The sequence below is a fragment of the Phascolarctos cinereus genome, unplaced genomic scaffold (assembly GCF_003287225.1).
Source record: "Phascolarctos cinereus isolate Bilbo 61053 unplaced genomic scaffold, phaCin_HiC Scaffold_5;HRSCAF=322, whole genome shotgun sequence".
NCBI lineage: Eukaryota > Metazoa > Chordata > Mammalia > Diprotodontia > Phascolarctidae > Phascolarctos > Phascolarctos cinereus.
The window spans coordinates 68,546,900-69,123,615 of NW_027555958.1; the positions used below are offsets into that span (position 1 = coordinate 68,546,900).

Genomic DNA, 576,716 nt, shown 5'->3' on the forward strand with positions numbered 1-576,716 from the left:
CAGTGATTATTTTATAATGTTTTTCTGTTACTTAAATTGGCTCTCAAAGCCATACTATAGTACTGCAAGTATATTTGTGGTATTCAGCATGGTTCCCTTCTGTATCAACACCTTCCCTCCTTGGCACTTTTTGTGAGTCAGTGTAGCTGAAAATATCTTCACCTTTTGGCCAAATTGGTGATGAGCCTCTACAAGTTTGGCTCAGGTGGTTCTTAGATTATAGGCACACATAGTAGGCCTTTAAGAAATGTTTGTTGGTTGATTGGTACAATCCAGCGTCATGCCCCCACGATGATGAGCATCAGATGACTTTTGTAGAGGCATAAATACCATGACCAAGTTACATTTGCCATTAATGATTTCATTTAATTTTCTGTCACCAGAGTAGAACTGTTGTAGAAGAGACATATTATGTGGTTTAGCCTCCTCAAACATTTCTAAATTAGCTGGTCTTTATTGATTCAATTAAGCAAATATTTATTAAGTACCCACTATGTGTCAGGAATTGTAATAGGAGTTGGGAATACAACAAAAACAAGACAATCCCTGCTTTACAATCTGCTGTGGGCACTGGGGAGGGCTGGATACGAGAGAGAAGAGAGAGAGAGAGAGAGAGAGAAGAGAGAGAGAGAGAGAGAGAGAGAGAGAGAGAGAGAGAGAGAGAGAGAGAGAGAGAAAGACAAGAGAAGAGGAAGGTAGGGAAGGAGAGGGAAGGGTGGGGAGAAGGAGGGAGATGTAAACAGGATGTATACACAAATAGCTTTAATAATTGGGAGAAGCAGAAAAGGTCTCATGTTGGAGGTAACCCTGAGCTGTGCTTTGAAAGAAGGTAGGGAATCTATAAGAAGGAAATGAGATAAATGCATTCCAGACAAGAGAGAGCTCCTGTTCCAAGGCACAGAAATGTGAATGTCACCTCACAACTAAGCAGGTCAGTTTGAATACAACCTAGTACACTAAGTAGGTTAATAGCTGCCTAGAGACAGCTAGGTAGCATAATGGATAGAGCACTAGACTAAGAGGCAGGTTAAACCCAAGTTCAAAGTTAGGCTTCAGATCCTAGCTGTTTGTCCCCAGGCAAGTCACTTAACAGCTCTCTGCTTCATTTTCTTCAACTGAAAAAATGGGAGTGATAACAGCACTTACCTCCTAGGGTTGTTGTGAGGATCAAATGAAACACTGTAACACTCTTAGCATAATTCCTGGCACATAGTAAGCACTTAATAAACGCTTGTTTCCTCCTTTTCTCATATGAAGTAAGACCAGAAAGGTAGGAGAGACAATAGAAAGCTATTTGTTCAAACGACTATACTAATGTGAATGAAAATTATTCCCAAAGGAAGAGGAAGTTTGGATAACTGTAATGACCAATCTTGGTCTGAGAGAATGAACAATAAAGCATATCTCTCTTCTTTCAGTAGAGAGAATCAGAGGATCACAGACTTAGAGCTGACCATCTAGTGGAACATCCTTGTTTTCTAGATGATTATACTGAAGCCCAGAGATCTGAAATGACATGCCCTCAAATGTGCCAGTTAAAGGTGGGACCGCAGCTACAGCATGCTACATACACTATCAGAGGCTATCGCTTTATCTCTTGATTTGCTTAGTTGCTTTTCTTAGTTACAATGAAGGAGTCAATACTGGTGAGGGGGAGGGGGCAGGAAGAAAGGAAAGAAATGCTATGTCTGGAAATGATAATAATGTAAAACCAAAAGGCATCAATAATACTCTTTAAAGGAATGTGGGTATCTGATTTTGGAGGGCTTTAAATGCAAGCTAAGGACTTTGAATGTCATCCTAGACACAATGGGGAGCTGCTGAAGATTTCTGAGAACAGGAATGACACAGTCAGATCTGTGGTTTAGGAATATTAATTTGACAGCTGTATGGAAAATGGTTTGGAGAGGGGGGAAAATCTAGAAGCAGAGAGACCAGTGAGGGGCTATTGTAGTAGCCAAAGATATAATCATCTTTAGCCTAATGTCAAAGAAATGAGTAAGATAATGGTTCCCAATTTGTGGTTAGTTTCTATTGCCTTCTTTTAAAGTATAACATGGTAGCTTTTTAAAGCGAATTGAATGTACACTTTTTGGTACAAATGCATGACTCTTCTTTTTCAAATTTGAACTCCAGAGTAGGGTGAAGTAAAACCAATATTCATACTAGGAAGGAATCAAAGCATCTCCTACCCTGTCCTCTAGTTTTTTGGCAGGATCTGGTGCTTTGCCACAGATCTGCCCAGGAATGCCACAGTTCAGTAACTACATAGCTCTTCTGGAATGAGATACGTTGTCTAGAGTTTCCAGGAAGTGAGATTTCTGAGAGTGTGCCCAGCCCACCAGATGATGTGCTCACAGATGGGCTACTGAGGTTATCTTCCTATTACCAATCTGCTCCATTTCATCACCACTGCCCAACTTTTCCCATACAACCTATCCCTAGCAAGTCACTGCTCTCCTGAAGGTAAGTCCAAATGCACATTTATCTTCCCCACAGCTACAGATCAGGCATCCTTTTCCATTATGCTCAACACTGCAGTTAAAACCCTAGGAAGTGAGTATACATGAAATCATTCCTTCCGTCAGAGCAGACAGATGGAGAGACATTCCAGTCTGTTTCCAATCTTTTGTCTTCAGGGCATTTTTGGCATTTCCTTCAGGAAGCTGAAGGTTGTGACCTAAGGCCTTCCTCAGTGAACAGGCTCCTGTTTCCCACAGTTAACCTTACATAGAAATGACATATACTGTATAAGGTAAGTTTTATCTTTATGTCCCAACTGTGTCCTGTCCACACTCAATGGAACTTGAAAGCACTACCTTTTGGAGTAATAACAATAGAAAGGATGGGAGAGCCAAACAGGCTAACTTAAATTCTCTAGTTTAAGTACTGTTATGGCTGGTCTTTCTAAAACTATATTCCAGATAACTAAAACGTGAACACAGGGTTAATGAATAGAGAGGCTGTGTAGCATAATTGATAGAGAATTGGACTTAGAATCAAGAAGACCTGGGTTCAAGTCCTGATTCTGACATGTACTAGCAATGGATTTCCGATCTGCATGGTTATAGGTAGTTTGCCCAGATAGCTCTCCACTATGATGAAATCAAAGGCCTGCACAAGATTAAAAAAAAAACATTAGGATAATCTGATTTTTTGCCAGACTCCTCTCATGTAACAGTTTAAGAAGCTAATAGCACATATTCATACAAAAGGCAGTACACATCTTCCAACATTCATCTTCAGGGCTCTTCTGTTTTGTAGGTTGAGTAGAAGCAGCTAGGAAAAACTGAGTTAGACACTAAATAAATCCTACAGACACAATGGAGATTATGTGATTCTCTGATACATCCAATGCCATACAACATGCTAGTAATAAATTCAAGTATATCATGTTTAGGCTGTGGGCTCATACTAGGTACTTATAATTTAATAATGTATCTTTTCTAGGTCCCTCATCTCCATATTTCTAAGCACTTCCCAAATGAATTTAAAGCTATTCACTTACGTGCCATTCCTTTAAAAATCAGATTTTACTGTAGGATTGATGTGTTTACCTTAAGTAGTCTTAAATGTCAGCATTCATTTATAATCCATGACATTTTTCTTCTGAGAGGCAGAATGACCTAGAACAGAGGTTCTTAGCCTGGATTCCACGAACTTTTTAATATTTTAACAATTGTATTTCAATGTAATTGGTTACCTTTGTAATCCTATGTATTTAATTTTATATATTTTAAAATGTTATTCTGAGAAGAGGTCTATAAGCTTTACCAGACTACCAAAGGGGACCATGAGAAAAGAAAAAAAAAAAGATTAAGAATCCCTGACCTACTGGATAAAGAATTGTCCTCAGCTCAAGAAGACCCAGGTTCAAATGTAACCTAACATTACTATCAGAGGTCACAGTGTCCTAAAGCAACTCTCTAAGATTGTAAATTGCAGGATAGTTGGGGATCTGCATTGTTGGGGAGCTCTCTACTATACCAATTAAATCACAGCTCCTGACAAGTTGTTTTTTTTTAAAGCATACCTTATTTTTCAAATCCCCTAAAATTCATTAAAATGCATGACTTTTGCTACTGTGGTATTTTCAAGGTCGGTAATTATCTCATTCTTTTCTGCTCTTCACTGTTAACATATTGAAGTTTCCTTTCCTGCAGAAGATCTCGTGGTTTCTAAAAGAACCACAATTTTTTTTCATGCTCCAAGTTATCAATATAAAGGCTTTTAAAAGTAATGACTAAATATTTACCACAATTTTCATATAAAAAATCATAAACATTAAAAAAACCTCCATGGAATGTATCCATAAGGAAAAAAAATACTCTTGGCAATGCGATCTTTTTTTAAAAATCAGTTTATTAATGTTTAAAAGTAGATAAAGCTATGTGCAAATTGAACCATAAAAGTCAGACATCTTTTAAATACTATCTTAAAAACAAAGAAAACAAGAAAATACTCATTTTAATTGCACTGGAAACCATACTACAGAGGCAGAGATATATCTTTATTTTACTCTTTTTACAAAATCATGTTTCTACACCTCCCCAGTAACTGTATAGTAATAGGATGTTCTGAGGGAACTACCTGAAGTGTCCCCGTCTGTTACAGTAATGCTCTAGGGCATGGAAGACCTGCATCTTGTTAACACATGCACACATTCAATTCTGTTAACACAGGTTAGAAAAAAAAATCCAGTAAAACAAAAGATGCAGAAACAAATACATTCAAAGAACATGGATAGGAAATCTGAACACAAATCGATCTAACACCAACACTTCTCTGTCCAAAAGCTGAGGACCCCTCTGAAACACAACACAGCATCAACACAATGCCAAAAAAACAGATACGTCAAGTGTTAGGGGCATTTTTAGAAGTCAGAGAGATATCTGGTGGATTACAGCATTCAAGAGAACACTTCCATGTCTGTCAGGTTTTTTTTTTCTTAACCTTTCCAAGACACTGAGGTCAAAGGTTGGAGCCTCAAAATAACCACCCTCAAATAAACTAATATTTAGATGAACTGGACCTCCTTCCTCCAGCTTTCAACCACAGGAGCTAGGATAAGGCAACTCATGTCATTAAAAGCTATCCAGAAATGGCACCCCAAAACAAAACAAACCTGGCTCCAATCAAATTTTTACTTTAGCTCTGGCTAAAGCGGGAACTTTGGACTCAGCGGCTGAAATTACATGACATCTAAAAGCCGTCTCAGCTTCCTCACAGGTGAGAGTAGGGGACTACTGCAGCTGACCCAGAGGTGAAGTGTGCTCCCATTCCCTCCTCCTCCCGTGGAAGCCAAGGAGTTAATACAGGGAATGGAAAATCTTGGAGTGGGGAACAGTGGAGATACAACAGGATTGGAGGTGGAAGGAGGGAGAGTCACCTTGGAAACGGGGGAGGGGGATACAATCCATCTTGACAGAAACTAGGGCAGAGGGAACCAACTTCTCTTTCTTGTTTCCCACTCCCCACAAAGGAAAGCCCAAAGACCCAAACAGACGCTTTCACATAGGGACATTGATCAAGACTTCAAGAAGTAGCCAACTGAAACCTTCAGGAGCCTGACAATGTTAGACCTTAGTCAGACTCAGTGCAAAGTCAAAACAAGTTCCAGGGAGGAAATGTATTCCGAGCCAGGACAGTCTGTCTCTCAGGGACAGAGCTCCACCCTTCCCGGTGCATTGTTCGCGTGGACCAAAACTCCCCACCGCCCACCAGCACCACGCTGGCTCTTCTGGCTCTTCCTTCCTTCCCTCCCTCCCTTGCTTCCTAGGGCCCTGCGGCGCCACCCGTTGGGGTGGGGTTGGATCGCACCCGAGAACCCCAACAGAACTTTTCCGACAAAGTGTGGGATTGGGAGGGGGAGGCGTCAGCACAGCACCCCCTGTAGGCCTGCAGCAGGGTTCAGTTTTAGGAAGAGGAATTAACGTTCCCAGAGGACACGATAGTCTCCGGGTTGTCGCCGTCGTCCTTCTGCGGGTGGGAAGAATTGTCGGATTTGCTGCGGCTGAACTCCATGCCGCCAATGATGGGCCGCTTGAACTTGGCCCCCGAGTCCCCGCTAGGGCATTTGCAGCAAGACATGATGCGGACGAAAGCCCTCCGCATCTCTTTGTTGGTCAGCGTGTAAATGATGGGGTTGGTGGCCGAATTGAGCACCGCCAATACCAAGAAATACTCCGCTTTGTAGAGGATTTTACACGTGTTCACCTTGCAGCCCACGTCCAGAAGGAGCAAGATGAAGAGCGGAGCCCAACAGGCTATGAAAACGCTCAGCACGATGATGACCGTCTTGAGGAGCGCAAGCGACTTTTCGGAGCTCCTGCTGGCCTTAGAAATGTTTTTGCGGAAGGTCAGCCTCCGGCTCCGAGTCCTCACCAGGGAATAGATCCGGCAGTACAAGATGACGATGGAGAGGAGGAGCAGGGTGAAAACTGTGGTGCAGAAGAGGATATAGTGCTTGTGGTAGAGGGGCAGCACGGTGGAGCAGCTGTGTAAGGAGCCAATGCAGTTCCAGCCCATGATGGGCAGGCCCCCCAGGATCAGCGAGATGACCCAGCAGGCGCTGATGAGCAGGAAGGAGCGGAAACTGTTGCTGTCGTTGTGCAGCTTCATCTTTAGCATGGTGATGTAGCGTTCGATGGCAATGGCCAGCAAGCTGAACACTGAGGCGGACAGGGCCACGAACATGCTACCCTCCCGCAGGAACCACTGCGCTGGAGTGAGTTTGTAGGTGGTGGCCCCGGAGAAAAGGAGGTTGGCTGTGTAGGCCACCCCGGCCAGCAGGTCCGACAGGGCTAGATTTCCAATGAAATAGTACATAGGCCGGTGGAATTTCTTGGTTTTCCAGATGGTCAGGAGGACGAAAATGTTCTCCAGGATGATGAAGCAGCAGATAAGGATGAATAACACCGAGGTCACTTTAAGGCCGCTCTCCGCGCTAGAGTTCAGCTTTCCCGTGTAGTTGTAATGCTTGACGATGATGTCATAGTTGACATAGTCAGAGACCAAGCTGGGAATGGCCTTGACCGACGGCACACTCGTGGAGCCCATGGTGCTGGGAGAAAGGCCTGCAGAAGCCCAATGCGTCACCTCCCCAGCTGGACGCTAGAGGGCAAAGTCGAGCGAGGCTTCGATGCCCGGCGGGTACAGTGAGCGGTGGCCAGTCTTTTCTGCAGCCCTTCCCCTGCTGAGGGGGCCTCGAAGACCGCGGCCCTAAAGAAGGCACAAAGAGGAGAGAGTCAGAAAAAAAAAGGGCACATCATGTTGGCATAATTCACCCGAGCTACAGCTGTGGCTCTGTCTGTGTTCAAAGAGGGGAGAAGGGGGGGGGAGGAGCCTGCAAAGAATCTAATGTCCAACTTTTGCAAAAAGAAAAGTCCTAAATTTTCCCCCAAACCGAAAAAAAAATCCACATTTTCTTCCCTCCCCCCACCTCCACCCCCATCAAAACTAGACAGAATGATTTAAGGAAGACTTTTTAAAGTAAACCTCGGAATGCTCTTGGTGGATCACACTGCATTTCCAATTTTTCCAGACCTCTCCTGAGTCCCTCCCGGGGTAACCCCCTTCCCCGCCCCACACTTCCAGCTGCTTCACGCGCCATCTCCCTCAACCCTAGTCTAGGCGATTAAACTTCAAGTCTGGAAACTGAGGGTTGGGTGGGGGAATGGAGTAGTGCCACCTCGTACCCTCCCCTTCCTAAAAAGGAGAAACTACTACCTAATTGTTATGTATGAATTTCTCAAGAAAATCAACTCATAAACGAAATCATTCTTTTCACTCTATTAATAGCATCCTCTAGAAGCAGGTGTGCAGTGAAGATCACTAGTGTGAGGCTCCAGTGAGGTGTGCTAAGCGGGTAAACAGGAAAGCTTAGAGCTAAAATGAAGCTCCCCCCCCCTTTTTTTGCGCAACCTTTGAAAGCAGTAGTAAAACAGAACAAATAGACTTAAAGGAACTTTGTGAAATCCATTCATAACAAAGGGAATTCAGCTGACCTCAACGTTTGAGAACACTAATAAATAGAGTGCATGTAGATTGGCTTTTTTTTTCTCCTTCAAAAACATCATGTTATAGTTAGAATGACAGTGCAGGTCAAGTTCTGATGTTCCACTCCAAAACTATTTTCAAGAAACTCAAATAACTGAAAGTTTTAAAAGATTACAGTGTACATCATAAACAATCTCCCGCCACCACCTCTTTGGAGAAAAGGGGGGGGTGTCCTTCTTTCAATGAACCATAAAGTGAGGAGGAAAAAGGCCAAGGAGGTATCACAAAACTAGAAAGTGAAATTTCTTAATATGCTAAAGGAAATGTAGCAACAGTAATTACTAGGTAACAAATGGACCGTGTAAGAGTTAACGTAGTAACTATCTTGGATTAGCAGAGATTTCTCTCCACTCACTTCGTTGACACCCCACTGTCCTCCCCAACGAATTCTGCAATGGGACCCAGTACAGAGCAAGTTTATATTCTCTTTAGCACTTTTTCTGCAAGCGTTGTCTGTTGGGTTTTCAACAATGACCCTCTCCCCCTATTCCTTCCTCTCGGCTGACCACCCGCGGATTTTCCCAGCCTTTCGTCCAATTTCGATTTGGCAGCCCTTAAAACTCATGTAAATCACAACTATAAATGCCTCCAAAAACTTGTTGCAGGTAAGGGATTCAGCAGGGTCAGCCTGTCTGATTCGCCTTCCTAGGTGAGACAATCGCCCATGTACATAGTTTTCCATACTAATAATAACACTAATACATGCGTGCACATTTTAAAACTTCATATCCAAAGCCAAAGTTTGCTTTCAACAGTTTGCGACCAGAGCCCATTCAAGTCCTGGGCTCCCTCCCGTCTTTCCCCAGTCCAAGCTGCTCCACAGAGCTCTTACCTCGCTCAAGCAGGACAAAGTTCGTTTTTAAATGCTTCTGGTCGGCAGGAGCTCGTACTTGGCATCTTGCTGCCCCAGAATAAATTCAACCCTCGCTACCAAACTTCCTTTACCAGGGGTCCCCACCCTCCTTGCCTCGCTCTCCAATAGCCAGCTAAGAGCGTTCTGGACAGCCCGGGAGGTGCAATCAGGAGATAGAGCCCAATCCAGCGAGTTTAACTAACTGTACTGGTGGTCACACTGGCGTGTATGTGTTTTCTTCTGCTGCTGGTTTAGGGAGGGACTGGGAGGGGTTAACGAATCTAATCTCTCACCCCCTCCTCTGGCAGCTGGGGCTCCTCTGGATCTGAATAGTGACTCCGGACTCTCCAGGAAAGGAGCTGGGTTGATGGGAGGGGAGACCGAGAGGAGGGGGACGCAAACCACCAACCAGACCTAGCTTAGGAGGAGGAGCCTGGGGGGCCCCTTGTAGCTATAATGTATAAATCACGGTCCTTTAGCTGCCACGGTGCTGCTCCCGGGTGGTGAAGCTTATTCATACCCGCTACTCTTTTGAAAAGAGAGTGGGGGAGGGAGGAGGCTGAGAGCTTTGGAAAACTTCTCTTTTTTCTAAGTGTTTGGATGCCTAACACTGAGTTGTCCTAAGCAAACCCCTAGACTGCCTCCTTCCAGTCTCCTTCCAACCCCCTCCACATTCCCACTCTCTCCCAGAAGTCACTTCCACGCAACCTCTTCTCTTCTCTCCTCTCCTCTCCTTTCTTCTCCTCTCTTCTCTCCTCTCCTCTCCTCCCCATACCCCCCCCCCAGGAGCTATTACCAAGGTCCCTGCCCTGGGCCGCTGGGGAGTAACCACAGGGTATAGAAAGGGAGGCGCTGCGAACCAGAGAGACGCTTCCAAGAAGCCAGGGCCAGTACTTGGGAGAAAAGGGGGGAGGGCCTGGGACGGAGGGGGATGGCAAAGTGGTCTTTGATTCAGGGAAACTGGATAGGCAGGACTTGAACAATGTCCCCTCATCTCCTTTTCTTGCTCCATTTCTCTTTCTGCCACACACTCACCGCCAGTTCTCTTTTGAGGCTGGCTAGGGTAAGCATCTTGGGGAGGGGAGGAGGGGCAGAGATTATGGGCAGAAGAAAAAAAAATTGGCTTTTGTTGAGTGGAATGCCATAGCATCGCGTTACAAGAGAAATGGGAAAGGAAACGAAAGAGAGATAGCCCGGGATGATAGGAAGAACGGAGGGAGTTGGAAGGGGGTATTTCCACGGCTGTCTAAAGTGGGCTAAAGTAGTCAAGATCAGAGAAAGTGGGATATAGAGGCAAGACTCTAGGACAGGTCAACAAATCACCTTACCTCTCTGGCGCTCAATACCCTGATCTATAAAACGAGAGGATTGGGCTAAATTTGGTCTCTCAGAGACTTTCCAGGTCTCATATCCTGTCATTCTGTTTTCTCCTTTCCCCTTCCCATGTCATTATCTTTCTCCGTCTCTTTGTCTGTTTCTCTTATCTCTGTCTCTCCTCCTTCTCTGCCTCTGTCTCTCTGCCTGTCTCTCTATTTCTGTCTCTCCCTCTCCCTTTCTGTGGGTCTCTCCCTTTATCTGTTAGTCTGTGTCTTCCTCTTCTCCCTCCCTCCCTCTCCTGCTCCCTTTTGTATTGGACTGTTCCTCTACAGCGGGTGGATTACAATCAGTGTCTGTAAATGAAGAGAATTGCAGGGGGCTGGGGGTGGAGTCAATGCTTAGAAACTCTGAAGAAAGGAAAACCGAAGCTTACTCTACTGTCAGGGGTCCTCTCAGCCCCCCAAACAGCAGTAGGTCTTCCCTCCTTTCATCACTGTACCTAGTAAGAAAGTCAAAACTAAAGAACACTATGCTTAGCCTTTAGACTCTCCCCTCCTCTGCCTTACTTTTTTTTTACTTCACCATTTAAGAACATGGACAGGGTTCATATAAAACACATGTAGTTGGCAAAAACGTTATACCTCTATTCAGCTGACAAACAGCCCATTTCCACCCAGGCACTAGCCATATTTACTTCCCTTAAGATTCTGTGATTCTATGTACCGGCTCTTCAGTAGATGTGAAGAAACGTATCTTCCTCTGCTGTCTAGTTTCTATTGGTGTACACACCCTCTACCTGAATGAGTCAGAAGAAGGCTAGAAGAATAAACATCAGACCCATAGCCTCTAGAATGTTATGAGTTTGCAGGAAAAAATGAAAAGTTTCTTGTTTTAAAGTAACGGTTAGTTCACATCTGTCTTGGAGTTCCCTTTAATGACAAACTTTTACAATGCACAAAACCATACAAAAACATACATAAACAGCACAAACTCAAACACTAACTTTAAAAACACATGCTTTAGAAGGAAGAGAGTTCTCAGACTTTGATGTGGTTCAAGTTGCATTTGAGAACTTAATTTAAAAGTAGAGATGGATGGTAATTTAGCAATTATCTGTTAGTATAGTTGTAGACACATTAGACCAGTGCACACAGACACAAGTGTAGACAAATTGCATCATCTCTCGTCTGGATGGGTACAATAGTTTATTTTCCCCATAGCTAGTTACTACTTAGTCCAGCCTATTCTTACCATGCTACCAAAAATGTTTTTTGGTAGGTTATGGGATAAGTGCATCCTAATAAGGAAATTTTCTCTACCAATGTAGTTCCCCATGTGCTATGTAGTTTAAAGTCTTGGAGAGTCAACTTTCTAAAGAGTTAACTTGGAGAGGTTAAGTGACTTGTTCAGTATCACTCAGCCAGTTTGAGTCAAAGGTGAGACTTAAATCCAGGTCTTCCTGACTCAGAGGCCAGTTCTCCATTCATTATGCCACACTGCCTCATATACTGCCAGGTTAATCTTCCTAAAACACTTCTTTGTATGTGTATGTATGTATGTATATATATATTTATATTTACATATATTTATATATATGTTTATATATATACATATATTTACATATATATATATATACACCTATCTCCAAAGTTCCCAGGAGCTCCCTATTGCTTTAGCAAGGATTCTTAATATGGGGTCAACAAATATCATAGACAGATTTCAGGGGGTCATGAACTTGAATGAAAAAAAAATACATCTTTATTTTCTCTAACCTTTGGCTTCCTTTGAAATCTAATGTATATTATTTAATGCATTTAAAAATATTATTCTGAGAAGAGATCCATAGGCTTCACTAAACTTCCAGAAGAGTCCATGAAAGGTTAAGAATCCCTGGCCCATAGGCTAACTTAAACTCCTTAGTCTGATATTAAAGGCCCTCCACAATTTAGCGCCATCCTCCTTTTCTAGACTTATGTGTTATGGACCTCTTTGGGAGTCAGGTGAAACCTATGGGACCTTTTTCAGAATAATGTTTGTAAATGCATAAAATAAAATCCATAGGATCACAAAGGAAACCAAAGGTTAGAGAAAATAAAGATGTCATTTTTATGTCATTCTAGTTCATCTACCCCCTGAAAACTATTCACGGAAGGAGTCCATGGACCCCAGATTAAGCTCTCCTGCTATGCATATTCACCTTTAAGCTCCAGCCAAGCTGCTAGCCTTTCCCTACTTATGTCCCAAGGTTTCCCACTTCCATGTCTTTTCTCAAGCCATTTTCCTATATCTGATATGTCCTCTCTCTCCCTATTTCAACCTGTTAAAATCCTACCAGTTCTTTAAGTCTCAGCACAAATGTTACTTCCTCCATGAAGCCATCCTTGATTTATCCAGTTGATAATGATCTTTTTTTCAGTTAGATCTGGTGTGATATTTTTGTCTTCAATGCTTTTGTCATATAAATTTTTGTATTATAGTTCTACAATTCAATTTAATTCAACAAACATTTATTAATGTGAAAGGTACTTGGCTAGTTTGGAAGAATATTTAAAATCTAACAAATATTTCTCTAAAGTCTTTCCCAGACTTTTCTATTTAGAAAAATGCATAGAGTCAAGAAAAAAAAGCAAAAGTTCTGAGAATATGGATTAAGGGGTGATAACCAATTTAAAGGGAGAGTGGCGCGACACATATGCAGAGCACCTGGGACAGCATCTTTCCTTATGGAGAGGCTAAGGAGTATGCTTCTGGGAGAATCATGATGACATACAGGAAATGCCTTGGAGAGACAATACAGCATGGGTGGACATTATGTAACTGTTTCTGGTTAGCTAACCGCATACTGTAAAATAGACTTTGGCTTTGGAGGTACTCAAAAAGGCCTCTCAGACTTGGCTACTTCCCCTTTAGTCTTATTCACTCTTGGTGTCATTTGGTGAATCCTTCACTCACTGGATCTGGTGAGAGACCATTCAGGGGAAAGGCCTTAGGGATCTTCTTCCCATCTAAGGTGGTACAGTCCCATGATATGACCCCTAGCTTCTAAAGTGGATTAAAGGTCAAGATCAGAGAAAGTGGGATGTAGTCATCAGTCCTTAGCCTCTGCTTTTGTTCTTATTTTTTTTGGTTTTATCTTGTTTTCCTTTTTAAGCAAGGAAATTGAAGTCTTCATCCCTAGGACTTTTGAAGTTTAGGAAAACTAAAGGAACCTGGGAAACATCTAGGACAGGTTTTGCAGCCAAGGAATAAGGAGCAACCTTTAGAAATGACTTTCAGAACCCCTGGCAGCCCAGCAGTAACTCAGACAAGCATTCATTCAATAGAGATACTATCTTTGCATGTGAACTTAGTGGGACTGATGCTATATAGGAAGTGAGTTAAGCTTTAAGCTTATTCTCCCAGGGACAGAGGAGGTATAGAAGTGAGAATGACCATCAAGGTGTTGGGGAAGGGTGGGGTATTTGTATGTTCTTGCTATACCTTTGCATTAAATAGTTCTCTGTCAAAGCTAGTTGATGTTATTTGTGTAACTCAGACTTGTCTGGATTACACAGTAAGAAGGGAAGGACTTCCTTCCCCTGCTCCCTTTTTTACCCCTGCTCCAAGAAATGGACCTGGAGGTGTTTGTTTCTAATATGGGTGGCTTGTTCTCCTGAATTTCAGGTTCTGGAGGTGATCCCCATAGGACCTACAAAGAGCTTGAGCCAACCTTGGAGCCAGGATTGAAGCAGGAAAGGACAGCTAGCCAGCCCAGTATGGCAGCCGTGAAAAGCCAGGGTGCCTCTGACTCAAGCCCAAGAGGGCTTTTGGATATATAACTAGGGCTGTGCTATAGGAATGGAGTTAAACTATGAACCTAATCCCTTTCCCCTAAAGCTGATGTGGTACAAAGTGGGGTGGGGTGGGAGAAGGAATATGCCTCCCTTGTGTTGAGGAGTAAGTTTGTGTGTTTGCAATTATACCTCCTAAAGTAAATATTTCTGCGTAAATGCTAATCTAACTTTTAATGGCTAAGTATAATTGCAGTACAAGGGAACAAGCCCCTATATTTGGGGGAACACCACCAGTGGGAGCTGGAGTCATTTGATATCCACCCCAAATCCCCTGAAGGGTACCAGAGAATGCCAGGGAAGTGATGAAATGTAACCTACCTGGCCTTCAGAAAGTCAGGGCCAGGATAGTCCATATTATACTTGGTTCAATGGAATTGGATGCTAATCACTGGGCCCCTAACAACACAGAAGGGAATAGCCCTCTGTAGATGCTACAGACCATGGTGGCAGAGAGGAGACACCACAAATTCCTCAGTGTATGCTAGAACCCTAAAGGAAAATGTAGGTAGCGGTATTGGGACTAGGCCAGAATGTATTTATGGTACACCAAGCTTAGAACAAAAAATCTCTCTTACATGTAGTTAACATCATTACTTCCCACATGCCTTGAAGAAACTGACAGTATTACCCACCTAACAGAAATGTCCTATTTTCCATTAGGAAGGGATTAGGGTATTAATCTCAGAGATGCTTGCTCTATACTGGGTCCCATTGCAGAATTCGTTGGAGAGGACAGTGGTGTGTCAACTAAATGGGTAGAGAGAAATCTCTGCTTATCCAAGATAGCTACTACGTTAACTCTTACATGGTCCATTTGTTACCTAGTTATGACTGTTGCTACATTGCCCCTTTGGTCTTTGAAAAGAAGCCAAGACCAATGTGGAGGGAGAATTGGTGCATGACTTTTTGTTTGCAGATGATTGTGCACTCAGCGCAGCCTCTGAAGCTGAGATGCAACAGAGTATGGATCAATTCTCTCCTGCTTGTGCTAATTTTGTCCTGACAAATAACACCAAGAAAGAGGTTCTTCACCAACCAGCACCACACCATCCAAAGGTGGAACCATCAGTTATGGCAAAGAGAAATTTTGAATGTTGTAGATAAGTTCACTTACTTTGGCAGTATGCTTTCCAGGGATGTACACATAGATGATGTGGTTGATGTATGCATTGCCAGAGCTAGCTCAGCATTTGGGAGGCTCTGAAAGAATGTGTGGGAAAGTAGAGGTATTAGACTACCTACCAAACTGAAGGTCTACTGAGCCACTGTGCTGACCTCCTTGTTGAATGCCAGTGAAACGTGGGCAATATACAAGTGCCATGCCAGGAAACTGAATTGCTTCCATTTGAATTGTCTTAGGAAGATTCTGAAGATCACCTGGCAAGATAGGGTACCTAGACACAGATCTTTTTTTGAGCTAAACTGCCAAGCATTCAAACTCTAATGCAGAGAGCACAACTCTGACGGGCTTGCCACATTGTTTGAATGCCCAACATATATTCATCTAAAAGACTGTTTTATGCAGAACTCACACAAGGCAAGGGGTCACATGGATGTCAGAAGAAAGCTACAGGGACACTCTCAAAGTCTCTCTGAAGAACTTTGGAATCGATTCCATGACATGGGAGACAATGGCAAAGGACTGCTCAGCATGGCATACCTTCATCAAAGAAAGCATTCTGTGAGCAAAGTAGAACTACATCAGCTCGAAAAGAACTTGAGATGTGCAAATTTAGGGATTTCTCCACTCCAAATGTTCATATGGACTATTCGTGTCTGACCTGTGGTAGAGCATTCTGAGCTCATATTGGTCTGATCAGCCATAGTCATTCTGGTCCTCTTTGAGCATGAAGGACAACAACCATGCTTGGATTTAGAATAATGTTGTTAATGTTGTTCTGTTCTTTCCAGTTCAAAGATCCTTGTGCACAAATGCATAGAAGTATAAGATAGCTTGTTTTGTTAGTAAAATGGTTGTCAAGGGGAGAATTTTGAAATAAGACTGGATGTGAAAGGGGATTCATGCAAAAGGGGATGATATAAAAGAGAAATAATGTGAAATTACTGTTGGTATTTAGTCCTTTCAGTCATGCCCAATTCTTGGTGACCCCATTTGTGGTTTTCTTGACAAAGATATTGGAATGGTTTGTCATTTACTTTTCTAGCTCATTTTTTACAGATGAGGAAACTGAAGCAAACAGGGTTAGTGACTTGCCCAGCGTCCCACAGCTAGTAAGTATCCGAAGCCACATCTGAACTCACATTTTCCTGGTTTCAGGCCTGGCACTTTATCCACTGTGCCACCTCGCTGCAAGTAATGTGAAATAAGAATTTATAAATTAAAAAAAGAAAAGGAAATGATACTTCTCAGTACGCTGGTAGATCATGGGAATGCTATAGCCATAGTTTATATAAATTTGGGCAGAAATTTGACAGTTTCTGATGCTATACTTGTGGAAAAGATAAAAATACATGAACCAGATGATAGCAAAGTTAGGTGACTGCAGAACTGATTGAATGACCAGACTCAAAAGGTGGTTATGATTTAATATCAGCTTGGAAGGAGCAACTCCCCAGGAATATATGCATGAGGCTGTGATGTTTACTGGGTTTGTTGTTGTTGTTGTTGTTGTTTTGTTGTTGTTGTTGAGTTGGGTAAAGGTATAGATGGCATGCTTATCAAATTTGCAAATGATACAAAGCTAGGAAGGTTAGCCAATACACTGGGATAGTCAGAACCCGAAAATATTTTGATAGGCTAAAATGTTGGTTTGACTATAATTAGGTGATATTCAAGTAGGATAAATGTAAAGTCTTACACTTGGGTTCAAAAAATCACCTTTACAAGTACAGGATATAGGAGGCATAATTAGGCTAGTTTTTTCTATAAAATATCTAGGGGGCAGAGGGAGGAGTATTGGATTCCAAACAACATAAATCAGTAGTGTGCTGGAGGGAAAACAAACAAACAACAAAAAACACTAAATCACACTTGAAATGCATTAAGAGAGACATAGCTCCCAGAAAGAAGGTGATGTTACCACTATACTCTGTCCCAATTACACTACATTTAGAGTATTAAGTTCATCTTTGGACACCACAGTTTAAGAAATATATTTTAAAAATTTGAGAGTGTTCAAAGGAGGCAAAACAGAATGATTAGGCATCTTGACCTAGTGACATATGAGAATTAGTTGAAGGAATTGAGGATGTTTAACCTGGAAAAGAGAAGATTTAGGGGGATATGATAACTATCTTCAAGTAATTTAAGAGCTGCCGTGTGGAAAAGACTTTGGACTCTTTTTTGGTTTGGCCCTAGAGCAAAACCAGGAGCAATGATTACCAATTATAAAGAGACAATTTAGACTTCATGTCAGGAAAAACTTCATAACAATTAGAACTACTTAAAAGTGTAATGGATTATCTCTCAAGGTAATTGGTTACTCTTATTGAATCCATTCAAGAAAAAAAAATTGTAAAAGGGATTCCTTTTTTTTAGGTATAAATTGGACTTTCTGGACACTGAGGTACTTTCCAAGTCTCACTGATCTTCCAGTCTCTGCTTGAAGTCACCCAGTGAGAAAGAACCTATTAGCTCCCAAGGCAGACTACTCCATTTGTTAATCATTCTAATTGTTAGGATTCTTCCCTTTGCAACAAACTAAATTTATCTTTTTACCACATCCACCTACCACTTCTAGTTCTGCCTTCTAGGACCAAGCAAAATGTGGTCAAAGTTGATATAACCCATGAATAATTTTGCATCCAATCATTCAACCAGTTCTGTGTGATTTCATCCATCTCCTTTTTTTACTTTCCCCTAACACAAATATAAGCTCTTTGAGAGTATGTATTGTTTCGTCTTTCCCCCAGGGTCTATTACAGTGCCTGGGCCATAGTAGATGCTTAAAGATGGTGTGAATGGAATAGAATACTAACATGCCATAAAAAATTACAAAAGGGAAGCTTCAGAGATAACTGGAAGGACTCATATGAATTGATGCAGGATCATTAACAGATCCAGGAGAACAATTTGTATATAATGATTACAACAATGTAAAGGCTTCAAAACTATGATTGAAGTAATGACTGATAGTGAATCATGCTTCCCACCTTTTGCCAGCTAAGTGATGGACTAGAGGTGTACATTTTCAGACATGTTCAATGTGTGGCTTTGCTTGACATAGCTATATTTATTTTTTTTATGAGGGATGATGTATGTGTACGTACATACATACATACATATATATGTAAATGTATCTAAAATATGGGTAAATATTGTTATGGCACAGCTGAGGGACAAGTGCAAAGGTATAGTAACAATGATAACTTAAAATAGGAAGAAAAGAGCATTAATGAAGCATTCAAAAATATACACGAGACAATAGAAAAATATTCAGAAGGGAACATAGACCGAAAAAAATGCAATGTTTGAACTACCATGTCAAATTTGAGATAAACAACAAAAACAAACAGATCCAAACTGTAAGTTGCGGAGGTTCACATTTTTATACGTAGTCCTCTTCTTCTGTTTCATATATAGGGAAATATTCATGTTTGTTTATGTTTGTCAAATTAATAATCATAGGAAAGAAAACTTTTTTTAAAAGCTAGTTGATTAATATGGTGACAAAATTAGCCCTCAGCAGACTACCTGATCTTTAACATATAGATATCCTCATGTATTGAAGAATTTAACTAAATTGGATATCTTCTTTAGGAATGTACACAGCATAGTAGCTACAGAACTTGACTGAAAGATGGAGAACCTCTATCTCTTATTTGGTTAGGAATACATCTCTTACTCATAGCTATTAGAGGTACATGATCTGTTTCTCTTCTGTTTTTTTTTTTTACAGTATTGTATTTTATATTAAGGTCACTTATTCATTTAGAACGTATTGTGGACTGAGGTGTGAGGTGTTGGTTTAAACCTAATTTCTGCCACTGCTTTCCAATTTCCCAGCAGTTTCTTATCAAATAGGGAGTTTTCCCCTACGTAACTTATATCTTCCACTTTATCAAATGCTGGGATATTGAGTTCTATTATTTCCTAACCTCCCCCTCCTCCTTGTCTAGTCTGTTCCATTGATCTATCACCCTATTCTCTAATCAATACTAGATAGTTTGGATAGCTGCTGCTTTATAATTTAATCTGAGGTCTGGATGCCATTCCCCTTCATCCTCATTTCTTTTCATTATTTCCCTTGAAATTGTAGATCTTTTATTTTTCCAAATGAATTTCATCATTTCATCAAGCTCCTTTTCATCATTTGTTTGGTATAGAATGAATGGTATAGTTATTTGCAATGTGATATAGTTTCTCTTATAAAAGACTCTCTTTTGTATGCAAAGATGATGAGATAGATACTCTTTCATTAGATCCAATCTGTCACTGTAGAGGAGAGGAAAAGGGGGGGTAGGTTTTCCCAACAACTGTTTCTTTTTCATTTTAAATTGATAAATCAAAATCAGATGCAAGGAAAAGTGATTAAGAAATCTTTTCACTTCACTTTCCAAAGTTTTGATTGTGCACAGTACCTGGTATGTAGTAGGTATTTAATAAATGCTGGTTGCTGGACTGACTCACCTGTGTACTACAAAAGCCCATACTGCTTACTTGCTAAGAAATTTTTCTCTAAAAAACATGATCTTGTAAAAGAGGAAGTGTACAAAATGTTCATTCATACATGGAGAAGTAGCTACTTAAAGTAGGTGCATTCTATATTTATTCTTTCAGTACTCTCACATCCAGCTATGTTGAGGGACTATCCCTTCTCAAAAACTTAGGGAAATGGAAGTCTACCTGAATGTGTACTTGTTATTTATAGAACAATGCATTTACCTACAGAAAGAATTAGTTTTTAGCTTACTTTTATATCTCTTGTTTTGTCAATCAATGACATTAAGAATATAAATTAGGAAAAGCATCTAGTAAGCAGCAGCGTGGTGGGAAGAGCACCAACTTTGGAGTCAAAGAAACTGGTTTCACATTCCATCTCTTATTCTTACCAACTATGTAGCCTTGGGCAGATTATTGACCTCCCGGGACCCTAGTTTCTTCACCTATAAAAATGAGCACCTGAATAGCACCTCCTTCCACCAATCATTCATCATCACCATCATCATCATTATCACCATCATCATCATCATCATCATCATCATCATCCCCATAGCTAGCATTTATATAAGCCTCAAGTTTGCAGAGCCTTAACAATACTTTACAAATATTATCTCATTTTATCCTCACAACATCCCTGAGGTGTTATATGCTTCTCTTATTCCCATTTTGCAGATGAGGGAATGGAGGCAGGCAGAGGTTAAATGACTTGCTCCAGGTCATGTAGCTAGTGAGGGTCTAAGGCCAGATTTGTAAATTTAGGTCATCCTGACTCTAGTGCCACCAGTCTATCTACTTTATCTAGCTACTTTATCTAACAGGGAATTGCCTCAGTGAAGTAGACTGAGGTTGGATGACATCCATTCATTATCAGAGACAGGACTGGAACCTAGGTTTTCCTGACTCCAAGCCTGGTATGCTAGCCACTACAGCCTGTCACTTCCTCAAACCACTGACATCACGATAATCTAAAACTTTATCTCAGAAAACTAGTTTCCTAAGGTTGACTAGAGGAACAGAGAAGAGGTGAAAGTTGCTGCTGCTACTTTTTCCTTTCTATTTTGATGGCAGAAAACTTTGCTGGAGGTTGTGGTTGAGCTGTGTTTCCCTGAGCCACAAAGGTGTTGAGAAGACGGAAACATTGCTGAAGCAACATTGCTCCTCCTCATATGCCCCTACACAGGCTAGGGATATGCCAGGTGAAGAAATTATACTCCCTGCAGAACTATGCATGGGATCATTTCTATGGTGACTTCCTTTCCAGCCTTGGCTTTCAATGAGATTCTTCTTGAATCTCTAGCTCTGAGACCCAGAAGATCTAGCACACTCTCTCATCTTAATTCTGTGCCCAGGCCTTCAGTCCAGACTGACTTCCATCCTGGGGGAGCCTTCCTCTAAAAATAGGGGTTAGGCTCCACTGTCTTACATTCATTGGCCTGTTAAGTCCCCTACCCCCAGTGCCCTGAGGAAGAATTACCCATTTTATTGCTCACATCTAGTAGTTCTCCAAAAGGAGGAGTAACAAAAAAAAAATTTCAAATTTTAAAAAAAGGTACTCAATGTACAAAAACAATTGAATATGGGATGTGTAACTTATTACTGCACACACTAAAAAAGACTAACCATAAAACAACTTACCAGCATGAATTGAATTGACCAGGCAGGATTCAGGCACTTCACTGGGAGAGTGATACTGAAGCTTCATCAGAACATAAAGCAGTTTGTGGTATTGTTGAATGCTCTGCTCCAGACTCTAACCTCTTCAGACCACAGCTGCTTCTGTAGTCAACTACTCCTGCATCTGCTGCAACCAATCACTCTTCTTTTTGGACTGAGAACCTTTAGATGCTTCAGACCCAAAATGGTGTCTTCAGTACTGGACACCTTGAAGTTGATGCTTGTTTGCCTGCTCAGGAAAGGAAATATACTGAAAAGGTTGGCAGGCATCCAGGTTCAAGACTGCCTTGCTGAGTCCATGCTTCATGGGAAGAGGGTGAAGAGCATCAAAGCAGAGAGACATGGGGGGAGAACTGCAGCCAAATGGGTCTCATATGGAAACTGTCACCTCTTAAAAAGAACAGTCATTAGCTCCTGCAGCTCAGTAGCCAATAAAGGGATTCTTCATCATCTTTGAGTGCAAGCCTTTTAGCCCTCCATCACACGTGGTCAGAAGCTCGACCCCAAGTTCCCATAGGTTGACTGGAAGGGTAGGACTGAGTCCTTGTAACACTACTGAATTAGAACATGAATTTGTGTAAGGAAGAGAATTGATAAACCCCCCACATCTCAATTTTTCAGACATTAAAGGACCTCAAAGGCCCTACAATCTGAAAAGATTGACAAACAAACATTTAAAGCTATGTTTTTATAAATAACTAAAATAGTCTGACTTGAAGATGCATTCTTTTCTTCCAAGTGCCATTCAGACATTCACATCTTGGGATACAAAAGCACAGGTTAATAGTATATTCAAGTACTTTCTCTACACATCTGTTTTTGAAAAAAAAAATTGTTGGTTCTTTCAGCCAAACCAATTCTCATTTGAAAAAACAAAACAATTCTAATGGACTGATTTTCCATGCAATCAAGCAATCAATAAACAATTATTAAGTTCTTCCTCTGTGCCAGGCACTGTGCCAAATCTATCTTCTATTATTAAAATGTATTTTGTGATTATTAGAATATCGTAACTTCAAAATGAGACAGAACAGAAATAATATTTCTCTATAATAACTGTGTGAGTGCAGCTACCATTACATACCATACATTATATATTACATAATGCATGTAACATATAATATATATAGTATATATGTGAATACACACACATATGTAACATGTAAGAGAAGCAAAGTGGTTTAGTGGATAGTGTTGGCCATGGGTTCAAGTCCTATTTTTGCTGTAGTTATATCAGCATGGACAAGTCAAGTACTTTTGCAGTCCCTCTGTTGAGGCTTAGGGGTTTAGGAGTGCTGGGACCCCAAAATAAAAACTTGTGGATCCTGCCTGAATGAATTAGATCCAAGCCATCTTTCAGCCAAAGACAAGGTTTATTAGAACATCTGCCATATTGACCAGACTCTTAAGGAATCTAAGCATTTGTATCACTAACGCAAGTGGGTCAACTTTTAAGAATCTGAACCCCTTAATGGAGACAAGAGGGACCTTATATATAGAAACACTGTGGGAGGGATCCAGGAGTGGCCAAGTAGTCTGGGGTGATTGGAGGAGAGGTCTAAAGAAGATCTGGATGGGAGTGGCCAGTAAGCTAGGGTGAACAGAAAGCCAGGGATCTGGACCATGTGCCAAGGGAGAACGGATTCTAGATAGAATTAAGGGTGGAAGTGGCCAAGGACCACGTGGAGGTAAGAGACAATAGAGGGCTAGGTAGCAGAATTGGGAGATTGGGCATAGCCACAATGAAAGGCCAGTTGATAGGATTATAGCCTCAGGGGAAAGCCAGAGATTTGGCCAGGTGGGAAAGTCCAGGGTTTTTCCTTTTTGGGGTCATGATCCCAAAGACATGGTCTTTTCCTTTCAGGGGTTCAGATTCCATCCCCATTACATCCAGGCAACTATTTAAAAACACAAATTACAAACGACTTTTCCATCTGCATCGATATCAGTTTTGAAGCTAGGAGTTTCCTAATCCAGTTAAATTACAGGTCCAGACCTCCCCTTTCCAACAAAAAAATACAGCTCATTTTATGTGTATTATTTGTTGTCAGTCATTTTTTCAGTAGTGTCTGACTCTTTGTGACCCCACTTGGGGTTTTCTTGGCAGAAGTACTAGAGCGGTTTGCCATTTCCTTCTCCATTTCATTTTACAGATGAGGAACTGAGGCAAATAAGGTTAAGTGACTTGCCCAGGGTCATACAGCTATTAAATATCTGAGGCCGGATTTGACCTCAGGAAGAGGAGTCTTCCTGACTCCTGGCCTGGAACTCTATCCATTGTGCAACCTAGCTGTCACATATTATTTACTTATGTTCATTTAGATTTATCAGCATACATGGTCTTCACTGATTCCTTAGTGTAGTAGAAGACATGGCCTGACTCCAAAGGTTATATGGTCAGTCAACCAGAGAGCTGGAAGATGGGCCACATGCTACTTTCCCCAACATGGCCAATGATCGAGTTTGTCTCTCATACAACCATACCTACTTTTCACCTATAATTCCTCAATTCTCACCACTCTGTCCCCCTTCCTCTGATGTGTAAGCAACCAACTTCTATTCTGAGCCCAGGATTACCCCCCCCACCCCAGGACAGTTATACCAATCCCCAACCCAGGCACTCATAGCAGCAGCTACATAGGTGCCATTGGGGGGGGGGAAAGGGGGAACCCTGTCTCCATGTTCAACCACACCTCCCAGATCATCTCATGTGTTAGGTGGACCAGTGAATGGAGTGCTTAAAGACCTGAGTTCAAAACCAGCCTCAGACACTTATTAGCTGTATGATCCTTGGCAAGTCAATTAACCTCTGATTGCCTCAGTTTCCTCATCTGTGAAATAGAGGTAATAAGAAGATCTACTGAGATAAAATTTGTAAATACTTAGCACTGTGCCTGACACACAGCAATTGCTATAAAAATACTAGCTATTACAACTACATGGCAGCTCTTTGCTCCGGCTCAGCAACCTGTGAGTTCCTCCCTACCCCTAGCCCCTTTTGTTTCTGGTAGGACAGAGTGAGGCATAGAATGTGCAGGGAATAGATAACTTGCAACCTTCATTGCATATCTCATTATATTATTTCCCCCCCCCACATTCCCATAAGCATTCTTCTTCCAAATTTCCCAGTTATTGTCAAAGGCCTCTTCATCCTTCCAAATTACTCAGGTTTATAACCTAGATGTTATCTTTAATCACTTCGATCAACTGCCAAATCTTGTCATTTATGTCTCCACCCTATGTCTTATATCTATCCCTCTTCTCTCCATTCAAACAGCCTTAGCCCAAACCTTCACTATCTCTCACCTAAACCTCTGAATTATCTTCTGAATTAACCTCCCTGCCTCTCATCTTTCCCTTCTCCAATCCATTCTCTACCCTGCTGCCAAAGTGATTCTCCTAAGGTCTAAGTCTGAACATATCACTGCCCTACTCAACTCCAGTGGCTCCTTATAGACTCTAGGATTAAACACTATTTCTTCTTTTATCCTTTTTGATATCTAATTTTTATGTGTTAAATATATATATATATATATATATTTATATTTATATATATAGCTATTTGTAGCATAGTATATGAAAATAAATGTATACATTTTGGTGGTGCATGTTCAATTTTTTTTTTAAACTGGTAGGGGTATGTGATCAAAAAAAGTTGGAGACTACCACTTAAGTGGGTAGTTTAATATAAGAATGGGCAACATCCTTCATGCCCATTCTAAGTGATATGGCCATTTCCCAGCTGAGGTTGTAGGAATGAGAAGAATGTGGACCTGACACTATAAGACTTTTGACAATGCCTTCTACACCCTAATTCCTAGTTGGCAAGGCTAGGCACATCCAGAGAGTACAGTTTTCTAAACGAATGGGTGATATACTAGGTTGTGGCTAATGATGCCAATTTTAACATGGACACTGGCATGTACTAATTCCTTAAATGGTTGGTGATAGCAGAGGACTGCACTACCCAGATATAGTATTGTGTTTCAAACTGTTTTCAAACCTTATCTTTGCTTTTTGTTCTTACCAGTTTCCCCTCTCCATTGTTGACATTTTAGGACTAGGAACAGCTACGTTGCATTATTTGAGAGTAAATTACTATGGTATCCTTTAAAAAGGATTTCTCTTGTCTTTGTTCAGCTCCATATGGGCCTTGCTTCAGTCCCCCAATGTCTTTTTTTTTCCTTCTCTCTTTTGCCATCCCATGAAGCTGGTTTGTAAGGAATATGGGTTTGATGCTTAAGGAATGGCTGTACTCCAAGAATTCATCATTTGAGACTTTGGCCATTTGTCGTTAGGGACGTAGCTGCCACAGATGAAATCTGTTGAGGAGCTGGACAAAGCTATTTATAGACGCTTCAAACATAGTTTCACAGGAATAACTATGGGAGCAAAGGAGGGGAATGTTGCCAGAGTAATGTTTTCCAGACAGCCAGGAAGTGCCTTATGGGTGCGATAGAATTAAAAAATCTCAGAGTTGGAAGGGACCCAAGAGGTCATCTGGTCTACTTCATACCTGAATCAGGTATTCCCTTTACAACATTCTAGATAAATTATCAGTCTGCTTCTGATGGAAGATCTCTAGCACTCATTACTAACTGTGATAGCCCATCCAGCATAAGTTCTTAGATGTCATTTCCCCATATCAAGTTGAAAATCTGCCCTTGGTAACTTCCACTAGAATTCTACCTCTATAGTTCTGCCCTCTGGGGCCAAAAATAATCTTAATATGATGCAAACTCATAACGCATCAGGAACATTCTCCTAGACCTGCAAGCTCATCTTTAGGCCCACATTTCCATTGATACTGGCTCCTTAGAGCACTGAATGAACATGACTGTTATCCACAAAGGAGGCTAACATAAATTGTGTAATCTCATTGGCATAAGTACTCCCTCTACTGGTACTGATCACAACCTATGTACACCTTCTCATCCTGCTAAATTCTTGTCCACATCTTTTTGTAAATATGCCATAAAAGCCCTACCCAAAGTGCTAGAGGCTTCCTTCCAGTTTGTTAAGTATATCACGTATACTAATGTAGCTCTTAGACCATCTACTTCTTATACCCCAACTTTGGTTTTGTTTTGTTTTTTTCAAACATGTATATCTAAAATTGATAACTTTTAAAAACATTCCCCAACTCCTATTTATCCTTCCCTTGTAACAAAGTTAAACAATTACACACAACTAACCAGCAAAATAACAAAATCAAACAATGTGCACATTTTTTTTCACCCATAGTCTCCTATTTCTATCCTTAGAGGAGGGATAGGTATTACATTCTCTCCTCTGAGTTTAGCTTCTTTTTAGTGTTATTTTAATTTCTATTCTCTTGGTTTTATTTTCTCCCTGCCACTTAATTTCATTCATGTCTTCTCATATTTCTCTGATTTTTACATGCAATTGAATATGACTTCCTTCTACTTTTTTTTCTTTTCCTGGTACAGTAATATTTTATTATGTTAATTTATCCAAATTTCTTCAATCATTCCCCCAATTGATACACATACATTTTGTTCCCTTTTTTGTTTGTTTATTTTATTTTGTTCTGTTTTGGTACCATAAAGAATAGTGCTATGAATATTTTGTCATATGTGGGACTTTTCTTTCTACCACTGTCATTCTTGCGAGTAGAGCACAATTCTCATGCCCAATATTGGGATTACTGTGTCAAACACCTTAGTGACTTTTTTGCATCATTCAAAATTATTTTCTAGAAAAAATGGACCAATTCACAGTTCCACCACCAGTATATCAGTGTGCCCATCTTCCCACAGCTTCTTCAGCATAATTATCTCCATTTAAAGAAATAATCTATCCCAGTTTGATGGGTGTGAGGTGAAATCTCAGAGTTGTTTTAATTTAGATTCCTGTTTACTATTGAAAGTTTAGAGCATTTTAAATATTTTTATTGTTATTTATACTTTGTCTTCTGAAAAGACAGTTCCAATGTACTCTCTTGGTCAGGAGAATTATGTTCAGTTCTGGGTGCCAAATATTACAAAGAACATTAATAAGTTGGAGAGCAACTAGTCAGATGTCTTCACGAGTTGCATTTGCCTAGAATTCATTACCTTGGTCAACTTCCTGGTGATGAACTCTCTACATTTAGCTAAACTAGTTCTCAGACGATAGACACGCGTCATCAGATTTGAATTCTTAGCTTTTCTATGATGAAACAGTCTTTCAGAACTCAGGGTAAGATCAAGACCATGACAAAGCACTGGAGTATGGCTTTGGCAAAGGCCAAAGAACAAAATATATAATGATAATAATGGTGTACGGTTACACAGCCCTATGAGGTTTGCACGGGGGTTTAGTTACTCAATTAACAATTAAGAGCTAACTATGCATCAGGCACTGTGCTAAGTGCTGGGGATATAAAGAAAGGTTAAAATACAGTTGCTGTCCTAAAGAAGCTCATATTCTAAAGGAAGACACAAAATGTGAAAGACCAAACAAAGTACATGCAAAATACATAGAGTATATACAGTGTATTGGGGAAGAAATCTCAGAGGAAAGGTACCATGTTTAGAGAAGCATGGCGAAGCTGCTTCCACCACTTTCAGCACCAGCACTTATAAGGTGCAACATGGTATAATGCATCCAGCGCTGAACTCAGAGCCAGAAACACTTTGATTCAAGTCCAAGGTCTGATGCTTGGTAACCGTGTGACCAAGGGGAAGTTACTTAGCCTGTCTGTTTCAAGGTAACTCCCTAAGAAGCTGCTAAGTTATAGATGGGCTGCAATCTACCGTGGTAGGGGGAATTTCTGTACTGAAAAAAACAGGGGCTGCTTCTTTTTTTTTTGTCTTTACATCCATAGCACTTAACACCTAGTAGATACCTTACAAGTTTGTGTTGAATCAGATTATTGAAATTTGGTTTAATGTATTCTGCCCCTTTATTACTATTTTTCTAATGTATGGATCCTGCCCTTTAAGGGCAGGAACTGTGCTTTAATTATCCCCTTGGCCTTCCTAGGATGCAGCACAGTGCTTTACAATAAAAGAGAATCTTCAAGCTGGAGAGACCACAGAGATGATTTACCCCAATAGTGTCCTTTTATAAGGCAGCTAAGTGGTACAGTGGATAGAGTGCCCAGCCTGGAGTCAGGAAGACTCATCTTCCTGAGTTCAAATCTGGCCTCAGACACTTATTGGCTCTGTGACCCTGGGTAGGTCATTTACCCTGTTTGCCTCAGTTTCTTCATCTATAAAGAGAGCTAGAGAAGAAAATGGAAAACTACTCTGGTATCTTTGTCAAGAAAAACCCCAAATGGGATCACCAAGAGTCCAACACAACTGAAAAAATGACTCAACAATAATAAGTCCTTTTACAAATAAGAAATCCATGTAAAATGATCTTCCCAAAGGCCATGCAGTTAGTGGCAAATGCAATGAAGATACTTCATAAATATTTGATGATGATGACTCAAGGACATCTCCTGGAATTTTGTGTTATTTTAAAACATCATCTCACTGTTTGCCTTTTTTGCTTGTCATTTGTCTCTTTCTCATGAAAGCAGGAAGAGAATTATAAAAACAAATTCAAGTACTTAAACATTCGAATTCTTTGGACTTCAGAGAAATGGGATTTTGCTATCATTTAGTCACCCAGTACATCATTCTTTAAGTATAATTTTGATGGTTTATCATCCCCTCAACCCTATTATGTTATAGCCTATTTTCCTCAATGAATAGCTGGAATCTTTTTTTTTAATCCAATGATATCTCAAAACAATTTAACAAAATAGAATAATTAAACAAATCTCTGTATTATGAGCCACAAAATTTTGTGTTTCCGTAGATGAGGAAATGGTGATTCACTAATGTTATGAAACTTCTCCCTAAAGTCAAAACACAAAATAATGCCAGCACTAAATACTAATTGTTCATATTCATATGGTATTCTTTGGCTGCCCCCATTTAATCCTCAAAATAACTTTGTGAAGTAAGTAGTGTAAGTATTATAATATCCATTTTGTGATTGACACAGGCAGGGCTCCAAGAAATCAAGTGACTTACTCAGTCATAAAAGTGGGCAAGTGACAGAACCAGGCCTTGAACCCAAGTCTTCTGCCTCCAAAATGAGTGTTCTTTCAACTCTACCACCAGATGACTAGATTTTTAATCAGTTAACTTTAATTCAACAAGCATTTTGCAACAATTATTGAGCACGTTGGGTACTTGGAAGCTATATCAACTGAGTACAACCTCTGACATATCCTACCAAGCTAGAGTATGGGCCTAGCAATGGGCTATGTAACTATTGTCTAAAAACCATCAGAGCTAACTTTGAAGAGGTTCATCACCCAAAGACTGGCCAACATGCATTGATCGTTTTGGCCATATAACTCATGAAAGGGTCCTACTCTGGCATAGAGAGAAATTGGGGTTCTGCATGATCTATCAGTCAATCAACAAACATTTATTAAATATCTGCTATGGGACTAGGTACTATGTTAAGCACTGAGGATATAAGGACAAAATGAAACAGACTCTGAAATCTAGGAGCTTACTTTCTAGCACCCACTCCAAAGAAGATACAAATTATTGAGGTAATTACAATCTTCATAGAATCATAAAATGTTAGACTTGAAACAGACCTCAGCAGTCAACCAGTTGAACTCATTGCCTAAGGCATGGATGTCATTGACAAACAGTAGTCTAGCTTCTACTTAAATACATCTGGTGACAGGAAACTCATTACTTCACAGAGACTAGTCCATTTTATTTTCAGATAGCTCTGATAAGGAAGTTTTTCCTTCAGCTGAGCTGAATTTTTCATTCCTATAACTTATACCAATATTCCATTAATATCTTCTGGAGCAATACAGAACAAAGCTAATTGGTCTTCCACATGGTAGCTCTTCAAATATTTGAAGGTAAGCTGGGCATGTGGCAAAATGGTTGCAGTGCCTGTTATTTGGGAGGATGAGATAATGATTACTTCAATTTGGGAGCTCTGATTGGCAGTAGGACTATAAGCCAATCAGGAGTTGGAATTAAATTCAGCACAAATATGATGATCTTCCAGGAGTGGGAAACCACCAGACTGCTTAAGGAGGGATGAACTGACCCAGGTTGAAAAAATAGAGATTAAAGTTTCCCTGCTGATCAGTCTTTGGATTGAGTTCATGAATGACTGCTTTACTTCCAGCATGGACAAGACAGGGACCCAGTCTCAAAACAAAATAAAGTGGGGAAAAAAAACACTCTTAACTCCTCCCCAAAACCCAAATATTTGAAGAGAGTGATATCTTCAAGTCACTATTCTAGACACTAAGGCACTGAAAGAAGTTGTGTCCTTACCCTAATGGTGAATTTTGAAAGTTCTAAGCAACTTGCTCTTTTGTGGTTGTTAAGTAAGAAGTGAGCATTTTAGCATTAAAAATTATATCACCACATTTTGGGGATACATGACATTCAAAACTGCAACTATAGTTGTCTAGAAAGATTTTAGGGGAGAAAAAGGAAATGAAATTGGCATGTAGAATATGAATGGGGCCCATACTCATTTTGGAGTCATACGACTTGGCCTGTAATCTTGGCTTTGGAACCTGTGTGATATTGTATAAACAGCTCCCTGAGCCACTTTTCTGTAAAATGCTGAGGTTCAATGATCACTAAGGTCTCTCTTGTTGTAATTACTCAGTTGTTTGAGTCATGTCCAACTTTTCATGACCTCGTTTGGGGATTTTCTGTCATTTGCTTCTCCAGCTCATTTTACAGATGAGGAAACTGAGGCAAACAGGGTTAAATGGCTTGCTCAGGGTCACACAGCTATTAAGTGTCTTAGACCAGATTTGAACTTAGGTCTTTCTAACCCCAGGTTGGGCACTCTATTCACTGTGCCACCAACCTGCCCTACTAAGTTCTCTACCAGCTCTAAAACCTATAACCCTTCTTGTCTATTTATCTTATAAGATTTATTTTCAAGTTGACAATATTTTTCAGTACCACAAGTATTTATTAATTCCCTATTCTGTGCAAGGTACTTTGCTACTATTTAATGGAAACTATTAGTATTTCTGAAAGCATCCAAGGGAGAAAGGCCATATATGAAATTATTTTTATTTATTTATTTTTGTTTATTTTTACAATAATGAATCTGAATTTGCATAGATCAGGGATAAGGAACCGGTGGCCTTATAGAGCCTTCCAGGTTCACGAGTGCAGCCTTTTGACTGAGTCCAAGTTTTACAGAAGAGATCTTTTTATTAAGGTGATTTGTTCTGTGAAGTTAATAAAAGGATTTGTTCTGTAAGACTTGGACTCAGTCAAAAGGCCACACTGGAGGACCTAGAAGGCTACATGTAGCCTCGAGGCTGAAGGTTCCCCACCCATGGTCTAGATAATCCTGATTTTAAGTTATCCTCTCCACAAGGTGTAGGTGAGATATATCATCTTCTTGTTGATATTCATGGATTTTAAGAAGTCTGTATCTTTTTTTCTCAGAAAAAAAAAATCAAAGACTTGATTTGAGGGGGGAAAATAAGATATTTTAATATACTATGCCATATATAAGGGGAATAATGTGATTGATTTTGGGAGGGCTTTTTAGTTTGTTTTATATATCATTCTGGGCACTAGAGTCACTTAAACACAGCCTGAATGTAAAATGGGGGGAATATGATAATAATGAAAGAAGCAAATAATCAAAAAATTTTAAATTGACAGTTTTGGGGGAACTTTTAGGAGCCTATTCTCTTCTTACTGTGGGCAAAATCTTGATGTGATTTTTTTTTTTTGGTCATAATCATAAGAAAACCACTATAATCATAGGATTGGCTGTGGCAAAGTAGAAGGTGGAGGACAAAATGGGAAATACCCCGAAACTGATATTTTCTCTCCTCTTAACTCCCCTCCCACCACTTTCCCCTGTCCTAACATTAGTCTCTGAGGATTTCTCAGTTCCTAGGGTGACTAAAGTGTCCATAAGACTCATTAATCTGAGTGAAACTCTACTATGTGAAGCAGTCCTCTCTATAGCCAAACAGCATCATTTATCTATCACCTATGAAGCATTTGACTGGCCAGAAGTTTCTAATTGACAAATAAGAAGGAGTAGAACACAGGAAGGAATGTTTTTATTTGAAAGAAAAAAAAACCTTCCAAAAGTGTTAGGTGGTCAATGTCAAGTTCAGAACCCATGTGGCTATACCATCAGAGGATTTTAGGTGAAAGGGACCTTAGAGCTCATCTAATACTCAGAAGTCCTTAAAATAAAAGAAAGGAGTGACTGGGAATCTACCTAGACTGAAAAGTTTCCTTGAGGATTTTTGACAGAAACAGGCCTTAGGCCCCTTTACCTCCTTGCTCCCAAATGGCTGTTTGAGTGTCTTTGATTTCATCTACCATTCTTCCTCAAACTCCAGCCCAGGGCCTACTGGCCTAGCAACTTAACTATTCAAAAGGGCTTAAATGAGAAGAATCATATACCTGTTTATCTTCAAAATGGGATAATAATACACCCACTACCTTCCTATCAAGGTTATTTTAAGGAAAGCATTTTGTAAATCTTAAAATGCTCCATGAATACAAGCTATAATGAACAAAGAGAGGTAGTGGATATTGGCCCAGCCTGGGCCCTGAGAAACCTGGATTTAAGTTTTGCTTATAATACATCCTAGCAGGATGTACCTGGGCAAATTGCTTAAACTCTTAGTGACTCAGGTAACTTGCTGCTACAGATGAGGTGCAATCTATATTGATATGAGGAGTTCCCTATATAAGTGAAATCACAGATCTAGACTAAAAAGATTTAATTAACACCCCTCACCGGCCCCCCCCACATTTCTATTATGGGTCCCTCTTGCCTCTTGCAATAAATCTCAACTTCTCTTGTCATTAATCTCTTCAGTAATCTGACTTTATTTATCTTTACTTGGGGCCAGGGGATTTAGGCTCTGCTTACTAATTACAGGACTTTTCCCCAGTTATTTATCCTTTCTAACTGAGCCTTAGTCTTTTCATCTGTAAAATAGGGTTAAGCAGGATTTGCACGGTTTCCCTCAATGGGCTGTGATGAGAAAAAAAAAAGTGATACCAAGTAACATCAACAAATTATGCAAAGTGAAAAGCAGTGAGGTATATTACAATGAGGATGTATCTTGGGAAGGAAGAAATCAATGAGAAAAAAAATACCTTTAAGGAGTGGCCAAAACTTACCAGCCAACAACTAAGTGATCTCTATCACAAGGGATTTAGAAGCTGAGTATCCTCAGCAACATAGATATGGACCTTCTAAGGTAGACAGACACACAGGTTTACTCACTGCCACTTCAGACTGGGAATCCTATATACCTCACACTTCAGAACTGATGGATCAGTGAATGGACAATATTCTACTGAGCACTGATTTTGTGGTCTTCGTTGTGGGTGAGACAAGAGAAATAGACAGAGTCCTTGTGAGCAAGAAGTTAACATTCCAGTTGGGGAGGTAAGATATTAAGTAACAACAAGCAATTATCATCAATGCTGCCCAAATTCAATATTTCACCAGTAGAATGTAAGCTCCCAAAGGGCAGAAATTGTCTTTTAATTTGGTATTCCCAGGGCCTAGTCCAGGGATACTGTGCATGGAACATAATAGGCATTTAAAGTAAATATTTGTTTAATTGAACTGAATAATAACCCACGTTATTAATAAATGATTAATAAGAATCCATGGCTACTGTATTGCAACTTAAAATTAGATTTTTGAAAGGGCATCACTTGGGTTTTGCCTTGGTGCCTAAGGGTTATGGTTTATATTTCAAATGATGTAATTTGAAAAGTATGGAAAATATGACTATGATTATGATGCAAATCATCCCCTTGGTGTTTAGCAGATGTACCATGGTTAAGTTGATAGACACAGTCACTTTTAAATTGTTAAATTGTCAATAAGGATTGATGTATGTAGGTACTTTATGTATTAATCATCAGTATTCCTCAACCAGATGGTCTAAGGCAGGGGTTGGGGGCCTGTGAGCTCAAGGTCACATGTGGCCTCAAGGCCACAGGTTCCCCACCCCTTACTAAGGTATCTTTATACCCACAAACCACTTATCTAGAGTTGTAGTAAAAAACCGACATGTAAGAACACAAAAACATCAATCTTAGCAAGGCAGACAGGAAACTGCTTGGCTAAGTCACCCATCAGTGAAAGCCTCACCCTTCCACATTTTGTTTACCCTCTCCTCTTTCCCAATGTAGTGTTTCTAATTACACTTCCATTCTACTGGAGAGCTCCATGTTCCAAAGAAAGGTGTGAAATTCTGTTTATATATGTTTTACTTGGCTTACCAGACCTCTATACCAGGACATGTTTATTACAAAGGATCTGGGGTGAAAGGGGCACAGGGTAGGGATCAGTGTTGCAAGAGGGCTAGTGAAGGAGCATGAGAAGTAAGCTCATGGAGCAGCTAGGTGGCTCAGTGGATAGAGCTCTGGCCTTGAGGTCAGAGGGACCTCAGTTCAAATCCGGCCTCAGACATATGACACTTACTAGCTGTATGACCCTGGGGAAGTCACTTAACCCCGATTGCCTCACTAGAAAGCAAAAAACAAAAACAAAAAACAAAACAAAACAAAAACCCAAGCTCATATAGCCTAAGGCAGGGGTAAAATTTGGATTCAGTCTGAAGGTCAGACTTAAGAACCTAGAAGGCCACATGCGGCCTTCAGTCTGCAGGTCCCCTCTTCTGGCAAGGTGATAAATAAATTGTGGTGCCCTTGGGCTTCCACTTCTAGAACTTCAGAGTATTAAGCAAGGGGGCAATTTTCTAAGGTATCATGGTGTAGTGGAATGCTTTGCTTTCCTTAAGTTAATGGACCTGGATTCAGATCTTGATTTGGTGCTTACTGTCTATGTGAATTTGGACAAGTCACTTAACCTCCCTATGACTCAGTTTCCTCATCTGTAAAATAAGGAGTGGAGGTAGATTAGATGATAGTTCTAAATATGTAATGTTATAGGATGAAATAAAAAGACAAAATTTCTACAGGAAGTAGAAAGAAAGAGGAGAGAGGGAGACAGTACAGAGAGAAAGACAGAGAGACAGAGAGAGACAGAGATAGAGAGACAGGAGATGAGAAAGAAATAACGCCTCACATGAGGAATATCAGTGCCTTGGGCAAACTGGCACGTTATGATTCTATACCATTGCCATCATTTCCCAAAACCAAGCTTTGTTAACAGCTATACGAGGAAACCCTAAAGAGAAGCTCCAGGAGGAGTTTGGTTTTTAATTTTCTTTCTTTCATCTCCTTTGCTTGCAACCAAAATTCTTAGTTGAGGCAGAACGACTCATATCCTTATTGCTAAGCCAACTGACACTCTTAGTATCAAGAAATTAAGAACCTTTTTCATTTTTACTTTCCTTCTGCACTGCAGTTTCAAAAGGGCTAGACTTTTTTTTTCCAAAAAGAAGAAAAAAAAGATTCAAGTGACCACACAAAGACATCTAAGATAAACTGAATAGTATAAGAAATGTTCACTTTAAAATGAACACCCTGAATCTGAGATAAAATCATAAAGCACAAGCCTTCAAAAACCATGGCTGCAAATATGAAAACCAGACAAAACAGCTGGGCAGGAAAGTAAATTTAGTAGTAGCATGTAGGACATCTCTAGCTGCCAAAAGATAACAGGATTCCATTCTTGTGATGCTGTCAGAGTTAGATTTTCTGAAGGGAAATAATGGTTTATGATTAGGGATGGTACGATCTGCCATGTATACCACATCACCTCTGTCTGGAAGGTGGTAGGTCAACTTTTATCTATCCATTTGCTATAAATCATGCTGCACTGGCTGCATAGGATGGTGATGCTGAGAGCAAGGCCCTGCTGAAGCTCCTAAGTCACTTAGTTAAATGTCGAAAATAGTCATGTGGGAAATGGCAGCTAGCAAATGACTCTCTCCCTTCCCCCTCTCAGGCAATGTAATCTGACCTAGGGTATGTGGTGTGCACAGATAAATTAACAACAACAACAAAAAAAAAACCCACCCAGGTTAATGAGCTATCCAAAAATACTACCAACTTAACAGCATCTTATCTTGGAAAGAAGTGATAACAAGGTGTCTAGTGAATACCGATTTGTCTGGACGTTTGACATCTGAGCAATGGCAAATACTTCATACCAGAAAGCCTTGTCTTTTAACAAATACTGAACAACTATAATATGCATAGTTCTATTTGAAAAGAAAAAATATTTTTAAATTTTGAAGAGATTTCATAACATTGCTTTGTCTTGGGGTCTGAACATCCATTAATTAGCTTCAGTGGCCTGTAGTGACCTCAGTTCCTACCTGGATTTAAGCATATTAGCTGGTGAAGGAGGAAGTGAAAATGCTTTGAGGATAGAGAACCAGCCTAGGCCCCAGGAAGGCTTGCATTGAAACTTACACACGGTGGCTGAGTACCTGTAGGCAAATTATTTAATCTTTCAGTGTCCCAGGCTCTAAATTAGAGATTAAGAGTTGAACTGCATTGGAAAAGGGAGATGCCACAGTCCCCAAATGAATGTAGTCATAGAGTCCAGTTTCCCAGTTCATCCCTCCTCGATTCCTCTGCCCTGAAAATCAGGTACAGATCCTCATCTGCAAAACAGAATAGTGTTTAGACTGGAAAATGAGGCCCTCTCCAATGTTCTGTTTTTATTGTTCTGTTCTTTACAGACTACTGACAAATTGGATTATTTCAATACTTGCTTCAGTTCTCTGTTTCTGTCAAAATTCAGGCCCTAAAACAAAATACTGTGTGGATTTGTGTTTTGTTTTGTTTTATTTTTTTGGAGAGGGTGCAGATATGGGAGGACAACTCCTTAGCTATCCAGGAAAGTTGAGAATACCAGTGAAATCCACCAAATGATTGAAAGGTCCTTGACTTCCTTTTATATTCTCAGATGCATAGCTTCTATTGTAATGTTTTGACCAATTATGGCACATTTTTACCAGTATGGAGCCTTTTTTCTATAAAAGGTCATTAGTTCTTAAAACCCATTCATTTAAAAAAACAATCACTGACCCTTGATGAACAAAGAGACCACTTGCTAGCTGGGGTACCCTCTACACTTTTCTGAGCTCAATGTGGTTCTTATAGTAGCAACACTGGGTTGATGTTTTGGCTGCTATTAATACTAAGCACATGTGATGGACCCAGCCCTTAGGTCACAAAATCATAGACATCTCACAGCTGGATGAGGCCACAACATCCAACCCATGTCTGAGCAAGGATCCCCTCTACAATAGTGCTAAGCAGTCATCTTGTCTTTGCTTGAAGACTACCAGTGAGAGAGAACTCACTTCTTTCTGAGGTAGCCCTGTCTACTTTTGGAAAACTCTAAGTAGTACAGGAGGCTTTTCCTCATGCCAAGTCTATGCTTTGCAACTTTTAGACGGGTTTCTGATTCTCTTTTCTGATGCCAAGCAAATAAGCATACTTCCTCTTCCACATGGTAGCCCTTCAAATATTTGAAGATATCAATCATATTCCCTTTAATTTTTCTCTAAGTTAAATATCCATTGAGTCTCTCATATGACATGATGTCAAGGCTCTTCATTATTCTGGTTATCTTGCTCTAGATGTTCTCGAATTTACCAATGTCCTTGCTAAAATGTGGCATTGTAAACTGATGAAAATACTCTCAGTGTGGCCCAACTTGGGGGAAGGGGTGCTGTGGAACTATCATCTCATAAGTCCAGGCCACTCTGCCTCTCTCAATGCAACTCAAGATCAAATTAGCCTTTTGGTCTAATTTGCTACACACTCTTGAGTTTACCATATCATGCTCTTGACTCCCAGCTCTCCCTACCTCCACTATCAACCCTATTGATTTCAAATGTGATGGCCCCATCCAAATCCCTAAATATTCCATTCTTTTCTGCCTCTGTCTTCCACTGGGAACTTTGAAAATACTATGGCTATAACTAACACATTTCTCTTCATGGTATCTACCTTTCTCTCACACTTCTTTCATCTCCTGGTTCTCACTGAGACCAGACTCCTCTTGAATGACATCACTTCCCAGGCCTTCCTTTCTAGTTTCACTTTCTCACACACCCCTCAATTCACTGGTCCCAGATATGGAGTCATTATATTCCTTATACCCAAATGCTTCTTCTGAGCTCTTTTTCTACTGTCTTCATTCAGTGATTTTCCTTCTTTTGAGATTCATTCTATCCAAATTTGTCATCTAATCCAGGTCCTTGTGGCCATTTTTTACCAATAACCAAAACATTCTTTCTTATTGAGTTTAGTATCTGGCTCACAATTTCTTTCCACCCCAACTTCTGCCCTTATACTAGAGGACCTCAACATATGTGTCAATATTCCCTCAAATCCCTTAACCTCTCAATTATCCAATTTATTCAGTTCTTATGACTTGTTCCTCTACTCTACATCAGTTATACACAAATATAGCCACACCTTTGATTTTCCACCATGCACTGAGTATTTCACTTCCAAAATCAGTACTCTGAAATTTCTTTGTCTAACCACAATTTCCCATCATTTCATCTATTCCTATGCCTTATGGCACCTTCCCCCCAACCAAAAAAAAAAAACCCTTTCCTTCTATAGTCTCTCCACTCCAGAGTATTTTTCCAGCCCATCACTCCTGCTTTGGCTATACTCTTTCTTGATACTGACTCATTAAGTAAATCAGCTTTTTTTAAAAAAAATTAATTTTCGGAGTTACATTATAAGTTTCAAATTGTCTCCCCACCCTACAGTAGAGAAAGCTGTCATCTGACACAGATGTGCATATGTGTGTATGTATGTAAAACCATATTATGCATACTTCTGCTTCTCAATCCTTTCTCTGGAGGTGGATAGGATCTTCCTTCATAGGTCTTTTGTAGTTGATTTGATTATTTACAATTCAGAGTAACTTAGTTATTCACAGTTATTCTTCCAACTGTATTGCTGGTATCATATACAACATTCTCTTGGTTCTGCTCATTTCACTCTTCATTATTTCATGCAAGTCTTTCAACTAGCTCATCATTACTTACAGCACAGTAGTATAGGAAACCAGTTTAACTCTGCTATACCCTCTACTCTTGATTCTCTTACTCCCTTGTCCTCCTGCTGCTCATGCCTTGACTAGACCCAAACCCAGCTTACTTCTACCATCTGCTTCCATCACTCCCACTCACATGCTGCTGAACAGAGCTGGAGGGAAGTATGAAACTGCTGGTTTCATTGCTATTTATGTTCTCTAATCTCACCTGGGCTCTGGCTATTGCAGAGTAATCCTTTTACTTCTTTCCAATTTTCTATTGCACTAGCTGAAAGCTCTTCCAAACCTTCTCTTCTCTTGATCTTCCAATGGTACCCTTTTCCTCAACCTTCTTAGCTGAGGCCTTTGTCTCATATACACAAAAGTTGAAACTATTTATTAAGAACTCTCTCTTCTTCCTTCTTCATCTGACAACTCCTCCTATTCATCTCATAGCCCCTTGATTTCATCCCCCTCAATTCTTCCTTTCTTCTAGTCTCCAATGAAGAGTTAGTCCTTCTCGCTAAGGCTAATTCCTTAATTTGCACCCTTAATCTCATTCCCTCCTGCCTTTCTCAGCAGATTATGTCCATACTCATCCCACCCCTTTGTCTAATATTTGACTTCTCTCAATATACAGGTTATTCTTTGCTGCCTACAAATATGCCCAAGTTTCCTTCATCCTTAAAAAAAAAACTCATTAAATCCCACCACCCTACAATGCATTACCCTATAGCTCTATTCTCTTTCTTGGAAAAACTCTTCAAAAAAGCCATCTATATGTGGTACCCCCATTTCTGTTTCTTAAACCCCTCAAATCTGGCTTCTGACCTTATTATTCAACCAATCCCAAAGTTACTGATACAAGATCACGTAGCCAGTGTGGTCACCAATGATGTTAATTGCCATATGTGAGGGCCTCTTCTTTATCCTTTACTCCTTAACCTCTCTGAAACTTATGATATTGTTGACCACCTCTCCTGCTGGATGTTCTCTCCTTTCCAGATTTTAATGGTACTATTCTCTCCTGATTCTCCTCTAATCTGTATGATTGCTCCTACTAGTCTTCTTTTCTAATTCATCAACCATGTCAGGACTCCTAAGTACCTGAAGGTTCTTTTCAGAGACCTCTTCTCTCTTCTCTTTATACTCTCTGGCTTGATGATTTAATAAACTCCTATGGATTCAACTACCATCTTTAAGCTAGTGACTTTGAAATCTATACGTACAGTTCTAGTTTGTCTCCTGAGCACTAGTTCTGCATTACCAATTACCTATTAGATGTTTCAAACTAGATGCCCTGAAAGCATTTCAAACTCTGCATTTCCAAAGGAAAACCCATTATAGTTTCTGCCAATTTCTATGAATTGCTGAGGGCACCACCATCTTTTCAGTCAACCAAGTTTGCAACTTCGGTGTCATTCTCAACTCTTCACTCTCTCTAACATGGCACATCCAATCATTTGCCAAATATTTTCACTTCTATTGCCACCACATTTCTTACATATGTTCCTCTCCTCTCTATTCATACAGGTATCATCCTGGTCAGGAATGTATTATCCCTCTCCTGCAGTACTGCAGTGACTTTGTCTCCCTTTTCTTACGGGATATTCAACCATTTCCCCAATTAATGGGCACCCCTTATTTTCTAATTCTTTTCTTTCTTTTGTTTGTCCTTGATCCCCCTTCAAGATTGGGAAGTTTGTTTTGCTTGCAACTATTTCTCTTTGGTTTTTATCTTCCATTTTAACTGCCACCCCTTCTATTCCTGATTGTTTCCCAATTGAGTGTAATATATTTCTACACAAACTATTTGTTTATGTGTGTTCAACCCTCCTTTATCTATTTCAGATGAAAGTGAGATTTAGCTAATGCCTGTTCTCACACAGTCCAATTATGAGAAATAGTAAGTTCTGTCAATGTCTTCTTCCTTTTGACACCTGTATATTACTTTCATCCTTTCTTTTCTTTTCCCACTTAAAATCCTCAGAATAGCCAATCCACTACAAGTCCCTGGTTTTTCTTATTTAATTCTTTCATCACCTTTTGAAAACATTAAAGTTCTGTAGGGATGCTTGTCCCTTTGGCCCCTCCCCCATTAGGATGTTAATACCATATCATCATGCAACTTCTTCCAATTGCTCAAAAATTTTTCCCTTTCTAGGTTAATATATTTGTTTTCCAAAGTTCCTACTCAGATCTTGGTATCTTAATCAGAAATTCTTGAAAGTCCTTAATTCCATTAAAGTTCCTTCTTCCCTATATAGAATTAAAGTCAACTTTTTGGGGTAAGCTATTCTTGGTTGTAAAGCTATATCTTTTGCTTTTTTTTAAATATTATATTCCAACGTATCCTCTCCTTTATAGAAGAAGGTGGCAGGTCTTGTGTAGTTCCTTGGAACTTGAACTCCTCCAACAAGTACTGAAATTACTTCACACCTTAGTACAGTCTTTAATTAGTCATAGTAAAAACAAAATCTTCCTCTCTTTACTTCTGATTGATAGCAAATGGATTTTTTGTGGGAAGTAGAAGATGTAGGAATTAGGTATGGGTGGGCTATGAACTAATTTATACCCAGTTTGGATGTCTTGTTTTGTTTTGTTCTTCAGGGAAAAGGACTTTAGCAGGCTGGCAGACCTAGGCTCCACACTCTCACCAGCTTTCACTTACTGTCTTGGTGTGGCAGGGAATTGGATATAGTAGCTAAGGGGAGATAAAATTATATGGTGTAGTGATTTAGGACACCCAGGGTTCAGTTCTAGCTCTGATACTAACTGGCTATGGGTAAATCTTTTCCCTCTCTGAGCCTCAGATTTCTCCTCTGAAGGAGAGGGCTGGATTAGATGATGGTTAAGTTCCTGTCCAGTTTTAGAGATATCTAATAAAAATCCCCTAGTGGCCAGTCTTTGGACATTAAATTATTCCAACTTAACAAGGCTGATTCTTGGAGAATAGGGTCTGCTCTTTTCCAGTATAGATTTCAAGAATAAAACATCACATCTACCCTAGAATAATACACTGTATTAAGATAGTAGTGAGTAAAATGTTTACTTAGCAAATTTATATTACAGATCGAATGATGGTCTAACTCTAAATTCTTTTCCAGCTGTCACGACCCTAGCAGCATGACATAGCAGAGAGAATTGGACCTAAAGTTATGCAGACTTGGAGTTAAGTTTCACTGTTTTTTTCAATTAGAAGCTGTGTGACCATGGCAAAATCATTTCACCTCACTGAGTCTCACTTTCATCCTTTGTATAAAAGTAATAACACAGGTATCTACCTTGCAGATTTGTTGTGAGGCTTGAATAAGGTGATATACGTAAAGTGCATTATAAATAGTAAAATGTTATATAAATGTCAACTCTCATTATTATAAATTCTTTTTTTTTTGGAGTCTCCCAATTTCATCTAAGCTAGAAAGACAGTGACTACTCAAAGGTCTGAACTTACTGCTCATCAGAACAGGAATTTTGATTTGCTATATTTCTGACTTGAGTTGGTTTGCCCACCTTCCTCATGGTCACTTTCACCACACTGATGCTAGACAATGCAGATACCCAATTGGCTTTAGCCCTTTTGCAGCCCAGAACTCCCTAGCTCATGTGATCCACCAGCCACCACCTCTAGTACAAGGGATTACAGACATACACCACCACTCCAGGCTTGATTAATTCCTTTAAAATCTTTTGCTGGTTCTCCCATTTTCCAACATCTCTCTTTCCATTAAGGAAATACACAAATTCTCCTACTTTCTCTATTCTTAAATAGAGTTATGACCTCTTCTTACTCTAATAACCCTTTTGTTTCATCTTATTAGGTGTTATATTTTCTCAAGCTCTTTTTACTTAGAGCAATCTCCTTAATCCTGCAAATCAAATGAATATGTTCTTAATACTTAATACTACTTTTTATTGCTTTTTTCTTGGTTTGGTAGTTATCATTCCTTGTTTGCCCTTATACTTCCTCCTGGTCTATACTACATAGGACAGAATGCCCTGTTCTATCTATAATAATATTCCTACTATTCCATGTCTTTTATATCCAAGGAGGTGGTCTAAGCTTTAGTTAGAAGTTAAAACAAGATCTAAATGTGAATCATTTATTTGATTCTATCTAGTAAGATGGAAAAAGCACACTGTGTTAGCATAGGACAATGATACTAGAAGAAAGAGCATTTTTTAAAGTTACCTTTTCTGCATGCTAGGCAAAAAAAAAAATTAAAAAACACAAGGCACTGAAACTTCCTAGGTAACATCAAAAGGAAAATAGTCAAAGTTGTACCGATGCTATATGTGTCATGATGATATAGATAACAATACCGAAGAATATGAAAAGGCCAGGCCAACTAAGAATGCTATTCATTAGTCAGTCTAGGAACAAGTATATTAATAATCAAAGAACTGATTGTTTTTCTGAGAATGGCTCATTCCTTTTCATGTCACAGAAAGGTAGAATTTTCTTTTTATTCTTAACGGTTTTTTCAGTTTATTTTCAGTCCTGTGTAGTTTCAAAGAACTAGCAACAGTAGATATTTGTGGCTTTAAGGCATTTCATGCAAGGAATGAAATGGTTTCCTTCAAATCACAGGATCTCTGAATTAGAAGGGATGTCAGAAGCTACTCAGAAACCAACTTGTGCTTGAACATGACCTCCCCTACATCACACCTGACAAATGGTCATTCTACACTTCACTAAACACCTGCAGTGATGGGAAATTCACTAACTTCAAAGAGCATCCCTTCCACTTTGGGATAGCTCTGGTTAGCAAGTTTTTCTTTATATCAAGCCTAACTTTTCCTTTTGGAAACTCCTACTCACTGTCACTGGTCTCATCTTCTGGGAGCTGAAAGTAATGTCTGTCTTTTTCCATCTGTCTACTCTTCAGATGTTCAAAGATAGTTATCCATAGTGGCTTTTCTTTCTTCAAGACAAATATACCCAGTTCTTTCAACTGATTCTCATATAGCATGAACTTGAGGTCTTTCATTATATTGGTTATCCTCTTCTGGACATTTTCTAGCTTATTTTAATATCCAACCTCAAATTTGGTACAACAAACCAATCATAACATTTCAATGCAATCTGACCAGGATAGAGTATAGAAGGGCTATCAGTGGGACAGCTAGGTGGCACAGTGGATAGAGCACCAGCCCTGGATTCAGGAGGACCTGAGTTCAAATCCAGCCTCAGACATATAAGCTGTGTGACCCTAGGCAAGTCACTTAACCCCTTGCCTAGCCATACATAAATAAATAATATGTTTTAAAAAAGAAGAAGAAGGTCTATCAGCAATTTATTTTTGCAAACTAAGCCTCTATTCATGAATTTTAAGTTTGTATCCCAGTATTGACTTCTATGGAGTATGCAAACCACTAAAATCATCATCAGATCTTTGTTTTCAGATAAACTGCTGTGTAATTACACCTCTTCCACTTCACACCTGTAAATATCCATGAATTATCCCCTATTAGGTTTTATGCTTTTTCAAGAAGCCTAGAATTTCTATTTATACATGTAACAAATTGGTGGTCACAAGGGGAAATAACATCTATGAAAATGCAATATTGAAAGGGGTGATCTGGGATTTTGTGGCATCCACATAATTTTGTATCCAGAATATTTTCTATAGAATAATATAGCTCAAAAGGAAAAGAATACCAGCAGGAGACCTCCTTGGTCTAGCACTAGTTTTGGTCCTTGTGGAGACAGACACATTCCATTGCTTTGTCTACCTTAAACACTATCTTTTCATAACTTTTCCAAAAAAGCAGAAGCCCTTGGCTCATTATACATTCATGTCCCTTTCTCCCTTGTGCTACCCCATGATGGCTGGAAGATCACAGGAGCTCAGGGAGTCTGAGCTGCAGTAGGACTAAAGCCAATCAGGTGTTTGCACTAAATCTGGCATCAACAGAGTAAATAAGAATAGGAGTGTTAGCATTATAATCAGATAAGTGGTGGATAGTCCTACATTATACCACCATTGTAGTGGTGCAAAAAACCTGTGCCACCAGGGATATTTATGGATACAGAAAGATGGTTATTGTTGCCCGTGGCTTGAATTAGGCACACCAAATTTTAAGTGGTCCAGATTGTTTAAAGAGTGAAAGTAGTAGTTGGTGTGGGAAGGGAACCACTGTACTATTTATTTTTCCCAAGAAAAACCCTCCTTATAGTATCTTTTTTGTGTCTTTCCTCTAGTGCAGCAAGAAATTAGGAGCAACGTATGTACCTATACACTCTTTCCCTAGGTGTCTGTCTGAAATTGACTGTTCTGTGATGAAGGGTCAGTTCTGGGAAGGGTGGAATGATGAGACAGACTTAGATGCAGCTTCAGCCACATTTCTGATATGGTAGTTCTAATGCTCTGCCCCAGTATCACAAGGATATGTTGGAGAGCCCAGATCTAACAGATTTGTTGACATATAATATAATACCTTGCTTTTCTCATTATTTTGGAGGCCTTGGTAGAAGTGATTCATAGGCTCAAGCACCAAATTCAAAAGCTGTCGGATGTGACCATCAGGGTAAGGTCTGAGACTCTCCATGTCACAGTGGCCACCTGCCCCGTGTCACAAATGATTATAACATCATTCCCACCAGAACCTGTTATAGTGTAGACTTTTGTTCCAGACAAGTTGGACCACTAGTTGTTACCTGAAATCAGTATTTCATGTCCCATGTTTATACATTTGTCCATGCAATTATCAACTATAATTGGAAAGCACTGTCTCATTTATGGCCCTCAAAATTCTCATTTCTCTTCATGGATAAGCTGAGAGTCTACCTTTTCCATAATGCCTTTCTTATTTCTCGCAGCAATTAGTGTTCTCTCACTCCTCAAGTTATGCTATGCTTCTTTATATATTGTTTCATTTTTGTTCTTATTTTCCCAGAGGATTGTATAGTGCTTTGCACACAGTAGATACTAAATATTTATGAAATGTTTGGATTGGGAAGGCAGTGGAGTTTGTGTGAATAAATATCTGAATGAATAGAAAAGCAAATTAAAAAAAAATTTAATTAATTTATTTATTTTTAGTTTTCAACATTCACCTCCGTAAGCTTTTGAGTCCCCAATTTTCTCCTCCTCCCTCTCCTCCCCCCTCCCCCAGACAGCATGCAATCTGATATAGGCTCTACATATACATTTCTATTAAATATATTTTCACATTAGTCATGCCACAAAGAAGAATTAGAACTAATAGGAGGAACTACAAGAAAAAAAAGAAACAAAACAAAACGGAAGGGGAAAAAAAGAACAAATAGCATGCTTTGATCTACATCCAGACTCCATAGTTCCCTCTCTGGATGTGGATAGCACTTTCCACCACTAGTCCCTTGGAGTTGTCTTATATCCCTGCATTGCTGAGAAGAGCTAAGTCTATCAAAGTTAGTTATCACACAATGTGGCTGCTACTATGTACAGTGTTCTCCTGGTTCTGCTCACTTCCCTCAGCATCAGTCCATACAAGTCTTTCCAGGTTTAGAAAAGCAATCACTGAACCACTGCTATAGGCAAGGCACTGGGAATACATATAGAAAAGGAAGGCAGTGCCTTCTCTCAAGCAGCTATCATTCTAAAAGGGAAAAATGACACACGTATGAGGTTTCATTGCAAGTCATATGGAAAGGCCCAGTGGTCCTTAGGGTACAATGGGAGAATAGATGATAATGCATCTTCTTTAGAATCATTTCTATTGAGCAAACCACAACCATTTCTGACACTGAACCATTTGGTAGTGGCAGGGTGTTGAGTGGATACCTTTGCACCTATGGTCTAACAGGAGGCAGGGATGTGTAAGAGTTGTTCTAATTACTGAATGCAACAAAGTAGGACCAGTTTTTGCTCAAACTCAATGCCTTCCTTCCTCACTGCCTAGAGAACCTGCCTGTTCTAAGCTTTAGCCTTGGACTCTTTGCTCACATCCTGATGATGCTAACACAGATCATGCTTACACAGATATTACTCTGCCTCGGGCCCTTCCTGGGACTCAAGAGTATAACAAATAGCTAATTGTACCCATAGGCAACTTATAAAAACTATCTCTCTTCCTCTCGTCACAAATTCAAACTGTGTTACAGTTGGTCTTCCTTTCTTGTCTAGCCTCTGTGGGAAGGTTCCTTACATGGTCTGCGCTAGGTTAACGATAGAAACATAGCTATTTCCCGCCTTTGGTCTTTCTCTCTTCCACCATCCTGGGGATGGCACAAGGGAGAGTGGGACAAAGATGCATAATGAGCAAAAGTTTTCTATTTTTTTTGGAAAAGATAGTGCTTAAAGTAAACATAGCAATGGAATATGGCTCTCTCCATAAGGATCAATACCAGTACTAAAAACAGTGTGGATTTCCGGCTGGTGTTTTTTTTTTCTGTGCTGCATTATTCTGCAAAAAAATGCCTGAAGGATGTTGGCTGTGGAATATCACATATTTCACTGTACTTGGATTCCAGAATAAGGCATTCTGTCCAATGTGGTACAGGCCAGGAGGAAGTATATAAGGGCTAACAAGGAATGCTAACTACAAAACCAAGAAGAAAGCAATAAAAAGTAGAAGTAAGTATTAAGAATACATCGGGGGAGGAGCAGCCAGGTAGTGCAATGAATAGTGCTCTGGCCTTGGAGTCAGGAGGACCTGAGCTCAAGTTCACCCTCAGACACTTAATTACTAGCTGTGTGACCCTGGGCAAGTCATTTAACACCCATTGCCTCACCAAAAGAAAAAAAATTGGGAGAAAAATATTCTAGGAAAAAAATTTGGTAATAAGATAATACATAGTATTGAGGGATATTTTTTTGGATTGGACTTATATTTCATCATCAGAGGGAGCTCCCAGTGATGAATTTCCTTTTCTAATGGCAACTTTTTCTCTAATTTAGTTTTAGAAAGTTACTTGGAGAACTCTGAGATTAAGAATTTTGCCCCAGGTCATATAACCAGTGTATGTCAGAGGTGGGATGTGAACCCAGGTTCCCCTGGCTCCAAAGGACAACTATCCAGTATCCCTGGCTACTTCTTATTACATTACTTAACATGGTTTTCCCTTTGTCTGAACTTGTGATTTCTTTGGTTTAGAGAACTCCCAGAAAAAAAAAATAAACCTCCCTCTACATTTCAGATCCACATTTTTTTTTTTGCAACTTACAGTGTTGGAGAATTGCAGGAAGAACTAAGTTAAGAGAATTGCCCAGGATCACATATCTCATAAGTATAAGCAATGAGATGTGCATCCAACTCTTCCTGACTCAATGGCCATCTCTATTCTTATTCCATGATACTTTTCAAATTATTTTATGTAGACATTAATTATAACAGAAGTGGCATATAATGAATTATTTAGATAAAGTCAAGTTATTTTTAAATTGGACTAAACTGGAAAAACATGTAGAACTTTTGATAAGAGGGACTTGAAAAAAATCTGTTGCTTATATTAAATTATGTAAAAATTAAGTATAAAGGGCAAACAACAATGCTATAATACATGGTTTGTGTAAGTTGGGTCCTGATTTAAAAAAAAAAAACCCAATGAGCTTTGTTTCAGATATGACTAAAATGGAACAGCTTTGGGAAAACTGCCTCAGGAAGTCAGCAAACAATATAAATCATGGTCAGACTTTCCATACCTTTCTAGTCACAGGAACTCTTAAAATACCAGGCCATTTGGCCTGCACATTGAATATACACAAAGTTTCAGATGTTTTCCAAATAGATGTCCTCAAAGGAGAGATTATTTCATGATAAAATTAAAGAAAGTTTCTACAGTGATATATTTTATTAGTGTCTTTTCCAAGATGAAATATACCCACACATAAATTATAGGAATTCTTCTGGTTTTATTAAATTATTTAGAAGGCTGCAGAAGAAAGGAAAGGAAAGGAAAGGAAAGGAAAGGAAAGGAAAGGAAAGGAAAGGAAAGGAAAGGAAAGGAAAGGAAAGGAAAGGAAAGGAAAGGAAAGGAAAGGAAAGGAAAGGAAAGGAAAGGAAAGGAAAGGAAAGGAAAGGAAAGGAAAGGAAAGGAAAGGAAAGAAAGGAAAGGAAAAAAGAAAGCGGGGAGAGGACAGGAAAGATGATGAGAATTTTTTAGTGTTCAGTTTGGAAAGCTTCAGTTATTTAAGTAACAACTAATTATGGAATTTAATTATGTAATAGAAAAATTTTCCAATGTTAGGCCAGGACTATAGACAGGGGCAGGTTGTGGATATGTGATAAGGAGTCAAGACTGGGGCAGCTGAAAGGACAGACTTTCAGGACTGAGAATATGCAACAGACAAAAATTAGTGATAAATGAGGAGAGTCATGATTCTGGAACTGAGTGAGCAGTTCAGATTGAGGATAAGTGCACTTAGGTCATAACAGGAAAGAGATATGGAATCCAAGTACACAGATAACACCTGAAGGATAAGGCAGGACTTAGTGCAGTTTCAGTCTGGGCAGAAGGGTGTCAGGAACCCTAGCAAGGAAGCTAGACAAACAGAATCTTGTACCAAGTCAACCTTTAGTGTAAATATCATTCCCTTGAAGACAAGAATCAGTCCTCAAGCTCAGCTAACCAGGGATGCGAAGGTAGAGATAAGTGGGAGAACCTGGCTTAAGTGGGGAATGCTGGGAGAAAAAGGAACAAGTCTAAAATCCAGGTAAGATTATAGTCAATGGAGTATTTAGTAAAGTTCCACAGATGCACAGGTTAATGCTATATAAATACAGTACAATTTAAACAGATCCAATCTCTCAACTCCAAGCTACTTTGCAAAGCAATGAACATCAATCTCCTCATTTCTTTGTCTTATGTATGACCTATAAACCCGTATCTCAAAATTTCAGAATACTGCACTCCCTCTACCAGGGAAGGTCACAAAACCCTCTATGACTTAGGAAATGGTGGATGAAAACTTTGTCACCCTGCAGCCAGCCAGGTGTTCCTTCCATAATGCCCATCAAATCAAATGTAAAATCCTCAACTTTCACAGTCTCTTCAGTCTAATGTTTTGATTTAATAGAGGAAATGCTGGGCTTGAAATCAGGAAAACAGGGTTGGACACCTAACACCTGCTAGCTGTCTTAACCATAGACAAGCCATTTAGCCTTTCTGAGCCTCAGTTTCCTCATCTGTAAATGGAAAGAATGCCTGTAGTACCTTCCTCACAGGGCTATTGTGAAGTTCAAATGAGATAATGTATGCAAGGTACTTTGCCAACCTTAAAGTGTTATATGAACATCAATGTTTTTATCTCACTCACGCTTCAGCTAAAACAATCTGATTGCATAGTGTATGTCACCACAGCAGACACTGTCTATACATGCCTCTGATCTCTTGCCATCATTACATGTGTTATCACCAGCTCTATCTCTTGTTGTCAATATCACTTCACAAACTCTCCACAAAGAGAAAAAAGGATTTCCAGGATCAGGATTCGTAAGGTGCCCCTTTGCCATGTGTTTCCTACAAGCATACCTCACTACCTTTAAACTTGGAGTTCACTCTGTCCAAGAATCTTGTGTGTGCATGGAGTAATATGCCCCCAGTTTTGGAGGAATGCTTTATACCAACTGTTTTCACTATACATCTTGGGGAAAAAATGTTTTTCCAAAAGCTAAATGAAATATGGTTAAGAATTTGAATGGGGATCACAAGAGTTGGGGGTCATGACCAACAGTACAGTGAGGTCCTGGTTAGTTAGAATACTGAGTCCCTGAAGTGGCAGAATTTTTCAAATTCACACCACTTATTTCCATTGGGTTGAAACCAATGACCATAGTTTATACAATTATAATAATAATAAACAATAGCTAACATTTGTGTAGCACTTACTATGAGCCACACACTATGCTAAGCACTTTAGAATTATTATCTCATTTGATTCTAACAAAAACCCTGTGTGTTATTATTATTCCCACTTCAGGGTCACATAGCTAGCAAGCATCTGAGGCTGGATTTCAATTCAGGTTTTCCTGACTCCAATTTCTAAGACAGCAAATTTGAACCTATGGAAACACTTGATGGGATTCATTATTTGCACTGATAGGGAATCTGGCTGGAGTAGAAACCCAAGCCCTCAAGGTTACCCCTAAAACTCTGAAGACAGTAGTAACCAGTTGTTCTTATGGGGACCATTTCTGCCCCTATGAGAGTTAGAGAAGTAGCTAAAAAGAGTCTTTATATTAGCACAATGTCTGGCACATAAGAGATGCTTACTAGATGTTTCCTAATTGATTCATTGATTGACTGAAGAAGAGGGTGCTAACAACTGAGGTAATCAGAAAAAGCCTTAAGTAGGAGGTAACTGAGCTGTGTTTGAAGGTGGCAGGGATTCTATTTTTTTTTAATTCTGAACTTTAACACAAAATAAAATAAATACTCCCATATTCACAATAGAACAGAGAGAATTATACATGAAACTTCTGTGAAAGGGATTCCAGGAAATGAAGGTGAGGAAGTAGTGTCTTCTGAATGTGGGATCAGCTGTGGGACATGGAATGTTGTATAAAGTCAACAGAGGAACAGAATGAATGAAGGAAAGTGATGTGAAAGAAGACTTAAAAGGTAAGGGGTGGTTAGATTATGGAAAGATTTAAACAAAAGGATCATTGTGTAGTATGAGATAAGACTCCCTCTGAATTTAAGGCCCAATTTTAAAAACAAAAATAACTAAATCTCTAAAAGGGCAAGGATGGTTAAAAAATGTTCTTGGCTTGCTTTTTTTTTCCTTTTCCTTTCTTAAAAAGCAGTTCTATCCCCATTGGTTCTAGTTCTTCTTTACAACATGACTAATGTGAAAATACGTTTAATATGAATGTATATGTAGAGCCTATATCAGATTGCACACCATCTTGGGGTGGTCAGAAATGAGGGTGGGGGAAAAATTTGGAACTCAAAATCTTATGGAAGCAAATGTTGAAAAATAAAAATTAATTAATTAATTAACTTAAAAAAAAAAAGCAGTTCTGCTTCCCCTCAGCAGAGAAAAACTAGTGTTATACTGGGTTGGTGAATTTCATCTTGTTCTCCCTCACACTGCCCCCTTCCTATCGCTTCACCCTGTTTTATTTTGCATAGTATTTTCATTTACACTTCAGACCTTCAGGCTCAGCTACTGAATTCCCCAGTATCCTGGCCGGGGGCCAGCAGGATAAGACAAAGGTAACATCAAACAGAATTGTGACAGAGCTCCATATGGCTATCAGGATAAACACATGAATAACATAATTACTACATGGTCTGAAAGCCTGAGCCCTGAATCTCTGCTTTAGTCTGGCCCTATACTTGGGGAATGTAAGCATTAAGCATCAACAGTAAATCCTCTAATAAGCATCACTGAAGTATGCTTAAAATGTGCATATATCCCCCCCAAAAAAGATTAATTTAGGAAATTTCACATAGGAGGGCCTAGTTGCATTTAAAATGCAGCTGAATAATATGATCAAATAAGACAAAAAGGAAGAACTAAATTCATACTTAGTTTTAACTTAAGTGAACATATTCAACAGAGAAGATGGGTTTGTCTTGTAACATGAAAATATCTCTTCACTCCATTTTTATATTTTTATGTATATGAGTCTTATAGACCATCTACCAAGTCATAGAGAGGTTCTGATTTAAACAAGTGGAGAGGCTATTTACACCAGTAAAATTACAGCTCCCTAAAGTATTGAAGTATGGAGCCTTATATAACAATATTTCCTTACCTATTTACAGATCTGTTTGATAGAACAACCCATCGATAGGAGCTCAACCTCCAGACTGATGCAGACCAAGGTGTGAGTTAGAATGATGAGAAATCTATATCTTCATATGGCTTTCCTATGACCTTGGACAAATCCCATGTCTTTGGATCTGAGTTTCTTTATCTACAAAATGAGGGAGTTGGACCAGATGACCTCTAAAGTTTCTTCTAGTTTTAACATTCTATAGCACTTTATGCAATAACCCAGCATTAAATGCTTAGTAAACATAAAGTATGACAGAAAGAGAAGATGGGCAAGTTGTATGGTGAGAGTGAGGGATGACAGGTGGACTGGTGCCCCTTGCAATATCAGGAGAAAGTCAGGCCTTTGGGAAGATGTGGCCAAAAGCTTCACAGGAAGGGCAGGGATAGAAAGATTGCAATCTGTAGAGTGAAAAGAAGCTCCTGAACCAATGATCTCACCAATCTTTTTGAGTATTAAGTAATTAACATAGTTATTACATACCTTGGGGCTCTCTGAATACAGAGGAAGATACAAAAATATATCTAATATGATACTTGCTTTAAAAAATCTTATAGGAGACAGAATAAAATGAGTATATGGGAGAGATAAAAAGGTGATATGAAAATTCTAAGAATGAAAGGTCACTTGAAAATATACCCCTATTTCAGAAAGTATTTTCCCATTTATTAAGCCAGCTCTTTAGGATGAAAATAACTGGCTCCTACTTTACAGTTTTCTTTTAATCTTTCAGGCTCTGTAAATTTGGGTATAGCAACATCCTCATTCTAAAACAAGAGTCTAAGTTTCTCCCTTGAAAATGTTTACATCATTAACAAACATCAAAATATTGATAAAATCTTTTCATAAGGTGAGCTTTGGAATAGATAGTTGCTAAGGTCCCATCTAACTTTGAGAATCTGTGTTGCTTAAAATATATTCTTAATTGTATTGCTTACTTAAGCCATGAGAGACAAAATAATTTATTTCTGCAGGGATATAATTTTTAAAGGATCAACTTTTTACCTTATCAAAAAGCTTTATATGTTTATTGTGACTAGCAAAATCACATTACTTAATGTGTATTTACTAGGCAGTATAAAAATTTTATTTTGTTTTGGTCTAGGCAACGGGGTTAACAGATTTGCCTAGGGTCACACAGCTAGTAAGTGTTATGTGTCTGAGGCCAGATTTGAACTCAGGTCCTCCTGAATCCAAGGCTGGTGCTCTAGCCACTGTGCCACCTACAGTATAAAAGTTTTGAGGGGAAGGTTAATTTGATACCAAACACTTCCATAAATGTTGTTTTCCTAGATATTGTTATCAGAAGAGAACTTGAGAGAAGCCTTTATTTTAGTAGTGTTTAGGTTCCAAAATCATTTTCTTTCATTTGTAGTTTCTACATTCTCAGAATATCCAAGAATAATTCAATGCAAAAAAAAAAGTGAATCTGTGTCATGAAGGTTGAGAGGAGAGTGGGACAAAGCAGAATTATATTTCTGAATGCAACATTGAAATTTAAAGCATGAAAATAAATTAATGAAAAATCAGACATTCATAGGATCCCAGAATCTCAGAGTTAGAAGGGACCTCAGAGGTCTTCTCCTTTCTATAACATCTGATAAAAGAATGCAGCTCCTGCCTGAACACCTCCTATAACAAGAAACCCTCTAGTTTAGAAGGCAAACCATTCCAATCTCAGAAATTATTATTTTTAGCCAATTCTCCCCTATACTGAACTGACATTTGCCTCCCTATAACTTCTTCCCATTGATCCTAGTTTGGCCCTCTGGAGCCACATTTAAAATATCTAATCTGTCATCCACTGGATGGCCTTTCAAATATCTGGAGACAGTAATCATGTCTCCCCAAAATATTCTCTACTCCAGGCTAAGAATTCCTACATCCCTCACCTGCTCCTCCTCTGAGTCTTATGTCAGAACTCTTTTTTAACAATCTCCCCCACTCACTGGATGCTTCTGAATGGCTGTCCTGAATTACACATACCTGAATGCTCCAGCTACGCATAGCTGGGCTGGGGATTTGCCATGCTTCCTTGCCAGATTCATCGGGATGATTCAACACCTCTTCTCTGGCTAATGGGCAGTTGCCTTTGAAAATAATATTTCTTTTTTGACAGTAATTAGTAGCTCTCTAAGCTTTTGGAAAGAATGAAATTCAACCTGTTGGAAGCAAAAAACCAAGTCTCTTACTATCTTTATTAAATTTGATCATTTTTAAGGTATAGTATAAAAAAGTATAAAATGCAAATGTTATAATTGGATAAAATAACAGATTGCATTTATACACAGACATGGTACTTCAGGAAAATGTACACAGAGCCCTCTGACATATGACTTCCTTTCTATTTCACTGTCCCTGCTACTCCCCTTCCTTGTAAAGACAAGATGACTATTTGCTTTACTTGTTTTTTTTAATGGATGTTTTCCTTTCTTCACCCACTCTTAGCTAAAATCTTTTCTTTTTGAGCTGAACTCAATGTTATTGTCCTTCTTACCATATTTGCAATTATACAATGCAAAAATTACCAGCTGACTTAGTAAGTTCTTTACACACACATACAAATACACACACTCTCACACACAGTCAGTTCAGTGAAAAAAAAAAAGTAAAACAGGTTGTTTAGGGCCATGCAGACAAAACACTTGGCTGATTTAATTTTCTACTTTTCAGCGGGTTGTTTTGGTATTGTGTAGAGAAAGACTGAATTTGGCTGAGCAACAAATGTTCATCTTCTGTAGGCCTACTTTGGAATTCAGCCTGGGCACATTGTGTTTAAAGAAAATAGGATCAAATTTACTTTAAAAATAAAGCTAATAGAGAGAATGGTACTTTAACTGGAAGGAAGGTTTCTGGGATTTTGCAAAACTACTTGAAGAAAAAAATAAGGAATCTATGATGCCTTTTGGAGGTAGAAAAAGATGTGTAGATATTAAGGGAAAAGATCATAGTATCTAACAAATTAGAGAACATGAGAACATAAAAATCTCAGGATAAATGAGGCAAAAAAAATCATAAGAAGGCATATCTGAGTTAAGAAGTAAACTCCTTTTATATAAAGTAGATTTCAAAATTCTTTGCCAAATATAGACAGCATTGAATTGGGGTCACTATGAAGGGTGGAAGTAAAAGAGGGGCCATTTTTCACTTTCTCCTTTCTTTAGAAGAATACACAGCTCATCTCATGTCCATATAAAAAGGGCAGAAACCAGATATGTGAGATTTCCCCTCATATCATCCTCAGCCCAATTTAAGCCTTTGGTATTTGTCAGTAAATTATTTCCATGGATTTTAATGTGTTCAGCCTCTTATGAGGAAAGTAGGGCAGCAAGGGAAGAAAGAGATCAATTGTGATGGAAAATTTTCACTGTGAGTATTTTAAGAAGACTCGGCTAGAGAACAACACTTTCTGAAGCCCTACTGTGCACAGAATATTAAATAGTATGGTAGGAGAGGAAAGAAACAGAAGACATGGTTTCTGCTTTGGGGGAACTTGCATCTCTCTCACACAAAATAACTTGCAAGGTCTACAAAGCAATTCCAAGATAATACAGTAGCACAACACGAATGCATTAAGCATCGTGTTTTAAAAATATGTACAGAATCACTCCAGCCAACCACAAGCTAGTCAGTATTTCACTAACGGACAATAAGAAACTGGGTGCTTTACCCTTTGCCAATGAACATAATTGCTCCAAAAGCTAACCACTGAGAGTTTTGAAGAAAATAAAATTCTACCAAATAATTACATCAGCACATGGACTCTGGAAAATTTCTTCTTCCATAAGGACAAATGGACATTTCCTGTTTCACATCTCTAGCACATGTTGTCTTTTCAGACAACAATAGTGAGAAACAATAGTCTGGCATCCGTTCAATACATACTAAGAAATACTCTGGGCCCTTGAAAACTAGGCTGAGTCAGCCTAAAACAGTAATGATCTAACCCAAGAGTAGGGACAATGTCCTGGGAGGGGCAGTTACAAAGAACAAGGTTCAAGCAGCAGGCGCATCCATGTCTTCAACCTTTGATGTTTCCTGACCTTAGAGTAGCCTTTTTATTTTATATTTACATTTACATAGACAATATTTAGGTCACTGGTGGATTCATCCAATATCTGAATAGTATTTTCATTGTCACAGGAAATGTGGCATAGTAAATAGCTGAACTTAGAAGTCAGAAGATCCACATCCAAATTTTGCCTCAGATACTACCTTTGAGATCATGGGCAAGACACTTAATCTCTTTAAGTCTGTTTCCCCATCCATAAGATGGAGATGGTAATATTGATAATACCTATCTCATAGGGTTGTTGTGAAGAAAGCGCTTTACAAACCTTAAGACTCTAAGGAAATGGGAATTACTGGCATTTTGTAAAGAAAGAAAAACTGTAGGGCAGATGATAAAAGCTAGCAATTCCTTTCAAAATGCTACTTCACCAAATGCAAGGTGGATCTTCCAAACTGGTTGATTTTCTGAGTCAAAAAACATGAAAAGGAGAAGTGATAACCTTGCACAAGTCTTATGAGAACCAGAGACTGAATCAAAACCTAGTAAAAAAAAAGTAATTGAAGGTCCAGATTTTAGAAGAAATGAGAAGCACATTTATGAAGCTCTAAAAATCCTCCTCTTTCAAAATCTGCATTTCCTTCATCTTTCAACTTGGGGAACAGAAGACCTAATTAACAATGAAAGAGTACACTTCAGGCCAAAGAAGGAATTAGGATTTAAAGGTTAGATTACTAATACTGGTCAATAATCCTCACACGGGTGCTTTGGCTCACCAATGGATTTCCTTCTCCTGTTTCTCTAGGTGATTGAGGAAGAAGGTATAAAAAGGGGTGATGCACACTACAGCCTGCTTTCAACTCAAGAAGCTGGCATGAGCTCCTCAGTTCACATTAACATTAATGGTTGTTAAGCTGTACACACACAGCTTGAATAAATCTTCACTTTCAGGAAAGGGGGGACTTTCATCACCTAGGTTATGAAATATTGATGAATTCATGTATGCACAGACACTAGTCTAAAAGTAGAATCATCCAGGCTGTCATCACTCCCCCACATCCACAAAGGAGGAGTAGTGAGGGGGGCAATGAGGAGAAAGGAGAGGAAGAGCTAGGAGAGAAACTGTGGAAGAAAAATGACAGCTAGCACTATAGCCATGCCTGCAGCACCCATCTACAATCTTTCTCATGCACACTCTATTATAAATGCACCTTTGCCTTCATGCTAAACATTAGGTTCTCATGTGAAAGGGCCAAACTGTTCACCCAATTCCCCAGTCCATTACTTATGTATCAATGCCAAGTATTTGCTGGCCTCTCATACGCAGTGAAGATTACATGCTGTATGTGATGCAATCATTAGTGGGCTTTTCTGACTCCCTGTAGGGGTATTGTACACCCACTTAATTCATTTTTTTTGATTGTATCTGTGTCCATAAATAAACATACTGTCATTATGAAAAATCTAGGTTCTGAGTACTATTATTAGCTAATACTTAATCTTTGTCAAAGGAACATTGGACACATTATTTAGTCAAAGAAAAGAAAAAGAAAAGGGGCAGAAGAAACAGTCTCTACCAATCTTAAAAATGCTTAGGATGTATCTAGTGAATTTAAGTCAAACAAATATTTAAGTGCCTATTCTGGGTAAGGCACTGTGTTGTTGCTGAGGCCACAAAAATTTTAAAAAAGTCCTTACCTCCATAAAAAGGTATATGACATGTATACATATAAGTAAATGCAAGTTAATTTGGAGGGAGAAAGAGAGGGAGAGGGAGAGAGGGAGAGAGAGAGAGAGATCTAACAGTTGGAGGAATCAGAGAAGGCTTCATGAAAGAAATGGCATCTGTGAGGAGGGAGTACATTCTATGTACATTACAGCTAAGAAATATATGCAGGAAGGAATTTGTGAACGATGAGAATTGTTGTTGAGTCGTTCCATCACGTCTGACTCTTTGTGATCCCATTTGGGGTTTTCTTGGCAAAGACACTGGAGTGGCTTGCCATTTCCTTCTCCAGCTCATTTTACAGATGAGGAAACTGAGGCAAACAAGGTTAAGTGACTTGTCCAGGATCACACAGCTAGTAAATGCCTGAGTTCAGATTTGAACAAAGGTCTTCCTGACTCCAGGCCCAGAGCTCCTAGCTGCACCACCTAGCTGAATGATGTGGGATAGGAGAGTTCTAAGTAAAATTTGGGTGGAAAGTAAAGTGGGTTAAGGTGAATAATGTGAAATAAGGCTGGAAGGATAGGTTGGATTGAGACTGTGGATCTAAATGTGAAGTTGAAGAGTTTGCATTTTACCCTAGAGGCAATAAGGAGCCATAGATTGTGGATTTTGAGCTGGAAGGGGCCACCAAGGTCACTGAGTCCAGTTCCTTCATTTTATAGACAAGGAAACTGATTGTGTCTGAGGTAGGATTTGAACCTAACACCAGTGCTTTATGCACTACTTTATGTTTCCTTTAGAGTCATTAAGGAGGGAAGAAAATGGTTAGATCTGTTCCTTAGGAAGCCTATTTTAGCAGTCATGTGGAGAATGGATCAGAGAGGAGAGAATGTGGTGGCAGGTTAACCCACTTACACCTGTCCTTTCTCACTACTCATGTTTCTATCTCCTGAGGCCAGGCAAATGATGATATTAAAGGTGTGGATCAGAGCAGTAACAAGGTAGGTGGAGAGGAAGGGACAGATGTGAGAGAGATGTGGAGGGAGACTGACTCTAAGACTTAACATATGACATGAAGAGTAAGGAAGAGGGAAAAGCCATAGATGGCTCTGAAGTTACAAATTGGAGTAACTGGAAAGGTGGTGTAACTCTTCACAGAGCTAGAGAAGCTTGGAGAAAGGGCGGGATTGGGAAAGTGGGGAAGATGACAAGTTGTTTTAGGCATGTTGAGTCAGATCCTATCCAAGGGGGAAGGAGAAGAGGGAAGCAGAGAGAATAAGCATTTATCTAGTGCCTACCATTTGTCAGGCTCTGTGTTAAGTACTTCACAAATTTATCTCATTTGATCCTAACAGCAACACTGCAAAGTAGATGCTGTTATTATTCCCATTTTACAGTTGAGGACACTGAGGCAAATAGAGGTTAAGTGACTTGTCCAGTGTCATATAGCCAATAAACATCTGAGACTGAGTTTGAACTTGTATCTTCCTGATTCCAGGCCAGTGCTTTCTCCATTTTGTATGTTGTTTAAAGGTTGTTTCAGTCCTTTTGACTCTCTGGGATTTGCTTGGCAAAGATACTGGAATGGTTTGCTCTGGCTCATTTTACAGATGAGGAAACTGAGGCAAACAGGGTTGAGTGACTCGCCCAGGGTCACACAGCTAGTAAGTGTTTTCCTGATTCCAGGCCTGGTGCTCTTTTCACTGTGTCACCTAAATATTCAGGTGAAAAGATATAGCAGGGGGCAGCTAGATGGTGCAGTGGATAGAGCACTAGCCCTGAAGTCAGGAGGACCTGAGTTCAAATCCAGCTTCAGACCAAACACTTGATGCTTACTAGCTGTGTGACCTTGGGCAAATCACTTAACCCCAATTGCCTAAAAAAAAATTAAAAAGAAAGAAAAGAAAAGATATAGCAGACAGGTGAAGAATTGTAGTTCGAGAGAGAATATGGCTGAACATACAGATTTAGGAGTCAACTGTGGAGAGATGAAAACTACTTGTGACAGATGAGAACACAAATCAGGAGAGTGTAGAGAGAAGAAAAGAGGGCTCAGGACAGAGCTTTGAGGGCCACCCACACCATGTTGGGTAAGAGGTGGAATATGAATCACCAAAGGAGACTAAGAAGTGTTTATGAAAGTAAAAGGAAAATCCATAGTGAGCAACAGTTTGAGTGGGTGAGAGAGAGAGACAAATAGAGCCCAAGACAGAGACAAATAGACAGAGACAGACAGGTAGAAATCGAGACAGAGACAGAGAGAATGATGATTGATGGTTTCACAGAAGCTTTGTTTGTCTTTCATTCTTGAAGAGGACTATGACATCACCATCAGAGAGGTGATGCCATGACATGCAAGTGAATTGGAATGAAAGTGAGGGAAGGCTGTGCAAAGTCCCCAGCCTCACTTTCTCCTCCAGAGCCATCTGAGTTCTGTGGCCAAATATAGATCAGGATGACTGGAGATGGCCCTCAGTAGCTTCTGGAGAAGATGGGAAAAGATGGGTCGGAGTCACAAATTGTGGGGTTCATTTTGTCAAAGGCAAGGACCCTCTCTCTTTCAGAGATGTGAGGAAAGAAGAAGAAAAGGAGAATTATAGTAGAATGGGTAGCTCCTCCTCAAGAGCCTCAATTCTCAGTTTTCTCAGTAAGATGGGAGAGAAGGTTATCGGCTAAGGGAAAAGGTGGGTGAAAGAATTATTCAAAGCTTGAGAAGAAAGAAAGTAGAAGGAAGTAGTAACTTCGTGGAGTGTTAGAGTGAGTCAATTAAGGAAGAATAAAAGGCTTGCAATCCAGCATTAATGTACCAATCAAGACTAGAGAACATAGAATTGCAATATGTTGGGTAATCATGGTTTTGTGGCTTCAGCAAGAAGGGAATAGAAGTAATAAAGACAGATGGGAGGGATAAGCCTGCGTTGAGGGCTGGCAGGATAGGAACACTAACAGAACCAAGGGCAAAGGATGCAAATGTAGAGGACAGTGCCTAGTTAAATTGATTAACTAAATTCTATGATAATATCCTTCTGGACAATATGAAGAGCTGTGGGTGAGAAACCAGCACAGTTAAGTAGACTTAGAACTGGTAGAATGGCTACAGAGTGATTTATGATGGTTACTGCCAACAACCCAGAGAATCTGTCCTCAGCTCTATCCTTTCAACATTTTTATTAATGATCTAGATAGCATAATTATAAAATTGAGTTGACATAAAGCTGGGAAATACTGCATTGGGATGCTAAAATAAAAATAAAAAATCTTTAAACAGATTAGGATTATAGACCAAATTTAATAGAGATAAAAATAAAGTCCTACATTTGGGTTCACAATCAACACAAGTGCAAGATGGGGAGAGATTAGCCAGAGTCCAAGCTCTTTCCCACACTGGTCATCCTCATAAGGATATTCTCCAGCCAATGACTTTCCTAAAATATGGCACCCAGAATTGAACACAGTTCCATATCACACTGTAATAATTGTGATTTTTAAAATATATTGTTTGACGTTGTAGTTATATGATAGGACTTCAATATGTAGTCACAGGCTAAATAGTCCTAATGACCATAATCATATAAGATAGACTGTGTACTCTTCTACTGTCTTGATTCATTCTGATCCTGTGTCAAACACGTAATTGTGGGGGCAGCTAGGTGGCACCGTGGATAAAGCACTGGCCCTGAAGTCAGGAGGACCTGAGTTCAAATCTGGCCTCAGACCAAACACTTGACACTTACTAGCTATGTGACCCTGTGCAAGTCACTTAGCCCCAATTGCCTAAAAAACAAAAAAAAAAAACAACAACATGTAATTGTGACTCTTTATTGGGTGAGGTTCCTGGCCCACTGTAATGGTTGCACATCCAATACCCGTTTCTAGGATCCCTGATTACAAATTCAGATCTTCACCTGATTTCTGGTCCTAATTAGAAAACTCCTCCACCTAAGTCTGGTATCAATAAGCAACCAGAAGAATTTGCCAACCACATCTGGGTCTGATTAGGAATGCCCCTCCCATTTCTGGCATTGATTACCTGTTCTGAAAGAAGCTCATCTTGAAGTATAAAACTTCCCTACTCAGATCCCACTCTGACCATGAACTTCTACTGAGATCTTTGCCATGGTACATATCCCATTCACGTGAATGACCATTGCCCTCCGTGTGTAGCTGAATCTCTGTTTGTTGGTGTTGCTGTATAATGTGTGTTTAAGTTTTTGTTTTTTCCTGCTTGCTACAATGCATAGTAGTAAAGCTCATGCTTGCATTAGTTTCCCAAGTATTAATCTCTATAAATCCTTGAATCTGGGTCTTTGCTCTACCCTGAGCCATGATGCCAAGAAAAGCATACAATACTGGCTCATGCTGGGCTTGCAACCTAATAAAACCCCTATATCTACAATCTAACCATTCCTCTCCTATATTGTATTAGTGAAGGTGACTCTTTGGGATCCATACACAAGTTTTATATTTGTTCCAATTAAGTCATCTGATTAAATTCAGCCCAGAGTTCTAGACTGTCAAGAGCTTTTTGGATCCAGATTTTATCATCAAAGATGTTAGATAATCTTCCCAACTCCATGTTATCTTCAAATTTTATAAGGATGCCATCTATGCCTTTGTCCAAGTCATTATAAAAAAATGTTAAATAGCACAGAGTCAAGCACAAATTCCTTGGGAGCTCTTCTGGAGACCTCCTTCCAGACTAATACTAAACCATTTAAGACTACTCACTAGGAGTGGCTATTAACTAGTTCCAAACCACGAAACTTTTTCTGTTGCCTAGCCCCTATCTTTCCATCTTCACCCCACAAGAATAAGATGAGAGACTTTATCAAATGCCTTGAGAAAATCTAGGTTAATTTTAACCTCCAGATTTAGCAAAGCTCTCAAATAAGAAGATAAGGTTGGATGATAGGAAGACATCCAGATAGAAAGTCTTTTAGATTGTAAACTCCTTGAGAGTAGGGAGAGTCTTTTGTCTCTTATTGTATCCTTAGTGCTTAGGACAATGACTGGCACGTTGCAGGTATTTAAATGAATATCTACTGACTGATTGATTGATTCTACTTTGTGGCTTGCTTGATGTCATACCTATACCTGAAAAAAGTACAAGTGAAGGTTAAAATAAAACTACAATTTCGGTAGTGAGCACATAAAAGTTATAGGCTATTTTTGATGATGGAATAGGTAGAGTGGTTCTTCAAGATCAATTTCATGTTAGATTTGTGCTTTTGAGTGTTAAATCGCCTGGTACCTAATAAGGCATCACACACACAGTAGGCACATGATAAATGTCAAATAAGTTACCTTCCCATGACCTTTGTATCAAAATATTACATTATGTGCCATAATACTTCATCTTCAAGGAGTAAATTGATTGCCTTGGACTTTTTCCATTCAAAAATATATAGTTAATTTTAAGCCATCAGGGATTTTTGTTAAGAGTCTGTTTGGAGATAAGATGCTAGTCAGTTATCCTAGAGATCTAAAGTTATTCAAGGTACAAAAAAAAATACACCCAAGTTCAAAGTGAAAAGATCCTTGAAGGCTCAACAACAGAAGAATTCTTTATTCTATATTCTTTAAGGCAAAACTGTGGAAAGCAACCCTTAAACAACAGAAATACATATGTATGTGATTTTAAAGGACCTGAAAAGAAAATTTTGAATTTTTGTTAATTAAATTACTTAACCACTATATGAATACAATCTGCCCCTAAATTATGTCAGCTATTCTATTTGAATATAAACTTCCCAATTTCCTTTAGAGTTCATTGTGGGTTTGATTTTTATTTTTTCATTGAAATCTTAAAGTCAATTGATGCTATTTCCTTAATGTAAAATAAAATACTGGGGCCTACAGCATCAGTATGATACACATGATTTTTAGTAACCCAACACTTCCAAATTTAGTTACCCTTCCTTACCATCATTTTTTTTTAAATTATGGTTGACCTGGGGCTTGAAGCAGGCTGAAGCAATAGCCAGGAAGAGGTAGAATTGCCAGTTAATTGAGACATTTTCTTCCCACACACAGTGAAAGTGAAATTCTTAGGCTAGATGTGGTCATTGGAGCTACATCTAAGAAACAGAATGCAAATATGTAAATAAAGAACACAACCTCTGAGGACCTCAGCTCCTTAATCTGTACAATGACAGGATTGGACTAAATGGCTTATCAAGTTTCCTACAACTCGAAATCTATGATCCTATGAAGCATGAAGAATCTATGATCTCATCAATGTGGGTAATCCCTCCAAGAGTACAGATTGTAACCCATCCATCCCTTCTTATCATATGTGACTCTTGTCCACATCCTCCCATACCATAAATCCTTCATAGGCATACCATCCAAAATGATGGGGTCCTCTTTCTAGGTCTCTTGGCATTATTTACCAACACAGCATGCAGAATACCCTCAGTTATCCCCCATTCTCAGTGTAACAATAAACACCTCTATTTTGGGTCATATTCTCTTTGATGAATACCTCTTCTTATATATAATCCTCCATAGATTTCTTTTTTGGGGGTAATCTATTGATTCTCCAGAGACTGTGATATTCCATCATTTACAGCCATATAGCATTACCAGCAAGATACTGGTATTAAGAAGCCGTGGTCTTATTTAGTAGGCCAATGCTTTAAAGAGGTTAAAGAAAGCAGAAATGGACCCATACCTACTAAAACGTTCATAGCAGCTCTTTTTGTGGTAGCAAAGAACTAGAAGATAAAATGATACCCATCAATTGGAGAGTAGCTGAATAAAATAAGGCATATGAATGTATCAGATTACTTGTGCCATAAGAAATGACAAAAGGGATGATTTTTGAGAAACCTGGGAAAACTCATATAAACTAATGCAAAATGAAGTGTCCAGGAAAACAATTTATACTATGACAACAACATTGTAAAATTAACAGCTTTGAAAGATTTAAGAACTCTGATCACTACAAAGGTCAACTCTGATTCCAGAGGACTATCCATTACCTGACAGAGAAGTGATGGATTCTATGCAGAATGAAACATACATTTTTTTTTGACACAGCCAATGTGGAAATCTATTTTGCTTGACTATACATATTTGTTACAAAGGGTTTTCTGTGTGTGTGTGTGTGTGTGTGTTTTCCACTTTGGAGGGAAGCGGTGGAAAGGAGAAAATTAAATGCTTATTAATTGAAAAATACACAATAAAAACTGATTGTTTCAGAGAGAATTTGTAGATCATTAAAAAGCCCTGAACCATCTTCCAAATGCAATCTAGTCCATTTTCTTCCTTTTATACAATTCTTCATCTGTTTTGTTGTCAACCCACAGCATCTTTCTAAGATAAATGGACTAGCTCTGTAGGCTGCCCATTCAACTGTACATCATCATCTAAATGAGAAGGATACTCATGTACTTAGATAAGAACCCATGTGGGCTAAAACATTTTGAGTGATTCTGGAATTTACTTAGGAGGTAAAGCAATATTCCAGAGCTTATGTATTAAGCACAAGATCATCTGCAAACAGGAACACGTGGAGTATATCACTGTATAGAAGAAATCTGTTTTTCAAGCTGACTCCACACTGGCCACCTTCTATTCCTGTAGAACAGCAGTTCTCAAACTTTTTGGTCTCAGGACCCCTTTATATTCTTTTTTTTTTTTTTACAAAATATGTACAGGAGAAATTGGAAATTATAACAGAGGCAAGGCACTAACATTAAGAAGAATCTTATGCTTCTTGCAGAAGGTAGAATTGTATTTTTTTTTGGAGGCAATTAGGGTTAAGTGACTTGCCCAGGGTCATACAGTTAGTGAGTATCTGAGGCTTCCTAACTTTAGGGCCAGTGCTCTATCCACAGCATCACCTAGCTGGACCACCTTTTACACTCTTAAAAATTAGTGAGGACCCACCCACAAAGAGCTTTTATTTCTGTAGGTTTTATCTACAGATATTTACCATATAAGAAATTAAAACATCTTACTGTTATTATGAAAATAGTTTTGACCTCCTGGGTCCCATGAAAGGGTCTTTGGGGGGTACCTATACCTCACTTTGTGAACTGTTTGGAAAACATTCTATGAGGCAGGACACTACAATGAAATAAGTGCTGAATTTGGAGTCAGAGGGACTTGGGTTTGACTTTTAGGCTCTGCTATTTCCTACCCACATGACCTTGGGTAAATTATGTCACCTCAGTGGGCCTCAGTTTCATCATCTGCACAATGAGGGAATTGAATTAGATGACCTTTTTCAGCTCTAAATCTAGGATTCTATGCTCTCATTTTATGCCTCATTTGATACTAACCATCTCAGGCTCAAACAAATTCATCTCTTTTGTTGCATCTTTCACAAACCTCTCATGATTTTATTATATGCAGGGAAGGCATGTACGGAGGAGAGGTGTTAAAGTGGCCCTCTGAATCAAATGGTTTTTTTAAAATATATTTAACAGTAATCACAGTGGGATCTCATATTCTTTCACCTTTCAATAAATAGTGTAAAGATGTAGTCTGATGTAGAATATCAGTTATAGGTTTTTCTCATAAAAATTTTGAAGAGATAGGAAAGTAAATATATAAGTTGCTAATTAAGTCAATTTTTCAAAATTGTTTTTAGTTTCTATTTTGTAGAAATGATAGTAGATTTTTTTTCCCAAGCAAATGGAAAGTGTCCTTTAGATATTTTGAGAATTGATATCCAAATGCCTTCAAAAATATTTTGCCTGCAAAATGGACCTCTTCTATCCATATCTGATTTAGTTCAGATATTATTCCTGCCTTCTTAAATTTAATGTCTAGCTTTCTTTAGTGTCATTTCTACCATGTCAAAAATCAGAGATTGTGATTTCAAAATCTAAAGGTAGTGCCTCTACTGTCATCAATAATTGTTCACTATAAATCTTGATATATCTTTTCCATTTCCCCCCCATTTGTTGTCTTCTTTCCAGTTTTATTCTTAGATACTTTCTGGATGATCTGGCTTAATTGGGTTTCTGGACACACTATCAACTTATTTTTCCACTTTTTTTCTCTCACTGCTTTATAAAGTTATACTGCCTGCAATATTATTTCATTCTCTTCTATAATTGTTTACAAAAAAAGTTTATATTATAATATAAAATTTATATCATGCCTTTCACTTCCATATATCTCTGCTGGGCAAGGAGGTCAAGATATATGTTGTCTAGGGTGGTTTCTGGCCCCTGTTCAGCCTCAACTACAGTGATTGGTCTACTTTGGTCAAGCTTCCTTAGGAATAATAAAGGTTCATATATATGTTTGGTCCTTTAATCATTTCCATTTTTTATGCCAATAGCTTATTAAATAGGCCAAGTTGGAGCTGTTTTGTTTTTTGTTTGTTTTTGGGGGGCAATTGAGGTAAAGAGAATTGCCCGGGGTCACACAGCTAGTAAGTATCAAGTATTTGGTCTGAGATCAGATTTGAACTCATGTCCTCCTGATTTCAGGGCCAGTACTCTATCCACTGAACCACCTAGCTGTCCCCTTGGGGCTGTTTTAATTGCATGTAATATCTTCTGATTTTATTCTTTCATTTGTTTTGTTGTTGATCTTTCTTTTGTTTTGATCTTTGCTCTAACAAGCCAATGTTTTAACTTTACACACAGAGCTAATTCAGAAATGACTCCTAAGTTGTTAAGTAGCTGCTTCCTATCTTATAAAGTCAATTGAAGTAGAGAATTTATTTCTAGGCTTCCACAATAATGATGATGATGATGATGATGATGATGATGATGATGATGATGACTATCATTTGTTAGTGCTTTATGCTTTGCAAAGTCCTTTATATGTTATCTCATTTGATCCTCCCTACAACCATATGCAAAATCTGAGCATTTTCACCAGCTGTCTTCTATATATGGAAAGCACTCCTTTCTCAACTCCACCTCCAGGTGCCCTTGGCTTCCTTAAAGTCCCAGCCAAAGTCCTACCTTTTACAGGAAATCCTTCCCAACATCTCTCAATTCTACTGCCTTCCTTCAATTGATTATTTCCTATTTTGTACTACATTTAGCTTGTTTGTCCATGGTTGTTTACGTGTTGTCTCCTCTGCTAGATTGTGAGCTTCTTGAGGGAAGGGACTATCTTTTGCCTTTTGTTGTATTTCCAGTGCTTAGCACATGTTTGGCACATAGTAGGCACTTAATAAATATTTATTGACTGCTATTATTACCCCCGATTTTACAGATAAGGAAACTGAGGCACAGAGAGGCTAAGAGACTTGCCCATGGTCACATAGCTAGTAACTGTCTGACACAGAATTTGAACTCAGGTCTTCCTGCCTCCAAATCTATCCATTGGGCCAACTTGCTACTATAGTGTTCTATAAACAGCCCCTATTACTTGTAGGATTAAGTTAAATTATAGAAGTGATGTCCATATACACATATAAATATTTCATAATTATATATAACATATTTGTATTAGTATATATTGGAGAAGGAAATGGCAAATCATTCAAGTGTCTTTGCCAAGAGAACTCCAAATAGGATCACAAAGAGTTAGACATGACTTTAAAAGAAAAAACCTGAATAACAACATTAGTATACATGTAAAACATATGATACCAACTAGTGGATAGAATACTGGCCCTTGGGTCAGGAGGACCAAAGTTCAAATATGGCCTCAGACACTGAGTAGCTATGTGACCCTGGGAAACTTGTTTGCCTCAGTTTCCTCATCTGTAAAATGAGCTGGAGAAGGAAACGGCAAATCACTGTAGTATTTTTGCCAAGAAAATCCCACAAAGGGGTCACAAAGAATTAGATATGACTAAAACAAGTAAACAATAAATATATATTATATATAGGAGGAGGGATCTGAGCTATGATTTCATCTCTATAGGGAAGTCCCAGGGTAAAAAAAGTCATTTCACTGATGTTGGCTGGGTCACTGTAAGAGGTCAAGAGATTTCCACATGATCTAGGCTAGAATGCATCAGAGGCAAGAGTGAAATCCAGGTTTTTCTTACTCTAAGGCTGTCCCTCTACATATTCTGCTATGTTGCTTCTCTATGTATGTATGTAATATATATACAAAAATATATTTATTGCATCAAGTCCTGAGCCACCACAGACCACTCTAAATGAAATCCATAATCATCACAAAGATAGTTTGGTTTTACCATCCACTGAGCAAAAAGCAAGTTGAAGAAAAATGCCCATTCAACCTATGATATACAGTTACATAGACATCCTATAGCAGTCATCCATAATTCTTAAATCTGGGATAAACACTGCAAATGGATAATTAGCTGGGCCCAGGCTTGAACAACAGTAAAATAGTAGGCTAGATTATTTTCAGGAAATGTCACAGTTCTTTGAATGACTCCAGGTTTCTTCCTGAAACAAAGACCTCTTTCTTTTTAGCACCAATAGTCTTTCAGTGATGCTGTATAGTTCAGAATAATGGCATACCAACAATCTAGAACTGAATTCGATACTTATCCAAAAGGCAATGGAGAGTTGCAAGAAAAGTGCAAGAAGACTGCATACTACATTATAGATGAGGAATTATCTCAATGTTTTCACTCCTAAGTGAGAACAGAGCTGAGTTCTTAAAGAGATTCAAGACTATTCAAGGCTATTCAAGACACAGAGATTCTCAAGTCTCCATTGCAGATAGGTACAAATTTTCTCCAACTCATCTTTGACCTCAACAATGTGCATATCTATTTCCTTTCATGAATTAGGGTTTACCTATTGTGCTGGAGGTATTCTTTTCATTCTCTTCATGTGCACTTCTCTATTTGTGTCATTCTTATATTGAGGTGCTGTGAATCACTGTGGAAGAGACCTCATCTTCACAAAATTTGTCAGTATCCTATGCTGACTTGGGATCACAGAACTATAGATTTAGAACTGGAAGGGACTTAGGAGTCATTAAGTCTAATTTGCTCTTTTTACAGATGTGGAAACTGAGGACCAAAATAGTAAAATAACTTGCCTAGAGTCCTACAACTTCTAAGTGTTTGAAATGAAATTTTAATACAGATCTTCCTGACTCCATGTCCCACATTCTATCCATTCTGCTACATTGATTCTCATAATAGCTAACATTTATATAGCACTTTAAGGTTTTCTAAGTGATATATATATATATATATATGTATACACATATATTTATATGAATATATATGTATATATGATCCTCACAACAACACTAAAATATGTACTATTATTGTCATCTCCATTTTACATATGAGGAAACCAAGACTGAGAGGAGTTATGTGACTTGTCCACTGTCATACAGCTAATATGTCTGAGGTAGGATTTGAATTTGAATCTTCCTAACTCCAAATCCAGGGCTCTAAATATTTTGGCACCTAGCTGGTTTATTCCTTTTTTTTGCTTGTGCCACAATTAGCTATTACTATTCCAGTTATGACTAGCAACTTTTTGCACATTCTATTCTTGTTGCTGTGGCAGCCATTTTTAAAAAAATAATAGCCAGCAGTTATATAATGCTTACTATGTGCCAGGCATTGTGTTAAGCCCCATAATGAAATTCCATTCTTCACGAGATACAAGTTTTCTTTTGAAAGTGGATAGATCTATGTTGAAATTGTCATGGAAAGACCGGCACACTAAAACAATTAACCTTCCCACATTGAAACTTGCCCCATCACAGTTTCAGGTTGGCATAAGAAATTAAATGGGAACTTTTGGGGAGTTCTGCAGAAGCTGTAGATGACACGCAAAGGCCCCCAGATAACACAGAAAATGTTTAGAAACTCAGAACTGCATAAAATGTATGTATACTATTGTATAATACCAACATATTTTATCTTTTAATACACAATAATTCAGACTTCTTCTTTGGTATGAAGGCAGGGCCAAAATTTTTACTTGAAATTTCTACATTGGGGGTGCCTGCCCCTAACCCCTTCAGTGTGGAAGGGATAACTGTACATTATTGGTGGAGCTGTGAATTAGACAACTGTTCTAGAAATGCACTGACCCATTGGAATTATGCAAATATGTGGTTAAATTGTTCATACTCTTTAATCCAGAGAACCACTAGGCATATATCCCAAAGAAGACATTGACCAAAAAAAAAAAGGCACCACATACATTAAAATTTTTACAGCGGCACTTTTTGTGGTAACAAAGAATCTAAAACAAAATAGATATCCATTGATTGGGGAACGGATAGACAAATTGTAGCACACAAGTTACTATGCTCTAAGACATCATAAACATGATGGATACAGAGAAGCAAGGAAAGGTTTATATGAACTTGATACACAGTAAAGTGAGCAGAGTGAGTAAAAGAATGCACATGCTGACCACAATAATGTAGATGAAAAAAAGAACCACCACAAAATAACCAATTAATGTGAAATTATAAAGAACAAGTCTGGACCCAAAGAAGAAAAAAGAGAAGGGAAGGGGAAGGGAATAAGCGCTTAGATAATGCCTTCTGTGTACCAGGCATTGCGTTAAGCACTTACAAATATTATTCCATTTGATTCGCACAGCAACCCTGTGAGGTAGGTGTTATTATTATCCCATTTTACAATTGAGGAAACTGAGGCAGGGGTGAAGTGCCTTGCTCAAGGTCAAAGAGCTAATATATGAGCTGGATTTGAACTTAAGCCTTCTTGACTTCAGGCCCAGCTATTTATCCACTGTTCCACCTAACTGCTTAACCCTAAAATTCTTATTTTTTTTATCTTGAAGGCTCCAATGTATCTTTGTGCATTTCTATGACAGCAAGTCTATGAAAAGACACTTCCTCTCACTGTTTTCCGATGTGGGACACTGCATATGATGTCTATTTTTTCAATGGATTGATGTTTTCCTGAGTTTTTTTTTCTCTTCCACTTGTCTTTTTCCTTTAAAAATCCTTTGTTATACGAAACAGCTCTCTGCAAAATGCAGGAGAGGAATATAGGAGGAAATCCAGGTGATGTAAAAGGAAAGATATTAATTAAAAATCTATTTCAAAAAAGAAAGGAAATGGATATTGTGTGTTCAAAACAAGGGCAGTGCCTTTCAAATATTTATATAGACAGACAGATAGGTATATGGATGGATGGATGGATAGATAGATATAGATGATAGGCAGATGAAAATAAGCTCTATATAGGTAGCTATATGGTACAGTAGATAGATTCTTGGCCTTGGTATCAGGAAGACCTGACTTGAAATCCTGCCTCAGATTTTTACTTTCTATGTGACCCTAGGCAAGTCACTTAGCCTCAGTCTCAGTTTCCCATCTATTAAATAGGGATAATGATGGCATCTACTTTTCAGGGTTATTGTGAGGATATTGTGAGATAATATGTATTTTGCAAACCTTAAAGCACTTACATAAACATTAGCTATAAAAAGTTGATATGATTACTGTTATTATCATCATCATCTACCTCTATCTAACTAATAGCACAGTATAATGGATAGAAAGCTGGCCCCAGATTCAGGAAGATCTGGCTTCATACTCTACTTCTGTCCAATGCTAGCCATGTGACTTTGGGCAAGGCTCTCTAAGGCTTTTAAGTCACAGAAGACTTGTCCATTTTCATTGGCAGATAAGGTTCCTCACAGTGAACTCCTTACATTGGGGAAATCACAAGCCTAGTCCAAAAAAAAAAAAGCTATATCTACATAGCAAAATATATACATACATACATACACATACATATATATTTACATTGCAAGTCACTGGTCCATTTCTATCATGCTGGTGACCCCCTAGGTGGAAATTCCCTCCACTGATGCAAATTGGTAGCTTTGTGACTTCTAGTCTTAAAGAGTTGCCACAAAGCTCAGGGTAAGTGACTTGCCCAGGGTAAAATAACTAGTATATATCAGAGAGAGGAAGTAAAGCAAGATTTTCCTAACCCAAGGCTGGCCTTTTATACTCTGTGAAATCCACTCTTGATTTTTATATTATTACTTCATGAATAAAATTTAATAAAGACAATCAATGAGGATATGATAGGACAACAGCATTTCCCCCATTATCCAAGTGTGACTTTTTACTTCTCCCTTGAAGTGATATTGGAATATCCTAGTGCTGTCCTGAAGCCAGTTGGTAGCAATGCCTGTGTCCTGGTGTTCTGTGGGTTGTACTACTCTTGTTACCCTCACAGAACATTGCCCCAAAGGGACTCTGGGAGGCACTTAGGAAATGACATTCATTAGGAACTGGGCAGGCTGCCAGCTGAGAGATAAGTGACTTTCTCCTTTAACTGAGTACAAGTCTGATTTCAGAAGGGAACTGGGGATGAGAGGAGAGGGAATTGAAAAGAAGGGAGGAGTTTCTTCCATTTGTTGCTCCATAGGATGTATATACTGGGGCAGCTAGATTATGCAGTGGATAGCCCACCAGACCTGGAGTCAGGAAGACCTGAGTACAAATCTAGCCTCAGACACTTACTAGCTAAATGCCCTGGGCAACTCATTAAACTCCGTTTGAGTTTCTTCATCTATAAAATGAACTGGAGAAGGAAATGACAAACCATTCCAGTATCTTTGCCAAAAAACCCAAAATGAGGTCATGAAGAGTCACAACAGGACTGTATGTACTCCTGTATGTACAAAAACAACAGGATATATGTATTACTGTGGAGCCAATAGGAAAATGGCAGAGACTGTTACTTGTCTCCATGCCTTTGACCTAGTTGCTTGCCGTACGGGGAATACATTTTCCTCCTCACCCATGCCTCCTGGAACTCTCAGTCATTCACTCAGTCAGTCAGTCAATAAACATTTTTTTTTTTGGCTTTTTGGTGAGGCAGTTGGGGTTAAGTGATTTGCCCAGGGTCACACAGCTGGTAAATGTCAAGTGTGTGAGGCCAGATTTTAACTCAGGTCCTCCTGACTCCAAGGCCAGAGCTCTTTCCACTGTGCCACCTAGCTGCCCTCAATATTTTAAATTTATTTGTTTATTTAGCTAAGCAATGGGGTTAAGTGACTTGCCCAGGGTCATACAGCTAGCAAGTGTCAAGTGTCTGAGTCCAGATTTGAACTCAGGTCCTCCTGACTCTAGGGCCAGTGCTCTATCCACTGAGACACCTAGCTGCCCAGTAAACATTTATTAAGCACCTGTTGTGTGTCAGGCATTGAAAGGCAAAAAATTCCTGCACTCAGGGAGACCATAATCAAATGAAGGAAACAGCATGAAAAAAAATATACAAACAAGATAGATATATACACCATAAATTTGAACTAATCAACAGAAGGAAGGCACTAGAATTAAGAGAGGAGTTTGGGAAAGGCAGATTCCTGTAGATAGAAGGTGGGATTTTAGCTTTCAAAATTCAGCTCAAGCACTACTTCCTACCTACGGCCTTTCTCGGTGCCTCACCCCACCCCCAAAAGATTTCTTTGCATTTGTATTTTATCTATGTATGAGCACTTCGTCTCCCAACACATGTTCCCTCCCCTACCTTTAAATTAAAGGTCTCTGAAAGCAGGGATTGTTTTCTCTTGTCTTTTTAGCCCAAGTACTTAGTACAGTAAGTGCTTAATAAATACTTGTTAATGATATTATAATAATATTTAAAGTTTGCAAAGCACTTTACACGTATTATATCATTTCAGCCCTACACAGCCTTGTGTTAAACCCTCTGATGCTTAATACATGCTTATCACAAAGCTGATAACTGTCAGATACAAGATTTGAACCCAAGTGTTTGTGATTTCAGGTCCTGCATTCTACCTGTGAGGCTGTCTATTTTATACAAATTATTTAATCCTTAACGAGTTTGGCAACAGATGCGCAACTAAGTAATAATAAAGTTATCATAAACAGGATACTTTGTGCAACCTGCTTCATGAGGAAACACGAAAAGAGGTCCTAGAGAAAGGCTGCATCAGGTAAAAAATCCTAGGGGCAGAGGGCTCTCTCTCTATGGGAATCAATCTGCCTTCTCACACTACAATAATCCTCAGCCTTGGAGTCCATTTACCAGGAGTCTTCTGCTCTCTGAATTTTTGTGGGTTTAATTTCAGTAATAGGTCTACCAATTTCTCCTGTGATTACCTATTTTTCTCTATATGGAGCCTAAAATGCAACCTTGAAAGATAGAAACATACCAACTTATGAAGCTGGTACAAAGCAACCATACCATTTTATGAAAGTAGCAGTGAATGCCATCTTAGAGCACCGTCTTCTAACCCCACCCCTCTTGCCATTTATAGTAACTCACCTGGTTGACATGTGGAACTACCGCACAGTCTTCCTTTACTTGTTCCAGATGACTAAAAGGAAGTTGCACCAATAGAACGACATACACTTAAGAAAAGAATAATGACATCACACATAAGGGCAATATATCAGGCAGAAAAGGAAAATATGCTGTAGATGTTCCAACCTCTCTAGAGGATGTGACAAAGCATCACAATTAAAATATGACTGGGTAACTACCAGTTATGAAATAAAACACTAAAGGAAAACCAGGAGAAAAAAAAAAGAATGCTAAAATCCTCTAGGACAGTGCTATCAAAAACTGTGGTTCTATCTGAGGAGTGCTAGGAAAAAACATTTTGTAAACTAAACAAACTGGAGCTCCCTAGTGTATAACACTCTAAGCTAAATTCTGGGAAAAGCCAATGTAGTATAAGCACAAAACAATCAGCCTGCATCAGAATGAAAAGAAGGAAATGGTGTTCTGAAGAGTTTGCCAAAACTAAAGAAAAGTAGAATGCTTGCTGAAGACTAATCGGGTATGAGTAATATGGCTCTAGGACTGAGTCCAAGTTAACGGTCCGCTACTTTAATTTTGAGATAAATGATTCCTGAAACAAAGACAGCAAACTCAAAGAGCACTTGGTGGGCCAGGAGCAATGAGATTTAATTTGCAAACTCTCTCGATGTGTTGCAATAACTGGGTTTTTTCACGTAGGCAAGTATGTGTGACTGTATGGGTTTCCCCTTTTCAGACTCAGTGGAAGATAACTTATGTAGGTGGAAAAATTGTAGCTGTGACTACAACAGTAAAAACTGACTGTATCATTTCCCTAACTTATGTGCTCTTTGTCAATTCTTTGCAACCTCTACTTCTACTGTTTTTGTTTTCTGATCTTAGGCATCTCTTAAGAGGAGGAAGCTCTTCAAAGCCTGACAGTATGATGGACAATTGCTGCTTCCATGGCTTGCAGATCACTTTGCATATCCATGTTACTGTAGCCCCCTGAGCCAAAAACTGGATCAGTTTTCTTTGCTTCTGGAAAACGTATCACATAAGCATCCGTATGTGTCCAGGATATATTTAAAGATATATTTGGAATCTATCCAGGGTGCTGTTTTTTTCTAAAGTGAGTCTTCCCCTGTTAAAAATAGAATTAGGAGAAAAAGTTTCCCCAGACCACCAATAGCTTAAAGTTGTTCTCTGTAAAAAGCTAGTCTTTGGCTTTCTGATATTACCTAGTAAATATAATACCAGATCCTTATGGGCTAGAGATTCTTGTTCAAAACAACTTCAAAGCTGGTATGCATACTTATAGGGAAACTCAGAGGAGAAGCCAGGGAATGAATGAGCAAAGAATGAATTCTCAACCTTTGTGGTGATTCCTCTACACTAGTGGTGGCTAGTAAACTCAGTCGGCATCAACACAAGCTGAATTTTTACTCTGGATAGAAGACTCAGTCTTCAGTACCAGTAAGCAAGAATCTCTTTTCAATGCTAAATTCACTTTTGTAGAAAGGAAGAAGAAAAGAAAGAAAGAAGAAAGTTTCTGTAGTGTTAGGATGATATCGATAATTAGTTTAGTTTCTTCTATCAGGCATTAAAGTAATTCCTCCCTGGTTTCAGCTCAGTGAACACATGTAGCACTGATTAATGCTAATGGAATTCATGCATGTGTTAAAAGAGGAGTATATTCAATCTCAGGGTAGGAAAGAAAGAAAGAAAGAAAGAAAGAAAGAAAGAAAGAAAGAAAGAAAAAGAAAGAAAGAAAGAAAGAAAGAAAGAAAGAAAGAAAGAAAGAAAGAAAGAAAGAAAGAAAGAAAGAAAGAAAAAGAAAGAAAAAAGAAAGAAAGAAAGAAAGAAAGAAAGAAAGAAAGAAAGAAAGAAAGAAAGAAAGAAAGAAAGAAGAGAAAATTTTCATTGAACATTTCCTGTGTTTCTACTCTAATTTGAAAACTTTAAATTCTCATCTTGCATTATTATGATAATTTTATACAGATTTTAGAAGTATATTGATTTCAGTCTGATAATCAAAAATACTCTCTAGTAGCCATATATTTGTATTTTATTAAATAAAAGCCCTTCAATACAGCCACTAAAATCCTATTTTCCAAATTCTGCTAAATAACATAATTTGTAATTATAACAAAAACATGAAAGAAGTAATTTATAATTGAAGGTGGCTCTAGTTGTAGCATTTATTATCCAAATATGCCCAATATAACACTGAGAAAGAGATAGTCTAATATAAGAGAGCACTACACCTTGTTGATATGATCAGAAATTTTTTCCTGAAAATTAATAAGCAAATAAAAGACTACCTAGATTTTATCCAGAGAAATGATCTATTCCATATTTATAATATTAATTAGATTATAGCCCAAACTCCAGCAGCTAGCATAGTTTGTATTTAATCTGCCAGAAGGGGTCATATTGTAGCCTTGGACCTCTCCTGACAGATAATGCTATTGAGTCTACCATAATAAATCATTTTTCCAAAGAAACTAAAAAATATTTGCTACTCTGACACAAAGGAACCCTCCAAATAATATATGTTGTTATTAGTTCAGAATGACTAAAATATGTAAACTTTTGTATTTAAACAGTGAATGCCTTTGAAATATACCTGATCAAATATTTAAAACAATAGTATTTGATTCAACAAAATTTCTTTACACACTTTAGGGTTAAGGCCTTCAAAGTATTTTCTAGTTACATAGCTGTCCTATCATTAAAAATATTTACAGAAGCAGGTCTTTTTCACCTTTCATTTGCTGTTGTATGTAATTATACTTCACACTAGGATCAAATGATTTCCTCTCTGCCTAATTATATAATAGGCCAACAAAAGGGGCCTATGTTGTTAGAAAACCTGCTATTGACAAGGATTCAATTGTAGAAAAAAAAAATCTTTGGTTATACTGGATCAAATATAGTCTTTTGATTAGGGCAATACAAAAATTTCAAGATGTATTAGCAAACTTTTTGTCCCCTAAATTTTCTCACATCAATTAGTAGCAAGCAAAAAAGAACTTTAACCAATATGGCAATGATGATCAATGAGGAAAAAGACATTTAGCTGCCCTGGCCCTCACTCAGTCTCTAGATGTTCCAGTCAATATTTCTGAACTATCAGTGTCATCTCAGAATAGACAGGACCACCACAGGGATAGTGACCACTCCCTACTAGAATCTGTGAGAATGGAGGGGAAACCTGGGTAGTTTGGCATGTACTCTAGATTTTGGGAAAGCTGATTTAAAAGGGTTCAGAGGGAGGAAAAGTAGACTCTCATAGACTAAAATGATACTTGGGAAGTCAACACAAGAGTAATGGAAAATGTTCAAAAATGGAATACTGAACATACAATTACAGTGAGGAAAAAATGGGATTTTTTCCTAAAGATTTGGACTGTATTAGAGAGGAATAATTCCAGGAACAGGGAAGTTATAGTTTCATTATGATCTGTCTTTGTCGGACCTTATTTGGAATATTGTGTATTGCACTGGGCACCAGATTTTAAGTAGGATCTCTCTTAAGATCTGGGCAGCTAGGAGGTACAGTGGTTAGAGTGCCAGGCCTAGAGTCAGGAAGGCTCATCTTCCTGAGCACAAATCTGGCCTCAGACACTTAATAGCTGTGTGACCTTGGGTAGTCACTTACCCTGGTTTGCCTCAGTTTCCTCACCTGTAAAATGAGCAGGAGAAGGAAATGGTGAACCACTCCAGCATCTCTGCCCATAAAATCCCAAATGGGGTCCCAGAGTCAGACACAACTGAAAATGTCTGAACAACAAATGGTAAAATGAAGCATGTCCAGATGAAGGCAACTAACATGGTGAAAGGCCATGAGTTCCCATCATGAGAAAGGTTGAAGAAATGGGGCATAAAGAAGAGAAGACTGGAATAGGAAAACCATCTTCAAGTATCTTAAGGGCTGTCACATAGGAATTAGACTTATTCTATTTGGTCCAAAGGGCAGTACAAGGAGCAGTAAATGGTTGCAAGTTGTGAAGAAATAAATTTAGGCTTGACATTAGGAAAAACTTCTGAAAAATTGGAGCTGTCCAAAAGTGGAAAGGACTATCTCAATAGGTGATGGGTTCCCCATCCTTGAAGGTCTTCACGCAGAGGTTGGAAAACTACTTGTTACGTATGTTAGAGTGGGGTATCATTTATGTTTGGATGGGTCTAAATGGTTGCTGGAAGCCTTGCCAACTTTTATGTGACTGTGATTCTGTAAGTCCTGGGTTGGGAAATGTCTGGCTGAGGATCTTACAGCCAGTTTTGGTACAGCTCCAGTCTGGAGGACTCCTAAGAGGTAAGGTCAATGCCAGGGAGATCCAGGAATTCAGATATTTTCAGGAAGGAGGGTTGAGTTCCTGGACCTCCCAAAAAAACTTGTTTTACTCACTGAGAATTATGTTTTAAGCATAATATAAATCACCCCTCTTTCTTAGAGGCTCTCTCAACAGCAATCAGCAGACTGGTGACTAGATCCCTCAGGACAGCTGTATGTAGACACCTCCCAGGCCTGCTTTTTATACATCTGGGAAGAACAGCAGCTACCTTGGAACTTCCTTTAACCTTGGAAGGTTCAAAGACCTACTGAGCTTGTTTGACAGACCATTTGACATTACTACCACATATGAGATGCCTGGTACAAGTTGCAATGGCATATGATGGCATTATATGGACACTGGCAGTTTCATAGTCAAGGTATATGAATCAATGTTAGAAATTTGTTTGAATGATGGATAAGGTTAAGTGGTTGTGAGCATATGAGTTAAAGGGGCCAAGAATCAAGTTGTCTAAGACTTAACTCTACTGATATCTTTAGGTTTATGCATAAATTGGGAAAGGGTATCACATGTAAAAAGGAAGAATGTCAGGCCTAATGTGGTCTTATTTCCCAGACAATAGTATTCATAGATTTGGAAATGGTAGCTGAGGGCTGCAATGTGCTCCTGGAGCATTAGGCATATAGTTTTTTCCCCTTTGCTGGCATTCTCAGTCTCTGATTTGAAAGTGGTAATGCATTGAAGACTAATGTTGGCCCCAACTGATTAAAGCCATGGATTTTAACATTCACAAAATCAAAGCTAGTTAATTTCAAATCCATCTATGTAAACAATACTCCACTGGAAAATGTGAGGCTGAAATTCAAATCTGTCATTTCTCTTTGCCACTGTAGAAATAACTTTAGGTTACCATGTATTTCTACACATATAATATTTATCACTTTGGGTCAACTGAAATAATCTATACAAAAGTGCTTTTAAAAGAACAAAACACTGTATAAATGTGAGATATTATTTGCTACTGGATCTCTGTGAGTTTTGCTTTTAAATCAGTTGAAAAATGTGGCTTGTCTATGAAGCAACAAGATTGATCTTATATGCCACACGTGAAAATTCATCTCTTTATAATCCCACTGTATAAGTGTATGGGTCCTTCAATGTTCAGATGGCTCTGGGATCTCATCTAAGCAGATGTTCCTCAATGATACAGATTGCAACCTATCTCTGCCCAACCTATATGTCCGTGTCCTTCCACTTATCCAATTAACATTAAGTGATTATGATGTCAGAGACAGTGCCAGGTGCTGGGGCAACAAGCACAAAAATTAAACAGTCCATAAGTTTGGAACAAAAGGTCTACCCCAAAACATCCCTCAAGGTCTCTTGACATTGCAAGGATACCAATCAAGTACATGAACTGTCGTTGAGTTATCCTTCACTTTTTTTTTAAGTGTTATGTGTTTTTTAAGTGTTATGTGTCTGAGGTCAGATTTGAACTCAGGTCCTCCTGAATCCAGGGCCAGTGCTCTATCCACTGTGCCACCTAGCTGCCCCCGAGTTATCTTTTACTCGTACTAGTTAACCAGATCATCTTTTTACTAGCATCCAGTTCTTTGAGCACACCTTTAATATAATTTCTTATACATACTTTCTTGTTTGTAATGTTTTGCAATCTGTTCGCCTTTACCACATACCTCTCCATTGGTCTTTTGGTGACTATCAGCTTCAGTTGTCAGGATAGTTCTATGATTTGCAGCCATATAAATATCACTCAAGAATACTGGTATTTAAGGGGCAGCTAGGTGGTGCAGTGGATAGAGAGCACCAGTCCTGAAGTCAGGAGGACCTGAGTTCAAATCCAAACACTTGACACTTACAAGCTGTGTGACCCTGGGCAAGTCACTTAACCCCAATTGCCTAAAAATAATAATAAAAAAAAATTTAAAAAAAAGACTACTGGTATTTGAAAGACAGACCTTTGTTTCATCAAGCAGCTTAGAATCATTAAAATAACTGCAATTTTTCAAAATTTCTCAGTCCAGTTTACTCTCCCCTTCACATTCAGTTTTGGGACTGCTTCATGGTCTATTTGCAGCATCTATCTAAGATATGTGACAAGAATTCTATAGCTTGTTTATCCTATTGCATATCACAGTCTGGACAATATGGATTCTTTACTTGTTTTTTTCTTCTATGAATAGTTAGGTCAAATTCTTTTGAGTGGTTATAGACCTTATTTAAAAGATTCACAATATTCTTGGGCTTAACACAATCAATGCATTCTAGTCACAAAAAGAGGCAATTGCCTCACTATCTATATGAAGTCTTTTTTAGACTTCAATAGATCTCTTCCATATATCATGAGGTAGCTAAATCATACAGTGGATAAAGTGTTGGACCTGGAGTAAGGAAGACCTGAGTTCAGATTTGGCCTCAGACCCTTACTAGCTATATGACCCTGGCAAGTCATTTAATTTCTGTTTAATTTCAGTTTCCTCATCTGTAAAATAGTGATAATAACAATAGCTACCTCACAGGCTCATTATGAGGATCAAAAGAGATATTTGTAAAGCAAATAAGCACTTAATCAATGATTGATTCCTTCCCCTTTCCCATATAGAACTTAATTCTATGCCTTGCTTGATATAACAGGTCAATGAATAAAGTTATTCCTATTATTTCTTCCATATAATTCTGTCTCATCTTGGAACTTGCCTCAGCCTGTGGGGCCTGCTAGCCCTAGATCATGTAACCCCACCTAAGATCTAGATCTCCTTAACAGGGAACATTCTTCTGTAGGACCTGCCCCACTTTCCCATTGGTGAGTCCCTCCTGGGGCTTCCAATTTGTGGAGAGTCCCAGGCTCACTTTCATTCCCCTCCTTATCCAGTTCCTAGCTTCCAAACTTCAAAACCATGCCCTTTCATCCTGCTCCCCTTTTTTGTATCATCTCCCCCCATTAGAATGTAAGCTCCTCTGAGGGCACGGTCTTTCTTTTTTGCTTGTCCTTTACTTGTCCCCAGTCCTTAACACAGTGCCTAGCATGTTCCTTCTTACCTTCCTTCAAATTTTGCATAATTTTTATATCTATTTGAGATAAACCTTGTTGGAGTGGTGCCTTTAAGAAGACATTTTGCTCTATTGAATCAAATGCTTTTAAAAAGAAAAATAAACACTAAATAGTATATTGTATTCTCTAAACTTTTCAGTCAGTTGTGTGATACTCAATATGGAGTCTATCTTAGGGTGGGGGGAGAAAAAAAGAAAGTTACATGATAACTTTGGTTATATTTAAAAGGAATAGCAAGTTGTACATAATAGATTTGCAGTTTTACGTACAATCATCTGTTTTCTATTCTATTATGCTATGGAAGTACTTGTTTCATTTCTTAAATTTGGAATAAAATGAAATTTTAAAAAATATTACAGTGGCAATATATCTAACAGAATTTGGATGTTCTCCAGATGATGTTCAAAGGAAATAATAATTGTTAAGTCCACACAATTTTTTTCTGTTTAGCATTCCCTTATTAAGCTTGTTTGACTAGCACCTGAAAATGTGTTGCATTTCTATAACAGAGAATTTAGTTCAGCAAACAAACTTTTATTCCACAAAGCCTAACTAAAGGCAGGAGGATTAACTTAAACAAGCATGCCCGAGAAAGAGAGCACTAAGTAGAAAGAAGCACGATAAATTAGCTGACCTTTTCTCACTGATGACATATGCCAAAATCCAGATGTTGCCTGCAGGAGATATATAGAGAAAGCAAGAGTAAGAGAAGAGTATACTTAAGTCTAAAAGTTTTGATATGAGTTCATTCATTCTGGGATAAATTAGAAGAGAATCAACCAAAAAAAAAAAGAGTAGACAATTTAAGCATAAACAGTTCAGGCTGAAAACCCAAGTAGATATATAACTGATTCACAAAATTTACTGATTATGTCAAGAGACATGATATAACCACAAGTATATTGACACACTATCTCAAGAGCTGTATTAGGTTACTATAGATTGGTTATAATAATTGCAGATAGTAAGACAAATCAAAAGGCTGATGTAACATCTTGGGTATACAAAGTCTAACAGACATCTCCTTTGTTAACTTCAGGTCACCTGTACAGACCCAAATAAGACCACAGCATACTGTTGTGATGAGTTATACATATCTTGGAGAAAGGGTTATAAATGAAGACCAGGAAAATTAAAGCAAAATATGGATATGAGAAAGTCAAGAGAATAGTTCAGATCTAGGAAATACATGGAAGTCATAGGTCAAGCAAGGGTGAATCCAAACCAGATAAACAGTTAGGATCCATGGAATAGTCAGAGGTCAGACATTAGTGGAACAACTGGTAAAAATCAGATGGGAAAGAACAAGAGTATAGCCAGCAACTCTTCTTGGTTTTAACAAACTTTTAGGTGTCAGGAACCCTCAAAGTACAATATCAAATTCAGAAATGTTTGAAGTTTCAGAGACGCTCTGTGGTTCGAGAACACAGCATCTGAATGGAGCAAACCTTAGAAGTCCACCTTAAAAAAGCATGGAATCTACAGAGCTCTTGAACCCAGCCTCATCAGGGGTCTTTGACCTGTGTATGAAGAAGGTTCTCCATAAAGCTAAATAGGTTTTGTTCTGGTTCTTGCTCCAAACTCCCAAGATAACCTTGGGAGCTTTAGGGTCATTTTGGGGTACTAGGCGATATAACTAGAGATGCCTAAAGTTAAACAAAGTTAGTTTAAAACTGAGTGAATCCAAACTTTAATAAATTATTCTAAAAGCAAAATAAATTTGTAGCCCTTCAATGACCTACACATTTTTATTCATAATGTTACCAAATCCTGTTCAGCCTCTTTGCCACATCGGTTCTTCATAATATCATCAGTGTAACATGATCTCAGCAGTCCGGCAGATTAAAACCCCTAAAAGCCTTAGAATAAAGTTTTCATGAATTGTTGTGGCCAAAAATATTCATCACCTAGTGGTCCACCTCTTAGTCATGAGCCTTTTGTGAGATATATAGGCTGGTCCCCAGACAACAGATAAACAATTCTTTACCAGGCCCATATTGAAAGTGTTATTATCACAGCAAATCAGGCCACAGTTTATACTCAAGTGGCATAGCACTGAAGACCTCAAAATCATTTCCATCTTTGCCAGGTCTACCTCATCCTTAAAAAAAATCCTTCATTTGACCTTGCCAATCTCTACAATCTACAATTCTATATCTCAAGTTATAATTTTGTGTCTCTTTTCACAGTCAAATGCCTAGAAAGTGTTGATTATTCACGTTGCCTTAATTTCTTCAGCTCTGATTGACTCTTTAAGCCCAGCAATCTGGTTTCTAACCCAATTACTTAAAAGAGACCATTCTCTTAAAGGCTACCAAAGATCTCTTAACAGCTGAATTCAATGACTCTAGTTTAAACTGTCATCTTCCCTCACCTGGACAACTGCCAGTAGTATCCAAGTTGATATCCTTACCTCAAACAGTCTCCCTCTCCAATCCATCCTCTATATAGCTGCTAAACTGGGTTTCCTAAGGTATAGGTCTGACTATGTTACTCTTCAGCTCGGTAACCTTCAGTGGTTCCATATTATTTCTAGGGTCAAATATAAATTCCTCTATTCAGTATTTAAAGCCCTTTACAATCTGGCTCCAACTTCCCTTTACAGCCTTATTACAGGCTATACCTTTTCATGCACTTTGTAGTTAAGCCAAACTGGTCTTCTTCTGCCTAATATCCTATGACTTGCCTTGTATCCTTACACAGGCAGCCCTCAATGCCTAGGATGTGCTCCCTCCTCATCTCTGTGTCTTAGAATCCTCTTCATTGTTCAGTTGTTTTTCAGTCATATCTGACTCTTCAATGACCTCCTTTGGTAAAGGAATCTTTGCCAAGATTCTGGAGTAGTTTGCCATTTCCTACTCCAGTTCATTTTACAGATGAGAAAATTGAGGCAAACAGGGTTAAGTGGCTTTCCCAAAGTCACATAGCTAGGAATTGTCTGAAACTGGATTTGAACTCAGGGAGATGAGTCTTTCTGACTCCAGGCCTGGCACCCTAGCCACTGCGCCATTTAGCTGACCCCTTAGAATCCCTAGTTTGCTTTAAAGCTCAGCCTTGCCAACATCTACATGAGGCATTTCCTTGTCTCCTACCCGAGTTGTAATGTTTTGGCCCACCAAATTGCTTTGTATTTATTTTGTATATACCTATGTATGCTCATGTAGTCTCCCCTACAGAATGTAACCTATGTGAAGGCAAGAACTGTTTCATTTCCCCAGAGCCTAGCCCAGTGCCTAGATAGCACAAAGCAGATGTATAATAAATCCTTGTTGACTGACTGCTTTTTGTAGATCATAAGATCATAGATTTGGAGTCAGAACAGATCACACAGTTCACTGCTCTAATCCCCTCATTTTACACATGAGAAAACTCAACTATGGAGAAGTTAAATGATTTGCCCAACAAAAGGCAGTAAAATTAAAATTAAAAAATAAAAGTAAAAGAATTTGCTGGTCTGTCCTAATCCATTTCTAATTTTCATTTTCTTCTATAACACAGCCATCCTAATCTTTGTAGCCAACTTTTCTGAACAAATTACTCCCTTATTTTAAAACCTGTCACTTTCTACATTGATGTCAGGCCTGTTTTTACAGATAGAACTCTGTTTTCATTTGTTTCAAATTTCTTAAACTTATTGTGTTGACCACAGTTCTTACTAAGGTTCACACCAGGCATGAAGTTTCTTGGTGTCTCAGCCTGTCTCCACAGAAATGCAGTCGCTACACTTGAGGACCTAGAGGGCCACATGTGGCCTTAAGGCCGTAGGTTCCCTACCCCTGGTAGATAACCTGACAATGTCATGTAGGTAAATTTACTCTAAGTTCCCAACCTCCCCTTTATCCCTCAGTGCCATCTCCTACCAGAGGAGGTCTAAGGCCTGCCTGTTTTCCAATTCTCTTCCTCTAAGAAAACATCCAAGTATCTGATATCATTGTTAACAATTTGAAATTCACTGAGCCCACTGGGTCAGCTTCCCAGGTTATTTGCATTTTAAGCTCTTTACCTTTCATTTTAGAAAAACAATGACTAGGAGAAAGGATGGTGAAGAGTTCACATTCACAGATCACTTTTAAATTTACAAACATTTTCCTCACAACAACACAGTGAGGTAAATAGTATTATTATCCTCAGTATACAGATGAGGTAACTAGGGTTTAGAAAGGTGAAGGAATTGGTCCAAAGTCCTATAGTTAATAAATGCCAGAGCCTAAATTTTAGCACATCTGACTCCAAGTCCATTATCTTTCTACTCTACCACACTTCTTTTCTTTTAAATTAATATATTTTTAGTTTTCAACATTCACTTGACAAGATTTTGAGTTCCAATTTTCTCCCCATCTCGTCCCTCTCCCCATCCCAAGATGGCATGCATTCTGAATACCCCTTCCCCTAATCTGCCCTCCCTTCTATCTCCCCCCTCTTCTCTTATCCCCTTCCCCTTCAATTTTCCTGTAGGACAGGATAGATTTCTATACCCCATTTCCCGTATATCTTATTTCCCAGTTGCATGTGAAAACAATTTTTAAAATTTTTTTTTAACATTTGTTTTTAAAACTTCGGGTGCCAAATTTTCTCCCTTCCTCCCTCCCCACTCACTCTCACTGAGAAGGTAAGCAACTCAATACAGGTTGTATAGTCATGCAAAACACTTCCACAGTAGTCATGTTGTAAAAAACTAAGTATATTTCCCTTAATCCTATCCTGCCCCCCATTTATTCTATTCTCCCTTTTGACCCTGTTCCTCCTTAGAAGTGTTTGCTTATGATTACCCTCTCCCTCAATCTACCCTCCCCTCTATAATCCTCATGCTCTCTTATCCACTTACCCCCTCCTATTTTTCTGTAGGGTAAGATAGATTTCCATACCCAATTGAGTGTGTGTTATTCCTTCCTTAAGCCCAATCTGATGAGAATAAGATTCACTCCTTCCCTCTCACCTCCCCCCATTTCCCCTTCATTGTAAAAGCCTTTTCTTGTCTGTTTTATGTGAGATAATTTACCCCATTCTACCTCTCCCTTTCTGTTTCTCCCAGTATAATCCTCTCTCATCTCTTAATTTTATTCTCCAGATATCACCCCTTCATCTTCAACTCACCCTGTGCCCTCTATTTATCTATCTATCTATTATATATATATATATATATATATATATATATTATATATATAAGTATATTCATACATATAATTTTTCCCTCCAATTACCCTAACACTGATAAAGGTCTCATGAATTACAAATATCATCTTTTCATGTAGGAATATAAACAGTTCAACCTTAATAAGTCCCTTATGATTTCTCTTTCCTGTTTACCTCTTCATGTTTCTCTTGAGTCTTGTTTTTGAAAGTCAAATTTTCTATTCAGCTCTGGTCTTTTCATCAAGAATGTTTGAAAGTCCTCTATTTCACTAAACGTTCATTTTTTCCCCTGAAGGATTATACTCAGTTTTGCTGGGTAGGTGATTCTTGCTTGTAATCCTATCTCCTTTGCCCTCTGGAATATCATACTCCATGCCCTCTGGTTCCTTAATGTAGAAGCCGCTAAATCTTGTATTATCCTGATTGTGTTTCCACAATTCTTGAATTGTTTCTTTCTGGCTGCTTGCAATATTTTCTCCTTGACCTGGGAACTCTGGAATTTGGCCACAATATTCCTAGGAGTTTTCCTTTGGGGAGCTCTTTCAGGAGGTGATTAGTGGATTCTTTCAACTTCTATTTTGCCCTCTGGTTCTAAAATATCAGGGCAGTTTTCCTTGATAATTTCTTGAAAGATGATGTCTAGGCTCTTTTTTGTGATCATGGCTTTCAAATAGCCCAATAACTGTTAAATTCTCTCTCCTGGATCTATTTTCCAGGTCAGTTGTTTTTCCAAAGAGGTATTTCACACTGTTTTCTATTTTCTTCATTCTTTGGGATTTGTTGTACAGTGTCTTGATTTCTCATAAAGTCGCTAGCTTCCAATTTTTCCATTCTAATTTTTAAGGAAGTATTTTCTTCAGTGAACTTTTGGACTTCCTTTTCCATTTGGCCAATTTTGCTTTGGAAGGCATTATTCTCCTCATTGGCTTTTTAGACCTCTTTTGCCATTTGGCTTAGGCTATTTTTTAAGGTGATATTTTCTTCAGTATTTTTGGGGGGGTCTCCTTTAGCAAGCTGTTGACTTGTTTTTCATGATTTTCTTGCATCACTCTCATTTCTCTTCCCAGTTTTTCTTCTACTTCTCTTACTTGCTTCTCAAAATCCATTTTGAGCTCTTCCATGGCCTGGGACCAATTCATATTTTTCTTGGAGGCTTTGGATGTAGGAACTTTGACTTTGCTGTCTTCTTCTGGTTGTATGTTTTGATCTGTTACCAAAGAAAGATTCTATGACATGACTATTTTTTTTTGTGAGGTTTGTTCATGATCCCAGCTAATTACTTGAGTTTTAAACTCTTTGTTAAGGTAGTGCTCTGCTTCCAGTGTGGAGAATGTACTGTCCCAAGTTTGCGAGTTTTATGCAGCTGTTTTCAGAGATACTTTTAGGGACTTGTAAATTTTCAGTTCTTTCAAGGTGGTATGATAAGGGACGAGATGTTTACTCCTTTCCTGGACTGTGCTCTGGTCTATGAGTGACCACAAGCACTCTTTTCTGCCTTGGAACTGTGAGGAGGATTTTCTTTCTACCACTACAGGCTCTACCACACCAGCACTCCTCCTTGCCCCAGGACTGCCACCCAGAACTATGACCCAGATCCAAGCATGTGCAAAGCAAGAGAATCTCCTTCTGATCAGCCACTTGATTCCCCCTCAGTCTGTGGGCAGGAATCTCAGAAAGCAGCTGCTGCCCCGGGGCTGAGTTTGAGGAATAGGGATGATACCCCATACTTCTCTCTCACCACAGAAACAGACTTTTCCCACTGACCTTCTATGCTGTCTTTGGCGTTCATGGGTTGAGAAGTCTGGAAACTGCCACAGCTGCCTGTAATTCAGTCCTCTGAGGCCTGCTCCAGGTTTTGCTGTGGCCTACATGCCCACGCCAAACTGCGCTCTTCTACCTGCCTGGTGCGATATATTTTTCTGATCAACCATCCAGGCTGTCTTGGGCTGGAAATTTGCTTCACTCTGTCTTTTTGTGGGTTCTGCTGCTTTAGAATTTGTTTACAGCCATTTTTTACAGGTATTTGGAGGGGTTTGGGCAAGAGCTCAAGCAAGTCACTGCTTTTACTCTGCCATCTTGGCTCCGCCCCACCATACTTCTTTTATAAGTGAAAGCTTGTCTCAAATCCAGGGAATTTCAGAAACATAAAGTTGATGGGAAAAATTTCTTTTTGGGTGCAAGGGAGAATAATGAATACTTTTCTGCCTTTAAAGTCATACTATATCTCAAACTAATCCTGAAAGAAGACCTACTTTTGCAATTTCAATTTACCTGAAAGAGCTGAGTCAAACAAGATGGTATATGTCAAGTATTTTATAAACCTTAAAGCGACAAAAATGTTAATTTTGGTTCATATTATAGAGATCAGGGCATCTGAGTTGTACCCTACCCTTTATTTCTTAACCTAACTCTTACCCTCCAATCCCTCTGCTCTTAAACTACCTGATGTTCTGAATAGTATCCAGAGTCCTCTGTGCCATGATCCTTAGCCAGGGTATTTTTTACCCAAGGCCTACAGCACCTCATCCCCAAATCCAGCACAGTTACCAGTCTTTCACCTCTCCCACCCATAATGTGCAATCCACAGCTTCCAAAACTAGAATTCCTGTTATCTCCAGGCCATTAACCCTCATCATGGCAGTGTATAGGGAGCCATTTCTCAAGGCTGGCTCTGGTGAGAGAAGAGTAACCTGAGGAAAAAGACTGGTTGGATCCTAGGACATGAGTTAATTAGGCATGGGACAAGGAAGAAAGAGGAGTTCAAATGAGGGAGAGTAAGACCCAAAGTTCTTGTTGATGAACTTGTATCAGTATCATCAGTATATGATGACAATGGTTAAATGATGTAATAACAATATAAAATTATCATAGCAACATATTGTGTTTTGTTATATAATATATTATTAACAATTATTATATATTATAATATATTATATAATAATGATAATATGAAATTATCAAGTAAAACCATTGATGCTAACAGATTACATACAGATCCTGAAGAACAAATAAAGTAAGCAGTAAAAAACTAACAGTTTGCTTTTGGCTGCGTAACAACAGTAATCACAGTCTCCAGGTAGTACCTATCATGTATACATCATCACTCAGACTAAATGTATCATTGTTTGCCAGAATAAACACTATTCATATATATTTGGCCTTCATAGTTTGCTGTCTGTGTAGGATTGTCATGTACTCATGAGCCATAATTATCTGCTCACAATTTTAAAAAATTTAGAGGGAGTTTTTCCTATAGCTCTTTATTGCTGCTTTTATCTTCATATTTTATTTTTTCCCAAGGAACATGGCATTTCTTTCTGGAACTCATGCATCCAACATCTCTAATCTATTCTAAAGAGTTTTCCTATCTATTACATTCCTACCAAACCAAAAAGAAAAAAATCTATTGCCGGGATTCAGCTTTTGTGTAAGTACTAATGCAAAATTGAGCTCATCCTACTAAAAGTAGTCTACCTTTCCAATGAATGTAATTTATTACCTATAAATATCCCACATTGTTGTTAAGTCATTTCAGTGTGTCTGATTCTTTGTGATTCCATTTGGGGTCTTCTTGGCAAAGATACTAGAGCAGTTTGCCATTTCCTTCTCCAGCTCATTTAATAGTTGAGGAACTGAGGCAAACAAGGTTAAGTGACTTACCCAGTGTCATATAGCTAGTAAATGTCTGAGGCCAGACTTGAACTCAGAAAGATGAGTCTTCCTGACTCCAGGCTCAGTGCTCTATCCACTGTACCACCGGGCTGCCCTCATGTTCCTAGTCTCCATCTAACAACAGCTAAACAACTACAAGAACACTAGGAGTGAGTCTGAGCTCAAGACCACAATACTCTGCAATAGGAGTGGTGCAGTGGATGAAGGACCTGGCCTGGAGTCAGGAAGACTCAGCTTCCTGGGTACAAATCCTACATCAGACACTTACTAGCTATGTGACCTTGGGCAAGTCACTTAACCCTATTTGCTTCAGTTTCCTTGCCTTAAAAATGAGCTGGAGAAGGAAGTGACAAACCACTCCAGTATCTTTGCTAAGAAAACCCCAAATGGGGTCTCAAAGAGTTGGACACAGCTAATATAACTGAACAATAACAATAAGAACCAGAAGGGCAAAAAAGAAAAAGTGTGGTGAAATATTTCTGACTTTTTTTTGTTTCATAATGAAAATGATCCATTATCTTCAATTACTATAAACTATTTTGGTGAGGACAAAACAATTAACATCCATAAAATAGCTCAGTATTAAGGGGACCAATTTCTCATTTTAATAATAAAGAAATTATTTGTGGCAAACAAAAGAATAATGATAACAACTGCATAGGTCTTTCATCATTCCCAGGCAACTTAAAATAAATTTATTCCTTAAGGCTCAATGAAAATAATGCTTTACTGCACAAGTGAAGGTAGGAAGAGACAAAAACAAACAAAACAAAACAAAAAAACACTTTCATAGAATCCAAGAAAATAATCAGGATATAACAGATAAAACTTCCTAAGGCTGCCAAGATGTTTCAATTCATACTTTAACCAAGATATTGCTTCCAGGAGAGATAAGTCAACTTAACTTAGCTTTTGCATTGGCTTTGACTAACTTTCCTTATATGGATGCTATGGTAACTATGTGGATTCTAGGTGTCATAGGCACTGTTAAGTTATGGGTTGCATTTGCCTTGGCAATTTGCATTAGTATATTGCAACCAAGTCACCAGGATTTTCCTGTTAAACCTTTAATCTGTTTCCCAACAGCTTTTTTGTAATAAAAGATTCATATATTTTTGTCATATTTTAAACAAATTTTTAGCTTAGTTTGTGGGTAAATTGTACTAATTCTTCTTGGAATTCACTAGTTCCAAATTCCTAGAATCAGACATACATTTAACACATCTTCCTGCCAATAAATACTAGTCTATGCTATCAAGAGAACACTATTTGAGATCAGCTCTTCTTCCTCCTCTCTCCTCATCACTGATCTGAGAAGAGGTAGATCTTTGTGGAAATCAGAAATCAAAAAGACTTAAGTCCTTTCTTGACCCTTTTTCAAAAGAAAAAGCACACTAATAACACAAAACACTATTCAAAAGAAAGATGTTGAATCTAACAACCAAATCAATAAATCACTTTAAATGTTATTCTTGAACTGAAACATATCTGAATTAATTTTCCAAAACAAGCACAAAAAATATCCCAGCTGAAAGAATTTAAATTATTTCTTACCAAAGTCTTTAGTGATAAAAAAAAAGACGTCTATTTCATTAACCGATACACAACTTGCTATTAAAAGCAGTCACATATTCAGTTAAACTATTTCACGTCATTGACCATCATTAGGCACAGAATAAGGGCCATCAGCAACAATGTGCTCCATTGCCTCAGTAGCAATCTGTATGTGTGAGCCAATTCACCTGTTAAGGATGGGAATCTCTGATTTACAGAAGGAAAACAAATGATCTAATTGATTCTAATTCAGTCTAATTGATTGTACTGCCCCTTAAGCTTCTCCTTATCTTCCTTTCACTGGTAAGTTTTTGCTGCTTTCATTTCCTCACCAGTGATTCATATCACAAAATCTCATATTTGTATGAGATCCCAGAGGCTATGTGGTCCAAACCTCCGCTGAACAAAAATCCCCTCAAATCACTGCTGTTAGGTTGTTATCCAGCCTTCACCCGAAGACTTTCAGTGAGGAGGAACCCACTACTTCTACTTTCCTAAGCAATCCATTGCACTTTTGGTTAGCTCTCATTAGTTGTTAGAACGTATCTCCTTAACATCAGTCCTAGATCCATCTCCATGTAAATTCAATCCATTAATCCTAGTTCTGGTGTTTGGGGCCGAGCAGAAAAAAATTTAATCTCTTTTCCATGTGACAGCTCACCTTACATTTGAAGATAACTCTCATGTTCTTGTTAAGGTGCCCCTACTTCAGGCTAAATATACCCAATTCTTTCAACTAATTCTTGCATGCACAGTTTCCAATTCCTTCAACATCTCGATCCACCATTATCTGGGTGCTATCTGGTTGCCAATGACTTTTCCCATAATGTGGCACTGAAAATTGCACCCCATAGGGAAGGGTTAAGCATTTATATAATTATTACAATGTACTAAGCATTAAACTAAGCTTTTTTAGAAATATTATCTCATTAGATCCTCACAACAACCCCGTGAAATAGGCACTATTATTATTCCCATTTTGCAATTGAGAAAACTGAAGCAAATTGAAGTTATACGACTTACCCAGAGTCACATAACTAGCATCTAAATGCTAGATTTGAACTATACAGGTCTTCCTGACTCTAGGCCCAGATCTCTATCCACTCTGCCATCACCTGCCTCTGATACTCTAACACTCCAGGTATGGTGTGACTAGGGAAGGGTGTGGTGAGGTTGTCACCTCCCTCATTCTGGTTGTTATACTTTTCTTAATATAGACTAAAAATGTGTTAGTTTTTTTAGCTGCTATGCCACATTGTTAAGTTTTATTGGGTTTGCAGTTAATGCAAGTTACCACAGTTTTTTTTTAGAGGAAATGTTGTCTAACCATGCTTTCTCCATCTTGTACTTATTAAGCTGATATTTGAAATAATTTCAAAATTTATATTTATCTTGATCAAGTGGGATCTCATTTGATTCAGTCCATCATTTTAGGCTATTGACATCTTTTTGGATCCTGACCCTAGCAAACCAGATTCACTTCAATTGCAAACTTGATAAGGGTACCATCTATGTCTTCATCCAAGTCATTGATCAAAATGTTAAAATAGCACAGAGTCAAGGAGAGCTCCCTCGAAGAATTTTCTATTTCTTTTCTTTCTTCCTCCCTTCTTCTTCCCCTCCTTCCTTCTTTCCCCTTTCCATTTTGCTCTCCTTCCCTCCCTCCTTCTCTTTCTTCCTTCTTTTTTTCTCCTCTACTTAATCTCCCTTTAAGGATCAAGAAATTTGTTTTGCTTCTGACTCTTCCCTCCCCAGCTTGTTATTTCTATATCAAACTATTTGTGTGACTACGTATGTTCAATCCTCTTTTGTTCATTTCAAATAAAAATTAGGTTCATCTGATGTCTGCTCCCTTCATCCCTCATTCCATGTTTGCATAATCTTCTCATATACCCCAATTATGAGAAATATCAAGATCTACTTCCTTGTTCCTTCTTTCTATACTAGCATATTTCTTCTTTTATTTTCCTTTCTATTTCACTTCTTAAAACCCTCAGAATAGAACTGATATACCCTAGGTCCTCTGGCTTTCTTATTTAATACCTCATTGCTCTTTGAAAACATTAAGGTTCTGAAGGGATGCTTTTTTATCCTCTCCTATTAGAATGTTAACAGTCCATCATTATACAGCCCCTCTCAATTGTGTATATACTTTTATAGGTTTCTCTGGACTTTTGTGTTGTATTTCTTTTTTTGTTTGTTGGTTTTTGCTAGGCAATGGGGTTAAGTGACTTGCCCAGGGTCACATAGCTAGTAAGTGTTATGTGTCTGAGGCTGGATTTGAACTCAGGTCCTCCTGAATCCAGGGCTGGTGCTCTATCCATTGTGCCACCTAGCTGCCCCTTGTGTTTGTATTTCAAAGTTCCTACTCAGATCTGGTCTTTCCCTCAGGAGTAGTTGACAATTCTTTTTTCCAATTACAGGCCAACTTTTCTGCATCTGTGTGATGTCCCCTAGTTTTGCACAATAATTTATTCTTGGTTATAAGCCTATAGGTGCGAGATTTTGTGAGTGGAGGTGGGGTTGAGAAGATTTGGTGACTGATTCTATATGTAGGGTAAGGTAGAGTAAGAAATTGAAGCTGACTCTGAGATGGAGAAATTTAGTGATTGGGAATATGGTACCCTTCCAGAATAGCTAAGTTCAGAAGAGGGTTGGGTTTTGAGAGAAAGATGTTGCATTCTTTCAGATTGATTGAATTTGAGTAAACTATAATGAGGCAGGAAAGGTGTCAGGAATAAGGAGAACAAAGAAAGGGGTATCACAAAAACTGAAAGAGGAGAGAGTATTCAGGAAGAGAAAGTACAGTGTCAAAAGGTAGAGAGAGGTCAAGAAGAATGAGGATTAAGAAAAGAGCATTAGACTTGACAGTTGGATCCTTGGTAACTTTGGAGAGAGAGATTTCAGTTGAATTATGTCAGAAGCCAGATGCAAAGGGTCAAGAAATGTTAGTCAACAAGCATTTATTAAGCTGATATTACTATATGCAGAGCACTCTCCTAAGTGCTGGGGAATACAAATAAATGCAAAAAATATAGGCTCTGACCTTAAGAAGGTCACATTCAAATGGCAGAGACAACATGCTAATGATTATGTGTATAAGATATATTCAGTGCAAATGAAAGGTAATCTCAGAAGTAAGGGACTTCTTAGCAGCCTCTCTACTAAGAGTAGCAGAGTCAGTCAGAACCAGCAAATATTTTATAAGCTCTTGCTATGTGTTAGAGACTATATTAAGTGTTAGGGATTCAAAGAAAGGGCATAAAAGTCCCTGCCCTCAAGGAACTCACAATCTAAAGGGAAGGGGAAGTATAACACATTAAAAAAGAAGCCAAAAAGTGAAAGAGGTTGGTAGAGGATAGCCCAGTGCAGGGACATGATGAAGTCCTTCAGCTAGAGTGGGAAATGATAAGATGGCTGCCTTTGTCACCTCCCTTAGATGGTGGAGGAGCTGGGAGGAAATTTCTGATGTCGAACCTCCACCCTCTTCAACCAAAGGGAGGGTAGGGCCCCTGGTGCAGTGGGTGCTGGGGAGTTGTGAGTTTCAGAGTTGATTTCATCTTGCAGAATTATGAGGTTCTGGAAATCATGATGTCCAGGAGAACAGCCAGGTAGGAGATAATGAGGAACCAGAAAAGGCATCCTATATAAGGTGGGATTTGAAATGAGTCTTTATTATTAAGGGGAAGCTAGGAGGCAGAGATAAAGATGAAGAGTATTCCAGGAATGATAGCTAACCAGTGAAAAACCACAGAGTGGGGAGATGGCAGGTCATGCAAAAAGGCTAATGTTGCTGGAATATAGAGTACATGGAAGGGAGTAAATATTCTTCCTACTGGAAAAGTAGGAAGGAGCCAAGTTGTCACAAACAGGATTTCATTTTTGATCCTAGGGGAAATAGGGAGCCATTGGAATTTACTGAGAGGAGAAATAACATGACCAGAGCTTAGGAAAATCACAGGAAGCTGACTGGGGAGAGACAGGAGGCAGAGTGACCTATTAGAAGGTTATTGAAATAATTCAGTGGTAAGGTGATGAAGATCCCACAGTGATGGCTGTGTAAATGGAGCAGAGAACATAACAAGAGAAATGTTTTGAGTTAGAGAAGAGGAAGTTAATGGAATAGGCACTGGGCTGGGAAGAAGGAAGAGAGCTAGGATGGCAGCTGGAGAGGTTTGTAGGGTCTTGGGAGATTCTGTGTTTGTTTTCAAAGACTGGAAGAGACAGGTATACTTGAAAGCAGCAGAGAAGGAAAAAGTAACTGGGGAGAGACCGAAGAATAAAGAGAGGGTATGAAAGAGAGGTCAATCTAAAGAAAAGGAGGTGGAGGGCAGCTAGGTGGCACAGTGGGTAGAGCACCACCCATGGAGTTAGGAGGACCTGAGTTCAAATCTGTCTTCAGACACTTACTAGCTGTGTGACCCTGGGCAAGTCACTTAATCCCAACTGCCTGGAAAAAAAAAAAAGGAAGTGGGAGTTATGGGGTCAATTGCAGATCTACAGAGTATGGTAAGGAGAAGGGTCATACAGGGAATGATGTCAGGGAGTTCACACAAATAGAGTTAGCTTAATAACTAAACTACTTAAGTAAGGACAATGCATGTTTTAAATGATATCACTGTCTAGATTCTGAGAAGGGTGATCTCATCAGTTGCTCCCATTTAGTAATATCTTAGAAAATTGGAAAGGCCATTGATATTTATTCCCTTAGCTGACTGTTTTACTAAGGAGGAAGGCCATTAACTATGTAGCTAAAGTGATTCTCATAAACAAATGAAAATTTAATATAAAAAAGGGAATAAAAGCTGTAATATATATTATTCACTGATACTTTTTAAAAAGGCTAAGTGGGGATGGAATTAAAGGGAGAGGTTTATTTTGAAAGTAGTTCTGATAACCTAACATACTTCTGGTGGGAAAAAACCCAACTAGGAGAGTTTTTCTTACTAACAGATTATGCAAAGCTTATATTAATGCTTCATATACTGGGTGTCCTATATCTATGGGACTGATGCGCATTCAAGTTTTTAAAAATCTAGAAAAGACCAAACCAACATACCAGCTCATAGTCTACAGATTTCAGGATTCTAATTTTTTAAAAAGAGGCATAAATGTTGTTCTCTTCCACTTCCTCACTTATTATCCATGATCTTCCAAAAAACACTGACAAGTAACTCTATAATCACATCTATTAATTCCTTCTGTACCTTGACCTGCATTATATGTTTGCCTATTAACTCATTCAAGGCAGTAAGGTGCTCTCTTACCATAAGTAAAACATCAAGAATAATCCAAGATTGGGCAATCATCTGGGCATTTGGAAATGGTCCTCTCAACAGAAATAGAGAAATTCAGAAGAGGAGTGGGTTTGGGGAAAAAGGTGATGAGACAGTTAAGTGGCAGAGTGGACAAAGTGCTGGGTTTGAAGGAAGATCCAAGTTCAAATCTTGCTGCAGATACTTGCTGGCTGTGTGACATGGGACAAGTCACCTAATCTTTTAGTACTCTGGCCAACTCTCAGATTACAAATTGGAGAGAAGATCTGCTCATCTGCCTTGGTAGATGGAGTTATCTTGCCTAGGAACTACTTGTACCAGTGAAATCACAGGTATAGTTCCTATTATAATCCTTTGAAGATTCAGGGGCACTAATTGGCTAGGGTAGACCCAGGATCATCCTTTGGATGGTATTTTCTGAACTTGTGATTGTTTTGACTGTCAACTTGGTCTTGGAATACACTAAAAACTTTTAGCAGCTTCAGATAGAGGTATCTCTTACCTGCAGGGGGACAGGGGATCTATGATAGGTAAGTTCTCATAATTAACCTATGGATCACATGTGAACAGTGATCTTGCAAGATGACAATTATCTGAGTTGGCATTCTTCTTAGTTTGGGTACTAATAAAAGCCACAAAACATAAAAATCTATCAGACTTCTAGTATGCAAAGTACAAGGTTAGAAATAACTACAAAGAAAACTGTTAACTTGATATGCAATGAAAAAGTTTCATAAACCACACTTAATACAAATGTGTCTTCTAATTTTGATTCTTCTGAAGCTGGTACTTCTTTTGGAGTGGCACCGTGTTACAGTGAATAGTGTTGCTGGAACTGGAGTAAGGAAGACCTGGGTTCAAAACTTTCTTCAGACACTTTTAAGCCATCACATTATGGACAAGTCATTTAACCTCCTTCAGCCCAAGTTTCCTCATCTCCTAAGGGAGAGGGTTGGACTCAATGACTTCCAAGGTCCCTTCCAGCTTTACATCTATGAGGCTTTGAGATTATAGTAAACCACGACCACATATTATTACCAGGAAGATACTGGTATTGAAAAGATGGACTTTTATGACAGGAAGAAGCTTGATATCATTGAAATTGTTATAAAATTTGTTAAATGCAATCCAGAATTCATATCTCTAATCATTTTCTATTTTGGGCCCAGCTCAACCATAGTTTCTTTACACACACACAGAGGTGCTTATCTATATACATATATGGATATGTGTGTGTGCACATATGTGTATGCATGTATATGTGTCACATATATAACAGGCCACATATGTGTTTCTAGTCCACCACTATGTATATGCACACACACAGAGGCATTTATACTGGTAGAGTAAGTCAAAGGGCTTCTCTTCCAACTGCATGTCAATACACATGTTTTTTTTTCATGTTTTGTTTTCTTCAGTGTGGATGGTTAGTGTATGATTTTCTTTAGAGAGATTATTAATTGAAATGAGTAAGCTTTATAGATTTTTATGGGCTGCTACAACTAAATGTCAGTTGCAGACAACAGTCCTTGGAGGACCTTGGCATCAATGGAAGAATCCTTCTATTTGGACTTTGGGGAGGATCAGACAATTACATAGCACCTTCAGGTTTAGAAGTACTTTATGTGCTACCTCATTTGGTCCTCATATCAACCCTAGTAGATAGTTACTATTATTATAATCATTTTACAGGTGAAGAAACTTAGGCTGAAAGAGGTTAACTGACTTGGATAACTATTGCCTCCCTCATTCTGGATTTTATGACTTTCTTAATTCAGCCTAAGATTCATTAGCTTTTTTGGTTGCCACATTGCACTGTTATCTCATACTAAGCTTGCTGTTTTCTAAAACATTTTACATGAATTTTTTTCACCAGACATGCTTCTCACATCCTGTACTTGTAAAGTTATTTGGTTTAACACAGTTTAGAACTTTGCATTTGTCTCTGTTAAAATTTATCTCATAAGATGTGGTACACTTTCACTGGCAAGAAATTTTTGGATTCTGCCTCTATCAATTAATGGGTTAGCTGTGCAGCCTAATTAGGTCATTTGGAAATCTGACAAGCATTCAATCTTTAGGCTCCATCCAAGTTGTTGATAAGAACACCAAATAAATTAGAGCCAAGTACAGTCTCTTGGGATGTTCCAAATCTAAGATACTGTCAACCCATTAACAACTACCCATTGAATTCATTCAACCAATTCCAAATTTACCTAACTGGCCTTCCAAATATATCTGTCTATATTTACACACATACACACACACACACACACACACACACACACACACACACACACATACACACATACCTCTTTTGTTGTTGATCTGTTGTTTCAGTCATGTCCAATTCTTCATGACCCCAAATGGGGTTTTCTTGGCAAAGATACTAAAATGGTTTGCCATTTCATTCTCTAGCTCATTGTATAGATGGAAAACTGAGGCAAACAGGGTTAAGTGACTTGCCCAGAATCACACAGCTAGTAAAGTGTCTGAGGCCAGATTTGAACTCAGAAAGATGAGTCTTTCTGACTCCAGGCCTGGTACCCTATCCACTGCACCACATAGCTGCCATATATATGTATGTCTGTGTCTGTGTCTCTGTGTGTGCATACACACACACACACACACACACACACACACACACACACACATACATACATACAAATATGTGGACACACACATATGTATATGCATGCAGGTATTTAATATACATTTATAGATATACACATAAGTAAAAATAGGTTTATACATATATGCATATACATATGTGCACATATGTATACAAAATATGAGCATGTGTATATTATATGTGTTTGTATATATGTATTACTAACCTCTTTTCCTGAACTAGTAACCTTTTACCAACTATCTGCTCAACATTTCCATCCAGAGAAGCCATACTTATTTTAAATCCAACTTATTCATCTAATAAAATGAAATTCATTAGGGACAAATGTAATTTTATTCTTGAGTACAAATAAATCAACTTTATAAGTTGGAGGAGGCATAGCTACATATCAATTTTTCTGAGAAAGACCTAGGGGTGTTTTTGGTGTTTGTTTTTTTTTTTTTAGCAGACTACAAGAGACCAATCTGATCAGCAGGGGCATGTGATTGCCATAAAAGGTATAATGAGGTCTTGGACTCCTGTGGGAAAAGGATAGCTTCCAGAAATAAAGACCTTATAGTCCCTCTCTACTTTGCCCTTGTCAAACATTGTCTGGAGTGTTGAGTTTGGGGTGGGGGATATTCTAAAATTTTAAATGGACATTGATAAGCTGGAGAATATTTAAATAGGGGTAACTAGGATAGCAAAGGCCATATGAGGATTAGTTGAAGGAATTGAAAGTGTTTACCCTGGAGAAGCCTCAGGGAGACATAAAACCATGTTCCAGTACTTTGGAAGTCTACCATATGGAAGAGGAATTAGATTGACTTTTCTGTTTGGCCCCGGGGGCTGGGACCACAAGTGATGGGTGGGTAGAAGTTGCAAAGAAGGAGATGTAGAATTGATATCAAGAAAACTCCCTACTAATTAGATCTAACCCCAAATGGAATGGGTATGGTGTTTGGGGAGGGGGCTAACCCTTCTTTTAAGAGCTTCAAGCAGGACCTGGATGACTACTTGTCATGTCTATTATAGCAGGGATTCCTTTTGAATATGAGGATTAGATAGCTACTGAGGTCCCTTCTAACTCTCAAATTTTGGGATTCTGTGATAGGTCCAGAATAGAGCACATGATATTTCCCCTTTTTGCTGATAGCACAACTCTCCTTCCAGTCTTCCAGGTTCACAACCTTAGAGTACTCCTTGAATCTGCCTTCTCTCTTACTTCCAATATCCAAGCCATTGCCAACTTCTTTGATTCTACCTCTGCATCTTCTCTCCCATCCACCCTTATGTCATACCAGTCTGACCTCAGGCAATTCACTTAACCTCCATGGGCCTCAGTTTCTTTCTTTCCAAAAGAGAAGGAACTAAAAAAAAAAAATGGAAATTAAAAAAAAGAGAAGGAACTGAATTAGATGGCCTCTAAGGTCCCTTCAAAATCTATTATCCTATGATGATTTCTTCACTGGAGTTAATCAAGCAAAGACTGGATGAACATTTGTTGGGGACGTTATAGAGGAAATTTACAATCAGGTGTGGGTTGGACTAGATATCTTCTAATGCCCCCTCTTCCCCTGAAATTCTGTGCTAGACAGTGCAAGGAAGATAAAACTGGGAAAGAAATAAAGGGTAGAGGGATCAGGGGCACAGTAAGGAATAGCAACAGCTTGGGGTTGCAAGGCTAAAGGAGATAAGAGAATTCTAGAATTCACAAACATGGAAGTGAAACACTTGTGGGTGATTGCAAGATCAAGGGTGTGCCCATATCCAAGACAGCATCAATATATATATTGAAGTTCCCTAGTATAAGGGCAGGAAGTGGGAAGGAGAAAGTGTGAGCCAGGCAGATACTGTTCTCACTGAAGAAAAGCATGTCCTAGAGGTCAGTAGTTAATAGCCACTAGAATCTTGTTTAGGTGGTATGTATAGACTGAAGAAACCTCAAAAGAAGAGAGGTTATGTCTTGACAGAGGTAGAGGAAGAGCCTGAAAATGGCAGGGGGAAGTCACATGAAAGTGCCACTAATGCAGGAAAGGTCAGCCAAGAAAGCTATGCAATCAGGAGGGAGCTGGAGCTCAGTGGGAAAGGAAAAGGTTTAAGACAATATCAAATTTGTTACCTAGGGGAGCGGGCATTCCAAAGAAGACTGAAAGGAGTGAATGGCTTTAGAGTGGGACATTGAGGAGGGGGATTAGGTTGAGAGAGACTGAAATAAGGGAGTGGGCAATGGATGAAGGACTGTGGGATTTGAACAATGACAGATGAGGGTTCAAAATCACTGGGATGGGAAGGGTTAATGGGATGGCAGTTTGTTAATCATTGAGGAATAAGTTCATGTAGGTTATCAACATCCTTAGCGGTTTGGTCTCATAGAGAACCCTCAAGGAGCAAGATAGTATGTAGCTAGAAAACTGAAAGTTCAGCAGAGGGCAGGCTCAGGTGAGGCAATGGTGGAGAGAATGTGATGGAATGGTACTTCCCTCCTTCCCCAGAATAACTCAATTTACTAGGTTGTAAACTCTATGAGAACAGGATCTCTCTCTCTCTCTCTCTCTCTCTCTCTCTCTCTCTCTCTCTCTCTCTCTCTCTCTCTCTCTCTCTCTCTCCTCCCTCCCTATCTTCTGTCTGTCTATCTAACTATCCATCTATCTAACCATTTATCTATCTATCTATGTATCTACCTACTTTTACAAGTCAGTGACCTACAAATAGAAGAGTGGCCATGGGCAGAAGGATAAGAAAAGCAGGTCTCATGTGGAGGGAGGAGACTTCAGTGGCTCGCCACAGCATCCTAGTCGTTCACACTGATGGTTTTCTGGCTAGACTTGCTGTTGCATCTCACTCAGCACATACAGAACACCGAGCACATCAGCATATCAAGCGCAGTTTGTAACTCGTGAAAATCAAGGATTCTGCTACTGATGCCTTTGGCTTTCTGGTGGTCCCTCCCTTCTTACTATGGCATTGGGGATTAAATAGACTAAATGGGATCTTTTCTTCTCCCCATTCATTCAATTCTACAACTATTCTCATATGTTATTAATTCAAGGCCTTTCAGCATCCAGGTTGTGCCCCACCCTCACCTTAACACTGTCTAATTTAGAGGTACTTAGGTAAGTTAGTGGGTAGAGTGCTGGGCTTGGAGTTCGGAAGACCTGAGCTGAAATCTATATATTTACTAGCTATATGACTCTGGACAAGTAATTTAACCTGTTTGCCTCAGTTTCCTCAATTGTAATATAATAATAGCACCTACCCCTCCAGGTTGTTGTGAAAAAAAAAACAGATAAAATGAAATGGTATTTTCACATCAATTAACATAGTGCCTGGCACCAGTGTGTGCTTAATAAATGCTTCCTTTCTTCCTTCTTTATTTCCCTCTTTCCTTCCCTTCTTTCCTCCCTCCATCCTTCTTTTCTTCCTTCTATTCTTCATTCCTCCCTCTCTTTTTTCTTTCCTTCTTTACTCTTTTCCTTCCTTCCTTTCTCTTTTCCTCTCTTGCTTCCTTCTTTCCTCCCTCCCTTCCTTTTTTCCTTCTTTCTTTTCTTTCTCTCTTTCTTCTTTCCTTCCTTCCTTCCTTCAGTTCTTGCCCAGAACTGAACACAATATTCCAGATGTGGTCTTAACTAGGGCAGAGGACAGCAGAACTATCATCTCTTATCTTTTAGATACAATTCTTCTCTTGATGTAGCCTAAGATAGCAATAAGTCTCTTGGCTACCATGCTATAATGTTGAGCTTGCTAAAAAGTCTTAGATACTCTGCATATGAACGGTTCGTTATAATCCCTTTCCCCATCCTATATTTGTGAAATGGATTTTAACCTATTTCTTATAATAGTAAACATTTATGTGGTTATTTATACATGCCTTTTCAATTCTTACAACTCTGTGAAGTAAGTGTTACTTTTATCTCTTACAGATGAAGAAAGTGAGACCAACTGACTTGCCCAGGGTCACACAGCTACTAAATGTCTAAGGTAGGATGTGAACTTGGGTCTTCTGACTCCAAATTCAGCATGCTACTCATTATACCACCTACCTACCTTTATACCCACCTCTATTGAATTTTCTTTTCTATTCTAAACATTAATGTAGCCCTTTTGGATCCTGATTCTGCCATTTAAAAATTGGCTAATATGCCAGCTTTGCCTTCATCAAAGTCATTTAGCTCACAATGTCTACAGGAACAGCACAAGATACTGTCAAAGGCTTTGGTGTAATTTACGTAAATGATGTCTGTGGCATCTGATATTGATATATCAGTCAGTCTGGTAACCCTTGTCAGAAAAGGAAGGAGCCCTGGCACAACCTGCTCTTGATAAAATAGTGCTTGATTGTTAGCTCTCACTGTTTTCCTCAGGAGATTTCCATAAAGCACCTAGCAAATACTATGTACTCAAATTTTGCTAAGAATTGAGGTCAAGCTCACTGGCCAATTTTTGATTCTTTTTGCAAACTCCCTTCTCTAGCCTTTACTGAACAGTTATCTCAAAATATAAAAGTTAATTAAATTTTTCTAAGTATATTTAAAAAGCATTTGTAAGAGATGTCTTGGTCCATGTGATGTAAAGTTCTTAGGAAGCTCGGACCATGTCTTCTAGCTTAAATTTGACCCAACTCAGTATCACAGAAACAATAAATACATTTTTACTACTCACTGGAGGATGTGTCATTGTCATTAAATTCATTCTGGAAAGTCTTTTACTGCTTAGTCTTAGTGTATCAGTCTGAACTTACTTCAGCTGGAGTGGCTTCAGTTTCAGAGTGGCAGCATTCAATGCTATGTCAGCCCAACTACCCTTTACCCTCAAAAAACCCCAGCAAACTTCCAAAGATAATACATCTATCAGTGTTAAAAATCTATAATAGCATCATAGACTTAGAGCCAAAATGAACTTTGGAGAGAGTCTAGCACAATCCCTTCATTTTACAGATAAGGAAACCGAGGCCTAGGCATGCTAAGCATCTTGCCCAAGGTCACACAGGTGGCAGAGTCAAGATCAGAACTCAGATCCTCTGACTTCTGTACAGTTGTCCTTCCATTAAACCACACTGTCTCCTAACCTAAGTAAATCTTGCCACAAAGGCTTATTGGAAAAAGACCACTTCGCTTTTGTAATATGTAACATAAAGGAGTGATGATCATGAATGATGATAATATTTATGCAGCACTTACTATGTGTCAGGCACTGTGTTAAGCACTTTACAATCATTATTTTATTTGCTCCTCGAAATAACACTGAAAGGTAGTTATTATTATTATTATTATCCTCATTTTTCAGATGAAGAAAATGAGGCGAACAGAGATGAAATGATGCACCCAGCATCACACAGCTAGAAAATATTAGCTAACATTTATATAGTGCTTACTATATGCCAGGCACTGTGCTAAGTGCTTTATAATTATTTATCTCATTTGATTCTCACAACTCCATCCAATGCATCACCTCACTGCCTGAGTAAAAGAATAACTCAACAAAATGTTTGCTTGGAGATAAGTACTGTTTTATCTATTAATCTATCTATCTACTTACCTATCTAATTTTTTTTTAAATTCTGAATCTAAACATTAAAAAGAGCATTTCCATACACAAAGCAGAACAGAAAATGGGAATTATCTATAAAATTGTAAATCTTGATATCATGCTTCTAATTTTTTTAAAGCATATAATAAATTTTGTTGTTTTGCTTTTTTTTTGGTGAGACAATTGGGGTTAAGTGACTTGCCCTGGGTCACACATCTAGTAAGTGTCACATGTCTGAGACTGGATTTGAACTCATGTCCTCCTGACTTCAAGGCCAGAGCTCTATCCACTGCACCACCTAGTTGCTCCTAAAGCATATAGTAAATTTTGACACAGCTTTCAAAACTGTCTTGCTTATCTGTGCTACCATCTGAAGTTTCTTCTGTTTTCTTCTGTGCACTTAAGAAATGGTACAATGGCCTTCCCCCCCCATCACTACTGCCAATTCCTCTTTTTCCTGACCACCCCTTATTTCCCCCCATTAACTGAGAGAAGAAAGGGGGAAAAAATCTTTGTGACAAATAAGCATAGTCAAGAAAAATGAATCTATACAGTGGCCATGTCCAAAAGTTATGCCTCTTTTTGAGCTTTATGTTCATCAATTTTCTGTCAGGAGATGGGTAAAATGCTTTCTTATAGGTCCTCCTGGTTGGTCATTGCTTTGATCAGAGTTTTAAAGACTTTCCAGGTCATTTTCTTCACAATGTTGTCTTTGCATATATACATTTTGCTCCTGGTTCCATTCATTTCACTCTGTGTCAGTTCAGAGTACCCAGGAGGTAGTGCTATTTTTTAAATATTTCTCAAATTCAATTGGAAATGTAACAAAATTAGGTTGATTCTTTTACTAACTCCCATTAACTTTAAGATTTGTGTCACAATCAAAGGTAAACTGGGTTAGCGATATAAATATTTAAAAGTTTTAACAAACCATTTTTTTAATCCAACAAATGGAGATGAATTTATAAATGCAGTTTTAAATAGTTCTTACAAACAATAACGTTCAAAATAAAGAGTGTGTTTTTCGCCCCTTCATCACATATTGGCTTTATCTGATCAAAAGGGTGTGGTACAAGATCCGCAGTAACCACTAAGCTGCTCAAGAAGCAGTCTCGTAGTGAATCTAATTTCAGCGTCAAGCTGACATCCTAAAAACTGACTCTTTATGTTAAATTCACATTAATGAGAGAATGCAAAAAGATATGGACCCTATTTTACACATGACTATGGTGATTACTTAAATATAGTCAGGATTCAAATAATGCCTTTACATGTGTCTATGGGGAAGAAGAAAAAAACAAAATACCACCACCACCTTAGGTATACAGTATGCTTTGTTTTCTGTTAGTTTCCTCCACCACCCTCACCCCACAATGGGGCACCAGATCTATGAGTTCCCATGCATTTTAAGACCTACTTTCCTCCTATCACATTCAAAAGTGGTCAGATTTCCTTTAACCCTGGCAGTTGAGAATTCTAGGGCACCTCTGAAAAGAAGAATGTGTATCCTTCTAGGAAGGGAGGAACTGACCACACCGACCTTAGTCAGGGAGTTCTGTGGTTATCTGTCAAAGGCAGCTGCCATGTGTTTTGGGAACAATGCAGTTGAATACTGATAAAAACACACGAAGTCTGATGCATAGGAAGGCAAAGTTGAGCATGTCAACATTTCACAAAGAAAATGAATGTGACCTACTGCATATTCCATTAGAGAGAGGGAAGATACAGTGGTTATGTTTCTTTTTTCTTTCTTTCTTCTATCCTACAGGAAGGAAAAAAAGTTCCTATTCACCCCAGCACCAGGAAAGAGAAGTACTCTCCTGAGAGGCAAAATGTGCCACTAAGAAAATGAAAAAACAGAATTTACATATAAGTTCAAGGCTTGCAGCACTTCCTCTATAAGAAGTTGTGAAGGTGTGGCTGACAATAGAACTAAATCAGGTTACTTCAGGAGTCTGCCTGGGATCCAAGCATCAGGGAAGAGATAAGTATAAGAAAGAGGAAGTATAACCTTGCTTTTACCTAAGCCTAGACTGGTGCCATTTTTCAGAAGCCTGAGTAATGTCAAATCAAATCTCCTGAGGGGCTAAAAAATTCTATATTCCCTGGATGATTCAAAGGAAACTCAATTTCCTTTCCCTTTGGTCTTTTGCACATTTATTAATATATATCAAGGGTAAAATACATGCAAGATACCTTCCATACCTATGGAAGATACCTACTTAGAGGTAAAAAGGACCTTAGAAATTATCTAATCCAATTCTCTAATTTAACGGAGGAGGAAACTGAGATCCATTGAAATGATTTGCTCTGGGTCACCTAGGTAGTAAGTGGCATAACTGAACATCAATAATTTGAAGTCATAGATTTTACTAAAATTCTTATTTAGCCAAGTTTTATTTATTTTTTTAGGCAAACTTTAATTTCTACCACGGATTAGGCAAGATGCTAATTTTCACTCCTGAGTCTGCAATATACTTAAATGTCACTTACCATTCCCATTAGAAACTGTAGAGTTTTGAATTTTCTAGCCATAGACTAGTAGGAAATGAAAACAATGGTATAAACTAGAGTTGTATTGGATATAATGCCACAATCATATAATTTGTATAATATATAAAACATAGCTTAAACTTAGTGGTAATTCAAGCATACCCACTGGTATGTTATGTATTTAACTGTTAAGTATCATTACCTTATAGAGTAGGGTGAGCAGGTTAGACGCTATAAATGGTATTAGAAACTAAAACCTACTTAACTGCAAAGGTCTAGTTGAACTTCAGTTTCCCAAAGCTATTCATTTTAACATTTTTCATTATATCAAGATTTTATTTGCCAGGGCCGAAGACATCATACTATCATTTTTTTTCTTTAAGATATCACAGAATATGATATACGCTGTAATAAATGCTATAAAGGTAGCACCATTACCTACTGCCCCAGAAAATAAAGAATTGTCTGTAACATCTCTCCTCTGCGACATTACCACAAGCTGCTTTTGTTATGACATGGCAAATGTAACCCTAAATTAACCTAAAGAACTTATCTTTTGTCACTGGGGAAGAGAAGACTGCAAAGAAGGTGGAGAAGACGATGTAGACAGTAACGGAGTAACCTGGGTAACTGAAATGGGCAGTTAAGAAGCTATACTGTTTTTTTAGGCTAAGACTCATTGTAGGCCAAGATAAAAAATGTCAAAAAAAAAAAAAACCAAAACTGATAATTGATAAGAAATATAAATCTGTATCTTTGTTACATTTTGGTAATTTTTTTTAAAATGGTAGATAAAAATTCATCATGTTTATAATCACCAGTTTTTCACTAAATTCCCACTCTGAAGTTTGACCATGGTTCTGGCAGCTCATATCACAGGTATCATCATGTTGGAAAGAAGTGTTATTCTTGGCATGCCTGGCAAATTTTAACACTAAGAAATCCTGATTAATTGCATTTTAAAGTCATGATTAGCAAGAAAATCCTTTTCTTTTTGTTTTAATATTTGTTCAAGGTCTTTTTTTTTAATCTTGTTTTCACTTTCCTGCCTTAGTAAGTATAATATAATAACAATAGCTGGCATTTATATAGCACTTTACAATCTATATTTGTATGTACTGTAAATACTATATTTGTATTTATTGTATTTACATCTTTCATTTCATTTGATCCTCACAACAACACTATAAGGTAAGTGCTATTATTATTCCCATTTTGCTGATGAAGAAACTGAGTCAGTGATGTTAAATGATGTGCCACACAATTACCAAGTGCCCAAGGCAGAATTTGAACTCTGTACCCAAATGCAGTGCTCTATTCAATACACTACCAGCCTGCATTAATGATTCTGAATCTTACAGTACCTAAAAGTCATTACTCACTAATTCTCTCTTTCTCACAAGAATGTATTTAAGTGGTACATAAGAGTAGAGAGTAGCATAACATTAAACTGATTAACTATAAGGTCAAGATTTGAAAGGCTTTAAGGGAGGAAAGGGAGACCATGGCAGGGATATTGATTTTCGGATGTCAATGAAAATATTATATTCACATAGAGGTGGGCTGCTGAATCTTTCTCCGGTGTTTAGAATAGTGGTGTGCTCATTGACATGTTAATAAACATTGGGCAGTCAGGTAGCACAATGGATAGAGTACCAGGGCTGGAGTCAGGAAGACTCATCTTCCTGAGTTTCAATCTGGCCTCAGACACTTACTAGCTATGTGACCTTGGGAAAGTCATTTAACCTTGTTTACCTCAGTTTCCCCATCTGCAAAAATGAGTAGGAGAAGGAAATGGCAAATCACTCCAGTATCTTTGCCAAGAAAACCCCAAATGGGGTCACAAAGAGCCAGACACAACTAAAAAATGACTCAACAGCAACAATAAATGTTTGCTAAATGAATGAGTAAGAGAGAAAAAGTCAATAATGAATTATTAATAAGAAGAGCCTCCATAGAAGGTGGATGAATTGAGTGCTGGCAACTAGAGAAAGAATTGCAAGGGGCCCATTTCCTTGGCATCCAATGTCTGGTATAGTTATATCCTTTTTGCCTCCTCCTGGGTCCATCACTCATGCTGCTGTCATTTAACACTGAACCAGGGGTTCTTCATCTGAAGTCTACGTACTTGTTTTTAAAATTTTTTTGACAACCCTAGCTCAATATATTGACTATTTTTATAATCTTATCTATTTTACTCATTTAATATTATTCTGAGAAGAAATCCATAGGTTTCACCAGACTGCCAAAAGGATCCGTGACACAAATCATTAAGAACCCTTGCTCTACATAGACTCATGCAAAGGAACCACTGATATACTCAAAAAAAGTTATGTTTTGTCCTTTGGCTCCACTTACAATACCTGTGATGATCTAGAATGTAACTAAATAAATAAAATAGACAAATGTAAACTACAATATGGGCAGCTAGATGGCACAGTGATAGAATGCTGACCCTAGAGTCAAGAGGGCCTGAGTTCAAATGTGACTTCAGACACTTCCTAGCTGTGTGACTCTGAGCAAGTCCCTTAATCCTGTTTGCCTCAGTTTCCTCATCTGTAAAATGAGCTGGAGAAGGAAATGGCAAACCCTTCCAGTATCTTTACCAAGAAACCCCCAAATGGGGTCACAAAGAGTCAAACATGACTAATTAACTAAACAACAACAAAGCACAATAACACATAACAAATGTAAACCAAAACTGCTTTCACTGGCTACCTTACACACATGTGGTTACCTCCCCCTACAATGTAAGCTCCTTGAAGGCAGGCAACTGGCTCCTCTATCCTTGAGTACCAGGTGACAGAAAATGAGGCAGATGTTGGATGGAGATCAGCTACATCCAAGGCAGGATGACATGAAAGCTGTATTACTATTACTACTGCTAGAAAAATTTCCACTCTTGCCACCCCATTGAAAAGCTAGGGACTGAAAGGAAGTAAATGTACCATAACTATCCCAGAACTGTGAGGCTGCAGGAGAGCCCGTTAGTATAGTCATTTAGGTAACAGAGTATTGGGACAGTGACTGGAGCAGTAATTTCATTGGTAGAGAGAACCCTAAGGTGGGGAGGTTCCATCAACCAATAAAAGTCAACATCTTCTCTGCAATGTATAGTCTGAGGTATTTTGCCTAGAAAGCACTGAATGTATAAGTTACTTACCTTGAGTCACACAGCCAGCATATGTCAGAGGTGGGACAAAGTATTAGAAATAGTGAATTTTTTTTTGGTTTAGATATTCCCTTTTCGCACTCAAATTAGAATTTAGAGATTAAAAATTCCATTATAAAGAAGTTAATATACATAGTAGAAATGATGTATTTAATTATGTTAGTATATAACAAGGGATACCTATATCAGACAACTCTAAGGTATAGGTTATATACACTGAAGACTCCTCATTTCTTATGTGATTACTAATCTAAACCACAACTTTGTTTACCACTGCGGCTTACCACAGGATCTAGGAGGAGACTTCTCAATAGTTATGAAGGCTGCCACCTATCTGATAGATTCTAAAGATTTCTTTTATTTCATTTAAAAAATTCAGTTGATCTGAAGCTCTAATTTTCAGTTAATTAGCAATTTATCTTCAGACAGGATGCAAGACTTTTTAGAAGAAATTATGTTAAAATAACCACTGGCTTTATTTCTCTGAAACAATTTTATTAGAAATATGATGTTTTGTTCATACTACTTTCTCAAAAATGTTATTACTGAAATACTAAAAAGAAAACATATATAATGTTAAATATTTTTAAGCTGTATTTGGTAATGGCTGTTGGATAATCTTGCAGCAAACTGACCCTTTATTCCTCCTTAAATGATTCCCTATTCCACTCCTCAGAAAAGCTACTCCAAATTGTGTCTTCTCTCCTTTAGCCTCCCACACCTTCCTTGCTCTCTACTCTCTTAGTCCACGACTTTACCTCTTATTTCATTAAGAAAATCTGGACATTTTCCATGAGCTCCCTCTTCTTCACTTCATTTCATGTTGAAATCCCTTGACACACACTCCAATTCTCTTTTCCTTTCCTCCAGTCTTTAATACTGAAATGGCCCTTCTCCTTGTCAAGGCCAACCCTTCTATATGTGCCCCTGATCTCCAGATACAGTTCTTCAATTATCCCTTTTACTCTTTAAAATCCAGTATCTCTCCAAGTACTAGTTCTTTCTCTACCATTTTCAAACATGTCCAAGTCTCCCTGTTTCTTAAAAAAAAAAAATTCATTAGAATCTACCATTCCCTCAATCCATGATCTTTCATTTCTTATCTTTCTTAGCCAAACTCCTAAGGGGAAAAATGCTATCTGTACTTTAATCTAATTGCCTGTACTGGGGCATTCAGGGAGGACCAGCAGCTCCGGTGTGAGGGCTTGCACAGCCCTTTTCAGGACTGCTCATCCACCTTCTGTGTCCACCTTTCACCCAACCTGTAACTCCAAGAAGCTATATCATGTTCAGAGGCCACACCCTGGTAAAAAACCATCTTGGCAAATGGGCTAAACCAAGCTGAGTATAATCAACAAGCCTCAAAGCTCTTGGTGAGTTAAACAGTAAAGACTTTCCCTGGTGGAATGAGTGCCATGAAGGTGGTGGAAGAAGGCCCTGTGGAACACTTAGAGCTTGATCAGAACTCAAAGATGCCTAAGTCATCCACTGTATCTCAGGGCACAGCCAGTCATCCTTACTTTTGTCTTGCCATTGGACTTTGATGACTCTGGAAGAGAGAATAAGGCTGATAACTATGTGCAAGTCTGCCTCACTTAAAGCCAATTCATGCAAATCAAGACATCATCCATGATGCCAAAGGTCTTCTTTGAAACAAAGGATGGACAACAAATGCTTCGACTTCCTCTCCTCTTGTTCACTCCTCAACCATTTGAAATCTGACTTCTGACCCCATCATCACTTGATAGAACAGTTCTCTCTAACTGCCAAAAATTGAATAATTGAAAAATGTGATGGTCTTTTCTAAGTCTATATGCTTTGTCAACCGACATTTAACACTGTTGACTACTCCTTTCTCTTGGATACTCTCTTCTCTCTAGCTTTTTCTGACACCACTCTTTCCGAGTTCTTTTGTCTAATCATTGCTCAGTCTCTTTTATTGGCTCATCATCCATATTTAACAAGATTAAATGAGGCTATATAGGAGCTATCCTAAAGAGAATGAGCCCAGAGCTTCTTTTGAATCTTTGAGGGACTCTGACATGTTGATTCGCTCCTTGGCCATTTGGGAATAAGAAACTTCTGGGCTGCTTTTAACCACATGGTATCCCATTGCTTGCTGTTTAAGAAGATGTGATAAACTCTGAGCGATCCCTTAGTTTTTCTCAGGCCCTATGACAGCAATAAGAAGGTTTGACTCAGGAAGTGATTAATGGATTATTTTCATTTTATTTTGCCCTCTGGTTCTAACAGATTTAGACAGTCTTCACTTATGAGTTTCTTGAAATAGTGTCCAGGATTTTTTTAGTCATGTTTTTCAGGGAGCTCAATGATTCTTAAATATTTTCTCCTTGATCTGTTTTCCAAGTCAGTTCTATTTGACATCAGGGGTACATGAGGTGTTCAAGGAGGACTAACACTTCTGGCATGAGGGATTGCTGAGCCCTTTTTAGGACTGCTCCTCTACCTTTGGTGTCTACATGGCACTCAACTCTCACCTGTGGCTCCAAGAATCTGTAGCATGAACAGTGGCCACATCCCAGTAAACCATATTGGCAGATGGGCTAAACTAAGTTGAGGGTAACCAACAGGTCTCAAACCCATTGGTGAGTTAGGGGGATGTCTACCCAAGATGTGAAGATCTCCCCCAGTGAAATGGGCAGATGAGAATAATTTGTTCCGATGGCCATGAAGGCAGCTCAAGCAGGTATTGTGAAGCTCTTAGAGCTTGGTCAGACATTAAAGATGCCAAGGTCATCCACTGCATCCCACTCCACCAAACCAAAGGTTGTTTCTGTTCATGGGGCAAACAGGGTTAAGTGATTTGTCCAGGGTCATAAAGTTAGTAAGTGAGTTCAGGCCCCGCTCTTTGTCCAATGTCCTACCTCGCTGTCCTTAACTGCAAAGACTTTGAGGATAGACTCATTGATGGAGTATATTAGGTAACTATGAACTATGTACCAGCCTAGACACATTTGGAGAGGCTAGTTATCCAATCTATTCAGAATTTCTTTGTTTATTTGTTTGTTTTGCAAAGGCAATTCTCAAAGCCTAAGTGTTTGTGATCTTTATTTGTTTATACTCACCACACTACCCATATGTGGAACCCTTGGTTATAGCAAATAGAGAAATTTTGAATACTGTGGATAAGTTCACTTACCTTGCCAATATAACTCTCCAGGGATGTACACATAGATAATGAGGTTGATGCATACATTGCCAGAGCTAGTTCAGTGTTTGGGAGGCTCTGTGGGAAAGTGTAGGAGAGAAGAGGTATTAAGATTGACTACCAAACTGAAGGTCTACAGAACCATTGTGCTGACTTCATTGTTGTATAACTGTGAAACCAGGACAGTCTACTAGTGCCATGCCAGGAAACTGAATCACTTCCATTTGAATTGTCTTAGGAAGATTCTGAAGATCACCTGGCAAGATAAGGCACTGGACACATGTCCAGTTCTTGAGCTAAACTGCCAAGCATTCAAACTCTATTGCAGAGAGCACAAGTCTGATGGACCGGCCACATTGTTAGGATGCCAAATCTACATTTGCCTAAAAGACTATTTTATGGAACTCACACAAGGTAAGTGCTCATACGGAAGACAGAAGGAGAAATACAAGAACACTATTAAGGTTTCTCTGAAGAACTTTGTAATCAATTGTGTGTCATGGAGACACTGGCAAAACACCACCCAGCACGGTGTGCCCACATCAGAGAAGGTGCTGTGCTGTATAAGCAAAGCAGAATTGCAGTAACCCAAAAGAAATGTGAGATGCACAAACTTAGAGACTTCTCTCCTCCAAATGTTTACATGGAGTATTTGTGCCTGACCTGTGGTAGAACACTCTGAGCTCATATTGGTATGATCAGCCATAGTCAGACACACTATACCTTGACCCCAACATGGTGATGTCATTTTGAAGGACAAGAACTACCACCACTCACACTACAGACATCACAGATTTTTGATGTATTAAAGTGCAGAAATTTGAAGTAGGTCCAAATGAAGGCTTAATGAATGAAGTTCTGATTCTGAATTTCCTTCCATTGGTCAGTAGTTACTAAATGAGTATCTGCTGTTCATATGATTCTATAAGGGAACATAAGGAACAAAGAAAATTCTTCACTCTTAAGATGGCTATAATCCATTTGGCATATATCTGTCACCAAAGACTGAGGAATAGGAGAAGAAGGAGCTGAAATTCACTTTGTTCAGTGAAGCTAAGTTAGCCAAGTTGAAATTAAGGAAAGTAATATTTTTAAAAACAATCTATGGCTTTACTTTTGTTTGTCATGTCCTTATGGTATTGGCTTGGACAATCAATCAAAAAACACATATTAAGTGCCTCCTGTGTATTCATTGTGCTAGGTGCTAGACAAGGAAGAATTAGCAAGTCATTCTGTTTTTACTATGATTATGTTCCCTAGGTATTAATACTTAACAACATAGCATCATTTCAGGAATGCAAATAACTGAGCTATACCATCATTGTAAGGCTGCTGTGTAATAGCCATTGGCAGATAACTTTTATGCTGCTTTTAGAATCTTATTGACTTAAATATTCTTTCCACAATGTCAGAGGTATGAAAAGACAACCACAAGAATACTCTAATAGACTATACAGTTACCTAGGAAAATAAATCTTCATACTTGCTAAATGGAATCTATATTTATTCCATATGTGAAACAAAAAGTTGAAATTCCTTTCTTTTTTTTTTCTTGGACAGGAAACTATAACTGCACAATGGATGACATAAGGCTCATGTTATTTATAGTTTCCATAAAAATTCCAAAACTTGGAATTTACTCCAGGATACCTTACCATACACACAAAAAAAAAATCTCACATGCACAATTATTTTGAAAGAAGGAAGGTACTTAGACCTATTTTCCATCATCTTAACCTGTGGAAAATATAACAACAAATATTTTTATTAACAAAATGCTGTCTTTACCACTTTTAATAGTATCTGTGGAGGCAGTCCAGCATAATGGAAAGAACACCGGATGGGAAGTCAGAGGACAAATATAGTCTCTTCCTTTTCTAATATTCTGTGTTTCTGGGGTGCTGTTTCTGGGGATTTCTACATCGAGGCAGGTTGAACAGGAATCTTTCTAAGCTCCTTTTCAATTCAAAGATTCCATGATTCCACAGAGCTCAAAATGACTATGTATCTTAGCTCATATCTATTATACAATTTCTGTGAAGTAAAAAGGTAAGTGTGATAGCCTAGATATAGTTAAGGAAGCAATGTTTATAAAACTTCCCAAGGTCATAAACTTTAGTTTACAATTTCTGTTTAAAAAAAAGTCATTTTCTGACTGATACGAGGTGATTCAGACTTGGCATTTGAATATAATAGGAGGTTGGTGAGCATGCACAGTATGCCTGGATAATGTATTCCCCTTAGGGGAGAGGCCAGGAGAAACTATTTCAGGAAAGGCATGGTTGTGGGTAACATAAAAGCTCTGCTGCCCAATTCAGAGTACCTAGGGAGGTATTTTGACTGTTTCTGATCTCATTACTATGTGAAGAAGAGGAGTGTTTTGATTGGTTGCTGAGTTGAAACTGAGAATGCATTCAAAAGGCATGAACCAGTCAAGGTGTTTTCTTTCCCAGTACAGCTGGCATTGGGACAAGGAGAATGAGTTATGGTGGGCCTCACTGGAGGAAAGTTGGAGGAAAGGCCTCAGAGGGGCTCTCTCACACCCACACCTAGCATGGAGTCAAGAGTACTTGGCCTTACCATTGTTTCTGTCTCTGTTTTATTTACTCTTTTCTGCTTTCAGATGGAGACTGGAGATGTCAATGAATTTGTGAGTTTCAAAAATTTAGAAGACCAAGACATCAGAAGTCAAGGAGCTGGAGTGCAAGTGGAATTTGCTGGAAATCAGGTAGTGAGGAGTAAAGTCTTGTGTGTTCTGTTTGACCTAGCACAGCAGCAGCAGAGATGTAGATTTAACAATCCATTGGCCAGCCATGCCCCATTTGGAAGTGAATTTGATGGGGTGAGTGCTATGTAGAAACTGTGTTAAATCTGAGCCTACTCTCCCAGTGGACTGAGGTGGTATAGGGGAGTACTTGTCCCCATGTGTTGGGGGAAAATGTTTGTACTTCTGTTCTTGCTATATATCCATAGTAAGTATTCTTTTGTAAAAGCTAATTGATGTTAATTGGTTAAATGGAACCAGAGTGCTAATCATTGGCTGTTTAACAGTGGAGACAAGAGAAGGAAGGGAAGAACATCAGAATCCAGACACCAGTGGATTCTATCAGAGAAGAGATGCCTTCACTGACCCTCTAAGGGTACCCCTAGAACCTTAAGGGGAAGATGTAGCTCCTGTGAATCTGTGAAAGTGAGACAATGGCAAAAGTAAATTGGTTGACTTCGGGAAAAAGGAAATTCCTGTCATATGGAAATGGTAAGGATAGTAGTATCTTTTTGCACAAAGGACAGCTACAACAAAATCTCTGTGGTCCAACAATGAAATCAAAATGTGATAGTAAAGAAAGCAAAAATTACAAACATAGCAATCTAGTACAGATGTATGTTTTACTGCAAACACTTATTACAATAGTTAATAAGACTTATCTCACCAAAGTGGGTATTATTTCCAACATTTCAGACAAGAACCCATTAATGATTTCTCATTTTGTTCAATTCTTGTTCATTTCCCCTTCCCAAATTATTTATAGCATATATCAGTGTAACCGTTTGGCTATCAGCCCTTACTCTTGCTTTAAGAATGCCTCACATTTTTTCTGACTATACATTTCTTGGATGATATCTTTTATGCCACTTTCTACATTCAAATAACTTATTGGTGATACCCTATAACTTGTTTGTGTCCATCAACTGTCTTTAAATATGTATCTTATTTTTATTGATATTTTAGGTCATGTTTATCTTTGTAATATAACCTTTTCTCCTCACCTACCCAGCAAATCATTTTTTGTAACAAATATTTAAAAAGAAAAAAAAAGAGTTCAGCAAAACTAATACATCAGTCATGTTCATCATATGCAATATTCCATGCCCATGGTCCTCCCCTACCCCAACTTTTCAATGAAGGCATGGAAGAGCATTTTCTTTTAGGGGCCAAACTTAGTCTTTATTCATTTTCAGTATTTTTATTTCATAATTTTTTCATTTAGATTGTGGTAGTCATTTGGTTATGCTTACCACATTTTGCACAAATCCATAAAACTTTTTCCATGCTTCTCTGAATTCTTACTATTCACTGTTTCTTATAGTGCAATAATATTTCATTATATCAATTTGCAACCATTCATTGATCTATCTTCCAATCAGTAGTCATCTACTTTGGTTTTAGGTTTGCTAACAGAAAAGTGCTGATTTTAATATTTTGGTGTGTATGCGATCTTTCTAATTTTTACTTTCCTAGGATAGATGACTAGCAATGGGATCTCTGGGGAGGAGGAACCAGAGGGTCTCCTAAGTGACCACAAAGTCAAAGGGTAGGGTAATTTTAGTTACTTTTTTTTAGCATAAACTATTCAGAACAGTTGTACCAATTGGCAGTTCTACCAACAATGTTCCTGTCTTTTCAAAATGCCACCAGCATCACCTATTCCCATTTCTTGTGATCTTTTATCAATTTTCTGGAAATGAAGTGAACCTCAGAGTTGTTTTGAATTACATTTCTCTTATTAGTTATTTGGAATAAACTTTTTATGTGGTTGTTAATACTTTACAAATTCAATTTTTGAGGATTGTTTTTTCATATGCTTTGACTACTTATTCATCAGGAAACAAATTCTGGTCCAACATATTTTGTGTTTTTCCCTACATATTTCAGTTACCAGACACTTATCAGAAATATTTAATGTAAAGATTTTCCCCCTTTGATAATATAACTTCTTATCCTTATTGTATTGATTTTGTTTCTGCAAAAGGTTTTTTAATTTCCTGTAATTTAAATGATCTATTTTCTATTTTGTGATTGCCTCTATCTCTCATTTGGTTAAGAATTCTTCTCCTACCTACAGCTGGGAAAGGTCTTTGGTCTCGTTCTCTTCTAATTTTTTTTTAATATTTTGACCTTTTATATTCATATCACATATCCAGTTTTGAACTTATGGTGATATATGATATAAGATGCTGGGCTAAACATAATTTCTGCTGAACCAATACCAAATAGTGGATCCTATAAAGTAGAGGTTTTCCTCAATGATTTTATGTTCTTAGGTTCCATAATGTATCTTCCCATAGTTCTTTAGGTCAGATGAAATGGTGATTCATTAGAAATTATAGTCCATGATTCACAGCCATAAAACATCACTGAAAGAATATTGACAGTATCAAGAAGACAGATTTTTGTGTCAAGGAATGCCATAGAATCATGGCAAAGACTGAAAAAATTTTCCAAACTCAATCTAGCCTACTCTTTTCCTCCTATTCAATTCTGGGCCAAACTCATTGAACCTTCTTTACAACCTTTCCAGGGTATATTATTCTAGAGCATGACATAATCGGCAACATGTTGATCAGGATTTCACCACCTACAAGTAACTCTTCTTCTATTTGGACTCAGAACAAGCCATCCTTCACAAGAGTGGTAACAATTTCCATGATGGCATGTAAAATAATATTTAAAATTTTATTAAATTGAAAGTGGGTATTGCAGATTATATAGTTGACCATACGACTGGAAGCAAGTTACATATTAACTAAATGCTCCACCATCCAAAATGATGCACTAAGTCAAGGAAAATCTCTTCTTAAAATTCATTTTAGTCTTAAACCAAAAAGTTATGCAGTTAATCATACAAGTAAATTATTTATCAAATTTATCAAGGGTCACTAGTTTTAATCTTCCTGGTGATCAATCTTATTTATCCTTTTGATTTACTAGGGTTCACTGGTTTAAATCTTCATGATTTAACTCTATATATTAGTTCAAAAAATCAAAAGAAAGCTTAATAGTGCCTTAACACAGTTTTAGAACTTAACCGTGCAAGAGGAAAGCTTTGAGGACCATAATGAACTTCAAAATATAGGATTAGAGATTTAAAGATGGAAGGGAATTTGGAGATTAATTAATCCAATCCCTAACATTTTCTACATAATGAAATTGAGACCTAAAGAGGTGATGTCTTCTTAAGGTCACATGATAGCAAATGATAGGCCAGAGAGTTCTTGAACCCAGACACTTTGATGCCAGGAACAAGATTCTTTTCGATCCAGATGTCACAGACATCTTAGAACAAAGAAAAAGTAATAATCTGGCACGATTTTATCCAACTCTTCATAATAAAATTCATTCATTACGTTCCTTAAGATAAATGGAGGATCATAGGTAAGAATCAGCAATACTACTCAAGTTCAACTAGAAACATCCTTTATCTTAAAAGGTATTTTCTTTCCCAGAAGAAAAGTTTTCTCTAAAGTAATCCAAAGAAAACAAACACTAACCCTAGTGATCAACAAATAAGAATAATTATTGAAGTAATTATTAGGTAGGATAAGATGTTTTATATAGGTATTGTTAAGTCATTTGTTTTGTTATCCAATTTTCTCATTGAAAATAGTTCCCAGAGTAGAAATTAATAGGGTGGTGCAGTCAAGACGGTAGAATAGAGGAAACATTCAGCAGAGCTCTCCCAACATCGCCCTCCAAACAACTTTAAAATGATGCCTCAAATCAAATTCTGGAGTGGTAGAGACAACAAAAAGATTGGGGTGAGACATTCTTCCAGCCCAAGACAACTTAGGAGGTTGGAAGGAAAGAGCTGTACCCCACATGTAATACTGGTGATGGGACTTGGTGGTGACTGAAAAAACAGTGGCTTTAAGAGCTCTCAAGCCAGAGATGGTAAATGGACCTGGAACCTGGTCAGAAGCAAATTACAGGGAACCCTTGTGCTACCACTGGACATAGGACTGGATGCTGTTTGGTGATTCCATTGCCTGTACCCACTCCCAGGTCATAGTTCAAGGGCAAAGAGGAACAATTTTGGTCAAGAGGGAGCAGGAGCCATGAGGAACAGTAGGGATAGCAATTCCAAGAGACAGTGACCCTCTCCACCCAACATGGAGAAGAGATTCCAGCTTTAGCATAAAGTTCAAAGTCAAGAAATAGGCTGGGAAAATGAGCAAACAACAACAACAAGAATCTGACTATAAAAAGCTACTATGGTGACAGAGAAGATCCAGACATAAACTCAGAAGAAGACAATGAGCCTTTGCTCAAACCCGTCCAGGGACCAGGAACTTACTGCTTGATGGGGCAGCCAGGTCTTACTATTATCTAATATTCCTTCTATAAGGAAGAAAAGCTTTCAACCAATGAAAATAAAGCTTAAGTGCTAATGCAAATGAAAAAGTGATCGTCCCTGACCTCAAGAAGGTTACTTTCTAAATAGGGGAGAAAACACAAAGGGGAGTGGTGACAAGAGAAGGAAGAGTGGAACAATAGGTCAATTAATTAATATGTTCTTTATGGTATTTGTTTGATTGCAGAATAATAATGAATATTGAGTAGATATGAAAGTGGCAGTAGGATGGAAGATGGCTGGGAGAAAGAAATATGGTCCTAGAGAGAACTGAAACTGAATGATTTAGCTCCTCTTGGGCATGGCTCTAGACATCTAGTTTAAATAGTAAAACAGAAACAATATATCACAAATGACTTGGGTATTCACCAGTTTTAGGAATAATAATATATGAGATACTAGAAAAAAATGAAGGAAAACTTTGAGAGGAGTTGAAATGGCTTGTAACTTTCCAGACTTGGCCCTATACAACAACGGAAAATGGGTGACCAATTAAGATTAGTACATATACTCATGATAACAGATGTTATAAGAATTGCAGAGGGAGAGAGGGAGGAAGGAACAAAGGGATGAAGGAATGAAGGAAGGAAGGACCCATCAATACCACTTCTAGGTCTGTATCCCAAAGAGATCATACAAAAGGGAAAAGGACCCACATGTACAAAAATATTTAAAGATATGTGTGTGTGTATATATATATATACTAGAAAAAAATTACAAATATGATAAAATGAAGGTAAACTTTGAGAGGAGTTGAAATGGGTCGTAACTTTCCAGACCTGGTCCTATAATACCTTCTTTTTTTGGTGGCAAAGAACTGGAAATTGAGGGGATGCCCATCAATGGGGGAATGGTTGAACAAGCTGTGGTATATGAATGTAATGGAATACTATTGTGCTATAAGAAATGATGAGCAGGTGGGTTTCAGAAAAACCTGGAAAGGTTTACATAAACTGATGCTGAGTGAAGTGAGCAGAACCAGAAGAACATTGTACACAGTAATAGCAACATTATGTGATAATCAACTATGACTGACTTAGCTCTCTTAGCAATACAATAATCCAAGACAATTCCAAAAGACTCATGATAGAAAATGCTATCCACATCCAGAAAAAGAACTGATGGAGTCTGAATGAAGATCAAGCATACTATTTTCACTTTCTTTGGTTTTATTTCATGTTTTTTCCCCTTTTGTTCTGTTTCTTTCATAACATGACTAATGTAGAAATATGCTTTACATGATTGCAGATGCATAACCTATTTCAGATTGCTTACTGTCTTGGGGAGGAGAGAGAGAGAGAGAAATATTTGGAATTCAAAATCTTATAAAAATGAATATTGAAAACTGTCTTTACATGTAATTGGAAAAAATAAAATACTACTTTTAAAACGTACTCTATGATCCAGTGACATTGGCCTCCTTGATGCTCCTCCAACAAGATACTATCTTCCACGTCTGTTCCCTTTCATTGGCTGTCTGTCCCTCATGCCTGGAATCTTCTCCCTTCTCACCCTTGCATCTTAGCTTCCCTGGCTTCTTTCTAGTCTTAGCTAAAATCCCACAAGACTCTCCTGACACCCTGTCATGCTAGTGTCTTCTCTCTGTTAATTATCCCCAATTTATCCTTTCTATAGCTTGTTTATATGTAGTTGTTTGCATGTTTTCTTCCACATTTGACTGTGAGCTCGTTGAAAGCAAGGACTGGTTTTTGCCTTTTTGACATCCCCAGCATTTAGCACAGTGTTTGACACAAAGAAGGCATATTGTTGACTTGACTTGAAGACAGGAAGTGATTGTGTTGTGTTTCTGCCTTTCTTTGGATCCTCAGTACTTATCTCAGAGCCTGGCACATAGCAAGTACTTAACAAATTTATTGATTGATTATGGTGACATGCTAAATGGATTTATTAACCATTTGGTTATCAGAGTGTTGCAAGCTTGCCAAACTAGAGGGATGAAGGATAAGGTGACATTTTTCTGGGCCTTAAAGAATGGATAGAATTTTAACAAGAGGAAACTGGGTGGATAAGGAGATGGGAAATCATGGAACATGTTTGTGGGATGGTGAGCAATATGATTTAGTGGAAGTGCATAGTTTTAGAGAGAATAGCTCTTCTACAGAGCCATAAAAGTAGATGCAGGCTAGATTACAGCAGGCTTTGAATGGCAAGCAATTCAATTTGTACTTTATTTAGAAGGCAATACTTGAAATCATAAAGTTAGAGTTGGAAAGGGTCTCTGAAGTCATGTGGTTCAATTTCTGTGTAAATTCTGAATCTCATCCATAACATCTCCATCAAATCAAATTTAGTAACTGCTTGAAGAATTCCAGGGGTAAGCAACTTACCATCTATTAGGTAGCCTATTTTATTTTTGAATGTTATTTTTTTCTTACATTGACCCAAAATTTGCCTTCCTGTAACTTCTATACATTGATCCACATGAGAACAGTTCAAGTTCAGTGTATATACAAGATATACACAAAATAAACACATACAAGGTAATTAAGTGGAAGAAGGTACTAGCAGCTGGCTTCAGGGGGCATTTGGGCTATTTGAATGAAGCCAGATGTTCTGAGAGGCCAGAGTAAGGAGGAAATCCATTCTAGAGTTGGATGTCAACCTGCGCAAAGGCACAGAGACGGGAGGTGGAGGGCAGGGTGTAAGGAACACAGAGAATGTTTTGTTTAAACTATGTAAGGGGGAGTAAAGTATGATAAGTTTGAAAAGGCAAGATTGGACTAGGTTATGGAGGGTTTTAAATGCCAAATAAGGGAGTTTATATTTGATTCTAGAAGTAGTATGGAATCTCTAGAACTTACTGCTCAGGAATGACATGGTCACAAGTGTACTTTAGGAAAACCACCCTGGGACCTTATAGAAGATCGATTCGATAACAAGAGATTTGAGGCCGAGAGACCAAACAGGAGGTGATTACAATAGCCCAGGTGAGAGACAATGAGGGTCCAAACCAGGGTAGCGGCTGCGTGGATAAAGAGAAGGGATCAGATATGAGAAACGACATGGAGGAAGAACCAACAAGACATGCCAGCTGGTCATGCATGTGGCATGGGAGAGAGTGAAGAGTTGAGGAAGATAGCAGGGTTGAGAGTGGGTGGGGATCTTGACAAAAATAAGGGAGTTATTAGGTGGAAAGACCTCGTGGGAAAAGAGAATATTCTGATTTGGACATGTTAAATTCAAGATGTCTAGGAGCCATTAAGTGGGAAATACTAAGAAGGGTATTAGATATAGCTGTGGGCCTAGAATCAAGAAGATTTCAATTAAAATCCAGCCTCAGATACTTAATGACAGTGTGTCCCTGGGCAAGCCATCTAACCTCTTTTTGCCTCCATTTCCTCATCTGTAAAATGGGTATAATAATAGCACCGACCTCTCAGGGTTGTTGTGAGGATCAAATGAGATAATATTTGTAAAGCACTGATCATGTGCCTGGCACATTGTGGCACTTTATAAATGCATGTTTCTCTCCTTCCTTTTTTTCCTCCTTCCTTTCTTCCTTCTTTCCTTCCTTCTTTTCTTTATTTTTTTCTTTCCTTCTTTTTTCCTTCTTTCTTTCCTTTCTTCCTTTTTTTTACTTCCTTTCTTCCTTCTTTCCTTTTTTTCTTTCTTCCTTCTTTCCTTCCTGACTTGAAGCTGGAGCTCAGGCAAGATATCACGGCTGGATATAGAGAAATGGGAATCGTTGGTGCAGAGACGAAAATTAAACCAATGGGAGCTGATAAGGTCACTAAGGGAGTGAATGTAGAGAGAAGAAAAGAGGTCCCATTACAGAACCTGGAGCATAGGTCAAGTTGACGGTTGAGATACGGAAAGTGAACTAGCAAAAGATACTAAGAAGCCATAGTCAGACAGGTAGAAAGAGAACCAAGAGAGAACAAGGTCATCAAAATCTGGAGAGGAGAATACAGGAGATGTTAGTTGAAAGTATTAAATGCTACGGAGGGTTCAAGAAAGATGAAGATTGAAGAGGGGCTATTAAAGGCTCTCAATTTGCACTGCCCTTTATATTATGAGACAGTCAATCTTAATGGCACTTTATGTACATTTTTGTTAACTGTCTTTTTACGGGGGGTTGGGTGTATTTATAAACTTCAAATTATTTCTACTTCCAGCTTACTCTCTGATCTGTTCTGCCTCCCCACCACTTCCTTGCCTACCTAAGGATGATTGTCCTGAGGCTTGCTCAGTGACTGGTGAATATCTGTTTCGGATTGCTACATCATTAGGATCCCCAGACCTGCTGCTCACTTCCTTTCCAGTTGACTCTGTGGTCTATTCTACCTACCACTGGTGGTCTCCTTCCTCTTTTGTGCTGTCTTCTCTTATTAGAACAGAAGCTTCTTGAGAGCAGAGATTCTCTTGTTTTTCTAACATCAATACTCAGCACAGTGTCTGACATTATAGTAAATACTTAGTAAATGATCTATCAATTGATCTATCATCTATCTACCTATCAACATGCCATGATTAAACAAATGAACATAATTAATCTTGTTAGGTGGAAGCAAGAATGTACTACTCATATTAAACATACATGGATACTAATACACTACTATATGAAACTCAGAGACCGAGCTAGAAAAAAATCAGATGATAAATTCCTCATTAATAAAACCAACTAAAAATTCAAGAAATATTTTCTTGTCAGGAATAGAATACAGAAATAAAAGAAAATGATCCATAACAACAATGACCTGGAAATAATCTTTGCTTTCTTGTAATTAAATATACTTCCCAAACTTTCTAGATACAGCATGTCCAAATGAACGATGTTAGATTTTAACCATTAAGGCACACCTGACCTTTCTCATATAGCAATTCCAAAAGCCCTCTAGGTTTGTGCTTCAGCTTTGTGGCTACCTTTACCAGTAATATGCACTCCAGGGCAATGAATAAAATATAGATCTAAAAGGAATAAAATACAACATTTAATATATCAACAAAGATGCTTTAATCAAAAAAAAAAGGGAAAAAGTAATTAAACTGCTCTGCAGGCAAAAAGATTACACACTTGCCCCCTTTGTTCCTTCACCAGAGCTAATCCACTGCTTCCTTTATTGCAAGCTTCTGGATATTTACATAAATGTTGTAAAGACTTGTTACTGCTCATTACTGAATTCTGCAGGTTAGAATGTGCAGAAACATGAGAAAAATTCATCAATCTTTCAGCTGAAAAGGTAATCTGTACTTAATCACTTAAGAAAATATACTATGCAATAACCTCATAGAGTAAATGTAATGTATGATAATATTACAATTAGTAAATACTTATTTTGATTACTTTTGCCAATCAATATAACTAAAATGTAGCAATTAAAATTTTAAATTAATCGTTCTGGTAATACGCAATCATACTATTTTTTCTGTTCAATATCCAGCATTTAGCAAAGTGCCTGGTACATGATATGCACTTAATAAATGTTTGTTGACTTGACTTGCAGTGGAATCACATCCCAAAGAAACAAGTAAACTTTGTGAGTTGTGTTTAGTGACAATTTCACATAAATTATAAAAAATATATACTAACATAATATATAATACAATAATATAATATTGTTATTAATGTAATATAGTAATTTAAAATTATGAGAGATGCAGTATAACATAGAGTGGCTAGAGATCCAGCCTCAGGGACTAAAAGACCTGCATTCAAAACCTACCACACGAGGCAGGTAGGTGGCGCGGTGAATAGAGCACGGGCCCTGGCTTCAGGAGGACCTGAGTTCAAATGTGATCTCAGACACATAACACTTACTAGCTGTGTGACCCTGGGAAAGTCACTTAACCCCATTGCCTAACCCAAAACAAACAAACAAAAACCAAATCCTGCCACAGATACATATTGGCTGTGTCACTTTGGTCAGATCAATTAATCTCTGGGTCCTCCAGGTAATGTTCAAAGGTGCAGAGCTGCTTTGGTGACATTGCTTCTTGACCCAATGGAAAGAGCACTCATTGTTCCTGGAGTCAAAGCATTCCAGTTCAAAATCTGTCCTTGATGCCCGCTACCTAAGTTCAGGCAAACCCCTTCACCTCCCTAGGCCTCTTCCCCAAAATGAATCAGTCTGGTTAACTGACCTCTGAGATGCCCTCCAGCCCCAGATTTGTGATCCTATGAGCCACAGAACTGACATAGCTATATCAGCAATGTCAAATCCTCTCCACATCTTTTGGCAATGGCAAGTAAAACTACACGATATACAAGGGTTGTTTAGTGCTTCACCCTTTAATCCTTCAGTCAATTGGTGATCGGCAGAGGGATGCAGTTAGGAGCAGCTGGGTGGTGCAGCAGATAGAACACTGGGCCTTCTGAAAGACCTGAGTTCAAATCCAGACTCAGGCACTTACTAGCTGTGTGACCATGGGCAAGTCACTTAACCCCATTTGCCTCAGTTTCTTCATCTGTGAAATGAGCTGGAGAAGGAAATGGCAAACCACTCCAGTAACTTCTGCCAAGAAAACCCCTGATGAGGTCATGAAGAGTCAGACACGACTGAAAGAACTAAACAACAACAAAGGGAGGCAGTGTTAAAAGTGTCAGATTTGGAGTGAGAGAACCAGAGTTCAGCTTCCAAGTCATTTACCTGCTCAGAACCTCGATTTCCTTATATGTAAAAAGTGGATAAAGAAAATACCTACTGTATATGAACATAATGGAACACTATCATGCTATCAGAAATGATGAGCAGGCAGGAAAACCTGGAAAGACTTGTATGGACTGATACTGTGAAGTGAGCAGAACCAGGAGAACATTGTACACAGTAACAGACACAATGTATGATGACTAGCTTTGATACACTTATCTCTTCTTAGCAAAGCAAAGATCTAAGACAACTCCAAAGCACTCCTGACACAAAATGCTATCCACATCCAGAAAAAGAACTATGGAGTCTGAATGCAGATTGAAGTATATTATTTGCTCTCTCTTTTTTTTTCTTTTTTGTTTCTTCTTTCTTGTGGTTTCTCCCATTGGTTCTGATTCTTCTTCACAACGTGACTAATGTGAAAATAGGTTCAATGTGAATGTATACGTAGAGGCTATATCAAATTGCATGCTGTCTTGGGGTGGGGGTGCTGAGGTCTAGAAGTTAGGGGTCCTGGAATCCCAAAATCATGACATACAGGTCCTATTCAAAAGAATTCAACCCAAGCCTTCTTTCAGCCAAAAACAAGGTTTATTGAAGATTCACCATATTAGCCAGACTCTTAAGGAATCTGAGCATCTGTGGGCTATTGGCTATTTTGTGAAAATCTGAGCATCTTAATAGAGACAAGATGGTTATATACATAAAGACTGTGGGAGGGATCTAGGAGTGGCCAAGTGGTTTGGGGTAACTGGAGGAGAGGTCTAAGGAGAGCTGGATGGGAGTGGCCAGTAAACTGGGGTGAACAGAACTCCTGGGACCTGGACAATGCAGCCTAGCTAGGATTAAGCATGGGAAATGGTCAGGGGCCATAGGGAGATAAGACAATGGAGGGGAGATTGTAGCCACAATGAAAGGCCAGTTGATGGGATTATAGCCTCAGGCAAACACCAGAGATTTGGCCTTGTAGGAAAGTCCAGGGTTTTTCCTTTCTGGGGCCTAGATCCCATCCTCATCAGGGGGAGGGGAGAGATGAGAAGAAAATTTGGAACTCAAAATCTTACAGAAGTGAATGTTGAAAACTAAAAATAAATAATTTTTTTAAAAAGCACCTACTTCATAGGGTTGTGGTGATAAATGAAATCACATGTGAAGTGCTTTGCAAATTTTAAAGTGCTCTGTGACCTGTTGACATTATTATAACAAATCAGTGCCTCAATCACTTAATCACCTTATTCTTTCTCACCCCCCCCACCTTCTACTCTTTGTTTCAACTACATTTAAATCATTCTTCTTTTTATCCAGAACACCTAACACTGCAAACTTGGAATCTATTATTCTATTTTTGGATATTATTAGTAGTAAATACATTATTTCTGTCTCCACCCAGCCTTCATTTCTCCTCAATCTATATTCATAAGCATAAGTACAGGGCCTATGATTTCATTGATATTGAGAGTTATCAGATGAGGAAACTCTCTCCACTAATGCAGGTCAGCTCCTTCTCTTAAATTTAGAGCTTTGGCTAGAGCAGGGGTGGGGAACCTGTGGCCTTGAAGGCACATGTGGCCTTCCAGATCCTTAAGGGCAGCCTTTTAAGGATCTAGAAGGACACACGTGGCCTCAAGGCCACAGGTTCCCCACCTCTGGGCTACGGTAATGAGAGGTTAAGTGACTTGCATTGTCTCAAAATGGTTAGTTTGTAAATATTCAAATTCACTATATTCTCTTGATGTTCACTAGTGATAGACCTGCCAATCAGAGGGGAGCCATTTTCAGGAGATGGTGCAAATTGCTGTCCCATTATGCAGTATTTACCACAAAGGTCTATATAGGTTAATACCTTTAAACTTCAGCATTTTAAAACCCACCTTTCAATGGAGCCCTGGCTCTACCAACAGGTTTACTTGTGGTTTATACTAAAGCACCCTGTCTTTTTGAACCATTAAGATTTTTTTGATCCAAAAGGGCAGACAGCACTTCATGAGAACTAAGCACTGCAAACAGCTTTCTGGAAATGCAGTTCTGCGTCACTCAACCACAAACAGCTTGCCCAATCATTTGTTTCCGGTTCCTGTTTTTGTCTTAAAAAGTGGCGCAGGTATGGAATTTTAAAATGATTTACAAAGACCTAAAACTATAATTCTTCATCATGGGAGCATAAAAGGATTTCAATGTGGTGGTTAGTGTCCAACATGCTTGACCATGAAATAAAACATGAAAGTTTTCTTATGTGTAATGTTCCTTTAGATTTTCAAGAAGCTTCCACATAAGATTGGACCTATCTTCATGAACATGAAACATTGATTTAAGATTGGGAAAACAGTACCACAAGGCTATATGTTGTCACCTTATTTATTTAACTTACACGCAGAGCACATCATGCCAAATGCCAAGCTGGGTGAATCAAAAGCTAGAATTAAGGTTGCTGGGAGAAATATTAATAATCTCAGATATGCAGACCATACTACTCTGGTAGCAGAAAGTGAAGAAGAATTAAGAAGCTTCTTAATGAGGGTGAAAGAGGAGAGTGTAAAAGTTGACTTGAAGCTTTCCTTTAAAAAAAAAACCAACAACCTAAGATCATGGCAGCTGGTCCCATCACCTCCTAGCAAATAGGAGGAGAAGAAATGGAAGCAATGTCAGATTTTATATTCTTGGGCTCAAAGATCACTGCAAAGCTATGAAATTTTAAAATGCTTGCTCCTTGGAAGGAAAGGTATGGCAAATCTGAACAACATACTAAAATATGAATCTGGACAGCATACTAAAAAAATCTAGACAGCATACTAAAAAAGACATCAACTTGCCAACAAAGGTCTATATGGTCAAAACTATGTTTGTTTGTTTATTTTTCAGTATTAACATATGGCTGGGAGAGTTGGACTATAAGGAAAGCTGAGATGATCCTTTTGAATTGTGGTGCTGGAAAAGACTTTTGAGTCTTTTGAGAGACAGCAAAGAGATCAAATCAGTCAGTACTGAAATTGGAAGGACAAATACTGAAGCTGAAGCTTAAATACTACGGTCACATAGTAAGAAGACAGGATTCATTGGAAAACACCCTGGTGTTGAGAAATATTGAAGGCCAAAGGAGAAGAGGACGGCAGAGGATGAGATGGATAGTGTCATGGGACAAATAAATATGAGCTTAGACAGACTTCAGAAGATATCAGAGGATAGAAGGGCCTGCATGCAATGATCCACAGGATCATGAAGAGTCAAACATAACTGAACTAGTGAAAAACAACAATAACATGTTCACATTTTATCTTAAAGAATCCTAGAGTTGTCCTTTAGTATAACCATTATCAAATGCATGAATAACGCCTACAACACGACTGACAAGGGGTCATCAGAGCACTATCTGAACACTCCTTGGTACTGAGAAAACAACTTGCTTCTAGTAGCATGCCATTCCATCTTTTCAAAAGTAATATTTTTTTGAAGTTTTGAATTTGATAGTTATCAACAAACATACAAGGCAAAACAGAGAGAGAATGGCATATGAAACCATGAAGCTACCATACACAGCTTGTTTTTAGTATATATCAACAGTTACATGGTAACCAATTCTGCCCTTCGTGTGTGTATCCCCTTCTGAAATTCTACTTCATTTTTATTTTTAATTCAATTTTTTCCAGTTAACAAATTGACTTTCTTTTCCTCTCACTCTCCCCATCCCATCACTGGGGATAAAAAAAAAAGACAAATAAAGCTCTTATAACAAACGCACATAATCAAGCAAAACAAATTTTCACATTGGCCATGCCCAAAGAAGATATTTCATTGTTCCCTTTGAGTCTATTGCCTCACTGTCAAGAGAAAGGTATCATGTTTCATCATCAGTCCTCTGGAATCATGACTGGTCATTACATTGATCAGAATTCTTAAGTTTCTCAAAGTTATTTTAATAACGTTGTTACATATAAATTGTTCTCCTTGTTTTACTCACATCTGTTCCATTTTTAGAAGGTTTGAACACATCTTTATATTGATCTAAAATTTGTTCCTCTATACCTTGTAACCACTGATTGGAATTCTGCCTTTAAGATTCAAGCAATATAAACCTCTGATCATTCTTCCAGTTCAAATACCAGAAGACAGCACTCATGCCAGCCCTATCAACTACAACAGGTCTTCTTTTCTCTAGGCTATCCATTCCCAGTTCCTTTTACTGGTCCTCATAAGACATGGATTTGAGTTTCCCCTGGACATCTTGGTAAACTTCCTCTGTTAGTGTCTCTCATAAAACTGATGCGTAGAACTGACCATGATACATGAGACAACATTTGACCAGTCTCACTATAGTGAATACTATTATCGTCCCTATTGTGGACATTATAGTCTATTAATACAACATAAGATTCAATAGTTTATTGGGCAGCAAACCACACACAAAACCCATATTGAGCTTGGAATGAACCAAAATCCTTAGGCCTTTTTCACATGAACATTAACTAATCATATCTCTTCATTTCTATACTTATGCAGTTGACTTTTTTTTAACCTAAGTGCAGAAATTTATAGTTATCCAATAGGTTAATGTGTGGAAAGCATTTAGCAAAGCATAAAGCTCTGTATAAATGCTAGTTATTAGTATTATTGACATCCATAGTAGGTTTTACCTAGTAAAATTTAGCCCTCCCTCTTAAGGTCTTCATTTATTATTCTATTGTGATTCTATTATTTCACATACGAGCTATCTCTGCCAGTTTCATGTCATTTAAAATTTCATAAACATGCTATTTAACAATACAGAAGCAAACATGTAGCTTTATGTTTGATACACCCCGAAACAATAACTGCTAGGAAAACTGGAAAGCAGTCTGATAGAGACTGATATCTCACCCAGTAGCTAGAAACCAATATCTCACAATATGCCCCAAGATAAACTCCAAATGGATACATGGCTTAGATATAAAAGGTGACATAAAATAAAAAGTTAGAAGAGCAAGGAAAAAATACTTTTTACATGTAGGAAAAAGGGAACAGCTCATAAGTAAACACAAAACACAGAGAGAATCTCAGAAGATAAAATGGGCAGTTTTGATTATATAGAATTCAAACATTTTTACACAAACAATACCAATGCTAGAAAAATATTTTAATACTATGTGACACAGATCTTCAAAGGTTTGGTTCTAAGTTATTTTGATATTTGGTTTTAGTGGCTATCGGAGCTGAAAAACATAACTCACAAAGATGTATAGATCTAGATAAAAAATGCACTATTCATTGTTTATTAAATCATGATACTCATTTTTTCAAGACAACATACAAATTATACAAAGGTTTTTACTGAAATTCAACTAGTCAATTTCCATTTTTTCTTGATGTCAGTTATCTTTGCAAACTGATCAGGTGATGCATTTTAATATTTTTAACAAATGAGACTGAAAACTCACAGAAATGTTTTATTTCTAAGATTTTATAATAGGCTACAAAATAACACTAGATATGAAGTTTTTATTTTAATGACACCATATTGTCTTCAGTAACACAGAGGGGGAAAAGTGAGTATCCCAGAGGAGAGGATGATCAACAGTTTCAAATGTTGCAGAGGCGATCAGATCTGGTAATGAAGAGATCATTGGTAACTTTGGTATTGGTCTCAGTTGAGTGAAGATAATGAGGAAGTTGAGAACCTGGGAAACTGGGAGAATAGTGGAATCTTTGAGGAAAATAGGGAAATTCAAAAGAACAGTGAGTTTGGTAAAAGAGAATTAATGTAATTAGAGCTAAATAGTGGCTCATAATCTATCTTGCCTGTTCAATCTGTTACTCACACTGAAAAATGAAAAGAGTATATGGAAGGTGGGGACTAGGGGAGGGAATCTTATTCACAAGCTACTGCCCAATCAATCAACAAAGATTTATCAATCACCTACTATGTGTCAGGCCCTGTGCTAACCATTGTGTCCAGGACTATATATCTAGTGGAAGCCTGCAGCAGCCATATTATAATGTGGAGGACAAAATGTAGTAACACCAGAAGTTCATTTTTGCGCATGTTGAGTTTAAGATGTCCGCAAGACATTCAATTCAAGTTGTCCAGTGAGCAGTTTGGAGATGCAAAACTTGAGACCAGGAAAGAAATTGGGGCTAAATAAATAGATGTAAGAATCATCAGTATAGAGATGATAATTGAGTTCATGCATGCAGATGAGATCACTAAGTGAAATAGTATAGAGGAATAAGAGAAGTGGTCCCAGGACAGAATTTTGGGGGACACCCATGGTTAGTGGGAATGACCTGGGTGGAAATCCAGAAAATGAACAGTTAAGTAGAAAGAGAGCCAGAAAGACTAGTATCACAGAAACTCAGAAGAGGGTGATCAACAGAGTCTCCAGAAAAGTCAAGAACAATAAGTTCTGAAAAAGGCCGCCAGACGTGACAAAAAAGAAATCATTGGTGACTTTGAATAACAGTTTCAGTTGAATAATGAATTCAGGGGCCAGCCAGAAAGTTAAGAAGAAAGTGAGAAGAAAGGAAATGAAGGCACTAATTGTAGAAGGCCTTTTCAAGGAATTTGGTGGATAGATCATGTGAGGGTTTTTTGAGAATTCGGGAGACACGTTTATAAGCAGTAGAGAAGCAACCAGTAGACTAGAGATTGGCAATTAGTGAGAGTGGGGAAGATAGAAAAGGCAATTTGCTAGAGAAGATGGGATGGAAGAAGAGACTAAGTAACTTTTTCAGGGTCAGAATTACAGAAAATGGAAACAAGAATTGGTAACAAAGGAGGAATATAAAAGCATGGCCCATTATTTAAGAAGAGTATTAGGAATAATAAAGGTAAAGAGTTAAATTTCTTGAGCAGACCTGTACTTTAGGAAGATTATTTTGGTAATTATGTGTAGGATGACTAGAAAAGAGGGAGGCTGAAAGCCAGAAGAGCAACTGGGAGGCTATTGTAATAAATCAGTTAAGAAATGATAAAGGCCTGAACTAGTAGATATGACTAAGTGAGAGAAGAATCACTAATGATTCTGAGGTAGTAAACCTGGTTGACTGGAAGGCAGGTGGTATCCTCAGCAGAAATAAGGAAGTTTGGAGAAGAGTGGGTTTAGGAGGGAAGACGTGAGATTGAGATATCTGTGAGGTGTTCAGATGAGCAAGGAGCTCCTAAGGTAGAAATGGATCTGAGGAATACAAATGGGTGTCCAATGATCTCACACATACAGAGACATATACACACAAATGTACACGCATGTACACACATATGTATTTGGTAACACAATGTTAACCTGCCCTAGAGAGCCCTTCTGATTACCTTCTTGATTTCCCTGACTTCCTTTCCAATAGGAGAGGGACAAAGGAACTAGGATTACAACCAAGAATCACCTACCCAGCAAAACTAATAATCCTTCAGAGGAAAAAAATGGACATCAGTGAAATAGAGGACTTTCAAGCATTCTTGATGAACAGATCAGAGCTGAATATCAAATACAAGACTCAAGAGAAGCATGAAAAGGTAAAGAGGAAAGAGAAAACATAAAAGACTTGTTAAAGTTGAACTATTTACACCTACATGGAAAGATGATATTTGTAACTCATGACACCTTTCTCAGTATTAGGGCAGTAGGAGGGAATATATATAGATAGAGGGCACAGGGTAAGTTGAATATGAAGGGATGATATCTAAAAAATAAAATTAAGAGATGAGAGAGGATTGTACAGGCAGAAGGAGAAAAGGAGAGGCAGAATGGAATAAATTATCTCACATAAAAGAGGAAAGAAAAAGCTTTCACTGTGGAGGGGAAGAGGGGGAAGGTGAGAGGGAATGAATGAATCTTGCTCTCATCAAATTTGGCTTAAGGAGGAAATAACATACATACTCAATTGGGTATGGGAATCTATCTTACCATACAGGAAAATAGGGGAGAAGGAGATAAGAGAGGGGAATGATAGAAGGGAGGCAGATTGGGGGAGGAGGTAATCAGAAGCAAATACTTTTGAGGAGGGACAGGATCAAAACAGAGAATAGAATAAATAGGAGGTGGGATAGGATGAAGGGAAATATAGTTAGTTTTTCACAACATGGCTATTATGGAAGTGTTTTGCATGACTATACATGTATAACTTGTATCGAGTTGCTTGCTTTCTCAAGGAGGGTGGGTGGGCAGGGAGAAAGGGAGAGAATTTGGAGTCCAAAGTTTTAAAAACAAATGTTAAAAATTGTTTTTGCATGCGACTTAGAAATAAGATATACAGGCAATGGGGTATAGAGATTTATCCTGCCCTACTGGAAAATAGAAGGAGGAGGGGATAAGAGAAGGGGGTGGTGGTGATAGAAAGGAGGACAAATCAGGGGAAGGGGTATTCAGAATGCACATCTTGGGGTGGGGGAGGGGAGAAATGGGAAGAAAATTTGGAACTTAAGATCTTGTGGAAGTGAATGTTGAAAACTAAAAGTAAATTAATTAATTAAAAGAAGAAAAAATCCAATAGGAGACAGAGCCCTGGCTTCCTGCCCAAATACTGCACACTCATTTGTTCTCCCAGCAACCAGGGGACTAAATACCTGGTTACCTGACCGTTCTAACTACTTTCCTCAATCTCTTGCCTAAAAAGGGATAAAACTCTGGCTGAATGCCCAATTGTGATACTTTCTTTGGGATGTTTCCAACCAAAGTCCCTCTCTCTTATTCATACTACACTACAATTTAATCTACCTTAATGATTCCATTGATGCTATTCTTCTATTACCTAAATTGATTTGCCTGGTCCCATGATCAGTAACCAATATATACATCTCACCTTGGATACATCTGCAGAATAAAAACTTTATTCATTCAAGTCACCTAACAATATAAAAATGCAACATAAAAAATAATATAAACACTGAAAGGGAGAAGCAGTCTAGAGATAAAGGGAGGGGAGCAAAGAAGAAGACTGTGAAAGGTGGTTAGAGCCACTAAATGCCTATGGATTGTGTTAGGAGGGGGTAGCTTCTGAAGCCCCATCCAACTCTAAAATATTGAGCTGCTGTAGCCACCCATCTCTTAAGGATTGCTATCATATAACTCTATTACTATCCACTTTCCAGTGACACCTGTCTACCATGTGATGTTGGTTTTGAAGATTCTAGTCTCACTTCTGTTCTCTAGAAAAACTAGCAGGGGATGCATTTCCAGCTCAGCTTTAGGATTCACTCAAACTAATAGATTCAGATAATGCCAGTCTGCATCCCTGTGGGGATTGGAAGAGAAAGTGACTCCATGAAAGGAGTGGGGAGCAAGGTCATTGGAGGTGCAAATTGGAGAAGGAGGAGGAGGGGATTGGCCAACTTCTTTAAACCTATGATTGTACCAGTGGTTATTTTTTCTATGGGCTACCTGTCTTGCTCCCCAACCCCACCAAACTCCTGGGGGGCACAGGGTAGATTTTCTAGGGATAGTCTCCCCCGTCTGATTGAATTTACCAGAGATGCCTCGATTCCTAGTTTCAGGGCTGGCACTGATTGGGTCTCAGATATCTCACAACAATCTGAAAACTGTTTCCTTTCAAGCATGCATCTCTTCATTGCATACTTGGTCTGGTCCAGCTCTGACTCGCATCTTTATTTTCTTTAGTGACATTTCTACTCCCTTATGTAACACACTGGGGACTATGATATTAAAGTGAAAAATCTGATAATTCCAGTGTGAGTGATGGAGAAAACAGTTTGTTATTGAGATATTAATTGATCTTTCTTCATCTTTCATCTGTTTGTTGTATTCATATTTTTATCCTCAAATGCTCTCAGTATAATCTGGTTTAATTAAGTCTCAGATCATATTCCACATAGTCATCTTGCCATCTCCCTTGTTGCTGATGCTCTGCTGCTCCCTACTTGGACCAGTGCTTGCAGATCAGACCACCAGAAAAAAGGTCCCCATTTCCTGAAAGAGCGACTCATTCCTGGACCCTGCTTTGGGGCTGGGTGCTCTTGACTCCTAAGTGCATGTTCAACTAGACTACTATACCAGGCAGGCCCCAGATTACCAGGAAAAAAACACACTTCACATTATACCTAGAATACCCTGACTATATTGCTTTCTACCCCACCATGCATAATCCAATCCTATTTCCACTTCTTGCTCTAAACTCAGTAAATAAATCAATACTACTGAATTATCATTGTTCCTGGAAAAAGCATGTTAACTGACTACCTTACAGATCAACTCACCATGCCTGGACCTCCCCAGACACTACCTTCTTTGGCCCCCACTCCTATATATGTTGTCATTCCCATTAGGGAATAAGCTCCTTGAGGGCAAGAATTGTCCCATTTTTGTTTCTATATTCCCAGAACTTAGCTTAGAGCCTGGGATGTAACAAGCATATAATAAATGCTTTGCATGCATTCATTCATTTATTCATTCATGCTAATCATTCTGTACACTGCTTCCCACCCCCACCACCTTTCATTGCTTCTCCCTGTTTCTCCCCCTTAGGCAATATTGTTTGTAATTTGCCACAATGTTTTTCCATGTGACTTCACATATTAATATTCTAGACCAGTTTTGCCCCTGGCTGTAATATCTCTTCACTTGGCAAGAAGCTGAAGTCTTTGCTGGCTGAGGCAGTTTCTGGGTCTTTTTGTCCTTGTCATAGAAACTGCTTTATGATTAAGCACAAGTCTGTGGACCATCTAGTCAGTAGGTGCAATTTCCTGATAACTTCTGGTTTCAATTATAGCAAGAATATCATTTTAACATCCTTTGGCTTCTCCAGAAGTATATCAGATACTCACTGGTCAATAGACAAGGACCTCACACCTAAAACACCAACAGTTAAGTGAAAGTTTGTAGATTGTGTTATAAATCTGTTATTCATAGCACTGTCTGTTCTCTTTCTTGTCATCCTGACACTATCACTGCAGAAGCAGATAAGGGCCTCACAGGACTGAGTACGATTCTGCCTTCTTTTCTTTAGGGCTTGCTCTTACTGAAAAATTAACCACCAAGTGGCCATTCTGTTGGTGATGTGCCTGTTTGTACTCACTAGACTTTATTTCTCACTCAGCTGATCTCTTGGATTTCACCATTGTCTCTAGTAACCCATATTTCCATAAGATGGCATCAACTCTGAAACTCACATCTCCCCTGTACACCTGGCCTTGGTATCCCCTCCCTTGTTTTGGTTGGAGAAGGTGAAAGGTAGATATTGGAGAACTCTTTACAAATCCTCTCCTAAAGGAGGGGGCCCAATGCAACCACCTCATCATTTCCCACCCAGCTGACATCTTTAACTTCATCATTGCCTCTGATCACTTGTCTTCCTGCAAGATGGCATCAACTCTGAAACTCACACCTCATCTATATCCCTGGCCTGGGAACCCCTTCCCTCATCTAACTGGAGAAGGTGGATGGTAGATATCAGAGAGCTCCTCCCAGATCCTCCATTTAAGGATGGGACCTATGACACTATCCCATCATTTTCCACCTTCATCATGATCCCATAACAGACACCTCTTTCTTGGCCCTTGCTTTTCAGTTTCTTTTTGTGCATTATCTCCCCAATAGGTTGTGAGCTCCTCAAGGGCAAGTACTATTGTCTTTTGCCTTTCTTTGTATCCTGAGCACTTAGCACAGTTCCTAGCACATGGTAGACACATAATAAATACTTATGGACTGACTGATTAGGTTTGCCCTCAGAAAGCAGATATAGTCTGTCACGAGGATGATATTTGAAGTTTTCTTACTTAACTTGACTTGTTATAGCTTGTGCTTCAGTGAGAACTCAGGATCACCCTCAGGCCACACTGAGGCATCACAGAGCAGGGCTCTTGTAAAGGAAAAAAAAATAAAATGTCATAGAAATAAATGTAAAATATTGCAGTTAGGTTAAAAAAAATGTCACAAATACAAGATGGAGCTAGACAATGGGTTGTGTGGAAAAAAGATGAGGGGATTTAGATAAATCGTAATGGCTCAAATAAAGTCAATATTGTAGTGTGTCATCTCAAAAAACTTAATATAATCTTAGGCTACATTTAGAGAGGCCTAGTATCTAGAAATTAAAAGGTGTGCTCTAGCTATACTCTGTCCTGCTCAAACCACATTTGGAATGGTGTCTTTAGCTATGGGTACCACATTTTTAGGAAGGATATTGAAAAGCTGAAAAATATACAGAAAGGCTTGGGACAGAATGCTAGATTTGGAATCCAAGGAGTTAGATTAAAATTACACTTTCACCATTTATTATATGACCTTGTGTAAGTCTATTAACTTCTCTTGGTCTCAGTTTTTATCAATAAAATGAGGAGGTCAGAGTAGATAAATTCTAAAGTACCTTTCAGCTCTAACTATAAGATCCTATATATGCAATGAACTAGATGTTCTTTGAGATCCCTTACAATTTTGTGATTTTTAGGCCAACTAAGATCATGAGATGACTGAAGCAAAAGCCCTTTTAAGCAGACTGAAAGAAGAAGAAATCAAGGCTATCGATAGGCACATTAAAAAATGCTCTAAATCACTATTGATTAGAGAAATGCAAATTTAAATACATCTGAGGTACCAGCTCACACTCATCAGATTGGCTAACATGACAGAAAAGAAAAATGATAAAGGTTAGAGGAGATGTAGAAAAAGAAGTATATTAATGCACTGTTGTTGGAGTTGTGAACTGATCCATCCATTCTGAAGAATAATTTGGAATTATGCCCAAAGGATTGTCAAACTGTGCTTACTCTTTGACTCAGCAATACCACTACTAGGTCTGTATCCCAAAGAGACCCCAAAAAAGAGGAAATGACTTATATATGCAAAAATATTTATGGCATATCTTTTTGTGGTGGCAAGGGATTGTAAATTGAGAGAATGGCATCAATTGGGGAATGGCTGAACACGTTGTGGTATAGAATTGTAATGGGATACAATTGTAGCATAAGAAATGATGAGCATAATGGCTTCAGAAAAACCTAGGAAGACTTATATGAACTGATGCAAAGCAGTGAGCAGAATCAGGAAATATTGTATATAATAATAGCAATATTGTAACAATGCTACTCCCAACAAGACAATGAACAAGACAAAGGACCCATGATGAAAAATGCTATCTCCAGAGATGAACTCTGATGAACTCTGAGTACAGATGGAAGTACACTTTCACTTTTTTTCTTGCTTTTTTTTTTAGCAATATGGCTAATGGTTTTCATGACTTTACATGTATTATTGATACCCAATTTCTTGCCTTATCAATGGGTGGGGAAGACGTAGGAAAGAGGGAGAGAATTTGAAACTCAAAAATGTTTAAAAGAATGTTAAAAAAATATTTTTAAAAGATAGACTGAAATAAGTGGGAACATTTGGACTACAAAATAGAAGACGTGATAGATACATACAAGTATTTTAAGAAAGGTCAGTTATGTGAAAGATGAATTAATGCTTGTTCTCTTTTGGCTCAGAAGCCATAATAATTAAGGACAACTCATTCATTAACATGCATTTAGCAAGCACCTATTATATGTTAGGCACTGTGCTAGACGCTGGTAACACAAGTATACAATGATGGCTAGCAAATAGAAACAGATTTTGGCTCCATCTAAGGGAAAATGTCTGAACAATTAGGTCTATTTAAAAACAGAATTTGCAAGGGTTTGGTGTTTACTGGGTTTTCCCATCTACCTTCCTCAAAAGACTGGATGACTTCTTGTTGGTGGCGTAGTGGTAATTATTGTTCTGATATTTAATGGATAAATGGCTTCTGATGCCATTTCTTTTTCCATTTCTGAGATACTATGATCCGGAGTGGGTAAGAAATCAATAAAGAGTATAGAAACAGGAGAATGGAGAATTGACTTTTGGGATACACTCATTTTTAAGGCCTATGTGTCAAAGGCAATGACTTCTGTTGCAAGTGTGCACTTAAAAATTAAAGTTGGCCTTGAAAGAGAAGAATCAGACAAGCAACCATCAGTTGTGTTTGATCAATCAGCTTAATATCAGCCAAATTCCTACTGGTGCCTAACCTCCTGAGCTCTTTGTCACCATCAGCACAGACAGAGAGAAGTGGACTAAAGAACACAAATAAGGCTACTGTCTCAGCACTTCTCCTAATCAAGGGGTAATGCAAGAGTTAAATGGACACAAAACAATGGGCACCCATGGAATCCTGAAATGTTGTCACCACATCGTATTCAAAATCATCACTCAATTGTCATATTTCCATCCCACTATTCACCTTCCTCCCACTGAACAATATGACCACCCTAGGATCACCATGAACTGACATATCTGTTCTTTTTCTTTTTTTTCTTTTTAAAGAAAATCAATTAATTGCAGTCTTGCAATTATTTTTCCTAATAATCTAATAACTAATAATGATTTTATGATTTGTACTCTACTCCACACTGATGTCTGATAATCTTCCCAATATACTACTATGATCATATAACTTTTTTACAAACAACAACCACAACTACAACAGCTTCGTTCAGTTGCTTCCTTATACCAGAATCAATAAAACAAAAAACTTCTCCTCTTGGTATTTAGGGCCCCACAAAATCTAACTTAAGTCTAACTAGCCTTATTTCAAATTTCTTTTCATATATTCTACATGCCAGCCAAACTGGGCTAATCTAGGTCTCCTGACTCTGCTTTTGCTCATGCCTGATATGGACTTCCCTTACTCTCAACATTCTCAGCCAATGATGTCCCCTTTCCTTCAAGGTTCACCTCCAATGCTACTTCCTCCAAGAAGGAGCATCTTGACTCTCTTCACTAATTTCTCACGGAATTTTGCCTGAATTTCATCTTTTCACTTACCTCGTTCTTCTTTATATCAAATTTGATAACATGTAAAATGTTTTTCAAAATTTAAAGCATTATATAAATGTTGGCTATTTTTCATTGTTTGAAAAACTATAGTTTCATTGTTTTTATTGTTTATCATGGTTTTTCATCTACTTGTCCTTCCTCTCATTAAATTGTAAGTTCTCTGAGATCATGAACTGGGACATATCTATTTTCATCTCCTGGCATAGTTCCTGGAATAATGCATAAGATAAGTGCCTTATAAATGTTGCCTGAATTGAATTTTGTTAACTGTGAACTGTATGTTAGTGGGCAGTCCATTACGTTTAAGTGGCTATTGTGGCCAGACTCATTACACTGAAAGCTGAAAAATGCTCATCTTAATTCAAAACCCTTCCTTGAGAGTTTGGCACAGTACTTGGCAAATAATAAGCACCTTAATAAAAGCTTGTTGATTGATTGATTAGCTTCTTAAAAGCTAAGATTAAACTTTTAAATGGTATAAAGTTTAGTTATTTAATATCAACTAAGCCCTAAAAACATTATAATTAGCAGAAAAAAAATCATCTTCTAAAACTCACAAGACACATTTTAAATATTTTGGTTCTCATAATAGTATTAAGAATAAGAGTAGGATTTTCTTCTACAGTCAATTCTATATTATTAGAATTGGTATAAACCTTTTTCTTCCCTCTTCTTTTTTTTCCTTTTCCCATAGAAAATACATAAGAAAAAATCTTAACTAGAAATAAAAAGGGATTAAATTTTTAAAATGCAATTTAAAAGTATCTTTTTTAACCACTGCTCACAAATAATACAGATTTTCCTACTTGTCAGAGATATGTAATCCACTGATTTAAAAGGGAAGAATAAACAAATGGATGCTGGCATAATTTAATAACATTTCCCAACATGTCTTTCATTAAATTTTTAAAAGTCAACCATATTTTCTTTTTTTTAATAGTAGTCACTGATTAATATTAGCAATATGTGAATTCTTTAGTCCACCCTTACAGAATATATAGGATTGTTTTTAAGTATCTTTCCATCTTGTGCCTTTTACTAACACCCAACCATCCTCATGACATAAAAATTCTGGAAACAATGGCCAGCTTATTGTTATAAAAATCAAAACATGTAAAACCTTTGGTGGAAAAAATGATCTGAAGCTTTGTAAATATATTCAAAACCAAATTAATCAGAACTGTAGAGAATCAAGAGCTTCCAAGCTACCCACTTAAAAACAACAAGCCACCAACCTAAACAAACTGGATATATACAGCCTTAGAGCACTTTCCTCATTGACCATAACGTTCTAATTCATTTCAATATACTCTAATCAGGCAAATGGAACAGAAGAACTGAGTGCAAATGGTATAAAGTGCAGGTGCATATCCACGAACTGAAACCAATTTCACATGCCTAATTTTAGATTTGACAACCAAGACTCTTGAAATAACCTTTCAGAGTGGCTAAAAGGAGCGTGAGAACCTTTAAGTGTGAAAAAAATGCATTTTGATAAATATCTATTCTGTAACTGGTAAATTTCACCATCTGCCATCTTGACTGCTGCATAACACTATTAGAGGAAGTCACAAAACCATGTTGCTTGGGTACATGACAAATTAATGCTATGAAACATCAACTCACCTCTTACTGAATCCTGTTATTCACCTTTGACTGACTCTCTATCATACTCCCCACTGTGGTTATTCCAAACCCATTCCTCCTCTTTCCCTCAGAAGTCATCAAGACTCCTACTTTAGTGAAAAGAATGAGATCATTTGTGGTGACTTCCTTCATCTTCCCTCTTCATTACTTCAGCACTTCTCTTGTCCTATCTCTTCTCAGAAGATAAAGTACTCTTCCTTGTCGAAGGTAACCCCTCCACTCATTTCTTTGATCCTAGTAACTACTACATTCTCTAGGACCTTGCTTCATTGATCATTACTTCTCTTTCACCTTCAATATCTTTCTACCTACCCTCTGCTATCTACTTTCCATATCTGCTCATATCTCCACTACAAAAATAAACAAAAAAAGCATGCATTCTTAATTTTTCCCTCCAAGCATATATCCTGCTCTATATCATACTCAAACCCTGCACAGCTTCTCAACTTGTACAATTTTTTCTGTTTTTATGCAAATCCTCCATAAAGTATCCCTCTGACACCCTCTTCTGCTGCTTTTAATATTTTGTAGGTGTTAGTGCTATACATGTTTTTTATTTTTTTTTTTTATGCTTCTCATTGTGGATCATTTTTAGTAATTTGTTACAGTCTTCTGAAAACACATCATTCAAATCTGTATTATCCTTTTGGTCAGTTACAATTCTGATTTATGAGAATTCATGGAGTTCCATGAGTCAAGGCCATATAACTGTGAGTATTGGTATTGAAAACATGAGCTACTATGGTAAACAGCTTAGAATCACTAAATGCACAATGAAATCTCTCAAATGTGATCCATCTAAATATCCTCATCCCATTTTTTGTCAAGTTCATTGTCTATCTATGGTATTTGTTGAAGACATAGATTGGCTTACTCAATGAGGGTATCTGTACTTTCACATGTTAATTAGAGGAAATAAATAATGTTAATCAACTTTTTTATGACTAGAAGGATAAAAACCAACAACAGGTTAGAAAAGTTAATGACAAGAAGACACTGAACAATTTTAATAAATGCAACCTTACCACTCAAACCAGTTGCCAATGTTGAAAATCAGGAAATGGAAAAAAGTCAAGATATTCTTTAGCACCATCTCCTACAAAAGGTGAACCAACATAAACTAGTTGCTACAAAAAAAAATGGCCAAATGTGACCAGAAATCATCTTAGTCAGAAAATAAGCTCCTTACCAAGTAGAGAGGGATCAATATCCCTTTAGAATGCAAATTCATTTGTAAAACATTAAAGAAGAAGATGACAAAAGATTATGAACATTACTGTCTCATAAGACAGTGAAAAGCAGTGGAGACAAAAACCAAATATATGAAGGCTTGGCAGGAGACCCAATTAAGTGACATCATTCCAACGATATTCAAAGATGAAGTTAGCAGTAGGTCAGTAAACAGATGAAAAATGGAACAAATATATCAAGGCAATAAACATTTAATGATTTGAGTTGATAGACTATGTAGTAAGCAATTTGCATCACCAGTGGCAGTAGAACCAACACATTTAGATACTCACATCTCAGTTTCCTATGTTTTTATCTTTGCTAATTTCTTGGTTTTCAAATTGAATGTTGGTAAAGTTAAAACCGTTGTAATCACACATCACGCTTTCTTCTCATTATGTTAAAGGTAGGATCAAAACCACCTCACTCTATTTTGGCCTTGATACCTTAGCTAGGTAAAAACATGTCTCAACGAAGCAATCTTGAATAGGTCTTAGACCAAGTGTTAAAAGGCTTTTAACTTTGCACAAGAATTGTGAAAGAATAAGCCTCAGAAAATTGGGTCACATTCCAGGGATTATCTGTAAATTATTGAGCAAATTGAGAAGGGACTATTTAAAAGGGAAGAGAGGACTTGGTATCAGTCTTGACCAGGTGTTTTCCTCCTCCCTAACCTTTTTGACCAGAGGAGGACTTTCAGCTTTGAATGGCTCTAAAAAATGTTTGATTTCCCATCTTTGCCATCCCCACAGCTGTTAGCAGTGTCCGCATAATCAGTATTTAAGGATAGACTAGAGTCCAATAAATAGCTTTCACCATGCCTAAAGGGAAACTTTCTGATCATCCCATGCATGGAAGAAAAGGATTTACAGAAACAAGGATTTGTTGTAAATTATCCCTTCATCACATACGATCTCTAAGCTTGAGTCCATTTTCTATTGGATTCAGTATGTGCATGAGGGAGAGTATGCCACAAACTTTTGGTGGGATGTTTTATACCAACTTGGGAAATACATCTTTCTAAAAAGATATTTAAGTCTGTCTGACTAAATAATTCGCAACTGATAATCTTGGGAAGAAGTACATCGTCAAAGGCTCGAGCCAACTGCATTACAGAATTACCTGTGACCCACAGGGTGACCCCTTGAACTCTGAAGGACAGATGTAGCTAGCCAATAGGATTCTAGGGACTCAACAATGAGAATGAGAGTTAAGGTAATTATCCCTCAGGGTTAACATGGACTACATATGTTTTCTCCTACTTTGGTACTGACTTTGACCTTTGCTCTAACCGGTCAATCAGAGTACATAGAAGACAGCTGATCGTGAAATAACTAGCACATGGATAATCAGTCATTTCCTTTCCCTTAATAACCAGTGTGTGTGTGTGTGTGTGTGTGTGTGTGTGTGTGTGTGTGTGTGTGCGAGTGTGTGTGTGTGTGTATGTGTGTGTAGTATCATCAAGTGTTTATTATATCCAGTGCCTTATTCTTGATGTGTAGATGGGAAGCTTCTGAGAAGCCTACAAACCTTTGATCTCTTACGTTTATTGATCCTAGACAGTATTTTTCAAAATGCTTTTTACTATTCCTCCCACTAACTTACCTTTGCAGCAATAGGAAACTATATTTTGGCCTTGTTTGGAGGATTTTATCAAATTTTTCAAATATTTTACTTTCATCATCTACAACAGCTGTTGGGATAAAATCTGAAATTTTCTTTATGGTTGTTTGTTTGTTGGGATCATTGTAACTCATGATAAATCACTGCAAGGTTTTTGAGAAAGCCAAATCTCATAAAATGTCTCTTTGCCTTTGCTCACATAACAAAACGAACTCCTCTATTTGCAGGAATTCCTCGTGGAAAAACCTGTAAGCTGCCCCTTCATCTGTACATTCTTTATTCAATCCAATAAATATTCATTAAGCATTTGTGTCTTCTGGCTTCATTTATAACAAAATGTGAACATAGATTCGGTTAACTTCCTCTAGAAGTATATCAACATAATGGTCACTGACATTGCACATTAAAGGATTCAACAGGTAATTAATGTTTTGGAGAACCTATGAGCTATCAGATTCTTAACACATTCAGGCAATGTCACTGAGGAAGCAAAAAAGGATCGCTCGGGATTAAGGTCTGTTTCATGATTTCCCTGAATCACAGTATTCATCATGTGTAGTAAAATCCAACCTAGAATTGTTATCAAGATCCCCTTTCCCCTTCCTTCTCAATAAAGCTTGAGTGATAACACAAATTCAAGATGCTTTCCAGAAAGTTAATATTTAATAATTACCCTTTGATTATGTGGTAGATAATTCAATCAGTTAACAAAAACTAGGTACCTACCTGTCATATTCTGTCTATCATTCATCCTTTGGAGGACACATGGACACAGAAAAGATTGACAGTCCCGGTCCTCAATCTCTCAATATGTTTAGAGTCTAGGGAAACACAAGGCTAACTCATGTCTATAACTGATTGTAGGTAACCCCATAGATAACCAATCTGAAGCTCTAAAGAATTCATGATATATTAAGAACAGTGGTTTCTATGGAGAAAAACAAATTTTAGGAAGCATAATAAGCAATAAGAATCTTTATTTTGAAATGATCTATTGTGACAATGAAATCAGCAATAGTAGTATTATATATTCCTCACTAATACACAGGAAAAAAATGTTTTTGAAAAGTATAAAGCACCACAAGAGGCAATGTGACAAAGTGGGTAAAGAGCTGACCTTGAAGCCAAGAATACCTAAGTTTAATTCTCATTATTTTCTACAATCAAATCCATTGTCTCCTTGTCTGATTGTTGATCATGCCTTGCCAAACTTTAACCTTATATTTTTTTTTTCTTAATTAATTATTTTTTTAATTTAAATTTTTTTTCATATGCTTTTGAGTTGAAGGTTTTTCTCCCTTTTCCTCCCCAAGACGGCACACAATCTGATATAGGCTTTACATTTACATACTCATTAAACATATTTTCACATTAGTGAAGTTGTAAGTAAAAATTAAAACCAATACAAGGAACCATCAGAAAGAGGAAACAAAACTCAACAGAAGGTAAAAATAAGTGATGCAATTCGACTTCCATAGTTCTTTCTTTGGATGTGACAGCATTTTCCATCCCAAGGCCTCTGGAATGTCTTAGATCCTCACAATGCTGAGAGAAGGTTCAGTTTAACAATCTTAGTCATTGCATAACATGGCTGTTATTGTGTACAAAGTCCTCTTGGTTCTGCTCACTTCACTCAGCATCAGACATAAGTCTTTCCAGGTTTTTCTGAAGTCTGTTCATCATTTCTTATAGCACAATAGTATTCCATTACATTCATATACCACAACTTGCTCAGCCATTCCCAATTGATGGGCATCCTCTCAATTTCCAATTCTTTGCCACCACAAAAAGAGCTGCTATGAATATTTTTGTACATGTGGGTCCTTTTCCCATTTGTTTGATCTCTTTGGGATATAGCCCTAGAAGTGCTATTGCTGGATCAAAGGGTATGCACATTTTTGTAGCCCTTTGGGCATAGTTCCAAATTGTTCTCCAAAATGGTTGGATCATTTCACAACTCCACCAACAATGTATTACGTTCCAATTTTCCCACATCTCTCCAACATTTATCATTTTCCTGTTTTGTCATGTTGGCCAATCTGATAGGTGTGATGTGGTACCTCAGTTTTGATTTGCATTTCTCTAATCAATAACGATTTAGAGCATTTTTTCATATGACTATAGATGGCTTTAATTTCTTCATCTGAGAACTGTCTGTTCATATCCTTTGACCATTTATCAATTGGGGAATGGCTTGTGTTCTTATAAATTTGTCTTAATTCTCTATATATTTTAGAAATGAGGCCTTTATCAGAGAGACTGGTTGTAAAAATTCTTTCCCAATTTTCTACCTTCCTTCTAATCTTAGTTGCATTGGCTTTGTTTGTACAAAAACTTTTCAATTTAATGTAATCAAAATTATCCATTTTGCTTTTCATAATGTTCTCTATCTCCTGTTTGGTCATGAATTCTTCTGTTCTCCATAGATCTGATAGGTAAACTATTCCTTGTTCTCCCAGTTTACTTATGGTATCAGCCTTTATATCTAAGTCCTGAACCCATTTTGACTTTATTTTGGTATATGGTGTGAGATTTGGGTCTATGCCTAGTTTCTGCCATACTCTTTTCCAGTTTTCCCAGCAGTTTTTTTCAAAGAGTGGGTTCTTATCCCAGAAGCTGGGGTCTTTGGGTTTATCAAATAATAGATTACTATAGTCATTGACTACTGTGTCTTGCATATTTAACCTATTCCACTGATCCACCTCCCTATTTCTTAGCCAGTACCAAGCAGTTTTGATGATTGCTGCTTTATAATACAATTTAAGATCTGGAATTGCTAGGCCACCTTCCCCTGCATTTCTTTTCATTAGTTCCTTTGATATTCTGGACCTTTTGTTTTTCCAAATGAATCTTGTTATTATTTTTTCTAACTCTATAAAATTTTTTTTGGTACTTTGATTGGTATGGCACTGAATAAGTAAATTAGCTTAGGTAGGATTGTCATTTTTATTATATTAGCTCGGCCTACCCATGAGCAACTGATGTTTTTCCAATTATTTAGATCTGATTTTATTTGTGTGAAAAGTGTTTTGTAATTGTGTTCATAGAGTTCCTGGGTTTGTTTCAGTAGACTCCTAAATATTTTATAATGTCTACAGTAAGTTTAAATGGGATTTCTCTTTCTATCTCTTGCTGTTGGGCTTTGTTGGTAATATATAGAAATGCTGATGATTTATGTGGGTTTATTTTATAGCCTGCAACTTTGCTAAAGTTGTTTATTATTTCAAGTAGTTTTTTACTTGATTCTCTAGGATTCTCTAAGTATATCATCATGTCATCTGCAAAGAGTGATAGCTTTGTTTCTTCTTTGCCTATTCTAATGCCTTCAATTTCTTTTTCTTCTCTTATTGCTAAAGCTAAGGTTTCCAGTACAATATTGAATAACAGTGGTGATAATGGACATCCTTGTTTCACCCCCGATCTTATTGAAATGCTTCTAGCCTGTCCCCATTACATATAATGCTTGCTGAAGGTTTTAGATATATGCTATTTATTATTTTAAGGAAGACTCCATTTATACCTATGCTTTCTAGTGTTTTTAATAGGAATGGGTGTTGTATTTTATCAAAAGCTTTTTCTGCATCTATTGAGATGATCATGTGGTTTCTGTTGGTTTTGTTGTTGATATGCTCAATGATGCTGATAGTTTTCCTAATATTGAACCAACCCTGCATTCCTGGTATAAATAATATTATTCTTATGTATTATTCTTGTGATAAATTGCTGTAATCTACTTGCTAATATTTTGTTTAAAATTTTTGCATCTATATTCATTAGAGAAATTGGTCTATAATTTTCTTTCTCTATTTTGACTCTTCCTGGTTTAGGTATCAACACCATATTTGTATCATAAAAAGAATTTGGTAAGACTCCTTCTTCACCTATTTTCCCAAATAGTCTATATAGTATTGGAATTAATTGTTCTTTAAATGTTTGATAGAATTTGCATGTAAATCCATCTGGCCCTGGAGATTTTTTCCTAGGGAGTTCATCAATGGCTTGTCCAATTTCTTTTTCTGAGATAGGGTTATTTAAGTATTTTACTTCCTCTTCGGTTAATCTGGGCAATTTATATTTTTGTAAATATGTATCCATTTCACTAAGATTGTCAAATTTGTTAGCATATAGTTGGGCAAAATAATTCCTAATTATTGTTTTAATTTTCTCTTCCTTGGTGGTAGCTTCTCCCTTTTCATTCTTGATACAAGTAATTTGGTTTTAACCTTATATTTCTCCCACAATACTATGCCTATGCTCTTATTCATGTGATACTTAATGGTGCTGGAGGAAATTAGGACTCTATGGCAACTAGTTCTACTACAAATGTATATTTACATAATCTGAATTGGGCCCTCACTGCAGCAAGGCAATCCTTTCATGCCTCCATAATGAATTCATTCTCCCACTCAGTACAGCAGCTTTTCCTTTCCATACCTCTTCAGAGCCCCTTCTCCTTCCTCTCTCAGCTGAGGTCTTCACTTATACTTCACTGAAAAAAATTAACATCTCATGTGCCCCATCCTTAAAAAAAAAAAATTCACTTGATTCTACCCTCTTTCCTACCTTTATCTCTTCTCTTCTAAGCTAAAAACCTTTAGAAAGCCATTAATACAGGTTGCCTCCAATCACTTTTAAATCCTTTGATATTATCATTTAATTGAAACTGCTCACCAAGGATCACTTAATTGCCAAATCCAATTTTTTCTCAATCCTCATCCTTCTCAATCTCTTTTTTATTCTTTCACATTGTTAGCCCACTTCTCCCAAACACCATCTCCTCTCCAGGTTTTCATGACATTTCTCTCTCCTGGTTCTCCTGATTCCCCTTACCGTCTGACTGTTGCTTCTCAATCTTTTGTTGAATCTTCTTCCAAGTAGTGCCCTCAATCGTGGGTGTCTCCCAAGTCTTTATTCTGAGCCTCCTTCTTCCATCCCTGAAAAATACTATAGATATTCAGAAAAGAGAAAGATAATTGTGGTCTATGAGAGTAAGGAAAGGCTTAATGAGTGAGCTGGGATTTGTCAGATAGGAAAATGTGGAAATCGTGGCAATGCAGAGAAAGGCATTCTAGGTAAAGTACGAATAAATGCATGTATGGTGTCAGAAGCGAGGAACTGACTATAAGCTTTATGCAGACGATTCCTAAAAATAATCTCCAACTTCTGACTCACCAGGAAACTGACTTTTTTCTGAAAATGTTTCATTGATCACTGCCTAAGTGCTGGTTCCTTCTCTCATGCCCTTTGATGCCCCGGGCAGAAGGAGAAGGAAGCAAAATTCTTGTTTTCTTCTATTTCGTGACCTTCCCTCTGTCCTCATTATTCAACAGTCTTCTTTTGAAGTTCACCTGTACCTACTTTCATCTTCTTTAGCTCCTCTTTGCCATGAATTGGCTCATGGTTGTTGACATGGCTTCCATTATGAAAGGCATGCTGCCCAGGAAAAAGGAGATGATAATTTCATGATTTTATTCTACTCTGGGCTAAGATTACTGGCGTATTGTTAAATTCTAGGCACACTTATTTCCTATCAAAGGGGTAATGAAGTTAAAAGGCAGGAAGAGACACATTTTCTAACATAGTTACTGTGTGAATTTGGCTGGACTGCAGCTATGTATTGATTTTTTTGTTTCATTTTGTTTTTATTTGCTGAATAGGAGAGAGATTAAGATGTCTGTTAATTGAAAAAATACCAATAAACTACAAAAATGAATTCTAGGGACCCCATTTTGGGAAGGACATTAATAAAGTTGAGCATATCCCAGAGGAGGGCAATTAGAATGCTACTGAAGGAGAATGGAGACCAGATTATGTGAAGATTGAATGAACTGGGGATATTTTGTTTAGAACAGGAAATTTAGAGGAAATATGATAGCTGTTCTCAAGTATTTAAAAGAATATATGTGGAAGAAGGATTGTTTTTACTCTGGCCTCAGAGGACATTTTTATTGTTCAGTTGTTTCAGTTGTGTCTAATTCTTTGTGACCCCATTTGGGTGGGGTTTTTTGGCAGACACTAGAGTGGTTTGCCATTTCCTTCTCCAGCTCACTTTACAGATGAAGAAACTGAGGCAAACAGGGTTAAGTGACTTTCCCAGGGTCACACAGCTGCTAAGTGTCTGAGACTGGATTTGAACTCAGGTCTTCCTGACTCCAGGCCCAGTTCTGGCTCCACTGGGCTACCTAACTGCCTTCAGAGAGCATAGATAAAAGCCATGGGTAGAAGTTGCAAAGAGGCAAATTTAGGGCTTGCACTTTCTAACAAATAGAGTTTCCCAAAAATGGAATGAGATGATTTGGGAAGTAGTGGATTACCTTCATTAGAGTTCATCAAGCAAAGATTGGATGCCCTTGAAACTAAGTTGTACAGCAGTGATGTAAAATTAAAATAAAAACAGAGCCCTGTGGGCAGCTTCTTGACTTAGAAAACCACAAAATAGCATTATCTATGTTGTATTATATTTTTGTTAACCATTAACCAATTCCATTTTAATCTAATTTAGGCCTTACTGGGGAGTTTTGCCAGTTGCATGGAACCTAGTTTGACACTACTATTTTAGAGGGAACTCTTTCAGGTATGGGTTGGACTAGATAACCACTAAGGTCTCTTCTAACTCTGAAATAATGAGAGTCTCTTTTCTAGCTTTATTTTGTACTATCCCCCTTTGCATACCCTAAATTCCAGTCAATCTGGACTATTATTTTTTCCCTAATTTTTCTGTTTGTCATTATTCACACATTATTCACACAGGTTGTCCTTCATAGCTTAACCCAGTCACATAGCCTCTATCCTCACTTATTTCTAAAATACTTACTCTAGATCCCTCCTTTGTCTCCATTACTCCCTGCATTATACTTATTGTCGTCCCTCCCCACCACCCTACCTGTGTCCCCCAGCTTCCTTTAGTAGAATGTAAGGTCCATGAGGTTCGGTTAGTTTTTGCCCTCATACCAACCAATCAATAATCAATAAACATTTCCTAGGTACCTACCATGTGCCAAGCACTGGTACTTACCACTATAGTTACATACAGTAGGTGTTTGATAAGTATTTGTTGAACTGAATGACTACCATAATTTCTGTTACCCTGATAATCATACCCTTCCCTTTTTTTCCTTCTAATTAGTTATTAAATCTTATTGTTTTTGTCTTGGTAGTATCTTTCACATTTCTCCTCTAGTTCCTTATTATACTTCCCATGGACTAATTTTCTTCCTTGTTTCCAATGCTGCAGTCTTACAATTCAATTCAATTCGATAATCACTTCAGTATGCAAACTATTGAGAAAACAAGGAAGAAAAAAAAATCCATTTACAAAAAGCCCATAAAACAATTTAGCCTATGCATACCTCCATTGATTCACAGCATCATAGGATTTAAAGCTGGAAAGCAGTTAAGATTAAGGGAGCCCCTTGATTTTATTTATTTACATTTTTACTAGTAAAAATTTTATTAATCTTTGTTGCAAACTTTAATTACAGGCTTATTCAGTTTAGTTTGACTAAGAATGAATTGCGTATTAGCAATAAATGAAAAAGCTGCAACAAGCAAGGGGCTAAAAATATTAGATTTATACCTCTTGAGATCAATGAACAAGAGAAAAAAAGCAGTCACATAATAGAAAATAGTATCTCTATTTAACTGCAATTCTTAACTTTGAGAAGTTGATAATTCAGTTGGCATCATTATTAGAAGCCTTATCAAAATTCTCAATGAAACATGGCACCTCATCTAATCATCCTTCCCATGGCAAATAATATTTTTCCACTAACAGGCTGTTTGGGCAGAGCTCTGCCAGTCTTTTAAAGCTAGTCAGACTGTCAGCTCCAACTGAATTTAAAATGTCAGAGAGAATAGGCTGAATTATCTCAGCATGGTTTGTAATAATGTAAGAATTTTCACCCAACAATGCCTGAACATTAGAACTGTTAAAATAGATCAGTGTTATCAGATCAACTAATATGACAAAAAAGAAAAATGATAAATGTTGGAAGGGATGTGGGAAAACTGGAACAGTAATGCACTTTTGGTGGAGTTGTGAACCAATCTAACCATTATGGAGAGCAATTTAGAACTATACCCAAAGAGCTATAAAATGGTGCACACACTTTGAACCAGCAATATCACTGCTAGATCTACATCCCAAAGACATTAAACAAAAGGGAAAAGGACCTATTTGCACAAAAATATTTATAACAGCTCTTTTTGTAGTGGCTAAGAACTGGAACTCGAGAGGATGCCCATCAATTGGGGAATGGATAAATAAGCTGTGGTGTATGATTGTGATGGAATATTATTGTGCTATAAGAAATGACAACCAGGAGGATTTCAGAAAAACCTAGAAAGCCTTACATGAACTGATATAAAGTAAAGTGAGCAGAACCAGAATAATATTGTGCACAAGAACAGCAATATTGTATGATAAAGAACTGTGAATGACTTAGTTATTCTCAACAAAACAGTGATCCAAGACAATCCCAAAGGACTCATGATGAAGCGTGCTATCTGCCTCCAGAGAAAGAACTGATACTGTCTGAATACAGATTGAAGCATGCTATTTTTCACTTTTTTCTTTCATTCTTTTTTTAAAATTCATCTTCAAATACAAAATGATTTATATGGAAATGTTTTTACATTTTTGTATGTGTATAAACTATATTGGATTGTTTACCATCTCAGGGATGGGGAAGGAGAGGCAAGGACGGAGGGATAGAATTTGGAACTCAATACTTTTTTTTAATGTTTAAAAAATTGTTTTAACACGTAATTGGGGAAAAAATAAAATATTATTTTTAAAAATGGATCAGTGTTCCCAGGTTGGCAAACACATTCACTTCTTAAATATCAGAGGTATTTCTGTTTACTCCATTTTCTTTCTTTCTTTCTTTGAAGAAATTGGGGTAAAGTGACTTGCCCAAGGTCACACAGCTAGTACGTGTCTGAGGCAAGATTGGAACTCAGGTCCTCCTCACTCCAGGGCTGGTATTCTATCCATTGTTCCACCTAGCTGGCCCTACTCCAGTTTCTTTAAGAAAAAATGAAATTCTTATCATCTACTATGAAGTCTTTCCTAAGAAACTCTTTCTTGGGAAGTTCCTTCTCTACCAATGCACATTTGTGCCTGCAGGTTGGTAAGTTTCTTTTGACACATAATTGTCTTTTATCTTGACACAGATAAATTGAGAGCAGGAGAAGAAACTGACAATAGGAACACATTTGCAGGGTACCAAGATGGCAACTAGAAAGAGGCTCGAACCCTCTGTTTTACAGATGAAGAAAGTGAGTCTAATGAGAGAAAGTGACTTGTCCAAAGTTGAAGACAGCTTCAAACTCAGGTCCAAATCTCTTGCTTTTCCTACTACATCATAGGATATATTACCTACTGAGTAAAATGCATAATTCTTAGCTTAACATTCAAGGCCCTTTGCCATTTGGCCATAACTACCCTTTTCAACTTTATTTTCCATTATTCCCTCTAACATTCACTTAACCTAAACATATATTGTGTGGTCCTCCCTCATGCTTTTGCTAACAATTCAAGTCAGTTCAATTTAAGGAACATTCATATACCACATGCACCTCTGTGTTAGGTTCTGGAAATATTTTTTTAAAAATGAACAAAATAATCCCTGCCCTCAAAGAGTTTACATTCTACTGAGGTTACAACATGCAGACAGAAAAATATAAGACTATTTGAGGTGGGGTAGAGAGCACTGAGCAGGGACAGGGAAAGGCCTTCTACAAGAAATGACACTTGAGCTAACCAGAGGTGGGGAACAAATTCCTCACCCCTGAGCTAAGCCTCTAAGGAAGTTAAGCTTTCTAAGGCACAAAAAAGGGCTTAACAGACCTGTGTTAAGACATGGAGATGGGAGATAGAATTTCTGACTTGGGCAAAGATTCAATAGGCCACTTGGACTAAAAAGTAGTGTTCATGGAGGTAAGACAGTGTTGAATGCTGCAGAGAAGGATGGAAGGTGAAAAAAAATCGATTAAATTTGGCAATTAAAAGAACACTGCTTTACTTTGGAGAGAGCCATTTCAGTAAGTGATTAGATCAGAATACAAACTGTAGAACCTTGGCCTTTCAGGAAACTTTCTAAGATAGTGATAGGTTGAAATTTATGTTGACGATAAGAGTCTCACACTCTTGATCTATTACCTATACTAGTGTATTATTTGATAATCAGAGGCATTAACTAAGAACTTGACACTATAATAATACTCTATTCTATCTACCTCTCAAAGGTATTGGAAATTACACTCTGAAAAATGCCTTATATTAGTTATAGAAAAAGCATCAAATAAACATAAAAACAATGCTAGCTTTGAACTTGTTATAATAGTTACAGAATGAGGAGGAGGAGGATTCTTCATTCCCTTTAACTTCAGACTTTATAAATTAGAGATATTCTAATTATGAATGTTCTGTTCATTTGTACTAGGACAGGGAACCTGCAGCCTTGAGGCCACATTCGGCCTTTTGACTGAGTCCAAGTTTTATAGAACAAATCCTTTTATTAAAGGGATTTGTTCTGTGAAGTTTGGATTTAGTCAAAGGGCCACATTTGAGGACCTAGAAGGCCACATGTGGCCTCAAGGCCACAGGTTCCCCATCCCTAAGTACCATTCAATAGTCTCTTGATCTTTTCTGTCATATTCCTCATTTGAAATATATATATATATATAATTTTTTTTTTATATATGTAATTTTTATAGATGGGAAAGCATACTATCTGACTTTCCCAAAGTTGCTTAGTGGGTCAGTAATATAGTCAGTAATGGAAACCAGGACTTCTAACTTTCATTCCAGAGCTTTACCATACATACTCAAATTACCTTGGCAACATTATATATCCATAAATTGGACAATGATAAAATTTAGATAGCCAAATTTTAAAAGGCTGTAGAAAAACACTTATAAGGTACTATATCTCTATAACATCTATAAGTATACTAAACTCCTTAAAACTGATTATCAAGGAAAATATTTATGTACCAATAACTTGAATTCTATACTCATGATACAACCTTCCAAGGAAAATACTCCCAGTTGAGAAGAGAGAAATGAACAGAATGCCAAAAAAAAAAAAGGTTATAATATGAACAATTTTATATATATACATTCATCTAGTGATGAGAATTCAAAACAATAGCCTTAGTAGGAAAGTTTCTCAAAAAAAAATACAGAAGAGAGATTGATTTGATTTTATCTAACAGTCTTCCTGCCCATAACTATGTCTACTCAGAAACTCTGCATAAGTAGCTCAGTTTCTCCAAAAGCCAGCTCCTACCTAAGGACAAAAAAAATGAAAGAACCAAAAAATGTTGTGCAACAGGAAAAGGAGGAAGAGGAGAAAACTCAGTTTCATTGTTAAGGTTCTTATTGAGAAACAGGGTAAGAGTGTGGATTAAATGATCTCTAAAGACTTAGTGCTAAGATACCAGCATTGCAAGATTCTAATTCTATAGTATTTCAAAGATTTGTCATCTACTACAGAGTTCTGCAACCTGTGTACATCTTAAAAGACAGTTTTTGAGAATTGCCCTGGCCAAAACATTTAATCACTCTATTGCCAAGCTGGTGATAAACCTTTCAGGATTTAGCTAGGCTAGTCCTCAGATTATACATATAAACTTTGTTGTGATGATATTTAAAGTCTGTCCAGTTTACTAGTACCTACCAGTCCTTGCTTTAATGACAGCTCTCAAGAATCCAGGGACAACATCTACAGCCATAATGAAAGAAGACTGTCTTTATTCTAAACTTACAAAACAAATGCCTGTCAAAACCCTGAGGTTTAGATGATCAATATTCAGTATCTTTGCCACAACAAGAAGTATAAGGGAATGAAACACAATAGGAGAAAATTAGATGAATTTTTAAGAGTAATGAGAGAGAAAGAAAAGAAAATTCTCACTTCTTCAAAGGAGGGGGAGAAAAGCCAGTAGACCTTTGTTTATTTAGATATTGTCCTTGCAAGCTATGTATGGAGCATAGAAGCCAAAAAGCAACATAGAGCTAAATGTAAGAGATTCCTAATATACTAATCACCATGCAGGCAGCAGGTAAAACAGAAACAAAACTTCCAAAACCCACAATGTTTACTGAAGTCATCTGTGTTTGGGTTCTCTAGAAAGCAGAACCAAGCCAAAATGCTGCTGCATAGGAGCCCAGAGTCACAGTGAATCCTGACAATTTCAGCTTGACAGTTCAGGTATCTCAATCCACACTAGCTCTTGGTATGTTTCCACATGTGGATTTCTTAATGAGGTGCATATCCTGGACAAGTTTAGTGGTTCCATGATTTCACCAGAGGGGAAGCAACCGGTGAGACAAGGGCCAAGGGCCTAGTGAAAGCTAATTTACCCTGCATATGCTACAGCTGAGAGACCAGAAAGGAAAGCTATTATGTCAGGGTTCGACTCTTTACCCTTGTGTGAATTGGTATCTTCCTCAATCCTGGACAAAGTCATTTGGTTTTTATACATAATGTCTGCTTTATTCCAAGCAGCAGTTTTCCTGGCAATTTTTTTTTTTTGGACTGGGAAACCAGCTGAGCATCATAGCTGCTGCCTCAACATAGCTGTTTCTTTGCCATACCTCGTACTTTATCAGCTGAGATATCACACATTTAAATTTTTCTATCTGGCTATCAAATCTCTGTTTAGTTCTTGTTTTAAATATCTTTCAGCATTTTCTGAATTTCCAAATCTTTCTGCAAAACTTCATCATCTTGCTTCATTTCTCGAAAGCAAACATGGGGCATCATAACATGGCTTGTTTCTCAATGCTGGTTCCCAAAGCATCTGCTTCCTCTGAACTTCTTGAATGCATTTAACGTATTTATCACCATCTAGACCACATTTGAAACAGAAAATATTCCTGCTTCTTTGTGTCTTAATGATGCACTTATCACAGTGCCTAGCACATAGTAGGTGCTTAATAAATGTTTATTGATTTATTTGATTCCTGTATCAAATTGTAGTGACCTAATTGATGATGTCATTTAATTGGGAGCACCTGGAGGGCTGTCTTTTGCCTCCTTTTGTATCTCCAGTGCTTTAGTACAGTGTCTGGTGCATAGTAGATACCTAATAAATGTTTATTGATCGATTGATCTTAATGTCTGGGGAAATCCAGGAAGACCTTTATCCCTGGCTCCCTTTTTGTCCCCTGAAATTGATTCTTCAGCCCTCAGCTTTTGAGGCACCAAAGCTGAATTCTCTTCATGGGCACGTTCAGCAAAACTTTGACCAGCAATACTGGCCACAGCTTCTTTCCTTGTGCTATGCTGGTGACACTCTTGTATCAGACCTTTGAGACTTTTGCTGTCTTGGTTTTCCATTTTCACAAATAAGTTATCCCTTTCAATCATAGAGGGCCCAGCTGTGGGTATCTCCCTAGTAACAGTCTCCTTTCTGACTCAAATAATCCCTTTAAAATCCTTGCTTTTCGCACCCCTCTGTCCTTTCTCATTAAGACCTCCATTCTCCCAACCACTACTCCTCCTCAACAGGGAGTGTATAAATTATTTCCCAGGTATGGCTCCCTTCTACTAATGTAGCTGGTATTCCTGAATGATCCAATAGATGGGTAATTCAAGGAAAACTGACTGTATGAATTCATCAGGCCTGATCATACTATCAGTCACTTTGCAATTTTCCAATCCTTTGCCCTTTCTCTCAATATTCTAAAAATGTCCTTATTTTTACTCTTTCTACTTATTCCTAAAATCAGGAATCCTTTAGGAGTTTCTAGTTCAAAGACATTATAAAATATACTAAACATATTAATCCTCATCCTTAAAATTGTGATAATATGAATTTAGATTTAGCAAACTAATAAGAACTAGGTAGCACGGTGGACAGAACACTAGGCTTGGAATCTGGAAGACCCATCTTCATGAGTTCAAATCTGGTCTCAGACACTTAGTAGCTATGTTACTCTGGGCAAGTCACTTAATCCTTTTTGCCTCAGTTTCCTCATTGCAAAAATGAGCTGGAGAAGGAAATGGCAAACCACTCCAGTATCTTTGCCAAGAAAACCCCCAAAGGGGTCACAAAGACACAACCGAACTACAACAAATCAGTAGACATGCAAATTATTGGCATTATCAGTATCCTATCAAACACTTTGCATATAGATTCTATGAGGACATACTTAGGGGAAAGATATAAAATATATTATACTTCTAGAAGACTCTACTATATCCTACCACAACAGGAGTTGGGCCTCACTGACCTGAGACAAAAAAGCATTTCAATACATAGAAGAAATCAGAGTTTTATGCTGTAAAAGTACTGAAACACTGGCTTGATAATTCATCTTTATATAGTATTACAGATGTGTTTCAATTAGTTTAAAAATAGAAAAAGGATAGCTGATTATAGCAAAATATTAATAGCTGGAGGACATCTATAAATCATACCTAGGTTTTCTAAACCAAGCCTTCTGTAGATCCTCACTCCCCACCCCTCTCCTTGATGACTTCTCCCAAAAGAGATTCATAACCACACCATCTGGCTGTGTCAATGTGATGAATACCACATTGTTTTAGGGCATATACCACAGCATTATGGGAATAGCTGCCAATATGTGAGGTGCCTGCAGTTAAAAAGGAAAAAAGAAAAGAAAAAGGCTGATTACCAATTATTTTTTTCCAAGATATATTTATAAAATGTTCTTGTTGTTTTGGGATCCTACATGGGTCAAATTAATGCCATATTTGTATAACTGTGTAAGAGTTTTCGTGCTTGAGCTAATAGAGCTCTCACCATGAAGTAATTTTCTTTAATAATTTGGACACTGTTACATTATGGCACAGGTAGACTCGAACTTCCCTATCAGTCTGGGTATGGGCCATTCTTTCACCAAAAACTTTGATTGGCACAAAAGATGAGTGTAGCCTATAATTGGGATGATTTTCCAGTGTATGTGTACATACATATATATGGATAGACGGAGAGATAGATACGCATATAAATTGCAGATATATGCCAACACATTTGCATTTACATGTGCACACATATATGTATATATACATATATATACATTATATATGCATATGTATCAATGTGTGTATGTGTGTACATATATACACACACACACACACACACACACACACACACACACATATTTTTTAAGAGATCTAATTTTAGGGAATATTTCACTTCCCATTTCCATGCTTTTGCACAGGTTGATTCCTCAATCAAAGAATGTCCTTCTTCCTTATCTCTGCTTCCTGGAAGCCCTAGCTCCCTTTTACAGCTCAACTCAAGAACCACTTCTTTCAAAAGGCCTTTCCTAATTTCCCCTACTTGTTTGTTCCCTCCCCCCCCCAATAATTTAGTATTTCCTATTTGATATATATCACAGGACCATGCTGTCTTGCCATAGCTAAATGTAAGTTGCATAAGAGTCGAGGCTGCTTCCCTTTTGAATTTGTAGTCTCAGCATCTCAAACAGCATGAAGTACATGAATGCAAGTTGATTGATATTCAGACCAAAATTATAATGTATTTAAATATCTGGTAATTTTACAACAAATTAGGAAACTAGGAAAAACACTAATCAGCAAATCTGTTTCTCTTTTTAAATGGATGAATAAAAAAAAAAGCATTCATTAAACTCTAACCATACACCAAGCATTATACTAAGGACTAGAGATGCAAATGCAAAAGACTCCCTACTGTGGAGCCTGTCTGTAGGATAATAGCAATCTGGGGACTATCTTGTTTCCTTGACATGGGATACTAATTCAAATAGTGGACTTAGATTGTATCTTAGAGCAGTCATTTCCAAACTTTTTAAATTATGTACTTGACAAAATCAATAACATGAACATTTCTATATACAAAGATGCTTGAATATAAAGTCATGAATATCATATACTACTTTTTTTAAAATTACTAGTATGCTGGATAAATTTGGCATGAATACTTCCTTATGCCAAGAACAGAAAAAAAATTGTATATGATTCCATATCCTCCAATACCCTAAACATAAATACTTCAATATAAAATATAGTATACTTACAAAGGACTCAACTATATCCTACCACAAAAGGAGTTGGGTCTGACTGACCTGCAGTTGACTGACCCTGAAGCTCTATTAATAATTAGATGATTTAAAATTTTATGTTAAAACAATGATCATGAGCAGTATCATCTTATAAAGGAGAATCATGGAAGGATAAAAACCAATTTTAAAAAATCTTAGCAATATATTCTACTAAGTAAAATCATTCCAAAGACATTCAATGATAAGAACAGAAGGAGAACTACAAACAGAAGAAAAATGAAAAAGATTTGCAAAAAAAATTGAAAAAAAAATAAAGAAGAGTAGTCTGTACTGCTTTGTGGAATTTATTAAGTTCTTTTATTGACCCCAACCATCCCAAAAAACAAAGGTCCATCCTTGATATGTTAACATTTTACCATTATTGACATACGGAAGCAAGACATGGAGCATTATTGCCTCTGAAGAATGAAAGATGTGGCAAAACACTTGACAGGTATGAGCAGGCTACAACATACAACCAAAGAGAAATTCCTAAAAGTACACGGGTAAAAAGATGTTACCGAGGAATTGAATGACAGTGAAAATGGTCTAGTCACATGGTAAAAGCAAGGGATGACAGGTGAACAGACAGAGTATGTCACTGGTACCCTCCCCATGGGGGAGAAAGCAAAGAAGACTCTGGCGATTAAGTGGATCTTCTACGGTGAAATTTTAGGAGACTGTGGGGAAGAGTCGGAGAGGATGAGCAGGTGTGGTTTAACTCACCAACACTGCCCTGCTTATCTCTGCCCCCTTCTGAATTTCTGCTGTCTTTTATGTATTTACTCAATATTTCATTGACATTGCTTTTTCTTCTTTTTTTTTTTTTTGCATTATTATTGCCAACCAACCATAGCCAAATAATAGCTATCTTTTGTAACAAATAAGTACAGTCAAGTAAAACAAACTCACACATTGGGCATTTCAGAAAATGTATGTCTCATCCTGTACTTATTGTCTACCATTTTTCTCACAAGTTGTGAAAAGCATGCTTCATCATCACTAGTCTTCTGGAGTCCTGATTACTCACTGTACTGATCAGAGTTTTTATGTCTTTCAAAGTTGTTTCTCTTTACAATACTGTAGACATTGCATAAATTGCTCTCATGTTTCCACTCACTTCACTCTGCATCAATGCGTGCAGTTCTTTACTTATTTTCCTGAATCTATTCCTTTCACAATGTCTTAACAAATGAAAATATACCATTAGATTAGCAAACCATAATTTGATTAGTCATTCTCCATTAACAGGCAACCTCTTTGTTTACATTTCTCGTGAATGGTAAATACTGCTTTAAAGATTTTGTTGGGCCTTTTCTTATGTCTTTGTGTTCTCTAGTAATGGTATCACTGGGTCAAAGGACATGCACAATCCGATGACTTCTTAGGTATTCGTTCCAAACTGCTTTATAGAATGGCTGGACAAATGCATGGCTCTATCAACAATGCTCATCAAGTAAATAAGCATTTATCAAGCAGCTACTATGTGCCAGGCACTGTGGTAAGCATTAGCAATACCAGGAAAGGTTAAAAAAAAAAAGTCTCTGCCTTCATGGAGCTCACAGGCTAATGGGAGAATCAACATGCATAAAGCTAGGTACAACTAATATATACAGGATAAACTGAAGAGAATCACTGAAAGAAAGCCCCTAAGATTAAGCAAAACCAGAAAACACTTTTCTATAGAAGACTGGGCATCCATTAAGATGACTTAAAGGAATCCAGGCAAGCTAGGAGGCAGGGATGAGGAGGAAGTGAGTTCTCAGCATAGGGATCAGCCAGTGAAAATGCCTGAAATCAGGTGATGGAGTGTCTTGTGTGAAGAACAGAAAGGAGGCCAGGATCATGAAATCAAACAATACAGGAGGGAATGTAAGGTATTAGAAGACAGGAAAGGTAGGAACGGGCCAGGTTATAGAGGATATTAAAAGCCAGAGGGAGGATTTTGTATTTGAGCCTGAAGGTAACAGAGACCACTCCAATGACTGTTCATTTTTGTCATCTTTGCCATTCTGTTAGCTGTGAGGTAGAATGTCAGAATTATTTTAATTTGCATTTCTCTTACTATTTTGGAGCATGTTACATATATGTTACATATATGTTTATAACTTGCATTTTTTCTGTTGAGAATTGACCATTTATCTATTGGGAAATGGTTCCTGTTCTTAGATATTAGTACTAATTCCTTCTATACCTTAAATACATGTTTATAAGATACTTTTTCTACAAAGATTTTTGGGTAAGATCACTGTTCACTTTGAATTCTAACTATACTGGTTTATTTGTGCATTTTTTTTATTCTTATATGATCAGAATTTTCCATTTACACTTTTATGCTTATCTAGATCTCTTATTTAAGAACTTTCCCTCATCCTTAGCTGTGAAAGGTGTTCTTTCTCTATTCCTTTAACTTCTTTATGGAACTTACTACGTTATATGATGTGAGATGTTGGTTGAAGGCCAAATTTCTCCCACAGTATTTCCCAATTTTCCTGGAAACTTTTGGGCCAACAGTGAACCCTTACCGAGAAGATGATATCCCCTTAAGTTCATGACATGTTACGTTAATCAACTTTTCTATTGTTTAACCAGTACCAAATACCTGTGATGATTACTGCTTTGTAGCATAATTGATGATATGGCACTGCCAAGCACCCTTCCTTTTCTTTTCTTTTTTATTATTTCCCTTGAGAATTTTGATCTTTTGTTATCTCTAGATGAATTTTGTTATTATTTGTTGAGTCCTATAAAATAATCCTTTGGTAATATCATTGGTATGGTATTGAATCTGTAAGTTGGTTTAGGTCATTTTTCTCATATTAAAATCGATGACCCTGAGGATTCTCAATAATTTTATATGTGTCTTAATAAGTAGATTTACAAATATCTTATGTATTCTGGGCCCGCCTTTGCTGGGGGAATGTTCTATAGCAAATCTTCTTACTATACTATTTCATTGCATGCCATTGCTTTGAACTAATTATGTCTGGCTACCCAGAAAAAAAAAAATGGAAACACATAGATGAGGCCTGTGAGCTATCATTTTAAGTGGACACAGATCATAAAATCCTTAATACTGGAGTGGTTATTCTGAGATACCACAGACACCACATGCGAATAAGTCAAAATAACAATAATTTTCTAGTTTTCATTTATAGAGAAGTTTTAGGACAGTGTTAATCAGATGGAAGGGATTAGAACACTGGTCCCCCTCTTAGTTTAGTCCTCTAGTAATTAGATCATTATGCCAAATGTGTCAAAAATGGGTGATGCCTAACTCAGTTTCTTTCAAGTTAATTTAATAGTTTAAACAAAGTACAAAAGCCTTTTGTTGCTGAGCATATCAGTTGAAATTTAGTGATTATAATATTTAACTCCATTAATAATAAGTCATTTGTATAATATATTTTATTTGATATATTTTAACTAAAAGTTATGTGTGTGTATGTGTATGTATGTGTATGTGTGTGTGTGTGTGTGTGTGTGTGTGTGTGTAAAATCTCATTTTGGCCTCACAACATTTCTGAGAAGTAGGTTGTATAAGTATTACAATCCACATTTCTCAGATGATTTTCTTGGCCCCAGAGGTTAAATAACTTGTCCAAGGTCACACTGCTGGTAATTGGGAGAGCCAGGACTCAAATTTCTAACTCAAGAGTTCAATGATCTCAGTATTATTATAAATTAAGTATAATGTAACTTCTTAGCAAAATCTCCTTACTGGCGATTTTTCAGTAAAGGTTGAAACAGCATGATGAATATAAAGATAAAGAGAATCAAGCGACCTAGATTCATACCTTTTTTTGTTTTCAGTCATGTCTGACCCTTTATGACTCCCTTTGGAGGATTTTCTTGACACAGATACTGGAGTGGTTTGCCATTTTCTTCTCCAGCTCATTGTACAGATGAGGAAACTGAGACAAATAAGATTAAGTGACTTACACAGGGTTAGTAAGTGTCTGAGGACAGATTTTAACTCAAGGAGATGAATCTTCCTGACTTCAGGCCTGGCACTCTAGCGACTGTGCCCTGTAGCACCACTCGCTATGTATTACCTCTGTGGTATTAGGCAAATCACTTAACTTCTCTAGGCCTCGGTTAGAAGACTTCTGAATGTTCTTCCAGCTCTAAATTAATGTTCCTGTGACCAGGAATATTTTAGAGCAGGTTCAGGAACAAACTGGACTATATGGATTCCGTCAGTATCTATTGGCTGATTACTATTTTGCACTTTATTTCAAGGTTTATATGGTTTTAAATTTATATAAATTATTTTAAAATGCAATAATTTACATGATTATAATACAAGTAACTTTGGAAGAATTCTTTTCACATAAATCCACATATTCTAAAAACTGTACTATTACAAGGAAGGAAAAACTACTTTGGGCCATTTTCAAAAGGCTTCCATGAAAGTGTTAAAACTTTATATACACACATATATACAGATATATAAAACACTGCTAAATCATGTTCTTAAATAATTTTACATTGACATTATTAAATAATAAAAATGTAGAATTATGTAATCATTAGGCTACAGTTACTATGGTTTTTCATAACAACCATTTAGCTTTTCCTCTGCTGGTAATGACGCCAAAAGAAATTAGGTTGTGACTATTGTTGCTCTTTGAGGCTGAATAGACATTTCCAAGTACAGAATGAATGAAGTTCATTCAGAGGTCTTGCGAATGGACTGTGGTCCCTTTTTCCTGCATAATGACTCCAGTAACAACATTTAGGGCAACACCAAGTTTCACCTTTTTTTTTCAACCCTTTTAACAGTGAACCGGTAAAGACATTCTTTAACTTTTTGGTTGTTTGTTTAATAATAAGAGAACTATGAGCTAGAATTGCCTCTAAATTTATGCCTCCCCTTTCCTTGTATTGAACTTCCATACATCTAGGAAGGGCAGCCTTGGTACATATTTTATTGACAAGGTATCTAATTTATTATATACAACCTAAATCATTGAGGATTTGGACAAAGGATAATCTACTGTTGAATAAATGATGCATAGTACTACCAGACAGACATTTTAGAAATGGAGCAATGTGAAAATGCTGGTCAGACATTTCCTTAAATCTGCTTTTTTTTTTTTCAATTGTATTTGAATACATACAGGGGTGTGCTCTTTTTTTTTTTTATTTCTACGGTTAGGGAAAAAAAAAAAGGTCTGTCAACCACTTCCCCCACACCCTCTTGCCCTGACACTGGTGTTTGTGGTCTTTTAATCTTTCAATAGCCTGGTTCATTATGACTAGACTATTAAGAGGCAGGCAACTGCCATTAGCACATTATCAGAGTGAATACATTTTATTTTATAAAATTTGCCTATTTCATTTTCTCTTCTCACCCCTTTAGTTTCTTTTAAGGCACCAATAATACTGCAAAAGTGGTTGATTTCACAGTTGATGGGCTGGTAAACCAGTGAACAATGCTCCAATTCTATAATCTTTGCACAATGAAAGTAGATTGCACTATTAGAAGCCTTAAAGGTCAACTAGTCAAAATGACTCATTTTACAAATGAGGAAACTGAGACCCATAGAGGTGAATTTTGTGGTTGTTGTTTAGTCCATTAGTTGTGTCTGACTCTTCATGACCCCATTCAGGTTTTTCTTGGCAAAGGCACTGGAATGATTTGCCATTTCCTTCTCCAGCTCATTTTATATATAGGAAACTGATGCAAGCAGAGTTAGTGACTTGCTCAGGATCACATAACTAATATCAGAGGCCTGATTTGAACTCATGAGCTCAAGCTCTATCCACTGTACCACCTACCTGCCCCTGAGATGAAATGACTTGTCAAAAGTCACGCATTGCTAATAGAAGAAACAGTAGTAAAAGGCAAGTCTCCTGACTCAGGTTATATTGCTATGCGAAAGAGGAAAAGGCTTTTAAAATTAAAATATATTTGATTCAAGGGTTTCAACCCTGAAAAAAGAAGTAAAGGTGCTGATGTAGTGTTTTGTATATAGCTAAGATTATCATGGATCTCCAAGTCATCTGACTTGCCCGGGGTCACACAACTAATAAGTGTCTCAGGCCAGATTTGAAGTCAGGTCTTCCTGATTCCAGGCCCAACATTCTATCTACATGCCACCTACCTGTCCATTGGCACATAGCAACGATGGGATTGAAGGGATTCAGGGACCCCTCAAAGACCAAAGTACAGGACAGAGTGTCTAGAATGAATTCACAGATTCAAGCATTCTTTAAGTCAAATTGGCAAAGGTTTTTTATAATGCTAATATGATGGGCAGAGCTCCCTAAGGGATTCTGCAACCCAACAGGAATGATGCTAAAGCTTATATAGGAAAAGTAGTGGATTATGTAGCAAGCATGCTAATTAGGCGATAACATACAACCTTGGTTACAGGTGTCATTCATTACTGCAAACTGGCAGGGAGAGGGTTCTTAAGGGGCATAGGGATGTATTTTTGGTCTGTTATATCTGTAACAAGATAGTTTCAGGAGTTGATGTCTATAATTTGTCTTCTGGATCACATACAATAACTGTGGGAATCAGTACATGATAATTTTGTTAATACAAGGTAGTCTCGTTCATACAAGGGCAATTCTATAGAGGTCTGTAATGGGGAGAGATAGTGAGATAGTCTGCCTCACTGGGCTGACTCATGAGTTATTGCCAGTGATAGGGTCTTTGAGCTGGGGAGAAAATTGTCAGGAATAGTGTTTTGAGGCTTGGAATTGGGGTCCAAGTACAGGCACCCAAGCACCTCATCAGTAAGTCTTGACAAGTATTTATTGAAATTGAAATTGGAACACACACCCCAAGACTTCATCGTTGAGAATACTTACTCTACTAATATAGACCTAGACCCATCAATAACTTAGTAGATGGGTTGTTGTAGCCAAAACACTCATCAGCCAGTAAAGACTCTCTGTTCTTAGCTAGCTTGTTGTTGTTCATTCTTCATTTTTAAAGACCAATGACATCACAAATGAGTGATGCCTTAACTTGCGCATGAATTGAATTTAAATGAAGTAGAGTTGTGCAAGTCATCAGCCTCACTCTCTTTCAGAGTCATCAAAGTCCAGTGGCAAAACAAAGTCAGGAGCGAAAGTCAGCAATGGCTCAGGATGCAGTGGATGACCATGACATCTTTGCTGTCTTACTGAACGCTAAACACTCCATACCACTTGCTTCAGCCACCTCAATGGCCAAGGGAACAAATTGTTCTTGTCTACCTATTGTACCAGGAGAAGTCTTCACATGCTTGGGGCAGGCATCCCCCTAACTTACCAATGGGTTTAAAAGTCTGTTGTCTACTCTCAACTTGGTTTAGGTCCATTGCTGAGCTTGTCTTCAGAACCTTTCCAATTATGGAGAATCTACAACAGCTTATGGTCAATTCTGCCAGCACAGCCCTCCAGAACCCAGGTGTACCTCCAAGGCCAGAATGAGGCATCAGTTTAGGGCTTCATACTCTGCTTATAGAACACAAAAGAACAAAGCAAACTGTGCTCTGCCCATTCTATCAAAATGTGCCTTTCACATTATTTCTTACTGCACCATTTTGATATGATAGGAACTCCTTTTTAATGAAACGAAGAGACTAAAGAAGTTGTGTTTGTCCTTTGTTCTCGAAGAGGAGCATGGCATCAGGGAGGTGATGACATGACTTGCAATTGACTTTAATTTGAGTGAAGGAGGGCTGTGCAAGGTCACCAGCCTCACTTTCTCCTCCAGAGCCATCTGGGTCCAGTGGCCAGATATTGACTGGAGATGGCTCAGGATACAACAGGAGACCCTGGCCCTTTTAAACTAAAGTCTTTTCAGATTCTCAGTTTGAGTGAAGTAACGCCCATTCAGTGAATAAGCCTCTTTAAGAAGTGAGTCAAGGGATGGCCCCTTTAAAAAAAAAAAAACTGGGAGGGGAAGACCCTCAGGGTTGCTGGCCAAAAGAGAAACAGTTACTATTTATATTCACTCTGTGCCAGGAGGGCCCAAAAAATAACCATAAAGTAGAGCTTAGGCAAGGCCCTATTGTTCAGAGACTTAAAAAACAATCCAAAGAAGGTAGAGCCTTCTCACTTCAATTGGCCTTCTTAAAATCATCCTTCTCTGTAGTTTTGCTTTGAAGATAAGTGGATTTTTTTTCCCCACATGACATCCCAGGAGGGAAGATGGAGGGAACTGAATGACTATATTCTTAAAAAGTCCTTTCTCTTTGAAGAGTCAAAGATGGAGCAGGGACTTTATGGAATTTCCACTTCCATCCTAGCAAGAAGCAGTAAGTGGTCTTCCTGTGTTAACTATTATCAAGACAATAGTATGCCTTTTGAAAGAATATCAGCAACTAAATTCTTATTAGCAATCCTGACTCACTGTGTGGTTAGTTTCTTCACCTTTGGGTTTTCTCGTATGAAAAATGGCAATATTGACCTTTCCTTCACTTGAGAATGAATAGATCACAACATGGTCTTTAATCTGTAATCTACTTTATCTTTCTAACTATGATTAAGAAAGTACCTAAACAATGAGTTTATAGATCCTCAGGACTGGAAACCGCTTCTGTGAGCTATCCTAACAAAAACCCTTGTGACCAATGGCTAATAACTAATCAGAGTCCTTCTCCTTGCTGTTTATACCCTGATCTTTCTTCTGTTGTTACTCAATGCAGAAAGAACAGTGGGAAAACTTGTTGATCTTTCTACGTGTTTAGTAAACTTATCATCTAAGACAATCAGGGAATAGGAGTGTTCTATTGAAACCAGAATTTAGCTTGATGAAGAAATGCTACATATGGATTATCAATTTTAAATAATTAAAATAAAATAAATACGCTTGAAATTCAACTTATAGCTACAATTTAATCTTTTATGGTATTTGGGGATCCTACAGCACTTTAGTAGTATTATTGTGAACATAAATTATCATATTAAGGAAGTATAAAATTGTCTATTAATAGAAATTTCCACTTGACAGGATGTTAAATGAGCCAATTTTACTTGTGTAATACTTCTATAACCATGAGGCATATTAAGCTACTTTCAACTTCGTTTTCAAACTAAATACACAAGACCATCTAATCTGCTGTCACCAAATCCAGGGTGTCCCAGACTGATAGTTATTTGGGGTTATAGATATTGTATTCCTGTTGTTCTCTTGTGGTACCACAGGACTAGGCCACAAAGTAAAGAAAAATGTTCTATTTTATCCATTGCTGTTATTTTCCGGATATGATAGTCACTTAAATCTAATTAACAAGCATCTGTTAAGCACTTACTATGTGCCAAGGATCATGCTAAATCCTAGGGTTACCAAAAAAAAAAAAAGAAAGAAAGAAAAAAGGCAAAAACAGGCTTTACTCCTCTAGGAATTCACAAACTTTTTTTTAAGCAATTGGGATTAAGTGATTTAGCCAGGTCACACAGTTAGTAAGTGTCAAGTGTTAGATCTGAGGCTAGATTTGAACTCAGGTCCTCCTGACTTCAGGGCCAGTGTCCTATCCACTGCACCACCTAGCTGCCCTAGGAGTTCACAATTTTAATGAGGGAGATGACATGTAAACAAGCTATGTAGAGCAACTAGAAGATAATTTCAGAGGGAAGGCACTAACTGTAGGGAAACCAAGGAAAGGATTTCTGCAGAAGGTGGGATTTTACCTGAGATCTGAAAGAAACTGGGCAAGGGAGACCAGAGAAGGGAGATTTGAAGGACCTCTGGAAGGCAGAGAAAGGAGGGACAGAATGCAGGCCTTCAGGACAGCCAGGGAAGATTCCTAGAGTTGGGAGATGGACAGTGTCATGTGAACAGCAAGGAAGCCAATACATGGATCACAAAGTATGTGCAGAGGAATTTAAAATGCAGCAAAACCAGAAAGGTAGGAAGGGGGACAAGATAACAAGGGCTTTCTTTAAAAGACAAACTATAATCCTTGTGAGATGGGAGGAAAATGAGGGATAAAAGAAGAAAATGAAGACTCACACCTTTTTATTTGTCATTGTCATTGACAAGATCATAAAATCACAGATTTAGAGCTTGAAGGGACTTTAGAAGCCATCTGACCCAAACCCCTCATTTTACAGTTGAAGTTGAGACTTGGTATTTAAATCCAGGTCCCCTGACTCCAAATCCATTGCTCTGTATGTTGTACCATTCTGCTGTGAAGATCAAGCATGATGTCAACTATGAATATCAAGGGAAAGAGAAAGGGTAGAAGGGAGGGATATCATAATTATGGTAAAGTGTTACGAACAAATCAAGTTTCTCTCCCCAGCTCCTGTGGCTTCCAGAGTTCTCTATTACTATCCAATGTCCTCTGACCTTTTCTCCCTTTCTAAGCTTCTAACTCTCAATATGAAAAATTATAATTAATACTAGAAAAGACTCTAAATATTCCATTTCCTTCAAGTTGTGGAATCCTAAACTAAATATGGTATACTTCCAACACCCTTTATAATATTAAACATACCTAAAGGATAAGTGATATTCAATGGGGATTTTGTTATCAAAATGCTTTTAGTTGTAAATGGATTGTAAACAAACTGGGCTTCCTGAGCTGGGAAGTGACCTAAGTGGTCATCAAACAAAAACCTCTCATTTTACAAATGGAAACTGAAGCCCAGAGAAGTGAAATAATTTCTCCAAAGTCCCATAGGCAACGAGTATCAAAACTGAGATTCCAAACCAGGTCCTCCAACTCCAAACCTCATGACCTCTGGCATTTTACTGCATGATTCTTGATGACAAATTGTTTTGTACGCAGTTGCCACCTCAAATCCAGGAGTCCTGTTAGGATCATGATGTAGAGGGAAGAGCACTGATTTGGAGTCAGAGGGTCTGAGTTGGAATCTTGGCTCTCTGTTTCCTTACTACCTATATGACTTTGCTCAAGTTTCTTAGCTTTTCTAGGCCTCAGTTGTTTATTTGTTTTTTAATCTATAAAATGAAGGGACTGGACCAGGTTATTTCTGAGGTCTCTTGAAGCTCTAAACCTATGATATTCTATTTGAAAAGTGTCTCTATAGCATGCATTCTCTGAGGCACACTTTCAAATGCCTAGTGAAATTTCTATAGTATACATCCCATTGTCAGGAACTAGTTCAAACATTTGTTTCATATCTAATAGTATGACAAATGGGGTTCCTGCATCAGATACTGAGAAATATCTAAAGCAGAAAAATAACTAAAATATTACCATTCTCACCCCATTCAAGGATTCTAGCACTTCAAAACTGAAAGATTTTTTTCATACAAAATAAACGACCGAATTTCTTTCTTATTTTCAGGTTCTAATTTTTGTACCAGGGACCATTATGCATCAAAGCTTACTTATTCTTCCTTCAGTACATTAAAAGAGTTAATCTAGCTACATAAATAGTACATTTATTTTTTTTCCACTAATAGATTCAGTCCTAGATTTAATGATGCATGCTAAAGGATCGGTTTATCAAGTAAGAGCAATTCCATTGTCATTATTACAGTTCAGCAAGTAAAAATAAACTGAATACTGTTCCCAGCTTGCTTAGCTACTCAAACCAGTGTTCCCAGCCTCCATTTCATTTGATTTCACTGTCACCTTTTCCTTCTCTGGAGTATTCTCTTCTCTCTTCTCTATCCTGATTGCCTTCTTCCTTCTCTGATCACTTGTGAGTCTTCTTTGCTAGTTTACCTATATTCTACCCCTTAATTTAAGTTCTTCTCCTCTCTTTATATGCTCTCAGGTGATTTCATCAGCTCCCATGGGTTCAGTTATTATGTCTATTAAGACGAATTCCAAATTTATATATCCAGTCTTGATCTCTTTCCTAAGATCTGTATTTCTATAGTAGAGTCCTGTATCACCAACTGTTTGTTGGAGAGCTCTACCTAGACGTCCCATAGGCATTTCAAACTCAACACTTTCAAAAGGAACTTAGCCCTCTTTCAAACTTTTCTATTCCTATTGAAGGCACCGAATTCAGTTTAATTCAGTGAGCATTTATTAAGCTCATTCATCCATGTATACAACTTACATTTATTAAAATTACATTTATTAAATCCATTCATCCATGTTACAATTTCTGAGTCATCTTTGACTTCTTTTTCCCTCACCACTCATATCCAACTATGTATCAAGTCTTATCAATTCCAGCTACATAACAAGACTAGTATGTGTCTCTTGCTTACAAGGCTGCCACCACCCTAATGCAAACCCTCATTACCTTTCATCTGAACTATTGTAATAGTCTGACTACTGGTGTTCCTGATTCCAGACACTCCCCCATTCAAACTAAATTCCAAACGACTGTCAAAAGATCTTTGAAAATCACAGATCTGACCATGTCATCCCTCTTCTTAAAAACCTTCAGCATTTCCCAAATGCCTCAAGGAAAAATTCAAAAAACAAAAAACCCTTCAGTGTGGCATTTAAAGCCCCATATGATCTGGCTCCCAATTACTTTTCCAGACATTTCATTTCACTTCCCTTTGTATGTTCCAGGCAAAATGCCCTGAACTCAGTGAAGCATCATCTCCTGTCCCCATGCCTTTGCACAAGTTACATTCCTCACCTGGAATGCATATTCTGTAATGACATCCTTCAACTCCAGCTGTTCTCTGAGGTTCTCTATTTGTTATGTGTTACAACCTGCTCACAATCACCGTGCACCTGTCTCCCTTGTTCTTTATATGATAGTCATTTTTTTTAATTCCTCTGAGCAGCCATAAAACACCACAAGTCAAATACTGTTGTTAGAAGGTTGGCCCTTTGTTTCTGGAAGAAATTTGGGGTCATTGAAGGAGCGAATTCCTAATGGCAATCAGTCACTCTCTTTCTCCTGATTAATTTTAAGTTTCATACATTTATACTGCCTGTTCGTCTTATACCTACACATAGCACATACACATAAAACACACACACACACACACACACACACACACACACTATAAGTTTTGCATATGTAAGCAATATGATTAAGTGAGGATTTTAAAAACATTTCATTTCTTTTTAAATCAGCAAAAGTCAACCATCTTTCATTCCTCCCTCAATGCAGAATGACAGAAAAATTAAATCCCTGCTACAAACATGTAGAGTTAACTAAAACAACTTTCCATATTGACTGTGTCCAAAAAAAATGCATGTCTCATATTCTACACTAAGTTTTTCATCTCTCTGTTAGGAGGTGGATAGTAGGTTTCATCATTAGTCTTCTGGAAGCATTGTTTGTGATTAGACTGATCCAAGTTCCTAATTCTTTCAAAGTTCTTTGTCTTTACTATATTGATGTCGTATAAACCGTACTCCTGGTTCTGTTCACTACAATTTGAAATTAATATCAAACCATTTCTGCCCAAACAATGGCACAATACTATTTTTTAAGCTTTTCCCTAAAGTTTATATTGAAGTAATTCTTGATCACATCTGTTTTTCAGTTGTTTCAGTTGTATCCAATTCTTTGTGACCCCATTTGATTTTTCTTGGCAAAGATACTGGAGTGGTTTGCCATATCCTTCTCCAGCTCATTTTCCAGATGAGGCAAATGAGGTAAATAGGGTTAAGTGACTTGCCCAGGGTCACACAGCTAATAAGTGTCAGATTTTAACTCAAGAAGATGAGTCATCCTAACTTCAGGCCTAACACTCTACCCACTGTGCCACCTAGCTGCCATTATATACATACAAAATCCATGAAATTGTTTGCAACAATTAACCCAAGTACACACTTAATCTAAGATTATTTCAGAGTAGTTAGATTGTCTTATGTCTTTGTTTAATCTTTTTTTTCCCCAGCTTTTCATCCTCACTCTTTGGTCCTTCCCTATTCCATTGCTACCCGCTTGCTAATCCTCTGCCCCCTGAAAGGATGTGGGACTTACAGAGATCTGGGTCTTTTGCCTAAGTAAACTCTCGGAAAAGAGGACTGTCCTTAGTTTGGTTTCAGTCCTGTCTTTTTCCAGATGCTCTTTTCTCCTCTAGCTAGCTCTGACTGCACAGTCCTCTAACTGTGATTTCCTTACCAATGTCCTCTATTCCCTCCTTATTCCCTGTAGTGGGACAGAATCACTGTCTCCTGATTTTTGTGGGTTGAGACGGAGTTCAGACTGAGCCATTGCTCTGGCAGGCAAGGGGAGTTGGCAGAGATCCCCACATCTGGACCCTGAAACATAAAACTACAAGTTTGTAAAGATTTCAGATAGATAGATATAAATATATGTATGTATGTGTATATGTGTATGTATATGTACTGTATTTATATAATGTGTGTATGTTTATTATTCCATTTGTGTGTCACAAAGTCCCATAAAGTAGATACAACAAATATCATCCCCATTTTGAAGATGAGGTTAAGTAACTTATCTATGGTCATACAGCCAGTAAGTATCAGACAGGGGAGTTACATCCAGGATTTGCTGGCCAGCAGAATTGACCATTTCTATTGTACCATGATGCTTTGTGTGCTACACACACTAAGCACTTTGAAAATCTCTTTGAATTAAAATTAAAATCCTCTGCAAATATCTTTATTATCTAAAGGTTCATACTGTTAAGTATCCAACACCATAAGAACTCTGTTTCATTTTCAAGCTGATGACCAAAGTCTTGGTATCACACAGGAAGAAGATGAGTTAAAAGTCTGTTTTGGAAGAGATGAATACTGTGATTGAACTTTACAGTTCCACAGGTCTATGATCAGTCATCCAAGCCCTAACCCCTAAAAATGAAGTCAGAAAAGATTTTAAGGTACTATCAGGAATAGTTATACAAATGAGAAAAACTTCCAACAGTTACTACTATAATTACTACTGTAATTAGAACAATAAGGAAGGGCAGGGAAGAGCTCACACACAAAACTTTACAGTTAAAGATATTCCCAAGGCAACAGTTCTGTGAGGTATATAATACAAATCTCCACATTTTACAAAGAAGCTGATGCTCACATGCAAATATACCCAAGTCAATCAGTGACACAGTCTAGTCTTGAAAAGATTGTCTTCTCTAACTCAACACATGTCACATGAATGCTGAAAGGATCAGATTAAAAAATGGTGGTTGGCTAAGCAAAGATCTAGAGAGAAACTGGGAAGAATAAATCAGTTTAAACATTATGAGTACAAAAAAAGTATACCACTTGACCATAGAGATTATAGCTATAAATCCCTAAGCAACAAGGAAGCTACACATTGATACTATATGGGGAAATAAACTCAAAATTCCCCCCAAATAAGAGGAGACATAGCATGAAATTTTTCTTCGCATTAATTTCTCAAATTGTATCTTGGTCAAAAATTTTCTGGAGATGGAGACCACATTTGATTTTTAGATAAGATAATATCTGGGAACCAAATCTGGTTACCTGATCTCTTCCCCCACCCCCACCCCCTTTTCAAGTATGATAGTTGATAAATCTGGTTTAATTTCTTTCCTTGAAAGTCTGATCCTGGTAATAGAGATGAGCACCATTTAAGCAATAGGCAAGCAAAGTAATGAATTCACTTAGTCAGTTTCTATATACAGTGTTTGTTAGTATAAGGTGCTAAGGAAGTGATGCATGTAAAGACAAATAATCTTTGGTAATTTATATTCAGGAATCTGGAGCCATCTAATTAAGTTGCTGAGTTGACTGGAGAGCCATCCTGTGGTACTATGAAGACAGTGAGAAAAAAAAGGAAGAAAAGAAGAGGCCAGTTAATGTTGCTGAGGCAGGAATATTATTTTTGTTTTTATTATGTCATGTAGGAACTAAAGAAAACAGGACTTCTTGACAGCTTGTCACCAAAAGTATGAACAAATAACATCCTTTCCCTTTTCTTAGTCCATCAAGGGAGTGCTGATAACTCAAATCAGGAAAAGTAAGAAGGTTGGTACTTATTTGCTGGAGTTCCAAATTCAACATGCTCTTTCAGGAATCAGTAGTTAGTGTTAGAAGGTGGTCTGTGAACCAAACTAGAACTTCTAAAAGAAATTAGCAACTTCCTCAAAGCACATTGAATGACCTTGCCCACATGGTTCACTGCATGTGCCATACACACAAGTTTAATAAGCAGTCTCTCTGTTCTCTAAATGTATTACAATTTTCCTCCTAACCTCTGAAGAGCATCAAATTAGAAAATGTTTTTAGCAGGAGTCTAATTTATATTGAATAGAATAAAATAATTTTGTGACTTTTATGTTATAATCCTTCTCTGTATCCCAGTACATGAATGTTTTCTTGCTAAGTGTTGCAGTGGCATTATCTTTCTGGAATCTTTGTGGAGAGGCTGCCATGTTCAACCTGTGTGCATGGTGACTTCTAGGTCTTTTTTTTCTTTTTTTTTTTTAAGATGGGAGAGAAGGGACAGGAAGAGAAAGGCCACTATATTCTCTCTGTCTTGTCTGTCTCTGTTTCTGTTTCTCTGTCTCTCTCAACACACATACACACACACACACACACACACACACACACACCCTGTTGTCTCTCTGTCCATTCCTTTCTCTCTCACTGTCTATCCCTGATTTTAAAAAAAAAAAGGAAAAGAAATTTCCTCACTCTGTAGCAGAACAATTTTATAGAAGTCAGTGCAGGATACTGAGTGAGTGAACAAATATAAAATTGCCAGTGTCAGCTATTCAGGTCCTTTAGAATACTACAAACACTCTCTTTGTGTTCGCCTGGGTTTTTGATGGGAGCAGAGGGGGCTCCCTGTCACTGATCTCTTGGTCTGGAAGGATCTCTGGTCCTGTCAGCCACAGATTGCTCTTCAGCCTTCTTCTCCACCCAGGAGGTAGCAAGATCCACAGCGAGCACAGCTGCAGCACGTGCAAAGCAAGCGTAACCCTGCTTGTTCTCTTCTCTTTCCTATTTTCATTGGCAGAATGTTTTTCTGCCCAAAGCATAGTTCCAAATGGAAGCAGCTGCCCAACTAGGAGGAAGTATAAAGACCCAAGAAGAAAGGAAAGGGAGGTCAAATAAGGAGAACAGCTGGTGCCAAAACTTCAGGAGGACTCCTGGCAGGTCTGACTGGGGAAAGGGCTCCAGAAGAACACATAACAGTGGTTGGGATGGGTGGCAAGAGTGTAAAAGGTGATGCTCATGCAAGACTTTAAACTGCTTTACCAATTTGAGAATGAAAATTTCAAACTGAATAGTCAATCCCAAATTATGCCCAGGGAAAGAGAATATTTAATACAAAATTAATAATGTCTCTTGCATCTTCTGCAACGAACTTTTATTTACACGTCTCTATCACACATAACGTCACCCATCTCAATAATGTCTGAATTCTGTATAGAATGGAATTTTATTTACAAGAGTTGGTCCCAGTAACTTTAGTCTAAGAAGGTTTGCAGGTTTTCTTTCTTGTTTGTTTTTTTCCCTAAGTATTTTTATTTAGGGCTTCCATTTCAATAGGTATACTTAGGGGATTCAGAATCAAAAAATGTCCAATTCTAACACTGCAACTATTCTTATTTGGAAGATAGCTTAGAAAAGAATTCTTTAAACTTTTTTCTGCCTCAGGGGAAAAAAACCTCAACCTTATTAGATTTAAAATGGAAATTTCATGAAATATTTCAGTATGAATTCTGATGAGGATAATTTGAGATTTATAGACATCTATGTAGCTACCATGAGAATTTCATAGTACACAATACAAGCTAGCATGTAAGAATTCCATGTACACAGAGAAAAGCATAATAGACCCTGTAAAGATTTTCTGTTGGGCTTGGAAATACTAAACCATTCACATATCTACATTTTAAATACAAATACTTATTTTTCCATTACCATGGCCTTAAATTTTTACTTATAAGTTAGCTGAAGCCTACAACCAGACCTGCAAATCAAAAAGGCAGCTACAAATGTTTATCTCTGTAGAAATTTCATATACCAAATTGTACAACAGTTATTTAAACACTTTTGTGGAGAGGCTGCCAAATCTTGAAGCCTTTCCTTTCAAACAACACTTTCCCACCATCGTAAGAACTATTTCTCATTAACAACCAAATTGTTTTCAGATGCTCTGCTGTAAGAGGTTTCCTTAGAAACCATTTGGTAAAAGACTGTGGCTTTCTTCCATTGAAATCTCAAGCAGTGAAAAGGCAGATTTTCTGGCATAAATCAAACCCAATTTCTAGGGTTCACTAAACCTTTTCTCTCTAACATAATGTTTTGTGACTTGATCTTAGCAGTTAATAGTACAAGGAGGATAGCTGGTGTGAACCAGTTTTAAGTGATTTTCATTCCATTTCTTTTGTTATTCAATTGAAATCAGTTCCAACACTTGTTACACCTTGCTATAGCTTTAAGAGCACAACTAACATGACAATAAATTCAACTGTGTGTAGTAATTTGTTTTAGGAATACTATTTTCAAAGTTGTATGGTAACACTTAAAAGAGTTTCTTTTTTTCTATAAATTTTGACTAAATTAATGAATTCTTGTATTGACAAGACAATACTATTACTTATTGTGACCATTGCTGCCAACAATAATTATCAAATGTCACACCTGAACAGATGTGAATTTTTTTTTTAAATTGCAATAATGGGGCTCAGATTCTTAGAATCTAGCCAATAGCTCACTAATGTTCAGACTCTTTAAGAGTCTTCCCAAAATGACAGATGTTCTAATAAACCTTGTCTTTGGCCAAAAAAAAAATGAAATAATGCTAGGATTAAGCATTACCAGTTTACTCTTAGGGGGCGTGCTGTATACGACTAGGGGAATATTTTCAATTCAACAAACACTTGTATAATGTCACCTGCCTTTGTCTTAATTCCACTCTAGAGTAGATTCTTATGTACAAGAGGGTCTACTAATTCCAGTTTAAGAAGGATATGAGGTTTTTTTTTCATCCAAGCATAATTATATTAGAATCCTATTTCAAGAGCTATGCTTGGAGAACTCTAAATCCTTGATATTCAGAAATCATTTTGCTAAATAAATGAGTGTGGGGAGAAGGGCAGAGATACAAAGATCAATAAGCATAAATCTAAGAATATTAGATAGAGGCATAATAACAGAATAAAAATCATGCACAACTGGCCAACCATTTAGTTACTTGGCAAATACTGAAGGGCAAAAAATACCCATTTCACTTAATAAAAATGTCAACAATCAATGAACAGGTATTAAGTGCTTACTATGTGTCAAGCAATGTATTAAAATCTGGGTGACTAAATGTCACTGTACAAAAAAAAAATTACACAGTTCCCCCAGAGGAGTAAAGTTTGAAAAAAGAAAAATGAAACATGAGGATATTAAAACGAAGTTAATTATCATATTGGTAGCTAGTATGTTTTTGCATAGGATAGTTGTATATCTAAATGTAGTGTAGTTTCTACCATGTTTTAGCAAAAAATACAGGAAGTGATGCTTCTAAGCACCTACCATATTATCAAGAGATTTCTTTTGAAACAAGAGATTGTTATAATATATTTAGTCACTAGGCCCTTTGGTACTTCAATACGTTTAAAACAGATTCATTTAAGTTTTTAGAGAAGAATAATCATGATTTTAGGTACCTTCTCAAAGACAGAATTGGTTGTTTTCACATAAAATAAGTCTTGTGCCAATTTGGTTTGAGAATCTGTATTCTAAAATATTCAGCTGGTTAATCCATCATATATAGCCTCTGCAATGTGCTAGGCATTCAGTCAATAAACAGTTATTACGTGCTTACTATATGTTAGGCACTGTGCCTCCCCTGTGCTGGGGAGGACGTTGCAACTAAGATTTCCACCCCTCAGCTAATCTCAAGGAACCTGGTACATATTTTCTTTGAATAAAAAGTTTGAGGATCCCTGACTTAGAATAATGGCATTCAGTTCACTGCTAGCAGCTATATATACTGTACCAACCCCTTTCACAGGGGCAGTTAGGTGGTACAGTGGATAGAGCACCAGGCCTGGAGTCAGGAAGGCTCATCTGAGTTGGCTTCCTGCATGTAGTGAGCAGATATAAAAGTCCCCAAATGGCACATTGGTGGTGCAGACCTCAAACATAGAGTCTGAGAGTCCTCTGAGGAGGTACCAACTTCTTTTACTCCAAGGAAGAATATCCACAGATGGACTCAGGAAAAAGGGTATCTATTAAGGGTAAGAGGAAGATAAGATGGTAGAAAAGCAGATTATTCCCTGCTGAGGGATACCAAGGTGGCCTTTTATCAACCTAGCATGAATGATAAAGAGGTTAGTTGTGTTCCCAGGACACAAATCAAGAATGTGACAAAGTCTTATATGCCTAAAGAACACCATCTGCTCCTGATGATTCACCTTTTTTCTACCCCAAAATTATTTATTTAAAATTTTGAGTTTCAAATTCCTTCTTTCCCTCCAGCCCCTCTCCTACCCATTGAGAAAATAAGCAATATATAAGTTATACATGTGAAGTCATGGAAAACATATTTACATATTAGCCATGTTGCAAAAAAAAAAAATCAAAAGAATTATAAAGTGAAAAAAGAAAAGTATGCTTCAATCTGCACTCAGAGTTCATCAGTTCTCTCTCTGGAGGTAAATAGCATTTTTCATCATAGGTCCTTTGGAATTGTCTTGGATCACCATCTTGATCAGAGTAGTTAAGTCTTCCACAGTTGATTATTGTTATAATATTGCTGTTACTGTGTATAATGTTCTCCTGGTTCTGCTCACTTCACTTTGTATCAGTTCGTATAAGTTTCCCAGGGTTATCCTGAACTCCTGCAGGTCATTTCTTATAGCACGAGAGTATTCTAGGTGATTCACTTATTTAGAAGGTTGTGATCCAAATAGCAATAGAGATATTGCATGAACAGGCAATAGATTGTAGCACATTTCCATTGGTGACCTAACCCAAGAAGTGATGTAAGGTATACCATTCAGGAAATCTATGACCAGGAAAGGAGGTGGTGTGGTCATGAGGTAAGATAGAGAGACAACAAGGAGATAACTATTATAACACATGAAATGGAGAAAGACATAAAAAAAGCCTCTATCATGCTGGGTGGATCCTCTAAGAAGGATATGTGGAAGATATGAGGAAGAACTGCCCAAGATAAGAAGATGGACTGTATCTTGCACCAGAAGAAGGCAAGAATACATTGATAATATCAGAGATTGACTCATAGTGAAAGTGACACAAACTTATACAAAACAGAATAGGATAACTGAATCACACAGATCCGAAGGTGAGAGATAATAGTTTAGTTTCAACTAGGGATATCAGCATTTAAACACCTGGAGGAGGTGGCATTGAAACTGGACCTTAAAGAAAAGCCAAGATTTCAATAACTGCAGATAGATAAAAAAGGAGAAGTTCATTCCAGCAACAGGCAATGAAACATGAAAGGCCTAGAGCCAGGGAAAGGTAGGACAAGTTAAGGAAAAGATGGTGAGCTTTTGAGTTAGATTAGGGAACGATATATAAATAAACACTGTGAGATAAGATTGGCAAAGTAGGCTAGCGATGAATTGGTGAAGACTTGGCTAAAAATGTGGATTTTATTTGGAAAGCAATGGAAAATCACTGAAGATTTTTCAATGGGGAGAGGCATGTCCAGTTATACATTAGGAAGAGAAACTTGGCAGTGGTGTGTAGGAGGGATTACAGTGGAGAAAGGGTAGTGGTAGGGAGACCAATTAGAAGCTTATTACAATAATCTAGCCAAGAGTACAAGAGGTCCCAAATTAAGATGGTAGCAGTGAAAATGGTGGTGAATGCAAGAAATATCAGAGAGTACTCACAAAGATTATTCATACTTTGCATTCCATACAATACCCCTTTTCTTTGTTCCAATTCCCTTTTTCTAAAGTTAGACCCTTGTCTATGATGGTCTCTGAACCTAAAGCAAACCTATTTTCTACACTTGCATCTCTAATGCTGTGAAACAGCAGCTTGAGTTTATAGTATCACCAAGCATATTGAAAGTGTTTTGTCCCTTTTCAACATAATTTTTACTTTGTATTCATTGCAAATTACATTACGAAATACAAAAACATTACTTGTATGCAAGCTAGATTCCTCTGGCAGAATGGAAGTTCCTGAAGGTCAGCAGACTAATTTCACTGTTATTGATAAATATGCCCAGGGCCTCAAAGTAGGCCCTTAAAACTGTTTGTTGAATTGTCAGCATCTTATACAGGTTTGTTTATTTTCTCCTGACATGCTGTCTGAGTCTCTTTATCCACTATGCTAATTTTGGGGGGTTTTTTATTTTTATTTTTTTCCTAATTTTTGTATATATCTCATTCTTGCTCTACCCTCATTAGATTTTAAGTTCTTTGAGAACAAAGACTATGTATCTTTTCATCTTTATAGCTTCCCTAACATTTAGTACACTAGCTTATAAACATAGTACATGCTTAATAAATGATTAAATGAATTGAATCAGTCAAATACAAACCTAGTAAATAAGAACTTGGCAATGACAAAACATCTCTCTCAGTATAGTTAATAAAAACTCTATCAAAGCTAAAGCAATGTTTCTCATCTTTAAAATGCTGTTACATGCAGTTAACACAAAAGTATTAATGGCATATAAGAGGTTGAGGTTAAAGAACCTCAACAATTAACATACACCATTGACATTTAAAATGCAGGAACTTTAAGTCTGACAGAGAGGATGCTAGGCAGAGCATAAAATACCTGAATATCTGGTGGTTGTTTTTTTAAATAACTTTTTCACAAACAATTTAGGATGAAATAATTAATTTCTCAGTGTGTGTCTCACTCTCTTTCTCTCTCTTTATATATACATATATGTATATGTATATATTTCCTCAGATGGAACTAAACTAAATGTATATATGGAGAAAGAACATACATACAAAGAGAGAAATAGAACATATAGTCACATATAGAGAACATATATTCATATATACATATATAAGTTCCATAACTGATTTCTGATTATTTGATTTTTACATGTCTTATACAAATGTAGCAAAAGGTTGTCTCCCAAACCCAACTCACATTGGGCAGGCTAGGTCCCCACAGAATGTCTAACACATCTTGCTTAGGGCCATAGGGGTAGTGCTGAGGGATTAGAAGGTGGTTTTACCAATGCTATATATATTGCTCATGAGTCCCTACCAGCATGCATCCCTCCATGATTATCTTTGCTATCCATTAGTTGGCAAGACTTAATTAGCTTTTTCAAAAAGGATATTGACTAAAGTGGTATAATGAGAATGAAGAATAGTTGGTACAAAACATCCTGCCAAAAGTCTTATGCCACACTTCTCAACAGAACATGCAAAGTCCAGGGTAAAGTGGGCTCAAGTTTATAGAGCACATGTGGCAAAAGAGTAATGCAAAGCTCTTGGCCACTGAAAGTCCTGTCTCCCCTTTGTAGGGTATATACCAAGTTCCTCTTAAACATGAAGTAGTTCTTCTGCTTGGCTCCTTGTCAGGCCTTTGAAGCTGCATTTCCTGTGTATGTAGTTTATTCTTGGCTCCTGGTGAAGACACTGATGCCAACCGTTGCTGTCCTAGGGACATTACTTAGGATGCTGATGAAAAAGCCCCAACCTCACAGGTCCTCTGAAGTTCAGGAGGTCCTCTTCCAGCAAAGTGTGGTGGTGGGAGTGAGGGAAGAGGGGGGCAGGGAATACAAGACAGAGGCCAAAGCCAAGGTTCTTTTCCTCTACCCTCAAGTAATTCCTTCTCAAGGGTATAGCTGGAGGCTTTCATCACTATGCTGCCAGATATCCAAATCCTCAGTTCCAAACTAGCTTTCTGACTTTGTACAGGCCCCAAAGGGCATAACCAATTACCTCATCAATCTGAACAGACTTTTCATTGCAAGATAAAGCTTTAATGGACCAGAGATGTGTAGGCCTTGTCTATATCTAGTTTATACCTCTAATCAATCCAATTGAGATGTGTTCTCACCTAACAGAGGTATCAAGGAATAGCATCTTGTGGTTAAATTAAATAAGATGAGGTGGGGTGATTTGACTGAGTGACTCAATCAGCCCTCCACTACTTATACATATATGTCTATATACTTAAGGGTGGATATATACATATACATATGCATATACATATTTAAAGTCTAAGTTTTTGCAAGACCTATACTGTTCTATTTTTGTCTTTGTCTCCTCAGTGCTTAGATTCCTGATTTAACTGATCAATCAGTAAACATTTATTAATCACCTGCTGTTGTTCTTATTGTTTGGCCTTCATTTTCTAAGAGGACCAATGCCATCACAGGGTGATGCTTTACTCTTGCCTGAATTAGATTTAAGTGATTGCACAAAGTCATTGGCCACACTCGTTCTTCCAGAGTCATTGAAGTCCAATGACAAGGCTTAAAAGTCAAGAGGACTGGTGATGGCCCAGTATGTAGTGGATGACCTTGGCATCTTTGATGTCTGACCAAGTTCTAAGTACTCCACGATGCCTTCTTCAGCTGCCTCCATGGCTGTTGGAACAAATTGTTCTCATCTACCCATTCCACTGGGGGCAGACTTGTGGTAGACACCCCGTTAACTCACCAACAGATTTGTGGCCTGTTCGTTACCCTCAACGTGGTTTAGTCTGTCTGCCAGATGGTTTACTGGGGTCTGGCCACTGCAGATGCTACAGCTTCTTGGAGCCACAGGTGAGATCTGAGTGCCAGGTGGGCACCAAAAGGTAGTGAGCAGCTCTGAAAAGGGCTCAGCAAGCCCTCACACCAGAGGTGCTAGTCCTCCTTGAACACCCATACACCTCAGTCACCTGCTACAGACCAGGAAAGGTGACTAGATAACACAGCAGATAGAGTACTGGGTTGGAGTCAGGAATACCTGAGTTCAAATCTGGCCTCAGATACTTACTAGCTGTGACTAGCTGGCAAGTCACTTAATCCTGCTTGCCTCAGTTTCCTCATCTGTAAAATGAGCTGGAGAAGGAAATAGCAAACCATCCTACAGCATCTTTGCCAAGAAAGCCCCAAATGGGGTCACAAAGAATCAGATGTTGCTGAAATGACTGAAAAATCAAAATGTACCAAGCACAGTGCCAAGCAGGGTAAAACAAAAAGAGGCAAAACACAGTCCCTGCCCTCAAGGAATTCACAATCTAATGAGATAACATGCAAACAAATATATACAAAGCAAGCTACATAAAGGATAAATAGGAAATAATTAACAGAGGAAGGCATAAAAATTGAGAAGATTTAAGAAAGGCTTCCATGTAGACAGTGGGATTTTAGTTGGAACTTAAAGAAAGCCAGGGAAGTCAATGGGCAGAGTTGAGGAGGAAGAACATTCCAGGCATGGGGACAGCCAGAGAAAATGTCTGTAGCCACGAGATGGAGTGTTTTGTTCATATAATAGCCAGACGACCAGTGTCACCGGGTCCACAGAGTACACAGTAGGGACTAAGGTATAGGAAGAGTAGAAAGATACAAAGGGCAGGTTATGAAGGGCTTTGAATGCTGAAGAGAGGATTTTGTATTTGATCCTGGAGGTGAGTGGGGGTGGGGGGGATGGAGAGGGTGAAATCATCAGATTTGCACTTTAGGAAAATCACTTTGGTGACTGAATGGAGAATGGAATGGAGTCTGGACATGCAGGCAGAACCACCAGAAGGCTATTGCAATAGTCCAGGTATGAGGTGATGAGGGTCTGCACTAGAGTGATGGCAAAGTCAGAGGAGAGAAGGGGGTGTATTCGATGCAGGTGAAATCAATTTGAATGTTCTCTATCACAGTACAGATCATGACCCTGCCAACATTCTGCCAATTTATTACTATATGGCAGTAAAACATAGAATATAACAGTCTCCAAGGAATTAAAATGTATATCACACTGAGGTATTGGAGAGGAACATGGAGGATGTGATCAGGCTGCAACGTAAAACCAATGGGGAACATTGAAGAAAAACAAGAATAAAAGATTGTGAGGAAACCATAGGTGAGGTGGTGAGAAGGAACAACAGTGTTCAAAAGATCACCTTAACAATATATTGTATACAGAGGGTGAAAGCAAGTAAGGAGTTAAGGATGATCCCAGGTTGTGACCCTCAGAGACTGAGAGGATGGTGTTTCTGTCTACAGTAATAAGGAAGAGAGAATCTTTGTTGGTTGAATCCCATCAAAGAAAATTTAAGAGATGCATAAACTGTCTATGAAAATGCTGTTCCTCAGAGAAAACACATTACATAAAAGTTACAGCAGATGACATTAATATGGAATTTTATAGCTTCCTTACCTAAAAAACCATTGTACACAGAATGAAGTATAAATCTTAGCCCTAGTTTACACATATGGAAACTGCATCTCAGCGAAGGTAAGTGATTTGACAAAAGTCATGTGGTTAATGGATGGCATATCCAGAACTTGTATTGGAGCCTTCTAACTCCAACTCCATTCTGCTTTCTGCTATTCCATTTGGCCTCTTCCTAACATCCACAGCCACTAGTGACTCCTCCCAAAGCTTGTTTTTGTGTTTCTCTTCTATTACATATATGTTGACTCCTCTGATGGAATGCAAACTCTTTGAGAACACATTATTTCCTATACTCTTCTTCTTTGTATTCCAATACTTACCATAGTGTCTGGCACATTGCAGGCACTTAACAAATGCTTGTCGATTGATTGATTGATTATAAAAAATAATGGTCTTTGACTCACATCCATGTCCTCCCTTAAGTTTGGGAGGTCACCTTACTTTCTCCTAACATCACAAAAATATCAGTGGAATACCTTGGCTGCTTGCCTGTTGACCCTTGCCTTCATCCTGCATCTCTGACTATGACTAGTCAGTTCATGTTCTCTTCCTACCATATGTTTCCTGGACATTTTTGTGAGGATTGGCCCTAGCTGACAGATGTGATTTCATGTTTCATCACAGATTGACCCACATATATTCTGGAAAGTTCCTGTGTATCCAGTGCCTAATTTAGTCAGCTTTATCTAGGCAAGGAACGTGAGGTTCTCCTAAATATAATAAGCTTAGCAGGTCTATAAGGTTAGAAAACTTTCCTAGTTACAATGCCCTTGAGATCAATGAGGGAGGTGAAGGGTCATGGTCTAGGCCACCATTTGATTAGCTCCCAGTAAAGTCCCCCTTCTATTCAGTCCCAGTGATTTCCCAGCAACAACAATCAGATATAAGGATAGAGAAGCTGAGCTGTGGACTCTTGATTGGGGTGTGAATCCCACTAAAAATCTGGACTGTTACTTCTTGTGCTTGCTCATAGGATAAATGGACCAGGGAGGCATCTGCTTGCATGTGAGTAATAAACTGCTTCACTCGGTGAGCTTTTGAGCACTGGAGTTCCTTCTCACCACCTCACCTATGGTTTCCTCACAATCTTTTATTCTTGTTTTTCTTCAGTGTTCCCCATTGGTTTTATGTTGCAGTCTGATTTCACCCTCCATGTTCCTCTGCAGGACCTCAATGTGATATGCATTTTTAATTCCTTAGAGACTGTTATATTCTATGTTTTACTGCCATATAGTAAATTGCCAGGATGTTGGTAGGGTCATGATCTGCACTGTGATAGAAAACATAGAAACCTATGAACTCACAGATTATTTGAGTATTTGTTAATAATACTCTCATTGGTGGTAGGAGGAATAATTAGTGTGTTGGATAACAAGACCCAAAAAGATCTCCATATGATAGTGTTGGACTGGATCTACTTAGATAAATTTCTTAGAAATAAATGTAACAACTTACACTTGGGTTTAAAAAAATTAATATCACAAATACAACATGGGGGAGGGTGGAGCTAGATAGCAGCTTGCCTGAAAGAGATTTAGGGGTTTTAGGGGGTTGGCAACTGAATATGACTCAACAGTGTAATCTTTTAACCAAGAAATTTAATTCAATTTTGTCCTATATTAAGACAGGCATAAGCCCAGGACTAGAGAGGAGATAGCTCTACTTGATCAGACCAATATGGACCATATATATTGTGCTCAGTTCTGGACTCCACACTTTAGAAATGACATTGATGAGCTTGAGAAAATCCACAGGAATAAAATGAAGATGATGAAGGGTCTCAAGATCATACCATGAAAACTGGCTGAAGAAACCAGGAGTCACCAACCTGGAGAAGACTTATGGGAAACAGGAAACTATGTTCAAGTACTTGAAGGAGTGTACATTGGAAGAGGGATGATCTGTTCTGTTCTGCTAAGCTCTGGAGGACAGAACTAGGAGCAATCAGTAGAAGTTAAAGAGGGGAAAGGTTTCTAACAATTAGAACTACCCATAAGAAAAATGGGCTGCTTAGGAAATTAATGGGTTTCCCTTCATTAAAGATCAGGTCTTATAGTAAGAGCTGTATGACTGGTTTATGTGAGATCATTTTAAAAATATGATTCCATCTAGATGGACTTTTAGGTGCTATCTAACTTTGAGAACTCAATGAGTCAGATCATAGCCTATGTGTGCCTTCTTTCTCTGTGTGATATCTGTCCCTTGTACTTTGATCCTTACATCCTTTACAGAAAATCTGTTACTGAAAATCCCATGAAACAGCTAATTATTTAATTAAATAAATGCCTATATTTTTGGTGAGAACATTCTGATGGTTATTAATGATGTTAGAGATGACTTCTTATTATAAAAGGGTTACATATAGTAAACCTCTTACAAGAACTGAGATGAAAATAGTAAAATGAAAATATTTTCTGTTCACCAGCTTCAAGGAAGTTATTGAAAGACTTTTATTAGGAGTGGACTAATATTCTAACTTTTAAAGTTAGTCTTACTTTCCTTCAGTAGTCCTAAATTCCTAAGGAAATGAGTCACTGCCTGAATCAACTGATCCACTGCTTTACTTACGGTACATCTTTGTACCTTCCACAGAGTTTAACAAATGGCCTAGTAGAGTAGATGCTCAATAAACATTTGTTTCATTAGTAAGGGAATTTTCATTCTTAATAACTAATAAACTACAAAATTGGCTTTATTAAACTATGTTAATTTTTACTATCATGCTATCATTTAGTATTCCAAATGCATCTATTTAGGCATACATTTTTGTGACTAATTCAAAGAGCATAGTTCTCAAAAAAAAATTATGTACTGTAAAACCTATGTAAGAAACCACACATACTAACATATCACTTACATTAACAATAACCTATGGAACTAAAATGAAAATTTAGGTGAGTTTTCTAGATGTCTGCAAAGGACTGGAAATCAATCCTTCCTCTGATTGCTTCAACAAAATTCTTCCATCAAAGGGTGCTTTTGGTGAAAGGCATGAAAGTAAGTTTGCTAGCATTAAATTAAGCAAATTAAATGCTGTAAATGTCTGTTTATGCTGTTTTTAAATCATTTGATTTCAAATTCTTTGCCCACACAACAGATCACAAGACTGAGTCTCTTTCCTCTCAAGTCATTTTTACTGGAATTTGGTAATGACAGAACTTAGGTTTCTACTTGGTCAACTCAATTAACATAACATGGTCTACTGAGTGGCAGCATTGCCCTTTCCCGAAATTAGAAGGAAAAAATATATTTTAAAACTCCCTAGAAGATGTCTCACAAAGGAAGAAAATGCTATGTCTGTACTATAAGCCTTAATCATTTAGTAGCTGTGTGGCCATGGCTCTATCACTGTCTAGTAAAGACAAGGTCATAACTCTTGAAGAAAATAGGTCAGTCTTAATGGAAACATTATAACTAGCATGGGAGAGTTTTATGAAAGACAAAATAAAAGAAGTTAAATAAAAGATTCAGGGTTACTTAACTGTTTTCTTTTAAAAACTAGCTTCCAATAGGCAGCTGGTGGTGCAGTGGATAGAGCACTGGGCCTGGAGTCAGAAAGACGTGAGTTCGAATATGGCCTCTAACACTAACTTGCTATGTGACCCGGGACAAGTCACTTAACCCTGTTTGCCTCAGCTTCCTCATCTGTCAAATGAGCTGGAGAAGGAAATGTATCTTTGCCAAGAAAACCCCAAATGGGGTCATGAAGAGTTGGACAGGACTGAAAGCCCTGACAGTAGTAACAATAGGCTTTCAAGAAAGCATCAAATTGAAACCTAATCAGCCTATGTAACAGAGATAAAGTCAGCTATAGCTCTAAGAGGTATCCAGTATAATTTTGAACCAAACCAAACCAACAAATGAAAAAACCACCAAGATTATTTGGAATGGGGAACAATTAGACATTTGCTGCACTTCTAGACAGCTTGACATTACTACGAAATGATATAAGTAGTCTAGACACTGCTTTCCTGAAGGGCTATAGGAATGTGCTTTCTTATGTGAAAATTCCCTGCCTTCAGAAAGAATAATGGAAGAGTTCATGTACATTGATGTAATCAGTCATCCATTAAGATTTTACACATTTCTCAGAATATTTTAAAACCCCCCACAATGTTGCCCAAACTTACTGACTCTCCTAGCTTCATATACCCTTATCAGTCTTCTAACTTTGTAGATTTAACTTCTCTACATTTTCAAAATGTTATAATTCTTCAGCTATACTTGGGATTGAAAAGCTTAGCTATGAAATCAGTTGGTTTATCTATAGGGTCTGTTTCTCTCCTTATGGCTATATGTAATAAAGAACAATATCTTGACTAAGCAAGAAAGTAAGTCAGTTCTTCAGCAAAGGTGAGGAAACTGAGGTACAGAGAGATTAAATGACTCCCAAAATCATATACATAGTAAGTAGAAATGTAGGTGCTTGAACCTATCTCTTCTGACTCTGATTCTTTTTTTTGGGGGGGGGGAGTTGGGCAATGGGGTAACCCATTGACTTGTCCAGGGTCAAACAGCTGGTAAGTGTTATATGTCTTAGGCTGGATTTGAACTCAGGTCCTCCTGAATCCAGGGCTGGTGCTCTATCCACTACGCCACCTAGCTGCCCCCCTGGCTCTGATTCTAATGTCATTTCCATTACACCATGATCCTGAGAATGAAGATTTAAGGGATCTCAGAAGTCACTTAATTTAATACAAACCATGAATCCTATCTTCAACATAGTGAATTCAATTTAATTCAGTTAAGCTTGTTGTGGTTCAATCATTTTCAGTCATGTCTGATTCTTCTGGCAAAGATACTAGAGGGGTTTGCCATTTCCTTGTCCAGCTCATTTGACAAATGAGGAAACTGAGGCAAATACAGTTAAGTGACTTGCCCAGGGTCACACAGCAAGTAAGTGTCTCAGGCTGCATTTGAACTCAGGTCTTCCTGATTTCAGACTTTGCTACTCTATCCACTACTGCAGCTAGCTATCATACATTTATCCCTCAGTGCCTGAATCACCTGCCATATAATAGGTGCTTATGTGTCAGATGAGCCAGGCACCAAGCAATAAAACAAATCCAAAACAAAACAGTCCCTGATGTTGAGATTATAATCAACTAGAGGCAAAAATAACTTATACACAGAGAAATAAGTACAAAATACATATGAAATAAACACAAAGTAATTTCTGAGACAGAACTAACATTTGAGGAAATCAGGAAATCGTTTTTGTTGGATGTGAGATTTGAGTTGAACCTTAATGGGAGCTAGAGATTCCAAGAGGTGAACAAGTGGGGAGGGTGCATTCTTGTATGCAAAGGAGAGATGGAATGTCATGCATTGGATGTAGCAAGTAAGTACATTCTCTGCATGAGGGAGTGTAATGGATGGATCCTCAGATGTCTGCTGATTTTGCTGTTCATCGTATGAAATAAGGAGGAAATACATTTTAAACACGCATAAACACTATCTAGACAGTTTTTGGACATTAAAAGATAACTTCTTCCCTCATGAAATATATGAGGATAGCCCTAAAGGATAAAACTGGGGCTTTTTCTTCATTGTTTTCTTCAGAAGATTCACTCAGTACACTGCCCCTCAGGAATTAATAACATAATGAATTCTATTCTTGCTCCAAGAATTAGAAATGAATAAGGGCAGCTGTAACATTTCTTGACTTGAAACCTAAGGTCATAAGGACCCTTCAGGGTGTGAGTTACATGCTAGAGATAACTGAAATATATTATTCCAAAACTCTAATGTTCTGAGGCCTCATTGATGTGGGTATTCACTCCAAGTACCGAGTTCACAACCCATTACTCACTGAGTTCACAAGACACCCATACTTACCAATCTAAGTGCCTCTTGTCCATGTCCTACCAGAAATTTTCCACTGAGGTTCTTCTGAATGAGCTGGGTGCCTTTCTTCAATTCTCTTCACATTGTGTGAAACCAATGGCGCACAAGGTCAGCCCCTCATTCCCACTACGTGACCAAGTCCATCATTTTTCCCAGTCATGCATTTCTTCAATGATACCATTTACGTGACTTCTCTTGAATAATTCTTCATTTGTAATGTACTGCAGCCTGCTCATTCATACTATATTTCTCTCCCACAGCTTCAATGCTGTGCCATTCAGCATTTTTATGAATTAGAAAAATTATAATCCACAACTTTAATATTTCAAAGATTTATGTCCACAATTCACAGCCATACAATATGCCTGGAATGATCTGTAAATTCATTATTAAACTAGCCTATGCAAAGGCACAAAGAATGAGTAAATAAATGGCAAATAAATGGCAAAGGCTCATGGGGCCCTTAGAAGGTTTATTCCACCGAGTAGTTGCTAGCAGAACGATACTATTTGTATTTAGTATTCAACTACCTGTGCATATTAAAAGTAAAATTACAAGGGTCATCAAATTTTATATTTAAAGTGTGTGGGGGTAATCAGCATATTGCAAGAAGATGTAAATCAAGAAAAAATGCCTTGCTGGTGCTATGTTCCACAACTTTTGAAGGGTATAAATGTAGTTGTTTGTTTTTTTCATCTTTCCTCCTATGAGTATCCATTGTAATCTACTATATGTATTAAAACTCAGATTGAATTTTTTCTATCCCATTACGATTTAAATAATTTAAAATAACCTAATAAAACTGAGAAATGAAGGCTTTCCTCCAAAGGAGATAACTAAGTATAATAACTCTTTTGAATGACTACCATATAGAGATTAATAATTTAGATTTAAACTTTTGAAAGCATTTTCACATTAGCACTTTATCCTTAAAGTATAAATGTTGTAACTTAACAAATGAGAAAATTAAGATATAGAAAGTTTTTAGTGGCAATGGTGGCACTAGAGTTTAATCAATTCATCAATCAAGCATTAGTTAAGTGACAGCTACTGTGCTAAGCACTATGCCAGGTGGTGGGGATACAAAAGCAAAAGCAAATGGTCCTGGTGCTCTGGGAGCTTGACGCTCTAATGTGGGAGATAGCAGATACATATACAGGTTTATACAAAATTCATATAAGTTAGCTACAAATGTAATGGGGGCGAGGAGGATTGGTTAATAAAGGTTCAGCCTTTGGAACATAAGCAGACGTTCCTTGCCTACCTCACTTATTTGTCAGTCATATCTTGCTTTATAAGTTACCAGGCAAGGTCTCTTGTGGATAAGAGAGACTAGATGACAGTACAGCTGTGTGGATTCCGAAGAGGTGAAATACCAGGATGCAAAGGCCAAAGGCAATGTGACGGCATCTGTAGTGGAGTGCCATGGGGATCTGGGCTTTCTTTCCTGCTGTTCAGCATATTTAGGAATGATTTTGGATGAAGAAGGAGATGGCATACCTATCAAATGTGAAATAGAAACAAGGTCAGGATAGCTGACAAACTGGATGACAGAATCATGGTCCAAAAAAGATCTCAAAAGGCTAGAACAATGGACTGAAATTAATAAAAATTAATTTTAACAGGAATCAATGTAAACTCCTACACTTGGATTTTTAAAAAAACTTCATAAATACAAAAGGATATGGCAGACTGTAGAGGGACCCTGGGTTCTTGCAGGCTATGTTAGTAAATTCTGGCAAGTTCCACCAAGCTGGAAATACTGAGTATATGCCTGGTGACTCTTCTGTTACTGTCATCTCAGGATGAGCCCAGTCAGGTTCCAAGAGGCTTGTCATCAGAAAGCAGACTAAAAGGTAATAAATGACCTTTTTGGCCAAGGAGGCAGTTAGGTGGCTCCGTGGACAGATCACCAGATCAAGAAGACCTGAGTTCAAATCCTGCCTCAGACACTTGCTAGTTGTATGAACCTGTCCAAGTCACTTAACCCGTTTACCTCAGTTTCATCAACTCTAAAATTCGATAACAGTGGCACCTACTTCTCAGGATTGTTGTGAGGATCAAATGAGGTGATATTTATAAAGTGCTTAGCACAGTGCCCAGCACACAGCGGCATATAAATGCTTATTCCTTTATTCTCTTCCCACTCCTCAGTAGCAGAAGCAGATAAAGAATAAGTTTTTTTATGTATATTTTTACTGCTATCCCATATGCCTCAAAGGCTCTCCCTCCTCACCTTTCGGACTCCTGGTTCCCTGGCTCCCTTCAAATCCCACACAAAATCTCACCTTCTCTAAGAAATCTTTTCAAATTCCCCTTAATGCTAGCACCTTCCCTCTGTTGACCATCTCCAATACATGCTGTTCATATCTTGGTTTTTTGGGGTTTTTTTTTGTGAGGTAATTGGGGTTAAATGACTTGCCCAGGTCATAGCTAGTGTCAAGTATCTGTCACCAGATTTGAACTCAGGTCCTTCTGACTCCAAGGATGGAGCTTTATCCACTGTGCTACTTAGCTGACCCCATATCTTGTTTTCACATGGTTGTTTGCATATTGTCTCTCCCCCATTAGACTGTGAGCTCCTTGAGAGGAAGGATTATTTTCTGCCTTTCCTTGTATCCTCAGCTCTAACCGCTTAATAACTGATTCTTCTCCCTCTTCACCTTTGTCTTTTAGCTTTTTTCAAGACTCAGTTCAAATTCTACCTTCTGCAGGCCTTTCACAGTTCCCTCCCCCTGCTAGTGACTCACCACCTTCCATTTACACTGTATATATCTTTTATGTATAATTTTTTGCATGTTGTCTTCCCCATAAAAAATGTAAGCTTCTGGGGGCAGCTAGGTGGTGCAGTGGATAGAGCACCAAGCCTGGAGTCAGGAGGACCTGAGTTCCAATCTGGCCTCAGACACTTGACACTTACTAGCTATGTGACCCTGGGCAAGTCACTTAACCTTGATTCCCTTGCCAAAAAAAAAGAATGCGAGTTCCTTGAGGTCACATTTTTGCCTCTCTTTATACCACCAGCACTAAGCACAGTGCCTGGCACTTACAAAGTACTTAAGAAATCCTTGTTGATTGATTTATTGATTATTGATCAGTCCTGATTTTGGGCCTTCAAGAAGCCTAACACAGGCAGCACTAAATGGGAAAAAGAAAAAGCAAAGCACAGACATAGCAAAAACAAAACTAAACACTGTAATGCCTGTCCCTCCCCCAACTCCTGAAGGAGCAATTGAACATGAAAGTACAAAGACAAATATCCAAGCCTTCACCTTTCCCTGCTTGAAAGGACTAAGTCCCAGATCTAAATGATCAGATCCATGAGGTGAGTGCTGCCAAATCCCCTGGTAGTGCATAGTTGACATTGGAATGAGGTCAGTCAGCAGTTGACAAAAGAAGATTTACTTAGGCACAGCAGAAAAATATTCAACAAGGTCATGTAGAGAGGGCTTACCGAGCTGATTTAGCAGAGCAACGCCCCTCCCTCTCTAATTGGTCCGTCATGGCCCTTTAGTCAAGCATCAGATTATGCCTGGAGTTCTACTTTTTTTAACTTTGGCAATCAGGAAGTAATGAGCCTTTGGTTCCCTGAGTCAATTAAGTCTCAAGAACAGTTTTAATAACTTTTAAGGAGAAATCTCTCTAACTTGCAAAGAGGCAGATGGTTGGGATATTGCTCACACTACACCCTTACAGGCTACCACATCACTGGTAGTACAGTCTCCCTTGACTGGAGAGCAAAGATTGTCTTTACTTCTGTATTTGTATTCCAGGAGCACATATTGGCACTGTGAAGGTGAATGGAATAAACTCACCTATAAAATGAAAGCTGATAGAAGAATGGATTTGAAACCAGGATTCAACAACATGTTGTTTATAAGAGGTACATTCAGAATAGACAAACACACACAGAGTTAAAATAGGGGGCTAGAACAGAAGCTATCATGCTTTAGCTGAAGTTAAAAAAAAAAGTAAAAAACGCTGAAGAGGTAGCAATTATGTTCTCTGAAAAAGCAAAACTAAAAATAGACCTAATTAAAAGAGATAGGGAAACTAAATTTTGTTAATAGGCACCATAAAATACATTTTGAATGACTAGGCTGGGTATATGCCAGGAATGCAGAGATGCCTTAATATTAGGAAAACTTTAAGAATAATTGACTATATCAATAAAAAATCATATAATTATCTCAATAGATGCAGAAAATGACTTTTTACAAAATATAACACCCATTCCTATTAAAAACACTAGAAAGCATAGCAACAAATGGAGCTTTTCTTAAAATGGTAAGTAGTATCTATATAAAGATAAGAGCAAACATTATCTTCAAAAGGGTATCAACTAGAAGCCCTTCCAATAAGATCAGGGGTGAAGCAAAGATGTCCATTATCACTATTATTATTCAGTATTGTACTAGAAATGCTAGCCATAGCAATAAGCATTGTTATGGCACATGGTAAGAGCTTATTAAATGCTTTTTCAGTCAGTCAACCATTCTTCCATCCATTCTTCCTCCTTTCTCCAAAGTGATTAATACCTTTATGTTTTTCTGTTCTCTTGGTCAAATTTTTTTCTCAGTCTTTCTTCACAGTGAGGTATGAACATGAATAAAACATACACACACACACACACACACACACACACACACACACACACACACACACACACACACCCCAAGGAGTAGAAGTCAATCATCAGAATTTTCCCAGCCCCACTTAAAACCTACACAACACCCCTGGTTTCCTATTCTGACTGCACATAAGAATGACACTGGCTAAGCCAGAAAAATAAGCTTCTTTTGGCAATACAATTTCAAAATATGTTCTGATAGTTGGCCAGTTTGAGGCCAGGTGCTTTCACTTATTGGAAGTGAATCATTTACTTTCTATAAATCACAGCTCTTAACATCTTTTATAATAAAGAGAAAGCTGAAAAAACACAGCTGCTGTTGTCATGCTAAGAGACAAAACAGTCTTTTAACACTCATTAGCATCTATGTTATCTCTAGGCTTGTAGTCAAGCTTCCTTTTCCTTCACTGATTTGGTCCTTTTCCTTCATGTTCTTTTTCTACAGCTGATCAAAATCAAAACCTAGCATTCCAATGAATTATTGCTAACAGCATAAATAAAATTTCACTGGAAGACAAAAAAGTGTTATTGAAGCAAGAAGTTACAAAAATACTAAAATTATCATATCTCCTTCTGAGACTCTGGGAACTGAGTGAAATTGAAAACCAAAAAAGGGGGTTAAAAAATTCAAATTTATATCTATACTTACTTAAGCCAGGCACAGAAGGGTACTTATTTCTAGACTGCATATAGGTAAAACAAGGATGCATGGAATCAAGCCCCTTCAAACATCAGGAAACTTCAAATATTAAAGTCTCTTGTTTCTTACAAAAACTTTTTGATAAAATGTCACACTGAATTTAATAATACATAGAAAGAGAATGACCTTGAGAAAATATTCTAACATTGTTAAAACTTTCATAACAATGCCCCTTTCTTCCCAAAACAACAGCAGCAGCAACAGAAGCTTGCTACAAGTTAGAATCCAATTGCTTCAGTTACTTTATTCAAATGAAACTTTAATTACAAAAATATAAAAATCTTTCTGAAGAACTGGAATCAATTGTTTCTAGAACAGGACCCCCCAGTTTGTATTAAAATATAATTGTTTAAAAATCTAGGAATGACAAAAACAATCAATAGTTGAAATAGTCTCGCTCTATGTTGTTACTGTGTGGTTGAAACTCTTCAGATTTGTTTAAGAAAGATAATTATCTATAGAGATTTATATTGAATGAAATCTTCCCATCACGGAGAAACTTCTACCTCGGAGAGCTACTTTCATGGGCTCTGTCCCTGTGGGACTGCCAACCAAAACCACTACTTGAGGATGGACTCCAGACATGTTTCACTTCATTTGCCTTACTTCTCCTCCTTGATAGCGACCTTGTCCTTACTGTAGAGTCAATTCTCTTTACGCACACCCCTTCCAATTTTACTTCCTCCCCTCCCTTCTAGTTTTCCTTTATGTATTGCCTTCCATTAAAATGTAAGTTCCTTGATTGTATGTATGTGTTTGTTTATGTGTGTGTATGTGAATGTATCTGATTGTGCTTAGAACAGTACATGCTGTATAGTAAGTGCTTAATGTTTTCCCTTCCTCTCCTCCTTCCTTTCTCTTTCTTTCTTTCTTTCTCTTTATTCTCTCCTCTCTCTCTCTCTCTCTCTCTCTCTCTCTCTCTCCATGTAAAAAAAAATGATACCCATTTCACATACTGGAGGATATTCTGAATTACAGATTATTTTGTACAATCGTATTTTTTACTATGTAGTTTTGCCAGGATTCAAAGTCAAGCCTGCCAGTCTGTAGCTTGCAGACTTCATTCTCTTCTCTTTCTTGCAAATAGGGACAAAATTGTGCATCTCCAATCCCATAGTACCTTTCTCATTTTTCATGAATTTTGTCTATGGCTCAGTAATCACAGCTTCCAGTTTGTTTGTTGTTTGTTTTCTTCAATTGTCTGGGATGTAGTTCATCTGGTCCAGGTGACTTGAACTCATAGAGAATACTAAGCGCTCTCTTACTAGTTTCCTAATTATTGTCATTTACATTAGCTCTATATTAGCCATTTTCTTCTATCTATTCCATTATAAAGATCATTCTCTTTGGTAGAAAAAATGGGAGCAAAATAAGTCGAGCACTTCTATCTTCTCCCATTAATCAATTAAAACAGGCCCCCAGTACCAAACAGCAATCTTATACCTTCTTAAATCTTCTTTCTCTAAAAGAGCTTTTTAAAAAAATTTTTTTGGTTATTTATCATCTGTCCTTATTTCCATCTTCTGTTTTAAAGTCTAAGCTGATTGGTGAGTTATCTGTGAATCCACATTGTGGATCCTTTTAAGCAACCCTCCCTTCTCTTCCTCATCTGAATTATTCTGAGGACAAAAGTCCTCCAATTTCAATCTTGAAAATTTAGTATCTATCCTGAACTATTTCCCCTACCAATTATGCCATATGAGGAGCCTCTGGGAATATTCAGCCTAGAGAAAAGAAGGCTGGGGGCAGGGGAGGAGGAGAGGGACACAGGGGCTGATAGAAGTCTTTAAGCATTTGAAGAATATAACATGGAAGAGAAATCAGAATTGTTCTGTTTATTGCAGATGGTAGTACTCAGTAAAATATAGGTAGACACTGCAAAGGAAAATTTAGAAACACACAGACAAAGCTTTTAACAATTAAAACCAGACAAAAATGTAATGGGCTGCCTCCCAATATAGTACAGGCTGTTTCTCAAAGTACCAGGTTCCTTGTCACTGGGAGTGTTCAAGGATAGATAAGAATATAGACAAAGCTTTTAAGTACTTACTATATACCAGGCATTGTGCTGAGTGCTGGGGATACAAATACAAGCAAGAAAGAGAGTTCTTACCTTCAAGAAGCTTTTATTCTAAAAGGGAAATACAACATATGTAGGGGTGCTAGAAAGCAAGAGGGATGGAAAAGGTGAATCAGTAAGGGGACAATGTAACAGAGGAAGAGAAAGAAGTAGAGTCCAGGAAGCGTTGAGGAGAGAGTAAGGTGAAGTGTGCTTGAGGTCCTTCCCCACAATATTCTTCTGCAGAAGGAAGTCACCAATCAGGAAAGAAACCCTGGCGTGGCAATGCACTAGTCAAAGAGAATGATGCCATTTCTGGAGGGTCAAGGTCAGAGTGAGGTGACATGTGTTTGGGGAATTTCCAATGAAAGAACTTTTAGTGAGCTAGGATCTTTCTAGAGTGTATCATAGAGGGGATGTTTGTGCAGGTATGGGAGTACATTCAAGGTACAGAGAGGAGCTTATTTTGAGAAAGAGTTGGAGTGTAAAGTTAACAAGGGTAAGTCAAGGGGGAAAAAAAGTTTGAAAAATTAGGTTGCAACTAGATTATAGAGGACCTTAAATGGGGGCTGAAAAATGTGTATTTTATTTTAACAGCAGGGACTGTTAGAAGGTTTTTGAGCAAGGGAATTATGTGGTCTGTTTTAAGAAGATTATCTTATTTCGGCAAATTTATGGAGGATGAAGAGAATAATTTTTTTTGTTCTTACTGGACAGTCAACAAATTTTTAGCAATTCGTCCTCAGTAATGTGCTTTTTATCTTCTTGGTTACCTTCTCTTTAATGCTTTCCAGTTTATTATTGTACTTTCTAAGATGTGGTAACCAAACTGAATGTAATGCTCTGTTATCTAACCAGAGCAAAGTAGTACTACCACCTTCCTTGTCCCAAATATCATGCATCCCAAAAGAGCATTACTTGTTTGGGCTCTCATATCATATTGGTGTAGACTATGCCTGATTCTGTTTCCCTTCTCTATAAGAAATTCTAAATTGGAGTGGTTACTTTTCATCAAGGTTCCTATCAGTTTTATCACAGCAACCAGTTCCTTTTTGCTAGTGTGAATTAGATCTAGAAGCTCCCCTTCTTGACTTTTCCACCTTTTGAAGGGTGAAATGATCATCAAGGCAGGAAAGAAATTGTTAGCTGCTCTGCTTTGGGTAGAGAGAGAGCTTCATCAAATGTCTAGGTAATTCAAATCACCAATCACTACTACATCACAGCTGGATATCAGGCTCATAATCTGTTTTCTGAACCCTTCATTAATCAATGTTAATCTATAGTTAAATCTATAAATCAATAGTTAATCTATAAACATTTATTAGATACTTACTATGCGCCAGACACGGTGGTGGGTACTTGAAATTAAAAAATAGAAGACAATTCTTTCACTCGTATATGAAAATAAATAGAAAATATGGAAAATAATGGGGGAAGGAGTAGCTAGAGGATAAGGAGGCCTTCTGGAGGACATGACACTTAAGCTGAAAAAAGTCAGGTGTTCCTAGAGGCAGAGGTAAAGTAAGGAGGGAATGTGTGTGAGGAATGAAGAATAATCTGTGCAAAGTCTAGAAATGGAATGTTCAGGGAATGTTCTGCCTCCACATGAGCTGACCTTTTTCATACTGTTAGGTGAATAGGAAGTCTCTCAGTGACCTTAGTCCCTTGAACCAATCAAGCATCAGAGACAGCTTCTTTGGGGGATAGGAGGGAACTAGCCTAGCCTATGTGATGGGGACTCTGGTAGATATTGTTCTTCTCACAGGGAGAAATTTGTAATGAGCCAGGAAAAGAAGCCTAGGTCCAGAATGTGAAAGACTTTAAAAACCAAATAGGAGTTTGTATTTTATCACAGAGGCAATAGAAGCCACTGGAGATTTTTGATCAGGAGAGTGATTTGGTCAGACCCATGCTGTAGGAATATCACCTTGGCAGCTGTGTTAGGGCTAGAGAGGAGAAGGGAAGGAGAGGAGGTAGGGAGATCAACTATGAGATTATTACAATACTAGAGGAGATGAGGACTCAACTAGAGTGGAGGCCTTTTGGGAGTAGAAAGGAGAACAGATACGAGAGATAGAATCAACAAGAGTTGGCAAATAATTGGATGTGGGGGGAAGGGACAGTAAAGAATTGAGGATTTGTATAAGACTACAAAACTAGAAGGATGATGGTGTTTTCAACAGAAATAAGGAGGTTAGGAAGAAGGAGGGGTTTAAGGGATAAGTTAATAAGTTCTGGTTCTGGATGAGTTTAGGATGAATACAGGACATCCAGAAAGAAATATTTAACTAGCAGCTGGTAATGCAGGATTAGAACTTTGGAGAAAGACTATGAACAGAAATCAACTGTATAAGGATGTTACTTGAACCCATAGGAGGTGATGAGATCAGCTATTTCCTCTTTCTGTCCTAGTGGTCTATAGTATATTCTGATAACAATATACATATTTTTTTGTTTTGCCTCTTTCAAATTTCACCCAAATGCTCTCCACAAGGTTTCTTCCTTCTTATTATTGGATTTCTTCACGAATACATCTTATATGATCCTCTGCTATCTTCTGTTTTATTTATCACATTTTACAATTAGGTATATTATTCCAGATCCAAATTCCATTTCTGGGTCTTATTCCAACAAACCTTACTGGTGAGAGTTCAATTTTGCCTCATTGTGTTAGAATCTCGAGTTCACCTTTTTTATAACCCATACATTGTGCATCTTTTTACAAACATCTTAGGTAGGTCATGGGATTTACTGCTGGCTTCTTAATTTTTTTTTCTGCTATGAATTTCTGAGCATCTCTACTTCTTTTCTTTATACATTTTAACTACATTAAATTGTTTTTGGTGAATGATAAGATTCTAAATAACCAGCAAGGCTAGAATCCTTGTTTATACAGATATCTACCTGCACACCCTGATTATGTGAGACTATTTCCCCTAACCTCCCTTTCCCATCTCTTTTTCTTCTCTTTTTCCACTCTTCTTTAAAGATAATCAAACCATAACAAAACCATTCTCAGGCCTTGTCTAATTAGACTGCCTCTGAGCACCATGACGATGATAGGGTTCAGAGGGGACAGATTATCATCTCCCCATATTTGAATGTAAGCAGTTTATTCTTGTTTAGTCCCTTATAATTGTTCATTAGTGTTTACTTTTTTAGGTTTCTTTTAACTTCTGTGTTTGAACTTCAAAGTTTCTATACAGTTCTGGTTTTTTCATCAGGAATACTTGGAAGTCCCCTATTTCATTAAAGATCCATTTTTCCCCCTATGGCATTATACTCGGTTTTTCTTGGTGAGTTATTCTTGGTTGTAAGGCCATATCCTTTACCCTCTGGAACACTGCATTCCAAGCTCTCTATTTCTTTATAGGTGTAGCTGCTAAATTGTGTGTGATCCTGACTGTAGTTCCTTGATACCTGAATTCTTTCTTTCCACATATTTGCAGCATTTTGTCTGACAACTCTGAATTTTGGCTATAATGTTCCTGGGAGTTTTCATTTTAGGTTTTTTTAATTTGTGGTGTTTTTTTTTTCAGGAGATGACCAGTGGATTTTTTCTATTTCTATTTAATCCCTGGGTTCTGAGAAATCTTGGCAGTTTTCTTCTCAGATTTCTTGAAATACGATGGCTAGGCAATTTTTTTTTTCAATCATGGCATTCAGGTAGTCTAATGATTCACAAATTTTTTCTCCTCCATCTGTTTTCCATAAGAGTTTGGATATGAGATAGTTTACATTTTCTTCTAATTTTTCAGTCTTTTGGCTGCACAGGAAACAGCTGACACTCAAACTTCATACTTCTCTGAAGTGGTCAAAGGCAAGGAGAACACACACACACACACATACACACACACACACACAGAGTTAGGAACAGAAATACATTTTACTCAATAGAGAAACAGGAGAGGAAGAAGAGAAGAGAAAATGGATTTAGACGGAGGCATACTAAGGGAGGAATTAGTCCTAAGCAAAACAAACTCTAAGGATGTGAAAAAATATTTGTGGTTCTTTTTGAGGTGGCCAGGATAAATACTTCCTTGCAACTGGAAAGACACGTTGATCTTTTCCACTCTGGCTACATGTATCAACGTTGTAATCAGTACTCTTGTACTGATGATGACTCCCTTGTTTGTGTTCTCTCTTTCCATTAACATGCAAACTCCTTGCGGGCAGGGCCTATGTTCGGTTAGGTCTTTTGTATATTCCCAATCAGTACGTGCAGGAAGCACCTAGTAAATGCTTTTCTATCCATCCATTTATTCACTTATATGATGATCACGTAACAGATCCATTGAAGTAATATAGAAATTAACTTTAAAAGGTGGTTGGGTGTACTTTTATTACCCACCTATTACCTATTAGTAGAAAAGTTACAGGTCCAGCCTACTTTAAAGCAAAACCTACACTCTCCCCCCTCCCCACAAAACATACGAGGGGAGTGTCTTTTGTTCAAAATTTTTAGCATGCTGGATACCATCTCTAGTGCCATACATTGACCAAGTAGGTATGTTTTTTTTGTTAATAGAAAAGTTGTGATAATAAAGGTAAAATTAATGTGATATCTTATTTTAATTTTTAAAAGTTAATAAAGGAGACTAGACAACATGATGTAGTAGGAGAAAGCAGTACAGCCCAGATCTTCCTCACAGCTATACCACAAAACCTAGAAAACACACAAGACTGAATCTTAATCAGGAAATTCAAGAAAAAAAAATCACAGTGAGTCATTTTTGAAGGCCAAGTAAGCATAGGCAGTTGAATAGAGAGATCTAGAAACACTAGGGACAGGGTCTAGCCAGGAGGGCACCCCATGCATCATTTTTTGTACAGGGTCCGTGGATGTGGAGGATAGGAAGAAGAAAGGTGCAGAAAGAAGCTTGCTGTTTTGGAGGGTAAAGAAACAGGTGCCAACTGGCAGCTCTGTCACAATACAGAACTGGGTCACAGATCATTTTGTGGCTAACCTCGTTGAGATGGCCATCTGCAATAGATGCCTTCAATTCATGTCCTTTTACTCTCTTCTTAACTCTATAATCAGATTTCAGACTTCATCATTCAACCAAAACTGCTCTTTCCAAAGTTACTAATGATCTCTTAATTGCCAAATCTAATGGTTTTTTTTTCTCAATACTCATCCTTCTTGACCTCTTTAAAGTCAGTGACACTGTCAATCACCCTTTTCTCTCTGATATGCTTTCCTCTCTAGGTTTTCAGAACACTAATATCTCCTGGTTCTTCTACTTATCAGACTTACTTATCAGTCTCTTTTATTGGATCTTTATTCAGGTCATGCCCCCTTGAGTCTCCTACAGTGCTCTGTCCTGGGCCCTCTTCTCTTTTCCCTCTATACTACTTCACTTGGTGATCTTATGAGCTTCTAGGTATTCTTTTATTATTTCTGTGTTGACAACAGCACTAGTAGGTCTATACCCCAAAGATATGAAAGAAAAAGGAAAAAGGACCATATATGCAAAAATATAGCAGGCCATGCTATGATGGCAAAAAGCAAGAAGCTAATGGGAAACTCATCAACTGGAGAATAACTGGACAAATTATAGTATGTGAATAAAACAGAATATTATTATGCTGTAAGAAATGATGAAGAGGATAGTTTTAGAGAAATTTGGGAAGATTTGTATAAACTGATGCAGAGTGAATTTAGTAGAAACAAAATAATTTATTCAATTACAACATTGTAAAGAAAAGATTTGAAAGGGTTAAGAACTCTGATCAATGTAATTACTAACCACAATTTCAAGGACTTATGATAAAACATGCTACCCATCACCTGATAGAGAAGTAGTGGACTCAAGGTGCAGATGGAGACATATTTTTTTAGACATAGTCAATTCAGGGATTTGTTTTGCTTGATCATGCATATCTGTTGTAATTACTTTAATTTTCTTTCTTTTTTCAATGAAGGGGGAAGGGAAATGGGAAGAAGAGAAGGTAGATTTTTATTAATTGAACATTTAAAATTTAATGAAAGAAAAACATTTTAAAACATGTAAAAAGAAATCACAGGTCCATGTTGTTTTAAAAAAGAAAAAAATGTTAAAAAGGAAAAAGTAATCAATTCTACAATACGTAAGTACTTCAGCGAACCCCTGATCTCACAGATGTGGGTGTTCCCTTGGGTGCTATCACAATGCAAACTATCATGCCTCGTCCTATCCAGCACTTGTTCATGTCTTTCCAAAATCTTCCATAAAAGATAAACCCAACATATGAGAGGCCTTCCTTTACAGGGTCTTAATGTTGTATATGTTCCAGTGCAGCTTTCTGTCTATCTGTTACTAGGAGACATTGTGGCTTATGCTTACAGTAAAAAACAAAATAAAAACAACAACTTGGAAAGCAAAAAATGGAGGTCATAGCCTACATATGCTGACACCAACTAGTTGTATGACCAACCACAGGCAAGTCACTTAACCTCTCTGATACTGCTCTATAAAATGAGGAGACTACTACCAGAAGTGATTACATCACTGGACTCTTGTAAGGTTCAAATGAATAATATACCCAAAGCATTGTGCAAACCTTGAAGCTTTCTGCAAATGTTAGTTATTACCTCTCACTCTGGCAGATCCATTTTTCTAATCAAATATTTCTCAGATGACATCATTTAGCCACTTCTTCCAGAAAAGACACTGTTGATCACAAACAGTAATTTATGCCAACCAAGTTCTGTGTAATTCTGAAAGAATCAAAGCCTTCAGAAAGATCTGAAAATGTCAAGTAAGAAAAGTAGAGAAATGGCCATCCAATACACTATAAAAATGACTCATGGAGCTTTAACACATGAAAAATTTACATGATATGCCAAAATTAAATGTAACCTACTTCTCTGATCATAAAGTTGGATGTTTGTGAGAAAATGCCTTTAAGTCTGAGTATATATCATTTTTGCATGAATTACACTAGCTCTCAAATATTGTTATTTTATTGCATTATTTATGTAACTTCTGCTTCCGGCAACAAATTCAGAAACTCAGCTGTAATTATATTGGAAAAATTTAATAAAATATCATCCATTTTGGATACAACAGAGCATTTTAAGGGAAGACTTATGCATATGAATAATTTCTACAAAGGCAGCAGAGTAGAGCAGAAGGAACAAAAGATTAGAAGCCAGAACACATAGGCTCAAGTCCAAACCTTGCCATTGGATTAATGTGACTGGACAATCCATTTCACATCTCTGGGTCTCTATTTCCTCCTATATAAAAGAACGGTATTAAATAAGATGACTGTTAAGAATCCATTCACGGGGCAGCTAGGTAGCACAGTGGATAGAGCACTGGCCCTAAAGTCAGGAGGACCTGAGTTCAAATCTGACCAAACACTTAACACTTACAAAAAAGAACCCATTCACGTCTAAGATTCTGTTATACTGTTTAGTACATCTTTGAGTACTGGTTTTGAAGACCTAATTTTTAAAAATATTCACTTGTAGTAAAGTACAAACATACCCTCACAAGTGCCAAAATATTCTTCATGTTTTTGGCTCTTTTGAGGCAGGCAGTTATAGGAAAAATAACAATTTCACTAAGTACACGTATCCACCCCCATCAAAGAGCCTCAATGACGACATATTATAACCAGTGGTTTCTGAGGTTTTCAGCTCTAAAATGCATGCATTAAAATTACAATAAGGGTCTTATATGACTGGAAAATACATTTTTAAAAGCCAAAGTACTTTGCAAAAATCAATCTGCTTTCCTGTTTATACTAAATATTTAGTATAGATATCTAAGCCTCAAAAAAGTAAAAGGAACAAGTATTATCCCAATTTTACATACCATAAGGTCACTGTAAAAAAATTAAAGGAATAATGGTAGTATGAATTACATGGAAAGTCAGGGTTATAAGGACTTATTTCCAGCCCTCCTTTCTAAAAAAATAATCCTTGTCTATCATTTTTCATTGATGAGTCATACTGTAGTATAGCTGAAATTACTAGGGCACAGCAAAAAAAAAAAAGCCATGTAACTGATTTGAATCAAAATCATAGGGTGAAGTAATTTTGGAGATGGAGGAATTTCAACGTGATCATGTAGTTCAACCCTCTCATTACTTACAAAGTAGCAGATACATGCAATTACAACCCATATAAACTCTAAGTATCCTTACTTTCCCCAACCCTCATTCTCAAAGTTGAGTAGGGTTCCCAGGTTTAGGCTGGCTACATCTCCCTCCCCACCCCTGAGTTCCAGGGGTACTCCCAAGGGGTTACGTGTGATTCTCTAATTGCATTGGCTCAAGCCCTTCCTCCTCATCCCCCAGATTTTTCTTTGAGAATTAATTTAGTAAATTTCTAAAAAGTTTTTAGAAAGGAGTATTTAATAAGATAATATAACAAGAACTGTTGGTACAAAATATGTGCCCCAAACTCTGGACACACTCTCCCTCAAGTACACACAGGAGTCCAGGGGAATATGGCCTAATGCATAGAAAGCACATGTGGCAAAGGGGTAAGTCACAACTCTAGTTCAACTAACAGAAGGGCTACTAAGAACACAAAATCTTCCATGAAACCTAGACAAATTCAGTAAGCTACCCTTATGGACCCTGACTGGTTACCACCAGGTGACTCAAAATGGAATTTTTAAAAAGTACAGGAAAACTGAATGTACTTAAGTATCTTTAATAATGAGATAGTTTTTTGGGAGGATTTGATGAATCTGTCATCTGCTCAAGTACATACAGGAGTCCAGGGGAATATAGCCTAACGCATAGACAGCACATGTGGCAAAGGGGTAAGTCACAACTCTTGGGTTGCTTTGGGTCTTTTTTCCATTTGTGGACCTTCAATAAGTGGGAACTTAGGTATGGACAGCATAGGGTCTTTGCTGCACTTCTTATATAGCTGTGTCCAGTTTGTCGGTCCTTGGTTCTCACAGTGCTGTGAGGCCAGTATGTCCTTGGTTCCTAATGTTTTAGACACTGTTGCCAGCTGACCCAAAATCATTGTTTAGGACACTGATGGACGTCACTGCTGTCCAGGGCACACAATGCTAACTCACTGATAAAAAATGGGAAGTCAACTATCCCTGAGACTCTTCAATATTAACAAGTATTTACTAGACTTCTCCAATCAAAAGATGGGAGGTGGAAAAGATACCTGTCTGAAGTTGGGGCATTTCCTTCCACCACAAGTGGTTCTTCCTCAGTAATGTTCTGTTAAGCCACACTTTCAAATTTCTGGAATACCATATATTCTCAGTTCCCTGGATAAATTATAGACAATCCCTTGCCATGTCCAATATTTCCTGACCTATCAGCACATGATTCTAATATCAAAGACCTTTTTGCCCTTAGTCTACGACCTATTTATGGTGGATTGTTACATAAAACTACTTAGTTAAGGAATCAAGGCTAAAATTGTATGGAATGGCTTCAATTCCATCCTTACACTATATAAACTTAATCTAGGGGCGATCCATAGGCAGGTGTAGGGGAGATATAGAGTGTGTATTTCAATGCCCATTCAAATAAGAACCATTTTCCAATTTTAAAAATGGCCAAAGGACATGAACAGCAGTTTTTCCTTCCCCCTTTTTTTTTTTGGTGAGGCAATTGGGGTTAAGTGACTTGCCCAGGGTCACACAGCTAGCAAGAGTGTTAAGTGTCTGAGGTCAAATTTGAACTCAGGTCCCCCTGACTCCAAGGCTGGAGCTCTATCCACTGCGCCACCTAGCTGCCCCCTACAGCAGTTCTCAAGGGAAGAAAATCAAGCTGTAGCCATAGAAAAAAATGCTCCAAATCATTAATAATTACAAGAATAGAAATTAAAGCAGCTTTGATGTTCCACTCAACACTCATCAAATTGGCAAACACATGAAATGACAAATGTTGAGTGCTATAGGAAAGCAGGCAAATTGGTGCACCATTACTGGAGATATGAATTGGTCTAGACATTCTGGAAAGTAATTTGGAATTATGACCATCATTTGTTCACTTTTAGCATATTTTAACATATTACTATATCACTAAGTATTAAACTGAGAATTTTAAAAATAATGAAGCAAATTCAGTCATATTGCGCTCACTAATTTATTATTACTGCTATCATTTTAGCAAGAGAAAAAAGATTTTAAAATTTTAAAATAATAAAGCTTATATTTAAATATTATTTGTTCCATCTTTTTATGTATCTGTTTTCATGCATATTTTATAACATATACCACATTAGTATAATAGTATATATATATATATATATATAACTTACAAATAATTAAATATACATATATTCAGGATAAGCACTCAAAATTCTTTTACCGATGGAATGCATGGTCAAAAAGTTTGGAAAACACTGCTTTAGTTAAAAGATATTAATAAGTAGCACAAGGAAAGACCTTTTAAGAAATAAGGAGAGAAAAGATGAAAGAACCAAAACTAAATGAGATGGGAAAAGGGATAAAAGAAGAGAGAAAAAAGAAGGGATAGGAACAAAAAAAGCAATGTAAAGAGAACAGAGAGTGAAATGAAGAATTAAAGGAAAAGAAAGGCAGCTGCTACTTTTGACAATGATAGTTCACCTTTGAATACACGACAGGTACAAATCTAAAGAAATATAGCCAGAAGATAAAATTAAGGAGAGCCTCAAATGCCAATTTCTATTTATCTGGCCTTCACAGAGCCAAATCACTAACAGTAATCAAGCAACTGGGCATCAATCCATTATTGAACAAAATGGGAACCTAAGACTTTGTGCAGACCAGAAGGAAGTGACCCTGGCTCTAAAAGAGAATCTTTGAAAAAGTTAGCAGCGTAATGGATCAGATCCTTCCTGCATTAAAGCTTTTAGGGATGTGTCTAAAGCCAATAGGGGCCATTTAGTAAATTATCTTTTCTAATACAGTGAATGGAACTCTTATTTCTTCAAAGAGTTAATACATCTTCAAATAAGGAGCAATTTGCTCTCCTCTCCTTAGTAGAATCAAGTCAATTACCTTTCCCTGGGAATTTAAAGTAGGTCACATTAAATGTAACAAATATAAAATTTTCTTTAGCTAAAATGGAGAAATCTTCATGTTGGAAATATTCAGCCTAGATGACCAGCACTACAAAAATTTCTACTTTAAACTATATTTTTAAAGTAGGTAGCAGCTTCCAACAGCTCTGAAAGACAAACTCCACAATTGAAAGCAAAATAGCTAATCATGTAGCATTGTATCTATCAAAGAGAAGTTCATTTTCTATCATTATTTCTTGTTCAAATTCTGATGAGATGGTTACGATAGTGCAATTTCTAACGGTTGGTTAGATATTAAACTTATTCAGACGATTTTATACCACCAGGGTTATGGATAGAAAGGGAACCTGAAAATCGGGCTTAAGGTACCCCTCCTGACACCAAATTCATTAATAAACATAGTATTTCTTATAAGTGAAACAATTTTCCCAAACTGAAAAAGTCTTAAGTTTCAAATTTTTAAAAAATATTTTTAAAATCCATGTTATTAATTCACTATATTTTCTGAACAGGTAGGCCTTAAAAATATGAAAACAGCACAGACTATGGTGCCAAAATCAATTGAAATCAATAATTTCAATTAACCAAAAATAAGGATAATGGCATGAGCCACTTATGGCCTGAGTGTAGCCAGTTAGGAAGAAAAATGAAGGTAGAGAGCCACAAAAGCATTCTAGATAACAGGACCTGGAAAGTAGGACAGAAAAGTATCCAGGCACACAAAAAACAACTTTTTGTCAGGCTCTACACCTTCCTGTTCATCTTCATACAAATATACTTCAATTGACCCTATACCTTTCCTCCTATCAGCCTATTTCTGTTGTTTGTTCAGTCATTTTTCAGTCATGTCTGACTCATCGTGACCTCATTCGGGGTTTTCTTGGCAAAGATACTGGAATGGTTTGCCAGTTCCCTTTCATTTTACAGATGAGGAAACTGAGGCAAACAGTGTTAAGTGCCTTGCCCAGGTCACACAGCTAACGTCTGAGGCCAGGTTTGAACTCAGGGAAAAGAGTCGTCCTGACTCCAGGTCTGGCACTCTATCCATTGTGCCACCTAGCTGCCTTCAGCCTCTTTTAGACTTAGCTTAACAGCTATGCAAAGGATGGAGCACTGAGCTTGGAATCAAGAAAACTGATCAAATCTGGCTTCAGACACTAGCTGTTGATCCTGAGCAAGTCATTTAACCCCGTTTGCCTCAGTTTCCTCATCTGTATAATGAACTGGAGAAGGAAATGGCAAACCACTCCAGTATCTTTTGCCAAGAAAACTCTAAATGGGATCACGATGAGTCAGACACAACTGAAAAACCACTGAATTGACTAATTCAGCTTCCCCTTCAGACAGCACCACCGCTGGATCTTCCAATCCATGAATTCTGGTAATAAGAATGTACTAAAGTTGTGTAGTATGAGGTCACAGATCACAAATCACAAATATAGTGCCATCTAGTCCAGCACCCCTTATTTTACAGATGGGGAAACAGCTTGAGAAATGTAAATGAAAAGAAATTAGAGATTTTTTTTAAAAGTATACAATTATACAACATACTTTCAATGTTAGGAGGCTACTTTCCCACTGGTGACCAGGTTTCCTGAAGGTAGCTTACTACTACTACTCCTCTCTAGTACTATCATTCATGAATTCCCACCCTTGTGCTTTCCATTGATTGGCAGCCAATAGCCTCAACTAGCTATTAACAAAGGGAATATTCTAATCAGGCATAATAAGAAAAAATTATATAACCCCTTTCCCCCCAATTGAAAATGTATTCTCCAATTGCACATACAAGGTCCACCGGGATAATAGGCTCAAACTTCTAGTAATGATAATGAAACACACATGCAGAGAATACATGTGGCAAAGAGATACTTCACACTTCCTGGTTAATGGAAATACTTTTCTTCTACATTAACAAATTTCTCCTTAGGCACAATGCTCTGATGGACTCATAGGGTTAGTGGTTTTCAACAGTCCATAGCTAGCATTCTCTGTACCATAGGGCAGGCAGTGTCATGTTCCCTGAAGCTCCTTCCTTTCTTCAGTATCAATGTTGTGTCTGTCCTCTGGATACATGGCCTAGTTTCTCCAATAACATAATCAGTAGGGATGGGGGAGAATGCAACATCCCCTCTGGACACCCTCTACCTCTTCCCTACCCCATTCCCCCCCACAATGCCCTTTGGTAAAAGGTCAAGGGTCTAGCTCCTCAAGACAATCAGGTGCCTCCACTACTAAACTGAGCAACTGCTAAAATTTTTCCCTCTACTTAGAACTTTCAGGTGTGTGGTGAACTTAGTTGGCTAGTCAATCAAACTTTTCCCTCTTGACTCAGTTAAAGAGGAGTTCAGGCATTACAACTATCCAAGATTTAGAAGATCTTGTTTACACATTTTAAAAACTTAATCATGTTGGTTAAAAGGTGAGTGTGTTGAACTCTTCCCTTATATTTGTCTTGAATTCACTATGGTAAAAGGGTTTAATAACTCAGTGTTGAGTTGCTGTCTCTGCCAACAAGGCATGACTTGATTTTTACTAAATTAATAGTTGTTTGAGAATAGAGATTGTTTTATTCTTTGCTTTGTGTCCCCAGCACCTAACATAGTGCCTGTCAAATAGCAGGTTCTTAATAAATCCTCATCGATTGATTTTTTAATTGCATTAATTATAAAACCAAGTCTTAATAGTATTTTCAGAGGTAAGAAATAACATTTTACTTGACTTTCTTGTATTATCTTTTATTTGACTAAAAAGCTCTAAGCCACCATAATATGATACCTTTCATCCTGCCTCCACACATCAAATTCTCAATTCTTCCTTGTCATACAGGATGAGATGATCTCCTTCCTTGTCAAGGCCAATTACCCTGTGGCCTTGATTCTACTTTCTCCTAATTCATACAGGACTTTGCTCTATTAAACAATCTGTCTCATTCTATCACCTTAATAAATGTTTATTCATCATTGAATATTTATTGATTATTGACCTTTAATCTCTCCCTCTGTGACTTTGGGAAGTTTCCTCATCTGCAAAATGAGAGAGTTGGACACAATTAAATCATCTCTAAAATCCATTCAAGCTCTACATCAGTGTATCTTTTTATTTCCTTTGTATATATTTATCATGTACATCTATTCTCTCCCTGCCTCCCCCACAACCACCAATAGAATATAAGCATATAAATTCTCTAAAAAAGAGGGCAGGACCATTTTCGTTTTTATATATCTAGTAAATTGCCTGGTATACAATGGACACCAAAAAGTTTGTGGAACTAAAATGATCTTCTTTACTAGCCCTTATCTTCACTAGACTTAGCTACTGTGTTAAGCTATAATGCTATCTAAATTCCAATTCACTGCCAAGCTTCTAAAAAGATTAATCTATACTCAATATTCCTCTTCCTCAATACTCTCCCATTCCTCCACACTCTCTAGTCTGGTTTCTAATCTCACCATTTTAGTGAAGCTGCTTTCCTTAAGGTCAACAATGATTCATTTACCAGATAAAATGGCTTTTTCCAGGCCTCATTCTCCTTGACTTTCCTGTAGCATTTGACTTTGTGTGCCATCCCTACTTTCTGGAGGCATTCTCCTCCCATGGCTTTCATAACAACCTTCTTTTCTGGTTCTTCTAGGTCTCTGATTGCACTTTATGGTCTCCTTGCTAATTCATTTCTTCTACCTCACCCTTTAAGTGAGGATACTTCCCTCCTGCCCTACCTTGAGGCTCTATTTTTGTATTTCTTCTCTCTTCATATATTCTCCCTAGGTGATCTCATCCACCTTTTCCCCCCAACAAACATTTTTCCACCAATTAACAAGCATTTGTTTTCTCTTCCTCCTACCTCTCCACCAAACAATTAAAAAAAAGAAAGCCCTTATAACAAATATTCCATAATTTGTTTAGCCATTCCCCAAAAGGTGGGTACCCCCATAGTTTCCAACTTTCTGATATTATGAAAAGAGCTGCTATAAATATACATATTTAAGCAAGATAAATTTTCACACAGCCAATGTCCAAAGGTCGATGTCTCATCCTCCTTTTTTAAGTTCATCACCTCTCTGGCAGGAGATGGTTAGGATGCTGCATCTTAGTCTTTTGAGGTTTTGGTTTGTTTTTGCATCAATGAATGTTCTGAGTCTTTCAAATTTGGTTTTCTTTATCATGTTGCATAAAGTGTTCCGCTAGTTCAGCTCACTTCATTCTGTATCAGTGTATAAAAGTCTTCCCAGCTTCCTCTGAAACTCTTCATTTTGTCATTCTTACAGGACAATAACATTTCATTTCAATGATAATAACATTCATGTAATAACATTACATTCATATGTCATCATTTGTTTAGTCATTCCCCATAAGTGGACACCTTTAATTTATAGGGATTTTTTGTTACTATGAAAAGAACATATGTGTATGTGTGTTTGTACACACACACACATATATATGAATCATTTTCCTTTTTAATCGGTCTCTTTGTGGTATATACCTAATAGTCACATCATTGGTATTCACAGTTGCCCTCCTGTGTATAATCTCTAGTTTATGTGGCACCTATAATTGAACATATATACTAATCATGTTCTAGCTCATAATATAGTTAATTGTGGGTGTGAAATATAACTTTTATAAAATTATAAGCTTTCAAGGTCAGAAAGAATGTTGATTTTCATTTTTGTATTCCTGGCTATATAATGTAATGTCAATACACATGGTAGGCACTTAAATGTTTGTTGAATATAAATAAATTATATTACTTATGATTAGAAAACTTCAAAAATGGCAGAAAGTAATTCTGCATTGACTACTTACATTCTAAAAACATACATAAGCAGGTAAAATAAATTCAATATCCAATTTTATTTCAAATTAGAAATAAAATTGAAAAATTACACGACAAAGTTCCTTACCTTCTGCCTACAAACATGCCCACCCAAAATTCTCCCATCCAAAAGAGAGAGAGAGAAAGAGAGAGAGAGAGAGAGAGAGAGAGAGAGAGAGAGAGAGAGAGAGAGAGAGAGAGAGAGAGAAGGAGGGAGGGAAGGAGAGTGAAAGAGAGAGACAGGAAGGAAGGAAGGAAGGAAGGAAGGAAGGAAGGAAGGGAAGGAAGGAAGGAAGGAAGGAAGGAAGGAAGGAAGGAAGGAAGGAAGGAAGGTAGGAAAGAAGGAAAACCCTTACTAGATCCTTCTATGTTTGGTAGCTGTCATTTGATAGCTCTCCTCCCTTTATCAGCTAAATTCTTTGAAAAAACCACCTACTTCAAGTACTTTCAATTCCTCTTTTATCTCTTTATTCTTTTAAAAAAATTATTCTGAATTTAATGAACACTCTTCAAAAAAGAAAATATTCCCACATACAAAGAAGAAAAGAAAAAGGTCACATTTGAAATTATGAATCTCTATTATGTACAGCATGCTTTTAATAATATATGTAATATATAAAATAAATTCCATCTGTTAACTTTTAAAGCTATCCTACTTATCTTTGTTTTCTTCTGAACTTCCTTCTTTTCTGCTGGTTTTTAAGAATGTTTTCTATGACAATCTTTTTTTTGGCAACACTACTATTAGCTCCCCTTTCTTTCCAAATGATCTTCATACCCCCCCCCGAAAAAACCCAAAATCCTTGTAGCAAGCACATATTCAAGAATAACAAATTCATACGTTTGCTATGTCCTAAAATATGTGTCCCACTCTACACCCTAAGTCCATCACCTATCTCTATCAGGAGGTAGATAGCATATTTCATAGCCCCCTGGAACTGTAGTTGGGCATTATACTGCTTCAAAGTTGTTTTTCTTTGTTGTTGTTTAGTTGTGTCCAACCCCTTTTGGGGTTTTCTTGGCAAAGATACTGTAATGATTTGCCATTTTCTTTCTCCAGGTTATCTTACAGTTGAGAAAACTGAGGCAAATGGGGTAAAATGACTTGCCCAGGGTCACACAGCTAGTAAATGTCTGAGGCCAGATTTGAACTAAGGAGGATAAGTCTTCCTGACTGCAGGTCCCAGCACTCTATCCACTGTGCCACCTAACTGCAATGTTGTCATTGTATAAATTGTTCCACAGTGGTACTCACTTCACTGCATCAGTTCTTGAGTATTCCCAGGCTTCTCTGAAACTCTTTTACCATTTCTTATGGCACTAACAATATTCTATTACATTCATATGCCATGATTGGTTCAGCCCAGGGTTGGGGAGCCTGAATACACAGAAAAAGCAAAAGCAGTCCTTGCCCACACAGAGCTAACTTCTAATGGGAGAGACAATATGTACATGAATCAGTATGTAGATAGGTCCTCAGGTGTGGCCCTTTTACTGAATTCAAATTTCACAGAACAGTTTGGATTCAGTCAAAGGGCCACACTTGAAGACCCAGAGGGCCACATGTAGCCTCGAGGCTGCAGGTTCCCCACCCCTGGTCCAGCCATTTCCTAAGTAATGGGCTCATTCTTTGCTACGATAAAGACCTGCTTTAAATATTTTTGTATATGGGATTTTTCGTTGATCCTTAGGGTAGGCCTAATAGTGACTAGGTCTCCTAATACTGAGTTAAAGGGCATGCAGTTTAGTAACTTTTGGGGAATTGTTGCAAATTCCTTTCCCATATCACTGTACAAGTTCACAGTTTGATTGACACTGCACCCATATGCATGCCTTTCTGCAGTCCTCAAAAACTCTCCTAAACTCTCTGTGATCTAGGGTCCAACCTCATCATTCAGCTGAAAGTATTCTCTCTAAAAGTATTTCACTTGGTGATTTCATCAGCTCCCATGGGTTCAATTATCATCTCTATGCAGATAATTCCCAAACCTATATATCCAGTCCTAGTCTCTCTCCTGAGCAACAATCCCACATCAATAGTCTTTTGAATATATCAAATTGAATACTCTGTAAGCATCTTAAACTGGATATTTTCAAAACAGAATTCACTCTCTCCCAAAATTTAAACCTTCTAATTTCCCTATTACTCTCAAGGGTACCACTTCTAGTTACCCATGTATTCCCCACTCCTTACCCCAAATATCCAAGTAATTTTAAATCTTCTAGTTTCTTTCTCCACAACATCTCTCATATATGTCCCTTTCACTCCACTTACAAAACCACCATCCTTGCTCAGGCTCCCATGACCTCTCACCTAGACTTCTCATTTGCCTCCTGCCTCAAGTCTTTCTCTACTCCAATACAGCCTCCATATACCAGCTGAAGTGATCTTTCCCAAAATGCAGATTTGATCATGTCTTCCTGCTATTCAATAAACTCTAGTCATTCCCTATTACCTTTAAGATCAAATATAAAATCCTTTGTTTGGTACTTAAAGTACTTTACAACCTGGCACCTTCTTCCTCCATCTTTCCAATCTGCTAATATTCTCCTGCCCTCCACACATTTGAAGGTTCAGCTATCCTTTCCTATTTCCTATACTTCTTACACAATGTTCTTTGTCTTTCATTCATGCCTAGAAGATCTTCCCTTTTCACCTCTAACTCATAGAATCCCTGGCTTCCTCTAAGACTCAACTCAAATACTACCTCCTGCAAGACACCTGTCCTGATCATGGCAGCTACCTGTATTCTCAAAGACTACCTAGCTACCTACCCTCTCCATATATTGCACATACTGATTCACATACATCTTGTCTCCTCCATTAGAAGTTAGCTCCGAGCAGGAAGGACTGCTTTTGCTTTTTCTATAACACTTAAGCACAGTGTTTGGCCTATGCAAATTCCATCTTACTAGATTTATTGTGTCAAGATGTTCTTGGATCCTAATTCTATGATCTTTCATAAGCTATTCCTCCCAGCTTTGTGTTATCTACAAATTTGATGAGCATGCCTTTAACCAAGTCATTGGTTAACCAAGCTATTAACTAAATAGTTAATAAATTCTTGTTAATTGGTCAATAAACATACCTCATTAAGAAAACCACTAGTTCTAGTTGGCTTTCCACACTTCCTACCTTTCTTGTGATACTTATTTATATGTTCCATATTATCCTAAATATCCCTAGTAGTAATGAAAATTAAGATAGGATAGTGGACAATAATGAAATTGTCCACATCACTGTTACCATGTTCTGTTAGGCTAAAGAGTTCACTGCCATTATAACTAGTATTCTAAGGCTAATCTTGGATCAGATTGTGAAATTTGGCAGACTGGTAAAACACTATTTTTTCTTAACACAAAAAAGTTCTATGATAAAGTACTGTTGGGAAATCTGAACTTAAACTTTGAGATATCTTAAAATGCTTACTTTTAGTAACTATGCCCCATAGGAAAAGGAGCAAAAAAATGTAACTTTACACTTTGCCCTAACAGCTAACTGTTGCCATCAGAATTTTTCTAAAAAAAGGATATTTCTAGCATTTTGAATATTTGTGAGAGAAAATTTTGAAACAAAGTACTTGCATTATATTTCATTTTGAGTCTATAGTATACCTCACTCACTTATGTCAGTATTATTTTCCTTGAAAATGAAATATACATTTAAGGGTACTTAGAAATGAACTTATTTTGAGAAATAAATTGAGTCAAGAATGAGTCAAGAATCAGCGCTATGTTACAGTGTGCGGCTTAATCACCAAAGAAATACAATATAATTATTAAGGCTGGAAAGCAGCAAACCAAATGGCCTTGGATAGGGATTACGTATCATATTATTTCAATTCCACCACATCCTTGATTGAATGGAGACTAGGGTTCTTACATTAGGAAAATGTCCAGAAAACTTGACCACAAAATGCTTGGGTATTGCTTGCCAAATTTAAGATCACTTTTGAAAGATTTATATTTCTTCTCTTAACCCCAATGGGCAATAAACTCTTTTGAAATAACAGAAATGTAATACTAGACCTGGAAGAAAAGGCAATCAAGAAAGAAATAAAAACATTAGTGACACTGATCATAACTATTTCCTGTCTAACAGAACTCTGGTTAGTATTCAGATAGGTTCGATGGATGCTGATGCCTCACAGTGGCATGAAGGGGAACACAGATTTTCAAAAGACTATTAGAACACAATGCATCCTCTGGAAGATCCTGCTAACCTAGAAAGATTTCAGGTAAAGAAGATGCCTTTGTATCTATCTTATGGGGGCTAGTTCAGAAAGGATCATCAGCTAAGGTTTGGTCATAGAAACTAATGAATATAGTCAATTAATGAGTGAAAGAATTGTAACCAGTACTGATAGTGGGAATACTCACTATACTGTAACAAGCATTTATAGAGGACTATGGTAAGATGCCTTCCAAATTAGTTTATATTTAAATTATATTCACATCGACTGATTGAATTCTAGGCATTGTTTTATTTTGGTGTGCATACTTTCAAAATAAGTAACACATTATAAATAATAACAAAACCAATTAAACTTACATTTAGAAATAATTTAAGCATTTTTAAAAGGCCTTTGACATAGTTATATTTAAAAACTTCTCAGTTACTACGATGTCCTCTTTTCCATTATATTCCTTTGACCATACATTCTGGGGGGGGGGAGTGTATGTCCTTTTGAACAGCTGCAGTGATGTTATTTCTTCATTTCTACACTATTTCATGTAAGTATTACCATATTCTTTGAATCTGTCATATGTCATTCTTAATTGTATTATGGGGGGAAGGGGAACTTGAGGCTTGCTCAAGGCCATATGTGTCCCTGTAGGTCCTCAGGTATGGCCCTTTGACTGAATCCAAACTTTACAAAACAAATCCCCTTTAAAAAAGGATTTGTTCTGTAAAACTTGGACTTAATCAAAAGGCCGAACCCAAGGACCTAGAAGGCCACATGTAGCCTTGAGGCTGCAGGTTCCCCACCCCTAGTGTCCTATTAAGTCAATGAAATACAGTTTGTTCGGTCATTTCCCCAATTGTTAGACATCTATTTTGTTTTAAGGTTTTTATAATTATACACTAATATTTGCATAAATATTTTTAAACAGTTTGTTCTTCCTTAATAATAACTTTCCTAGGATACCTTGATAGATCTGCAATTGCATTGTTGTGGGCAATTTTTGGCAACCCATCCATCTATTTTTATCTCATACTATTATTTTCTCACTTAAACTTGACAGGAAGGGGTCTATCCATTGTCCTAGAGGCTTCTGGGTTTCTTGACATTTGGGGAATAGTAATGGAGCACATAGTCTGTCCATTAGTTGTCCTTTGCTCCCATTACAAGATCAGCTTAACTCCTCTCTACATACACAGCCCATGATGACATCCTTCTCCGCATTTCTTTCTATGCAAATTTTTCCTTTGTGATATTGTGGGATCTTGCTCATGCCCACTTTTCTCAAGTGCCTACTTTATTTGCTGAGGACAGTAAATACTTAACCTGGAGAGCTGATTAGGAGCAGGCAAGTCATGTCTGTGCATGCTGCATGGTTCTTGTGATTCACTAAAAACATCAGATCTTCTCAGAACAAGTGCTGTCTATCTGAGGCTCCTGCATTTTATACTTGTGAAGTTGATCTTTTTAAGCTCACATGTAAAACTTTACTTTTATTTCTAGTGAATTTCATCTTACTAGATTTAGTGTATCAAGATGTTTTTGGATCCTAATTCTATGATCCTTGTAAGCTATCCCTCTCAGTTTTGTGTTATTTACAAATTTGAGGAGCATGTCTTTAACCAAGTCATTGAAAAAAAATATTATGTTGCACAGGGCCAAAGCACAGACCCCCAGGGCATGCTCCTAAAGACTTCCTGCCATGTTGACATGGAATCATTAACAACTACTTTTGAGTCTGGGCTGCCGGCCAATTCCGAATTCATCTGATTGTATTATCATCTAATGCACATCTCTCCAACTTCTCAACAAAAATAGTATGAGGTACAAAATCAAAAGTTTTGCTAAAATCTAAGTAAACTATATCCACCACATTGCCCTCAACTATTAGTTTAACAATCCTGTCACAAAAGGAAATGAGAGGAATTTGGCATGTTCTTGGTGAAGCCATTATGGTCTTTCTAGAAGTTTGCCAACCATGTCTTTAAATAATCTATTCTAGAATTTTTTCCAGCAACTGAAGTCAAGCTTACTGGTCTATGGCTTGCATAATCTATTCTCTTCCCTTTTTTGAAGATTGGGACATCATCTGCCCTTTTATAATCTTGTGGTACTACTTCCATCTTTCATGATCTTTCAAATATTACTGACGGTAATTCAAGGATGCTGTTCATCTATGGTCCAAGTAACTTGAATTAATCTAGGGCAACTAGGTGCTCTCTTACTATTTCTTTGCTTTTCTTGGGTATTAACCCTCTTGTTAGTGGTTTCTGTCCTGTAATTTCAAGTACAAAAGTCATTCTCTTTGGCCACCACTATTCTTCTAATCTCCCAGTTTGTCAACAAGGCCTCACCTCACTATGTAACCAACCAGTTCCCAAATTATGTCATTTCTACATTTACAACATCTCTTGCATCTTACTCCTTTTCTTTATTCTCATGCCTACCACTTTGGTTCAGGCTCTTACTACTTCTCACTTTACTTATTGCAATGGTGACCTAACTGGTTTCCTTGCATCATCTCCCTTTATCCAGTCCATCCTACACATTGATGCTACAGTGATTTTCTTTAAACAGCATATCTCTATTGCCTCTAGGATCAAATATAAGCTTTTTTGTTTAGCTTTTAATGTCCTTCACAACCTAGGTCCAACTTTACCTCCATAAAGAGTTCTCAGATCTCCAACCCAAACTCTGAAATGCTAATAATTATTTATTCATTGCATTTAGAGCTGAGACAAGAGAACAACAGTTCTTTCTTTACTACTTCTGCCTGTTGAACAATTACACAGTCAGGAACACAAATCAAGGATTTCATCTGATTCTCTGCTTTTAGTGGTATGAGACCTCTATTATTTGTCTGGGTAACTGCAGTTTCCCCATCACTCCCATATCTAAACTCTAATTTGGTTCTGTAATTTCTTGCTGAAGAATGTTATCTAGATCCTCTATTTGACTGGACAATCTATAATTTACTCCTATAATTATATAGTATGTACACATTTACATACATAGATGTATCTATACTGTGTATGTGTACTTCCTTCTTCAAATTTTATTTTTTATTTATTTTTGTTTGTTTGTTTTTGCTAGGCAATGGGGTTAAGTGACTTGCCCAGGGTCACATAGCTAGTAAGCGTTATGTGTCTGAGGCCACATTTGAACTCAGGTCCTCCTGAATCCAGGGCCGGGCTCTATCCACTGCACCACCTAGCTGCCCCTCAAATTTTTGATTTACACAAAAGTCTATATCTTCTTGAGATATAGTGTTATTTTACAACTTTTATGAGTTTGTTTGTTTTTTTTAGGAATGACCTTCTATTGCCATAATCTATTATGTTCTATCTTACCAATTCTCATTTATTCTTTTCAGAAGGCATTTACCTGCTTCCACAGATAACTAAAGTTCCCTTTGTTTAATCCTCTGTTTAGCACTCAAAGCCCTTCACAACCAGGTCCCCTCCTACCTTTCCATTCTTTTCATACTTTACTCCTCCTCCTTGCTGTCTGCAGTCCCATGACACCGGCCTCCTGACTATTTCTCAAACAAAATGCTCCATCTCTCAACATTTTCAGTGGCTGTACTCCAAGCCTGGAACGCTCTCCCTCTCAGCTTCCATAGGTTCCTTCAGGTCCCAGCTAAAATCCAACCTTCTACAAGAAGTCTTTGATCCTTCCCTGCCCTTTTTCTCACCCCTTCACTCCCCCCCACACACCCTACCCCCCATGCTAGTACCTTCCCTCTACTGATTATCTATTTGGCCTTTCTATATCTTGAGCTATAATTGTTTTCATGTTGTCTCCTCCAATGAACTGTGAGTTCTTTAAAAGCAGAAACTTTTTTTTGCCTTTTTTTTTTATCTCCTGCACTTAGCACTGTACCTGGCACTTAAATGTTATTGACCAACCCTGCAAATTGGTATATAAGTATCTAAAGTCATAGTAATAAACTGGAACCCAATTGCATGCCATCTTGGGAAGGCAGGAGAAGAGGGAGAGGGAAAAAATTTGGAACTCAAAATCTTATAAAAGGGAATGTTGAAAACTAAAAGAAAATTTAAAAAAAATTTTTTTAACCCTGGAATCCAAATTTTTAGCTGATTTTACTGTAATATCAAAACATTTTCACATGATTAAGAGGAAAGACATTGGACTTGGAGTCACAGGACTTCAGTTCAAATCCCAGTTCTCCCACTTATTTCCTGTGTGACCTTGGACAAGTCACTTAATCTCTATGGGCCTTGGTTTCCCCATCTGTAAAAGGAGGAAGTCGGCCTAGATGATACCTAAGTTCCCTTACTAGCTGTAGTAAATATATGACAATGATCTTCTGCAAAACATCTTCTCTGGTGGTGGGAAGTTCCCAAATCAGCATGCATAATTAGTAATGCTCACTCTTCATAGGCAATAGTCACCCATGCAAATTCAGCAGTCTATCAAAAATGCATGCCACAAATAGAATTTGTCACTAGAGATCTTAACCTATTTTATGGCAGTGTTTCAAATTATTTGAAGATGTGGGCATGTGGGTAATCTATATCCTTGCTGTACATATTAATTCCAGTGTCCATCTGATTAGCTGAGGGAAGGAAAATCCCAAAGCTCATTTCAGTTTTGTGGAAACTTCTCAAAAAAAAAAAACTGGGAGTCTAAACAAAGTCCACATGCATATCAGCCAAATGTTTTGACAGCCTTCAGGAGACTCAGCCACAGGTCTTCTTGGGTCAATTGCTTTATTGTTTTAAACTTTAATAGTCTAACTGTGGAATACACTTAACTGAGATGTATCCCTGGCTCCCACCTCTGGAATATAATATGAACTCAATCTGAGGTCTTTATCTATTGATAAAACTCTAAAAGTATGAAGTAAATTTTGGTATTATTCATAAACAAACTGAGATATATTTTCCTAAGATTAACACAGTACTGAATTCAAATTGCCATTCAAATGAACTTTTTTCAGTTTTAATTTATTTTAAAGTACTGTGTTCACTATCACCTCACACCTGGCAATAATCTCCTAATTAATCTACTGCTTCTACCTCTTTCCACCGATCTACTCTGTATGTCACTGACAGATTAATCACCTTAAAATACCACTAGGTATTTGTTTTCTAACCTAAAAGCAGCCCTAATGATTAGCATTTCAGGATGTACTAGAGGGCATATATTTAAGTAGGGAGGGGGAAGATTTGCTTAAATCACGCTTACTCAATCTAGGCCTCTTCATAATTAGTCTTAGGAAGGGAGAAAGAAAAGGAGACTGTCATTCCTTTTTTCAAGCTTCTCTCTCTACAAGCTTTCTTCTCTTACTAAGGAAGGAGTGATTACTATGATTCTTCCCTTCCACCAGGCCCTAGTCTACAGCCTGAGACTTCAGCTGCCTCACATGATCTTTACCCCTTAATGAAGAGAAGCAACTTCCACTGTAGGAAAAAAGGGATTCCTCTGCTTTAAACCAAGCACTGCTAGGATCTCAGCGTGAGTTGCTTTTGTGCGCCCAGCTCCTCAGGGGCAATTCCCTAGAGGTAAGGTGTTCCTAAGAACACGATATCTCACCACTGGACCCAGGTGGCTCTGAAGGAGAAAGTGAGGCTGATGACTTTGCCCAACCCTCCCTCACTTAAATCCAATTCACTTGCATGGCATGACATCACCTCCCTGATGTCATGGTCCTCTTCGAGAACAGACAATGAAAACAAGGTCCTAAGAATACTCAAGACTCCTGTTGTAGAGGTCAAGAGGCCCATCTAACTTGATGCCTCCTTGGTTAAAGGGTCACACACCTTCTGAGGAGTTCATGCATACAAACCCCCACCCTCCCCAACAAGGGACTTTTAAAAATGTTTAGTTCGGCATGGAACAAATTTTAGGCATTTCCACAAACTATATGGTATTTGTGCCTAATTACCATGCTATTTTAAAAAAAAGTCTGTATATCAGATCAGCTTTGTTATAAGTGGTATTTGATTATACTTCTAAATGTCTTCTTAGTTTTTTGCTTATAAGCCATGGTTATCTGCTCACAGCTTAAATTAGTGTCAGTGTTGCTAATGAACACAAGAATAGTGCTGATGACACACTTCTATCAAGGAAAAGGGAAAACTATGTTTAGAAATGAAATAAGATACAATAATGAACCAGGGTCACCAACTTCTAAAACATATAAAAGTTACCAGAAGTCACTTTCAGAATTAAAAAGCTTTCCCTTTTTCCTCTGGATAATTTTTTTTACTACAAACACTATTTTATTTTTTCTAATTACATGTAAAGACAATTTTCAACATTCATTTTTATAAGATTTTGAGTTCCAAATTTTTCTTCCTCCCTGTCTCCCCTCCCCCCTCCCCAAGACAGCAAAGCAATCTGATATAGTTTATACATGTGCAATCATGTAAAACATTTCCATACTAGTCATATTGTGAAAGAAAAAACAGAACAAAAGAGTGAAAATACACACGCACACACACACACACACACACACACACACACAAGAAAGTGAAAATACTATACTTCAACTTGCATTCAGATTCCATCAGTTCTTTCTCTGGATGTAGATAGCATTTCAGATCATCAGTTGAAATTGTCTTGGATCATTGTATTGCTGAGAAGAGCTAAGTCAATCATGGTCGATCATCATTCAATGTTGCTATTACTGCATACAATGTTCTGGTTCTGTTCACTTCACTTAGCATCAGTTCACATTAAGTTTTTCCAGGTTTTTCTGAAATCTGCTTGCTCATCATTTCTTATGGCACAATAGTATTCCATTACATTTATACACCACAACTTGTTCAGCCATTCCTCAATTGATGGGCATCCCCTCAATTTTCTGAACCATATTCTGATCAAATCTGATTTTCTACAAGTCCTAGCTGTCTATCATTAATAATCAATCTGGATAGGGGCATGTCAGGCCAGACTGAAATCTTAGCAGGCTCAGTGGGTCAGGTGAAGACTGAGAATCTACACACAGAAGCAAAAGCAAGGGCTAATTATAGTAAAGCACACAAGCATCTAAATTTAGGCAGATAAAAGTGAAGAGTTTTATAGTTTACAAAGCATTATCCCATTTGATCTTCACACTAATCAGGTCAAATAAGAAATGTATTATATCCGTTTTACAGATTGGGAAACTAGCTCAGATATTAAGAGCATTTCCCATTGTCACATACTTATTAAGCATCAAAGATGGAGGGAAGGGAAGAGAATAAGCCTTTATATGGCACCTATCTTGTGCCAGGCACTATACACTTTTAAAAATATCTCATCTGACAGTCACAACAGCCCTATCCAATGGTGCTATTATTATTCCTATTTTACAATTGAGGAAACTGGGGCAGACAGAGGTTAAGTTATTTGCCCCAAGTCACCCAACTATGAAGTGTCTGAAGATGGATTTGAATTCTGGTCATCCTTACTCCGGCCCCAATACCTTAGCCATTGAGCCACCTTGCTGCCCCCCAGAGACAGAATCTAAGCCCAAGTCTCTCTTTTCTCTGAGCCTACCTTTTTTTTTTTTAACTATAATTGTCATCTCCCAGAAACCAGAGAGATAAGTCACTGGAGGAGAAAGAATAAAGAGGCCTTAACTCCTATTAGCAAAAGATTCAAATTGATTCTAAAATCCATGATATCTATTCAACCAGCTGGACAGATGATTGGTGGAGTTAATATCATTGTCACATATCAACAACCTTGATAGCAACAAACTTCAAGGACCCAGTTTTCAGGAAAAGGGGGAGGGCACAATTCCAAGGGCAGGAAACAGTTTCTGATACACCAGAAAAAAATCCAGTCTCCAGTGAGGATGGAATACTAGGAGAGAATTCAGTCCCTTGGGGACACTAGATAACAGGGAATACTATATTTACTAGGATTAGGAGGACAACAGTAAAAATCACTCACAGAGAAGAATGATAACAATACCTCACATTTATATAGGGCTTTAATTTACAAAGTTCATTCCTCACAACAATCTGATGAGTTAGACAATAAAACTATTATTATTCCCTTTTACAGATAGGAAAATTGAAGCTCAACATAAGTGACTTACCTAAGCTCACATGGGTAGTAAACAAAACTAGTATTAGAATAAAATTCCTCTAATTCTGAATCCTGTGTTCTTATGCTGGGAAATTTCAGCATTTAGTCACAGAGAAACTGAGCATACCCAATTACTGAAGAAATGGGATATGATTTTGAACAATTTCCCAAAGGCAATACAGTTGTTTCTTTGAATCTTGCTCAGTTCTGGGCCCAGTTTACTCTCCATCTGTACTGTCTTTCCAAGGTACGTGTACTGAAGAAAAAATGGATGGGTTGTCGATCCAAATGTATAGCAGTATGAACCAATGGTATGCAGGATAATCCACTGGATTAAGAAGAAAATACTAGAACTTCCATTTCTATTCTTTTCAATTAAAAAGGACATTAAGCTTTACTAATATTTAAAATAACCCTGGTACCCTCACTAGGTCTCATATATGCATATACATACATACTCACATACATACACACACACACACACACACACACACACATATATGTATATATAGCATCAGGAATATTGAGGAAAGAAAAGTAGGAGTTCCTTCACCACCTTTTTCTCTTTCAGCATACTGCAATATATTTATATTTCCCTATGCCCTGTTAAGTGGATATAAAGACTTCAACAGAATTTAATAATCTGTTTTTGAAATTACCAAATGAAGGGTTACAGTAGATTTTGAACCAGGTTGATATAGATAGATAGATAGATATACACATACATGTATATATATACACACATGTACGTATGTGTGTGTGTATATATACATACATATGTATATGTATGTGTGTGTGTGTGTGTGTGTTTATATATATATGTATATGTATATAGAAAGCAACATCTCCCAATCAGTTTGCAAGAAGAACTGATTGGCATCAGGGAAGATAGAAATTTACTAGCTGAATTTCACACACACACACACACACACACACACACACACACACACACACACACACAAGAACAAAAACAAAAAAAAAATTTCATAATTGGGGAATAAGATTTTTAAAAATGCAACCAGATGCATTTCTGATATTTGGCTGAGTTGTTTGGGGCATGTTGAGCTTAGATGCCAATGGAACATACAATAGAAATATCCAGAATACAGCTGAAGAGGTGGAAATGAAATTCAAGAAAGAATTTAGGGCTAGGTATATAGATTTGGAAGTCATCTGCACAGATATAATTATTGAATCCATAGGAGCTGATGAGCTCATCAGGGTATAGTGAGAAAGCCAAAGACAGAACCTTGGATCACACCTTTCCTTAGGGAGTTGGATATGACCCAACAAAGAAAACTGAAGAAACATTAGACAAGCAGGAGAAAAACCAGGAAAGACACAGAGGTCAAAGAGAGTATCCAGGAGGTGACAGCTAACAGAATAAATGACAGCCAGGATACAAAAAAATTTTTAACCTGATAGTAGAGTGGAATGAATCTAATAAAATGAAATTCAGTAGGGATAAAGTCTTACACTTTGGCTAAAAAAAAAATCAAATTCATATGGGAAACCTTAGCACTGGCTGCTCTCTAGGCCTGAAAAGCCTGCCCTCCCCCTTAATCTCTGTCTCTGGGAATCCCTGGTTTCCTTTAAGATTCAGCTCAAATACTGTCTTCTGGATAAGGGCATTCCTCATTTCCTCTTCCCTCCAGTTTTTAGTGACCCCTCCTCCCAAAGTTATCATGTATTTACTTAGTATGGGCTTGCTATATATATATGTGTATGTTGTCACCCTTTTTAAAATGTAAACTCCATGACAAATGAGACTGTTTCATTTTAGCCTTTAGATCCCTAGAACCTAGCATAGACCCTGGTCCATAGTAGGTGCTTAATAAATGTTTGTTGTTTGATTGTTAAACATCAGTTTGTCAGGGAAAAGTTATTAGAGTTATAATGGATTGTAAGTTCAACATTAGTCATTAGCATGGCAGCCAGAAGCATAGCTCTAGTCATTAAGACATGGTAGGTTTAATTTGTCTTGGACATAGATGTAATATGAAATTGAATTCTGAGTGCAATAGTTTCAGAAGGATGTCAGAGGAAGACAACCAGGGTGGTGAAAGGCCTTGAGTTCATGTCATCTGAGGAAGAAAGTTTAATCTGGAGAAGAAAAGACTCAGTGGATGTATGACAGATATATTCAAGGGTTTGAAGGACGTTCATATGGAACAAATATGTTCCATTTGACCTCAAAAGGCAAGTCAAGTCAAAGGGCATTTATTAAGTATCTATATGCTATGTGCCAGGCACTGCGCTAAGCACTGGGGATACAATACAAGAAAAAAGAAGGACAGTCACTCCCAAAATTTCAAGGGTCTCATATTCTAATGTGGGAAAGTAACACATAAAAGGGAAATAAAAAATAAAGAGGCAGAAAGGGAGGTAACCATTCGGTGGTAGAGGCCAGAGAATGAAAGATGGCTGGTCTGAGAGGAACTCAATAGGAGAAAAGGGCTGCTGGGGCAGGGGAAGAAGATAACTGAGTCATGGTGATGAAGTCCAAAGAATGAGGACAGAAGTAATGGGTAAAAATTGCAAAGCAATAAATTTAGGCTTGATGTCAGGAAAAATTTCTGACGATCAGAACTGTGGAATGGGATGCCTTAGGAAGTAGTAGTCTCCCCTTCATTGGAGATATTCAAGGAGAGGCTGGATTACCTCTTGTTGGATACCATTGTGAACCATTTCATTTGGGTTATGCAGGGGAGTATTGAAGCCAATTCAAACTGCTTGTGAGAGCTGACTATGTATGCATTTACACTTCAGAAATTGGCAAATGCTACAAATTAGGGCTTGATTTATTGTTTTGTTGATTGTCTAAATTTAATAAAGTGATGGAGAAAATTTTAATAATGCATATTAAACTTAAAAATATATTGTGGATACATTTTTTCCCCTGGAGAACCATTTATTAAACATTTACCAGTACACCGCTGGATTAGTTGGCCACTGGTTTCTCTTCCCATCTCCAAAATTCAACTGTGGAAAAATCTGCAGAAGTCAATAAAGAACTGAGAAAAGGCCATGAGGTCTACCAGTTAAGAGATGATCGGTAGCTTTTGAGAAAGTTGTTTCCATAGATTGGCAGAGTCATGATCCAGAGAGCAAGGGATTATAAGTAGTGAGTAAATAACTTTTGCTACTAGTTTGGCAGTAAATGAGAAGAGGGTTGTAGGATCCTATTGATGAGCTGGAAGCGTTAAGTGGAGAGTTTTGTTGTTGTTTTGTTTTGAAGGATGGAAGACCACAGCATGTTTGTATTCTGTAGATGGGGGGAAAATAATGATGAGTAAGACAGAGGGACTGATTAATTAGGCATGCTTCCAGATCAAACAAGAATGGAATCAAGAATCCAAGTGAAGGTTTAATCTTTACAAAGAAAAGATGGGTGAAGACATAGAGAAGTTTTGAGGTATGGAGAGCAAAGAATATGGGAGAGTATAAGACAGATGTCCTCAGTTTTCTCAGTTAAGTCAAAAAGACCATTCATTATAAGAGAGATCACTATATATATATGTATATATAAAAAATTAGAGGTAACTAGGTGGCACAGAGGATAGAATGCTGGGCCTGAAATTAGGAAGACGTGAATTCAAATCAGTCCTCAGACACTTACCAGATGTATGTCCCTGGACAAATCATTTAACCTTTGTCTGCCTAAGTCTCCTCAACTGTAAAATGGGGAAAATAATAGCCTTTACCTCCCAGGGTTGTTGTAAGGATCAAATGAGTACCGACTGATTCTCAGCTATTCCTTCAAATGATATATGTGGCATTTTTTTTTCTATCTAAAACCACCTGCTTCAAGATCTGTTTGTATTTGCAATCCCTGTAGTTAGGAAGGGAGAAAGTTTTTTTCAGCAGCACATAAGTGTAGGAATGAGTGATGACTGGTGAGAGTGATCCAAGGCTGAGACTTGGCAGGGCACAATTGACATATCTTGTATGTATGTGTAAATTTACTGGCACATTTATATTCAGATTATCTGTTCTTGGAAAATATATGTATGTATACATACATACATATACATATATGTATATATACATAACACAAATATACATATATATGCATACACATGCACACACATATATAGGCAAATGGAACTTATAAAGTGAAGAGAAAAACTTGTCTTAAGACTTAAATAATATTTAAGTGGCACAGACAAAAGTATTTTTACTGAATTCAAAAAGAAAACTACTTTTTAAAAAAATTAATGACATAGAAACTGATTCAAAATTATTTCAACTGAATAAAAAGTGACATAATATTATCATAACTCTTCCTGTGTTCAATAAGACTTTATCATTAAATGCTTAAGCCCCAAATAAACTTTTTCTCTGTAGTTAGTCAATCTTGATTGCCAAACTACAGATAGAAGAAGTTCACTTGGAAATAGGCCAATTTTTGTATTTAGATTTTAACACTTACCAACCAGTCAGCATTTCCTCATTGTCCACTATGTGGAGAACATTACACTATATAACACAAGAAGATATAAAAGAATTAGAAAATAGAGTCCCTGTCCCTAAACTTAGCTAAAGGAATAATAATGTTTGGAATTTCATACAACTCTATAATTATGTTAATGTTAATGTAATGATTGTATTAATTCATTGTGTTAATCATTTCAGCCTTTAAGGTAGAGCTTTTATTTTTGACACCAAATGACCATACTATTCCTTATTTTGTCCATATGCATTTCACATTTTTACATAATTAATATTTGATGAGATGAGAACACTAGCTTTTAATGTAAATTAAGCTTTTCTTTAACCAATGTATGGTATAGCAATTTCAACATTCCTCTAAATTTTTGAAAAATGAGTGGTTTTTCCTAAAGCAACATCATGCTTTACTTATGACTTCTTGATGAAATTGTACTGAATATCAATGCGAGAACTCCAATCTCTATGAATGTTAATAGATTTCTCCTAACAAAAGCATTCACTATGAATATGAAGGTTAAGGGGCCGGCTACATATGAAAATTATATTGTCTATTCACATGTAGGTCAAAGAGAGTTTAGATGAACACAGTGACATCTTTTTAATAATAACAATTTTTTAACAATAATCTCAGATAGAGGTATTGAAGGATGACTTTCTCTAGAATGGAAGGTAATTACAACTCTCTGATAATATAATAATGCATCTCATCTGTGCTATTGCCTTTTATAATGCATTATGACAATTTTGTGTGGCTGAAATGGAGGAAAAGCCATCAAATTCACTTCAATCAACATTAACATCTCACAACTATCTGCATATCTTCTTGCATATGATTATAAGGGATCAGATCAGAGGAAGAAATTTTCAATAGTATAGATATTAAACATTAAAATAAGTTACTGACAAAATCTATAAAAGTATCCTTTAAAAAAGCATCAATACTTCCAAGTCTAGAGTGCTTTGAAATATTTCTGCTTCTTGTCTTCCCATTACAATGTAAGCTCTTTGCTAGTAGAGATTGTTTCATTCTTTATACTTTTCCCATCATGAAGCACAGTGCCTGGGACACAACAGGTGCTTAATAAATGTTTTATTATTGACTGATTGACCTGAAATCAAAAAGGACAGTAGATGACTCTTGAAGCTCATTCCTTTTGTAATTCTATTGGTTAATGGCTTTTTCTGTTAAACTTACCTAAGCCAGGTAATAGATTTTATTGATGCAACCATTTCTATGGTTCTACTTTGTACAATATTTCAATTTTCCATGTTATAACCATTGTGGCAAATAAATTATATGATCATTATTATGATATTTGTTTAAAGTTCCCTTTTGAATCATTTAAAAACAAAATTCTCAAAACCCAATCTAAATTAGATTATATCCTATACAGAGCTAAAAGGCACCTTAAATTTCTATGTCATTAATTTTTTTAAATCATAAACATAACATTTAAAACATAAAACATAAACAGTCTCCTCAGTTTACAGATTAGGAAACTGAGGTCCAAAGGAGGCAGTGTGGTATGAAGGATAAAATGCTGGACTTGGAGTCAAGAAGACCTGGGCTTGAATCCCACAACCGAAAATTACTAGCTGTGTGTCAGTGGATACACAGTTCTCCCTCAACCCTACTTATAAGATGATAATAGCACCTACCTCACAGAGTCATTGTGATAATCAAATGAAATAACCTATGCAAAGTTCTTTGCAAACCTTAAAGTCCACGTTAGCTTTGTAACTGCCCAAGGTCACACAGCAGAGGAACCAATATTTGAACTCAATTCCATGACTACAAGTTCATTGCTCTTTCCATTGTACCATGTTGCCTTCAACAATACATCAAAGCTCTGCAATATTATAAGTTGGTATATAAGTATGGGTCTAATGTGTTATCCCCAAATCCCAAGAACTGGAAGGAATTAATCACAGTACTCATCTAATCTGACTGTAGCTGAAAAAGAATTTCCTCCACAACATGCCTGACAAGTGCTTCTCCAACCTTTGCTTGAAGACTTCCTATAAGGGGGGACTCACGAGCTTTCACGACATCCTTTTCCATTTTTGTAATAACGCGTTTGGGAAGTTTTCCTGATATAAATTCTAAAATTTCCTCTTTGCACCTTCCACCTACTGCTCCTACTTCTATCTTCTAGGGCCAATCAGAGCAAGCCCAATCTCTCTCCCATATGATAAGACATTCAAATATTTGATGCCATCCTCTAAAAAGTCTTTTCTTTCTAAGGTTTTTACATTCCCAGTTCCTAAAACAAGTCTCCAAATCTTATGATTGTTGCTCTTCTTTGGACACTCTCTAGATTATGTGCTTCCTAAAAACTGTAGTGACCAAAATTGAACACTTCTCTCTGCCTAGGGCAGAGTCTGGCAGGACTATCATCTCCATATTCTTATACATTGTATCTCTCTTAATGTGGCTTAACATTAGCTGTTTCGGCTCCTGAATCACATCAACAACTCATATTGAACTTTCTTTGGACATCCTTTCCAGTAATGGCTATATATTTTCTCATACTCTCTTCCACCACCACAACTATCCCCAACTAGGCTTGGTAAGGGAGTCAGAATACTTCTCACTACCCATTGCCACTTGCAGGATCTTCCTCTTCCACCTTCACTGAGCAAATGCTCCTCCTTTGAAGTTCACACTTTCCAAGTTTATCACCTTTGGGAGTTGAAATCTGGCCTCAGAAACTTACTAGCTGTGTGACCCTGGGAAAGTCACTTAACTATGTTTGCCTCACTTTCCTCACATTAAGAGAGCTGGAGAAGGAAATGGCAAATTATTCTAGTATCTTTGCTAGAAAAACCCCAAATGAAGAGTTAGATATGACTGAATAACAACAAACAAGAGTCTGTCTCCTGAGCTACATAGTCTTTCATTATCAACTGCCTTTTGGGCATCTCATAGTGGATGTCCATAGACATCTCAAATTGAACTCCAAAAAAGAATTCATCATGTTTCTTTCAAATTCTCTCTTCTTAACTTCCCCTATTACTGTAGCATGACTACAAAAAGCAACAGCAAACTCTCCATTCCCTGAAACATCACTGTACTTGAAGGACTCCTTACTCTGTCAGCCCACATATACAATTTGTCACCAAATCTTGTTCCCTTTACATCATCTTTCATACATACTGCCTTCTCTACAACTCCCTAGTTCAGGTCTTCTTCACTTCTCATCTGGACTACTTCTAATTGGCTTTGTGCCTCAAATCTCTCCCCACTCCAATTCATTTTCCATTCAGCTGCAAAGTGACATTTCTAAAGTTTAAGTCTGACCATTTCACTGCCCAGCTCAATGAGCTACAATGACACCCTACTCTAGGATCATATATGAATGCCTTTGTTTGGCATTTAAAGCTCTTCATAATCTGGCTCCTTCCTACCTTTCCAGCCTTCTTATATTTTACTCTCCTCCAAACACACTACAATCAGGCCATGCTGGCTGGCCCACTTGCTGCTCCTTAAACATGACACTCCATTTCTGGTCCATGTTATGGGTACTTTCCCCCAAGCCTTGAATCCTTTGCCCTATTATCTCTGCCTCTCTGTTTCCCTGGCTTCCTTTAAGATTCAACTTAAATTCCACCTTCTGCAAGAAGCCTTTCCTAGTCCCCTGAGGCTGCTACTGCCCTCCTTTCTGAGATTGCCTTCCATGTATTTTGTATATATCTTGTATATACCTAGTTATTCATGTGCTGTCCCCCTAAGTTCCCCAAAAGCAGGACCTTTTTTTGCCTTTCTTTGTATCCCTAGTAATTTTAGGGCCTGGAACATAGAAAACACTTAAATAACTTGCTGAATGACTGAATAAATGCCCCAAATTGTTTTCAGGCAAACTGGAAACAATTTTTTCCTACCAATCTTTGTATCAATTTTCTGTCTGTCTTTCCATACCTCCCTAATATGGTACATATAAAATTAATTTTTTAACCAAAGTTTAAGACTTTACATCCCAATAGTTTCACTTTATTCCATTTGCTCCATTGGCTCAGGCACAGATCCTTTGTATACTCTACTAGAGACCTCTTTCAGGCTGACATAAAAAAAAATTAATTACAACTTTTGAGCAAACTATTTAATAAGTTTCAAAGCTATTACCATCTAGCCAATATTCTCTATCTTGTCCATAAGAGTAGCAAAAGATAACTATTGAAGGTTTTGCTAATGCCAAGTAAATTACAGCATTTCCCTAATCTACCAGTCTAGCAACTTTGTTAAAAAATAAAAGAGGGTTAGATGGGACCTGTTCTTGATGAAATCATGCTTGGTCTTTATGATTACTGTTTAAAGTTGTTTAAAGAACATCCTTTTAATCACATCTAGAATTTTGCTAGGAAAGATGTCAAGTTCACTGGTCTCTAGTTTGGTGATTCTTCTCTTCCCTTTTTCGAGTCAGGATATTTGTCTTTCTCCAATCCAGCTGTATCTATCCCATATTCAACAATTTTTCAAAGATCACTGACTGATCAGGAATCACATCTGAAAGTTTTTTCTAGTGATGAGCCATCACTGGCAGCTAGATTCTCTCACCTTACTTAAGTATCAACTCATTTATTAGCTTGTAAGCTTCTTGAGGGCAGGTACAGTCTTTTGCTTCTTGTATATCTTCAGCATAGTAGGCTCTTAATAAATATTGATTAATTGATTGAACTCCTTAGTAGCTATGTTTATTCTGTTTTTCCCCCCACACTAATGACCTTCTCCTTAGTAGGAAGGCAGAAGGAAAATTTTGCATTCCACTTGTGTAATCTTAGAGAACCCAGGATGTAGTTATCTTCATGCCAGAATGAAAGCCTGTAGGACCTTAGTGCAGGCAAGTGATTACTTTGTTTACTCATCTACATATACGTAAGATTAGGGGGAGTGGCATAACTACAAAATGCAATCATCAAGGGATAATAGGATTAAAAATTTAGAGCTATGAGGAAACTTAAAGGTCAAGAGTCTAATGACCTCATTTTACTGAGAGGGAAACTAAGATGCAGAGTTTGAAATGATTTTTAAAGTATTAAGGAAAAAATGTCCACATCTAATAGCATAGATCTGCAAATAAATACTAGACAAAATATTTGCCAGCTTATGATAACTTTTGCTAAAATTGAGGTGAAAAAATCAAATCTATAGGCTCTCCCAGTCCCTTTTCTCTTATCTACCTTTCCCCACTGTGTCTGAAGGGAAATTAAGGAAGATAGAAATCTTTATTTTAAAAAAGGACATGGGTGGGGGCTGAGGGCAGCTAGGTGGCAAAGTGGATACAGTGCCTGGCCTGAAGTCAGAAAGACTCAACTTCCTGAGTTCAAATCTAGCCTCACACACTTACTACCTGTGTGACCCTCAGCAAGTCACATAACCCTGTTTGCCTCAGTTTCCTCATCTGTAAAATGAACTACAGTAATATGTAAAATGGCAAACCACTCAGTATCTTTGCCAAGAAAACTCCAAATGGAGTCACAAAGAGTCTGGAACAACTGAAGGACAACAAATAAATTTTTACTGCTCTGTCTAAATAAATAAAAAAAAGACAGTGGGGGAAAGTACTCATTTTGAAAAGAGTGAAAAAACAATTTTCCTTCTCTAAACAAAGACAGAAATGGTGTATATTTAAAAATCAATCCCCTCGTCTATATAAAATAACCTTTTAAGCCAGCTCCTGTACTTTCTCTAGCACAAAATATAGCATATTCATCTGTTAGGGTGGTTGTGCATTACTTTTTTTTTTTTAAGAAATTTCTCTTACCCAGAGATTCTCCATCAAGTTAGCCAAACCAGGGAAAAAGAAAAAGCAAAAAGCTGAAACCATAAAAAGTGATCAGTTAAGTTTGTGCGCCGGCATACCACTTAACTACAATGCTATTTTATAAAATATATCCTCTTGAAACAGAAGCTGATTAATGATCAGTACCCCAGCCCCTGCATTCTAGGGTAGGATACCACAACCTATGACCTTATGAAGTACATGAAAGTCAGAACTGTAAGAAAGGATATAAATACCCAATTGCCTAGTTAGTTGCAGTTTGAATAAAGGGAATTTTCTTGGGCTAAAAGTAAATTCTCTTTGACATCAGAGAACATCTACTCACTCTATAAAGGATTTTCCACCTAAGTGGGGAATCCCTGAGCCGGTGAGTCGAGGGGAAATACTAGGTAGCTCCCCTAAGCCAGGAGGGGGCGGGGACGTCCTGAAATAGAGGGACGACTGGAGCGGGACACTCCCCTTTCTGCCCCGTGAACGAAACCGAGTCGTCGAAGTCCTGAGGGGCAACGGAGGGACCCCACCGCCTCCGGAATCCGAAAAGAGGGCCCCGACACCGCCGAGACCGAGGGAAGCTCCGGGGCTGACCCCCGCGCGCCCGGGAGAACACACCCGACGGCCCGCCCACGTGGGAGAGAGGCCCGGGGAGGTGCTGGGCCCCGCCCCCAGGGCACGCGGGCCGCTTCGGCTTCAGGCGCTTTTAAGCCTTTAGCCCACGGGACTGAGGGAGGACCTGGCAGTGGATGGGGAGGGGGGAAAAAGTAGAGGGAGCACTTCAGAAAGGACACAAGACTTGACCTCTGCCCTCCCCTTTCCCGCCCAGTCCCGCCTTCATTCATGGCTCCTTCCCACCTCCTCCCCATCCTCTCCTCCCCCCCCCGCCCCGTTAGAGACGTAAAAGCACCGCAAAATGCCTGTCGCTTTGCGGCGCCGTAAATCAGAGCTGGGCGGTGTGGGGGTGGGGTTGTTTCCTAAGCCTTTTCCTACAAGTAGTCGCGGTTCCCGAGGCCCGGTCCTTGCGGAGCCTTCAGCGGGTAACTCACTCCTCTTCCCGGGCGAAGTGGGAGGGAGAGAGCGCCAGGGCGCTGGCCAGAGAAGCGGGGGGCGGGGCGAGGCGGGGCGGGGGAGGGGAGAGAGAGGGATCCGGGGTCGGAGGCCTGGAGTTCGAGCCCTGGTTTCGCCGCTCTGCCTCCCCCCACCCCAATATCTGTGCGTCTCTGTTTACTTCTCCTAAGTGCTAGGGGTGAGGGGCCACAGGGCTAGCACTTAAGATAGCGGGGGGAGGAGGTTGGAGAATGAATAGGAGTCTGTTAAATGGACGACGCGTCCGTGGATTAAAATGCGGGTCTCGCCCCAAGAAACCGGCGGCTTTGGGCCTGGGCGCGTCTAGTTCTGGGATCGGACCCTTAGAGAGAAAGGGACCCTTGCGGGTCGTCGAGTCCAGCTCCTGTGGTTTTACAGAGGAGCTGGGCCTCCTGTTCCAGTTAATCAAGGCCCGAGGAGATTATGTAAGCCTTTGTCCAATGTTACACCCCCACTCTGCGGCGATGTCGGCATTCAAACCCAGGGCCTCTCTTTGAATGCGGTATTGTTAGCCATGCAGCCGAGTCACATTGGCAACTGTTGTGATTTTTTTTTTTCACAGACAGATTTTTGAGATCCAGGAGAGGCGCTTCATCATCAGCTTCATAGCCTCTTCCCCCTTTGTTGTTGAAAATGCTTTACCTGATTGGTCTGGGCCTGGGAGATGCCGAGGACATCACTGTGAAAGGACTGGAAATTGTAAAGAAATGTAACCGAGTGTACCTGGAATCTTACACCTCAATCCTGGCTGTAGAGAAGGAAAGGCTGGTAGGTTCATACAGTTTTCTTCTCCACCCACCTTTCTGTGGGAAGAAGGCTGTAGTCCATCTGCTCATCACTAAGTTAAATTGAACAAAATTTTAATCTTTGCCACATAGGCTCTGTAAAATACACCCTGCATATGAATAGTATAAGAATAGAAGTCGTGTAGGGGTTTGGGTTTCAGTCCCAAGTCACACAACCCTGTGACCCACAAAATGAAAAGGTGCTTTGTCCTGCTATACCGACCCAATTCTGAGAGTCTTCAGTTTAAAAAAAAAAAGAAAGAAAGAAAGGAAAGTTATTCTGTGTCCTGGGACTATCTTTTGTTTTAAGATACTGGCTTAAGAATCTGAGCTGCGTGCTAATGAGGAGCTAACACAGGCTTAATCAGGGGGTTACATATTCAAATAGCAAGCAATAACATTTACCCCTTTGAAGTAATCCTTGGGTATACTAATCTCTTTTCTGTCTGTGTCATATCCAGACAGATCTTACCTATTTAAGCCCATATATCCCTCTAGAGTTTAGACCCAAGCCACATTTGTGCAGTTAGTTGGCACAGGAATAAATTTCCATAGGTTATGTTGCAGTGTATTTTGCAAGCTATTAAATTTTCAGCTACTTTGGAAGTATGGTTGGTTCACTGTCAAACTCATTTAACTAGAGAAGGCCAGAAATAGTATTTGAGTAAGAGAGCTAATGGGCCTAGTGGATGTTGGGGACATCGAGCTGGACTTGGAGTCAAGAAGACCTGAGATTATATTCCATCTCAGACACTTAGTAGCTATGAGACCACAAATGTGATACTCAGTTTCCCCATCTTGTCCATTCCTAGGCCAGCAGCCATCCCACATTGGAGGTACCTCTGCCTTGAGACCCACTCTTGTGATATGTTGAATCCTTAGCTCACAAGAGTATTTCATGGGGACCCCAAATCATGTTCACTTCACTCTTGGCATCCTTTTAGCTGCCTTGACCCTTATATCCTACTCCTTCAATCTCACCCCCCCCCAAGCTGTCTTTTAGATACTGTCTGAGTAGTAGAGACCACCTTGGGTACTTAGTGTAATAAGTGGCACATAATAAGTGCTTAATATAAATGCTTTATCTAAAATGGAGGTAATAACTGAAGTATCTATCTTTTACAAGCCTATTATAAGGTTCAAATGAAATAATATATGAAATATACGTTGCAAACTTTAAAGCTATAAATAACAATTTGTACTAACAGTCACTACATCATGGTGGGGGGAAGCTATCAAGAGAGTTGGTCTTCTACTTCTATACCCACTTTGAGATTGGTGTCTTTCAACCCTGTGAGGTCTAGATGTGCTGAAGGTTCAGAAAGCCCCAGAATTACTTTAGGACCACAGTAGATGCTAAGGGCTATTTCTGGAATTTGACATCTTAGGTCAAGACGTTTCATGCTTTTTCTTGCTTCACTAAGACCAAGTCTTAGAGAAAAATGGGTGATGACAAAATGTCAAAACAGTAGGGAAAATATTGTAAGGAATATCTGTCAGTTGGTGTGGACCAAGGAGAGCTAGTGAACCATCAGTGATTGAAAAAGCTAGCTAAGAGAACTGAGCCAAAAATTAGTAAATCAATAGTTTCTTCAAATTAATGGTTGAATTGCTGATTATTTATAGACTGGTAAGTATAAAACAAAAAATTGAGAGAGATTTAAAGATAGTAAGAGATAGCACTTAGGTACAGGTCCACACAAACTATATACACCAGGATACTGAAATGGCATATGTGATTGCTGAGACATAATCAGTGATGTTTGGGGGGGAAATCTTGAGGAGCTGGTTAAGGGTTGGAGATAGGTTAATGTTGTTTCATTTTTTTAAAGGGAGGAAGGAGGACTTCTTAAACAAGAGAACTGCCAGAGCAGCCTAATATAGTATAAAGAGAAATGTATATGGAGATAGAAGATTTGGGTTCAAGTACTGGTTCTGTTATTTAATACCTTTGTGACTTGTCATTTCATTACTAGCTTCTGGGGTTAGATGATTTGAATTATCTTATGTAGCTTACTAATGGATTTTGATTTTGTGTAGTAACTCAGTCAATAATAAGGCACTATAAAATATAGATATAGATATATCCCTGCATTTAAGGGATATAAAGAAGTATATAGCTATGTATACTATGTAGATGTATGCTGTATATTATAGTGTATACATATATGTAAGTATATTAACACTATGTATTTGCTACTTGACCTCTTTTGTTTTCTTCATTATTTTTCGTGTTTATATTACATGTATAAATGTATCACAATATATTTATACATGTTTTATATATATATATATATATATATATATATATATATATATAAACATAATATGTGACAGTTGCTAAATTAATAGTATCAACAAATGTTATAGGTGGTCAGAAAAGAGAAGTAAAATTATTCCTCTGGCCTATATAAGCTTTTAAGATTTACAAAGTACTTTCTTTGCAAACAGCCCTGTGAGAGAGAGGTAATATTGTCATTATTTTATGGACCCATAATATGCATCAGTTATCTATTAGAATCTGGGTTTTCATCTTAGGCCTCTTAAATCCAAGTTCAGCTTTCTTATATCATAAGAGAAGGGATGTTAGAGATGATATCATCCAGTTCTGCCTTCTTTTCAGAGCAAAATAAGGCTCTGGTGAGGGGAGGGGAGGTTGCTTAAGCTTTATAGGGACATAACCAGAACTCTAGATTCCAAGGCTCTTTATTCACAGAATATGTTCTTTCTTCTATACCATACTTTCTCAGTTTGGTTATGAGAGGTTTTATGAAAAAGATGAATGAGATCTAGAAAAGACATAGTCATGACTTTGAATGAGGCAGCTTACCTTTACTTAACATTTTATGGCAAATGCCATTGACCTGCTGATATGTGTTGTCTCCAGTAGAAATCGTTGAACAGATTTTTAAAAGCACTGCCACTATACTATACTGGGTATGAGGATAGATATGAAGAAAATTTATAATCCAGAAGAGATAAACCATTTACATAAATTTAATAAAAGCTTATATTTAATAAAATATAGTAAGTACATTCAAGAAGTATGAGGTACTGGGTAATCAGATAAGAGTTCTTATTAAACTGAAAACATAAGGGAAGGCTTTATGGAGTTATTTATGCTGTGTCTTAAAAGATAGATAGGATGTCAGCTAATGGAGATGATCTGCTAGTTTATTTCACTAGCCAGTACCCTAGATTTCCTTGATACCTTGATCTTTTGCCATTCTGAATTTGTGAATCTGATTTCTTTATAGCTGTAGAAAGTCACAGTATTGAGCTTATTTCATCTACGACATAGTAGTACTTAACTTCATCTGGGCCTTGCTGCTAAAACTTTTCGTCTCTTGCTCCCAACTGCACCAATACCCATCACTTACAGACCAGTAGCTATATCAAGAAAATTGATATTTTTTGATTTGAGTTCCCTTAATTCTCTCCTTTCCTCCACTTTTCATTGTTTCCTTTTCCTCCCATCTAATTATAAAAGAAGTATCTTAATCTTCAATAAAGCCAATCCTTCTACCTATGCCTTGGACCTTACTCAGACCTACCTCCATGATCTTGCTGTTCCTTATATCTTTTTACCTGTGGGTATTCCTTTTCTCCTTCAAACATGTCCCAGATTTTCCCAATCCTAAAAAAAGCCTTCCTCTTTACCATTTTATCTCATCCACCTAGCTTCACAACTCTCTCCTCTTTCTGTGCTAAATTGTTTTCAAAAAGTTCTAGACCATATACTTTTACTTTTTTACAGCCTTTTTCCTTATCACCACCATTAAATGAAATCTGATCTTTGTGGTTACCAATACCATATAATTACCTAATCCGGTGCTTTTATTTTTTCAGTCCTCATCCTTATTGATATTGATCACTCCCCCAACTAGTTCATATTTTTGTAACTTGTCTTGCTCCTTTCTTATAATGTAAACTCCTTAAAGATAAAGATTGTCTTATTTACTTGTATTTTTATTTCTAATGCTGAGCATAATGTATGGTATATAGTAAGTGCTTAATAAAATGGTCTTTTCTACTGGATACTGTTTTTTATTTTAACTTAATATATACACCATATATTCTTCTTGTTCTCATATATCCCTGTTTCATTGGGTTTTGTTTTAATGGCCTCTTTTCTCAGCCCTATAATGTGAGGATCTGTTCTTAGTTTTCTTTTCATCTCTCTGTCCTTTCTTCCCTGGCAGTCATAGTCATTCCCATGACTTCAGGTGCTGGCCTCTGTGAAGATGACTCCCAAATCCTTAGTCCTAGCTACTTTTCTTGGAATTCCAAATCCACATTCCCCACCCCTGATCTATAATATCTCCCTACTTGGATACCCTACCAGCAGCTCAGTGAAAAATTTGAACTTATTTTTCAGCACAACATTTTTTAATGTACCTATAATATATAAAACACTGTATATACAAAGTTTTTTTTTTTTTAAAGACAGTCTCTGCCCTTTTGAAGCTTGTGTTCCATTTAGAAAAGGGAGGGATAGGACATACACTTATTTAAGTCAATATGAAGCACACAAAGATAGGAGCAAAGAGGAAATTTAAAAAAGAATGTTCCAGGCAAAGAACTTTTTTGATTTCCCTGTTTCTTTCTGTGGTACCACCATCATATGGCTTACTCTATTTTTATCTTTAGAATTGTCTTTGACTCTTTTCATTCTTTTAGCTCTCATAGCCAATCAATTTACCAAGTACTGTTAATTCTACCTTTGTAACATCTTTCCAGCATGTCAGTCAACAAGCATTTATTAAACGCTTAGGATGTGCTGAGTCTGGGGCTACAAAGAAAGGGTCTGCTGTAAAGGAGCATACATAGTAATGGAAGAGACAATTTCTAAATGGATAGGTACATGATAGATACTGAATAACAAAGAGATAACTTCAGAGAGGAAGGCTTGAGTGACTGGAGGAATCAGGAAGGCTTCTCTTACTATTCACATTACCCTAGTACAGGCTCTTATTTCCACCTCTCTAGTCGATTATGTACTTTCAGATTTTCCCAGTTCCACTAGAGTACAAAGAACGTTTTATCAAGTACCTCCTACATACTAGACATTGTACTGAGCACTAGGAATACAAATACAAAAGCTCAGACTGTCCCTGTTCATCCTTTCCAATTCATCCTTTATACCACTGCCAGAATATTATTTTCATAGATCTAATCACATTATTCTGCTATTCAAAATCTTCAGTGCTTTCTGTTTTTTAACATTTAGGTTTAGAGCTGGAAGGGACTATCTAACCTCATTTTACAGATATGGAAACTCAGGCTCAGGTCAGATGAGTTGGCAGAGGCCACACAGGTAGTAGCATGTAACAAAAGAAAGGGCCTTTGAAGTTGGTTTCTTTGACTCCAGGGTGCTAAGTGCACACAATCCAGACTTTTCTGCATAGAAATGATCTGACATCCCTCTTTCTTTTCAGCTGCATTTTACTTACATTCACTTTAAAGTCTAACCAAACTGTACTACTCTCTGCTCCTTGAACTCTCATGCCTCCATGCCCCTGATTGTACTGATTCTTATCCCTGGAATATCCCCTTCACCCTTTTATTAAGTTAATAATTATAATTATCTGATAAAGTCCATTCAAATGCCACCTCCTGGGATCATATATTTAGATGTTTCCAGCTTCCAGCTATGGAAAGTAGTAGGTGTCAGCTAGGCTAAACCCTTTATCTTACATAAGAAACTGAAGTCTTAGAGAGTTTGTGACTTAACCAAAGACATAACAGCTAGCAGAAGCTAGATCTTTTGAATCCAAATCCATCTTTTCTTTACCTCCCCCAGTTAGTAATAACTTTTCCCCTTAGGCTTCAGCACTTTATTTTGTGACTAATACAATTTTTATATAATAATTTTTTTGTGTGTGTTATATACTAGACTGTAATCCCCATGAGGACAGCAACAGCCATATCCTGTCTAAACTCTGGATCTCCTCTAGTGCTTAACACAGAACTTTGCACATAAACCCTTAATATTTATTTGGTGAATGAAATGAATAGGTAGGGTGAAGATAGTGTTCTAGATTTAGGGAATGGAGTGAGGAATGTCAGGTGGCAAACACAAGATGTTAGGTGAATATTAACTTTGGCTAGAACAGTTACTGAGGAGGGAAGTAGGTTAAGAAAAAACTGAACAGTAAGGGAGATTGGAGCCAGATTGTAGAGTATTCTTAATGGCAGGCTAATGAGTATGAACTTTTATTGTTAGGGAGTGCACAATCAATAAAGGGGCATGATCCTACTGGGATATTAGAAGTATTAATCTGGGGATATGTAGTGTGAATTGGAACCTTTTATACACACACGCATATTTTCTATTAAAAGATCAGCTAATTGAAGACAGTGTTTTTATTTTGTCTTTGTTTACCCCAGGACGGGCATAGTGCATAGCACTTAATAGGTTCTCAGTAAATTCTTCTTTATTGATTTGATGGCAAATTAATTGAACTATCTAGGCCTCAGTTTCATTATCTGTAAAATCCAGAAATAGTGAAAGTAGAACTACACCTAGAATTAGGAGACCTGGATTTGTATACACTGTAGTAAACATGTCTTTGACTTGCAGTTTGAATAGCAGGTGTTGTAAGGATAAACTGGGTGGTGTAGTTAAAATCCCCTAAGCTCAGGAAAGTAGTTTTGTTGTTATCTCAGAATCACCAATTATCCCACATTGAAAGAACAGGAAATAAGCCATAATTCATGATCTCACAAAATAAGAACATGTATACTGTTACACTTTAGTGTGAATATCTAGAATTGGCTCATTAGCATCGCCCCATAGGTTAACTTGCTTATTAAGCTCTTCCATTTTGATATTTATCGAGGCACTACTCGTATCAGTCCCTAGATTTGAATTTCACCATTTTTTTCTCAATTCTGATGTGTTCTAACTTTGTGTTCTTTTGCGACAAAACTACAGGAGACTGCTTTAAATTATACTTTTCCTGGAATGGCCTACAAATGTATACTATAAAGGCTTGGACTAAGTATGGGTTTTATGTTGCTTGTTGATAACTTTGGTCTTTCTAATCTCCTGGAGATGATGTTGAAGGACATGGCATACAAAACTAAAATGCTAAAAATATGTTTGTATCAACTCTTGAATAGTACTAATATTCTTCAGTAGCATGTTACAAAATACAACTCACATGTAAGGATTATTTCTGCTAGCCTTGCCTTGTTCTTCTTCATCTAGATAGAGCATGTTCAGGGGTAAATTTAAAATGCAAAGAAAGCATCAGATGTTAAAAGGTCTGCTTCCCCTTGGGATATTAAGATGGGCCTAAAGACAGAGTTTAATTGCAACATAATATAGAGCACCAGCTCATTGTGTAGTTTTATACATGGATATATGTTGGATGATTGCCAAGATTTCCATCAGCAGAAGACAAAGATCAGCATCTATAGGTGTGTTTAAAGGTGGAGGGGGGAAGGAAAAGATAATATGGGGGGGGTTGTTGTTTGAAATGGTAACTAGCTCTGTCTCATGGTAGTATTTTACTTAAATTTCTAGGAGCAGTTTTATGGAAGACCATTGATTACTGCTGACAGACAGGTAGTGGAACAAGAAGCAGAACAAATTTTAAAGGATGCTAATGAAATTGATATTGCTTTCCTTGTCGTTGGCGATCCATTTGGGTAAGAAAAGGCAAATGTGTATATTTCCATGTAAAAAAAATCTTTTAAGTACTCTGAACCTAGTTTGTTATACCCCCTATCAATCAGAACTTTCATTTACCAATGCTGATACCCACTTTTTAATATTCAGTATCATTTTTTAAAAATCAGGATACATTCAGAATAATTTATCTTTAAAATTCTGTTTCATCAAGTTAGCGAATACAAAATTTGCTTTGCAATTTTGCTTTAAGTTTCACTTTACATTTCTTTTATCCATACTTTAAAAAAAATTATAGCTGTGCAATAGATCACATACATCAAGATATATATTCATCTCATAGTTGTTGGGTGTTAGGCTTTAAAGTCTTTTTTATTGATAATTGTGGTTTTCTTCTTAAAGGTCACCTTGCTATCCTAAGAGGCATTAAAACAGTTTCCTTTTTCATTAAGACATTATAGATTATTACATAATTAAAAGTCATGCTATAATTTACAAATATTTCGGATTCATTACATCTTTTGTTAAAAAAAAAAAGACATATTTCCCTTTTATTTTTCTAGGCTGGTTGCATCATATACTGAATATTATTTAGCTGTTTTCTTCTGTTTTTAATTGTGCAAATTTAGAAGCTGCCAAGGTTCTTGAATCATTTTGTTTACTAAGCTGCTGATTTCAATTTCTTATATCCATTGGGAGCAGTGGCATTCCCTATTACCAGAAGGATGCACTTCTGCCTGTCCAGTCAAGCATCATCAATCTCCCATGTCAAGCCATACAGAAGCATTCTTTGTCTCCAGCTGGCGACCCACGATTTATGTCACAGCTTTAAGGAGCATAAGGACAATTAAATCACTGTGAGCCCACCACCAAGGATGTTTTTCAAAAGGAAAGAAGTTACATGTGCGTGTGTCTGTCAAAAAGAGAGTAATTTACATTAATACAAGTCACAAGGGAAGGTCTATCATTGTACTTGAACTTGGCTGTGAATAACCATGGGCAACTTAGAGTTTTGATTGGCCTTTGACATTTATGGCCTGTAAAATTAAAGTTTTACCCAAATATGTGGTATCTTCTTTTGAAGTTAGCCATAAGTTAGAGAAGGGGAAAGGCAAGAGGACTGCATATACATACATACATATATACACACACACACACACACACACACACGTAAACCTTGAGTTAAAATAATAATAGCATTTATGTAGGGCTTTAGGATTCACCAAGCATGTTACAAATATTATCTCATTTGATTCTCACAATAACAGTGGAAGGAAAGTGTTCATTCCTATTTTGCTGATAAGAAAACTGAAACAGAGGCTAAGTGACTTACCCAGGATCCCATAACTAGTAAGTTTCTGGGACCAAATTTGAACTCAAGGTCTTTCTCATTCCAAGCCCAGATATAGATGGTGGGTTTTCTGATTTGTGAATTGTCCCTTTTCATACAGCTAATATTTCCTGAGCACTTCCTTTTTGAAACATGCTATGCTAGGCACTAACATAATGCCTTATTATGATGACATCAGCCCTGTTCTCATTAGAGCTTAGACATGTATGTAACTGTAATGCAGGAGTAACATAATGGGAGTTACCAAATCCTATATTCACAAGAATGATAGATCTTTCCAGCTGGGAATCCAGGAAAAAATTTATGAAGGAGATGGTATTTGAGTGGGGCCTTAAAGGTCTGTAGAAAGAAGTTGGAAAACCGAAAGGCTGGAGACTATCTTTCCCTTGTTTGACCTTCAAAATCCTATTCCTTTTTCTCCTTGGACTCATATACCTGTTTGATCTTCTCATTTACATGTTTCTCTTAGTTTCATGCCTCTGCATGACCAGAGGCAAACAGGCAAGATAACATGGGACATGTTGAGGAAATAGTACATAGTTTATAGTTTGGCTAGTGTTTAGAGTGGTAAAGTACCATGAAAAGGAAGAGTGATAAGGCTGGACAAAGAAGTTGGAGAAAAATCATGAAGGGCCTTTAGATATTATGATGGTCCCTTGAAGTTTTGGTATTCTTTGAGCCAGCTGAAAAAAAGTTTATGATTTATTTGCTAAGTAACAGGGAGCCATTGAAAACTTTTGAGCTAAAGAGTATCATGCTTAGATTGGTGTTCCAGGAATATTAATTTGGCAGCAGTGTGTAGGAAGGATTAGAGTGGGAAAAAACAAGAGGGAAATTAATTAGTATTCTTTTGAAGTAGTCCAGGTGAACAATAATGAGGGGCTCTATTATTTATCTACTGATTAGATTGTGAGGTAAGGGAATAGAGATACTTGACCTGTGATTTAATTGATGCAGGGGAACTCTCATGAGGAAACTATCAATGTAAGTCAGCCTTTTCTCAGCAACTTCAAGTCAGAAGGAGTTTCCTAGATCACTGATCTTGACTGGCATGGGTCACACAGCCAGGATACACTGAAGGCAATACTGGGAGCTCAGTTTTGGCAGCCTTCAAGGCTAGCTTTCTTTCTACTCTGACATGTTATCTGCAAGGCTTCAAGTTTGACTGTAAGAATTTATTTGCCATAGAATAAATGAGGTTAGAAGGAAGAAGAGGTTTTGAGAGGAAAATAATAAAGTATTTAATGCTATTGCTATGAGGATTAAAAATGAGATAACCTTTATAGTTTTTGTAAATTATTAAATTATATAAAAGTGCTGTTACTTTTACCTCTCGTTTAATTATGGGAATCAGCAAAGATAATAGGTAGTTACTGAAGCCTGAGCATAGTAAATATGGCTTATTGAAGAGACTTAATGGTTAAAGTACTGAGTCTTAACCCAGATTAATAGAAGGAAGATCAAAGAAAAGGAATATTCAGAAAGGCAAGGAGAGCAGGAAAGTGTAGTTCACAGAAGCTAAAGTTAATTTCATTAAACCAGTAACACTTTCCATTGCAGCTAAAAAGGAGTTTAAGAATTAGGAAGAAACTATTTGATTAGTCCAGATAATATTAGATGTTAAAGGACAGTTTCGCTGGAGACAGGGTGTGGGGAGAGAGATGAGGATCTCGATTTCCAGAAAGTCAGAAGTAATGATGAAATATTGGTACTACTTCATTCTTTGCTTCTGACCAGATTATTATTAGCTCCAGATTTGTGACAGAAATTTCTTTCTACCTGTATATATGCTATATGTGGATTCATACCACTTGTGCTGGAAGAGGTCTTGGATATTGCCTTGCTCAGTTGCTTCATTTTATAGGTGAGAAAATTGGAGAATAGAATGCTGAAGTGCATCAGTCTTTTTTTTTGTGTGTGTGTTTTTTTCTGATTGATAACTTTAAAGCTCAAAGCTGGAATTACAGAATTTGAAAGTTGGAAGGGAATTCAGTTGGCCATTTAGTCAAACCCCTACCCAAAAGGAATCTCTCCCACTTCCATTATAACACACCCAACAAGTAGTCATCCAGTCTCTGCTTGAAGACACCCAATTGGAGAAGCCACTACTTCCTAAAGCATCCCACTAAACTTTTGGGCAGCTCTGAATGTTATAAGAAACATTTTGTTATCTTTTGTTAAATCACCATTTACCAATATGTTTCTCTGCCCCCTCCCCTTCACTATCCAGCTTTATTCTAACAAAGAATTAAAAGGGAAGGGGAAAAAAAAAAGTTCAGTACAACTAATCACTCCATCAGTAGTCACCAGTGCAATTTTTCACACCTGTGGTCATCCATCTGTAAAAATAAGAGTGAAGTGCATTTTCTGTCTTTTCTCCAGGTCCCTCCTTGGTCATTATAATTAAGCATTCATTTGTTGTGGTTGTGGACCAGTTCACAATTTCTTCAGCAGTGTATTAGTATGCCCATATGTCCATAGCTCCTTCAACGTTAACTATTTCCATCTTCTGTAAATTTTGTCAATTCACTACACCCGGAATGAAATCTCAACTGTTTGGATTTGAATTTTTGGCTTAGTGATTTAGAGCAATCTTTCATAATGGCTTTAATTGTTAGGTAGTTTTCCCTGATATTATCAAATCAAAATTTGCCTTTTTGCAAATTCCATTACTCATGGCTCTTCCCTTTAGGAGCCAAACAGACCAAGTCTAATACATAGTTTTCCACATGATAGCCTTTTAAAAATAATTGAAGATAGCTATCAGCTTCTCTTCTGTAGAGTAAAAATCCCCAGCTACTTCAACCAACCCCTTAGATCTCTTGGAGTCAAACCCTTCACCTTCCTGGTAGTTGTATTCATCCTCTGGATACCTTGCAGATTAACAGTCTCCTCCTAAACTCTGGCACCTACAAAACCATGCACAGTGCTGCACGAATGGTTTCATCAGAGCAGGGGAAAAAGGAACTGTCACTTGCATATTCCTGGAAGCTCCAACTTTTAAGTAGAATTTCAGAATCACAGAATCTCAGTTGTAAAAGAACTCAAGATACGCACTTGAATTCATCCACAACTGAACTAAGTGTCTGAAAATTAGTCACCTAGACTCTTCTTGAAGACCTGACTCTCAGGCTATCTCTGATTGTTAGAATAAATTCCTTAATTTGCCTTTCTGCAACTTCTACCCTCTGGACCAATCAACACAAGTTTTATCTTTCCACAAAGTCGGCCTACCAGACAGCTAAGTAAAATTATAAAAGTGAAATAGGGCTGAATGTCTCTGATTTTTTTCTCTGTTATCCCAAGTAGTGGGCCTGTCTCTTCCTTGTTCTTCTTGCTCCTTTTAAAAAGGTTTTCTTTTTTTAATTGTCTGTAGTGCTTTGTCCAAACTCATCATATCTTTAGGCTTTGGGGCAGTATTCATAGCTAATCCATAGTACTCTTTTGTATCAACTTTATGTATGTATATAACTTTACTGTATATATTATATATGTGTATATGTGAGTGTGGGTATATATGTATATATATATATGTGTATATGTGTAAACAAACTTTCATTTTTAGTGTGGCCCTTTTAAATTTGAACTCCTCTTGCTGGCACATCAGAGTAATAATATCCCTATGTAGCTTTCGGTATCTTTAGATACTTCCACATTTTTTTCCCCTTAACTGAATATTTTTGGTTATGTTGTCAGAATGTTATATTTGGCAACCACTTTTGACCCATCTTCCCATGTCTGACTTTGCCATGGAGGCCCTTATTTCTCTATTGTAGACAATAGGCAGACTCTTCATTCTACTTACCTGCCATATTGAAACAGTCTCCTTAGGCCTATGAAGTGTTAGACAGCTAACAACAATCAAATGACTTAAACCCATGTATTTACATCTTTTTTTTAAAAATAGAGCATTTGGCCTGATAATCTCAAAATTATCCCTAATTATCTCAAAATCTAACAAATTCAACAGAATTCTCAATTATCAATAGCAGGAAATTTTCAATTTTTTCCTCACATTTTTAATAGTTTCTTTAGATAATAACTTAATGCATTAACAAGTCATTATTAATTCTTTGTTGTTCAGTGCCCATGCAGTAGCTAGCGCCAGCTGATTGTTTTACGTAACCTTGGGTAAAGACTTAGAGAATTATTTTTAAGCCAGTTTTGCTGCATTTTTATTTTATCAGCTGGCTGCTTTAAAAATCTACATTATGAGCTGTTTGTTCTACTTCACACTATGAGATAATGAGGTTCTGCTGAAGTTCATGCTGAAATAATTCCTTACAAGAAGCTTGTGTGTAATTTCAAAACTTAGGGCAAAGCAAGTTACTTGCTGGTTGCTTTTTCAGATTACTTTTTGTTTTATGTATGTGATTAAGCAGGCTTCCCTAATGAGTATCTGTTCGTCTGTCTCCACCTGCCTCATGGGGTGAAAGCTCTTAATCTTGCTGCTTAGTATGCATTGACCAGTTGACAGATTCTGCTTATTTGTGTGTGGTTGCTTGTACATGCTAATGTTGCTTTCCTCAGTAGGTCCTAGAGTTCTCATCTGTTGAAAAATAAAAGGCTTGTTCCATAAATGCAATTCTAAGTTGATTTTTTTCTTTTCACAGTCCCAATAATTGTAGCACACACGTATCACCTTCATTTTTTTTCTTTGGTTGTAACTATAGATCTAGCTAAGAAGAGAAATAGAAAAGAGAGGTGACAGGCAGGACATAGTAGCACTTTTTGAAATATTTCAGTGAAGGCTAGTTATAGTTAAACAATGACTGGAAGATTTTCAAATATTAAATTTGAGTGTATAAATCTTACATTTCATAAAGACTACAATCTATAAGAATGTTCTCTGTATATTTCTTGTATTTTGGGAGATTGCCCCAGAAGTGAAGGAAGAATCATCATCCTTTAATTGAGAACATTGAAGTTGTGCTGCTGTGTTTAGAAGCTAATTTTTGCTGTTCAACTCATGTCTTTTAGCAAGTGTTTGCAGAACAAAGGACTAGTGGAACTTTCCTCTTTTAAATAGCTGCCAAATTTGCTTTAAATAGCAATAAACATGCTGGTATTTCAGTTTTAACTTTGTGAGAAAGCAGGTGGGTTGGTGAAGTGCATGTGTCTGCTCATTTTCATTCCTTGTAGAGCAATAATAAAGGTCTTCTGCTATGTACTTAACAGATTGGAGAAGGTTGCTGCTGAGTTGACCTATTTGATAGCATTTCTCATGGTGCAGTGTAATTTTATTTTTTAAACATATCATAGTCTTTATTACTCTGACTTGGCTATTGCTTCAATCTAACTCATTCTTTTCTTCCCACAGGGCCACAACACACAGTGATCTTGTTCTAAGAGCAGTAAAGATGGGGATCCCATACCGAATTGTTCATAATGCTTCCATCTTGAGTGCTGTCGGCTGCTGTGGTTTGCAGGTAATGTTACACAGGCTGTTTTAAACTAGTAGTATTTCTTACCATTCTTGTTTTCTAATTGCAGTTTGTCTTCGAACAGGCCATGAATGCAGACTTGAGCATAGATTCTTGATAGAGTTCTGTGTGATTTTTTTTCCCCCTGAGTCATTTAACAAAATTTGAAATAAAACTTTAAGTTGGTTTGGGGTGTTTTGTTTTTGGTCCAGATACAATTTCATTGACTTAGGGATTTCGTGAAAGGAAACTCCCTCAGTTGGTGATTATCAACAACTCTTCTGCAGTTTAGTCTTCATTGCCATGTGCAGTTTAACTCAGTTCAGATGTTGGCCATTTAACTATGCACAGAGGAAATCTCTGAATGTAGGTTGAACCTAAATCCAAACCTACTGTTCCATAAATATTTTATTTCATATTTACCCCTCACCCTACAAATAAAAATGTACAAAACAGTCAGCACAGATCCTTGTAACACTAAAAAGCCCTTTCTCATTCAGCAGCAAATTCTACATACATTTATCGTGTATAGATCAATAAAGGCACTGTGCCAAGTGTTTTATCTAAACTTCATATCTCCTTAATCATCTAGCACACTCTGTGCTTGATAGAGGTTTAATAAATCCCAAATTATTGAACTCAAGTTCCAGTCAGAATATAGTGATATATTAAGAAGTGTGACGTTAGAAAAATCATGTGGTCAGCTCAACAAAAAAACATTAAGCATTTAACTGTAAGGCAGCTGGGACACAAAGATAACCAAAACTCTGCCTCCAAGAAACTGAACATTTTATTGAAATGTTCAATAATATTTCTCTGCCACTAAATTATTGATGTGAGGCATTCCAAAATCTAAGCCATACTTAAGGGCTTGCCGTTTTAATATCTTCAAATCAAATGTCTGCATTGTTATATAGTCATTGCCATGTAACACGGTAGAAAGGGTTGTGATTTGGAGTCTGTGGACCCGGGTTCGAATACCAATCTGCCAGTCATTGCCTCTTGACTTTAGGAAGTCATTTCCAACTCTCTGGGCATTAGTTTTCTCTTCTGTAGAACAGGCTAAACTGGATAACCTTTTTGAGGGCCTTTGCAGCTCCAAATCTATAATCTTCATGGATTATCAGCCTAAACTAGCTAGTCATTTTCTTCATTCTTTGAGTTGGCATTTATGAGTAATGAATTCAATAAATCTGAAATTTCTTAAATCTCCTGAAAAACATGTTTATTCTATAGATTACTAAGGTTTTGTTTTAACATGATAAAATCGCAAATGCATTAGATTTTAGTTCCCAGATTCATAGCATCTATGAGTTATGAATCCTTCAAAAAAATCTGAAATTTCTTAAATCTCATGAAAAATGTGTTTATTCTATAGACTACTAAGGCTTTGTTTTAAAATGATAAACTCACAAATGCATTAGATTTGAGTTCCCAGGATTAGGTTTTGCTTAATAGTCTGTTGAATAACATTTGCCTTGGTATGATCTCTTCTTCAGTTTTTTGAAAAAGGGAACTGGGCACTAGATAATTTTTTAAAAGTCATTCTCACCCCTGCCACCACCATGGGAAAGGCCTTTTTTAGCATTACCACTGTCCCTGTACCCAGTAATCAACTTCCTGGCCCTCAGCAATTATCTTCTGGCAACAGAGCACTTCAGGTGGCACTTCCAGGAGAAGACAAAATCGGGTGTAAACTTAGTGACCTTTCAGGGTAAGCAAGTGTCAGAATTCTGCTTTTAGAGAATTTATAATGTGGAAAGGAAAAGATTTGTATTACTTTGGAAAGAGTACTATATCCAGAGTCAGAGGACCTGGATTCAAATTCTAGCTCTACCAGTTAGTATCAGTGAAGTGAGTCCTTGGACAAGTAGCTAATCTTCTCTGGGCTTCACAGTAGTTATTTATAGAATGAGGGGTTTAGACTGAATTTCAGAGGTTCCTTCTAGATATAAATCTATGATTTTATGACCCTTTGGGGTGTCTGGTAGAAGTTTTTCCTGCTGGCTTTAAACAGGGACCACTCTTGGACAAGCCTTCAATTCACTGAACATTTATTGAGCATCTACTCTGTGTTTCGACCACATGGAATAAGGATGAATAAGATTGGTAATGGACACTACAAGCATAGAGAAGATAGTGCATTCTAGTGCTTTTGCTATCCAATCCATGAGCCTCATTTCCCAGAGACTTAGCTATATACTGTTGCCCTGGAAGTATCTTTCATCCTCAGACCCCACCAGCATCCTTCACAGAACGGGGAAGGAAACATTCAGAGTCCCTGTAGTTGCATTGCGTTTTTGAGTCAGAAGGCCTCAATTCAAATCCTGGGTCTGTTGCTTAATGTATAGATGACCTTTGAAAAGTCACTTTACCTTTCTGATTCTGTTTCCTCTTTTTTCAAGTGAGGAGGAAGTTGCATTAGCCTCTGAAGTCCCTTTCCAACTTTAAATCTGTGATCATATAATGTATTATATTCCTTCAGACTCTAAATCCCATGATTACAAAAGCTGCCATCTAACTCCTACCTGAACAAGAAACCTTTCTACACTTTGACTCAACAGGTTGTCACACATCCTTTGCTTCCAGTGACAGGGAACAAGTGAATTTTAAACATTTCTGGTTGTTAGAAAGGTTTTCCTTAAATCAGTCTTAAATCTGTCTATTTGCAACTTCCACAAATTGCTCCTAATTCTTCCCTCTAGGACCAAGCAGAGTAAGTCTAGTCCTGTCTAATAGATTTTCAAATACTTGAGGATGATGGTCTTCTTTCCCTAGTCTTCTCAAAACTAAGTAACTCCAGTTTTAAAAGCAGATTCTTATCAAGCATTATATCTAGAGTCTTCATTGTATTAGTTAACCTTTTCTGGGTTTTCTCTAGCTTATCAATGCCCTTGTAAAATGTGATGTGTTTAATAGAACATAGTATTCCATGTCTGATCTGACCAAGGCACTGTCACCTTCCTAGTTATGACTGGTTTTTAAAATTGCTTTGTCACACTGTTGATTGATGAGCTTTGTAGTCCACAGAAATCCCTAGGTCTTTTTAAAATGAACTGTCATCCAACTGCCTTCCCCATCTTGTATTTCTAAAGTTGATTTTTTTTTAACCCAAGTACATTATCATGTTTCTGTTAGCTTTCATCTTATTCAGTTTGGCCCTGTATCTAGCCAGTCAGGATCTTTTTGAATCATGACTATTACTTAATATATTGTGTATCCCTTCCAGCTTTGTACTACTTGCAAATTTGGTAAACATATTTCTTGCCTTTAACGAAGTCACATGTAAATGAGCAACAGCCGAGGGGTCAACAGCAAGGTTCCCTGCGGCAAATCATTGTAGAACTCCTTCCAAGCTGACATTGAACTATTAAAGACCAAGTTGACCAGCACATGGCTAAGAACAAAGAAAAATTATTATATACCATTACACAATGAAATAATTGTATACAATTACAATTATGTTGCAATATAGAAAAATATAGGTGCTATAAAAGATAAAGAGTTCAACAGGAATATATAGGGAGGAGAAATTTCTGGCTGGGTCGATCAGAAAGTCTTTATGAAGCAAGTGACATAGGAGATAGACTTAGAGAATGGATAGGCTCTTTACTAGTGGAAATGCAGGGGCAGGTCATGCTTTTTCCTTCCTGCCTGCCTTCATTCCAGGTAGAGGGAACAAATGAGCAGAGGAAAGTTTTAGGAAATGATAATTAGACCAGCTTTTAAGTGTAGCATAAGGGAGTAAAAGATGAAAATTTTGTAAAGGTAGGTTTAACTAAATTGTGGAGAACCCTGAAAACCATATTAAGACTTTATTCTATGAGCTGTGGAGACTTGTTAGAAATTTTTGAGCAGGGGGAATAATATTCTGAAAGCTGTCTTTTAAGAAGATGTCACTGCCATCTGTTTGTAGGATCAATTAGACTCATAATAAAAAGTTTTAAGAATCACAAAAATTAGAGTCACTTTAATAAAAGCAGTTTGTTAGGATGCACATGATGTATTAGAAAGAGTACTTGAACTAGAGAATTCACTAAACCTGACTAATCTAAACCTATCTTCCATAAAACTTGTGGTCATAACCTTTGGAATCTCAAATCTTAACTTGCCCTCACTTTCTACATAGTCAGTTGCTGAATCTTTTTGAGTTTACTAACACAGCTTTTTCTCACATCTGACCCCCTTTTCTGTACTCAAAACACTCCTCAGGCATGTCTCACCTCCATTGGACTACAGCAATAAACTGATTGAGCTTACTGCCTGAATTCTCCACTCTCTAATTCCCTTACTACATATTCCTATAGCATAGGTCTGACCACATCATTCCTCTGCTCAGAAAGCTTTAGTGGCTACTAAATTGCTCTAATAAAAAATATTAACACTTCTGTTTGGCCTTAAAAACCCTTCATAGTATATTAATAGTGTGTCTTTCTGGATTTCTTTCATATTCCTCATCGTTCCATACCTTATGGGCCAGGCTGGCCAATCTGCTGTTTTACAAAGTAGTCCAGCTTGTACTCTTTCCTTTTGTACCAGAAGGCCCCTATGCTTTAAATGCTCTCCCCATCCCTTTTAGCTCCCTTGCTCCCTTCAGTGCTGACTTAGCAAATGCCTTTCCTGATTCTTTCTCTTCCTTCCCTCCAAATACTAGTGCTCTTCATTTAACTCCACTCCATTATTACTTTGCACATATTTACTTATCTGTTTGTGTTATTTTACCCTAGTAGATTATCAGTTCCTTGAAGGCATAGTTTTTTGGCTTTTGGCTTTGTATCTCAGGTGTCTAGCATAGCAGTTTGCATGTATTGGTGTTTAATAATGCTCATTGAATTAAATTAGCTCTGATAGTATTTTTTCAAAAGGAATATAGTACCTGTCTATTTATAGTTTCTTCATTTATTTATTTGAAAAAAAGCTAGGCCATCGATGGTATTTAAGGTCCTGTCTAGTTTTAGAAATTGATCTAAGTAACATGTATTTCAGATTTCAAAACAAGGCAACTTGACTAAAATTTTTGAGGACTTAGGATGCTGAGAAAATACATTAAGAAAATTTTATACAGTAAAGAATTACCAAATTGCATATGAATTTATAGATCCATATGAAGACCCTAAGTTATATGTCATACATGATATGGTACAACTTCTTTGTTTAACAAAATAGCCAGACTGGTTCATTGGGATTCATTTTATAAAAACCTTAGGAGTAAATTTAGGCCAGGCATAATAATCAATATTTTCTTAAGGCACAAAAGAAATTGGAAATTATCTGGTCTAAGTCCTTCATTGCACATGAGAAAGTTGAAGTACATCAAGTTTATTTTTTTAATAGTATTTTAATTTTTTCCAATCACATGTAGACAATTTTTAACATTCACTTTTTAAAAATTTTGAGTTCCAAATTATTTCCCTCCCTACCTCCTTTACCACCTCTTCCCTAATTAAGTGGCAAGCAGATTTGGTATAGATTATGTGCATGTGAGATCATGTAAAACATATTTCCATATTGTAAAAGAAGAAACAGGCCAGAAGAAAAGAACCACACACAAAAAAGTGAAAAGTATTATGCTTTGATCTACATTCAGACTCCTTCAGTCCTTTCTCAGGGTATGGATAGCCTTTTTCATCATGGAGTCCTTTAGAATTGCCTTGTATCATTATGTTGCTGAGAAGAGCTAAGTTGTTTACAGTTCATTATTGCATAATGTTGCTGAAACCGTGTGCAATGTTCTCCTGATTCTGCTCACTTCACTCAGCATCAGTTCATGTAAGCCTTTCCAGGTTTTTCTGAAATCTACCTGCTCATCATTTCTTATAGCACAATAGTATTCCATTACATTCATATACCACAACTTGTTCAGCCATACTCCAGTTGATGGGCATCCTCTCAATTTCCAATTCTTTGCCACCACTAAAAGAACTGATATAAATATTTTTGTACATGTAGATCCTTTCCCTTTTTTGTGATATCTTTGGGATACAGAGCTAATAGTGGTATTGCTAGATCAAAGGATGCACATAGTTTGATTGCCCTTGAGCATAGTTCCAAATTACTCTCTAGGATGGTTGGATCAGTTCACAACTCCACCAACAGAGTACATTAAGTTTAAATAAGTAACATACGTACAATTACCTGGCTGAATAACAGAATTTAGGCCTCCTAACTCCCAGTCTAGCACTGAAGAAGTTGAGCCTCTCCTTTGAATTTTTCCAGGCTTAAAATTTCTACAATATTATGTGGCAGGACGTGGTCATGTAGAATCAGGTTGCTTTTCATCAATAGATTTTGAGTATATAATGTGGAAATAACTCGTAAGAGTGTTTCATAGTAGTTTTGTACTTTCTTCTTTGTAGAGGAGGCTTTAAGATGTTTTTCAAACCTCTGAAATGACAAAATCAACCAAACAGTTCCACGAATTCAGGTAGCAATTTGTTTTTGGCTAAACTGCATTATCACCATTGTGGCTAACTGTAGTAACATTTCAGGGAAAAGACTGCAATTTCTCAATATTGAGAAGTGCTTCCACTTTCCATTTTTGCTGCTGTTGTTGCATGACTGACTGAATATTGCCATATGTTGCACTGTTTAATGTGTTTCCACATTGGAGAAACTTAAAAAAAAAATCTGGCACTCAATAATAATCAACATTACCATTGCTGAATTCTTATATTAACCTTTTTGTTACAGGAAGCATCTAGCTTTTCATTTGTTTTTGTTGTTATTCAGGGTCCAGCATTACCTAGTACAGAAAAATAGCCTGGTCCTATACATACAGAGAATGCCAGAGACCATGAGTAACCTTGAAGAAAGGTAATCTAATCTCTCTGTACACACATGAATGAGTGAGCATTTATTAAGTATCTACTATGTGCAAAGCACCAAGGATACAGATGGGAAAGTAAGACAGTCTCTGCTCTTAGAGGCAACTAGGTGGCTCAGTGAATAGAGTACTAGACCTGGAATCAGGAAGACCTGAGTTCAGATCCAGCCTCACTTACTCTGTGACCCTGGGTAAATCACTTAACCTCTGTCTGTCTCTGTTTCCTCAGTTACAAAATGAAGATAATAGCATCTGTCTTACTTGTTGTGAGGTTCAAATGAGATATTTGTAAAATCATTTAGTACAGTACCTGGCATGTAGTGGGCACTTAAATCTTATTTCCTTCCTTCTTGTTCTTAATGAGCTCACATTTTGATGGGGGGCGGAGAACAACACATAAAAGGTTGCAGCTGCTAGTCAGATGGAAAAATCCCATGATCCTTAATGTTGAACAGTAATGTACATAGTAATATATCTTCTTTAGAGTAATTTCCATTGATAAAATAGTATCAGCTGTTGATGTTAAACCATTTGACAGTGCCAAAGACTTTGGAGACAGGAATATTATTTTCTGGGTCTTGTCTGCAGCACTGCAGTACCATGCTATATATCATAGGAGTTGCTTCACAGGATGATGGCTATGCTGGATGGGAGGACAATTGGTCTAGGGGCTGTTGCTACTCCCACAGCTCTTGGATGTACCTGCCCATCAGTAGCAGTTGATCATTATTTGTTTTACAGGTGTTGAGGAAGGTGGACACCTTCTCTACAGTGAGTGCTTCCTTGAATGATGGTATTAGGCCTAGGGTCTAATCAGGACCAATGGTCTGAAGGACACTACTCTGTCCAAGACTTTTGGGTCCAGGGTCCTAAGCAGTCTTCCTCATGGTCCAAGGGGAGGTGATGGTTGAGGTAGTGGTGGCTGGCATATGCAACCTCTTCTCTTGGAATGCCTTGTCACTTCACATCTAGGAATTTTTGTTACTTCTTGCTATCAATCCATCTGTCTTCCAGACATACTAAATATTAAATTTTGTTTTGATCTCGAATGAAAAAAATACCCTGAATGAAATTTAGATATCCATTCATTGAACGCCTATTATGTGGAAACACTAGGGATATTAAGAGGAGTCAAACAGAGACCCTTCTTATAAGGGGTTTATAATGTAGGAGAGTTCAGAGATGTATATCAATAACTCATACAAGGTAGGTCATGATATATGTCACAAGGGAGTACAAAATGCTTTATCTGTTAAGTTGGAAGGCAGCAATTATTGATGGATGAAGGCATCAAAGAATTTGTAAGTAGTTGAAGTTCCTAACTTATCAAACATTTCAGAGTCTGTTTTGTTAGTAAAAGTTAATGCACTGTATTTTTCTATTAATCCATTAACTTATGAGAAAACAATCCTTACTCCTTTATCTTTGTTCACAAGAACTTAGGTGTTCAATATAACTGTATTTTTAGCACATAGTTACATTCGTAACTTGTTCAGCAAAAATTAGTCCTACAGTAGGTGAAACATATGTTGCCGATTTTAAAACAACCCCAAGAGTAGGCACAGAAATAGAAAATCAGTAATTCTTGATTATGTGGTTTTGTGGTGACTTTCTTGGTGAGCTGCCTGCCTAGCATGTGACATTTAACTAATCTGATCTAAGATTTATATTGGTATTGGACATGTATGACTTAATGACTAAAGCCCATAATAACAGCTTTAATTTCACAACTTGTGCTTATATACAGATCTTGCTAGCGTGGATGCTTTTGCACAACTATGCTAAATACTTTTCTTGGAATGATAAGACACAAAAGCTTAGAAGCCTGTTTTAAGATTTGATTGCTACCAAAATTCCCATTCTTCTGAAAGTCTTCAAAATGACAACTTTATTAACTGTCATCTTTTCAGTATTCATATACTGTCAAGTCAGTAAATATTTATCATGTCTAATGCTGAGCTATCTAGCCCTCATGGTGTAACATACACAGTTTCTGACCTCAAGGATATAGTTTTGTTGGGGATGGAAGATATCCAGTCAACTAGAGAGCAAATGACTGTATTCAAATGTTGGAGTGAATGGTAACACTTTTAGTGTTACAAGTATATTTAGAATAAGGAGACTAGAAGTGGTGGGATTTAAGATAGGCCTTGAAGGAAGCAGGGTGGGATTTGGATTGGAGAAAAAGGCAAGACATTATTGAGGATAAATCATATGAGGAAAGTAAATATGTGTGTGTGTGTGTGTGTGTGTGTGTGTGTGTGTGTGTGTGTGTGTGACAGAGAGAGAAAGAGAGAAGTGATCTTCTCTACTAGGCTGTGTTCACTGTACCCCAGAAAAACAAACTGTATGGGACTTTGGAATCAAAGACTGAGAAGACATTTATAGATTTATGATATGGATAGGAAGCCTTAAAATATATTGTCACTATAGTATGGAGGATTTTTCTTTCATCTTTGATCCTTATCAATGTATTCATGACTAATGCCTCTATATTCCAGGTCTTAGATTTCACAAAGAAACGTATCTCCTCAATGTACAGTTGTGTTTTAATCAAATTTGGTGTAATTAAGTGTACCTTTCTAGTCATTGTTCATATTCCATTCCATCTCAGTGATACCTGTGAGGTTATATTTAACTCCCTTGTGTTAACTTCCTGCCCTTTACAGAGTGCATTTATTTATATGTAGACATCTAAGGTCATGAATATTATTACCGCCTTTCTTCTTAAACAATACTTCTATATAAAATGTTTCAGTTATATATTATAACATTAATTCAGAGTACGCTTTTGTTAAAACACTGTAGGTTTTTATGGCTAAATGGATTATCACCTTTGCTTTACTCTAAAGGTTTGATGCCTAGATAAAGTACTTCATTTAAGGCATTTTGTTTAATAGAGAACTTGTATATTTGGGTGCCTCACTAGTTTTGTCTGGAATAGGAGTTCTTAACTTGGAGTCCATGAATTTGTGTTGTTTGTTTGTTTGTTTGTTTTTCTATATTTTGATAAACATTTCAACATACTTTATTTGCTATCCTGCTTATTTTACTTTATACATTTAAAATTATTCTGAGAAGGGATCCATAGCTTTCCATCAGACTACCAAAGGAATCTGTGACACAAAAAAGGTTAAGAACCATCTCTTTGAGAAAATGTAATATATTACACTTGGTTACTACATAGTTATTTCCCTCTCTAGAAGTTGTTATTCTGATAGTGCCATATTAAGTTTAGATAGAGAAAAATACTAACATTTTGAAATATGATTAGCGATGCAAAAAAAAAAAATCCCAGCTACATTTAATATAGGAACATATCAGGCCAGAGGAGCTTCAAATAGTCCCATTTTGCAGTGGTCTTTGAGTTCATTCCAAGAGGAAAGCAGTTGGCTTATACTTATGACCCATTATTAAGAGTCCATCTGTGTCATAGAAGAAGTTCCAATATACTAGAAAAGATATTTCTTGGTTGCTGAGAGATAATTAGATATTGACATTTTAAGTGGCCAAGTCTAAGGATAATACCTAGTATTCTTTATTCTTAATTCTAAAGTCCCTGAAGAGTAACTAACCAAGCATTAGAGATAATTTCAAGCAATCTGAATATCCTTAAGAAGTTTTGGCCACCTTATTTTTCCACCACACCTTTGCATATATAACTTATTATTATACAGTACAGCTTCAGTACTGTGGATAATTATCCATTTTTGTTCATATTTACTGCCCTAAAAATGCTTCTTCTAGATTCCTTCTCTTAAGATGAACCTTTTGTTTTACAATAAAACAAATACTGTTGTTAAAATGGATAGTAATATGAATGCTTCACTCTGTAATGATTAACGTGATTATTTCTTTGTTACATGTCATTAGAGAGTGAGTCTTTTTTAAATGACCTGAAACATTGAAATATTAATCCAGCTTCTTCTTTATTGAATGTGTTCCAGATATATAATGCAGTCATTAGAGATAATAGGTTTTGTATTACAATAGGTTTTGTATTATCTAAAGATAATACAAAGTAAAGCTTGACCTATACAAATCCACCAGTAAAACTAATGTTAGAATGCAGGTCTTTTGATTCCCAGTTGAATACTTGTAGACTTCAGTATTCCTATTGCATCATGGTCTGTTAAGGTCATCTTGGCAGCAGTAACCAGAATGTTACAGATAAGGCTGCAGTTTATAATTTTGCCTCCTCATTAAGAAAATAACAGGAAAAACAACTGTCCCAAATAAAAACCAACGATCTATAGTTCTTTTTAAGTTGTCACATTATGCATGTGTTCAGTCTCATTGCCACTTGGCCTTTTTGATAATGCAGGCCACTGAATTTATAACCTTCCAAAAGACTTGGGGAAGACATGGATCAACAAGAAACAAGTCAGAACATTTATTTCAACCATGAGAAGTACGGATGTAATATAACTGCTCTGGAATTGCCCAGGAATAAGAAAAGGTTCACACACAAAAAATTACTAAAAAATTGAAAAAAGAAGGAATTAACTTTAATGTAACAGAGATTTCCTAACTGGAAGCCTTACTAAATAAGTTTCTTTAGTTGTTACCCATGAATAATCAAAAATCAATCAGTAAAAGTTTATTAAGTTCCTGCTCTGTGCAAGGTACTTGCTAAGTGTTGGAATATAAAGGCAAAAGTGGCGCAGCCCTGGCCCTCAGGAAACTTGCAATCTATGAAAGATATGACAGACACACATAAGAAACAGATACAAGGTGGTGGGTGGGTGTGTCGCGCGCACATATGTGTGCATGTGTGTGCAGGGCCCCAGTGGTTGGGTGATACTTGATCTAAGTCTTAAAGAAAATAAGCAATTTTAAGAGGAGAAGTGAGTGCCTTCCAAGTATAAGTAGCTGCTATTAATGTGGCAGTAGGAAGTGTGACTCTGAGATGTGTGAAACAGCTAGAGTCCTCTTGGCAAGGTGAGAACCATTGTTCCACGCTGGGCCTATAAATTTGCTGATATCTAGGCATGAGAAGAGATGGGTAGGAGACATGGGGGGATTAGAGTGCTTTACTAAGCTGGATGAAAATCCAAAAACAGCACATTTGAAATTAAGACAACTATAAACTTTTGGCAAGGATGTCTACAGGTAGTTTTTAGCTCACCTTTTTATTCCAAGAGTCAGTTCTCTTAGATTTATTTTGCTTATTATGCAAGGAAGTAAGTTTGCCATATGTCTTCTTCTTACTGTCTCACACATAGACATTAGAAGACCTGTATAGACTAGGAATGAAACAATGGCCTGGTGGGTCATGACTTGTACAGATGGTTCAGTATGGGTCATTCTTTATTTGCTCATGTGTCAGAGAAGCACCCTGGTGCTTCTGTTAGGCAAGCAATGAAGGACATTCTCAGAAAGATTTGTTGGTTATTTTTTGTTTTTTTTAATCACTTTTGTAACATTTATTGGAAAAGTTTCTTCCATCAAAAGTAAACTCCCCTGTGGAGTCCCATAGCCTAAGTTATACTTTTAAAGGATTCTTTTCTCTGCTCCTTAGCAAACAAGATATTGCGTGGCATTCCATTTCTGCTTCTTTCTTTTGTAGTTGTATAATTTTGGAGAAGTAGCTTCCATTGTTTTCTGGACAAGGACCTGGAAACCAGAAAGCTTCTTTGACAGAGTGAAGACAAACAGACAAAACGGCTTGCACACACTGTGCTTACTGGGTAAGAATTTTGATCTTTTAAGTCAGGCCTTTGTCCCTCAGGGGCTAGGAGAAGCACAGTGAACCAGCCAATTCAACAAAGGAGTGTTCAGATAGGAAGAATGAGAGTCAGAAGATAGTATCACAGAAGCCCATGGAGAGTTTCCAGAAATTCGAGAGTGATCAACAGTGTCAAATGTTGCAGAGAGATTGTGAAATTTAGCAATACAACAGTCATAAGTGATCTTTGTGAAAGCAGGTTCACTGTTATTGGGGTCAAAAGCCAAATTGCAAGGATTTGAGATAGGAAGACAGATAAAAGATGGTAACTTGAGGGAAGTGGATGTAGGAGAGGCCTGAATTTTCTTATAAGTATTTAGATAATCAAAAGATAGAGGTATAAAATGAGATAGAGATAAATGGAATTGTGAATAAGTAGGATGAATTTCTGAAAATAACTATAATATCCCCATGATGTCTTCTCAAGGCCAAACATTCTTCTTTCTTCAGTTGGTCCTCATACCCTCACCATTCTGGTCACAATTCTCAGCTTCTCAATTTCTTCCTAAAATATGACACCCAGACCTGAATACTATACTCTTGGTGTAGCCTGCCCAGGACAGAACACAACAGTATTGTTATCTTCTTCATTCTAGATACTTCTGTTAATGCAGTCTAAGATATTAAGATTTTTGGGAAGAAATATCATATTGTTGACTTAGTAATTCTCCTTAGAAAAGCAAAACATGTATACATAAAGAGGACAACCAAGTCAGTAAACATTAAACACCTACTATATGCTAAGCACTGAGGATACAAAGAAAGGCAAAAGTCCCTGCTTTCAAGGAGTTCAGAGTCTAATGGAGATAACGAGCAAACAAATATATAGAAACAAGCTTTATATAGGATGAATAGGACATATATTAAAAGAGGGAAAAATACTAGAATTAAGAGAAATTGAGAAAGGCTTCCTCTAGATGAGACTTTAATTGGAATATGAAGGAAACTAAAGTCGATAGGCATCTAGGGTTTGAGGGACAGCTGGAGAAAATGCTCAGAGCTGAAAGATGGAATGTCTTATTTGTGGAACAGCCAGGCACCAATGTTACTGGATAGAAGAGTATGTGCCAAGGTTGGGGAGTGTAAGGTGCAAGAAGATTGGAAAGGTAGGAGGGGGCTAGGTTATAGAGGGAATGCCAAACAGAAATTTGTTTTTGATCCTGGAGCTTTTAGGGAGACACTGAAGTTTATTGATTAGAGAGGGGATGTGATCAGACCTGTACTTTAGGAAAATCATTTTGGTGGATGAATGGAAGATGGTTTGGAATGGGGAGGCACTTGAGGGAGGCAGACCCACCAGCAGGCTGTTACAGTAATGAAAGCATGAGGTGAGGAGGCTCTACAATAGAATGGTAGCAGTTTCAGAGGAGAAAAGGAAGAGTATTGAAGAGATGTTTAAAAGGTGAAATCAACGAATCTGGATAACACATTGGATATGAGAAGGAAGAGAAAGTAAGGCATTCAGGTAACATCTAGGTTGAAAACCTAAGGGCCTAGGAGGATGGTATTGCCCTCTACAGTAATTGGGAAGTTAGAAGAGGGTGGAGGGTTTAGGGCAGGGGTGGGGAACCTTAGACCTCCAGGCACCATGTGGCCTTCTAGGTCCTTGGGTGCAGCTCTTTGACTGAGTCCAAGTTTTACAGAACAAATGGGGATTTGTTCTGTGATGTTTGGATTCAGTCAAAGAGCTGCACTTGAGGACCTAGAGGGCCATATGTAACCTTGAGGCCACGGGTTCCCCACTCCTGGTTTAGAGGAAAGATAATGACTTTTGTTTTGGACTTGTTGAATTTAAGATGTTTAGTGAACACAGAGTTTGAGATATCTGAAAAGAAGTGGAAGATCTGAGACTGGAGATCATCAGAGGTTAGGACAGGATGGGTAGAGTTGAGAATTTAAGCAAATAAGTGAGAATACCAGAGGGCAATTTGTTGGAGGTAGCAAGATAGAATGGGATTACTTGTGCAGGTAGAGGGGTTAGCCTTGTAAGAAGTCAGGCCATCTTTTCACATAAGACGTAACTTGAAGGAGGAGATGGTGACAGAAGGCATCTGATATGAGATGGGAAAGAAGGGAGCAGAGGAAGCTCACGGTGAATCGCCTTAATTTTTTTCTGTAAATTATGAAGCAAGGTTCTTAGGTTGGGGGTGGAGGGGAGCAGGCAGAGTAGAAGGGGGAACCATGGGAGGTTTGAGGAAGAAAAGTTGAAAGAAAGACTATGAATAGACAGTTGATTGATAAAGGAGATATAGTAGAATTACTTAGCAGCAGTGAGGACCCAACTGAGGTTGTGTTAACATAAATTTGTAGTGGGTTCAGTCAAAACAATTGTGTGATTTTCTGCACCTTTTTTCAGAAATGTATATGAGCAACAGTGAGGAATAGTGAGAGTGATCCAAGGCTGAGACTTGGCAGGGTGCATTTGGTAATAAGGCAGTAAGGGGGCCAGGGACTTGAAAAGAAGAGAGTGTAGAGTTGAATTCATTCGCCAAGGGATCAAAAAGGGGAACATAGGAGAGTGGCTAGTGCAGGGGTAATGGCCTGGGAGAGAACTGAGAGATTAAGATATTGAAGGGTCACAATGGGGACAAAAGCCTAATGTAAAACTTTATGCGAGGTAAGAAAGGCAAAGTAGAATAACCCTTTTTTTCCTGATTTGAGAGTTCTTTTTGAAAGAGCTGCCTGTTTTCTCTTATTCTTCTAAGACAGAGAAAACAAAATGACCAGCACCTGATTTAAACTGTTGATCCCTTATGCTTTTGTGATAAAAGCAAAATACTTGGGGAATTGCAGGGCCATCTGTATTTAGATGAATCACAAAACATGATTTTCCTCCTTTAATTCTCTGGATATGTCAGTACAGTGGCGCTTACAGAGCAAAAAGTATATTCCATCACAAGACAGATTCATTTGAGAGACAGGCTTAAGACATGAAACAATTAGAGAATGCTAAATATGAGATTTGCTCGTATTTTATTGCTAAATGGAGCAGTCCCCATTTTTATCAAGAATTCATTTTTTGAGTCTGGAATTCTGAAATTATTTTCCCATAAAAATGATATTCTTCATGGTATTTGGGCTCCCAATCTAGCCCCCCAAACAAAGTCTGTATAACAGTGATTTACCTTAAGTACAGTGTCATGCTGATATTACTGTAGAGTCTAATAACCATGTATGATAGATGTTTCAGTAGAACAGTGTGTTCAGAGACTTGCTACCTCAGCAATACATCATATGCACTTTTCTCCCTGCAAACTCCTTCCCTTTACCCCCTATTCCTCCTTGTTGAGAGTCACATACACTTTTAGAGAAAAGCATAGCCAGTCATGGGAACTTGGAATAAGGATTGGGGCCCAAGATAGAGGATAAAGAGATAAGAAAGAACTGGAAATTATACCAGGACCAGTTATGGGGGCTGAGGAGGCTAGCTGCCATAGGCCCCTTACTCATACCAGTCATGCCACTGTAGAACCTGCCCTTCATTCTGGGGTCAGCGAGAATAGGATATGAGATGGGGATGTAGTCCCAGACAATAGCAATGAAAGGAGGAAAATTAGCACAGAAAGAAGGTAGCTGCTGTGACAACTGGCTCTTTTCTTGTGGGTTTTTTTGGTTTTTTTCTTTTTTTGTTCATTTGTTTTTTGTTTTTTTTGTTTTGTTTTGTTTTAATGTTCCTGTGTAAGGAACAAAAATAAAATGGCATTACCTAAATTGAGGATTCTGTGTTAACTCATGCAGTGTAAAAAAGGGAAACAAGTTCAGTGTAGAGGGGGTCATCATTGTTGTTATGTAGTTGGGTCTCACACCAGGCCCTTCTCTCCCTCACTATCTCTCAAAGTCTGTTCAAGCTCATGTTCATTGTTTCGATGACATTATTCATTCATCTCATCCTCTGCTTTTCCCTTTTCCTTTTGCCTTCAATCTTTCCCAACTCAAGAGATTTTCTAAGGAGTCCATTCTTATTATGTGGCCAAAATATTTAAGCTTCAGCTTCAGTATTTGACCTTCCAGTGAACAGCCTGAATTAATTTCTTTAAATATTGACTGATTTGACTTCCTTGCTGTCCCAGGGACTCTCAAAAGTCTACTTCAGGGGCAGGTAGGTGGCACAGTGGATAGAGCATTGGCCCTGGAGTCAGGAGGACCTGAGTTCAAATCTGGTCTCAGACCAAACACTTAACACTTACTAGCTGTGTGACTCTGGGCAAGTCACTTAACTCCAGTTGCCTAAAATGGGAAAAAAAGTCTACTTCAGCACCACAATTCAGAAGCATTGATTCTGTGGCACTCAGCTTTCCTTACAGGCCAGCTCTCACAGCCATACATTGCTACTGTAAAAGCCATAGCTTTGACTATATAGACCTTTGTCATCAAAGTGATATCTCTGCTTTTTAGTATACTATCCATATTTGCCACAGCTTTACTTCCAGGGAGCAAGCATCTTTTAATTTCATGGCTGCATTTGCCATCTGCAGTGATCTTTGAGCCCTGGAATATAAAATCTGACATTGCTTCCATTTCTTCTCCCTCTATTTGCCAGAAAGTGATCAGTTACCAAGATCTTAGATTTTTTTGATATTAAGCTTCAAGCCAGCTTTTGCACTCTCCTCTTTAACCCTCATCAAGAGGCTTCTTAATTCTGCTTCACTTTCAGAGTGGTATGGTATGCAGATCTGAGATTAACATTTTTCCTGGCAACTTTAATGCTGGCATTTGATTCATCTGGCCCAGCATTTTGCTTGACGTACTTTGCATCTAAGTTAAATAAGTGAAGTGATAGCGTACAGTCTTGTCATACACCTTTTCCCACCTTAAACCAATCAGTTCCATGTTCGATTCTAACTGTTGCTTCCTGGCCTGCATATAAGTTCTTCAAGAGACAAGTAAGATGATCTGGTACCCACATCTCTTTGAGGACTTGCTACATTTTGTTGTGTAGCCAGTGAAGCAGAAGTAAATGTTTTTCTGAAACTCTTCTTGTTTTCTCCATAATCCAGCAAATGTTGGCAATTTGGTTTCTCATTCTTCTGCCTTTTTGAAAACAAGCTTGCTTTTTCTGGTAATTCTCGGTCCATATGTTGGCTTAAGCCTAGCTTGTAGAACCTTAAGCATAACCTTGCTGGTATATGATGTGAGTGCAATTGTTTGGGAATTTGAACATTCATTAGCATTGCCCTTCTTTAGAATTGGGACATAAACTGATTATTTCCAATCCAGTGACCACTGTTCTGTTTTATGCCAAATTTGTTGGCATATTGAGTACAGCACTTTGATAGCATCATCTTTTAGGGTTTTAAATAGCTCAGCTAGAATTCCTTCACCTCCACTAGCCTTTTTTTTTTTAATTAGGCAGTTGGGGTTAAGTGACTTGCCCAGGGTCACGCAGATAGTAAGTGGCAAGTGTTTGGTCTGAGGCCAGATTTGAACTCAGGTCCTCCTGACTTCAGGGCTGGTGCTCTATCCACTGCGCCACCTAGCTGCCCCCACCACTAGCCTTCTTGTTAGCAGTGCTTCCAAAGGCCCATTTGACCCAGATGTCTGACTCTAGATCAGTAACCACAAGTTAAGATTAATATAGTTCTTGTATAATATTTTTGTGTATTCTTGTCACCTCTTAATCTCTTCCACTTCTGTTCTGCACCATATAAGTGGGACTTTGAACTTTAGTACCTTAACATCCTGAGTTTTCTAAGCTCTTAGAAATTGTTACTTAAGATGAATTTTGTATGTGTCTTTTATGCTAACTTATTTTTATGGGATGAGCTAATTTCTGATTATGTAGATACAGAAAAGTCCTCTCAAATCTATTTTCATTTCATTTATTTTAGTGAAAACAAAGTTTCACTGAAGTGCATATAGGGATCAGCTGCTGTTTCATGTTGGGTTCTTAGGAGGGTAGAAAGTGAGTCTGCCTTTTTACTCTTGACCAGTTTAGTTGACCAGTCAGTGTATGGCTCACTGTTTACATGTTATTGTATTTTATGTTTTTGTATTGTAGCTAGCCACTGCCAAATATTTGTAAGAAGCTAATGAGTTAGGACCATGAAAGGCTGCCTCCATGAGTTTATGATGTGATAGCTTGAATTCTGACCCTAGTTGTCCTACCATTCATTAGACACAGCTAATTTATTTTAAAGGCAATATTGAGGCTTTTTATGTGTCATTTTGAATCCATTGATGCTGAAATTCTGGAGACTGGAGAAACCCTTGCACAATTCTTAACTGTGTTTTTTCAGAGTACATATGGCAGCATGTACCAAAATTTTGTGAAAAGGTCATATTCAGGTCTATTCAGTTCACAGCCCTGAGAATACAGTAATTTAGATTAGCTGTTGGGTAAAGGGCAAGCCAACATGGTAAGTCTAGTTCACCTAAGATCATAGAGGAAGGGAATTTCCTCTTTCAAAGCTTAGTCCTCAGCACAATTTCTTTTTGTCTTTAGCTTAGAATTGTTGTAAAGTGATAATTGGTGGCGTTTAAAGCATGCAATTTCCTTTTAGGTTGCAAATTTGCAGTATGTAAGGTCTCCTACAGGAGTTATGAGTATTCTTTATTATTTAACATGTATTTTACAAAATTGGACTCTAAAACCTCACAAGTCAGGTGGCCATTAACTGAGACTTAACAGTGTTTTGAATAAAGTACGTATTTAAACCTATAATTTTTTTTTCCCTTTCTACAGACCTCCAAATAAGGGAACGGTCTTTGGAAAATCTAATAAAGTGAGTTATAGCTTTGAAAATGTGAACGTGTCTTTTGAATCACTTTATATTTTTACTCTGTGTTATTTATATGAAAGGACGTAAATATTCAAAGTGGTTAAGAAAAAATAGACTTGATTATTCATTATAGTTACAAATTAAATATTGCTAAATTTTTTTTCCTAATCTTTGGTCATACATAGTTTATCCTTACTACTCATTGAAATAAAATGACCCCATCCAAGTTTTTGTCTAGAAGTTTACTCTTAAGTTAATCCATTGAAGGAAGTAGTAAAAAGAGGAAAATGTGGCTTATAAAAATCAATGATATTCTGATTAAGTTTCTCAGTATCCTTAGCAAAGCTGAGCCTAGCATTACCCTGCCACTTATTTTGAATGATTTTTGCTCAGTACATCCATTTTTTGAAGGTAGTTTTGGATTTTATGCTAAATATGAGGTCCAGTGATAATACTGTAAAAGGCATAGGAAATAACACTGGAAAAAAAAAAGAAATAAGACTGAAGTTCTAACCAGTCCATTGTGTACCCAGAGTGGGTTTTGTACAAGGCTTCAAATAACATGTGGGGCAGGTAGTGCTTAGGCAGATGTGGGGGAGTAAAATTACATTAATGAAGTGTTGTGTGGTTTAACGGTTAAGAACAATGAAATCTGGTTTGTGCTTGTAGGGGAAGGAAGATCTATGAGCCTCCACGATTCATGACTGTGAACCAAGCAGCCCAGCAGCTTCTGGAGATTGTTCAAAACCAGAGAGCTCGCGGAGAGGAACCAGGTGCTTACTTAGATCTCTTTGGGTCTGACAAGGGACTTCACAGGTTTTTAGCTAGTTTTGCAGCTTGAATCTCCCTACAACATCCCTGACAAGTTGTCCTCCAGCCTTCACTTGAATCTGCAGGAGTTCCCAGTCACTGACCCCATTCACCTCTGTCTTACCTTAGTTACTTTAGATAGAGTCATTGATTGCTACTCCTAAATTTTCCTTTGGCTCTTAAGGTTGTTCATAGCATTCACAGAGTCTTAGAATGTTATAGTAGGAAAATACTTTTAGAGATCATCTTGTTCAACCCCCTCATTTTACAGAGGAAAAAACTGAGGCCTGGAAAAGTGAAGTAATTCCTCTAGTCCCTTTTCATTTCTTTTTGTTCTTAAAATACATAAGCTACCTATTAAACTGAAAGAGATACACTGAAGGTACTATTAATATAAATTTTAACTTATTGAGGGTATCTGAAGAATGCAAATCTTATAAACTAATTCCACCAAAAACAATATGTTACAGTTTGAAAAATATGAGAGAATGGTCATAACTTATATTTGCTTTACTTATCATTAGCACCTGAGATCAGGAGCTTCCCCCACTGACCTCTGTTGTAAGATAGTTGACTTGACTTTGACCACCATTTCCTGACACACCCTTACAAAAAAGAGATTAATTTAGAAACTTTTTAGTAACTGGTGATGCTGAGTTTATTCCCATTACTAGTTCCTCAGTGATGGTGCAAACATTGTACTGGGGTTTCCAGTATTTATAGTTTACATAATGTCTTCACTCCATGGTTAGTCTTTGTGCAAATTGCTTAATTCACACTGATCACTGTTTCTAGTTTGGTTTAGGGCTGAGGGTAGGAGAATCAGAGGATGGTAAAATCTCTCTCTCTCCTTCAGCTTAAAGACCAGTGAGTCATGCTGAATTAACTACTATGAGTGACTGAAATTCACTAGTCTCAAAATGTTTGAAGTATGTGATTTTTCAAGTCACTGAGCCATTGTTTCTATCAGAAACTTAACTCATTTGCTAAAGTATCATTTATGCAAGTACCATTCAGTCTAGAAAGATAGACTCTGAGAACGATTATGATTAAATCTGTATATTTCATGATTTGTATGGACTAGTTAAAGAGAAATGTCCTGGAATAATCTAGGGGGGAAGCCCTTCAAGCTTGAAAGAAGTAAACGCCTAACAAAAATAAATAAATAAATAATGTGCTAAGGGAGTAAAATTATGGTAAACCAAGTTTCAATCAGATAAATTCATCTAAACTTCTGATTACTAAGGAAAAATTAAGATGTTTGGAGTACATCTATCTTTAAGAATGCCTGAGAAGCAGTAGTTTCTTAAGAGTAGGGACTAGACCAGATCACAGGGGATCTGTGAAGTTTGGATTCAGTCAAAGAGCCGAACTCGAGGACCTAGTGGGCCATAAGTGGACTCCAGGCCGAAGGTTCCCCGCCCCTGAACTAGACTGTTTATCTTTGTGTTTCTGTTTATATAGTAGGCAATTAATAAATGTTTATTGAATTGAATAGATCCTAAGGCAGGGGTGAACTGCCCTTCATTAAACCTCTTTCTCTCATGCTCTTTCCATTTCCTTTTAACTGCAGAAAATTGACTCTCCCCTGATGTTGCTTCTGTGTCTGTTCCCACTAATACTAGATATATCTTCTTTTGTATCCCCTTTTATATCAGTGGCCATTTCTACACTTTTTCTTTCTCAAGCCACCTAAATTGACCATCTCATCCATTCTCTCTTATGAGAATTCCTTGCCTAATATTTGTTTAAATTTTTTTACAAAGAAATTTTATGTATATTATTTCTTATATCACCTTTATTTCCCACTATATTTTTCCTTCTACCACCTACCCCCTCCCACAGCCCCATCCCATATAATAAAACATTTTTTTAAAAGGGATAGGAAAAAGTTCCACAAAACTACCCAACAAATCAAAAGTCTGACGTTATATGCAGTACTCCACATTCATGTATCCAACAAACATTTCACTTGACTAGCCATCTCAACAGACAAGCTGTATGTCATCACCTTATATCTTTTCCTCACATTTCACAACCAGACTTCTAGGAAAAAGTTATCTCCACTGCTGCCTCCATTCTCTTACCTCCCGCTCACTTCTCTGGCCCTTATAATCTGGTTCCTGTTCTTTTCATTTAACTGAAATTGTGCTTTTTGAGGCTGACCCTTGGGTCAGCAATTGTACCTTTATTGTAAATCCTTTTCTCTGGCCTCATCCTTCTTGTAGCATTTGACATTATTACCTACTCTCTCTGTGGGTTTTCATGACACTACTATGCCATGGTTCTCTTCCTGTTTGTCAGACTCATCCATATTCTGCCCCCTTTAAAATACAGGTGCACACATATATACATGGACATACATACACACAGTCATGCATGCACACACTTGAGCTCACTTCCCAGGGTTCTGTCCTGGGTTTTCTCCTCTTCTCACTCTACACCCTCTTTTGTTGATTATCTCCTCAGTCTCCCACCTGTATCCAGCTACCATTTCTGTATAGATGACTCCCAGACATACATAGCTGGGACCCTTCACTATTTCTGGAGCTCCAGTGCAATGCCTTCAACTCCCTATTGAGAATCTCCACTGTTATATCCAATAAGTATATTAAACTCAACAAATTCAAAACAGGATTTATCTTCCCACTGCACTTATCCTGCTTTACTCTACCCTATTTTTGTCAAGGGTGTTTTCCACCCTTCTTGTCATCCAGGTTCTTAACCTACTATTCAACTTTAACACTTTATTCTCCTTTTTAGAGTCATAAATAGGTTGTTTTGCTTAATGGGACTAGCATTGGACCTTGGGGTCAAGAAATCTCATTTTAATCCCAATTCACATGCTGACTAGCTGTCTTATCATGGACAAGTCATTTATCCTTTCCAAGCCTCAGTTTCCCCATCAGTCAAATAGGGGTGATGATATTTAGCTATTGTAAAGAAAACACTTCAGAATCCTTGGTTTAGGTCAGTTCAACAAGCATTTATAAGTATTTAATCTCTGCCCTCAAGATGTTTACATTCTGCTAGAAGGAAGAAGGTGAATGTGCTAATAAATTGAGGGAATAAGGAAAGGTCTTTTACAGGAGATTGGCCTTTATGTGCTTATTAGCAAAAGCCAGGCTTGCAGTGAGGCAGAGGTGAGCAGGAGGTATGTACAGGAGTGGGTGACCACTTGTTCAGAATCATTGAGGGAGAAGATAAAGTGTATTCAGGGAATGTTAAGGAGCCACATAAATTTGAGTTGTTGCATCAAATTCCCTTTGACACAACCATTAAAGACAGGATATTGGAGAGAGCATGGTTTCTGACTCAGTTTGAAATACTTATCCTTATTTTACAGCCATCACTGAAGAGACAATCTGTGTGGGCCTGGCCAGGGTGGGATCTGAGGAGCAGAAAATTGCTGCTGGCACCTTAAAGCAAATGTGTACTGTGGATCTGGGTGGCCCTTTGCATTCATTAATTATAACAGGAAACTTGCATCCTCTGGAGGTAGAAATGCTGAAACTGTTTCCTGTGCCAGAAAATGACTCTGAAACCCCAAGTTGTTGATAGCTCCTGCCTATAGCCACTGTTTCTGCACTCCTTTATTTCATTGTCAGATGTATATACAAAGATGTGCGACTTCAAAAGTCAAAATGGACAAACATTTGGATTTTTCTCATGAATAAAAAAGGAAATAAATTCATCAAACAAAACCTAGTTTCATTAGAGGCCACATCATTCCTTCTGAGATCAGTTGGTGTCACCTTGACCACTTCCTAAGATGACTTGCAGGAGGGTACAGACAGAGCAGGAAGGTAACATAGACATAGGTGGAATGGTTTTGTAACTTTTCCTAACCTTAAGAAATTGGGTTTACTGTTTTGACTGCAATTATAGGGTAAAACTTAAGAGGGATAATTGGAATGTGAATCATTTTGACTTAAACCTAGCTGCCATTTTTGAAGGGAAAGAAATGACAGTTGTTAGAAGAAAGCTAAGTAAATGATTAGTAATACTTCACTCACCATAATTTGCTTGTCACTTTGTGCTAGTATAGGATGAATTATTCTGCCTGGAGTTAATGGTAATGTTCAGAGATCTGGAGAGAACAAACCACCACCCAGATCCCACCCACCTAAAAGTACAACAGCACATATCCTGTCAAGTGACACCCTTCTGAACTGGCTTATCTCATTTAAACTGACATCCTAATTATGTGGCATAAGGCTGGCTACATTATGTGGGTTATGTATTGCATTGGAAATGCTGGATCCACATACAGTTGCCATTGGATTTTAAATGGATACCATAAGTCCATGCTGACAAAGGACTTTGACTAAAGAGGAAGAAAGGACATTTTAAAAAACCTAACACCGTAGTCTGTAAAGATTCATCATTCAGTGGAACTTATTAAATCTTATCATTTATATGCATGTTTGTTGTGTTGTAACAGTAGTATTTATTGTGAACCTTGGCCTTAATGCCAGTTCTTGTGTGGTTTCAGTAATTAAACATGATGTGTAGTAACTTATAGGTAAATGCAAATTCAACTAGACAGGTATTTTCTTTCTATGGGTCTGATCAAGTCATCCAGTCTCTTTGTTGCTGGGCACATAGTTTCCTTAATTATTCTTTGGAGATACTTATTAAAAATGTATCCTGTATGTGTTTAAGATAACATATCGATTCATGTGATAGTCATCTATCAATGTATTATGAACTGTGAGTTGGGGGAGGGATGGGGAGCTAGTTAGTGCTAACTCTGTACTATTTCCTATATTATGAGGCCAGAAACGTATAACTGTAAAATGCAAAGCTCTGTACTTTGACTCTCAGTAAAAGAGGAAATAAGACTTGCAAACTCTGACTGTTGGCTGAAGAATCAGTGACAGCTGGTTGTTGTTTTTGTTTTGTTTTGTTTTTTAATGTAAAAACAAGTTTTTAATGTAAAAAAAATTCAAAAAAGCCCACAGTGTTGAGGGTGGGTATTCAGTGCCACGACCAAAGGCTGGTGGCTCTTGCCTACAAAAGGAGGTTTGGGACCAGGGCTAAACAACACGCACATGGGGTCTGGGCATGGCACATGAATGGCTCAGATGAGACGCACAATCACAGAATGGAATACTTGGAAGGACCCTCCGCAGCCACTTAGTTCAGCCCATCATGAAAGGAATCCATTACAGTAGCCAACACCCTCTGTTCGAAGACCTCTAGGAAGAGGAAAACCTCTCCCTCTTGAAGTGTCCCATTAAACTGTGAGATGGTTCTTCCTTAAATTTGCCTTTGTAACATCAGCCAGTGTTCTCGGTTCTGACCTCTGAGGCCAAACAGAACAAGTCCTTCCTCCATGTGATAGCTCTTTAAATATTGAAAGCTCACATGACTTTCTTGAGGCTTCTCTGCCCCAGGCTGAACACTTCCTTTTACTGATGATGAAACAGATTCAGGATCCTTCATTATCCAGGTTGACCTCTGAAAACTCTTCAACTTTTTAGTGTCCTTAAACAGAAGTTCCCAGAACTGAGCACAATATTTGTGGTGAAGCTGATCAGGGCAGAGTGCAGTGAGAATATGGCCTGTGTTTATTGGAAGTTCTATTCAGCATAGCCCAAGATCTCAATAGAGACAGTGGATTCTAAACCATTGGCTCCATAAATATGGACAATTATGAAGTCTGAGATAAGTGTAATTTCAAAGGTGGGAATTTGTTTTCAAGTTCATTGGAGATTAACTTAGTCTGTGTATTGTGAATACTGCAGCACTTTGGCTATTTTTAATGTGAAAAATTATTGGGCCTAAGGTGTACAGTGCAAGGTAGGAGAACATTTGATGGGGAGACAGCCAGCAAGCAACAAGTCTTTACTGTGTTCTAGATACACATTTCAGATCCTGGCTTCGTGACTTGAACAAGTCATTCAACACTTCCAGCCTCAGTGTGTTTACCTATAAAAGGAGAGAACTAAATGATCACTAAACCTCTTTCTTCTTGTAAGTCCTACAACCCTGCGGTCCAATTATTATACTGAAAGGATGACTCAGATGTGTTTACGCAGATTAATACTGTCTTTTATTGGCATTACCTTCTAGTATTAGCATGACATGTCCCTGTAGGTTTAAGCAGGTTCACTTTCTTAGGTGGAAAGGGGAGATTAGAACAGGAGGACTTGTATCAATGTCGTCAGTATCAGTATACAAAAAGGTGTGATTGATCAGTAGCCCCTTCCTGCCTAGAAGTGGTTTTACAAGAATCACACTGACTGGGCATTTGCATTTTATTTGATTATTTAATTAACCAAAATCTTACGTGGAAGTGTCATGAAAAAGTCAATGGGAAATTGCTCACTGAGATAAATCGTCTCACAGTTATGTAAGAAAGCAAAGGGAATAAGTGTGTTGCACCTACAGTGTGCTAGGCACTATGCTAGGAATTTTACAAATCTTATTTGATCCTTACAACAACACTGTGAAGTAAGTGGTATTATCCCCATTTTACAACTGAGGCAGAAGTGACTAGCCCAGGTTACACAGCTAGAGGCCAGATTTGAACTCAGGCTTTACTGACTCCTGGCCCAACCTGGCTGCCTGTAGAGAAGGGGCCAGCCATCCCCACCAACTGACAACCAGCTGCCACTCATAGGGCAAGCAAGCTAACCTAATTGAAGTAGCAAGCACCCTGGGGAAGAGATGGGAGCCAGACAGGTTAGACCACCACCACCTTGACCACCATCTTCCCTCAGCATGATGGAGGCACTCCAAGACCTTGAAACCACTAACCCTGAGAATGGCAATACTTTTAGCCTATACCCATAGCCATCATCTTGGTTAGCAACTCCTTTGGAGATCAGCTTAGCAATTACTCCTGCTGCAGGTGCTACAGCCACATCTATTGAAGACCCAGAAAAGCAAGTTACTGTCACCAAAGTTTTTGGCACTGTCATTTGGTTCAATATCAGAAACTGATGATTTTCGGTGGAAAATGGCATTAAAAAGAATTATCATTGTAGCTGCACCTTAAGGACCACGAGTCCTTTCCGTCTGCCTTACAGGTAAAACCTCCCAAATGTGTTATCTTCCCCCATTAGAGCTCCTTGAGAGCAGGAACTATTTTACTTTTCTATTTGTAAGCCCAGCACAGTGCTTTGCACATAGAAAACACTTAATAAATGCTTCATTTATTTATTCATAAATGTTATTACAGTGATGGGAACCTGCTCTTGTTCTCAAGTTCAACAGAGACCAAACCACTCCGTGTAAAATCTGTTTTAAAATATAAATTGTAGGACATACATCTAAACAGCTGTAATGTTTCAAAATGGGCCTTGTAATGTAATATAACATTTCAGAATTTGCCCTTGTAAATATGAGCAACTTTGTTATTTTACCTGCTGCTTTGAAAGCTCAGGTAAAGTTAGGTTGATAGTGACATTTTTAACTCCCAAGTTAAACAACAGAGTTCCAGTTACAATGAACCTAATTAACCCCTTTAAATGCCTTCCCCTTTCCTGTGTTGGCTCAGGAAATACCTCTTCCAAAAAAGTATTTATTCTGGCAATAGCAGCTACTGAGGAAATTACAGTTCCCTATAGTGACCAAGAATAAAATATTTTTCAAAGCGTCTGAATACTGTACTAAGAATGTTAGAGAAGGGGGCAGGCAGACATGGAAGGATAAATTGCTTGGCTTTGATAAGAAAGTCTTAAGTTGCTTCCATTCGCTATTTTTGAGGAAATTCTGGTTGGATTGAATAGTTGGAAGGGTCATTTAGCAAACTAGAAATTAATCCAAGATTTTAAAATTGAAAGTGTTGAGCTTGAATAAGCACACATTGTCTGAATAAAACAAAATCAATGTCTTTCTTCAGGGATTTAGAGCTGGAAGGTAATAGCAGCCATTTAGTCTAACCCATTTATTTTATAGGTAAGGAAGGTGAGGCACAGAGGTTAAGTAATCTGTCCCAAAGTTACACAAGTAAATGGCAATTCTGGGACTAGAACTCAGGATTTCAAAACCTGACATTTTTCCACTGCTCCATGCTGCACATAGATAGGACCATAGAACTTCGGAGTAGGAAGGAATCCTAAATTATGTGTAAATAGTACCTAGAATATAGATCCCATCTATGATATCCTGATCCAATAGTCAGCTCCTGTTTGAAGATTTCCAGTGATGGCTATTCACTACCTCTGGACACCCAGTCCATTTTAGGGTATTGCTAATCTCCTTACATTGAGTCACAACCTGCCTCTGTGTAGTTTTAACCCATCGGTTCCACTTCTGCCTTCTGAAGTTGTAAAGAATGTCTAATGCATCCTCTACATGACAACGCTTTGAGTATTTGAAGACTGGAAAAGAAATAATAAAGTACCTCCCAATACTTCTTCCCTAGGTTTTGTCTTCGTATTCCCAGGACCTACCATGGTGCCTTACACACAGTAGACAATAAATGCATTTTGAATGGTTGATGAAACAAGTTTTGGCCCAACCACCTCTGGCTTCTATGTTTTAAACTAAACAGGATCTGTCCTAATTAGATCAACATTATAAGCAAACCCTAGGGAAACTGTTACCCTGGAAACCAAAAATGCCTGTATTGAGGAACAGTTGCTATTGTGTCGTATGTGATATGACCTTAGGAGTTATGTTTAAAGGGTGATCTTATTTCATCTGAGATCCATGTTACTACTAATACAAGCTGGCTGTGGGAGAATCATTCTTCACATAAGGAGTCTGACTAAATGACTTCTCAAAACCCTCCAATTCTCTTTCCTGCTTCTTTCCCCTATCTTCTTAGGCAAATTTTCCAACCTTTCAGTGTTGTCATTATGAGTCTCTTCCAAGGACAAGAAATGTGTAGGGCAGAAGGAGATAAATAGGTTTACCAGCATTCAAACACACAAAGGGAGGTCGGTTTCTGCCCCTTTACTTATAGGGATGTCTGTTTTCTTTGATGAATCATGCCAAGTACTGTGGAGGATACACAATAAAGGAAAAGGCAGAGGCTCTAGTCTCAGGGAACAGATAGTCTTAAATGACAAAGTAGGATTAACAGCATTTAGAGGATCACTATTTTAGGGCTGAAATCTGTCAGCTCTAATCCAACCCCTTCATTTTACAGATGATGGAGTTGAGGTACAGAGATTAAATGATTTGCCAAAGCCACACAAGGTACAGCTAGTATCCAATTAGTGAGAATAATTTGCACTACATATTTCCATTGGGCTGGAAGCAATGAGCATATTTTATACATAATTACAACTTTGAGTACATGTGACCACTTCTGGTGGTTCATTATTTACACTAATCAGGAACTGCAGGTGATTAAATGGGAGAGACAAGATTTGAACCCAGGTTCTCAGAAGCCAAATCTAAGCACTTTTTTCTCCCTTTTCACAATACTGTGTATAAATACAACAGTAGTTCAGGCAAGTCATCAGTGTGGACTAGAGCAGTCCACAACAACGTGGGACTTTAAGTAATGGATAGGTGTCATTTAGACCAACAAAAGGGAGGAGCATTTAAGGTGGAGGAAGCTACAAGAACAAAGGCAGGACATAGAACATGCAGAGACGGTGACTGTACCAACCTGACAGAAAGGAGGTGGGGGGCATGGGCCTGATTTTCAAGATCCTCTACAATCTGTTTAACCATTTTATATTCCCAACCCTTTTAGCACATTGCTTTCTTCCACATATTCTATACTCTCGTCAAAATGGATTTCTTGCCATCCCCTACAGTACCAGATACCTTCCAGCATCCAAGCCTTTGCCCACACTCTCTTTGGTGCCTCCCATTCTATAAAGCCCAACTCAAATATACAGTTATCCCTTCCACATCACGACTTGCCCCATTTTGGTTTCAATATATCATTGGTTGGCATAAGAAATTAAATGGGAATTTTGGAGTTTTGTGGAAGCTACAGAGGACATGCAAAGGCCAGCAGATAACACAGAACCTATGACCAAATACTTAACTCAAATTTTACAATAAGGTACTGCAAACACCCCATAAAAGAAAAAGAAAAAATTCAGACTTCTCTGGTACAAAGGGAGGGCCAAAAAAATTTATGCAGATTTTCCAGATCACAGGAGCACTGCAACTCTAACCCCTTGCAATGTGGCATAACTGTATACACATAACTAGTGCCATATTTTTTAAATAAAATTCTTCTGTTCCCCCTCCCTGTCCAAGAAGCATGAATGAATTCTCCATGCATGGCATGTGCTTCTGTATAGAGAAAAAAAAGTAATGAATCTGTTTTAAACAAGTGAGTTTCTAATAGTTAAGTGGAAAGGAGGGTCCTGATTTCAGGCCTCCAAGAGGTTGTTGTTTGTCCTTCTCAAAGAAGACCATGACATCAGGGAGGTGACACCATGACATGCAAATGAATTGGATTAAAGTGAAGGAGAGCTGTGCAAGGTCACCAGCCTCAATTTCTCCTCCAGAGCCATCTGGGTCCAGTGGCCAGATATAGATCAGGAGGACTGGAGATGGCCCTGAACCGAGTACCAGGAAGCCAGAGCATTCAGAGAATGAACTATTAATACTGACTAGTCCAGTGTTTCAAACTGCACCCAGGTGTGCTTTTCCAAAGACTTAATTTGCCATTTCTAAGGAAGGAAAGGGGAAGCCGTGATCTGTCACTTAAAATTACAAAGCAATTAATCTAAGTTGGAAAAAATTAATCAGTTTTCTTTTGCCATCTACCCATCACTAAGAGTTCAAATCAACCATGTAACCATCTAATCCTGATCATTTTTTCATGTTATGTTAGTACTCACTGTCATGGCCATTCTGGAAAAGAAGAGAACTGTTCCAAACGTGGTTTCCTCCACTCTCTCCAACAAAACAATCTAACTTGATAATGCTTGTTGACTTATGGAGTGGTGATTTCTGATGTCTGAGAAACAGGCAATGGCAACCTCAATAACTGCTAACAATACTGCTTCCCTTATCAGCCACAATAACTGTTCCCTTCTTAGTAACTTTTCTGTTTGGGGGAAAAAAGGCTCATTTTGAGACTTTTCTTCTCCTCATCTCCACTTCCATTTGTTGCTACAGTTCAGAGTCCAATTAAATACCAGTACTAACAGACAATTCAGATAACAGATTTTTAAACCAAAGTTTTATTGAAAAGAATATTTTCATACAGTATCTTTCATGATCCTTTTAAAAAATACATTTGATGTTATGCTTTACATATTACTGTCTTCAAGTAGAAAGGGTGAAATATACCTTTATAGATTTATTCTATTGCACTTGAGCATAATTTCTTACTTCAGCACTTAAAAACCACATTAAAACATAGTCTTTAAAATCTGACATTTCCATATGCAATATTGGTTAGTACTGAAAGACTTGGTTAGATGCCCCATTCTTCACCGAAAACTCAAACCCTAATAAGAGGAAGCAGGGAGGTTATGTATTCTGCAGTTCAGTTTAAATGTCTACTGCCTGGAATGGTTTTGGCAACTTTTTATTCACAGTATTTCAGATGCAAAATATCCTACTCTGTAGCTGTTCACAAAATCCACACTAACTTGTGTGCACACGCATACTCACATCACACACACACACACACACACACACACACACACACACCCCACATAGCAACCAATTCACTGAGGTTTACTGCAGTTGGATCAAATGTAGACATGACTTATGAAAACTTAAGACCCACTACCTCTAATCTATCTAGAACAGAGTCACCAACCAGCCTGAAAAACACATGACATATAATAAGACAAAAAATTCCAGTAAGCACTAAAATCCATGGGAAAGTTTTCCTGTCATCAGAAAAGACTGGGAAGTTATAGAAGTGGCAGTATGTTGGAGCAGAGAACTTTAAGGCAGGGTGGCCACTGCAACCTAAGGTATTTGGAGGTAGAAGGAAGAGAATGAAAGTTAAAACAGATACATGATTTGTTATCTAAAAATTATTTTTAAGTGTAGAGCCTCCTTACTTCGAAGGAATTTGGTATCCAGATCAGTTTCCAACTTGATATGCTACAATCAAAAAGCCCTGTTTCTTTCAGATGTTGTGCTAAATATGTGTCATCAAACCTCACACAAATATGAGAATGCTCAACATAGAATGGAGACAAGGTTGACTTTGGAATGTGCTGTGAAAAATACCTAAGGTCAAGACATCGTAGATTTTGTAGCCCCAGTTCTACTAATTAGTTATGTGGCAATATATAAGACAAATAATGTCTTTCTCCTGCTTCCACATCATCTATTAAAAAGAAAAATCTACCTCACTGGAATACTTTAAGTCCAATTAAAATGATAATCTTTTAATTTGTGTAGAATACAACAGGAATGCTGAAAGAGTCTTTGTGCACTATGCTTATTACTTGTTCCCAACTTTAGGGCTGCCCTGCTATATATACTCATAATCCCTATTTATTCAACATTGAGCAGGTACCTTTATTAGGTATTTTTGTGCAAGCACTGTGTTAGGTTTGGCAGGCAACTCAGAAATGTAAAACATAGTTCCCTTCCTTCAAGGAACTTATGGTACAATACTTCCAAATACTATCATAATTAACAAATTAAAAAAAAACTTTCTGCATTTACAAGTAGTCTAAACATGGATATTATTTTTCTTATAAAATCAAATCACATAATTCTTTGTATAGCTCATCACTTTACAGAAAAGATTTAATCCTTAAAAGCTGAAGATAAAACAAAACTGTTCATATAAAATCTTATTTCAACATCTCTGTAAAATTGAATACCTGATCAGGAAAAGAAAAGGAATATCCTACTAAACTACGCTGAAGAATTTGGCAAGGAAGGGATTGTGATGGAGCTCCATTTATCCTTTCTGAGAGTTCCCATTAGCTGTCTACCTTATGACAGAATCCATGAAGTTAAACTACCCCTTACAGCAAAAGACAGCATTTACTATTTCAAGTAATCTATTTCTAGCCAGCAGTGAGCGGACTTTACTATAGACTAGACATTCAGGACAAGAAGGCCTAAGAACATAAACATCACTAAGGACAGGATCATGCAGGTGTAATTTGTCCCCAACATTAAAAATTTTGGCATGATAAATTCATAAAATGCTAATATATTTCACAGTTCCTGGGATCAAATTTCTTTGCAATTAGTGGAATTTTTTAATGGCCTCATGAAAATATGGCCAAAGACATTTTATCTAACATGAGCACTGAATTTCATTTCATTTCCCTGGTTATATTTTTAAATAAAATCAAGAAATACATTTAGATCACACAGTCTGTGCAAAAAAATTAGCTACCTAATAATCTATGTTGTTTGTTTTTATGTTGTTTTGATGGTAAAAATCTGAATCACTTAGTTTGCCAGGCTGTCTTAAAATAAATTCTTTGCGAATTTAAAATACTTTTGTTAAAAGAAAGTCTCACGGCAAAGTAGACAGACCAACAAAGGTCAAGGTCAGTTTAAAATACAAATTTATTTTGCAAAACATGGAGAATGATGATTAGCAGATAATTATGAGGAGTATTGCCTCACAAAACAGGGGAAAATGGACTATTCAGATCATCCCAGGAGCACTCACCTGTAAAACAGGCTGGATGACACATGAATATGCAACAGATTTGTTAATGCTTCTCTATTTGCCTCATCAATGATAGTGAAATGATCATATTTGGTACCTGATGCATTTTTATAAACAGAAGTGGAAATGGCACTTAAGGTAAATCAGGCAGAACAACTAGTGATGACAAAATAAACACACATGATTTTGAAGGCATCTAGGGATCAATTTTCAAAATCTTGAAGTCAGGAAGAAAAGAACTGGAAAAAAAAGTGCTAAAAGTACTTAACGAGATCATAGTCCTTTCTTGTCCAAATATCTCTTCTTGCTAGAAAAAGTCATCTATAATTCATCCAGTGATTCTATAATGTCATGAATGCTCAAGCCTGCATAACTGAGTACATACCTAAAGATAAGTGTATTTCTTCACTGAAGAATACCCTGGCTTTGCTATTTATTAGCTAAATGACTATGGTGGGCAAGGCCCTTAATCTCTCCAGGCCTTAGTTTTTTCACATATAGAGAGAGGTTGAATTAAATGATGTCTAAGGTCCCCTTCCAACTGTAAATCTATGTCAGTAAAACTAAAATGAGGTCATTTTTGAGTTACCCTTCTGTTTTCTAAAGCTCTAAAATGTAAGAAACTGAAACAAATAGAAATCTCAGTTTAGCTCTGAAGAGAAAACAAAGATATTTACCAAGGGAAATTATGATATGTAGAGATTCCATCATCTTTTGTATATGTTTTAAACTCTGAGGTTAAAAAAAAGGGCTAAAAAATTTTATGTCAGAATATCTAGCACTAATGTAACAAAAGATCCTCTAGTAAAAAAAAAAACAGCAATCCAAAGATCAAAATGAACCTCTGTTACTTGATACAGAGTCAAATTTCATTAAAGTGTTTTGCTTATACCATTTATTAGATTATGCCTTGGGGCAAATAAGCTCTTCCATTTATAAAATGATTTAGAATGTCTGGAAATAATGATATGCTGGGGAGGGAGCATGATGTAATGAAAAGACTACTGGATTGTCCCATCATAAGACTATAGATTTGCCACTAATAGCTGTATGACCTTGGGGAAGTAACTTTACCTCTCTGCCCTCTGTTCTCACATGTAAAATCTATTCTAGAAGATATTTCTATGATCTCTTTCAGCTCTGTAATTAGCAGTGAAATATTTTGTGTTTAGCTTTCTCAACACTTATCTTCCTATCCCATTTGTTTAAAAATATAGTGGTTTTATATGATTCTGCAATAAAAACCCTCTTGGGTTTTAACTAAGCTTGTTTTTTGAAGAATATGAAGACCCTTCAGGACACAAGGAAAAGCATAGTACCAAATGAGATCATACCAGCTTAACATGATAATAATGCCAAATACTCTTACACTACCCATTATATCTCCCAGAATGCTGCAGTCTCTTCCACCCAAGACAGTATGAGGGCTTGCCTACTTCTAGATAACAGATCGGACAAGAATCTGCATTTCAGGGTTAGCAAAAGCAGGAAGTTGTACATGTTAAATGTTTCATCTTCATTAACGCCATACTGATTTAAAAAAAAGTATACATAAATTTGTTTAAGGAAGTTCTATTACAAGGTAAACATTTCCTTAGCAATATAAAATTTTTTTTCAGTGAATGTTTTGTTTTGTAAAGTGTTAGCGAAATCTCAGTTTTACAAAAAATCTATTTTTGCAAAACTACAAAAGTTCTATAACCCAACAATAATTACTAATCTTTTCTCTAAAAGAGAAAACTAACAACATTATTTCTTGGCAAAATAATCTGAAGTAGCACACCTTTACCAAGAATGCTGTTAAATCAGTCACTCATGGAAAGAATAAGAAGGTGGCTGTCTTCCACTATACTTTAATACTATATACATTCATTTGAACTAATGCAGAAATTATTTATACCAATCTTGTGATTTCAGGCTCCTACTCTCAATGTAGAAGTAATGGTAAGAATTTTGTTCCTTAATCCAGTAGCTCTAAACTGTCATCAAATGGAAAATTTATAATACCATGCAATTTCTTAGGGTGCACTGTGAATACAATTTCATAAAGAGAAGCAGGTTTTTCTTCATTAAAAAGCAAACAGTGGCTCAGATTAGTATCTGTAAAAATCCTTCTTTCTGCTGAATAGCAGAAAGTGTACATAAAGACCACAATAATGAGCACCTGGCCCTTCTTTAAAACCCACACAACAATCATGCATATACCTACTTACAGAAAATCTCATTCTCCACATTGGAAATGTCTTACAAATTCTTCCATATTCAATTGTCTTAAGTCTTAAACTCCAGAATCTCTCAGTCATACTAATTCTGTCATTTTTCTATAATATGAACATTATTTCTGTGATACATTTAAAGAATAAATCAGAGTTTTCACAGGCTTAACAGTGGTTAGAAGATTAGAAAAGACTAATTATACCTGTCAAGTAAAAGCAGCAGGATCATGGGAATATATCTTTTCCTCACCCCTTTAAAAGATTCCAATGATTACTTCAGTTAAACTAGTTATAATTGCATTGATTCTTAGGTTCAGGAAATCTCTCTAGCAAGTCCTACAGCTCTGAAACTACTACTTAATTTACAACAAAAGAATATATATAAATGTACTTCATACCAATCAGTAGCAATAAATCCATAATTTAGTCAAGATAGACAATTTTCCTAATGATAATCTATTACTTGTTTTCTTTTCCTTACGTAGAAACCATTGCCATATTTGATGCACCATAAATGCTCACTTCTTGAGATTGTAGGTCAGAGACATGGAAATCAGATAATCAAATTATACCACAGTAGAAAATGAACATATTTTTTTCTGCTCCCAATGGAAAATTAAGAACTTGCTATTCACTAATATTCTCAAATATTCATTTTCTTCCTTTAGGATTTCTTAGCTATTTCAATTTTTAACATGAAATGAGAATTTAATTTATAAATAGAAAAAGAGTTATCCATTTCAGTATTCCTTCAAAAGTATCAATGCTCATCCTCTCAAATTAGATCCATAAGAGTGCCTGCCTTCACCTCTGCTTAAGATGCCTGTGTTAGGTCAAGTGCTAAACTCACCTCCCATGCTTTGTTTAGTCTCAGGATCGCCTCACTTCCATTTAGGAAACTGGTGACAATTCAATGAAATCCATCATTTTCAAGCCTCAGGGAGTTCCTGAAAGCAATTTTACGTATGCAAAGCTTTGCACAGGAAAACAAAGCTAAAAAAATCAGCATTTAAAAAACACAAATCATCACCTTTTCTCCCCACCCCTCACCAGGAGCCAGTAAGTATTCTTTCCCTTCATTTATTTACAAACTCCATAAAAATGGCAATGGGGAATCTAGGACTGCTTCCCACATACAGAAAGCAGTTTTATGAAAATCATTTGGAGACTAGCAGATGTTTAATTAAATCAAAACAGCCATTTGTACAACAGATGTATGTGCAAACCTTTGAAAACAATCCAAAAGAGTAATTTATGTGATAATGAATTTTTTTTTAAAAAAGTATTACCTTTTTATTTTGACAAGATAAAACAATAATGGGGAATTTTTATACATTTAAAACTATGCTTGAAGTACACAAAAATAAATTTAGTATACATCAGTAGCAAGAGTCTTATTTTGTACAAGTTACAGTATGTCCATAAAAAAAAAATAAAACCCCCTGACATTACATTTCTGTGCTGGCAAATATATTTTCTGAAGCAAAGGCACTTTGAAAACCCAATATGGTTTGGTTCATTAAGTTTGCAAAGTACAAACAATTTTACAAAAAACATATGATTATATTGAAGAATGTCAACAATGTGACATTACATACAAAACAGATTTCCTTTTTTAAACTTTTTTTCTTTTCTAATAACACTGGTTTGTGGGGAATGAGCTGTGGTTTCAGTAGCTTCAGAGAAGACATTACCAATGATCACTGGCCCACAATCTGAATTTCTACTGAAATAAAGATATGATAGTAGAAAAGAAAGAAAAAGAAACCTTTAAAAGAAAATGGTTTAGAAAGAGAGGGCACAAAAAACAAGACCAAAAGTCCAGGACAGATCCTTTTAATTTTGGCTCCTTAGAAGAGAACTCCTCCACTAGACCATAAAAGATGTGTCTACTTGGTCTTCATCTTGGGTTGTTGTAGTGGTGATGGCTCTATTTTATAAAAGATGAGGACACAATGTTTTAGATTGTACAGTACCAGAAACCTTTGGTCCAAAGAGCACAATTTCTGACAATTCATTACATGGCAGCAAAGTCAATCTGTACATAAAGTTGTCTTACTCCAGCCTGAAAAATTGTAAAAGAGAAAATCATTGGAAAATAGAACATGACAGAGATATATTATACAATTCACAAAATGGCAAGCAAAATCCTGCTGCTACATAGGTTCTAAGTGACAGGTAAGAATTGTTAAAAATATCGTAGAGAAGATTACTGTTCACCTACAGGCTTGGACTAGATGACCACTGAGGTCCCTTTCACCTCTAGGATCCCATAAATAATCTTCTCAGATCAGCTCCCACGGACTCAATTATCATGTCTTTGCAGATGACCCTTAGATCTATTTATCTAGCCCTAGCCTCTTTGCTCTGCCTTCTCTTCTAAGAGGAACATCAACCTGAAATATGAGTTATTTATAAAAGTTACCAATACCTACATGTAGGTACTGACAAAAGACCAAAATTGTGCATCTCAGCACGGCACCATGAAGTTCCCCTGGTCCTCTCATCTGTTTAGTCATTCTTTTGGGCAAACTGTATGCCTACTGCACATTGCTACCTAACAAAAATAATAATCATGATAACAATAACAACTAGCATTTATATGGCACTTACTGTATATGCCAGGCACTGTGCACTTTACAAACATCTCATTTGATCCTCACAATAACCCTGGGAGGTTGATGCCATTACCCCCATTTTACAGTTGAGAAAACTGAGACAAACAGAAGGTTAAGTGACTTGCCCAAGGTTACATAGCTACTAAGTACCTGAGGTCAAATCTGAATCCAAGTGTTCCCGACCCTATGCCAGGTACTCTTACCTACTTCACCACTAGCTGATATGGTCAGCTATCTGTACACCCTTTATGACCTGGTCCCATTGTATCTTTCCAGTCTCCTTTTATTTCTAGTGCTTTTCCTCTGTTAATTATTTTAATATTATTATTTATGCATTTTGTAGACAGATTGCTTGTACATATTTGTTTGCTTGTTTTCTCCCATATTAGATTGTGACCCCTCAAGACCAGAGACTATTTTTTGCCTTTCTTTGTATCCCTGATACTTAGCATAATGGCTGGCACATAAATACTTCCTGACTGACTGACCAGGCAGATACTTTTTATCATACTTTTAAAAAAGATCCTTCTATGCTTGCTATACTTTATACAGTTGTTGTTGTTTCAATATAAATAAGGACTGCTGTCCATCATCACATCCCCACCTCTCTCTACCAGATATCTAACCCTGAAGAGGAGCAAGAACAGTTTCAATGGGCAGGCTGGGACTGAACGCACATTTAGGCCTGGCCAAGCAATAAATCAACTCTGCTTAGCACTGGGGAAACAGGCACAAAGAATGAAACAATTCATACTTATAAAAAACTTACAGTCTACTAAGGGAGATAATAAGTATATATAAATATATATATATGCATATATAAAAATGCATGCAGCATAAATGTAAATAAATGAAAGTGAATAATACACAGGAAATGAATACACACAAAGTAGTTAATTCAGTACATGGTAGTTTGAGAAGGAAGAAAAGTTTAACATAGAAGATGGTGCCTGAACTACATTTAAAGGAAAAGACGGTCTTGAAAAGAGCAAAGCTAAGGAGGAAGTACAAGGGAATGACCAAAGCCAAATACATGAAGACAGGAAATGAGTGTCACATGGGGAGAATTATCAAGCAGCACATCTGTCTAGGGAGACGACTCCCCAATCCCCTACATACCACTCTTCTCTACCAGCCACCCCTGAGAAAATATCAAACCCAGGCCCTGCTAACCAGCTCCACCAGCAACAGCCCTTGAGGATTGTAAGCATCATTATTCATCTGCTGCCCACTATTATCTCTGTAGATTTTCCTCTTTCTTTCCCTAACCTATACCAATAAATCATATTAATTTAGGAGGAAACTCTTTGCAAACCTTTCCTCTTATTCTTTCATCCTCATCCTCCTCAATCCTACCCTACCCGTGTTGGCTTCCACTTCAGCCCTCTCTGAGGATACTGCATCCCAGCTGTCTTCTCTAGCACAGGCTATACTTTCCCTTATACAGCTAGATATTATGGCCCTAAAGGGACAATCAGAATACTCCTTGTGCCACAATGCCACTTTCTGACTCACTCAGCAATCTTTGACATCCACTCAATAAAAATTATAGGGGCTGTAGTATTGGGCTGACCCCAATTCTCCCTCCTTTGTCAAGGAATTCAGCACTTGGCTCACCATCATTCTCTGCTTTCCAACTGGCCCTTAAACTAAAGGACTTTAATATCTGTGTAGATGAGCTGCTGACTACCTATTCCTCAAAGCCCTCAAATGCCACAACTTGGTCCTTTATTCCACCTCAGCTACACAGAGTGATAGTCACCTACTAAATTGTAATACTGACCTCCTGTTCTATCACTATGTTTCACTTTCTGTGCCTTAGCCTAAGGCTACTACCATCATCTGCCTTCCCCATTCCCGTTTAGATGCTTCTTAATAGAGAAGGGAGAAGCCACACAAATGTGATGACAGGGTACATTAAAAATCCACTATTCGGGTAGTTTTCAGATGAAGAAATTAAAACTATCTATAGTCAGATGAAAAAATGCTCTAAATCACTATTGATTAGAAATGCAAATCAAAACAACCCTGAAGTACCACATCACACCTATCAGACTGGCTAACATGACAAAACAGGAAAATAATAAATGTTGGAGATGTGGGAAAATTAGAACACTAATGCATTCATTGTTGGTGGAATTGTGAACTGATCCAACCATTCTGGAGAGCAATTTGGAACTATGTTCTAAAGGCTATAAAAACGTGCATACCCTTTGACCCAACAATGGCACTTCTAGGGCTATATCCCAAAGAGATCATAAACATGGGAAAAGGACCCACAGGTACAAAAATATTTGTAGCAGCTCTTGTTGTGGTGGCCAAGAATTGGAAACTGAAGGGATGCCCATCAACTGGGGAATGGCTGAACAAGTTGTGGTATCTGAATATAATGGAATACTACTGTGCTATAAGAAATCAGGAGCAGACTTCAGAAAAACCTGGAAAAACTTATATGAACTGATGCTGAGTGAAGTCAGCCACATTGTGCGATGCAAACTTTCATCGACTTGGCTCTTCTCAGCAATGCAGGGATCTAAGACAATCCAAGATTCATGACGGAAAATGCTGTCCACATCCAGAGAAAGAACTATGGCGTCTGAATGCAGACTGAAACATACTATTTGCTCTCTCTTTTTGTTACTGTTGTTTTGTTTCTTCTTTCTCATGGTTCCTCCTTTTGGTTCTAATTCTTCTTTACAACATGACTAATGTGAAGATGTTTAACAGGAATGTATATGTGGAGCCTATATCAGATTGCATGCCATTTTGGGGAGGGATGAGGGGAAGAAGGGAAGGTGAGAAAATTTAAAACTCAAAAGCTTATGGAAGTGACTAAATAAATTTTTTTTAATTAAAAAAACCCTAAAATTTAATTAATTTTTTAAAATCCAAATTATTCTACTTTAACTAGGCTCTCAGGGCAGCAAGGGAATCCTTTTAAACTTCCCTAATTGAACACCTATCTCATGCTCCACAAATACTATTTTAAACTTTCTTTTCTCTCAGGTCCCTAGCCATGCTCTTGCCCCTCTCTCTTAGCTGAGAACTTCTTGTCTTTTTTACTTTAGTAAAAAAACTGAAGCCATTAGATGTGTTTCCCTTTGACCCATTCTGTTCACCTCAAAAGCACCTGACATCATCTTCTACTGGTTCCTCTTTTTTCCCAATCACTGACAGAGAAATGATCCTTCTTGCTAAGGCCAACCCTTCTATATATACTGTAAACTGCAGTTGTTTCCTGTTGCCTCTGGGATAAAAGACAAATTCCTCTGTTTAGGTTTTTAAAGCCCTAGATAACCTGGCCCTCTGTTTTCAACCCCAATGCACACACAGTCTGCCACCCACACTCTGAAATCCAGCCCATTTGGCTTTTTCTATTCCACAAACATAACACACTATCTCCTGTATCCACACCTTTGCAGCTGCTATCTTCCACAAGCCTGGAATGTAATCCCTCCTTACGTCTGCCTTATAGAGTATATCTCTTCTTTTAAGAATTATCTTAAGCAAAAACTTCTAAATGAAGCTTTTCTTGATATTCCCAACTGCTAGCACCCTCTCTTCCAAACTACTTTGTATTTACATTGTGTATATTTGTATCTCTTCATTTTATAGTTAAGCTGAATATATATATATAATCGTTGTCCCCAGCACTCAGAACAGTGTCTGGCACACAGCAGACACTTAATGATATTTGTTGATAATTATATTTTGTCAAAGACTTTTTTCTGCATCTATTGACATAACAACAGGGTCTGAGATGCTTTTATTTTTAACATAATTAGTTGCAATGCTTTTCTAATGTTGACCCATCCTTGCATCTCTGTGATAAATTCTACTTCATCAAAATGAATGATTTTCTGAATCAAGTCTTTTTGCTAGGATTTTGTTTGAAAAATTTTAACCAATACTTGCTGATCTACGGCTATAGTTCTCTTTACTTTAGTGTTTTCCTTCTCGACTTCTAAAAATAATTTGAGTAGTATAGGTATTGATTTTTTCTTAAAAATCTGATGGAATCTTCCTGTAAATTTTTTTTATAAAAAAAGTTATATTGGCAGATTTTTCCCCAATGCATGAAAAGATGAGGAATGTAGTTGCATTCTCAAAGAATGTAAACAGAACCTTTGTTCTTGCTTTATGTATAACTGAAAATGTTCTAGATATATGGCTGTGATCTCCAAAATGAGTGTTTCTAATCACCATTTTTTTTGGTTTTTTGTTTTTTGGCAAGGCAATCAGAGTGAAGTGACCCGCCCAGGGTCCCACAGCTAGTAAGTGTCAAGTGTCCAAAGTCATATTTGAACTCAGGTCCTCTTGACTCCAGGACCAGTGCTCTATCTAGCACACCACCTAGCTGCCCCTTCAATCACCTATTACAAATGACTGGTTTATGGAATTATTAAAGAATCAGAAAACTTCAGGCAGAACAGAACTTGGCAGCCATCTAGTCCAAACAGCAGCTGAAAAAGAATCCTTTTAGCTACAGTTTTTCCCAGATGCTGCAGACCATCTTTTTTGGGAGACAGAAAAAGATAAATTAGGGAATTTTAAATATATCCATGTTATGGAAGCTGCTTCTTCTGCCTCCCATAGTGCCACAAAAGGCTGACTTTGCCACAAGCAGGCCTGGTATTATGTTTCATGTGAATTATTAAGTCTTTGAGAAGAGAAGGATTGTGAAGGGGGATTTCTGGGAAAAAGTATACATCTTTCTGGGCACCAATGATAGAGGAGGTAGGGATTTTGACACTGGGCCTGCTCTTGCTTCTACTCTTGCCTTCCTCTAGTTTATTTAAATCAAAGCTAGTTGCCTAACAAAGAGTTCCTATTAAAAACACTTGAGAGTATAGGTATAAAAGGATTTTTCCTTAAAATGAAAAGAAGCATCTACCTAAAATCAACAGCAAGCATTGTAATAGGGATAAGCTAAAAACCTTCCCAATAGGATCAGGAACAAAACAAGGATGCCCATTATCACCAATATTATTCAATATTGTATTAGAAATATTAGCAATAGCAATCACAGAAGAAAAAGAAATGGAAAGAATCATAATGGGTAATGAGGTAATAAAACTATCTCTTTTTGCACATAATATGATGATATATTTGGAAAATCCTAGAGATTCAACTAAAAAGCAAGTTGAAACAACAATTTTAGCACAGTAGAAGGATATTAAAACATACCCACATAAAACCTCAGCATTTCTATATATCACCAATGAAACCCCATGATGAGAGATAGTAAGAGATACCTCATTTAAAATAACCACAGACAGCATAAATACCTAGCAATGAGCTACACTTTCTAAAATGATGACAGTCGTTTTATAAGCAAGAACTTCACTGAACTGTTACAGAATTCTGTCTCCATCAGGAGAGGGTTGTGGTAGTCATCTAGTCTATTTGGCGTCTGAGAATTCCCTTTATAGTCCTTTCTCTGGGGAAAAAGAGGAAAGTGAATATTTTCATGGTTCCAGCAGTACCACTGGGTCACAGTGTTTCACCTTTATGAATTTATATATTATGTCATTTGGTGTACATTTTTATTATTGATTCATTGTCTATGTTTTCTTGAATCATAATATAAATCTCTTGTTTAATGATATAGTGAATTTTTATTTTTGTCTTGTAGAATGATTGCAACTACTGCTTTTTTAATTCACCTGATGCTGAGTAAGTTGTGCTTCGGTCTCTCATTTTGATTCATTATGTCTTTGCTTTTTTTGAGGTTCTTCATGAGAAACCAGATTGTGAGGTTTTGTTTTCTTGTCCGTTCTGCCACTCTGTCCTTTCATTGGACTATTTATTGTCTATTCATATTTAAAGTTAAGAGAGTTGCGCTTCCGTGCTCCTCCACTTTGTTTCTTCAATAACAAATTTTTATTGATGCTTGTTTTTTGATTATTATATATATTATATATAATTATTATATATATTATAATTATTATAGTTTTCCCCAGTAGACCTCTCCTTCCCAGACAGCTAATCCCTATAACAAATAGTACTTATAAAGACAAAAGAAAAAAAAAGGGAAAAAAAACAGTGTAATATATTGATAAATTAAAAAGTCCAAAAACATGTGCAATGTATAACACTTGTGGACTTCCCATAGTTTGGTGGTGTCCTCTCATATTTCTTCACCTGAGTCATGACTGACCTTTATAATTTTATTACATTCACTTCTGATTTTTGTGTATGTGTGTAGTTGCCCTTTCCATTTACATTGCTGTAGTCATTAAGTGTACTGTTTTCTTGGCTCTCCTTACTTCACTCTGCATCAGTTCATACAGATCATTCCATGTTTCTCTATTCATCACATTCATCATTTCTTAGATTCCATTACATTCACATGTCAGTTTTTTTTTAAGCCATTCCCCAGTTGATGGTCATCTACATTGTTTCCAATATTTTATTATCATAAAAAATGCTGCTATAAACATTTTGGTGTATATAAGGACTTGCTTCTTATATTGGGGTATAAGCCCAGTAATGGAGTCTCTGGCTCAAAGATTATGGACATTTTCATCACTTAATTTGTCCAAGTTTAAACTGCCTTCCAAAATCGGTGTACTATCTCACAATTCCACCAACAACATATCAGTGTGCCTATCATCCCACAACCTCTCTGACACTGACTATTTGCCATTTTTGTCCTCTTTGCCAATTTGCAGGGAATGAGGTAAAACCTCAGGTTTGTTTGGACCTGCATTTCTCTTATTATTAGCAATTTAGAGCATTCTTCCATGTAGTTATGAATACAGCCTCCTAGAGTGTTGGGAGATAAAGAGTTCACCAGCCTGGGTACCTGTTTAAAGTAACTTCTGGGAAGAAAGGCTGGCCCCAATTAGGTTTCAGTCTCCTTTTCTCAAGGCTATACCTACACATCACATACAGTGATCTCTGTTTTCAGTGGTTCCTTTGGCTGACCCTTCATTTTTATGGCTGGACTGAATCAATGTCTGCACATTTTTCATGGTTAGGGGAGGGCAAGGAGAGTGTTTCAACAAGAGTTCTATAGTTTTGTAGCTACAGCCAGGTCCCCAAATGAAAGACAGAACATTTTCAGCTTCACCCTTCCTTCTTCACTGGCTGGGCAGTCACTTTTGCCAGTTATTGTGGGACGGCAGATAGGGAGAAAGCGTGGTACACCAGCAGAGGCTCTGGTGTGTGGGTGGGTGGGCTCCAAGCACAACGCCACACATTTACTTTGTGTCTCTGTCAGGGACTCATGGAATTGATAGAGAAAGGGCACTGACTGACTGTATGAATGAATAAAACTCCCTAGTATCAATAAGGATTTTATCTTGGCAAGGCTCTCTCCTTTTTCCTGTGGACTAAGCTCTGTGTGTATGTGTGTGTTTGTGTGTATGGGGGGAGAAAGGGAGAGGAGGGAATGGTTCTTCTTTGGGCATAGGGCAAGAGAGGCCAGAGTCTAGAGAAAATGACTAATCAGCTGTATTACTGACTGACCAGATATCCCAGAAATCTCAAACGCTTTTTTTCTAAATGAACAAACAATAATCACACTGGGATCTTACTGTCTCTTATCTTTCATTCAAATATGTGGTAAAGATTAAGTCTACTATGGAAGATTGCTTGTGAAAGTCTACATGTACCCTAATAATGCCCTTACCAAAAATGATTTTGATGCATGTGCTATGTTGATAATACTCACAAAATTTTTATATAAATAGGAGAATAGGCATATAGGTTGTTAGCTACTGAAGTTCTCTCACTCAACTTGATTCAGGATAATAAAGTATAAGATTTTTTCCATGCCTTTGGTATCTTCCCCTCCTTCAGATAACTAAACGCCTCCCAAATGTCATCCTCAGCACAGGTTTCCTCTATGTACACTTGTTCTAATCCAGCTGATTTTCCTGACTTTGTCCTCTTTATTGGTATTTCTATCTCCTCTGTAATCCCATAAAGGACTGTGATATAAGTGTCCCGAGGGTGATGACTCTATTGTCCTGGGTAGTGAAAATGATGTATTAGTTAGTTAATAGATAATAAGCATTTACTACATGCTTATTATATGTGAGACATTGGCTAAGTACAAAGAAGAGCAAAAACAATATTTGTTCTCAAGAAGCTGACATTCTTAGGGTTAATTTACTTGCCCAGGGTCAAAGAGCTAGGAAGTGTTAAGTGTCTGAAGCCAGATTTGAACTCAGGTTCTCCTGACTGCAGGCCTCTATCCACTGTGTCACCTAGCTGCCCCAGGAGCTGACATTCTAATGGGGGAGTCACAACATGAAAACAACCAATCTCAATGGGAAGATATTGGCACTAAGGAGAACCAGGAAAGACCTTTCAGAAGGTGGAATTTTAGCTGATATTTAAAGAAAGCTAGCAAAGCCAAAAGGCAGAGGTGAAGAAAGAGAGAATTTTAGCACAGAATTTCAGAGTAAGTGAAAAGGCATGGAATCAGCAGATGGTATGTTTTGCTAGAGGTACAGCAAGGAGGCCAGTAAAACTGGATGATGCAATCAAATAAGATAATATATATAAAGTATGTAGCACATAGTAGGCACCGTATAAATGCTTATCCCCTCCCCTCCAAACCTTCTCCTTTCCCTATGTAGTATTTGCAAGGGAGGAAAATGTAAGAAGACTGCAAAAGTAAGAAGGGGCCAGGTTGTGAAGGATTTTAAAAGTCACAGAGGATTTTGTATTTGCTTTAGAAGGTAATATGGAGTTTTATGAGTTGAAAGAAAGAGAGAGTGACATGGTCAGATCTGTGTTTTAGGAAGATGACTTTGGTAGGTAAGTGGAGGATGGATTGGAATGGAGAGAAATTTGAGGTGGGGAGACCAACCAGAAGGCTGTTGCAATAGTCCACATATGAAGGGATGAGGATCTATATCAGGAAGATAGAGATGGCAAAGGAAGAATCCATAAGACTTGGTAACAGGTTGGATAATGGCATATGAGAGAGAGTTAAAAAGTAAAAGATGACAAGTTTATGAGGCTACCACCATTTAACAAATTAATAAACCGAGGATAGAGAACTTAAATAACCGGCGTAAATGACACAAGACTACCAAGTGTCAGAAAGAGGGTTTGAACCCAATCAAAATTCAGCACTCTACTCAATATATCATGCTGCTTCACCTTTATCCATTTAAAAAGTGGCCCATTTTTTTCCTGTCAAAATATGTTTTTATAATGTTTAGAGTAACAAAATTAAACCTGTGCTTGGAGAATGTATTTTCATAATATAATTTCCTCAAGTACTACAAATCTAAGAATTAAACAATACTTTCTATAAACTATAAACTACAGAGAAATCCCCACAATCAAAATCTGTGTCAGGAAAATACATAATATTCAGCTGATATATGCAATAAATAAAAATAATCTCAAAATTCTGCCAATAATAAAGTGAAGAATAGCCATACCTGAGTAAAAATATTGTGAGTCTGGCTTAAAATCCACCTTGAATCAGCATCAGGTGCAACTACTAATTTCAAGGTCCCAACATACACATCAGAACAAAGAGTCCAAAAATGCTGCTCTTGTAAATGATAAACTCCTTGCAACTGCAGAACCTAGAATACAAGGTGCAGATACAATCATTATCAACTATGCAGAAATTACTATACTTCATCAGAAAAATAAAATGAAATGTAAATGGAATGGTATCACACATGTCACATGAAATCATATTTTCACAAAAGTACCATCACATAAATTTACTAAAATCTATCCATTGTTAAGACTACCTATGTTTCTCTGGACAAAACATGAAAAATATGCCTTAATGCTTTATGAGGAGAGCAAGACAAAGATATGACACTCAAGTTACATTAAATATTAATTATGACAACTCTTAAGTACCCAGGTCACCCACAAGATCTGAAATTTTTTAATCTCAAACTGGGTTTCCCTTAAAACCATACTGATATGAGACCTACTTCCTCTACACTATGATGATACTGCAAAATAATTGACCAACTCAATATACTAGGAAGTAAGTCTTACTAAGCATATACTGCATTCAAAAGCCACCAACCATTTTAGTAATCTTCATGGGCAGGAAACCTTTAGATTCATGGCATCTAATACAATGCCTTGCTCATAATAAATAGTAACTTTGTTCAAAGTGATTTTAACTGATTTTATATATATTTTTAAATTTCTTGCAGTCAGTGTATAGCTAACCAGCTCATTGTAACTAAATTTGGGTCAAGAAAATATAAACATTTTACATCTAAATTAAATAGTTGTTTTTGTTCCCACAAAGCATCTTCAAATAGATTATTTCATTTAATCTTCACCACAATCCGTAGGTAAGCAGGACAAGTACTCTAATTCTCATTTTACAGATGAGAAAACTAAAGCCCAAGGAGATTAAATGATAATATAATTTTAGACAAGTAACAACTAAGAGTGTAGACTAGAACCATGGCTACTAGGTCAGCTGCCTTCTTTCTCTGGAAACAGGCAGCTACAAATTCCACTCACCACTTTATTTCATCATTTGAAATATAATTTTTTTTCAGAAAATATATATCAGTGTTGTTATAGCAATTAAGGGGGTAAGAAAATGGACCCACAGAAATAAGGGTAAAGGTAGGATAGAGCTGAATAGTTGTGGGCTTAGGCCCAAGAAGCATGGGCCTCAATAGTATTTAGAAATAATAACTCTGCTAGCTTTAGTTTTATCATTTATAAATGTATAGCCTCGTTATTTTGAACATGTTTTCCCTAGGAACTATCAGTATAGACATGATTAATCATTGAAACAGAGATTTAGTAGAATTCACAGAATATCAACAAGAAGAAACCAGCAGGGACCAGGTAAGAGTAACAAGGAGATGAACTAAGGCACTGACAAACAAGTACAATAAAACTTAATAGCATCACAGTTTACTCCTGAAGCTTAGATTGGGCATGTACAATTCTATGTTAATATATAGCAATACTATTGTGATTAGGATAAAAAAACAATAGTAGAGTAATACAACAGTATAGAGTAATAAAGCAGTGGACTTGAAATCAAACCATCTAGATGAGAAACCCATCTCTACTACTTACCAGCTATATAAGCATATTAATAAGTCACTTGACATATTTAGGCCTGTTACTTAACCTGTAAACTGAGGATGTGGGATTAAAGAATTTCTTAAATCCCTCCTAGTTCTAAACAGTCCGGTCTAATCAATGTATCCTAAAATCACAATCACTTTTTTAACAGTCACATAACACTGCTGACTAATACTGAGATTGCAATTTGCTGAAGCCCCCAGGTTTTTTCCACATAAACTATTTCCTATCAATGTATCTATGCCCCATCCTCTACTGATATGAACAAATTTATGAAACCAAGTTTAAGACCTCACATATATCCCAACTAAATTATTAGCTTTAGCCCACAATTTCAATTTGTTGAGATTTTTGTGTATCTCAATTTTTAGTAGCTTTTTTCCAGTTTTGTATGATATACAAATTTTCTAAATTTTTTAGATTTAAGCAGTATGCAATATTACATTTTCTTCTTCAAATGCTGTTTAAAAGATGCTCACTTTATGATCATTCATTTTCCAGGTTCTGTAAGGCAGAGCTGGCTCAGACCTTACAATGAGTCAAGTATGTGGTACAGTGAAGAATGGTAGATTTTTATCGAGGGATCCAAGTTCAAAGCCCAACTCTGCCATTTACTACCTGTGTAAACCTGTACAAGGCACTTAGCCTCTCCGGGCCTCAGTTGCTTCTTATGTACAACGAAGGGATTAAACTGGATAATAAAGGATAAAAAAGAAAATCTAAAGTGCAAGTGTGTTCTAAACTCTAAATCTATGATCCTACAACACTGTGATCATGACAAGTGTTATAGGCAAAATAAAGTTTGACTCTGCCTCTGGGGAAAAGGGAATCCTAACGTAGTCTTGTTTTTCATGAACTAAGGGGCAATTTCTTTTAGAACTGGTGTCAACATTTTTCAGATTCCACATTTTGAGTGGACAGTCGTTCAGTCGTTTTAGTCATGTCTAACTCTCTGGGACCCATTTGGGGTTTTCTTGGCAAAGGTACTGTAGTGGTTTGCCATTTCCTTCTCTACCTCATTTTACAGATGAAGAAGTGACGGAAGTAAGGGTTGCATGATTTTCCCAGGGTCACACAGCTAGTGAGTGTCTGAGGCCAGATCTGAACTTGGGAAGATGAGTCTTCCTGACTCCAGGCCCAGCACTCTATCCACTGCACCATTTAGCTGCCCAGGGTAGACAAGTAGCTAAAGAAAAAACTAAGTTTGAGAAGGATCTTTATGTAAATTTGAGGACAACATCCACAACTCAACAAATAGTTCAAATAAGCAAATGTTTATTAGGTACATGATTAAGTAAGACAATGGGCTAGCAGCTGAAAAGACAATCTCTACCCTTAAGAAGCTTATATTCTTAAGACGTTTGCATTATATCTTTTTATTATGCAATACTCAATTTTAAAATCTTTAAAAAGTGTTCCATTATTCTAACAAAATAAGAAAAAAAGCTCAGAGTTCCAGCTAAATTATATTTCACAACATTTTCTTTAGCAATTAAAAAAAATTTTTTTTAACTTGTTCAGAGTTAATGGCCATAAGTCATGATTCAATCCCGGACTTTAAAAAAAACCACTATATCCAAGCATATGCTCACCAAAAATTCAATACTTAAAAAACAAACACATTAAAAACCTCAGGAGTTTGGATCTTCACAAAACTCAAGAGGTCTGGAAGTTTTACAGCTTACCCTCTGATAGCACTGAGGCAGAGCACTTTCCAGTGACGGAGGTGTTCGCTGCATCAATATTCCAATTGATTCTCTTAACAGAGGAATAACACTAAGGGAAAAAAGATGATAAACTAGGTACACCAACTTTGTCAAAATACATTGCTGTTTCCTATGATGAAAAACAACTACAAATACATATATACACTTTTTATTACAAGAAACAAATACCCAATATTCACTGTTTCAAACTTCTTGAAGTAACCAGGAAAGTATTCTCTAAGGCACATTCTAGACAACTAGAGAACAAATCCATATCAATGTCACTTTAAGAATGTAAAACATATTTAAATCTCAAATTTGTGAAAAATTAATACATTAGAATCAAACAAACTTCTTTTTAGGACTATGATTTAATGCATCTGTAATGAAGCAGATTTTCAATTAAAATATGAAAAATGAACAAAATGGCAGAGACACCATGGCAGCTGGTTCTTAATATTTAATAAATACTCATGTATACAGCAATGTATCCGAAACCTATATGAACAAGAGAGTCATCCTATCCACTAATATATGTGTGTGTGTATAGTATGTATATATATATATATATATATATATATATATATATATATATATATATATATATATATATATATATATACATACACACATATATATATACACACACACACACACACACACACACACACACATATATATATATATATATATATATATATTAAAGACTAGCATAGCAAACAAGTCATTTTTACAGAAAACAGTTAAGTAACAATATGACAAAGGGTCAAAATGGGTGAAAGGACAATAAGTGCTAAACTCAGCTCTAATACTCTTAAGCTGGTATGGCCTGAATTCCCTTGAAGTAGAGTCCAAGGAGAGAAGGGGAAATACCTAAAGAACCTATCTGCCTATTGTCTTACTCCTACTGGGACTCCAGTGCCCAACTAATGAAGACAGACACAACTATCCAAAGGCAAGGGCTGACCTAGATAGAAATCAGAAAAATTCAGGAAATAGTTATTATCTTAATGTGGCTTGGGTCAGTTAAAAAAAAAAGGCCTTATTCTTGGGTTAAAACTGGGTCTTAAAGGATATGGACAGTGAGAAAAGAGAAAGAGGTGCATTTCAGTTCAGTTAAAATAGTTTGAGCGAAGGCCTGGAGTCAGGATGTCTTCCAGAAATATAATGAAATGAAACACATATCCCCATCATCCCGTCAGTTACTGGAGTTGTTCCAAAGATGCTTTCAAAGCCTATATAAGATGAGCTTACATTCAAGACTTATGTTCAAGTACAAAAAGCAGTCATTTTTTCTAACTGTACAGTGTCCAGAGAACATTAAAGGTAAAACAGTAATAGCACAATAGTGAGTGATCATTCCAAGACTGTTTCCACCTGATTTCCTCTGAACTCAGATGAGACAAATGAGATAATAACACCTTCCCAGAGAAAACAGCAAAGACTAACAATAGTTATGCAACCTTATTCCTCAACTAAAACTACTTTCTAGAAGCTTAATCTGAAACTCTTTTCTCAGTCCCCATGCTTCTCAATATATCTGATACATTTGGCAGCACTGCCTATCCTCTGCTCCTGGAACTCTTTCCTCTCTGGTTTTTCATGACACAACTCTCTCTTGGTTCTTTGTCTAACTATCTGACAGCTCCTTCTCATCCACCTTTGCTGGTTCATCATTCATCACACCCCCTAACTGTGGGTGTTCCCCAAGGTTCTGTCATAGACCCTACCCTCTTCCTTCTCTGCAAACTCTAAGTAAACTTTACAGCTCTAATGGCTTAAGCTATAAGCAAGAGAGAGGAAGCAGTGAGTGCCACTGCCCTCTATGACAGCAATTTTATCCCGTGATCAAATAGGTCATGATTCTATCTTCCATAAATTTACCTAAATGCTTCTTGTGAAATTATTTTAAATTACAGCCTAGGGAATTTCCTAGGATGAAGAAGTTCATGTTTGCTACCCTCGGTGAAAAGGGGAAGATGTAAATGGTAGATTAGTAAATAGGCAGTGAGAGATATTAACCAACAATGGACATCAATAAAATACTTCCTTAAAATATGCAAGGGGAGAAAAGTACAAACAGGGAGCCAAACAAACATAGCAATTGTATGTAAATGCACATATACATATATGTATACATATGTTTACATAACATTTATCATAAACAAATTATATACAGGGGAGGTTCAGCATAAATAGGGAGCCAAAATAACATAGCAGTTTTGTTACCCTGTATAGGAGACTTTTTATGTTTATTAATGATTTCAGTTCAAAATAAAATATTTTTAAGCAAGAAATTATATCTCCTTTTACTTTGTTATAAAATTCCAACTGTCAATGAATACCCACCAGTTCTAGTAGTTTCAACATTGGTAAACAATTAATATGATTTCTTTAGCTGCAGGAATTTTCTTAAGTGTTAGAAGTGATCATTCAGCCACATTATCCAATGCAGGAATCATAACATATAAGCAATTAATAATTATAAAAAATCAAAGCCCCAAACATTTGTTATTAGCATAAATGTTTATTGAAAAAAATGCATGATATTTTGTCTGAACAGATTTATATAGTAAGAAAGTATGGTACTATCCAGCAAGAGTTATTTATTTTGCTCAGGTTTTTATTTTAAAGAATGATTTTTCTACAATATGAAATTTAAAATGGTTGCCTGTTTAGACATGTTACTATGAAATACAGCCAACAGCAGCAACCACCTTGCTGAGGTACAAGGATGCATCATATTAATTTCTTCAGCAATAGCTTTGCAAATTTGCAAGAATTTCAACTGTGAAATATGGAATAGACTCTGCAACTAGGTCATAAGACTGTGGGGGGAAGCGGACATGTATTTGATAAATCGTAAAATGAAATTCAATTCAGAATCATATTCTACTTCTACAGTAATTGAAATGGCCATCTGAAAATTTTTTAAATGTATAAAAATTTGGGGGTTTTGCTTTTTAAAATTAAGTCAATGGCTTGAAGATAGTTTCCCAATGAAGATAATATGCGATTCATAAAACAGAGTTTGCATGGGTTCCATCTAGCCATAATGAAAGGATCTATGAAAAATGGCAAGCTTTGCAAATTCCTGATGTTCACTAAGGCTTATAGTCTAATCCAAGCCTAAACAGTAAACATTTGGAAACTATTAGAGGTTCTCTTCTCTGGCTAACTACCCAGTTTTAAAGTAAAAATAAGGTTTTTTGCTGATAAAAAAGAAAAATTTCGTAAGGTGAAGAAATTCTCAGCAAAACAGGAGTTCATTCTTCAACAGCTGGTGATATCACTACCTGATCCCTTTAGATAAATGCCTTATTTAAACCACTTATTTATTGAGGAGTGTCTTTTCGTCTTATCCAATGTCAATATATTCTCTCTCTCTCAATATATCCATCAATCTGCTATCTATATTTATATTTATACATTTATGTTCATATAGATAGATAAACCTGGATATCAAACTATTTACAGTGCTATACTAATAATAATAGTTAACAGTTGGCTTACAAAGAACTATATATATATATATATGTGTGTGTGTGTGTGTGTGTGTGTGTGTGTGTGTGTGTGTGTGCATATATATGTATAGAGGGTGAAATGCCTATATAAATATCTATATCTATCTTACTTCATCCTCATAACTATGCAAAGTATGTGCTATTACACAATTTTACAAAGTTTTGAGAGGTTAAGTGACTTGCTCAAGGTCAAACAACTATTTTTTCTTCCATTCAATAATTTCTTTTATTATTCAAACATAATTAATTTTGTAAATGCAAAACTATCTATATCTTATCTAATCAGAGCTGTTTATTTTGCTTTTAATGATACCCTATAAACCACAGATCACAGATTTAGTGCTAGAAAGGTCTTTAGAGTCATGTAATCCAAACCTGTCATTTTTCAGACAAAAAAGCTAAAATCCATAGAGATTAAGTGACTTGTACAAGGTCACATGAAGAGTAAGAAATAGATATGGGCTCTGAACCCAGGTTCTCAGACTCTAAATCCACTACCCTTCCCACTGTATCATACCTTGTTTTGATAGGAATTCTCCCCCTAGCTATGGCTATGAAAGGAACTGCTTTTCCTTCTTTAACAAGATAGGACTTTTATATTCTGGTCCCAGATTCATCAGGAGCTTGTTCTGTTATATGGTTTAAGATGCTGATCTAAATCTAATTTCTGCTTTCCAAATTTCCCAGCAGCTCCTGTCAGACAAGAAGTGCTTCTAGGAGCAATATATACTTGGAGATTTACCAAGCATGAGCTACTATGTTTTCTGGTTTCTTTGGCAGGTCTGTTGTAATGACTTATTTTCTATTTTTTAACCAGCACAATCACAGAATGAATGCTTGAAAAGACATTAGAGTGATATCATCCAGTACATACTCCTCATTTTATAGATAAAGATACTGAGGTTCAGAAAAGTTAATGACTTACCCAGGCCACACATTTGGCCAATGGCAGAATCAGAATGGGAACTCAGGTCCTCTGACTCAACATTAATACTCTTTCCATTATACTATACAGTATGCCAAATAGTTTTGCTGGTTCCTGATTTGAAATATAGTTTGAAAACCTTAGTTTTCCTAGTTTGCCTTTTTAGAAGGGTAGATTTTTTTTTTATTAGAAAGATCACTGTTTATTAAATGATGTGAATCTCTAATGGCCACCTTTCATCAACTTACTAAGTAAAGTAGAAGTGGGAAGAAATTTTGGCTGCTAGGAATTTATTCAAATTTATTTTCTGTCAATTTCAACTTATTTAGTGATTTCAGTAAGTTTGCCATTGGAAGATGATGTCATTTCAACTACAGATAAGAATCCAGATATGGTGTTTATTCTGGACCCAAAACTCACTTGACTAAATTACCAGATGGTCCAGTTCAACAATCTAAATCTTAATGGATTTAGGTGACAAGAGCAGCCCATTCTCAGAAGAACCTTTGAATATTTCAAGTTACAGCTTCAACCAAACAAATTAAATGTCCAAAATTTAACTGCTATAAAGGTAAAGAGCTGGTAACAAAAATAGACCCAAAAAGATCTTATTCTTCTTTGAAGCATAGGCAACAGAGTTATATTTAGACAGCAACACACTCTGTCTTATGGTACACACAGTCAAATTTCTATCATTCATGCTAATGGAGAACAAAAGTACAAATCACCAGGAAAAAAACCAAAAAACTTTAATCCAGTACTCCCTTCCAGTCAAGGAGGATGAAGAAAGAATGGATTCAGGAACGAATGAAGTTTTACTTCCTTTCCCACACCCTCTTGACCCCCACCAAATTCAAACTACCATTATATTTGTAATAAGAAATCAGAGAGGCCAGGAAATATTATTATACGATCTCCACGACATCTAGGTAAGCTGGGGCAAGAGCAGGAAATGAAAAAAGATGGGAGGTATGAAGAACATGTTTGGAAAAACAGATATGAAGCTAGAGTACCTGTCTTAGACAAATTAGATAAAACAGCAGCATGAATTCACTGAAGTTGCCATTAGAGGGAAACAAAAAAAGATTTTCAAAACTAGTAAACATGAGGAGAGGATCTCAAAAAGTGTTTGGAGGTGGAAAAAAGTGAAAGAGACTAGAACTGGAAAAAGAAACTTGATAAAGAAGGCTGAGAGCCAACAAACAAGGTATGGATAACACAAAGACTGTTCAAAGGGTGATTTGGTCAATCTTGGAATCAATAAATATGAACTGTGCCAGAGAAAACAGTATACCTTTAACTGACCTAACTCTGTGTACTCTGTGCCCTGAGATTTCCTCAAACTGCTAAAGTAGATTTGCATTTTAAATGACTGGCTAAGTGTGCTGTGCTGGGGGGGGGGGAGGAACAACAACAGAAAAAGGGTACAGGAAAGAAGAAAAAGAGAAGAATCTCAAAAATGTAGCCTAAAGTAAATGAAACTTTGTTATCTCAGATTATATGACTAAAACTGGAGGGCTTCCAGTTGGGAAAATCACAATATAGTGAGACAGAAATGCTGCTAAGCCTAAGAATACAGAGATTAGCTGTGTGATCTTGGGAAAATTACTCAATTTTTCTGTGCCTCAGTTTCTTTAAATGTAAAATAAGGATAAAAATACTTGTACTAACCATCTTAGAGTTGCTGAGAATTGCTTCATAAACCTAGGGATTTTAAAATATTATAGAAATGTGGAGAGGCAGTCATACCATTCAGTCATTTTTTCAGTCACATCCAACTCTACGTGACCCCATTTGGGGTTTTCTTAGCAAATATACTGGACTGGTTTGCTATTCCCTTCTCCAGATCATTTTACAGATGAGGAAACTGAGGCAAGTAGGGTTAAGTGACTTGCCCAGGGTCACATAGCTAGTAAGTACCTGAGGCCAGATTAACTCAGAAAGATGAGTCTTTCTGACTTCAGGCCCAGCACTCTATCCACTGTGCCCCCTAGCTGCTCTCTATCACAGCACATGGATTGAAAAGATCGAGGTTCAAAATCTTCTGACACATTATTGACCATATGACCATGGGAAAGTCACTTACACGCTTAATGATCCAAGCAACTCTCCAATACTAGAAGAAGGAAAGTAGTTGTGGATTTGCTTGATAGAGAAACTTTCCTCACAGGGATTTCTTTACACCAATGAAATCAGAGGTCCAGATCAACTCCTCCCCGCTTCCCCCTCTCCCCCCAAAAAACCCCGAATAAACCTTAAAATGTTAGTAGCATACTCAAAGGTACTTAATCAATGCTTGTCATGAATGAATGAATGAACAGCAATAACAAGATTCACTTCTCTAGACCTCAGAAGTATGAGACTGGAGAAAGTATCCAGAATGGAGCAGGTACCAAATACCTCTTTTTCTTTGACTTTATCTCTATTTGGGTTAAATATGTAATCTTATTAATTAGCATATTCAAGAGACAGATTCTATTTGAGCAGATGATGATTTTCCCAACTAAGTCATTCAAATATGACATGAAGCAGGGCTGAGAGCTAAAAAGTACTGTAAACTGGATCAAGAAAAGATATGCTTTAGCCAAGAGGAATTAAGAAACACTGAGGAATAAAGACACAAATAAAAACTCAAATAACTTTGGAAAAGAAAGCGAGTAAAATTAATCCCAAAACAAGAATGGAGAAGAAAGTTAAGGAATACTAACAAGATTTCATGCTACCCTACGGTTCCCGAGCAGCAATGACAAACTTCTAAATTCATGCCTGGGTAATCAGGAGTGGACAAGCTTGAGTGATTAAGCTCTAACAGCTAATTTCAATTACTGATGCACAAAGACCCACCTGAATAAAAGCAAATACACTATGATTGATCCATGAGGTATTTTTAAAAATCTAAAATAAACTTCTTTAAATTCTCTGCATAAACAGTTCTCATTTAGTGATTCAATATAAGCTCAACACTAACAGTTCATAACATGCTAATTGTGTTCACACAACTGGTTGCTAATGCAAGAATGAATTATTTTCTGGAGGTATAGTTAACTGAAAGTACAATGCAGTTACAAGAACATGTAGGTGGCTAGAAAGTTTTCCAACAAGCAAGTGTGAATTAAGGGTTTTGCAAAAAATCTACAAAGAAAACTGATCATCTTTCTCTGCTTCAAGCTGGTAAATGAAAACTGAAAATGTTAATCATTTTAATACTAAAATTTCTCAGATAATATGGCTGTCAAATGAAGGAAAAATGAACCATTTCCCAAATATTCCTGAATTAAAAGGTTCTAAAAATATTCATCAAATTCTTTATCAAAATGAACAGAAGAGAAACAAAAGGCTGAAGTAATTCACATATGAAATCTAATAACACATATGCTATGCACATGCCAGGTAAAGTGTATCCAAATTTCAGCAAGATATTTCACAAAGTGAATCAAGACATCCCTATGTACAAAATTTTAAAATGAGGACTGGCTGACAATATTACTGAGTAGAAATACGGCTGGATGAATGAGTTTAACTAGGGTGTTGATGAATGGATCAGAGTCAACCATGATTTATGGACCTATCCTTGGTTCTGTTGTAGTTTAACAGTTTAATAATTTGGATAAAGATACAAAAGGCTGTGTATCAAATGTATATACACTATAAAGCTAGGAGGGATAGACGACAACAATAATAATAATGATAGCAAGCAATCAGGTAAGGTTTACAAAGCACTGTACATATGTTATCTCATCTAAACTTCACAAGTAGATACTGTTATTATCTATATTTTAAAGAAGAGGAAATTGAGTCTGAGAAAGGTTAAGTTGTTTGCTGGAGACACACAATAGTAAATGGGATTTCATTGGGGTTTTCCTGACTCCAAGTTCAACACTCTGCCTATTATGCAACCTGGCTGCCATGTTGCATGGCAGAATCAGTGTTCAAAAAAGTCTCACAAGGCTAAAATAATAGGTTAAATATAATAAAATGAAATGCAACAGGGATAAATGTAAAGCTGATGCCCTTAGATTTAAAAACTCAACTGTACACATGCAGAATTTGTAAGGCCTGGTTTAATGGCAATCCATATGAAAAGGTCCTAGAAATTTTGCTTGACTGTCAGCTCAAAAGAAGTTAAGATTGTGCTGTGGCTATTCCAAAAGCTAATATAACTTAAGACTGAATTAAAAGACTTATAATATGCAAAATAATACTTCAAAGATTTGTGATTTTTTGACTGTGAGCACTCTGCAACAATGAAGGTCATAACCCTGGTCTTACCAGAAGTTTTTCATGAGTTGTTGTGGCTGGAAAAAAAAAGTGATTCCTCAGGAGTTAATCCTCCAATGGCAGACTTCTCCAAAATCATCTAGGATGTTCACCAGATGACAAGTGTCACGTCAGAAGTGGGATTCAAAAACCAGAAGATTGCTCTTGAGTCTGATGCTTTAGACCATGAGGCCATTCTGAGAGTCAGCACATGTATGTTCTATCAACTTGCTTGCACTCAAAGCTTTTCAACTTGATAGGACCTACCAAAAGATAAATTTCACTAGTAGACTCTTTTATCTCACCTCTATAATGAGGTATCTCAGTAAGATTTACTGGAAGGTCCAAAACCACAAAGTACCTTACATTATGGTCAACCACACCTACAGTACTGTCCTCTGTTCTGGATGCAATAATTAGGGGTATGATGACAAATTAAAAGATACCTAGAAAAGGTGATCAGGATACTGAAGGCTTTCGCGTCATGTCATATGAAGGATATGGTAATATTTATTAGGAAAAAAGAAGCTTTGAGAAGAGACATGACAGATATCTTCAACTCTGATATGTTGAAATGAAGATAATGTGTCAGATTTATTCTATGTAGTAACACAGTGCCAAAACAGGACTGATAGGTGGAATTTACAGAGAGGCAGAATTTTGTCTCAATATAGTGAAGAACTTTCAGAAAACTCGAGTACTGCCAAAATGGAATGGGTTCCCCTGAAAAGGAAGAAATTTCCTTCTATATAAGCAGAGACTAAATGATCATTTGTCAAAGGTATCATATGGAAGATTCCTGGACAAGACAGAAGGTTGGACTAGATGACCACTAAGTTTCCTTCTTGTTCTGAAATTCTATAAAAAAAAAGTCATTCATCACTTAGCAATCCAGCTAAAACACAAATTTACATATTGAATTAAAAAACATGCCATGAAGTCAAGGGAGTTACACAGGTAGAAGAAATTACATCAATAACAAAAAAATTGCTAGTTACATTTCAATTGCTAGAAACACAATTATTAACTTCATATAATTCCATAGTATAAAAATAATATGAAGTGCTAACCATACATTAATAAGTCTATAAAGTATTCCTACTGGATGGATAATATTTCTTGCAAATAAGAAGTTAAATAAACTTCCTGGCTAACATTCCACCTCAGCATTTTTTAAAAATCTGATCTTTTTTGTTTTGTTTTTCAATACCTCATGAATAACAATTTATAATGTTTTATGAGTTACAAAGAGCTTTCTTCACAACTGCCTATAATGTATGTGGTGCAAATAACATCTCCCTTTCACAGAGGAGGAAACTAAGGCTTAGAAAAATTTAAGTCATTTGTTCAAAGTTACACCTGTAGTACACAAAAGAGCTAAGAGCTGAAATTAAGTCTTTTGACTCCAAGTCCCGCGCTCTTTCTACTGAATTAGACAGCTTCTAATAAATAAATGCTTGTTAGGCATATACCACTACTTTACACACTAAAGAGGGTAAAGAAAAGGTCCCTTCAGGGAGGGAGTTTCACAATTTAAACAGTTCCCAGTTGCTGCTGCCCACATCTGACCTAACTCTTCTTTCCTGACTGTTTTTCTGGTCTCAGTTCCAAATGCACATTCCTCATCTTTTGAGGCAGAATCGACTCAGGCAGTTCCCATCTGCTATCATGAGTTTTCCCTTTTTACATTCAAAAGAGGTCAAATGTAAACATTAACTTGCAACTAAACAAGCCTTCTAAAGGTATATGTGCATCCCAACAGCTGGTTAATAAATAACCAGAAAATGGGAAAAAGATGAAAATGCTATAAACACTCTCATGTACTTCATACTCCTAGCACTAGTAAAGCTATCTTAATTTATTTCACGCCATCAATATGTCTTTTCCCTCAAACTTGAAACTAGAGCACTGCTAAGTTTGTAAAGCAAATATGGGTAATGAATTTTTCATTACCAAGGCACAGCACAACACAGGAAGCCGACTTAAAGCTGTCAACAAAGCGAATAGTAATGAACTTACAGTTACAAAGTTACTGGGGAGAAAATTATTCTGATAGTTTGGAAGGACGCTTCTTTCTTCCTTCAGTTTGGTTTGTATTGTCAACAAAGTCAACTACAAAATATGCATTATTCTCTTCTAGCAACTATTATTTGAATATGTAGACAACAACAACAAAAGTAGAGGTACTTGGGCAAAAAGAAACATTTTCATGTTCTATAATGCCATTTCTCCCTTTGACAATCTTTCCTACAAAAATAAGACAAAAATTAACTAAGCAATGCCTAACAGTTATTTTGACCTAAGGACTGATTTAATTTTGGGTGAGGTCTCATTAACTTAACTTTAGAGTAATATTTCTGCTCCTTTTGCTGGAAATCCTACTGATGCTATGCACTGCTCTCTAACAGTATTCATTCTCATCTGATTGTTTAGTAGCTTTATGCTGGCTATTGCTTTTCATGGTAATAAATGCAGTTTAATAAAAATGACAGAGAAGATTATTCTCACTTTATTGCTGAATATCCAGAACTTCTCTATATTAAAAATTAATATTTAAAATGGAGAACTGACCTAAAGTACTCAGAGAAAAAAACTTGCTTACAAAAATTACTATTTAGAGCTACAAATTAAACAAAAGACCTTGAACTACACTGAGAAAATGTAAGCTCCTTGAAGGCAGTAACTATTTTAATTTTTCTAACTGTATCCCCAAGCACCTGATACACAAAAGATATTTAATATATGCTTGACTGATTGATTTGTCTGTTTTGGTAATTTTGTCTTTATCTCTCCCATTTTGTTTTTTTTTTAATTTTGGAAAGAAACTAGAGAATTCTAACTCAATTACATGAATGAAGTAGAAGGCACAGAAACAAATGTAGGGCTAGCTTGAATCCTACTCTTTAAACTAACTTTCAAAAGGATGTTTTGCAATCAATTATTTAGAACTTCATACACAATTTTATAAATAATGATCATGTTCCTAAGTTAGATCAAAACAGCTTACTTAATTTATAATAGAGAACCAACACTATTGAAGTATAGTAGTAATTGTATTAGAAAACCCATCATCCACAACACTATTCATAAATTCTGAGTTCTGATTTGGGATGCCAAGAACACATAAACCCCACCAATCCTAATGATAGCACCCACCAACATTACCAGCTACAGTGGAGACGATCCTTCTCCCCACAGGTAGAAACCCCAGCTCCAAATACTAGCAGTAGTTCCAGATTCTAGTCATAGATGAACTTAAGGGAAGGCCGTCATTCTCATTCTTCATATGTAATTAGTTGCCAAGTCTCATCTATTTTATATCACCAACATCTCACATCTTCCATTTCTCCACTCACAAGGCTACTGGCCTATTTCAGATTCTCATTGTTTCTTTTGTCCATTTTAAAAGCCTACTCACTAGTGCCATGCAACCAACACTTCCCCTCTCTAGCCCATCCCTCACATTGCTGTCAAAATAAGACTAAGGCATAGAATGCAGATCATTTTGTTCTCAAGACCCCAAACTTTTAGCAGTTCTATATTTTACTTATACTATAAAATGCAAGCTCTTAAAATACAAAATCTGGTATTAAAGTCTTCCACAACCTAGCTATACCTCTCTTCATATTCCATATTATTCCCTTTCATCTATACTATCTTCAAGCTAAACTGGATTGTTCTTCAAACTCATTATTCACCCAGCCTAAAATCCATTCTTCCAGTTCTACTTTACAAAATCCTTTTTTGTCTTCAAGATTCAGCTAGCTCCAATGAAGCCCTCCCTGATCCCCCAAATGTCCTTAACAGCACGACCAGTGTTGTTTTTGTCTACATCTCCAGGCATAACAAAATGTGCCTCACAAGAGTAGATAATTAATACTTGTTAAACTAAATTATTCATATATACACCCCATTTTTACTTTGTTAAACACAGAACTTCAGAATGAAACGTTGCAATAGATGATAGCATTTATTTTCTTTATTAATAGGTTGTGTTCCAAAAGTTCAAGCTGTTCGTAAACTCAGGGTACATTTTCCCACTGAAACAAAATTATTGTTCTTAAGTTCCCAAGGCATACCAAACATGACACTTAATCTTCAATATAAGACAACATTTCTTCTCACTAGACTTGATCAGTATGTTACAAAAGGGATTCTTGATCGGGTATATATTGGACTAGATGACCTTTGAGCTCTATTCCAATTGAGAGTCCTTGAACTTAGTACTCATAGTAGCCCTATGTCTTCTTTAACTCCCAAGTTCCAAATTTCAGACTTATACCAGTCTAATGACAGAAGGATGAGGAAAACTGATTCCTGGTAGTTTCTATGGCACTATCAGGGTAGACTTCCAGAAGCAGAGATGATGTGGGAATCTCAGGAGGGAAGGTTGCAGTCTCTAGTGGAGCTAAGGGGCTGGGTAAAGATTCAAACCATAACAGCTGTCCTGGCATTAGCCGGCTTCCTACTGAAGGTGAATGAGATTGGAAACAGCCATTATCTATGTTTTAAGGCAAATGCTGTGACAGATTGTCTCTATGGTTTTACTAGAACAAAACTTTTGCATCATGGCATGATGGAATGTCATAGAAGTTATTAATCCACAATAGGCTGATGTTTACATTGCCCACATGTTTTATGGCATTATCCTGGCTTTAAGCTATATCACTGCAGAATTTTGTGATTTATCTGCCGACATTTGAACTTGGAACATTTTCATTCCAAAAACATTTTTTGTAATTTAAATAATGTTTTAAGAAATTTTTCTCCCAAAAGAGGTTTCTTTAATCATAGAACTTTTTTCCTCATGTAATCATCAAAAAATATAGTTTAAAAAAACATGGTTGAATAAAAACTTGAAGCAGCCTTAAAGTATCCTGAGGCTTGTACTATCCATCAGTCAATAAACATTTATTAAGCACTTATGTGCCAGGAACTATGCTAAGCTCTAGACATACAAAAAGAGGCAAAAGATAGTTCCTACCCGCAAGGAGAGCACAATCTGATGGAGCAGACAATAAGTAACCATGTACAAATAAGCAATATAAAGGATAAATAGGAAAAATTGAAAAGAAAAGAAGGCATAGGGATTAAGAGGGTTTGGGAAAGGCTTCCTGTAGAAGATGGAATTTTAATTTGGATTTAAAGGAAGCTAGGAAAGCCAGTAAATGGAGTTGAGGAAAGAATTCCAGGTGTGGGAGACAGCCACAGAAAATGCCCAGAACTGAGAGATAAGAGTGTCTTGTTCATTGAACAGGCTAGTGTCTCTGGACTGAAGAGTATGCAGCAAGGAGTAAGGTTTTAAGAAGACTGGAAGGTAGGAGGGGGCTAGGTTATGAAGGGCTTTGAATGCTAGAGAATTTTGTATTTATCCTGGAGGCAATAGGGAGCCAGTGAGATTCACAGAGGTGGGGGTGTTACGTATTTTTAATAGAAAGGCTTGTACTTTAGGAAAATCAGCTTTAGGTTGAAGGGAGGATGGATTGGAGTAGAAAGAGGTGAAATAGGAGGATCCACCTTCAGGCTACTGTAGTTGTTTATGCACAAAGTACTGACAGCCAACACTTGAGTGGGGTCAGTGTTAGAGAAGAGAAAGGAAAGTATTGGAGAGATGTTGCAAAGGTGAAATTGCAACAGATTGGAAATGAGTGAGAGTTAGTAAGGAGTCAAGGATGACACCAAAGTTGAACTTGAGGGACTGGGAGCATATTATTGCCTTCTACAAAAATAGAGAAGTCAGGAGACTGGAGAGGTTTTAGGGAGAAAGATAATAACCTAGGTTTTGAACATGTTGAGTTTAAGACATCTACTGGATATCCAGTTTGAGATGTCTGAAAGGAAGTTAAGAGACCAGCAGAGGAGTTAGGGTCAGATAAGCAGAACTCAGAATCTTCACCATAGACATGTTAATTAAATCCACAGAGCTGGTGAGATCACCAAGTGAAGTCAGTACAGAGGGAGAAGAGAAGAAGGTCCAAGACACAGCTCTCTGGGATACCTATGGTTAGAGGGTGTGATCTGGAAGAGGATCCAGCAAAGGTCAGAGAACAGTCTGACAGGTAGAAAGAGAACTAGAAGCGTGCTGTCTTGAAAACAGAGAGTAGAAAGTATCAAAGAGAAAAGGTGATCAATAGTGTCAAAGGCTGCAGAGAGGTCAAATATAATGAAGACAGAAAAAGCCACTGGATCTGACAACTAAGAGATTATTAGTAACTTTAAAGAGAGTAGTTTCAGGAGAATGATGAAGTCAGAAGCCAGATGTAAGGGGTTGAGGAGAGAAAGTGGAAGTACCTTCCTCTGGCCTTTTCAAGGAGTTTAATCACAAAGAGCAGAAGAGATATAGGCCAATAATTAGAAGGGATGGAAGGATTAAATGAGAATTTTTTGAGGATGAGGGAAACACGAATATGTTTGTAGGCAGTAGGGAAGCATCCAGTAGACAGAGAGAGACTGAATATAAATGAGGGAGTGAGAGTGGCTTACACACAGTGGGCACTTAGTAAATGTTTGTTGAATTGAGAGAACTGACCTAGTCAGAAGGACTTGGGTTCAAATCTTTCCTCAAATATTATGTATCCAACCCAGGGGCAAATTATTTAACCTCTATGCCTCAGTTTCCTCATCTGTAAAATAAAGGATTTGGATTCAAAGGATTCTAAGGTCCCTTCCAGCTCTAAATCAGTGATCCTATTATCCATCAATACATAATGATAAAAGCCCATATGCTAAGCCCTATGAGCAAATAGAAAAGTAGCAAAAGGTCACCAGCCTCAAGGAATGTATAATCTTACTGGTAAGACAAGAAAAACATTATTAAATAATTAGAAAAACATATAAAAGAGTCTAAAATGTGGTGAAGAGCCTCTCTGGTTCTCTAATTTCCTGCAGGCCACAATGCAAAAGGCAAAGTGCCGTTCCTATATATGTAGGAAAAATATAATGTGGATTTAAAATTACGCCAAGGGGCCAAAAAATGGAGATAATATTACAATGAAAGTTTCTCTGCACCTGTTTCTCTCTCTTCTCCTTTTAATTTTCACTTTAACCAGCCACAAAACAGAACTGAAATATACTTCTAATATGTTTTATTTACTGAATAGTTTTTATTAAAATTTGAGAATCTCGGAATTGAAAGGGACCTCAAAGTATAAACGATACTTGAAAATGAATTCCTTCTAAAATATACCTGACACCTGGACATCCAGCTAATGCTTGAAGATTTTCAGGGAGAGACAACAGGAAGAGAAGGGACACTCATTATCTCACAAGAGAATCCATTCCATTTTTGAAAATCTAACTACCAGAAGATTTTCTACAAACCTAATCCTCTGCCCTCTGGGATCAAAGAATAAATCCATTCCCTCTCCTACATGTCAGCTCTCCAAATATAGAAGACAATAATCATATCTCCCCCCCATATCTCCTCTTCACCAAGCTAGTTGGTTCTAGGAAACCCCTAGTTTCTTCAACTAATTCTCCTTGTATAATCTCTAGGTAGTTCCACATTGTTCAATCTCTAGCTTATCAAGGTTTTCTTAAAATGAGTCACCTAAAACTGAACACAATGCCCTAGCAGCAGTCACCAGCCTGGAGAACAGCTGGATTACCACTTGCCTAATCCTGGTCACTATGACTTTCAAAGAATTTTAGAGTTGGAAGGGACTTCAGTAGCACTCCATGCTGGAAAGAGAATATACATTACAATACACCTAATAACTGTATTCTAATCATTGCCGGAAGAACTCCAGTGAGAGTGAGTCCACTATCCCACAATGCTGTTCATTCTGCTTGAAGACAGCTCCAATAGCTGGGAAGATTCTCCCTGATGTCAAACCTCAATGTGCTTCTTTGCAACTTCTGAGCACTTAGTTCTGTCCTCTGGAGCCAAACAGAATAAAATTAATCTCTCCTTCCCATGGCAGCCTTTGAAATACTTGAAGATGGCGATTACATTCCCCCGAGTCTGCATTAGGCTGATTATTCCTAGTTCCTTCAATCAACCCTCATATGACATGGACCAGAAGGTACTTCACCATTCTGGTTACCAATCATTGAACCCCAGATTGTCACCGCCCTTACTAAAATGTGATGCTTAAAAGTATTCTGGAAGCGATCTGACCAGGGCTGAGAATATATCAGGACTACCATCTCCTTACTGCTTAAGGTTATGCCTCTCTAAATGAAGCCTAAATTCAAATTAGCTTTTTTGGCTGCCATGTCACTGTACTGATTCATACTGAATCTGGAATCCACTAAATCTATGTTGTTGTTGTTTTTACCTGAATTGCTCTCTAGATAAGACTTCTCCATCTTGTTTTTATAAAAATTGATTTCCTGAATCCAAGTATAAAACTTTACATTTATTCTTACTAAATTATTTCTGATTAAAGTCAACCCAGTGCTATATTTTGTCAAGATTTTTCTGAATCCTGACTCTGTCACGCAGTATAATATATTAACTATCTATTTTAACTCAGTGTCATCTGCAAATTTAATGACAGTGTCATCTATCACTGATCTAAATGATTAATAAAAATGCTAAATAACACAGAGCCAAGTACAGATCCCTGCAATACACCATTACAGACCTAATTCTAAGATGCCACCATACCATTAATGACTAGTCTTTGAAATCCAGCCATTAAACCAGTTCAAAACCCATCTAATTATATGTAGCCTAACCCATATATCTCCATCTTTTACATAACAATAACATGAGATACTCTATCAAAGGTTTTGCTAAAACCTAGGCAAATCATAATAACAGCATTCCTCTGATCTACCAGGTTAGTAACCATATTTTAAAAAAAGGAAACAAGGTTAATTTTTCCTGACAGGTTCTTTGTGAAGACTGCTTCCTATGTTCACTAATCATCTCTTTAATAATCTGTTCTACAATTTTACTAGACAATAAAGTCATTGACCTAAAGTTTACAAACTCTATTTGGTTCTCTTTTGCTCTTCTTTACTCCTATAGTATTTTTCCTATTTTCTAATATCTTTCAAATATCACTAATAGTGATATTCATGAATCACATATGCCAATTCTGTCACTACCAGAGGAATTTAGTCCAACTGGGTCAGATGACTGCAACTGGTTCAGGTCAGCTAAGCGTTCTCTCTCTATTTTCTTACTGATCTTGGATATCAACTCCCTATTAGCCACTTTTTGTTCTGTTCTTTTTAGGACAAAGATCATCCTCCTTGCTAAAGAAAGAAAAAGAAAAACTAAAATTAAGCAACTCTGTCTCCACTCTGATGTTAATTATCATCATCTAATCTACCCTGATCAGTTCTGTTTTTTCTTTGATCTTATTCTTTCTCCCATCTAGGTATAGATATCTTCACATTTTTATTCTCCTTAACTTTTCTTCCTAGCCTTAGTTCATGCTAATCTTCAGCACACTTATCACTATTCTTAGTGATATGTTTTTGTATTTATCCTTTTGATTGTGTTCAGCTTTTGTAGCTATTTTTTAAAAATCTAATTTGGTAAGGCAGTTCTCTGTGCACTGACAACGATCACTTGTTTTGTTTTGTTTTTTCCTACTTAGAATATTTCATGTAGCCTCTTTAAATTCCGCATAAAATTGCATTACCTTTTTTGGGCAGCAATATCATAAATTTCATTCATACTGAGATCTTAGTCCACTAAAATTCCCAGAGATTTTTTCAGAAGAACTTCTGCTGAGATACGCTTTGCCTACCTTGCACTTGTGCAGTTGACTTTTTTGAACTTAAATCTAAGACATTTTTATTAGCTATCCTTCTCAGCTTTATCTCACTTGCAAATTTTATCAGCTGGTCATCTATGCTCTTACCTAAGTTATTGGTAAAAACTACTAAAAAGTGTTTTAACTTTTAGATGACCTATCACAAATATAGGTCAGGCTGTAGCTATGTGAATTTAATTATAATGCATTGTTTATGAAAATAGACAAACCTACATAGTTGGAAAATATTAATTGCTCCAATGCAAGTTGAGTCAATACAAAAAAGACAATACTATCTAAATTTACTTATTTAATGTCATACCAATCAAACTACCAAAAGATCAATTTACAGAACTAGAAAAAAAATAATTACATTCATCTCGAAAAACAAAAGCTCAAGAATTTCAGGGGAAATTATAAAAAAATAGTGGGAAGGAAAGGGTCCTGACAGTAGCAGATCTCAAACTATAATACAAAGCTGTCATCATCAAAACAATTTGGTATTGGTTTTTAAAAATAGAGATGTCAATCAGTGGAACAGATTAGGTAAATATACAATATACCAAAGCAAACAAACCTGATATGCCAGTATTTGATAAATCCCCAAACTCCAGTTACTGGGGGAAGAATTTGCTATTTAATGAAGACTTTTGCAGAAACTGGAAGGCAGTCTGGCAGAAATTAGGTTTAGATCAACATCTCAAACTATATGACAAGATTAAGTTCCCAATGGATACATAACCTAGATATAAAAGGCTACATCAAAAACAAATTACAATAATTTGGTGGAGTATGGTGCAAAATTTAACAAAGTAGATGAGAATGTTTTATAGAACTTTCCAAAAAAAACCCTCATCCCTAAGTTATATAGCACTTGATTATTTCTTCCCCTGTGGGTCAGTGACTTTTAAAAGAAAGGCTCTGCACACTAAAAGACCTCAATTCAGAGTTAATTCAAGGATCACTAAATATTTAAATATTTTAAAATATTAAATATCTTCAAATATTGTACACCAAGATTTTGACCTTGGCTCTGTTGCTCTGCTACAAGGAGAAAGTGAGGCTTGTGACTGAAAACTGCTTCTTCTGAGCAACAAGGGGGGAGGGAAGAGAAGTTATGTTATGGCCCATTAAGTCTTAATGGGTCCACTTATACAGAGGAAGCAAATTTGCTTTATATTCTACTACAAAATGACCAGCAAGAACTTTTTGGTAAGCATACTGTCAAATGCCAACCCCTATACTAAAATTCTTGGAAACAGATTAATTCAGTAATAGATCAGGAATGGAAGAGATCATTATGGAGTGGAATAGTTGGGAAAGATATCCCCTTAGACATATCAAACTGGATGATTTCCCTATCACTGTCAAAGAAACCACCATCCTTCCAGTAACCCATGCTTACAATGTTAATGTCATCCTCACTCTCTCCAACCTCTCCCTTGGCTATATCCACTCTGTTTTCAAGTCTCGTCATTTCGACTTTCGCAACATCTCTTGTATATGATGTCTTCTTCTCTCCAATCACAGAGCCACTGCCCCGATATATGACCTCAGCTCTTCAGGCCAGGACTAATGCAACAGTCTTGTGGTTGGTTCCATGGCTTCAAGTCGTTCCTTTCTCAAATCTACCCTTCACGCAGCTGCCAAAGTTGATTTTCCTTAAGTATATGTCTGATCATGTCACCCATAAGCTTCACAAACTTCAATGGCTCCCTATTAACTCCAGGAACAAACATAAAATGCTCAGGTTTCACATTTAAAGACCTTCACAACCTGCTACCTTCCTACCATTCTGATTGTCTTAATACCTTATGCCCTTCCACATACTCTACAATCCAGCAACACTGGCTTACTTGCTGTTCCTTTCTCATGATACTCCATCTCCTGACCTCATGACTTTTCACTGGCTACCCTGGATATGTCTCCTTCCTCATTTTCATTTCTTGGGTTTCCAAGATTTAGTTCAAATCTCACCTTTAGCAAGAAGCCTTTCCTGGTTCCCACCCACTACCAGGTACCATCCCTTTGAGATTATCTTGCATTTACATAGTGCATGTGTGTGTGTGTGTGTGTGTGTGTGTGTGTGTGTGTGTGTGTGTGTCTATTCATAATTATGCGTATATTGGGCCTTTCTTTGAACTCCTTGTGCTTTTGCTCAGTGTCTGTAACACACTATAATACAGTGATTACTTAATAAATGGTTGCTGACTAACTTGTTGAAGATATAAAAGTTTTGACTTGAGCCTTGAAGGATGGATACAATTCATATAGGTATTGGAGACTGGAGTCTGAGGTAGTGATAGGTAGAAATTTTAGGTAGACAGCACAGTTCTCTCTAATAACTAATAACTTTCTTATTAGAATAATTTTATTCAACTTAATTTTTTTCTCCCTTTAAATAAGTTTATTGAAAAATAGTAAATGTTAAATTAAATACTGCAGTATATTTTTGAAGAGTAAGGCTAGTTGGGAAGGAAAAGAAGCATAGCTCTCTGTGAGACCCCTTTTCATGCTCTATTCAATCACTGAAATCAAAAGGCAGGTTTCAAAGAAAAGAAAGAAGGTACACTTCTAGAAGTTTTTCCTTTTTTATAAACAGGTCAAAGGAATAACAATATCCAGACAAGGTTATTTTTTTTTATAAGCAGGTCAAAGGAATAACAATATTCAGAGAGTATTTTTAAAATCAAACATGTTGATTCCATTAAAGACATTAAGACATTTTAAAAACTATTTTAAAAGACCATTAAGACTTCTATCAAAGTTGAGGTGGAGTGATTGTTTCTTTTTTTTAGGTCAAGGTTCCCCCACTACAAAAAGTCTGAAGACAACTGCACTAATCATTCAGGATTCTAGATATGTTTCAGCTTAGTCTGAAGTTTATTCCTTCCCCATCTAAAGACGCAGTAGGAGCACTACGAAACAAGTTTCTCTATATGTTCAATTCTATATATAACATGTCTTAGGCTGAGGAGTGAGTCAATAAACATTTATTAAGTGCCTATTATGTCCCAAGCCCTGTGCTAAGTATAAAGGGTTACAACGAAAGGCAAAAGAAGAAAAACAGAAGACAATGACAATTTTGGTCCCAAAATCCATTAACAGGCTGAATTAATGAGAAGGGTCTTGCCTTTGCTTCCTTCAAAAAAATTAAAATGTCCATAGATTACAAATATATTTTAAATGTAAACCACAAAGGAAATTATGTTGGGCAACACCCAAAACCATAGTCACTATACTATACTTCCTAACTTTTCAAAAGTTTATCAGTTTAGACATGTTATTTGATAGAAAAAATGTTTATGTTATATTTAGACTGATAACAAATGTAAGTTATTTAACTCTGATTTAATCAATCTGTTACTATCTAACCCCAAATGCTCAATTCACTACATTCATTTTTGTACATAATTGAAAAACTCAAGTTATTATAACTTTTTGTATTATTCATATTCACTTTGCTTCATTCTCATATTTAAAAAAGTCAATTACCAACTATATTTGGCATCAGCATCTTCATGTTTCTCTAAAGTTAGGGGCTTCCTCCCCAACAAAAATCCAGAAACATAAAAGCCCATTTAAATCTCCCTGTTGACAAAATGTGTTATAGATATTCTTCTTTCCTTTAAAAAAAAAGTATAATGACTTTCTATCAGTTGTAAGAATTTTCTTTTAGTATACTCATAAAGATTTATGACAAAACCTTACATATGTTGCAAGCTGGCAATCTGCTATAAAATGATTTTTTTAAAAATTCCTCTAAATGCTTCAGAAATACCACATCAATAACAAGCCTCATTTCCGCACACTGTGTCTATCTCTTATTTTCCATCTCACATAGGTGTCCCTGTTATTAGCATGCATCAAAAACAATACATAAGTCTGTATTAAAGGCATTAGCCTTAGAAGGAAAAGAGCTGTAAAACTACAAAAGCCTTTAATACCTTCCCCATCTGGCATAACAAATTCTGAATTAACACTTTTGGCATACCAACTACCTAAAAAAAAGAATAAAACCAAATAAACACCAAAACACTAAAATCTATCTTGACAAGGCAGAACAGGTTTTCAGCATCTATGAAAATACTGACAAAAATAATTCAACATTTATTAAGTGACCACTACATGCATGGTATGTTTGGCGTTCATGATATAAAGATGAATTAAGCATTAACTCCCATCCAAAAAGACACAACTTATATAAACTGCAATTTATTAGGACGTATAAAGCATGTCACAAATACCTATAATCTGAATTACAAAATCTCAGAGTTGGAAAGGACATCAGAAGCCATCTAGAACAACACATACAATCATTTTTTCTATGACCTGCCCAACAAGTCTTTGCTTGCAGCAAAGGGAGGGAGAGTCCATTACTCCAGTCAGCCCACAAATAAGCTTTTCCTTCCTAAATTGGCCTCTCAGTAACTTACAAATTTATTCTAGGGGGAGGTCTAAACCAAGTGTCATAAGCAATATGAATTAAGAAAGATCCATCCTAGCTACTGGATCTGGGAAGTTCATAGAGAGGTAGCACTTGGGCTGGGTCTTGAAGGAAAGGTAAGATTTCAATAAGGCAGAAATAGGGAATGAGACAGGAGTCCAAGCCATGTGCTGGAAGCAGTATGAGCAAAAAAACAGAGATGGGAGATAGGAGGAGGAGGTTGGATACTGTGTATAATCCAGTGTGGGTATAATGTGGAGTATGTGAAGGGGAATAGGGTAAGGCAAAGCCAGAAATACAGGCTGAAGTAAAATCATGGAAGACCTTGAATTCTGGGCTAAGGATTTGATACTTTTTTTGAGAGGTTACACAATGGATAGCCACAAGTTCTGGGAACAGAGGAATGATATATGATAGGACATTATATACATACACACACACACACATATATCTATGCATAAGGAAAATTTATTCTAATGGTGGTATAGAAAATGGATAAGGGGGGGACAGCTAGGTGGCGTAGTGGATAGAGCACTGGCCCTGGGGTCAGGAGGACCTGAGTTCAAATCCGACATGAGACATATAACATTTAATAGCTGTGTGACTCTGGGCAAGTCACTTAACCCCAACAGGAAGGAAGGAAGGAAGGAAGGAAGGAAGGAAGGAAGGAAGGAAGAAAGAAAGAAAGAAAGAAAGAAAGAAAGAAAGAAAGAAAGAAAGAAAGAAAGAAAGAAAGAAAGAAAGAAAGAAGAAGAAAGAAAGAAAGAAAGAAAGAAAGAAAATGGATAAGTAAAAGTGGCTTTGTGCCAAAGGTCTGAATTAGGGTGAGTAATGGTAGTGGGATGGAAAAAAGACAGATTTGAGATTATGTAGGGAAAATCAAAAGGTCTTGGCATTACTGAAAGAGTTGACTATTTGAAACAAACTTATGTGAAGAGGGAAGGAATCATGAATCCAGAAATCACAATGACAAAGAGCAGGTTTAGGAGAAGTGAGGGTATGGGACATGTGCAAGGTTGCAGATTATTATCAAAGAGGACAATTTCAGAATTCAATATCTTGGAATTTAAACAAATTCAAGTGATGGTGAAATCTAAGGTGTGATCATTTGGTGGTTGACTGATTGATACAGGTTTAACTAGAAGTCCTAAGAACTGAGAAGTTCAGAGAACTGTTTAGTCAAAGCATTACTAAAGTTCTCCAGAATTACTGGAAGGATATGGGATAGAAAGAAGAGTAAACTGCATCTTAATGAGAAGCTAGAACAGTATCCTATAACAAGAAGGGTTGGCTGAGAGTTACATAATCATGTAGGATAACTTACAATAAATGCTGCTGAGTGACAGTAGCAAAAGCTTTGAAGTGGAAGTAGTATGGAACAAGAAATAACAGAGATTGTTCTTCCTGACCTTATGAATTTGAGGGAACAGAATAAAAAGAGGTCATTACAAGTTTGGGTTACCAGAGATACCAAGTTCTAGTTAATTAGGGGTTAAAGGAATATAAAGATAGAGAACAAGGATGAATTGAAAAAAAAATAAAGCCAAGCATGTGTTCACTTATAAAGAAATAAAGGGGATGACCGTTAGCAATAAAATAAAGTTCCAAAGGGAACACTAGACAAAACTAGCAAAGAGGTAGCCAGGGGGATAACCCAGGCACCACCCTAGTTCTGGCCCCCCATCATCTCTCACCTGGAAAATCCCCACAACTGCCTCCTTCTTGGTCTCCCTGTTTCCAATCTCTGCTTTCTCCAATCCATTCTCCACAAAGCTGCCAAAGTGACATTTCTAAAGCAGCTTCCTTCAAGACTCAGTTCAGTTGCCATCTCTATAAAAAGCCAGCCCTATCCCCTTCTCCCAGGACATACTTTGTATCTCCACTGTCCATACTTTGTATTTAATTTCTTTGTACACATTGTATTGTTTTCCTCCAGTAGGACTGAAGCTCTTGGAAGAACATTTTTTGTTTTTTGTCTTTATATCCCCAATGCCTGGCATAGTGTCTGATACACAGCAGCCACTTAATAAATACCTTATATTAATTAAAAATGTTAAATAAATTAAAATGTTTCCAATCATTTAATATTAATCCTTTTTTGTGTATCCTACATTCCAGCCACACTGGATTACTAGCTATATTCTGCAAACTTACTATGCCATCTCCCACCTCTGGCTGTAGTCCAGCAGTCTTGCATGCTTTCTCTGTACACACCACTTTTCAGAATACTTTTTTTTTTCCAGGGCTCAGTTCAAGTGCTACCAGCTCAGGAAAGTCATCCCTGATTCCTCAAATAAAAGTGTTCTCTCCTTGCTCAAACAGACCTGCGGCAATTTGGACTAGGTTCATCATGTGCCCTTAGCACATTCTGCCTTTTACTAGATTTATCTATTTACACATTCTATTCCCCATCCCTAGCAGAATGTAAGCTCCTTGAGGACAGGAACTATGGAGTTTTTTTGTTTTGTTTTATTTCATTTTTTGGTATCCTAAGCACCTAGTACAATGCCCTGCACATAGTAGATACTTAATAGATGTTTGCTGGATTAAAAGTTTCTCAGCAGGACATTACAGAATACATATTAAATTATCTAATGAAGAAAACATTATTTAAGCAAAATGACCTTCAATTTCTTCTTTTGCAATATATGACTACTCTAAATCATTAAAAGCAAGTCTTTCTGACATGACACAGTTATTTATATCTGGGTTTAAACAGATACAATTTATATCAAATCTAAACTAAATTTCAATCTATAATAAATGCAAAGTTTTGGGGGGGTTTCCCACTAAAGAGGGAGAGTGGCAAATGCAGCTCCTTACTCAGAAATAAAGGGAAACAAAATTGGAATTTCTCAATGCCACATGTATTTCAGCAACAGTAAACAGAGAATTAAGAGGTAAATAATCATATGACACTTTTCTATACACTTCACAAGAACAATTTTTATATATTTAAAAAGGTTCTTTCCCATCTATCCAAATTCCCAAGATACATATGTATATGTATACACACATACACTCACACATACATATATTCCTATTTATGAAAAATGGAAAATTTGTTACATTTGTTCTACTCTCTAATTTCAAAGCTAATATATTTTATTTCATAAAATTTAAACTAATTAAAGTATGAAATAGAAAGGGCATATTTTCATTCAAATTTTTAAATAATCAATGTTTTAATAATGTTTTATTAAAACAATGCTTTAATAAAAAATCAAATACTGATTTTTTTTCTCTTGCCAAATAAATGCAAGACAAGAAAATATCTGCTTTTTGAAATCTAATATTATGTACTTATACATTTAGCCCTTATATTCTGCCATGTAATACTTCATTTTAAAGAAACATATACTTTTTTTTGAGGCCATCAGAGTTAAGTTACTTGCCTAGAGTTACACACATAGTAAGTATCTGAAGCCAAATTTGAACTCAGGTCTTCCTGACTCCAGGGCTGGTACTCTATTCACTGCACCACTTAGATGCCCCAAAATGTATACATTTTAAAAAGCAACTTCTGCTCTTGTTACTAAGAATATTTCAATGACAATGTTATGAATGAGAATAACATCTGAATGAGAAATGAACATAAAAAGTAACTGTACACCATATACAAATATTATAATCCCACAAAAGGCACAAGGCAACAAATTCTTCAAAAGAAAACCATCTAAAGTCAAGTAAGTATACCTTAACAGCATGAGTCAAGTATACATGAAGATATAAACTTAAAAATAATTAAAGTATAGGGCAATCAGTAGTTTTAAGGATGATCTTTAATAACATGGGTACTTTTAATATTTAATACTGACTGAGGTTTTTAACCTGGAGTCCAACTGTAGAGGTCCATGAACTTGATTAAGAAAAAATTATGTCCTTATTTTCACTAACTAAAATTTGGTTTCTTTTGTAATCTTATGCATTTTAAAAACTTTATTTTAAGAAGGGGTCCCTAGGTTTTACCAAATTGCCAAAGAGGTTCATCATATGCACACACCCATGCCTTCTGTTTTCAATTTGAGGACTGACATTTATGTATTTCAGACATTTTGTTTGTTTGCTAGTATCACACATACCTCCTATTTGTAATGGTCTACTATATACATATCTTACTGAATAAAATAAAATGCCTTGACCACAAATTTAAGTTAACAGAAAAAAATCAGACAAGAATTAAATAATACCCCTCCCCTCAACAAGAAGTGGTAAAAACAGACTAGCACAAAGCAGACAAACAAAAGAATAAAAAGAATTGATGTAGAAAATGGCTAAAGACTGAACGAAAACAAACTCAATAGCTCACAGTTTAGAGCTAAGATTGACGTGTCTGTTAGAAGCCTATTTTTCATATTAATATTTGAGAACATAGAACGAAAACTTACCTTACAACTATAAGTATGGCAATAAGGATTGAACAAATAGGATCTGCTATCATTAGACCAAAGTTTTGCATCATGATGGCAGATGCAATTACACCAACACTCCCCAGTGTGTCTGCTAAAATGTGTAAAAATACACCTATAATAAAGCATAAGCAGAATCAAATTAGTATTTTAGAAACTAAAAAGTATCAAAAATAATGGATTTTTAATCAAAATTAAATCCTCTAAAGTACTCAAGTGGCTACATAATGTCTATTTGTTTCCCTGAGTGTCTTTCAGAGTGTTCCAGGAGACTTTTAATTGTTGTAGCTGAAAAATAAAGGCTAAACAAACCACTTAAAATATTTTAAAACTGCAGATAAATCATTACTAGATAAATTATTTAAAAAATAAAATAAGTAAGTCATTACTAAAGTTGCTTTTACTTGACCAAACCAGTAGGAAGTTATGTTACTTATGAGTCAAAGTTATTCTGATAAGCCTGAATATTGTGACTTATTTCAATATAAGTATTTCAATAAACTTATAAAAACATCTTCTACAAATTCACTTATGGGTTTAAAATTTATGTAACAAAATTCCTTTTTAAAAATTCAATATGTTTTAAGCAAAAAAAAATATATAGATATAGATATAGATATATAGATATATAAAAACAGATGCCAGAAAAAATAGGTACACAGAGCCCTCTGCTGGTAATTTAATTTATAAACCTTAATGACTAACATTTTTTGCCATATAATTTTCCTTTTCTTGTAATGGGGGTCCTATATGTTACATTTTCTTACAGAGTTTCTTACAGATAAAGTTATCCATTAAGCTCAAGCTCCAAAACATGGAGTTTAAACTTTGTATTTATAAGATACAGCAAGCGAGTTATTTTAAGAAACTTAAAAATTTAAACTTTCTATTTGTCATTGAATAAATGAAATGACTACAAAACCTTTAGCAAATCCAAGAACTGTTTCAGATATCGTTCTACCACAATTTATACAATAACTTACTTTTAAATTAAATTTAAAATAATAAAGCAATCAGATTTTCAATAAGTTAAATACAAAAGAGATTTTATTTTACTCTATAAACATCAAAAGATAATCTAACATTTGTATGTGATATATATAAGTTCATCACATTATTGGTAAAAACATGGTAAATATAATGCCATCTACCACCACAGTAAATATAATGCCTACTGCACATACTTCATCTGGGCTTTATAGATGATTTATACAATTATACAACTCTTCACCAATTTTTCAAATCACCTCATTGGCTAATTTAGAAAACACTACAAAATAACAGTATTTATCCATTTTACAAATACTTGTTCCTTTTTTAAAACTCTTCAACAGAAGAAACTGTATGAGAATTACAATCTATTTTAATTACAGAAATAAGGATTTAATTACCTGAGTAAAAAGACAGAAACTCAGACGAACCTAAGCAGAGTGAATTCTATACAGATCTATAAATTTTTGTGCTAAATTAGAATTCATTCCAAACACATACATAATACAATCAGTAGGTCATCAGTCAAGGCTTAGAAAACCTTGTTTTGGGTTTCCATAAAGATTTTTTTATTAAAACTGTATTTCTATCTGACTTAATTACTCTAAAGAAAAAAAATCTTACAGAATAAAGGCTATATGAGATAAAAAATTTATTTAAAGAAAAACGGTTTAGTGTTTCCCTAACATATCTACTTTAGATGGCAAGGAATTAAAGATGTCAAACACATATGGTAAGGACCGCTGTTCAGATTAAAATTACCTTTTGAATGAGAAAGAAGAGAACCACAGAAAACATACCACAGTGGTTTAGGGGCCCCTGAACCACAAACTCTTAATTGATTTGTATTCTTAGACCACTATACATCTTTAGTGGATATTTTAAGAATTGAAACTAGCGGGTAGCCACCATTAGAAAAAAAAATAGAATCTTTAGATAGGGAAATTTCTCTGGATAGACCACGCTAGTTAGTGCCTTGAACACTATTTTTATCAACATGTCAGAATTATACAACCCTTTGTAAGTTTCCAAATTCCATTTAGGAAAGTGGAAAAAACAGAGGAAAAAAAATCACATTTTGATTTATATACAAAATTTCAAACCTCATTTAATGAAATTTACCTTAAAAACTAGAAAGTCAACAAGTATATTAAGATGCTTTAAATATTTTTATTTAAATGCAATTAAGTTCTTGTTTTATATATATATTAAAAATATATATTGTATATATATATTATAGATACATACATACATACATACTCACACATATAAACTGTCACCTTTCTAGATTATATAAATCAAACTACAGACTACCCCTGTAATCCAGAATACTGTTCCATACTTCCGAACCATCTCAGCCTACCCACCAATTAGTGTGTACCTACAGAATACAAACCAACTGCAATGCTAGATTTAGAAAAACCATAATCTATTAGTTAAATTGTTGAAACATGCCCCCCTTCAAATAATGAATTATCAAGACAAAAATAAATTATTAGCAAATATAAAGTAAATTTGATCGTGTGTAACAAATATGCATCATTACAAGATATTTCAGCAAAAGCTCTATATTAATTCTGCATACCTCTGCAACAGTGCACCAATGGACACAAAACATGTTATAGTTCCTAAAAATAAACTGTAGTGTAAGGATCCTAATCCAAGGGAATAGTTTAAGGTAAGAGTCAAGTCAAGAATTTTAAGAAGAGAACAGTGAAAGAATAAAGTACAATAAAAATAAGGTTCAGAGTTAGTAAAGGAGGAGGTCATTTGGTGTCAGGAGAAGGACCTCTGAGGTAGATGAGTCCAACCTCCTCATTTTACAACTATTTCCAGTTACTCTTCTACGAAATGTTAACACCAGACTACTAATGACTATGTAAAAAATTTAAGAGAAAAACAGAAAAACTGCAAGTGCAAATTTCTCCTACCTTGTAAGATCTGTCTGCTGGGTCCTGTTGTTCCTTTAATTGAGGGACCATCTGTAAAGAGTTTTTATCAAGTTAACATGGAATGTTCTTTTTTTTTAATTTAAACTGATTCCTAACTAAAACTAACTAGTTTTCATTCTAATGCATCTATACAATTGCACGTAATTATGTGGATTTGCAAATTAATTAACATTTCCATTACTAAAATTAGACTAAAAATAATAATCTTGATTAGTCTAGAAACAAACACAAAGGCAATTTCAAACTGTATGAAAGATACATCATATATTTTAAAAATAATTTTTTCCAAAGACATTTGGCAAAATAACAAGTCACTTTTTGCAAAAATTCTTTGATCTTTTAAAAATCTCTATGAGGGAGGATACTACCATTATTTACAATTAGATCTATCATAGAAAGGTAAATGGCTACCTAAAATCATGAAGAAAGATAAGAATGGTCCAAAGAAGAAGCTAGGATAATTAACTAAAGAAAAATTCTTTGCAATTTCTTCCAATTTAGAGTGGAATAAAGAAACCAACCCACTTTCAATCTTCATCCAGAAGGGACCAAATATATAGTATCTACTTACTTTATCATATTGGATTTGTGATATAAAGATCTAACATATACAATTCTTGAACTAAAATATTTTGAAATGGTCAACAACTTCAAAATTAAATCAGAACTACAGCTGTCAGTCACCATCAATATCTCTAAGCTGAATTTAGAATTAGAGCTAAAAGTCTCTGTACTTGTACTTATGAATAAACTGGCTTGAGATTCATAGTTGGTGGCCTGAGGTTGTCCAAACAGTAGTTCTCTGATGTGTCTTGATGCCACTGCCAAGGTGGCTGAGGTAAGAACATGCTATCAGAGCAAAGACGCAGTTGTTTATAAAGAAGAACTATCACCTCGTAAGACCTATTTTCTTTCTCACTGGTCTGGAGAAGATGACACACATGATTATACAGCAGATCTTGCAAACGAAGATGCTGTTAAAACTAGCTCTTGATCAGTTAAAATGACAACTCACATTTACATAGCCTTTTACAGCTTATCTCTCACAATAACCCTGTGGGGTAGATAGTACAAGTTGTCTCATTTTATAGACAAAGAAGTGAAGTTCAGATCTAAAGCTTGCAAATATGGTTCATAAAACATGCTTAGCTCCTCTGCCAATTAACAGGCAGTCCCTGCATCATGATTCTTCTGGTTAGCTCGTCCAAATGTTTTTCAATATTTGTTAAGATCTGTATTTTCATCAATGTGGGTATGACTTTTCCTAATGCAGCAAGCACACAATCCTTCCAAATGATTAAGATAGTCTTCAATGAGCTGCTGCAATCAAAAATGTACCCTTAGAGGCAAGCCCTCAAATAACAAGCTATCAATTAAGTCTTTGATGGCAAGAGATTAGTTCTGCCTTGCTCAAAAGGATTAGCATGTTTTAATATTTGAACTTTCATATATTCAAAGTGATCTCCCCAAAATATTCCCAGTCTCCCAAGTACTGGTTTTAAGGCTGGTAGGGAGCTATTCCAGAGGCTGCTTTTTTTTTTTCTGAAACAACTTGACTTTTTTTTAAAATCATAATCTATAAACTTTACAAGGGATATCAGTTTCTAATTCTCCCATGGTGTAAGAAAAAAATCTAAGAGATCTGTTCTTTACTGAACAATTTTTTTATTTAAATTTAAAATCTACATTAAAAGGGATAGACATATATCACTTTCCTTAGAATTAGAAACAAACTTGAACCAGTGCTATCCAAGGGCATTAACCTCTAAAATTTAGTAAAGACAGTTCATGACAACAGTACTAGTGCATTTCCTGCACAATCTCTGTCCAAATGTGAGTCTTAAGATCTTTTAACAATGCTGGAGTTGCCTAGAATAATACCTGACCAAAAAAAAAATTTAATGGGGCTCCATACAATGGTCCCAAAAGGCACTAAGGAGAAAAAGCAAGAGTTACTGCAGGGATAGCTAGGTGGCACAGTGGATAGAACACTGGCCCTGGAGTCAGGAGAACCTGAGTTCCAATGTGGCCTTAGACACAACACTAGCTGTGTGACCCCGGGCAAGTCACTTAAAAAGAGTTACTGCATACAACAAAGGATTTTTGGGGGGAGGTTGTTTTTTTGAAAAATGTGTATATCCAGCAGATACAAAACTATTAAAAATTTCAAATATAGCCCAAAAGTCTTAGTGCAGTTTTATGCTTAATTAGCTTAAATTTACTTTAATAGCTTAAAACTGCACAAGACTTTTTGGAACATACTGTGTAACAAAATCCAAAAGATTAAAACAACATCAGCTAAAAGTTCATTTTTCATATTAAGAGAAGAAGGGATTGCTAATGATAAAATACACTACCAAAAAGTCACAACTGATTGTTAGCTGTAAAAACCGCTGTCAAAGTAACTTTGTTCATTACAATGATTTAAAAATCCCCTCACTGAACATTCTACTCCAGGACCTCATCGTGGCAAGGAAGTGACTTCAAATATTAAAGGCCACATCAGCAGACCACAAACTCATGCAACCAAGTTGGAGTGTTTTAAGGAAATACAGTCTCGGCAACAAACTCTGTGACTTTTATCTAAAGACCACCCTAGTTAAATTCAGAAAGGATCAATCATCAGATGGTTGGATACCACATCAATATTTTTGACCAAAGAAAGCTACCTGCTAAATCATGAAGGTCCTGTAAACTGCACTGGTGGAAAAAAATAGTGAACTGATTATTGTATTAGTTTTTTTTCAGCTACTAGAAATAAAGATTCCCCTCCTCCCTCAAAAAAAAATCCTGAAACTGAAAAGTTTAAGTAGAAGCTATAAATCTGATAGTAACTCAAGCATCTTTCATTTATCTGTTTTTCAGCAGTAACTAAATTATAATGGGGGAAGAGGTTGAAATCAGTTTGAAATGTATACACAGAACATACTTTTTTTTTGTTTTTTGTTTTTGTTTTTTGGTGAGGCAATTGGGTTAAGTGACATGCCCAGGGTCACACAGCTAGTAAGTGTCAAGTGTCTGAGGCCGGATTTGAACTCAGGTCCTCCTTACTCCAAGGCTGGAGCTTTTATCCACTGTGCCACCTAGCTGTCCCTATGATTCCCTCTTAAAAAACCGCTAAAAGTAATTATTTAGGATTCAAGCATCCTCCAAAACAACTGAAATTTCTAAACTGATCTTGAAAATACATTTTGTATAATGTACTATCAAAAAATGAAAATTTAATGGCAACCAACAAGTTTTTAATTAAAAAATATTTTAATACTGTAAAGGTATGCTTTCTAAAACAAGAAAAAGCAAATTGTTTTCACTTTACACACACACACACACACACACACACACACACACACACACACACACACATACATGTTAGAGGCCAATCCAAACATATTATACTACCCAAATACCTCCTTGCCAAACTAAGTTGTTGCATTAAGTTATAGTTCATTCAACAAAATGTACTACAAAATCTATAAATAAATGTATATCAGCTAGTTAGGCCAAAGCCTAATGATACAAATAAAATAAAAATGCTTCTAAAGATTTGAAATCACTATTGCGCTTTTAAAAATCTGTGTCAAATACTGGCAATGGAAAAAATGCATAATATGATTTCGCTAAAAACACAACTGCCATTAATTATCACATTTATTGAAATAGCCCTATTTTATCACTACCTACAGCTTGAAAAATCAGACCACGTCCTGTGTTTTATGCTACACTTATTTCTTTGTAGAGTCCAGGTCAGAGAATTCTAGGAACAAAACTGACAGCCCACATGGAAGGGACAAATGATCCTTATCTTTTACATGTACTTAAGAGTCTCACTCTGAATGTCCTCCTATAGTACTCACCATGACAGTCAAAGTGTCCATGTCCATGTCCATGATCATGACTATGTGCATCACGTTTCAATTCATGACTATGGCCATGGCCTCCATGACCATGGCCGTGATCTCCATGTCCATGTCCATGATCAAGTGCACCATTAAAGAGGGAATGACTATGTCCATGCCCTACGAGGAAAAAAATAATATAGTTTAGATAAAGGATGTATAAAAATGGATTAAAATACAAATTCCACATGTTAATACCTCTGATGCATCCCAAGGACACATCCCTCCAAAAATTTCATTGCCAGAAACAGAAACAATATAGGTGACATGTGAATGCATTTCAAGTTATTAGATAAAAGAGCATTATGATTTTTCAAAATTAATAATAATATTTTAGAAGATAAAGTAATAGCAAATGTTCCAGAAAACATAAAATTATGTATATGGAAATCTTGGGAATCATAGATTAAGAGCTGTGAGGGATGTTAGAAGCCAACAGACTTGTCTCCTCATTTTACAGATGAGGAAACTGAGACAGAGGGAAGAGAAGTTAAGTGACTTGGCCAGGGTCAGAGAGCTAGTGAGTGCCTGAGGCAGGAAATGAACGAAGATCTTTCCGACTCCAAGTCCAGCATTTTATTCACTATGGTCTAGGCAAAGGCTGGATTAAAATTAGTATTTGTATAGTTGACCTATGTTAAGACAATAAGGAATTTAATTCCTAGAAACCAGCAGGGATAAAGGGCACCAAGCTACTCAGATGCTAACAATCCTCAGAAAAATGTTTTTAGCAACTTTTCCCCATGATAAAAGACATATAGGTTTCAAAAATGCCAAAATGCTCATAGAAGGACTTCTTGTGGTAGCAAAGAAATGAAAACAAAAAGTAGGTGTCTCCAGACTGAGGAATGGCTAAACAAACTATGGTACATAAATGCAATGTAATATAATACACCATAAGAAATTATCAATATGAAGAATGTAAAAAAACATTAAAGGCTCACATGGACTGAAACAAAGTGAAATAAGTAGTAACAGAGAAACAACATACACAATGACTATAATAATGGAAATGGAAATAACAATAAAGCAAAAATGAACACTATACAATTATAATGATCAAAAGCTCATTCTCAAAGAGGAAAAGAGGCAATGCATTTCCCTCCCTCATTTTCAAAAGAAGAGGAGTATGGGTGTAGAACTCTCAAATAAGTACTCCTTATACTAGGATGCTTAACTTTGTTGAATTGCCCTTCCCACCCCTCCTTTCTTATCCTTTGTTGTTAGGGTTGTTGCAGTAAAGGGGAGGATCTATTCATAAATAAAGGTGATATAAAAACAAATCACTAAAAATTTTAATAAAAACCACAATAAATGCTGGTTGAAGTAATAAATTGACTAAAATTCAACCACACTAAAACTAATCAGTTACAGGGCAACCAGGTGGCGCAGTCAATAGACCACTGGCCCTAAAGTTAGGAGGACCTGAGTTCAAATCTGGCCTCAGACCAAACACCTGACACTTACTAGCTGTGTGACCCTAGGCAAGTCACTTAACCCCAATTGCCATAAAAAACAAAACAAAACCACTAATCAGTTACATTCTGAATTCATATAGTAGCTTCATTTCTAGAGCATATTAAAAACATATAAAGTTTGGCCCTTGGTAAAAGCTTCATTTGAAGAGGTTGCATTAATTAAAGCATTGCTTGATAGAATATATTTGGTAATACTTATATTAGATTACCAAAAAAAAAAGTCCTAAACATAGAGCACATTAAAAACAAGAAATTCAAATGAAACTAACTCAGCACCTCAAGATATAAGACTAAATATTACAATACCTTCATATATGTTATAATAATCTTAATATGAGTAAATGTTAGGCAGAACTTATGTACGTATATATGTGCTTAAGTGTGTACATGTATATGTATATAATAACTCTTCCCATTGAAGTTGTTTATTCACAGGCAAGGTATCATTTTGTGATATACACTGCTTTACTATACCAAAGACCCTAGTGCAACTTAGGAACAAAAACTAAAATATAACCTTGAGAACAAAAGCAAAACATAGAAAAGCAAAGTCCAATTCTTCCTTAAAGACTACTACCAGGACAACTGTGTCCAAATCCTACAGAAAAAAAGCAATGACTTGGTTTCACTAAAGAGAACTTAAAATAAACTAGGAAAAATATTTTCATTATGTAGCACATCACTTGTTTTAATTTTGCTTCTGTTTTATGTTATAGCAGTTACACCATACTCTTAATGGTTAACATCTATACTTTTCCAAAAATAAAGCAAAATCAAAATTTTGGTCAAGAGGGTACCTTATACATAAGCTAGTACAATCTCTCCATTTTACAGATAACAGGGTCAGATTACTTGCCCAAAGTCATACTGTATTCTAGTCAAACTAGAATTCTAGTCAAACTTATTGCTTTCCATTTATATTTCTTACTGTTATCAGTCATGAATTTATGCTGGTAATGAAGAATATTTTGGGGGGTCAAGGCTAAAAGTGATTTGTAACCTGAAAGTACCTAATAGTACAAAATCCTGCTATATATAAATAAACTCCAGTTTTACTGTAAAGAAGTTTCAGAAGTGCATTAACTACTTTTGGATAATTTAGTGGATAATATATTTCTGAAAATGCCTAATTTACAAGTGAGTAACTAACTTACTAATATTTCAACAATCTGAGGATCTGTAATTTTGTAGTACAGGTACTCCCTCTGTGAATACAGATCACCATTCCATCAAAAATTCATCATCTGAAATCTCATTATCATGAAGATTGTTTGAGCTTCGATATTCATCAGCTCCTTAGCCATTTCAGTGGCCCCTCTACTCTGAATAGAGTGTTAAACAATAAACTCTTCCCAAAGCCACCCTTTATAGAGGGCTTGGATTTTTCTAGATAACTTCATTTCTCATCAGTTGTTCTACTTGGTTTGTACTCAAGATTATCATAAAATTACATCCCCAATGAGGCTCCCCACCACCCCTGGCCTTTCAGCTTCCTTTTGTGTACTGTCTTCCCTCATTAGACTTAAGCTCCTGGAAGGCAGGATTTCTTTTTTATTAATTGTAACCCCAGTGCTTAGCACAGTCCCTGGGACATATTTAGTGTCTATTTATTGAATATTGAAAACTTAGACCTGTGATGAACTTGAATTATTCCCAGCTAAAATCTAGAATATATTAGCAAAGGAATAGCAAGTGAACATTTAAATCAGGAAGCAGTGATCACAAGTAGCAAGTACAGCTTCTTAAGAACAGGGCATGCTGCACAAACCTTATATCCTTTCTTGTCAGGTATACAAAACTGATAAATCAAGCAGATACTACAGCTTACCCAGGTTTTAGCATTTGATAAAGGCTCTCAAGTAATTATGGGGGGAGGGGAAATGAAAATATGTAGGCTACACACTAGTAAAATTAAATAAATTCAAAACTAATTGAATAGCTAGACCCAAAGAGTAGGCAACAGTGGCTTGATGTCAACTTAGAAAGAAACCTCCAGTGCAGGGTCCATGGAATTAGTGCTGTTTAACATTTTTATCAATGACTTAGAAAAAGGCAGAGATGATATATTCTTCAAATTTGTAAGATGACACAAAGCTTGGGAGCATAGCACTGTAAGACAGAGTCAGTATTCAAAAAAGCTCCTTTTTTTTTTCACTTTTAGGCAATTGGAGTTAAGTGATTTGCCCACGGTCACACAGCTAGTAAGTGTTAAGTGTTTGGTCTGAGGTCACATTTGAACTCAGGTCCTCCTGACTTCAGGGCCAGTGCTCTATCCATTGTGCCACCTAGCTTGCCCCTAGAAAAAGCTCTTAAAAGACTAGAATACTGGGCCAAACCCACTAAGATAAATTCAATACGGATAATATAAAATTTTATATTTGGATTCAAAAAAGCATTTCCAAAGCACAAAATAAAAGAGACCTACTTGAACAGCAGTTTGTCTGAAAATTATCTAAGGGTTTTATTGAACTGAAAGGCTAATATGCATCAAGAGTGGGATACACTCATTGAGAAATCAAATGTAACCTTAAGCTAACTAAACTTAAGTCAAAGAGATAGAGCACCCAGGAATATGGAGGCTGACAGTCCAGTTTTATTCTGCCTTGGTCAGACTACATAAAGAGTCAGGTAATATGACTGACTAAATTGACAGCTATCTTCAAGTATATGAAGAGATATCATGCCATTGGAGGGTTGTAAGCCAAGGCTAGATGATTACTTGTTAGGTACGTTATAAAGGGAAGTCTTTTCCAGTTAGTCTAGACTAGATGGCCTCCAAGATCCCTTCTATCTTTGTGGTCCTAGAGTTTGTATAACTCAAAATTCTTTACTCTAAAACCAGTCTGGCAATGAGCCTCTCTGAACCGAGCTAGACACCAGGCCTGGACTCAAAGCTTTTCTCTACTTCCATTGTACTCAGGGCACCTCCACACTGAGGTATCAGAATAGACCTTCAAAAGAAGAAACTGAATAAGACATATACTGTTTTACTAAATTGAACAGGTTTTTTTCCTCCCCAAATGTGACATATAAAGACCTCTTAGTTACCATGAACAGTTGTTCATAATACTTTCTCCAGTTACAAGCAAAAAACAAAAACAAAAAACAGCTTCCCCACCAGCATGCACATGAAGGAAGAGCCTAGGCTGGAAGATGCTATTGCTGTTGCTGCAAAATAAGGGAGGCAGAACATTCCTGCTTGCGTACTATATACAACTGCCTTGGTCTCAATTCCTTTAGACACAGTGAGCTCACTGCATAGCTTGTCAAACCCCCCTTTCCTTCCCCTAAATCTCCAAAGAGTAAGGGTCTTAGAGTAAAAGGCAACATGGTGGATAAACGACTGGACTTGGAGTCAGAAAGACCTGAATTAAAATTCTGCCTCTGATATTTAGTAGCTGTGTGGCCTTGGGCAACTCAGTCTCTGAGCCTCAGTTCCTTCATCTGTAAAATGGGGATAATAATACCTTTATTATGTTGCTCATAGGAGTTCAGGGAGGGGGATCCCTTTCACTAACCACCCCAGCGATTAATACTTATATAGTGCTTTAAAGTGTATAGGTATTATCTTATATGAGCCTCACAGCAACTCTAAGAGGGGATACTACAGGTATTATTACCCCAGCTTTAGCAATGGGAAAACTGAGGCTCAGAAAGTTTAAGTGACTTGAATAAACAATCCAACTCTGGAAAAAAACCTAACTTAATGGGATTGGAGAATATGATTTGAAGCTGGGAAGTTACAAATGAACTAATGCAACTCCTAGTTTTGTAGAAGGGGAAACTGAGGCAAAGGGCTTGTACCATATGCTGTAAATTTGAGAAAATTTATCAAAACTATACTGCAACATTAACATTGGTTAAATCTAATATCCTTTTTTAGTGTCAAATTGAAATACCTTGTTAAAAATACCTTTCTGACAGATCTTAATCCTCTATACTGGTTTTGTTTTAGTTACTCCACTGTACTATCACAGTTGGATCCTGAAATCACATTCCACTGAACCAGAAATTTCAGCTAATCCTTTCTATGATAAAACTATTCAAAACTCTTCCTACACAATAGTAGAATGTGACTTTCAGTAAAAAGGCCATAAATCTAACTATGGCCATAAAAATGCAACATCTTAGTTGAATAAATTAAATTTCCATAGAAGTAACAAAACCTTCTTAACAAGTTATAATCAATAGGCTGAATGGCAGAATAGGCTGTCCTCTAAGGTAGCTGGAGAAAAAATGAGGGAATATGTAACAAGGATTCTTATTTAGATACGGGTTGGACTAGCTGACCTCTGAGGTCCATGATTCTATGTCCAATATTTGGTCTTGACCAATATTTAGCTTTGTATAAAAACCATTACATAACTTGTCAAAATTATTCATTTTTCACAAGCAGCCTAGAAATGAAGAAAAAAGAAAAAAAAAGGCTCTAACCATCATACCAGAGCCATGTGAATGTCCATGACCTCCATGTTGGAAAGCAAATATTCCTATTAGGTTTACAACAAACCCAAGCACAGAAACAAGTAGTAGTCTCTCGTGGTGAACATCTGGAGGTGCTAATGCTCTCTAGAAAACACATAACACATAAGAGACAACATTAAAATCAAAAACCTGATTAGATAAAATGATAAAAAAAAATTAAAAGACAAAGCAAAAAATCATTAAGGTTAAAATAACAGCATTCAGTGGCTCTTATTTTCAAAAGAAAAAGCCAAATTCCAATAACATAACTGTCTCACACATAGTAGGCACTTAAAACTGCTTGGTGAATTAGTAAGCCATCACAGGACAGAAGACAGTAAATCAAAGAATCATATATTTAAAGTTGGATGGGACCTTGGAGGTGATCTAGTCCAACCTCTTCATTTTACAGATAAGGAAACTGAGGCCCTGAGTTTAGGTGACTTGCTCAAGGTAAGACACAGGTAGTTAAGTGGCACAGGAAGTAAATGTTAGAGGCTGGATTTCAGCCCTACCCCTCTGATTCCAAATTCTGTGCTCTTTCCATTGCATCATGAAATGTTAAGATCACGAACCATAAAACATAGTAATTATACTACTTAAATAATACAAGGACCTGTGACTTTATTTGGGTAGCACTTTCCTAGACCCTTCTAGATGTAGATGGTCTTCAAGAATTTCTCAAAGAGGGTCTTTATCCATAGGCAATCTGGTGATGAACTTCATTATTATAAGTAATAATAGTGATGATAATAATAATATCTCCATAAAATGTCTATTTGCATGAATCCTACAGCTTGCTTAACATTGCTCTTTTTTTGGTTTCCTGATACATTATTTTTCTCTATGTCTATTATGTCCTTTGTGCAACCTAGATCAGGATTGATCTTCGTCTATGAAGTATTTCCTGATTAACACCACACTAACTGGATCGTTAACTTTGTATATTCTTAACACTTTGCACACAGTTCATATTGCATTATTATGAATTGTTTTGGTCTGTTTTCAAGTTGTTTCAAATAATAGCCTATTTCACTAGAGAAGGTAGATTATAAACTCCCCAAATGCAGAGTTAGTGTCTTTCTTCTCCTGCTAACAGATCTTCTGTTTCATTTAATATATCAGTATCAGTGAGAATACTTCAATTAATGCTTGCAGCATTACTGAAAGAATGAAAAATAGCTCTAATACAATATGCCTAGAAATGAAAAGTCATACTTCAGAAAAAAAAAGATTTACTGAATTCTATTATACTGTACCTCAACACCTTCAGAGAAAATAAAAAAGGCAGTGAAGATCAAAAATAGGCCATTTACAAAACCAGCCAGAACTTCCGCTCTAACATACCTGGGGAATGACCAAACAATTAAATTATTAACTGCAAAGGCATATAATAAATTCACATTTTTTCAAAGGTTTAAATCTATACTGCATAGTTCAAACTTCCAAAAATGTTCCAGGAATCTATAAATACAAATGGTGTGAATGGAGGAATGAGACGGAGGAGGGCATGGGAATGATGTTAATTCTGATTAAAGACAAGCTATAATTAACAGTTAAATACCATACCAAACACAGATTACTAAGGAATAACTGGGAAATGCTTATTAGAGAAAATCAACTTGGAAAACCCTTAGACAGACATGCAAATCTAAAACTGCTTCAGAATCACTAAATTAGAGAGAGAAATTTAGAGTCAGACAATGGGTCAGATGGACAAAAGCAAGGGTGGGGAAAAAAAGGCAAGGACGAAAGACTTCAGTAAATTATACCTTTTCATTTTTTTAAAGAACTGCTTACAGTTTCTGCCTTTCTACACTTAAGTTACAGAAACTAACTTTGGGCTAAAGAAAAAGAATTGATTTAGCTTCAAGGATTATTACAAAAGCAACCTGACATTTGTATTTCTATCACTACTGTCAGAGAGCCTAACAAAGATTTTTCAAAATCTCCATTTTTTTTAATGCCAATTCTAGCTTTCAATTGGAACTCTATTTGCTAAATACTAGTGATTTCTCCCTACATTTCTGAAACTTTTAGATTCCTAAAAGAATAAAGTATGAGGGGGAGGAAAAGATCTTATTTTTCTTTTTATGTTTATTCTGCTTGGCTAGAGTCACTAGATACAATTTTAATTTAGCTTTCATACATTTTCAAAGCCGCTGACTCTTAAGTTAATCAACCTACTTACAAAACTGTATTAGGAGACATAAAAATTGCTGGCTTGTAGAACTTTTTGAAGTAAAAGGCAAAACGTTACAACTACAGCATAATATTTCAATTTTAGATCACTTAGTTATACTTGGTCTTGTCCCAATATGAAGTGTGTTCTAGCATGTCCTTTAGGTCTACAGAAAGAAATAAAGTGTATGTCCATAGCAATATAAGACACCAACATCTAGTATTATTTACAAGCTTTATGTTTCAAATATAACCAATAAATGCATTTGGAAGAGATAAAATGACAATACAAAACAAAGGAGCCCAAGCTGCTCTGTTACAGAACCCACTGGATTTCAAGGAAAGAAAGCCTAGTGACTACATGAATATACTTTTCTGTTCCCATAGCTAACTGTTAGTTTAATTAGATTTGCTTTGATTAGCCTTGCTGGTTAGTATATAAGGGTATATTTGCATACCCCTGACTCCCTGGTATGTATGAACTACAAAATTTATGAAAAATAAGATGTATTTGTATTTACTAAAACTCTTACTTATAAGAGATCAAAAAGTATAATTCATGTATCTACTATGGCTTTTCTTTCAGAAGATCCTTATTGGTTTTCAAGCTTTGCAATAATAATACAAAAAACCACATCTATGTGTACATAGATACACCACAATTATACTCTGAATGATAGATAGCTAAGTTTCTCCTTTTGTAGATCACAAGGGACAGCTAATGTGTTAAGACAACAGATTCAAGATCCAAAAAGACCTTGATAAACTAATGACGAATCAATCTAAAAAGATTATATTTATTAAGAAAAAATTTAAAGTCTTAAAACCTGGGTAAAAAAAAAAAAGGTCAACTTCCTAAAGATGCAATAGAGGAGTTTGAATGGCAAGATAACAGTAAGAGTTGGGGGCTTTGGTGGACTGAAAGTCAATAAGCATTAATACTATGAAATAGTTGCTCAAAACAAGTCACCGTGCTCTTTGGATCCATTAAGAAAGGCAGAAATAAGATGTAAGCACCTCTATACGCTGCCCTGGTCGAACTACCTTGGGAGTACTGGGTTCAGTTCTGAGTACCATCTTTTGGGAAAGGCATTGATCAGATACTCCAGAGAGTATCCAGAAAATGATAATAAGGATGGTGAAGGGCCTCAAGTATACGCCTTATGAGACTGTAGAAAGAACTGAGTGTGTTAAAAGCCCTATTAGGAGAGACATGGTAGCTGTCTTCAAAGTACCTGAAAGGTTATCATGCAAAAGAAGGATTTGGTTTCTCTTGTTTGACCCCAGAGCACAGACAAACAAAAGTATTATGGAATCTGCAAAGAGGCAAATTTAATAATGATATAAAGAAAAACTTAAAGCTAGTGAGTGCTGAAATGGGCTGCCTCCTTACCCCTCAGCAAAGGCCTTCAAGGAAAGGCTGGATTGCCAGGAATACTGTAGAATAAATTCTTATTTAGGTAGAGGTTAGACTAGGTGACTTCTGAAGGGCCCTCCAACTCTTAAGAGTCTATGATTCTACTGCTTATCACATATACTTTTTATTCAATCTCAGAAGTTAAAAGATAATGGTGTAAAAAGGATGACTATTAAAAAAAGCAAATATTGAATTTGCTCACTGCTTCTTTCCTTCCTTTATTTCAGCTCTAGCCTGCTATTCTATGCAAAATCTCTCTACCTCCAAGCACTGTGGAATTTATCCACAGGCTTAACGCCTGACCATGGGGCCCAGCTCTGCTGTCACAGGGGCCAAAATCTAAAAATGTTCCTATGGCCAATAACAGTTACGTTGGCTACCGTGAGTAGTCCTTGAATGTTATACAAGAAGTCTCCCCCTTTTATTCCCTTTCCTGAGAGAGAAAGAAAAAAAGATGGAGATGGTAAAAGAATCAGCCTATCCAGTAACAATCCAGGTGATGTTTACCACAGATTCAACTCAAGTCATTATCTGCCCCGGTTATTATGGTCACTCTCTTTATACCAACTTTATCGCACCCCCCAAATACAACTGCAGTCATTACACTAAGGCAACCCCTGCATAAATGAACATGGCACATAAACCCATTTCAAATATAAAATGTCGGCCAACATCAACAATTATAAATTGCCCTACTGACTAATCTTGTCCAATACTACCAGAGAAAATATCATGCATTGACCATGGATTCAAAGGGAAAGCAATTATGATTCTACAAACAAAAGGTGATTTATTTATATGGAAAAAAAAAATATATATATATATATATGCCAGGACAAACACTTGATGAACTAACAATTTAATTTACAAATGAAAATGTTGAAAAACTTTATAGTTGTTTTCCAAAATGTTAGAATCGTAAACCTCTTTTATGCAGGAGAACTGGAGACTGGGTTTCTTGGTTAAATGTATATTTTGCTTAACAAGCATCAAACATACAATACATAGATTGCTGATTTTCAAATAGGAAAAATGCACAGCATTAAAACTATATTGAACAAAATTTAATAATTATTAATAATTTAGAAGGCATTTTATGATCTTGTGGTATCTAAGGCTCAAAAAAAGGGTTTTATCATATGTGCTAGTTACAATAATATGAACAATTTGCTTTTTATTTCATCCTTTATGTTCGCAAAATTGAATATTAGGAGAGACCTGAACTATAGCCATGACATATGTCAACACACTGACAGAAATACACAGTAACTCCACCATCCACAATAGCGTAAAAGAATATGTTGTGGAATAAATGAATGAATTACAAAGAACAAATCACAGGAAAGTTAAAAAGCATTTTGTAAACTCTAATGTATTACATAAATGAGAGTTACTATTGGTCTCAAAGAATACAGTTCAGGACGGAGACCAGATCACTTAGTACAGTGCCTTGGACAACGCAAAACAATCAAGTTCATCTTTTTAAAAAACATTCCAACAGCCTGCATATAATCATGGCCACAAAATACAGAAGAATATATAAATCAGGAACATAAGTCTCCATCTATTCTATAATACAATGACTCTAAATACATTATCATCATGCATGTTGAGTTGTTTCAGTTGTGACCCCATTTAGAGTTTTTCTTGGCAAAGATAATAGAGTGGCTTTCCATTTCCTTCTCCAGCTCATTTTGCAGATGAGGAACTGAGGCAAACAGGGTGAAGTGACTTGCCCAGGGTCACACAGCTATTAAGTGTCTGACGCCACATTTGAACTCAGGTCCTCCCGACTCCAGGGCTAACACCCTATCCACTGTACCACCTAGCTGACCCTTGTCATGCCACAAACGAGAAAACAGAAACTCACTTTTCTTCATGTGATTTAAATTTTGCAAAGGGTCTAATGACAATCACACTGTAAGGTAGGTTGTACAAGTATTTTAATCCACATTTTAGTAAATGTGATGGAGAAGCAGAGGCTTGAAAGAGAAAATGAGGTCGATTTAAACCCTGAATACAAATCCAAGGTTCTATCTGCTTCACCACTGTCATAAAAACTTCTTTACATTTTAAAGAAAAAGTTTATTTTTTACTAGTTTAAATATGCAAGGTTAATGTTTGCTACGTGTTTATGTTTTCACCTAACATATCATCTAGATTTTGTGAAATAAATGTCTCTTACCCATAGGAAAAAGCATCATTATCTCTCCATTTTGAAATTACAGAAGCTGCCAGTCCAGCCAAGATAGCAGTGCTGTCGAAGAACATGTGAAAAGAATCGGAAATCAAGCCTAAACTGGGAGAAAAAAAAACACACACAGTAAGTCATAATTATAACCAATATTAAGCACCCTACCTATACTGAAAAATGTCAATCTAGTAACAATCCATGAGGAATTTCCATTCTTAAAAAGCCAACAAAGAAACATAAAGGACACAATTTCACATATAAAGAAAAGAGAATATTAAAGATAACTATATAATACTTTCAAACATAGGTTATCAAGGAATATGTAAACTAATTAATAGTTTAATGTTACTTGGGTATCAACCTCTTGCAATCAGCTTCAGACACTAAAATTCTCTTTCTCCAAGGTTACCAATGACCTCCTAAATGCTAAATACAAAAGGTTTTTCTCAGTCTTCATCTCTCTAGATCTCTTTATATCTTCTGATTTGATCATTCCCTCTTCCTAGACACTATATATGAGTGATGTCAAACTCAAATAGATCACTACATCATAGGCAGGGATTCCAATGGCCACACAATGACATTTTAAAATATAGCACCATCTATGTTTTATTTTATTTTTATTTTGTTAAGTATTTTTTCAATTATATTTTAATCTAGTTGGGCCCATTTGCAAATATTGTGGGCCACATACCACATGTCCAACATCTCTGCTCTACACTCTCTGGATTTTGCTGACATTAAGTGTTCCTGGTTCTTCATCTAACTCATCTGACCACATTCCTTCAGTTTCCTTTGCTGAATTTGTCATCTCTTACATGTAGATGTAACTCAGAGATTTGTCTGGGCTGCCTTCTCTCTGTATTCCTTTACGATGTCTTAAATTTTCATTAGTTCAATTCTACACAGATTACTCCTTTTTCTTCTGAGCTCCAATTTTGCACTATGTACCTACCAAGTATCTGAAGCTCAACATGACTAAAACAGAGCTCATCCCCGCCCCTGCAAAGAAAAAAAAAATCTACTTCTTTTTATGGCTCCCAATTTGTGTTAAAGGTATTACCAAGCTTCTAGTCACCCAGATTGAAAACCTTATCTAAGCCATGCTCCATTCTTTCTTCTCTTTATACCTTTCATACCCAATCAGTTATAAAGTCTGGTAGACTGTACCTCCACATCTTTAGTACCTTTCCACTAGTTCTATTTATGTAGCTACTACCCTATGTCAGGGCCCTCATCACCTCACCTGGACCACATCCCTGCCTGTCTCTAAGTCTCATGTCCCTTTAGTCCATCTTCCACACAGATGCCAGATTACCTTTCATCATTCCCAAAGCACACTGACTGCCACTCGCCTGCTTAAGATGCTTCCTACTGTTCCTAGGATAAAATACAAAATCCTCTGCCCAGCATTTAAAGCAGTTCACAATCTGGCTCTAACCTCTTCCTAGACTGACCTGATAAACTCTATGTTATTCCTTATAAATTCTGTTTCACCCAAACTGCCCTACTTGTTGTTTCTATACATGACAGTCCATCTACCTCCTTCACTCCTTTGTATAGGCTTTCCCTTATTCCTGGAATTTCCTCCCTCCTAACCTTTGCCTCAAAAAACCCCACAATTCTTTCAAAGTACATTTCAGCTACCACTTTCAAGAAGCTTTTTGTTATCCCTCAAGTGTTAGGGTTCCCTCTTCCCTAAAAAAATCCTTTTTATTGACTCTATGTATTTTATATATACTTAAACATGGTTTTCCCCAAGTTGAATGAATCCAAATACTTGGCTCCTCACTGTTGGAGCACATAACAGGTACATAATAAATATGTACTGAATCAAGGAGTTCAGCACCTGACTCATATTGATTCCTCAAACTCTCTCGACTCTAGACTCCTCAGTTTCCTTAAATTCTACAATCTATTCCTGTTTCTACCTCAGCTACACATGAGGATGTCACACACTGGATCTCAGTATCATCTACACGTGTCCAACTTCCTGACATTCCTCTGTAGCGCCAAATAACTCTGGCTCTCTTCCTTGCTTCCTTTCTTCCTTCTTTCCTTCCCTCCCTCCTCTCTCCCTTCTCCCTCCTCTACCTCTGTCCACATAGGGAATTATAACTTTATCTGCAGGTACTCTGCCCAAAGGAATATAAATTTTGATAGCTGAAACTTCATAAGATACCTTGGGGTTTACAAGCTAGATTTCTTTTCCAAAGACCATGCCTAAACCGAAATCACTCAGGCTCTCTTTAATTGGCCAACAACAGGTCCCAGCCCAAGCCTCACTTGGTCATTGTTTGGGTTCCGATGGCTTAGAGTGAGTGTAAATAGCAATTGTTTCTGTTTTGACCAGAAACCCTAAGGTCTTCCCCTCCCAGACTGATTTTTTTTTCTTTTTGGCTAGGTAAAAGAGGCCATTCTCTGCCTCATTTTTTACCTAGCCTTAACACTAAACGGGAGTTGACTCAGTCAAACTGAGACCTGTTAAAGAACTGGCTTAAAAAAGCCAAAGTCTCCCACTGCATCCAGGGCCATCTCCAGTCATCTTGATCTACATCTGGCCACTGGACCCAGACGGCTCTGAAGGGTGGCTACACATTCCTCCCTCACTTAAATCCAATTCACTTACATGTCATGGTCCTCTTTGAGAATGAAGGACAAACAACAATCTCCTTCACACTACTGTGAAAATGATTTTCCTTAAGTACAGACATGACTATGTTACTCTCCTATTATCTCCACAATAAACTGTAAACTCCTCTGTTATTAAAGCTCTTTATAACTTGGCCCCAACCTATCTTTCCAACCTCATCAGGCATTACTTTCCTTCCCACACTCTGTGATCCCATCAAACTGGCCTTCTGTGGTCTTCACACTCAACATCTCATCCTCCCTTCCCTGTCTTCAGTACTTGCACTGCACTGACTCCTCACAGACACCTCAAAAAAAATTCCTCTCTTCCTAAAAGACACAGTTCATGTGCCACTTTCCAAATGAAGTCTTTCCTGATGACCCCACCTACTAATGCCCTTCCTTCTAAAATGTTATGTAGTTAAAATATTTTATATTCTTTCTATTTATTTTCTTTATATTTTGTGTGTGTGCGTATCTGTGTGTGTGTGTGTGTGTGTGTGTGTGTGTGTGTGTGTGTAATATATGGCTGTCCCATCAACTTTACTATAGTTTAAAGCTTTAAACTTAAATAACTAATAGCTTAAAATTACTAAACTAGTTCTTGTGTCTTCCATTAGAATGTAAGCTCCTTGAGAGACAAGATCAGTTTTTTCCCCCATTCTATTTTTATCCCCAGCACCTAGCTCTGATACATGACAGATGCTTAATAAATGCTTGCTGATTAAACTGAATTGAGACCATTTTCATTTTTATACAGCAATATTTACATTATACTAAGGTTACCTGACTGATCACACATGCGTTTTTTTAGCATAAATACCCAGGAACATTTAGGCCACTTTTGGAGTTCTCTGTTTCATAATCAGAGATACACTCCTTTCCCAATCCACTGGAATCTCAATTCAGTTGTAAGTATGCCTGATCACTCAGTCCACAACCTTGACCCTACTACAGTAACTGATACTTCTGACTAGTCCCTCTCCTTCTGGAGATTTTCTGGTTTTCCTCAATGTGGTTTGCTATGTCATCATGTCTATCACTGATATGGTGGGAGGGGGAGAGGAAATAAGTATTTATATAACACCTACTTTGTGCCAGGCACTGGGCTAAGTGCTTTTTACAAATATTATTTCATTTGATCTTCACAATAACTCTATGTGGTAGGTGCCGTTATTATCCCTATTTTACATTTGAGGAATCTGAGGCAAACAGAGGTTAAATGTCTTGCTCAGGGTCACACTGCTAGTAAATGTCTAAGGCTGGATTTGAACTCACTTCTTCCTGACTCCAGGCCCAGCACTCTATCCACTGTGCCACCTACCTGTGCCACATCCTGATGACTCACTGACCAGATGAATTTACAGATGGAGATGAGAGGGGCTACATTCAGAGAAGCTAACTGCCACTTAGCTTGTCCTTGTTGAATGTTATTGCTGGGTTAGGCAAAGTCAACCACCTACATTAAGTGGTCAGTAACTTGAGAATGCCTCATTTCATTCTAACACTGAACTTGAACTATGAGGATGCTGTCACTAAAGCCACTCTCACGTGCATTTCTCCTAACTATAGGTGTACCCCAAGGCTTTGTAATGAGTTCTCTTCTCTCTAAATATTCTCTCTGGGTTACTTCCTTAGCTCCTATGGGCTTAATTCCTATCTCTATGCACATGATTCACAGATCTCTCTATTCAGTCCCACTTTCTCTTAAGCTCCAAACCCATACCATCAATTGCCTATCAGACATATTAAACTGGGACCTCAAACTCAGACATATTTAAAACAAAACTCATTTTCTCTTCCTCTCCCAATCTATCCTTCCACCAAAATTTCCCAATTTTTGTCAAGGGACCATTCTTCTGGTCTACCAGGTTTATAACTGAGGCATTATACTCAAGCTCTCACTCTTCCTTACCCCACATATCTGTCAGTTGTCAAATGGTGACATTTCTACCTTTACAACATCTCTTACATCTAACCCCTTCTTTCCACTCACACAGCTATCACCTCAAATCAGGCCCTCAGTACCTCCCCCGCAGACTACTTCAACACTCTCCTAATTGGTCTTTCTGACTCAAGTCTCTCCCTACTCCAAAAGGGGAAGCGCTCAGAATCAGCATTTACATAGTGCGTGTCAAGTGCCAAGCACCACACTAAGTACTTCACAAGTATTATCTCATTCGATCCTCCCAACAACCCTGGGAATGAGTGCCGTTATTACTGTCTGGTATGTGTGCTGTGAAAGAAAAGAGTGATGCAAAAAAATATTCTTCTTGGGGCAACTAGGTGGCTCAGTGGATAGGGCTCTGGGCTTGGAGTTAGGAAAACTCATCTTGGTGAATTCAAATCCAGTCTCAGACACTTACTAACTTTGTGATCCTGGGCAAGTCACTGCACCTTGTTTGCCTCAGTTCCTCATCTCTAAGATGAGCTGGAAAAAGAAATGGCAAACCACTCTAGTATCTTTGCCAAGAAAATCCCAAATGGGGTCGTGAAGAGTCGGACTCAACTGAAAAATGACTGAACAACAATAATATTACGTATTTTTTCATAAATTTTAAAAGAGAGCACATTAACAATAATATTGCTGAGAACTCTAACCCAAGTCAGTTATTTTTCTTCCCCTATCTTTCACCCTTTTGGTGAAAATGCAACAAGGATATGGTGAACAAAAGGCAGAAAAAGAAGCAAAAGGCCTAAACAATCAATAAACTAGATAATTAGCCCAAGAATAAACTAATGTTGACTATATTCTAATTCAACTAAATTGTCCTAGAAAGAGGCTTATACTCAGGGGAGGATAAATTAAACACCTCTGAAGGTACATTAACTCTCAAGCCACTAGGGGTAAATAGCTAGTGCTCTGCAACAGTAATTTGTTAAATTCTCTAGAGTTTTGAAAATAATGTATAAATTTACCTATTTGAGCCCTGGAAGCAATTCTCACTGAGAGTCTGGTTGTCTTACAGAAGATGATAACCATCATGAATAGCACATAATTTTAAATCACCGAAAAATCTCACCCTTCACTTTGAAAATGTATTTTACTCCATTAAGAATGAGTAAAATGTAAAGATTTTTCAAAGATTTATCCACAGTAACCCAGAAACCAAAATTTTAAGATTTGTTTTTAAGGTTTAAAAGGTATAAAATGATTATATAATTGAGAAATTAGAATATCAACCTAAATCCATGAACAATTCACTAATATTTATACAACACACAAACACCTTCCATATCCAAAATTATTTTCAAGGAAATGGGGGAGAGGATGGGGGAGGGGCGGAGACTTTTGGAGGCATGTATGGATTAAAATTGGGAGGGTGGAGGGAGAGGATGGGGTAGCAGGGATAGGGTGGAGGGAGAGACTGAGAAGGAAAATAGTAAAAATAAGATGAAGGGAAATTCACAAATAGTAATTATAACTTTGAATATGAATGGGATGTTTATAGCAGCTTTCTTATAGTGGCAAAGAATTGAAAATTTCAGGTAAGCCCATCAACTGGAAAATGGCTGAACAAGTTGTGGTATATGATTGTGATGGAATACTACTATGCTATAGGAAATGCTGAACTCAGTAATTTAAAAAAAAACATGGAAAGACTTGCACAAAATAATGAAGAGTAAAATGAACAGAACCAAGAAAACACTGTATACAATAATAGCAATACTGTTCTAAGAACAACTTTGAGTGAATAAGCCATTTTGATTATTATAAATACACACATTAAAAATAAAGGACATATGAAGAAAGATGATATCTGCATCCAGAGAAAACTGATAAATAGAAGTATGTATAGGATAATTTTACATATATTTACCTATTTGTGTCTAATGGTAGCCATCTCTGGGGAGAGGAGGGGAAAGAGGAAGAAGAAAAAGGAAAAAAAAAATTTACACAATAACTTTATTATATATTTTAAAGGAATAACAAGTTGTACATATAATAGATTTGTAGTTCGTCTTCTTTAGTATACCATGTTATGGAAATGCTTATTTTGTTCTATAAATTCTATTTGAAAAAAAAAGATGTTATTCAAAATCAATTAAATCTAGCTTGAAGTCTGTACTCTACCCCCTCTAACAGGACCTGAAGTTTCAATTCTGTAAATCTTGACCACATTAATCAGTCAAATAACTATTATTCAATAACAGAAAGAAAAGTATATGAATAAAGACAGAAGTGTTTACTTTCCATCATACATAAACCTCTCAGGTATCTATGTTACGTGGAAGGATTTTTAATATTTACAAGATTAATTACAGGATGCTACAATTAGTCTTTTTTGTGTGCAGATTAGATAATTTTTAATGCTTAGGATGAACATTTTTATATCTCAAGAAACCAAAAATAGTGGTAAATCAGGATAATTCTGAAATAATAAATTGAAGAAAAGGCTAAACAATTTTTGTACTTACATTATAGTCATAAAGAATATAAGTGAATAAATATATTAAAGTATTAATTAAATATGCTTATATAATTAATAGTTAACTAACATAATAAAAGGAAAAATGCTAAATCTGGATTAATTTTGGAATAGCAAATTGAAGAAAAGGCTAAATAAGTAATTTTTACATTTATAATATACTGTCATGAAGAATATAGTGTCATCATTCAAAAGGTCTATTCTAGGCTTGTTTCAGTTCTCTTTATTGCCATATTTCATACATGACTCTGGTAAAGGTAGCTATTTTTGAATGAAATCCATATTTTCAAGACTAAGCAAGCTGAACTGATAAAATAATACATAACTAATTTTATTTAGAATTGCTTGATTTTTTCAACATATAACACATGAAAAACAATACCGCCACAGACATCATTTTTAAAAATGCTGTTAGATTATTATATTCCCATTATACTAGTACAGGCTACTGTACATTTATATAATTCCTGTGGAAGTATCCTCAACAACACTGTTTCATCTAACACAGTTTTCATGGAATGAATTAGTGAGACAGACAGATAGATAGGGATGTAAGGTAAAGCAAAGATTAATTATTAATTAACCAAGTTATTGATGGTGGTTACAGAAAACATGACTGGATGTCTCATAGACATCTTAAACTCACTATGTCCAAAACTGATACTGTCGAGGGTACCACCATTCTCTCAGTCACCAGGCATGGGACCTTAATGACTGATTCTCTCTCATTTCCAATATTCAGTCAGCGGTCAAGTGTGATCTTCTTTTGCAACATCTCTCCTATAGACTCTTCTGACACTGCTACCACCCTGGCACAGGACATTATCACCTCATGGCTGGACTACTGCAGAAGTTTATTGATTAGTCTCCTTGTCTCAAGTCTCTACCCACTCCAGACCATCCTCCACTCTCAGCTCATAATGATTTTCCTAAAGTTAAGGTCTGACCATGTCATATCTGTCCACCCCTCACCCCCCACTCAGAAAATTCTAATGGCTCCTTACCTTCAGGATCAAATATAAAATCCTCCATTTGGCTCTTAAAGTTCTTCATAATCTGCCCCCTTCCTACCTTTATAGTCTTCTTATACCTTATTCCTCTCTCTGTCTCCTCTCTTTCATACTCTGTTAATGACACTCCATCTCCTGACTCTGGGCATTTTCACATGCCTAGAACTCTCTTCTTCCTCACCTCTGCCTCCTGGCTTCCCTGGCCTTCAAGTCCTAGCTGAAGTCCCACCTTTTGCAAGTAGCCTTTCCCAGTCCTCCCTAATCTTAGTGCCCTTCCCCTGAGACTGCCCCCAATTTATCCTGTATATATCATGTTTGTAAATAGTTGTTTGGATGTTGTCTCTCCCACTGAGACTGTGAGTTCTATTAGGCCAAGGATTGTTTTTTGCATTTCTTTGTATTCCCTGTGCTTAGTGCAGTGACTGGCACATAATAGGTACTTGATAAATACTTGTTGATTAACCTCAAGCCATAATAATCTCTCACTTCTCTAAATTCCTAGAACCATCATACCACAGAATCCAAATTTATTAAGAACAAGACAAATACGTTACTAAATGTTAGGAGTTAGAAGAAATGATGACACAGTTCTTACTCTTAAGGAACTAAAAAAAAAAACCCAGGAAGATATAAAATGTATACAAATAACTATAAGACACATTTGAATAAAGTGCACAAGAGAGGCACAAAAGGGAGTCCTGAAGAAGGAGCATTAACTTCTAGAGGTCTCCTGGAGGAAGTAGCACCTGAGCTGGCCCTTAAAGTATAGCAGAGATGGAGGATAAGTAAATTCCAGAAGTAAAGGACCACATGAGGAAATGTAAAGGCAGTAAAGAATAGCCAAAATTGAGGGAACATTAATAACAGAATTTCATTGAAACACTGAGCTCATGAAAAGATGAAACACAAAGGTGGAAAGGTGAATGAGAAACAAGACTTTAAAAAGTAGAAAAGATAGTTTTCCACTGACTACCAACTGAAGTCTTAACACCTTCCCATGACATTGAAAGTATTACATAATCTTCCTCCAATATACCTTTTCCCACCTTATTGCATACTACTCTCCTTTAAATATTATATAACAACTAAGCTGCCAATTTGGTCCCTCAAACTTATCTTGCCCACTCCCCTCTTTGGGCCTTTGCTACAAATGTATTTTCCCTACCTGAATCAACCTTTTAAAATTCTTCTCATCCTTTAACATTTTATTTATAAAATCCTCTTACATATAAAGGAAAACTTCTTCACTATTAGGGATGTGCAAAAATAGAGTGTGCTGCCTCAGAAAGTAATACACTCTCTCCAAGCAGGTCTTTTAAGTAGAGCCTAGATGACGACGACTCACTGAAGATGTCACAGAAGGGAATCAGGTATTGCTTGGATTTCCCAATCTTAGATTCAGCAATTACCTTCAATAATAGCCAGTTCCTTAAGAGGCTCTTTCTGTATCCCAACTATTAAGGTTTTTTTTTTTGCTTGGATAAAATTATATTCTTAGGATAATTACCAGTAACTTCAAAATAATATGCAACAAAGGAGATATGGGACCTGGGCAGCAGAGACCTGGAGTATTCTGACTTACACAAATCAATATATGGAACATAGTAGATGGCACCTGAGCTGATTTTCATTAATACTCAAATCAGTAGCGACCAAAACAACATTTCATCAAATGCCAGCTCAGAAAAGCAAATTCACTCTTTCCCCTTCTCAAAATTTTAGTATGCATCCCTCATTCTTTACCCAACCTAAGAGTTGGTCATCAGTTTTCCACATGAGTCCTCCTCATTCTGACATCAGAAGGAAAGGGTTATGGAGCTTTGGGTATATCACTTTTAAAAGACTCCAGAAATCCCTGAAATAAAGTGACCTGACAGCCTGGTATGCCTGGGACAGGCCAAATTTTTGGCAACTCGTACCTCAGGGGTATGTGTCTAGGAAATTCCAATACAAAAGTCTCCACCTTCCCTCCTGCAAAGAGCTAGGATCCCTATAACCTGTAAGATATCTCTTCCTAAATCAGCTCTGTGATCCTAGGAACAGGTCCAAAGTTCAAAGATAAATGTCCAAAGAATATGAAAGGCACTATGAATCTGAAAGTATTGAAAATTAACTGGATCAATCCTTTAACATGATGATTCACGATGTAATCCACAACACTATTGGATCAGACACTGGCCCTTTTAATTTGTTTCCTCATAAAGCATAGTAAACCAAGTGGCTTTCTTTACTCTTTCCCTCTGAAAAATCAAACTTCTACCCCTAGATTAGCAACATGGATTTTTTTGTTTTTCAGTTGTGTCCAACTTTTCATGACCCTATTCGGGGGCTTTTGGCAGACAGAGTAGAGTGGTTCATCATCTCCTCCTCCAGCTCATTTTATAGATGAGGAAACTGAGGTAAACAGAGTGAAGTGACTTTCCCAGGCTCACACAGCTAATAAGTATCTGAGACCACTGAGATTCGAACTCACAAAGATGAGTCTTCCTGACTCCAGGCCCAGTACTCTATCCACTGCACCATCTCACAGCACCTTGCAATATGGCACACATACAATTCTGAAAATGTCTTAAATATCATTCAGAATCTTTTATACTACATCTGTGTGCAATTATGCCAAAAAAAAATAAGCATGACAGTATTTACCTTTTTATCCAGGACAGCTTTAAGCATTCCTTTTGAACCACACTCCTTTTCTCTTCAATTTGTTACAATTTACAAATATAGTATCCAAAAATGTTTTGTGTAAAGACATAAAAACAATTAAAATAATTTCCTATATATTGTAGCAATATGAATACATTTAAACAAAGTTGGATTCAACATGGCAATATTGATGTTCTTTGAAGTTGAAGTTTGAAGTCTGAAAAGCTAATCACTTATTATATTGTCAGACATCATCTCTGGATCAGATATTTTACTTAACTTTCTTTGTCAGAAGGGAGGGTAGGAAATGACTGTGATGAATAAATGTAAGAATTAGGGAAGGAGGGGGAAGAGAGAAAAGGAAGAAGAGAGGGAAGAAGGAAAAGAGAAGGGAATGAGGAAAGAGAAGAAAGGAAGAAAGAAAAGAGGGAAAGAGGGAGGAAGGGAGAAAGAACAGAAGATCCAATCATTCAACCAAAACAAAATGGCATTGCATTCTTCGTTGTGATATATAAGTTTCATATATCAGTATGATATCATGGTTTGGGGATTATTCAAACATGGCTCAGCAAACTTGTGAATCAGTCTCTCCTGGTTTCCTACTTAAAATCTTATTAAAAACCCCTTCTCTTGAAGAAGACTGACTTGATGGCTTACCATCCCCTAAGTTATATATCACTGGTACTGTTTCATTATTTAAATTATATTAGTATGGTTATGGTGTAGATATTAAATAAATTTCCTTCTGAAACAGAATGTTATATCTATTATCATCATTACTATTCCATATTGTGCTAGAAATGATAGCTATAGCAATAACACAAGAAAAAGAAATTGAAGGAATATGTATAAGCTAAGAGCTAAGAAAATGATCACTTTTTGCAGATAAAATTGCTTACTCAGAAAATCCTATAGACTCAATTAAAAAACTAAATTAAACAATTTCAGCAAAGTTGCAGGATTTAAAATAAACTCACACAAATCATTTATTGTATTAATATATATTTACATATTTATGTATATTACATACATTTTATATATATTTATGTACATTATACAAACAAAATCCAGCATGAAGAGACAAGAGACATTCCATTTAAAATAACTACAGACAATATAAAATACTTGGGGGGGTCTACTTGCCAAGATACACATAAGAACTATATAAACACAATTATAAATACTCTTCACACAAATAAAGACCTCTAAATAATAGGCAAAATGCAAATTGCTCATGAGTAGACTGAGCCAATGTAATAAATATGAAAATAGTACCTAAATTAATTTACTTATTCAGTATCATACCAATCAAACTACCAAAGGATTATTTTACAGCGCTAGAAAAAAATACTGAAATCCATTTGAAGGACCAAAAGGTCAACTATATCAAGAGAAATAATAAAAAATAAAGTGGAAAGGAAGGGAGACTACCAATATCAGATCTTAAACTATACTACAAAGCTGTAAACAACAACACAATTTGGTACTAGATTAGATATAGAGGGGATGATCATTATAATAGATTAGGTATACAACATAGAACCAAATAAGCATAGTAGATTAGTATTTAATAAATCCAAAGATGCCACTTATTAGGTCAAGAACTCTCTATTCAACAAAAACTGTTGAAAAAACTGGAAAGTAGTCTGGCAGAAACCAGATCTAGAACATCTCATAATGCATACTAAGACAAGCTCCACATGGACACGTAATTTAGACATAAAGGGTAAAATAAGAAAATCAGAGGAGCATGGAAGATATTACCTGTCAGATATATGGATAGGGGAAGAATTCATAACCAAACAAGAGAGAGGTTCAGAAGAGGTAAAATGGACAAATTTGATTTCATAAAATTAAAATGTTTTTGCACAAACAAAATCAATGTGGCTAAAAATAGAAGAGAAGCAGGAAATTCAGGGAAATCTTTGCAACAAATTTTTCTGATAAAGATTTCCTTTCTAAGATACACAGGGAATTGAGTCAAATTTATAAGAATAAGAGCCATTTCCCAATTGATAAATGGTCAGAGGACATGAATAAGCAGTTTCAGAGGAAGAAATCCAAGGATCAATAGCTATGTAAATGCTCTATACCACCAATAATAAGAAAAATGTACATTAAAACATCACATCCATAAGACCAACAAAGTTAACAAAAAAATAAAAATGACAAATGATAGAAGGGATGTGGGAAAACAGAAACATTAATATATTATTGGTGGAACTATGAACTGGTCCAATCATTCCAGAAAATAATTTGGAAATATGCCTCCCAAAAATGATTAAACTGTGCATAACCTTTGACCTAGAAATATTGCTACTAGATCTATATATCAAAAAGATCCAGGAAAAAGGAAAAGAACCCACACTCTGTTTTTTTTAACCCTTATATCAGCTCTTTTCGTGGTAATAAAGAATTGGAAAATAAGGGATTATCCATCAATTGGGGTATATCTGAATAAGTTAGAGCTCATGAATTTGATAAAATATATTGTGCTATAAGAAATGATGAAGGGGACAGTTTCAGAAAAACTTCAGAAGGCTTGTATGAATTGATGCAAAACGAAGTAAGTAAAACAGCTTAGGATATAGGATAAGTGACAATATGCCTAAGTGAATTTTCATTTGAAAATTTTTAGCTATCACTTATAAAACTTATGAAAATGCAGAATGGTTTAAAGATGTAACTCATACATTAATATAAGTCAACTATTAGGTATCTGCTGCATGTCTGAAATCCCAGAATGTGGTTTTAACTTATAAGTAAAGGATAAATGAAATGTAACTGTTTGGGAAACATGAGAAAATTAATAATAGTCAAATTCTACCCTATGGTTAGTGAAATTGTGCTTTTTGAGGTACACACTCTTGGGATTATAATTTACACACTCTTGGGATTATAATTTACTATTGTTTTGATTACAGGAATGGCTGTTTGAATTATCTTGAAGCCAAAAGCAGAAACAGGTATGTGCTGCAGTCTGAGAACTGCTACAGGGGGATGTCTGTCCCTGGGAAAAGTTGAAGGGACTACCTTGGTATGGCCTGAGGCCAGAGCCCCTTGACTCACTTTCCCCACTGCAGTATTTCCTTTCTGAAGAGGAAATGTCAACATCTGGTTAATCGTGAGCCTGCCTTTTGATACCCTGTGACTACGTGATTGGCTATTAGATATAACTCGGGCCAGGAATCAAACAGAGCTAAGGGAATTTTCCCCCATTATGATATGTCAGGTCAGTCTGTGCCCTTGAGGGGACAGGTCTTGACACTGTAATAACCGTATCCTTCCTTTCCTTCCATAGCAAATTTCTATAATCAGGGCAGCCGAGCAGTAGAAGTTATGTACTATAATACTAATATTGTAGTATGATACTAAACAGATTTATACTGGAACATCTCTGAGTTACTATAGTAGGATGCAAATATGAAAAATCTTATAATTTTAAACTGTATTTGTGTTCAAATTGTAATGACCTCCTAAAGAAGGAATTAGACAATGTAATTAGACAAAGATATAACGTAAAAGTTTCCTAATTAAATGGAATAGTAAATTTTGAGAAAGCAGTAGGATTAGACTGTTTTCTCTAAGAACTATATACATATGTATATGATTGACTTCCAAATGTGTCTAGTAGGGAAATTCAGGTTTTGAGTGTATTATAGCAATAACTCCTCAAAACTGGATTAAAGATTTTACATATAAAATCATACTGATAATTGCAAAGAAAGTAAATTATTGTCTCATTTTTAAAGTATCTGATTATTTTAAAAGACAGAAGAATTCATTTTATAGGGTTTTTTTTAAGATTCTTATATCAGGCACAAAGTGTAGGTAAAAATAAAACAGTAACTGGTATATAACAACTAAAATTCTCTAAAGTCTCAGGTGAATTATGGATTCCCAATTTGACGTTCTTATAACTCTGTTGTTAATAGGTTTAGCTCCATAACACTTGAGCTGGTTTTCACCACATGAACTAGTTATTGGAAAACCAAATTTAAGAAATTGTACTAAATTGCATTAAGTCTTGTTTGCAGCAGATTTTAGCAGAATTACTTAGGAATCTCTAGAAGTGATCTGGAAACAGAGAAGCTGAGTTCCCTTCAGAGCTGCCCTAAGAATGAGGTCTATTCCAAAATGTCCAAGAGAAGATATTTCATGAGACATCTATGACTCAAGAAAAAATGTGATGATTAGGATGCTGGGAGTGGGTTACTAAGATACAAAGAGACTTAATGTTATTTAATACTGATGATCATCACTGTATTTCTTTGGCCTTTTGTTTGCTGAGTTTTCTTGGTTCCCTTGTAAGCCCTCTAAGTAGTTTGATTTGTAACCTGACTTACGTAATTTTGATTATGAATATATGAAAAACCTTATAAATCTCGCTTATACATAACTAATCTGTGGGTGGGGTAGGCTGGTCCCTCTCCCATGAATCAAAACAGGGAATTAAGAAAATTGTGGGAACTGGGGGAACCATATTTTCTCTATCTTGTGACTCAATTCTAGAGCTAGCTCAATTACCTTTCTATTCAATTATGGGTCTGTCTTGTGAGAAAATTTTATTCAATTACGAGAATAGTGAGAAAACTTTGTTGCATTGTTTTAACCTAGGGCTGTATGGCTGGAAAGCTGTATCTTCTTTACCTGTTGCTTAAAGATCCTCAACTAAGGACCTAGATTATGCTTACCAGAAACCCAGTCAGATCCAAAGACTGAGGTAAGGGGTTCTCTCACAATTACAAATCTCAAGCAATCAATGTCTTATCTGAAAACTGACCTCATTCCAGGCAGTTATTGTTTGTGTCCATGTTCTATCAAATGAGGACAGAAACACTTGTAGGGGATGGGACACCTCTTTTTCTAACTCCAGGGAACTGCACCTGTTTGCTCTCCCCCTGCCAACTTGGAAAGGCCTCAAACTTTCCTTCAGTCAGAAATCAGATTACCTAATTTTGTACTGTTTACTTGTTAACTTTTAATTAGTCTTATTTGATTGTTTTTAATACATAAAAAACTCTCACTCTATATTCAGGGTCTTTGGACTGACCAGAGAGTCCATTGACCCATTTATTATTCCTACTTTGCTAATAAATGGCATAGCTCAGATAGTTTCCTCAGTTATTATTAATCATCCACCACATATACATATTTGTAACAGGTTTTGTTTTTCTTGACTTCTCAATGAGTGAGGAAGGGGAAAGTGGGAGGGAGAAAATTAAGAACTGAAAATAAAATAAAATTGAATTTAAAATATTTTTTTAAAAACAAAGAAACAATGTTAAAAATGGTAATGCAAAATAAGGAATAGTTAATGTTTACTTTCCAATCCAAATCAGATTTCAATAAATCATGACAAAGAAATAGAACAGACTTATTTTAAATATTATAAATTAGAAATAGCTTTATTATTTTATGATTTTGTCATTTAAAACTACTTATGTTTTATAAAGTGCATTAAAACATCTGAAAAAAGAATAGACTCCACAAATGTTTAATTATGGAAAGCTCCAGGAAGGAAATCAGAAATTTGGACAGACAGGATTTTCAAAATCGAAACTCAGCATATAGGAAAACTATATAAAAAGATTATTGGGGTATTTAAAATTTATAGTAATTAACTGAATAGAATATTATTTTTTCTGTTAAATTACCCAAAAAGAATTTTTACAACCAGTGTCTCTGATAAGAGCCTCATTTCTAAAATATATAGAGAATTGAGTCAAATTTATAAGAAAACAAGTCATTTCTCAACTGATAAATAGAAAAAGGATATGAACAGGCAGTTTTCAAATGAAGAAATTAAAGCTATCTATAGTCATATAAAAAATGCTCTAAATCACTATTGATTAGAGAATGCAAATCAAAACGACTCAGGTACCATATCACACCTATCAGATTGGCTAACATGACAAAAGAATAAAATGATAAATGTTGGAGAAGATGTGGGAAAATGGGAACACTAATGCATTGTTAGTGGAGCTGTGAATTGATCCATCCATTCTGGAGAGCAATTTGGAACTATGCCCAAAGGACTATAAAAATGTGCATACCCTTTGACCCAGCAATAGCACTTCTAGGTCTGTATCCCAAAAAGATCATACAAATGGGAAAAGGACCCACAGGTACAAAAACATTTATAGCAGCTCTTTTTGTGGTGGCAAAGAATTGGAAATTGAGGGGATGCCCATCAATTGCGGAATGGCTGAACAACTTGTGGTATATGAATGTAATGGAATACTATTGTGCTATGAGAAATGATGAGCAAGCAGAATACTATTGTGCTATGAGAAATGATGAGCAAGCAGACTTCAGAAAAACCTGGAAAGACTTGTATGGACTGATGCTGAGTGAAGTGAGCAGAACCAGTAGAACGTTGCACACGGTAACAGCCACATTATGAGACGACTAACTTTGAACAGTTAGGTCTTCTCAGCAATGCAAGGATCTAAGATATCTCCAAAAGTCTCATGATGGAAAATGCTATCCCATCCAGAGAAAGAACTATGGAGTCTGAATGCAGATCAAAGCATACTACTTTCTCTCTTTTTTTTCTTCTCTTTTGTTTTGTTTCTTCTTTCTTGTGGTTCCTCCTATTGGTTCTAATTCTTCTTTACAACATGACTAATATGAAAATATGTTTAATAGGAATGTATACGTAGAGCTTATATCAGATTATATGCCATCTTGGGTAGGGAGCGGGAAAAAATTTAAAACTCAAAAGCTTATGGAAGTGATTGTTTAAAACTAAAAATTAATTAATTTTTAAAAAATTATTATTCAAGTGTATAATCTCAGAAGTCATCCATAACTCTTCCCTTTCCCTCAGCTCCCTCTATCTAGTCAGTTACTAATTCTTGTCTAATGTATACCTCCATCACATCTCTCCTATTGGTTCTCTTCTCTCCATTCATATATGCCATCATGCTAATTCAGCTAATTCAGGTTCTTATCACCTCTCACCCAGACTATTGTAATAACCTCCTAACTGATCTCCCTACTTCTAACCACTTCCTCTGGCTAATCTACACTCCACAGAGCTACAAAATAATCTTCCTTATATGGCTGGATCACTCCCTTATTCAAAAACCTTCAGTAGTTCTATCTTTGCTGCTTACATAGGAAAAAATTCAAATTTCTTGGCCTAGGATTTAAAGCCATCCACAACTAGCTCCCACATACCTTTGCAAACATTTATAAAGTAAAACAGTTCACCTTTAGGGAATTATATTAGGTTTACAATGTCTACGGGAGTCATGTCCCTTGGTCAGACAATTAATCAACATACATTTATTAAAGCACTCACTACGTGCTGGGCACCATGCTGAGTACTGGGGGTACAAAGAAAGGTAAAAACAATCTTCCACCAAAAGGAATTAACTTTGTATTAGGAAAGGCAACATGTAAATAACTAGATCTACACAAAACATGTAGAGAATACATGGACAGGAATATCAGAGGAGAAGGCATTAGCAGCTAAGGAGCCCAGCACAGTTTCCAGCAGGAGTTGGATTTTGAAATGAATCTTCAAGGAATCCAGGGAAATGAGGTGGAGGTAAAGAAAAAGAGCATTCCAAGCATAGGAGAAAGCTAGTGATAAGATATGGTGGTGAGATATGGAATATCATGTTTTAAGGAACAGTCATTAGACCAATATAACTAAAGAGTGAATGGAGGGGAGTTATGTGTAAGAAAACAAGAAAAGTAGGAAGAGCTAGATTATAAAGAGCTTTAAATGCCAAAGAAACGACTTTATATTTGATCCTGGAAATAAAAGGGCACCACTAGAATTTAGTGAGTGTGGAAGATGGCACAGTCAAAATTACACTTTAGAAAAATCACCTGGGCAGCTCAGTGGTAGATGAAGTGGACTAGGGAAAATTTGAGGCAGAGAGACTAATTAAAGGCTATTGCAACAGCCCAGGCAAGAAGTGATGAGGGCTTGAACTAGGAGAGAGATTGAGTCTTAATGTACTTAAATTGAAATAAATTTTGTGTCACTGAAAGTATTTGTTATATTATTATTATTATTATTATTATTATTATTTTGGCAAGGCAATTGGGGTTAAATGACAGCTAGTAAGTGTTATGTTTCTGAGGCCGGATTTGAACTCAGGTCCTCCTGACTCCAGGGCCTGTGTTCTATCCACCACACCACCTAGCTGCCCCTCGTTATTTTCTTCCAATGAATATATAAATATTACATAGCAATGAAACTACACCAATACCCAGATTTCCTTACTGAATTAGAAAGTTTTAAAAAATCCACTGAGCCTAAACTGGAAAAGGAGAAAGTGATCATATGCATAGTAACATCACCCTTTCTCTGGTAGCATGTGTGTGTGTGTGTGCGCGCGCACGCACGCACATGTGCAAACAGAATTAGTTCAAAAGTGAGGTGGGCTTTTCTAATAGGAGTAGTTGGAATGTTTGAGGCAAAAGAAGATAAAGAGTTATCACTGTTTTATCATATTACAAAAAACACTGTAAAAAGTTCAGCCTTCTAGCTGTGACCCTAGGCAAGTCACTTAACCCCAACTGCCTAAAAAAAAAAAACAAAAAAAAAGTTCAGCCTTTCTCCTTATCTACTCCAAAATATCTCACAATTAAGTTATTGTTTTTTCCCCCCTCTTACAGTCTGGCTATGGACAGAAATCAGAGGAAAATGTTGATATGTATTGCCATCAGAGCAACTAGCACTATTTCTATGGGCCCTTCATTATGAGAACAAAATACTAAGTTTATGTGGTTACACAACTTCGTATCCATTTTTATGCCATGCCTTCTCTCCTCTGACCAGACTCTGGAGCTCCTCTCCTGTTTGGGGTGAGGGCTTTCTAGAACGAATCAGTCTGGAGCTACCATGCTGCTGCTCTATGGACATCTTCATGCCATGCCATTCCCAATCACCTCCCCATTTTCCCACTAGCCCTGGCAACAGAAATCAAATCAACACTGTAATTCCAGAAAAGAACATGTCATTCAAATATTCTGTGGCTTCTCTATAACCATGTGACTTCCAAGGTTAAAACATCCCTCCCTGGTCATGCCTGTCTCACATGTGCTGTCTTCCCCATTAGAATATGAGCTCCTCAAGGGCAGAGGCTTTCTTTTTTCTGTTTTCATCCCGTGCTTATCACAGTGTCTGGTACACGGCAAGGACTTAATAAATGCTTTTTTCTGTTTGTTTGCTTCATTCGTTATTTCAATGACATACTCAGAACATCCCTATAAAGTGTATGGGGCAAGGATTAAAAAATCCCATTTTATAGACAAGGAAAGTAAGGCTCAGGTTAAATGACTTGTCCAAAGTAATGTAGTCAGTGTCAGAACTGAAATTAAAATCACTGAATTTCAGAGTTGACTACAGTAACACTGGCCTCCTGGCTCCTCCCCAAACAAGACATTCCTCTCTGGGCTCCTGACATTGTCTCTGGGTATCCCCCATGACCAGAATGCTCTCATCTTGCCTACTGACCTTACTGGCATCCTTTAAGTCCCAACTAAAATCCCATCTTCTAAAGGAAGCCTTTCCCAACCCCTCTTAATTCTAGTGTCTTCCCTCTCTCAATCTTTTCCTATTTACCCTGTATAGAGCTAATTTGTGTTTATTTATTTGTTGGTTGGCTCCCTCATTAGATTGTGAGCTCCTTAACGGCAGGGTCTATCATTTGCCCAATTTTACATCCCCAGTGCTTAGCACAGCGCCTAGCAATAACAGAAGCTTAATCAATGTTTGATTGGCTCGTTGCTTGTTTAACTCATACCTTTAACTCATCTCTTAAAAACACATTCCCCCAACAATACTTCCAATAAGTTATCATCCTGCCTTTGCTGGAAGACTTCCAACGCAGGTGAGAGAGGGAAGCAGGGGGACACATCACTTCCCGAGGCATCTCACTACACAGCTGTTACTTACATCAAGCCTAAATTGGCCTTTTTAAACCTTCTACCCGATGCTCTTAATTCTGTTCTCTGAAGTAAAACTGAACAAAATTTAATCCCTCTACTATGTGACAACTCCTCAAAACCTCTACGACAGCTCTCATTTCCCCTTGACCATTCTACTGCCTAGGTTCAACATTCCCAGTTTCTTCAACCAATCCTCCTACAGCATGAACTTCCGTTCCTTCAACAGCCACGCCATGTTTTTGCTCAAAATTCAATACTCTTTCCATTACACAAAGCTGTTGCTATGTTGAGTTGCATGTCTCTGTAACAGTAGCAACAGTTCACATCTGTACAGTAATTTAAAGTTTGACGATTCTTTCCCCACTACACCTCAGTGAAGTAGCGAGTCCAAGCACTGTTTCCGGATTTGTTTGCTCTACAGCACTGTAATTTTATTGGCCTAAGTAGCGACCAGTAAGGAAAATGGCTTTGTTCTACCCTGAAGCAGACTGGCAGATGCTCAGCAACTGGACTCGGAGAACTGCCTGGGGACAAGGAGCCTTTAAAAGACTTATCCCAGCTTCACACAGCCAAGCAAGCATCACAGGTGAGACTTAAAAGCCTCCCAGCCTCTGAAATCAGCTCTTATCCATACTACAACTGCTACAGTACAAGTATTATTATCACTAATTTTCAGATTAGGAAACTGAGGATCAGAGAGGGTAAGTGACTTGCTTGGACTCACACAATTAATAAGTATTAGTGGCAGGGATTCAAACCCAGGTCTCCAGATTCCAATTCCATTCTATCCACTATACTCTAGAATTTTATAAAAGCAGGAGTACAAAGCCAGAATGCATGCTATAAGAAAACCATGCCATAACAATAAGGACTTTATATTGCATCACCATAGCTTATCAGACTACCTGGGAAACCCTAATTATTTGTAATAGAATTTAAAAGTGGAAAGGCCCTTAGAGATCTAGTCCAATCCCATTTACAGATGAAGGAACTGAGGCCCAGAGAGGCCAAGTGCCTTACCTAGCATCACACAGGTAATAGTAGTGAAGGCAGGATTCAAACTCAAGTCCTTTGCAAATCCAGTGCTCTTTCCACTATATCACGCTGCAGCATCAAATCATTAAGCAAAACAGTGCAACCAAGAAAAGCATCCTAGGTACCATAAGGATTTCTTGCAATTCAATAAGCCTATGTTATAAGCCTACAATGCACAAGAGATACAAAGACAACAAAATAATCTTGCCCTCAAAGAGTTTGTGGGGAGGAGGGGAGAAGAGGGGGCAGAAGGGAGAAAGCAAAGGGGATGCAAACATGTATAGGAAGTAAGAATAAAGTCTATGCAAAATAATACAAAGTAATTTCAACAGAGTGCTAGAAACTGAGGAAATCAGAAAAGCCTTTAGTAGCAAGTGGCACTTGAGCTGTGCTTTGAAAGAAACTAAAGATGTAGACAGAGTGCATTCCAGCCATGAAGAACCAAGGAAAGGTGCTGGTATGGAAGAGGACCAGTCAGTCCAGGAACACTGAGCAGACCAGTCTGACTGGAATGGAGTGTTGGAAGGGAAACGATATGAACCCAGAGTGGAAAGACGGGTGAGGGCCAGATTGTGGAGGACTTTAAATGTCAAGATGAGGATTCTGCATTTTATCGTAAAGACAATGTGGAGCTATTGCAAATGTCTAAGCCTGTTTTAGTGATACTGATTTGAAAATTAAATGGGGGCTGGATTAGAGAAGAGAGAGACTAGAAGCAGGGAGCCCAATCAGGGGAGTATTGCAATAGTCCATGTGAAGGGTGATGAGGGACATAATTTAGGATAGAGATTGTAGGGGAGAAGTGAACGGATGTGAGAAGTGAGGAAGCAGGATCAACAAGACTTGCAACTGACTGGATATAGATGTTGAGAAAGAAAGAAAAGTCAAGGATGACTCTAAGCTTTTGAACCTGGGTGACTAGAAAAACACAGCAGTGAGGCCATCAGCAGAAACAGAGAAATTCTAAGCAGCTAAATGGCACAGTGGATAGAGTGCTGGGCCTGGAGTCAGAAAGAATTATCTTACTAGCTATGAGACCCTGGGCAAGTCACTTCACCCTGTTTGCCTCAGTACCTCATCTGTAAAATGAACTAGAGAAGGAAATGGCAAACCATTCCAGTACCTTTGCTAAGAAAACCCTAAATGGGGTCATGAAGAGTAGGACACAACTTAACAACAAGCTCAAATCAGGCATTCCCTTGAGGAAGTCATTTCAATTCAGATTTATGCACAAATGTAATCATGAAAGCTATATGGAAAAGCTTTTGCAATACAGCCAACAAGTATATACAAGATTGTGAAAGTTGTCTGACACAGCATATGTTGGCACGACATATTAAAAAGAAAAAAACTTAACGTATTTGTAATGAATGATTACTACAGCATGATGATTTTTAATACAAGTCATGACAAATGTCAAGTATAAGCAGAAAGGTGCTTTTAGAAAATACAGTATGTTAATTTTGACCTTTCAAGATTTAAAAAAAAGTTAAACAATTTCAATTACTGAAAAAGGTCCATGTCCCTGTCTAATTTTTTTCTGAAGACCTGTGCATTTCATAAAAGCTGGCACCAATCTCAAGAGACCAATGACAGCTTCAATAAAAGCAGCCAAGATGTATTTTAATAAAGGGGAAATGAAGCATAAAGATCAGTTGCCAAAAGGACACCTAGCCTGCTTTTAGCTCTTGACAACCCAATAAGACCTGAAGTCATTCAACCCCTCTGTCCTGAAGGAGAAAGACCCTGTGTATTGGCATCCTCCTCCTCCACTGAAGACGCAACTTCTTATAAAGGAGAAAAACTTCCCCCACAGAAGCACAACCTCAGCTGAGTTAGCTAAAAATGCAAGCTAGATCCTGAAGACTTTAAAGAAAAAAAAATCACAACTAATCTCTCATCACCAGGGAGAGAAATCATGTCACAATAAACCCCTCCCGGCTAGGCTAAACAAAACATACGCAAAGAGGAAAAGAAAAAGACCCAGATGCATACTTCTCAGACGTATCGTTTTTAAGCTCCCTAACCCATTTCCATTCCTAAAAGTAGCCAGGGGAGGTAACTTCAACAGTATCCCTCACTGAGCTCTAAACCCGTGGGGTCAAGTCTAAGGACGAGTCATTCCTCTTCCTTCCCACCCACCCACACATTGCCGCTGCCATCCTAAGAAAACCGGCCAGTGTGGGTGGGAAAGAAATGCCCCTTCCAATCCCAGGAAGGAGAGTGGGCAGAGCTATGGGCGGAAGGGACGACACTCTCCCCCCGTCTGGGAGAGGAGGGGGCCGCCGCTGCTGAGTGACAGGGACCCTCTCCCCACTCGCAGCGGCCTTATTCTGGGGAGACTGGCGCGGGGATGGGGAGGCAGGCAGGGGTAGGAGCGGCGGCGGCGGCCGGGGATGAGCAGCGACGTGGCACCGTGGGCGCTCGCCCCGCCCCGCCCCTCCCGCCCAGCCCAGCCCAGCCCCGCCGAGGCCGGTTACCAGTTGCTCCAGATGCCGTAGAGCAGCTCCACGAAGGCGAAGGAGAGGTTCAGGCACAGGAACAGGAACAGGTTCCGGGAGGTCTTGTCTGAGAGGATGGACCTGGAGGAGGCACAGACACAGAGCAGAGCCCGGCTCAGGGGGGCTGGCGCTGGAGGCGGGAGCTGGAGGAGGGCCCCCGTGCAGCCCAGGGAGACGAAGGAGGAGCGGGCCCCCTCCCTCCTTCCGCGGCGGCCCCCGCTCCCTCCCTCACCTGAACCAGCCCGAGATCTTGCGGACCAGGTTGAACTTGGGGGGTTTGTATTCATCATCCTTGATAGAGAGGGGCAGCATCTTCGTCCCGGGCGGCGGGCCCGCTTCCCGCTCCCTTCCTCCCCTGCTGAGGCACCGGCGGAAGCTGCGGCGGCCACTCAGCCCAGGCCAGCCGGGACCCCTCTGCGATCCCTCTCACACTGGCACACACCGGGACACGGCGACTTCCGGCCCGGCCCGTAGCGCGTCTGCGCCCTGGGACGGAAAGGGGAGGAGAGGGAAGGGAGGGGGGAGCCGGCGCTGCCCGGGCCCTGCTTCGTAGGGCCCTGCTTCGTAGGGGGGCGGGGCCTGCGCGGGGAGGAGGGGCGGGGCTTTCGGCTGGCTTGGGGCGGGGCCTGGCTGGGGCCGAGCTAGAGCAGGGCTACCTCTGAATCTGGGAGGGGTGAAGGTCCCACTCAGCTCCATCAGGGAGATTAGAGCAGGGGGATGTGTAAAGGGAAGGGACGCTCTGTCAACTCTTCACCCAGGTCTGATGCACTAATGCTAACCGCACCTGGGAAGAAGACTAAATAATAGTGACGATGATAGCTAACATTCATGTAGCCTTTAAGGTGTTACAAAGCGCTTTACAAATATTGTTATATCATTTTATCCTCCCCAAGTCCTTGGGAGATATATACTATCATTTTTCCATTTTTCAGACGAGGAAACAGAGGCTGGCCAAAGCTAAATGATTTGCCTAGGGCTACACAGCTAGTGTCGGAGGCTGTATTGGAACTCAGGATTTCCTCACTCTATGCCCAGCTCTCTATCCACTGTCATCTAGAGTCCCAACGTAGGTAATGCTGTTGCAAACTGCCTTGGGGTAAGGTGGTGAAGGGTGCGTTACTAGCTGGTTATGGTTGGCTTCCTGAAACGCACACAAACGCTGAATAGAATTGGAGATGATGATAGCTAGCATTTAGATAGGACTTTAAGGTGTCTTTTCATATATAGTTTCATTTTACCTTCTAGAAGATCATCTGGTAACTCTTGCGTTTTACAGACGAGAAAATAGTAATAACTAATATTTATCTAGTCCCTTTTAAAGCACTTTACGCTTTATCTTATTTGAAATGGACGTCCAGAGTGCATCACCCACAAGATCATAGATTTGGAACTGGAAGGTAATCTTAGAGGCAATCAGCTCCAAACTTTCATTAATTAACAAGAAAAAGGGAAATAATCCCTACCCTCTAGGTGCTTACATTCTAAAGGAGGAAACAGTTTGCACATACATTTTACAATGAAGAAACTGAGCCCAAGAGAGGTTAAGTGTCATGTCCAGTGATTCCACAGGTAACAACTGTAATTGCATTTTCATAGCGCTTACAAAGGTTTACAAAGGGTCAGGTATGTGTCTTGCACTCAGGTCCTCTGTATTCAAATGCAGAACTCTTTTTTAACTCCACTAGACCACGCTTACCCTCCTGTCTTCCTCCTAGGAATATTTATTAAAAGTCCTTATCCCTGGTCCCTTTCAAGTCATCTTCCTCGGATGATATCCCATGCATCCTCGACAAATGACTTGCCCTTCACCCAATTGTCCATCTTTGCCCTTTTGCCAGCCTGAGATTTGCTCCTCTGAGATAATAACGACCATAGGAAGACGAGCTCTCTTACAATAGCTGGATGACCTTCATCATTAGACTGATGAATTTCTGGATACTTTTTCTGCCTCTTATTTCCTTGCTCCATTCTCCTCCCCTTTCTCCTTTATCTATTTAAATATTCTAGGCATCCATACAGTCTTGCACAGGCTCTCTAACGTAGCAAAAATAACCACGATATTATGCGAATCATAGTTTTATTGGGGGGCACGTATTTTTTTTTAAAAATCCCTCTCTCAATGTGTACCGCACCCCCACCAGGTAACTGCACTGAGGTGACTTAATGCTTTTGGTTCAGTTCACTGAATGGATTGTTTTAACGTTTAGAATTTGGTGAATAGCAAATCGCCCTTCCTTTCCCCCCACCGCAGCCTCGCCTCCCCCCCCCAACTCTCACCCCAGTAGAAATTAGGGGCCAATGTCTACTCTGAGAAGAGAAAGACTTCCGCGTTTCTTCATCTTCACGCATTCTGTGTAATCTCTGTTGCATCAAAACTCACCTACTTGCTCCCCAGCCATACCTTTCTTTACCCAGGCAGTCCCTCTTTCCTGGAATGCATCCTTTCAAGGCTAAGCTAAGTCGCTGTCTCCAAAGGGAAAGCTTTCCTGATCCATGAAGTCGTTGTATGGTCCTTTAGGGCAGGAGAACTTAGGATGGGGGTGGAGGGGAGGGAGGAGGATTGTTTTCCATTTTTGTCTTTGTATCTCCTCTACACCTACTAGGGTGCCTTGTAAGCAGTGGACATTTAATAAACGCATGTTGAATGAATGAATCAAATGCATATGCATATATGCATACATGCATGCTTCCAGGTCATCCTTTTGTTTTTGTTGAATGAAGCTTAAAGACAATGGCAACATTGATAGATAACAATCACCATCTGCACAATTCTGCCTTCAGCGCTGTATTAAGAAGAATTAAGGAATTTTTTTTTGTTTGGGGGAAGTATCTTGCATAATCTGTCTGTAAAATCAGATGGGAATGTGGATTGCAAAAGCAAAGTAAATCGCCTGGAGATCTTTACAGTAGCCCAAATCTGAGTACCGTTGTCGCCTTCAGTTAATTGAAACATTCCAGAGATTATTTAATACTGACTGGTTAGAAACAATCATTGTTACTTCATCACGGGGTGGGGGGGGGGAATGCATAGCTAGGACATAAAGCAAATGCTGTGAATGCTTAAAAGTTGTTTCCTTGGATAAGAATCAACTTGACAGAGGCGTAATGGAAGGATAAGCTTTTGGGGTGAGCTGAAAACTACAAAACAGAGCTTCTTGGGTACTTCTGGATCCCCTAACAGGAAGTGGTACTACGAGGAAAGGGAAGAGATTGCCACTGTTTCCTTTAGGAATATCTCACGTTGGGGGCGGTGCTTCCCTCCAGCTACCCCCTCACCATACCAATCCATGCTAGAAGACATCATTTCTGCGAGCTGTTTAATCTTTCCAAAATGAGCAAATTCGATCAAGGCACAAGCGGGAGCGTCATTTCCTTTTCTGATACCCGCGTTTCATCGGGAAAGTAAAGCAGCTAGCCCGCGCTGCAATCCTCTGCACTCTGTGTAGGTAAGAAGGCAACGCAATACCTTCCTGTCGAAATATTCTATAATAAGCATGTATATTTCTTTCTTGTTTATGGAATTCATGGGGGCGGTGAAGAAGACTAGCACGTTCTTGATTTAATTGGGAAAAAATGCTCGTGATTGGTGTTAAGGAATTCAAATACTTCTATTAAAGGTAACTGCATTGAAGAGAAAATGAGGTTCCCGGAACGAAGTACTGAAAAATAGTACTTTCCTTCACCTTCTTTTACTTTAATCATTTTTTATTTGAAAGAGTAAAAATGTTTTAAATATCAGAATTTAGATTGTTGAGGAAGCCTGGTAAAATGACAGAAGACTATATTCTATTCTGCTGCAGTGCTCAAGAAAAATAGTCCTAGGTGGAAACTATATTGTACAAGTGATAGACAAATATTTTAAATAAGCTGGTCTTCTCTGAACCTGTTTCATGGCAATATGTTGTGAGCTCATGTTACAAAATGTGTAGAAATTAAAAAATTCAAACAACTAATTTTTCTTTTTTTCATGATCTTACCAAGGTCAGGTGCATTTCATTTCCCTGTTTGTCCAATCAGACTTTGAGTATAAAATTCTCCCAATTTTAGCTATATTGCCCAGAACATACTAGCCCTAACTAAGAGTAGGCTCAAGGAGAAACCTGCATTCCAGATCTGAAACAAGCTAAAGGAGTTAAAACTTAATTTCTGCCATATCACTTTCATGAGTTTTCCTGAATCCCAAAGCAATGCTAAGTTTGCATCTTTTCTGTCTTGGATCGTAAGCAGAGAAAGACTTATGTGATGGGAAAATGCTTCTTTTTCCATCATTACTTTTTAATTTAAGTGACAGCTATTATATACATGCATGCATATTTATTTAAAGGAAACAAAAGCGGTCTCTAGTCAAAATGACATTTTGTTTACAAGTCATATTTTCAGCCTGGCTACCAAAAGAAGTACCCATCAAATTTTTCTTGGCATCCCGTGGGCCTTCCTTGTTTCCCCTTCAGTGATCCTTTTCTTGAACGATATTTTGTGTGTGTATATTTTACAATCAAAAAGACTTTTTAGTTTTATTGCTGTTGCCATCACAGATCTAGAACCTCAGTCTTCAAGCATAGGGGTTTGAATTCTTAACTGCTTATGTAGGTCAGAATACTTAACTGCTTTTATACTCTCAACTTCTTAGGAAATGTGTCTAATAAATTACAGAAACAATATTGATTTCTTTATTTTAACAAGTAACATCCAGGTTAACAAGCATTTAAACTATTGATATTCAGATCAACAAGCATTTATTTAGCACCCACTATATGACATTCATTGTATTAAGAGCTAGATTTCTACATATAGATTTGTGTCAGGAAATTTTAAGGCATAGATTGGCCGAACTCCTTTAGATTAACTGCACTAGACTATAAGCATGCAGAGTGGGACCATGGTGGGGGAGGGAGAGGGGAATGGGGAGAGAATGGCTTCACAGACCCACCTGGGCAAGACCAAGAACCTTCTAGCAGAGGGACATCAGCAGAAGCAGCCACAGTGTCATCTCCTTGAAAATAAAAAGATGTTTGCCAGCAGGAAACACGAATATTGTTGCCTACCATCAGATGCTACTCAGCATTAACATTTGTCTGCAAGCATGCTTTAGATGTGGCTGTTTTAAAATCCTGCTGTTTTTATGTCTGTTTCATTTTGGTAGACTAATAATCCTTTGATGGATAACAAGATGCAGATTAAGCTACTACATAGCTGTTAGGTAAAACAGTCTATATGCACACAGCATTCATTAAGCCAACATTTATTGAATGCTTACTGTGTGTTATGTGTGCTGTGCTAGGCTTCGTTGAAGAATTAACCCAAAGCACAATAACTTCCAGCTTAATTAAGGCATAGCTTTATTACTTATGGCTATAAGGGAGAGAACTTTTCAGTACAGAAAGGAATACTGTGGAGCAGCTTCTCATCCAACTGTGTGGCCTTAACAATTTTATAAGCTTTGAAAGAAAAAAAAATCGAAGGTCTTAGTGGAAGTATATAAAATTGGGAGATTAATGGAGGTATGCAAAGTAGATAAGATAGCATAGCTATACAAAGTGGAATCACCAAATCTTAACTTCTGCTGAGAGAAGGGTGGGGAACAGATTGTTGGGCTGTTTTGAGAAAGAGATACAATGTTAACAGATGAATAATAATGGCAAGTAGTATAAACATTTCTATTATTCTGAGTAAAACATGGTTTCCCATGGTGAAGAAATTTCTCCTATACATTACTTTGTTCAGGTTAACAATATCTGGTCTACCCACAGTCCTTTTCAAGAATGTTAAGCTCTCAAGAAACAACAACAAAACAGTAAGGGTGGGATCCTTTCATCTAGAGCCCTGATTTCTTTCGGGATAAGGGAGATAAACAAATTAGACAAGTTCCCCCTAGAAGGGTCAGTGGACTGCAGATTTAAACATCTATGCATATGTAGATAACAGAATGGTAAATTCCAAAGAGTTTTCTGAATGGCTGACATGATTTGGTTTCACGTCACACAGGTAATAGATCTTTGATAATTAGAGGTAATCTAGTTCAGTCCCCTCATTTAATCCATGAGAAAACTGAGGCCTAAAGAGGTTAATTGGCTTGCCCAAAGTCACACATCTAATAAGCGAAAGAGCTAAGATTTAAACCCAGTTCTTCTGACTCCAAATCTATTTCCATATGTCAATATTTCAAAGGGTTATACTCATGAAATGAATTCTTTCTTCTTCTACATTTCACAAAAGTTTTTTTAATCTTTTCAGGAAGAGTAGTAATAATAAAAATAGCCAACATTTATATAGAACTATAGCGTGAAAAGCATTTTATGTATGTGATCTCCTTTGATCCTCTTGGGATGTAGATGCTAGTATTATTCCCACTTTACAATTGAGGAAACAGACTGAGAGAGGTGAAGTGACTTGCCCAAGATGACAGCCTGCATATGTCAGAAACAGACTTTGAATTCAGGTCTTCGTGACTTCAAGTCTTTTGTTTTGTACTTGGCCACCTAGGGCTGAGGTTTCATATGAAAAACTTCCTATCAGTTTGTTACTAATTATTTGACTCTGGAAAAGTTATTACCTCTGAGGCTCTAAGTACTTCTACATCTGAAAACTGGGGATCATAATATTGGCACTGCCTATCTTGTAGGGTTAAGCTCCACTATAAATGTGAGTTATTACTTGCATCATTATGAGTTCACTTCATCACCTTGTAAATTTAAGCCTTGGAACTGAAACAGAAAATTCTAATGCATAACCAATTCCTAAAAATAAATACTTAGCCTATGGGGAAAGGTCTAAGCAACATTGTCTTTTTGTTTGTTTTTGTTTTTTCATTTTTCTTGCTGACTGAACTAAAGATCAACAAAATATTTTCATTCCCTTATGAGTGCCAGGACAAGCTATTACTCTCCATTGTAGAAGACAGGAGGGAGAAGTCTAAAATACTTTCCATGATGAGGTAAGTCTCTTTTATTTGAGAAGTTATTTTTGTTGGGTTTTTTATACAAAAGTATTTTTTATTTCTTGAAAATAAAATGTGTATTCAGAGGCAAAGGCTTGGACTGAATATTTCTTAAGGCCCTTTCCAGGTCTCATTCCATGAAACATTATCATTCTTATAGAATAAGATGAGATAAACGTATACATAAAGTATAAAATATCTCAAGTAATCAATTTAAAACAAAACATTAAGGCTGTGAGAAAGCTATAGCAAATAGTAGTAGCCCAGACACAAGCTCAGGAGGCATGAATTGTGACTCTGGCTTTTCACTGCTTATGTGACTCTGGGGAAATCACTTATTCACACTGGGCCTCAGCTCCTCCATCTGTGAATTAGAGTTAGGCTCTCATTACCTCTCTGTTGAACCAGAATCTCTTAATTAGTCCTTCTGCCTCAAATTATTCTGCCTCCTCAACCTACTCCAACCTTTTCCAATGAATTTTACACACGTCAAAAGAGTAATCTTCACAGTACACCTTTGAACCTCGTATCCATGAACATCCCAAACAATGCCTTGCCTAATAAATATTGCAAACTTCTCAGTAAATTAAATAAATGAATTAATGTCATTCCCCTGCCCATATGTCTTCAACATCACTCTCTGTTCTCTCTCCCATTGTCTATACAAAAAGTCTACTCTCTGCCTGGCATTTAAAGGCCTTCCATTCCAGTTTTGTTTCACGTTTTTCTGCTGTACACCGTAACTATCAATTTTGGTGCCCCAGTAGAACAGTACCAAATGTTTCCTCAGATTATTCAAGGGTAGGGAGTAGGTTGAGGGGTGGGAGACAGACCATTACTGCAGAGGAATGAACCAGAGACCCCTTGATACTGGCCCCCATGGAGTAAGACCCCAGTATACCGTGGAGTTATTACTATGAAGGAATATAACTGCTGTTTACACCAGTTCATTTGATCATTCATTGGATCATAAATTGAGAGGCTGGAAGGGAGCTCAGAGGTTATCTACTTCATCCTTCTCCTTTTTCAGAGAGGAAACCGAAGGCCAGAGAAGTGAAGTGACTTGCTTTAGGGTTGATAGGCAGCAATACCCAAGTTGGAATCCTCTAGGAATCCTTTGACTGTAAATCCAATGTTTATTCAGTGTAGCCAAAGTCTTTTTTCCATGCTTTAGAGCAGTGGTCACTGAACTTTTTCTTTTTGTTACCATATATTTCTTTCAGTAAAAAGTTCCTCTACAGGCCCTTCAATATGAATATGTCATTTGTAAATTTTTGTAATGGGCTACTGTACTAATGGTTGTGTACTTTATAAAATGTATAAAAAGAATAGACATTTTAAAAGGTTGAGTTAAGATGAAATAATATTTGATCGTAGAATCGGCAGGGATTCACTAGAATTTGTTGAGTAGGGGAATGACATCATCAGACGTGCGCTTTAGGAAAAGCGCTTGGACAGATTGTGTGATTGTAACTTCTGTTCTTAGGGATCTTAGACTCAGGGTCCAGAACTGTCTCCATTGGAATCTAAGGGGAGGTGGTGGTGGTGCTTTGGCCCATTGAAGAGAAATATTGGTCAGGGAGTCAAGAACAGATTCATGGAGGACATAGTAGGTGACATGCACCAGACAGGTCACTGCTCTCTCTCTGTCTGCCTGTCTATCTACTACCTGTCTGTCTACCTGCCTCTGTATCATTCTGTCTTTCTACCTGTATATTTGCCCCTCACTAGAATGATTTGAAATCGTATAGTTATTATTATTATATTATATATTATGATATTATATGTCATATTATAATAGTATATTATATTATTATACCCATTTTACTGATAAAGAAACCAATTAGAGCAGTTAAACAATTTGCCTAAGGTATATTTTTGTTATTATTCAGTCATTTCAGTCATGCCCAAGTCTTTTTTACCTCATTTGGGGTTTTCTTGGCAATGATCTTAGAGTGGTTTGCCATTTTCTTCTCCAGATCATTTTACAGATAAGGAAATGGAGGCAAACAGGGTTAAGTGACTTGCCTGGGGTCACATAGCTAGTAAGTATCTGAGGCCAGATTTGAACTCACGAAGATGAATCTTCCTGACTCTAGGCCCAGCGCTATCCACTGCGCCACCTAGCTACATAAATGTAATTATTATTTTAGTGGTAGTAATAGAAGTGTTGATTTCACATATGGGAAGCTCAAGACTGAACATTTCACTCCCCTGCTAAATAATCTCCAGTGATTCCCTGCTTGCTGGGATCCAATGTAAACTCCCCTGTTTGGCATTTAAAGCTCCTCACAACCTGACTCCATCCTACCTTTCCAACTTCCCTACACATTCCCATACACTACATGCCAAGCAAACTTGCCTTCTTCATTTTCCTCATGAGCAGTACTCGCTGTCCTGTCTTTATGCCTTTACATTGGCTGTCTGCCAACCCTGGACTGTGCTTCCTCCTCACCTGTGCCTCAGAATCCCTCGAAGTTTCCTTCAAGGTTCAGCTCAAGCCCTACCTTCTGCCTGAAGCCTTTCCTGATCCCTCCACTGTAAGTGCCTTCCTCCCAAAATGGTCTTGTATTTATTTTGTGTATACCTGTTTAAGGACATGTTGTCTCCCCTGGACTCTATCATAAGCTCCCCAAGGACTTTTGTCTTTCTATGACTAGCGCATGGCATATAGTAGAAATGAAATAAAAAGCTTGTTAATTGATATAGAGTCAGAGCTGATTTTCATAACCACCCTGTGAAATAGATAAATATTATTATCTCCACTTTGAAGTGGATTATTTTTAAATTATTTTTATTTATTTTAAAAATCTTTCCAAATTACATGTAAAAATATTGTAACAATAATTTTATTTAAATTTTGAGTTCCAAGTTCTCTTCCTCCTGCCCATCCCTCCCCCCTTCTTGAGAATGCAAACAATTTGATATCTACACATAGGAAGTCATGCAAAACATATTTCCATATTAGCCATGTTGCAAAAGAAAACACAAAATAAAATAATAAAAGGAAAAAAAGGTCCATCAATTCTCTCTCTGGAGGCAGATAGCATTTTTCATTATGGGTCCTTTGGAATTGTCTTGGGTCATTGTCTTGATTAGAGTAGCTAAGTCTTTCATAGTTGATCTAAATCATTTATCCATTTTGACATTATTGTGATACACAGTATGAAATGTTTGGTGTATGCCTAGTTTCTGCCAAACTGTTTTCCAGTTTTTCTAGCAATTTTTGTCAAATGGTGGGTTCATATCCCAACAGGTTGGATCTTTGGGTTTAACAAACACTAGATTACTATGGTCATTTACTACTGTGTATTGTGTACCTAATCAATTCCACTGATCTACCACTTTATTTCTTAGGCAGTACCAGATGTTTTGATAATTACTACCTTGAAATATAGTTTGAAAACTGGAACCGCTAGGCCACCTTCCTTCACATTTTTTTTCATTGATTCCCTTGATGTTCTTGACTTTTGTTCTTCCAGATGAATTTTATTATTTTTTCTAGCTCTATAAAATAATTCTTTGGTAGTTTGAGTGGCATGGCACTGAATAAGTAAATTAACTTGGGCAGAATTGTCATTTTTTTTTATTAGATCAGCCTCCCCACAAACAATATTTCTCCAATTGTTTAGATGTCTTTATTTGTGTGAAAAGTGTTTTGTAATCACATAATCCCTAGATTTGTCTTGGCAGGTAGACTCCCAAGTATTTTATATTGTCTGTCATTATTTTAAGTTCAATTTCTCTTTTTATCTCACCCTTCTGGGTTTTGTTAATTGTATGTAGAAAGGCTGATTATTTGATGGGTTTATATTAATCCTGCAACTTTGCTCAAGTTATTCATTGTTTCAACTAATTTTTTGGTTGATTCTCTAGAGCTCTCTAAATATACCATCATATCACCTTTCCCTCCCATTTCCCTGTTGGGTAACATAGATTTCTGTTACCATTTGAGTATGTATATATATTTTCCCACTTTGAATCAATTTAGATGTGGGTGAGGTAGAAGCATTGCCCATCCCTCCACTTCGCCCTCTACCACACACTGTAAAATCACTTCCATCTGTGCCTCTTTTACATGAGATAATTTTCCTCATTCTTTCTCTCTTTTCCCCCTTCTCTGAGGGTATCTCTCTCACCTATTCTTTTTTTTTTTAACATCATCCCAACATACTTGACTCATTCCCATACCCTCTTTCTATGTAGAATCCTTCTTGCTTAATAATGGTGAAGTTCTTAGAAGATACATGCCTCATATTCCCATATAAAAAGGTAAGCAATTTAACTTTATTGAATCTCTTATGATTTCTCTTTAATGTTTACCTTCTTGATTCCTATATTTCAGAATCAAATTTTCTATTCAGCTCTGGCCTTTTCATCAAGAAAGTCCTCTATTTATTCTATTTTTCCCTTGAAGGATTCCTACTGTTTTGTTGGGTGGGTTATTCTTGGTTGTAATCAATCCCAGCTCTTTTGCCTTCCAGAATTCATATTCTAAGCCTTCCGGTCTTTTAATGTGGTAGCTGCTAAATCTTGTATGTTTCTGATTGTGGATTCATGATATTTGAATGATTTCTTTCTGGCTACTTGAAGTATTTTCTCTTTGACATGGAAACTCTGGAATTTGGCCACAATATTCTTGGGAGTTTTCATTTTGGGATCTCTTTCAGATGGTGATTGGTGGATTCTTTCAATTTCTATTTTATTTTCTGTTTCCATTTTTATTTTACATCCTCTGGTTTGAGGATACCTGGGCAGTTTTCCTTGAAAATTTCTTGAAATATGGTGTCTAGGCTTTTCTTTGATCATGGCTTTCAGGTAATCCAATTATTCTTAAATTATCTCTCCTCAATCTATTTTCTAGGTCAGTTGTTTTACCAATAAAATATTTCAAATTTTCTTCTATCTTTTTCATACTTTTGACTTTGTTTAATTATTGTTTCTTAATGTCTTATGAAGTCATTAACTTCCCTTTTCCCTATGCTAATTTTTAAGCAATTATTTTCTTCAGCAAGCTTTTTGCACCTCTTTTTCCATTTGGCCAATTCTGCTTTTTGAAGGTGTTATTTTTGTCAGTATTTTTGTGTGTGCTTCTTTTACCAAACTGCTCATTTTATTTGCAGAATTTTCTTCCTTTGCTTCATTTCTTTGTCTAATTCTTCATCTACTATTTGTATTTGATTTGACTTTTTAGCTCTTGCAAGAATTCTTGTTGAGTTTGTGTCCAAATCACATTTTTCTTAGAGACTTTGCTTGTAGCTGATTTGACTTCATTGTCTTCTTCTGAGCCTGTGTCTTGATTGTGTCCTGTCACCATAATAGATTTTTATGGTCAGGTTAATGTTGGGTTCTGTTCCTGGAAGGGGGGGAGGCAGCAGGGGCAGGGCACTTTCTCAAGATTCAGGCAATTCCATAAGCAGAAATTACACTGAACAAAAAAATGAAGGCTTATGTATTTAATTGGAAGGTACCTTAAAGGTCAGCTAGTCCAATGCCCTCATTTTTGAGATTAGGTTACCTACAGGGGCTATATGACTTGCCCAAGGCGATACAGGTTTTAAGTAATAGATGTGGGATTCCTTCCCTAGGCTGTACCATGCTGCATTGCTCAGCCTCCCTACATTTTTAGTAGTTAGTTATTCTCATCCCAGAAGCAGAGGTGAAAGAAGACAGTGTCAGGCCCTTGGAGCCAATGCATCTTGGAAAAGGTGATAAAAGTCATTGTTACTGTCACAAAGGTTATGTCTACATAACTCCTAACTATTCTGTATCCAGGCAGACCAATCACTTCAGCCATCTTAACAATTGAGCCACATCAGTGAAGCAATAATCATTGTTTTAGATCTGCTATTTCTCTGCATCTGCTTCTCCTGCCATGCTATTTATTTGTTATAAACAATATCAGCAGAAAACATGAGAGCCAGCACGTCATGGTGGCTAAAGAGTCAGCCTTGAAGTCAGGAATACTGTGTTTGAGTCCTGCCTCTGATACATACTGACTGTGTGTCTCTGGGCAAGTCAGTAAACCTCTGTGTATTCCAGGCAGATGCCATCTGCATAGGTCGAAGGCATTTCTTTGCCAGTAATTCCCTATACCAGTGAAATCACAGATTGGATTTTTTTAAAAAGGGACCTGGTTTTGAATGCTTCAGATGCATGCTCATGACTCAGATTGTTAAAGAAGTATAAAAGCCTACCAGAAAAGTTTGGGCTAGATTATATTTTGATATATGATTATGAGAAAGTAAGGAAACTGGATGAAGTCTTGGCCTCTATGCTAGGCTGGCTGAGGCTCTAGGCAGGGTCCAGAAGAACCTGGTGGCTAGAGGAATATTCTCCAGGTGTTTATTAAATAAGGCAGCTGGATGGTGCAGTGAATAAAGTGCTGGGCCTGGGGTCAGAAAGGCTCATCTTCCTAGGTTCAGATCTGGCCACAGACACTATGTGATCCTGGGCAAGTCACTTAAACCTGTTTGCCTCAGTCTCCTTATCTGTAAAATGAGCTGGAGAAGGAAATTTCAAACCACTCCAGTATTTTTGCCAAGAAAACACCAAATATTGGGGTCACAAAGAGTTGGGCATGACTGAGACAATTGAACATCTACAAAAAAATTAAAATATAATTTTTCCCATCTGAGTTCATATTTGCCCTGAAACCTGTCCTTGGGGAACTGCTTCTCTAACGGGACAACGAACTGGCTTTTTTCTCTAGAGAAAACCCTTTGGGTACTCTCTGGTTTCAATCTGAACCTTAGTTTGCATTAAAGTTGGTTTTAAGTTTATTCTGGTCTTCTCTTGGCATCCTGGTTTGTTGGGGGTTTGTTTCATTCTGAACAAAGAATCCCTTATTCCAGGGCATCCTCTATTCATTCCCATTGCAAAGGAAATAACAATCACAACTTAGAGATGCAGAGTTTCAGCATCCACAGATCACTTTGCTTACTGCAAGCCTGGGATGTAGGCTGCACACACTTTATTACTGTTCCCCATTATTTCTCAGGTAAGAAAACAGGGGTGCAGAGAAGTTAAATAACCTGCCGAACACAGCTCCTACGTGGCAGAATCAGAACTCACACCCAAGTATCCTGACTGCAGATCCAGTGCCCTTGAAATTAAAAATGTATTTGCTTTTTGCTAGCATGGGCTTTTTCACAAAGTTATGAAACTGACAGATTGGCGAACACTACAGATAGAGTAAAACCAAATTGTAGCGAAGCCAAATTTCTCGTGCTGCTCGTATGAGAAAGAGAGGGAGATGGGGGTTATATGATAGTGAAATGATATGACTTCAGAAATGGCCAGATCCAAAGAGGAGTCATAATGGTTCTGCTTGGGAGGAAAGTTACAGTGGGGGCCCGAGGGATCTCTACTACGGAACTTTTTAATCTGTGATTTGGATAACAGCACACATGATGGCACATTTAGCAAGTCTGCAGATGACACAGTGCTGGGTTGGAAGGGAAATAGCTAATGCTCTGAAATTCTGTTATGAGAAAATGTTCTCCAGTTACACTGACTTTCCGACTCATCTCTAAGTCACCCTTTGCATGGCTCACATTTCAGCCTCCTAGCAAAAAAGCTCAGGTTCTAAAACCAAATTTCTATATTCTACGTTGGAATAAGTGAGCTTCATGCTAGTTGGGGCTCTCTTTTCTGGATACTTAAGAATCAGGCCTTGTGAAAGTGCCATTTCTGTACTGCCTGTCTGAAACAGTCATTTTGAGGATAGTGCTTTTGCAAACCTGAAAGTGTTATCAGTATATTTTTGTGCAGTCATTCATCCATTGGAGAAAACAGGGGAGACAACTGTATCTGGACGATATGATACAAATACTTTGGTGAAATAGCAGAATAGTAATCATTCTGTCACCATCTGTAGTAATGTAGACATCAACATTAAAATGATTGCTTTTCTTTATATGACATTGAGTTCTCTTTTCCTTTTCTCTCTCATCTGTTAGTAGCTGAACACACTCTGTTCTGGTTTATTTGCTATCTATTGAAACTCATTTCTGTCTTTCCTAGCTACATCTAAAATATTAGGCAGTTAGGTAGCTTTGTGGATAAAGTGCTGGACCTGGAGTCAGAAAGACCTGAGTTCAGGTGCCGACTCACTTACTAGCTGTGTGACCCTGGGCCAGTCACTTAACTTCTATCTGCCTCAGTTTCCTTATTTGTAAAATGGAGATGATAATATCACCTACTTTCTAGGGTTGTTGTGAAGATCAAATGAGATAATTTTGTAAAGTGCTTTCTAAACCTTAAAGTATTATTTCAGTGCTATCATCACCACCATCATTATCATTATTATTATCCCTGTGGCATATATTAGTCTTCTTATAGAGCTTATGTTGGCAATGTAGTTAGACTGAATATTAGTTCTTTGGAGATACAAAGTTGTATGTGTCCTATTAAAAGGCCTATAAATCGAGAGGATTTGCAAAAGTGGAAAAGTACATACTATTTCCAATCTTTCTTCCTCCTATCCCCGTTTCAGGGAGTACTAAATGATCCCTAACACAAGACCTCCACAAATTACTTCAGTTCATGGCTGTTCAAAAAACCCTGACACACTCTTTTCATTGCTTAGGTACTTCAATAAGATTGTCATTTAATAGTTTTCTTTTTATCATACCTACAAAATCTATCCAAGCCATGTATTGAGGAATAGTGAATTATTAAAGAAGAAAATATGAAGTACAATTTTGGAGTTGTGGTTAATATTTTCATTGCTTTACTACAGCTGGGTATTCCAGAAGTTATCTGAATACCATGAATCATCATAATTATCAAATAAGACTTATTAAGTGTTAGAATGAACAAGGTGCTGCCTAAGCAGTATACAAAAATAAACTCAAAAGAATACATGTGCTTGTCTCCCCTGGGATTCATATATGCTAATGCAGTGACAACATTAATCAAAAATAAATCATGAAAAGTTGTCTTTGTTTTTGTTTTTCAAATGATGAGTCTTACAGAAACACAAAACTGAAAGGTGGAAAAGATCTCAGTAACCATCTTATCTTGGGATTCCTAAATTTCTTTGTGTCATGGACCTCTTTGAAATTCTGGGGAAGCCCTGGACTCTTTCTCAAAATAATGTTTGTAAAGTGCAAAAAACAAAATATATCATATTTCAAAGAAAAACAGTTATGTTGTAATACAGTTATCAAATATATATATCTGCATATATATTTTTTAATTCATGTTTGTTTAATGTGAATTAAACAGGTTACCAACCCATTATCTAATCGAACTTATATCTGGAAAGGAATTCCCACTATGATGTGTCCAACAAATATATACATTCCCCTGTTTTAAGGAGAAAGCGCGTTTTCCTGCAAGTGCTACTTATTTTACTATGTTTTTCATCATTACATTTTTAGTTTAAATTTAATGACTTGTGGGTGGGAGAAAATGCCAAAAAGGAAAGGATAAATGAGAAGATAGACTATGAGTGAAAATGAAGAAGATGGAGATTGGCAGATGGGGAGGAAGGCAGTGCCTAACAAGAGACTGCTACATTCTGTACCATGTTTTGAATCTATACTGTCCAGATAAGAGGCAAGTCATAACAGGTATGTTCATTCGTATGCCTTCAAATCAAAGCTCAAAACCACAAAGTGAGTGACAGGATTTTTCTTTCTCCAGAGATCAGAAGGCTGCCATAATATGTTGTGAAATCTAGACAACTCTCAGGTTATGCTTAATGGTCATGGATCCACTCTGTAAGTTACATTGTCCCTGTGTCTAATGGATATAGTTTCTCAGCTGAAAATGCTTTCTTCAAGGTCACCAACAATCTCTCAGTTATCAAATCCTTTTTTTTTTTTTGCTCTTTATTTTTGACTGCTCTGCAGTATATGGTGCCATTGACCACTCCCTCCTCCTGGATAGTCTTTCCTCTCTAGATACCTGTGATATTGCTCTCCTACTTCTACCTGCTTCCTGTCTGAGTGTTCTTTATCAGTCTCTTTTGCTGGTTTAGCATCCTTGTCCCATGTCCTATGATTGGATATTCTCTAGGGGTTTGTCCTAGGCCGCCTTCTCTATTTACATGTTGCCAAATGGACTTCTCCAGCTGTGTGTCTGCCAGCCATATCAAACTTGACATGTCCAAAACAAAACTCATGATCTTTCTCCAGTGCCCTTTCCTCATCCTAATTTCCCTGCCAGCTTTCCAGTCACCCACGTTCACAACCTGAAGCCTCATCAGTTCTTTATTCTCCCGTGGCCTTCATATCCAGTCAGCTGCCAGGTCTTATAGATTCTTCCTCTACTGTATATTTTGTATCCATCCCTTTTCTCCATTCACATAGTTATCACCCTATTTTAGACCCACATCACATCTTGCCAGGACTATGGTAATTGCTTCCTGAATGGTCTTCTGTCTCTCCCCTCTCCAATTCATCCTCCTCACAGCTACCAAATCGGTATTCTTCAAGCACACGTCTGCCTATGTTGCTCTTCTACTCAAGAAATTCCAGTAGTTCTCTCTTCCCTTTAGAAAAAAATACAGTCTCCTCTACATGCCTTTGAAAGACCTTCATAACCTGGCTCCAGCCTGTCTTTCTGGCATTGTTATCCCATGACTCACTTTCATGCATTCATTCATTTCATGCACATTCCAGCCTCACTGGCTTGCTTGATGTCTTTGTAAGTAATACCACATCTCCCATCTCCATTTCTTTGCTGTGGCTGTCTCCCATGCCTAGAATGTACTTCTCTCACCTCAGGCCCATAGAATCTCCAACATCTTTCATTTCTCAGCTACCACCACCTATAGGAAACCTGCCCTGATCCTTTCCATTTGCTACTGCCAGTATTGTATAGTATTGTGTTTTATTCATTTACAAACAGTCCATAGGCTTCCCCAGATTGCCAAAGGGTTCTGTGACACATAAAAAAGTTAAGACTCTTTGATTTAAAAGCAGCAAGATGAGTTTGAATGCTGTCCCCAGACATTTACTGGCTATGTCACCCTGGGCAAGTCCTTTAACCTCTTTCAGCCTCAGTTTCTTCATCTCTAAAATGGAAATACCAATAATACCTAACTCAGTGTTGTAAGGATCAAATAAGGTGCTAATGTGAAGAGCTTTGCAAATTTTAAAGAATCTTAATCAATTCTAGTGGCAGAGTAGATAAAGAACTGACCTTTAGAGGCAGGGAGAGTTGGGTTCATGTTCTGACTCTGACCCACATTAACTATGTGATCTTGGGCAAGTCATTTAACCCTGTAGTGCTCTGGACAACTCTCTAAAACTTTGTACATAAAGTTCCAGCCTGTATTGGTAAAGTATGTTTCTTCATGTGAAGTTCTCTAAATCAATGAAATCATAGGTCCAATACCTATTATATATAAATAATTTATATTTAGAAAAATACAGAGTTGGAAAATGAATATGAGATGTACAGTCATTTCTACCCATTCAGATAGGGAAATTAAATTCAATACCCAGATTATGGTATGCATCCTCTAGAGTTATTTCATCTATGCATTTGTCTATACAGACATACAGATAGAAACATACATACATACACACATACATATGTATTTCATAGGTACTACAAATGGACAGTAATTTGGATTATTTAGGAGGAGAATTCAGGCTGAAATGCATTTTGGAAAGTGCACCAAGTTTTCAGTAATCCCAGACTGATCATGCCTGCCAAAGCTCATCTTCTTAATAGCAAGAGTCTCTCAGTGATGCTATGTAGCTATGAATCATGGAAAAGCACCATCTCAGAATCAATGGAGATAAGTATAGTCCTTATAAGTGGGGTGCAAAATTTTACCAGTGATGATTTGTAGCTGAGAAGTGGCTAAAAGATGTCAGGAGACAAGAAAGAGAGGTGGCCAGTCATGAAGCGATAGTGAAGAAGAGATGGATAGCCTGAGGGTTGCATTGGTATTCACAAAATATTAAAATTACCATGAATCTGTCTCTAGCACCATGGGCAGATTCTTTGTGGAAAGAAATAGATAATAATCACATAGAATGAGGTATGGAGGGGGTGTGAGCTACACTGATGGAAGGAATGCCCATCCCGCAGTGATTATGGATCCACTGAAGTATTCATTTAATAATATGGTGCTAGCAAAAATTAGAAAACTTTTTAGTCTGCAGATCCAATGGCTAATTATAGAAAAGCTATACAAAGCAAGGATTTTATTGAGCACAGTGCAACTGGGAAATCTGAACTTGGTGAGAAGCTGTATTGTGAAATTCTAATCCTTTCAACTGGCATTTGTTAAAAGCTCATTATGTAACAGTTACTGTGCTAGAATAAGATACAAAAAACAGAAGTAAGTCCCTGCCCTCAAGGAAATTACATTCTATTGAGAGGAAACCACATGGACAGAGAAAATAAAATACAAAATAGCTGGAGCAATTTTCATGGAGATGGCGCTAGGAACATACTGTAGGATTACAAAGGGAATCAATTATATTTAAATACAATTATCAAAGCATTTTTTAAAAAGTTCAGGAATCCCAGGTTAAGAACCTTTGTTTTAGATATACCTCTTTTTGATAATGTTGAATAGGTAATTTAAAGTTATCCAGATCTGGGAATTTCTGTGATGGGGTAGAAAAGCTTTTTCCTGAGAAGAGTGAAGCAGGCACTGTTTTGGGGTTTTGGGGGGTTTAATTAATTTATTTTTAGTTTTCATCATTCACTTCCATAAGCTTTTTTTTCTGTTTTTAAAAATTAATTAATTTTTAGTTTTCAACAATCACTTCCATAAGCTTTTGAGTTTTAAATTTTCTCCCTCTTCTTCCCTGCCTCCCTCCCCAAGACAGCATGCATTCTGATATAGGCTCTACATGTATAGTCCTACTAAACGTATTTTCACATTAGTCATGTTGTAAAGAAGAATTAGAACCAATAGGAGGAACCACAAGAAAGAAGAAACAAAACAAAAAGAAGAGGGAAAAAAAGAGCAAATAGTGTGAAGCAGGCACTGTTAAGAAGGTAGTAAGTATCCATGGGAAAGGTTTGTTCTTTTTCAAATGTGTGTAACAGACAATGAATATTAAAATTACAATATCAAGTAGCTTTTATTTTTTTTTCTTGACCAGAATTGCCAATGGGTAACTTACCAATTTCTGCTTCAAAAAAGCCTAGTTTCTCCATACAAGTTGTACAATACATTATTTCCTCCTCTGCTGCCAAGGACAGATATAAAGATCTTAATCAGGATGTTTTGTGGAGGAATTGTCAGAAATAATTCTCTGCTGGGAAAGCCTAGACCCAAACTTTTTTTTTTCCAGAGCTAAAATATGTGTTATAGGGGACTTGCTTTTGATTCTACATTGCAAGGAACTTTTTAAGGTCTTCAATCCTGGCAGCAGTTTCTCTGTTGATTGAGAACATTAACAACATATATTGTTTTCATAAAAAATACAAGTTGAAGGGCAGAGGCAGGAGAAGGTGTGTAAAAGGTGAATGTTTTATTCTAAAGTCTCAACTGAGCTGCCCTTGAAAACTAATAATTATTCAGCCAAGGTTACTCCATGAAGCATTTAATTGGCGTATTATTTGTGACCCCAATTGAGAATGGGCTAGAATTGAAAAAAAAATCATTTGATTCAACTGAAAAAATGCTTACAAGGTCAGAATAAGTAACCTTTAACTGGGAAGATTAATTTGTAGGCATGTTGCTTGTATAATACCTGACTTTGGAAAAAAAGAAATCAGTATCTTGACTAATGCTAATTCTTTCTATGGGAACTGTGACTAAGGGGAAAGTAGTTTTTCTTTGCTTCACTTAACCAAATTGCATGCCTCCTTCCCCAGTAATCTCTTTTTTTGCCATTTAAGAATTGATTGAAGAAAATGTTTTTTTGTTTGTTTGTTTTTTGTTTTGATTTGTTTTGTTTTTGCCTTTTGGTGAGGCAGTCAGTGTTAAGTGATTTTCCCTGGGTCACACAGAAGAAATGGGGATATTGAGGTTAGAGAAGAGAAGACTGTGAGAGGCTGGGATAGAGTGAACAATGATAACTGTCTTCAGCTATTTGAAGGTCTGTCATGTGAAAAAGGAAATAGATTTGTTCTGTTTTTCCCCATAGGGTAGATCTAGAAACAGTGAGGAGAAGTTGCAAGGAAGCCAATTTAAGTTTGGAAACTTTTCAATGGTTAGAGCTGCCCAGTAATGGAATGGTCTGCCTGTGGGAAGTAGTGAGTTTCTTCAAGTATACATAGACTGGATGGCCCATAGTTGGGTATATTCCTAGGATCACAGGAATATAAATCAAGAGAAGTGAGGGAGCTCACAGGCCATCTATTCTAACCCCCACCCTCCCCATTTCACAGATGAGGAAACAGAGGCCCAGGGAGATGGAAGTAAATGTTAAATCCAAGTCCTCTGATTTCAGTGTCAGTACTCTTCCTACTATATCATGATTTTTTTTTAAGTATGGGTTTGATTAGCTGGTCAATGAGGTCCCTCTGTACTCTGAAATTTTGAGATTCTTTGGTTCATAAAGACCCCTCTTTTAGCTCTAATTAAAATATTAAGCCTAAAGCTTCTCAACCTTTTGTTTGGGTATGTGTTGAATTCCTTTAGCAATCTGGTGAAACCTGTGGACCCCTTATCAGAATTATGTTTATAAATGCATAAAATAAATACATAGGATTACAAAGGAAGCCAATTCTGTTGAAATACAGTTACCAAATTATTTTTAAAAGTTCACAGACCCCCAAGTTAAGAGGTTGTGTTATACACAGAAAACTGTTGTTTCAATCAGTAAAATGTGCCCAAACAGGCAGGGGTGGGGTGGGGTTTTCCCACATGACAAGAATAATATGAAATAAGTTTAAGTAGACTTAGTTGTAATCAGACCTGTAACTAACAGTTCTGGCACCTGAATCAAACACCATGAAATGTGCCCAGTGCAGTGAGCATAAAAGATGCCTTCTAGTCAACTCTTAAAAACCAGGGGAGAAGGGGCTTGCTGGGAGGAGGAGGAAATCTTAGATATTAGGTATCCTCCTGATAGAGGACCTGGGAGACTACAAGGGGTGATCCTTGCTGGGGATTCTGCTGCTGGGGAAAAGAGCAGGACAGATCAAGGGAGAAGCTCATCTTGAGGTCTTACCACAGTAGAGAAGTACTCTCTCCATATCAGGTCTAGAGCTGTATCACTCCCATACTTAATGTACTCCAATGGCTCCATCTCACTTCTAGATCAAATACAAACTACTTGTCTGTTTGGTGATTAAAGGCTTTTACATCCTCGCTTCATCCTTCTTTGCTAGCTTTGTTATATTCCCCTTCACATGGACATACATTGTAGATGGACAGTAAACTGGACCTATAAATAAAAAATAAATAAATAAATAAATAAACACATATACACACACACACACACACACACACACACATATAATTGAAGAGGAAAGACAGTAGGATGGATCACTTTTAGAAAATTATGTAATGCTTTCAACAATCAAGCAGCTCCATCATACAAAAACACAATTTTAACATCATTATTTTTGTATTGATGCTATTAGACTATGAATCATAGAGCATTACAAATTGCAGAGAATAAAAATTGCAAGTGATTCCAAAGAGCAGTGGAGAAAGACAGACAGAGAGAGAGAGATGGGCACAGTAGGGTATCATATTTCTACAGTGGCTTGAGCCCCAAAAGTTTGTTAAAGATGTCAAAGAGATGTGTGATTGGACAAGGGAAGTTTTCTTGGAAAAGGTGTATGATTGGAAAAAAGTTGGTAGATGAAAGGAGGAATACCAGATGGACAGCCCAAGTGTTGTAGCAGAATCTGTATAATATCTAAATACAAAGGAGAACAACTCTACCACATTGGATGGACCAGTTATGGAGGATCAATGGGAAGTTATGGATTAAAATCCAAAAGGATTAGAAGGCATTGTGATGATCTATACTATTGAACTGAGTACCTGTAGCTCTTCATTTGAAGTATTGGGATCGTGTCTGTCAAGTACAACCCAATGTACACTTTTCTAATTGTAAGTATTTTATTGCATTTGGTGTCAATTACACTTAAGATGGAGGAGTGACTGGATAATTCAACTTAAAAAATATTGACAAAGTGCCCACTATACAGCAAGGTCCTGTGCTGGGTCCCAGTAATATCAAGACAAAAATGAAATAGTGTTTGCCTTCAAGGAACTAAGATTCTAGGGGGTGGGGAAGATTCAACATGTACACAGAGAAGTCAATACAAAGTAATATAAGTAATGTCAAGAAGCTATGACAAAGATAATTACAAACACTGTGACCTTAATGAAATGCCAGTCTAGCACCATGGTATCAAATGGGATATGGATAGAATGGTTTTGATTTTAACAAAAATTTAGAGGAAATCATCATCTAGTAGGGAGTGAGCAGATAAAGGGACTTAAAAATAAAATGAGTTTAACTAAAATGAGGTGAACAGAATCCTCACTAGTAAATGAGATTGTATCACACATCCAAGCATGCTGAGAATTTTTAGCAACAAATTGAGGCAAACTAACAGCAGTGATAACAGCAAAATAATGTCTCATTTTTCCTTTCTACTGTGCCCAAGATCTTCTGCCTGCAATAAATTGGAAGTTTATCTTTCTTAGACTAATTCAATTCCAGCCCCAGTGAAGGGAAGAATTAATAAGTGCTTGGTGAGTTTGAGCTGAGCAAGCAACCAATGTGAATGCTTCAAGAAGAAAAAAAATCCAATCACTAACTTTTTCTGCAATTTCAAGGAGCTGTTTCTGTTTTTAGTTGGAATCATCTGAATAGACCTCACTCTTGGCTACAATAAATTAATTAATTAAATGAAATCTAGCAATTGCTAAGATGGATACCTTTCCTTTTCATTTCAATTTCCATTACAGGTGTTACCACATCTGCAAACTTCCTGGGAGGGTGATGGGAATCCGATTACTCCGGTTCTCTTCCGTCATCATCCTTGTGTTACTATTGGTGGCAGGTGCTTTGACTACCTTGCTTCCTAACATAAAAGATGATAAAATGCCCACTTCCCGCAGAGAAGCAAAACCCCAGAGCCAGTCGGCCCTGGATTCCTTTACTCTTGTCATGCAGACATACAACAGAACAGATCTGTTGCTGAGGCTGTTAAATCATTACCAGGCGGTGCCTCATCTACACAAAGTGATTGTCGTCTGGAACAACATTGGGGAGAAGGTGCCAGAGGACTTGTGGAATGCCCTTGGGCCTCATCCTGTCCCTGTGATTTTCAAAATACAAACTGTGAACAGAATGAGAAATAGACTCCAGACCTTCCCAGAACTGGAAACCAAAGGTAAGGAGCATCTGTATTCTCAGTGGGATCCAGGCTGCTAACAGAGCAAGCTTGGGTTTTCAGCCTTCTCACCTGTCTGAGGTGTCTTTAAGGGTGGTGAATTGACTCATCAGGGAGTGTTTTTGTAAAGAATAAGGACTCATTTCCCTGATGCCTTCAAAATTCAGGGTTAGGAAAAGAACCACATAATACTATCATAGAGACTGATATTATGGGGGAGGGATACAATTTATTCTATAAGTATATTATTACGTATCAACAAATACTTAAATCGTATTTTGCTCTGTTGATAACATTTTTTGCCACTACTGTCAATCTGGCCAGATAAACAAACTTTTTGTTTTAGAGACATTTTTGCAAGACAAAAGTTCTATTAAAATTATTTAAATTATTTGTCATTTCCTTAGCTTACTAAATGATCATTTTTGTTCTTGGGCCATTACAAAAATCAATCATAGCTCAATTAGCAACATTTTTCCCCTACGGGCAACTCTCCTGAGGAATATCGGTGCTTAATTGGGCCCTGCCACTATTGCCAATTTTTTCAGTTAGATGCTTGATATAGAGGAGAGCTTCATGAGTAAATTCTCTTGCCTTTTCCTTTTCCCTAATTTTTGAGGTTCATTTCCAATCTGTTGGATTCAAAGTTTCATGTCTTTTCTTTTCAGCTGTTTTAATGGTGGATGATGACATGCTAATTAGCGCTCATGACCTCGTTTTTGCATTCTCAGTTTGGCAGGTAATGTTGGTTCTTGCTTCATAAAGGTATCTTATAAAGTCTCATCTAATAAAAAGTAGACTATGGTTGTATTGCTCAAAGCATGGAAAAAGTTGTTTGATAAATAGAATCATTTGTCTGAAGTCAAATGAGATTGAACAGTAGTAGGATCAAACTGGATCTCAGACCTATTTTGATATGGAACGATATTATTGTGTGCTAAGGAGGAAGAGCTGAAAAATGCTTGAGAGGATTGTGAGGAAGTGGTAGAGTCTAGTGATTTGAAGTCATAGTATCGTAGATTTAAAGTCAGAAAACTCCTTCAAGGCCATCCAGCTCAAACCTCTCATTTTACAGGTGAGGACAATGATGTTCAGAGAGGATAAGTGACTTGGCTAAGGTCAAATAGGTAGAAAGAAGATTTGGACCCAAGTCTTCTGACCCCAAATCCAGCACTCTGGTTACATGCTGTAACTAGCTGCCTTCTGGGAATAGGGTTGGAAGGAAAGGAGAAGGAAAACAGGTGAATGGAGGGCAGTAAAAGCTACTTCCCCCCCCACCCCAGACTTTTTTCTTTCCCTTTAGCAAGAAGGAAAAATCAAAGACAGAAGGGGATTATTTTTTCTTTAATTTTTGACTTCTTTCACACTTGCTTTCCTCATATATAAAAAATAGTAATAATTGGATTGTCTCAATTGGTTAATCAATCAAAAAGGATTATTATCATGAGGAAACTATTTTGTAAACTTTTAAAATTTTATAGAAATAGAAATGATTTTACAAATCATTTCTCTGCTCTTCCTTTTTCTGTACATTTTGGGCAGATCCCATTGCAATAAACTCAGAGAGACTAGCCAGAGCTTTTAGCCATCATGGAATTTTGTTGTATCCCATGGAATTTTGTTGTTCATATACAGTGGTTTGGTAACAGTGCTGTTTGTTGTAATGAGATTTGAACTCTGTCATAAAGCAAAGAGAATCTGCTGGCATTAAACCAATCAGCCTACAACATTTTTAGCCCAATAAGTAAAACAAATTTATCAGACCAAGGGCCTACTCTTCCAGTAAGTTAGCTTCTTATTGAGGAGGAAGCAAAACTTATATTTATGAAGTGAGAGAATGAGACAGTATATTTAAGGGGTCAATAACCGCACCAACACACCTATTTATAGATGAGGAAATTAAGACCTACTATGTGCTGAGCAGCCAGATGGTACAATGGATAGAGCACTGGCTCTGAAGTTAGGAGGACCTGAATTCAAATCTGGTCTCAGATGCTTACTAGCTGTGTAATCCCGGACAAGTCACTTAACCCCAATTGCTTCCCCAACCCCACCCTCCCAAAAAAAGGTATGTTAGAGTTCAGGGAATAAAGGTTAGGGGATGTTTCTGTTTAAATCTGTGTCATCATACACACTATCAGGTATATAACATAGAATCAGAGCCAACTGGATGACACAGTGGATAAGCTCTGAGCCTGGAGTCTCAAAGACATTAGTTAAAATCTAATCTCAAACACTAGTTTGTTTACTTCCTTGCTGTCTACTGGTGACTGCTTGATGAGGGTAGATATTGGAGGACTGTGAAGAACTTTCCCTAGAGGTATTAGTTGTCACCACTGCCAGAGAGCTTAAGCTGAATTTCAACGGAGATCTCATAGAATCCCCTTTCCTAAGTGTGAACCCCAACAAAAATCTTTTGCTATATCTTTCACTTTTCTTTTTCCCTTTTGAACAAATATTAGTCAAATACTTACTGTGATGAAATCCTGCGAGAATAAGTGATATGGGCCCTGGCCCCATGCAGCTTCTGCACCAGGGAAGAAGGGATTGGCAAGTCTGCTGTGCACACCAGGCAATGTGGCTTAGTGGATAAATAGTATGCTAGACTTGAAATCAGGAAGACTTGCTTCAAGGCCCACTTGTAGTATTTATTTACCCTCTGTGTGACTCCAGGTCAGTCACCTAAGTTTCTGAACCTAATTTTACTCATGTATAAAATGGGCTAATCATAGATCCATAAGTACCTCCCTCACAAAGTTGCTATGACACTCAAATGAGATAATATTGCAAACTTGAAAGCATTATGTAGGTCTCAGCTGTTAATATGATAATTTTTATATTCCGTAATAGTGTCAGCTTCTTTTTTCTTAATTCCCAGTTATAACAGTTTGGATGGTGTGTGTGTGTATGTGTATACATACATACATACATGTGTATATATGTGTGCATGTAAATGTATACATTACACACATAAATATGTTATATAATAGGATGGTTGTCCTATAAAATCTCTCACTGAATATGCATTCACAATAGCTGACTTCTACTTAACTCTTTCTAGTATTCACACATTCATCTGAAATCAAAACTGACCCTGAACCCACAGCCCCTCAAGCAGCACAGGACTTTTAAACACTGGGATTCCTAATAAAGAAACATAACAGCTTTGACTGTAGTAAGTCTTCTCATTTTGCTGCTTAAGACATTTTCTGCTCATCAAATATTTATTCATGATAGGTGGCTGCAGTTCTCTGCAATGATCAGCATTTTTTCACAGCTTCAATTTTTACATCACATCTAATGAAAGGGGCCAGAGAAGGTCAGTCTAAAAGCTTCCCTCTGATCAACAGCTGGGTCTTGGTGCCACATCAGCAGTATTTCAGGGCTTGTTTTTACAAAGCACACAAAAGCAAAAGGTCCAAGAAGAGATTGCTGTTTGAAACAAAGGGCACCGTTCTGGTGAGCCCACAGCGCCAGAAAGCACGAGAGAGTACAAGCGCTGCAGTTCTCAATAGCATGCAGACTCGAAGGCATGTCAGGCAATCAAACAGTATCTTAATCTTTATTTATAAATTTACTGAGGCCAGGTTCTAGTTCATTGGTATAGGAATTTCAGATTGGCCCCAAATCCCCAGGAAAAAATGCTGCCATCCTTATCCTCCCCTTTCAACTTTTTTCTTTCCCTTTCCACTGGAATTGTAGAATCTAGTCTTTAGTGGATTGCTGTAGTCCTTGAACCCAGCATTTTTTTTTCTTTTCTGACCTTCATACAACCTCCTCTCTTCATTGCTTCACATTTTATTTTTATAGTAGTAAATAGATATATCACAGCAAGGTTTAAAAGTACTTTCCCATGACAAACCTATGAAATAGTGAATGCAATTATTGTTATCCCCCTTTTCCAAGTGAGAAAACTGAGGCTCAAGGAAGTTATGTGACTTACCCATAGTCTCTCAGTAAGTGTCATCATTAAGATTCTAATTCTAAGCTTCTCCTTGTGGCAAGTCCTGGAGTCTTTCCACTGTAACCACACGACTTCTTAATGTCAACTGTCATATTTTTCTTAGTGTTCTAGAATGCTTTACCAACCTCTCTACTTCCCCTAAAGGTTTTTATATTTCCCCACGTTCAAAAAAGAGAAGCACACGAACCAAGAGAAGTCCAAAAGGAAACATTTAAAGTCATTTCTTCCTTCTTTCCTTCATTCAGTAAACATTTAAGTGCCTGTTATGTGCCAGGCAGTGTGCTAAGCACTGGGGGTTCAAAAGGAGGCAAAAGACTGTCCTTGCAATCTAATGGGGGAGACAATGTGCAAAAAATATATACAAAGTAAGCTAATATACACGATAAACAGGAATTAAGAGAGGGAAAGCACTGAAATTAAGAGGGATTAGGAAAGGCTTCCTGTAAAAGTTAGGATTTTAGTTGGGCCTTAAAGGGATCTGGAATGGTCAGTAGTCAGAGAGGAGGGAAAGCACTCCAGGAATGGAGGACAGCCAGAGAAGATGCCCAGAGCCAAGAGATGAGTCTTCTTCATGGAGCAGCCAAGAGGTCAGTGTCACTGGATCAAACAGTATATGTAGGGGAGCAAGGTGTAAGAAGACTGGAATGGTAGAAAGGGGCTAGGTTATGAAGGGTTTCGAATGCCAAGCAGAACGTTTTTCATTCAGTCCTGGAGACAATAGGGAGCCACTAGAGTTTATTGAGAAGGGGGGTTGACATGATCAGACCTGAATTTTAGGAAAATCACTTTAGTGGCTGAAAGGAGGATGGATTGGAGTGGAGAGAGACTTGAGGCAGGCAGAGCCTTGCTATTGCAGTAGTCTAGGCTGTGGGAGATGAGAGGCTGCATTAGAGTGGTCTCAATGTCAGAGGAGAGAAGGAGGCATGTTCGAGAGATGTTGCGAAAGCGAAGTCAAGGCCTTGACCTTCACAACCTGGTTCTCATCTACATGTCCACCTCTTCTCTTCACATACATGGCACTCCCTTTCCTGTCTCCACCCCTTGCACTAGATGTCCCTCATGCCTGAAATACACTCCCTGCTCACCTCTTAGAATACCCGGTATCTTCAAGTCTCAGTTCAAATGCTGCCTTCTACATGAGGCCTTTGTTGACTATCCCCCACCCCAGTTGTTAGTGCCATACCCACAAAATAACCTTGTATGTATTTAGTGCCCATTTCATATAAACCTCTATACGTACAAGCATTACCTCTGATAGAATATAAACGCCCTGAGGGCAGGAATGATTTCATTTTTGTCTTTGTATCCCCCTGTGCCTAGCATGGTTTCTGGCACACAGCAGACCCTTAATAAATGCTTTTTGACTGATTGATTTCTAAAAGTCAAGAATATGGAGACCAAAACTGAGAGTTATAAAACCAGGCCAAATTTTGATAATTTTATATTTCTTTCTTATAATCTCAAAGCATTTTTGGTTTGTTTGTTTTGGCTGGGCAAAGGGATTAAGTGACTTGCCCAGGGTCACATAGATAGTAAAGTGTTCAGTGTCCAAGGTCACATTTGAACTCAGGTCCCCCTTACCTCCAGGGCCAGTGCTCTATGCACTGCGCCACCTAGCTGCCCCAATCTCAAAGCATTTTTAAAGTTACCTCATCAAGCTTCATCATTTCCTCCTACTATGTATTATATCTATCATATCCATCCATCAAATCCTAAGTGGATGTCAAGTGTCTATAGCCACATTTTATAGATACAGAGTCAGTTTCTTTTTTAGTAAACTCCCAGGGAATGTCTACAGTCTTGTGTTGAACCCGGATTTTGTGATATCACATGGATAATGCTTGCATTAAGTGGGCCATCTGCATCTTATACAAGAGATTTGTGTTGCAGTAGAATGTGACCTGCAGAGTGATCCTAGCAGGCAGAAATAAAGCTACTTGTGCAGAGTTAGACAGGAAGTGAGAATGAACAATGTCAGGAATAGAATAAAGGTGACGTGCCAGCTTAATTCCCTCTGGCAAATCACACTGACTTCAGTGTCTCTGTTCTGAATTGCTCCTGTGGTAACTGTGTTACTTTTCCCCTCCTCGTTGCAGCAATTTCCTGATCAGATTGTAGGATTTGTCCCTAGAAAGCACGTCCCCACTGCTTCAGGTATTTATAGTTATGGTGGGTTTGAGCTGCAAATACCAGGATTTGGAAATGGGGACCAGTATTCCATGGTACTGATTGGAGCATCATTCTTCAACCGCAAATACCTCGAGCAGTTCCAGAAACAACCAGCGACTGTCCACGCTCTAATAGATGAGACCCAAAACTGTGATGACATCGCCATGAATTTTATGGTCGCCAAGCACATCGGGAAGACTTCAGGGGTGTTTGTCAAGCCTGTGGAAATGGGCAATTTAGAAAAAGAGACCAGCAGTGGTTATTCCGGAATGTGGCACCGAGCAGATCACTTCCTGCAAAGGTCTTATTGTATAAATAAGCTTGTGAAGATCTATGACAGCATGCCCTTAAAATATTCCAACATTATGATTTCCCAGTTTGGTTTTCCATACTATGCCAACCACAAAAGTAAAATGTAAAATAAGTGAATAAATAATAATCCTCGAACTGCTTGGGTATTTGGGTAGCTTCTCAGTGTTAAGTTTTTATAGCAACATTATAGACTGTTACCCCCTCTGAAGTCCAAGGTGGTCACTACTCGGGTATGGGATGTGTAGTGCCACTAGGTTGGGAAATCCTTCCCTGCTTCAGAAATAGAGATGTTGCTGGTGTTGTTGCCAGAGTAGGCCTCTTGTTAAGGGATTTTTATCCAGGTGCATAACTTCCTTGGTTTGTGACATAACTGTTTACATTTTGAGACTGTTTTCCTTCTTTTCTGACTCCTGGCATTTGCCTTAAGGACTATAAGCAAGCTGTCTCCAGTGTCTGAAAACCACAAGACATTCCTCTCAGCTTTCTCATTTAAGGCTGCTTGCCTTCATCTCAAGCCTCAGATGCCAGTCGGGCTTATGAAAAAGGAGAAGTCCTGTATTGTGGCTGGGAAGGCCACGGAGGAAAGCATAATATTAACTGCACATTTCGTACGAGGAGAAAATCTAAAGGCAGCTGTTGAGTCCTCTGCTGGCCAACCCAACCTCTCTTGTCTAGACTGATTCTGCAGACGAGGATGTGGCTGCCGTCACCCCTGCTTTCATTTTCACTGCTGGGTCCCTCATGACTTGGTGGTTGTCTTGTAGCTAAAGAATGTCTGGTTGCTAACTTCATTTTTTCCAAACATCTACTGCATGGATCACAGAAAGTGCAGCCCATGTTAACTTATATGCAGCTGAAAGTCTCAAGGCATATCAAGATTCAGGTCTTGCATTTTGTCGCTAAATCTGACCTCAAGAATGTACACTCATTCACTTGTATACTTCGCATCAGGTTTGCATTGTCATTAAAGAAATGCATACAAACCAGTTCTGTTTTAGAAGAATGTTAAGACAGGGATTTAATGAGATAATATATATAAAGCGCTTCGTCAACTTTAAAGTGCTCTGTAAGTGTGAGTTATGATTATTAGGGCCTGAGAAAGGTGCCCTGGTAGAATTCTAATAAACAAGTTCAACCAGACCATATCTCATTGCACATCACTTATCTCACAGGTTCTCCCTTTATTGCGTCTATTGCACAGAGTCCACTGGACTTGAATTCTGAGTCTGTTTAGTGTATCCTTAGTCTGTCGCCTTCTCTCCATAGGGCAACAAAGCAGTTTTCATTCCAAAGAAAACTCCAATTGACATAGTCACAGAAGAATTAGAAGTGAATCCTAAATTCAGAGTTTATGTATACAGCGAGTCTGCAGCAACTCACTTTTGTGTTGGCAGTATTGTTCCCTTTTGGTTCATTCTCTGTATTATAATATTTGTCTTCCACACAGATGTCTCATGGTTGGTTATCCATGGCAAAGCATATGTCAGTGTGAAGCTGAGCTTCTGAGACCTTTTTGTTTTGGCTTTGTTTTGCTGGAGTGACATAAATGGATTTTTCTGATTGCTTCACTATGATAAATAATATTAAAATACTGATGGCTCATGGCCCAGCCACACTGATCTCTGCAGCCAAGTGTGTGCTCCATTTTCTTTTTATTGTTGCTCATTTGTGATTTCCAAAAGGGTTCTGAACCTTGTTTTTAAAATGTGAAATTGATTATTTAGTTTGCCAAAACAAGGTGTGATTTAGCTTCTTTTTTTTTTATAATATTTTTTGGCAGGAGGTGGGAAGGATGGAGTTCTGTTGGTAGATAAATAAATAAAGCTTTTACCATCCCTGTGCAGTATGCTGAAATCATGATTTTTAAAATGATGCTTTAACACACTAAGCAAACCCTGAAAACTCAAAAAAGGCATCTATACCTTTTCCCTGTAGATCACCCAATTTATGCCTCAGGATATGAGATGCATAATTCTTGGCACTCTGAGTACAATCACCTTTCCTTAAACCTAGGTGCTAGTAGAATATCTCTCCCTGTCTCCTTCCTTCTTTCCTCCCTTCCTTCCTTTTTTTCTTTCTTTTTTTGAGGCTAGACCTCCACATTTTGCCCAGGCTTGTAGTACCAGGGCTGCTCACAGGCCTGCTATCATTGTGATTAACAGAGTAGCCTTGACCTGCCCTATTTTCTGACTTGGGCCAATTTGCCCTTCCTTAGGCAGCCTGGTGGTCCCCCATTCCTGAGGGCTCACCATATCGATGTTAGACTTAGTTCGGACACTTAATCAGCTTAAGCCTTATTGAGGCCTTAGCCTCCCCAGAAGCAGGTGGTGTGTGCTGCCCCACCCAGCCTGCTGGAACATTTTCCAAAGACTGTATTTTATTTCCTACTTTACTGAAAGTACTTTCAAACACTGTCCTTACTTCAAATAAGCAGTGGTTTCATATGGTTCTTAAAGTATTAAAATACAAAATGTGTTTATAAGTTAATAAGTTTAGCCCAACTTATGTAATTGGGCTAAAATCTCAGTGAAAGTAGTTTTCCTGGGCTCTTGCCATCTCCTTTACAAACAGCAACAATGAAGAAGGTAGACTGGCTTCAGACTTTATAATGGGTCCCAGTGTCTGATGGCAAAGCAACATCCTTTGCCAAAACTTATCTCCCACCTATATAACCAGTACGTGGCATGCCAGATATGAACCTCCCCACAGTGTAATCCTTCACGTGGGACATATCTGCACACTCTCTGTAGGCTAGCTCACTTGAACCTGCCCTCACATTGACAGGTCAGTATTCCCAAGAAGGAATCACCACTATGCAGTTACAACTCAGATTCTCTCAGGGTGTTGGGGTTAAGCCTGTTTTGATAGGAATATATTCTCCCTACTTACTACGATAAGCTCCTGAGTCTGCACTGCTGTGATTTCTAACTATAGAGAATCAGTCAGTAATAATAATGATGTCATTAAGTCTTAAACATAAAACATTTACTTAGTGATAAGGAAAAAATAATCAAAATATCAATTAACCCATGAACCTAGGTCAACCTCTCCCACCAATGCCCATAATATCTGTGAGGAGAGAGTAGGCACAGACTTACAGAAACTATCATCGAGGCATGTGAGAAAGAACTACATGTGATCTCATCCTCATTCTTGTGCTGAGAACACATTACCCTCTTCTCTCAAATGGACAAAGCAGTGACAAGCTCTTTTTAACTCCCAATCACCCCTAAAAATGTGCTTAGAAAGTGTTAGGTTGTAGTCATGCTAAACAGTTCTCTTATATCAGAGGCCTTCTGCTTGTTTCTTTGGCCAATGTGCACAAGCTCGGGGAGGTCTTTATTCAACTGGATCCTGGTTTGTCCAACCCATTTCTGCCAGCAAAGCAGATGTAAATCTTTTCTTCTGCCTTCTGTTTCCTCTAACAAACAGAAGATGGCAGTGGAGAGCAACCAGCGCTTCTGATGGTTTCACCTATTTCAAGCTATTGTTTTTTCTTTCTCAAAGAGGGCCATGACATCTGGAAGGTGATGCCATGACTTGCAAATGAATTGGATTTAAGTGAGGGAGGGCTGTGCAAAATAGAATGTACTGGAGGGCTAGAAGCAGAATTCAATTCTCTCCCTATGGACTTCAGCCTTTCTTCTGCCAGATATCGCCTCCTAATGGGACAGCCGAAGCTGTTCTGTCAGTTGACTGTCCTGCTATATTCCTAACTAGCTCTTGCTGTCTTCTTGACTCAGTTCCCTCTAGCTGGTTCTTCCACTCTTCTCCCGCCGGCTTCTTCAACACTCTCAGTGACTCAGATCAAAGCTTGCTGGGGCCCAGTGACTTATCTTTCCCTTTTGAGGTAAAACTCAAAAAATATACCTTCTTCTTAATGAAATCAAGAGTCCTTATTTAGGCAAGTAGGTGATGTACACGGATAGAGTGCTGGATTTTGAGTCAGGAAAAACAGTTCAAATCCTGCCTCTGACAGTCACTGTGTGACCCTGGGCAAGTCTCTTAACTTCTTAGTCTTGGTTTCATCTGTCAAAATACTGTAAAATAAGGGCAGCTAGGTGACACAGTGGATAGAGCACTGGCCCTAGAGTCAGGAGGACCTGAGTTCAAATCCAGCCTCAGACAGTTGACACTTACTAATTGTGTGACCCTGGGCAAGTCACTTAACCCCATTGCCTAACCCTAAAAAATACTGTAAAATAACTTAAGAAGTTATTGTGAGGAATAAATGAAATGTCATGTAAAGTACTTCACAAATTTTAAAATGCATTTATATATCACTTGCTTTAAGGTTTTCAAAGCACTTTACAAATATCTCATGTTATCCTCACAATAACCCTGAGAGATAGGTGCTATTATTAATCATCCCATTGTCTCCAAACAGTAATTTGATTTACCACAATGTGAGTTTTAAATTCTCAGCCTCTAAAAATAATTAAGAGGTAACTGAGCTGAGGGACCACGGTACTCCGCAGCCTCAGTCATATTTTTACCCTTATACAGGTCCTGTTCGTTCTCTGGGCATTTATTCTAACTGTCTGCATCTCCTGCTGCCTGTGTTCCCAGAGGGGAGATGGCACAGGGCCAGATGCAATGCAACCTCCTTCTCCCCCTGAGCAGGAGCCCACCTGATCACTAGCCTCAGCTTGAGATGAGAAGAGGAGTGACTTTCCATCTGATCTCTAGCCTTCTGTCTTCCTCTTTGCCTGCCCCCTAAGGGAGGAGGAAAAGATGGGGAGTGGATTTGCATTTCCTACTGCCTGTCTCCTGCCTAATCTATGGCCTTTGGTAGAAAGAGGAGAAATGAAACAGGGCCTCCTATCTGACCACATGCCTTCTATCTTGTGCTGTGTATGTCTCCTACCTGATCTTCAGCCTTCTCTGGGAAAAGGAGTAGTTCCTTCTACTCACTGATTAACATACTCAGACCTGTTCATAACCTAAATATCCCAGTGATTCTGAACTCCTCTATGTCATAATCCAAAACCCATTCCTCATCCCTCAACACCCATTTCCTTATTCCCAAACCCCTCATCCCTCCCACTCCAAAGTCACAATTAATCACTATCTACCCCTTCCACAGTGCCCTCTGGAATGCCTGCTCCACAGAAAACAAATTTGCCTTCATGTGAAATTTTTTCCTCTCTCACTCCTTCCATCTTCTAAAGATCTGTATTCCCCTGATGACACAGCTTGCCTGTCCACCCTTTCCAATACTGGCTGCACTTTCGTTCATTCCCCTCAACTCACTGGTTGAGGGGGGAAAGTTAGAAAACTCCTTGATTTCCATTGCCCCTTCCAGGTTCTCCCCCTATGTCCATGACACAGTAAACTCTTCTTTAAAGTCCATACAATCCCGATCTTCCAATTAAATATTTGGTAGCCGTTGTCTACAGACCTCCAGATCACTCCCCTTCCTTCCTTAATAAGTCTGGTACCTGGTTCAAGGTTTTTTTCTTCTCCCCTACTATTTTTTGGGGGGACTAATTTTTTTTAAATTTTATACTTAATTACAAGATGAGAAAAGAAAAAAAAACATTGCCAGGTACACAGCAGACCATAAGAGAGGATGCAATATAAAACAATGTTTCCACTTCAAGAAAATCTATATAATAAGTACTACAGATTATTTTCAAAGCTGCCCAGCTTTTCTTTGCTTCCTTTTTGGTTTTCTTATGTTCTCTGCTGTGCACTTTTGTTTTGTTTTTAGGCTATTGGGGTTAAGTGACTTGCCCAGGGTCACACAGCTAGTGTCAAGTGTTTGGTGTGAGGCCGGATTTGAACTCAGGTCCTCCTGACTTCAGGGCCGTGCTGTGTCCTTTTTGCTTTATTTTCCCCCTCTACCCACTCTAAAGAAGGCTATAATTAAGCATGGAGACACACACATATACATAGGTGTCTATAAACATATATATGTAGGACAGTACTATGCTTATTTCATCCTATCATCTGTTTCTCTGAAAGTGGGTAGCATCTTTCTTTATAAGTCCAAGTCTTTCCATGTTTCTCCTCAATCAAGCAGTTCATTTCCTACACCCCAGCAATATTCCTTTCTGAATTCAAACAGCATCTTCCTTCATAGGATCTTTGAGATTAATTTGGGTGTTTATAATAGTCACAATGACTTGGTTGCTCAAAGTTGTTCTTTCTTTCCTTTTTTTTTTTTTTGGTGAGGCAATTGGGGTTAAGTGACTTGCCCAGGGTCACATAGTAAGTGTCAAGTGTCTAGTCTGAGACCAGATTTGAACTGAGGTCCTCCTAACTCCAGGCCTGGTGCTCTATCCTCTGTGTCACCTAGCTGCCCCTTCAAAATTGTTCTTAAAACAATACTTCTGTTACTGTATACAATATTCTCTTGGTTTGCTCATTTTGCTCTTCATTATTATGTACATTTTCATATTTTCTACTCCCCAACTCTTGCTTTCATACTAGGGGACTTCAACATACATATTGACACAACTTCAACTGGGTCCTCACTGCTGCTAGGCAGTCCTATACATCTGTTATCAACTCACTCTCAAATTCTCTACAGTGACTTTCCAAACCTTTTCATCCTTCCTTAATCTTCCATAACTTCTCTTCCCCGCCATCTCAGCTGAGAACTTTGCATCAAATTTCCACTATCCTTAATGAAATAAACATGTAGCATACATTTCATTAAAATTAAAGCTCTACTTCTAAAGTCACATCTTTAGAAATAAAAAAGTAAATTTGTATCTTTAGTACGTACCAAGTTTTCTTCCAATACATCTCCTCTTTCCCTTCCCCTCCCAGAGAGCCATTCCATGTAACAAAAAGTATTTATGAAAATTAAAACAGTAAAAAAGAAGAGGAAAAGAAAAAATCAGCAAAACTAATCAATATATCGAAAAATTCTTTGTTAAAATTTAGCTTCCTCTTCTTCTAAATACAGAACTTTGGCACCTCAGTTGTGTGGCTTTTTTGTTTTTTTGTTTCTGTTTTTTGTGAATCTACTTTAAGACAACCCCATTGTCACAGGCTTTCTTCTCCTTACACTAAATCCTCCCTCTCTCCAACCTCTTCCATTGGTCACCCTTTCCTCTGGTTTTGGAGTTTTACTTAACTCCTTTTTTCTTTTATTTGTTATTGTTACTGTTCAGTCATTCAGTCTTGTCCAACTCTTCATGATTCCATGGAGCATACTGTCCATGGGATTTTCTTGGCAAAGATACTGGAGTGGTTTGCCATGTCCTCCTCCAGTGGATTAAGGCAAACAGAGGTTAAGTGACTTGCCCAGAATAACAGAGCTAGTAAGTGTCTGAGGCTGGATTTGAACTCAGGTTCTCCTGACTCCAGGCCCAGTATTCTATTCACTAAACCATCCAGCTGCCCATTTCTTTCGTAGAAACCTTTTATTAGCAGAATTGCATCTTTTGAAAACAATTTAATAAGCCATACACCTTAACCTTTGATCCAGCAATACCACTACTAGATTCGTATCCCAAGGAGATATTTTAAAAGGAGGAAAGGAAGAGGAGAAGGACCTATTTGTCAAAAATATTTATAGCAACTTTTTTTGTGGTGGCTAAGACTTGGAAATTGAAGGGATGCCTATCAAATGGAGAATGGCTGAACAAGTTGTGGTATATGTTTGTAATGGATTATTATTGCGCTATAAGAAATGATGAGCAGGATGATTTCAGGAAGAACCTGGAAGGACTTACAAGAACTAATGCAGAGTGAAGTGAGTAGAACCAGGAGAACATTGTACACAGGAACAGCAATATTGTGTAATGAAAAACTATGAATAACTTAGCTATTGTCAGCAATACAATGATCCAAGATAATCCCAAAGGACTCATGATGAAAAATGCTGTCATCAGAGAAAGAACTGATGGCATCTGAATACAGATTGAAGCATACAATTTTCTCTTTCTTTCTTTCTTTCTCTTTCTTTTTCCTTCTTTCTTTCCTTCCTTCCTTCCTTCCTTCCTTTTCTTTGCCTTTGATTAGAATGGAGCCAGCCACATGTGATCTGGCTGAGACAGCTCCCATTTATGTAGCACTAAAGGCTCAAAAATTGCCTTGTACATTATTTCATTTCATCTGCACAACAACCCTGTAAGGTAGAGGCTATCTCTGTTTTATGATAATAACTGTAATTGTTGTTCGGTCGTTTTTCAGTCATGTCCAGCTCTTTGTAACCCCATTTGGGTCTTTCTTGCCAAAGACACTGGAGTGGTTTGCCATTTCCTTCTCTAGTTCATTTTACAAATAAGGACCTGAGGCAAACAAGGTGAAGTGACATCTAGTAAGTGTCTGAGGCTGGATTTGAACTCAGGAAGGCCCAGTGCGCTATCCACTGTGCTACCAACTGCTATAGCTATAATAGGTAACATTTATATACTGCTGTAAGCTGTGTAAAACGCCCTACAAATATTAACTCATTTTAGCTTCTCAGCAACTCCAAGAGTTAGGGGAAGGAAGGGGTAGGAATAAACATTTATATAGTGCCAGGTACTGTGCTGAGTGATTTTTTATAAATATTATCTCATGTGATTCTCACAACAACTCTGTGAGGTACGTACTATTATTGTCCCCATTTTACAGTTGAGGAAAATGAGGCAAACATAGTTTAAGGGACTTGTCCAGGGTTATACAGTTATTAAGTGTTTGAGGCTGGATGTGAACTCAAGTCTTCCTGACTCCAGATCTAGCAATCTATCTGGTGTGCCATCCATCTAAGAGGAAATAGTTTCAGAGAATTTATTTGACTTGTTCAGGGTCGCACAGCTTAATGTCAAAAATAGCATTTTAACTCAGGTGTTCTTGACTCTAAGTCCAGCAGCTTGGTTCATTATGGACCCTACCTCTTAAAATGTAACTGCAAGTATACAATTACTACATAAAAAGGGATGCAGAGACCAATAATTTAAAATATCACATACATATTCAACCCTATGAAAACCAAAGGGCAGGAGCAATTCTTCGACTATCTATACACACACATATATGTATAAATGTATATATGGATGTAAATATACATCTTTGGCTTCTTTACAAGAAACTTCTTGGTCCAAAAGTCTTGTGGGAGGACATGATGAGGAAGTGACTGCTAAGCTTCTACATCAATGCAAGGAGTAAAGAAAAGGGGAGCAGTACTGTCAGAAGTCTAATTCTTTTTAATTTCTTCCTTTATCTAGTTATCTAATTCTTCCCTTCTTTTCTCTCAGTTAAATAGTTAAGTCAAATATTCCTTCTTCTCCCCCATCAATTTTATTAGTTTAAAATATTTTTATGTGCCTTTTACTAAAAAAGATTCCTTTATCTTGTTCTTTTCCCTTTCTGTCTGTTGTAAACCTCTATTTATTGATTCAAGGACTGTATACTTATTTATTCCTCTTTAGTCCTTGTGATTCTCATGAAAGTAAAGTTTCTAAGGTAAAAATTTTAAGTTCCCTCTTCTAAATAATTTCTGTTATTGCCTTGTCCATCTTGTTCCCTCTTCCCCTTTTTTCTATTGTGCCTCACTCTTCGAAGTATCAGTTTCTGCAGTAGATAAGATTGAAGTATTGCCCCATGATAAAAACTTTCCTATATCCCTGATTGTGTGCTTCATTTTTACGCCCTGCCCTCCCTATAATCTCCTCTCTGGTTCCGTGTCCAACTCTGAGAGATACCAGTTTCCCCCAGGAGCTTTGATTCTCTGCGCTTGTCCACGAAGTCACAACACTCTCGCAGAGGTAGTGGTCTCTATAAGTAGCAAATCTCTGTAGATTATACTCATTGTAAGATTCCTATCTCCCATTACAGAATATATCACACATTCTTCTCTATCTTTTTCTTCCTCTCTCCTTTCTCATAGGACCTCTCATTCCGAAGTTTAGTCCCACAAAAAACATTGATTCACCTGGAGGAAGGGTGTTATGAGGTTTAAGCTCATGGTATTTCAGACCTGTTCCTCTATCACTTCTATTTAAATCCTGTTTTCACCCTTATCCCCTTGTGTATTTTTGGAAAGAAATATTTTAATGTTCTCTCTGTTATTACTTTGTTTTTGTTATTGTTGCGGGGGGAGGGTTTAACCCCATAGGTGTCTTTCTCTTTGTAGCTTTTCTCCCTTTTTTTCTGGGGTAATTTGTTTAATTACTTGTATTTTACTTGGTAATTGTATTTATTTACCTTTCTGTTTGTAAAACAAATAATCTGCTCGCATCTTTTTTTTTCTTTTTGCAGGAAGTACTTCAGATGCCTTTATTTTAGTTAACATTCACCTTTTTTTCATTGATGATTAGGCTCAGGTTTATAGGGGACATCACCTTGAGTGGCATATTAAATAAGCTCCTTTGCTTTTTAGAAGATATTATTCCATTCTCTCCTGTGATTTCTGGTGGGTATGGAATAGCCCTGTGTTAATTCTAATTTCCTTTCCTTTATTCTTGAAGATCTTTATCCTGGTCACCTTCAGAATTTGTTGTCATTGGAACTGTTAAATTTAGCTACTATGCTACTTGTAGTTTGCAGCGTAGAGGTTTTTTTAAAATTTTTATTTCTTATTTTTTCAAGGCAACTTTGGATTCTTTCAGTTGACCCTTTGTTTTCTGTATTCAGAAACTATGGAAAGTTTTCTTGTATAATTTTTTGAATTATAGTGTTCATATTTTTTTTTTGACTTGTCGTGTTCTTCTGAGAAATCGACCCTTAAGTTGTCTATACATGTACTGTCTTCAAGGTCAACCTGTTTTGCCTTTGTAGAAATCATATGATCTTTTATTAGGTTTTGCTTCTTTTCCTTGAGATTGTCCTTCATTACTATATATTTGTATTCCCAATTAATTATTCTTTCTTTAACTTCTTTGGAGAAGTTAAAGCCACCATGGATTCACATTTTTCTATTCTGCTAATTATTTCTGTTGTGTAAGGCATAAATTCTGCTTCTGTGATTCTTATTTTTCTCTTGAACCATTCAGAAACATTCTGCTGTGATTCCACACTCTCTTGGGAATCTACAAAGTCCTCTGATTCATCCAGTATTGATTTAACTTGGATTGATTTATATTTTTGATGGTCATCTTCCCTTCTATTTTAATGTTCTCTGTTGATTTATCTGCTTGTACTCAACATTTTTAACTTAGCTTTCTTCCTCCCAAGGTCTTTGGCAGTTTTAGTCTTTTCTCCTTATATTCCTCTATTTGTCTCTGATTCCTTCCTCTTTTATGATTGTTATTCCAAAAGTTGGACTTAATTGCTGTCTCAGCATCCTCCCACACTGGGGAATTCACTTTTCACTAGCCTCATTCCCTGCCCCAAATGACTTCTGGGAATAGATGGGGTGTCAGAACTAGATTCAGCTGGGTGCTAGTCCCCTTTCCTTCACCCATGATGCAGCTACACACACACACACACACACACACACACACACACACACACACACACACACACACTGACACTTTCTCCCAGTTCCTTCTGTTTTTCAGTTCTCTGGGTGAGTGGTGCTACAGCATTCCACTTACATCCCACACAGTGAAAGCTTTTACTTTCTTATGTCTCTGCCTCTACTACAGTGGGTCAAGTGTGTTTGTGTGTGTGTGTGTGTGTGTGTGTGTGTGTGTGTGTGTGTGTGTTTACAGAGCTGAAGTGTGCTGTTTGTTTTCAGCACAGTCAGAAAGGTGAGGTGAGGGTAAGGGCCAAGGTGAACTGTCAGAAATTGCAGCAACATCAAGGAAATTGCTGTCTGCATCACAGAGTGCAAGCCTATGGGTGTCGTTGCTGGATGAGTTAGAAATTAGCCTTTTTTGCTGTTAATTAATTTGGCTGACACCTCATTAGACTTGTTGATATCTTGCTCTGCGGAGATAGCTGCAAGTACTTCATCTTTTATGTAAAACTCCAATGGAGGTGGGGAGGAGTTTTGAGAATTTGAGAGGATCAAAGAAAAGTCCTCTATCTTGTTGGTCATGTGATTTGAAAGTCAAGGTATATCCTTTTTTAATACTGTAATATAATGGTGTTAAAACCCAAAAGAAAAGTATTTATATTACAGAAATGACATACTGGCCAACATGTAGTGGTCTAGATACTAATCAGGAAGGTAGAAATTCCTGGAGGAAACTTATTTCTGATGTAGGTAATTTCTATAACCCTGGGCAAATTACTTGAGCATCACTGTCATGGGGCTCATTGTTGTTCAGTCATTTCAGTCACATCCAACTCTTCATTGACCCCTTTTGGGGTTTTCCTGGCAGAGATCTTGGAACAGTTTTCCATTTCCTTCTCCAGCTCATTTCACAGATGAGGAAACTGAGGCAAATAGGGTAAAATGACTTGCCTAGGATCACATGCACACTGAGGCCATATATGAACTCAGGTCTTCCTGTCTCCAGGACTAGCACTCTATCTACTGGTCATCTTGTGGGGTTCACATGTACTTCAGTTTCTGATAAATTGATCTCCTGATTTAAGACTGAGGATTTAGCACTTGTACTTTAAACTTTATGCCTTTTAAAATAACCACGCTGAAAAGGCAAGAGAAGATGGGATAGTAGAAAGGGGCATGCAAACAGTAGTTTTCTTTGATGTATCAATAATGATTACATTAAATGAATTTTTAACTTGACACTGAGAATGTCAACACAGACATATTTCACTGTTTTGCTGGTTGTGGGTGGGCACTGTATGTGTTTATATGTGTAACACTGCTACCCTGGTCCCCACTACCTAAAGGCCACATATGTTACATGTTACCCCTAGTCCATAGTGCTTTGGTACCCTTAAAGGGGTTGAAGTGTCCAGGCTCTCTGCCAATGTTTCCCAGACCCATGATATTCCTTCAGTCATAGGGGATGGTCCTCTGCACTCCAGTTCCATTTAGCCACTAACATTGAATTGACTTTTACAAAGAAATATTTATTTCAAAAGGTATAATCACAAACATACAAACTTGCTTCCTAACATATGGGACATAATTTCTCCTCCAATACCAGCTCAGTCTCTGAGGAAAGAGAATTAGGTTCAGAAACAAATGGCTTGTTTCCTATGGAGCACAGAACTACTTCTAACTCCAAAACCCTCCTTAGGCTGAGTCCCAGGCACCCTAGTTTTCCAGGCTTCTCAACTGGGCCAATTGGACGCACCATTCCACTTGCAATACTGGCTCCAAGGTGGTCATGAGTTGGAACTTTGGTGGGATGCTGACACCTGAAACTGAAGACAAACGACAAAATAGAAACTGATACCCTACAGGCCCATTTCTCAGAGCCAAGGCACAAGAGAGGGAGAACAGAGGTAGGAAGTACTTTCCGTCTTACTAGTTCAGTTCATGGTCCCCAAGCTGTGAGTGAACACAGCAAGAAAGAACATTAGGAAGAAAGTGACCTTCTCAGCCTTACCAGTTTTAAAGATGTAGTCTATTCCAGCTAAGCAGCCAATCTAAGGAGGCTATACCCACCCAGTGACAAGGGACACAGGATGCTTTCATGTTAGAAGATATAGACATATCTGTACACATATGTAAGTGTATCTGTGTAGAGAAAATATCTATGTACTTGTCTTCTCTTTCTGTTAAAAGTTCTTCAGAATTTAAATTTAGTTGATTTCAGTGCAATTCTCTCTAGTAATGTATTTTGAAAAAATATTACATGATGCTATTACCTAGGGATTTGAAAATATATACATAAGCCCCTTCTTACCTGTCAGATATTTATATCACAGATTTAAATCTGGAAGGGACCCCAAAAGTATTCTAGTCCAGTAGTGTCCAATTCAAATAGAAATGAGAGCCACAGACCCATACATAAGGCTCACTCAGGGCCATATACTGACTTAGAAAACCACACATTAACATTAGCTATGTTCTATTGTATTTTTAATTTATTTTGTTGAATATTTTCCATTTACATATTATTCTAGTTCAGGCTGTACTTGGGAGTGTCATAAGCTTCTGTGTTTGACACCTCTGATCTAGTTTGATCCTCCCATTTTACAGCTGAAGAAGATGAGGTCCAGCTAAGTTGAGTGAGCTGCCCAAAGTCATGGAAGTAGCAAATAACAGAGCCGATACCAAACCCAAATCTTCTGATTCCAAACCCAGTATTCTTCCCATAGCACCATATTACTTCCCATTCCCAGTTCACTGATTGTGATTATGGATGGTAATCAGGATGTAATTAATAAAAAAAGTCTCCTGAAAGAGAATTATCATGTAAAAGCTTATTTTTGCTTGTTTTTATTTCAGGAAATTGCCAGCGTCCTCTGTGCTTTCCACTTGACATTTGCAAGAGCTAAAGAAAATATGGAACAATTCTGAATAAAGAATTAGAATTCAACTAAATTCAATAAACACTTATTAAGTGCATGCTATATATAAGGCACAATGGTAGGCACTGGGGATTCAAAGATAAAAACCAAACATTCCTGCACTTAACAAGCTAACATTCTAGTGACCAGATAGAATGTATACACAGATAAAGGAAAGTAGCACTAACTACGGGATTAGTAATGATAATAGCTAAAATTTGTATAGTGCTTTAAGATTTACAAAGTGCTTTACAAATATTTTCTCGTTTGATTCTTATAACAATCCTGAATGATAAGGGATATCATTATCTCCATTTTAACACATAGAGAAATGGAGGTGAGCAAAGGTTGTGACTTGTCTAGCAAATACTTGCAGCCGCATTCAAACTCAAGTCTTCCTGACTCCAAGTGTTCTACTCACTGCACAACCTAGCTGTCCTATGTTGAGGAAAGCCTCTCTGTAGGCAGGAGCACCTGAGTGGAGCCTTTAAGGGAGCCAGAAGTTTCCTGAGGTGTAAGTGAGGAGGAAAACATTCTAAGCAGTGGGGAGAGGAAGTACAGAGGCATGGGATAAAATGGCATTTACAGGGAAAACAAAGTCAAGTCAAGACAACAAGCATTTAAGTATTGTTTAGACTTTCCAGTGTGTGAGGAGGTAGGGACTGGATCTGTGATTTCATTAGTATAGAAGAGCTTCCTGTTGAGAAAAATCCCTCCCCCTTTGAAGTAAGCCTGGAAAAGCAGCCTGGAGTCTGATTGCAGAGAGCTTTAACTGTCAAACTGAGGAATTTGTGTTTTATATTAGAGGCAATGCAGCATCTAGAGCTGCTTTGGATGGCAACACAGACCTGTGCTTTTGACATATTAATTTGGCAGCTACGTGGAGGATAGATTGGAGAGAGGAAGGGACTGGAAACAGGGAGCCAGTTTAGGAGACTACTGTAATATGGTCCAGCTGAGGGGTGATTAGGGCCTGAAGTAGAGTGGTACCTGTGTGAGGGGATAGATGGATGGATGGATGGATGGATGGATGGATGGATGGATGGATGGATGGATGGATGGATGGGAGAGATGTTGTGGACTAGAGCTGGCCACTGACTGAGTTGAATTGAACTGAATAAAAAAAGATCAGATTGAACTGCCCTGATTTGTTGGTCCCAGATCCTCAAGATGATTCCAGCTTAATTTAATGAACTTCATTGTGACTAAGACAGTGTACAGAAGGTGTTTTTCAAGTGGTCAATTTCTTCATCTGTAAAATAGGGGGTAGACAATGGACTCCAAGGTTCCTTCCAGTTCTAAATCTATGATCCTATGCAAATTACAGCTCTTTTTTTTTTTCTTCCTCAGTCAGGCCTTAAACTGAGTCAAAAGGATGCTCTGCCTTACCACCAGATGTCAGTGCAACCTAAGAAACTGACAACTCCCCTTTCTCTGCGGCATCCTCCCCCCACCCAGGTTTGAGCCTGCCAATCAGCTGCAAAGAGGGAAAACAGTCTTAAAATAGCAAAGCTAAAAGCCTCCTGCCAATGTCTTTGATTAAGGATAGCTTCTTAAGTAGTGCTATAGAAAAATTAGCCATCCTTCAAAAGTTACCAAGTTAAAATGGGATTTCGCCTATGTAAATCACATTACATAAGTTATAATACGTTGTTATTATCATAATTTATATGACAATAACATCTGACAGTGACATAAAAAAGACATGGTTCTAATTAACTACTAACTTCTAGTGATGTGTTCCCACAGGAGTTTCACAGGGACAGGGTAGGAGCCACCAGCCCTCATTATAGCTCTTGGGGGATGTTCTTAATTGCTAATGACAATCTAAGACATCAGCAATATATATATATATATGTGTTGAGAGGAGGGTGGGGTCTTTTTTAGGCCAAGGTTAATGTAAGCTCCTCAAGGTCAAGGATTGTGTCATTTTTGTATTTTTTGTCCCTAGCTCTTGGTAGAGTGCCAGGCATACCATAAGCCCCAAGGAAAGCCTGTTGATTGATTATCACTCTGAACCATAGTATTTTAAAGTGATGAGTTCCTTTCCACAGCAGTTCGTATCGCTGTTCCAGAGAGAGAACTCCAATTCTATTTTCCCCACGCTCTAACTGAACACCCTGCTTTGAAAAGAAAAATTCCCCGACAATGACATTGGCCATCGCAGAATTTCAGAATCTCGGGGTTAAAAGAAACCTTATCAGGCAACTGCCCCAACTTGTGCTGAAAATGGTCCCCTCTCCAAGGTATCCAACAAAGATGCCCACAAAACACAAATCAGACCCTGATTCGTATGATTCCTGAGGTGTAAATGCTCACACTGAAAATTTAACAAAGAGCTTGTCTCTAACACATGCCTGTATCCAGTGCAAATAAAAGGAAACATTTAGTTTAAAAGTGCTTCAAAAAATCTTTTTTTCCTAAAAAGCAATACACAGAACATGGTTTTAGCACCCCTACTAATAAAGTTCTTCAAAATTAGATGTAACCTGAATCGTGACTTTCTTAATTACTGGAGAGAATACTTACTTGCTGCTCCATGCCTATGTGAGCTGAAGAGAGCTTGAGAGAAAAGTGATCCTAGCATTCTGGCTTCTTTTTTGATGTGTAAAATAAACTTTAATTTTAATATCTTTAAAAAATACTATGCAGTATTTTTAATGGTATTTTATTTTTTCCAATCACATGTAAAGACGATTTTAACATTCATTTTTGTGAGATTTTTCAATTCCGAATTTTTCTCCCTCCCTTCTCCCTCCTCCCTAAGATAGTAAGCAATTTTTATGTTATATGTGTGCAATCATGTAAAACACATTTCCGTATTAGTCATGTTGTAAAAGAAGAAGAAGAACAAAAAAAATCTACAAAAAATAAAGAAAATGGTATGCTTCGATCTGCATTCAGACTCCATCAGTTCTTTCTCTGGATGCGGATAGCATTTTCCATCATGAGTCTTTTGGAATTGTCTTGGATCTTGATGTTGCTGAGAAGAGCCAAGCCAATCACATAGTTGATCATCACACAATGTTCCTATTACTGTGTACAATGTTCTCCTGATTCTGCTCACTTCACTCAGCATCAGTTCATATAAGTCTTTCCAGGTTTTCCTGAAATCCGCCTGCTCATCATTTCTTATATTGGCTTCCATTTTCAAGGGGAAACACACATGGCTCCAGGATCTCTTCGGGGAGAAGTCCTTGGAGGAAGATAAAAATTCTGGGAAGAAGCAAATATGCTCAAGGTGTGATTTCTCTACATGTCAGCTTTCTCTTCTTCCAGGGACCTCACTCTTAAGAAAGCCTGGAAATTAAGTGGGTCCTCTCTCAAAGCCAGAAGTTGGAGTCCCAGAATCTCTCTTCTCCCAAGTTCTATAACGCACGCAAGCATGGAACATTCACTATCTCTGCCAATGAGGAGAGGCTTATGCTCGAGTAAATGCTTGAGTAATGCTTGAGCCCCAGGTTACATAGATAATACAAGACAGCAGAGGACTTCATTCTGAATCAGAGTCCTTATTACCTGCTGAGTATTATGTCAACTCTGCCCCCAGCTTTTTTCAAATAGGAATTAAACACACACACACACACACACACACACACACACACACACACACACAACTATAACTACAACAATTACTACTGGGCATTTTTTTTTTTACCAAAGAATCATATTCAGGCTTCTTAGCCAATTAAAGATATCATGGAGCTAATTCCAACCCATAGGACTACAGAAGTTTTTTTTTTCCTTTTGCTGACCCAAAGATTTGAAAACAAAACACAAATATTATAAGTATATACATGCACTCACATATATTTCATAGACCTAAGCAAGTACCGTATGTGCAGGGGGAAAACACAGCTTAACAACTTGTCAGAACCTAGATCTAAATACATAATTCATTGCATAGGAAAATATCCTATAAGGAGAATCAAAGCCAAGAAGAGGCATTGATAAGATTTGAAAATTAAACCATCTTTCTTGACTGGGAAAATACATACACAAACATTGTAAAATAGAAGGCATTGATACACCAATTTAACTCATTATCTCATTTGATTCTCATAATTCTGCAAAGTATATATAACAGGTATGATTATCCTTATTTTACAGAGAAGCAAATTAAGGCCCAGAAAGGTTAGATCTATCTACAACCAGAGAAGGATTTGAACTCAGGTCTCCCTAACTCCAGGTCCAGGGCTTTTATCTCTCTACTACACTGCTACTGATGCCTGATCAAGACTTTAAACCTTCCCTGTAATCGACAAAACAACAACTTGAAATAAATGAAATATTGATATGCCAAGGGGAACAAAACTTCCAGGCATTAGAAATGTGTGCATTTAATTTTTTAAAAAAACAATATTTAAAAAGTATCCCTTGTTGCATTGCCCTGTGAGTTGCATCCTGAAGTCAGGAAGACTCATCTTTGTGAATTCAAATCTAGCCTCAGACACTTTCTAGCTGTCTACATACCTTTAGTAATGTCTTCAGGAAAATATACAAACTTTTCCCCCAATTTTTGCTTCTTTGGCCTACCTCTTCAGCCATTTTTGTTGGAGTTTTAGAGAGGATAAGTTTCTGACTTGACCAGGGGGTATCACGTACCCATGTATGAAATATTTGCAAAAAGTTCTCCATGCCACCGTATTCTTTTTAAAGCATATGCCTAATATTTTCTTTCATGGTAATAACACAATTGAAATGAAACTTTGAGTAAACACTCAAAGGTAGGAAGCTCCTTTTCACATTTGGTTCCTAAATTTTGTTTCAGGACTAAGTAGTGTAATTATACTCATGTATAGAAGGCTGGAAAAATCCATCTCCTCGTATTTATAGTGCTTAAAACACTTTTAGATGATGAAATCATGACATTGCGTACTCGAAGAATTCAAAATGGAAGAGAGTTTGGTACCCATCCAGTGCAACCTGGACCTCAACAGGAAGCTGGAGGTACTGTGGAAAGAAGGGAGATCCATTGATTGTCTAGCTTTCATTGTTAAGAAGTTCTTCCTTACAAGGGAAGCTAACTGGCTCAGTGGATAGAGTGCCAGGCCTGAAGTCAGGAAGACTCATTTTTGTGAGTTCAAATCTAGCCTCAGACACTTTCTAGCTGTGTGACTCTGGGCAAGTCACTTAACCTTGTTTGCCTCAGTTTCCTCATCTGTAAAATGAGAAGGAAATGGCAAGCCATTCTAGTATCTTTGCTGAAAATTCCAAAAGGGCTCATGAAAAGTTGGATGCTACTGAACAACTTAATCTTCCTTATATTAGTCTTTAATCTGCTTCTTAATTCACTCAGCCGAGATTTACAAACTCATTCCTTTAATATTTGTAACTGTAATTGCAATGCCTCTCTTTTCAATCATCTTCACCGCTTTAAAAAAGTTTTTCCCCCCGCTGTGTGACCAGTGAACTAAAATGGAAACAAATATATGAATTCAATTTCCTGAGGCTTACATAAAGGTCAGAGGTGTATTACCAGGACCCAGGACCTTATTTCCCATTGAATGAAATTGAGGTCATTATTTTAGGGGGGTAACAGATGTGGGAAGGGCATGGAAATTTACACACTAGTAATTCATTTTTATATAATGCTTTATAGTTTATGGGATGGGGCAGCTAGGTGGCACTGTGGAGCTGGAGTCAGGAAGACTTGAGTTCAAATTCAGCCTCAGACACTTACTAGTCGCATAACTCTGGGGAAGTCACTTAACCCTGTTTGTCTCAGTTTCCTCATCTACAAAATGAGCTAGAGAAGGAAATGGGAAAAACCACTGCAGTGTCTTTGTCAAGAAAACCCCAAATGGAGTCAGGAAGAGTCAGACATGAATAATGGACTAAACAACAACAGTAATAAATGGGATCTTGGACCTACAGCAGGAAGAACTCTCAGAGGCATTTGAATGCAACCCCCTCCTCCTTTTAACAGATAAGGAAACTGAGCCCCAGAGAAGGGAAATGACTTGCCCAATGGTATCCAAGTCGAGTGTCAGAACTAGGATTCAAATGCAGTGCTTAGCTCAGATCAGCTTTTGAAGTAAGGAATGAAAATTGTTATGACCATTTTCCAGATTGGAAATTAAGCCTTGGAGAGATAAAGTAACTTGTTCAAAGCCATACAGCTATAAGGGGCAAAGCGGGGATTCGAACTCAGGTTTCCTGACTCCAACTCTATTGTTTTGTTCACTGCACAATACTGCCTCTCTTGAAGACACGGACTAGGTACAGGGCTCAACACTGACTTAAATGATGTTAAGAGAGGGTTACAAGTGACTGAGGACCAAGAAGACATTTAAGATGATGAATTGAAAAAGGGTGTGTGTGTGTATGTGTGTGTGTGTGTGTGTGTGTGTGTGTGTGTGTGTGTGTGTGTGTGTGTGTGTGTTAGAGGCAAAGCTGGAAAGGGAATTGGACCTGTATTTGGGAAGACCTGGGTTCAAGTGTTAATTCCCATACTCCCTAGTCATGTGACCCTGCACAAGTGACTTCATCTGTAAAATGAACAGGTTGAGCTTGATGGCCTCTAAGGGCCCTCCCAGCTCTAAATCTATGATTCTATGACCTTGTCCAGCTCCCCCATTTTACAGATGAGAAAACTGAGGGGTTTCTCTCTTCCAGTGATGGGAAGCTTGCTCCTACTCACACAGTCCATTTTACTTTGGATCAGCTCCACTTTTTAAGTAACGTTTCCTCTTACTGAGCTGAAAACAGTCTCCCTGTAACTTACACCCATAGGTCCTGGCAAAACCATGTAGGATGAACTAGAACAAGAGGGAGCTGTCACTTTTCCATGGATGTTCCAGCATACTTTTTGTATTAGATGGAGATGGGTCACAGAAGTCCTTCTGGGTAATACTAAATGAAAGTTTGACAAGGTCTTGTCCTTTGAGTGCAAACATGATCTATGTGGTACATACAGTACTGTGCCTGGAGTTAGAAAGGCCTGGGTTCAAATCCGCGTTAGGACGTATACTAGTTGTGGGACCCTGGGAAAGTTGTATAACTTCTATATGCCTCAGGCTACTCTCCAGAACTTATATCCTAAGTCATAGACAAGTTGAGCTCCCAAGCTGATGACATCACAAAACCTCCCCAGTATTTATCCTACTGCAAATTTTTTACAGACTTTTCTTCTTTCCTTCCTTCCTTATTTTCTTCCTCCCTCCCTTCCTTTCTCTCATACACTTTTTAAAAAATATTTTTAGTTGTTTTTATTTACATCATTATAGCAATTGTATATGTTGTTTTCCTGGCTCTGCTTACTTCAGTTTGCATCAGTTCATATGTATCTTCTGATTTTCCCTTGATCCTTCATATTGTTTTGTTGGGTTTTTTTTTGGTTGGGCAATGGGGGTTAAGTGACTTGCCCAGGGTCACACAGCTAGTAAGTGATATGCGTCTGAGGCCGGATTTGAACTCAGGTCCTCCTGAATCCAGGGCCGGTGCTCTATCCACTGCGCCACCTACCTCCCCCTCTCATACACTTTTAAAGATATTTTATTAATGCTTTTTTTAAATGAAATTTTCACTTTCCAGTGCCTTCCTACCCACACAACCGAACTCTGCCATATAGCAAACGTGTTAATTAAGCAAAAAAAAAATACTTAGCTGTATCATATACATGCCTTCATGACAGAAACACAGCACCTAAACCCGAATGCAGGGTTAGTAAAATAGATTTAAAATAGGTATTTCCCCAAACTAAGAGAGTCAAAATAATTATACCATGGCCTTCTGGTTCTGACCAACAAATAAAAGCAAAAAAAGAATGTGGATTGGAGGCCCTAATGAGAAACCCACCATACCCTCATAGTTTTCATATGCATTTGTAAATAGTCTCATTCTTTTCTATTTCTAATGGAAAACTCAGCTTTAAATGGTATGTCCCAGATTTCTCTATCTCTCAACTCACCATTAATTAAATTCATCTTCCCCCTTACTAAATTTCATTGTTATTGTTCAGTTGTTTCAGTTATGTCCAACTCTGGGGATCCATTTGGGGTTTTCTTGGCAGAGATACTAGAGTGGTTTGCCATTTCTTTCTCCAGCTCATTTTACAAATGTGGAACTGAGGCAAAGAGAGTTAAGTGATTTGCCCAGGGTCACATAGCTAGTGAGTGTCTGAGGCCAGATTTGAACTCAGGTCTTGCTGCCTCTGGACCCAGTGCTCTATCCACTACACCACCTAGCTGCTCTTGCATTTACACTGTTAGGGCACAAATACCTAATGTGTGATTTAGGGTCCTTCATATCGTTCTGGGCATTGCTCTGGTCAGTATGGAGGTAGCTAGTTTTCACCCTGAACCACTAGTGATCTAAAGTATGCATTTCCAAGGGAACTGGTGAAGCAAGATCTTTGAGAGCCAGGTAAAGCTAAGTGCTGATCAACCTCGTGACCCCAGCTTCCTCCAATTCAGTAAACATTGATTAGGTGTCTACTATGTATAAGACAAGAGGCAATATGGGAAGGTAGATCGAGAATGGATCTAATGCTGGAAGGAAGCTTAAGGACTATCTACTCCAACTCATCTCATTTTATTGGTGAGGAAACTAGCGTTCAGAAAAATTGTGACTTACCTAAGGCCACACAGATAGTAAGTTACAGAACCAGGATATAGAACTCAGGTCCTACTTATTACTCCAAAGTCAACATGTTTCCTACTGCACATAGCTGCCTCCTTAGAGTAAGAGAAACCTGGGTTCAAGTCCTCCCTCTAACCACCATCCTCCCCACACATACACCCTTTCCAAACTCAACCACAGCTGTGTGACATGGGCAATTTACTTAACCTCTCAGAGTCCCAGGCACTGATCTGCACTGCATTACTGATAATGCATTCTGTGTAGGGAATTTCCAAACTAGGAGTTCCTGAAACTGTTGTGAAATTACTGGTCTGAGCTCTGTGCTAAGCAGTTTGGATAGGAAGGCAAAAATGAAAAAAAAAAAGAGCCTTTGCCCTCAAGAGAATTTGAGTGAATTGGGGAATATAAACATTAACTCCGTATTCTAACCAGCAGAGCTAACTGGTCACAGATGAATATCCCCTTACAAGTGCCAAAACTGAGGGCATTTTTTGAGTAAATTGAAAACAACTAGACTTTGCCTTCTGCCTTCGAATTGTTTGGTTTTGATTTCTTTGAGAGTCTGGTAAACTTGAGTGGATCTCCTTAAGAAGGGTAATTGCTAAGGAGTGGCTAGAAAGAAGCAAGACCTACTTCTGACCTCAAAAACTTCCTACATTAAATGGAGTTTGGAAAGGTCTTGAATCAGAACAGGACAGGAAATAGGGTAGGCAGTCAGGAGTCAAACTAAAGGCCCTGTACTTTCCTCATAAGCAAGCCAGCCCCTCAAGCTCTCACTCAGAGCCAATTACACTTGCTTTTATAATGGAGAAGAAAAAATATTAAGCATCTACTATATGCAAGATACGGGCAGCTAGGTAGTGCAGGGGATAGAGCACAAGGCTTAAAGTCAGGAAGACTCATCTTCATGAGGTCAATCTTGTTAGCCGTGTGACTCTGCACAAGTCACTTAATCCTATATGCCTCAGTTTCCTCATCTGTAAAATGAGCTGGAGAAGGAAATGGTGAACCACTCTAGTATCTTTGCCAAGAAAACCCCAAATGGAGTCGTGAAGAGTTGGACATGACTGAAATGATTAAACAACAATACATACAAAGCATGAAGCTAGACACTGAAGATACAAATAGTTATAGCTAGCTATAGCTATAGCTAATTTTTAGCTTTACATCTATTATCTCATTTGATCCTCCCACCAAACCTGGTGCTATTATTGTCTCTATTTTCTAGATTAGGAAACTGAGGATGATTTGTCCAGGGTCACACAGTAAGTGTCTAAGGCAGGATTTGAGGCCATTCAGCCAACCAAGAGATACTCACTATAAGATTCCTGACAAGCATTCATCCAGCTTTCACTTCAAGTCACTTCCTGTCAGTGATAAGGAACTCACTACTTCCCAAGGAAGCACATTCCACGTCAGGAGGGCTTTAATTGTTAAAGTGTTCCTTGCATTAGGTCTCTACTATTTTAACCCATTGCTACTTGCCCAGCTCTCTGGGACCAAGCAGAATGAGTATATTGTCTGTTCCGTAAAAAATAGCCCTTTAAATGCCAAAGCCCTCCCTTCTTCAATCTGAGCATCCACGGTTTCTTTCATACACCAGGATTTCTGGTCCTGTTACCATCATGGTCCTCTTCTGTACTTATTCCAACATCCATTCTAAATGTGATCCCCAGAACCATCACCCAAGGATAATGGCTAAATGAAATCTCACTGTCCTCTCCATTCCCCACCCCCAACTAGATAACATTGTCATTATTATTAATAGTATTGTGGCGTTTACCTCCAAGTTTAAACTCAGTTTGCAAGTAAACTTTTGAGAGACACTGTACTCACTGCCAGTTCAGATATCAGCCTTCTCGGCATTCTTTTCTACTTCAGGATAGAACATTATAATTAACAATGTGGTGTCATTTATCGAGCTTGACTGATTCTCAAAGAGTGTGACTCCTTGGGTGTTGTTCATGCTTCCATTGTCCTGTAGCTGTTTATATTTGTTTCATCAATGATGCTTTCCCAAAACCAGTGCTGTTTATCAAAGGATAGTAATTAGCAAGAAGTGGAGATATGTGTCCCCTTTTGGAAAAATAATATAATTGCTTCTTGTCATCTGCTTTATCCCCAGTTCTTTGTTATTTCTCAAAACTAATTTTAAATGGATTAGTCAATACATTAGTGAATTCCCTTAATATATCAGTACTCACAGCAGAAGAATAGGAAGCTCTAGATATAATCAGATAGCAGAATGGAGAGAGTATAGAACTTGGAGTCAGGAAGATCTGCGTTTGCATCCCACTTGAGATACTTGAGAGTTATGTGATGTAGTCACCTCTGATTGCCTCATTGTCCTAATCCGTAAAATGGGGATAATGATAGCACCCACTTCAAAGGGTTGTTCTGAGGAACAAATGAGATATTTGTTAAGCGTTTCGCAAAAACCTAAAGCAGCTATATCAATGATGGCTAACATTATTTCATTCTCTTATCTACTGTATATTGTTAGCTCTTTAGGCAAAATCTTCATTAGTTCCCGATTGACTATTTTTGCTTATTATTCATTTTGAATATAATAATAGTAGCTAGCACTTTTATGATGATTTCAGGATTGCAAAGCTCTTTATATTTGTTCCTCAGAACAACTCTCTGGGGTGGGAGCTATTATTGCCCCCATTTTGTAGATGAGGAAACTAAGGAAGACTGATTAAGTGACTTGCCCAAGGTCACATGGCTACTAAGTATCTGAGGCTAGATTCAAACTCTGTGCTTCTTGACTACAGGTCCTGCACTCTACCCACTTCAGAGCCTTTTAACCACCAACTGTACCTTTTGTATATTTATTTCTATGGCCTTTATTCAAGGGAACCAGAATATGCAATGGGTTATGATCACTGGTGTTTATACCTGATCCTTCATGGAGCCTTGAGCTCTCTGACTATTAAGTGAAATACAATCTGCTTCATTTATTCAAAGGTGTATGTTTTCATTCACATGCATTCGCTGCATTGTACTATCATAAGATCAAAGATCCAGAGCCGAAAAAGTCCTCAAAGGCATTGTGTAGTTCAAGCCCCTCATTTTATAGATGAAGAAAATGAGGCATGGGTAAGTTCAGTGACTTGCTCAAGGTCAGGATTTGAACTTGAACTCAGATCCTCTGACTCCAAAGTGCTCTTTTCACCATATCATGATGCCTCTGCTATATGAATCAAATTCCTTCCATGTCTCTGTAGATTATCTCTGTGAGTGTCTGTGGCAGGAACATTCATTGTGGCTTCCCACCTTCTAGTACTAAGCATCCCTGTAGTTAATTACATTGGCACTTAGACAATAGCCAGTCAGTACATCACCAAGCCAGTATTCAAAGCCTCTCTAAGTTGGCAGAACCTACTAGAGGTTGTGGCTAAATAGATGTGTGTTTTACTGTTTCTCTAATTAGATCCTATTCAACCCTGTCCATTCCAATCCAATTCAGTCCAACTGAATGACTATTTATTAAACTACTTGCCATATACAAGGCACTGTGCAAAGTGCTGAGGATACCAGGACAAAACCAAAGCAAAAAACAGTCCCTGACTTCAATGAACTTATATGCTACTGGGGAATATACATATAAACATATGCATACACAGATAAGTATAGATCTGGGCTGCTAGATGGTATAGTGCAGAGTGCTGGGCTTGGAGTCAAGAAGGCCTGGGTTTGAATCCTGCCCCAGAAACTTGTTAGCTATATGATGCTAAGTAAAACACTTAAGCTCTTTGTGCCTCAGTTTACTCATTTATAAAATGGGGATAATAACAGCACCTGTTTGGGGAGAAAAGGAAAACATTAACTTTTTTGTTCTTTTGCTTCAGTTTTGTCCCATTGCCTTCTCCACCTCATTTTACAGATGTGGAAACTGAGGCAAACAGGGTTAAGTGAATTGTCCAGAGTTACACAGCTAGTAAGTGTTAAAGGCAGGATTTGAAGATGAGTCTTCCTGACTTTAGGCCCAGCGCTCTATCCACTGTGACACCTAGCTGCCCTTAAAACACTAACTAGGAGACTCTAAAAGGTTTCTCGTAGGAGGTAGATGTGAGCCAAGCACTGCAGTAAATCAGAGGAGAAGTTGGTGAAGAAGTGCATTTCAGCCATGAGGAATCTCTTGGAGAGCAGAGGCCATGTCTTCTTCTGCAGTTCTCCCGGTGCTTGCATGACGCTGAACAGTTATATGACCCCTGAGTCACTTAATTTTAGCACCTTCCCTCTGTTAATTATTTCCTATTTATTATCCTGTATGTAGCTTGCTTTGTATATATTTGTTTGCCTGTTGTCCCCACCATTAGATTGTAAGTCCTTGAGGGCAGGGACTGACCTTTGCTTCTTTTTGTATCCACAGTGCTTAGCACAGTGCTTGGCATATAGTAGGCACTTAATAAATGTTGATTGATTGATGGTTTCAGAACAACAAAAAAAATGTAGTATTTAGTACCAAAGATCTTTGATAATGGAGAATGACCTCTACTTTCCCCCCTCTCTCCCCATTCCTTGGCTTTTTACAGTCATGCTGGCCTCATGAAAACAGAGTTGTCCTAATTTCCACTCATTGAAGTAATGTTTTTTCTATATATTCTATTCCTTGGTTTTAGTTTGCTTTCCTCTTCAAGACATCCATCATTCTTTGAGAGTTTCCCGGGGAATTTCCACTTGCTAAACAGAAAGTAGAAGAACACACTGCTGAGAAATAGGAGTTTCCTGGCTCCCACATAGCATCTCCAAAGATCCTTTCACTCAGTTTAGATAATGGACCGTTGTGCTCACAAACTGCTACCACAGACCCTCTGCTCAAATTCTCACAGCAAGTTAAAACTGTGTATTCCATTCAGATGTCTTCAGGATTCACTTTCTCAGAGAGAAATACCTTATGTCCTGGCAATGTTCTGAGATAGAGCTTCTGGCAAAGTATATGAATGAATGAATGAATGAATGAATGAATGAATGAATGAATGAATGAACGAGCATTTAGTAAGTATTTTTGCTGCTTTTCAGTCATGTCTGACTCCTCATGACCCCATTTGTGGTTTTCTTGGCAGAGATACTGGAGCGGTTTGCCATTTCCTTCTTCAGCTCATTTTACAAATGAGGAAACTGAGGCAAACAAAAGCCTTGCTCAGGGTCACATAGCTGGTAAGTGTCTGAGGCAGGATTTGAACTCACAAAGATAAGTCTTCCTGACTCCAGGCTCAGCACTCTAGCCACTGAATCACCTTGTTAAATACTTACTCTATGCAAAGCATTGTAGTAAGGACCGGTGATACAAATAGCAAAGCCAGACTGTCCTTGTACTTATGGTACTCACAGTCTAATGGGGGAGACAATGCCTGGTTACTAGCTAGATGTCATCTCTAGACTCCCTGTCAAAACTAGGGAAGACAAATTGCAACTTTATAAAAATAAAAAGACAGAAGAAAACATGTGGGAAGCTGCAGGAAGTTTCTATATAGTGAAAATAGAGATAGTGACCTACCCTACGATTACATTGGTATAGGGAACTCTTGGATGACAAGATTCCCTCCACTGGTGCAGGGCAGAACCTTTTCTTCAACTCATAGTCTTAGAGATGTCGGTAGGATTACAGAGGTTAAGTGATTGGTCATGAAGCTGGCTCTTATTGGCTGTGAGGTCAGCCCACTACCCACTAAAAACTACACTACACTCAAGTAAACATTTACTAAACTCCTACTACGAGTTAGGCAACGTGCTAAGCCCTGGAGATGCAAAGACAAAAAAAAACAGTCCTTGCTCTAAAGGAGCTCATAATCTAATGGGGAAGTCAACATGAAAACTATGTATAAAAAAACAAACAAAAACTCAACAACCCTCCCTAGCTGGTCGTCAGCATTCTGGAAATGATGGTCTTAGAACTTAGAAAGTCTGGTCCTCCAAAGACAGTTTGACTCAAGCCTTTTAATCTCAAAATGACCTTCCTTTTATAATTATGTTATGCTGACTTTCAGAACATAGGGTCACCTTCATAGCACAATGAGATATTTGAAGGAGAAAAAGAGTCAAATTCCATCAAAATGAGTTCTATTCAAACTTCATTAAGTCCATAATTCCAATAAACAAATAAAAATATAGTTGCTATGGTGCATAAAAAGATATATACAGGATAAATTGGACATACTCTCAGAGTGAAAGCATTAAGATTAAGGATGGTGAAAGGCTTCTTGCAGAAAATAAGACTTTTGCTAAGACTTGAAGGAAGCCAAGGAAGCAAAGAGGTAGACATGAGAAAGAAGAGTTCCAGGCTTGGGGGAGAGTTGTAAGGGAGCAAATGTCACACGTCTGAAGAGTAGGTAAGGGTAGTAAGGTATAAGAAGATTGGAAAGGCAGAAAAGGGCCACCTTATGAAAGGCTTGAAAAGCCAAAGAGAAGATTTTATGTTTGGTCTTATAGGTAATAAATATGGAGCCTTAATAAGGTGAAACATGATGATACCATGTAATAAACATTCATTAAAAGCCTGCTGTGTGCCAGGCACTATACTAAGCACTGAGGATACAAATAATAATAAGAAAGATACTCTTTGCCCTCAAGGAGCTTACAATCTAATGGGAAAAGACAATACACTAAAAGAAGCCAAAAAAGAATAGAGGGAGTGTCACAGGGCACTTCTTACAGGGATAGGATGAAGATAATACTGGAGTCAAAATCAACCAAAGCATCTGGTTGCAAATGAGGTAGAGAGAGGTCATATGAGTATAAGCAATTTACCAACACTTGCATTGGATAAACACACCCCTTTTCCATTCTCTGATTGTTGTTCATTTGTTACAGACTCTTCATGACCCTATTTGGGGTTTTCTGGGCAAGGATACTGAAATGATTTGCCTCCTGCAGCTCATTTCATAGATGAGGAAACTGAGGCAAACAGGGTTGAGTGACTTGCTCAGGGTCACACAGCTAGCAAGTATCTGAGGCAGGATACTTCTTCACTCTAGGCGCAGTACTCTATCCACTGTGCCACCTAGCTGCCCCATCTCTAAAAATCTACCTAGGCTGAGCCATGCCCAAAGCACCAAAATTGGATACTTTGTAATTTAAGCCATAATTCATAATTAATCAACGCTATCCTTCCTCACATCTACCAGCACCAGGAGACTACCTAAAAATGCCTCAATTAGTCTCAATGGCTTCCCTTGTCTTCCTAAGCATGACATTTGTGATCTGCCCTTCCCTGTTATCATTACTTTAACAGCGTCAGTTTGATATCGAGTGTGAGTTCTTGGGACAAGAAAAACAAACCAAAAAACAAAATGTAGTTAAGAATAATAACATGACACAAGCCAATATTGTGCCTGAAAATCAAAAGCTTCAGCATGAATTGTTGGAACTAATAATGGAGTTTTTTGTTTTGTTTTGTTTTTTAATGAAGCAACCTATTCTTGTAATACAGGAAGAAGTAACACCCATCTTCTGGTGATTTGGGAGCATATTTTTCTTAGATTATTATCACTCAATAGAAGTTACAGATACTTCTAACACATGAAGTTCATGGAAATTCACAAATTCACAAAATTTATGTACATGTCCATAGATACACGCATATTTTGTTGTTGTTGTTTAGTCCAACTTTTTGTGATCTCATTTGGGGTTTTCTTGGCAAAGATGTTGCACAGCAAGTTTGTCATGGCCTTCTCGAGCTCATTTTACAGATGTGGAAACTGAGGTGAACAGCATTAAGTGACTTGCCCAGGGTCACACAGCTAGTAAGTATCTGAGGCCAGATTTGATTTGAATTCAGGAAGATGAGTCTTCCTGACTCTGGGTCCAGAGCTCCATCCACTGCACTATCTAGCTGTCTGTGTGTATGTGTAGATAGATAGCTAGAGATCTAGCTATCTCTAGCTATCTATCTGTCCATCTCTAGCTATCTATCTGTACACATATACACATATGTACACATACACATACACTTACATATATGGAAAGTACCTATGCATATATCTTTTTTTCAATGCTATATATTAATGACCTTCTTAATGGTATCTTTATTTCCAAAAATAAACCTGCCCCATGAAACATCTCTTGTAACAAAGTCTGAAAAGAGCAGAGGTAACTGGTGGTGCAGTGTATAGAATTCTGAACTTTTAAGTGAGGAAAACTTGAGTTCAAATCCAACCTCAGATATTTATTAGCTGTGTGACCCTAGTGAGGTCACTTAACCTCTGCTTGCCTATAGTTTCCTTAACTATATTATTATAAAGTATTGGTACCTACCTTGTGGAGTTGTTTTGAGGGTCAAATGAGATAATATTTAAAAAAAAAAACACTTAGCACAGTGCCTGGCACTTAGTAGCCACTATATAATTGCTCATTTCCTTCCCCCTAAAAAAAAAGAAAGAAAGAAAGAATCAAAAACAAAAAGCAGCTGAGCAAAACTAACCAATGGATCAACTGAATCCAACAATTTATGCAATGTCCCATGCCCATAGTCCTCCCCAATCCCTAGCCTATAACAAAGGAATCCTAGACCTAGAAGTTCAACCTCCTTATTTTACAGATGGGGAAACAGAGGCCCAGTTTGACTAAGATTACATAGGTGATTAAGCATCAGAAATTCTTTTTTCATTCCATAAATTAAAATTGTTTTAAATTTTTAAAAAGGAGTCAAATCTGAATACATGTTCTCTCACTCCAGTCAGTGTTCTAGGCATGGTATCATTTACTTCATTTTCTTACTTCTACAGAAACTCTTCATTTCAGTAACACGACACCTGAGGAAGAATTGGACACCTTTGCCTTCCCTCCCACTTTGGTCCTCCTCCATTCCAAAATTTTTAAAGGGTGCAGGAAAGAGAGAACCACAATGGCCAACGAATATTCTTGTAACATCTAGGGATAACACTTTCAGTAGAATGGAAGGTGCCCCAACTTGAGGCATGAAACAACCATGATTCTGTTCACGGCTCTCACCACCAGCTTAGTGAGTACCCTACGCAACTTGCATTCACTTTTCCAGACTGAAGACTTTTCAACTTCAAAAAAAAAAAATTAAAAACATGACCAAAAAAAAAAAACACCTAAGAAGCTTAGACAATGGTTCCTAAAGTCTCTCCCCACTAACATTCGATGAAAAGATTTTCTTTCCCTAGGAAATTCCCATGATTCATTGAACCAAATATTCTCAGGACTCAGATCTAGTAGCTGAAGGTTCATAACCATTCTACTGGAGCAAGATCTTCAAAAGAGAAAGTTGTACTTTTTCCTGTTGAAAAATCCAGTTGGGTGTGCCAAGAGGATGCAGGAAGTTCTTAGACCTTCTATGAAAGGCTGCCTATCTAATATAAATACAAACCCACACAACTGAGGGCAAGATGTACTTCTTTCCTGCATAAAGGGGACAGGTAAACCTTTTGCTAAAAGAAAAAATAGCTCGGTGGATCCTAGGTGAAAAGAAAGAAATAGGGGACTTCTGGTTAAGATGATTCAATAGGTCCTAGAGGAACCAAATTTTCCCACAAGCCCTCTAGAAAAGTCCTAAAAATTTGCCAAAAGGAAGAATGACAAAGAAAACTTAGAAGAAATGGCAGTGAGCTCCTCCATCCAGTTCAAGACCATACATGGAGACTGCCAGAAGTCTGTAGGTATTCTCAGGGAAGACGAGGCAGGGAAGAAGGAAGCCATGAGGAGGTCCTTAAAGTTCACAGGATTTCACTCTTGGTCCATGGAAGAAGGATCAGTCTGCCCCATAGCTCACTGTTGCTCTGTCACAGCTAACTAGGCCCAGGAATTGGCTGGAGCCTTCCGAGAGACCTGAAGCCAGGGCTCTGGCGGTATACATGGGAGCCCTAGAAGGACATAGGGGCAACAGAAGACAGGGCTGGCACAGCACCCATGCAACTTGTGCATTAGAGAGTGCACTAGTCTGTCAATAAGTCTGTCAATAGATATTTATTGATAGCTTACTATGTCTTAAGCACTGTGCTGATCTCTGGTGATACAAAGAAAAGCAAAAGTTGACCTGCCTTCACAGATATTACATTCTAACAGGGGAAAACAATACACGAAAGGAAGTTGAAAGAGTAAGGTAGCAGGGGAGGGAAGGTATCCAGCATTGGGGCATGAAGAGGCCTGGAGGAATGTAGCTGGATGGGAAATGAAGAAATGGCTGGCTTGACCATCCTCCGTAAGTGGAGTTCTGGGAGAAGTCAGAGGAAGGTCAGAGGGGTCATAAGGACTCCAGGGACAGAGGGTACATATAAAGTGTAAGTTCTAGTGCTAAAGTGATCTTCCGTGATGAAGACGCTCCTGAGACATGATAGAGAAATCCAGAGAAGTGCAGCAGGGTGGGAAATAAAAAGGCATGTTGCTCGTTTGGAGCTGCGTTAGGTGCTTGTGTTAGAGCCAAAGCAGGAGATGGGACCAGCACCAGGAGACCCCACAAGGAGCTTAAAACCCTTACTCCTCTCAGAGCCTCTGCAAAAGGTGACCAAACAACCAGGGAGCCCCAGCACCTAAAGTCTTGGAGTAGGCCTACTTTGTTGTTGTTCAGCCATTTCAGTCATGTCCAACTCCTGATGACCCCATTTGGGGTTTTCTTGGGAAAGATGCTGGAGTGGTTTGCCATTTCCTTCTCCAGATCACTTTACAGATGAGAAAACTGAGGCAAACAGGATTAAGTGACTTGCCCAGGGTCGTACAGTTAATAAGTATCTAAAGCCAGATTTGATTTGAACTCAGGAAGATGAGTCTTCTTAACTCCAGGCCTGGCACTCTATCCGTTGTGCAACCTAGCAAAACTCTAATAGCTGTGGACCTTGATATGTCTCTTTCCAAACTAGACAAATCTAGCAAAAATATAAAGAAGGAATACATTAAAGACCTGAATATAATTTTAGAAAAAAATGGATATCATAGCTCTCTAATGATTACTGAAGGGAATAGAAAGCAATATACATATTTTCAGCTAAACGAGGGTAGAGCATTTAAACTTCATAAACAAATTCATATAGTAGAAATATTACGTACATCCTTTAAGAGATTAGATATACAATTTAATCCTAAAGAATAGGTAGGTCACAGAACAGATCAAAAAGTAATAAGTAATATCATTGAAATAGCAGCAAGGTAGTACAGTGGAGAGAGCACCAGGCTTGGAGTTAGGAAGATCTGAGTTCAAATCTGGCCTCAGACACTTACTAGCTGTGTGACCCTGGGCAAGTCACTTAACCCCTATTTGCCTCATTTCCTCATCTGTAAAATGGGGACACACTGGAGTGGGAAAGGGCAAACCATTCCAGTATCTTTGCCAAGAAAACCCCACGGACTTCTGTCACATAGAGTCAGACATGACTGAATGAAAACAAAGTCAAAAAAATAAAATAACAATTACCAAAGGTAACACATTAAAACTTTTTAGATGCAACCAAAGCAACAGTTAGAGGAAATTTTATGTCTCTAAACACTTTCATTGACAAAATGAATGAAGAATAGATCAATTAATTTTCACATGTCACTACAAAAGAACTAGAGAAATAACAAATAAAAATGAGCAATCTAACACTGATGAATCACTCACCTAAGTCCACAGGAACTAGGGCAATTGCCCCTCCTATTCTATACCCAGACCTGGAATTTGAACTGGATTCAGTTCTGGGGAGTTTGCCCCTAACAAGAAAGGTTAGGCTCCCTGTTCTTATACTCATCTTGTTAAGTTCCTCAGCATACCTGGGCATGATTTTACTTATGGCTCATCTTTAGAGGTTCTCCAAAGTAGGGAGAGTTAAAGCATTAGTCAATGTACAAGAAGAATCAGATATAGGACAGTCATTTATTCCTAAACCTATTTGTATACAGACAAGAAAGGCTAAACAAAGAACCCATAACAGAATAGCTTTGAATTCAGTAACAGCATCACTACTGGTACAATCAGTTAGGAGAATGATAGTAGGACTTCACCAGAACACAAATGTCAGGCATTTCACCTCATCTCTGCACTACTCCCCCACTCCAAACCCAAACCACTGAGCTTCATGCTCAATCACTTACACAGTTAATTGTTCCTTCTGCTGCTACTGCAACCAGCTGCTTTGGCAGACATCATTGTTGTTCCAGTGAGTAATGCTACCCTTGTAGACTTCTGATTTTTTTTTTAATTTACAAGGCTGACTTCTGGACACATCCATCTTGAGGTGGCCGCTTACTCAACTACTCAAAAAAAAGTGTGAAGGGAATTATGATTTTCATATTAATCGATGTTCTTTACACATATCATATTAATCGATATGATATGTGTAATGAATATCATAATTCCCTTCACAAAGGAAATACCATACAAAAAAGGCAGCCCAAACACAACCTCAGGCTTGCCTAGGAAGGATGTGTACTTTAGCTACCATATGCTTGCAGCCAGATGGAGGACAGATTGGAGGAATGGCATCAGCTGTCTCCTACCTTACTTGACTCCCAGGATGCATGTCAAAAATAGTTTTGCACAATCTTCACCAAGAAATGAAAAGGGGATGGAGGAGAAGGTTAAACTCTTTTGTGCATCCACTAAGTCAATAGCATCTCTGTCTCAGCAATCAATTAGAATTCCCTTTGGCATCTCACACCATCAGCCCCTCAGCAGTGAGTCATACATAGTCAGAAGCTGGTCCCAAAGCTTCATGGGGTCAAACAGAAACAGTAAGGACAACTCTACTCATGCTCTATCTAATGCCTTTGTTTCACCCAACTAAATACAAAAGAAGGATTTATCAGGGTGTGTGTGTATGGCAAACAGGAACCTATAAATCTTGGGTTCCTGGAAAAGGGTATTTTCCATTTAAACTTCTGACATAATACTGGAAAGTTGGTTTAATTTAACAGCCATTTATTAAGCATCTACCATGAGCAAGGTTATTTTGTTAAGAAACAGAAATGTAAAGGTAAAAATGAAGTAATCCTTGCCCTCAAAAGGCTTATAATCTATTAGGGGATAACAGAACATGTATAAATATAGATACAGAAATATGATAAAAGATAGGGAGTAAAGGTGGCAAAGTAAAGGCCAGACAATGAGGAAATACAGAACCGTAATGGTTGGGGGATCAGCAAAGGCCTTAGAAAGGAACAGGCCTGTGACCTGAGGATGTAATTCTGGAAGGGGAAAAAAGGGATTCTGAAAGGCAAACTTCATCATCATTTTCATCATCATCATCAAAACAACAACTAGCATTTGTTTATTACTTGAAGGTTTGAAAAGTGTTCTACCTATCTTGTCTTATCTGATCATCATAACAGCCATGATAGGTACCACTTAGTTGCCTACAATATCTCAGAAAGGATTTGTCCAGCTTCTACATGAAGTCTTACAGTAAGGGGGAACTCACTACCTATCAAGGCAGCCCATTTTACTTTCGAAAGATTCTGATTTGGACACTTTAAGTTCATATCAAGCCTAAATGTACTCTTTTGTACCTTCCATCCATTACCACTTGTCCTTTAGGACCAAACAGAACAAGTTTTGTCCCTCATTCACATAGCAAGAAGGCACTTGTGTCTCCACTAAGTCTTCTCTTCTCCCAGCTAACCATTGTGGTCCCTCGTTCCAGTTATCCCTTGACAGCTCTCTGCCTCTTGGGCCTGACTCCTTCATTCTATGTGCCCATCTCTAACAGACCTTCCATTTGCCCCTGACAGCCAGGACTCTATTCTACCTCATCTTGTCTGGTCTTCCCCCTTGTTTCTGACATCACTTAACAATAACAAGCTTCCATTGCTACACTGTAAATGTTTCAAGTCAAGAACCACTAATTCACGGTCTGCTGGGAAGAGAGGACATTTGGGGGGACATTGGCCCAAGGCAAGGGACCAGGCCTAATGTTTTCTTTCTTTCCTGAATATTACTTTGCAATTTGAGTCTGTAACCAGAACATGCAGTTTTTGAGCCTTAACTAACTGACTAGAAATAACTTTGGACTTCCTTTGAAAATTAGAAATTCCTCCGTATTCATATTTTATGGCACCTAATGTGATGCCTGATTTGAACCACGAGATCTTTCTAAGTCCAAATTTATGAAGGAAAACTCGAGTACACCCAGCTGGTGTAAACTGAGAAGGAAAGTATAAGGGAGGTACTCAGAAAAAAAAAAACTGAAAGGAAATAAGTATTAAACAAAAGATAAAGATTGAGGAAAGCAAAAAAAAAATGTGAGAGGGAAATGATAATCTTTAAACAGTTACAGGAAAACATGTTTGAGTAGGAAATTATGAGGAAATAGGCAGAATGAATCTGAAGAAGAGGAAAATAATACTAAAGGGAATAATAAGTCACATTTCTATAGGATTTTTAATTTTGCAAAACACATTCCTCATACCAACCTCCTGAGGTAAGTAGTGAAAATATTATCATTCCTATTTTTTACAGTTAAGTAAAGTGAGACTACTAGAGGTAAAGTCACTTGCCCAGTGTCACAAAACTGCTAACCGTCAGAACCATTGATTCAACTCAATTCAACAAATATATATTAACCTGCTATGTGCCAGGCACTTTGCTAGGGGCTGGGTAAAAAAAAAAGCCCCTGCCCTCAGGGAGAGTTTTGGACTTCAGAAACTTGGGTTTGAATGTTAGTGCTGACATTCATTCTGTGATTGTGGTCCCTTGACCTCTCTGTGACTCAGTGTCCTCATTTGTGAAGCAAGGATGATAATAATTCTCGTACTACCTGTCTCAACAGGAGTGGTAAAGAAGAAAACATATACAAAGCATGTTGTCACCACAAAGCACTGTGTAGTTCTAAGCTGTTATTATTATTCCTTGAAGACAGATATTCTTAGGTCTCTCCCTAATTAAAACCTTTATGCTTCTTTCCTTTATTTACAGTTCTTACATCTTTAAAAAAAAACGTTTGAAATCAGACGACATCATTACCATTTCTCTCTTTTCAAAGCAAAAGCCCCTTCCTTGTGTCTGGTCTGATGGTGTCTGGCATAGTTTCTGTCTCTGTTCATAGATTCTGCCTGCCTTTGCAGTGTGGGTAATTAGTACAAAGTTGAAAACCAATCTTGAAAATGAAAAGGCTAGACTTATTCTTGCCTGCTAATGTTCTCACAGTAAGACCTAAATGAACCTCTTTATTGTTTGCTTATCACAATAAGCTTACTATCACGGTTAAGAAAAAGATATCAGACAAGAGACCAAGTCCTCAGGGGACAATCACTGAGCCTGATGTGATTTACTTTTCGGTACAGAGCTTTGTAGTGAGTAGTCTAAAACATTACCTTTGTAGACTAATTAAAAGAGATGATTGTCAGTGTTCCACCTATTCTGTCTTGACTGTAAATTACCACTGACTCTTTACTCCACTCAGTGGATTTCTAGAACCACAGGCTCTAAAGCCAAAAGGCTCCTGTCTCATCAACTAGGCCAACCCCTCCCATTTCACTGATGAGGAAACTGAGGCCCAGAGAGTTAAGAGAACTTGGTCAAGGTCACAGCTAGCCACTAACAACTGAGATTAGATCTTTTCCTTCTTCCCATGCTCCTCTAAAATTCACATTTTGTCACTCACTGTTAGGATCTTAGTTTAGGCAAAGATAATTGATTAAAGTAATTCATATTAAAGGACAGAGCCCTTCCATTTAAAGGACCCTTGATGGCTTGTGACTGGATGGTGACTTCATGAGGGAACAGTTCTAGGACAAAGGAGTGACTACTAGCTGGTCCCCAAAGAAAGACCCGAGGCTCACATACTATTTCATTATTGTGGGTTCTCCTACTACCAAAATAGGTTTTAACTCCTCTTCCCTTCTCCATGGAGGCATGACACAAAAACTAGAAGGGATGTTATAAGTCATCTAACCCAACTCCCTCATTTAAAAAAAATAGACGTAGAAACTGAGGCCCAGAGAAGATAAGTGACATCATCAAAGTCACACAAGTAGAACTAGAATATGAACCCAGGTCTTCTGAGGCCAAATCTAGAATCCTTTCAGTTCTATGATGTTGCCTATCATCTTGGTAGATAATGGTCTTGACTTGGTGTGATGAAAGCAAATGCATCACATGGTGACTTATTATTTCCTTCAGTATTATTTTCCTCTTCTTCAGATTCATTCTGCCTACTTCCTCATAATTTCCTACTCAAACACATTTTCCTGTAACTGTTTAAAGATTATCATTTCCCTCTCACATTTTTTGTTTTGCTTTCCTCAATCTTTATCTTTTGTTTAATACTTATTTCCTTTCATTTTTTTTTCTGAGTACCTCCCTTATACTTTCCTTCTCAGTTTACATCAGCTGGGTGTACTTGAGTTTTCCTTCATAAATGGTGGTAGTGGAAAGGAAAGAAGAAGAGTTGTCCACAGGGATTCACACCAGAAAGCATTCCCTAGAATGATGACCTCCAAACATTTTTGATCAGGCACTCATGAAAAATATTTGAGTACTCATCCCTAGTATATGCATATTATTTATAAATTATAGCCTTCCTTCCTTTCTACCTTCTTTCTTTACTTCTTTTCTTCCTTCTTTCCTTCCCTCCCTCTTCTCTCTCTTCTCCCTCCTCTACCTCTCTCCACATAGGGAATCATAACCTTAACTGCAGGTACTCTGCCCCAAAGAATATGAATTTTTGATGGCTGAAACCTCATAAGATATCTTGGGGTTTATATGCTGGATTTCTTTTTTAAGGATGATGTCTAAATCCAGATCACTCTGGCTCTCTTTAATTGGCCAACAATAGGTCCCAGCCTAAGCCTCACTTGGTCATTGTTTGGATTCTGATGATTTAGAGTGAGTGTAAATAGCAATTGTTTCTGTTTTGACCAGAAACCCTGAGGTCTTCCCCTCCCAGATTGATTTTTTTTTTTGGTTAGGTAAAAGAGGACATTCTTTGCCTCATTTCTTACCTAGCCTTTTTTTTTTAGGCAGTTGGGGTTAAGTGACTTGCCCAGGGTCACACAGCTAGTAAGTGTCAAGTGTTTGGTCTGAGGCTGGATTTGAACTCAGGTCCTCCTGACTTCAGGGCCAGTGCTCTGGCCACCGCACAACCTAGCTGCCCTCTTACCTAGTCTTAATTACTGATTGGGTGTTGCCTCAGACAAATTAAGAGCTGGGAAAGACCTTAGTTTAAAAGGCCAAGGTCTCCCACTGCATCTGGGGCCATCTCCAGTCATCCTGATCTATATCTTGTTACTGGGCCCAGATGACTCCAGATGAATGAGTGAGTCTGGTGACTTTGCATAGCCTTCTCTCACTTAAATCTAATTTACTTGCAAGTCAAGACATCACCTTCCTGACGTCATTGGTCCTCTTCAAGAATGAAGGACAAATGGGGCAGCTAGGTGGCACAGTGGATAGAGCTCTGGCCTTGGAGTCAGGAGGACCTGAGTTCAAATCTGGCCTCAGACATTGACACTTGCTAGCTGTATGACCCTGAGTAAGTCACTTAACCCTGACTGCCTCACCAAAAAGCAAAAAAAAAAAAAAAGAATGAAGGAGAAATAACAAACAAATTATATGTGTATACTACTATACTAATAGTCATGTATGTTATGTAATGTGCTCCCTTTTACGGATAGAAGGAGTTTCCTTATCTGGGCATTCTTTATGCCCCCCAAAATTTATAGGTCCAGTCCCTATCATTTGGCCCTTTCATGGCCAAACTTTGAGAATGGGTCATCTATTTCTTTATATCCACTGGCCTCATTTCCTTACCAACAATGCCTTCATTATGCTCTGCAATCTAACTTTTCTGACAACTCTGTTAAAACAGCTATCTTGGGAATCCCCCATGACCTCCTAATTCCCGAATCTAAGGCCCTTTTCTCAGACCTCTTTCTTCATCTTTTCTGGAACCAAACTTCTCTTTCTTCAATGTTTCTTTACATATGGTCTCCAACTTGCCAACAACCTAACAAAATTGTGTCTTGCATGCATAAGGTCCCCCTACCATACGTCTCATCTTATCAATAGCTGTTGGTGCTCGCTTATTCCTCCTTTTACTATTTCCAACAATGATTTCCTTTTTCTTTCCTCACTACTTTGATTTGTTTTCCTGGTGGATGGCTAGTATGTAATGCCTTTGAGGGTAGGGACTGTTTCATTTTTGTCTTTGTAACCTCAACGCCTGGCAGAGGGCCTGACACATAGTAGGCATTTAATAAATGTTCTTTGAATTGACCTGAATCAGAATCACAGAATTTGAAAGTTGGTAGGGACCTTGTGACGAACTTATCCAAGCCATGCATGAAAGACAGCCCCACTATAACATACCTGTTCAGCCTTAGCGTAAAGACTTCTAAAGAGGAGGAAAGACCTCCTGCTAAGGCAGCCCATTCCACTTTTAGGAAGTTCTAAATGTTAGTAGGTTTTCCTGACATCAAGCTTAAATTTACCTTTTTGCATTTCCAACCTACTGTTCCTACTTCTGCCCTCTGATGGGTATACAAAATAAGTCTAATCCTTTCTTGATACGATAGTCTTTTAAGTACTTGAAGATACCTATCATTTCTCTCCTGTGGTCTTTTCCTCAAGCCAAAAATGCCCATTTCTTCCCTTATCCTGCACAGTCCTAATCTGCAGAGTCAGTGGTTGTATGAGGTAGTAAATCATATCATTAGCATGAGGACCCAGCTGTTCTCCAACCTCAAGAAACAGGGCTACTTGGCCAGCTAGGTGGCACGGTGGATAGAGCTCTGACCTTGGAGTCAGGAGGACCTGAGTTTAAATCCAGCTTCAGACACTTGACACTTACTAGCTGTGTGACCCTGAGCAGGTCACTTAACCCCAATTGCAGCTAGGTTGTGCAGTGGATAGAGCACTGGCCCTGGAGTCAAGAAGACCTGAGTTCAAATCTGGACTCAGACCAAACACTTAACACTTACTAGCTGTGTGACCCTGGGCAAGTCACTTAACCCCAATTGCCTGGGGGGAAAAAAATAGGGCTACTCCTCTCAAAACTGGCCACACATCACTGAATGGACTGGCACGTTTTGTTTCACAGGGCTGAAACCTGAGCAAGTGCAATGGCTGGCTGAGGAATTCTCTCTGTGTATATAACAAAAGATGGCCGTATTTCTATAACAGAGGTCACATTAGGCAATGCTTAGATACCTTCCCTTTTACCTGCAGTACCCATTTCCTCTTTGGGCAAGGTCTCCCCCATTTCTGCCTTCTTCTTTTTGACCCCATTCTTAGATTCTCAGGTGCAAATACATATATCAGAAATTGGTCTGGTATAAACATTCCCATAAGTCAGAGCTCTAGGCCTATTTCACCAGAGTATCCAGCTTCACAATAGCTTTGAGAACGGTGAGGACTCAGGATTGTCAATGTGTAGCGCTAAGGTTTTCCATGCAGAAGTAGTAGCCTAGGGGTGGGGAACCTGCAGCCTGGAGGCCACATGTGGCCCTCTAGGTCCTCAAGCAGGCCTTTCGGCTGAATCTAAACTTCATGGAACAAATCCCCTTAATAAAAGGATTTGTTCTGTAAAACTTGGACTCAGTTAAAAGGCCACAACCCAAGGATCTAGAAGGCCACGTGTGACCTTGAGGCTACAGGCTCCCCACCCCTGTACTAGCCAATTTGGGCAGAGGTTAGTATGGAGGTAGATGGTCTAAGTGTATACTCCTAGTCAGGCACCTGCAGACACTATGGGATCAAAAACTTGAGACATGGTCAGAGAAAGAGAAATACAGAATAAGACAGGAGAGATAGCTTTGTTGGACTGAAGATAATTTGCTCTCCTCTAATAAGAGTGTATTCACTTTATTTGTGAGGCCTGCCCCACTTCCCCCAATAACTTAAGTGTGGCTATAAACATTAATAGGGATAAATATATGACTTTATGAAGGGAAAAGTTCTAATGTGTTGAAGGAAATTAGGTTTATTAAGAACCAGGGCCATCCATGTTTGAAGCTCTGGAAAGTGCCCAAAAATCCCTTTCAGAATCTCCACAGGTGGCTTTATTATCTCTTCAACCCCTTTAATTAAAGCTTCTTCTTTTCAAATGCCAGCCTTCAGGATAAATAAAAAATGAGTTCTTAGTTTCACTGCTTTTGTTCAATCACAAAACTTTTCCATGAGAAAATGCAATTCTAGGTTCCAAAGAACTGACTTCAAAACCAGCTTTCAAAAGGTAACATATTGTTAAGTTCAGACCTACTCTGGGCCCAAAGGTGGTATGGTATAGTAGACAGAGGAAGTCAGGAAGACCAGAATTCAAATCTAATCTTAGATACTAGCTGTGTGACCCAGACTAAGTCACTTAACTTCTGAGTCAAAGTTTCTTTATCTTTAAAAATGGGGCAGTAATAAGACCCCCATCACAGTGTTGTTCTAGGAATCAAATGAGATATTGTACCATAGGTAAACTACTTTTTAATACAAAAACTACCCAAAAATCAGTTATAATTAATATGTTTTTATTTTAAGCCATAGGGTCCCAGAAAATAGGAACCATTTCTTTTATTTTCCTCGTAAAGCACTACACACAGATTGGCATTATCATGGCTGGTGTTTCTCCTCAAATCTATTGTATGGTAGCAGAAGTATTAGACTTTGAGTCAGGAAGAGTGGAGTTCAAATCCTACCCCTTGACACTTACAAGCTGTGTGACCATGGGCAAATCACTTAACTTCTCTGACTTAAGCTTCCTCATAGATTAGGGCTTCTTAACCTGTTTTTGGTGGTGGTGGTGGTGGTGGTAGTGTGTTTTTGGCTTTTTGTTTTGTTTGTTTTGCATTGTACGTCACTTTGGCAGTCTGGTGAAACCTGTAAATCCTGTCTCAGAATAATGTTTTTAAATACATAATATAAAATACAGAAGATTACAAGGGAGATACAGTACTCAAAAAAATTTTTTTTAATGCTCATGAATCTTAGGTTAGGAACTCTGGAGAAGACAGATCACTCTAAATCAGTGATCCCATGAGTTTGCTGGTAGATGAGGGTAAGGAAGAGCCTTGAAACTGACTTGAAACACAATTACTGTCTTCAAGCATTTCATATGGTTATTGTATCATAGGACTGAGAGCTGAGAGGGACTTTAGCTGATCTTCTAGATGGGGATTTTCTAACTGATTTTCTAGATGGGAAAACTCAGGCTCAGAGAAGTTAAGCAGTTTACCCCGGGTAACACAGGAAGCAAATATCGGAAGTGAGGGTCTAACCGAGGTCCTTTGACTCCAAGATTTGCCTCTTCCTGGAAGAAGGATTAGATTTGTTCTATGGTCCCAGAAGAATGAAATGCCTCAGTATGTGAGTTTGCTTTCGTCTCAGACCCCAGTCCCACTGGCAGCTCAACCAGCTCAGATCTAGGCCACAATTCCCTTCAGCTTTCCATAAAAATGTATGGATGGCAGCCTAGGCCATGTGGTCCAAACTATGCACACCTATGTTCAGTTCCCAACAGGCCATGGAGTTTAAAAGGCCCCCATGGAGGAATGCCACCTCCCAGGTGTTCAAAAGACACAACACACTTAGCCAGGATCCAGAGCCAGTGATGACTGCCCTGGTCCAAGTTTCAGAAATATAAAAATTCACATCACCAGGAATTCAGGCCTAAGGTGCTAGCTGCAGAATAGGGTAGCGCTCTAGGAAAGTGAACTTTAGTATGAGCCACTGAAGGGACTGGGCTCTAGGAAACTAAAACATTTGTCTGACCAGGTCGCTCCCTGCTCACCAACCTCCAGAGGTTCCCGGGCACCTCGAGGACAAAATGTGAAATCCTCTGGTGGGCATTTAAAGCTCCATAATCTGGCCTCTTCCTGCCTTTCTAGTCATTTTTACACTTTATTCCGCCCCCCACTCCATGATTCAGCTACGCTGGCCTGCTTGTAGTTTTTCTCACGCAACACTTCATCTTCCAACTCCAAATCTATGCACTGTCTGTCCCCCATGCCTAAGACCGTCTGTCGCCCGTGCCTAAAATGCTCCACCTTCTAGCTTCCCTGGCCCTCTTCAAGAAATCTCATCTTCCACAGAAGGCCTTTTCTCAGCCCCTCCCCTTCACTCCCCTCACTGCTAGTGCCTTCCTTCTGAGACCCCATTTGGGGTTTTCTTGGCAAAGACACTGGAGTGGTTTGCCATTTCCTTCTCCACCTCATTTTACAGATGAGGAAACCGAGGCAAACAGGGCTAAGTGACTTGCCCAGAGTCACACAGTTCATAAGTATCTGAGGCCACATTTGAACTCGGGAAGATGAGTCTTGCTGACTGCAGGCTGGGAGCTTTATGCACTATGGCACCACCCAGCTGCCCTGTTCATAACTTGTATGTACACAGTTTGCTTGTTTCCACCGTTAGAATGAGCTCTGTAAGGGCAGAACCAGGATAGTGCTTTTGCATTTCTTTCTCTTCCCAGTTCTTAGTTCAATGTCTGGCCCACAGTAAGTGCTTAATAAATGCTTATTGACTTGGGAAATTTCATTTTGCAGCAACCCATTCTCAGTCAGGGCAGCTAGGTGGCCCCAGTGGAAAAGCACGAGGCTTGGAAATCAGGAAGACTCATGGTCATGAGTTCAAATCCAACCTCAGACTGGCTGTGTGACCCTGGGCAAGTCACTTAACCCTGCTTGCCTCCATTTCCTCATCTGTAAAATAAGCTGGACAAGGACATGGCAAACCACTCCAATATCTTTGCCAAGAAAGCCCCAAATGGGGTCACAAAAAGTCAGACATGACTAACACAACTGAACAACATTCTCAGTCTCTACTGTTCAGAGCTGCAAACCCTGCAATGAGGGATTTTAGTGCAGCTGCTACCTATGAAGATATATTGAAGGATGAGAGAGTGTAACTCCAAGAAAAGCATGCTCCTCCTGCAACAGCACAGGGCAATGTCAGCTGTCAATTAACGAGCCAAATGAAAACACTAATACATAGGTACTATTAGGTGAGAAGAAGCTGCGAAAATTGTCCAGTTGGAAAGAGCCTTGGTTAAGGGGTGAATCCTTGTGCTTCAAATAAATAGTCCATAAAACACAATCCTAAAGGAGGCTTGAAACTGATGATTTGACCCAGATGCTTATCTCAGCATTGTGGAGCCAGTTATTTTTGTAGGGCACAGTAGACTTCTCAAGAGGAACAATTGTGGGTCATACAAGCCAGAGACCTCTGTGCTCAGAGAATTGGGTAACTGCTGTGTCATGTATGCCAGTGTTGTTTCTCTAGCAAGTGTTTATTCAGATTTGGGCCCTGGGAACGATGTCTCAACTCTGTATTCCATAGGGAGTTGGGGGTCAGTCCCCTTTGTACCTCCCTATGAGTAGTCAGAGACAATCAGGATGTTGGCAAAACCAGAAATGTTACTTGGTCATATTAGGAGGGGAATTGACCACAGCTCAAGATTGGCCTCAAACTAATTTGGTATGCTCATTGCTGAAACTGCATTTTTGAGGTTTCCCCTGTGTCGGCTTCAGAAAACCTTAACACTCACAAATTCTCAATTCAGTTCAAGTCCATTCAACAATCATTTATTAAATGTGAATCGTTTTCAGAGCACCAGGTTAGATGCTGGGAAATCTGTAGTCCAAGACTCATGGAATTAACAACCTAGCTGGTTCTTAGAGCTAATGAATTGTAAAAGGAGCCAGGAAAAAAAATAACAGCCACCCTTATCCCTTAACGGCTATGATTTTGGGATAATCTCAAGCTCTGACTCATGGTTCTTGCATCACTACTCAGGGTATTATAATTTGGGGGTTCCTTGATAACTCATTTGATGATTGGTCAGGTTTTTACAAGTAAAAAAATGGTACATATTAGAATATGCAAATTAACTATTCTGTAGCTTAAATAGGTAGAGCCACTGTCCTGACTCAGTACTGTTCAATATGTTTGCAAATGCTAAGGAGCAGACAGCTCAACCATGTCAACAACCCAGCTAGGTGTGTGATCTGAGGTTTGCTGTTAACTGATTGATACTTTTGGTAATAATAGGGATAATGCTTATGACCATAATCAACGCTTAAAATATTTAGTTGTTTTCAGTTGTGTCCAAATCTTCCTGACCCCATTTGGGGTTTTCTTAGCAAAGATACTGGAGTAGTTTCCCATTTCCTTCTCCAGCTCATTTTACAGATGAGGAAACTGAGTCAAACAGGGTTAAATGACTTTCCCAGGGTCACACAGCTAATAAATATCTGAAGCTGGATTTGAACTCAGGTCTTCATAGTCAATACACATTTATTAAACACCTACTATGTGCCAGGCACTGTGCAATTTAGAGCTGGAAGGGACTTTTTGGCTGTCAAGTCCAGCTCCCTCATTTTACAGCTTAGGGAACTGAAGGACAGAGAGAGTTATGTGACCTACCCAGGGCCACACAGCTAGTAAATGTCTGAGTCAGGATTTGACTCCAAGTCTAATGACCTAGCACTGTGGTGATTATGTTACAGCAACAGAATTCACTGAAGAAAGTTGAAGGATCTCCATTAGCAATAGACTAGATAGGGAGAGGAGAGTATAGAATAGACTAGAAAGCTCAATCTCTATACCATTCATAGTATATAATATGGTCCTTCCTAAGAGCAGAGAAGCCCCAAGAAGCAGAGAGGGACCCAGAAAACTTCTGCTTCCTTCAATGACTATGACTGAAGGAAGATTATATTCACCAACTTGAGCTTTTTTACATCATTATTCGAGGTGGTAGCATTATAATTTGGGAGTTCCTCCTCAGCTTGTTTGATAATTGGGCCTGGTTTTTATAAAACAAGTATTATGCATATCAGATTATGCAAATTTACTCATTTGTATTTTAGATTAATGCTAAAAAATAATATAGTTCTTTTTTCAACTCAGAATTTAATAAATGGATCACAAATCAAGAGGTGTGAGTTAAATTATTGGCTGGGAAATGGTTCTAATCTGTGCTTCCTTCCTCTAAAAAACATCTTTGCTGGCATTGTAGTGAAAAACTAGTGGACAAAAATCAGCAGGTAGCTTTTAAAATTTTTCTAGTATTGTAGGAGCCAAAGAAGACAAGAAAATAAAAATTATTGTGGTACATGATGGTTAGCTATTCAATACTGGGTAAAGTGAAAAATGAAATAAAACTATAAATGTACAATTGATAATCCACTGCTATATTACTAAACTGGAACTGACTGCTGGCTTGTTCCTGTTCCCACTGGAAAGAATTTCTGGGTGAAGAAGGATAAAGAGAGTATGGGAGACATTTTGTTAAAGGGGTGGGGTCTGTCCCTATGATTACGTTGGTACAGAGAATTCGTGCAGGAGGAAACTCCCTCTACCAATGCAGGTCTGTATGTTCTGTGTACCTTGTAGTTTTAGAGAGTAGGCTGGGCCAATGAGAGGTTGTGACTTATCCAGAGTCACACAAACTGTATGAATCAGAGGCAGGACTTTACACCTCTCAGGCCATCTCTCTATGGCCTCATGGCACTCAGGCAAGTGCTTTCTTGTTCTATAATACGGTCAAGACAAGGTGAATACACTAGACTCTGTTGAGTCATCCAATCATCATTGGACTGAGCTTCAAGGTGAAAATGTACAAAACCCCCACACATAAGGATCTTTTGACCAAATTGCCTCTGTGCACAGGGCTACATTTCAGTCCTTCACCACTTAATGGATCCATGATCTAATCAGTGTAGGTTCTTTCTAGTGGTACAGACAACACCCCACCTGTACTGCCTCATCTAGTCTATTTCTGGTCTGTATCTTGCCACAGATCTTCCAGAGAGGAACTCCTCACCTTTCCGGAGGCCTTCTTCTGGGGCTTTTAGCATTCTTTAGGGGCTAGGGTAGCACTTGGCTTATTTATTATTGCTCACCTTTGATGCCCAGACAGTGCCTGCCCTTCTTCAATTCAATTCAATAAACATTTATTAAGCTCCTACTGTGTGCCAGGCATTGTACTAAGCACTAGGGATACAAATAAGAAAAAGAATGATATTACATTTATAATATTTCTCTCATAAATCATCACTGGTAATACGCTGTTCTCTGCATTCCCTCTATTGTCCTTTAGGACAGCAATTTTGTTTCTTTGATCATGGTATGATTATTAATTCTGTGGCTACATCATGTGTACTGGTTACATTAAACATTGTATATATGTTTTATATACATATTATATATGTTACATTATACATTTTATATATATGTATATGGTTACATTATATGTACATTATATGGACTAACTCAAATAAGCTGTCTATCCAACTACGTTGCCTAGTTGGTCAATATGTAGTTTTCATTTCTCTCTCTCTCTCTCTCTCTCTCTCTCTCTCTCTCTCTCTCTCTCTCTCTCTGTCTCATATTCACTATTGGATTCATGTCTTTTGAATGGCTGTAATGTCTAGGGGAAAAGAAATCATTGGTCCTAAACATTCTGGATCAAATATTTTCACAATTTCCCCAACTAACTCATTTGGCAAAGATGATGCTAAGTTGAAAACCTGATGCTAAGTTGAAAATTTTCAAAGATTTTCTTCTCCACTGGAAATCAGCTTTGTATGATGCCATCTTCTGTGAAATTTGTTTCCAAGAAAACTAATTCATCTCCAAATATCTGTGATGATGAACTCACTGTTCTATGTATTTCATAATTAGCAATGATTGCTCATAATTCATCTGAACATTTTATCATATTTGAGAATTAATCTGTTTCATACACTATAGTTCTTCCTACACAAAAATAAAACAAGTGTCAAGAACTCAACTGCAGCTCATTTGGAAGACAGGGAAAGGAAAGGAGTGTTTCAAAAGGACACATATGGTATACTATACAATATGTATAAGGCACATATGACTATATGGTAGCTTGAATATGTCACACCCTTGCCTTCTGAGCTGTTGCTTCCAGTTCACATCATTCATTCTGCACTTGGACAGGACGTTCCAGTTACAGAATGATATTTCCATTTCCTTTAAATTCCCATCAAAGTGACCAGTGCCTGTGGGAGTAGAAGGTGGATGAGCAATTTTGGTATAGTAATGACAGTCAAGAGACTTAAGTCCATCACTGTTGCAATGTTTGATAGTTTTATAACTCTAGACAAGTTATTTCACTTCCTTGGACCTCAGTTTCCTTATTTGTAAAATGGGGATTATAGTACTTACTCTAAGAGATGTCTTTGAGTGTGAGGATTTGAATTAAAACCTCACCTCTCCCCTTACTACTTGGGTGACATAGGTCAAGTCACTTTACTTGGTCTCAATTTCCTCATCCTTAAAATAAAGAGGAAGGAAACAAGAATTGAATAAACATCTACTATGTGCTGGGCACTGTGCCAAGCACTTCACAAATATATCTCCTTTGATCCTCACAGCAACCCTGAGGAGTAGGTGCTATTATTATTCCTACTTTGCAGTTGAGGAAACTGAGGCAGACAGAGGTTAATTGATTTCCCAGGGTCACACAGCTAGTAAGTTTCTGAAGCTAAATCTAAACTTAGGTCTTCTTGAGTCTGGGCCCAACACGCTATCTGTCTACCGTACCACCTAGCTGCCTCTAAGAGGTTGGATTAGAAAGCTTCTAAGCTCCCTTCTAGCTCTCCATCTACTTTCCTATGAATAGGATTCCCAGGATCCTCTCTGCTCACATTCCTTTATATCCTGATCTTGCATCCGATCTCAGCTTGGCTATTAGCCTCAACATTCTGAATTCATCTTGAGTACTTTCCCTTCACCCTCAACCATCACCTGCAACCTGACCTCTGCCAGACTATGCCCTGGGGATTTTCCCTGATTACTTTCCCTCTACTTTTGTTTCCTTTGCCCAAACAGCCTTATCTAAAACACTTTGTTTATCCTAATTACTGGTTTCTGCTAACCTCACCTCAACTTCTAACTCTACCTTCCCCTTGGCCCTGAATAAGAACCTGCGTTATTGCAAGCCAAATCCACTGTGCCCTACCCACCTGGAGTCGGGGTGGGGCGGATTGAGGCTATCCCTCAGATAATGACATTTTTTATTTTCTCAGTTAACTGTTTCCTTTTGTTTAAACTACATTGGTTTTATTTATGTAAAAGCTTTTTAAAAACTTTCTATAATCAAAATTGTTTATTTTATCTTCAGAACATAAATGTTTTTCTTCAGAATATAAATCTTATGTTTTATCTTCTTTAACTCTAATCCTCTCCATTCCTTATCCATAGACCTGAAAGGCAATTTCTTCCTTGATCCTTTAAATTGCTCATGTTGTGACTTTGTGTATCGAAATCATGTATCTGATCAGAGTATATCTTGGTTAATGGTGTGAGTGGGTCTAAACTTAAATTTCTGCCAGATCGCTTTACAGTTTTCCTAGCATTTTTTTGTCAGATAACAAGCCCTGTTGCTTGAGTTTGTTAAATATTAGGCTTCCAGGTCATTTATAAAGTTGTAATGTTTCTATCTAATACAGACTGGGGGAGACCATGGAGAAAGATGAGAAGATTTTGGCTCTTCCAGCTCCATAGCTTGTACTGGTTCAACTACCCCTCTGGGCCTTTAGAAGGTTCTTAGCTCTGCCTTCTGTAGACAGGGCTTGACTACAAGCAGGTACTGGGTATTTGGACATTGATCAAATAAACACGGCTCTTGCAAGTTCTCCTGAGAGCCCAATCAGACACTGAACACACAGGTTTCTGGATCCCAACTTGATTCCCTGTCAAGCAGTTTCTCAACCATTCTTGCCCAGCAGTTCTGAACCTCAGCTCTAAACATCATTACCCTGGATGGACCTTTGAAGAAACACTTTGGCTTTAAATCAAACTAAGCCCTTGGCCTGAGCTCTGGTCCTTCGTGTTGGAGCAAATGCCTGCAAAAACCTAGAGACAGCATTGCATTAAATTTCAAATGTACCAGGAGATGAGAAGCATTTTTTACTTATCTGCCATTAATTTACTTTTGTGTGGCCTTTAAAAAAAGAAAGAATTATTTTCATTTTATTGAAATTGACATAGGAGAAATTCCTTTTTTTCTTTTGAAGGCAGGTAGGTGGTACAGTGGATAGAGTGATGGGCCTGAATTCATATCCAACTTCAGATACTTACTAGCTCAACGACCCTGTACATGTCACTTAACCTCTGTTAGCCTCAGTTTCCTCTCCTGTAAAATGGGGATAATAATAGTGCCTACCTCCCAGGGTTATTGTGAAAATCAAACGAGATAATATTTGTAAAATGTGCTTAACACATAGTAGGTGCTATATACATGCTTATTCTCTTCCCCCTTTCTCACTTAAAAACCAATGGATGATAAGCAAAAATCCCTTCCACTTCAAGCCCCCCTTAAAAAGCTTAGGTAATAACAATGAATGTGATTTTGTGTTTTTGTGACATATACAAAGAAATGATTAGGGTTCAATTATTACTAAGCTCACCTAAAATTCCACCAGGTTGCATATAGTAGCTATATTGATGAAGCTGGCCATAAGTCTTCTGGCTCCAGATTCTACTGATTTTAATAACTAATCCTCAATTCTTTCTTGAGAAAATTTGCCCATCAGGTCTTTTCACTAAGTACTAGCTTTAGGCTCAAAACAGTATCTCTGGCTTTTTCAATTGTTTTACCAGCTGTTGTCTCACAGACATATGCCAAAGACAGAATGCCACACAACAGTGACATCCAACTGTTGTATTGATGGCAATGTTCGATGAAAAATCACAAACTAGTCTGTTAACTGCTGAGCCCCAAAGTCACAATAAAGTCAATGAGGGAATCAATAAGGGAAAAGAAGGGTGGGAATAAAATTCTTGGAACTGGGAGGGGTGTTTAGACTAGAGAAGACTTAGAGGTGCCACTGGCTGTCTTCTAAGTATTTGTCAGTCAACAAACATTTAATTAAGCACCTGCTATGTCTCAGGCATTGTGGTAAGTGCAGATGGAAGAGGGATTCAGCTTGTCCTGCTTGGACCAGAAGACAAAGTCAGGAGCAATTTTGTCTTGATGTTAGGATAAGCTTACTAACAATTAGAGCTAAACAAATATGGAATGGGCTACCTCAAGAAATAGTGGGCTCTTCCTTGTGAAGCTCTTTAAGTACATGGATGACGGCTCCTCCACAAGTACCCTCTGGTCCCTCCTTCTGATTTGATGGCTCCTCTCAGAACTTCAGTTTACCAGAGAGTGCCCAGGCCAGCCATCTCTTCATTTCTCAACAGGCTGCAGCCCAGACTTTTCCATCATGCTCCTACATTGGATACCTTTTATATGTTGTTCTTCTCCCATTAGAATGTAAGCTCCTTGAGGGGCATACACTTTTTCCCTGGTTTTGTATTCCTAATACTTAGCACAGTACTTGGCACATAGTAAGTGCTTAGTAAATGATTATTGACTGACTGACAGACCGATTTTTTAAAAAATTCAAAGTCTGAGACTCAAGTCAAATTAAGCCAACAAGTGCCTACTATGTGCCAGGCAGGTTCGAAGCCTGGGAATACAAATACAAGCAAAAAGATAGTCCTTGCCCTCAAGGAATTTATAATCTAATTGGGAAGACAAAAAATAAAATGAAACCAAGTTTAAAAGTAAGGAGGAGAAGGGGGACGAGATGAAGGTACCCTGAGTGGGGGCATAGTAAAGAAAGTTTGGATAATCAGGAATACAGAAAAGGAATGAAGACATCACTGGTCTGGGCATCCTCTTTAAAACAGAGGCTCAGGGAAGAGCCAGCCAATCAGACCCAGAGGTGGTGAATACTTCCAACGTGAGGATGGAAGGAACACCTAGGGTGAACAGATTTTTACTGCAAAATAGACAAAGTCCCATGGATATGAACCAGTAGTCCAACCTGCAGAGGTTTTAAGTGACTTACCCAAGTGGTTATAAGTGACTAACCCAAGGTGACATAGGTGGTAAGCGGTGACACATTTCACATGTAGTCCAAAGCTCTTTCTACTCTCCCACATGGCTTATCTTTCCCAGTTATGAAGTAACAATGTCTTCAGTGCCCTCTTTTTCTTGCCTCTAGCCAGGCAATGTTTCTATGTTGCTCTGTTTAGAAACCCCATGTTTAAATTGTAACATGGTATTGACTTCCTACTCTTAAGACTGGTCCTGATCATCAATCAATTGAATTCAAAAAACTTTTTTCTAAAGAACCTACTATGCGCAAGACAGGGTGCTAAACTCTGGATGTTTGACTTTATAACACTCACCTTATTGAATATTTGACAAGAGAGCCAGCATGCCCACACTGGTAGCTGGTGGTCTCCTCTGACACCTAGAGCCTTTTCACTACTTGTATTAAGTTATTCCTTCCCCACTTGCAAGTCATAATTCACACCTCAGCAATGAAGGGAAGAATATTTTAATTGTTTTTCAGCAGGAAGTAGAATTCAAAAGACAATTCTTTTCATCACAATCTTAGCGATTTTTAAAGAAGTTTCCAACTGTGTTTTTGATCAAGCTTTGGAAGACCTATGCTCTCTGCTGTCATGCCCTGTGCAGCAGTGATGTCTCAGAATAATGGATTGATAGGAAGACATTTCAGTTGTATGCCTTATTGAAGGAATGATGTCTCTGACAGGTCTCTGATGAGCACAGATTTCCTAGGGAGGTATGTGGCACTAGGGAATATAAAGGGTTTAATATAACTGTCAGAACAGATGGGAAGTGCATAGGTACAGGCTAGTACTATATTTAGACTCTGCCAAATCAACCCTTTGCTTAGAATGCTCACTCAACCTTGCCTGGGAAAGGAAAAAGAGGATATCTGACTAGATTCCATATTATTCATAAAAGGACTGTAACAGATTTTAAAGCACTTGAAAAGCCCCCAAGATTAAATATGATATCCTTCTGCCTTTCCAGTGTTTTTACACCTTATGCTCTCCCCTACCCCCACCTATTCCTACTCCTCACATACTCTGAAATCTAGTGGTGCTGGCTGTTTCTCAAATATGACACTTCATCTTTCACTTCAGGGCACCTTCACTGCCTGACCCACATGCCAGGAATGCTCTCTTCATCTCTGCGTCCTGGCTTCATTTAAGTCTCAGCTTATGTCTCACTTACATGAAGCCTTTTCCATTCATCTAGAATCTTAGTGCCTTCCCTTTGGTATTATCTCCAATTTATTCTGTCTGTATATTATTTGCACATAGTTGTTTGTGTTTTCTCTCTCCTGTTAGACTGTGAGTTTCATGAGAACAGAGACTATCTTTTGTCTTTCTTTGTAATCTCAGTGCTTAGCCTACTGCCTGACATACAGTAGGCACTTAACAATGCTTATTAACTTGACAAGGCTCCCTTATACCCAAATAATAAATATCTGGGTACCTTGTATGTGACATTTCATATCAGATGCACTGATGAATACATTTTCACCTCAAACTAGTAATTCAATCTAATTTTTTCTTCTGTTCTTCCAAAATTTCACGTAATCGATATATTGCAATTGGTGAAAGGAATATATAGAAGACCCACTTCAAGTTTTCATTCTCTAAAGATTTAGTGCAATATTTTTAAAAATAAATAATTGGTGCTTTTTCACTCTTATCTACTTGTTAATGGTGTCTGAATTCCACATACTTCTTGTTGACTGAATTAAAAAAACAAAATAAAACATAGCCATGGGTCTTATAAAATACTCTTATTCTGAGATTTTGATTTAATTCAACTAATATTTATAAAGCACCTACTATGTGCAAAGCACCATATTAGATGCTGTGCACACAAAGACAAATGGGAGTTGGAGTTGTTAAAGTAGTCCTAAAGGGTGTTTTATACAGTAGCTAGGTGCCATAGTGCCTAGGCCTGGAGTTAGGAATACTCATCTTCTGAGTTCAAATCCAGCCTCAGGCACTTACTAACTGTGTGAGACCCTGGGCAAGTCAACATAACACTGTTTGCCTCAGTTTCCTCACCCATAAAATGAGCTGGAGAAGAAAATGGTAAACCATTCCAGTATCTTTGCTAAGAAAACACCAAATGGGATCACAAAGAGTCAGACATGACTGAAAAACAACAAATACAAATACACTAGAGGTGTCAAATACACGGCCCATGGGTCCCATGTGGCCCAAATGTAACCTCAACCAGATTAAAAAGTAATTACAAAACATTTAACAAAATAAATAAAATACAATAAAACATTGATAATCTGACATTTTAAAACTTAATAAATATACCTTCTGCTAGGATCCCTGTGTGTAGATTAGTGGTCCTCATTTCTGTTTGAGTTTGATCCCGCTGTTGTACAGGCATGGGAAACAGCTAACAAAACTATCCAGTCAATAAGTATTTATTAAGCACTTTCCATGTAACTGTCATGGAGAGGAGAGATGGAATACTAATTTCAGGAAACAACAAGGGCCAGCTTAACTGGAAAATAGAAAAAAAGTGAAATATCTGAAAAGTTGGGCTGAATTCAGATTACAGAGAGCTTTAATCAACTATTTGAAGAGTTTGTTTTTAATAGTTATCCTATTATCCAAGAGATGAACATTCTTGTGTAGCATCATTTGCTCAAACATGTGCTTTAAGAAGGTAATTTTGATAGGTAGATGGATTGGAAAGGGGAGAAACCAGAAGCAGGAAGGCCATTCTGGAATATGGAAATATGTTTTGGATGACTACACATGTATAACCTATATTGAATTGCTTGCCTTATCAATGATGGGGGTGGGAGATAGGAAGGGAGAAAATTTGGAACTCAAAGTTTTAAAAATGAATGTTAATTGTTTTTACATGCAACTGGGGATAAATAAAATACTAAAAAAGTTTGCAAAGCATTTATATATGCATTATTTTATTCGAGCCTTATAACAACATTCTGAATAGTTCCACAAGCATCCTTGCCCTCATTTTACAGACAAGAAAAATCAAAGCTCAGAAAGATTATGACTTGCTCATGAGCACCCAGAGGAATACAGGCCTTTTTGGCTCCAGCTCTAGTAATAGACCTACTATGCAGGCTGTATTTTTAGTGAAAATGGTGATGAATGTCATTATTATTCTGATTAAGTTAGCTCATTTAGTTAGAGCCCAATGTTTCTAAGACTGAAATCAAGGATACTAGTTAATTTTCTTTGGTTCTATGGATCCCTGCAGAGCAGTGGTATCAAACTCAAATAGAATGGGATCTCTGCTGGCCTCCTATTGACTTAGAAAAACACAAATTAAACATTTCCCAATTACATTTTAATCTGGTTTGGCCTTACTTGGGAGTTTTGCAGGCTGCTTGAGGCCTATGAGGTGAGTTTGACCCCTCAGCTATAGGACTGTTATAGACTGATTTATGTCCAGCTACACGTGGTCCACAACATTCCTGAGTGCAGCCTGAGCCAAATTAATCAGTTAAAGGTAATTAGAAATATTTTACAAAATAAATAAAATACAACAAAACAGATAATAGTACACTTTAAAACTAAGTCAATACGCAGTCCTCAGGGATCTTATTGGATGGTTTAGTGATCACCATTTTTATTTGAGTTTGACACCACTGGTCTGGTATCCCAACAAATCATTTTGGAAAAGCAAGGCTTTGCTTACCTGAGCACGAATAAGAGAAAGTGAATGGCTTAGTGTCAATGTATCACTGCTCCTAGAGGGGGGAAAATGTGTCTAGTGTATTGGAGGGTCAGTAGTTCCACTTTTGTTTATAAAGATAAGAGGTAGTAGCTACAATTATTTGTTATAAATAACCTTTCTGGTTACAAACTACATATCAGGTTCCATATAGAAGATCCACATAGACTCAGAAACACAGAATTTCAGAGTTGGAAAACATTTTAGAAGCCAATCAGTCTAATCCATGGGGCAACTAGGTGGTGCAGTGGATAGAGTGCCAGGCCTAGAGTCAGCAAGACTCGTCATCTGAGTTCAAATCTGGCCTTAGACACTTACTAGATGTGTGACTGTGGGCAAGTCACTTAACCCTGGTTGCCTCAATTTCCTCATTTGTAGAATGATCTGGAGAAGAAAATGCCAAACCACTCCTGTATCTTTGCCAAGAAACCTCCAAAAGGGGGTCACAAGGAGTCAGACAAGACTGAAAAATGATTGAACAACAACAACAAAGTCTAATCCATAGATGTATAAGAATCCTTTCTACAGTGTACATAACAAATGGTCATTTTGCCTTACTTAAAGACTGTGTGTGTGTGTGTGTGTGTGTGTGTGTGTGTGTGTGTGTGTGTGCGTGCGGTCTTCTTTGCAACTTTTACCCCCTGTTTTTAGTTCTACCCTCTGGGGCTGAACAGGAAAAGACTGATCTCACTTTGTTTTAGTCTTTTAAATATTTGAAGTCAGCTAACATATGCTCCCTAAGCCTTCTCTTCTTCAGGTAAAACAATCCCTCTTCCTTTAACTGATTCTTATGTCATTTTGATGTCTTTTACCATCCTGGTAAGTGTTGTTTGGACACTCACCAGTTTATCAATGCCCTTTCTAATATGGCATATTCAGTATTGAACACAGTATCTTGATATTTTACTGTCTCAGCACAGTATTCTGATGAAGGAAGAGCACAGAGGGACTACGATCTCCTTCATCCTGGACTCTATGCCTCTCAATGCAATAGAACATCGTATTAGAATTTTGGGCTGCCATATTACAGTGTTGACTAGAAGTGTTCTAAAACACAATCTCTGTTTACTGGGTTTAAATTCAACATACCTCCAGGGGAGAGATGGAACTATTATCAGATGGAGGGAATTGACAAGAACTGCTGTGTAGACAGGTAAAGAAGGAGGAATTTTGGTTTTTGTAGCCCCAGGAAGCTCATTGCATGTAGAATTTCATTCTTTGTACTTGTATCACCAAGACCTAGGTCTAGCATAGGAGGTGCTTAACGAATACTTGTTGAATAATTGGTTCAGATGGTTTGGAAGGTGTATGATATATAACTGGTTATTGTCCTGGGTTTCCTCTAATAATGCATATGTTATTGGTGCACACTTAGGTTATCTCACAGGTAGAGGTAAAATAAGTAATACCTGTGAAAACATTTTGATGTCTCACGATATGATGTGTTATGCTCGTCTAAGTACTATTATTATCCTGTATTTCTCTACCTAGGAGGGCTCAATTTTTCTGTCTAACTCCCAGAATTGTATATTATGAAAAACTAATAAGATGAATACTGATATCAAAATATGAAACACATTATTCACACAAAGCCCTAATATTTCTATGCAAAGCAAATATTTGTTGTTAATGAGATGATCGAAGATACCAATACTGAAATACTATTTTAGGAAGCACAGTGCAATTGAAAGAACCCTAACCTTGCGGCCAGATAACATCATGCTCTGTTCATCAACAATTGTGTCACCTTGGGAAAATCACTGAAGAGCTCTGTGCCTCAGTTTCTTTGTCTACAAAGTGAGGATTAAGATATTTGTACTGAGAACCTAATACCTAACAACTGGGAGTAATCCTAGTGGAGGTTCATTTCTGCCAGTACTGATACCCATCATACCAGCAGGAAAACAAGCCAATCAAATGAAAGTGGTCTGGCACCCTAAGGAGAGGTGGGAGGCAGTTTGAGCAGAGCAGGCCAAGCCACCACCAGCCACTGCAGCCACAGCAATAATCACCACCCCTACCTCCTCTTAGACCTGGTTGTGGTGACGCAGAACAGCATTGACCAGGAACTCTTCTTACACTACCCCTATCCCCAGGCTTCTCACCTTTACCCAGGAAAGAAACCATTGTGGAGACTTTGCTTACAAACTTTCCCACCTCCTCATTAGCCACAGCCACTGAAGATCTGGCAAAGAAACTTCTTGGCACCAAATTTCATTGTCCAAACCAATCCAATAAATATTTATTATTTCTACTATGTGCCAGGCACTGTGCTAAGCACTGGGGATACATTTTTTTTAAAAGACAGTCCCTGACCTCAAGGAGCTTGCAATCTAATGGTATTATGGTAGAGATAACACACAAAAGGAGGTAGGAAAGCTAGTGTACCAGGGGATCTAACAGGGACCTGTTGAGCAAGCTTCTTGTTCCATGGAGTGAGTTGAAAAGTCCAGTTTCTGCCCTCTATAAAGGAAGGCATTGGGAGGAGTTTGGTCCTCTTCCTCTTGCCAGAAAGAGAAGGAAGCTGAGGCCCTGTATTGGCCATCAAGACTTGAGTTAGGAACGTGGTGATGAGATTAGAGGTGATGCGCTTAACCTGGGAAAGGCATCATTTTTCATAGAGTTGAAACCAAGGCAGAGCTGCAGATGCAAAGTGGAATTCAATGTTTTTATCAATAACACTAGAGAAGACAGGCTTCTACATTAGCCTTATTTCCTTTCTACACTCCAATCAAACAGCTGCATCCAGGTTTGTCTTCCAGATCGTTCCATTTTGCAGTTAGACCCTCTTCTATGTATTTTCTTTCACCATTAGTGAGCTCCTTGAAAACAAGGATTGTCTTGCTATTTGTATTTATATCCTTATTATTCATTCACCAACTTATTTACTAATTAATAATAAGAACCAAATGAGATAATATAGAGAGCACTTTGTAAGTACAAAGCACTATACCTATGTTGCAATTCTTCCCCAACATAATGATGGTACATGATCAGATAACTCACAAGAGCTGAGCCAATGCTAGGAGCACCTGGTTGCTTTGTTTCTTTTTTTGTGTTTCTTTTCCTTTATTAACTGATCTTGTAAGCATCAGTAGGCACTAGAATACTGGAGAATACTAGCAACAAGAGCAGCATCTACCGGAGTGCCTGCAGGGGTGCCAGTAATAGTAAGATAGAGCTTTTGGAAAGGAAAGTGTTAAAATCAAAGAGAGAGAACACCATAAAGATCAAGCCTGGCTGTTTGACTGCACAATATCCACAGAATAATAAATTAACCTACTGAACTCTATTCTAATTAGCACGTAATGTGTGCTATGATTCTCCAATTTTTTTTAGCATGCTATCTCCAACTCATGTTTGTACATGGAGTCCTCCCCTTTCTAGAAAACCTCTTAAACTGTTAAGTCCATGACTACTTCTATTATCAGAATTACTCCTTAGGATGCTGAAGTAGGGGCTATGAGCCAAGAGATATGAGGATGGGCCCCGAAAAGTTGAACGTGGGTAAACCTCAGTGGCTAGGTAAAAGCCAAGGACTTTTACAAGTCTCTAGCTCTCCAACCTCAGTGAAGTTCTTGCCTCTGACCTCAAAGCTAGACATTTTAAGACAAACTTACAGCAACCCTGTGAGGTACTGTAAGTATTGTCATCTTACAGATGAAGAAACTGAGGCCCAGAGAGGTTAAAATATTTTACCTGGTCACTCATAATGAGAGAGGCAGGCTCCAAACCCAGGTTTTCTTGACTCTAAGTCAAATGCTTTCTCTACATTCCCACACTTCCTCTCCCCAAATCATGTAGCTTTGGAGATTTCACAATCCCTCTCCCTCTGTCTGACCTTCTTGTATTCTAAACTTCCTTTAGCTTGTTATTATAGAATGTAGATTTCAAATGTTTGGCTTGTTGGTTTGCATTTAATGAATTTGCTGTCATAGCTTATTTTTATTGGCTTATTCAAATTTCCATAAATGCATTCCGATGAAAATAGAATCACCCAAAATGTAGGATATACAATTTTACATCTGTGAGAGAGATTTTAAAACACACACACATACATATGTACTTTAATCTATCAATTTGCTCTATTATATAATATACAACATTATACAATTATTATACAATATTAAAACTGGAATGAATTACACAATTATACAATATTAGCGCTGGAAGGACTCTAAGACATTATCTAGTCCAACCCCCTCATTTTATAGACAAGGAAATTGGGATCCAGGGAGGCTAATGTGTCTGCCCAAGGTCACACTGCTAGTTAGTATATCCTTGATACATCTACTGATATAGGCTTCAGAACAATTTTCTTTATAAGCATTATTTCAATGTGATTTAACACTTACATTTACTGTGTCTACTTTCTTTATTACTCTTCCATTAGTACTATGAAAGTGACTACTGGTTTGGATAAATGACAAAAATTAAACCAAAAGGGTAATTGCTTCCTCCAGCACCACTTCCTTCCTTCTGTTTCTTTTCTTTCCACTTTATCTTCCCTTGCTGTCTCTTTATATTTGTGTTCTTGTTTCCATTTAAATCTCCCCAAGCCTTGAACTTTGTCATATTTGCCCCTCAAAAATGCACACACAACATACAGATGACACTAGCTGGTCAACATTACACGTACTGGAATCTTTGTATACAATGGAAGGGCTATGAGGCAGAGGTTATTTTAAGCAGAGATCATTTCACTGGCACTAGCGAAACAGCTCGTGCACAAATAATTCTTTGTCTTTCAAGGTTACCGGGGACAAGATAGTGTGGGAAGTAAATAAACTCACAAAAAATTACATTTCTAAATAATATCTCTGTATATGAAGTCAGTGAGTCAATGAACATTTATTAAGCACTCACTATGTGTCAGCCATTGTGCTGAGTGCTATAGATACAAAGAAAAGTCAAGTCAGTGATTGGACCCATGATTTCATTGATACAGGGAAATGTCAGATGAATAAACTCTCTCTATACATGCAATTAGGCATCTTGGAGTCTTAGAAAGTTGCCTAAAGAACTGAGAAGTTAAATGACTTGCTTAGGGTCACACAGCCAGTTTACAGGAGAGGTGGGATATGAAACCAGGTTTTCTAACTCCAAGGCCAGTGGTAGAGGCCCACTATGTATGCCTTATTACTTTTTATGCCCATATATATGTACAAAATAAATATAAGGTAATTTTAGGGGACAGACCATGGGATAAGGATCAGAGGTGGAGCAAGAGTAGCCTCTCCACTGAGAAGCAGCAAGGCGGAGTGGAGATAGATCTGGATGGCTCCATCTATAGATGGCCTTGGAGTTAGGAAGATCTGAGTTTAGCTCCTACCGCAGACATATATTAGTTGTGTGATCCTGGCCAAGTCACTTAATCTCTTAGCACCTTAGGCAGCTGTTTAAGACTTGTTGCAGAGCAATTGCCCATCCACATTGGGGGAGAACATTTCCTTCCCTAGAATTCCGTACAGCAATGAAATCACAGGTCCCAAAACCTCCCCTCCCAAATAAAAACAAACAAAAAAACTCCAAACTACTAACATACCCTTCACTAAAGTCTTATTTATTACTTGGGTTTGGCCCTGTCTAGGAAGCTGTCTCAGACCACAAATTTTGGCAGGTCATTCTGAGCTGTAAGTATAGCCACTGGGCCAGACTGTGTCATCAGATGTCCAGTCTAGCTAAATTTGTAGTTCCATCACCAGAAGATTGGTTTTTCAGTGATGATTCTTTTTGGTCCCAAAGTTCACAAAGACCTCCTACCACAGAGTGGTGATTATAATTTATATTGTTGGATAGGGTGCTCACATCAGTTGAAATAATAGAATGTGAACTATCTAGTTATATGTAAATAATATTTAGCTTTTATAAGTAGGTGGTTGGTCAACAGTATTTCCTGATCAACTTGATGAGTTTATAGAGAGATGAGTCTAGGGCTTTGTATTTTCCTATATGGGATGGGGTCATGTCCATGGTTGGTGCTTCCTACAGCATGGGTTTCTCTGAAGAGTGAGGGGAGAATGAATTGGTTGGTTCAGACTCTTACAGGATGAATTATTTTTATACTACTGGTCTTTCCCCTCCTTCTCCTCCTCCTCTTCCTCCTTCCTCCTCTTCCCTTTCTTGTTTTTGTTCTTTCTTTCTCCTTCTCCTTCTCCCTCTCCCTCTCTTTCTCCTTCTCTTTCTCTTCCTCCTTTTCTTGTTTCTGTGATCTGAAGAGTAGAGTTGAGCAGACTTGAGTCTTTAGGTGGTCTCCCCCAGCCTCCCAGGAGATATTAATAGCTTTCTTGGCCCAACATACATGGGAGTCACATATACTCTAGTCAGCTCCTGAGAGAAGGATTCCTGGCCAAATATTGGAGAGGCTTTCTGAGCTTGAAAGATGACAGCTGCAGAAAAGGAACAAATGCCCCATGAAATGGCAGCTTCTTAGCCCTAGAGTTGGCCAAAGGTAAGGCAGTGATGGAATGTGAAGCTGGAAGTCTGCACACATCTTTGTAAGACTTGCAGTAATGTTGAAGATTAGACTAACAACCCTAAGTTTGTTTGTTTTTTCTCTTCTACAAGAAGTCAAAATCAAAGAGTTGTGCTATGATTATGGAGGACTTTTGAATCCTTGAAGAATGAAGATCACTAGAAAAATGGGAATATAATTATATTCATTGCTTGTTGGCCACTGTGAGTTCTTTAAGTTATTTAGCATTTTCTATAGGGTAGAATAAAGACTGTCCAATAGCTATAGCTAATATACATTTGTTACCTTTAGTGCCTATATGGGATCTGTGGATACAGTTACCCATGTAGGCTCAGTCTGGCAAGACCTAAAGAGGAGCTCTATCAGAGTTATATTCAGAAATTCCCATGAGGAATTTTGGGTAGGGACCAAACAAGGCAAAGATGTATTCATTTTTGGAGCCACACCCTTTTGGCATGGCGCTCTTTCACGTAAACCCAGCACAAAGAGGTGCTGAGTCACAGGTTATGTTCTAAACCAAAATTGTACTATAAGAACTACTAAACATTATTACTGTAGTCTAAAGTACCGTCAAAATTATAAAAATCCACTTATTTATAATCACCTGCCTGCCTGAGCATGACACTTCTAGGAGCTCGATAGTTGCTCAACAGCTTAAAATGTCCAAGATTCTGCAACTCCAAGGGCCAGGTTCATCACAAATGTCAACCTCCAGTCCAGTGTTTTCCAAGTTCCTTGTCAGAACTCAACTTCCACCATCGCTTTCTTGTCCCTTCTCCAACTAGATACAGATACTTCCCTAGGTCTGGGTTTCTTGGTTGAGACACATTGTACTTCAAAATCAGGTTCATCTCATACTCGTCTCATAATAGGTGCCTTGACCAAACCTGTGTATCTTCCTGAGTTTGGGACCTTTTGCTCGCCCTAATGTCTGATATGCTCACCTCTTAACTTCTGACTTATCTGCCCGGATTCCTAATCTTCTTCCTGCCTCTGTTATTCCCACTTGGAAATCTGATATCATCCCTGTTCTGATAACTCCTTGCCACTGACATTGTTTCTAGGCTCTCTTAGTTCTAGTATCTGCTTACTTCTGCTTATTCTATTTTACTGATGCACACAGACCCAGGGTGATACTTCCTCTGAAACAGGAAATAGTCTGGGGTGTTGTTGTTTTTGTTTTGTTTTTTTTTTGAAAAGTGAAGAGCAAATAGGTTAGGTAGCCCACAGGAAGTTTTACCCCAGGAAAAGGTCAACAGGCTGGAAATGTCTGAAAAATGCCACTACAGGTTAATGCCTATGCAATGCCATGTTCTCAAATTTTGAATGCAAAAAAAGCTTTTGACCTAACATACATGTCAGTGGCAAAAACATTTTCAAGGTCAAGAAGACATTTTATGGGTTAACCTGTCCATATGCCTGATGCCAAGAAAATTAACAGAGAATGTTACAGAAGACAGGGTCCTTAAGATGCCTAGTTAGTGGTAGAACCAATGTGAGGACCCAAGTTCTAGACTAATTCTCTCTCCACTCACTATCTAGCAGTCACTGTACAACAAATACAGTGCAGTCAGCAGTAGAGAAGTCAGGGGTCAAGGCTCCTTGGGTCCCTAAATGCAAGACATTGTGCTAAGTAGTGAAAATACAAAGAAAGGCAAATCACTGTTGATACTTACCTCTACTTAGGCATCCATTTCCTTGATTAACAATAGCTGACATGTTAGACATGAAGATTTGCCAAACCCTTAACAAACATCCCATTTGATCTTTCAGACAAGTCCCTGAAGTAGCTTTTTATTATCCCCTTTTTACAGATGGAGGTGGGAAAACTTAGAAAGATGAATAACCTTGCCTTATTTACCAAGTGTCAGAAACAGGATTCAAATCTCTCCAAGTTCAATGTGGGGGGGGGGGAAGAGGAGGAGGAAGAAGAAGAAGAAGAAGAAGAAGAAGAAGAAGAAGAAGAAGAAGAAGAAGAAGAAAGAAGAAGAACAAGAACAAGAACAAGAAGAAGAACAAGAAGAAGAAGGAGGGGGAGGAGGAGGAGGAGGAGGAAGGAGAAGAGAAGAGGAAGGAGAAGAGAAGAGATAGGAGAGAAGAGAAGGAAGGGAGAGAGGAAAGAGAGACTGATAGACAGAGAACATTAATATAACAATGGGGAGAGGGAGGGAATCAGGAAAAGACTTAGGCGTGACCTTCCCTGTGCTCTGAAAAGAGAGGGCCTTGACAATAGCATGGTATAGTAAGTGGCAAAATTGGGGGGTTAGAGTCACAAGACCTTAGTTCAAGTTGTAGCTTTGTTACTACCTCTGACTTTGGACAAATCTCTCCCCTGTAGGTCTCAGTTTCCTTATTTGTATGCTGAAGGGGTAAGATCAGATAAAGTCAAAGTTTTCTTCCAGCTCTAAATCTAGGGTGACTTTGTTTTCATGAAAGCACCAAGACCAGCCTCTCAACCAGTTCTAATGGCTTGTGGGAAGCCTGTTATATAGACACAACATTAGTCAGTGTCCAGACACTGAGTTCCTCTTAGGACTTGACACATTTGCTTGTATCGCTGAGACTCTCGTGCTTTCTGTTTGTTTTATTGCTCTTGGTTGGGAGTTTTGTAAGGCTCTACTTAGAAGAAGATTATTATTCACATATTTAATACTTAGGAATATGAAATGCTATGGAAACTCCTGACAAGTGAGTGTTGGTGACAATCGAAATATTTACAATAAGCAGAAAGACTTGTCTTTATGAATCATGCCTCAAGAAAGCACAGCAGAAGTATTTCGTTTCCACGCTTGTCTCTGTCAAAATTGTTTCCCAGAGAAAAACTGTCAATCCTCTGCAATGTGCCATTGTTCCTGGAGCATTGGGATAGTTTTGCTAATACAGTATCGTTCTGTTCATCTTAAATATGTCTCATTTCTCTCTTCCTCCATTTAAAGTCTTTCAAAAGTCAGTTTACATAACAAAAACAAAGAGCGTGAAAAAACATATGAACTCCTTAGAAAATCAGAATCACACATGTGGCCAAACTTGCAAATCTGTTTTATATTCCAAGGAAGCATTCTTCAACTTGATTTTTCTGTTTCTATGTGTTTAGGGAAGTAAAACTTTCAAATGTTCACTTCACATGGACAAAAGGAAGGAAATTAATCCTGAAGTGTTATAATCTTACACTATACCTTCAGTTTCAAAATTCTTACTCAGCTCAAATTTTCTGGAAACATAGAAGGATAAATACAATCACCATTACAAATCATTTAATATGGTAGCTGTCTCAGACTTGTTTGTAGGGGCTATGCTGGCCAGAAAGAGTCAAACTAAAAAAAATTGTGCTACATTTAATGTATTGTTAGCTTTAGTACTTTCAGCAGAGCTGAGGGATTTTTTAGGAAGAACAAAACAAGCCTCACTCTGATGTTCCCAGGGTGGGGGCCATGAACCAAAGAGAGTTTGTGAGAGACCCTCAGGTTGTATAGTGTTAGGGGTTGGAGGCTATTATATGCAAATTTATAACAAAAACCTGAAATGATATGGGCATTTTCCTGGGTAAATTATCACAGAATCACCAACTGCAACAGGAAACCAAAGTCTTTAAATTCAACGTGCAGCATCACTTTTGTCTCACCTTGCGGATGAACATCTCACATCTTAGCAATGAGACTAGGGTAGAGTCTAGTAATATTTAAAGATTTAAGGGTGTATTTAGTTAGAGCTACAGATTCAAACATTTTAGTCAAAAAAATGTTTTGTGTGCTCATCCACACAGCTGCAGAAATACATGTTTTCAAGGGCAACCCGATTATTTTTAATGAGTGGAGGACACATCTGTAGCTGATAATGTTAGTTCATTGTTGGTGCCAGTGGTCTTCGATCTTGGGTTCGAAGTGATATGCAGAGCTTAACATACAATCATAGATCTAGAGGTGGAAAGGTTATCTAGTACAAGCCTACCCAAACCATGAAGATTTTCAACAAAATTCCAGACAAGTATTTGTCTAGCCTTAGCTTGACACTCTGATAATCTTCTATATTCTCTCCCCTCCTTACCTCCACCTCCCAAGAAAAGCCTCTTCTGCTTTTTGGACAGCTCTAAATCCTAAAGGAGTTTTTCCTTATGTTGGGCAGAAATGTGGTCTGGCAATTTCCACACACTGGTCCTAGTTTTGTCCTCTGGAACCAATCAAAACAAGTCAGGTCTCTTAAGCTGCTTCCATTTGGCCTTTGTCCCCACCAGAAACTTGAACTTCACCTCTGGAAGCACCCTGGCCTCTAACAGGTGAGCTTCACCTCATCTTGCTTGGATCCAAGCTTTCACCTCACTTCCTATCTCCAGGCCATCCTGGATACTTCCCCCTCCACTTCACTTTCAGTCCCCTCTTATGTATTGTCTTCTCCCTTTAGAGTGTTAGCTCCTTGAAGGCAGGAACTATTTTGTTTGCCTGTATTTGTATTCCCGGTGCTTAGCACAACACCCAGAACTTTGAAAATGCTTTAAAAATGTTTTATTTAATTATTTATTAGGACTGTCTGAATGACTACCGTCTTATCATTCCTCGCCCCCTCCCACTACATTTCTACACTCCCAGGTCTTCTCTTCTCCAATCAAAGCATTCCTAATTTCAGAAAATAATCTTGATAGGAGATGGTTATGAGTACACTCACCATCCTGGTTACTTTCCTTTCAACATGCTTCAGTTAATCAATGCCTCTTCTGAAATGTGTCAGTCAAGAATGGAAACAGTTCTCCACATGTGGTCTATCCATGGTAACTGCGGTCCTACCAGGGCATGACTTCCTTCACTGTGAGTATTCCACTTCTGTGACTGTAGTCTGAGACCCTATTTGCAACAGTCAGATCATACGGTTCAGTCATATTTAGTTTACAATTCATTATAATTCCTGGATATTTTATATATGAATTGCTTTCTATTGTGCAATTCTCTTCTATCATGTACTTGATACAGTTGATAGTTTGAACCCAAGGGCAGGACTTCATATGTCTTCATATTAAATTTCAGCTTGCTAACTAGCTTCACTCCAGCAGAATGCCTGCTTCTTCAGGGCAGAGACTATCTCACCTATGCCTTTGTATGACAAGAGCCTGGCATAGTCTTGGCACATAGTAGGTCAGCTGATTGATTCATTCTATTGTTTGAGCCAATTGAGATGTCTTTGAATCTCAGATCTACACAGTTAAGGTGATCAACACATTTACATTGTTGTTGTCCAGTCATTTTTAGTCAGGTACAACTCTTCCTGACTCCGTTTGGGGTTTTCTTGGCAAAGATCCTGGAGTGCTGTGCCATTTCCTTTTCCATTTCCTCATTTTATAGATCAGGAAATTGAGGCAAACAGGGTCAGCCAGCTAATAAGTATCTTAGGCCAGATTTGAATTCAGGTCCTCCTGACTCCAGGCCTGGTGCTCTATCCACTGCTCCAGCTAGCTAGGTTTGGGTTATTTCTGTATGTGTAATGTATTCCACTACACTGTTAGCTCTTTGACAACAGTAAGCATGCTTGCCCAAATTTTATTTCCCCTAGTATCTAGCATAATAGTCTGCACGCTGCTGGTGCTTTGTAAATGCTTGTTAAATGGGATTTAATTCTTCAAATGAAGACTTGTCCTACAGCAAAAATTATCATCACTACTATTAGCAATAAATAATTATTGGTATTATCACCATCTTTATCATCATCATCATTTGGCATCCTGGAGACTTAAGTGTCCAAACCAAAATGACAGCTTCATTCTCAGGGATAGACGTGGTGGGACCCACCCGCAATCCTCAGTGCCTCTGCTTAGTACCGCTAGTAAATACACCCTTTGAAACAAAATACATTACTTGCAATGTTGGCAGCCCTCCAGCCTGACTTAGTCATAAATAGCAAGGTAAGCACTATGGCTATTCTAAGCTCTCTGTCATCCCCTTGTCTCCAGAACAATTGGAGAAGGAGTATCTCTACGGCTGAGGGCTTAGGAATTTCAGCTCTGAGAACTGCCTCTTTTCTTTGTCTCCTGGTCACCTTAAGTCCAGTGAGGATGTTCCTTGGTTGCTGGAGGCATTCAAATTGGGATCTCAGGAAAGTAAGGCCAAAGGTATGGTCAAGTGTCTGAGCTTTGGTTTCCTCATTCAATAAATTGGCTTCATAATACCTGCAATCAGACCTCAAAGTCTTATTAACAATAATAATAATAACCATCATTGTCATTATCGCTAATAATAATAATGATTATTGCTATTATCCTAAGAGGTTATGTGGTATAGAGTGCTAGTTTTAGCACCAGGAAGATTTAGGTTCAAATCTCACATCCTTTAGAAGAAGCTTCATGAAGGCAAGGCTAGTTTTTGCCTTTTTGTGTGTGTGTTTGCCTAGCACTTAGCATAATGCCTGGCACATTGTAAGCTTTTATTTTAATTTAATTTAAAACTTCATTTTAATAAATTAATAAATTTAATAAATTCACACTTACTTGACTTGGCTCTGACACATATTAACAGAGTGACCCTGGTTAAATCACTTAATCTCTCAGTGCTCTAGGCAACTAGCTAAGACAAAATTGCAGAGAAAGGGCTGACCTGCACTGGTAGTTTCCTCACCTAGGAATTCTCTATCCCGATGAAATCACAAGGCCAGTATCTATTCCTAGCCTGTAGCTATTAATGCAATTAATAATTATAGAGCATGATAGCAGAGGAACAAGCTTCATAGTAGAAAAATAGCAAAACTCCATTCCCCTTCCCATTTACTTAGAATAAAAACATATGCTTCTTCTTTAATTGATCAATCAATTAAATAATTACTTATTAGGCACTTATTGTGTGCCACCCATCGTACTAAGTGCTGAAGATAGAAAGAGTTTCTGTTTTTTACCTCCCTGCTCTCAGGGAGCTTACATTCTTATGGTGGAAACAACACATTCACAAATTGATAGGCAAGTACTGGGCATAGAAGATCTCTTGGAAGAGATCATGTTTGAGGTGAGTTCTCCCACTCCACTGATCAAGGTTAGGCTGCGATTGGAAAAATTCAATGTTAAAACAATCTTGTTTACATTTTCAAGGTGGCATCAGGGTCATTCCCCCACTGTTGCTAAAATAGGGGTAAGGTCCTAAAACCAATATGAATGAGGCAGCAGCCCCAGCTGCTGAGTGATGATGAGTGATAGCTTTGCAGCCAGGAGGACTTGGGTTCAAATTCACCTCCAAAGCCAATGTAAACTGTGTGGCTCCAGGCAAGTGACTTAACCTTGGAGTGCATCAGTTTCCTCTTATATAAAGTGCAAATCATAATAGCATCTACTTTACAAGGTTGCCATAAGGAACAGATGAGATAATATAGAATACTTTAATTTGATCTAAAATTGTTATTTATCAATTATAACCCTCTCTCTTTTTTTTGCCTTTCTAGGGACAGGAAGTCCACAATAGTTGCAGAGGCTAGGAGAAAAGTTTGAGAAATTTTTTAAAAAGAAAACTGAAAGGAAGTCTGATCATAAACTATATAGTCCAGTGACATCTAGCATATGGCTTGACTCATTCTGCTGCAGTCCTCTCAGAGCCAGCAGTTTGCCTTGACTAAGCTAATTAAGCTTATAAATTAGATAACTGGATTACATTCTCTTCATACGTGGACAGAACATTTGGAAACAGAGTATTATCTTAATCCAAACAGTAATTGTAGTTTATTTTACATTTACTACCCTTTATCCCTAAACTTATTTCCTGCTTTAGCCAAATTGAATTAGGGGTGCTGGTCAGTTCCTGGCCCCGCATTTTAGGAAGGATATTGACAAAATGGAAGGCATCTAGAAGAATGTGACCAGGATGGTGAGAGGAATGGAAGCTATTCCGTATAAGGATTGTTTGAGGGAACAGGAGATGTTACCCTGGAGAAGAAAAGCCTTCAGAGATAAGACAGCTGTTTCCAGGCACTGAAAAGAGCTGTCACTTAGAAGAGCCCCAGTTCAACATGGGCTATAACAGAGAGCTAGAAGTAACAGTTGGAAATCAAAGAGTGTGTGGGGGACAATATAAGGAAAAACTTTGAAGCTGTCCAAAAAGCAGAGTCGGGTCTTTAGGATGTAGTGAAAACTCCCTATCACTGGAGGTATTCAGACAAAGACTGATTGACTATTTTGATGGATCATTTTAAAAGAATTTCCACTTCTGTTAAAATTGGCCTAGATAACCCCAACGGTTCCTTTCAACTCTGAGCTTCTGTAAATAAGCACTTATTAAGTACCTAATATGTGCCAAGCAGTTAGATGGCACAGTGGATTGAGCACTAAGCTTGGAGTCAGGAAGACTCATCTTTGTGAATTCAAATCTGGCCTCAGGTACCTACTAGTGGTGTGACCCTGGGCAAGTCACTTAACCCTATTTGGCTCAGTTTCTCATCTGTAAAATGAGCTGGAGAAGGAAATGGCAAACCATTCCAGTATCTCTGCCAAGAAAACCCTGAATGGGGTCACAAAGAGTTGGACATGACTAGAAAACAACATAGCAACAAATGTGCCAAGTATTATGGTATTTGCTGGGGATTGAAAGACAAAAAGATACCAATCTCTGGCCTCAAGGACCTTACGTTCTATGATTTGTTAAGTGATTTACTCAGTTCAACAAGTGAGACAAATGTCCCACTTTTCTTTGTCTGAGATCAGCTTTTTGAAGTCCAACACTCCGCACACACCCCCACATCCCTCCATTAAACGAAAGAAAATTTAAAATGCAAAATGGAATGCATCCTGGTCAAGACCTTGGTTCGCTCCATACCCTTGTTTTGAATCTGTGTGCTGTACTATTTATTGCTTATGTGACTTTGGCCAAGTCTCTTAACATCTCTGGGCCTCAGTTTCCTCATGTTTAAGATGAGGGGTTCGAACTAGGTGGCTTCCAAGGTCCCTCCTAGCTCTAAAACTATGGTTCAAAGAGATGAGATTTTTTGGGGGGGGATTTTAAGTTTTACATAGAGGGGATGAATTTTTCTTTCTACTTTCTAATGAAAGTTCAAATGAGTTTTTACTGTACTACGTGGATTATCAGACTTACGTTTGTTGAAACCTTTTGTCGCATTTGGTGGGAGGTAATGGAAAGGTGTAATCATAGTTAAGAGACCCTGGTTCTAGTCCATTGTCTGCCACTAACGACCTTTGAGACTTTGGACAAGTTACCTTCCTGAATATCAGTTTCTAACTCTATAAAACTAAAAGGCTGGACTAGATAATATCTTGGGTATCTTTTGGTTCCAAGAGGCTGTGATTTTTCAATCCCAAGATTTACTGAGCTCTAAAGAGAACAGATGGTTCCTGTGTAAAGTGTTTCAGCATGTAAATATATGTTGTTTCCTTGTTTCTTCTCTAAGTACTTCTTTGATTTGGGACAGGAAAATGACAGCCCAATATGGCCGATTTCATACTTTTTCTCTTTCTCTCTACCTGGTCACAGTTCTAAATATAAGTAACATAAGTGCCAAGGATGACTTGTGCCAGCAAAATATCTCTTAAAAGAACTGGTATGAGGCGCAGCAATGTTCGAATGTCCTATTTTTGAAATAACACAGGACAAGAGAGATAGATCCATTTGAAACAATTTCAGAGAGAATATAATGAAAGAAAGGAAAACAAGATATGAATCTTGAAGATTCAGCTGTGTCTAGAGGCACAAATTTATCTGTATTTAAGACCATAACCCAATTTAGCAGTTTTGAAGATGAGATTAGTTAAATCTGTCTAACAATGCAGTCCTCCCCAAAAGTACTCTGACATTTTTAAAATTTGATTGACATGCTTGAGTGACTTACCATTGCACTCAATCCAAAAATTCTAATTGATTTGTTCATATAAACACAAACAACATCTTTTCATAAAGTATTCATTACAATTTCCAGGCAATGGAACCAAGGGTATAGTTTCAATAATCAGATTGGAATAGCCATTCTTGTTGGTTTTCCAGACTCATTTTTCAACACAAGAGGTTTTCATGGGGCTGTATAAATTTCATATCCTTGAAATGGTGAAATAAAGGAAAGTTCAGTTCTGTTTGTGGGGGCGTAGGACTGGATGTCCAAGCCAACAGCTGAGTTTTTATTTGGTGCCAGAAAGCTGCTCTGATTTCCCAACTTATCAACATAATCAAGGCAGTTTATGTTCTACAGTAGTTTATAAAATTCAAAATTGAAAATTAGACATTTGAAAATGGGAGAAGAGAGAATGTAACCTTGAAAAGAGACAACTCAAGAGGCGCATCATAGCTGTCTTCAGGTATTCAAAGAGTTCTCATGTGGAAGAGCATTAGATTTATTTTGTTTGGCCCCAAAGGACAGAACTGAGAGCAATGGGTAGATGTTGCAAGGCTCATTTAGGCTTGATATAAAGGGAAATTTCCTAATAATTATAGCTATCCAAAAATCTGATGTGCTTCCTCAGCAGGTAACAAATTCCACCCCAGCTCCCTCTCCCCCCCACCCCAGACTTAAAAGAGAGAGTAAGTAGCCACTCTGTCATATTGTATTAGAGATTCTTTCTCCAGTGTGACTAGATGGCTGCTAGGACACTATAATTTTATACTTCTGTGAACTCAAAGAATAAGGTAAAGGAGTAAGAAGGAATAGCAGAAGTTGAATGGAACGAAAAATGGAAAATAAAGAAGAATGCTAGCTAAAATTTAGAGTGGAGGTGGGGAGTGAAGAGGATAAAAAAAGAAAGAAAAATGGAGAAGAGATTATGGGAGAGGAGGATAAAGGGTAAACAAAGCTAGATAGTCAGGGTGACGGCAAAAGCAGGAAAAACTTTAACCCCAGACTTGTGAAGTCTCGTAAATTTTGCAATAGGACATATGGTTGGTGAGACCCAAGGTCACACAGCAGTATGTACAGTTTCTGCATAGTTGTTTTTCTCATGCTCTTATGCTGACTTGTCTGAGTTCAACGGCTTCCCTCTGTCTTTGATATCTGCTTCAGCAGATAAACAACCTAGGAGGCAGGCAGGGGGCCCAGGAGCAGCTCTAAGGATCTGAGACCTCAGAGATAGAGTTCTCTAAATACGGTATTGAGAGGTAATCAAACTTTTCCAAGGAAGATCCTGATTTATAGGACTATTCCACGATGTAACAATCTCTGATTTGGAGTAGGTAGGTTCAGTTTCCAAAAGTCAGTTACCTCCTTCTTCCTTTTAGTTCTCTCATCTTTGTCTGTGTCTAATTAGTACCTTCCTGGACAATTGGAATATCCTCCTTGCAGGTCTTCCCATCTGAACTCTCACCCTAGCTTCATCATGTTGCTGCCAGAATAATCTTTCATACACATAAAGCAAATAGTAGTAGTACTAGTAGTAGTAGTAGTAGTAGTAGTAGTTGTGGTAATAGTAGTAGCAGTAATAGCATTTATGTAGCACTTACTATGTGCTAGTCACTATGATGAGTGCTTTACAAACATTATCTTGTTTGATGTTCATAACTACCCTGGGAGATAGGTGCAATTTCTATCCCCATTTTACAGTTGAGGAAACTGAGGCAAACAGAGGTTAAGTGACTGGCCCAGGGTCACACAGCTAGCAAGTCTGAGGTCGGATTTGAACTCAGGTCTTCCTGACTACTAGTCTAGCTGTGCCACCCAGGTGTCACTCCTCTGCTCAAAAATCTTCATTAATTTTCTATAACCTGGAGAAAAAAACACAAGAGGACTTGTAGTATTTTGGCCAAGAGCTCCTGAGAGCCTGGGAAGCCTCCTTACCAAATGCCTTTAATTTCCTTACTATTAGTTTTTACCCTCCTAGACTACTTTTAACCACCTTAGAAACTTCTTTTACTTGGAAATATCAGAATATCTTTTTATGAAATGGATTAGTTATCTGAACCCTCAGGCTTTGAGTAATCCATTTCACCAGAGGTTGAACTGTGGACATATAGCATTGATGGCATCATCGAATTTTGAGCTGGACAGGGCCTTAAAGACCATTTGGCTCAAACTTCTCTTGATGCTCAAATATTCAAATAGATTTTTGGTATCATCAGTTTGGTAATTCCCTGCAAACATGCCAATCACAATGCATCCATGCCTGCTCATCCCATGCTACTCTCTTTTTCATGTCTTCCCAGCAGTTTGCCGCTAGGTATCCACTCAGTGGAACACTGTGGCTGCTCATCAATCATCCTTTGCTCTTGCCACATTACCAGCCCATCTTTTCTTCCTGTATATAAAATTCTTTGAGGACATACTTTACTCTTGGTCTTCTTTGGAGATCCTTGTTGGTTCTCTATTGTAGTCTATATCTGTCATTTGCCTTCCACTGTCCTCTGGGTAATGCACATCTTTAATTCTTTAGATGCAATTGTGTTTTTAAGTCTTGAAAGAAACACTGGTAAAATGTATTGAAGAGACGGGCCTTTGTCATCCTGTGAAACCTGCGGTCAGAATAAAGTACTTGCAATCCTTTCCTTTCCTTTTTTTGTGCTACTGTCTTTTTAAAATTTAACTTATTTTATTCTGAACTTGAGAAATAAAACAAGCATTTCCATAACATAGAAGAACAGAAAAAAATGATGATTGTACATGAAACTGCAAATCTGTTATGTACAATTGGCTATTCTTTTTAAATACATAATACAGTTGTCATGTAACTTTTTTTTTCTTTGCCATCTGCATTGTCTGTCCCAGATATGTTGCTGGATATTGTTGGACCAGCTCTATAAAATGTCCATTTAGAGGCAGATTGAAATCTGGGCAAGAAACTTTCTTCATACATTTGGCCTTTCCTGTGCAAATGAATAAGCCAAACTCCTTTGATTTATTGTAGATTTCTTCCAAAAGGCTCTGCATTATCTTGTGCTTGTCATAACAAGAGCAATGTCATCAGCAAACAGGGGAATCTGGAGGATTTCCTATCCACAATGAATCCCTCCTTGGTCTGAATTCTGAGCTGGATCTACTCCATCAAAGTAACGAACACTTTTGGTAAGCATACATCGATCTCCCTGCTTCAGGCCTTGCCTGGTGTTTGTTTCAGACCCCTGATGTTTGTGATCGGAGGGGCATTGAACAGGGTTGTTTCTGTTGTTAGCTCTTTCCGGGAGTCTTGAATGACCTTGATATATGGATATATGGATACATGGATGGAAAGAGCTTATATGGCAGTGTTTTGTCCTGTGGAATTTAGTCATCAACCAACAACATTTAAAATGGGATTTTATATTTACTATATCTTTCAATCAATTGTGAAATGTAAAGACATAGTCTATTGTGGAATATCACTTATGAAAGCCTGCTTGTTCCTTGCTAATGCTCTCTCTTTTTTTTTGTTTTTGTTTGTTTGTTTTTAGGCAATTGGAGTTAAGTGACTTGCCCAGGGTCACACAGCTAGTAAGTGTCAAGTGTTTGGTCTGAGGCCGGATTTGAACTCAGGTCCTCCTGACTTCAGGGCTGGTGCTACATCCACCTTGCTAAGGTTCTCATCTATGATGCCCTCAATTCATGGATAGTGACCCTCATAAAGGTTTTGCACAAATGGGAAAGTAGACAATAATAACTGGCAGTTTTTTTTAGAGAATCAACAAGCCTGAGATTTTCTTCCCATGCCTTCGATATCTTTTACTCCTTTAGATATCTTCTAAATTGATTCTGCAGTGCCCTCACAATTGTATTGCCCCTAGCAAGGACCTTGTCTATATATACCTCATTCAATGTGGATGTTTCTCCCAACTTTAGCTTGGGTGTTGTTAGGTCATTCAGTCCCGTATGACTCTAGGTGATACTGGAGTGGTTTGTCATTCCCTTCTCCAGTATGTCTCCATTTTACAGATGAGGAACTGAAGCAAATAAGGGTTAAGGGACTTGCCCAGGGTCACACAGCAAGCAAGTGTCTGAGGATGGATTTGAACTCAGATCTTCCTGACTCCAGGCCTGGTGCTCTATCCACTGTACCACCTAGCTGCCCCAACTTTAGCTTAGATAGCCCTAATATAGGGTTAGATTTAGGGCTACAGGAGAACATCCAGTCCAGCCCCCTCATTTTATAGACAAGGGACTCAGACCTAGAGAGGTTACCATAGGTTACCTAAGAAGTAAATAACAGAGTCAGGATTTGAACCTAGGTTCTCTGATTCCAAATCCAACACTCTTGCCCACTGAATCACCACTGGCTGCCTTTTATCTCTCCTTCCTGAATCTATCATTTGGAGATAGAGCAGTGGCTCCTGATCCAGGCTGAGTGATTTAGTGAAGTGGGGCTAGGGGTGGGGGAAAGAGATGAAGGGACAATATGGATGGTCTACATTACCTCCTCACTCCGAAGAACCCCCTGAGTAAGGCCTTTGCTGGTCAGGTTAGTTAGTGTTGCTTGTGATTTCCTTTTACAGGGATTCCTTGTATCTGTTTTATATTCCTTTTATAGTTATGTGTACTTATACACATATCATAATGCATACTGTTATGTATTATGTATTATGTATATTATTTTCCAAAATAACCACAGTGGGGATAATAATAACACCTATCTCCCATGGCTGTTGTGAGGATTAGTTGCGATAATGAGAATAAAGCACTTTCCAAACCTTTTATATCTTAGTCATGGAAACATGTAGGGCTCATCTTTGTACAAGTGTAAAGTGCTGATCTGAATCTAATTTCTTCCATACTGTTTTCTAATAATCCCAGCAGTTTTTGTCAAATAGTGAATCTTTATCCCAGTAAGTAGCTGGGATCTTTGTGTTTATTGAATTGAATACTAGACTATTGAATTTGCTTCCATACATCATGTATCTAATCTGTTCCACTGACTATTCTCTCTGTTTTTTCACTAGTACCAAACTGTTTTTAATAATGACTCTTTTGTATTGTAGTTTGAGATCTTGCACTGTTAGATTGCTTTCATTCCTATTTTTTTCATTATTTCTCCTGAGAATCTTGACCTTTTTTCCCCTCCATATGAATTTTGTTATTTTTCTAGCTCCATAAAATAATTTTTGGTAATTTGATTGGTATAAGCAAGTTAATTTAGGTAGTATTGTGATTTTTACTAACTTGGCTTGTCCTACCCATGAGCAATTATTATTTTTCTAATGACTTAGATCTACCATTATTTCTATAAAAAATTGCATGTAGTTGTAAAACACTACATAAATGCAGGCTATCATTAGTTATCTTTCTTAGTAATGCTGTTTCCTGTGTAAGCATCTCAGGGACTGTGACGTTATGTCAAGTGTGATGGTTCCTCTATGTTTGATGGAAAATATTGTTGTGATAATTTTTGCAAATCTTTTTCATTTTTCTCCTCTTTCTAGTCCTCTTTCTATTGTCATTCCTGAATGTCCTTAGGATGACTTGGCTTAGTTGAATATCTCCTCAAGGTTTCTTTAGATTGTTTTTACCTTCCTCTGCTACTCTCTGCTTTAAAAGATAGTACTGCTCACAATTGTCTATTATCTTTTCTCAGTGATTTTACAGATAGGTTTTTGTTCCAGCATACTGTTGCTCTTCGCAACCATCCTCTCTACTTAGTAAGCAAGCCAAATTTTGCTTACTAAATGCTTTCTAGGTTCTTTTTGGTATTCTTGTGGTAATTAATTTATATTGTTTTAACTTTTAGACAAAATTATAGTCCATGCTAACATCATTTCTGTTGTCCATTTCCCATTTTATTTTAACATATTGTTTAAATAACTTAGAATTAAATCTTCTCAAGTGTACAACATACCTTTTTCTCATTATTATTTTCTTCCTGTTTATTATAAATTCTAATCTTAACTCAGAAACTATATGAATACAATTACAAAACACTTTTCACACAAATTAAGTCAGATCTTAACAATTGGGAAAATATCAATTGCTCATGCGTAGACTGAGCTGATTTAATAAAAATGACAATTCTACCTAAATTAACTTACTTATTCAGTGCCATACCAAACTACCAAAAATTCTTTTATAGAATTAGGAAAAAATAATAACAAAATTCATCTGGAAGAGCAAATGGTCAAGAGTATCAAGGGAATTAATGAAAAAAATGCAAAGAGGGGCAGCTAGGTGGCACAGTGGATAGAGCACCAGCCCTGGAGTCAGGAGGACCTGAATTCAAATCCAGCCTCAGACACATAACACCCTGGGCAAGTCACTTAACCCCATTGCCTAGCCAAAAAAAAAAAAAGCAAAGGAAGGTAGCCTAGTAGTACCAGATCTAAAAATTATATTATAAAGCCGCAATCATCAAAACTATTTGGCACTGGCTAAGAAATAGAGTGGTGGATCAGTAGGATAGATTAGGTACACACGACACACTAGTAAACGACCATAGTAATCTACCATTTGATAAACTCAAAGACTCCAGCTTCTGGAATAAGAACTCACTATCTGGCAAAAACTTTTGGGAAAACTGGAGAATAGTATGGTGGAAACTGGACATAGACCAACATCTCACATAATATACCATGACAAGGTCAAAATGAACACATGATTTAGACTTTATAGATAATACCACAAACAAATTAGGAGAGCAAAGAATAGTTTACCTGTCAGATCTATGGAGAAGGGAAGAATTTACAACCAAAGAAGAGGTAGAGAACATTACAATATACAAAATAGATAATTTTGATTACATTAAATTAAAAGGTTTTTGCACAAACAAAACCAATACAACCAAGAATAGAAGGAAAACAGAAAAGTGGGAAAGAATTTTTTACAGTATTTCTGATAAAAGCCTCATTTCTCAACTATATAGAGAACTGAGTCAAATTTATAAGAATATAGTCATCTCCAACTGATAAATGGTCAAAGTATATGAACAGGAAGTTTTCAGACGAAGAAATTAAAGCTATAGTCATATGGAAAAAAATGCTCTAAATTACTATTGATTAGAGAAATGCAAATTAAAACAACACTGAGGTACCACCTCACTCCTATCAGATTGGCTAATATGACAGAAAAGGAAAATGATAAATGTTGGAGAAAATGTGGGAAAATTGGGACACTAATGCATTGTTGATAGAGTTGTGAACTGATCTAATCATTCTGGAGAGCAATGTGGAACTGTACCTAAAGGACAATCAAACTGTGCATACCCTTTTATCCAGCAATACCACTTCTAGGTCTATATGCCAAAAGGATCATAAAAACAGGAAAAAGACCTACATGTACAAAAACACATATAGCAGCTCTTTTTGTGGTGGCAAAGAAATGGAAATTAAAGGAATGTCCATCAACTGGGGAATGGTTGAATAAGTTGTGGTAAATGAATGTAATGGAATACTATCGTGCCATAAGAAGTAATGAGCAGGTGGATTTCAGAAAAACCTGGAATTGATGTTGAGTGAAGTAAGCAGAACCAGGAGAACATTACACACAGTAACAGTAACATTGTGTGATGATCAACTATGATTGACTTAGCTCTTCTCAGCAATACAGTGATCCAAGACAATTCCAAAAGACACATGATGGAAAATGCCATCCACACCCAGAAAAAGAACTATGGAGTCTGAATGCAGATCTAGGAATATTATTTTCACTTTTTTGTTTCTTGCTATTTTGTGGCTTTTCTGATTCTTTTTCACAACATGACTAATGTGGAAATACATTTAATGTGATTGCACATGTATAACCTATATCAGATTGCTTGCTATCTTGGGGAAGGGGGGTGGGAGAAAAATTTCAGCTCAAAATATTATAAAAATGAATGCTGAATACTATCTTTACATATAATTGCAAAAATAAAGTTGTATTTGAAAAATAAATTCTAATCTTAGCTCTGACCTGTCCATTTGTGCACAGAAAGCTAACTTAAGAATAACCCGCATGTCCATAAAAAGAAAGATGTTGTGAAGCTCCAATGAGATGACAAATGCAAAGCACTTTGCAAACCTTAAAGAACCTGCCGTCAGCAATAGGAGCAGCAAGAGCAGCAGCAGCTTATAGTCGTCTTGTGCTGGTCTGATGATAACTGCATTCTCTAAACCTAGTATACTTCTGCTGAGCCCAAGCAATAATTATAGAGCAATGAAGGGATGTACTGGTACGCATTTAACAACTAAGCTCTGGAGGGATTCAGGGTGGGGGAGGGGAAGGGAGTATATGCACAATTTTAAATTTAATTTGCCTTATTAGCACTTTGCTACGTCTAGGCAATCAACAAACTATCAAGCTCTGACTTGTAGTAATTCTGGATTTCTGAGATGTAAATGTTCAAACAAAAAATCTGATAATCAATTCTTGCCAGTCTGAGAGGGCTCCAGAAAACCCCTGAATGCTGTGGTAAACCTTATTATAAAGTGAGGTGAATTTCAGTTATTGTCATTATTTACATAACTAAAGGAAACAAGATTCATGAATTTAAGACATAGAAGGGGCCCTAGAGATCACTGGATTCAACACCTTCATTTTAGAGATGAAAAATCTGAGGCTGCCAGTTTATTTTTTATTTTATTTTATTTTTCTCAATTACATATAAGCAAAAACTTTTAATATTCTTTTAAAAAATTTTGTGTTCCAAAATCTCTTCCTCCTTCCCTGACCTCCCCCTCTGTTGAGAAGGCAAGCAATTTGATAGAGGTTATGCATGTGCCGTCATACAAAACATTTCCATATTAGCCATGTTGCAAAAGAAAATGCAGAGAAAAAAACAAGAATAGTAAAATAAAAAGGTATGCTTCAATCTACATTCAGACTCTGTCAATTCTTTCTCTGTAGGTAGATAGTATTTTTCATTACAAGTCCTAAGGAATTGTCTTGGATCATTGCTGAGAATAGCTAAGTCATTCACAGTTGATCATCGTACAATATTGTTGTTACTATGTACAACGTGTCCTGGTTCTGCTCACTTTACTTTGAGTCAGTTCATATAATTTTTCCCAGATTTTTCTGAAAGCATCTTGCTCATCATTTCCTATAGCACAATAGTACTCCATCATAATCATATACCACAATTTGTTCAGCCATTCCCCAATTGATGGAAATCCCCACAATTTCTGATTCTTTGCCACCAGAAAGAACCACTGTATATCCAACCAGTGATGCCAAAGAGGCCAAAGGTACGATTCAGGTGACGTTGGGCAACAATTCTTACCAAACATTTTCACTCTGTGTGAAGTGAGATGAGAATCATTTTAATGGAATTAATAAATCTGGTAGTAAATTCTCCTGATTATGCAGTTAGCTTAATAATGCTTATTATACAGTCTTCATGATGAAGTCAGCATTTCTAAAAACAAGAAGTACAGTATTAACTGAGGAAGACAAAAATTCTCTATATTCTTCTATTTGGAGGGCAAACTGCGAAGTGAGAAAATTCATGGAAGTTGATATTTGACATAAGCATTCTCTACGATAAATATGGTTCCTGTGCATACACACAGATTATTTCTTGGGTTAAATGAGTTGCTTCCAGATGCCACTTTCCATCATTGTTTCAAAAGAGGAGGATGGGGGAGGGGAGAATGAGAAAAAGGGTGCATTTGGTGGTAATGTTCATTATAGATAGATTTCTCATTTGAAGCTCACTACAACCCTTGAAATAAATACTAAAGTCATTATTGTCTTAATTTTATAGAGGAAGAAGTTAAAGCTAAGAGAAGCTAAATGACTTGTGAAGGGTCATGCTGCCAATAAGGCAGCCAGTTAGGGGGGATCTGAACCCAAATCTTCCTAGCTCCATATCACTCATATCATTATTCCACACTGCCTCTGGTTAACTCTACTTTCTTCATCCATTGTGGAGAGTGTGATAGTGAATCAACAAAAGCCAGTAAAAGTATTGAAAAGATTTTTTTTTTGTACCAGTGATGGCCTACCTTAAGCTTTCCATCCCCCACAAAATGAATAACAATGAATTCTCACTCAGAATGTGGCATCATCCTATAATAGATGACTTAGTAAAGCAACAGACTCAAGGTACTAAACAGTCAATGACTGAAAAGGCAACAACACACGCACATTCTACATAAACACTGAATCTTTTCTGTAACTTCACTGTAAAAGAATTCTAGAATCAAAGCCATTTCCACAAGAAGTGGCTTCATCCTGGCAAGCTGTCATTTTGGAAAAGTAGGTCATATATCTCTATTAAATGACAATAATAAGAAAGTATGTGTATAATGAATGGCCCTGGACGTTTAACACTGGTAATGCAGGCATGACCTTGTAGGAATATATCCTGCAGGCCTTATCTTGAAAATGTCATCCCTTACAAATTGAAGACCTGAGGTGGGTTCCTTTTTTTAGGGTCATTCATCACTTGTTCTTCAAAGATAGCTACACTTGAAAATTAAGCAGGCTAGATGAATCAAAAGCCAGAATTAAAGTTTCTGGGAGAAATATCAACAATCTTAGATATGCAGATGATACCACTCTGATGGAATAAAGTAAAGAATAATTAAGAAGCCTCTTGATGACAGTGAAAGAGGAGAGTGTAAAAGCTGGCTTGAAGCTAAACACTAAAAAAAAAAAACTAAGATCATGTCAAGCTCGGCAATAAAGGTAAAAGAAATGGAAGCAGTGTCAGATTTTATATTCTTGGGCTCAAAGATCATTACAGATGGTTACTGTGGCCATGAAATTAAAAGACCCTTGGTCCTAGGAAGGAAAGTTATGGCAAATCTGGAAAGCATTCTAAAAAAACAGAGATTTCACCTTGATGACAAAGATCTATATAGTCAAAGCTATGGTTTTTCCAGTAGCAATATATAGCTGTGAGAGCTGGATTACAAGGAATGTGGTGCTGGTGAAAACTTTTGAGAGTCCTTTGGAGAGCAAAGAGATCAAATCAATCAATACTTCAAGAAATTAATTCAGACTATTAATTAGAAAGATAAATACTGAAATTGAAGCTGAAATTTAAATACTCTGTCCACAGAATGAAAAGACAGGACTCATTGGAAAATACCCTAATGTTGGAAAAGATCGAAGGCAAAGGGAGAAGGGAACACTAGAGGATGAGATGGATAGAAACTAGCATGCAAGCAATGAACATGAGTTTGGAGAGCCTTTGAGAGATGGTACAGGATAGAAGGGTCTGCATGCTGTAGTCCATGACATCATGAAGAGTTGGACATAACTGAACAACTGGGCAACAACAACAAAACGTTTTTCAGGGTTGGTTTTTCTTTGCCTTATTGCCATTATATAAATTTTTCTGGTTCTGTTTACTCCATTCTATATTAGTACTTCCCAAGATTCTCTGAAATGGTATCTTTCATCATTTCTTTCAGCAAAATAATCTTTTTGTATTAATGTATGACAATTTTTCCAGCCATTCCTCAATTAGTAGGTATACTTTAAATTTGACTTATTTTTCCCCCTTCTGGACCAGGAAGATTGCTTTGCTTGTGATTGTTCCCTCCCTCTTATTATCCTCCATCTTAATGCCCTCCCTTCCCCTCACCATTTGAGTCCCCACCTGTCATCTCCATTTATTTCACTATTGAGTTTGATGGATTTCTACACCAAACCGTGTGTGTATATTCGTCCCTCCTTTGGTTCAGATAAGCATGATATTCATCTGATGCCCATTCCTCCCTTTCTTCCATGTTTGTATATTTTGTATTGTATATTTTTTTTATTATCATGCATACAAATTAGATGAAACATCAAGTTATACCCCCTTATTCCTTCTTTCTACACTAGTGTATTCCTTTTATCTTTCTTCTCTTTCCCTTCTCAAAAGTCTCAGAATAGCACTAATTCACCCCCACATCATTTGTTTTTCTTATTTAACTTCTTCAGTAGCCTTTGAAGACATTAGGGTGACAGACGTTTCTTTTCCCCCTATTAGAATGTTAGCATTGTATCATCCCACTGCTCCCTCCAATTGCTCAAATAAGTCTACATTTCTAGGTTTCTCATAACTCTTGTGTTTGCATTTCATTTCCTACTCATCTCTGATTTTTTCATTGGAAATGCTTGAAAAACCTTCATTTTGTTAAAGGTCCACTTTTCCTCCTATAGGGTTGAAGTCAGTTTTTTAGGGTAAGTTATTCTTCGTTGTAAGCCTATACTTTTTTACCTTTTGGAACATTGTATTCCAAAATCTCCTTTCATTTTTGGACAAGGCTGCCAGGACCTATGTGATCCTGACTATAGTCTCCTTGCACTTAATTCCTTATTTCTACATACTGAAGAATTATTTCTTTAATATGGAATCTCAGGATTTTGGCAATGACATGATGAGTTTCTGGAGATCATGAAATTAAGGAAAGCAGCTGGGTAGAAAACGTTCACTCTTTTTTCCAGCCTTAGTTCCTGAATAAGGGCTTTGCTCTAGAGCCAAGATCCACCTACTATTTTGCCTTTGGGTGGTGTGGTAGGCCCTGCTTGGTCCTGGGCTCCTTCACTGACTTTTACATCCTGTGGTTAAGCCCCTGAGCTTCCGAGCACTGGCTGTGCAGGGCTCTCTATGGCATCTCAGGACAGAGCATTAGAGACCTTGGGGACTTGGGGTGTTCTAGTCTGAGTTTTGCTATGCCAACACTGATCATTGTCATTCCTGGTGGCTTTCAAGTTTCCTCCTGTGGGTTTTTAATCACCCTTAGGTTTTCTGGGGAAGCCCTCCTCTTTTTGCCTGTGAACACAGAGCCTTGAAATCTATACTGGGAAGTTGTCAACTTTTTTTGCCTGAGCATAAGCTGAATTTTTGCCCACTGACTTCTGACTGGTATCTTTTAAAAAATGAATTCACATTTTTTAAAATAAACTTAGCAGCCAAAATGTTGTAATTTGAAATAAACATTCTTGTTTCTGCCCTTTCCAACAAATTCCTAATAAACCTTCACTTTCCTGTGCCTCATTATCAGCAAGATCTGAAACAGGAAAGTTGTAAATGATGACTAAACAAATTTGGAGGCTGTGAGACTATGAATTTTTCTAAGGGATCAATGTTCCCCATGGGAGCTTGTAAAGGTCATTGTAATTTTTAATTTTTGAAAAATATTATTACAATGTTGCATCTTTACAATATGAACATTTGCGGATAACTCCTATTCTCCTACATATATCAGCTTTTTTGTGGTAGGAAAAAAAACCTGGACAGAAAGGGATTCCATTAATTAAAGAATGGTTGAACAAGTTGTGGTATATGAATGTGACGAAGCCCTATTGTGCTGTAGGAAATGAGGAAACAAGGGTCATTTTTGAGTTTCGAGCTTGACTTCTCAAACTCTTCCCTTTGCTTTGGCATCTTTACTCTTAAGGGATTGCTGCTAGCATTCTATTCTTCCCTCTTCATCCCCAGCCCCTGTGATGGCTCTGGATGATGCTGGGCAGGCTCTTCACTTGACATTCCCTCCATTCAAAGCCTTATCTAGAAATTCAGAGAGGCAGCTTAGCCAGTGGTGAAGGGTTGCTCAAGTATGCTCTCTACAACTCATTCTCTTTAGGACAAATGCTACAGCTTCTAAGAGCCTGGGTATTTATAGCCCTTTTCCGAATGCTAACTTTCCAGTTCTCTTGGGATGTATTTTTCACTTGCTTGTTGTATGGGTATTTATTTGCCATGCTTGATGGGTTCTTAACTAATTAAACCTTGTTCTTTGGGCATATAGCACAAATCTTGGTGCTGTATATAAGAAGGTACCGCTCATGGCCCAAAGAGAGCTGTGGAGTCAGTTGGCCTTCCAGAGAAGTTTATTAAATGTCCATAGATTTTTAATTCCTATTTGCTTTATTTCTCCATTTCATGTATGGAAAGATCTCAGCCAAACTACTAAGTTGCCATGTAGCATAACAAATAGTAATAATAAAAACTAACATTTATATAATGATTTACTATATGCCAGGCATTATGCTAAGCATTTTATAAATATTATTTAATTTGAGCCTCACAACAACTTTGGTAGATAGGTGCTATTATTATCCCCATTTTATAGATGAGGAAAACTGAGGCAAACAGAAGTTAAATGACTTGCCTAGGGTCACACATTGTCTGAGGCTGGATATGAACTCAGGTCTTCCCGACTCCAGGCCCAGCACTCTATCCACTGAACTACCTAGCTCCCTAATAGAGCACCCAAATGGAATGCTGGACTTGGAGTCAAGAAGTCCTCGATTCAAATCCTACCTCAGACACGTACTAGGTATACAGGCCCGAGGAAATAATTAAACTCTGTTGGCCTCATTTTCCTCCCTTGTAAAATGAGGATAATCAAATTGAGAGTACCTACTTTCATGGCTATATAAATAGTTTTACAACACTTAGAAGTATTATATAAATGTTAATTGTTAGTATTATTTAAAGGAAGTCCTAATGAGGCTATTCCAAAATGTAAAACAACGTATGTGCCTAGAATTTCTGTCACTACCCCAGCACAAGAGGGCATTCTAGAGACAAAGCATGAAGTGCCTTGCTTCCAACCTCTCTCCAAACTATATCCATCTAATCACCAAAAGAATAAGAAATGTCTATTTCTCCCTATTGCCTCTAGGATAAAATACAAAATCCTTAGCTTAGCATTTAAAGTTATTCGCATTCTGGCTCCAGCCTTTCTTTACAGATTTATTTTGCATTGCTTCTCATTCATGCTCACTACTTTATTAAGAAACTAGACTATTTTGCTATTCCTTAAACTGGGCGTTCCATGTGCTACTTCTATGCCCTCTTTGCAGGCTTTGACATTGCTGATCACTCTCTTCTCCTGGATACTCTCTTCTCTCTAGGTTTTCATGCCACTTTTCTCTCCTGGTTTGCCTCCAATCTATCTCACTGCTTCTCAGTCTCCTTTACTGATCATCATTTGGGTCACACCTACCAACCATGAGTGTCCCACAGGACTCTGTTCAGGCTCTCTGCTCTTCTCCCTCTATATTATCTACACATGGTAAACTCCAGCTCCCATGATTCCACTTATCATCTCTATGCTGATGATTCTCAAGTCTACTTATCTAGCCCTAACTTCTCTGCTGACCTCCAGTATGGCATCTACAATCACCTGTTAGTCATTTTGAACTACATGTCCTGTGGACATCTTAAATTCAACATGTCCAAAACAGAACTTAATATCTTTCCCAAAAAAACTGTTCCCCTCTTCTGAATTTCCCTATTACTACTAAGGTATGATCACCTTTACTTTGCCTAGGCTTACAAACTAGGTGTCATCCTTAGCTCCTCAATCTTTCTCACTTCCTATATCCAACCTATTGATTTTACCTTTATAACATTACTCTCATATGCCCCCTTCTTTACTCTGCCACTACCACCACCCTGGTGTAGACCCTGATCACCTCACTTCTGGACTATTGCCATAGCCTGCTGGTGGGTCAGCCTGCCATAAGTCTCTGCCCACTCCAGTCCTTCTTTCCACTCAGCTGCCAATGTAATATTTCCTTAAGTGCAGGTCTGACCATGTCACTCCCTGACCCCATTCAATAAAATTCACTGGCTCCCTATTACATCTAGAATCAATTAAAAATCCTCTGTTTGGCATTCAGAGCCTCCCCCAAACTTTCTAATCTTCTCACACCTTACAATACTTCCCACCTATTCTCTGTAATCCAGTGACACTGACCTCCTTGCTGTTCCTCACACAAAACTCTAAGCATTTTCACTGGCTGTCCCACAGGTATTAAATGTTCTCCCTCCATTATTTCTCCTCCTACTGCCTACCCTCGCTTCCTTCAAGTCCCATTGTAAATCCCACCTTCTACAAGAAGCTTCTTCTGATCCCTCTTGACTAGTGCCTTCCCTCTATTGATTATTTCCAATTTACCCTGTGTATAGCTTGTATGTATATAGTTATTTACATATTGTCTCCCTTCTTAGATTATGAGCTCCTCCAAGCAGAGATTGTCTTTTATCTTTCTTTACATTTCCAGTGCTTACTACAATGCTTTGCACATAGCAGATACTTAGTAAATATTTACTGAATGACATTCTTTTGCGCAGACTATACAATTTATCTGAAATGCATTCTTTCCTCACCACCACCTTTCAGAATCCGTAGCATCATTCAAAGCTTAGCTCTCAAGTGCCATCTCCTCTGGGAATACCTTCCTGATCCCCCTATTTTTAATACTTTCTTTCACTCTTCACATTACATTTGACTTTCTTCTATGTGTAAATGTTGTATTTCCCTCAAATAGAATGTAGGCAGCTCGAGGACAAGATTGTCTTCTGTATCCTCAGTGTCCTATGATAGAAAGCTGGTTTGAATTTAACTGATTGAGTAAAGGCAGGAACATGAAAAATAGACTTTAGGAAGGCTCTGGGAATAAGAATATAAATGGGCAATACTTTGGGAAATGAGGTGTTACCTACCTGTAATGAATAAATTTTTGGCCAAGTCTTGTCTCCTGGTTATGGTTTTTGTTTGTTTGTTTTATTATCTCCCTTATCCAATGTTTATGAATGCTCATCATTGTAGTAAAAGAAGAGCATAAAAGTCAATCGAAATAGCATCTACTTACCTGCCTTAATGAATCGAGCATCCTAGGATAGACACACCAATGCACACAATCTCCAGGCCTTTTCCCTGGCTTCCTCCATGCCTAGATTCTTTCCTCCCTCACCTCCAGCTCCTGCTTTCCTTAAGTCCTAGCTAAAATTCCACATTCTACAAGGAGCCCTTTCTTGATCTCTCTTGGATTTGGGGTGACTTCACTCTGTTGATTAATTCCGATTTGCCTTGAGTTTGTTTGTACACAGTTCTTTGCATGTTGTCTCCTCCATTAGTTTGGGAGTTCCTCAAAGGCAGAGACTATCTTTTGCCTATCTTCATATTCCTATTGCTTAGCACAGTGTCTGGCTCACAGTAGGCACTTACTAAATGCTTACTGACTGATGCCCAAAATGGAAGCTGTGAAATGACAACCAGACACATGTACATGTGTCATTAATAACAAAGAGCCAGGGCTATCCCTAGGCAAACTCACCAAGTAGATAATGTGTCCTCTTTTTACTCTTCTTATATCTCTACTCAGTGCAGCCTAAAAATCTTCTGGGATGCTTTATCCCAAATTCAACAAGCAGTGTAGGCTCTGTGCTATGCACTAGGTAGGGATATAAAGGGGGGAAATGATGCAATTGCCTGGCTATACCACATGCACAGGTAAGTAAACACAAAGCAATGGCAGGGAGATTTAATTATTGGGGCAACTAGTAAATGAGGTGATATAAGCTGAGGCTCAAAGGGATCTGAGTATTCAAAAGGCAGAGATAAAGACAGTAGACCAAGAAAGGGAACAAAAGCTCCGGTGAAAAGATCCAGAAAATAAAATGTCATGTGTGAGAAACATTAAGTAGGTCTTTTTGGCTGGAATGTAGAGTTTATGATGGAAAACAGCATTAAAAATTATTTTAGAAAGATAGGTTAGAATCAGGTTGTTAAGAGCTTTACATGCCAAACAGAAGAATTTCTATTTTATCCAAGAGGCCATAAAAATAATGGAAACATTCTGAGCAAGGGAATGACAATGGTCAGATTTGTGCTTTAGAAATATCCATTTGGCAGCTTCGTGGATGATGGATAGGAAAGAAGATAGACAGACTGGAGCCACGGAGACCAAGTAGGAAGCAATTTACAAGGCAAGGTGTGATAAGTTCCTGAACTGGGTAGTGACCATGTGAGTGGAGAAAAGGGTACAGATGCAAGAGATTTGGTGGAGGTAGGATCCATGATACTTGGCAACTGATTTGAGATCAATGAGAAGAGATTGGGAGAGAGGGAAGAGTTAAAGATAACTCTGAAAGTGTGAAAATCTGAGCAAACAGGAAGGATGGTAGTGTCTTTGACAGAAATAGGCAAGTTAGAAAGACAAGTTGGTTTAGGGAGAGAGACCTTGATTTCTCTTTAGGATAAGTTGAGTTTGAGATATCTATGAGATGTCCCAGTGGAGATGACTACAGAAAGTTGGTGAAATGGAACTGGAGGACAGGAGAGAAATGAAGATTAGGCAGGAGTCTCTTTCTTAGGTGATACTTGACCCTTTAGATATTTCCCCAGCCCTCATCAGAACTTATTTGTCTTATACCCCAACTCATAAGGTTATAACTGTTAACTAAGCTGTGCTTTTAAATAAGGGACCTCTGGAAGATAAAGTTTCTGGTAGAATTTAAGCTTAAAAAGAGGAGGGGGTATTTCCCACCCCCACTTCTTTGCATTTATAATCCTATTGTGCCTAGCACAGTACCTTGAATATTTTTTTTTTGGCTGGCCTAGTCTTTCAATTTCACTGGAGAATAGGCAATTCTTTATGAAGAAACTCTCTCTACAAACACTGATTTGTGACCATTTTATACCTTATTGTTGTAAAGTGTTGTTTGGAGCCACTGAAATGTTAAATGATTTGCAATGAGTTATACAGAGTGTATGTCAGAGGTGGGATTTAAGCCCAGATCTTATTGACCTACACAAGACTATCTTTTGATCCAGTATGATATGCTTCCTGTCTTTCTTTTACATAGTAGGTATTTTTAATTCATACTTATTGGATTATATTGGTTTAAGTCAAAGAAGTGACTTAATGGTAGATATGAAAGTAACTTGGAGTAGGCCAGTGGGAGATATTTTGGGGCAAGGGAGTCTTTTGGCCACCTACTTCATATAAATCAGGCTTTGCCAAAGACAGATCCCATCTGACATTCAGGCCCACAGATTAAAAGGATGGCAAACACACAAAATAATTTTAATGACATCTACATCCTGTGTTATCTGAGTTAAAGGAGGTTCCTGACCATCACTGTTGCACTTGATACACCAAGGTCCCTTTAACCACCATTATGGGTTGGACTTCCCTTAGAAGGCACCTCAGGTCAAACTCTTAATCATACAGACTCTGAAGGACAATAGGATTATTACCTTGAGTATGAGGAGCCAAGGACTTTGTCACTTACATTTAGAACATGTAAATTAGTTAACCAGAGTTTCTTTTTTTTTTAAATTACAAAATACTCTTTTGGGACTATTTCAAAAAAAGTGACCCCATGCATTTTATTCAGCAGGAAAACATTTCTCTCTTCCTTAATTTTTATGTTATTTTTCTTGCATCCTGCTTTCTTGTGAAATTGGAATTAGAACAAACTTTGTACAAACTACAAACCATGAGCTGAAATCCACAAGCTAAGTTGTAATAATTGTAAGGCTGGATAATTTGGTTGTTTAATTTAAGAATGTTCTACTTTTTACCCTGGATTTAAAAATTGAAACTAAACTTCAAAATGAATTTATATTATGTAGGAATCCAAAATGAACCTTAATATAATAACCTATCTGCCTAGCCAACAACAGATGAAATTCCCCAAGAATTTCATGTAGGAAATAAAGTGGCTCATTTTCTCATTCTTTGAGAAAGCAATGGCTCTCAATGCAGGGGAGCTTGAGATGCATGAATAGGCATACACTCCTTAGGATGCTCTGTTGCTGCTACCATCGCTCCCTTGAATCTGTGGTATTATGGCTGGCTCCGCTAAGTCTCCTTGTTCTCCCCCTGGGGTGAGTTCAATAGTGACCTGAGCAAATTTTTATCTAAGTAGATGCTTCTGCATTCCTCAGGTACAAAAACAAAGAACAGTCTGACATAAGGTCCAGAACCAGCAGGAGATCTCTGAAACAAGCACAATTCATTTGAAGAGATAAATGAGAAAGAAACTTCCCAAAGACTATGGTTAATAGAGATTTTCCCAGGTCAAAGCTCTCAATGTTACCCATTCCTGCCAATGGATAGCAACCACATGACAAAGACTTCTCCATGACCAACCAGAGGGGTGACTTAGATTGACCACCAGATCAGCAGCATAAGAATCCCTTCTTTTTTTGGCCATTATATTCTAACTGATAATCATGTGCCCAGGAGAGAAACAATGAATGAAAGTGAAAACAGCTATGATTCACAAAGTTACAAAATTCCAAGTAATCACTTCATAGACCATATAATTTCTGTCTAGTTCCTCCTGCTATCTATAGTTACAGTATGGACTGGGCTCCATGCATTCCCCTCCCTCTTTTCAGATTATCTGCTCTGAAAAGTGTGAACTGTGGTTCCTAAGATCATCTTTATTATTTTCACTTGTTAAATGGAAAAACAGAGAACTAAGAAAAATAAATAAATCTGGGCCTAATTAACGAATCCATTGTCTCTGGCTCTGATGCAATCAGGATGGAGTTTACCAAGTACTCCTTTGACGAGTATCCAAGTTTACAAAGAGAACTTCCTAACTAAATACTTCTGATTGTGATTAACCCAGAATCCTTGACAACCAACAGGGAACAGAAAAACCTATGTCTAAGTCTCAGCACTTATTTCTCTGTCTACTCCACTCATGACATCTGTCTGACTGCCTTGATTTCCCACACTCTGGAAACTATCTAGATTGACCAATCTACATATCTTTCTGCTCTGGTTGATTCTTTTGAGACACTATCTCCTCCCTACCTTCATAGATAGATAGAAAGAAAGATATGTGTGTATATGTGTATGTATGTATATATACACACACACACACACACACACACACACACACAAACACTACATATATGTAGATAATTCTCATAAAAACTTTATGAAGGTGAGAAAATAGACAGGTTAGTAGTTGTTGATACCTTTCATTTTTAATAACACTATCTTTGATGTTTTCCATTCTCTTGGTATGTTTCCTTCTTTGAAACACCTTGAAAATGGATCTCTGAATGCCTTTAAAATGGCTGGATTTCTTTTGTATGTTCTTAATTAATCATTCTTTTGTAATATATATCACAGCCCACTCATAGCCACCATTGCCTCTCCAGTCGACAAGCAAACAAATATGTACAAACTATATACGGGATAAAAAGGAAATAATTAAAATATGAAAGGCATTAGAGTTAAGTGGGGTTAGGAAAGGCTTCCTGTAGAAGATGGGATTTTCATTGGGAATTAAAGGAAGTCAGGGAAACCAAGAGACAGAGATGAAGAGGGAGAGCATTTTAGGAAGAAGGAACAACCAGAGAAAATACCCAGAGCTGAGAAATGGAGTATCTTGTTTGAGGAACAGCCAGGAGACCACTGTTCCTGGATCAAAGCATGGGAGAAACAAGGAGAAAGGCATAAGAAGGCTGGTAAGATAGGGAAGGGCTAGTTTATGAAGTGCTTTGTATGTCAAACAGAGGATTTTGTATTTGATCCTGGAGGCAATAGGGAGCCACTAAAGTTTAGTGTAGGGATGACCTTGTCAAACTTGTGCTTTAGGAAAATCTTTTTAGTGACTGAATGGAGGACAGATTGGAGTGGGGAGAGACTTGAGGCAGGCAAACCCATCAGCACACTATTATAATAGTCCAGGTATGAAGTAATGAGGGTGGTGATGACAGTATCAGAGTAGAGAAGGGGCCATATTCAAGAGATGTTGTAAAGGCAAAATCCATAGGCTTTGACAACAGATTTGACATGTTGGGAGAGAGATAATGAGGAGTCAAGGATGACACACGGGACTAAGAGGATGATGTCACCAATAGGGAAGTTAGGAGATGGGGTAGCATTTAAGGGGAAAGATAGTGAGTTCTGTCTGGGACATTTTGAGTTTAAGATGTCTATTGGACATCCAGTTTGAGGTGTCTGAAGGCAGCTGATGATGCAAGATTGTAGGTCAACAGAGAGGTTACGACAGGATAGGTAAGATCTTCAGTATAGAAATGGTAATTAAAGCCAAGATAGAAACTTGAGGCTATTGCCCAGAAACATGGGTTTCCAGAGGTCTTTACAAGGCATCTAGCACATACAACTCTGGTGTCAGGAAATTTAAAAAAAAACAGATCAGTATGAATACTGAGCATTCCTGATAGCCCTTTAGAACATCCTAAAAGGTTCATAGAGTGAGCTTTCATTCAACAAACATTTATTGAGTGCTCATCATAGTAAGAACATTTTTAGGCATTCAATTACACAACACTGTAGCTCTAAGCTCCAAAGATAAAGACAAAGATGTTTTCTAGAGAAAGGCAAAAAATGCTATCCCTGACTTCAAGGAGGCAAGTAACTATGAATATGGCTCTGGAGGAGAGAGTGAGGCTGGTGACTTTGCACAGCCCTCCTCACTTAAATCCAATTCACTTGCAATTCATGGAATCACCTTCCTGATATCATGGTCCTCTTCAAAAATGAAGGACAAACAACAACCTGTGAGTAGTAAGAGCTGTCCTACTGGGGACCTATGTGGCCAGTTCCAGTTGGGCAATGCAGCTCCTTCCTCTCTTCTCCTCTTTTCTCCTCACCTCTCCTCTCCTCTCTTCTCTTTTCCTCCTTCCTCTTCTCTCCTCTTCTCCTTCTTCTCTCTCTGTCCACATAGGGCACAATACCCTTACCTGTGGGTGCTCTGCCCAAAGGAATGTGAATTTTAATCACTGAAACCTCACAAGATATCTTGGGGTTTATGGGCTAGATTTATTTCTTAAGGACCATGCTTTAAACCAGGGGTGGGGAACCTGTGGCCTTGAGACCCCATGTGGCCTTCTGGATCCTTGGGTGTGGCCTTTGGACTGAGTCCAAGTTTTACGGAACAAATTCTTTTTATTAAGGGGATTTGCTCTGTGAAGTTTGGATTCAGTCAAAGGGTTGCACTTGAGGACCTCGAGGGCCACATGTGGCCTTGAGGCTGCAGGTTCTCCACCCCTGCCTTAAACCCAAATCACTCTGGCTCTTATTTATCGGCCAACTAATAAGGTCCCAAGTCCAAGCCCAAATTGTAATTGTTTGGGTCCTGATGGCTCAGAGTGAATGTAAATAGCAACTGTTTTTGTTTTAGCCAGAAACCCTACGGGTCTCTCCCTGCTAAATTGAATTGCTGGGTTTTTTAACTAAGTAAAAGAGTCCATTCTTTGCCTCATTTCTTACCTACCCTTAATCATTGGATGGGCATTGCCTCAGTCAAACTGAGACCTGAGAAAGACCTTAGCTTAAAAAGGCCAAGGTCTCCCACTGCATCCAGGGTCAACTCCGAGTCATCCTGATGGTTCCAGAGGAGAGAGTGAGGCTGGAGACTTTACACAGCCCTCCCTCACTTAAATCCAATTCACTTGCAAGTCATGGCATCACCTTCCTGATGTCATGGTCCTCTGAGACAAAGAACATCTGTAGACTAGTTTAAAGTTAGTAGTCCACATAGAAAAAGGGAGCCTGAAAAAGTAGTAAAGAGGTATGGATTTTCCCCAAATGAAGGCCTGATAAATTGACTTTGATTTGTCCATTAATGATGTTCACCATAATGCAGATAATGTCCACACATTTTCTAGATAAGCCTAGAGTAAAACTCAAAACTTTAAATGTCTCCTCCTGGGCTTGCATTCTCATTTCATCAGGATACCAGGTGATTTCAAGCCTGGGTTACAGCTTCATATATCAGGTCATGTTGTCAGAATTTTTATTATGTAAGTAGTTGAAAATCTTATGTTATCACCTCATTGAACTTTTGACATGGCAGCTTTCAACTTCCTGCTAATGGAACCATTTTTAACCCTCTGCAAGAGATATTACCAATATATTATCCCTTTCCTTTATAACTATAAGTTGTAATAAGGCATAAAGTCCCTTTCTCTTCTCTCCCCTCTCCCCAAGCTTACCCTTAATTGGTGAAAGTCAAGTGGAATTCTCTACAACACTATTCAATATAAAAATGACTCAACCTCCTGTGAGTTAATGCCTTATCTTTCTTATTGTTTTCTATTCAAGATTAAAAAGAATTCTGTCTTTTCCCATTCCCCCCCCACTCTTCCAGTGATTAAAGGATAAGAATAGAATGCTATCACTGCTAGTATTGTCCAAATGTATTCAATTCTATTCAATTTGCTATATACCCTTGTTCTCAAGGAAGTCTTTCAAATTACTCTTTTTTGACAGAATATTATTCAAATAGTGGTAAATGAAATGCTTGGAAAAAATCTAACCTTTTTTTTAAGTGAGTGTTTTATATTGTTCCAAATTCAACCAAAGATTTTTTTTTTTAAGCATTGCAAATGTGGATCTCCTCACTAGATCCTAAAGGTCTCTTAGGGAAACTACTTACCATTGTAGAGATGAATTCTGTTCTCTTTCAGGTTTTACTTACTCTTGAATAACAAAGGGTAAATAGTCAGGCTCAGTCCTTTGTTTTACTAACTGTGATAGAGTTATGTAAGGGAAGCATGAAGGTTAGTGGAAAAGAGCCTTGACCAGGAGTTGAGGAATTTGGGTTCTGTCCCTCACAAGCTGTTTGTCTTTGAATGAGTCCCTTAAGGTCTGAAGAACAAAATGTAACACTGTGAGAAGTGCAATGTAAGAGTCAGAGAAGGCCATGGGATTTTCTGAGAAAATCTATTATAATACTGACTCCTGTCAAAATATTTTGGAGATGTCCTGTTTTCTAGAGCAAAGGACTAGCAAGCAGGCTGTCCTGAGCTTGGCAAAACAATAATCCTTTGCACTCAGGATGATATCACCCTCTGGAAAAGTATTGCTCTGACCAACACCAGGTGTTCACTGAGGGATTTATCTCCCCCTATTTCCCAGGGCCATCTATCACATCTTCACAATTCATGTTCCTTGTCACTGACAGGTATTGTGCTGTTCATGTCACCTGGCAGGGTGGTCATGACTCCCAAGACCTGAGACAATGACTGTTCCCATGTGACCCAAGAACACCTGCGTTGTCCCAAGAAATGCTAACCATGAGAACTATCTCAAGATCTAAAAATGATTATGTCATGGTCCAGCCCAGGATATATGTAAGACCTACCTTTAGTCCAGCATGTTAAGCTTAAGTGGGGAGGGCTTCCATTTGCAAACGTCATTTTCCTCACTCTGCAATTAAACTTATGTTTGTGTCTTGAATCTCCTGTCTTTAGCCTGCTCCATTTGTTTGGCTCCGGCCACCTACAGGTTAGAGGCTGGTTCTGATTGAATTGACATTCCTGATCCCTTTCGTGCTAGTAATTATCTCTAATTTTTCCTGTAGATAGCTTGTTTGTACATATTTGTTTGCATGTTGTCTCTTCCATTAGACTGTGAGTTCTTTGACACCAGAGATTATCTTTTGCCTCTCTTTGTACCCCCAGTGCACAATACCTGGCACATAATAGGTGCTTAATAAATGCATATTGACTTACTATTACCTCCCACAAAGGTGTTGGCAATCATGTAGCCACCAACACTGATTATAGATTCAGAAAGGCTTGAGTTTGAGACCAGTCTATACCACAGCTGATAACACTGAGTAAACAATTTAACTTCTTTGGGCTTCATTTTGCTCATCTGTAAAGTGAGATTATTTAGATTAATGCTAAAATGGAAGCTCCTTGAGGCAAGGACTATTTTCTTTTTGTTTTTGTAGTCCCAGAGCCCAGCACCGTAGCCTGTTGCTAGCAGGCTATTAATAAATGCTTCTTGAGGGAGTTTCATTACCTACCTCACAGGATGGTTGTGAAGATCTAAGAAGATTATGTTCTTAAAGTAAATTATAAATTGCTAAGCAGTTTCCAAAAGTAAGATATATAAGGTATAAACCTAATCTGTGCATAAGGCAGATAATAGGATTAATGACCTTTGGACCTAAATCCCAGACTTCAATAGCTAGTTTTTAGCCTTGAAACCCTATAAAATTCCTAATAGATTCATGACACACAGGGATCTTTCCTTGATTCCATAATGTTTCACATTCTAGAGAAGGTTCAAGGCAGAGACAGCATATTTATCAAATTGCCAAATGACACAAAGCTAGGAGGAGATAGACAGTCAGAAGCCAAAAATTATGTCAGACAGGCTAGAATGTGGGCTAAAATTTAATAGGGGTATGTGAAGGTTGTTGTTGTTGTTTTTAATTAGACGTTGCTAGAAAACAATTCACCTGAAAAAGATCTGAGGTTTATAGTGGAAAGCACTCTCAAAGTGAGACAACAATGCAACACTCAAAAGCTCAAGTGGAATTGTAAGCTTATCAATGTATATATATATATATTTGCCGACCCAATAGATCCCAATCCATCCATTCCTGTGAAAATCTTTACCTCATAAATTTCCCATGGACATTCCACTCATTGTGTCTAGGTTCTTCCTTAGTTTATCTGATATCCCAATGATACCAATCAAGTATTTAGTTTTAACATTAGTTGTCTCTCTCACCACATAACCAACTAATTTTTTTCAAATGCACAGTTCTTTGATGATAATCTTTAAACTATTAATCCATTATGATTCCTTATTTATAATGTGTTATAGATTTCATCCAACAACCATATATCTCTTCCTTGCCCATTGATTGATCCTCAAATTCAATTCTTTATAGATGATGTTATTCTATCACTCACAACTATAAGCTATCGCCATAAGAATATGAGTGTTATATTGCCAGGAATGGACGTCAAAGTTACTAATTAAATGTAAGGATTCTGTTCTTTTCCTTTAAAAAATTTGGGACATTTGCTCATTTCTTTTCTCCTAGGAAATGTGTTTTTCAAAGATCAGTGAAAGTAACTCAACCACAGCTATCAGTTCTTTTGGAACATTGGGATGTAGTGGGTCCAGCTCTGGAGACTTGGACTCCTTAAGGATAGCTGTGTCTTCTACAATCTGTCTTACCATTTCTTTACTTACATTGGGTTTTATTCCTTGATAATCACTTTTATTCTATTCTTCACAATCTGGATTATTTATTTTGGTAGAGATGATGGAAATAAAGCAATTCCACCTTCTCTCTGTTGCCCATTGTCTTTATTCCACCTAGAGTGGTCCAGTTTTTTTTTAATCTGCATTCTTATTGCTCCAAACATAGCTTTAAAAAAAGCTTTTTAAAGGTTATTCTTCATTTATATTAATCAAAAAATGACTTTTAAATGCCTCTTGAAAAAATGCAATCTCCTTTCCTTTTTTAAAAGGGTGACTAGGGGACAGCTAGGTGGCACAGTGGATACAGCCTTGTGTCAGGAGGACCTGAGTTCAAATCCGGCCTCAGACCAAACACTTGACACTTACTAGCTGTGTGACCCTGAGCAAGTCACTTAATCCCAACTGCCTAAAAACAAACAAACAAACAAACAAATAAATAACCGTGTAAACAAACAAACAAATAAATAAAAGGGTGACTAAATTGATAGATGAGGATAATACATGGCATAAATCATTTGACAAGCTCTTGATCATAAAATTTTAGACCATCAACAATCTAGGTCCAACTTCCCTTTCAATTTTTATTACACTATTCTCTATCACATACTTCATGCCTCAGATGGATTGGACTATTGTCAGTCTTTATTTACTCCCTATCCTGTAGGCTGACTTTAGACCAATGGGATGCATTGGTGTGATAAGAAGTTTCAATAACAATTGAGTCTGGCAACACATCCCAAATCAGTATTCCTGGGGATTCTTTTTCCCCTGCTCTCATTTGATTCTGGATGCGATTCAGCCACAGTAATGAATTTAATTTGAAGGATAACCCCAAAGGCAATCTAATATGATCCAGTCTAATCTAATCCAATTCAATATGATAAACATTTATTAAGTGTCTAATATGTGAGTAGCATTGTGCTAGGCCCTGGGGACATCATATTTCAGTACTCCAAAGGAGATTGAGTACATTCATTGATGTGTATGCTCACTCTAGTGCTGGAAATTTACCACACATGTTCCACCCAAAGTATTGGAGACCTTCTACCATCCCTACCTTAAACTATTTGTTTTCTACTTGGCAGATAGATATACCACAATAAACAGTTAAGTGCATGCATGATCATTTAAAGTTTAAGAAAAAACTTGCCATGGAAGACAGATCATGAACTGACCCTTAAAAAAAGGTTGCAGATTCTGAGAGATGAAGGGGAGGAGCATGTGCCTTCCAGGTATGGGGGACAATGGTGGGCCAACCTAAGGATTGGTAAATTGGCTATGAACCTTGAATATGTGAAAGGTAGTATTCAATAAAGCTGGAAAGACAGGCTGAGTTGTGAGCATGGAGATCTTTGAATGACAAACTGAAAGGCTGGTATTTGATTCTAAAAGCTCTAGGTAGCCACTGAAATTTCTCAAGCAGGGAGAAGATATGGTCAGACATTGCTTTAGCAGCTATGTGGGAGATGGATAGGGGAGAGGAGAGACTAGAAGCACAGGGATCAGTCAGGGGGGTGACACTATAGTTTAGGCAAAAACTGATGAGATGGATAAGTGGTAGCCATTTGAGTAGAGACAGAGGGGCAGATTTGAGACATGTGGAGGTAGAGTCAACAAGATCTTAGCAAATTATTAGCTATATGAGAGAAAGATGAATTGAGTCTGGCTCCCAGAAGGCAAACCTGAGGAACTAGAAAGAAGGTGGTACTCTTATCAGAAATAAGGCAGTCCAAACTTACAAGAAAGCAAAGGAAGTATGGACAGTTCTGAACACAATGCATAGTATTTATTATATAGGCTTTCTTGAAATGGAAATTTATTCTTGTATATTTTGAATTCTCTCTTACATTCTGATGTGCACATGGCAATGCTTTTTTTGGTTGTTATTTTGTATTTAAATTTTAATATTTAAGTTTAAAATATTTCTTTTTCTTTTTTATTGTGTATTTTAGTTTAAAATAAAAATATTTTGAAAAATTTTAAAAAAGAAATAAGGCAGTCCAGAGGCTATTTGAGTTTAGGGAGAAAGCTATTGAGTTTCAGTTTGGACATATTGAGTTGGAGATGCCTCCAGGATACCCAGTTAGAGATATCCAATGAGTGATTGGTTGCTAATACAGGACTGGAGCTCAGTGGAGAGAATAGGGCTAGATCCATAGATCTGGGGATCATCTACAAAAGCAATGGGAGTATAACCTTTACCAAGCCCATGAGAGAACAGGATAAAGGGGAGGAAAAACTCAGCTCTAAATCTAATTAAAACCTGTTCACTGGAACATTTAAGCCTTCATAAGACTCAGAATCTAGCTAATAGTGGTCATTTGTGATTATCCATTGTATCTGCCCAAGTGCCCATTTTGCCTCAAGAACTTAATTTCCCAGGCCATGTCTGATGTTCCACTGGAGTCCAGATTTACTAGTTTTCCCTCTTTCATCACCCCTCTTTCCCTCCTTTCATCCTTCCCTTATTACTCTTCTCTTTCCCCTTTCCCCCTCTTTTTCATTATCCCTCTAATTTAATTGTCCCTCTAAACCTCTTTCTCTCCATCCTTTTCCTTCCTTCCCTCTCCCTTCTCCCTTTTCTTTTTTACTTCCACTGATATTTAGCTCAATGTGAGTCAGCAGTAACCCCCTACACCGTGGAGGGTTAGGGACATGGTGCCTCCACAATCTGGAAAATCCACATAAAATGTTTTGGTCCTCACTTCCTGCCAGAGAAGAAGCCTGATTTTTTTCTTTTTCTTTTATGGGTTGTTTATAGTACCTTGTTGTAAAATTTGGGTTAAGTATTTGGTCATAAGCTCTGCGTTTTTTGCTGGCCTTCTTTGCCTCTCATCTGCAGCTTCTGCAAAACTCCCCCAGAATTCCCATTTAATTTCTTATGCCTACCCATGATATATCGAACCTTGATGGGGAAAGTCATGATGTGGAAGGGATAACTTTAATGTGGCAGCTAAGATGGCAAATATAATCTTAGACTGTATTAATTCAAATGTAGTGACCAGAGAGAAGGCAGAGATAGGCTCATTATATTCAGCCCTGGTCAGACCACATGTAGAATACCAGGCCCACCTCTAGGCACAATCTTTATGAAAATGTCCTTTCTATGCATCAGAATAACCTTAGGGGGAGTGAACAGGCACAGTTACGCAAAAGATTTTTCTGCAGCAAAATAAACCTATAGCATAAGCCCTCTTTCTTTATGATCAGTCACTAGTGGAGAAGGACTTGTTTACCATGCTGTGTGTATCTTCCAGATAACTGAACCTTATTCATCCTTAGCTATCTATTCTCCTAACTAATGAGTCCAACTTCCTTTTGCCTTCTTATGAATTTTATCTTTCAACTCATGCTCCAAAGACACACCCAGCTATACAAGAGTTTGGTTTGTAGCAAAGAAGCACACATCTTCCACTTTTAGGATTTATCTTTTTACTGTACAAAGAAACTTTACAGAATGAAGCCAAATGAAAATAACAGAGAAAGTCACCTAGGACTTGATAGAACAGTCATGCTTATAAATTTTTTTTTCATAATTACACCAGTACCGCATAGAGTAAATAGTCCCGTTCACCACCATAATGAATTGAGCACAAACTACAGCACATTTAATGTCATTGGTCTTATGGTGGCTTTTCTCTCTTTCTCATGTGTGTGTAAAGGACTGTAAATGCACTCTCATTTACTAGAAGATCTTAAAGTCACAGAAGAGAAATGTCACCTTTGGCCACTTCTATGATGGTTATTTGTACCCGAAATAAAACTTACAACCCTCTTAGTGGATTCACTATTGGGTTCTTTTTTTTTTTTGAGGGGAGGAGTCCAGATCTGTGATTTCATCAGTTTAAGAAACTCCTGGGGTGGAAATGCCCTCCACACATTCAGTCCAGCAACTTGTCTGGAATTTATATTCTTAGAAAATTCCCTGGGGCATGGAGAGGTTAGGCAATGTGCCCATATTCACACAACCAGCATATATCAGAGTCAGGACTTGGACCCAAGTTGTCTTGACTCCAACGCTGCTTCTTGATCCATGATACTGTGTCTGAAACCTTGCCATCTTTACAAAAGATGAAATTATTTTCAGGAGATATTATAAAGATTACATCTTATTAATACAAAATTAAACATATCAAAAATTTTTTTAAAAATAGATTACCAGGCAAACTACCAAGAGATACTGGTATAAATTATTCTTTAAAATGTATTCAGTTTTATAATCTTCTAGGAGGAGATCTTGATGGAAAGTGATGTTATTTTGATTTTCAGTTGACTAGGGATATTTATTTTACATATGTACAGAAAATGCTATTCTATGTACATGTCGAGGAACCACTCCAATCATTAGACTTCAGTGGATCAGTGAAAAACCTTACTTCACAGGTAGTAACTTTCCCTTTGGCTTCCTGCCTATAGGAAGAAAAGGAAAAGGCAGATGTTTCTCTCCCTGTGTTCACTACGTGCAGGAGGGAAAGTCTGAAGTCACAGCATGTTGTTTTCCCAGTGAAATGATGAGCAGTAATCAAGGGTCGACTGATAAATAATGTCTTTGGTTGAACCGACAGCTACACTTTTGATTTCAGGGCATCTACCAGGCTGTAGGAACCTTTGTGGTTGGCTTTTCTTGCAAAGTAGATGACCATTCCAGCGGCTGGGATTACCAGGGAAGATAAGCAGTATAGTGCAAGAAGTTGAGGAGAAAAATATTTAGGAATTTCTGGAAAAGAAAGAAAATCAATTGACATTGATTATTAAAATGGTAGTATCAAAAATAATGATAATAATTTTATATGGTAGTATCACAGGGATGTCACTTGTTAGAAGAGTATAGCTAGTTTCCCACTATAAAGTAAAGGGAAATAATGATTTAAACCAGTTTCTTAACCTCTGTGTGTGTCATGGACCCCTTTGAGTTATTGTAGAGTATGTATGGACCCCTTCTCAGAATAATTTTTTTTAAATTTATAATTGAAGGAAATGCCAAAGTTCAGTGAGATGTTAATTTCTTTCCTACCCATATTAGTAGACCCTCTGAAATCTATTCACAGAGCACAAGAACCCTGATCTAGACCACCTTGGCCTGAACCCCATACCCTTCTCAATTTACCAAACAATTAAGATGTATTATGTAATACATATACATACATACATACATACATACATACACACACATATGGTTTTGTGGACTGAGATTCAGACCACTGAATGAAATTTCTGCATGGTTTTGCCAACAGAGGCCCAGTCTATTTGTGTAACATTAGTGATTAGTTATAACAAGGGCAAAATGAGGATGCTTTCATGAATTGAGGGGATTTCATTGTACAATGGTATTGACTGTGGAATTTTAGCATCCATCTAAGAGAACACAAATGGATGGGGTGAGATATATAGTGTATATCTTCTGTATTCACTTCGATATTTGATATTAGACTAGACATACTCATTAGAGAACTAGGATTCAATCATCATGAACTGAGAAATACAATCAGAAATGCAGGAAGACAATCCACACATTTCAGCAGAGGCTATAAAACCTGTGTTCTTGAGCTATGGCCCATCTCTGAGAGAGATATGCATGGTATTTCAATATTTGTACTGTCTCTTCTAAAAATAAACTGACTTTCTTTTGCCGTCACCTACCATGTTGCCTTCCATGTTAGGTTACTCTGGCACCAAGATGCAGATAAATATGGTGCATGAAAGTATATAGAGAGCCAGGTTTGGGGTTAGGAAGGCCTTCATTTAAGTTTCTAACTCAGTTACTCTATGACCCTGGGCAAATCACATAAGCTGGCTGGTTACCCAAGCAACTCTCTAAAACTATCAATTTGCCAATGAATGATTGAACTTAGGGTTCTTGTAGTATAACACAGAGGTATCTAGATGGTACAGTGGATAGTGCACTGAACCTGGAGTCAGAAAGACCTGAGTTCAAATCCACCCTCAGACTCTTATTAGCTATGTGACTGAACAAGTTACTTAACTTGTCTGCCTTTGTCTGTCTCGTCTTTAAAATGGGGATGTTAATAGTGCCTACCTCTCAGGGTTATTGCAAAGATAAAGGAGTTAGTCTTTGTAAAGTGCTTTGCAAACATTAAAATGCTAGCTTTTATTATCGATCTCATTTTACTGATGAGTAAACTAAGACCCAGAGTGGTAAAATGATTTGTTTAGGGCAGGCAGCTAGGCGGCACAGCAGATAGAGTACTTGGTGTCAGGAAGAGCTGAATTCAAATCCTGCCTTAGATACTTTCTAATTGTGTGACCCTGGGCAAATCATTTAACCTTTGCCTGCCTCAGTTTGCTCATCTACAAAATAAGCATGCTGGACTTGATAGCCTCGAAGGTCTTCTCTAACTCTAAATGTATGATCCTCTGTTAAAATCATCCAGGTAATATTGAGATTTAAACTCAGTTTCCTCCCACTTGACTCCAAATCCATTGTTGTTGTGGTTGTTTTTAATTCATATCATAGTTGAATTTACTTTTATATGCACTCTATCTCTAGCCTACTTTTTATAATTACTCAGTTGCTCCCTCATGTAATCTTAAGGATTGGCTGGTGAGAGATAAGCTAACATTATAAAAAATATCTAAAGACATTTATGTCCATTTGAACTTACTTTTAAATCTTAAATACTAGTCAAGTGACTCCTCAAAGAATAGGAAAAATTTCATCCTACATTACACCTAATTGTCCCATTAACTGCCTCAATTCTCCACTTGTCTTTTTGCTAAGGTAGGCCAAACACTGTATCGTACAGAAGCACAAAGGGTGAGAGCATTCTTCTAAGCTTCCTTTGAGTTTGCCAAACATTTTTTTTAATGTCTTTTTAAAATTTATTTTTAATATTCTTTTTTAAATTTTGAGTTCAAATTCTCTCCTTCCCTCCAACTCCTTCCCCACTTACTGAGAAGGCAAGCACCATGATACCCATTATACATGAAAGTCCAAACATCATTCTTTGATTCTCTTTTCATTTTCCTTCCTTCCTTCCAAGTACATGCACCCATATCCCATAACTATACTCCAAAGGAGCAGCTGTGTCTATTACCAGAACAACTTTAGAATGTCATGTTCCATCAACTTGACAAGCAAAAGAAAGTTTAAAAGCTTGTGAACATTCATTTTCTAATATTTCCAATTTACTGTCATAGACCACATAACCAATCAAATTGAATTGGCAACATGCAAGTTATTCACATGACCTGGGCAATGCAAGAGACAAAAACTATTTTGCCCAAGTTATTTGCATCATCTAACTCCAAGTATTTTAAGACAAATTAAATTTGGAGCCTGAATTACACAGATGATCAAGAATACCTCATTTAAGAATGACAAACCTGATAATTAGATAAAGCAATTAGGAAAGGAGACAACATAAGAAAGAAAGATAATCTAAAAGTGGGCAGCATTAGGCCATGTCTTTAAGTGAGAAATATTGACTATAGGAAGCAAAAGAAAAATTGTAAACATTTTAGGAGCTCAATTAAATGGAGTCTCTGTGGAGTTAAAGATGGCCTGGGTGTTAAGGAAAAAAGAAAACAATAAGGAATGAAGTAAAATCCTCCTACCCATAACTGAGATCTCAATCTGTCCAGAGTCATTTCCAACCTCATTGGAAACATCAATTATATATACCCCTGTGTCATCAGGAGTGACGTGATATAAGGTAAATGTTCCATTCTTTGAACACATAGTCACTTCATTGTCCACATCAACTTTTTTGAGGACAATCACTGCAGGAGGATGACTAAAAGTTTTACATGTAATGGTGACATTTTCCCCTTCAAGAACAGTTCTAGATGGATGGATGGATATTGTTGTGTTTCGAGGAGGTACTGTGAAGACAGAAAATATGGAGTAAGGTTGGCTACAAGTCCATAGAGATTTAGTCAAGTTTATAAAAAAAAATTTCTGTCTTTTCTGGGCTTATGTTTAATTTTCTTTCATAAAAAAATAGGTTGGTAATCATCATTTTCAAGAACCAGAGACAGCTGCTGCTACCAAAGTTTCATCATGGTTGGCATTTATTTTTAGTTATTTTTCATTAGAGCTAGAAACAGGCTTAGAAATCATTTTGTCCAGTCCTCATTTTACAGAAAAGTAAGCTGAGTCTAGGAGGGATTTAATAATTTGTTCATATTCAGGATTTGAAAGTAGGGCCTCTTACTCCAAATCCAGGGCACTTCCCACTTTATCATACTTCAAGCATTGATTCCTATTTGAAAGGAAACTCATTTAACATGCATGGAAAGGGCTGGACTGTCTCGCTTTAAAGACTTCTTCTCTGCTTTCCACAAGAACAGCAAGGCAAGTGTTTTTTATACTCTCAAGCTCAGGTTCAAAGCCTGCTTCTTTTCCAAGATCGCCAGCAGTGGTGGCATACAAAGTGTAGAGGCCCTCAAAAAACGATGGCAACAACTACTCATTCTGGATTTAGAACATCTCAGATTCACTTGGTACTGCATAACAAGCAGGCAGGCGGTTTTAACTAGACTCATTAACTAGCTCATCAGGTTTTGAATTATATTTCTTCTGATCCTTCCTTCATGTGACCCTGATCTATAGAAGGTTACATGGGAATCTTTAAGTGAGGAAAATACGATTCACTTCATGGAATGGGGTTTTGTGTCATCCTGCATGCTTGAGACAGATTTGCTTAATAATTAATTTGCTCATTTTCAATGCCAGGAGGTGAGAAAACTGACAGAGGCAGAAGGGAGAATGTTAGAACCTGGAGTCAGGAAGAATTACTAGCTCTGTGACTCTGCACAAATCTCTCAAACTTTCTGAGCCTCAGTTTCCTCATCTGTCAAATGAGGGGGTTGGAACAAATGACCCTTCAAGCTTTCAATCTATGATCCTATGAAAAAGAGGTTCACATCCCCAGCTTATGGGGAGTCAATGCACATACATGGAAAGGTCAATGATTGTGGTTTCTCTGTAGTCTACCCTTCTTTCCTTCCCATCAGAATAAGTTTGGATAACCTCAACAGGCCAAGATGGAACTGAAATCTTTGAGGGAACATTTTGACAGTCTGGCATATCCTTTCTATGGTGCATGAATTCTCTCCGCAAGGGACCACGGTAATTATCCTGAAAGGAGTCACTCCGGAAAAATAGTTACTATGCATTCAGAGAAAGGTATTCTCCACCGTAAGCAAGGAAGAGGGGTCCTTTGGATCTAAACTCTTCCCTCTTTCTTTTCCAGTTGACAGCTTTGCTAGGCCTGGTCAAACACTTGGCCATTGCAAGACCTGGGAGACCAAGGATGCATTTATACAAGACTCTAGGGTGGAAAAAAACAGATGACAATCCCTTGCTCACCAATGATTTATTCTAACTCTCTGGCAATCCTCCATATTATATAACAGATGTACTTCATTATTCTGGGAAATTTTATGAAGTAACCAAAAAAAATATGGAATTGAGCTCCACTCTACCCCCTTTCCACACACATTCCCTTAACATAAAACATCCTTTTGAAATATATGGAATTTTTTTTAAAAATGACAGTCAAAGAACTAACCTTTAACATCAAGCATAAGGCTCTTAACTTCTGAGCCACCCTCATTTTTAGATTCACATTCATACACTCCAGCATCCTCTAACTGAGCTGCATGTATGATATAAATGCCAGCTGTAGACTCAAGCTCTCTATCTCCCATCTCTGTTTTCTTCCTCAGGATAATTTGAGGCTTTGGAATATTCCCAGATGTGCAGGAAATATTAATCGAGTCTCCTTCCTTGACACTATCAGAAGGGAAAGCTGTAAGGCATGTGTCTTTGGGAGGCACTGCAAACAGAATGCAAAGGGCAAGAGTGAGAGTGCAGTTAATTCAATATGAGCTTAATGAAGCATGCACAAGATGCTAATTTGCATTGTTTGCCTGAACAGTTTTAGAGACAGGCAAGTAATGACATGGACATGTTTGCTGTAACTGATGGCCTGAGATATTTTCACTAAGGTGGGATTTGTTTCATCTTCAGCTAGATTCTGGGCTGTTTGAGGAATAAGTCCACATCTTTCTTAATCCTTTCTTGTATCCCTCCCACTGCAGCAGCTAGCAAAGCTCTGAGTATGTTTTAGATGTTCAATAAATATTTATTGAATTTAATTGTGAAAAAGCATATTGCATCATTATATTATACTTATACCATTTGTTAAGAAGTTCAGGGGCCCTAACAAACTTCAGAAATGAGCTTGAAACCTGCCAAAATCTCAATTTTGGGGGCTAACTTAAGGTTCGAATGATTACACAGTTGACCTGGATGGAGAAATATAGTTGAAAGTTCAGAATCATAGCCGACTCCTCATTTTATAAATGAGGAAGCTGAGATCCAGAGAAGTTAATGACTTGTCAAGAGTCTGTAAATATAGCAGAAATGATCAGAATATAATGCTACAGGATCAGCCAGGGCTGAGAACCATATAGGGCAAATATTGTGAATGACAGCCAGGCATCTTGGGAATTATAGCTTTTCTTTACTCTTATTCTGAGAGAAGATGGGCCCACCTCCCATGGGATTTGGGATTTAGGTCTGGGGATATGAGATCTGATAGCTGCATGGAGCTTAAATAGAATTGGGGATTAGTCTGGGAGCATAGCCTGGACAGAAAAGGAGAGGACCCCTACTACACATGTGATAAGTACTAGAACCAGAATAAGAACTCAGGTCTTGGGACTCCAAATACCTTATTCTTTCTACTATACCATATTTGGGCAGCTAGGTGGCTGACCTGAAGTGCTAGACCTGAAGCCAGGAAGTTGTTAGTTCAAATCTAGCCTCAGACACTTACTGGCTGTGTGACCCTGGACAAGTCACTATCTACCTCAGTTCCCTCATCTGTAAAATGAGGATAGCCCCTTCCTCACAAGGTTGTGAGGATCAAATGAGATAATATTTGTAAAGCACTCAGCACCATGCTAGCATAAAGTAGAGATTATATAAATGCTTATTCCGTTCCTTTCTCAATGGCCTACAAGGTTTACGTACTTGCCCACGGTCACACAAATAGAAAGCTGAGGTACAAAATAGTCAGTAGCCCTTACCGGCTTTTCTGATACCTTACGGATGAGGGAATTCTCTCTACCACTGCTGGTTGGCATCACTAGCTTAGGGTGACACAGCCAGTATTTTTCAGAGGCAAGACTTAGATTCAGGTCTTTATGGTTCCATGGCCAGTTACCTCTCCACTACTCCATGGCTCCTCTTGCTACATGTCTGTCCAATGTCACTAGGTAATACCCACTAAGGTTGTGGCCCTATCTGAAATGTACTTACTGTTGACCTGAAGTATCCGTGTAGTTCTCCTTTCTTTGGGCTCAAAATCCATTCCATCAATAGGTAACTTGGCCTCACAAATGAGGGATTTTCCCATGTCTTCCATGGTTGGGGTAAAGATCACCTTCAAACCCTTGGTCTCCAGGTTATTCCCTTCAGCATTCTCCACAATATCATGTAATTCCACAGGATGATGAGAACCTTCCTTCCAGAATGTCATCTCCAGTCGTTCTGAGGGGTATACCTTTGGGACCTTGCAGGTGACAGTGACAGGCTTTCCAACGATAAGGGGGCCACTCATCTCAATCTCAGGATCTCTAGGGAAAGCTTGAAATACCAAAATAAACAAGCTCATACCTGTGAGATTTTTGCTGGTATTTTACATAGATTACATTTTACATAGATTATATTTTAGATTTACGTATATTTCAGAGAATAACCAAGCTAATTTTTGTAAGCAGGAACAGCCTCCAAATGTTAATTTTGGTCCCTAGGGACATCATAATCACATTATGTTAATACGTATACAGGCATGTGAAGCAAGGCTATGTAAATTATCCAGTCTTAGGATATAATCTTATTGATGACAAAGGCCTGTTTTAGAATTCATAGTGCCTGGGTTGATAAATTTCAAAACATCTATTATTAGGATTGGTTAAAGCAAACACTATGTTTCACTATTTAGACTTTGTTGTCTCTCTTCTCTTTCACAAGATTTCTATTCTGCTCATATATTTTAGAGTGAAGGATGACACAGGGTTCTGGACAGCCAATCCAGGAGAGAAGGAAGGAATGATTCCTACCAAGATAGAAAGGTTTTGCAAAAAAGGCCATTGTTGGACAAACTATGCCTCTACCATCAGGTGACCAGATTCACTAACTTCAGAAAGGCTAGTCATTGAAAGGCTGTTCAGTGGACAATTATTTTTTTTTTTAATTTCAGAAACTTAGAAGACCATTGGTAAGTCAAGGAAGACTATGAGAGGGAGATTCCATGTAGGTGGATCATCAACTTCTTAAAATATTTCTGTAAGTATTTCCACTCCAATTAACATATTTTACTGAAATTTTAAGACATAGGCCTTTTAGACAAGTATGCTACTATTCAATTTGATCTCTCAATTTGAGAGACTGATTGGGTAAAGTGAGAGGGAGAAAAAAGAGAGAGAGAGAGAGAGAGAGAGAGAAGAGAGAGAAGAGAGAGAGAGAGAGAGAGAGAAAGAGAGAGAGAGAGAGAGAGAGAGGTTCAGCCTGCCTCAGAATCAGTATGATTTTTGTTCCAATCCCACTTCTGACACATACTAGCTGTATGATTCAAGGCCAGTCATCTGAACTCTTTTAACCCCAAGCAACTCTCTCATCCTATAAGATCTCAGAGCTCCATTACCAATCTGTGTTGGTGAAAGGGTTTTCAGCTAGTCAGTCGACAAGCATTTGTTAAACACCTACAGTGTGCCTGGCACTGTGCTAAGCTCTTTACAAATATTATCTCATTTGATCCTCTCAACAACCCTAAGGAGGTAGGTGCTATTATTTTCCCCATTTTACAGTTGGGGAAACTGATGCAGGCAGTGGTTAAGTGAGTTGCTTAGGACCACACAGCTAGCAAACATCTGAGGATGATTTGAACTCAGGTCTTACTGACTCCATACCCAGGTCTTTATGCACTGCACCATCTAGCACCTCTGAGAGATACAAAGAAAGACCAAAACAGTCCCTTTCCTCAAGAGCTCGTGTTGTAATGAGAGAAAAAACAAACAAACCTGTAAACATACAAGATATATACTGAGTAGATGAAGCTTCCTATACAGATAAAATCACATCCAGACCAGAAAATAAAACAAAGAGATGGAGGATCTGAGCAATATTGGGATATATTTTGCATTAAATCAGTTATAAAAGCAAAGGTGAGGAGCTTATTATCATTGCCCCAGAACAAAGCTCAAACTATTTTGCACTAACCAGAATGCTGCAAAATGAGTTCTCAGCTATTTCCTTACTGCAATAAAGACCTCTTTTCCTGGTTCTCATTTATGGTTAGGAATGTGCTGACCTCAGCAAATCCTTGGCTCGGTGTAGTGATGATACAATATAACTTAACCCTCTTTTGAGAAGTTCAAATTCCTCCCAAACATAATCCATTTCCCCCCAGAACACAGCCTCAAGGAGGTAAGAAATGATTGGTCAGTAGTTCTGTCAGAAAGTCCCTGCAATGTGTACTTTTGAATCCTGTTCAATGAAAGAAGACAGAGCAACTATGTCAAGGAAATCACAGGATAGGTAATTTGTACCTATTGTTTACCATCATCACCATGAGCCATGACACTCAAAGTCCATTCCACATATCGATTGGCAGCTGGCCTGGGTTTGAGTTTCCAAACTACTCACTTGGTACCATTCTTCACCGAGTAAATGAAATGGTACGTTAGCAAAATGGAGAATTGCTAGGAAGGTGTCATTCTCACTGCTGAAGTGAATTCACTGTAGGACACCTATGTTAGTCCACTCTTGCTCCCAGCATCATAGATCCCCTGCCTCAAGCCCAAAGTTTTGTGTCTCTCTGCCTACTTTCCACTCACTTTTAGCTCTGCTTCTTGGCTGTGCCTCTCAGCCCAAACTCCTCCCCTTCTTTCCAGGTCCAGCTGCTCACAGACAGCCACAGGTATTGTTGAGGTAGTAACTCTGGTCCTTTTGAGTCGATAAGCACTGACTCAAGATTGGTTGACAGTCTCTGGTGTGACAGCCAACAAGCTAAGTAAATAGGGAGGGGTCTGAAAGTCATATTCTGTTCAAACCAATACTGGAGATAGAAGTGGGAGAGTGGAAAGGCATAGGCTGCTGACTATGGACACCCTAATATATGAGCCAAGATTTGGACTAACTATGGGGCAAGCCATGAGACTATGTATATAAGGGTTATTCTGCTTGCTTTTTGAGTACAAATCAACTGAATTGCTTGGGGGGAAAATTCCTCAGTTCGGCAGTAAACAGTAATTTTTACCACATGCTTGAATAAAAAGTTTCATCAGGCACATATGGTTTCCTCATTAAGGAATCATGCGCTCTGTTTATTTCCTTCTCTAAACACTTCTGTCTCATTGCACAGTCATGGGGTCAGATTTATTTTTTTCAACCAACCCCATTAAAAATGAACAATTCCCAACTTTGGAATATCACTTTTAAATAATGATCACTGACACACAGTGCTCTGAGGTTTGTCAGGACACTGTGCTAACCCCTTTACAAATATTATCTCATTTGATCCTCTCAGTAATGCTAAGAGGCAGATGTTATTATTATCTCCATTTTACAGTTGAGGAAACTGAGTCATGCAGTGGTTAAGTAACTTGCCCAGGGCTACACAGCCAACCAACATCTGAGGATAGATTTGAACTCAGGTCTTATTGACTCCATACCCAACTCTCTATACCCCACTCCTCTAAGAGATAACAAAGAAAAGTCAAAACAGTCTCTTCTCCCAAGGAGCTCATTATCTCATCACTGTCATCATCATCATCATTACTAATTATGCCATGTACATGTATATCATTGTGTTATATGGGTATTATGGTATTCTTATTAATGTATTATTACATTATTTCATTTGATTTCCTCAATAACTCTGTGAGGCAGGCACTACATGTATTATTATCCCCATTTTGCAGATGAAGAGACTGAAACTTCAGAGAGGTAAATTGACTTGCCTAGAGTTATGCAGCTACTAAATATTATATATGGGACTTAGAGTGATAGATTTAGAGATGGAAGGGACTTTTGGGGTTATTTAGTCCAATGCTCTCATTTTGTCAATGAGGAAACTGTAACCTAGAAAGATCATTTGATTTCTCACTTTATCCCTTACATATCTTATTTGTACATAGTTGTTTGGATATCATGAACTCCTTTAGAGAAGGGACTGGTTTCTGTGTTTCTTTATATCCCCAGTGCTTAGCATAGTTCCTGGCACATAGTAGGTGCTTAATAAATGCTTGTTGACTTAACTTTTTCCAGGTTATAAAGGTAGTAAGTAGCAGACCTGGGGCTTGAACTTATGTTTTCCTGACTCTGAGTCCAGTGCTTTCTCCCCTACAGCATGTTGTCTAGATAACTTAGAATAAGAGTAGATCCTTACAATGTTGGCTTACTCACAATAAAGTTCCACCTGGACTCCTTTTTCCACTTTGTTGTCCCCACATGATGCTGTGCACAGATAAAAATGTTCGTTCTCAAGGCCAATAGGATTCATGATCAAGGTGGATTTGGTCTCCTCATTGTGTACTTTCCCCCTATGGGGCTGTCTATCTGGGTTTTCCAGGAGATAAAGGGAGCCTCACAGCCTGTTGTGGTGCAGGTCAACACAAGAGAATCTCCAATCTGAGCAGCAATCTTTGGTCCTGGGGAGATTTCCACTGTAAGAAGTTTCACTGAAAGAAGAGAAGGAAAGTGAGATATGAACCTGTATCAAACTTTATAAGATTTTCTTCCTTTTCCATTCCACTTTGTTTCATTCATGTTATCATATTTATGTTATCATATACACTTTAACTTCTCACCTGAAAAGAAGAAATGGCTCTCCTAAAACTTACTTTCCATGAGGGAAAGGATCCAATTAAAAAAAATAGTTCAAGGTGACCCAAATGCACTCACTTGGTTAAAGCATTTAAAAGGGTTGAAAAACAGAGTGAATGAGCAGAGATAAAAGTTGTTTAAAAAAAGAGTGGAGGAGGGGGAGGGGGGCTGCTGTCTTTACTTTAGCAGGATGAAGATTTGATGCGAGGCAAGATGATCAAAGCACTCTCCCTGGTTGCTGGGGCAACTAAACCTATCCTGATCCCATATGGAAATGAAATGAGATCTGTGAGAAGAATTTATAAGCTTGGAAGTATTGGAAAAGACAATAGTCACTCATTTTACATTAAAAAGAATGCCTTTGATACCCTCGAACCTAGGACTTGAGTTCTAGTATTTCAGTTTCACACACATCTGAAATTAACACAAAAATCACTTTGGAAGCAAGTCAAAAGCTAAGCTTTCGAGTCACAAACAATTCATTTCTGTTAGTGTTAACTTGTGCTCCTTTATGGACACATGAACCTGCTTTAAATTTAAATCCAGGGTGGAAGGCTCAACTACATCACAGAACATACCCGGTAACAAATTTTGGAAAGGAAGCTCTTTGACGATTAGCATCATTCCTGATGTATACACAGGCTTTTTTAGATGGTAGTTGTTCTGGGGAGGAAAGGAGTTCTAAATCAGTGCTTTCTGTTGATTCTAAAGAAATTCAGAGTGATTTTGCTGCTCTGAAGGTGACAGATGAGATGTCACAGGAGGTAACAAAAGCCCATAGTGCTTGACAATCTGTTTCAGATGAAGGAGGGGAAGCTTCAGTAAATAAGCTATTCAAGTACTCTACACTTTCCCAGTTCACTTTTGTCACAAAGAAAGGCAACTTCAACATTAAAATTTCTCTGTGCATGTGTGCACCTAAGTGCTTACCTGGGACATCCTAATATCTTGCAAAGAAAGTTTATCTCACACAATTCCAACACACTGAAAGTAATAATACTTTTCTGTAGTGCCTTAGGGTTTGTAACTCACTGTCCTCATGGCAGTCTGTGGGGTAGGGAGTGTCGGTGTTTTTATTCACATTTGACAGATGAGGAAACTAAGGCTTAAAGGATAAATGACTTGCCAAGGTAAGTCTAGTAAATATCAGAGGCGGAAACTGAACCAAGGCTTCTTGAACTCAAGTCCACTACTCCCTCCACCACACTTGTCTGGTTCTGCTTTTCCAATGAGGTACTTTTAGATTATCTCTTTAAAAGGAAAGATAATGACTACAAATCAATTTTGAAATTTTTATTCCAATGTTAGAAGATGAACATTTAAAAAATGGATCTGATTCTTTCTTTGTGAACCTCTTTAGATCAGTTAGTGAAGTAATGACATATTGAATCCTAGTTTTTTCCACTTCCTGCCTTTGTGACTTTGGCAAAACCTTCAAGGGTCTTAATTGCCTCATTTGTAAAACTGAAGGGGTTGGACCAGATGACTTCCAAGGTCTCTTTCAACTTGAAATCTGTGATTATATGATCTTTTAAAAGTTAATTAATTTTCTCTTTACAGCATATTAATTTCAAAATATATTTTTACCCCTGTTGTGCAAAGCAAGCCTTTCCATGTAGCAAAGATTTAAAAATTTTCAAACACACACACAAACACAACTGTTCAGCAAAACCTGAACAAAACATTGACCGTATCTGATAACATGTAAGATATTCCATGGCTACAGACCACTGCACCCTCCATTCCCTCCCTGCAATGAAGGGATGTTCATTTTCTCTTCTACTCCTGAGTCAAGGTTGGTCATTATAATTACACAGCATTAAGTTTTATTTATTTTTCTTTCCATTTATTTTGCTGAAATTATCATGTATATTATTTTCTATGCTTACTACATTCTGTACTGGTTTATATAGGTTTTCTCACGTTGCCTTGAATTTTTTGTATTAATTGTTTCTCACAGCACAGTATTATTCCGTTATACTTAGATCTAGCAATTTGTTTAGCCATTCTTCAATCTTCATCTACTTTGTTTGCAGTATTTTGCACCAAAGAAAGTGTAGCAATAAACATGTTTGCATATAATGAGAGTTTTCTCTCCATCTGCTACTTTGTGACATATGCCTGGCTGTGAGATCTCTGGATCAACATTTTAGTCACTTACAAATTGTTTTCCAAAATAGTTGGACCAGTTCACAACTCCACCAACTGTCTTTCTGTAGCCCTTCCAATACTGACTGTTTCCATCTTTGCAAATTTTCCAAGCTTTTTCAATTTCTTATTATTAGCGATTTGGAGAAGTCTTTCCTACAGTTGTTAAGTTACATTTCTTTTGAGAACTTTTTGTTCATATCCATTACCCACTTATCCATTAGGGCATGGCTCAGTTATATATTTGTGTAATTTTCTATATAACTTAGATAGAAAGACCCTTATCATGGTTAGCTAACACAAAGATTTTTTTTCCCCCAATTGACTTTTCCCCCTTTGATCTTAGCCCTAGAGTCATAATAATATGGATTAAATCTTTGGAGACAGTAACTTTTTCAGACCACTGTTACCATAGTTCATAAATTGCTGGCATAGGGGCCTTCAGTTTTAGCCTCATAGCCTGAAGGAGTTGATACAGCTCTTAAAAGCCAGTAACTTCCTTCCTCTTCACTTTTGACATGGGACAGGTTTTATTAGAAAGCTAAGTTATTCCAGGAAGCAATTTTAGCAGCACAGCCTTTTTATTAGCTTAGAATATTCAAGAGCTCCTTGGGAATTAACCTTTTGTAGCCTGAGATACAAAGGAGTAGATTCATTTAGCAGTGGTATAAATCTTAGAATATATTTTTAAAAATTCTTGTTTGGGTTCTATGACTGTTACCATTATCAGCCAATTGCATAACGGAAATTAACTCATTTGACTCACCTACAGTTACTTCCACCTCTTTCCTACTTTTTCCAAACTGGTTCTTCGCTTCACACACGTAAGTTCCAGAATCTTCTTTCCTCATGCCCACTAAGGTGAGTATTGCATTCTCAGAAAGAGGCAATGAGTCCTCACTGTCCTGTTTCTTACTCCAAAAGATCTGTGGGGGTGGCAGGCCCTCGCTGGAACAGGTCATTGTCACAGAATCCCCTTCTTGCACAGTGTCGGAGGGGGTGATGGAGATGATTGTGTTCTTGGGTACAACTGAAAAAGGTAAGGCCACTGGGTTAGCTTTCATTGTCTTTTATGTCAGTGCAGTGGGGATGGAGGGCAACTCTCTCTTCTCGCAGAGGGTGACCTGAGCTTTTTAGAAATGTGGCTCCTGGAGAGGTAAACTGCATTTATGCACAGGTATTGATTGGTTTAACCCATCCAATAAGCCCAAGAAAAGTGGTTTGTGAGCCAAAGTGAGGACATTTAAGCAAAACCCAGTTCACCAAGTTTTAGGGGGCTTTCGGTGATTTAGGGGGAGGGTTTTTTGATAGACTGGGAGACTATGTGTAGATATAGCTCATGAAAATAACATTTATACATGTTAGGTTTTACAAAGAGCTTTATATATGTCAGTTAATCCTGACAACAACCCTATAGTTGTTGATGTGTGATTTAAAAGGAGGATTTTTTGATGGATTGATGTGTGTGTATAAATTAGTTTCAGAAAATAGCTAGCATTTATATAGGGCTTTAAGCTTTGTAAAGCACTTCACATATGTAATGTTGTTATCCTCACAACAACCTGGAGGTATAGGCGCTATTATTATCATCATCCATTTTTAAAGATGAGGAAACTGAGGCTGAGAAAAGGTTAAGTAACATGCCCAGGGTTTCACAGCTAGTAAGTATCTAAGGCAAGATTGGAACCCAAGTCTTCTGGATTCCAGTACTATGGTCACTATGCCAACCTAGTTGCCTCTGAAGAGGAAAAGCACTTGAAACCATGTCCTAGTGAAAGAGGCCAATTAACTTATTTTTTAAAAAAATCTCTCTCATCTGAATTATTCAGATTGGCTGTGACTTGGTAAGTGTGAGATTTACTTCAAAATTAAGTTCCTTCCTCTTTGCTTTGGCAAAATCACTTCCACCTTAACTATCAGCATAGTGTAGGAGGGCAATGTTGCATGGAAGGAGAGCTATACTTCAGAATGAGGAAACCTGGGTTTAAAACTTGTCTCTGACACCTTGTTAGTACTGTGTGAGCAAGGGTATTAGTTCTTCAAAGATCCTATTTACTGCTCTAAATATGGTACATTAGAAAATGGACTGGATGTAAAGTCAGCGTTTTGTCAGTTATTCAGGATTATTTGTTGTTACTCAGTCATTTCGGTCATGCCTGACTCTTCGTGATTTCATCTGGGGTTTTCTTGGCAGAGATACTGGGGTGGTTTGCCATTTTCTTCTCCAGCTCATTTTACAGATGAAGAACTGAGGCAAACAAGGTGAAGTGACTTGCCCAGGTTCACACAGCTAGTGAGTGTCTGAGCCAGATTTGAGCTCAGGAAGATGTGTCTTCCCAACTCCAGGCCTAGCGTTCAATGCACAATGGCACCACCTAGCTTCCCCAGAGTCAGGAAAACTGGGTTCAAATGCTAGATACTGGCTTTATGACTGGGCAAATCAACTTTTCAAAGTTTCAGTTTCCTCATTTGTGAAATGGTGTTGATAATACTTGCACTCTGTGGTGAAGAAAGCACTTTAGAAACCTCAAAGCTTTATAGAAACGGGGGTTGTGATCCGCTGTTACTAGCCTCCTTGGTGTTCCTTGAATGCTGTCTCCCAGACTTCAGGAATTTCCACGGGCTGTTTTCTATTCCTGGAGTACTCTCCCTCCTTATCTCCAGCTTCCAGCAGGCCTGACTTCCTTCAGATCCCAGATAAAATCCCAACTTCTGCAAGAATATTTTCCTGGTCCCCTTCTAATGCTAATGTCTTCTCTCTAAGATTATTGCCAATTTATTTCATCTTGCTTGTACATAATTGGTTGTGTGTTGTGTCCGCCATTATACTATGGGCTTCTTGAGAGCAGGGAATGTTTTGGGCTTTTTTTGTATCACCAACACTTAGCACAGTGCCTGACACATAGTAGGTGGCTAATAAAATGTTTCTTGACTTATTATCAGTATGCATTGCTTTTCTTATAAGATTGTAGGTCAAATGAGATAATATTTGTGAAAAGTACTTTGTACAGTGCCTAGAATATAGTAGATACTATATATGTGTGTGTGTATACATATGTGTGTGTATACATATATATACAAATATATATACACATACATACACATACATATATATGCTTATTCCCCTCCCCATACATATATATATATATGTATATATATATATACACACACACACACACACACACACACACACACATGCGTATTCCCCTCCTCTTCCCCTCATTCAGAAACAATGTTTTTAAAAGACTTATGTAAATATGGAGAAGTAATATGGAGCAATGAAAAGGGAGCAACCCTTGGAGCTGGGAAGACTCCAGGCCAATTTATGACCCATATTAGCTGTGTGACTTGGGACAGGTTGCTTAACCTCTCACTTCCCCCAAGCAACTGTCTATTACTATATATTGCCGACCTGCTTTGATAAAAGAAATTCCTTCCAAGGTGTTTCCTATACTGATAACATCACAGGTCTACTCCAAAAGAAAAAGACATCATCATAATCATCATCATCATCATCATCATTCTTATCACCATTTTCCACGTGGGAAGAAATTATTTCCCTATTACTTTCCTCAACCTCCCTTCAAGCCCCTCCTTTTATCTACAATATCCACAAATGGAGAGCAGAATGTGGGTTTTGAGAACTGCAGTTTGTCCAAGTTAATGTACCCTTCCTATAACCATTTGGCAAAAGGCTTGAATTAACAATAGTGTTAAATGAGAATAAACGAACAATTTCTCTTTGACTTTATAGACCCTATACTAAAAGCCATTTGCCAGTCAAATAGAGGCATAAGATTCCACAAAACCTGCCACCTTGTCTGAAATGTACTTATGAAATATACTTACTGTTCACCTGAAGTATCTGTGTAGTTCTCCTTTCTTTGGGCTCAAAATCTATGTCATCAATAGGTAACTTGGCCTCACAGGTGAGGGATTTTCCCATGTCTTCCATGGTTGGGGTAAAGGTCATCTTCAAACCCTTGGTCTCCAGGTTATTCCTGTCAGTATCCTCCACAATTTCGTGTAATTCCACAGGATGATGAGAGCCTTCCTTCCAGAATTCTATCTCTAGTCGTTCGGAGGGGTATACCTTTGGGACCTTGCAGGTGACAGTGACAGGCCTTCCAACAATAAGGGGGCCACTTATCTCGATCTCTGGATCTCTGGGGAAAGCTTCAAATACCAAAATAAACCTAAGTATGAATAAGATTCTTTCTGGGTGTTTACACAGGATGATTTAAATAAATACATTTTAATATGCACAATAACAGCACATAGTCGATATTCTATCATTTCACCGATATGGATATGTCTCCATTGATGCAAGTCATCACCCTTTTTGTGCTTTAATAGACGGCTTTATTAAGTGCTGTGGCCTAAAACAAAACAAAAACAAAAACATCCCCTTATAGCTAATAAGATTGTAAGCTCCTTGAAGGCAAAAACTGTCTTTTGCCTTTTTTTTTATCCTCACTGTCTAGCACAATGCCTAGAACATAGTAGGTGCTTAAGAAATATTTATTGATTAAGTGGTGAAACATCTCCAAGCTTTGCTAGGCTGGTCTTTGGATGACAGACATGAAATCCATTGCCAGGTCAGGACTAGAGAAGTTTCTAGCACCTTTTTTTTAACCTCCTAGAGCTTATGCTCCATTGACATAAGTTTTAAGACCCCAGTATACCTACAAGGCTCGAGGAGTCATCATTTTAGGACTCTAGAAAAGGAATAGTATCAAATGTGGCCTCAGACACATAACATTTATTAGCTATGTGGCCCTGGGCAAGTCACTTAACCCCCTTAACAACAAAAAAAAAGGAATAGAAGCATAGAATTAGTTAAAACACACACATTTCTTTATCCAGGCCCTGTTATTGTTTCCAGTAAATGCACTTTCTAGAGATTTTAAAATAGATACTCCAATCATTTTTCATACATTCTACAGTAAAGAGTCCAGTGACAGATCAATCAATTAATCAGTTAAGCAGTACTTATGAAGCACCTTCTATCAATTACTGGTGATACAAAAAATGGTGAAACAGACTCCACCCTCAAGGAGTTCACATTCCATTAAGGTGGACAGCACATATACATATGGCACAAAATATGTACACTGTAAGCACAACATAATTCCATGAAGATGGAGGATTGTCAGAAAGGTGTCCTATAGGGAACTTTGGAGGGAGCTAGATACTCTTAGAGGTGAACACAGAAGGGAATTTACTCTACTCATCTAGAAAGCAAAATTTTAATGGCTGATAAAAGGATGTGGTCTCTGAACGGAGACATTGAGACATCTCCTATATCACATCAATGAAAACAATGAGTAGGAGGAGACTAGCAAAATCCCGGAGGGATGATAACAACGATGATGAACAATTGTAACAGTAACTGACATAAAGCGCTTTAAAGTTTGCAAAAGCACTATGTATTTAATCTCCTATTTAAACCACATAGCCACATTGTGAGATGCATACAACTGGCATTAAGATGCCCATTTTACAGATGGGCAAACTCAACCTCTGAGCAGGTGGCTTATCTATGTTCATACAGTGAAGTAGGATTTGAACCCAGAAGTGGCTGACTCCAACACAGACTTCTAGCCATTTTGTCATGGTCTGTTTCTCACTAAACAGAAAGATGCAAAAGTGATTTCTTCTCAACTCTTTCCATATTGTAATACTACCTCTTTTTTTCTGGTTCTCATTTATGGTTGGGAATGCGCCAACCACAGTATATCTGTGGCTCTGTATAATAAGGTGATACAATATAATTTACCTTCCTTTTGAACAGTTCAAATCTCTTTACAGACAGAATCAAATTCATCCTGACTATAGTCCTGTGGGTTAAGACAGGCTTAGTTAGAACTTCCATTGTATAATGCCTGTTTATTCTAAAACCTGCTGCCTGAAGCAGGGTACAGAAACCAAGTCAGTGAAATCACGTGGTCACTTTCACACTAGTTCCCATAATTACTAGAGAGGAGAAAGGGAACACTACTGAAGTGGTCAGTGTCTCATATAGTAATTACAGTTGTCTTGCATTTGGGCTCAATCTTTCACTTTTGTTTGATCTACAGAAGACAAATAAATAGACTAATTTGGATCGAATCCCTTCCCTTCCCTGGGTCTCAGTTTCCTCATCTCTGAAATTAGGTGTTGGGCTATCAGAGTCCCTTCCAATTTCATCAGTTTTTGACTCAGTGATTTGCAAGGGGGAGGCAGTGTATATCTTCTCCTATAAGGCATCTATGCTAGTCTTGACTTTGACCCAGTCTCACAAACTTTCCGAAAGCACAGTTTTCCATCTCTGACTACTCTCTTCCCACCTTGGTATCTATTTCCTAATTTTGCTCCTTAGAAACACCCCACCACTTCTGTCCAGTTCTTATTCCCCATAGATAGATAAAGGTGGCTGAGCCTTCTGAACTGAATAGATAAATGAGTTGAGATTAGTTAGGTTAGGACTCTGTTCAAAGCAAGAGAACTTTTCCAGGTACAGGTGACTATCTTGAAAGGCTGCTGGGTTAATGACAAAGTAGAAGTTGGAAGAATATGGACAGCCTATATAGTAAGATTCGTACCTATTAAGGAGAGGCAAGGAGGAGGAGAGAGAGAAATTGTAAATTAAAGGAATGTGAATAGAAAGGTTCAGTTCTATTATTGCATGTTAATGATTGTCTGGTTTGATAAATTTGGTAAGAGTTTGAGAAGAGATGGATGGAAAGCTGGCCTCTAAGCCAAGAAGATCCTGGTTCAAGTCCTGTCTCTGATACACACTAGCTATGCGACCTTGACCAAGTCACTTAAGTTTTCAGCTTTCTAAGTAACTCTCTAAGTTACATCTTACAGTCAAAAAGTTGCAGAGAAAGCACTGACCTGCATTGGTAGAGGGAGCTTTCATACCAGGGAGATCCCTCTATTAATACAATCTCAATTCCGATATCTATCTCAACATTCCCTGCTCTAAAGGAGCCTACATTCTACCAGGTGAGAGGAAGTATATAAATATGTAACCACAAGGTTAGGAGGGGAAAAGTGAGCACTGCAAATTGAGGGAATCCAGGAAAGTTACATGGAAAATATGTTAATCAGGACTAACCCTTAAAAGATCAGGATTTTGAAGAAAGAAAGAAAGAAAGAAAGAAAGAAAGAAAGAAAGAAAGAAGAAGAAGAAGGAAGGAAGAGGAAAGGAAGGAAGGAAGGAAGGAAGGAGGAAGGAAGGAAGGAAGGAAAGGAAGGAAGGAAGGAAGAAAGAAAGAAAGAAAGAAAGAAAGAAAGAAAGAAAGAAAGAAAGAAAGAAAGAAAGAAAGAAAGAAAGAAAGAAAGAAAGAAAAAAAAAGAAAGAAAATGAACTCTTAGTTTAACAAGTAGTTTCTTCCCTGGCTTGAATAAAATTCAAGAGGAACACATGGTTAATCATTAAAAATACATATACCTTGTTTATTCCCCCACTTAACACTTGGCCCTGTGGAATAGTCATACATTCATTTCCCCCCAACTAATCTCACTGACAACAAGTAGTTCTCAATGTTATAGCGTCGCTTTCAAAGAGTAGATGACTTACAATAGAGCTGCACCACAATTCCTCTTTCCACTTCCTTGCCCCCACATTTGGCTGTGCACAGATAGGAGTGATCATTCTCAATACCAACTGAATCCATGGTCAAGATGGATGTGGTCCCTTGATTTTGCATCTTTCCCCCCAAGGGGCTGTCTATCTGAGTTCTCCAGGAGAAAACAGGGGATTCACAGCCAGTCACAGTACAGGTCAGCTTAGTGGAACCACCAATCTGAGCAGGGACCTTGGAACTTGGGCCAACCTCAATTTTCAGATCTTCCGCTGAAAAGACAAAAAAGAAAAGAAAAGAGAATTTACTATTAGCTTCTGATTTAATCGTCCTCTCCCTTTTATCCTCTCTAGGATCCTGGGGAAAATGTCATACATCAGCTGTCCTGTCTAAATAACTTGAATCTCCCAACTAGGTGTTCAGAAAGACAATGAAGAATATTGTCAAGGAAGATGTTGGAATCATCTTCCTTAGTAAAAGATCAATGACTAAGGTTTGGACTTGGCCTCTATTTCTCAGGATCTTGTTGATATATTTCCTTACAAATTTGATTTCCATCTAAATATAGGAAACTAATAAAGAGGTAAAGAGGCAACAATCAAAAATTATTCATTCCATGTGGGAAATCATATTCCAAATATGTTTAGTTTCAAGGTCATCCCCATGCTGGACCATCGATGCATAGCTAAATTCAACAGCACTTTGAAAACTAAGTTCAACAAAGTTTTCCCCTATCTTTAAAAACCACAGAACCATTTTTGACAGCAAGTACTAAGGAGTCTGAAATCAACCCAGCAGCTCAGATGGATGCAGGCAGGCAAAAGAAATGAAAGGAAAAAAACTCACACATAGCAAATACCATCCAAAGGAGGTTCATGGCCAGGACAGTCCCGAGCTTTTGTCCACGCATTTTGTATGTTGTGATAGAGGAAATAGCAAGTCCAAACTACCCACTCTCTGTGCTACCTGAAGAAACCCAGGGACTGTCTGCAGCTTTCAAAGTGAAGGCAGCTGGGTAAGCAATGGAAGAAAAGAGTCTGCTCTTTATAAAGGGTCTTGCTGCAGAGGCGGAGGGAAATCCCTTAACGGGGAAACCCAGAGCAGAGCCAAGAAAAAAAAAAAAGACTGACCCAGAGCCAAGTTCCTCAGTGTTAACCCCTTGTACTGCTTCAGAGGCGAAATCACAGACATCTGCACATTCCAAGCTTGCTTTCCAGTAGTAAACAGAGGTTTTAAATTTAGGAACTGCTCTAAATTGGGGCACAAAAGACCCCAAGATTATAGTGTGCTGATTAGCAAAGATATTTTGCAATTCACCCACTGCAGGACAATCATATCTTTAGGCTAGTAAGGAGAAGAGTTTTGGTTGGTTTTTTTTTTAAGCAAAAAAAAAATCTTTCTGTTATGTGATGGACTTCTGTGTCATAGATAAATAGATGGATGGATGGCTAGATAGGTAGAGGATAGATAACATTTTCTTTATGACAAATTAATTGCATTCTACTTTTAGGTATATCTCCATGGAAAACTCAATGAATTATTTCCTTTCATATTAGTAGAGGGTATAGGAAGAATGACTGAAAGCTGAAGTGTTATAGAGGCTGAAAAAAGGTGAGTACCTTTAGCATGAAGGGATTGTGGTCTGCATGGGTGGAGGGGTATCTCCACACTAATGAAATCATGGATTGTAGAAAACACGACATTACAGGCTGAAGGCAGGTAGGAGTATATACCATATGTCAGTTTTCTTAAGTATCGTTGAAAGAACTAGAGTGCCAGAAACCCTGAGTTTAAATCCCATCAATAATATTTGCTTCCTGACCATGGGCTTCCTTTTGCTTTCTCATTTATAAAATAGGGATAATAATACTTGCTGTACTTCTCTCAGAGAGCTATTTTGAAGATAATTCAAGGTGCTTTATACCCTGAAGTACATTAGAAATGTTGTTATTCTTACTGCTCTTATTGTTGTTGTTGTCGTTCTGGGCCATCTCCAGTTGACTGATGTATATCTGGCCACTGGACCCAGATGGCTCTGGAGGAGGAAGTGAGGCTGATGACTTTGCACAGTCCTCCCTCACTCAAATCCAATTCACTTGCAAGTCATGGCATCATCTTCCTAATATCATGGTCCTCTTCGAGAACCAAAGATAAACCACACACGCAGACCACCACTCTCTTAAAAAGGGAAAACTACTCAGTCAACCAGCTGTCTACCAGTTGTCTCCATGATATATAAAGATCCAATTAAACCTTTTTTTCTGAATTGACTTTTTTTTCAAATGAACTGAATGGGTTTGATATTGCAAAGCAGTGGCCCCGAAGCTGCAAAACTCTCTAGTCTCACGCTAAACCAAAAAATCCAAATCCTACCCCCAAACAGGACTAAAATACAATTTACTATGAGAAATTGTATTTCTTTGGAAATCCCAAGACCATAGAAGAATTATGTACATAAAAAACTTTCACAGTTCACCTTGGAATTCAGGACAGCTAGGCATGTAACTTTCTCCTTTCTTCAGGAAATAAGGATGCATTTCAGGAAACTGGTAGGAATTTAAAACTTTGGGGAATAAAAACTACAGGAAGGAAGGGCCATTTATTTGGCAAAGTCTGTTTTAGCATAAGCTATCTCTGGCCTTTCTGTCAGTGTAAGGAAAAATGCAAGTTAGTACTTAAGAGTCTATATTTTCCTTGGTGTGGGCAAATGCTCAACTTATTTAGACTGTTATACTTCTGTTTCTTAAGACATGGTCTTCATGAGATACTGTGGCCAGAAAAATGAATATCCTAGTGCAGGGGTGGGGAACCTGTGGCCTTAAGGCCACGTGTGGCCCTCTTGGTCCCCAAGTGCAGGCCTTTGACTGAATCCACTCAAAGGGCCTCACTTGAGGATCTATAGGGCCACATGTGGCCTTGGGCTGCAGGTTCCCCACCCCTAGTGGTCAACTATCTGTCAATGAGCCTTAGCATCCTTTACCAGGTCGATTCTCATTTGTTAGACCGAATCTATTGCTGGGCCCATATTCAAAGCCATTCTAGCTTGGTGGGACCCAATGTCGTCATGGTTTTAGGGTAGGGAGAGGCCTTTGAGGTCATCTGGTTAAACCCCCTTATTTTAGAGATGAGTAAATTGAAGCTTAGAAATGTTAAATGACTTACCCAGAGTCACATTAGTTGTAAGAGTCTGGACTTGAATCCAAGTCTTCTGATTCCAAATCCAGTGACTTTCTCTGTGGGCATAGTCGCACAGAACCTCCCAGGTCACAAAGAGGTATTAGAGCAAGGCTTCAGGGGAGAGAGCTATATTATCATAGTAGTCCTGTGATTTCATAGTGTGGTAGAACTCCCGGTGGGAAAACTCCCTTCAATGACAGACGTCAGCAACTCATCTATAACTTATGTTAGAGAGCTGCTGAGGGCACTAACAGATTGAATAACTTGCAAAAGGTCCTATGGCTAGTATACATCAATTGTAGAACACAAATGAGCCCAAATTCTTCCGACTCCAGGGCCAGCTCTCTAGCCTTAATGCTTTCCTGCCTCTAATTGAGAGTTCAAGATAACACTAAAAAAAATAAGAATTTGGAAATATAGTGTCAAATACATTACTGAAGCATGGTGTGGAAAGATTATAGGAAGTGGGTTGCTAAGCGTGAGAAAAAGAAGTGTTACCTTTTGTTACACAATTTAGATATGCCTTCACTTGAAATTCAGTTCATGAGTTAACATCCAGAACTTCAGCTGACTGATGGTTGCCTTTGTCTCCCCACCCCCTCCTCGAATGATCTCCCCTTCTAATCTGCTACTGTGAAAAACAGCTCAATACGGGTCTACGATATGATGTGTCAAAGAAGCCGATGCTATCCAAGACTTTGTCGAAAGAACATTGGAAATAGTCCCCAAGTACTCTGACCCTATAGGATCACACCCAGAGCATTGAGTTCAGTTTTAGGCTTTGTTAAAGTACATTTACAGACTGTAGTGAATCCAGAGAAGGAGGACCAGGATGGTGAGGGGACTGGAGAACATACTGTGCTAGAGTTAGTTCAAAGAAATGAAGATGTTTATCATGGAAAAGGAATGACTTGGGAGTGGTAAGGGTTATCATGTAAAAAAAGGGATAAGAATTGTTCTGTTGCATCTCAAAAGGCAAAGGTTACTCTGGATCCTACCTACCTTTCCAGGTTGGTTGTGTATTACTCTCCTTCATTCATTTTCTGTTATACATAAACTTGCCTTCATTATACTACCCACACAAGACATTCCATCTCTCATCTCCATTCCTTTGCACAAACTGTCCCTTATGCCTGGAATGTGCTCCCTCCTTATCTCCACCTTATGGAATCTCTAGCTTCCTCCAAGGCTCAACTCTAGTGCACCTCCTACATAAAGCCAATCCTAATTCCCCAGTTACCAGAATATCCCCTTCTCTCCAATTACTTTGCATTTAGTTGTACTTCTCTACTAAGTACTTCTCTGTGTACCTGTTTCCCTCATTCCTTGAAGGCAAACACTGTATTGTTTCTCTTTGTACCTCCAGCACCTAACATAGTGTCTGACATGTAGTAGTTGTTTCATAAATGCTTATTGAAGGAACAAACTAAGAGTAAATGGGTAATAGTTGCAGAAAGGTTTAATGGGGTTTTTTTTTGGGGGGGACTTTCTAATAATTTGAACCATCTCAAAGTGGAATGAGTTGCCTTGAGAGGTAGCCAGGCTTCATTAGAAGTCTTCAAGTGAAGGCCAGATAACTACTTGTTAGATATATTATAGAGGAGATTCTATCCCAGTAATAATATGTTAAATTAGATGACTTCTGGGGTACACCATCTCTTAGATTGGAAGACCATGAGCCTCTAGTCATTTGTTGTTGTTATTCAGTTGTTTTTCAGTCATATCTGACTCTGTAACCCTATTTGGGGTTTTCTTGGGAAAGATACATAAGCGGTTTACTATTTCCTTCTCTACATCATTTTGCAGGTGAGGAAACTTAGGCAAACAGGGTTAAGTGACTTATCCAGGGTCACACAGCTAGTAAATGTCTGAGGCCAGATTTGAACGCAGAAAGATGAATATTTCTGACTTCAGTCTTGGCATTCTATCCATTGAACTCATAGACACTTCTAAATCTTCTCCAATTCACTACAGGTAAATTTAGGATGAAAGCTGGGACAGAGCTCTTAATTTTTAGCATGGCCTGGGAAGGGAGGCATGTACTAGGCACTGTGCTAAGCACTGGGTTACAAAAAAAGGTAAAAGAAAGGATGAGGGGAGAAGTTCAAACAATGGATTTGTATTCTAGAAGGGAAAAACCAAGGAAGGAAAATTGAGAAGTAGGAAGGGAATGGAAAGAGAATGGGGATTCACATTGTAAAGACTCCTTTTCTCACAAGCTATTGATTCACCCAGGAAATAGTTGTGGAGCTTTTCTATAAGCAAGCTATAGATCTGCACCTATTTTCTTGACCCCAGAGAGAGTTTTGCTGTACCACATTACTTCCATTATTTGAATAACTAAATTTCTCAGCTCTCAACTAATTAAGAATTTCAGCTGTGCTATTTGCTACCTGAGTGGTCTTGGGAAGTCATTAAACTTCTCTGGATCTCAGTTTTCTAGTCTGTACTATGAGGGGTTAGACTAGAGCTTTGAGGTCCCTTCCAGCCCTAAATTGAGGAAACAAAATGCTGCTTTACATATGGATTATTTCATTTGCTTCTTACAGTAATTTGTTATTGTTTTTTCATTTATTTCAGTCATGTTCAACTCTTTGTGACCCCATTTGGGTTTTTTTTGGCAAAGATACTGGAGTGGTTTACTATGTCCTTCTCCAGCTGATCTTACAGATTTGGAACTGAGGCAAACTGAGTTAAGCGATGCCCAGGGTCACACAGCTAGTAAGTGTCTGAGACCAGATTTGAACTCACAAAGATGTGCCTTCCTGACTTCAGGTCCAGCATTCTATCAACCACCTAGCTTCCTGCAGATGAGGAGATCAAGTTGCTTGCCCCATGGTCACACAGCTATCATTAGCAGCAGGCTTTGATCCCAGGTATCTCCTGAGTTCAAGCACAGTGTTCTTTTCATTACACAACACTCTTACTACTCAAGTAATTACGTTTTCAAAAATAACCACATTTTAAGAAGAACCCAGAACATTACCTGATATGAGATTTTTCCTTTTCTCAAGGCATTTCACATATAATATTTAATTTGATATGCATAACAAATCCTTGAGGTAGATGGGGGAGCAATTCTTATCTTGATTCAATGAATGAGTAAATGGGTTCCTCTGTTCCTTTGTCTATAACTTGCCAAATGGCACACAGAGAATGCCAGTGGCAGAGTGAAATTGGCATCCAGGTACCTATCTCCTATTTCAGAATCATTTCCACGATGCTATACTACTTTTCTCATCACCAACTTATTACAAGCCCTAATTTGGTTCTTTTCCCAGACAATGTCCAGGAAAACTCTTGTTGACTTGTGTTTTACAAGTTCCTAGGATAAGACATCATTAAAATAAAACTATTTTTAACACCTCTGCCCATGAGTTCATAAAATCAAATTTCCATTTGAAAGTCACAGATTCCTTACCAGCCCAGTGAATACATCAGCAAATGTCAATGCCTACAAAATAAATGAAACAAATACAAAAAACTCCTTGCTTTACAGCTATGTGTGTTTTTGTTGGCACAGAGCACAGGCCATGGAAATTCCAAGACTCTGATATAAAAATGTAAGTTTGCCTATGATTTGCCCAGTTAGAGAAAAAAAACGAAACTTGTGGTGAATATCCTGTTTTTAAGCTCTTGTTTATGAAGCCTGTTTTTGTGCCAGGACAAATAGTGTTGAGACTGAAAGATTAAAATGCTAAAAGGGAATTTGGATCCACTGTTGCTCAGGAGACAGAAGCTATTTTCTTAAAAACCCCTAAATGAGGCAGCCCCTTGTCTTGGGAATAGCTGGAGACTCAGAAGTAAAAACCTGGGCTCTAGTCCTGGCCCCAGAACTAAGACCCTGGGGAACCTTGGGCAAACAACTTTACTTCCTTGGCCCTGTTTCATCATCTGTTAATCAGGAAGCCTCAGGGTAAGAGAGGATTTCAGAGGCCATCCATATGGTCTAATCTGTAGCTTAGTGCAGTATGGAAAAAGAAACAGATTTGGAGTTAAAGGGTCTAGGTTTAAATCCTGACTCTGTCACTGGCTACTGTGTGACCTGAAGAAAATCACTACCCCGTTTCGGGCCCGAGTTTCCCAATTTGCGAAACTTTTTGGTCCCAATACCCCTTCATACTCTTGAACCAAAATTATTGAGAACTTCCCTGAAAAAGAACTTTTGTTCATATACTGATATTTACCATATTAGAAATGAAGACATCTTAGTATTATTATTTTAACTTTACGAATATTATTTTTCCCAGTTCGTGTAAAAACAACTTCTAACATTCTTTTTTTATTGTGTGTTTCAAATTCTCTCCCCTCCCCCTCATTGAGAAGGCAAGCAATTTGATATAGGTTATACATGTACAATCATAAAAAACACATTTCCATATTAATCGTTCTGTGAAAGAAAACATAGACACCCCCCCAAAAAAAGAAAAAAATAAAGTGAGAAATAGTATTCTTCAATTTGCATTCAGACTCTATCAATTTTTTCTCTAGAGGTGGATAGCATTTTTCATCATGAGTCCTTTGGAATCGTCTTGCATCATGGTCTTGATCAGAGCAGCTAAGTCTTTCACAGTTGACAATCATATAATATTTGTTGTTACTATGTACAATGTTCTGTTGGTTCTGCTCATTTCACTTTGCATCAGTTCATGTAAGTCCAGGTTTTTCTGAAATCATCCTGCTCATCATTTTTAAAGCATAACAGTATTCCATTACAGTCATATACTACAACTTGTTTAGCCATTCCCCAATTGATGAATATCCCCTTGATTTCTAATTCTTTGCTACCACAAAAAGAGATGCTATAATTTTTTTTTGTACAAATAGGTCCTTCTGGTCTCCCCCCTTTTTATGTCTTTGAGATACAGACCTAGTAGTGATATTGCTGGATCAAAGGATATGCTCAGTTTTATAACCCTTTTGGCATAGTTCCAAATTGCTCTTCAGAGTGGTTGGATCAGCTCACAACTCCACCAACAATGCATTAGTGTCCCAACTTTCCCATAACCCCTCCAACATTTATGATTTTCCTTTCTGTGATATTAGCCAATCTGATAAGTGTGAAGTGTTTAGTATTATTATGAAAATAGTTTTTGCCCTGAGGATCCTTTAGAGACTACACTTTGAGAACCACTGCACTCTATGTTTCTGGTCCTTCCTGGAAGAAGAACCTTAGTATAATATATTGGACAAGTGGCCATCCATCTAGTCTTTGCTTAAGAACTCACGTGAGGAAAGCTCACTCCCTCCTAATGGAGGAAACTTCATTATAACAAACCTGACAAGGCATCATCATGCCTCTATTTAAAGGCCTCTGAGGAGGAGGAACTTATCAGATTTGTCTCTGTAACTTAGACCTATTGCCTAGTTCTCCACTCTGAGGTCGAGGAGAATGAGGCTGAAGTTCTTTGACTAGATGACCTTTAAGATTCCTTCTAGCTCTAAGCTTCTATAATTTTAGATATGTAGGATTAGGAAGGGTAAGGGAATAGCATGTACTATGTGCCAGGTACTGCGCTAAGCCCTTTTTACAAATATTATCTCACAGGAAGCTCACAATAACCTTGAGGCAAGTGATATTAGATGGCCTCTAAGGTCCTTTCCAGATCTAAATCCATAATCCCAAGTTGATCATTTTCAGGTAGTATGAGCTATCTTCTCTGATATTTTTCAGTGCTGCCTTGTATGTGTGTGTTAGGGCTGGGGGTGATAATTAGAGAGGCCCTCCTTGTGTTTCCTTGAACCCAGTTTCTGGCTTAAAAGTGGATCAAGTAAAGGACTGTGCCAACACTAATCGTCAACTATAAGCCATATAATCACCGGCCTTCATCAGGTGAACTTACTGTTACTCTGCCTGGATTTGTTTCTCATGATTAGCATTCCCTACCCCCTCCTACTCTTTCCATTATGCCCAATACCAGACCCCCATGCTGGACAAATCCCTCCCCTCAACCTCAGCTGTCTAATGGCTCATTTCTATTTCTGACAACGCAGCCTCCCCAGTGTCCCAGTCCAGATCTTCCCATCCTTTCAATTGTGCCATCTAGAACACCAGCTCCATAATTAACACTTGCTTCCATCTTGAACCTCTTTCTTTCTCACTTCTTCCATGTTCTGGCACTCATTGAGACCTGACTCCCTCCTGATGTTGTTGCTTCCTTCACCACCGTTTCCAGAGCTGCTTGCACTTTCACTTAAGATCCCTTGTCTTCCATTGCCACTTCCAAACCCTCTCTCAATCACACTCTGATAAGCCCCAATTCTGATAAAACCCAATCCCACCATTCTCTTCCTTCATTCCTATACACATACTGTTTAGTGACATGGAAGGAAATCTCAAAGCTGTCATGACTAGGTCTACTACAAATGTATGCTTAGCTAATCTCAAATGGGCCTTACCATGAGGCCATTCTGCTGTTTCCTCCCAAATTAATTTCCTATCGTACTCACTATAGTGGTTGTTCAAAACTTTTTCTTCTCTCCTCATGCTTTCCCATGCTCCACCTTTTCTGATGAGAACCTCAACTCATACTTTATAATTTTAAAAAATCAGGCCATTTACCAAGAACTTTCTCTTGTCCTTCATCTCACATCCCTGACATCTCCCACTATCTTCTTTATCACGTGAAAGGGTGGTCTTTCTCCACTTGATCCCATACCCTACTGTCTTCTCTAACAGGTTGCCCCCTTTATCATCCCTCTCTCTCTCTCTCTCTCTCTCTTCTTAATTTTGAATCTCTCCCTATCTACTGGATCCTTTCCTGCTGCCTACAAACACATTCAATTATCCTCATTCTTAAGAAAATCTGATTTGATCCTACTTGCTTACTGTCCTCTTCTATCCCTCCTTCTCTTCTAGGCTAACCCCAACCTCAACCCTTATTGGCTAACTCATTGAGAAAGTAATCCACAGTTGCTGCTTCCACTTCGTCTCCTCTCACTCAATTTTAAACTCTCTGAAATCTACCATCCAATCTCATCATTCAACCGAAATTGCTTTCTCCAAAGTTACCAATGATCTCTTAATTTCCAAATCAAATGGCATCTTCTCAATCCTCATCCTTCTTGACTTATCTGCAGTATTTCCACTTTATCACACTTTCCTCCTAGATATGTTATCCTCTCCTCTGCTCGCTCCTGTTTTTCTTCTTTTCTTGTCTGACATTTTTCATCCAGTCTCCTTATTTTTAAAATACATACATACAAAGTGCATATATGTATATAAACATGCATATAAATGTATATATAAATGTCTGACATTTTAATTCAGTCTCATTTTTAAAATATATACATATAAAGTGCATATATACACATGCATATAAATATATATAAAATACATACATACAAAGTGCATGTATATATACACATGTATTCATGTGAATATACATACACATAAAGTGCATATATATGTGTGTGTGTATATATATATATCTGTGTATGCACAGATTGTCCACACAACAGAATGTAAGCTCCTTGAGGGCAGGGACTTTTTTTGTGTGTGGGGAGTCTTCCTATCCCGAGTGAATAGCTGAGTGTCTGGCACGTAGAAGGCCCTTGACTGACTAATTAATTCCCAATAGATGGTGATGTATGTATAATTAAAGACCTCTAGTAAAGAGCATTACACTCCCCCCCCAGCAACCCATTCTATTTTGGAATACCTCTACTAGTTATATTTCCCTTAAATCCAACCTAAATAAGTTATTCTGCAACTTCTACCCACTCTTCCTAGCTTTCCTCTTTGGGAACAAGCAAAACAAATCTAATCCTTCTTCCATGACAGCCCTTAGAATATTTAAAGGTAGAGGATAAAAATCCTTAAGCATTACATGGCACTATCCCAAGGCCCCTAACTATCAGAACTCTTCTCTGGACACTTTTGGAATTTCAGTGCCCTTCCTAAAATATGGTACCCCAACAAAGCCACAGTAGATCATGACTATCACCTCCCTTTTCTGGACACTAGGTCTCCTAACCTAGCCTAAAATTGCATCACCATTTTTTTTTATTGCTATATTTCACTATAGAATCTTAATGAGCTTGTAACTTAGCCAGATGGCACAGTGGATAGATCACTAGGCCTGCAATCAGGAAGGCCTTGATTCAAATCTGGCCTCAAACACTTAATAGCTGTGTGACCTTGGACAAATCACTTCACCTCTCTCTATCTTAGTTCCCTCATTTGTAAAATGGTAACTTACTTCTCATGGTTATTGTGAGGATCAAATGAAGTAATACTTGTAAAGTGCTTAATATCACAGTGCCTGGAAAAAAAATATCACAGTGCCTGTATTAGCTATTCTTATTCTTATTTTTATCTTAACTCATTAAACCCCTAGATCCTTTTCACAGAAACTTTCATTTATCTATGCCCACCTAATTTTATGCTTATGCAGATAATTTATGTACCATTCTAGAAATTTACATTTTTCCCTTTTAAATTTTATCTTATTATATTTGACTAACTATTCTAGTCCAACGTCTTTTTGTATTTTGAATCAACCAGTATGTTAGTTATCCATCCTAGATTTGTGTTCTCTGCAAATATTGTGTATATGGAACTTGTGTTTTCATCCAAACCATTTATTAACAGGTTTAATGATACAGAGCCAACCATAGGTATGTGGGGTACCCCATGACACCTTCCTCTAGATCAAAGGTTTTTCACCCTTTTTACTCCCTTTGACAGTCTGGTGAAACCTATGGCACCCTTCTCAGAATAATGTTTTTCAATACATAAAATGAAATACATAGGATTACAAAGAGAACTAAATATATTAAAATATTTACATAATTTTTCCCCATCCGGGTTTACAGACTCCCTGAAATCTAACCACAAATTCCTTAGGGCTCCTTGTAACCCAGTAAAGAACTCCTGTTCTTGACTGATACTCATCCATTGACTATGACTTTTTGGTTTCAGGCTTTCAACCAGCTCTGAACCAACATGATCCAGAAGCTACCATCTATTGAATCTGTCAATGACCCAGTTTCATGCATGTCACAAATGACCTCACCAAAGTTGCTACAGTGTCGGTAGGGGCTTTTATCTCCCATAGTATACTCAGAGGTCCACTAAGTAATAATGGCATCAGCAGAGGAGAAAGTTAGGTTAGCAAAGTGAGAATTGGTTGTAAGGAGGAGCGTTTTAGAACTCTGCCAGCATTTTGACATCTTGATATAGCTTCAGTTGCCTTTCTTCCCAAGATACTTAGGATCTGTTTAACTTCAAGCAAATTGCTTAACTTCCCTGGGCCTCAATCACTTCATCTACACAAGAAAAAAAAAAACTAGAGCATTGGGTTAGAGAAGCTATAAGGGCCTGTCCACTTCAAAATCTGGTATTCTATGATCCAGGGCATGGGGCTCATGTTGACTGACTTATGGCCATGATGCAAGAATGGAAGGGAAGTTAATGAGACAAAGAAAAATGGCACGCATATGGACCAGTCAGTCAATAAAATCCGTCAGTAAACTAAACGCCTTCTATGTGCCATTCACTGTGGTAAGTACTAGGAATACAAAAATGGCAAAAGACAGTCCCTGCCCTTAGGGAATTCACAGTCTAATGGGGGAGATGATAAGCAAACAAATATATATATAGCCATATAGAGGCTAAATAGAAAATAATTTAGAGAGTGAAGGCACTCAAGTTAAGAATGGTCGGAAAAGGCTTCATGTGGAAGATAAAATTTTAGTTGGGAATTAAAGGAAGCCAGTGAGAGTGGTAGATGGAGATGAGGAGAGAGAGCATTCCAAGCATGGAAGACACCCAGAGAAAATCCTCAGAACTAAAAGATAGAGTGTCTTGTTTGTGGAACAGCAAGGAGGCTAGCGTAACTGGATTGAAGACTATAGTCATGGTTCATGTTGACATTACATTTGTGATAGTCAGATGACACCCTTGTTTTTTGTTAGTCATTTGGGTATTTGAGCAGCACTCTTTTGTAATCTTGGGATAAATAGGCACATTAACTAGATTCTAGAGTAGAGTTCTGAAACCTTGGAATAAAGTTCTCAGGACTCTGTAGCCAACAACTCTGCTTTTCAGTTTTCCCATGTGTTTGCAACTATCAGGACTATGGAAATCTCCTTCAGTACTCACCAGCTCCTTTGTATCCATCTGCTGTAAGTCAAATTGACTTCCAATCATTCCCATTTTACTGAGAGACAGGTATTTCTCTCTTTTTTATAATATTTTATTTCCCCCAATTACATGTTAAAACAATTTTTTAACATCTGAGTTTTTAAAGTTTTGAGTTCCAAATTCTATCCCTCTATCCCTCCTTCCCTCCCTGAGGCAGTAAGCAATCTGATATAGGTTATACATGTACAAACATCTAAAACATTTCCATGTTAGTCATTTTGTACAAGAAGACTCAAATGAAAAAAGACAGGAAGAAAGGAAGAAAGAAAGAAAGAAAGAAAGAAAGAAAGAAAGAAAGAAAGAAAGAAAGAAAGAAAGAAAGGAAGAAAGAAAGAAAGAAAGAAAGTAAGAGAAAAATAACATGCTTCAGTCTGTATTCAGACTACCAGTTCTTTCTCTTGATGTGTATAGCATGCTTTATCATGAGTCCTTTGAGATTGTCTCGGATCATTGTATAGCTAAATTATTCACAGTTTTTCACCATACAATATTGGTGTTACTATGTACAATATTCTCCTGGTTCTGTTCACTTCACTTTGCTTCAGTTCATATAAGTCTTTTTAGGTTTTTCTGAAATCATCCTGCTTATCATTTCTTAAAGCACAATAATATTCCATCAAAATCATATACCACAGCCTTTTCAGCCTTCCCCAATTGACAACCATCCCCCACCGATTTCCAATTCTTAGTCACCACAATAAAAAGCGGCCATATATATCTTTGTACAAATAGGTCCTTTTCCCTTTTTTTAAAAAAAAAATCTCCAAATGAGCTCCAAATGAGATAAGATATTTCTTAAAGTTCCAAGTGAACTCTCCTGTATCTCAGGAGAGTGAAGAGAGGTAAAAGGGCCTCCAACTTGAAATAAGAGTTTTGCCTTGGAAGATCAGAGCTGGAAATGAATTGGAACGCTGCATTCCATGCTACATGTGTTTAATGTTTCTTGATCTCATCATGGTCCTACAAAATGAATTAAATTATAAGCTTAAATATGACCTTGAGATCTGAATCTAGGAAAATGTGAGAAACAAAGCACATTCCAGGCATGGGGGACAGCAAATGCAAAAACATGGAGGTGGGAGATCAAGCGTCAAGGGTATAGAACAGTTAGCAGGCCAATAGAGCTGGATAGCAGAGTTCAAGGAGGGGGGAATAAGGAGTCAGATTGAAAAGACCCTTAAACGTCAAAAAGAGGGGTTTATATTTAATACTTGAGGCAATAGGGAGTCATTGGAGTTGGCTGAGTAATGGGAGTGACGTGTTCAGACCTTCATTTTAGGTACTTTGGTAACTGTGTAGAGTATAATTAAAGTGAAAAGAGTCAAGGGAACCAAATAGGAAGGTCGTAAAGTTATGTAGGCAAAGAATAACAGAGACCTAAAAGTAGAGGCGGTAGCTGTGTGTTGAGATAGGAGAGGAAATATATGAAAGATGAGATAAAAACAGCCTTTGCCAGCTGATTATTCATGGGGGACATCCCCATGAACACATCCACAAGTTCTTTCAATTCCCTGAAATAAAGTTCATCCAGACCAACTGACTTCATCTCACCTGAGGTAACTAAGTGCTTACTTACCATTGCTTCACTTATGTTGGTATCGGTTCCCCTGGGGCCATTTTTGTTCAAAAATCCTTCTTGAGCAATTTCATCTTCTTTCTGTCGCCAATGATCATTAATCCCACACAACCTGAGCAGTGGTCCTATCCCTTCTTTGGTTCATTTCTAAAAATACAAATTTTTATTACGTTTAGCTTTCCTTACCTTTTGGAACTTTACCACTTGACCCCATTCTTCCAGGACTGTGTCATTCCTTTGTATTGATTCTTTATTAACTGCTCTTATTTCCATCTATTAGACATGTATTTTTAAAATCTAAGGTGGTTTTGATTTGACAAGAATTTCTGGGAAAACTTGAAAGCATCTTGGCAGAAATTAGATTTAGACTAGTATTTATAGCAAATACCACAGTAAACTCCTAATGGCTATGTAACCTGAGTGTAAAGGGTAACATCATAAAATAATTATAAGAGAATCATAGAAAATACTTTCACATCTATACATAGAAGTAGGGGGAGAGGATATTTTTAAACAAATGAAGTATAAAGGTGAACATAAAATACAAAATGAACTATTATTCAATTTCAAGCATATTTTCCAAAAAAAAATCAGTACAGACAAAATAAGAAAAACTGTTGAATGGAAAAATTGGCATTATGTATCATTGATAAAAGTCTGATACTAAATATGGAATTGACTCAATATTTCCTGACAGATAAGAACTTGAACAAACATTCAAAAGAAATGCAAACTAAAAATATGCCCTAAATCACTAACAGTAAGAGAAATGCAAATTTAAATAGTTTTAGGTTTGATCTCAAACTTAGCAAAGAGTCAAAGAGGACAAAAAATGGAAAAAGTCAGTGTTGAATGGACTATAGGAAGACAGGTACTCTAATAAAGAGTGGATTGGGCTGTGAATTGTTCCACCTATTCTAGAAAGCAATTTGGAATTATTCCAGAAATAAACTTTGCATTCTTTTGGACCCAACAATCTCCCTATAGGGCATATACTCCAAGGAGGTCAAGGAGAGAAAGAAAGATCTAACATATACCAAAATATTCACATCAGCATTCTTTGTGGCAGCAAAGTGCCCAGAACCAGATGAGTACCAAACAACTAGGGAGTTGAACAAGCTATGGTATGTGAATGTGATGGAACACTATAGTGCAGTTAAGAAATTATAATACAAGGAATTCAACAAAATCTAGAAAGACTTATATGAACTGATATAGACTAAAAAGAGCATAAATACAATTCAGGATTTTTTTTTACAACAATGTAATTGTTTTAAATAATAAAAGGAAACTGAACTCTGACAAATTATAATAACCATTTTGTCTTTGAGGAAAGATGTAAAATATATACCTCTCTTCTTTCAGGAAATAGGTAGAGGATTATGGGGCCAGAATCTTGTATCATTGTCATTTGAGGTCATATGATTTTTATTAATTTTTTTTGTCATAAGGGAAGGATTAATTATTGGGAATGTGCCTGTCTGTTGGTGAAATCTATATCCAGGAGTGACTGTGATGCAAAAACAAAAATCATCAGTAACTTTTAAATAAAATCTAAGATTTTTGCCAGTTCTCTATAAATCCACAGTGGTCTCTTTAGGCCACTCTTCTCTCTTCAGCTTGGTATTATATATTTTAGCAAATTTCCCATACATATATTTTGTCTGGTGTCAATTTTTCAATCTACTAAATGGTTCCTCTTATTATATCTACAATTCTATATTGATTTTATTCCTGCAAAACCTTTCAATTTTATATAATAACATGGAAGGGGGGGGCCTTAGTGGGTTACAGATTTCAGTGTGATCCAACAGTGAAATATAGCAGTCCAAAATGCAATCTTGAGCTAGACTAAGAGAGGTATAGCTTCCAAGAATAAGGAAGTAAGGGTCTCCCTCTACTCTGCCCTGGGCAGACCGCATCTGGAGATATTATTCAATTCTGGACAACACAATTCAGAAAAATAACTGATAAGCTGGAGGAAATTCAGTGGAAGACAACCAGAATGGTGAAAGGCTTTGATATCATGCCATATGAGGACTGGTTAAAGGAACTGGGGCTATTTAGTTTGAAGAATAGAAAACTCAATAGGGATTTAATAGCTTTCTTTCTTTGATGGGTTGTAAAGATTAGATTTGTTCACCAGAGTGCAGAAGGTAGAAGTGATATGTAACATCAGTTATGCCAGCCCTGGATGAAATTTTGAAACAGCAAAGTTTCAGAAGGAGTAAGTTATAACAAAAAGAATTCTGTCTTTGGGGTCAGAGGACTGTGGTTCAAACACTAGTTGTGATACATACTATATATGGGACATTGGGCAAAGCGCTCAACCTCTCTGCCCTCAGCTTCTTCATCTGTAAAATAACGGGTTTGAACTAGATAATCTCTAAGGTTCCTTCCAGTCCAAAGTTCTATAATCCAATCATGTCTTGGGGCGTAGTCTTCTACACTGGCCCTAATAAGAAACATCAAAGGCTCTCAGAGAACAATGACAATAAGTGAAAAAGTTGGACTTGACCTCAGATATAAAAGCCAAAATCAAAAGAGTTTATAATTTCTCTTGCCTTTCAAAAATCTGTATAAATGCAGGAAGCTTCCAATTTAAGCTAACAATTGTTCTTAATTATGGTGATGTGACTAGATCTTCTTTAACCAGTAAATTCCCCTTGAGTTTGGGAGAAAGTTTATGTTCAGGAGTATGCAAGATGAAATCCCAGAGAGAGATGGGGGTCACTAAGATTTGGAAGGAACAAGTCAAAAACCTAGTAAGAATAAACATGTGACCTATCAGACCAGCTCTGCTTAAGGGGCTCCAGACAAAATCCCTCTCAGCCACCACCAGCATCACTGTATTCCCCTCAACCCAGGAAGCTAAAGAGTTAAAAGGAGAGACGCTTTTATGCGTTTAACAAAAGGGCAGGTGTTTGTAGGTGTACTGTGGAGGAGGCTTCTGACTTTTTTATTCCCTGGATTATGTTTAACTTGTCACCCTGTCATCTTTCTTTTGTATTTCTTATACTCCCCTTTAGCACCTTCACCTTCCTCTCCCTGATTCCTTTGTTCCTCGAGATTGCGAGGGTCATCAAGATTCCAAAGTCATTGTCAAGACTCTGACATGTTGTCAGTAAAATTACAATTGGGGCAATTGTCCGCCTTGTAAGTTGATAACCTTCTTGTTGACTTTTAAAAGGTGTTTTTAGACAATTCTTTTGTTCTCTGTTCAACTTTCCTTATTTGGAATCAGCAGTACTGGGTTCAGTCAATATTGCTGGGCACTATACAGCAACAGATAATAAAAACTTCTCTCTATGAGTATTTTTTTAGATTTAACATTAGAAAGGACTTCAGAGCTCATTTAGACAATCAATCAACCAGAAAGAATTCATTAACTGCCTACTATGTGCCAGGTATTATTTGGGATGCTAGATTTTTTAAAATGTCAACAACCGTATAGATACTGATGGATAGAGGGCTAACCTTCCATTCAGAGTGATCTGAGTGCAAATCTCATCTCTGATACATACTAGTTATGTGACCCTAGAGAAATCACCTAACCTTTTGGTGTCCAAGGCCACTCTCTAGGCCTGTAAATCACAGACTAAGTGCCCTGGTAGAGGGAGTTCTTCACTAGGAGCTCCTAACACTGACGAAATTGCAAGTCTATCATGATCTCTATCTCTTTAAAGAGAGATGTGTCTATAGAAGTAGATACCCATAGTTATCAACATAGATGTAGATAAATATTGAGAGACAGACAGAGAGAGACAGAAAGAGAGAGAGAGACAGAGAGAGAGAGAATACCTGTTTAGTGCTGGGCACATGGCAAGAGGTACATTTCAGCAGGATAAGATGCCTGTCCTCATGGAGTTTACATGTTATAGAAGGACATCAAATATACACACATAAAGATAACATATCATAAGTACATTAAAGAGGACAAAAACAAAGTGTTATAAAGTCTGAGCTGGAGAAAGTGTTATAAAGTCTGTCCAAAGAGGTAGCATGGAATCAAGGAAGGCTTCCTGAAGGAAGTGACATTTGGATTGGTCTTGAAAGGATGGGTAGAAATCCTTAGTCCTTCAACTGTTAGGCTTCATCTCAAAACATAGAAATAGAAGGAAAGCACAAAAGTTAGAAAGAGGCAAAGTTAAGTTAGATTTAAGGTAGGAGAGGATTCCAAGGGGCAGATAGAACATGAATCCACATATAGCATCCTCAACACAAGCACTCCACTGCCTGCCAAGGTGGCCCATTCTACCCAAACCTTAGACTATCTTCAAGAAGTTTATCTTTTAGAGATATCAAGTAAATGAATAATTTTTTTTATATTTTACTCCTCATTTAATTTTTTATGTGTTCATTTGATTTGGGGAGGAGTAAGTGTTGGATTTTGAGTAGAATTTGGTTCAAATCCTGTCTCTGCTACTTACTAGCTATAAAACCTTAAGTAAGGCACTTAACTCTGGGCCTAAATGTCCTCATGCGTAACTTAGGTGGCCCAATGGATAGAGTACCAGGAATGGAGTCAGGAAGACTCATCTTCCTGAGTCCAAATCTGACCTCAGACACTTAACTGGCTGTGTGACCCTGGGTAAATCATTTAACCCTGCTTGCTTCAGTTTCCTCATCTGTAAAATGAACTGGAGAAAGAGATGGCAAACCACTCCAGTATCTTTGCCAAGAAAACCTCAGGTGGGGTCACAAAGAGACGGATATTATTGAAAAATGGCTAAAATGTCAAATAAAAATTTAGAATCTTAGAGAGTTGCCTGGGACACTAAGAGGCACTGACTTGCCTGGGGTCCCAGAGTCAGTATTTATCAAAGGTAGGACTTGAACTGATGTATTTCTGACACTGAGACAGCTCCCTTTCCATTACTTGGCTTAGCACTACCTCTCTCTGGAAATGTTAGCTATTACAATTGCTTCTGAGGTTCCAGGAAAGCTACGTATTGGAGAGTCAGTCAATCAATCAGTATGTCAGCACAGAGTGGGGAATGGGGAAGGTGGATTGGAGCATAAAGTAGGATCCATGATATACCAAGCACTGTATTAGTTTGTGTCATATAATATCAGGCATTGCAGCAGTTTGAGACCTACCAGTATAGTTGTATTAGCATAGAAATCAGTCTGTATTGTAGACTCTGTATTGACCAATAAGTCCTGGAGACATCCATCTCAAAGATGTGTAGAAGTATGTTGGCTATGCAAAGTACTGCCAACTACAATTCATGATGCTTCATGAATCAAAGGTTACATTTACTCAAAATAAGCCCAGAGAAGAGAAATGAGGAAGGAGGGAAGAATAAATTTGCTCCCTTCCTCAGTTTCCAAAGTAACATTGTGAAGCCAGAAGGGAAGAACAGGGCAGAATAATGATAATCAAGTCCAGTTGAAGTGTACTTTTCACCTTGAGAGTTGCTAGACACTAGAATGGGTTACCAGGAAAATCGGTCCCTCAACTAGCACGAATTAAGCACCTACTACGTGCCAGGTACTGTGCTAAGTGCTGGGTATACAAAGAAAGTTGGGGGGGGAGAGTCCCTGTTCTCAAGGAGCTCCCTGAATATATTTAAGAAAACAGTAGATGATCACCTTTCTTAGCTACAGTACTAAATGAAGCAGGGGTGAAAACAGATAATCTCCTGGAATCCTTTCCAGCTCTGTGATTTAAACAATAACTATGTTTCCATCTTTCTCCAAGAGAATTTGTCTTCAAGAGAGAGGAGAAAGGACATCAACCAAGTCCCCCAGAAAATCCCAGAGTATCACTAAGGAAGGCAAGCATGGTTGTTCCCAACATTGAAGATATGCATTGTTCTGATGATTTTTTTTTTTTGCTTTTTGGTGAGGCAGTTGGCAGTAAGTGACTTACCCAGGGTCACACAGCTAGTAAGTGTCAAGTATCTGAGTCTGGATTTGAACTCAGGTCCTCCTGACTCCAAAACCGGAGCTCTGTCCACTGTGCTACCTAGCTGCCCCCTGATAATTTCTTACTAGAAATTCTGAGGTCTACAGATCTGGAATGTTACTTGCACTGTGTACTTCAGACATCCAGTTTCTTAGAAGTACGATTAATCAATACAACTTAAAAGGACTGGGATGCTTATGATCTGGAATGGGCAATTGACAATTTGCAATTCTGTAAGTTGGTATTCTCAAAATTTATTGCAGATGTGTGTGTATATTATATGTTTTTGCAACATATGAGACAAAGGCAAACTGAGAAGAAGTAAAAACCAGAAAAGGGAGTGCCTTCTTATAACTTAAAGAGACTTCCTGGTAGTAAGGAAGTAATCAGTTGTTCAGTCAATCAATTCTATTGGGCCTGCTCTGTGCTAGTTATGGCCCATAATTCCAGTACCTCTGGTTCAGATGGAAGGGTTGTATGTAAAGTCTGTTCTTGTTTTTATTTTGTTTTTGCTTTGTACAATATTCTATTTCTTCTTCTCCTGTTCAAAAGAAATTGAAAAGGAGGTTTTCTTCCCTACATATCTAATTCTTTTCCTGGAAATGGCAAAAGGAAACCAGTGACTCCAACAAAAAGACAGCCTTTCTTGGAAATGCCAAGATCAACTGAATCTATCAGGCTCTGGGCTCCGTTCCACCTAGCTTTTTATTATCAAAAACATCAGGAGCTGGCCTCCCAATTCCCAAAGTAGCAAATCCTGAGCAACACTGATCAAAAAGGAAACTTTCGGGGGCTGTATTCACCGTGAAATGGTGCAAAGTTTGGGTTCTTTCGAAAGAAGGAATTGAGGAGTAATGAGGAGCCAGTCTTTGGAAAAACTGAAATGAGTCAACATTGGAGCACTCACCTTTCATTTTCTGGGTTCCTTTTCACCCCTTGTGGAATCTTTGCCTCTTGCCTCTCTTTTTCCTATACTCAGTTCAGCCTTTCCTTGCCCTCAGGACTCCTAATGCTTATTTTAGTGAAATCCATTGCTGGACATATTTCCTGCTAGACAGGAGGGGCTGAGCAACTACATGGTACTGGCCAAGGCTGCCAGTAACTGAAACATCAACAGGAAGGACCACCCCTACTAGGATAGTAGAGAAAAGAAGAGTTAGCTTTTCCACTTTCTGACCATCAGTTTGTAGCCTCAAGACAAAAACTGGAAGCAAGAGGTGGAGACAGCTAGGAGGCTATTTGATGACTTACCTCCCTCTCAGAACATAAACTCCTTACTGAAAATAAAGAAATAAAATAAAGAGACCTTGGGGGAGGGAACTGAAAAAAAAAAAGGAACATAAGCTACTTGAGGGCAGGGACTACTTCAATTTTTTCTTTGTCCCTCCAGTGCTTAGCACAGTTTCTGCCACATTTGGGGCACTTAAATGCTTGCTCATAGATTTAGTCTCTTCTCTTGCCCAAACTGGAATTCTGCTGCTACTTTTTTCACAGAATCACAGAATTTCAGAGTTGGAAGGGATCTCAAGATATATCAAGTTCAATCCATACACATAAAGTATCCCCTCTACACCATCTTGTAAAAGTATGAATCAGACTTTGCTTGAAGACCTCCAGTGAGGAAGAACCCACCTTGTCCTGAGTCAGTCCATTCCATTCTGGGAGAGCTATAATCGTTAAAAAGTTTGTCCTTATACCAAGCTTAAATTTGCCTCTTTACAACTTCAATGCATTGTTCCTGGTTTTCTCCTCTGGGGCAAAGAAGGACAAATCTTCATCCCTCTTCCGTTCCAGCTACTTCCATTCCAGTACTCTCTAAGTTTCCTGTTCCCCTGGCTAAAGATACTTTCTGGTCTTTAAATCAATCCTCACATGACAAGATTTCAATGACCTTCAACATCCTGATCATTCTCCTCTATGAACTTTCCAACATATTTACATGCTTCCTAAAATATGGCTCCAAGAACCGTAGTATTGAATATGTGGTCTGATTACAACAAAGTACAATAGGACTGTCATGTCCATAAATGCCGAATGCTATACCTGTCTTAATGCAATTTTAAATTATGTCAACTGTCATAATACATGTTAACTCAGATTGCAATCCAATGAAACCCTCAGATTTTTTTTTTTTTACTAATGAACCACCATCTAGTGATACCACCTCCATTTTTTACTTATGGACTTCATTTTTTTAACCCAATTGGAAGATTTAACATTTATTCTGATTTTATCATCTAAAATGTCTTAACTATCTCCCAGCTTCATGTCATCTGCAAATTTAATAGGCAAGCCTTTAACCAAATCAGTGAGATAAATGTTAAACAGTAGGAAGCCAAGCACAGATCACTGGGTTACTCCACCAGAGACCTCTTTCTGAGTCAACATTAACCAATCAATGGCTATTCTTCCATTCTGGATATCCAACTAGCTCCAAATCCAGCCTACATCTTGGTATGTTTTTCACAAAAATGTCATAAGATGTGACCAAATTTTTTACTAAAACCTGTGTCAACTACATAGCCTTTCTCTGCTATCAAAAAAAAAAAAAGAAATGAGATTTCTCTGGCATGATCTTTCTTGATAAAACTATACGGCACCTTTGTGGTCACTGCTTCCTTTTCTAAATATTCCCTAGGCATCTCTTCAGCATGTCCCTTTCTAAAATTTGGCCAGGAATTTAAGTCAAATTCATTGGTCTATACATTCCATTGTTTCCTTTTTTAATGGGACATTCGTTCTTCTTCAGCTTTAAAGTATTTTTTGCCATTTAAATATCATTGATGGTGGTTCAACAATCAAGTCTACTATTACCACAGGATGTAATTAATTGAACCTGGGCAGTTCATCAAGGCAGCTCAGGATACATTTAATCCTTCCCTACCCATCCTAGGTAACCATTCCCTAACAGTTTTTCCTCTGTTCTTTTTAGTTCAAAGATCATTTTTCCTTGTAGAAAAAACAAGCAAAATAAAAATTGAGCTACTCAACTTTCTCTATATCATCTATTATCATTGTCCCTTTGAACCCCAGGGCAGGAGTTCTAAGACTTCTCTAAGGCACAGTCTTTGGAGGTTTGGTCATAGGGTATAGTAGCAGCATCAGTGGCTGACAGGAAATAATCACAGTGAAAGGAAATAGAAGGGCCAAGAAGTTTCCAAAGACAGAAAGAGGTGGAACAAAATTTTCAAGACACCCTGTCAAAAGTGAGACTACCCTTTTCCTCTCCAAGACAAATCTATGACAGTAAAAGTTGTCCTTCCCTGAATACATGCAACAGGAAGCCCCTCTATGGGAAGGCAGGCTGCTAGGGCATCCACTCTTAGCTTCTCTTTTTTCCATTGATCTTAGATTTAAACTGCTAGGCTTCCCTGAGATACATAGGCATGGCCTGAGCTATCTTGACTGCTGCCATTGCTGCTTTGGACAGAGATGTAAGTAGTCAGGGAGTGAGATAATCAAAATAAGCACTGCGGAAGAGAAACAAATCCTAGGACAGGGAATCAGAAGAAGAGAAGATCTTGAGTTGCTGAGACTGCCAGCTATGAATCCCATTAGTCTGGTAAACTTGGAGGGATAGACTGACTTCCAATATTAATGCCCCTGCTTCCATTGCTTACAGTTCATGATCTTGAGCTAGGGAGTGGATACCCTCTTCCGTTATTCCTTTCCATGAGCTCTGGGGTACGTGGTCGGGAATTCCTTTGCCATTCCCAAAGATTAGGAGGGAAATTGGGAACAGGTTTAGGAGATGTCAGAGGTATCTGATGTCTCTATATTGGAGCACTTCATTGAGTTCCTTTCACTTTACATTTTGTAAAATGACATAATCTTAGGTCTTTAAATTGGGGGGGGGGGGATTCTGACCAGAGAGAGGAACCTGGAGAGCTCCCAAGGAGTGAGTCATATTCCTTTTTTATCCCCTAGATTAAATCTGAACCCAGTGAGCAGAAATTGAAACAAAACGCTTAATTTAGCTACAGGAGCAACATACTCAAAAGTGCAAAGTGATCCGGGCATCTTTAGGCTGAGTGCCCTCTGGTAGCTAATAGAAATATCATAGCCTTTTAGGAATATCGTCCTAAGCACGTGACTTAGAGAAATTGAGGAGGCTACTGGATTTGTGGCTCATGTAGAGTTCAACCTGTTGGCCACACAAATACTTTACTCCCTCACTGGATCAGTAAAATAGTGGCACATAGTCTTCCAGTTAGTAGTAGTAGTTGTAGTAGTAGTAGTAGTAGCAGTAATCGTTGTAGTAGTAGCAGTAGCAGTAGTAGTAGTAGTAGCAGTAGTAGTTGTAGTAGTAGCAGTAGCAGCAGTAGTAGTAGTAGCAGTAGCAGTAGTAGTTGTAGTAGTAGCAGTAGTAGTAGTAGTAGTAGCAGGAGTAGTTGTAGTAGTAGCAGTAGCAGTAGTAGCAGCAGCAGCAGCAGCAGTAGTTGTTAACAACAATACACTTTCAAGTTTACAGAGTGCCTTACCTATTTGATCTGATTTGAGCCTATTAACAACTCTATGAAGTAGTTGTTGTTGTTATCTCTATTTTATAGAGGACTAAAACTAAGGCTGAGAGAGGTCATGTGACTTTCCCCAGATTACACAGCTAGTAAGTATCTGAGGAAGTATTTGAACTCAGAATGTCTGAGCTTCAAGTTCAGTGCTCTATCTACTCCTCCTGGCAAAATTCAAGCTAAACAATCAGATCTGAACTATTTCCACCCTTTTTACTGAATTTTTACTGAATAAAGCAGCTAGGTGGTACAATGGATAGAGTGGGTGCCTGGAGTCAGGAAGATCTAAGTTCAAATCTGACCCCAGACACTTTCTAGTCCTGTGATCCTGGGCAAGTCTCTTTTAAACTCTATATGCCTCAGTTTCCTCAACTGTAAAATGAGGATAATAATAGCAGTTAGCTCACAGATTTGTTGTGAGTTTAAAGTGAGATAATATTGGTAATGTACTTGGCAGAGTACCCAGAGCATAGCCGGTACTATATAAAGGCTTATTCCCTTTTCTTCCCCTTATGTAAACTTTTTGCTTTGTTTCATATTAAAGATTCTGGCACCAAAGAAAGTTTAAGAGCAATTGGATTCTAGTTAGACTTTTTTCTTGAAGGAGTTGGCCCAAATGATTTCTGACACGCACACTCCAGCATTAAGCCAGAATCTGCTTGCTCATCTGAACTATTCTTGCTAATGTTCCCCTTCACATTAGTAGACAAAAGCTTTGATTACTCGGGTACAGCCTGGGTGCTCTCTCCTGTTTTAGTAACCCATGTAAACCACCTAACCTTGGTCTATGTCTTGTTCCTTCCCTAGTTGACCGTCAATTCTACTTCTCATTATTGGTAAGCAATTCACTACAGATTCAGGCTTTAATTGTTCTGACCTGTGTAGAATTATTATTCCCTAGACTGGAAGAGGTAAAAACTACCTTTGTGTAGCCCCTACAGCTTGGACTACAGCATTTCTTTCTATAGCCTAAGATTCTGATTATTAGCTGTCTTATTTTCATTCACAATCTTGGAGACTAGTATATCGTGTTACTTGCTACCTTATCATGCTTACCATCAAACACATAGCTCTGTCTCTATAATGCCATCCCCTATCTCCTTATTAAAACAGAAAAAAACCATTCATTCTACATAATGACATCCAAATATAATGCTACATTTGTAGTGCTTTAGTTTTTGTTTTGTTTTGTTTTTCCCCTGGGGAGGAGGTGTTTGCCCTTTTTATCAGCGGCTTGAATAAAGGCATAGAAGAAACGTTCATTAAATGTGTAAATGACACAAAGCTGGGAGATGTAGCTGATATATTGGATGACAGAGTCAGGCACCAAAAGAATGTCGACGGGCCTAAGATGGTGCATGTTGCATTTAATAAGATGAAGTTTGATGAGGATGAATTCAAAGGCTTGTACTAGGGTACAAAAATCAATTTCATAGGAATAAACTAGAGATTAATAAGTTGTTCTGAAAAGAATCTGGGGATTTTAGTGAGCTTCAAGTTCATTATGAGTCAGCAGTAGGATGTGGCTGCCAAAAAAAAAAATCTAATGCCATCTTGGACTGGATTTCAAGGCATAACTTGCCTGAATCAGGAGGTGATAGTCCCAATGTACTCTGCCCTCATCAGACCTCTTCTATAGTACTGTGTTCAGGTTAGGAAACCAGAATTTAAGTAAGACATTGATGATCTAGAGAACCCACTATTACTACTAATCTAGAGAGGAGGACAAACATGGTAGGAAGCATTTGAATCCATGACCTTTGAAGATTGGATGAAAAAACTGGGTGTCTTTAGCCTAGAGAAAAAAGGTTCAGGATGGACATAGCAGCTGTTTTTGCTCTCAGAGGGAAGAAATAGGAATAATGGGTAGAAGTTCCAAACAAACAGGCAAATTTAGGCTTATTGTTGGGGGATAATGGCCTAACAATCAGAGCTAAGAGAGGTGGTGATATGGGTTAGCCCTCCTTAGAGGTCTTCAAGCAAAGACTGGATGACTGTTGGTCAGGGATGGCATAGTGAGGATTCCTTTTGTGTATGGGATGGACTATTGTTTCTCCTTTGTTTTTGAAGAGGACCAACTAATGGCATCACAGGTGATGTCTTGACTCACGAATGAATTGGATTTAAGTGAGGCAAAGATGTATAAAGTCGTCAGCTTCACTCTCTCTTCCAAAGTCATCAAAGTCCAGTGGCATGACAAAAGTCAAGGTCACTGGCTGTGGCCCAGGAGGCAGTGGATGACCTTGGCATCTTTGATGCCTAATCAAGCTCTAAGCACTCCACCGTGCCTTCTTCAGAAACCTTCATGGCTGTTGGAGCAAACAGTTCTCATGCTCCCATTCTGCTGAGGGAAATCTTCACATGCTTGGGATAGACACCTTCTTAACTCATTAACGAGTCTGGAACCTATCACTTTAGCCCATCTGCTGAGACAATTTTACCAGGGTGTGGCTGATGCATGTGCTATAGCTTCTTGGAGCCACAGGTGAGAATTGGATGAATCAGGGGGACACCAAAGGTAAATGAGCAGCCTTGCAGGGGGCTTAGCAAGCCTTCCAACAGAAGTACTAGTGCTCCTGAATACATGATTCCCTGAGGTCCCTTCCAACTCTCAAAATTATTCGATTCTGTGATTTGAAGGTTCCGTAATAGCAATAGAAACTGGGAAATGGACAGTGACAGTGATTACAATATCTTTATATGGAACTGTAACTTTTGTAAATCTATTGCCACAAAGCAAAGATCCAAAAAGCCCCAAAAGCACTCAGTCAGCAAACATTTGACTTGGTTGCTAAACAGAGAGAGATGGCTGCCAAAGGAATGGCAGGTGGACAGCCAAAGAGCTCCGTTGATATCCATACAATGTTAGGAACAGGGGAAAGCAGCTTCCAGAATGTTGGGCCAACACCTCTGGTGAATTCAAGAGAGGACATGAAGGAAGGCCCATAGGGTGAGAACTCCTTAAATCAATAAGATTCCAGATCCATTTGAGTATTTGAGTGTTTCATGGCCCCAGGCTACAATCATTTATAATAGCCTTCAAACATAACATGCAACACTTAACATTTTATCTTAGTATTGATGACTTCTCTTTTTACATCACTTTTGTTTTCTGAGTGTGTTTTTACTCTTCCCTAAACCTTGAACAGTCCCTTGTTACAAAGATCAAACAAATAAAGGATAAAAAGAAGGTTCAGCAAAACTCAACAATGCATTGACTATGTCTGTCCATAATCTTCCTCCTCACCCCCATCTCTGTAATGAAGAGAGGAAAGTCATATTGAACCTTTCTAAGGATAAGCATGAAGGAGTCAAATAAGATAGGGAAACTATTTGTGCTATCTACTCTGTCACCATGTGTGTCTTTCTGAGCCTCTCTGTCTTTGTCTCTTTCTGTCTTTCTCCCATCTTGTATATATATATATATATATATATATATATATAATATATATATATATATATGTATATATATATGTATATATATATATGTATATATGTATGTATATATATGTATATATGTATGTATATATGTATCATTCTACAGTTAAATAAAAAGGCCAGAGCAAGCTAACCAAAATTCTGAAAAAGAAAGCTTTTAACAAAAGGCATAAAACCTCTGTGATAAATCCTACAGCTGAAGAAAAAAAAGGAAGGAAATAGGAAGGAAAAATAGCTGAATTCCTTACTTGTGGAACACATACTTATTTTACTATCTCAAGGATCCATGATTTCATCAGTGTATATATTATTGCCCATGAAGTAGGTGACACACATTCCCTGCCTCCAATGGTTTTCATTAATTTCTGGGATCTTCTCCTGCCTGGGTAACAGAGCATCACTTGGCAATTCTTATGAAGCCAAGCTTTCCTACCCTTAGCTATTCTTTTCCTTGTATAGGAAAGCATGTACAAAATAAAAGATATATCTGATTTATTCCAGGGTTTCTAGTACTATCTCCTGGGCTCATTTTTCTCTGGAAAATGACCATTTGGAAGCTAAGTGATTAAATTCTAAGTACTCCTTGAAAGCAAGGACTGTGTCATAAATCACACAAAATTTCCCATAGCAAACACAGTGCAGAGATTTGCGTATTTGCCAATTATCTACTTTTATTCCCATCATATTATTAATTCTGGTTTCTAATGATTTCATTTTCCAGTACTACCATCAAATGCTATAAAATATTTTTGTAGGTATGACTTTCCTCAAATCCATAAAACCTCAAGTTTGATTTAAATGGTCCCTCTTCAAAAGGCACCATGTAACCCTTTTTGTGTACTTAGCCTCATATCTTTAGATTGGGCTTTGTATTCTCCAAAGCAATTTATTCACAGGCATGCATGAAGACAACCCCACAAAGCAAAGATAATGGTGAGAATTATTTGCTTACCTGGGACAGTCATAGACTTGAAATCGCTGGAGGACTTCTATTCTACTTCAACATAATTAATTGAAAACCTATGTGATATAGCCTCTGTTCTCAAGGAGATTATAGTTTTGATTGGAGAGGTGAGATTTTAATAACTGAAGAACAATTAAGTGTTAAGCTGTGTGCTATCCACTAGAAGTGCAGGCATTATCAATTCATCTTCATATAGGGCTACAAATCATCCTTGGTTGGTTAGATATGTCTATGATGACAAGACATAATTTCTAGATAGCATTATCAATTCATCTTCATATAGGGCTACAAATCATCCTTGGTTGGTTAGATATGTCTATGATGACAAGACATAATTTCTAGATAGCCTGAGTGTGACACCCACGACATCAGTCAATAAGCATTTATTAAGTGCCTACTATGTGCCAGATATTATGAAAGGCCCCAAGAAAAGAAAGCAAAACCAAAACAGTCTTTGACCTGAAGGGGCTTACATCCTGTTAAAACATAAGAAAACCTTCACAACAGGAAGTATGTTGAGTAAAGCCTCTATGTATGATCTATGGGAGAGTATAACAATCATGAAAGATACAAAGGAGTGGATTTGTGGGTTGATAGCCACATCACTGGAGGAAATATCCACATGGATCATGGATAAACTGAAGTATTAAGAATTCATTTATTTTTTTAAGCATTTATTATTACAAAGCATATACTTTACCTAATATGATTCTCATGCCAATCCTGTGAGGAAGGGAGAGTATTTCATTATCTGTGTTACGAAGGAAAATATTTGAGGCTTATCAAGATTAAGCGACTTCCCTAAGGTCACACGGTGGAAGAACTGACTTAAATGTAGGTTTTTTTGACTCTTCACTGTACTTCATTGCCTAATACTGTACTTAAAGAAAGAAGAAAGAAATGTGAGCTGGAATAGTCAAGAAAGGATTATGGTTCTCAATCTAAACAGCCCGTCTAAGTGAGGGAAGAAAGAAAAGAACACCAAATCCCTAATTTTAAAGGTTATGACTCTCCCCTCCTACAATTAATCCCCTGAATCTTCTTTCTTACTTGTTGCTCCTAGCCACCCCCTCAAAAAAGTTCTTTGTTTTTACATCACAGTAATTTTTTTACACTGAGAAGCCTTTATCTTCTCTTTTTTTATTTTATGTTTTAACGTCATTAATTTATTTTGATTTATCAACAATCACTTCCATAAGCTTTTGAGTTTTAAATTTTTCTCCACCTCCCTCCCCAAGATGGCACACAATCTGATATAGACTATACATATACCTTCCTATTAAACATATTTTCACATTAGTGATGTTGTAAGTAAGAATTAGAACCAATTGGAGGAGCCACCAGAAAGAGGAAACAAAACACAACAAAAGAAAAAAATAGCAAATAGTATGCTTCAATCTGCATTCAAACTCCATAGTTCTTTCTTTGGATGTGAATAGCATTTTCCATCATGAGGCCTTTGGAGATGTCTTAGATCCTTGCATTGCTGAGAAGGGTTAAGTCTATCAATATTACTCATCGCACAACATGGCTGTCACTGTGTACAATGTTCTCCTGGTTCTGCTCACTTCACTCAGCAGCAGACCATATAAGTCTTTCCAGGTTTTTCTGAAGTCTGCCTTCTCATCATTTCTTATATCATAGCAGTATCCCATTACATTCATATAGCAGTTTCTGGGATAAGAACTCAGTATTTGACAAAAACTGCTGGGAAAACTGGAAAAGAGTATGGCAGAAACTAGGCATAGACCAAAATCTCACACCATACACCAAAATAAAGTCAAAATGGGTTCATGATTTACATATAAAGGCTGATACTATAAACAAACCAGGAGAGCAAGGAATAGTTTACCTATCAGATTTATGGAGAACAGAAGAATTCATGACCAAACGAGAGATAGAGAACATTACAAAATGGAAAATGGATAACTTTGATTACATTAAATTGAAAAGTTTTTGCACAAACAAGTCCAATGCAAAGAAGATTAGAAGGAAAGTAGAAAATTGGGAAAGAATTTTTACAACCAATGTCTCTGATAAGGGCCTCATTTCTAAAATATATAGAGAATTAAGTCAAATCTATAAGAATACAAGTCATTCCCCAATTGATAAATGGTCAAAGGATATGAACAGGCAGTTCTCAGATGAAGAAATTAAAGCCATCTATAGTCATATGAAAAAATGGTCTAAATCACTATTGATTAGAGAAATGCAAGTCAAAACAACTCTGCGGTGCCACATCACATCTATCAGATTGGCCAACATGACAACACAGGAAAATGATAAATGTTGGAGAAGATGTGGGAAAATTGGAACACTAATGCGTTGTTAGTGGAGTTGTGAAATGATCCAACCATTTTGGAGAGCAATTTGGAACTATGTCCAAAGGGATGTAAAAATGTGCATTCCCTTTGACCCAGAAAAAGCACTTCTAGGGCTGTATCTCAAAGAGATCATACAAATGGGAAAAGGACCCACATATATAAAAATATTTATAGCAGCTCTTTTCGTGGTGGCAAAGAATTGGAAATTGAGGGGATGCCCATCCATTGGGGAATGGCTGAACAAGTTATGATATATGAGCATCACAGTAATTTTTAAATCTAATCCCCTATCTACTCCTTTTCCCAAAGTCAGAATTTAACCTTCCCTTGAAACAAATAAAAACAGGCAAAAATGACTAATACAGGAACTGTACCTGAAAATTATGCCACATTCTGCACCCATAATCACCTACAGCTCTTGCTGAGGGGAAGGAGGAATTTTTCATTATCTTTTCTCTGGGGCCAAGATTGTCTCTGAGAATTAAAGGAGTCCCTTTTACCTTATTCGACATGAAGCCAAACTATGGCATGAATGCATCCCACTTCAATCATTATGCACCTTTTCCTCCCCCTTTCTCCTTTCTTTTCCTACTCTCTTTTCTCCCCCTTTCCTACTGCTTTTGTCTTTATGCCTCAGAGATGCCTGTGGCCCTCAGTAACACCTAAAGGCAGCCCAAAAAAAGTGATTCCATCCCACTCTTTGATTCCTGTTTATGTTACAGTCTCCATAGTCACCAAGTTTCTTCTGTCCCCTTTAGGCATTTATGCTTATGCACAGAATGCCCTGAAAGGATAACTAGCAATCCACAGAATTATATCCTGACAATCCAAATGCAGCCAAAGCAAATCAGCATGGATGCAAATGTCCTATTCCATAGGACCTATGCATCCAAAACCCTGGTGCTTATCATGGAGATGGAGGGGCAATCTGAGTTACTAAGGAACCAGTATCACTAACAGAAGATAGCGGAAGGGGAAGTCTAGACCTTCACCCAGAGAGTGCACCATTGATAGAAATAATTGTGGTAGTTCTGAACCAATATTCCCAATCAGCACACTATGGTGACCACCCAGAGGAAGTGTGGAGGAGAGAAGGCTGAGCCAAAGAGATTGAAAAGAAGGAAGAAAGAGGCCGGTCCATGGATAACCATGGATAACTGGTAGTAAGCTCAGCTACAGAATGAAGATATTTAAGCAATGATACTGACCCAGAGAAAGGAGCGTACATAATGTAGACAATTCTTTGGTTTCAAGTCAGTGAAGTACTTTCCTCCCAGTGATTATGTCTGGTAGCAATGCAAATATGACTATCCAGTTTTACAAATGAGGGTGGAGAGGTTAAGTGCCTAGTCCAGGTAACACAGACAGTGTCAGAGTTAGAATTCTCCTCAGGTTTTCTGACTCCAAGGTTACTGTTCTTTCCACTGCCCGATGCTACTTCTGTTGATGAAAGGCAGTGTTGTACAGCAGAAAGAAGGTTGGATACAAAGCTGGGGGACCCAAATTTAAATCCTGTGTGAAAGGTAAGTCTCTGTTTCCCCATCTGTCAAATCTATCAGACAGATAGACCTGCAGCAACACTGCATGAAAGACCATTTTAGAGAAGTGATAAAGAGTTAGGTTTGCCATAAGGAATATCTGGGTTTATACCTTGCCTCTGAAATGTGTATGCTGGCTCAGTGATCCCAGATAAGTCACTTAATTTCTCAGTGTCCTAGACAACTCTCTATGACTGTAAGTTGCAAAAAATATTGCCAGTCAGAATAGAGAGAGGGAGTTCTCTCAATAGGAGCTCTCTATATCGACGAAATCATTGGTCTAATAAAAAAAATTGATGTGAGGATCAAAAGAGATAGGAGATGTAAAGCTGTTTGTAAATCTCCAAAAAGCTCTATAAATGCCAGCTATAATTAGAGATAGGGACAAGACCTGTGATTTCATTGACACAGGGAACTCTACAGCGAGGAAAGTCCCTCTGCCAATACAAGTCAGCACCTTCTCTGCAAATTAGAGACTCAGAGAGCTACCTAGAACACTAAGAGGTGAAGTGTCTTACCCAGGGTCACACAGCCAATATCTATCAGAAGCGGGCTTTGAACTCATGTCTTCCTAGCTTGAAGACCAGCTCTCTAGTCACTATGCCAAGCTCTCTGTAAGCTATAACAACCTTTTAAAAACATCTTCCAAACAAATCTTCCACACCTAGTTCTATCATAGGTCTTTCTTCCATATAGTGCTTTTTGTTATTCATGATATTTGGTCCCTTCTAACCTGAGAGAATTCCTAGGACTACAGTAGGCCATCTCTCATCTCTGCAACTCAGTACTTTTCGTCTGGTATGGAAGTTATCCCATTTTCTAAATAACAGGTCATATCTGCAACACTATCAGAGGTTTTAACCTTCCTAACAGAAATATTTCTGTCTCAGAGGGCATAATGTAAGTGACAGGATGTTCAAGGAAAATCTGCAACTGTGGCAAGAAGTGTATTTGTGAAATTACTCATAAAGTCCTGACATATACAATATTTTTATTGTTTTTCCTTTTTAAAAAAAAAACTTTGTCCATCAGCTCTTCTGACCCTTCTGTTTTGATTTCCTCATTTATCTGTTCTTCCTCAGGACTTACTGCTATATATAAGCACAATTCATAAGGAAGATCTCAATGTCCACACCATTTCCCCAAGACAATAGAATTCCTCAAGGCTGGAACATTCTTGGACAAAAATAAGTCCATTGGACATTGAAGATTGAGACAAGTCAAGTAAACCTGGTTTCATGTGCCGTTTGGAATTGCAATGGCAGCCCAAATGTGATAGGTAGTCAAGATTTCCCTTCCCAATGGTGCAGCTTGCTGTAAATCCTCAAGACGGTGGCTCCACTTACCAGTACTCAAGTCTGCACTACCTGAAATAACTGCAAGATTTGTAAATAGCGAACCAGAAGTCTGAAACAGTGGGGCTCATTTTTGTAACCTGAGTTGATAAGCCTGGGGCATTTTGTGTGCTGCTGTGTATGTGTATGCAGAAGACTCCTAATTAGTGGAGAGAATGCTGATGTGGTATTTATTGTGTGCCTGTGTGGGGGGCAGAGTTGGCGTGAGAACTTTTAAAGAGGAGGTATTTTCTTCAGGAGAGACATGTGGTTCTAGATATTCTTTGGGACTGACTCTAAGGAGGAGAGAAAGAAAGATATTAGAAGGAGCAGACATGTAGGGGAAACTGGTTCCTCAATATTTGTCCCTAAAGATTTCAGAGATTTTCCCTTTGGATAATATCAGGACCTCTCTCTTAGTTTGAGCTGAGATCTCATCTTACTCCCAGCAAAGAATTCATTCACTCGTGTATTTTCTGGTACATTCTAATCTGTAGAACTTCTCCAACTTCTGTTGCTATTTTGTTTGGATAAATGTTTTACTTGCTATTCACTCTTTGTGATGGTCCTTTGTGTAGCCAGCATTTGGTGGAAAGAGGGCCAAGGTAGTGGGTATAAATAAGTTGAGGGCTACCATCTTCCTTAAGAGTGACCAGGGAATGGCGCAGTGGATAGAGCACCAGGATTCAGGAGGACCTGAGTTCAAATCTGGCCTCAGACACATAACACTTACTAGCTGTGTGACCCTCAGCAAGTCACTTAACTACATTGCCTAGAAAAAAAAAAGTGACCAGGGAAGCAGATTTTGTTTTGGGCCTCTTTTATCCCAAGACCAGCACTATTTGAAGGAAGCAGGTAGAAATAATTCTAGACAGATAATACCTCTTGGAGATAGCCAAGGGAAATAGAAAAGCCCTTCTCTGGCTTTCCTCAAGGCAAAAGCTTCAGTCTTCCTTGGAGAGAGATAGGCCAGATCCAGAGATATCTATGCATGCTTCCCAAAGACTCACATGCACATTTAGGCAACACATGTGTATATATGCACATATATATATATATATATATATATATATATATTATATATATATATATATATATATATATATATATATATATACACACATAGACACATTATATGTGTGTTTTTTTGTTATGGTTAAGTTATTTTTTAGTCATGTCCAACTCTCTGTAACCCAATTTGGTGTTTTCTTGGCAGAGATACTGGAATGGTTTGCCATTTCCCTCTCCTACTCATTTTTATAGATGAGGAAACTGAGGCAAACAAGGTAAATTGACTTGCCCAGAGTCACACAGTTAGTAAGTGTCTGAGGCCAGATTTGAACTCAGGAAGATGAGTCTTCCTGACTCCAGGCCTGGAAGTCTATCCACTGCATCACCTAGCTTTCCATGTATATATGTCTGTATGTACATATATGTACATTTATTTATTCCCAGATAAAGCTTTCTATCCAGATAAAGCTTGGGCAAAATTAGTGCGAAAGTTTGATTATGAGATTTTTATTTATTGTCTATAATACATATCTTAGCATTCTTCATATCCTATTTTATGTTTATGTTATGTTTTATGTTCTTTTGTTGCTTCCATTGTCTGTATCTTGACTTCTCAGGAGATTGTAAACTCCGGGGGGGGTGGGATTATGAAGAGCAATGCGCCATGGCAGAGAGCATTATGGCTCTAGAGTTAGAGAACCTGGGGCAGGTCCAGTCACTCTGCGTTCAAGGCTCTTTCCACTATACCACATCGCTTACAATAGGGTTATATTAGGTGAGATTACTCAAAGTGACGTGTCTTTTGCTGCCTCTCACTCACTCACTCCCATCTCAGTCTATCATTACAGTTCCCTATTCCACATTTCCTGTGGGTTTGTGGATACAACTCTTGCTAAAGTGTGGAAGTGGCAGCTAGATTTGGAGGAACTGGAGTAACGACTGAGGTTTTCTGAAGTTGCTCAGTCCCCAGAAGTAAAATTTGCCTTCCAGGATTGTATTGCCTGCGTGAATGCTTTCAAATATGAAGATTGACTCTTGGCAATCACTCAGGTAAGCCCTCTGTGGCAATTTTAATGTGAGTCAGAGGAAAATATCAGAGTACCAATTTTTACAACCACCTGGAACTTCTTAACTACCTCAGTGTCAATTCTTCCTCCTTCTGGAGCAAGTCTTCATACTTATAACACGATGATACACACATACATATGCTATACAGACGGTGAATGCGGTGTTTCAATGCAGTACTTATAATAAAAATTTCGAATCTGTTGGGTTTGCCAATATGCATGACTGGGTAAGGAAATGTAATTCTATTAGTATAAAAGACTCCAAGTGTGGGAGCTTCCTTCTCCACAAAGGCAGATTGTCATTAATCTATGACTTAGTAAAGTCCTGGAAAGTTGCCCCGAGGAACTAAGAGGTCAAGAGACTTGCCCGTACTTGTACAGTTGGTAAATATCTATAGCATAAATAGAAAGTTTATAAATATATGCAAATCAATTAAATACAAGGCCTTTTGGGAGGAAGGTCACAACTAGTTAGGAAGATGAAGAAAAGTTGCATGAAGAAGATAGTTCTTAAGCTGCATTTTAATGGAAGAGAGGAACTCTGTGAGATGGAGGCAAGGAGGGAGTGAATTCCAGGCATGGGGATGGCCAGTACAATGGCACCGAGATTGAAGGTAGTGTAGTGTGTGAGGAGTAGTAGAGTAGAACAGTTTGGCTAGATGGGAAAGTGCGGGAGTAGTCATAATGTCCAATGAGATTGGGGAAAAGATTGAGGCCAAGTTTCCTAACTCCAAATCCAATATGCTGCTAGGCCAAGTGGCTTGTTGGCAATTGACAAGACTCTAAAATTTCCAATATGCACAAAAATTGGCAACTCACAGACGCACATACTTGGGAGGCTGATGCCTACAAACAGTGACATGCTCTAGACTAAGTGGAGAGTTAGGTAATTAATGGAAGCTTTGAATAGAGCCTACAATACATAATTCCCTTTAACAGACCAAAGGAAGTTAGTCATTTCTGACAGGATATCTCTCTGATGACAGAAACATTGGATTTTAACTGATTGCTTCCTTTGTGTCCCCTGGGAAGCCACGGGGAAAATTATAGAGTCTGACTGAGACCAAAACCTCTAGCCAAGACATATTTCTTTAGAACCCAAGTAAAAATTAGGTTTCAAGGTAAGGGTTGGGATGGAGAGGTGGGGTTCATAGAAACAACCAAGGAGCACAGCTGGACTCTGTGTTGGCATAAGATTTGCTAAGACCCAGAGGCTCCACTCAAAAGAACTACTGAGTGCCTTTATTACACAACTTTTAATTATCAGTGCATATTCTCTGTTGGATATTAGAATAAATAAATGTTTATCTGATGTGAACTGTATCCGACTATTATTATTTGGGAGAGATAATAAAGTGCTGACTAACACCACCTTTGGAAAGAACATTGAAAATTTCCTCCCCCGTCCAGGAAGTCTCTGCTTCACAAAATAAGCTTAAATCATGAGGTTTTGATCTAAAAAGAGAGCACAGAGATATGATACATCAAGTATCAGATGAGTGTTTGACTCTAAGGTGCCTCAAAAAACCTAAAAATCAAAGGCTAAAATGAAAGAACTACTAACCTGTCATAGAAGGAGGAGCAGTAAATCTAAAAACTCTTAAAATATACCGTCGTTGGACATCATTTCATAAAAGTACATGCATCCAAGGCATTCCACACTTAATTTGGGGGCAAGCAAACTCAATACCTTGCCAGGAAAAGAGTCCCTGAAGCAGGGATTCTTAATCTTTCTGTGTGTATCCCTTCAGCAGTCTGGTAAAGCCTATGGACCCCTCCTCGGAAGGCTTTTTAAATTCACAAAATAAGATATACGGTATTACAAAGAAAACCAATTTTATTGAAATATAGGTAACAGTTTTTTAAAGTTCACAGGCCGCAGGTTAAGAATCTCTGGTAAGAGTATTTAATTTCTCACCAATTGGTTCAATTTTATGAATAGATCCACAGAATTCACAGAATTTCATAGTCGAAAGCAGTTTCAGTGGCCATCTAGTCCCACTCTGTCCAAAAAATTACCTCTACATTACCTTGTAATCATTCAGCCACTACTTAAGGCTTCCAGTGAAGCAGAACACACTATTTCCCAAGGTAGTCCATTCCAATTATGAATGCCTCTGATGGTTAGATTTCCTTTTTGCCTTTTGTGATTGGGACATAGGTAATAAAGGACCAAGGTATCATAAACTTAGAACTGGGAGGGACTATAGAAATCAACTAATCCAGTCCCAGAGAGATAAAGTGACTTCCTACTCCAGATCCAATAATTTTTGCAAATCAGGTGTAGTGATTAAGCTCAGAGAAAGTCTAATTAACTATAAGATGGTACCAAGACTTGGGAGGCAGGTAAGTTTGTCTTTGGAATTTCTCTATCCCCCTTTCTGTAAAGCTCTCCTTCTCAGGCATCCTCTCGGGCCTTCGGGATGTCCCCTGCCTGCTCAGGGTCACGAGTGACCCAGATCTGTCATTCTAATAAAGTGTTATATTACCTTTCTTTTGCTCCCCATCTATAAAAATATCTGTCCTATGTACCATTTTATCTGAATCCCACTGTCATTGGTGCTAATCTGAACTAATTTGAACTAACATATTCATAACGGCAATGTGTTACTCTTAATGGAATGATGGAATGCCATAATCTCCAAATAATCAGATTTGCAAGTGATTCGAAAAGCAATAGACACATTTTTCAGTTGTGTCTGACTTTTCATTATTCTATTTGGGGTTTTCTTGGCAGAGTACTAGAGCGGATTGTCATTTTCTTCTCCAGCTCATTTTACAGATGAGGAAACTGAGGCAAATAGGGTTAAGTGACATGCCTAGGGTCACACAGCTAGTAAGTGTCTAAGACCAGAGTTAAACTCAGGAAGGTGAGTCTTCCTGACTCCAGGCCTGGCACTCTATCCACTGCACAGCTTAGCTGCCCAAGTATACTGTGACATATTACCAATAATGACTTGAACATAAGAAGATGTCAGTCAGGAAACTGATCATCCAAAAAAGAGTGGAGGTTGATATACCAAGAGCTAGGGATAACATATGGATGGCCCCAGTACCCAAAGGACAGCCCTGGTACCCAGAGGAATGTTTAAAAGTTGGATGTTCATCAAAGACATCCAGTAGCTCTCTGTATAGTGAATTCTGTTGTT

At 37.8% G+C, this 576,716-nt stretch overlaps 5 protein-coding genes and 4 long non-coding RNA genes across 26 annotated transcripts; 5 read left to right on the forward strand and 4 right to left on the reverse strand.

Moving 5' to 3' along the window:
• Positions 1-4,489: 4,489 nt before the first annotated feature.
• S1PR1 (sphingosine-1-phosphate receptor 1) lies at positions 4,490-76,051 on the reverse strand. Of its 3 annotated transcripts, XM_078154992.1 has the most exons (4): positions 75,899-76,051; positions 21,320-21,913; positions 15,176-15,261; positions 4,490-7,221 (listed from the first exon to the last, which is right to left on the reverse strand). In XM_078154992.1, the coding sequence occupies exon 4, from the start codon at positions 7,057-7,059 to the stop codon at positions 5,917-5,919; it is 1,143 nt and encodes a 380-aa protein (XP_078011118.1). In that variant the 5' UTR covers positions 7,060-7,221; positions 15,176-15,261; positions 21,320-21,913; positions 75,899-76,051; the 3' UTR covers positions 4,490-5,916. The 3 variants fall into 3 exon arrangements, with proteins under 3 accessions (XP_078011118.1, XP_020855747.1, XP_020855742.1); XM_021000088.2 differs by lacking the exon at positions 15,176-15,261 and having other exon boundaries at positions 75,899-75,981; XM_021000083.2 differs by lacking the exons at positions 15,176-15,261; positions 21,320-21,913; positions 75,899-76,051 and adding an exon at positions 8,891-9,259.
• A 32,743-nt stretch (positions 76,052-108,794) lies between these two features.
• LOC110217601 (uncharacterized) lies at positions 108,795-133,546 on the forward strand. 6 transcript variants are annotated; one of them, XR_002327090.2, is made up of 5 exons: positions 108,795-116,268; positions 118,478-118,582; positions 118,906-119,110; positions 120,095-120,167; positions 132,452-133,546. It is a non-coding gene; the product is annotated as an uncharacterized LOC110217601 (long non-coding RNA). The 6 variants fall into 6 exon arrangements; XR_002327089.2 differs by lacking the exon at positions 132,452-133,546 and adding an exon at positions 121,155-124,346; XR_013486888.1 differs by having other exon boundaries at positions 118,906-120,167.
• Positions 133,547-191,460: 57,914 nt separating this feature from the next.
• LOC144457898 (uncharacterized) lies at positions 191,461-193,357 on the forward strand. Its single transcript, XR_013487494.1, has 2 exons — positions 191,461-192,056; positions 192,680-193,357. It is a non-coding gene; the product is annotated as an uncharacterized LOC144457898 (long non-coding RNA).
• A 3,843-nt stretch (positions 193,358-197,200) lies between these two features.
• Positions 197,201-243,377, reverse strand: LOC110217589 (uncharacterized). The gene is made up of 3 exons (XR_002327081.2): positions 242,872-243,377; positions 236,747-236,793; positions 197,201-198,398 (listed from the first exon to the last, which is right to left on the reverse strand). It is a non-coding gene; the product is annotated as an uncharacterized LOC110217589 (long non-coding RNA).
• A 93-nt stretch (positions 243,378-243,470) lies between these two features.
• On the forward strand, positions 243,471-283,753 carry DPH5 (diphthamide biosynthesis 5). 3 transcript variants are annotated; one of them, XM_021000022.2, is made up of 8 exons: positions 243,471-243,577; positions 244,189-244,394; positions 251,943-252,067; positions 258,719-258,827; positions 271,214-271,334; positions 278,055-278,094; positions 278,761-278,864; positions 282,248-283,753. In XM_021000022.2, the coding sequence occupies exons 2-8, from the start codon at positions 244,260-244,262 to the stop codon at positions 282,457-282,459; spliced, it is 846 nt and encodes a 281-aa protein (XP_020855681.1). In that variant the 5' UTR covers positions 243,471-243,577; positions 244,189-244,259; the 3' UTR covers positions 282,460-283,753. The 3 variants fall into 3 exon arrangements, with proteins under 3 accessions (XP_020855681.1, XP_020855688.1, XP_020855694.1); XM_021000029.2 differs by lacking the exon at positions 243,471-243,577 and adding an exon at positions 243,669-243,752; XM_021000035.2 differs by lacking the exon at positions 243,471-243,577 and adding an exon at positions 243,794-244,051.
• Positions 283,754-289,997: 6,244 nt separating this feature from the next.
• On the reverse strand, positions 289,998-380,449 carry SLC30A7 (solute carrier family 30 member 7). Its single transcript, XM_020999949.2, has 11 exons — positions 380,281-380,449; positions 380,028-380,129; positions 355,872-355,985; positions 351,348-351,435; positions 350,067-350,193; positions 344,105-344,266; positions 340,230-340,280; positions 337,288-337,423; positions 310,013-310,103; positions 306,680-306,829; positions 289,998-296,719 (listed from the first exon to the last, which is right to left on the reverse strand). Exons 1-11 carry the CDS (start codon positions 380,358-380,360, stop codon positions 296,672-296,674), a joined length of 1,149 nt encoding a protein of 382 aa, XP_020855608.1. The 5' UTR covers positions 380,361-380,449; the 3' UTR covers positions 289,998-296,671.
• LOC144457524 (uncharacterized) lies at positions 302,902-309,045 on the forward strand. Its single transcript, XR_013486889.1, has 2 exons — positions 302,902-302,948; positions 308,829-309,045. It is a non-coding gene; the product is annotated as an uncharacterized LOC144457524 (long non-coding RNA).
• Positions 380,450-380,677: 228 nt separating the features above from the next.
• EXTL2 (exostosin like glycosyltransferase 2) lies at positions 380,678-425,003 on the forward strand. Of its 9 annotated transcripts, none has more exons than XM_020999977.2 (7): positions 380,686-383,494; positions 386,912-386,982; positions 389,372-389,525; positions 391,192-391,257; positions 404,103-404,274; positions 404,943-405,013; positions 410,335-411,859. In XM_020999977.2, exons 2-7 carry the CDS (start codon positions 386,975-386,977, stop codon positions 410,824-410,826), a joined length of 963 nt encoding a protein of 320 aa, XP_020855636.1. In that variant the 5' UTR covers positions 380,686-383,494; positions 386,912-386,974; the 3' UTR covers positions 410,827-411,859. The 9 variants fall into 9 exon arrangements, with proteins under 9 accessions (XP_020855667.1, XP_020855636.1, XP_020855642.1 ...); XM_020999983.2 differs by having other exon boundaries at positions 386,918-386,982; XM_020999989.2 differs by lacking the exon at positions 389,372-389,525 and having other exon boundaries at positions 380,690-383,494; positions 403,847-404,274.
• Positions 425,004-514,406: 89,403 nt separating this feature from the next.
• On the reverse strand, positions 514,407-537,606 carry VCAM1 (vascular cell adhesion molecule 1). Its single transcript, XM_020999942.2, is given in 10 exon segments — positions 514,407-515,708; positions 518,567-518,833; positions 520,525-520,791; positions 522,282-522,608; positions 526,431-526,568; positions 526,571-526,705; positions 529,765-530,028; positions 532,848-533,174; positions 536,566-536,841; positions 537,416-537,606. Coding segments are annotated over 10 exon segments (2,217 nt in total). The 5' UTR covers positions 537,480-537,606; the 3' UTR covers positions 514,407-515,556.
• Between the last annotated feature and the right edge of the window lie 39,110 nt (positions 537,607-576,716).

What these genes read in the sequence shown, in the direction of transcription:
- S1PR1 (XM_078154992.1), bottom strand. Translation starts at nt 7,059, where the DNA reads ATGGGCTCCACGAGTGTGCCGTCGGTCAAGGCCATTCCCAGCTTGGTC.
- DPH5 (XM_021000022.2), top strand. Translation starts at nt 244,260, where the DNA reads ATGCTTTACCTGATTGGTCTGGGCCTGGGAGATGCCGAGGACATCACT. An exon ending in TCGGCTGCTGTGGTTTGCAG is followed by an intron (nt 258,828 to 271,213) that starts GTAATGTTACAC and finishes TTTCTTTTGTAG; the next exon opens with TTGTATAATTTTGGAGAAGT. An exon ending in GCACACACTGTGCTTACTGG is followed by an intron (nt 271,335 to 278,054) that starts GTAAGAATTTTG and finishes CCCTTTCTACAG; the next exon opens with ACCTCCAAATAAGGGAACGG.
- SLC30A7 (XM_020999949.2), bottom strand. Translation starts at nt 380,360, where the DNA reads ATGCTGCCCCTCTCTATCAAGGATGATGAATACAAACCCCCCAAGTTC. An exon ending in AATGATGCTTTTTCCTATGG is followed by an intron (nt 351,436 to 355,871) that starts GTAAGAGACATT and finishes GTCATTCCCCAG; the next exon opens with GTATGTTAGAGCGGAAGTTC. An exon ending in TGCCTCAGTGCTATCAGAGG is followed by an intron (nt 306,830 to 310,012) that starts GTAAGCTGTAAA and finishes CTTGTATTCTAG; the next exon opens with GTTCTGCAGTTGCAAGGAGT.
- EXTL2 (XM_020999962.2), top strand. An exon ending in CCCAGAACTGGAAACCAAAG is followed by an intron (nt 404,275 to 404,942) that starts GTAAGGAGCATC and finishes TTTTCTTTTCAG; the next exon opens with CTGTTTTAATGGTGGATGAT. An exon ending in TTGCATTCTCAGTTTGGCAG is followed by an intron (nt 405,014 to 410,334) that starts GTAATGTTGGTT and finishes TCCTCGTTGCAG; the next exon opens with CAATTTCCTGATCAGATTGT.